At 47.8% G+C, this 576716-nt stretch overlaps 2 protein-coding genes and 1 long non-coding RNA gene across 6 annotated transcripts; 1 reads left to right on the forward strand and 2 right to left on the reverse strand.

Moving 5' to 3' along the window:
* Positions 1–85019: 85019 nt before the first annotated feature.
* Positions 85020–454414, reverse strand: ZMIZ2 (zinc finger MIZ-type containing 2). Of its 4 annotated transcripts, XM_086943421.1 has the most exons (20): positions 454189–454359; positions 333419–333575; positions 330798–330912; positions 321416–321618; positions 314565–314757; positions 313780–314043; positions 298876–299052; positions 275096–275176; positions 218179–218350; positions 208756–208897; positions 205188–205398; positions 194098–194203; positions 184372–184529; positions 184142–184209; positions 183481–183549; positions 160423–160664; positions 152210–152382; positions 151686–151925; positions 96815–96864; positions 85020–86854 (listed from the first exon to the last, which is right to left on the reverse strand). In XM_086943421.1, exons 2-20 carry the CDS (start codon positions 333457–333459, stop codon positions 86839–86841), a joined length of 2721 nt encoding a protein of 906 aa, XP_086799547.1. In that variant the 5' UTR covers positions 333460–333575; positions 454189–454359; the 3' UTR covers positions 85020–86838. The 4 variants fall into 4 exon arrangements, with proteins under 4 accessions (XP_086799547.1, XP_086799544.1, XP_086799545.1 ...); XM_086943418.1 differs by lacking the exon at positions 96815–96864 and having other exon boundaries at positions 454189–454414; XM_086943419.1 differs by lacking the exons at positions 96815–96864; positions 454189–454359 and adding an exon at positions 452138–452238.
* On the reverse strand, positions 153063–157155 carry LOC147679860 (uncharacterized). The gene is made up of 2 exons (XR_015300914.1): positions 154029–157155; positions 153063–153983 (listed from the first exon to the last, which is right to left on the reverse strand). It is a non-coding gene; the product is annotated as an uncharacterized LOC147679860 (long non-coding RNA).
* LOC147679861 (uncharacterized) lies at positions 453739–466730 on the forward strand. Its single transcript, XM_086943422.1, has 3 exons — positions 453739–454118; positions 464616–464682; positions 465443–466730. Exons 1-3 carry the CDS (start codon positions 454032–454034, stop codon positions 465598–465600), a joined length of 312 nt encoding a protein of 103 aa, XP_086799548.1. The 5' UTR covers positions 453739–454031; the 3' UTR covers positions 465601–466730.
* The last annotated feature ends 109986 nt before the right edge of the window (positions 466731–576716 follow it).

A 576716-nucleotide genomic window follows, 5' to 3' on the forward strand; every position in this document is an offset into this window, starting at 1 on the left:
AGAAAGGGCAGTGTTCTGGCCCTGCTTGTTGAGATAAAACATTGTTGTAGTAGTGTCTGTTTGTATTTGTAATGATTTGCTCCACAACTGTTGTTGAAAGGCTTTTAAGGCTAGGAACACAATTTTTAACTCTAGAAGGTTTATATGTTGCACTGCTTCCTGAGGACTCCATATTCCTCTCACATTCCCCATCTGTGCTCCCCATCCGATATGAGAGGCCCCTGTGATAATAGTCACTGCTGGAGCTGTAGTCACAAATGGTCTTCCTGCTCTTACATTTCTCTTGTTCCACCAACTCATCTCCTCTTGTATTGTCTGCATGACAACCACTAGATCCTCCCAGCTGCCTGTTGCTTGTGACCATCCACTCTTGGTCTCATATGAAGCCTTGCATATGGTATTAGTGGAGTGCATGAAGCCATTGCCAATAATTTCCCCACATTCCTCACTGTCAGAGAATGGCCCTTCTGGTATCGGAGAACTTCTTGTGTTATATAGCTTGTACCCTCTAGTTACATGGGTAAGCTTTCCCCAGAATTGTGTCTACTTTTGCTCCTAAGAAAAGTTTGTTCTGGTTTTGGCAAAGTCCTCTACATGTTTATTGTGGATCCTAATCTGTGTAGTTGACATCACTGTTGTTATGTATATGTTGCCCCTGTATGCTGAGTTTGCTCTTACCTTCCAGACATGTATTCCTTTTTTTCCCCAGTTGTGCCGCCACAGCTGCCAGGCACTTTGTGAAAACCCTGGGGACTGAATTTATTCCAAAAGTTAGTACCTTCAATTGGTAGTGTTTACTTTATCACAAAATGCATGAATTTCTTGTGTTTTGGATTCATAGGGAGTGCAGCTAGGCATCCCTTAGATGTATGGTTGCCATGAAATCCCTTTGTTGGAGTTGAAGAATAACTTATTGTAGGGTTGTCATCTTGAATGTTTATGTTCTTATGATTTTCCTCTCTCGCTGGCACTCTTTCTGCTGCTTGTTTTTGTAGCAATTCCTTTACTTCCATTTTGAGATGTTATCTCCTCCTTTGTGTTAGTTTTTTGTTTTGAATAACGTGTTGGTGAGTGGTTTTCAAGCTCTAGGCAGTAACTGGGTCGTATTATATTGAGCACCCACTAGTCTTATGTGACTACCCTCCGCTCCTGGAGGAAGTTTCCAATTCTTCCCCCACTGGTGTTGTGTGTGGTTGGAAATCTAATTTTAAAGAGTCACTTTGATGTTGCTGCTGCCCCTCTTGACGGCAGACTTCTACCCCTAGTTAGTCCACAAAAAGACAGACTTTGTGGTGTTTGAAACTGTCACTGGTGTGATGTAGGCTGAGGCTGACTCGAGCTCTAGAAACGTTACAGCTGTGTCCCTGCCTGAATACCACCTGTTCCTGTAGGTCTTCCAGTTGAGGGGGTTCTTATTCTTGGCTGACCACTGCGCTGTAGGGCACCCATAGATGTTGCTGTATTGTTGTCTTTTTTAATTTGTTGTGCCGTCTGCTGCTTTGCCAAATGAATGTTCACTGTCGAACGGACTGTTAACAATGTTGGCTTGTACTTCATTCTTGAAGCCTGATATTCTCAGCCATGCACGACATCTCAAAGGTGTTCCTGTCACCATCTGTCTTGCTGTTGTTTCTGCAGCATCTAGTGCTATCTTTAGGCTTGTGTTTTCAATGCCTTTCTCTTTGTCAGATAGGGCTTTTGCTCTGTTTTGATGTTGCAGTGCTTCATTAGTTCCGTCATCTCTTTCAGTTCTGATGGGCATACCTGTTCAGCATAAACGGTTGCTTTTCTCCATTGTTTAGCAGCTCCTCTTTCAATTTTTCGTCCCATCATATTAATCCTTTTGCTTGTTCTATATGGTGGTGGGCAAGTGGCTGTAGGAATAGTCTCTCTTCATGGCTGTGGCTACGATGATTGAACCTGCCACTACATTGCCCCGGGTGTATACTGGATCTTTGGAGGAGTGTTTGTACTTTTTCTCCACCCTAGGAGTTATTGCCCTGCATGGTGGTCGCTCCTTAAAAGCCTCTCTCCCCGGATGAGCATAGGAAGGTATTGGACCTTGCTCTGTGATGGTATAAATGTTTCCAGCAAGGAACAAGTCTGTGCCTTTTCCTCCTCCATCTGTACCCTGTACCTTTCTGCTGCTTTTTTGACCAGTTAATTATTTATGACCACATCATCTGGGAGCAATGGCCTTGTAATATGTGCTGATAGCGTCCTTTGGGGAATCTGCCACAAGATCCAGTCATTGGTATTCAACACTTTAGTTTTTCTCCCTGCCCCTCTGTCTCCTCTCCTTCATAGAAGAGCTCTTGTTTTTCTTCATGAGGCTCAGGTGTGAAGGGTGGGTCTAGTTCCCCCATATCCTTCCCTTCTCTTCACAGTTCAGTTGAAGGCTTCGATGGAATCCTGAAAGCCTACAACAAGGCGTTGAAATCTTTCTTTTTTTGTAGTGTGGCTGCTATTTTGGCTTTGAGCCTCCTTTTCTTGCGCTCGATTTCGAGGGTGTGTTTTTCTCCCTCAAAAGTAGGTGGTTTTCTTTTTTCTTGCCATCAAAGGTTCGGCTGCTGTTAACTAAGCTGTAGTCTTCTTTTCTTTTTCTCGACTTCAGTCGTTCTTTAGACGTCAACGTTTTTTAGGGACTTCTCCCACCTGCAGCATCCTTTGGGTGGGACTGTGCTTTGTGTTTGGTTGGCGAGATCTTTGGTGCCAAGGCAGACTTTTGTTTTTGAGATTCGGTTTTCGACTTGACTACCATTATCTTTTTCAGTGTTACCGGTCTGTGTTTCTCTTTCGGTCCTCTCTCAACATCGATGATGTCTTTATCAATGTCAGAACCTTCTCTCTCCACTTCTTCAGCCGCGTTATCTTCCTTCTCAGTAGACAACCCTAAATCTCTGAGTGAGGTGTGTCCTTTTGGCCCTGCATAGTGCAGTGTGCACGCCTCTGTTTGTCCCGAGATTTCAGGGTGTTCACCTTGAAGTCCGCGCAGGCCGCCAGGACCTCGAGTCGTGGTAGACATGTAGGCAAAGATTGCAGAACTGATGGTTGCCCCTCTGCAAACATGTGGTGGTTCTCCATTTCACGCCAAGACGAGATGCCACTGGCGCGCATTCTCTTTTTCTTGAAGACAAAATATCTACCTACTTCAGTTTTGCTTGGAGTTCGTAGTATCACCTCTTTTGATTTTCCGGAGTTTTCCTCCACTTCCCTTTCACAAAATATCTTCCTTGCTTCTTTTTATTCTTCCTGTAGTTTGAAGATCTTCCAGACCCAACGGTGGAAAAAAGAATCTGAAGATGGTAACCAAGAGAGAGGCTTCCAGGGAGGGCATCTGACATCACAGGAGGAGGGAACAAGCACCAAATAGTGGAGCTAGTCGACGCCACAAAAAAAAAAAAGGACTACTATACACAAGAAATTCTGGACCCAACCACTAGATGGTGACATAATGCACATCATGTGATCCAGAAAAGATTCACCCAGCAAAACCGCCTTAAACCTTGGACTTCTCTTCCAGCATATCTTCCTTTAAGGGAGCTATATCACTCAGTAGATGCCTGTTAAACTCTGCAATCAGAGCTTATGCGTTTGCCATCTTTACACCGTCTGTGGCCCATCAAATCAGTTTTTTTCCTTTGTCAATTGGTGCAGTGAATGAAGTAGATGGAGTAGTTTCTTACCTGTAACTCCAGTTCTGCAGTAGGGGTATCTCTGTGATAGTCATAATCTTGTGAATAGTCCTGCCCATGTGCGTGGACCCCGGAGCAATCGAAATAGTCTCTTAAGTTGTCTTCATCTGCAGTCCTGCATAGACACTTAAGAGAAAATCAAAGACAAATAATGCAGCCTAAATCTACAAGGCTACATTGGTCAGCACTTCATCTTGAAGTGAAAAGGATAGCCAAATAATATTAAAATGTACACATTTTGCTAAGTTTCACACTTAAAGAAACTCCACCTTCACAAAAATCCTTTGTCATGATAGAGATGAAGGGTTGGACAGACAAGCCCCCATAGGCTGCCATTATGTGTCTGGAAAAGGGATACTGTGCCTTTAAGGAACTCTCCAGAGACCCTCGGTATCCCAGGATGCACATCCAAAGGCAAGTTACTTTCAGTTATTTTTGAAGATGTATAAAGCCAGGCCTGTAGCATTCAGTATATTATCATTTCATCCACCGGGGAGGAGGGCGGGTCGCTTATGACTATCACAGAGATACCCCTACTACAGAACTGGAGTTACAGGTAAGAAACTACTCCTTCTGTAGTAGGGGATCTGTGGTTATATGTTATGTTATGTTAACCGGATTTGTAGAGTGCACAGATGCCCCAGCAAAGGGGCGTCCTGGCGCTGACAGAACAGAAAACCGGACAAAAGCAATAGCAGGAACCAGCACACAACAACACTAAGGATCCAAAGGAAAGTTTTAACAGCCTTCCTGAACGCCAAGAGTCCGTCAATCGCACGGATATGAACAGGAAGGGAGTTCCATAGCTTGGCAGCAAGCACTCTGAAGGAGCGGCCGCCGATCCTAGACCTCTTAAAACGCGGTACTATAGCCAGGTGTAGTTCAGAGGACCTCAAAGACCGTGATGGAACATATGAAGAGATGAGATGCTCCAGATTCTGAGGGGAAGAGTGTTTCAGGATTTTGAACGAAAGACAGAGAGACTTAAACTTGATTCTCTGAGCAACCGGAAGCCAGTGGAGCTTGTGGATAATTTTTTTGGCTGAGCAGAATCTTGGTAAGCCTACCAGAGCCCTGGAGGCAGCGTTCTGAACGTGTTGAAGTCTAGAGAGTTCAGCCTGATTAGCTCCAAGAAAAAGAGAACTGGCGTAATCCAACTAAGACAGAATCATAGCTTGTACAATAAGCTGTCTAGTAGGAGCATCAAAGAATTTAAAAATGGATCTGAGCTTACGCAAGGTCCCGAAACACATAGCAGCAACCTCTTTAGTATGGGTGGTAAAGCTGAGTTTAGAATCGAACCAAACCCCTAGATTTTTAACCTCAGTAGCAGGGATGGGAATAGGACCGAGCCCTGAAGGCCACCAATTGTCGCCCCATAGATGACTCTGTTTTCCAACAATGAGCACCTCGGTTTTCTTGGCATTCAATTGAAGGTAATTATCAGTCATCCAACGGGCCAGAGAGATAAGCCCCTCACGGAACTTAGCTGCCTCAAGATCGGAAGCCCCGCTTATTGCAACCGCCAGCTGCGTGTCGTCAGCGTAGGACACCATAGTCAGGTTCCCACGCTTGGCGACAGCAGCCAGCGGCTGCACATAGAGGTTGAATAAAGTGGGGCTAAGAGCCGATCCCTGCGGAACTCCCTGGGCAATCGAATAAGGTTTAGATTCAAAAGGTGGGGTGGCAACCTTGAAGGTACGACCAGATAGAAAAGATCGAAACCATTCAAGTGCCATGTTGTCGACACCTGCCTCAACCAATCGCTGTAATAAAATATCGTGGGAGACCGTGTCGAACGCGGCACTGAGATCAAGAAGAACCAGTGCCGCAGTATGACCAGAATCTACCAACATCCGTAGATGTTCAGCTATTGAGAGTAACGCAGTCTCGGTACTGTGGCCGGGCCGAAACACGTTCTGCGAAGGGTCTAATATATTGGCAGAATGGAGAGGATTAGATAAGATGGTATTAACATGGGCCTCGGTCAGTTTAGCTACCCACAGGAGAAGGGAGATGGGGCGATAATTCTCCAATTTCAGTGGGTCCAGGGCGGGTTTTTTTAAGATGGGAATCACCCGGGCCTGTTTCCAGGTGCCGGGACGGAGCCTGAGGATAAAGACAGATTGATAAGATCACATAAAGGAGGGAGGCAGAAAGAAGCAGATTCTCTGAATTGAGCAGGTCGTAAAGGATCCATAGGAGAACCTGATTTAACTTTCACTACAAGTTTGTTAAATTCCTCCATTGAAAGCTTTGGGAGGTGAGATAAAGATAAAGTTGTTTTTGAAGCAGTATCTGTTTCTCCGGAGACCCTATAGAGCCGGGAAAGGAGCGGTAGATTGCCTCCACCTTTCCAATAAAAAAAGCAGCCAGATCCTCACAATGGGAGGAGGAGCAGATTTCAGCAACTGGGGCTCTGCTGGTTGTAAGATCCTTAAGCACCTTGAATATTAATTTGGTCGGGTTAGTGCTAGTACTAAATTCAAGAGAAAAGTAGGCAGCACGTGCCTTACAAATCGCTCTATGGTACTTCTTGATACTAGCAAGGTACTGAGTTTTCCTTTCAGGCTGATATGATTTACGCCAGGCTCTTTCAGCTTGTCTGCAAGATTTTTTTAGGAGCCGAAGCGAGTCATCGTACCAGGGACTGGATTCAGTACGCCGCTGTTTACTCTCAGCGATTGGAATCAACCTGTCTAAGGCTTTAGTCAGTCAATTGCAGTAAAGATCATAGCCAGACTCCACATCAGTAAAAGGGCCCAAGGGGTAGGAGCCAAGAAGCTGATGGAAGTCGGCCAGTTTCAGTTTTTTCCAAGGACGTCTGAGAGTAATAGGAATAGAGGCTTTAAGGGGTGAATCATTAAGCGTAAGGTGCAATTCAATTAAATGATGATCAGTCCAGGCCATGGGCCTCGGAGGCAGCACCTTAACCATCGTTAGGTTAGTAAAAATGGGGTCCAGAATATGACCGCCAACATGGGTGTGGTGATCAACTAACTGGAATAGCTGGAGAGCCTCCAGGTCGGCAAGAGTACTACTAGCCGCAGGGGAGCATGGAGAATCAAAGTGGAGATTTAAATCACTGACAATGCTAAAGTTAGCAGATCTTAGAGCCAGTGAACTAACTGCATCTGGAAGAGCTGCCCTAAAGGCAGCATCCGGACCCGGGGGCCGGTAAATAAGCAGGCCAGAAAAGGTAAAGTGGTGGCTAACAGAGACAGAGAAATGGGCGCTTTCGCAACCGGCTATGTCCATAGCCTTCCAAGCACACGGGTAACAAGATTTAACAGCAGCCGCAATGCCTCTGGAGTTACGATTAAGGGTGAATATTAAATACTCAGGAGGGAGTGCCAAATTGACTGCCGCCAAAGCTTCATTGTGTAACCATGTTTCTGACATGAAAAGAATGTCGGGAGTCTCCTCCGTTAGTAGGTTATAGATATCCAGATGATGCTTAACCAATGATCTCACATTGAGATGGCATACCTTAAAGACATATGGATCTTGAGGTTTCACCCGAGGAAAGCCAATATTGTTGGAAGCTCCTGAAGAGACTAAACTATGTGCAAGAGTAGTGACCGGGGATGTAAGAAGAAAAGCACACCCAGGGCACTGAAAAGGGCCACAGAGAGGATGTAGAGAAGTATTGGAACAAGGAAGCATAGTGGGACGTAAACGAAGCAGCTCGGCTCTAGAGTACATACTTACAGAAGGAGAGGAAAACGACACAGATGAGAAAACTATAGAGCCCAGCGCTAGCACTTCCTGAGCGCTGACGGGCAGGACTCTGGCACGACTCAGGCGCAGTGCAGGCACGACCGCTGCGCGCTAGAGGAAAGGTTTAAGAAGGGCGGGCGGAGGACAGCCGCACAACTAGAGCGCTCGGTCAGGCGCCTCTAGAACGGCACATCTACACCCAAGATGGCGTCACAAACAAACAAACAGGCTGAGAGCCCACAGACCCGGACCCGCTAAGCAGCGGTGTTTTCACAATTATGGTGCAAGTAAGAGGCAGGAAAACCCTATTAATATCAGGGAATAAGAAAGTAAATGCAACCAAGATAAAAAACAGGCAGTTTAAAATGCGAGTAGCGCAGCCTGCAGAGGCGTTACAGCATGTGAGTCCTCAACACGCTAGTGCTCGGGTATCATGTCCTAGCTGACCCCCTAGAGGACTGGACTTAAGAAGGGCGGGCTATAGTCATAATCTTGTGAATAGAATGGCAAGCCCATCCCAACAAACCAAACAAGCGGTGGAGGAAACAGACAAAACCACTACTGTGCAAACAGATTTCTCAATGAAGCCTGCCCAACCTGAGCGTCTGCCCTGGCATCAGAATCCAGGCAGTAGTGTTTGGCAAAGGTATGGACCGCCTTCCAAGTGGCAGCCCTACAGATATCTGCAATGGGAACATTACGTAGCAAAGCCGTTGTAGCCGCTTTGCCCCTGGTGGAATGAGCCTTAGGATTACCCCCTAAGGTCTTGTTAGCCTTTTGGTAATATAGCTGGATACAGGACACAATCTATCTAGAGATGGACTGTTTAGAGGTGGCAAGACCAGTCCTGACCGAACCGTAATTGACAAACAATTGGCCTGACCTACGGATGTCCTTGGTCTTATCCGAGTAGAATTTCAACACCCTTCTTACATCTAGGGAATGAAGAGACCTCCCTGCCAGAGAGGAAGGATGTTGGAAAAACGTAGGTAAAGTTATCGTCTGATTAACATGAAATCTGAAGGTACTTTATGAAGGAACTTAAGGCGAGTCCTCATAACAACCGTAGATGCATGAAATACAGTATAAGGTTCTTGGCAATACAAAGCCCGGATCTCACTCACCCTGCGGCCGATGTTCTAGCCTCAAGAAAGGCCGCCTTCCAGGATAAATGCTGTAGAGAAGCCTTATGAATAGGCTCAAAAGGCTCCTTCATCAACCTTGACAGCACCACATTCAGCTCCCAAGAAGGCGACGGACACCTAACAGGGGGAAATACCTTCTCCAATCCCTCCAAAACATCTTTAACTACAGGAATCTGGAAAAAGGATGTTTGTGAAGGGCATTTCCTATATGCAGTTAATGCTGCGAGGTGAACCTTAATAGAACGGAAATTAAGGCCAGATAGAGCTAAATGCAAGAGGTATGGAAGGATGACCTCTTCCTTGCAGGAGGTAGGATCAGCGTTCTTGGATGCGCACCAGATGCAGAACCTCTTCCACTTGTAGGCATAGGAAGTCCTGGTGTATGGCCTTTAAGCCTCCTTAAGTATTTCCATGCAGTTGTCAGATAAGTTCAAGTGTCCATACTGTACTATCTCAGGAGCCATGCCGCCAAACTCAACAATGAGAGGTTGGGGTGCACTAGCTGCCCCCCGAACTTCGTTAGAAGGCCGGCCGACATGGAAGTCGCAGATGGGGTTGGAGAGACCGGTGGAGCAGGTCTGTAAACCACCACTGTCGAGGCCGCTCCGGAGCAATGAAGATTATTCGCGCTCTGGATTGAGACAGCTTGATGAGCACTGCCGGAATCAGGGAAATGGGTGGAAAAGCGTACAGAAAGCTGTTCGACCAGCTGATCCATAGCGCATTCTCCAGAGTCCCCAGTTGGTAAAACCTGGAGGCGAAGTCTCGGCATTTTCTGTTTTTGGCAGTGGCGAACAGATCCATTTCTGGAGTGCCCCATGTTTCGAAGATGTTTCCTAGCACCTCGTCGTTTAGAACCCACTTGTGTTTTTCCTGGACGAGCCTGCTGAGTGCGTACGCCTGAGCATTCTGCACACCTGGTAGATGGGTAGCCGTTATCATCATCCCTCTGGCTAGCAGCCAGTGCCGGATAGCTTGCGCTTCCTGAGACAGTGTGCGCGATCTCGAGTCCCCCTACTTGTTGAGGTAATACATTGTAGTCGTATTGTCCATCTGTACAAGCAGGGAGTCGGTCCGGAAGGACGGATGAAAGGCTTTCAGCGCCAAATGAACAGCTCTGAGTTCCAGAAAATTGATATGATACGTGGATTCTGCCTGGGACCACATTCCCTGGATCTGTAGATGGTCCGAATGCACTCCCCAGCCCTGGAGAGAAGCATCCATCACAATGGTCTGTATGGGAATGTCCTTGTGGAACGGAACTCCCTTGAGGAGATTCTCTGCTGAACACCACCATTTCAGGGACTGTTGAGCGTGTAGAGACAGTTGGATCCTGTCCTCCCAGCTCCCTCGTTTCTGGTCCCATTGATCCTCCAGACATTCCTGCATCGGTCTTGTGTGGAGTCATGCATGTGATGTGAGGATGATGCAAGAAGCCATCGACCCCAGAAGAGAAGACACCGTCTTCACTGTCGCTGATGAAACAGACATGAGAGCCTGAGCCTTCCGAAGGATCGATAAGCATCACTTCTCCGAAGGACACATGCTTGCTCTGAGAGTATTGATGGAAGCTCCCAAGTACTGCAGACACTGAACAGGAGTCGGAACGGACTTGGACATGTTGATGTGTAAACCCAGCTGGTTCAACAGAACGGCCGTCCTGTTGAAATGGAATTCCGCTTCCTGGAAGGTGGAGGCTTTGATGAACCAGTCGTCCAGGTACGGTTAGACAAACACCTTTTTCTTTCTCAGGTGCGCTGCCACCACTGCCATGCATTTTGAAAAATTCCTGGGTGCAGACTTCAGACCAAACAGGAGTACGGTGTACTGACAGTGGTTGGTGCCGACTATGAATCGTAGGAACTTTCGATGTTTCTGTGCAATGGGCACATGGAAGTACGCATCCTGCAGATCTATTGCACAAAGCCAGTCTCCTCAATGCAGCTGAGGGTAGATCTGGTGCAAGGACAGCATGCAAAATTTCTCCCTGCGAATCCATTTGTTTGCTTGTCGCAAATCCAGAATGGGCCTGAACTCGTTTTTGTCCTTTTTGCGTACCAGAAAAAACCTTGAGTATAGACCCTTTCCCCTTTAAGACAGAGGGACGTCTTCTATCTCCCTTTTTCTTAACAGGGTATCGGCCTCCGCTTGAAGTTCGAGCAGCTGGTATTGCGAACAAACCGGAGGAATAGCTGGAGGAGGGCTGACAAAACGAAGACTGTATCCATTGCAAACAATATTCAGCATCCACTTGTCCTGAGTAATTTTTCTCTACTCTGCCAAGTAATTCTGTATGCTTCCCCCCACCGGAGCGGGTAACAGACGAGGGGGAAGTAATCTCTCAGGGCTTAGACCCGGCCGGGACCTTATTCCCCGTGGAGGCCTGCTAGCCGCCTCTGCCACTTCTGGAAGGGCTGCCTCTGATATTGTTGCTGCTGCTGCTGTTGTTGGCCAGCTTGGTGACCTTGCCCTCGCTGGAATCTCTGGGAGGAGTAACGCCTCTGGAAGGGACGGAAGGACTTCCGCTGGTCCTTTGGTTTCTCCAAACCTACAGCTTTCAGAGTTTCCACTTCTGCCTTCATGCAGGCCATCTCCTCGTCTGCATGAGTCCCGAAGAGGGTAGAGCCCAAAAACGGCAAGTTGGCAATGCGCTGCTGCGCCTCTGGCTTAAGAGCGGTAAGGCGCAACCAGGAGTGGCGTCTCAAGTTGATGCCATGGCAGTACCCATGAGCAGCCAGGAAAGAGGGGTCTGCCGCCGCGCTGATGACTTGATTGGAAACCACCATGCCTTCATTCAAGATCTCCTGAAAATCTTCCCTTCTGTCCCTCGGAGGAGCTCAATGAATTGTTGCAGGGACTCCCAAAATGAACGGTCATACCGACCCAAAAGCGCCGTTGAAATCGCAGCTTTCATAGAGGTGGCAGCTGTACTGCAGACCTTTCTCCCAGCCGCGTCCAATCGACGGCTCTCCTTGTCCGGAGGGACAGTAGACGAAGGAGCAGTAGAATGCTGTTTCTTGGCCGCTGTCACAATGACCAAATCCGGGACAGGATCTGATCTTAAGAACGCTGGATCCGAATCCGGGGGCCTGTAGTTCTTCTGAAGACGGGATGGAGCAGACTTCACTGAAGCCGGTTTCAGAAACAGTTCCATGGCCGGTTCCTCCAGCCATGGTACCGAAGGCAGCAAAGGGCGAGAAAGGTGCTTACGTTGCAACGTTTTAAAGATGACAGAGGCGGAAGGGGTGGGCACCGTCAGTGTGATCCCCAACTTCACTGGTGGAGGAGGTGGAGGCGGAGGTGGAGGAGGAGGAGGAGGCAGTTGCGGAAGGGTACGAGGCGTAGGCGTCCTAGGCCTTGAGGGCGAGTAATTCCGAGAATATTCAGAGTCCGGGGACCTAACCACTCTCTTCTTCTTCTTACGAGCATGCCTCGGAGAGGATGCTCTGGAGGTAGACCTTTCTGAGGACGAGCACCGGCTGTGCTGCCGCGACCGGAGACTCGCCGATGATGAGGAGACACTAACCACAGAGGCACTAGACACCGTTCTGGGCGTCAACTTCCTCTTCGACGTCGACTTTTCCCTCCTCAACGGCAATCTCCTCAACGGCGCTCTCCTAGACGTCGACGAAATCCTTGACGTCTAGTGTCCTCTTCTTGACGTCAATCTTCCTCTCCTCGACGTCTACCTTTGCGTCGATGGTGCACGACGGTGTCGCCTCGACGGCGAGCGCCTACCTCTTCGGGACCCAGCGCAACGTCGATGGTGTGTCGACGCCGGTGAAGTCTTCAACGTCGACCTTGTCCGAGGTCTCGACGTCCTACCCCTCAACGCCGAACATCGACGTTGCTTCAACCACAGCCCTGGGGCGACGGGGAACATATGGTAGTCATACCTGTCGATGCAGACGTCTAAGCCATCTACGTCGACCGGGACCTGTGCCTTTTCTGGGCCTGTTCTTGACTGGGGAGCCCCCCAAGAGGACGATGCACGGGCAGAGGACGATGAATGAATCTCTCCATGCCCAGAAGTCCCACCTCTTTCTTGAGGTCTCTTCTGCTCCAGGCCTTGGAGACGAATCTTCTCCCTGTCACGCAGGGTCCTCCTGGAGAAAGAGTGGCAAATATCACAGGAGTCAGAAACATGGGTAGAAGGGAGACATAGTATGCACACTCTGTGGGGGTCAGACTTAGCCTTCTTCCTACCACACTCAAGGCACTTGTCGAATAAAGCTGGCATTTCGAAAATAGAGGTGGCAAAACTGGGTAAAAAAGTCAGCAACTGGAAGAAGAAGACGCCAGACGTCAAGTGAAACACGAATATCACTGGAAAAGCTCCAAAAATTGAAGATATACCCAACAAGCATTTACAATGCAATGGTTTTGCCTTTGTTAAAGTTAGAGCGATTGGCATTGCTCTTGACATTATTTTTATTTATGTTTTTTTTAACATAAATAAATGGCATTGTCATTTACAATGCCACTAGCTTTATCTCTCGCAAATGACACACACCAACACCCACAGAGAGCCCCCCCAACACACACAAACCCCCCCCACACACACACCCACACAGAGCCCCCCCACACACACCCACACAGAGCCCCCCCACACACACACCTTCTGGCCCATTATCTTTTCTCCTCATCAAAATAACTGCCACACCCCTTTCTTTGTTCTGAAAGTGGTAGGTAGCAAGCCATTTCAAATCTAGGGGGCTGTGGCCTAAAGAGAACTTTATGAGGGCATGGAAAGAACAGCAGTCTCCTTTTTCATGGATGAGCATCCCCTAGCTCGGTTCTTATGCTCCACCTGTCTTTCTTTGATACTTCCTCCATTCTTTCCATAGTGTCAACAGTGGGTCAATATGCTTTGTCCTTTCTTTCCATAGCATCATGGCCGCTGTTGGATTCGATACCAAGTACAATGCAACGGTTTTGCCTTTGACAAAGTTAGAGCTATTGGCACTGTAAATGACAAATTGTTTATTTATGTGTTAGTTTTGAAAACAGATAAATAAATGGCATGGTCATTTACAATGCCAATAGCTTAATCTTTTGCAAATGCGAGACCTATTGCATTTGCACCCACACCCCCACACACACACACAGCCACACGCACACAGAGCCACACACAGAGCCCACCCCCCCACACACACACAGCCCTACACACAAACAGCATCACACACACACACACAAACAGCATCACACACACACACACAAACAGCATCACACACACACACACACACAGCATCACACACACACAGCATCACACACACAGCAACACACACACACCGCAACACACACACACAGCAACACACACACAGCATCACACACACACACACAGCAACACACACAGCATCTCACACACACACACAGCATCACACACACACACAATCACACACACACACAGCATCACACACACACACAGCATCACACACACACAGCATCACACACACACACAGCATCACACACACACACAGCATCACACACACACAGCATCACACACACACAGCATCACACACACACACACACAGCATCACACACACACAGCATCACACACACACACAGCATCACACACACAGCATCACACACACACAGCATCACACACACACACACACACACACAGCATCACACACACACAGCATCACACACACACACACACACACACACAGCATCACACACACACACAGCATCACACACACACACAGCATCACACACACACACAGCATCACAGGGGAGCAAAGAATTATGTGACAGTGGAGCAACGAATTATGTGACAGGGGATCACATACAACAACGTGAACCAGGTTAAGGAAGATGTCAGGAGCTAAGGCACATAACCCCAACTAGCCCTTCGGTTCTCAAAAACAGTATTCAGAGGCTCGGCACCTCTTCTCACAGAGTAAGCACTATCTGCACTCACTGTATCAGCTTCCTGGGTTTAGGGCATGACTCAAAGGCAACGGTGAGTTGTCAAACTCATGAAGGAGAGTCACATGGGGACAAATTCTGTAAGAGGGACAGATAAAAACAAACATGTGCCTCGAATCAGAACCGCACATTCGTCAAAGCCAGGATGGCAAACCCAGGTTCCCTAAAGGGGTAATCATTATTTCATTTTCCCCGGGTATCCCTCAAGTCCTGAGCGCTACTTACCAAACAGTTCACCCAAACTCGCTGGTAATAGCTGGTTTCACCGTTCCACAATCACTAGTTATCAACTGGGAAATCTCAGAACTCAGCCCGCTGAGATCCGTGTACTTGTGTCGCATTCAGGAATCAAAATCTAAAACAACAAGCTTCAACTAATACAGAGACAGACTCGCATGCATACCACAGTCCACAACAGAGTCAGTTACGCTCAGACAGAAAGACAACCTCACAAACACCTGGAAGCATGGTTTGTGCACACAGCATAAGGAACAATGCAGCCCAACATGCTCGCAAGAATATATGAAGAAATAAAATGACACATGTAGCCAGACAAGAAGCGACAAACAAGATCAGTAGACCCGAGTACACCACAACTCGTTCACACGATAGACCCAAAATTGCCGCACACAATATATACATAAATTCTTGCGCACATTATAAGATAGGTAAAATAAGTATCCTGGTAAACGGACAACAGGCCAACCCGCACATCGCCAAGCACAACCTTGGGCTCAGGGAAATACTTCATGTCAGGTACCGACAGAAAACGGCACAGAGACACGCGATCGGACAGGCACACAAAAACACGAAGAGGCAGACACACACTGGGGAAAGGCACAAAGTCAAGGAAAAACAGAGGCGTGGTGCCATCCTAAAATTCCGTTTAGAGAGTAAACAATATGTGCTGGTGTTTTTATTTTAGTAGTAAAGCTTGGTGTTAAGGCATGTTTGTTTTCTGCTGGTGTGCTGGGCCAGCTTTAAAGTATAAACGCGCGGCACCTTTGCAGTTCATTAGGCAATAGGGGGACGGGGGGAATAATTGTGTGAAGTTTTCTGTAACCGCAGACCAGTGATTCAAAGATAACCCCGTGCTGGGCGCCTTTGAGACATAACGAGGGTGATGCCGGTGGGAAGGAGGGTTTTTTCAAACACCCTAGGGATGGCCTACACTCGCAGTGTTTGTACATACGAAGGCACTGGGGGCGCAAGGTGATACACTACATAGGGTATGGAGTCTACTCTCCAGAAATAGTGGGGGGACTCCCTGCACTAACCGCCACCGTGCCTGTGCTTTTGGACTTGCTTTACCTGTTCACCCTGTCATGACCGGCGCAGAAAACCTCTTAACGATACAAAATGAGCTTTTTATAAAGCGCCAGAGAGCATCTGTCGGATTCTTGGCGCTAGGAGACCAACTAACGACTATAATTTACTCTCAAGGATTTCAGATCCTTTCTTCTTAGACGAAGGGGCGTGTTCCTCAGCTCAGCACAGAATGGCTGGGAGCTCATTTCTCATAGTGGGGGGGGGTCGGCAGCACAGCGGGTGTCACACATCACTCAGGATAACGAGTCCTTGCTCTCTCATGCTAATGAAGCATTAGTGCAGGTTGTTGGTTCTGCTCTGGTGGGGGGCAGGGAGGGTCTGGGATCACCCGCAGTGACACAGCCCTGAGCCCCAGCCCAGGAGACCCCGGAGCCAGCGATGAAGGTGACGAACAGGCAGGGGTTCAATAAGCCCGCCCCCTGGGGAGCCGCACCTACCATCAAAATCATCCCTGAAAAATGGAGGGGTGGTCAGGGACGTTTGCTGAGGGGGGTGGAGGCGGGGGTGGGATAGGGGCTGTAGGGCTTTTGGCTCAAGCATTTTTTATTTACATTTGAATTCGTGGTTTTCCTCAGTACTAAGGCGCTTTATTCCTTCGCATTAGCAAACCCGGCTAATATTGTAACAGGAGTGGGGTCAGGCCAGCCTCGATCCTGCTTCTAAACACGTATAGAGACCCGGACAGGAAGCAAGCACAACACAGTAGAAATGCGACAAAAATACACAACTGACAAAGTAAAATAACACTTATAAAATGTCGTTTACACACACACAGGAGAAACGGCACTGCGGGAACGGGAGCCGAGGCAGCGGTAGGGGGCGGGAACGGGGCCGGGGAGACACGGAGAGCGGGAGAGGATTTGAATTCGTGGTTTTCCTCAGTACTAAGGCGCTTTATTCCTTCGCATTAGCAAACCCGGCTAATATTGTAACAGGAGTGGGGTCAGGCCAGCCTCGATCCTGCTTCTAAACACGTATAGAGACCCGGACAGGAAGCAAGCACAACACAGAAGAAATGCGACAAAAATACACAACTGACAAAGTAAAATAACACTTATAAAATGTCGTTTACACACACACAGGAGAAACGGCACTGCGGGAACGGGAGCCGAGGCAGCGGTAGGGGGCGGGAACGGGGCCGGGGAGACACGGAGAGCGGGAGAGGGGGTGGGAACCGGCAAACATTTCGCTCACCTTCCGCACCCGACGCTTGAGCAGTGCCTCCGCTGCAAACACTCGCTCCCCAACAGCCGAGAGCTCCATGTCCGTCCCGTCCCCTACAGTGCCGGCAATGCCGGACCAGACTCGGGGGCGTTCCCGGCGTCGCGTGACGTCGGCAAAAGCCAAAGAATGTCGGGAACGCCCCCGTGTCTGGTCCGGCATTGACAAACAGGCCCCTCGTCCAATGGCAAGGCTCCATTTACGGAGCCAGCCAATGAATGAGGAGGGCCGACCCAAAGCACACTACAATTCTCATCAGGTTTTCGCCTGCGCGAAAAAGATGCGCAGAGCGCATCTTTTTGGCGAGGCAAAACCTAAAAAGGTAGAGCTCATGCTCCAGGGTCCTGCTAGCAGGAGCCGGAAAAAAGAACTGAAAGTAACTTGCCTTTGGCTGTGCATCCTGGGATACCGAGGGTCTCTGGAGAGTTCCTTAAAGGCACGGTATCCCTTTTCCAGACACATAATGGCAGCCTATGGGGGCTTGTCTGTCCAACCCTTCCTCACTATCATGATAAAGGATTTTTGTGAAGGGGAGTTTCTCTATGTGTGAAACTTAGCAAAATGTGTAAATTTTAATATTATTTGGCTATCCTTTTCACTTCAAGATGAAGTGCTGGCCAATGTAGCCTTGTAGTTTTAGGCTGCATTATTGGTCTTTGATTTTCTCTTAGGTGTCTATGCAGGACGGGAGAAGAAGACAACTTAAGAGACTATTTCGATTGCTCCGGGGTCCACGCACATGGGCGGGACTATTCACAAGATTATGACTATACACAGAGATCCCCTACTACAGAAGTATCTTGTGATCTACAGTGTGCTGTTGTGGATAGAACAGACTTTCTTTACTTGGTTTAATATACATGCCAGAGCAAATCAAGTTGCTTTGTATTTCTTTTTAATATGAGAAAGGTTAGCCAAAGCTGTTGCGGGATTTTACATCATTAGCTGTCCTTCCTCCCAGATGATCCAAAATGGGAATGGATCAGGCCCTTCCATGTAACCTCTTGCTGAAATCTAATAAGAAACACAATTTTCCCATTGTTGACGCTAGGAGGCTAAAACGCTAAAACTGTTTCCCTTATCGAATGAAACCTGCATATAGCAACTTGGGGAGAGTAACCTTGCGGCAGGTTTAAGGCTGGTCTTGTGTAGAATGATAAACTAGATAAGCTCAGTCTGTGGATGGAGACTCTTTTTCATCATCCCTTGAGGCAACTGCATCATCATAGTCATCTCATCGTTAAAGGAGAAGAGGAAAAAAAAAGGCAGATGAAAAGCACAAATTGTGATTTATTCTGAGGTGGAGGGAAAGGTTTATAAATATCCTTTACATTTCCAGAGGTATTGGTCATTGCTGTGTTCTATCATGTCCCTGTTGTAAATTTATTTTGAATGCCTGGTTTGACGATTATGTCTTTCCTCCTCCTCCTCATCTTTGTAATCCAAATATTGGATATTTAGGTTGGTTGGTTTATTGGCCCTAAGGCATAGATTGATGAACCTCATTTAAAAAAAGGTTTCAATAAGATTCAAATATGGATCATTCTCTTTTCCTCCCCATGCCTAGACAAGGCGCACTTCAATAGATTTTTAGATGGCTTCAAAGGGACTGGAAGGACCATCAAAGATTAAAATTCCATAATGAAAATGTTACTTAACCTGTAAGCATATATTTGTGACATGTAGTATTGTAGATTCACATGCTTTCCATACTCCCGCCCTCTAGTGTTGGGCTCTGACGTGTACAACTTGTTTTTTCTTTGAAGGACGTTTATTTTAAGTCATGTGATTTAGTGACTCTTCCTAATGGTGTTAATGTGCAATTGCATCGGCTCCATTGTTAGATGTTTTTCCCTGCCCGGAGGTCGAGATTGAAGATGGAGCACAGAGATACAGTAAAGAGGGCCATGCATATCAAAGTATTAAAGATAACGAAAGGAAAGAGAATCTGCAACAACTACAGGTGACCAGAGTGGAGGGCGGGTACATATGAATCTACAGCACTACATGCCACAAACAGATGCTTACAGGGATATTGCAGAAGACTTGAACAGTGTATGTAGGACAGCCTGGCCAACCTTTGCTTGCTGTCTGGCCAGGACATTCACACAGTAGTGTTTGGTACCAATATGAGGAGAGGACCAAGTAGCTGCTTTACAGATGTCAGTTAGTGGTATATTACCTTACGAAAGTCATAGATGCTCCCTTTTTTCCTGAGTTGAATGAGGTCTGGGGCAGGGGAAGGGTTCTTTTAGCATTAACATAGAAAGTCTGTATGCACTAGACCAGCCTTCATGCCACACCTGCCTTGGAAATGGCAAACCCATTGTGCGGCTTGGAATAGGACACAAAAAGCTGTGTTACTTACAGAACGGTTTTGTCCTTTCAATATAGTACAGTGGCGCTCTCTTGGCATTTAAAGACTGTAGAGTGCATTCTGCTACAGTTTCTGGGTGTGGAAAGAAGACTGGGAGCTTGATTGTCTGATTAAGGTGAAAACTGGAGACTACCTTAGGGAAGAATTTGGGATCTGCTCTGAGAACCACCCAATCATGATGTACTTGGAAGAAAGGTTCTTCCAAGGTAGGACCATGCATCTCACTTACTCACCTGAGGGAAGTGATGGTTGCAAGGAAAACAACCTTCCAGGTAAGGAATTGCAGTGGGCAAGAGTGTAGTGGTTCAAAAGGTGGGCCCATATGTCTTGTGGGAACTATATTATGATTCCACACAAGAGCAGGAGGTGTCAGAGGTAGAATAATCTGTTTGAGGCCTTCCATGAAAGGATTAATGACAGGTATTCTGAACAATGAAATATGTCTATTATGTAGGTAGGCGGCTACAGCAGCCAGATGTAATCAAATTGAAGTGTAGGTGAGGCCTGACCTTTGTAGTTGAAGGAGATTAACAGTATCCTGTACAGATGCTGAGAGAGGACTGATATGTTTAGGGGGACAGAAGTGTACGAACCGTTTCCATTTGACTGAGTATCAGGCTCTGGTAGTGGACCTGTGGGTCTCCTTAAAAATACACTAGATGCCTTGAAATGTGTCACCACATATTGCACTGCTTCTAAACCTATCAAAAAAGCAACTAAGAAAAACTGGAGGATAATCACGTCTGGACCTCTGGATTGGGGAAAAACCTAGATTTGTCCACAAAAGACTAAAACATTTGCAGGACTATCTTGTGCATACTAGATCAATAAAAGCAAAACATGTGAATAGTGCCATTTCTACAGCATGGGATCATACTCCAATCATTGGACGTTATCCCTGTGGATCATGCACAGTATGCCACTAGACAAAAGTCACTAAAACCATAGTCCTTTGGCTCAACCTAACATGGACACTCAAAAAGGACACAAATTGTAATACAGTCCATGTGATATATATGATCACATGTCCATGTGGTGTGCCCTACATCAGCATGACCTGTAGAAAAGTCAAGAGCTACATAGGAGAACATTGAAGCAATATTAGGTGCAAGAAATCAAAGACTCATACGAGCAACCATTTTCTTGTCATGGGACATTCAGAAAACTACCTACAATAAGTTGTTCTTGAAATTCTCAATGTCTTTGACACACAGCAAGCCCAGATTTTATTACAGAAGGAACAACAATGGATCTACCGGCTAAAAACTTTCAATTTTAGACCGAATGATAACATCTGCTGATCGAAATTTAATCAGCGACACTGTCCGAAGTGGAAGAATCAGTTGTACCAACAGAGACCTCCTTTCTATTCTGATTTAAACAATCCTCTCCTAAAAAAAACCTATGTATGAGAGAACAAGGTCAGTTTGTGTGTGCTCTGTTTTCTGTTATAACGAGATCCTGACAATGGACGATGTAAAGACATCTATGACAAATGGCACATTAAGTTTAGTTTGTTTTCAACCACTACTTATTGTGACTTTTCTGAATTTCTAATTTACAAAAATAGAAAACCGAGCATGACTCTCCCAAAAACAGGGGGTTAGAAATAACAGGGACTGGTCGCATCTAATTGCACCATCAGTTTACCGGCATGAATATCTTCTTTGTGTCTATAGTACAATAAGCTAGTTCGCAGTCTGCTTACGCTCAAGTGTGTCCCTTACTGTTTACGGACGTATCGCTATTTATTGACTTAACCGATCGGTAGTACCAGATGTACAAAAAGGGAGGCTGTTAGATATTTCCTCCTCATTGCGATCAGTTTCTTTTTGATTCAAATTTTTCTCATCCAAAAATGACTAAACCATTCTCCGTATGTTTCTTGTAACAACTGGGTTCTTGCAATGAAGGAGGACTGTTTAGGAACAGAACAACTTCCACTACATAAGGTAAGGTACATTAGGTTCAGTCTGCCATCTGTTTATCTTTTGATAATAATAATTTGCCACATTTGTCATTTTTCAATTTTACAACTCTAAGAGATCAAAATAATTGGGAATATCGCATTTATAAACATCATTAACTTATCGGCGGAAATACCTCTTCTATGTCTACGGCACCAAAAGAACTGTTTAGCGAGCATTGCAACATGACAAGTAGTCCTAATTAACTACACGTGTGCCGGCATTTAGTTACTTAATCGCGGGCTCAGTAGCCGTTTATACCCACCCCGGGAAGGGCATTTCCAGACATGGCGCGGTCGCAGATTTACACAAGTGTCCACGCCTATTCTACGTTACACAACTGTGTGCGGTTTTGACAGCAACTTTTGTTCGCCGATCCTTCCTTTTCGGTTTTCCTTTATTTAATTTGGGCAGATACAGGTGGTCTATTATTTTGTGCACACGGCACAACGCTGACGCCCTAAAAGTAAGTGCTACATACCTTGTTTTGAAGAGCTCATTCTATGCTGCACTGTATTTCAACCACTATTGTGTTCGCTCTCTCTTATCCTATTGGACAGATAACGCTGGTCATCCAACCGTTGCATATGACAGAACGTTGCGCCATATAAGTACGTGCTGTGTGATGATTTCACTCGTTTTAAAATTTGAATACCACAAGATTGATCGCTCACGATATGCGATTTTTCTGCAGCTTTGGTCGAATCTGCTGTCCTGTCTCTTTCCTGGGGTGTGAGGGGCCATATTCTCTGTGCAGCAAAGTAATTACCTTTACTTACTGTGCCTTATTTACTTACATTGAGTTTTACCATCTAAAATGCTCAGATATGATGACATAGCTGGATGTTATTACTGATCATGTACCAACATACAGCAGACTTACTATTAGATATTATACCGTATTTCTAGCAAGAATTGTCTGAGTTCTGACCCGCTAGCTATAGTTACCCCCCTCTTTTTTTTTATCAAAGTCCATGCTCCACTCCGGCCCTAAAACAACACTAGATCCTCTAGATGACCCTCAGCTTGACACTATTGTGCCGCACAGCACTCTTGCAATGGGCGCATGTGCAATTTGCCGTGATGACCCATAGCTAAGCAAGACGCCATCATAGTTCTTTCTACCTGTTAACTGTCAAGCTGGCTGAAAAAGGGATGACAAATGCAAAAACAACAGTTGATGGACAGAATGCAGAACAATGTCATACATTCACCGCAGTACAAAGATCTGGGCCTAAATCCATAGTTGTTCTGCTCACCATGCCATTCCAGTTTGAACCCAGCCATATGCAAATCAGTCTTGACCCTGTGCCCCATGGGAACAGTCCAGCCCAAACTAAAAAGCCAGGTCCTCCCTGGACTGGAAACAAGCATCTTAGATCCGGTTTCAGACTTTCAGCCCTCATAAGCCAGGATAGCTTGATTCCATTGGCATGGAGAGCACTCCTTGTTGTGAATGTATCTAGGACCCTAATTAAATATTCTTGATTCATGCCCTTATGCGGTTATGATAAATCATGTCCTAATGAAGGCATAAGAATCTTACCCATATTCAGTCATAGCCCACACAGCCAAAAATATGGCAAGGCTACTTCCTTAGATTCCTAGAGAGCACAACAAGTTTTTCGAAACACCAAACCTTCAGCAACCTGGAAATTCACCATGTCTTTGTTTTGATTTGTCATTGAACTCCTGCGAGCACTAAAGGAACAGTCAGTTCTTAGTGATATGTTTTATTGACGTCTTATGTCCAGCCTTACGTCAAACACGGCACCTTCCAGGTATAAATATACCAACACTTGCCTTAAGCAACACACGGTGGTGTGGAGCAGAGCGGGTATCTACCTATCTGAAGCCCAGCTGATGCGAGAGCAGAAGGAAGCCGCCCCTCCCCTTTGACACACTGGAGAAGCTGCCTTTTCTCACGCCGAGAAATCCAGCTCCGGTGTTTCCAGTCATCCTTGCGGGTTACTGGGAGATCGAGTCCTGAGAAACGAGATACAAGACCTCCTTCATTCTATAACCAAGGTACGGAGCTGATTCAAACCTTAGAGAGAATTCTTGATTCAGATTCTTGGCAAAAACCCAACTCAACTTAAAACTGCAACTTACTTACTCCTTCCCACGTATTAGGCTTAGGTCAGGTACACCGGGGTAGGCGTATCTTAGAAGCACCAGTTGAGTTCGTTAGTCAATGTTTTTATGTATGTAAATATTTTATCCGTTTTAAAGTATCATATGGCTAAGAAACCATATCCATGCTTTTACAGTATTATTTTATAATACTCCTTTTACTGTACGCACTTTACTTCATGATAAGTATTGGAATTGTGGCAATTCATTTCTCTTGCATGGGAAAGAAGACTGCTCAATAAAAGAACACCTTTTATTGAAAACGCTTGTCTTTCTATTTCTCTGCACCCTGGTGAAATTAAGCATGCTCGATTGACTGAGTGAAATAGATATTGTTTTCACACAACTCTGGAGATACACTCCTTATTCCGGGGGAGCAAAGTTGTCATGTTATATTGCTGTCAGAAGCTAATCCCTTCTTGTCTAAATCAGGGAAGTTAACCCCTCCCTATTCATTCGAGAAAGTTTCTAGTGACCTCTGAGCTAGCTGGCAAAACTAATTAAGCCTAACATAGTCAGTAGAGACCTAGATGACCTCAGTCCTACGTCTACACTGCTGTTTGTTATTCCAATGCGCAGAGCCTATTGGGAATATAGGAACTACACTACATGGCACCCAACGTTTGATAAGGCGATAATCTAACGCAAGATACTAGAGTAACTCAGTTGTGCTTTTCACACAGACCCCTTTCTCTCGTAAAAACTCCAATAGACATCTGGAGTGGGTGAAAGGTTAATATCCGCCGAAACTTAGTAGGATGAGAATCCTATGTATTAGTTTACGGTATGGGCAACGTTGAAGGATACAGTGTTCCAAAATATTGTGCACCTAATCTTTGTTTCCTCAAAACTTGCTCTGCAAGAAACTTTCATTAAACAATGTCAAATCACGGCGACAACAACAAAACCGATGAAGCAGCAGTAAATGCGAATCAACCAGGTATAGACCTTACAGGGTTTAATGAAGATGACCAGGATGCAATACTCATCCCGGTCAATATAGGAAAAACCATAACTATAAAACTTACAGAAAATTGGGTATCACCGAGAGGCGGTACAGTTGTATTTGTGGTAGGGGCACATGAGTATCGGCAGACAGAGGTATTCTATTCCTGGATAACTTTTCCAGCAGCACATGCTGTGACACGTGAGTTCCACTATTACAAAATAGCTGAATCTCCAGAGGAATACTCTCCTTTCGAGGAAATTGAAATTCCACTAACATACCAAGAGCACCTGCTCTTATTTAATAGCGCCCTAAAACATCAAAATCACATTACCAGGCTCGGTCCACTAGGTAGACCAGGAGCCTCGTGGCCGGTTCTAGCCAGCTACACACCACACCCAGACATTGAAACAATGTCAAACAAAGAACTCTTAGTTAAAATAAAAGAATTAACAGCATATAGAGATTTAGTTCAAATTACACTTGACGGTACAACCTACCGATAACAACTAATTGAAAATCCTGAAAAAACCTTTATTAAAAACAATCTCAATTCTCAAAAGAAGAAATGGGAGGGTAATAAACAAACTACTCCCAGAGAAAAACAATCAGTCCAGAGGAAGGTCTCCCCAACGGAGAAATAAGTCTCCAGGAGGAGGGGACAAGTCACCCCAAAGGGAGCCCTCTGAAAAAAGATATAACCTTAGAGATAGGGATAAATTAACAAAACCGGACAGATATCAAGATATTGATACACGTCTCTCTCGATCTTTTCAGATTTCCTCACAGAAATCGGAAAGAAGAGGACGGTCAGAACACAAGGAAGAGCACGTCAAGTCCAAAGACAAAGAACCAGCTCATCAAAGTAAAAAATCACAATTTCCCTGAAAGAAGGTAGCAAGTATTAAAATTAAACATGCTAAGAATCCTGAGGACACAACTGAAAAACGGAGAGTGGGCCCACACAATGCTAGACAGCGCAGCAGAAGTGACCATAGCTCGCAAGATCCTGATGAATCTTCTGGAGACAGTGGACACGAATGAATACATTCAGGTGGAAACTGCAGACACGCGAGTTAGGGTGCCCCATAAACTATATGAAATAACATTACATATAGAGGGATATAAAACTAGGAAAATAAAAGGCCTCTTTTGGGAGAATCTTTCTAAAGGCTATGATATCCTGTTAGCTGAAAAAGACTGGCCACCAGAGTTTGTCAGGGAGTGCCCTCATGGGGAAGAAATGATTATGCCTGCCTTCTCAAATCATATCCCAATTCATAAAAAATACACATTTGCAAGAAAATGGGCAGTGGCCCAAGCTCCTGCTTTATAAAAAAATCATGTAGGATGGGATGAGGATTCTCCTCACCACAAAATCCAGTTAAAAAAGCAACCTACTGCACAAAGGCAGTACCCAGTTAAACAAGAAGCTAAAAAGCAAGTCAGGGAGATCTTAGATCAACTTGAATATCAAGGGGTGATTGAAACATGCACCTCACAAATGAACAAACCTTTGTTTCCTGTCTCCAAACCAGACAATTCATATCGTCTAGTTTTGGACTACAGACATTTAAACTCCTGCTGTAAAACTTTTGCAGTCCAAAACTCTCACAGTGCAGCACTAATGAATAACATCGTGCGCAAAAAATATAAAACAACATTAGATATCTCTAATGGATTCCTCTGTCAAAACATTGCACCTGAAAGCAAGTATTTGACCGCTTTCTCAATAATGGGGTCGCAAAAACTATTTTGTCGACTCCCACAGGGATTCAAGAATAGCCCAGGATTATTCTCAGCAAGGGTAACAGAATTAATACAAATGTATGATGATGAGGCATTATCCTATGTCGATGACATCTTTCTTACAGACGATGACCTGGAGACTCACTTGAAAAGAGTGAACACCATAATACTTGGGTTCGCATCGGAAGGTTACAAATTCAACTTTAAAAAGTCAAGAATAGCCCATCTAACTGTCCGATTGCTAGGATATGAATTATCAAGTGAAGGCAAAAGCCTAGCAGACAATTTCTTAGAGAAATGTGCAGTACTCCAAGCACCTAAAAAGCTGAAGAATTTACAATCAATACTAGGTTTCCTGAATTTCCGAAGAACATACATTCTAAATTATGCAGAGAGGGTTAAACCTCTCTACGAATTAATAAAATCTGATTTCAAACCGAATAATTGGACTCAAAAACACACAGAAATTTTGAGATCATTACAGACAGACATGTTAACTAAAACAAAACTGCAAACACGCACAAACGCAATCTGGTAATCCGAGTCATCCCAGGAAGATGCGGATTCACATACCTGACCTCTAATGAGGTAGAAACGGTACCAATAGCTTACAAATCACATTTGTACACACAAGCTGAAATGAAATTCAGTTCTACAGAAAAAATTCTGACAGCGGTTCAAACTGCTGTAGCAAAGGAAAGAGCCCTCGCACAAGGTAAACGTATAATAATAGTTACACCTGTACCTGCTTCAGAAGCAGTAACAAGAGCAAGCATCCCAATTGCTAAGGCACTACATCCAAGATGGATACAGTGGGTTAATTCTCTTGCTGCACCAGACGTAGTATACGAATTTGATCCTAATTTAAAAACACAAGAATTTCTCCAATATGAATATGAAGGTCCTCTGCCGACCGAAATCCTGCCTCTGGAACATTACGGCTGTATAATATATACAGACGGATCAGCACAACCCGCAGTTGGGGGTAAGTAAGCATATAGTGCTGCGTGCGCGATTGTTAAAGGTCGTTGGCATGAAGGGAAATTTAGACCACTGGTCACTAAAACCTAATCTCTAGGAGATTGTACAGCTCAGCGAGCTGAACTACTGGCTTTTAAGATGGCGCTTGAAAATACCGATCGTGAGTTCCCCACACTAATAGTGTGCGATTGGTAGATACTGCGTTCAGTCTTACAATGAATACTTGCAGAACTGGGTTCAAAATGGTTTCAAAGATGCAAAAGGTGGCACAATCAAGCATAAAACGCTTGGGAACAAGTAGTTCTTTTACAGAAAGAACTACAAAAGACTCACGTGATACATACACTGAGTCATCAACGTGATGGCGTTCACGTTGCAGGGAATTCATTGGCTGATGAAGCAGCGAAGGCAGCTGTGCAAACGGCTTCCGTAGCAGCAATCACCCGGTCAAAAACAAAACTAGACAGCAATATAATGCTAGCTGTCAGTGCTTCAGTAAAAGATGATAAAAAGACACTCCCGAAAGGCTTTCCAGTAAAGTACTCTTACATAACGGATGCAAATAATGTTCCTTTTGCTCGAATCCCTGGAGTGGGGGATAGGGCAATTCCAAACATGGAACACAGGTTAGGACTAATTTTTGCGGCACACGAAGGGCTCGTTTCTGCACACGCTGGTGTTTCCGCCACAGTATCATTATTAAAACAGAGATACTGGTGGCCACGCATGAGAAAAACTAGGAATTACGTTCTAGATTGTGAAATATGCCAAAGAATGAAAGTATCAACAGTAAAACGACCAGCACAGACGCCCCTTCTAATCTCAGATAAATCATTAGCATGTGTTAACCTGGACCACTGTGGTCCCTTACAAAGGGATGGCAACTATAAATATACTATGGTCGCAGTGGATTCCTGCACGAGATTCATTTGGATGTGGCCTCAGCGCTCGGCTGACGCCAGAACTGTTATAAAAGATTTGAGTGTCTTTATCGGCACATACGCAATTGGCATGCTACATTCTGACCAGGGTCCTGCGTTTAGCTCTCGAGCTTACAAAGAGGCCATGAGCAGCATTGGCATTGCATTGCATTGCGGTACTCTTCTCCCTTCCATCCTGAGGGAAATGCGGTTGTGGAAAGAAAAAACCGTGACATAAAGCAATCTAGAACAGCGAGGGTATTAGGTTCGGGAGATGGGTGGGTCAAACATCTAACAAGTGTCCAACGTAGTCTTAACAATCTGCCAAGAATTTCTCTAAAGGGTTTATTATACGAATTATTATTCAGCACTAGAATGAAAATCCAGGATTTAGATTGATAAACTTCAGTGGTGGAAGAAAAAACCTTTGATATCAAAGATAGTTTGGCTGTTTTACAGGACTTGAATGAAACAAGAAAAAGTCTAAGTAACATAAAATCTAAGCCAACAACCACTGAAGAACCACCTGTCCCAGCAAGACCTGTCTGGATTCCAAAGATTGGGGATCTGGTCAGAGAAAAGATCGCGGTGGTGGATAGCGGGAGGTGGCAGGGGGGTACGGGACAGACATGGTAAGGCCCCACAGAGCACGGGGGTGGAACGGTAGCGGCTCTGTAGCATTGAACTGCACATATAGGATGGCTGATGTTGGGGATTGGTTGTGGTTGGGGGGGGGTAAAATGCGGATACGTAAAACGTTTTTCGACCATTGTCCCACAGGGACGCTCACCATGATGTCTTACTATTACTTAGGACACTGCGCCGCCCGGCCTCCGGGATGCGGGCTGAATGGCTGTGTATGATACATGCTCTCACGATTGATGCGGGGGGACATCATGAGTGGACTGGTTGAGCAATTGTATGCTATAGTTTCTAATTCTGCAATAAAAACAAATTTAAAAAAAAAAAAAAAGAGAAAAGATCGCGGTGAAGAAGGAATTTGGGCCTTCTTACAGAAAAAGCAGTACCTGTCTTAGCTGTCAGCGGAACAAGATCAGTAGTACTACCGCCACTTGCTGGTAAAAAGGAGAACAGAGTTGTATCCATCGACCTGGTGAAACCACAATCATGTGGCCAATAATAAGTAGTAGGCCCAGTGGACTCCCAAGAAGTTGCAGTAGACCAAATCTTGCTACAATCCAAGAGGTTCAAACTGAAAGACTAATCACTTTCGATAAACCATCAGTGAATACAAAAAGAACTATGCAACAAAACCATGGAACTCGTGCCTCTTGAAACCCAAATTGCAACAATTCAAGAAACACCAATCTACAACGATGTAGCCTCGGACTATACAAATGTAACAAAAGAAAATGCAAAGATCAATGGAAATCCGGAAGCAATCCTCCCAATTGACAGAACTGCATCTGGCTACTTTACCAACTTTGATGACTTTTCCGATGATCCGAGTGAACATGGAGACAAGCCAGCAACCAAAACTTTCAAAATGAAAATTACAGAACTTTTCCATCAACTCAAAGAAACATATCTGGTTTCCCCTTGGATAGAACTATGGATTGTGTTAGGTGTACTTATCCTACTACTTTGGCTCATCTTAGTTTTAAATTTGGGAAAATTCATTGATGGAAAATACAGTACAATGGACACAGCAAGTCAGAACATCAACCTGGTCCTGAAACCACACAGATCCTCTCACATAGAGAAAAGGCAACTATCATCAGTGAACATCACAGCAAAGCCTATACCTGGTGGTATAGCATGGGACAGAACTGACTATGAAATCTTTGGCCCGGTAGAGCTCTTGAAGTATCCACACCAATTCAAGATTTCATTAAGTGACTTTGTGACACCAAGTTCTTTTTCTGATGATTGGGACTTTGAAAACATTAATAATATGATGTCAGATTTAGAAATGTCAGCAAAATTTACAGAACATGATTATTTACAGGGCTCATCGAATTATGAAGAGATGTACTGTTATAACCACTATGGTCATCATTATCTGCATAAGTCGGCGAATCCTAGAAATGTTTTTACGTATAATCAGTGGGAACATTGTCCAATAGGCAGTTCGAAAACGTTCTATGAAAAATTCCCATACTTCTCAGGGTTTAATCACACTGATCCAGAAATTTTTTATTTCAAGATGTTAAATAAGACAGGAATGAAATACATGCTGACAAATACTTAATTGATTTATTCTGAAAAATTTTATGATAAAATGTCAACATTTGGTTTCGAGTTTTGGAAAAATAACATTGAAACAAAAACCATCTGGGGAACAAAAGAATGTCAGGTACAAGGTCTAGAAGCATTATTTAGAGCCTGCATGATCCCAGAACAAATAATGTTCCTGAATGACAAATCAGCAAACAACCTGTCTTCGCTTAGCTAAGATAAAAGATTTAAATAACCCGCCTATACCAAAACCTATGCCTGATAGAAACACCACTACAGATGAGGGGTTAGACGTGTCCTATGTTTTAAAACAAAACAGAACAAATCCTGATTGGAAATAATGGTAGACACAAATAACTGTCAGAATAGATTCCTGAACAAAATAGAGGGGTTCAAACAGAACAGGTCAGACCCTAGATATTCCCAGAGACAACATCCAGGGATAGTTACAACATATAATGTAGGAAAACTATGCCTTGACTGACTACAGAAATCCACACTTCCCGAAATAAAGCAACACTTAACTTTATACAAAGAAAGTGCTGACTTGCGAGATTTCATAATGGGACCTCTCAAACAGCGTCAAAAACGTTTCATATACGCCGGTATATACGCAGCTTACAATGAAGCTTGGAAGTTGAAACTGCAGAAAAAATACGGGAAATTAACCGTATCAATTTGGAGAAATCACTTTCTGTAGTGGACAATGGGTTAACGACTGTCCTCCAGAATCTATTCATTGGACAGCATCATATCATCTGCTATTGATATAATAGAGCAGGACATGCTAATGTTACAACATGGCCAGTCCCAATTACGTTCTATTGTACAGCTAGGTTGGACGTTGCAAAACCTGCATTCAGGCTATGTGCCATGGCGTTTATTCAACTCAACGTCATTGTTTTCTATCTTTAACCTTACTGATAAACAAATCAGTTTGGCACAAAAAGGAGCAGACTATACGATACTGAGCATTGAAAAACTTGAGAGATTACCATTGACAATGTCAGAAAGACCTGTCATTGAATGGATAATACATGGCACCATTACAATCCCGATTACGACTTTTCAGTTTCAATACTGCCAAAAATATATACCAGCAGGCCTGTATGAAGGTTGGGTAAAGGATACATCAAATCATCCTGGAATTTACCTTGTACACACAAATGTTACAGTGAAGGGAAAAAAGAGGTATTTCTTAGTGGTAATGATTGTAAAAAATCACTAAGCAGTACACTCCTGTGTCTAGGTATTAACTTGCATGGGGCCTGTGAAGGTTCTTCGAACAACCTTTCATGTCATCTTCAGGGCACCCTTACTACACAGATAGAGCCATTTTTCAGACAGCTTTCCAACGGTAGCTACGTTCTAATAACTGATCACAGCTGCTGTGGCATGGTGCCAGGAAAACCCTATCTCGTAACTGTGATGGCCAGGGTCATTTGCTGTATGCAAGTATTGTTTCCAAACAGCAATCCAGACATGGAGGCGGCAATATGGCCTTATGTGAATATCTCTTCTATTCGAATTGATACTTTAAGCAGAACGAAGTCTATTCTTTTACAGACAACTGTGCCTTTAACCTCGTCCAAAGAGACGTATGACCTGCAAGTTGCAAGGACAGCGGCAGAGATACATACCCTATTATCGACAAATTGCCCGGTGCATTTCGTATAAATGTTAAGTCTAATCTTAAACATGTCAGATAGCAGTGGCATCGCACATGTATTTAAGACAATTTTTTCGGGACTACTAACACCCTTCGAAGCAGTTCTTGGCACCTTCCCGAATTTTGTGCATTCGCTCTTCGGTGTCCTGCCTCTTCATTTGGGACTCGCAGCAGGAATTTTATTTTTGTTCCTTCTGCTCCGATATGGCAAGCCAAGTCACAGACAAAACTCTGGCTACGATGGAAGAAACGATCCTAGCAATACGATATCGAGACCGTATCACTAAGGTCCTCGGATTGGCCCGGCTAAGAGATCTGAATACTACCTGGTTTCTTTCATTCAGACCAAATTGCATCTTACCTGTGCTTCGTCTGTCTTACACTACCATCAGCAGTACCAATGGATATCGACGCTTTGCTTTGTCCGGTAACGACTCATGCAACGTGTTGACACCAGCGGCTACCTATTCTGATGACGGCATTCGTTGAGACTTCACCATTACGATTAAGTGGCGGTGAGGTACGAGATGAAAGCGGCACCACACAGGTACAACCTTCTGTGAACATTGCTGATCCAGATATCGATGATGGCAATGCATCGCACATATGTACTATTTCCACCTTTTCGGAGTTGGCCCAACTTTCACCTACTGTAGTAGACACATTTTTTACCGGCCTATCAGAAGTAATGTTCTCCCCTAACAACCAGAATAATATTTGAAAAAGCGAGCTCACAGCGTTCCCTGAACTCTGAATTCGGCCTTCAGTTTTGATAAACAGAACTCCAAAAAGACAGTGAAACTATTTTTTTTCTCCCTTCCCGAGAACGAAATTATTTTCCCCTAATTTCCAAAATATTTACCGTTTTTTTGGCACATGGTACTCTGCTTAGAGTAGAACTATTCTTAGAGAACAGAAGTTCTATTTTTAGAGACTCTAGAGACAATATTTTGAATCAGCCGCTAGCTTATGTACAATCTTATATAACTTTGTGATGAAATGGTCTCGCTTTTTTCTTTCTGTATTCAGAGCCATTTCATAAATGTAATTTTTGCAATTCATTCAGCCTATATTCATATTTGCATTTCCTGAATGATAACTCTGCTTGAAAGCGTACAGTAGAATACTCATTTCGTGTATCTATACCATTCCAAATGCATTTCGTTGTATTTTGGGGTGGGTTGGAAAACACATGCATATCTATATGTTTATATATTGCTTAGTATTTAGTAATGATGGACATTATACGTGGAGTGGGTGTTGTGAATGTATCTAGGACCCTAATTAAATATTCCTGATTCATGCCCTTATACGGTTATGATAAATCGTGTACTAATGAAGGCATAAGATTCTTACCCATATTCAGTCATAGCCCACGCAGCCCAAATACGGCAAGGCTACTTCCTTAGATTCCTAGAGAGCACAACAAGTTCTTTCGACACACCAAACCTTCAGCAACCTGGGAATTCCCCATGTCTTTGTTTTGATTGGTCATTGAACTCCTGCGAGCACTAAAGGAACAGTCAGTTCTTAGTGACACCTTTTATTGACGTCTTATGTCCAACCTTACGTCAAACACGGCACCTTCCAGGTATAAATATACCAACAATTGCCTTAAGCAACACACGGTGGTGTGGAGCAGAGAGGCTATCTACTTATCCGAAGCCCAGCTGATGCGAGATCAGAAGGAAGCCGCCCCTCCCCTTTGACACACTGGAGAAGCTGCCTTTTCTCACGCCGAGAAATCCAGCTCCGGTGTTTCCAGTCATCCTTGCGGGTTACTGGGAGATCGAATCCTGAGAAACGAGATACAAAACCTCCTTCATTCTATAACCAAGGTACGGAGCTGATTCAAACCTTAGAGAGAATTCTTGATTCAGATTATTAGCAAAAACCCAACTTAACTTAAAACTGCAACTTACTTACTCCTTCCCATGTATTAGGCTTATGTCAGGTACACCGGGGTAGGCATATCTTAAAAGCACCAGTTGAGTTCGTTAGTCAATGTTTTTATGTATGTAAATATTTTATCCGTTTTAAAGTATCATATGGCTAAGAAACCATATCAATGCTTTTACAGTATTATTTTATAATACTCCTTTTACTGTACGCACTTTACTTCGTTGTGCAGCGCTTCCTCGCTATCATTGCCTGCAATCTGCCTCGCTTGCCGCTTTTCACATTGCTGCATTTAAACGCGCCGCTTTAGCTCTGTTTTGATTTGCATTATATTCTGCCAGTGTAACTTTGTCTGTGTTAGCGCGTTATCCCCCAGCGCTCCGCTGCCATTTTGTTTGTTGTTGTGCTCATTGTAAACCCGCCCCGCCTCCCAGCTGAGCCGCCCTCCCACAGACTACTTCCAGCGCTCCAATTCCACTAAGCGCTGTGACTCGCTCTCAGCTCTCGAGCCGAGTGGTCGCTCCCCTGTGTCTGGTATCGCTGTGCAGCGCTTCCTCGCTATCATTGCCTGCAATCTGCCTCGCTTGCCGCTTTTCACATTGCTGCATTTAAACGCGCCGCTTTAGCTCTGTTTTGATTTGCATTATATTCTGCCAGTGTAACTTTGTCTGTGTTAGCGCGTTATCCCCCAGCGCTCCGCTGCCATTTTGTTTGTTGTTGTGCTCATTGTAAACCCGCCCCGCCTCCCAGCTGAGCCGCCCTCGCCCCTCCCCCTCCACTTTCCATATATGACAGCTGTTCCCGCGCGCAGCGTTAACGAGCAGCGTTCGCGCCCCAGCCGCACCGAAGGTGCGCCAAAGGTAAGCCCGTCTACGCCCGTCCGCGCCTGGACCACGCCCAGCGCCAGACCCCTGGCCCTCGCATTTCCCAGCCCTCCCGCATTACCTACGATGCCACCACCCTCCTAGCCCTTAACCCCGGCCGTCCCCCGAACTGCGTCCAAGCCGCTCCTGGACACACCCATGGACCTTTCTCATGCTACTCCTGCAAATTCCTCTGCAACGTCAACCACTTCGCTACGATCACACCTCAGATTCCCGACACCAACCACCTACAATGCATCTTGCTCAACACCCGCTCGGTCCATAGGCACGCCATTGACCTATGGAATCTACTAGACCCCATCTCTCCGGACGTCGCCTTCCTAACAGAAACATGGATGAACGCCTCCTCAGCCCCAGACATCACCATTGCCATCCCAGAAGATTATAAGATCATACGCAAGGACCGTACCGGCCACACAGGAGGAGGAATCGCTATCGTCCATAAGAAATCCATCCATATCTCAACCAGCTCTGACGTCAACCTCGCCAACTCTGAACACCTTCACTTCCAGATCCACATCGACCCCAAGACCACACTCCGAGGCACCCTCCTCTACAGGCCCCCAGGACCCCGCGCACAATTTAGTGAGGACATCACGGACTTCATCACTCCACACGCGCTCCCCTCCAAAGATTACATCCTTCTAGGAGACCTCAACTTTCACCTTGAAAAGAACAACGACCGCAACTCCACCACCCTGCTGGACAACCTCGGACTTAAACAACTGGTCACTTCCCCCACCCACATCGCAGGTCACACCCTCGACCCTATCTTCACCTCCAGCAATCATGTCTCCTTCAGCCACACCACGAAGCTCCTTTGGACTGACCAAAGCTGCGTTCACTTCACCTACAACAAGCCCAAACCCAACAACCACCCCCAACCAACTCTGCAAAGAAACTGGAACAAAATCACCATCGACCAGATCTCCTCATCGCTTCTGCTAAACCCCCCAGCCCATTCATCTAACCCCGACCAAGCCGCCACCAACCTCACCCTTTGGCTATCCAACAGCGCCGACATCCTAGCACCACTGAAAAAACGACAAAGCAAACTTGGCAGCAAGAAGGCCTCATGGTTCAACGATGATCTTAAGAAATCCAAGAAACTCTGCCGCTCCCTTGAGAAGACCTGGAAAAAAGACCCAACCACCAGCGCCAAGGACGCCTTCAAAAACGCCACCCGCATACACCATCAACTGATCCGAAAGGCCAAGAAAACCGCCTTCAAGGAACGACTAGATAACAACGCCCACAACAGCAAGGAACTTTTCAACATCGTCAAGGAATTTACCAATCCCTCGGCTAACTCTAACGACATCACCCCCTCTCAAGCCCTCTGCGACTCCCTAGCTTCATTCTTCCACAACAAAATTGCAGACATCCACAACAGCTTCGACAACCAACCCGGAGACCAACCCACCCAACCATCTGCTGGACCTTCACCCCCCTCAAACATCCTCAATGACTGGAACACAATCTCCACTGAGGATACCATCCGCCTGATGAACTCCATCCACTCAGGTTCCCCCACAGACCCATGCCCTCACCACATCTTCAACAAAGCAGACTCCATCATAGCACCGCACCTCCGAGACTTCATCAATTGCTCCTTCAAATCCGCCACCTTCCCGGAAAGCTGGAAACACGCTGAACTCTGCGCCCTCCTGAAGAAACCCACAGCTGACCCCACCGAACTCAAAAACTACCGCCCTATCTCGCTCCTTCCATTCCCGGCCAAAGTCATCGAGAAAGCTGTCAACAACCAGCTCGCCGCCTTCCTCGAAGCCAACAAATCCCTCGACTCCTCACAGTCCGGCTTCCGAGCAAAACACAGCACTGAGACCGCCCTCATCGCAGCAACAGACGACATTCGAACCCTATTGGACAATGGAGACACAGTCGCCCTCATCCTCCTCGACCTCTCCGCAGCCTTTGACACAGTCTGCCATAGCACCCTTCTACAGCGACTCAGAAACATCGGAATCCAAGGAAAAGCACTGGAATGGATCACCTCGTTCCTCACCGGAAGAACCCAGAAAGTCCGCCTCCCACCATTCAAGTCAGAGGCCACTGAAGTCATCTGCGGCGTACCACAAGGATCTTCACTCAGCCCCACCCTTTTCAACGTATACATGAGCCCCCTCGCGGCCATCGCCCGCCAACACAACCTAAACATCATCTCCTACGCGGATGACACTCAACTGATCCTATCACTCACCAATGACCCTAGCACCGCCAAAACCAACCTACATGAAGGAATGAAAGAAGTAGCCGAATGGATGAAACACAGCCGTCTGAAACTGAACTCTGATAAAACAGAAGTCCTCATCTTAGGTTCCTCCCCCTCCGCATGGGACGACTCCTGGTGGCCAGAAGCCCTTGGAAAAGCACCCATCCCGACAGACCACGCACGGAACCTGGGCGTCATCCTGGATTCCTCACTTTCAATGAACAGACAAGTCAACGCCGTCTCCTCATCCTGCTTCAACATTCTTCGCATGCTCAAAAAAACATTTCGTTGGATCCCCACCGAAACTAGGAAAACGGTCACCCACGCACTGGTCACGAGCCGCCTGGACTACGGAAACACCCTATACGCCGGGACTACCGCTAAACTCCAGAAAAAACTCCAACGAATCCAAAACGCCTCTGCCAGGCTCATATTAGACATCCCGCGCAAAGAACATATCTCTGGTCACCTGAAAAACCTCCACTGGCTTCCCGTCAATAAGAGGATCACTTTCCGGCTCCTAACCCACGCACACAAAGCACTCTACGAAATCGGACCAGAATGCCTCAACTCACGACTGTCCTTCTACACCCCCTGCCGCCAGCTTCGATCTTCCACCCAAGCCCTTGCCACTGTACCTCGCATCAACAAGACCACCATGGGAGGTAGATCCTTCTCCTACCTGGCAGCTAAAACCTGGAACTCTCTTCCCACTTACCTTCGCCTTACCCAGAACCACCTAGCATTCAGAAAGCAACTTAAAACGTGGATATTTGACAAGTAACTCCCCACCCCTTCTTAAGCACCTTGAGACCCTCTGGGTATGTAGTGCGCTATATAAATCCTTTGACTTGACTTGACAGTATTATTTTATAATACTCCTTTTACTGTACGCACTTTACTTCATGATAAGTATTGCAATTGTGGCAATTAATTTCTCTTGCATGGGAAAGAAGACTGCTCAATAAAATAACACCTTTTATTGAAAACGCCCGTCTTTCTATTTCTCTGCACCCTGGTGAAATTAAGCATGCACGATTGACTGAGTGAAATAAGCTGTCTATTGTTTTCGCACGACTCTGGAGATACACTCCTTATTCTGGGGGAGCAAAGTTGTCATGTTATATGGTTCTCAGAAGCTAATCCCTTCTTGTCTAAATCAGGGAAGTTAACCCCTCCCTATTCATTCGAGAAAGTTTCTAGTGACCTCTGAGCTAGCAGGCAAAACTAATTAAGTCTAACATAGTCAGTAGAGACCTAGATGACCTCAGTCCTACATCTACACTGCTGTTTATGTTATTCCAATGCGCAGAGCCTATTGGGAATAGAGGAACTACACTACATCCTTTAGCTGGTTATCTAAATATTGGTTCCTTTGATGGATGGCTTGTCAATAGTTTGAGTGGTGTTCTTTGGAATCACATTCCCTTTCACATCCGCTTTCAACCAAACTACTTGTGCTTTCGTAAACAGCTAAAAACCCTTCTCTTCCCCCGATATGTTTTGAATCTGGTATTGTGCATTCCTTAGCGCTGGGATGCCCTTGGGTAACCAGGCGCTCAACAAGTGCTTCCTCATTCATTCATGATGAAAAGGGATTTTGTGTAGAAGACAAAAGTTGCATGGCTGCAGAGCTCTTAGTTTAGGACTGCTTTGCAGAGGAGGCGACTGCTGCCAGAGACTAACTATTTTCCAGAACATGAAGCACCGTCAGCAACGCAGTTTTGAAGGCATTGAAGGAGGAGCAGGCTGATTGGATTGCTTTTTTTTAGATGATTTTCCTGTTGTTGGGTCCAGAATTGCAGGTTTTTGGCTTGCTAGCAAGGCTCTCGAGATTTTTTGACTCCTTCACAAGCTCTGGCAACAGTGCCTTTTTTTGACTTATTGTTTGTAGCTTCCCTCGCATTTTGCAGTGGCCTGGCTGGCTGACTCTACGCAGCAGAATCAGAGGGTCTCAAAGTCTAGTTGGAAGCCTTACATGTAGACTTCTCAAAGGAAGTTTTAATTGGCTTCCCTTTGGTTCCTGAGGAAGAAGCTTAAGCTTTCTCCTCTAAAATAGCCAGACCCAGTCTTCACTCCCTGTCCATAAAAGTCTTAGTTGACAAGATATTACAGACAGTATGTTACACTGGATTGTGGCTTGGATGACGATAATACTGGCTTTTATTATGTCGATCATCCACATAAATCTCTGAATAGTCTATGAATCTCTGTTTTACAACGTGTCTTGCAAGCCTTAAACACTGAATTTCTTTCCACAATATACACCAGGACTGTTCTTCAATATCTTGATCCAGTAACATTCTTCCAAATATTTACCAAGATGAGCAAATCCCCTGAAAGGAGAGCTCTCCTGAGGGTTCCTCTCAAATAATGTGGTGGAAAATCTGACAGATGCAAGTCTCCATAGGGAAAGGTGCTGAGAGTGCTGGTCTCGAACTAGCTTGAGTTGGGTCATTAACAATGATGTGAACACAAAGGATGCAAATGGTCAATGTGAAGTTCAATATTATAGAGTATAAATGTACACACCTATGCTAGTAAAATGTTACTTACCACATAACCATCTGTTTGTACCATGTAGTGCTGCAGATTACCATGTCTGTGTACTTCTGCCATCTAGCATTGGCCCCGGAGTTTTAACAGATTTTTCTTCAAAGTTGTTCGAGTCACTAGACCTACTGTGACTCCACCTTTGGGGTGGAACCTTAGTCCTGGTGCATTGTGTGCCAAATTGTTTTTCACTCAGTGGGAGTGTCATGTTAGTGGAGTGGAGTGGCAAAGATGCGTTGTAGGACCTAATGAAGTTGAAAGGAAAACATTTCATCTTTGGGGCCTCCTGGGAGGAGGGTGGGCGCACGTGAATCTACAGTGCTACACACTACGAATAGATGATATAGGCAGGGCCACTGGAATTATGCGATTGCGTATATGCAGCATTTTCCACACAATTATGGATTTGCCGCCGTTGCTACATAATCATCATCTGCAGATTTTAACAAAAAAAAAAGTGTTTCTATATCAAATGCTTCAAAAGTTTGTCAAAATCACAGTGACAATTATTGCTGCGCAGAAAAAGGCCCTTACCAAAGGTTAGCCAGTCACGCTTTAGTTCCTTATTGCTATATTTGGTTGTTAAAGTGGTACTAATGAGGTACAACCCATGCCCAGACAGAGGTATCAAATGTTCAAATGAGAAAATAATGAAGTCATACTATCACAAAATGTGCCTCATAATTTGACCTAATTTAGTCAACCTGCCACATAATTTGGCCTTCCCTATCCGCATAATTCCAATGGCCCAGGTTACAAAATAACATTTTCCATTCGTAGCATGTGCAGCTTGAGATACACATGCTTTGCAAAGACTATAAAGCAGTTTCTCCTCCAACGCAGTATCTATTTTATTTATTTATTTTATTTAAAGAGTTTTATATAGCGCTGGCTAGACCCGAAGGTATCAGAGCGCTTTACATGAGAATCAACAATGTAACAGAACAAGTTCAACAAATTACACAGTACATCAAAAAATAAGCAATACAATTAGGATGGGAGAGAAAGGACAGAGAGAAGTAGTGGAGGGGGCAGGGGAGGTGAGAAAGGGAGGATAAGGGAAGAGAAAATAAGGAGAGATGAAAAGAAGTCGGTCTACTGACCAAATGGGTAGGTGACCACCAAGGAGGGAATACACGGCCCATCTCCTCTATAGCTAAGCCAGGTAGTTCCATCGGGCGCCAGGCAAAATAGTTCAGTCTCAATACATTGAGAGGGGAGAGAAGGAGAGACATAAAATAGAGGGAGGATGAGGGAGGAGAGGACTGGAGAGATGAAAGGAAGTGGAACAATGTGGTTCGACAATATAACAGAAAAAGAGCAACAGATTACACATTACATCAAACAATCAGAAATACATTTCGAAAGGAGAGAAAGGAGAGATAAAAGTAGTGGGGAGTAGGGGAGGTGAGAGAGTGATTATAAGGGAAGAGACAATAAGGAGAGACAAAAAGAAGTCTGTCTAAAAACCGACTGGGTAGGTGACGACCAAGGAGGGAATCCATGGCCCATCTCCCCTATAGCTAAACTAGGTAGCTCCATCGGGCATCAGACAAAATAGTTCAGTCCCAAAACATTGATAGAGGAGAGAAGGAGAGACATACAATAGAGGAAGGATGCGGGAGGAGAGGACAGGAGAGACGAGAGGAAGTAGAACAATGTGGTTCAGCAATATCATAGAAAAAGAACAACAATTAAACATTACATAAAGCAATCAGCAAAACATTAGAAGAGGAGAGAAAGGAGAGAGAAAAGTAGTGGGGGGTAGGGGAGGTGAGAAAGTGAGGATAAAGGAAGAGACAATAAGGAGAGATGAAAAGAAGTCTGTCTAAATACTGACTGGGTAGGTGACGACCAAGGAGGGAATCCACGGCCCATCTCCCCTATAGCTAAACCAGGTAGCTCCATCGGGCATCAGACAAAATAGTTCAGTCTCAGTACATTGAGAGAAGAGAGGAGAGACATAAAATAGAGGGAGGATGCGGGAAGAGAGGACAGGAGAGACGAAAGGAAGTGGAAACAATGAGGTTCAACAATATAACAGAAAAAGATCAACAGTTAAACATTAAAACAGACAATCAGCAATGCATTAGGAGAGGAGAGAAAGGAGAGATAGAAGTAGTGGGGGGGAGGTGAGAAAGAGAGGATAAGGGACGAGACAGCTGTAGAGACGAAAGGAAGTCTGTCTAAAGACCGACTGGGTAGGTGATGACCAAGGAGGGAATCCATGGCCCATCTCCCCTATAGCTAAACAAGGTAGCTCCATCAGGCGTCAGACAAAATAGTTCAGTCTCAAGTGTCGAGGGAAGAGGTTCACTCAGAAACAGGGTGGGGACAAGGGGCAGGGGCAGGTGATGGCAGAGGACAGAAGCTGGAAAGAGTAGGAGGGGAGAGGAAAGGGGGAAGAGAGAGAGGGAAGAAAAGGTCAAGGAGAGACGCGGGAGCGTTTGCCCGAAGTCCGTCTAGGTAGGTGATAGTTCGCCGGGTAAATGTCCTGAAGGGAGTGCAGGATCCAGGTTGGATGATGGCTAAGATCCAGTTCAGATCGATGACCAGTTTTATGATTGACCAGGATTCCAAGTACATCGTGATGAGGTCGACTGTGGCGGCCATCTTGTGGTCAGGCAAAGTTCATCTTTATTTAATCCTCAGGCTGATCGGGTTCATCACAGTAGGGGGGGGGGGGGGGGGCTTCAGAGGCAGCTCCGGATCACTGGCCCGATTTCCGGCGTTTTCCCCGAGATCGCGGTAGCCTCCTGCAGAGTTCTTGGAAACAAATGTGCTTTGGAGAACAGGATAGGTAACAGTATAGCATCACACTATTATGGCATATTATTATTACCAATGCTGCTGACGTCACAGGTGCTCTCTAGCCTCATTCCAAGATAGAAACTGCGTTTGAGTGCTGTTATAAGCAGACCTAAAGTGGCAATGGCAACAATGGTGAGATAGGATTCGCACAAGGGACATGCTGGAATAGTTTGTCTCCTTATATTGTCTCGCCCTGCTTCGCCGTTCTAATGTCCATGATATCCGCCATTTTAAGGTCAGGCGCATGCAATGAATGACATTCTCTTAATCACCACCATCGAGGGCATTCGCAGGTGTTATCAGGTGTTTGCAGGGTGTTGGCAATGGGTATGTCTAGTATATACCCCCACTGCTAGAAATATCGCACTATAAATCTGTGGTAACAAAAGGATTGATGTTTCTGCAGTAGGTGGTTGGTTATGGTTTTAGTCGCTAGCACCCACCTTATTGGGCTGAGACTGGTCCTGGGTACCGTAGGGGAGCAGTGTAGTCTTAATCTGCAGTTGGCTGGAGTTTCCTAGTTTTTAGTGTATTCCAGGCATCGCCACCATTTCGGATGTCCCACCGCGGGTTTCGCTTGCCATTCACCTCGATGAAGGATAACAAGCATCCGAGGGTCCGTTGTGAGAGCGCCTTGCGTGGTTGGTTTTTAGGTTCCGGCAACATCAGCAACTGGCACCATCCCAGCACTTCCTCACCACCGGCGGATCTCCGGCACGCCGAGCTCGCAAGCCTCTGCCGATCCGCAAGCCTCCCGCCGAAGTCCAGGGAGTTCGGGACGACGAGCAAAGAAGGGGAGGTCTCAAAGCCCCCGGGAGCCTTGCGCCAAGGTCCAGAGGGGGGCACCAGGGACCAAGCCAAGCCCAGGTCAACCGCAGCAGTGGAAGGTAGTCTCCTCACCGGGACCAAAAAGCACCACCGCAGTCTTGTGATCTCGGGCCAGGTGCAGACTCTGGAGCTGAGGAGCGAAAGACAGAAAAGGCGCAGGACAACCTGCGGTCAGGGCAGCAGAGTACTGGATCTGCATCGGAAAAGCCCCTGCTCTGCTTCCTCCATGAGTCAGCAATGGAAAGGCATCGGAGTCGCCCGCAGGATTCAGGTAGTGTTTTTTTATTCTGTTTAGCCTTAGATAAAGTAGATAATCTTAAAATGGGCAGTTGCATTGCATAGCGGTGGGCTTCATCGAAGCAGGGCTGTCGAGTGAAACGATGGAATCTGGGGCATAAGCAGGGATTTTCACAGAATTGTGATCCCAAGCCTCGGAGCTTCGGTGGGAAGCTCCTGCTCGACGGCCATCTCCAGATGACGCTTCGTGTTTGGGACAAGATTTTTAATACAGTCTAAGGCCAACTAGAGCCTGCAGGGAGGCTTGAACATCCACACAGTAGTGTTTAGTATACCGGTGGGGTGTTGTCCAAGCAGCAGTTTTGCAGATGTCTGCTAAAGGGATGTTGTGAGAAAGTTCCTCTTTTGACATGGTTTGCCAGCATACACTGCCTAAGATATAGGTAAGTCACCCCTCTAGCAGGCCTTACAGTCCTGAGGCAGGGTGCACTATATCACAGGTGTGGTCATGTCTGCATCAGCAGATATGCCCCTACAATACTCAAGTCAATTCTTAAATATTGTAGGTGTCAGGGAAGCCATAAAAGAGTACCTGCAATTGAAATTTGACAACTCTAGTTCCTCAACACCATGATGGCTTCACTAAAACCAGGAGTGTTTGGTACCAAACAACTACTTTTAATAAATCCACACTGATGCCGGTGCAAGATTTATTAAGCCATGTACTTAGAGGGCACCCTAGAAGTGCACCCTGAAAACCGACCAAACCCTGGTTTGGGCTCTCATCAGCTGTACTCAGCCTGCCACCACCAGACATGTTTCTGGATCACTGGGTTGAGAGCCCTCCACTCTCTGGGGCCATAAACAAAGCACATCCTGGGCAGAGGTGTCACCCAACCTCCCCTGGGATGGGTACAGTGCTCGAGAGGGAAGCTTCAAAGGCCTGCCGCCTTTGTAAGATGACCGCAGCCTCTATCAGCAGCTGGCACCCACCGGTTCAGACCTCCCAGTCCCCCCCCACCACCCCACCCCCACCACACTTTGGGCAGGAGAACCAGCGGGAAACTAGAATAGGCGGTGTGAACCCCTTTGCTAAATCCACCACACAGGTGTGGGAGGGGATGGCTTGATAATGCATAGTAAGCGAATCATCAATGATGACACCCAAATTAGTGACTTGACAGGAGGGTAGAGGAAGTGCACCCATCTCACTGGGCCAATGTTGTGGGCCCCAGAGATCCTGGTTTTTACCAAGTATCAAGCCTCTGTTTTCTCTCCGTTGAGCTTAAGGTAATTTGCCTGCATCCATGCTGCAATTTTAACCAGGCCCAGCTGGAGATGGGGGGGGGGGGGGGACATCCAGCCGCACTCTCCATAGAAAGAGGGAAAATATTCTGGGAATCGTTCGCATAAGAGAACAAGGACAGCCCAGCATCCTCCGCAACATCAGCTAAAGGTCTACCGTATAGATTGAATAGTAAAGGGCTAAGGATAGAGCCCCGAGGTACCCCATAAGATGAAGGATGGGTATCGGAGTTGGCTGTTGGGGAAAAGACTTGGAAAGAATGATTGGCAAGAAAAGAAATGAGCCAATTTAGAGCTGAGCAGCAGATGCCTAATGATCTTAAAGTTTTCACCAGCACGGCGTGAGACACAGTATCGAATGCTGCGCTTAAGTCCAGCAAAATAAGGGCCACCGTGTCACCAGCATCCAGATGACAGCGCAATCTTTCCGTTACCCTGAGTAGAGTTGTGTCCATTGAGAAACCAGCTCTAAAGCCAGATTGGGATGGATGAATGGACTTTGGTGTTTCAACAAAATTAGAGAGCTGAACGTAGATATGTTTCTCTAAACTTTGAGAGGGCCGGCAAAAAAGAGATAGGCCGATAGTTAGAGGGTGAATCGGCGTCCGCGTTGGCCTTTTTTTTTTTTAAAAGGGGGAGCACCACTCTGGTGGAACTGTGGCTTCTTGTAATGAGGCATTTAAAAGGTCCATAATAACTAGCAGAGATGGGGACTCAAGATGCTTGAGCACAGAGATAGTAAGAGGGTCCCTGGGCGATCCTTATTTGACACTGTCTAAAAGACATTTAAAGGAGGCTATGTTTACTAAGGGCCATGTGTCCAGATTATTAGAAGGTGCACAAGGCGCCCTATCATGGTCAGGATAGGCATTGTCAGCTGAGGATAGTGCAGATACTGATTGAAGGGAATTAGTAAGATGAAGTGGAGGTGGATTGTCACACTGCAAGCTCACTATTTCCGAGTAGATTTTCTCAACTTTCTGGACAAAGAAAGTAGCCAGATCCTCACATTGCCGTTTATTTAGTGAGGGGGGGCCTAGATTGGGTTTTGGAGCCAGCGGGTTCCTTGACCATACTGAAAAGTGTTTTGGAGCAGTCCAGAGCCTCAAAGATGGTTGTTGATACATAACCCACGCAAGCTGACCTGCAGAGATTGTGATATTCTTTTTTGGCCTTTTTATAAATAGTTTTGGAATCTGAAGCATAGTTCCTCCTCCACCTTCTTTCCAGCACCTTACATTTGGCCTACTCTGTTTTCAGGGTTTCAGTAAACCAGGGCGCTGGAGGACAATGATTGTTAACCCTTTTTTGGGGGAAGAGGGAGACAAGTGTCAATGGCATTGAGAAGCCATTTTTGCACGAGAGTGCGAGTAATCAACATTTGTTTGGAGATGGGCATATTAGAGCAAAGAATATTATTTAAAGCAGTCATGTATAGTCTTTTCCAGTTTCTAGCTAATTTCCTCAAGGTAGGAATAGCAGACACAGAGTTTTCTGGAGATACCAAACGGAACCAAGTGATAAAATGGTCAGACCAGCATAGAGGAAGCGCTGGGGAGCAGTGAATGCTAGATAGGCTGGGGGAAAATGGGATCTAATAAGTGGCCCGCCTCATGCGTGGGGCCAGAATTGTGCAAGTTAATGTTCGTGGCTGCCAAATCAGAGATGACGTTAGTGCTGATTTTACATGTCGGATCTTCCAGATGTAAGCTAAAATCACTCAAAATTGAGAAATTGGCAGTACTCATAAGCAGAGGGGTTATCAGGACGGGGAATGATGAGGCCCAAGGAGCGGACGGCCCGGAACAGCAGTACACAAGTATATTTCGGGGTCAAGGCCAACTTGAATAATGCTGTCTCACAGTTCATGAGCTGTAAATCTTCGAAGTTACACTGGGAATCCTTTTAAAAAATGATGGCAATACCTCTGCCTATTTTAGAGCTCCTATCCTTCCTAACTATAGCATAGTTAGGCGGCAAGGCGGCCGCGACATCAGGGTCAGAACTCTCGTGCAACCATGTCTCTGTGAGAAATATGGCATCTGGTTATGCTTCGGGAGAGAGCAGCAGTTTGTGCTAAGGACAGAGACTTCCTTGCCGACGCGTTTCGTTCCCGTAGGAACTTCGTCAGGGCTAGAGTCCCGTACGAAAGCCAGGTGTATTCCCCATGTACGTAGTCTCCAAGTTGCTGGTAATTAAGTTTCTTACAGCCTGCAGGGGAGACGTAATATGAAGGATTACGTTAACTCTGTCGTATCAATTAAAGGCAGAGGTAGTCATGTTCCGGACAGGCACAAATAATGTAGGAGATGAATCTGTTTATGCAGAGTAAAATGCTCAGTCAGAACTGTAGTTAAAGGATGCAGAACTGGGGGTAGAAACTGCAGATAGGCAGATGAACAGAAAGCACAGGGACATCTATAATCTCACAACAACAAATAAATATAATATCCTCCCGTCTGCAAAAATACTTTCCACCTCCTACAGCTGTCTTGGAGTCCGTGTACTCGGACTTTTTTTTCATCTCCCCTGCAGGCTGTAAGAAACTTAATCAACCAGCAACTTGGAGACTACGTATATGGTGAATACACCTGGCTTTCATACGGGACTCCCCTATAAGACTTTCTAGCCCGGACGAAGTTCCTACGGGAACGAAACGCGTTGGCTGAGGCCGTTTTAAAGAATTTGAACATTAAAAGAACTTTTTTGAATATTACAACTCTCTGGGACTCCTACTTTGTGTGCACCATCCCTACCTATAAGAATTTGTATCTGCCTCGACAGTGGAGTTTCTCTGCAGCTAGCTCCGGATGTTCTTTGTGCACAGTGTCTTACGGACTTGCCGAGATTCTAAATTTAAGTGAGAAGCCCGGTATACACATGTTACAACGCAACTTTTACAACTACCTACTATTACAACGCAACTTTTACAACGCATACCATTACAACGCATTGCGCTGGGGGGCGCTCTAGGATAGGGAATAAGTATAATTTACTATCCAACACCTTCCCTAGTGTCCACGGGGACTGGAGTTAGAATAGTAAATTATACTTACCACTATCCAGCACCTCAAAGCGCTATGCGTTGTAATGGTATGCGTTGTAATGGTCGCGTTGTAATGGTAGGTAGTTGTAATGGTATGCGTTGTAACATGGTACATCCGCGAAGCCCTGGTCAGCTGCAGTTGTGTTGTTTTGAATAATCTTAGTGATCTCTTTTGTGTTTACAAACTACATTATGAGATACTTGACTATTAGAACCTGTTGTATTAAATATTTTTTACTGTGACAAATGTATCGTGGGTTCCACTGTCAAGGAAGAATATGTGTGTATCTTTTATGGTTTTATAACCGAAATAAAGATTTTAAATGTGACCAAAGAAGGTGGTCATGTCACCAACCATCCCTGTAGACTGTCTGTTGGGAAATTATTTGGAGACCTTCCCTTGGCTGAAGTCAAACGGAGGACCCATGCAAATATGCTAGGGCTCCCACAACAGGGTTTTGTGAAAACCAGAGCACAGCTCCGAGTGAAAAAAAGGTGCTGGGTCCTGAAAGAGTGGACTAGCCCTTCAAGAGAAAGGCAAGACGACTGGGGACCAGCTTCTAAACAGATTTAAAGTCAGAACCCCTCTTCTCAGGACAAGGACAAGTTATCCTCAGAGGGAACTGAGTCTGAAGAGCTTGGGCCTTAAATGGCTGATCTTGGGCCTTAAATGGCACATCTTGGGCCCTAAATGGCAGCGGTCTTAGGCCCAGGAGGACCCTCTAGGAAGGAACTAGCCAAGGACAAGAAACCTGTTCCACTCTTGAGAGCCTGATGCGGCAAGCTGCTGCACAAGAAAAGGGTGATATCAGAGGCACCCACAGGGTCTATTGGAAGAATGGACTCCTATACACTGAGGCCAGAGACCACAAACCTGGTGCAACCAGGAGAGTGGTAGTATCTCAAAGGTTTAGAGTTTGTCCTTACTTTGGCCCATGCTGAGCAACTTGGTCAGGATAAAACATGGAGTAGATTAGTCAATCACTTCTGCTGGCCAGGGGCGTCTCAGAAGGTGAAGGACTTTTGTCAGTTCTGTGTCTCCTGCCAATGCACTGGTAAGGCAGGAGGCCGCCTAACGGATCCCTTAATTCCATTTCCAATGGTTGGGGTACCCTTTGAAAGGATAGGGATCGACATGGTTGGCACCCTGGACCCTCAATCAGCCTAAGGGTAGAGACATATTCTAGTGGTAGTGGATCATGCCACCAGGTATGATGAAGCTATTCCACTTAGAACCACTACTGCTCCAGCAGTGGCCAAGGCCCTTCTTGTTATCTTTACCAGTTGGTTTTCCTAAGGAAGTAGTATCCGACAGAGGTACAAACTTCCTATCTGCTTATTTAAAACATATGGGGGTGGGAGTGTGGAGTGACTTATAAGCCCCTACCACCCACAAACCAATGACCAGGTTGAAAGATTTACCCAGACATTGAAAGACATGATTGGTGGACTCCCTGAAAAACTCGGAAGGAGACCAGATATCTTACTTCCATGCCTGCTTTTCGCTTACAGAGAAGTGCCACAGAAGGGAGTGGGGTTCTCACCCTTTGAAATGCTGAAATTCGGATGTTCGGAATCATCGGAGTCTTGTAAAAGAAGGATGTGAAAAGCCCAAACAAGACATAGTGGATGATGTGCTTGGCCTTCATTCCAGGATGGATAGTGGAGTTGAAACCAGGGCAGAAGGTATGGGTATTGGAGCCTGTGGTCCCTAGCGCCCTCGAAGACAAGTGGAGTGGGCCCTACCCTGTCCTTGAAAGAAAAGGGGAGGCCACCTACCTGGTAGACCTTGGTAGTTGCAAATATCCCAAAAGGATTGTACATATCAACCACCTGAAGCCCTACTATGGCAGAGGTGATGTGACCATGCTCATAGTCACAGATGAGACAGGAAGCGGAGAGTGAACCTCTCCCTGATCTACCCCCCAGCAACTCAAAAGACGGGTCTGTAGATGGAGTGGTTGTGTCGGGCAACCTCACTGACCAACAGCAGGCTGATTGCAGGAAAGTCTCACTCAGTATGCTGACCTCTTCTCTCTGACCCCTGGTCAAATTAGCTGGTGTACCCATGAGTTGGACATACAAGTTACTTACCTTCGGTAACAATGTATCTGGTAGAGACGATTCTAGCCGCAGATTCCTTCAAGTAGAATGATCCCCAGGCATGAGACTGGATCCGGAAAACTTTTTGCCACAGCATCCCTGCGCGCCAGGGGCAACACCACACGACTCCGCCCTGACGTCCTTGTACGTGACGTCAGCGAGGGCACATAAGCCCCACCCCAGCACGCTGAAATCCTTTTTCTTCAGAGAACTTTTCTGCGCCAAAATGTGGAGCCATCACAAACAAAACTGAGAATACGGGAACAGTGTGCGAAAAAATCAGAAAAACCGAAAGGAAAGAAGCGAATGGTGAGGATCAGCACCATAGGGACTGTGCCGGGGACAGTGTCACAAAGTCATGGAAGAAGAAGAGCAGGGCCGGACTGGGAACTGAAAGCAGCCCTGGCAAATTTTTCCAAACCAGCCCCCGTAGAAGTAGAACTAGAACTATAAATATTTTCCAAGAGTCGTGGTCTATGTAAGTAAGGGTATGGCTAAAAACACAGGAACTAACATCTGTGCTTCACGTATTTGCAAAACTGTGCCATCTCTTTCCTCTTCTGCGCCATTTCGTTCACTCTCACCTTCTGTATATACCTGCTTTTATCTTCTCCACTCCACCATCCCTGCCACACTCAACCCACACACCTGGAAGCATTTCATTTCTATTCCTTTGGCACGGTCTATATTTTGACAGCTGTGTACTTCCTTCACACACTTCCCAACAGTTATAATTGGAACATATGAGACCATCGCTCTGTGCGCTCTATGGAGAGGCCAAGGATGGGATGTGCATGCAGTCTGAATACCTGTGTAACCTACTGACAGGAACTGAAAGAAACTCACCCTTCTTCAGCCTCAGCTGCAGAGTTATCAATCGTGTTCCATCATAAACACCCACCCACAGCCTGAACTCACTCATACGCCTGACCAGTATTTTTGCTTGTAAAGTTAAGGACCTTAGAATCGGAGGGCCAGATAAGGACTGTCCACCTAAAATCTTTCATATATGCCGAGTTAAAGTCTGTTCCCTGCTGGTACCCTGCAGCAGGTGCATTAACCTCTATGCTATTTTACCGGATTGGAACCTGGAGGTTAGTGAGCTTCACAACAGCTACATTAACGCTCTGAAATGTCTTAATCCTTCCCCCGACATAGAGATTTGCTCACCAGCACATGCATTAACCCACTAAGCCGTGTTTACCACAATGTCCCCTGTGCTCCACAGCTCAGATGAAAAGCTGTGCAGTCAGTGCTTAAAGTCAAGTCAAGTCAAGTCAAAGAATTTATATAGCGCACTACATACCCAGAGGGTCTCAAGGCGCTTGAGGTAGGGTGGGGAATTACTTGTCAAATATCCACGTTTTAAGTTGCTTTCTGAATGCTAGGTGGTTCTGGGTAAGGCGAAGGTAAGTGGGAAGTGAGTTCCAGGTTTTAGCTGGCAGGTAGGAGAAGGATCTACCTCCCATGGTGGTTTTGTTGATGCGAGGTACAGTGGCAAGGGCTTGGTTGGAAGAACGTAGCTGGCGTGAGGGGGTGTAGAAGGACAGTCGTGTGTTGAGGCATTCTGGTCCGATTTCGTAGAGTGCTTTGTGTGCGTGGGTTAGGAGCCGGAAAGTGATCCTCTTATTGACGGGGAGCCAGTGGAGGTTTTTCAGGTGATCAGAGATATGTTCTTTACGCGGGATGTCTAATATGAGCCTGGCTGAGGCATTTTGGATTCGTTGGAGTTTTTTCTGGAGTTTAGCGGTTGTACCGGCGTAGAGGGTGTTTCCATAGTCCAGTCGGCTCGTGACCAGAGCGTGGGTGACCGTTTTCCTAGTTTCGGTGGGGATCCAACTAAATGTTTTTTTGAGCATGCGAAGAATGTTGAAGCAGGATGAGGAGACGGCGTTGACTTGTCTGTTCATGGAAAGTGAGGAATCCAGGATGACGCCCAGGTTCCGTGCGTGGTCTGTCGGGATGGGTGCATTTCCAAGGGCTTCTGGCCACCAAGAGTCGTCCCATGCGGAGGGGGAGGTACCTAAGATGAGGACTTCTGTTTTATCTGAGTTCAGTTTCAGACGGCTGTGTTTCATCCATTCGGCTACTTCTTTCATACCTTCGTGTAGGTTAGTTTTGGCGGTGCTAGGGTCATTGGTGAGTGATAGGATCAGTTGAGTGTCATCCGCGTAGGAGATGATGTTGAGGTTGTGTTGGCGGGCGATGGCCGCGAGGGGGCTCATGTATACGTTGAAAAGGGTGGGGCTGAGTGAAGATCCTTGTGGTACGCCGCAGATGACTTCCGTGGCCTCCGACTTGAATGGTGGAAGGCGGACTCTCTGGGTTCTTCCGGTGAGGAACGAGGTGATCCATTCTAGTGCTTTTCCTTGGATTCCGATGTTTCTGAGGCGCTGTAGAAGGGTGCTATGGCAGACTGTGTCGAAGGCTGCGGAGAGGTCGAGGAGGATGAGGGCGACTGTGTCTCAGTTGTCCAGTAGAGTTCGAATGTCGTCTGTTGCTGCGATGAGGGCGGTCTCAGTGCTGTGTTTTGCTCGGAAGCCGGACTGTGAGGAGTCGAGGGATTGGTTGGCTTCGAGGAAGGCGGCGAGCTGGTTGTTGACCGCTTTCTCGATGACTTTGGCCGGGAATGGAAGGAGCGAGATGGGGCGGTAATTTTTGAGTTTGTTGGGGTCCGCTGTGGGTTTTTTCAGAAGGGCGCTGAGTTCAGCATGTTTCCAGCTTTCCGGGAAGGTGGCGGAGTTAAAGGAGCAATTGATGACGTCTCGGAGGTGCGGTGCTATTATGGAGTCTGCTTTGTTGAAGACGTGGTGAGGGCATGGGTCTGTGGGGGATCCTGAGTGGATGGAGTTCATTAGGCGGATGGTGTCCTCAGTGGAGATAGGGTTCCAGTCAATAAGGATGTTCGAGGGGGGTGAAGGTCCAGCAGAAGGTTGGGTGCAACACGTGCGGGGGATGAGAGGGAAGGGTTGGAACATGTGTAGAGTTCTGCACATGCACAGTACACTAGATTTTACACATACGTGCGTTACACAGGTGCACTGATTTTAATTTGAAGGCACAGAGAGAGAAGGAATTATTTGAACTGTGTCATACGTTTGGTGTTGATTTCAAAGCTCAGTTACTTATCATCTGACCAATGATCTTCACACTTTTTAATTCTGTGTCCCGCCCCCGTGTCCAATAATGTATTCAAGCACCATTAGCCAAAGTACCAAATACATTTTCTCACAAGTATTATTTAACGTTTTAAATATTGCAACCAAAAGAAAAAAAATTGGCTGGGTTGAGGGCACACCTGACCATATTAGCTGGGTTGAGGGGAGGGCACACCTGACCATATTGGCTGGGTTGAGGGGAGGGCACACCTGACCATATTGGCTGGATAATTAAAGACTGAATTCAGGTAGAACATGCAAATGTTCACGGGCGTGAAGGGCGGCAGCGCAAACTTAGCCATCGCACCTCCCCCCAGCCCAGAGTGTGGGGCTGCTGTGTCCTCTGCAGACAGGAGCCCAGTGCAAGTGTGCGCCCTCCTCTCAGCCTAGCCTGTGAGTGACGGGCTCAGCCCTGACTGTGTGAGGTCAGCGAGGGAAAGACAGACAGCCATGGGCACAGACTGCAGCAGCTCGCAGCCACTGAGACCAGGCAGAGTGGCAAGGGTCGTGGGAGGCCGCTAGGGAGACTGGAAGGGGGCCCTGAGGAAGAGTGCCGAGGGGCGAGAGGGGGCTCGGAGGAGATGAGCACACACACAGAGCCAGACAGAGAGGACGAGGAAGAAAGGTGAGGGGGGGGGGGGAAGAGAGAGAAACAAGGCAGTGGAGATAGAGAGTGTGATAGGCAGTGTAGTGAAACAGGAAGGGTGAGTTAGAGGGAATGAAATAGGCACAGGAAAATAGAGCGAGAAAAGAGAGGGCAGGTGCGGGCTGAGATGGAAACGAGGCAGGAAGCACCTGTGGGAAAAATGGAGTGAGGGATAGGACTGGAGAGTGGACAGAGAAGGAAGTGAGAGAAGGAATGAGCGATGAAGAAAGGAAGGGGGATGGAGTGAAAGAGGGTGTGAGATAAATAAGACAAGAGAGGAGATGGACGTAAGGGCCGGGGTGGTACGAAGGAAACCCACTGATGAGAGAAAAAAGTGTTTACATTGAGGGTGGAGGGGAGAAGAGAAGCGGCTGAGGAGGGAGAAGGCGATAACGCTGGTGGAGAGAACCAGAGGGGTGGAGGCGGAGGAGAGAGGTGGACTGTACAGGGAAGAAGGAAATGAGAGGGAAGAAGGAAATGAGAGGGAAAAAAGAAAGAGGGAAGGGATGTGGTGAAAGGGAAAGAGAGAATGGAGGAAGAGAAGGAGAGACAGGCAGGGGGAGGAACGATAAGCGACAGTCTAAAAGTGAGAGCGAAGGAGAAGTGATGTAGGAAGGAAGGAGAGGAAGAGAAAGGAAGGAAAAGCAAAAACATGATGAGAATGAAGACAAAGAGAGACGTGTGCGCGAGAGACGAGAAGAGGGTAAATGTAAAGTGATGGAGGATGCTGGAGACAAGAGAAGAAGTGTGACACGGAGGCAAAGATGAACAGGACAGGGGCTGGGTGGTGTGGATGGAGTAGACAGTGATGAGGGAAGGCTGTGTGGCTCCTCGGTGACGGATGGTCTCCTTGAGAGTACATAACTAATCGCAGTCACCAACAACCACCACTCGATTTACCAGTAGCCCTGGGTTCCGGGGTTGCGTGCTGCCTGGTGTAAAGCGCTTAAATGACTCATCATGGGTGATAAATGCTATATACAATTACAATACCATATAGAGAAAGAGAGTGCGACAGAGAGGAAGTGATAAAGCAAGATAGAGAAAAAAGTTACATAGACACGGAGATGAACAGACAACAAGTAGAGACATAAAAAGCGAGGGAGAGAGGGGAGACAGAGCAAGAGAGAAACAGTGAGAGACAAAGTTAGACAGAAATGGAGATCTAGACAGGAAGAGGGGTAGAGACAAAATGGTAACAGAGAAAGTGAAAGGAAGACAAAAACAGAGAAACATTAAACCAGTGACAGAGATAAGAGACGCAGGCTAAGAGAGTGAGCAGGAAAGGCCGACAGACAAATTCACGCACAGCCAGCGACAGGGAAATACAGACAGAGAGAGATCTGCCCTAGCAACATGGAAGTGACAGCGCCCTTACAAGTATTACCCAACTCAATATGGCGCTACCTTGGGGCTGTACTTTAGAACTTCTTGCTCACTGTCCAAATCCAAAAGGTACAGGTGGTGGCTGATGCTTACATACATCGGTTTAATTGAAGGAGCGCGCGCACACTGAGCTCCTGTCAGTTCTGACTGTGAGGGTAAGACGTTGTGTCTGCCTCGGTTTAGGCCCTGTGCTGGCAGGACCTGTACAGTTTGGAGACCGAGTGACTGCAACATGGAAGCAGTGCCAGTGAGGCAGGAAGCAGTGATTTCTCAAGATATATATACTGGACTATTGGAAGGAAGTATCCAATAAGAAGAACGCAGAGCTCATAGTAAATAACAGTGTATAATAATAATACCTAGTTAATCAAGGATTACGTTATTCTCACAAAGGAAATACATTTTCGGAAACCCTACCTTTTTCTGCATATAAATGTCGAAACTTTCATTCAGTTTTGGTGAATTTAGTAAGAACGCGTAATTTCGGGCAACACTTTTACGAGGCGGAAGTTCCATAAGTGAATTGCCCCTTGTTGATTCACATAGGACCCACTGTAGCACCTACAGCCAAACCCCTTATTTTATAGCCGCAGCTCGGGGTCTCATAAGGGGTAGTCACACGCGGTGTACTTGCATTCAACCGACATTAAGCAGGTGGGCGTAAGGAGGGTCCCCCTAATTTCGCTCAGCCCCCTCTCTGCAGGCACCCCCACTTTCTACCATTGTCAGAGTCCCGAATGGGGGTTATCAGCAGGGTCCAGCCACTTTTAGGAAGACACGTCTTCTGCTGTACGGCCCCCCATTGTAGGACGGCGGACTCATAGAGAGCTCTTCCACCTCTTTAGAGCGCTTCCTGAATGCCCAGAAACTATCTAAGCCGGTGAATAATGCGGCAGAGCCTAGGGCCTGCCACAACCTCGCTCCACCCCTGCTGGCTACTCAGAACAAAAAGCCACTACTGCGCAGGCTGCGGAACAGGGCGGTGGCCTAGGCCCTTGCCCCTTAGGCCCCTTTTGGTTTTCATTCTGGCCCTGCAGTTGTGACAGACAGTGCCACGGTGGCACTGTCTGTCACGACTGCCGGTCCAGAATGAAAAGCAAAAGGGGCCTGGGGCAAGGGCCTAGGCCACGGCCACCACTCATTAGATGATCAATCCTCGGATCAGGAGGCCAGCCCAAGACGAGGATCAGGAAGGATTACATGCAGTTTAAACGACTGGATGGTGTCTGTCCCAGTCATAAATAGACTCACCTGCGGCTGCAGGCGGCAGTGCAGACAGGGGGAATTACATTATGGGGTATGTCTTGCCTGTGAAAGCGAGCGATGCCTGCTTCCTCCTCGCCTCTGAGTCACGCGCACTTTTAATTGCGCAAACCCCAATGCGCATGAGCTAAAGCAGACTGCAGACCCCACCCACCCTAAGGCTGAACTAAACGAAAGCATTGATATCGGCAAGCGTCTACGACATTATGATGACATGGTCCGATGGTTTTTCAGTTATGAGTCAGGCATGATCTGCCAGCTGCCTTAATCACATTGATATCGGCCGGCGGGTCAGGCCACTGCTCACGTCACGGACACGGACGGACTGAGCACCAGCATTTTATGCTTAGAATTCTTGTGCTCAGGCGGCAATGTGCAGGAATGGAAGGTAAAGCAATTTTTGTTAGCAGGAGTGGTCCGACACGGCCAAATCGGCCCCCAGCAACAGAACCGGCCCCCCTGTCATAAAACCGGCCCCAACCCCATCCAGCCTACCGGGGGATTGCCCGGTGCCCGGAATTGCCAGTCCGGGCCTGAAGAAGAGCAGAGCACCGCTCCGAGGGGCAACCATGCAAAGCTAAGGCGATATCCTCCTTGGAAGCAGAAAACACGTGAAAAACGTCATGGCAGACGGAAGTCTGCACCCACAATCTATAACAGTGAGGGGCGACAAGTCCTGAACTGATAAGAAACTACAATCTACCCCAAGACAATACCATCAAAGAGTGTCGCATCCCCCGTAAAGAGCCAAGGGTCGAGGCACAGCCAAGAGACCCCAACCCAGAAGACTACAGAGGAGTTAGAAACCCCAAACAATGAAAAAAGGGGGAAGTGTATGAGTAGGCCCCACACTGGGAAAAAACAGGGTGTAGGGATGCAGAAGCACTCACAAACCTACCGTTCAAGTACCAGAAAGGCAGGCGTGGAACCAATAGACAGAAGGAAGCATTCTGCCATGGAGGAAGCGAAATCGGTACTTGCAGAAGCCAAAGCCTCCCGGAGGGGGGCAAGAACAGAAGACCAAGATGAAGGCCCTCTCAGAACAGGGAGGAAAGGCGGGCCGTGAAGGAATCTGCAGCTAGAATCGTCTCTACCAGATACATTGTTACCGAAGGTAAGTAACTTGTACATCTGATTAAGACTACTAGCCGCAGATTCCTTAACGTAGAATTAGATTCCCTAGCCATACCCAGAGGGGAGGAGGGTCTGCGAGAGAACCTCACCAGCTTGGAAGAAACACAGGGCCCCAACAGGGGATATGTCAGGGGGACAGGGAGGACGGCCCAGCCCCCACCAAGCAGAAGTAACCACGAACAAGGAGAAGGGAATGCCAGGATCCCACAAGCCTACCCGAGGTACAAAAGGGCATCCGCCAGAAAGCCCCAGAGGGACAGCCAGTGCCAAAGAGTACCAAAGTAAGAAAGGAACCACCCAAAATCCAAGGAGAAGAGGTGGAAAACTGAGGCAGAGCCCACCTCAGGAGAACACACACAGTGAAGGGGACAGCTGAACAGGCATCAGCCCCGAGGCAGAGGACAAGGCAAGAATGGCCCACAGCCAAGAAGCACAGGCGTGATAAGGAAGACACAGTCGCTCCAAGCTCCAGCAGAGCAAGGGGCAGGAGCACGCGGGTACACACAAAAGCCCACAGTGGTGGACTATAACAACCAGGCATGCACAACCGGCAGCTGGTACTACTAAGCAGGGCACCCAGAACAAGCCAAGCGCAAGACTAAGGCAGAGGCAAAGGAACTCCAGAACAAGTCCTAGAGAAGGACCGTTCCAGTGGCACAACCCGACCCACGGAAAGAAGTAGGACCAGTCAGAAGACAAAGAGGAGAGGTATGCAGTGCAGACCTAAAGTCAGACCCCCAGGATATAGCGGCATGGAATAGCAAATTTAGCGGCACAAAAAGGGAAATTTAGCGGCACAAATATGGAAATTTAGCGGCAATTTTGCGGCATTTTATGTGGCCATTTTTCCTACAACAAACACAGATATCTTAGTTTTTTTAGTTATTTAACAACGTGAAGCTATGTATATTTGGTTTCTTTACAATGTAGACACTTTGGGGCAGATTTACAAGCCCCTTGCGCTGCTTTTTTGCGCTTGGTGCCACTGTACCTGCTGCACTAATGATGGCTATACCTATCGCCCCTTTTATTAGTAAGCACGTTAAATAGTACAGTGTATTTTGAACACAACCTGATATCCCACCGGATGCCCGTTCCATCCATCTACCCACCCACTCTTCATCCATCCATCCTTCCCCTCATCATCCATCCATCCTTCCCCTCATCATTCATCCATCCATCCATCCTTTCACCCACCCCCTCATCATCCATCCATTCCCTCATCATCCATCCATCCATCCATCCACCCATCCATCCACCCACCCACCCACCCTTCCCCTCATCATCCATCCTTTCACCCACCCCCTCATCAAACATCCATCCATCCATCCCCTCATCATCCATCCATCCTTCCCTTCATCATCCATCCTTCCCCTCATCATCCATCCATCCTTTCAACCACCCATCCATCCATCCATCCATCCATCCATCCTTCCCCTCTATCCATCCTCTCATCCATCCTTCCCTTCCCTTCATCCATCCATCCTTCCCCTCATCCATCCTTCCTTTCATCCATCATCCATCCTTCCCCTCATCCATCTTTCCCCTCATCCATCATCCAGCTACCCTTCCACCCATACATCCAGCTATTTAAATTTTCTCTCCATCCTTCCCCTCTCATCAATCCATCCATCCTCTCTCATTATCCATTTATTCAATCTTTCTTTCATCCATTCAACCCATATCCTGGAGTACAGAAAGGTGCCATTGCTTGTTTGCCTTCTATGGCCTGTAGTCCTTTTTTTAAAATCGGAAAATTGATACTCTGCTAATTCTTTAATCTATAGAATAAAACCATGATTTCATAGTATGCTCATAGAGAGCCCAGCGTTTTTGCACTAAACTTCAGCTTTAAGGAGAAGCTTGCTACGATCCAATGCTAAAAATCGTACATGGATGGAGCACTTAGTGCAACATCTTTAAAGCAAGGTCAGACATTTTGCTAATACAATTCACATTAGAGTAGAAGTGCAAGCACATAGACAGTTCCGGGTGTGCATGCTGCAGATAATCTCTCAGCAATGCAAGATTCGAGTTAAAAAAATATATATTAACAGATTTAAGGTAGCGTGTCTTTTGTTTTCAATTTAAATTGTTCTCCGTTTCTTTCCCAAATTGACTTGCTGACTGTGTTTAAATTTGCCAGGTCAGTAAATGAGCCTTCTCACAGGCCTAAGACTCGAAGTTCCTATTCCTGTCACTGCAAACCCTTTCACATTACACTCGAAGGAGAACTGCTCTGTCCGATTCCTGCTCCATCCTCTGTGACAACAACCCATCCCCCCCTCCCCTCCTGTTGATGTGCAAGGTGAGGGCTCCCATTGTCATTCTTGTGGGCCAGGAAGAGGTGCGAACGAGCGCAGACCCGGGCAGCTCTGAATGACAAAGAGCCTAGACCTTCACACTGCCAGCTGCAGCCGAGCTGCTTTAACCCTCTGACCCCAGTGTCTGTAGATCATCTACAGGTGTGGGGCAACCGGTGCATGTCTTTGGATAAAGCAGACCCCCCCAGGATATAGCGAAAAATGCTGCGATTTCTACAAAAATGCCGATTTCGCGGGCATTTTTGTAAAAATCGCGGCATTTTTAAAAAAAGTGCCGATTTCGCGGCAAATCGCGATATCCTGGAGGGTCTGTAAAGTTGACAACTAGAACACAGGAGAACACCAGGAGTATCCTAGCCTCCGTGAAACACAATGCAGAGGGCCAGGCCGAAACATCGGATAACAAGGTGGGAAAACCATGACAGGACGCCATAGATGGCATGCCAGAGCCGGCCTGGCAATTTAGCAGATACTAAGCAGGACAGAACCTGAAGCAGCGCTAAGACAGAAGAAAAAAGACAGTGCACTGCGGTATACAGTGACGGCAGGAAAGGTGAGGAACCCAAGAAGGTATCCACTCATGCCCAGCTTAAGGCAAAGCTACACAATAGCTACAAGTACCCTACCTAGGGTATGACCCGTCCCAAAACAAAACATGGGAAATCCTGCAGCAGAGGTCTAGAAAAAAAAGGGGCCTGCGGATAGCACCACAGACGGCTTAGCAATCAGCCAAAAAGAAATACACAGATGGCCCAATCTGAGGAACTATACGGCTTCACTAACAGCCAAAAAACACACCACAAAAGCTAAAGGGCTGTAACAGCAGCCAACAGTAGAGAGGGGCCAACTTAAGGACCCCGAAGTCATCCACACAGAACACACAGACGGGCCAACCGAAATACTAGACCCAGGGAAAGGTGGGATAAATGCCTCCCATAAAGCACCCGAGGAACAACAAACCAAAGCTTACGGAGGGGGAGGAGGACGGAGCCCCGCAAGGAGTCGTTGAATGGCGTAGTCCGCGTGGGTGTTTAATAAAAGAACCCCATCAAAGGGTAGGTCAACAAGACTATTCCTAATATTCTCTGGAAAAACAGCATCCAGCAACCAAGCATGGCGGCAGAGAGCCACAGAACTTGCCATAGTGCGGCCAAGAGAATCAAACATCCAAGGCCGAACGGAGAATACATGCTGCTAACTCCCAACCATCCAACTCATGGTGCCGCAGATCAGCGCAGACACCTTCAAGTGAGGAGCGAGACAGAAGGGACTCCGCGGAATCCCATAGGCTGGAAGTAGCCCTGGCCAGCACACAAAGTGTGTTGAGCGCTCGCAAAGCCGAACTAGTAGAAGCAAAGATGTTACGCCCCCAGGAGTCCAACCACTGGGCCTCCCATGAGGGAGGGAGCAACACCGAAGGCAAAGAAGAAAAAGCAGTCTGTAGGAGAGTATCCTGGGTCGAGGGGTGAAAAGAAAGGCAGACTGGATCATGCGGAGCAGGACTATGGCGGTGGTGGAGCGGGAGAGGCACCAGATCTCCCGTTGCAGGACACCCCCAGAAGAGAGTTGTGGAGCGAGGCCTCAAATGGAAGAAGCAGCTCCCCTCCACCAGAGCCCTAGTGGAGAACTTCCAACAAATGGTCCGTAGGCAATGGAGTGACCGGGTTGCCCATCTGCAAAATGGCAGCGGCTGTGGAAATGATCCAGACATAGGCAATACTCGCCTCCGTAGGACGTCGCGGGGGAGAGAGCAATTCTCTGTGGGCAAAATCTGCAAACTAAGCCGCCCATACCAGAGTCCAGCAGGAGAAATAAACAGCCAGCCCCTGTAGGATGGAAGATCCATGGACTAGTGGGGGACCTGAGGGGTCTCCGGCGAAGGTGGAGAAGCCTGCGGGGCAACCAACAGCGAGTTGCGGAAGAGAGGGTCCGGGAGACAGCGTAGAGCCCTCACTGGAAGATGCCAGGGAAAAGCAATGACGCAGTGTCCAGTCTCCGGTGAAGAGGAGATGACAAACTTCCAGAAATGAAGGCACCTCCAGAGATGAGTCGGAGACCCGACGATGGGAACAGCGCCGTGGAGTCCGCCACAGGCGCCGGTGTGTCATCAAGCGGCATCGAAGTGGCCCTCAGGGGCGCAGAGTCGACCACCACCACGTGCGTCCTGAGAGAATGGGGCTGCTAATGAACGGCGCAGACTCAATATCACAAGAAGCAGCCACCGGCGTAAAGGACCGAAAGGGACTCAGGAGGCGCCCCGGGTCCCGGCCACCACCCACGGCGCCACCGGGGTGGAAGCCGTTGGCGCCTGAAAGGCGTCGCTTGGCCGCCGGTAAGGCAGTCGCCTGCCCAGAGGACCAAGGGGGACTCAGGGACGAACCCTTAGTCCCGGCAACCTCTTAAGACACCACAGGGAACCCGCAGGGATTTGCGGCAAGGCAGGGACGCCGTGGTTCGAAGAGGCTGCACCTAGACACCACCCTCCACAACCTGAAGCCGGACTCATCGGCACCGGGGTCGAATCCGCCGGCGACTCCTCGGAAGGCCCCGTGCATGGCAAGGGATCCAAGACGTCTCAGTAAGAGGAGGAGGGGGAGGGGGGCCAAAGAGGCCTGCAGAGCCGTAGCGTAGGCCTTCATTTGGGCCCTAGTTGCCCCAACCCCAGGAAACAGCTGATAGGGTGGCGAGGGAGCACGTCCAGAGGAGAACCCGCACCGTCTGCAGAACGAGGACGCGCCCTTTAAGACAAGCTGCAGGACGTACAAGCGGGCGAGCGACGCCCGTGGGGCCTCAGTGATGGACGAAGCCGCAGTCAGAATCGGCGGCTCCTGGCTTCCGAGGTAGGGGACCGACCTGGACAAGCGGGTCGAAAGCAATTTTATCCAGCGCTCCCGCCTGGACTTCGGCTTGAGATGCTGACAAGCGTCGCAGTCCGTAGTCATGGTGCTCGCCCAAACACCACATACAAAAAGGGTGAGGGTCCGTCGCCGACATCCGACGCGTACAAGAAGTACAAGTCTTGAAACCTGAAGGCATTCGCACACTGTTCCACCAAAGCAAAAGCGTTAAAAGAAGGCCTGAAAACAGGTCAAGTAACACAATCCAGTTAAAGGAAACTGATGTCAGCGCGACAGGGTGGGGCTTATGTGATCTCGCGGACGTCACGTACGCAGACGTCAAGGCGCAGTCATGTGGTACTGCCCCCCGGTGCGCAGGGATGCTGTGGAAAAAAGTTTTACGGATCCAGTCTCACGCCTGGGGATAATTTTACGTGAAGGAATCTGTCGCTAGTAGTCTCGATCAGACACTGGTGACAGCTTACCTGTCAAAAACAAAATATGCAGGCAGTCTGATCATGTCAGAGAGGGCATCCAAGCTGAAGTAAGCAAGATGCTGGACTTGGGTGTCACTAAACCCTCAGAGAGCCCAGGGCCAGCCCAGTTGTCTTAGTCCCCCCAAACCTCACTCAAAGGGTGAAAAGAATGAAATGATGTTTTGTGTGGACTATAGGGGTCTTAAAGCTGTGACAAAGACTAATCACATCCAATTCCTAGAGCAGACAAATTGATTGACAGGAGAGGTCAGCCAAGTATCGGAGTACCTTTGATCTCACATCCGAGTACTGGCAGGTGGTTTGCCTGCCGGAGCAAAAGAAAAATCAGCAGTCTCCACTCCAAACGGGCACTCTTAGTTTACGGTGATGCCCTTTGGGGTAAAAGAATGTCTCAGCCACCTTTCAAAGGTTGGTGAATAAAGTCCTTTCTGGGCTGGAACCCTTTAGTTCAGCTTATCTTGATGATATTGCGGTCTACAGCTCCACCTGGCAGGATCACCTGATCCACATTGGAACGGTCCTTTAGTTTCAAGGCAAGTGAAGTGCCAGGGAAGGGTTGTATACTTGGTCATCTGGTAGGTGGAGGCCAAGTTCAGCCACTCCAACCCAAGATTGAGACAATTCTGGAATGGGAAGCTCCAAAAACCCAGACCCAAGAGTCAGGGCATTCCTTGGCTTGACTGAGTATGATAGGAGGTTTGGGAAAGATTGTGGGACCATGGTGCCCCCCACCCCCTCACAGAACTTACCTCCAAGAAGATGCCCAATGAAGTAAACTATACAGTGAGCTGTCAAAGGGCTTTTGACAATCTGAAGAATGCAATGTGCTCTGCCCCAGTCCTGAAGCTCCAGACTACTCCAAGCAGTTCATTGTGTAGACTGATGCGTCCGAGCATGGGATGGGTGCAGTCCTAGCTATAACAAATGATGGAAGGACATGAAGGAGTAGTTTCTGTCCTGTAACTCCAGTATCTCTGTTATAGTCATAATCTAGTGAATAGTCCCGCCCATGTGAGTGGACCCCGGAGCAATCCAAAATAATCTCTTAAATTGTCAAAAAAAATGCAGAACTGCAGACACTTGAGAGAGAATTTAAAGACAGATAATGCAGCCTATATCCACAGGCTACACTGTCCAGTACTTCAACTAGAAATTCCACCAAAACAATCACACAAACAGCACAGCTTGCCCAGTTTCCTCACAGAGAAAGCTTGCCTCTACCAGCAAAAGCCTCTGGAATGATAGAGAGGAAGGTATGGACAGACAAGCTCCATAGGCTGCCATTATGTGGCTCAAATAGGATACTGTGAATTTAAGAAAACTTTCCAGAACTCTCTCAGTATCCCAGAATGCACAGCAGGTCCCTTTTACTTTCAGTTCTTTTTGAAGGCGTAACACGCCAGATCTGTAGCATTCCGAACATGAACATCTTACTCCACCAGGGAGGACGGCGAGCGCTTATGACTATAACAGAGATACCCCTACTACAGAACTGGAGTTACAGGACAGAAACTACTCCTTCTGTAGTAGGGGATCTCTGTGTATAGTCATAATCTAGTGAATAGAATGGCAAGCCCATCCCCACACCAAAGTGGCGGTGGAGAAAAAGACATAACACCACTACTGTGCGAACAGATTTCGCAGCGAAGCCTGCCCAACCTGAGCATCTGTGCTGGCATCAGTGTCCAGACAGTAATGCTTAGCAAAGGTATGGACCGACTTCCAAGTGGCCGCCTTGCAGATTTCTGCAATTGGAACATTACGTAGCAAAGCAGTCGTGGCAGCTTTGCCCCTGGTGGAATGAGCCTTAGGTTTACCCCCTAAGGTCTTACCAGCCTTTTGGTAACACAATTGTATACAGGACACAATCCACTTAGAGATGGACTGTTTGGAGGTAGCAAGACCGGTCCTGACTGATCCATAATTGATAAACAATTGGTCTGACCTACGAATATCTTTTGTTTTATCCAGATAAAATTTCAACACCCTCCTAACATCCAGGGAATGTAAAGACCTTTCCGCTGGAGATAAAGATTCTGAAAAAACATAGGCAAAGTTATAGTCTGGTTGACATGAAAATCAGAAATAATCTTGGGAAGAAATTTAGGGTGAGTACGCATAACAACCTTAGCAGCATGAAATACAGTATAAGGTTCTTGGCAACACAACGCCTGAATTTCACTCACCCTGCGGGCCGATGTAATGGCCACGAGGAACGCCGCCTTCCAGGACAGGTGCAGCAACGAAGCCTTATGAATAAGTTCAAAAGGCTCCTGCATCAATCTGGAAAGCACCACATTCAATTCCCATGAAGGCGAAGGAAGCCGGACAGGAGGGAATACTTTCTTCAAGCCTTGCAAAAAATCTTTGATCACAGGGATCTGGAAGAAGGAAATCTGTGAAGGGCATTTCCTGTAGGCAGTCAATGCAGCGAGATGAACCTTAATGGAATGAAAATTAAGGCCAGACTGCGCCAAATGTAGAAGATAAGGAAGGATGACATCCTCCTTACACGTCGTAGGGACATAGTTCTTGGACTTGCACCAGATGCAGAATCTCTTCCACTTGTAAGCATAAGAAGTTCTAGTGGAAGGTCGCTTAGCCTCCTTCAGTATGTCCATACAATCTTCGGGTAGATACAAATGGCCATATTGCACTATCTCAGGAGCCATGCCGCCAAACTCAAAGACGAGAGGTTCGGGTGCACCATCTGCCCCCCGAACTTCGTGAGAAGGTCCGGCCTGCACGGCAACCGTATGTGAGGAAGGAGAGACCGGTGAAGCAGGTCGGTGAACCACCACTGTCTGGGCCATTCCGGGGCGATCAATATCATCCGCGCCCTGGACCTGTACAGCTTGATGAGCACCGCTGGAATCAGGGGAATGGGTGGAAAAGCGTACAGAAAGCTGTTCGACCAGTCGATCCATAGGGCATTCCCCAACGTCCCCGGTTGGTAGTACCTGGAGGCGAAGTCTCGGCATTTGCTGTTTTCGGCGGTGGCGAGCAGATCTACGTCTGGAGTCCCCCACCTTGCGAAGACTTCTCCTAGCACTTCGTCGTTTATGACCCATTCGTGGTTTTCCTAAATCAGGCTGCTCAGTGCATCCGCCTGAACATTCTGCACACCTGGTAGATGGGTAGCTGTTATCGTCAGTCCTCTGGCCAGAAGCCAGTACCAGATCGCATGCGCCTCCTGCGACAGAGTGCGTGATCTCGAGCCCCCCTGCTTGTTGAGGTAATACATCGTGGTCGTATTGTCCGTCTGTACAAGCAGAGAGTTGGTCTGAAAGGACGGATGAAAGGCCTTCAGTGCCAAGTGAACAGCTCTGAGTTCCAGGAAGTTTATGTGGTACGTGGACTCTGACGGAGACCACGTCCCTTGAATCTGTAAGTCTCCGGAGTGCGCTCCCCAGCCGCGGAGAGACGCATCCGTCACGATCGTCTGTGGGGGAATGTCCTTGTGGAAGGGAACCCCTCTGAGGAGATTCTCCGCTGAACACCACCACTTCAGAGACTGAAGAGCATGCAGAGACAGTCGTATCGTGTCGTTCCAAGAACCAGTTCTCCGATCCCACTGATCCTCCAAGCAATCCTGCAGTGGTCTCATGTGCAGCCGTGCGTGAGGCGTGAGGAAGATACAAGAGGCCATCGACCCCAGTAGAGAACACACCGTCCTCACTGTTGTAGATGGAGCGGTCATAAGAGCCTAAGCCTTCCGCAGGAGTGATAACCGTCGCTCCTCCGAAGGAGACACGCTTGCTGACAGCGTATTGATGGAGGCTCCCAAGTACTGTATGCATTGGACCGGAGTCGGGACAGACTTGGACATGTTGATGTGCAACCCCAGCTTGTTCAATAGAACGCATGTCTTCTGGAAGTGTGCTTGAGCTTCCGAGAAGGAGGCCTTGATCAACCAGTCGTCCAGGTACGGGTAGACAAACACCTTGTTCTTCCGCAGGTGTGCCGCTACCACTGCCATGCACTTCGAGAACGTCCTGGGTGCAGACTTCAGCCCGAATGGCAGTACTGTGTATTGATAATGATTGGCGCCGACTTAGAATCGCAGGAACTTCTTGTGTTTCTGTGCAATTGGTCACATGGAAGTACGCATCCTGTAGGTCTATAGCACAAGGCCAGTCTCCCTGCTGCAGCGGAGGGTAAATCTGCTGCAACGACAGCATGCAAAATCTCTCTCTGCGAATCCACTTGTTTGCTTGCTGCAAGTCCAGAATGGGCCTGAACTCGTTCTTGTCCTTCTTGCAGACCAGAAAGAACCGTGAGTACAGACCTCTTCCCCTTTGAGGCAGAGGTACGTCTTCCATCACCCTTTTCCTTAATAGGATGTCGGCCTCTGCCTGGAGCTCGCGCAGCTGATACTGCGAGCTCCCCGGCGGAATATATGGAGGCAGGCTGGTGAACCGAAGACTGTATCCATTGCAAACAATATTTAGCACCCACTTGTTCTGGGTAATTTTTCCCCACTTCGCCAGAAAAAATTGAACGCTTCCCCACACCGGAGTGGGTAACGGATGTAGGGGAAGTAAACGCTCAGGGCCTAGACCCGGACGGGCCTTTGGTCGCTGTTGCGGAATGTTGGCCACCTCTGCCCCTCTGGCGTTTCTGGAAGGGCTTACGGAACTGCTGCTGTTGTTGCTGCTGTCCGGAAGTCTGCCCTCGCCCTCAAGTTCCGAACCGTCTCTGGAACAGGCGGTAGTTCTTCTTCTTCTCAGGCCTCTCTAACCCGACAGCCGTCAGGGTTTCGGCTTTCATATGGCCATTTCATCGTCCGCATGCTTGCCGAACAGGGTTTCCCCCGAGAAAGGCAGGTTGGCCACCCGCTGTTGCGCCTCCAGTTTGAGTGAGGTGAGGCGAAGCAAAGCGTGACGCCGTTGATTGATGCCGTGGCAGTATCCGTGCGCCGCCAGAAGAGATACATCAGCAGTCGCGCTGATGATCTGGTTAGACACCATCATCCCCAATATCTCCAGAAAGTCCTCTCTTGTCACGAGGGAGGAGCTCAGCGTACTGCTGGAGGGACTCCCATAGGGCACGATCATATCGCCCCAGCAGAGCCCCCGCACTTGCAGCCTTCATGGTGGTAGATGCCGTCCCACAGACCTTTCTGTCCGCCGAATCCAGCCAACGGCTGTCCTTATCAGGCGGCACTGTCGAAGGAGTGGTGGCATGCTGCTTCTTAACCGCTGTCACAATAACTGAGTCTGGTGTTGGGTCCATTCAAATGAAAGCAGGGTCAGATTTCGGAGCCCGGTATTTCTTGAGGAGCCTGGAGGGAGCTGCCTTCGCCACCGCCGGAGGGAGGAACAACTCCTTGGCGGGCTCCTCCAATCCGGGTACCAACGGCAGCAGCGGTCGAGACAAATGCTTCTCGTGAAGCGTCTCGAAGATCACGGACGTCGTAGATGTTGGCACCGTCACCGTGATCCCTAGCTTAGCCGCACCCCTCAACAGCACTTCCTGGAAGGAGACTATCGTCAACGGGCGACACCCTCGTCCCTGGAGACTCAGACAGCGTCGGTGATTAATCCCTGGTGGAAGAGCCTGTGCAGGATCTGGATCTGCGCCTCCTGTGGTGTCGTCTAGATCGAGATGACGACCGGCCACGGCTCCGCAATCTCCCTCTCCGGCCGGAGCGGGAGCACGATCTTCTCGGCCGATCCGCAGGCCTCGCAGGAGCAGGCGATGTCGGCCTGGCCGGGACCCTCGGCTGAGGGGTCCCCTTAGGAGGCGTTGGATAGCGTGGCAACAAGGCCGTCCTGGGTGGAGACACAGGTGGAGGAACAGAGGGAAGAGGCAGTGGTGGGAGCTGAGACGGCGGTGACTGACGAGGAGCTGGCCCACGAGGCGGTGGTGGAGGTGGGGTGGGGTTCCGCGCAGGCAGACCCTTCGGCAAAGGAGGAGGGGTAGGCGTCCTAGGTTTAGTAGGCGTATATACCACTGAGTACACAGAGCCCAGTAAATTTGTCTTCTTCCTTGGCGACGATGGCGAACCAATCGGCGACCTCCTAGCATCAGGACTCCTCCTGCGCTTCCTTGGCGTCAAAGAACGCCTCCTTGACACCGAGGAACGTCCTCGACGTTGACCGGTAGTGCCTCCTCGACGTCGACCAGTGGCGCCTCCTCGACGGCGAACGCCTCCTCGACGGCGAAGATCCCCTCGATGCCGATCTTCTCCTCTTGGCCGACGGCGAAAGGCGGTGTCGCCTCGAAGGCGAGCGCTGACGCCGGGCCTTTTCTTGACGTCGAAGACTCGACGATGACGTCGACGATGATGTCGACTGGTCTGTTCAGCTCCCTCGACGCCGAACGTAGACGCCGCTTCTCCCCAGAGCCCCGGGGAGATGGGGAACAGACCGTTGTCAACCCCCTCGACGCCGCAGTCAACGCAATTGACGCTGGCGGAGTATGGGGACGCTTGCTGGACTTCCTGCCCCTGGGGAGCGCCCCAGAGGCCTCAGCATGGGCAGATGAAGCATGCCCTGACCCACCTTGTGCCTTCGGACGTCTGTCCTCGAGGCCTTGGAGCCTGATCTTAATCCTCTCTCTCAGGGTCCTGGCAGAGAAGTTTTTGCAGATTTCACACTCCTCTGGGGCATGAGAAGAGGGGGAGGCAGACTATGCACACTCCATGTGGGTCGGATTTGGCCTTTTTTCTATCACACACTGGGCAATTGTCAAATAAGCCAGGCATTTTGGCAATACAGTGAAGAAAAAGGGCGTAGAACTTAACAACAAGCACTACACATAATCAAAGGTGAAAAAATCACCAAATAAACCCTTGAAAGGGAGAGCTCAATGCTCCAGGGTCCTGCTTGCAGGAGCCGGAAAAAAGAACTGAAAGCAAAAGGGACCTGCTGTGCATTCTGGGATACTGACAGAGTTCTGGAAAGATTTCTTAAAGGCACAGTATCCTATTTGAGCCACATAATGGCAGCCTATGGGGCTTGTCTGTCCATACCTTCCTCTATCATTCTAGAGGCTTTTGCTGGTAGAGGCAAGCTTTCTCTGTGAGGAAACTGGGCAAGCTGTGCTGCTTGTGTGGTTGTTTTGGTGGAATTTCTAGTTGAAGTACTGGACAGTGTAGCCTGTGGATATAGGCTGCATTATCTGTCTTTAAATTCTCTCTTAAGTGTTTTTGCAGTTCTGCATTTTTTGACAACTTAAGAGATTATTTTTGATTGCTCCGGGGTCCACGCACATGGGCGGGACTATTCACTAGATTATGACTATACACAGAGATCCCCTACTACAGAACAACCTGTTACTTTCATAAGCAGGAGGCTACTCCCCAGAGAGCAGCTTTTGAGTGGCATAGAGAGAGAAGCCCTTGCTGGGGTCTGGGCCCTAAAGAAGTTGAGGCCATACCCGTTTGGCACTCACTTCCTAGTTCAGACATACCACAGACCTCTCAGATGGCTACCAAAGATGAACGGGAAAAAATCCAAACTGCTATGGTGGTCCGTATTCCTACAAGGAATGGACTTTCCAGTGGAACACAGCCCTGGGACTGCCTAGGACAATGCAGATGGCCTTTCCAGGTTCTTTCACTTAGAAGATGAAGAATTTCCAGGGGAAGGTTGGTCTCATCCTCTTTCGTTGTTGGGGGGAGCCTCTTTTGACATGTGTAGACCCCACTTTTTGTCCGGTATTGATGTGGTTTCAATTGTAGTGCACAGGGTACTTGCCAACCAGGTCCCCTGTGCCAGTGCTCCTTCCCTAAAACTAAATCCACATTTAGTATACTTTAGCCCCCTTTAGTCCTTAGAAAATGGTACCCTGGGTACCTAGGGCATGGGAGCTGAAGAAGGTCCATACCACTGCCCCTGCAGCTTGCATGCCTGAGTGGCGTGTAAAATGATGAAGTGGACATATGAAGGGAAGCCATAAAAGAGTACCTGGGCTGGAAACTCAACAACTTGAGTTGCACAGCACCATGATGGCTTCACTGAAACCAGGAGCTTTTGATACCAAACAACTCATTTTTATAAATCCACACTGATGCCAGTGCGAGATTTATTAAACCATGTACTCAGAGGGCACCTTAGAGTTGCCTTCTGAAAACCTACCAATCCTGGTGTGATCTCCGGCTGGCTCGAAAGCCCTGCGCTGTGAGGCCCAAAGAAAATCCTGTGTGGAGGTGTCACACCTCCTCCTCCAGGATGGGTATAATGCTCGAAGAACAAGTTACTCACCTTCAGTAAAGATGTATCTGTAAGAGACATACAGTAGTTATAGATTCCTTACTTTAGAATTACCCACAGGCGTCAGACTGGATCCGGAGAAATGTTTTCTTAGAGGTACCCCTGCGCATCGGTAGGTGGCGTAAGTTCGTCGTTGGCGTTGTGGTCGCCGGGATGACGTGGCGGGGTCTACTTAGAGGCAGCCCCTACGGGCTGACGTCAGTTCTGACACTACTTGCCATTCCAGGAGCGCAGAGCCATGCAAGACACTGACCACTGGTGCACAAAACGAGGGCCCTGCAAGGTAGTCCCTATCTCTAGACGTCAGTTCGCAGAACGGGGAGGATGGGTGGGGTGGTAAGGAATCTATAACTAATGTAGATCTCTTACAGACACATCGATACCAAAGGTAAGTCATTTGTTCATCTGAAAGAGACCATTAGTTATAGATTTCTTACCTTAGAATAGATACCCAGCAATACCAAAGCAGTACTAGCTGCCGTTGCCTGGTGTAATGGGCGCATAACCCTACTGAAGGCTCCTTTTTCGCCAAGGAATAACAGATTTTAATGCAAAGAAAGACCCATCGAGTGATGGTTTGTTTTTGCACGGCCCAACCTTTCTTGGCGCCCACAGACAACAAAGAGCTGATCATCCACTCAGCATGGTTTTGTGCGATCAAGATAAAATGATATTGGATGTTTAAGATCCAGACGGTGGAGCTTCTCTTCCCTTCCTCTTTAGAAGGATGCATGGGTGGGAAGAAGGTGGGTAAAGTGATTGTCTGTCCTAGGTGGAAAGAGGTAACCACTTTGGGAAGAAAAGAAGGGCGAGTTTGAAGGACAACAGTGTCCAGGTGAACAGCAAGGAAAGGAGGTTTAGAAAAAAAGAGCCTGAAGCTCACTCACCCTGCGAGCAGAGTTGATGGCAACCATAAAAGCAGTCTTTAAGGTCAATAGTCTGAGAGAACAAGTATGTAGTGGCTCGTAAGGAGCACACGAGGTAGGTTAAGACCAGATTCAAGTCCCACTGGGGCATTACAAAAGGAAAAGGAGGAAAGAGAAGGCTGATCAGAAAAGCGAAGAAAGGTCGAAATGGCCAAAAGATAGGCTTTAAGGGTGCCCAGAACAGAGCCCTGCTGGCCCATAGAAAGAATGAAGAGGAGAACCTCTGAATGAGGGGCAGAAAGGGGACCCACAGCCTTTGCTGTGCACCATGCCACAAATTTGTTCCATCTACAGGCGTATACAGTTTTAGTGGAGGGACGCCTGTCTGCCAAGATGACATTACAGATTTCAGGAGGAAGATCGAAAGCTGTCCACTGCTGTCGCTAAATCTCTACGCAAGGAGGTGGTGGCTGGACAGGTTCGGGTGGAGGACCCTCCCCTGCTGCAGAGACAGAAGATCTTCCCGAAGTGGCAGTCTGATCGGAGGATCGATGGCCATGCAGAAGAGCTCGGAGTAACAGACTCTTTGTGCCCAGTCCTGAGCCACACGAATTACTTGTGCCCGGTCACGCTTGATCTTCTTCAGCATTCTGGGCAGAAGTGGGATAGGCGGAAAGGCATACAGGAGGCCGCAATTCCACTCACGAAGAAAGGCGTCGTCGAGCGAGTGACTCCTTGGAAACTTCCACGCGCATAACTACGGACATTGCGTGTTCTCTTCAGTGGCGAATAGATCTAACCTAGGCTCTCCCCAAGGCTGAAAGAGACCTTGCACCACCTCTGAGAGATCCATCATACACCAGCGACTGAGTTTGTCCGCCCTAGCGTTCAGGGAACCTGCCAGGTGTTGAACCACCAGGGACATGCCCTGATGTTCCAGCCACATCCAGAGGCGTACAGCCTGTTGACATAGGGTCCATGACCCCATCCCGCACGGTTTGTTGCAGTACCACATGGCGGTGGTGTTGTCCGTGAACACCTGCGCTACTCTTCCTTTGACAGTAGGAAGGAAAACTTTCAGTGCAAGACAGATCGCCCGGAGCTCCGGCAGGTTGATGCAGAGCACGGACTCTGCCGGAGACCAGAGGCCTCTGATCTCCGCCTCTCCCATGTGGCCTCCGCATCCCAGAAGTGACGCATCTGTCACCACTGTGAAGTCTGGTTGGGGAAGGGAGAGGGATCTGCCGTTGACCTAATCCTGGTTCATTCGCCACCCCTGCTATTGGTGTGCAGTGCCATCTGAGATCTGGACATTGGAAATATTCCCCCAATGCTGCGCCCAGTGGAACTTCAGATCCCAGTGCAGAGCCCGCATATGCCCCCTGGCATAGTCCACCAGCAGGATGCTAGGCCCAGCAGCCTCAGGGTCATCCTCGCCGAATCCCGGTATAGAGGCTGAAACATCGGTATCTTAGGTTGAATATCCCGGACTCCCTGCTCGGTAGGATAGGCCCAAAACTGCGCTGTATCCAGAACTGCTCGATGAAAAGGAGCTTCTGAGGGGGAATCAGTTGCAACTTCGGCACGTTCAAGGTGAACCCCAGTGAGTGCAGGAGGTCCACCGTATTCTGGAGGTGGGAAACAGCCTGGGGCGAACTCTCCTTCAACAGCCAGTTTGAGATAGAGGAAGACTGGAACCCCTGATCTGCGCAGATGAGCTGTGACCACCGCCATCACTTTCGTAAACACCCAAGGGGGGCTGGTAAGGCCAAAGGGAAGCACGCTAAACTGAAAATGCTAGTGGCCTACTGTGAACCGTAGGTAATGCCTGTGGGCTAGCAGGACGGGGATGTGAAAATAAGCGTCCTGCAAGTCCAGCGCTACAATCTAGTCTCCAGGGTCGAGGGCAGACAATACCAGAGCCAATATCAACATTTTGAACTTCTTCCAGAGGAAGCAGTTGACGTCCCCGAGACCCAAGATAGGACGCAGGCCTTTGTCCTTCTTGGGCACCGGGAAGTAGTGGGAGTAACAACCACGACCTACTGCTGGCACAGGAACTCGCTTGAAGGCTCCCTTGGCAAAGAGCCGCAAAATTCTGACGGAGAAGTCCAAGTGATTCTCCGACATGCGATGGAGTGTTGGTAGTATGGAGGGAGGGATAGTCTCGAAGGAGAGGGAGTAGCCCCTTTGGACTATCTACAAAACCCACCTGTCTGACGTGATGGTGGGCCAGTGGGGGAAGATGATGGCCAATCCTGCCACCCACTGGCAACTAGTGGCCATGAAAGGTCTGACTAGGAAGGCTTGTAGGCCGATATAGAGTGGGCACTGGTAGACTGGCCTGCCTGCAGGCCCCCAGACTCACGGTGCTGTGTCCCATATCCCCGGCCACGCAGAGGTTGAGTAGCTTGCTACGGCCTGTGGCCCTGGGTGGAACGTGGTGGGGCACCCCCTTCTGTAGCCATGAAAAGGGCAAAAGGCGGACTGAATGGGGCCAGCGAGGCCCAAGGATATGGCTGTAGCCAGAGAGTCCTTGGGGCGCTCAAATGCATTGTCCACCTTGTCGCCAAACAGATGACGGCCATCAAAGGGCATGTCCAAAAGGGTTGATTGGACATCCCCAGGAAAACCAGCGGACCTCAGCCAGGTGTAGCGTCTCAAGGCTACTGATGTAGAAATCGTTCTACCTAGCGAGTCGTTAGTATCAAGCCCATATCGAATGGCGAACTTCACTGCGTCTCTACACACTACAACCGCACGGTGAGTGCAGTCCGGGCCTCCTCCAGGCACTGTGGCAGCACTTCCGCAACCGTGTACCATACAAAGTGGGTGTAGCGGCCCAAGAGACATGTAGTGTTCACCGACTGCTGTCCTAAGCTGGCGGAAGAAAACATCTTCTTCCCAAGATGATCCAACTTCTTGGATTTCCTATCTGGGGGAGCGCGCCTTTGAAGGTTGAGGCTTGGACCACCAAGCTCTCAGGGGTTGGGAGAGGAAAATGGGGTCGCCTGGGCCGGGCAGTGGAGTCGGGCAATCATCCTATCCACAGGAGCCCCTGTGCTGGGCTTGGACCAAGTGCCCAGAAGGATGTTGGCGAGGGCCTCATTGAACGGCAGCGTGGGCTCAGAGGAGGCCGCTGACTGATGAAGCACCTCAGTCAGGAGCTTTGTCCTGACTGCCACCGTAGTAAGCTCGAGGTCCAAGGCCTTAGCTGCCCTACGCAACACCACAGCGTAGGAGGCTCTCTCCTCCGTGGCCATGGTAGGGGAGAAAGCATATCAAGGTCTGGGGTGGTATCCAGACCACTGGCATCACCCAACTCCTCTAGTCCGGTTCTTCTACCTGGTCTGCCAGAGGGTCCAAAGACCACTCCCAGTCCTCCTCAGCCTCCTTTGGCTGCCTCGCAGGGTGAAAAGGAATGCCAGGATAGACCAATGGTACAAAAGTACTGGTCGGCGTCGGTCCGTCTCCATGTTCAGATCAAGTGGGAGGCCGGGGGTCAACTCCGGCCGAGGACACAACCAGCATCGGAGGTGGCAGAGGTGTCGTCGGTGGAATCTGCACCGGGGGACGCATTGTGGGGTCAAATGGTGCCGATCTGGATCCAGGTTCCTTTGGGCCCTGCGGCGTCAGGCCGGAGCCACCGACATCGAAGGCCTAGAGCCCCTAGCCGAGTTCACGGGGCCCGAAAGCACGCCAGCAGAGTCATGCTGCCCAAAGAAAGAGTGGAGGGTTTCGTAAAAGGCAGAAAACACTCCAGTTCCTTGGAAGGGAGGGAAGCTCAGAGCTGTCCCAGCAGGCTCCGCGGGCGACGACCTTCCGCGTCGTGTCGGCCGACGGACGAAGAGAAGGCAAAGAGGAACAGAGCTTCTTCTTGTGCTTTTACTTACCCGAAGACTACAATGAGGAGTGATTGTGGTGACTCCGAGACCGGCCCCAAGACCTACCTCTCGACCAGGACTACAAGCGGCGCGGAGCTGACTGCCGGGCCTCCAGAAGCATTCAGGACCACTCCTGCAAAGACTTCGAGTTCATGGACCGACAGTCGGGAGCACCCCTTTGAGTCGTGGTCGTGCTACAGGCACCAAAGGCACACGAGGTGGGGATCCGTGACAGACATCAGCTCGTGACAAGAGTCACAAGGCTTGAAGCCGGTCCACAGATGTGACATCCCTTTGTGCACCAGGAGATGAACAACTCGAAAAAGATGTCGTTGAAAAACACTAGTCAAATAATGACTAAGTGTCCCGTTCTCTCCGGATCTGCGCTGGCTGAAGCGGAACAAGAACTGATGTCAGCACGCAGAGTCCATGACGTCATTCTGGTGATCATGACGCCAACGACGAACGCGGAGTTGGCCGACACCACCTACCGACGCGCAGGGGTACTGCTGAAGAAAAATTCAACCGATCAAGTCGGACGCCTGGGCGTAATTCCAAGGTAAGGAATCTATAACCATTTAGTCTCCGTCAGATGTACCTTTTGTTCTGCTTCAGCTTCCTCAGTCATCTGTATATCCACACAGTAATGTCTGGTGAATGTATGTGGAGATGCCCATGTTGCAGCAGCACATATAGTGTCTATTGGCACATTGGCCATGAACGCCAGCAGGGTTGCTCTTTTTTTCCTTGCTGAATGTGCCTTTGACTGTGTTCAGGTTTTTACCTGCTGAGGCATAGCGTATCTGGGTAGTTTTTACAATCCAACGAGCAACTGACACTTTTGTAACGGGTGCTCCTTTTTAAGAGTTTGAGTTAGAGACTAACAATTGATTGTTTTTAAGAATGTTTTGTCTGTTGTAGATAGTACAATAAAGCCCTCTTTGCGTCTTGGGTAAGGCGGCTCCTTTCTAGCCGGGGTTGTAGGTCTTTGAAGAAGACCGATAGCTGTGGGCTTTGTTTTTAATGGAATCTGCTTACTACCAGAGGTAGGAATTGAGGGTTTGTCTTTAAGATAACTTTGTCTTTGTGGATATGCATGTATAGTTCCTCCATAGTCAATGCTTGAAGTTAACTTACTCTTCGTAAGGATGTTAGGACTAGTAACAAGCACTGGCGTTGCCAATAGGTCTCGCAGTAGGAAAGTTGGAGCTATTACAATAGCAAATAACAATGCCTTTTATTTTTGTTTTAATTTTAAAAACATAAAGGGCTTTGTCATTTACAAAACCAATAGCTCCAACTTTCCTACTGCGGGACCTATTGTGCACTGCACAGTGTGGGTGAAAGTGGCACTGCGTGTGTGTGAGTGGCTTTGAGTCAGTTGCGTTGCGTGGGTGAGTGGCATTGCATGGGTGAGAGTGGCGTTGCGTGTGTGTGAGTGGGCTTGCGTGGGTGTGAGTGGCGTTGTGTGTCTGAAAGTGGCGCGGTGTGAGTGGATTTGCGTGGGTGTGAGTGGATTTGCGTGGGTGAGTGGCGTTGCGTGGGTGAGTGGCGTTGCGTGGGTGAGTGGCGTTGCGTGGGTGAGTGGCGTTGCGTGGGTGAGGGGCGTTGCGTGGGTGAGGGGCGTTGCGTGGGTGAGGGGCGTTGCGTGGGTGAGGGGCGTTGCGTGGGTGAGGGGCGTTGCGTGGGTGAGGGGCGTTGCGTGGATGAGGGGCGTTGCGTGGATGAGTGGCGTTGCGTGGATGAGTGAGTGGCGTTGCGTGAGTGAGTGAGTGGCGTTGCGTGAGTGAGTGGCGTTGCGTGGATGAGTGGCGTTGCGTGGATGAGTGGCGTTGCGTGGATGAGTGGCGTTGCGTGGATGAGTGAGTGGCGTTGCGTGGATGAGTGGCGTTGCGTGGATGAGTGGCGTTGCGTGGATGAGTGGCGTTGCGTGGATGAGTGGCGTTGCGTGGATGAGTGGCGTTGCGTGGATGAGTGGCGTTGCGTGGATGAGTGGCGTTGCGTGGATGAGTGGCGTTGCGTGGATGAGTGGCGTTGCGTGGATGAGTGGCGTTGCGTGGATGAGTGGCGTTGCGTGGATGAGTGGCGTTGCGTGGATGAGTGGCGTTGCGTGGATGAGTGGCGTTGCGTGGATGAGTGGCGTGTGGATGAGTGGCGTGTGGATGAGTGGCGTGGCGTGTGGATGAGTGGCGTGGCGTGTGGATGAGTGGCGTGGCGTGTGGATGAGTGGCGTGGCGTGTGGATGAGTGGCGTGGCGTGTGGATGAGTGGCGTGGCGTGTGGATGAGTGGCGTGGCGTGTGGATGAGTGGCGTGGCGTGTGGATGAGTGGCGTGGCGTGTGGATGAGTGGCGTGGCGTGTGGATGAGTGGCGTGGCGTGTGGATGAGTGGCGTGGATGAGTGGGGTTGCGTGGGTGAGTGGGGTTGCGTGGGTGAGTGGGATTGCGTGGGTGAGTGGGATTGCGTGGGTGAGTGGGATTGCGTGGGTGAGTGGGGTTGCATGGGTGAGTGGGGTTGCATGGGTGAGTGGGGTTGCGTGGGTGAGTGGGGTTGCGTAGGGTTGCGTGGGTGAGTGGGGTTGCGTGGGTGAGTGGGGTTGTGTTGCGTGTGTGAGTGGCGTTGCTTGGGTGAGTGGCGTTGCATGTGTGAGTGGCATTGCATGGGTGAGAGTGGCGTTGCGTGTGTGAGAGTGGGCTTGCGTGGGTGTGAGTGGCGTGGTGTGTCTGAAAGTGGTGCTGTGTGGGTAAAAGTGGCACTGTGTGGGTAAAAGTGGCACTGCGTGGGTAAAAGTGGCACTGCGTGGGTGTGAGTGGATTTGCGTGTGTGAGTGGCGTTGCGTGTGTGAGTGGCGTTGCGTGGATGAGTGGCGTTGCGTGGATGAGTGGCGTTGCGTGGATGAGTGGCGTTGCGTGGATGAGTGGCGTTGCGTGGATGAGTGGCGTTGCGTGGATGAGTGGCGTTGCGTGGATGAGTGGCGTTGCGTGGATGAGTGGCGTTGCGTGGATGAGTGGCGTTGCGTGGATGAGTGGCGTTGCGTGGATGAGTGGCGTTGCGTGGATGAGTGGCGTTGCGTGGATGAGTGGCGTTGCGTGGATGAGTGGCGTTGCGTGGATGAGTGGCGTTGCGTGGATGAGTGGCGTTGCGTGGATGAGTGGCGTTGCGTGGATGAGTGGGGTTGCGTGGATGAGTGGGGTTGCGTGGATGAGTGGGGTTGCGTGGATGAGTGGGGTTGCGTGGATGAGTGGGGTTGCGTGGGTGAGTGGGGTTGCGTGGGTGAGTGGGGTTGCGTGGGTGAGTGGGTTTACGTGGGTGAGTTGTGTTGCGTGGGTGAGTGGCGTGGCCTGTGGATGAGTGGCGTGGCGTGTGGATGAGTGGCGTGGCGTGTGGATGAGTGGCGTGGCGTGTGGATGAGTGGCGTGGCGTGGATGAGTGGGGTTGCGTGTGTGAGTGGGGTTGCGTGTGTGAGTGGGATTGCGTGGGTGAGTGGGATTGCGTGGGTGAGTGGGGTTGCGTGGGTGAGTGGGGTTGCGTGGGTGAGTGGGGTTGCGTGGGGTTGCGTGGGTGAGTGGGGTTGCGTGGGTGAGTGGGGTTGTGTTGCGTGTGTGAGTGGTGTTGCTTGGGTGAGTGGCGTTGCATGTGTGAGCCTGGAGCTCACTCACTCTCCTGGCATAGGTGATGGCAACCAGGAAGGCCGTCTTTAAGGTCAGGAAACGGAGAGGACAGGAATGAAGTGGCTCAAAGGGAGCACACATCAAGAACGTGAGAACCAGGTTCAAGTCCCGCTGAGGCATCACAAACGGAACAGGTGGATACATGTGAGTGATGCCTTTCAAAAATCGTGTTACAATGGGGGACTTGAACAAAGAAGGCTGATCAGGTAGCCTTAGAAAGGCTGAAAGGGCAGAAAGGTAGCCCTTGATAGTGCCCAGAGCAGAGCCCTGCTGGGCAAGAGAAAGAAGGAAGAGAAGAACCTCAGAAAGAGGGGCAGAGAGAGGATCCACAGCCTTTGCTGTGCACCATGCCACAAACTTGTTCCACCGACAGGCGTATACCGATTTCGTGGAGGAACGCCTGGCTGCCAGAATTACATCACAAACTTCAGGAGGCAAGTCAAATGGCCTCAACTGCCGCCGCTCAATCTCCACGCATGGAGGTGGAGGCTGGACAGGTTCGGGTGGAGGACCGTCCCCTGCTGCTGCGACAGAAGGTCCTCCTGAAGGGGCAGGCGGATCGGGGGACCGACTGACATGCTGAGTAGCTCGGGATACCAGTACCTTCGAGCCCAGTCCGGAGCCACAAGGATGACTTGGGCCCGGTCGCGCCTGATCTTCAGCACTCTGGGCAGAAGTGGTATAGGCGGAAAGGCGTATAACAGACCGCAACTCCACTCGAACCGAAAGGCGTCGCCGTGCGAGTGCCGTCTTGGAAACTCCAACGCGCAGAACTGATGACATTGCGCGTTCTCTTCGGTGGCGAATAGATCTAACCAAGGCTCTCCCCATTGCCGAAAGAGGCCTTGCGCCACGTCCGAGTTCAGACGCCATTCGTGATCCATCGAGCACCGACGGCTGAGTTCGTCCGCCCTGGCGTTCAGAGAACCTGCCAGGTGTTGAACCGTCAAGAGTCACGCCCTGACGTTCCAGCCATTGCCAGAGGAGCAGAGCCTCCTGGCAGAGGGTCCACGACCCCACCCCGCCCTGTTTGTTGCAGTACCACATGGCGGTGGTGTTGTCCGTGAACACCTGCACTGCACTCCCGTTGACAAAGAGGAGGAACGCTTTCAGTGCCAAACGAATCGCCCGCAGCTCCAGCAGGTTTATATGGAGCCGGGACTCCGCCGGAGACCAGATGCCTCTGATCTCTGCCTCTCCCAAGTGGCCTCCCCAGCCCTGAAGGGACGCGTCCGTCACAACAACGTGCTCCGGTTGGGGAAGGGAGAGGGATCTGCCTCTGACCCAATCACGGTCCGTAAGCCACCACTGCAGTTGTCTCACAGTGCCCTCCGAGATCAAGACATGGTCGGACAGGTTGCCCTGATGCTGGGCCCACTGAAACTTCAGGTCCCACTGCAGAGCCCGCATCCGCCACCTGGCGTGATGCACCAGAAGGATGCAGGAAGCCATTTGCCCCAGCAGCCGCAGCGTCAACCTGACCGAAACCCGGGATAACGGCTGGAAGATGGGAATCAAAGCCTGTATGCCCTGGATTCGCCGTTCCGGAGGATAGACCCGAAACTGCGCCGAGTCGAGAACCGCTCAGATGAAAAGGAGCTTTTGAGAGGGGCACAGGTGTGATTTCGGCACATTGATGGAGAACCCCAGCTGGTGCAGGAGATCTGCCGTCATCTGAAGGTGGCCGACGACTGTCTGGGGCGAGCCCGCCTTCAACAACCAGTCGTCTAGATAGGGGAAGACTGAGAATACTGGTCGTACCTCTTCGATTCCCTGTCGGGCGGGGCCGACGGGAATGCGGTCTGGGAGGTGGAGGCCTGGATCACCACTCTCAGGGGTGGGGTGGGTGGACAGAAACTTGGGGTCGTCCGCACACGGACGGTGGCGTCTGGCCACGTTCCTATCAACAGGCGAACCTGAAGCGGGCCTGGACCACGTGCCCAAAAGAACGTCCGTTAAGGCCTCGTTAAACGGCAGCAGTGGCTCCTGTGGGCATGACTGCGGTTTGAGGACCTCTGTGAGGATGTTAGTCCTCACGGCCGCGACGGGGAGCTTAAGGTGCAAGGCCTTGGCAGCCCTCATCAACACCACTGAATAGGCAGCCCCCTCCTCCGTAGCCACGGTAGGAGGCGAGACAAAACCAGGGTTGGGGGGAGTCATCCAGACCACTGGCGTCACCCAAGTCACCTGTCCAGTCCATGTGATACTGACACTCGCGTGTCAGAGGGTCCTCGGACCCCTCCCACCCCTCTCCGTATTCCACATCCTCACCATACTCAGTCAACGATGTAGACTGGCTCCTCGGGGTTCACAGGCCCCATCGGCGTCGATCGACGCCGGTCCGACTCCGCGTCCGGATTCGGAGAGGGAATGGGGACGGCGCCGCCCGGAGCCGGCGCCGGAGCACCGGCGCCGCCCGGAGCCGGGGAACCGGCGCCGCGCGGGGGCGGCGCCACGGGTTGCCCCGATGGAATCTGCGCCGGAGAGGCCGGTTGACCAGCCGGCGTCGACCCCGAGGGCCCCTGCGGCGCCGGGATCGGAGCCGTCGGCGGCGCCGGAGCACCCGACTGCGTCGAGGCATGGTCACCCGAGCCGCTAGGGCCCCCAGACGGGTTCACAGGGCCCGAAGGCGCCGCGGAACCCGCCGGAGAAGAAAGAGCCCTCATGGCCACGAGGAACGCCTCAATCTCCTCGGGGGACGCGCCTCGCCCAGGGACCGCAGGGTATGGAGCAGACCGCGTCGGCGACTCACGCGGAGCCGCGGGGGTGGGGTCACCCGAACCCCCGGCCGTCTCGTGCGAGCGTCGGGGATACGATGACGACGCCCCGACTTTTTGTGTTTCCTACCTGAGGAACCAGAAGAATGGTGACGACTCCCGGAGCGTCCGTGACGGCTCCGCGACCGCTCCCTCGATCGCTCCCTCAACCTCCGGCCGGACCGGGACCGCTCTCGACGCGGGGCCGACACCCGGAGCTCGAGCAGCTTGCGGGTCCGCTCCCGCCTAGCTTTATTAGTCAAGGCCCGGCAGTCGACGCAGGCGTCCACGTCGTGGTCGGGGCCCAGGCCCCGGAGGCAGAGTCAATGATGATCCGTGACCGACATCGTCCGGTCACAGTCGTCACAGTTCTTAAAACCGGGCATCCTACCGGCACCGTAGAAGATTCAAAGATCAAAAAACTTGGTCAAAAGACCAGAGTACTGCTCTTCGGATCTGCGCTAACTGGCGCGGAAAAAAGAAGAACTGACGTCAGCGCGCGGAGGCGGCGTCTATATACTCCAGCGACGTCATCACGGCGCAAGACGCCAACGACGGACGCGGAGCCGCAGGGGACGCCTGCAGACGACTCCTACCAACGCGCAGGGGTACTGCTACGCAAAAGTTTCCAGATCCAGACTGACGCCTGGGGATATTCTAAGGTAAGGAATCTAATACTAACGTGTTTCTTTCAGATGAATTCTTCTTTAAAAAGGCGTCTTCGTGTGTTTCGGGGGTTGCCGGTGAATCGAGGATCTCTACCTCTTCTTAGGAGTCAATGGTGGGCTTTGCAGGAATACGGAATTCTGTCAGCGCTTCGTCAAACTCCTTTTTTCTTTGAAAGAGTGCTGCCATTTCCGCTTCGAGGGGGTCTCTTCTTTTTTTCCACCTCGAGGGCCCTTTCGGCAAGTGAGGACAGGGAGATCCTCTTTTTCGGTGTGGTGGTTTCTGGCTTCGAAGGTGATGTCTTTCCCTTAGTGGCCTCTCATTCGGCACTTGCCATGGGTGTTTGATGATCTTCCCTCATCAGTATCCTTGGGGTGGGATCCGTGGGGTTCTTTTGATGGCAGCTGACCCTCTATCGTCATTTTCTTTGACGCTTGGGCTGCCTTTTGTTGCGCCTTATTTTTGTGACCCTTGGATTCAGACGGTTGAGGGTTTCTTACCTTGTCTGTCTTTCTCAGCGTCCTTTGTCCCTTCCTTTGCGGTACGCCTCTTCTCGGTGTCCCCTTGGAGGCTCAGACATAAAGATACTCAGCGTGTTGATTCTGCAGGCACACCCTGGTTGTCCTCGTTGCTTGAGAGGCCCATGTCCCTCAACGAAGGTTGTTACTGGCGTAGTGGTCGTCTCTCTGCTTTCGGCATACCAAGAGTGTCTTCGACACAAACACCATGCAGGCCTTGCAGTCCTTATCCTTGTGATCCTCTGGCAGGCAGTGGTTACAGACATTGTGTGGATTGCACTGGGCAAACTTGTGATGGCACTTAGGGCAGAATTTGAAAGGGGTATTTTCCATGGCCCCAGCCTTGCCATGGAAAATACCCATCCATGTGGGTCGCTGGCTCGTGCGAGTTACTCAACGAAAAATGGTATCCGGAGTTTCCTTCTATTCTCCGGTGTCTTTGTAGTTGATAATCTGTAGTATTGGTAGACAAATACTTCGATTCTTTTCAGGAATTTCGTCCAAATCTTCGGAGAGTATCTCTTTGCTTCCAGACACAACGGCGGAAAAAAGAATCTGAAGATGGGTACCACGCACAGCAACTTCCGCGGTGCCGTCTGGCATCACACAAGAGATGGACCTAGCACCAAATGGCAGTTGACAACGCCCCAAACAGGAAAAACAAAATCAATAAATAAATAAAAATTCTATTTCGGAACCAACCACTAGATGGCGCAATAATGGACAGCATGTGAATCCAGAAAAGAATTGATGCTGCAAAATTTAATTTCCTACAACCACAGACCATCATTCTCTAATACGACCTGAAGTTCTTCAATGTTGGTCAAAGATCCGGTTCTCTGGAGGGGTGCGCAGTAATCTACCAACAGTCCTCGCAGCTGGCACTGGAGAAGTCAGCAATTGTTTTCTAGCAGCTGGGGTCGAAATTCCAATGGCTAGCCCTGAAGTTTCCAATGAAAGACTCGACAACTTTGCAAACTTCCAGGCCCAACATTAAATTGCAGGAATATGCAAAGTAAATATCTTCGGCCACACTTGATTTAAACACATTGATTACTAAGTGTTCCCAGCTTGACAAGGAGAAATAATTCTAGCATGTGTATCTATGAAAGATCCAATGCTAAAGAATAATGTTACTTTTCTGTAGCACAGGTACTACATCACAATGGCTTCAAAAGTCACACGAGGCTGCATATCAGGACTAAATCGCCTTCTATAAAACAACCACGCTGGAGAATAAAGTCACAACATGTAAGGGAATAAAAGAACACCAGGGAAGGCGAGGTGAAAATGGCACATTACAGAAGCAAGACATCACCCTGAAACCATCTTTATTTCTGGAAAGCAGCACACAGTTGGCAAAGTATAAACATTGTTCATTGCACTTTGCTACTTAAGATCCCTCTGGGTTTCTGAAATTCCCTGAATCAGCTTTCCATTTCAGGGATACCAGCATTGTGGTGAAACTTTTTATAAACACAAACAGCACCAATAAAAAATAAAATTAAATTAAAGGAGACAAACCACATTGAAATGGCCCACGTTTCAGGTTCTGCCAGCGCAACTACCCCCAAGGTCCCCTCCCAATCCAACATTCTCTTCCCCCAATGGAATGACATGTTACAAGCCATGGAGCAAACTCCAGCTCAGAATATGCTAGCTGATACAGCAGAGATATTTTACCCGCGCAATGGCAGTGATATCCTTGGAACAATGTGTACAGCAGAGCAATTCCTTCTGGCTTTTTGTTTTCATTTAAATATTTTTTCCTTTCTTATTTTTATTTTTACACTATGTACAATTTTGCGTTGTGCTTGTTGATACATTGTCAGATAGAGGGACAGGGGAATATGGTGTTCAAAAAGACCCTGCACCTCCAAGCTCTGTGTCCATTTCCTTTACAAAATGGAGGGTTCCCTAAACTGAAGGAAGAAGGAACTTTGATGTGTCCTCTGATCACATGTCACTACGAAGGGACAGTTTTCCAGGCTGAGAAAGAATCCAACAGAACAGCGGGACACATTAACTTGGTTCAGTTGACTCTTCTGCTGTAAATGTCTGAGTGGGAAATTCAACTTGGCTAGTCTGTAGATATGCCTCCAACTTCACTGTGCAAATGGCCTTGCCCTGTTAACCTCGTTTTTTGGTGTCCTTCCCCTTCTGTCCTGGCTAGTAGATGGAGGCAGTCACATTCATAGGAGTTACGTAGATGGCTACACCCTTGAACTGCGTATTGTTCAATACTCCTTAATGACCCCCACCCCCAATCTAAAGCAAAGGCTTTAAGGTGCTGTCTGATGGTGTCGTATGTCCTTAAGGTGCCCAGAATCGCCCACCTCTTCTTTCGCATACATTCTTAACGCTCACCAACAGGACGAGCACAGACACAGAAGAGGAGACGGATACTCCCACCGCTGCACAACTAGACACATTGAGAACTACAAAGTGTCACACAGCTGTAAAGCATCCTAATGCATAGACTGTTCCATCTGGGTAACGCAAGGAGCGGATGGCAAGTCATTTGATACCATCTATTGTATTCATTGCACAGTAAAAGATTTTTCTTGGGATGGGAGGCTCTTTGAGGAAGAATGTCAGTGGCCACCCTCGATTTTAAAAGCCACTAAAAGTCAAATATATCTCCTGACTGAAGCAATCCACATCCCTTGCAGATGGTACAGAATGGTGTTCACATCCAGCAGCGTACTGTGCAGAGTTGATGCAGCTACATGTAGGGAACCACCTTCTCACCCTTGTGTTCCAAGCCTTCCACTGAGGCTTCATGAATGAACAGAAAGAAAGCCTGCTGGGAATTGCCAAAGGGGCAAAGCCCTGGACAGTCACAAGCTATGGCTCATCTCCATGTCAAGAGGGAAAAGATGGGGAGGGATGTTGGTAGCTGCTTGTCAGTGAGTGAGGTCATGACTTCAATCAACCTCAGTTATGCAACAGATGGGGATGCAGAGGGGAGTCAATACAACAGCATGAGACTTCCATGTGGCCGGCAATCGACTGTGCTGTTCTGCCACAGAAATGTAATCTCAGTTGTTTTCAAAAAGTGATAGAAGATCGTCGTTGCCACTGTTCGGCAGATCAGGCGGGCCGAGGTAGGAGAGGAGCTCATCAGGGTTTGTCAGTTCTGGAAGAAGCTAAAGAAAAAAAAAAAAGTATTAACAAAAGCGAGTAAGAGATGCATATTAACAAGGCAGCACAGAGTACACTGCAAACTTCAACGCTGCATCAATATGCAGGGCAAAAAGATAAAGAGTACCTGAACGGTGCGCACAATTAAGCGAGACTCACTGGGGCAAGCAAGAAAAGTAAGTACTATGTCTTTCTGTGTGGCTTGTACTTAAACAATCGGCATCAGTGCAGGTAATCACTCTAGACCTCTATTGTCCAGCCTACACAATCCTAATCGTAAATGTCAATTTTTATCTACATGCAGTGCTCAATACTGGGGGTACCCTGTTATAATTAAGACATTTTGTACCTGGGGAAGAGGGAGATAAAGGGGTTGGCCAAGATTACACCAGGCAGACCAGCAGAAATTCAAATAAAAGACATGTTTATACAGCAAACAACAAACACTAGACACATGAATCCCATCAGTTTCACCACACTTCGGTCAACAGCCGCAACCTGTGGTAAAAAGGGATGATGCTCTGCAATACCAGAAAGCTTCTTTGTTCACTAGAGTATGGATATGACTTACCTGGTGAATGTGAAACCTAACAAGTACAGAAAAAGAACGGTCATGCTAGTGTTGCTCGGATAATACTGAATAGAATTTCCGTTTGCTATATGAGTCACAGATGTGCTGCCACCAAAACAACACTCCAAGCAGAATGTAAGGTTATGTTTTCTACCTAGCACAGTACAGAGATACGTTTGTGCTTATAATGCACCAGGATGAGAAAGGAATATCTTAATTGCCCTGTAAGCATGTTTGTTTTGTGTAGTGCTGTGGATTCACATGCTCTGCATCTAGTTTTGAGCTCGGTCATTTGCAACTTTTTCCACTAAGAAGTCTTTTGAGTCACAAAGTATAGTTCCTACCCCTAAGATTGGTCATTCGCATGGACATTGGCTTCATTGTTAAGATTGTTTTTCGCACGGTGGGTGAGGATGATGCTTGGGTATAGGAAAGGAAGGTTCGATAACCATTCAAAAGGAAGAAAGAGAAAAGTGATCTGCAACAAAGCCTTCCGGAGGGGTGGGCGGGAGCATATGAATATGTAAGCATCTGTTTGTGGTGTGCAGTGCTATAGACTAAGTAACATATTCCATTTGTGGCATGTGTGGCAGACGAAACACGTGCTCTGCATACACTGAGCAGGTGTGCAAAGCTAGTGCCGACAGCTGCAAAGAGTGTGTGCCCGCCTGGCGGTGGAGGTAATACATGGCTGTCATGCTGTCAGTCTTTATAAGGACTACTTTGTATTGAACATGGAGGAAGAAGGCTTTGAGTTTTAACTGAATGGCCAGTAGTTCGAGGAAGTTGATTTTGAAGCCCTATTGTTGCGGTGTCCACATACCCTGCACCGGCAATGACTGGAAATGTGCCCTCTAACCCAGAAAGGGAGGTGTCTATCATGATTGGCACCAGTAGAACTGGGTCTAGAAGAACAAGTTACTTACCTTCGGTAACGCTTTTTCTGGTAGATACTATATCTGCCTGTGGATTCCTCACCTTGTGAATATCCCCCTTGCGTCAGCAACATTTGGAAATTCTTTTCGTAGCCTCGCGCCGATGTGGATAGGACGTCACAGAGACACAGCTCCGCTCGAGACTCCGCTGACGTCACCGACGCCTATAATAGGCCCACGCCGGCGTGATGACATCAGTTCCGCCCTTTTCTTCGTGCCATCGAGGCACACGGACGGACCAATGACATAAGCAATATACACAGTATACACAATAAACAATTGCCAAGGAGAAAACACAGTGTGGAGCAAATGCAAGAAAGCAAATAAAGCAACTCCTTAACAATCCAATATAATAACAATATAATACAATAACTCTGGTAAAGAAGAGTGGACAACGGGGAGGCGGGTGGGTCAGTGAGGAATCCACAGGCAGATATAGTATCTACCAGAAAAAGCGTTACCGAAGGTAAGTAACTAGTTCTTCTGATAGATACATCTGCCGTGTGGATTCCTCACCTTGTGAATAGAGTCCCACAGCAGTCCCCACTCCCGGAGGAGGGTGTCCACTCTTCTAAACCAGGAAATCCTGAAGGACAGAGCGCGCAAAGTGACCATCCCTCCTCACTTCGGTATCCAAGCAGTAATGCTTCGCGAAATTGAGGAGGGAAGACCAGGTTGCCGCCCTACAAATGTCCTCCACAGGAACACCTCTAGCCAAAGCTGAGGTTGACGACTTAGCTCTAGTGGAATGAGCCCTAATACCCTCTGGAGGTTCCTTACCGGCCAAAGAGTAGCAGATCTTTATACACAGAACGATCCATCTTGATAAAGTTCTTTTATGGACCGCTCTTCCCTTCTTGCAGCCAGCAAAGACAATGAAGAGTTGATCATCCAAGCGACAGTCTTTAGTTCTGTCCAAATAAAAAGACACCGCCCTCTTAGGGTCCAGACGGTGTAACCTCTCCTCCTCCTTGGAAGGATGCGGGGGAGGATAAAAGGTAGGGAGGGTAATGGATTGACCAAGGTGGAAAGGAGTCACCACCTTAGGAAGAAAAGCAGCCCTGGTCCTTAGAACCATCCGATCAGCATGTATGGTCAGGAACGGGGGCTTGGAACTTAGAGCCTGAAGCTCACTCACCCTCCTTGCCGAGGTTATTGCAACGAGGAAAACTGCCTTAAAGGTTAAAAGCCTCATAGGACATTTATGAAGAGGCTCAAAGGGAGAGCCCATCAGAAAAGTCAAGACAAGATTCAAGTCCCACTGAGGTACAATAAAAGGAGTAGGAGGGAACTTGATTACAAGACCCTTCAAAAACCTTAAAACTACAGGAGACTTAAAAAGCCGACAGAGCCGAAAGATAGCCCTAACCGTGGCAACTGCAAGCCCTTGTTGTGCCAAAGAAAGAGCAAACCGGAGCACATCCGACAAACGGGCTCTCAAAGGGTCAATTTCATTCTCACCACACCAAGTGACAAATCTAGACCATCTACATGAATAGACAGTCTTAGTGGAGTTACGCCTGGCAGACAAGATGACATCCACCACGTCAGGCGTGAGAGAATAGGAAATCAGGTTGCCCCATTCAATCTCCAGGCATGAAGGTGCAATGTCTGGAGGTGGGGGTGTAGAACCTGCCCCTCCATCTGAGAGAGGAGGTCTGCCCTGAGAGGGAGACGGAGCGGCGGGTGAGAGGAGAGGTGGAGTAGATCTGTATACCACACCCTTCTTGGCCAATCCGGGGCGACCAATATAACTTGGGCCCGGTCTTGGCGAATCTTCCTCAGAACCCGAGGAATCAAGGGTATGGGAGGAAACGCGTAAAGGAGCTGATTTCCCCAACTCAACTGAAACGCGTCCCCCAAAGCTCCTTGCATCGGATACTGGAGACTGCAGAAAGACGGGCAGTGAGCATTCTCGCGAGTGGCAAATACGTCCACCCGAGGAGTCCCCCACGTCCGAAAGACGTGACGAACCACCTCCTGGTGAAGCCTCTACTCGTGGTCGGCAGAGAACTGCCGACAGACTGTCTGCACGCACGTTCAGAACTCCGGCCAGATGATTTGCCATCAGACAAATCCGGAGGTCCTGAACCCAGGACCAGAGACGCAGAGCCTCTCTGCAGAGACACTGCGACCCCACTCCTCCCTGCTTGTTGATTTACCACATCGCGGTCGTGTTGTCCGTCAGGACTTGGATCGACCGACCGCGAAGGGAAGGGAGGAAGGCCTCGAGCGCCAAACGTATCGCCCGCAACTCTAGAAGGTTGATGTGAAGCAACCTTTCCTCTGGAGACCAAAGACCCTTGACCTCCAGATCCCCCAGATGAGCACCCCACCCTAGAGTGGATGCATCCGCTATAACCGTGGCCACCGAGGGAGGTAGATGGAAAAGCTTTCCTTGCGACAGATTGCCTTCCACGCTCCACCAAGACAGATCCGCTACAGTTTCTCTGGAGATCTTCACCGACTCCCCGAGATCCCCGTTGTGCTGATACCACTGCCTGCGGAGACACCACTGGAGTGCCCTCATGTGCCAGCGTGCATGGTTGACCAACAGAATGCAAGAAGCCATTAGACCGAGCAGGCGAAGGACCTTCAGGACTGGAACGACCGCTCCATTGTAAAATAAAGGAATCATTTCCTGAATGTCGCGAATCCTTTGAGGAGGAGGGAATGCACGACAAACAGTAGTGTCCAGTACGGCACCTATGAACAGGTTGCGCTGGGAGGGCACCAGGTGAGACTTGGATACATTTATCGAAAAACCCAACCTGAACAACAACTGAGTTGTCTCTTGCTGATGATGGAGCACCTTCTCTGACGACTCTGCTTTGATCAGCCAGTCGTCCAAATAAGGGAACACAGGTATCCCCGACCTCCTGAGATGAGCTGCCACCACCGCCATCACCTTGGTGAAGACTTGAGGCGCAGTAGTAAGACCAAAAGGAAGGACCACAAACTGGTAGTGCTGCGACCCAACCGTGAAACAGAGATACTTTCTGTGCGACTTCAGGATTGGTATGTGGAAATACGCATCCTGCAAGTCGAGCGACACCATCAAGTCTCCTTCCATCAACGCTTGAAGAACCTGAACAAGGGTGAGCATCTTGAATTTCTCCTGCTTCAGATAGAGATTCAAGATCCTGAGATCCAGGATTGGACGAAGCCTGCCATCCTTTTTGGGGATCAGGAAATACCGGGAGTAGCATCCCTGACCCCTTTCCTGCTCTGGGACCACCTCTATCGCACCCTTTCGTAACAGAGTTAGAACCTCCTCCTGCAGAAGAGACAGATGTTCCTCGGTGCAAAAACCTTAACAAGGAGGGTAAACAGGGGGGAATTCCCGAAAGGGAAGGGCATACCCATTTTCTACAAGATTGAGAACCCAACCGATTCCCAATCCTGTAGAAAATGGGTAAGCCGACCCCCAACCGGACCCACATGATCCTGAATAGCAGATCTAGGGCTGCTTTTCTGCGGCAGGGGGTTGGAAGAGGTGGAGGAAGAGGAGGGCTGACGTCCACGAGGACGCGCTCTTTGCTTTCCCCTGTACGATCTGTACACTGAATTTTGCTGCTGCTGCTGCTGCTGCTGGCCTTGCCGGAAATTCCGAAAGGAGCGACCAAAACCCCTGAACCTCCTGTTGGAAGAAGTGCCTCTGATCTGGAGACCCAAAGACTTAGCTGTTGCTCTGCAATCCTTGAATCTCTCAAGAGCCGCATCCGCCTTCTTCCCAAAAAGACCTGAACCATCAAAAGGAAGATCAAGCAAAGTCGCCTGAACATCAGCCGAAAAGTCCGATGACTTCAACCAGGCTGACCTCCTAGTGGCGACAGCAGTGCCCATAATACGAGCCACAGAGTCGGCAGTGTCCAGACCACTTTGAATAACCTGGCGAGCTGCCGCCTGAGTATCAGAAATCACTTCCTCAAAATCCTTCCGGTTGGCATCAGGAATTTTAGGAACCAGGATACGCAAAGAGTCCATCAGGGCATGCACATACCTTCCCATTAGACAAGTGGCATTAGTTGACTTCAACGCCATACTCGCCGATGAAAAGGTCTTTTTTGCAACCTGGTCCTGTTTCTTTGCTTCTTTTTCACAAGGAACCTGAGGAAAGGCACTAAGACTCTTTTTAGAACAGGCAGCCTGAATGACCAGACTCTCCGGCGAAGGATGAGAAGACAGAAAAGCTGGATCCTCAGGAGCAGCCCTGTACCTCCTTGCAACACTCTTAGAGACCGCAGGAGCCGACAAAGGTTTCTTCCACACCTCCATAATAGGATCAGTCAAGGCATCATTGAATGGAAGTAAGGGCTCAACCACAGAATTCGAGAATGCAAGACCTCAGTGAGGATATTGAACTCCACTGTAGGCAGAGTCAATTGAAGAAGTTCAGCTGCCTTCCTCATAACTAGATGGTAAGGTTGGATATCCTTCGAAGGAGCACCAGAGCCTGAGGGCAACTCCTACTCCGGAGAGAAATCAAGAGTTCCTGAATCCACCAACTCCTCAAAACAGCTCTCCTCCAATTCACCTTCAACATCAGATTGTGAATCCATGTACCTCTGCTCTTCCAAAAGGCGTTGAGCTTCCCTTCTGGATCTCTCCTTTACACGCCTCGCAGCCGGATCCACCTGCGGCTCCGACGGATTCGGGGCCGACGCCGGTATTGAATCCGATGGCACAGAAGAATGCCCTCGAGGACGATCTGGAGCAGGCGACGCTGGAATCGGCGTCGACGACTTCGGCGGAGCCGGAAATTGCCAATGCGGCGTCGGAGCCGGCATGTAAGGCATGAATGGAGCAGGAGGATAGGAGTGAGGAACACCCAGGCTGAAAGCTAAAGGACCCATGGGACCCGAAGGTGCACCAGAGGGGTACCACGCCCTTGAGAAGACGCCATACATAGCGTTAAGAAACGCTGAAGGGTCCTGGCCTGGAGCAGGAAAGGGCGGCTGAAAACCATCAGGCCGGTCCTGAGGAGGGATCGGATTCGGCTCTTCAACAGGCGCAGAATCCACAACCTCCCGAGCCTCTTCCTCTTCACGGGCCGGGGACGGCGCCGGAGACGGATTCGGTGCCGGAGAGGGTACCGGAGCCGGAGTGGGAGAGCACCCATGCGACTCGGAAGGTGAGGCCTCACCTTCAGGCTCAGAGACTTCGAGAGTAACCACCTTCGAACGTACCTTCTTCGGTGACCTCGACCTCGAGCCCGACTCCTTACCAGACCGACGTCGGGACTCATGTCTCCTCTTCTTGTGTTTCTTCTTAGACTTCGAAACATGATCCGACGCCGACTTCGAAGACGACCTCTCTCGAGAACCAGATCTCGACCTCGCCCTAGACTTCGACCTTGCCCTTCGAGAACGAGACCTCAACGACTTCTCCTTTCCAGCTTTCACCTTAGCAACCAGAAGTTTGGCTTCTCTCTCCCTCAGGGCCTTCGGATTCATCTTCCGACATGAAGAACAATCCTCCACATCATGGTCGGAACTTAAACACCAGATGCAGTCTTCATGGGGGTCGGTAATGGACATCATTTTACCGCACTCCCTGCAGGGCTTGAAGCCGGTCTTCTTGGATGACATCGTCGAAGAGACAGGATACAGAGAAGCAGAAATATGCAACAAAATGGCAACAATGTACCAGAAGGCTACAGAGATTCCTGATAACCGTTAGCGTCGACGACGCGGAAAAAGGGAACTGATGTCATCACGCCGGCGTGGGCCTATTATAGGCGTCGGTGACGTCAGCGGAGTCGCGAGCGGAGCAGTGTCTCTGTGACGTCCTATCCACGTCGGCGCGAGGCTACGAAAAGAATTTCCGAATGTTGCTGACGCAAGGGGGATATTCACATGGTGAGGAATCCACACGGCAGATGTATCTATCAGAAAAGGCAGGCCCCATAACTGGTAGCTGCTGTTCCACCATTGCAAAGCGCAATGGATGCTGTCCCATACCAACACTAGATCTACCCACTGACCTTTTTTCTGTGACCACTGTGCTGCTACGCACTCCTGCAGAGGACACAGGTGTAATCTTGTATGGGCAACTATGGCTATGCAATAAGCCATCATGCATTGAAGGTGCATTACTGTTCTGACCATCAGGTAGCAGTGACAACTTGAATTTGGGCCTCGACAGGGGTGACCTTGCCCAGTGACTTATTGAATAATGCACCCGGGGGCTGGGCCTGAAGGGGTTAAAGGTGAGAGTTACCATTTACTGTGAAGCCCACATTGTGTAGAAGGCTTACTGCAGGTTGAGTATATGTAAGATACTGTTACCCGTTTGCACTCTGGATCAGCCAATCACCCAAGTAAGAAAACATGTGGATACCGCTCCCTTGGATTCCTGTTGCTCCACCATCTCAAACTAGAAATGCGAGCTGGCCTTCAGACTGAACTGGGGGGGGGGGGGGGGTGTTGAGCCCAGATAGACATGCGTTCAACTCTTCCATGATGTCTCCTTCCCAGAAGATGTTAGGGGTGTATCTGCGTTCTCCAGTGAGCTAACATTCAGTAACACATCTCACCAAGACATCATTCAAGCCTTTATACCAGGTTTAGTTACGGACAAGTACAGCTCGAGAATAGTTTCATTCACACATGTAACGAATAGTTCAATATGTAATCAGCCTGTCGGAGGCTTTGTTATGTCTGGACATCTCACAAATGCATCTATACATTACTGGACAGCCCTTCCTCTCATACTTGTCACATGCAGAGGTTTGAGGTCATCCACCAAAGACAAGGTTGTTTCTTTTTATTCCTTGCATAATTGGGGATTTAAAGTAGAGCCTGCCCAAATTGAGATAGGTGATGCCAGTGTGGGATTTAATGCCAAATGCACGACAGAGGGCATCTTAGAGATGCCCCCTGAAACCTAACCAACTCCCACTGTCCTGACTGCGTGGCTACCGAGGCTGCAACCACCAGACATGTTTCTGGACCCCTGGGTTGAGAGCTTGCCGCTCTCGGGGGCCTGAAACAATGCACATCCTGGGACGAGGTGCCAAGCCTCCTCCCAGGATGGGCAGGGAAAGCTTCAAAGGCATGGCGCCTTTTTTAGCTTCTCCAGGCCACTTGCTGTACTCAGCAACTGACCGCCACCGGTGCTGACCCCCACTCTGGCGGGAAGACAGGCGGGAAACCCTAAGTTAGGAAAGGGGGTGTGCCAGCCTCTGCCAACCCCACCCCTCAGGTGGGAGGCGAGGTTAATCACAACTCCTGACTACCGCCATCTTGAGGATGGGGAGCCCTACCCAATCAGAGCTAGGATCCTGCCCCCCTCCCACTGGAGAGGGGCAGGATAGGGGGAGTATTCACCCCAGGACAGGGACCCATTGGTCCCTGCTATTGCCCTACCTGTAACGCCCCTAAATTTAGTATTTAGGGGCACCCTGAACCTTCCTTCCTCAGATCCCGATTTTGAAACAAGAAGAAAGAAGACCTGCCGTGCATCTGCTAACAAGAGGACGACACCAACTGACTTGGCCCCAGCCCTACGGCCTGTTGATCCTTGAGCCTGCTTCTGCTAAACCCCGGCGTCTTCAGTGGTCAGCAACCTCGAAAACCCCGGAGGACCCGACTGCCGTGGTCATCTAAAGACTGGGACTCCCACGAGCAGTGGTTCTGCTCAAACAGCAACAACCCCTGGTTCCAGCCAGGAACCGCGTATACAGCACACTCGGCACCCGCCGAGCTCGGCCCGTGCCTGAGTGGACAAATACCACGAGGACGTCCCCCCAGCTACTGTGACCCAGGACCCTCCTCGACGCTCCGGACGACACCTGCAGCCTCACAATCAGGGACCCCTCCAACCGGGACCAGCTGAGGGTAAGATTTCCCGATGCCAAAAGACACCCCGGCGCCCCACGGCCCCCTGTGCCCAACTCCTGGGTGTACACCTATCCTCCAAGATCCAAACTTAACTCTCGAAGTGGTGGTCGCACCTGAAGAATCTCCGTCCCGAGCCTTCAGCCTTTGTTCAACTTCCATTTCTCCCGTTGAAATACATTGGGCGCCCGAAGGTCCAAAAGCACCCTGCACCTAGCCGTCCGAGTGCCACTGGGAGTGCAGCATCTATCCTACTCTACTTCCCCACTTGCCCTGAGTAAGTGACCAGGAGCTCAGCTCCCCTAGACGGGTAGCCTGCCTGCTAGCAGCCACCAACCAAAGGCCCCCATCCTCCATAGGATAACATTGGGCCTAGTCACTCTGCACCCAGCTGCCCCTGCGGGTGTAACAACTGTACTTACCAGACCTTGGGAGACCGAGTCTACCCCCAGAACCTTAACTCTGCCAGCAGAGTACTTACCCAAAGACCGATAACTTGATTTTCTCCATAGGGTAACATTGGCTGGGTTCCACTCAGAATTTCTTCTAAGTGTTGAGTTTTGCAACTTTAAAATATTGACTAAAAATCAGCCTATCAACGAAAACAAAATTTCTCACCTGTTATCAGGAGAGATCCCAGTGCTGTATCTTTGAACCCAGCACTGAACCTGAAAAGTAATTATAACTGATTTACTGTCAACTCAATTTTCCTTCATAGAATACATTGCCTTGTTTTAACCAGAATTTCTTCTGTCGATTTTCAAAACTTACTAATATTCCTTAAAAATCGCCTGTGTAACAAAAACGATTTATTTAAACTGTTTACAGGAAATGCACCAGGGCTGAATCCAGGATCCAGCCCCGAGTAAGAAAAACATTTGTAAAGTGATGTTATTGCATTTACTTAAAACTTCCCATTGAGCTCAATGTTATTTTGTGTTTAAACTTGTGTTGCATATTGCAACAACTGAAACTATTGCATTCCAAAGTCGATTGCTATTTGAAAGTATTCAATTGCAACATCTCATTCTGAGAAAGTATTTATGAGACCTACTGTGGTTCTAAAAAAAAGTAACTATATATTTTTTTATATACAAAACAATTGGCCTAGAGATCAGTTCTCGAGTGTGTGAGACAATTTGCTGACTGAGTGTGTACAACAGATGCTTTACACCAGAGGTCTTCAAACGTTTTGATGCCGAGACCCCCTTGTAAAACCTTTTTAGGCGCAAGGACCCCCTTCCGACAAAAGTTTCTAGAAACTGGTACTCCTCATCATCAACTTTTGACAACCATAAATGTGCCTGTTAGACCTCATCACATCCATCCATCATTCATGCACCCACACTTTCACACATCCAGCCATCCTTTCATCCTTCCATCCACACATCGATCCTTCAACCATCCACCCTTCCATCCTTCCATCCATACATCCATCCTTTACCCATCCACCCTTCCATCCATCCATCATTCATCCACCCACCTTTTCACACATCCATCCATCATTCATCCATGCAACCTTTTATCCATCCATACATCCATCCACCCTTTCATCCTCCCATCCATCCTTCATCCGTCCACCCTCTCATCCTTCCATCCATCCACCCTTTCATCCATTCATCCACCCTTTCATCCTTACATCCATACATCTATCCTTCATCCATCCACCCTTTCATCCTTCCATCCATACATCTATCCTTTACCCATCCACCCTCCCATCCATCCATCCACCCACCCATCATTCATCCACCCACCTTTTCACACATCCATTCATCCATGCAACATTTTATCCATCCATACATCCATTCATCCTTTCATCCTGCCATCCATACATCCATCCTTCCTCCATCCACCCTTTCATCCTCCCATCCATACATCCATCCTTCCTCCATCCATCCACCCATCATTCACCCCCCACCTTTTCACACATCCATCCATGCATCATTCATCCATCCATCCATGCAACCTTTTATCCATCCATCCACCCTTTCTTCCATCCATCCATCCATCATCCGTTCACCTTTTCATCCATTCATCCACCCATCCATCCATCCTTCACTCATCCACCCTTTCATCCTTCCATCCATACATACATCCTTCATCCATCCACCCTTGCATCCTCCCATCCATACATCCATCCTTTACCCATCCATCCACCCATCATTCATCCACCCATCTTTTCACACATCCATCCATCATTCATCCATGCAACCTTTTATCCATCCATACATTCATCCACCCTTTCATCCTCCCATCAATACATCTATCCTTCATCCATCCACCCTTTCATCCATCCATCCATCCACCCTTTCATCCATCCATCCACCCATCCACCCTTTCATCCATCCATCCATCCACCCTTTCATCCATCCATCCACCCATCATTCATCCCCCCCCACCTTTTCACACATCCATCCATGCATCATTCATCCATGCAACCTTTTATCCATCCATACATCCATCCTTCATCCACCCTTTCATCCTTCCATCCATCCATCCTTTAGCCGTCCACCCTTTCACGCATCCGCCCATCATTCATCCCCCCACCTTTTCATTCATCGATACAACTTTTTTTCCATCCATACATCCACCCACCCACCCTTTCATCCATCCTTCATCCGTTCACCCTTTCATCCTTCCATCCATCCTTCATCCATCCACCCTTTCATCCTTACATCCATACATTTATCCTTCATCCATCTATCCGTCACCCATTCACCCTTTCATCCTTCCATCCACCCTTTCATCCATCCATTCACCCATCATCCATTCACCCATCCACCCATCTTTTTACACATCCACCCATCCATCATTCTTCCAAGCAACCTTTTATCCATCCATACATCCTTCATCCATCTACCCTTCCATGCTTCCATCCATCCACCCTTTCATCCATCCATCCACCCTTTCATCCATCCACCCTTTCATCCATCCATCTATCTATCCACCCTTTCATACATCCATCCATCCACCCACCCTTTCATACATCCATCCATCCATCCACTCATCATTCATCCACCCACCTTTTCACATATCCATCCATCCTTCATCCTTACATCCATCCATCCACCCATCATACATCCACCCACCTTTTCTGTGACTCTCATGGGGGGTAGGAGGGGGGGGGGGGTCAGTATCTCTGGGTCTTCTTCCTTCTTTCCCGCTCATGGGAGGGCATCTCTGTGCCTCCCTGCTGGGGGCGGGAGGGGGGAACGTGTCACGGGGCCCACAGCTCCAGGCGCGCAACATCCATTATACTCAAAGGGCTACACTACAGCCTGCTCCCCCAGACCCCACTCCCCACCCACTTTCCCCCCTCCCCCAGCTTGTGTGTGTGAGCCCGGCTGAAACTGTTTCAGGGACACACACAGCCACACCCGAGTACTCGACAGGTCTTTAAAAGACCTTCTACTTGTTAATGAGCCTTTGATGTTTTTCACACCTCAGTGTGAATTAGGCCTCCACCATGAGCACCCTCGATCAGCCTAACGCCAGGAATTGCATGCCCCTGACAGATTGAAGACCTCTGCTTTAACACTGTCCTCTGATACTGCCTTACTGCTCGACCAAGCTACCACTTTAGAGAGTAACTTTATATTTAACTTTAGCCTCTGCCATACCTCTGGGGACTGTGGACTCTGTGCACACTGTACCTTACTTTGGTCCAGTATATACAGAGCCACTTTTACACCATGCCACAAATTTATTCCACCTGCAGGCGTATACAGTTTTAGTGGAGGGACACCGGGCTGCCAAGATTACATCACAAACTTCGGGAGGCAGATCAAAAGATGTCAACTGCCGCTGCTCAATCTCCACGCAAGGAGGTGGAGGCTGGACAGGATCGGGTGGAGATGAAAACAGCTTCTTGCCAAGCTGCTCCAGCTTCTTGGATTCCCTATCCAGAGGTGCGGAAGGGAATGCGCTCTGGGAAGCAGAGGCTTGGACAACCAAGCTCTCGGGAGTGGGGTGTTGGAAGAGAAAGAGGGGGGTCGCCAACTGTATTATGTTTAAGATCCATTTGTCTGAAGTTCTCTCTCCATTTTTGGAGGAAGTACTTTAGCCGGTCTTCTACAGGTGTAGTATGGTGGAGGAACGGTCTTTTGGATGTTGTTGTTCTATTGCGGGCACACACTGTGATGTTTCCTGAGCATGTGTGCTTAGAATGCAGTCACATAGTTGTTGGTTGTGATCTTTTTGGAAGGCTTCTTCCACGGGAGAGTCCTCGAAAGGATAGTCTTCTGTGCTGGTATTGCCAAGTTTGTTGTTGCCCTTGGTAACCTTGCTGATCTGACTGATGCGAGGTTGTCGGGTGATGGTTACCCCTGCCCGCTGGGCTCCTTGAGAGGGTGCCCCTACGCATGCCTCTGAATTGTAGAGCACCCATAGATCTTGCTGTTTCGCTGTTTAGGTCTCGCCCTGGAATTCGCATTCGAAGGATGCGTCCAGGGTCGGAGACTTATAGTTATCGGACACGGGGGAATGAGGACAAGAAACTGTCACGAGCTTTTGAAGGCAGATTTGGGTGCGCGAACGCGCACGTTCCGTCCTGCGCCGCGCCGTGCACTTCCCTCCCATACTCCCAGCAAGTCAGCCTAACGCGCATGCATGCACACACACGCGCACACGCACTTACACAGACACGCAGGCACCCAGACAGGCAACCCCCCCACAGTCACACACACACACGCATGCACGCAGACTCCAAGACACATACACACACACACACGCACGCACGCTCACACATACGCCCGGCCTGCCTGACTTCCTGGTCGCAGGCCGGCGGCGGACTGCAGCACGCGCTTAAGCAGGGGTTGTTCTGGAGTGTCAGTGTTGAGTCTTCCACATTAACGTCCTCATTGCTGTTCTCCCATTTGCATTCATGCCGCCGGTGTCTGACGTTACTTCTGACCGATTAGATTATGGCTTTTGGAATGAAAGGACATTAATTTGCATACAACAATACAAGCTAAGCCTGTTGCCTCTGCCTTGTGCCAGTGGGCTAATAGTCTGAATCCTGAGCAACACATCTAGAACGGCACAAAAAGTTGCTACACGGTACTGCCAATATGACGCCTTTTGAGTTGGGAATAGTCCAACTCAATTCCTTTTTTTCACCAACTCTCTCCTGATTATTCTGGTTTCTCCTTCTATCCCTTTCTATTTATCTGGCTACCAAGTCTTTCCCCTTCTTTGTCTCTTTCTTGAGGTTTCCTTCTGTCTGTCTCGTGCGCGTCTTTTTCTGATCTTGCCTTCGTCCCTCTATTCCACTGGTCTTAGTCTCTTGCATTCTCTCCTCTTCCCTTGTAGCTCTTTGTAGCGTGTCCTGTTCCTTCTTCTCTCGCTTACTCGTACTTCTCATCCTCTGCCCAGTATATTTTCATTGTACTGTCTCTCTGGTCAGGTTCCCTCTCCTTTTGACATGTGCGATTTAATTTGAGGCTTACTCTCCACCTCTTTTAGTTTTGCATTAGGAGCATAGACTGAATATCTTGTTGATAGACTGTAGAACTTATTCACCTCCCTCCGTCGAAACTATATTGGCTTCTTCTCTGCTGCAGTAAGATGTGTCGACACCCTCAACATTTCCCAGGTTTTATTCCCAAACACGGAATGCAAGCTTCATGAATGAATCTCTCCCCTGCCTGCTGCTAATGGAGTCTCGCAGTCCGAGTTAGAGTGCAGTTTGGGACTAGTGTAGATCTTCTGAAGTCTGTAAAGGATGGTGAAGGTGACTACATATTTGCTGATGTTATGCCTGTTTCAGTGTGAGCACTTGTAGAAGCTTTACAACCCCATCTTGCTGCACTTCACATGATGCTGCCCTGTTACCTCAGAGGAAGACCTGCCCTCTTGAAAAGAGAATTCACCATGTGGAAAGGGGACGTGGCCTTAGACATGCAGGGCTTTATGCAGATAAACTGCCCGAGGCCCTCCTTCAGTTTTCAGACCCCCCCCCCCCCATCCGTTTGCAAATCAAATGTACATATAAAAATTATTTGGACACATCATTAAAATGTTTAACTTTTCTACAAGAAATATTGTGTTCGAGGCATGTGGGCTGCTGAATTCATATCTGTGCATAGATCGCCACCTAGTGTTGGGTCCGGATGATTGCACATTGTTGTCCTGGAAGAGTCTTCGAAGTATCACGAGATAGGTGGCTCCTCCCCTGGACTACAGTGCGCATGGGCATCGCCTCCATCCCCAGATTGTTTTTTTCCGCCATTGGGTTCGGATGTGTTTCGGTTCCCTCTGTCGGAACCGATAGTTGTTCAACTTCTAATCGAGACCAAAAGGTCTCTAGGCTGGGCGTCGGTATAGTTGCGTTCGAGTTTCTTTCTGACTCTCAGCTCCGATCTCTTGCTGCCCTTCCACGTGCTTTCGGCGCGGACGGGCCTACACTACGCTTTTTGCTATGGAGCGAACTCCGTTTAAGAAGTGCCCGGTGTGTAACTCCAAATATTCACACCTCGACGTGCACCCTGTGTGCAATACATGCTTGTCACCGGATCACCATGAGGACAGCTGCATGGCGTGTTCGAAATTCCGGTGCAAGAAGACTTTGAAGATTCGTCGGGCCCATAGGCTCCAGGCTAAGTTATCGACTGCGGCGCCCCCACCAGACGACATATTCCAGGAATCTGTCGAGGTAGAAGACGACGGGCAAGGTTCGGGCTCTAGTCCCGCGTCCGAGGGGGAGACCTACGACGCGGGTGAGGAGAACTTTGACGAAGTCACCGACGAGGTAGGGGACGACGATCAGGCATTTGCCACTATGGGAGATAGCTCGGAGGAGGAGCATCCCCAACCAGACTCAGGGGCTATTCCCTTTTATACGGCCCAGGTCGAGGGATCGCCTTCGGGCCTTACCCAAGATCTAACTATGAGTCCTACGTCCCCGCCTCCGGGCCCGGTCACGGACATTTATGAGACGCCACTTACGTTGAAGAAAACGAAAGTGAAGCCAACTGGTCACGCACCCTCGGATGCGAAACCAAAACTGAAAGTTGCGCTGGTGAAGAAGGTTCTGGAGGCGTCAACTTCTAAGAAAACCAAAATGGCCGACTCGAAGAGCCGCGCCAAGATGGCCGACCCGAAGCCCTCGGGGTCGGTGCCGAAGGCGAAATCGTCCGACGCGGCTGCGTCGGCTCCGAAAGGGGTCGTGGACCCGAAGACGGCTCCGAAGAAGCGTCAGGGCGACGACGCGCATAGCCATGGAGCGTCGGCCCCGAAGAAGGCGCATGCGGGTGATCAGGCTCTCGATGCTGAGAAGTCGCTCGAGCCGGTCAAGCCCTCTCCGGCCTTGACGAAGAAAGTGGCGGAATCCCTGCAGCGGATTCGAAAGGACAGTGTGGTTCCCGCTTCGGGCACTGTGGCGCCAAAGCTCACGCCTAAGCCCGCGAAGGAGCAAACGCCTATCCGCTTCACCTTTCCTCCAAAGTCGGCGCCGAAGGCCTTATTGGCACCGAAAGCTGCCTTGGTGGTGTCGAAGCTTCGGCTCCAACCGCTTGCTGAAGAGGAACGTCGTGAGGTAACCATCGACGCCAACACCGGGAAACTGTCTCTCATCAAGAGGAAGATCACGACGGAGCCGGCGTTGGAACATTTTAAGATCCCTCTCAAAAACAAAAGAGACTCTGCTGACTCTTCGGCGCTGGTGGAACCTGTGTCCCCACAAGCCCTTGGACACTCGCCATCGCATTCCGCCGCCGGCGATGCGGACGAGGAAGGCGCCGAGTACAACTATCCGGCGTACTCGGATCCGGAGGAGGAGCACGAACCTTGGTCAGCCGGAGGCGACCCAGAGGACCCGCAGTCGGGCCAGGACGCGCAACTTTTTGCGGCGAAAACGTCCCCGACTGAGGACTCAGCGGCCTTTAACGCTCTGATCGAGAGAGCTGCGGCTAACCACGACGTCGAGCTGCACTCGGACCCCGTGGATGTGGACTTCCTCTTCGACACTTTCTCTGTAGCTGAAAAGTCAGTCAAGACGCTGCCGATGCTTAAAGGAGTGCTTAAACATGCAACGGAGGTCTTCAAGGAGCCCACCCGGGCGCGTGTGGTCAACCCTCGCATCGACAGGAAATATAAAGCAGCGCCCACGGATCCTACATATATCAAAGGGCACTTGCCTTTGGACTCCTTGGTTGTTTCCAACGCTCGGAAGAGGGCGAACTCTCAAACTACTGGTGACGCTCCTCCCCCAGACAAAGAGTCCAAAATCTTTGAGGCCTCAGGCAAACGGATTGCTGCACAGGCAGCTAATATCTGGAGAATATCTAACACACAAGCCCTGCTTGCACGTTATGATAGGGCCCATTATGACACTTTAGAGGCCATACTGCAACACTTGCCTGACCAATACAAGGAGGCAGGAGAGATGCTGATTCAGGAAGGGAAACTCATTACGAATGCATCCATCAAATGCGCACTAGATGTGGCAGAAACAGCCTCCAGGGCTATCAATACCTGTGTGTTGCTTAGACGCCATGCCTAGCTTAGAATTTCGGGGTTCAAACCTGACATCCAAACTACAATACTGAATCAAACAGTGAATCCCGACCATCTGTTTGGCCCTGAGGTGGATGCCACCCTGGAGAAAATGAAAAAAGATACGGAAACTGCCAAGTCTATGGGGGCTTTACAAAGTCAGCAGTTTCGGAGTGGTTCCTTTCGCCGCTCAAATTCCAGAGGCACCTCAAGGGGACAGGCATCCCAGTCCACACAATATTACAAGACTAACACCCAAACCTCGTACAACAACAAGGGTAGAGGTGGTTACAGAGGCAATAACGTCAAGGGCAGGGGACGTGGAAACAATAGCTCCAAGTCCACCACCGCCAACAAGCAGTGACGTCTTGTCACTGCCCCCCGACCATACAACACCGGTCGGGGGGAGACTCCAGCAGTTCCTGCCGGCGTGGAAGTTCATCACCACGGACAGGTGGGTGAGGTCTCTTATCCAGTACGGGTACTGTCTAGAGCTCACTTCCATTCCACCGGACATACCCCCAAGGAGCCGTCCTATGTCAGGCGAGCACTTAACCTTGTTGCAGCAAGAAGTTCTAGTCATGCTGCAAAAAGGGGCGATAGAGCTCGTTCCACTGCAAGAGCGGGGAACAGGGGTTTACTCCCTGTATTTCCTGATTCCCAAGAAGGACGGATCCCTCAGGCCAATCCTGGACCTCAGGCCCCTAAACTGGTACATCCTCTCGGAGCACTTCCATATGCTCACGTTGCAGCAGGTGCTTCCCCTGCTTCAGCAGGGGGACTTCCTGGCTACGCTGGATCTGAAAGATGCCTATTTTCATATCCCCCTGCATCCTTCCCACAGGAAGTATCTCAGATTCACGATTTTAGACCAGCATTACCAGTTCAGGGTTCTGCCGTTCGGGGTCACCACAGCACCAAGGGTATTTACAAAGTGCCTAGCGACTGTGGCGGCGCATCTCCGTCGCCAGCACGTCCATGTCTTTCCCTACCTGGACGACTGGCTCATTCAAGCGAAGACAGAACAGCAGTGCGTAGACCATGCGTCACGCACCATTCATCTCCTGCACGATCTGGGATTCTCTCTGAACTACCCAAAGTCCCATCTCCAGCCCGCCCACGTGCGACAGTACCTGGGCGCGACAATCAACACTCTGGCAGCCACTGCGCAGCCAAATTCAGTGAGAATCGCCAGTATCCAGGCGCTGATCCAACGATTCAGACCCCAACACTCGCTTCCAGCGAAGGTGTTCATGCAGTTGATAGGCATGATGGCCTCCTGCATCTCCATTGTCCCGCACGCGAGACTACATATGCGTCCGCTTCAGGAGTGCCTAGCACGTCAGTGGACTCAGGCTCATGGGCAACTAACAGACCTAGTGTTGGTGAGCGGTCGGGCATACAACTCTGCATTGGTGGAATCCACAAAACCTTTGCAAGGGCCGACCATTCCAAGAGCCTGTCCCACAGATTATCCTGACGACGGACGCCTCTCTCCAGGGATGGGGAGCGCATGTACTCCATTACACTGTGCAGGGACTATGGACACTACAGCAAAGGAAGATGCACATCAATGTGTTGGAACTGATGGCAATCTTCATGGCCCTGAAGGCGTTCAAAGTACATCTGTGCAACAAAGTTGTGTTGATCCGGACGGACAACATGACGGCCATGTACTACATTCAGAAGCAGGGAGGCACACACTCTCCACAGCTGTCTCATCTGGCTCAGAGCATGTGGAAGTGGGCCATTCAGAGGAACATCTTCCTCATGGCAGAGCATCTCCCGGGCAAGGACAATCAGATGGCGGATCTGCTCAGCAGGCACAGCCATCAGATGCACGAGTGGGAGATACATCCATCAGTACTCCAACCGTACTTCCAAAGGTGGGGTCATCCAGAGATAGACCTGTTCGCCACAAAGGAGAACGCAAAATGCCAAAGCTTCGCCGCCAGATTCCCACACCCCCAATCACAGGGCAATGCGATGTGGATGAACTGGTCAGGCAGATTTGCGTACGCTTTTCCCCCAGCACCTCTGATACCGCTGGTGGCACGCAAGCTCAGGCAGCACTCGATGACTCTCATCCTGGTTGCTCCGACGTGGGCTCGCCAACCATGGTACACCACGTTTCTAGAACTGTCCGTGGTGCCGCATCAAAGGCTTCATCTCACTCCCAGCCTTCTGACGCAGAGCCATGGCGACATTCAGCACCCAGATCCGCAACAGCTCAACCTGGCGATCTGGCTCCTGAAGTCCTAGAGTTTGGCTACCTCAATCTTCCTCCCGATTGCATGAACATCATTCGGGAGGCAAGGAAGCCCACTACCAGAGCTTGTTATGCGGCTAAATGGAAGAGGTTTGTCATCTACTGTGCTAACCACAATATTGACCCGCTAGATGCTTCCATTCAAAACATCATTTGCTACCTTTTCCACCTGTATCAATGCAATCTGGCATACTCTTCCATCCGCATTCACCTGTCTGCTATGGCAGCATACCTCCAGAATAGGCAACACCTGTCACTCTTTAGAGTCCCTGCTATCAAGGCCTTTCTGGAAGGACTCAAAAGGGTCATTCCACCAAGGACACCACCAGCTCCAGAATGGAACCTCAATGTGGTTCTTACGAGGCTGATGGGTCCTCCCTTTGAGCCACTGCACTCTTGTGAGCTTCAGTTTCTGACTTGGAAGGTTGCGTTCTTAGTAGCAATTACATCGCTACGGAGGGTTAGCGAGCTGCAGGCGCTCACCATCCAGGAACCTTTCTTCCAGGTACATGCTAACAGGGTGGTGCTCCGCACTAACCCTAAATTCCTACCCAAAGTGGTATCCCAATTCCACTTAAACCAGACAATAGAATTGCCGGTGTTTTTCCAAAACCCAGAGACGCTGGCGGAGCGCATGCTCCACACCCTTGATGTTAAGAGGGCTTTGATGTATTATGTAGACAGGACAAAAGATTTTCGCAAAACCAAGCAGCTTTTTGTTGCTTTTGCCAAACACCACAAGGGAAACGCTATCTCCAAAGCAGGGATTGCTAGGTGGATAGTAAAGTGCATTCAGATCTGTTACGCTAAAGCTAAGCGCACCCTCACTATCCCACCGAGGGCCCACTCCACCAGGAAGTTGGGGGCCTCTATGGCTTTCCTAGGTAACATTCCCTTAGAAGATATCTGTAGAGCAGCCACATGGTCTACCACACATACTTTCACTAAGCACTACTGTGTAGACGTGCATTCCAAACAGCAGGCAGCTGTTGGTCAGGCTGTTCTAAAAACACTTTTTCAGACTGCTGCAGCTGGCACGGGCGGCCGCCGCTAATGGAGGGACTGCTATGTATTCTATGCACAGATATGAATTCAGCAGCCCACATGCCTCGAACTGCAAATGCTACTTACCAGTATGCATCTGTTCTTGGCATGTAGGGCTGCTGACATTCATATCGCCCACCCTCCTCCCCGGCGCCTGTAGCAGCTGCAGTATTCATTCATATATATACATATGCTCATAGCATGGTCATCACTCACATTCTTCACTCCATCTCTGCCAATGGCTAAAAACAATCTGGGGATGGAGGCGATGCCCATGCGCACTGTAGTCCAGGGGAGGAGCCACCTATCTCGTGATACTTCGAAGACTCTTCCAGGACAACAATGTGCAATCATCCGGACCCAACACTAGGTGGCGATCTATGCACAGATATGAATGTCAGCAGCCCTACATGCCAAGAACAGATGCATACTGGTAAGTAGCATTTGCAATATGTACCTTTTTATGCAAAGAAAATTAAAATAGCGCATAAATAAAAACATTGCCATTTACAGTACTAATAGCTCAAACTTAAATAATGCGAGACCTATTGCATTGCAAATGCTTGTTTTTATTTGGTTTTGTTTGTCGTCCACTACGCTTCCAAACGGGTGTTCTCTATTAAACCGTGAGTTTCAGGATTTTGTTCTGCACCTCTGGTTTGAAACCTGAGATCTGCAGCCATGCGTGCCTTCTTTTGGGGATGCCGATCATCAGCCTACTTGAGGTTTCTGCTACATCTAGTGTAAATTTTAAGCATGTAGTCGCTATATTCTTTCCTTTCTCTACTAAGTGGCTTGCTTTTATTTGTAATTGTTCAGGGAGGTGCTTTAGTAGCTACTTTACCTCCTCCCAGTGCTGGTATTCATGTCTGTTCATCAAAGCATTAGAATTTGCTATGTGCCATTAATTTGCCGCACTTCACTCAACCTTTTTCCCCCACAAGGGCCATCCTCTTGTTTTCTTTGTCAGGTGGTGGACCTGTGGTGGTTAGTACATAAGCCCTTTTTAGGTCTCGCTGGTACTGCATCCGAAGGATGCGTCCAGCTGGAGACTTTTAGTTGCCCGTCTCGGGGGAATGAGGGACAAGAGGGTGCCACGCGCTTCTCTTGTGCTGGATTTGACTGCGTGCACGCGCACCCACACTCACGCATGCGCGCACACGCATACACAGCCACACGCATACACAGGCACACGCATACACAGGCACACACACACACACCCCCACACCCGTCGCCGCCGCACCTACACACACACTAGCGCACCTACACGCACACAAAGAGACCCCCCCCCCACACATATACACACACACCAGCGCACACAGACACACGCGCGTACACCCCCCTCCCCTCCCACTCACCGGGCTCTTTCGGCGTGTTCCGTGTCTCCTCTGCAGCGCTGGTCGGGCACTCACCGGGCTGTTGCTGGGGATCGGGCTCCTCTCTGCGGCAGTCTAGTCTTGTCGCGGCACCAGGGGGCAGGACTTCACTTCCGGGGCTCCCTCCAGCATCTGGGAGCCCCGCAACACTCTGGCTGTTTTGCTGTTGGCAGCCCCGGGACTCTCCTCAACTCATGGGAGCCCCGGGCTGCGGAGAGGCCATCAGTCGGCCGGCTTCACTTCTTCCTCGGCGGCGGGCGGGACTTCCTGCCGAATTGCAGGCCCCGCCCCCGTCTCGGCCAAAAGTGCCCGACTTCCGGTTTTAACGGAGCAGGGCTGCGGCGGTGATTTCTTTCGGGGGCAAAATCTGACGGAGTGCAGTTAGACACTGGAGAGGCCAGGAGTCTGAGGAGGCGGCGGCCGGCCCATAAACAGAATAGCTTACCTCGAAACTGTAAGTGGCACATTGAAGACTGTGTCAGCCAAGTGTAAATCATCTGTACATTTACATTTTTAGCGGCAGCGTGTTTGCAGCTGCCAGTTACTTACTGCTAGCTTAATTCTGCTCTGGCTCGAGGCTGCAGCCCATGGGCTGTGACCTTTAGAGTGTATCGCAGTCTAAGGCTGTATTGCCCAAATTCAATGGTTTGCAGTGGTGGCGTTGTGGGAATGCTGCGTCAGAGGTATGTGAGTGCACATTTTGATAACCATGCGTATGTATTGTGGTACATGTGATGTCACAATTTCAGGTGCACGTACATAAGATACAGAGTGGGTGCACTGCAAGTTTCATGCTATCCTCACATGCAGCGATGCCAGGAGCATGAGTGCACATTCGTCAAACTCAGATGTGTTGAGGTCGATGCACAGGTTGTTGTCTGTGACTGCATATACATTGAAGAATGTGAATTCAGTGCATTTCAAGTGAATGAGTGCAGGCCGTGAGCTTGTCGCCACGAACACTATGTACATAGTGTTGCCTGGCAATTGACTCCTCTGCGAGTACACCTTAGTTTCAGCATATACTACTTCACCCCCTCGGTCAAACAGCTGTGAAATGCCACTCCTTGTGTTTGGCCAGTTGGAGAGCTGTTCTCATGGCGACCATTGGGAGAGCAGACAAGCTTTTATAGGCATCTCTGCTGAGGAAAGACCTCAAAAGATCTGACTGCCTCCGATGCCCTGTTGTAATAAGAGGCCACTTGTTGGCCGCTCAAGTCTGATAATTCAGGACTTCTGACAATGTTAATTTACAACATTAATAGTAATGTGCACAAGGGGACAATATCACCTGTTTGTGAACAGCGCTAGTGATTAAGGGGTATTTGAAATGCTAAACCCCTCATAGTTGCAGAGGAAATAAAAGCAAGCTTTAGCAACGGAAGTATTTTATGATCATTATCTTCAGCTCTGACAAATATTAAAAAATACAGGCTCACAGCAGTGTAATTCAAATAGATTGCTCTACCTGTATTAACCGCTGATAAGATTCCAAATTAAATGTGTAATGACAGCAAACATTTCAGTGTTTTAAAATAGTCCCTCATGAAGTTAAAAGGAGGAGGGAGGGGTGGAATTTCTGCTAATTGTTTTTCCTCATCTTCATTGCTTAATTTTGCTCGCGAGAAAGTGTCACTCATAGTTGTTGAAATGTCACTAATAATTACACTGAAATTATGGAAATGTCACACTTAGCAATCTGAAACCTTGGCAGCTATGCAAGAGGGGTAGGCTATATAAAAAAATAGAGCTTTTAGCTTTATGTAAACATATACGGTAAATCTCGAATTGAGTATAGGGTTTGTTCACCTCGCACATGCTTGTTGAAGCGTTAACATTTAAATAGTCATTTACGTGGAGTGCATCTGGTAAACGCCCTCCTTAGCATTCTCCCTCCCTTCCCTTTGTCCCCGCCTCTGTATCGTATCTGGCATTCCTGTCCAGTTAGTGATCGTTGCGCCTCGCGATCTGTGCTCTTTTTTTTGTATTTCCTTCTATACTCGCAGTATGTGCTCTCTCCTCCCACTTTGGTTTAAGCAAGTTTCCCGCAGCCATTCCCTAGTCTGCCCGACCCCTCCCTCACTCCTTACACCATTCCTGCACAGGTCCCGCGGGCGCCTTCAAGGTAGGGGCTTCACATCGGCATTTATATTTTTAAAAAGCTGCATGTGTAAAATCATTTCTAGTAAATGGCTGAATACTTGCCTACAGACCAATTGGTAGGAGTACTACATATATTGTGAAAAACAATATCAAAAGCAATACCAAAAGCTCTAACTTAAATACTGCGAGACCTATTGCATTGCAAATGCTTGTTCTTACAGTGGCTGTTAAAATGGAGTAATCTGCTACAGACCCCTTGATGTAAATCGGGTCCTTGGAGGAGTGTTTGTATGATGTCTTTCCTCTTGGTGTGACTGCCTTATATGTGGCAGGCTCCTTATGCCTATTTTCCCTTATCTAGTACACTTGGTAGCATAGGGAGGAATTGTTCCTTGATTGTGTAGACATTAAAGTTGCGAGCAGAAAACATGATTGTGGTTTTTCTTCATCAAGTTGTACTCTATAGGTATCGGCAGCCTTTTTGATGATGTGGTTGTACATACCAATGTCGTCTGGAGGTGAAGGCCTTGAAGGATAGGTATCCACCGCCTCGTCTGGGGAGTCGGCGTCGCGGTCTTGTCATTTTAGCTCTTGAACTTCCGAGGTTTCAGAGCCCACACAAGTATGTTAGTCGTCTTCTTCATCACCGAAAAATAAGTTTTCTTGCTCCTCGTCTAGTTCGGGTGTTGTTGGAGGCTGCAACTCCTCGACGCTCTTTCCTACTTCTGTCGAAGTTTTCTGCAGTATCTTAAATTGCTTCAAGCTTTCGTCGAACTCTTTTTCCTTTGCAAAATACTCACCATTTCTATTTCTAGCCTCTTTTTTTTCTTTTCTATTTCTAGCCTCTTTTTTTTCTTTTCTATCTTGGACGCGTGAGTTTCAGAGTCAAGACTCTTTGCAGTCGACTGCGGCTTCACGGCAGTCGAAGCCTGTTTTGACTTCTTGTTTCGACGTCGAATCATCCTTTCCTTGAATGTCTTTCAACGTCTTTGATCTTTCGAGGGTCTTTAAAAAGGAGAAACACCAGGCAGGAAAAAAAGGTTTGATCTGAGGGCAACTAAGTCTTAGTGGACTTAGATAATATGCGTTTCAACCGTCAAAGCCTTTGTGTTGTGGTGCAAAAGCAACAAACAGTTGTTTTGTTTTCCTAAAGGATTTAGTTCTGTCCACATAATAAAGTAGAGCTCTCTTTACATCTAATGTGTGCAGGGCTCTCACAGCTACTGACTGTGGATTTTGAAAGAACACTGGCAGTTCTATTGATTGGTTGATATGGAAATTGGATACAACCTTAGGCATGAATTTAGGGTTTGTTCTAAGAACCACCCTGTTGGCATGTACCTGCATGAAACGTTCTTGAATGGTTAGTGCTTGTAATTCGCTCACTCTTCTGAGTGAGGTGATGGCAACCAAGAATGCAACCTTCCACATTAAGAATTGTAGTTAGCATGGATGTAGAGGTTCGAAAAGAGGGCCCATGAGTCTGGTAAGCACTATATTTAGATTCCAGACTGGGGAAGGGGGGTGCCTCGGAGGAATCACCCTTTTTAAACCCTCCATGAAGGCTTTGATTGCTGGCACTCTAAACAGTGAAAGGTGTTGCCTGTTTTGAAGGTATGCTGCTATAGCAGCGAGGTGTAGTCGTATTGAAGAGTATGCTAAGTTACATCTTTGTAGATGCAGCAGGTAACATATAATGTTTTGTATTGAAGCGTCTAAGGCGTTGATTTGATTATTGTTGCAGTAAATAACAAATCTCTTCCATTTAGCTGCATAGCACGCTTGTGTGGTTGGTCTTCTGGCACGCTCGTGTGGTTGGTCTTCTTGCCTCCCCAATGATGTTCATGCAATCTGAGGCAAGTTAAGGTATCCAAACTCTTATACCTCAGTAGCCAGATCGCTAGGTTCATTTGATTGGGATCTGGGTGTCTGATTTCTCCATGGTTCTGAGTTAGAAGATGAGGTGCAAGGCACAGTCTTTGATGAGGAACTACTGAGAGTTCTAGGAACGTTGTGTACCACGGTTGTCTCGCCCATGTGAGAGCAACTAGGATTAGTGTGAGGGAGTGTTGCCGCAGTTTGCGAGCCACCAGCGGGATCAGCGGTGCTGGGGGAAAAGCGTACGCAAACCTGCCTGAGCAGTTTATCCATATCACATTGCCCTGTGACAATGGATGTGGGAACCTGGCGGCAAAGTACTGGCATTTCGAGTTTTCTTTTGTGGCGAACTGGTCTATTTCTGGGCGACCCCACTCCTCGAAGAATGGCTGGAGAACCTGGGGGTGAATCTCCCATTCGTGTAGTTGTTGGCTGTGCCTGCTGAGCAGGACGGCAACCTGATTGTCCTTCCCTGGAAGGTGTTCTGCTAGGAGAAAAATGTTTTTTGGGAATCGCCCACTTCCATATGCTTTGTGCCTTGTGCCAGATGGATATAGTACATCGCGGTCATGTTGTCCGTCCGGATCAACACCGTCTTGCTGTACAAGTATTTCTGAAACGCTTTTAGGGCTAGGAATATTGCTAGCAATTCCAGTTGGTTGATATGCAGCTTTTTCTGTTTGTTTGTCCAGAGCCCTTGTACTGCGTATTGAAGGAGATGGGCTCCCCAGCCTGTCAGTGATGCGTCCGCTGTTCGTACTAGTTGTGGAACCGGCTCTTGGAACAGTAGCCCCTTGTTAAGGTTTTGTGGGTTTCACCACTGCAGAGAGTTGTGAGTGCGACTGTTTACCAACACTAGGTCTTTTAACACCTTGAATGCTAGGGAGATTACCCTGCTGCGCTGGGCCCTAATGTTAGTGGACATGATCATGACGAGCTCAGCTAGTCATGAGCACAGCTCCACTGTGCCTCATGACGAGCTCATTGTTAAAACCAGAAATACGCAGCCATGCATGTCTGCGTAGTAGGACGCTAGTGTTGATTGACCTAGCTGCAGTGTCTGCTGCGTCAAGAGCGCATTTGATGGAGGTGTTTGTTATGAATTTTCCCTCTTGTATAAGATCCTGGGCTTGTGCTTTGAAAGGCCCAGGTAGGTGTTGCATTAGGCTTTCTAGCTGATAGTAATGCGCCCTGTCGTAACGAGCCAGTATGGCTTGTGTATTAGCAATCCTCCATGAGTTGGAGGCTTGTGCTGCTACCCTTTTGCCTGATGCCTCTAGTATTTTTGACTCCTTGTCGGGGGGAGGTGCTTCCCCAGTCATTTGGGCTCTTTTTCGTGCGTTGGCCACTACCAGGGAGTCTAGTGGTAACTGCCCTCTGATTTAAGTAGGGTCTGTAGGAGCTGCCCTATACTTTTTTCTATTCTGGGGTGGATTACCCGTGCCCTAGCTGTATCCTTACATATGTCAGGTGCATGTTTCAGAACTCCCTTTAACATGGGAAGTGTTTTGACACTTTCTTCTGATGTAGGGAAGGTGTCAAACAAGAAGTCTTCCTCAAAAGGGTCGTTATGCATATCTACATTGTGGAATTGTGCTGCCCTGTCTATGAGTTGATTGAAGAATACGGTGTCATCAGTAGGTGACGGCTTAGTAGGATAAGAGGGTATATCAGGGATTGGATGGGTGTTGTAAGGGTCTGTTGGCTCCTCCCATGGTTCCTCTTGTGGTTCAGGATCTTGTGGGAAATCATATAGAGGCTGTGGCTCATCCCCCCTGTTACCTTCATTGTCCCCGTGGTGAGGAGAATAAGGAGAGTAGGGAAACGACTCGGACGTGTGAGAGATGAGCTCCGCAGTGGCTCCTCTCTGTTCGTGGAAAAAATCAAGTGCGGAGACCTTTGAAGAGTATGTACGGATGACTAGCAAAGGGGTACACAGCAACGCATAGCTTAGCGGATTTCGAGCAGTGTACGTGAAAAGCGGGGGAAAGAAACAGAATGGTGCTGAAGCTGAAACTGAGAACACAGAGACTGAAGTTTGAAGATTGAAACCGGGAGTGAGGCCAGGTTAAGCTGCCGGGAGGCGTGGCAGCTGTACAGTTCCACAGAGGCCAACGGAGGACGCCGCGGCAGGCAGTATTCAGGCGCATCCAAGCCGGGGGAAGGAGTGAAGCGTGATTTGCCGGGTGGAGCTCCCGGGAGGTGTGTCAGCTGGTTAGCAGCATAGAGCCGAACGGAGGACGCCGCACCAGGCAGTATTCAGGTGCCGAAGCCGGTGGAAGGAGCGAAGCGGGGATTGCAGCTTACGTATATCAGGACTACTGTGAAACTAAGCAGCTGTGTGGAGGAAAGAAGGGTGAGTGCACAGGGAGGTGTGCCGGTTCCGATTTATTTAGCAATTTGAGATTTGGCGTTAGCAGTGAGCAAAAGCACGGACCCAAGTATAAAACAGTGCACATAACAGACTCAAAGCTTTAAAGTTTCAGTGGTATTATATAAGAACAAGACACTTATCACGAACACTTACCTGTTGAGGAATTGGAGGAGTTGAACAAGAGCAGCAAACGAAGGAGCCCAAAGGCTGTGAGGGGAATGGCGCAGTGTGTGCATCGAGGGCGCACGAGGAACAGAAACCACAATCCCCAGAAGTCTGTGGGGCCCAGGAAGTGATGCCGCGTGAGGGTGACAGAGGCCTTCAAAACCGGCCCGGCCCTCCCGCAGTGCGGGACGCGCATGACGAACACTTACCTGTTGAGGAATTGGAGGAGTTGAACTAGAGCAGCAAACGAAGGAGCCCAAAGGCTGTGAGGGGAACGGCGCAGCGTGTGCATTGAGGGCGCACGAGGAACAGAAACCACAATCCCCAGAAGTCTGTGGGGCAGGCGCCCAGGAAGTGACGCCGCGCGAGGGTGACAGAGGCCTTTAAAACTGGCCCGACCATCCCGCAGCGCGGGCCCGTTCGTGCCCGTCAGAGGCCAGAGGAGGCTGGGCTGGGCCACCCCCTTAATATCCTCATCATCTCATCGGGAACTGATGCATACCCAGGTACTTATAAAATTACCCCATTCCGGACATTTGCATTAATTGCTGCTGGACCATTTATGCCAATTATATCTTTCTGCTTAGATTAGTCCCATTTGTATATTGTGTGGTTGAAATAAATAAGTTTTGTGCATAGCAAGATTTATCCACCTGGTTGTAAGAATGAGTGAAAAGAACACAAACACCAAGCCTACTACCTCAAGACGGGTGACCAGATTGCAGGCTGCAACAGCACCGCCCCTTCCAAGCCTCACCGCAATAGACAAGATGCTACAAAAGACGATTGGGGTCGTGCCATCTGCAATGAGAATACGGAGAGGCGATTATCTATTACCCCAGCCATTCCCCCACCTCAGACTGTTGGGGACTTTTCATCAGTCACTGCCAATCCCCCGGACTTTAGCTCCTCCCTTATGTGCTCTTTCAAGTCAAGTCAAGTCATAGCATTTGTATAGCGCACTACATACCCAGAGGGTTTCAAGGCGCTTAGGAAGGGGAGGAGGATTATTTGTCAAATATCCACGTTTTAAGCTGCTTTCTGAACGCTAGGTGGTTCTGGGTGAGGCGAAGGTAAGCGGGGAGTGAGTTCCATGTTTTTGCAGCCAGGTATGAAAAGGATCTGCCTCCCATGGTGGTCTTGTTGATGCGAGGTACAGTGGCGAGGGCTTGGTTGGAAGAACGTAGTTGGCGGGAGGGGGTGTAGAAGGACAGTCGAGAGTTGAGGCAATCTGGTCCGATGTCGTAGAGTGATTTGTGTGCGTGGGTGAGCAGTCGGAAAGTGATCCTCTTATTGACGGGTAGCCAGTGGAGGTCTTTAAGGTGACCAGAGATGTGTTCGTTGCGTGGGATGTCTAATATGAGCCTGGCTGAGGCGTTTTGGATTCGTTGGAGTTTCTTCTGGAGTTTAGCGGTGGTACCTGCGTAGAGGGTGTTTCCGTAGTCCAGTCGGCTCGTGACCAGGGCGTGGGTGACTGTTTTCCTTGTTTCGGAGGGGATCCAGCGAAATGTTTTTCTGAGCATGCGCAGAATGTTGAAGCAGGAAGAGGATACGGCGCTGACTTGTTTGCTCATTGAGAGTGAAGAGTCCAGGATGACACCAAGGTTCCGTGCGTGGTCTGTGGGGATGGGTGCTTTTCCGAGGGCTTCCGGCCACCAGGAGTCGTCCCAAGCAGAAGGGGATGTACCCAAGATGAGGACTTCTGTTTTGTCTGAGTTCAGTTTCAGACGGCTTTGTTTCATCCATTCGGCAACTTCTTTCATTCCTTCGTGTAGGTTAGTTTTGGCGGTGCTGGGGTCCTTGGTGAGAGAAAGGATCAGTTGAGTGTCGTCCGCGTAAGAGATGATGTTGAGGTTGTGTTGGCGTGCGATGGCCGCGAGGGGGCTCATGTATACGTTGAAGAGAGTGGGACTGAGTGAGGATCCTTGGGGTACGCCGCAAATGACTTCAGAGGCCTCGGACTTGAATGGAGGAAGGCGGACTCTCTGGGTTCTTCCGGTGAGGAACGAGGTGATCCATTCAAGTGCTTTTCCTTGGATTCCGATGTTATTGAGGCGTTGTAGAAGGGTGCTGTGGCAGACTGTATCGAATGCTGCAGAGAGGTCGAGGAGGATGAGGGCGACTGTGTCTCCATTGTCCAGTAGAGTTCGAATGTCGTCTGTTGCTGCAATGAGGGCGGTCTCAGTGCTGTGTTTTGCTCGGAAGCCAGATTGTGAGGGGTCGAGGGATTTGTTGGCTTCGAGGAAGGCGGCGAGCTGGTTGTTGACGGCTTTCTCAATGACTTTGGCCGGGAATGGAAGAAGCGAGATGGGGCGGTAATTTTTGAGTTCGGTGGGGCCCGCTGTTGGTTTTTTCAGAAGGGCGGTGAGTTCAGCGTGTTTCCAGTCTTCTGGGAAGGTAGCAGAGTTGAAGGAGCAGTTGATGACGTCACGGAGGTGCGGTGCTATGACGGAGTCTGCTTTGTTGAAGATGTGGTGAGGGCATGGGTCTGTGGGGGATCCTGAGTGGATGGAATTCATCAGGCGGATGGTGTCCTCAGTGGAGATTGGGTTCCAGGCGTTAAGGGTGTTCACGGGGGGAAGATGGTCAGCAGATGGTAGGGTGGGTTGGTTGTCGAAGCTGTTGTGGATGTCTGCAATCTTGTTGTGGAAAAAAGAGGCAAGGGAGTCGCAGAGGGTTTGAGAGGGGGTGATGTCGTTGGAGTTGGCCGAGGGATTGGAAAATTCCTTGACGATGTTGAAAAGTTCCTTGCTGTTGTGGGTGTTGTTGTCAAGTCGATCCTTGAATGCTGTTTTCTTGGCTTTTCGGATCAGTTGGTGGTGAGTGCGGGTGGCGCTTTTGAAGGCGTCCTTGGTGCTGGTGGTTGGGTCTTTTTTCCAGGCCTTTTCAAGGGAGCGGCAGAGTTTCTTGGATTTCTTAAGATCATCGTTGAACCATGAGGCTTTCTTGCTGCCAGGTTTACTTTGACGTTTTTTCAGTGGAGCTAAGGTGTCGGCGGTGTTGGATAACCATAGGGTGAGGTTGGCGGCGGCTTCGTTGGCGTTAGAAGAGAGGGCTGGGGAGTTTCGAAGGAGCGATGCGGAGATTTGGTCTGTGGTGATTTTGTTCCAGTTTCTTTGCAGGGTAGGTTGGGAGTGGTTGATGGGTTTCGGCTTGTTGTAGGTGAAGTGAACGCAGCTGTGGTCGGTCCATAGGAGATCCGTAGTGTGGCTGAAGGAGACATGTTTGCTGGAGGTGAAGATAGGGTCGAGTGTGTGACCTGCGATGTGGGTGGGGGAAGTGACTAGTTGTTTAAGTCCGAGGTTGGCGAGGTTGTCCACGAGGGTGGCGGTGTTGTGGTCGTTTATCTTTTCAAGGTGAAAGTTGAGGTCTCCCAGAAGAATATAGTCTTTGGAGGGGAGCGCGTGTGGAGAGATGAAGTCTGTGATGTCTTCACTGAATTTTGCGCGGGGTCCTGGTGGTCTGTAGAGGAGGGTGCCTCTGAGTGTGGTCTTGGGGTCGATGTGGATCTGGAAGTGAAGGTGTTCGGAGTTGGCGAGGTTGGCGTCAGAGCTGGTTGAGATGCGGATAGATTTCTTATGGACGATAGCGATTCCTCCTCCTGTGCCGGTACGGTCCTTGCGAGTGATCTTATAGTCTTCAGGGATGGCAATGGTGATGTCTGGTGCGGAGGAAGCATTCATCCATGTTTCCGTAAGGAAGGCGACGTCTGGAGAGATGGTGTCTAGTAGGTTCCATAGGTCAATGGCGTGCCTGTGCACCGATCGGGTGTTGAGAAGGATGCATTGTAGGTGGTTGGGGTCGGGAATCTGTGGTGTGGTCGTAGCGGAGATGTTGTCGGTGCCGCTGAATTTGCAGGAGTAGCAGGAGAAAGGTCCATGGGTGTGTCCAGGAGCGGCTTGGACGCAGTTGGGGGCGCGACCGGGGTTAAGGGCTTGGAGGGTGGCGGCATCATAGGTAATGCGGGAGGGCTGGGGAGCGCGAGGGGCAGGGGCTCTGGCGCTGGGCGCGGTCCAGGCGCGGACGGGCGTAGACGGGCTTACCTTTGGCGCACCTTCGGCGAGGCCGAAGCGCGTGGACGCTGCGCGTGGGGGCATTGGCCATAAATGGGTGGTGGAGGGGGCGGAGCGTGGGAGGGGCCGCTGGGAGGCGTGAGCGAGGTCGAGGGAGGGCTGGGTCAACCAGGGAAATGGCCGCAGCAATAACAACAGCGCGGAGACAGGGTTACACACAGGCAATGTGATCACAGACAAAGAGCAGCCAATACAAACACAAGGGTATGTACAGCAAGTAAAAATACTTTACAGTCTGCCAAAGCGCTAGGATAATGTTAAGCCAAACGTGCGCGCTAGCAGAAAGGCAGATGCAGAAGTCAGCGCTATAATCAGCCAAAGCGCTATGAGATTAACAAACAAACGAGCGTGCTAGCTGGGAGCCAGATGCGGAGGTCAGCGTTACGATACCACAGTTGGAGCCTGAGGGAGGAGGCGAAGGGAGCGACCACTCACGTTGTAGGCAAGATGGTCACAGCTCTCTGTGAGGGTGAGGACGGCCCGTAGCTCTCGTGGGTGGGAGGGGCCGCTGGGAGGCGTGAGCGAGGTCGAGGGAGGGCTGGGTCAACCAGGGAAATGGCCGCAGCAATAACAACAGCGCGGAGACAGGGTTACACACAGGCAATGTGATCACAGACAAAGAGCAGCCAATACAAACACAAGGGTATGTACAGCAAGTAAAAATACTTTACAGTCTGCCAAAGCGCTAGGATAATGTTAAGCCAAACGTGCGCGCTAGCAGAAAGGCAGATGCAGAAGTCAGCGCTATAATCAGCCAAAGCGCTATGAGATTAACAAACAAACGAGCGTGCTAGCTGGGAGCCAGATGCGGAGGTCAGCGTTACGATACCACAGTTGGAGCCTGAGGGAGGAGGCGAAGGGAGCGACCACTCACGTTGTAGGCAAGAGCTGCCTTGTGCACAGATTGATCTTGATATTAATGATTCTGCAGAGATTGTTAATTCCCCTTTCCCTAGTAAGCAAAGTCTCTAAGCCCCGATTGAGAAGTAAAAAAAGGAAAAAAAGAAATGTGTACATGATGTTGTTGGGCCTTCTCGGTCTAAAGTGGGAGCTCCTGTTTGGGTTACTCATCTTTTATCTGATTTTGAAGCAGATATGGAAAAGATTATTGGTACATGTCTTAAACCACTGACATCTAGGCTTGATAGATTAGTTACTATCGTCAACAATATAGGTTTAGGGAAAACCCAGACGATCAGTTCTACGGGGAACGACGCAATTAATAAGCCCAGCTCTAACTGTAATCCCAATATTCCAACAACTAGCCAAAACATAGCAGCTGTACCGGTTAGGGCAACTGCTAATTCTATTTCTGACTCTTTTCTACCCTTGCCCGGGGTCGGAAAATGAATATGCTACTTACCAGTATGCATCTGTTCTTGGCATGTAGGGCTGCTAACATTCATATCTTTGCATTAGATCGCCACCTAGTGTTTGGTCCGGATGATCGCACATTGTTGTCCTGGAAGAGTCTTCGAAGTATCCTGAGATGGGTGGCTCCTCCCCTGGACTACAGTGCGCATGGGCATCGGCTCCATCCCCAGATTGTTTTTAGCCATTGTGGCAGAGGATGGAGTGGCAAGTGTAAAGGATGTCCATGCTAGTGATTAAATACAATAGTATATCTGCAGCTGCGACAGGCACCGGGGAGGAGGGTGGGCGATATGAATGTTAGCAGCCCTACATGCCAAGAACAGATGCATACTGGTAAGTAGCATATTCAGTTCGAGGCATGTGGGCTGCTAAATTCATATCTTTGCATAGAATACATAGCAGTCCCTCCATCAGCGGCGGTTGCCCGTGCCAGCTGCAGAAACCTGAAAAAGTGTCTTGAGAACAGCCTGCCCTACAGCCGCTTGCTGTTTGGAATGTACATCAACACAGTAGTGTTTTGTAAAGGTATGTGGTGTAACCCACGTGGCTGCTCTGCAAATATCCTCTAGAGGAATGTTTCCCAGGAAAGCCATGGATGCCCCCAACTTGCGTGTGGAATGTGCCTTTGGGGGTATTGTTAAAGTGCGCTTGGCTTTATGATAACAGATTTGGATGCACTTAACAATCCATCTGGCTATTCCTGCTTTGGAAATTGGGTTGCCTTTGTGTTGTGGTGAGAAGGCAACAAAGAGTTGTTTTGTCTTCCTAAAGTGTTGTGTCCTGTCTATGTAGTACATCAATGCCCTCCGTACGTCCAAGGTATGGAGCATCCTTTCCGCCACTGTTTGTGGGTTCTGGAAGAATGCAGGCAAATCGATAGTTTGGTTGAGATGAAAATGTGACACCACCTTTGGGAGGAATTTGGGGTTAGTACGTAGTACCACCCTATTTGGATGAATCTGGATGAAAGGCTCTTGTATCGTGAGTGCTTGCAACTCACTTACGCGTCTTAGTGACGTAATGGCAATTAGGAAAGCAACTTTCCACGTTAGGAATTGCAGTTCGCACGAGTGCATTGGCTCAAACGGTGGTCCCATCAGCCTGGTGAGGACCACATTGAGGTTCCACACGGGAGCTGGCGGTGTTCTTGGGGGAATGACTCGTTTCAGTCCTTCAAGAAACGCTTTAATGGCAGGCACCCTGAAGACTGAGAGATGCTGCCTATTTTGAAGGTAAGCTGCGATGGCGGATAGATGTATCCGAATAGAAGTGTACGCTAGTTTGCACTTGTAAAGGTGTAACAGATAGCAAATGATGTTAGGGATAGATGCATCAAGCGGGTTTATGTCATTGTCTGCACAGTAAATGACAAAACGCTTCCACTTTGCGGCATAGCATGCTCTGGTTGACGGCTTCCTTGCCTCCTTGATGATGTTCATGCATTCAGGAGGTAGGTTCAGGTATCCAAACTCTAAGACTTCAGGAGCCAGATCGCTAGGTTGAGCTGTTGCGGATCTGGATGCTGAATTTCTCCATGGTTCTGCGTCAGAAGTCTGGGCGTGAGGCGCAGTCTTTGATGCGGGACCACTGAGAGCTCGAGGAACGTGGTGTACCATGCCTGGCGCGCCCACGTTGGAGCAACTAGGATGAGTGTCATGGAGTGTTGCCGTAGTTTCCTCGCCACCAGTGGTATCAGGGGTGTCGGGGGAAAAGCGTAAGCAAATTTGCCTGACCAGTTCATCCATATCGCATTGCCCTGCGATTGGGGGTGTGGGAACCTGGCGGCGAAGCTTTGGCATTTTGCGTTCTCCCTTGTGGCGAACAGGTCTATGTCTGGACGCCCCCACCTTTGGAAGTACGGCTGGAGTACTGATGGATGTATCTCCCACTCGTGCATTTGATGACTGTATCTGCTGAGCAGATCCGCCATCTGATTGTCCTTCCCCGGGAGGTGTTCTGCCATGAGGAAGATGTTCCTCTGAATGGCCCACTTCCACATGCTCTGAGCCAGGTGAGACAGCTGTGGTGAGTGGGTGCCTCCCTGTTTTTGGATGTAGTACATCGCGGTCATGTTGTCCGTCCGGACTAACACCACCTTGTTGCACAGATGTACAATGAAGGACTTGAGCGCCATGAAGATCGCCATCAGTTCTAGATAGTTGATGTGCATCTTCTGTTGCTGCGTCGTCCATAGTCCCTGCACTGTGTAAGTTAGCAGGTGTGCTCCCCATCCCTGGAGAGATGCGTCCGTTGTCAGGATAACCTGTGGCACTGGCTCCTGGAACAGTCGGCCCTTGCAAAGGTTGTGTGGAGTCCACCAATGCAGAGAGTTGTATGCCCGACTGGTAACCAACACTAGGTCTGTTAATTGTCCCTGAGCCTGTGTCCACTGATTTGCTAAGCACTCCTGGAGCGGGCGCATATGCAACCGTGCGTGAGGGACTATGAAGATGCAGGAGGCCATCATGCCTATCAACTGCATGAACACTCTTGCTGGAAGTGAGTGTCCCGGTCTGAACTTCTGGATTAAAGACTGTATGCCGTCTATCCTGACCTGGTTTGGTTGTGCCGAGGCCGTCAGGGTATTGATTGTCGCACCCAGAAACTGCCGGACGTGTGCCGGCTGAAGGTGTGACTTCGGGTAATTCAACGAGAAACCCAGGTCGTGAAGGAGGTGAATGGTAGTCGACATGTCCGCGGCGCACTGCTGTTCCGATCTGGCTTGAACGAGCCAGTCGTCGAGGTAGGGGTAGACATGGATGTTCTGCCTCCTGAGGTGCGCTGCTACAGTCGCCAGACACTTGGTAAAGACCCTTGGGGCAGTTGTGACTCCGAAGGGTAGGACTTTGAACTGATAATGCGTGCCCTGGATAGTGAACCTGAGGTACTTCCTGTGGGACGGATGTAACGGAATGTGGAAATAAGCATCCTTGAGATCCAAGGTTGCTAAGAAGTCTCCTTTGTTTAACATAGGAAGAATCTGTTGCAGTGTAAGCATGTGGAAATGCTCTGACAGTATGTACAGATTGAGGGGACGGAGATCCAGAATTGGCCGTAGAGATCCATCCTTCTTTGGAATGAGGAAGTACAGGGAATAAACCCCTGTGCCTTCTTCCCCCACTGGCACGAGCTCGATTGCCCCTTTTTGCAGCATTACCAACACTTCTTGCTGCAATAAGTGCAAGTGCTCTGCTGACATAGGTCTTTGCCTTGGTGGAATGTTGGGTGGAGTGGACTTTAACTCTAGACAATAACCGTACTGGATAAGCTGTCGCACCCACCTGTCTGTGGTGATGTTGGTCCAGACGGGCAGGAACTGCTGTATTCTCCCCCCGACAGGTGTTAAATGGTCGGGGGGCAGTGACAGAGAGTCACTGGTTGCTTGGGGCAGAGGAGCGTGAATTGTTGCCTCCTTTGCCACGTCCTTTGTTGCTGTTTCCCCTGTAGCCCCTCTTGTTCTGTTTGGGGTACGAGGACTGTGCTCCACCTCTAGGGAACTGCGACTGTTGACCCATCTGTCCTCTGGTGACTCCACGGGCACCTGAGCGACGAAAATTATTGCCCCGAAACTGCTGAGATTGTAGGGCCCCCATCGATTTAGCAGTTTCAGTGTCCTTTTTAATCTTTTCCAGGGTGGTGTCAACATCTGGACCAAACAGTCTATCCGGATTGACTGGTTGATTAAGTATGGTTGTTTGGATGTCAGGTTTGAAGCCCGATATGCGGAGCCAAGCCTGTCTTCTGAGCATGACACTGGTGTTAACGGCCCTAGCGGCTGTGTCCGCGACATCAAGTGCGCACTTTATGGCCGCGTTGGAGATCAGTTGTCCCTCTTGTATAAGCAGTTTGGTGCCCTCTTGAAACTGCGGAGGCAGGTGTTCTACAATCTGCTCTAGTGTGTCGTAATGTGAACGATCATAACGTGCCAGTAGTGCCTGTGTATTTGCAATACGCCAGAAATTGGCAGCCTGTGCAGCCACTCTTTTGCCCCCTGCCTCTAGCACTTTGGACTCCTTATCCGGGGGAGGAGCTTCACCCGTTGTTTGGGAGTTGGCCCTCTTGCGTGCGTTTGCTACCACCAAGGAGTCAAGCGGCAACTGTCCTCGAATGTATGCAGGGTCTGCAGGCGCTGGTCTGTACTTTTTTTCAATACGTGGGTTGACCACCCTCGCCCTGGTAGGCTCTTTAAAGATGTCCGCAGCGTGCTTGAGGACCCCTTTGAGCATAGGCAGTGTCTTTACATTTCTTTCCGAAACTGAAAATGTGTCGAATAGAAAGTCTTCCTCAACTGGGTCAGCATGCATGTCCACATCATGATTAGCAGCTGCCCTCTCAATTAGTGCATGAAAACCTGCAGAATCCTCCGTAGGGGATGCACGTGTACTGAAGGACTGTGGCTCTTGCCCCACATCTTGGTTGCCTTGGTCCCCAATGCCATAATAAGAATCTGGCTGTGCATCAGGTTCATTTACTGGGAACGTGTATTGTTCATCGTCACCATAGTCCCCACTGTCAGAGTGGTCTGGAGACGGTGTTGGGCTCCTTCCCTGAGGAGGTAGAATAGGTTCCATGAGGACCGGGGCGTCCTGTGGAAACTTCTTCTTCTTTAGAGGAATGACGTAGGATTCCACCGGCTGCGAAGTGATCTTTCTCTTGTAAAGGGTCAACTTCCCCGTGTCCGCATCTATAACACACTCCGAATCCTCTTCGGGGTCGATCACCTGACCTGAAGATGTCCCCGCCGTAGAAGAATCCGACTTCTTTGGCGTCGATTTAGAGGAAAAAGCCTTTGGCACCACCTTTGGAGGTAGAAGGAAGAGGAGCTTGCTTGCCGACTTGTCCGGGACATCTGCCGCCTTCTGCGTCGATGGCGTTGGCGTCGACGAGGAAAGAACCTTGTCCTTAATTCTTTGTAGCGAAGCCGCCACGAGAGATGCGTCGGTGACCGATGACTTTGGCACCGACGGAGTGGACTTGCCCTCGGATGCGACGTTCCGGAGGTCTTTTAGAGGGATGGACGGCGCCGACCCCGAGTCCTTGGAGCGATGCGCCGATGTCCCCTTTGGAGCCGGTGCTGTGTCGGTTGCTTTAGCAGGCTTCGCCGGCGCCGGCGCGCTTGTCTTGTGCGTGCCACTTTTCTTAGAGGATTTCTCCTCTGGCGCCGATTTCGACCCTGTGGAATCGCCGTGTTTCTTCGACTTCTGCGGACCGGAGGTCGACGGAGTCGATGAGGCCGTCGTCTTACTTGTTTTCGCCGTTGCGACCGCCATCTTAGGGACGTTCGAGTCCTTCACTTTCGGTTTCGGTTTCGGGTCGGCCATTTTAGGTGTAGTCGAGACCGATGCTTTCAGTTTCGGTTTCGAAACCCTAGGCGCAGCAAGTATGTCCGTGGCCGGGCCGACAGGCGGGGCCGTGGCTTGCGCTACAGGGTCTTGGGTAAGGCCGACAGGCGATCCCGCGACCCCCTCGTGATGGTCTTCAACTTCGGGGCATAGCTCGTCCTCTGAGCTATCTTCCTCGGCCCCATAAACCATGGCGTCGTCCCCTACCTCGTCGACGTATTCAAGGCCCTGACCCACGACTCCGTCGTCGTCATATTCCGGATCGGCCTCGACCTCCGTCTCAGGCGGGGAGATTTGAAGATGATGGCTCTGGTCCTCTTCTTCTTGGTCGCCGAAGATGTTATCTGGATCCGGGGCCGCTTGCTTGGCCCCAAGGCGCACCGCACGCCGAATCATGAGAGTCTTCTTCGACCTGAACTTCGCACAGGCCCGGCAACTTCCTTCGTCATGGTCTGGCGAAAGGCATTTATTACACACCGGGTGTACGTCTATATGTGGGTATTTGGACCCACAGAGCGGACAGAGTTTAAACGGACTCCGCTCCATGTTGGGAACTTAGTGTCGAGTCGCGATGAGAAGGCCTCGACGTCCGAAGAGTTGTAAGAAACTCCGGTGATTCCGGCTCCGGGAGACGGAAGAAACTCGAGACCGTACGCAAACAATACCGACGTGAAGAACCCAAAGCCTTTTGGCCGTGAAAAATGATGTTTATTCGGTTCCGACGGAGAGACGTCGAGACCGCATCCGAACCCAATGGCGGAAAAAAACAATCTGGGGATGGAGCCGATGCCCATGCGCACTGTAGTCCAGGGGAGGAGCCACCCATCTCAGGATACTTCGAAGACTCTTCCAGGACAACAATGTGCGATCATCCGGACCCAACACTAGGTGGCGATCTAATGCAAAGATATGAATTTAGCAGCCCACATGCCTCGAACCTAGATAAAACAGAGTCGAGGGGGATCACTGAATCTAGAACAAATTCAACAAAACAGCAAGTTCAAGTGAGTAGAAATAGTGCAGAGGAGGGCCCTTCAGTTTCTCTACCTACTCTTGACCCCCCCCCCTTCAGTTTCTCTACCTACTCTTGATCTCCCCCCTAAAGCAGGTTGTACAGTCTCTCGACCCCCAGATTGCCCTAATCAGACCCCCCAGGATATTGCGGCATGGATTAGCAAATTTAGCGGCACAAATTTGGAAATTTAGCGGCACAAATATGGAAATTTAGCGGCATTTTTGCGGCACTTTATTTTACTCATAATCCTTCATTTTCAGCCTGAAATCAATGGTAGGTGTTTTAGCAGTCTCTTCCACTTTGAAATAGACATGTTTAAAGTGTCTGCAGCTCTACGTAAGCACAGCACCAGTCCTAACCTCGTGGGAGGGAGCTGTATTTATCTCTGACATGTTCTAGTGGCATGTATGCACCCCTATTGGGGCACTGCTGCCTACGGATCCGAGAGGCAGGACACCTCTTCCTCAGGCACCCTCTTTTGCCAATTGCGGGTGCCACTGATGCCCTGCAACATTGGTAGCAGCATAATATTTCTTTTTTTAAATTTGCTGCAAAGATATTGCTAACAGATGACAAATGTGACAGTAAATCTGTTCTAGGTTACTCAATTGGTTACATAGAAGCTGCATTTTAAAATATCTTACAGGGTTAAGATACCTGTTGTAGAGACCATTGTGTGCCCTGCAATTTCGATGGGATTTTAATATAGGTAAGATAACTTTTGCTCCCAGCTGAATATTGAAATAAGAAAGCCCTCCTACTGCCTGCACGTTGCGGCACCGAGCCGAATACAAACCGCTTGCAGGCGCTGCTGAGTTATCAGACACCAGGACAAATTCAGCATTTTTCTCTGGGACATCTGCCGATAGTGAGATCAGGTGGATTCCCCCTACTTTCCTGCACTGGTTGCCATCTCCAAAGAAATTGATAATTCATGTAGCCTGATAATTGTAGTTTTCTTGTTGGTTACGTTGAACAGTGCATTCTGCACAGACAGGAAACCATTCATCATGCAGCAACAAGGTTCAATGGCCACTGCCCGTCTTTCCTTTCCTTGGAATTTTGTGAGCATGAGTATTAACACCCTGATGCCTGCAAAGGCCTATCCAATAAGGAACACATACTGACATTGCAGACAGCTGTACTATCAACACAGACCTAAAATAATTCTTTTATTTCCATTTCAGTCATTGACTCGTTCCTTCTCTCTCTTCGTTTTCTTGCTTTTCTGTTATTTTTCTCAATCCTTGTTGCTCCTCTTCCTTTACTCTGTTTTCATTGCTCCTTCCCTTTCTCTTCTCTTTATTCCCTTCCTCCCCTTTCTCTTTTCTCATTTTCAGTTTTGTTCTTGATTCCATCACTTCTCATCCCTATAATTCCCCCTCCAGTGCTTCTTATCATTCTCTTTCAAATTGTCTTTCCTCCTTACTCGCTCAGTTCTCTTCATTGTTTTTTCTCTCTTTTTCACTCCAATTTTCTTCCTCGGTTCTTTTCAGTGCGTAGCTCTTCCTTTCATGCCTTTCCCTCCTGCTTTCAGTTTGTCCTTCCTGCCTCTCTCGTGCATTCACTTCCAGCACTTCTCCTTTGCCTTCCAATGTCTTCTATCTTTGTCTCTCGTTTATATTAAACTCCCCACCTCTCCTCCTCTTCTCTTCCCTCCTCTTTGCCCCCCTCCCCCACTTCAGCTCTCAAGAACTCATAGCCCCCTCCATTTCCTCTCTGGGAACCTTTTACTCATTCTCCTCGCAACTCTATTCTCCTGTCCCACCGTTCTCTACATCTTGTACTCTTTCTCCCTTCTGTTCCCATCTCTTCTATTCATCTTTTCCCCATCTCAACCTCGTTCTGCCCCCCTCAAGGCCTCTCCCTTCCCTCCCCTCTTTAGCCTTGGCCTCCTTTCGCACACCTAATTCTTCTATCCCAGCTCTCCTTTGCCATCTCTATCTTCCTCCCACCCTCTGCAACTCTCACCTTCCATTTCTTTTTAACCTTCCCCTTTCTAGCTCCTTCACATCTCACACTTCTCAGTCTCCCCTGTCGTCTCTTCACCTTCCCCCCTCCTCCAATCTCTCTTCCCCTTGCCTCTACATAATCCAGCCCTTCCCCGTTCGGGCCCCCTCACGTCTCATTCACAGCTCCCCCCTCTCCACGCTGCACATCTTTCCGTTCCTCGCAATTTGCTCTTCATTTAAATGCCCGCAGTTGCCGCTGGTCATATCAGCCCACCTCCCCCCACGCCTCCTTTGCCTGCTCCACCACACTTTCTTTTTTTTTTTCGGGTCCGAGGGAGGGGGGCAGCAGGGGGGCCCGGCCTTTGTTAGAGGGGTCTCCGGCCTGTATCCCGCCTCTGTGGCTCTGTCTGCAGCCTGCCTGCTCCGGTCACTTCCTGACGCTGCTGCGCCTGCCTCTCTGCTCTGCTCCACCACACGATGCACAGGCTGTCCGAAATCTCACTTTTCCTAAAGATTCACCATGGGTGGGAGGGGGACGGTGTTCCTTCTAGGAGTAAGCCCCCTGTTCCCAACGAGGGCGATGTGTAGGAATACACACGTGGGGCCGGCATACCAGCAGGTCGGGCGAGATCTGCTAAAAAGACACTTCCCCCCCAGCTCCTGAAATCATAGACGGACATTATTGTAACTGATGCCTGCAAAGGCCTAACAAATATGCCCCACATTTTGACATTGCAGACATCTAAAAGGGGCCTCCTTCCCAGCGCAGACCAACCGTCCAAATTTCGCGGGCAGTTTTGTAAAAATCGCGGCATTTTTACAAAACTGCCGATTTCGCGATTTTTTTGCAAATCGCGAAATCGCGAAATCCTGGAGGGTCTGCCTAATAGTAGGTGGGGATTTCAACTGCCAATTTGAGCCCCTCATGATCTCTAATGCAGGAGAGCAGGATGATGAGGATAGGTTCTGGCATGGTCCTGATCCGCTAATCCCGACTGTTAGAGCATGGACCCCATTGGTCCTGCAAAACAAATCCTTCTCCCTTTCAAACGTCTCTGCGGGCGTGTAATGGGAGAGTGTAGTCTGACAAACCGGGATCAGCCACGTTTAATAGACCAGGGCAAACCTCCATTATTGATTATATTATGATGGAAGCTTGGCATTGGGACAAATTATTGGAATTTAGGGTCCACCCACGGCAAGACAGCAATCATAATGCCCTCGTCTTAACCCTTAAACCTGGGAGTTTTGGGTTAACAAACTCGGTTTCTGTGCCCAATGATCCATTGCTGCCAATTTTAATTTCAAATAACAGGCGAAGGGTAAAATGGACCTCCTTCCAGGATTCCCCCACTAAACTTGCTAAAATCTACCAGATAGCAACTCCGTTGTTAGTAGATATGGGAGAGGTAGCCGCCGAAAACATGAATTTAGACTCACAGGGCAGAGCTGTGGAAATCCATAAACCGCTGGCTGTCAGGCTGATGGACGTGTTTAGCCCCATGGGAAGGGACAAAGCTCTTCAGGTCAGGACATATCCCTGGTATGATGTCGCTTGTAGGAAATCTAAAAAAGATTTGCTATCTGCGATAAAATCCAAGGACAGAACTAACATTAAGAAATCCCACCTCGAATATAAAAAGGCTATAATCAGGGGAAAGAAGCAATGGGAGGATAGTAGATGGGAGGAGCTCAGCTCTGCACTCTCACGCAGGGGATTCCAAATCATTTTGGTCGATTGCGAGTATTGGTGTGGGGGGGGGGGGGGGGGGGGGGGGGGGAGGATTGGTCTTAACTCCGAATATGTGTGGGAAGCGCACTTCGGTGCACTATACGCCAATTCGGCTGTAGAGACTACTCTCCCTCATAATTCTGATCCGCCCCAAGAGTACATGCTAGTGATGCCAAGGGAAACTGTAGCATGTCCCCTGCCCCCTGTCCCGGGACCCATCCACGAGTATCGGTTGGCTGGATTCCTGGATGGCGATCAGGGGCCTGCCCCCCCGGTTTCATGAGGATGTGTATAGTATAGAAGAAATCACCTTGAAGGAGGTTGAGACTGTAATATCTAGTCAAATACCAAACAAGGTTCCCAGCCTAGATAAAATACCCGGGGACTTACTCCGATCTCAACCCAAAATATGGGCACCGTGTCTGGTTGTTTTATTTAATGCAATTCTTAGGGGAACTAACCCACCAGATACCTGGCTCGGTGTTATAGATGGTTCCCATCTATAAGAAAGGCTGCCCATTAATGCCATCAAATTATAGGCCGATAAGCCTTATTGACACCACACAGAAGCTAATGGGCAGGGTCATCTTAGACAGGATCCAGGGGTGGATGGCAGAAAAAAAATATTAACCACACTCCAGGCCGGGTTTAGGATGGGTATTTCCACTTTGGATCAAATATTTTAGTTGAAAGTCCTATTTTGGAAGACGGTGAGAATGGAGGGTGGCAGCCTCTATCTCATCTTCGTTGACCTGCGGGCCGCCTTCGATTTGATTCAAAGGGAAAAACTGTGGAAAGTCCTAACAGAACTAGGTCTTGCACCCTATCTATTGAACATCCTAATTAGGCTTCACACTAGTAATTATGCCCAAGTCAGGTGCGGGAGGAACGGGGATCTCTCTGCTCGTTTTCCTGTTTTGAAGGGTGTACACCAAGGGTGCGTCTTAGCGCCAACGCTATTCTGCCTTTACATCAATGGCCTTGTCGACCATCTACTTGATGTAAGTGACAATGACGCCCCTAGGCTGGCTGCTAGGAGGGTGCCCGCTCTGATGTTTGCGGATGACACCTTGCTGTTATCTAAAACATCATCAGGCATCCAGCGCACCGTGGATGGCTTTTCAGCATTTTGTGCACTACGGGGTTTGGAGATCAACTTGGACAAGACCAAGTTCATGATTTTCAACCCCCCCAAAGCAGACACGCCCGACCCAGATTCTTAACCCCTTCCATGCTCATGACGAGCTGAGCTCGTTATGAGGCACAGTGGAGCTGTGCTTATGACTAGCTGAGCTCGTCATGAACAATGGTAAATCTTACTTTGCAGCACAGGAGGGGAGAAGTCAAAGCAGCCTAGGTGTTAATGGTTCTGCCCTAGAGAGAGTTAAGACTTTTGTCTATTTGGGCATTACCCGGACTAAAAACTTTGACTGGGGCTCCCAAATCTCCAAATCAGCCCTTAGGGGGGCATCAACAAAATCCACAGAACCTCAGATTTCAGGCGGGCAGCCCAGGTTTTAGAAATATACTGACGACAAGCTAGAACGGCCGTAACATACGGTGCAGAACTCTGGGGTCATAGAAATATATCTAATCTACTGAAGGTTGAGCAGGGTTTTATGAGAAACATTTTAGGGTTGCCAACTAGTACACCGCTCACTCCTCTACAACTTGACCTGGGGCTGGAATCCATAGAAGTAATAGTATCAGCACGTCCCTTGCTCTATTGGAAGAGGCTCTGGTCAGTGCCTGAATTAGCTCCATACAGGGAAGAATTCCTAGAGGTTTGGGCTTTGTTAAAAGGCAAGAACATCCCGTGGCTGTGTCATATTAAGTCTCTTAGTCTCCAGATTGGCTTGCCACAGCTCTGGGATACCCCGGATGCAAGTTGCCCGGGGATATCCAAACTTGAACTTAAAAGCCAGTTGAGACAGCAGTATTCATTAGCCCTACAAAGCTCAGGTTCCCTTGAAAGGCTTTCAGCTGAGTTCCTCCTGGTGAAAACCGAACTGTGAGCGGAGGAATTTCTAAATGTAATCTACCCACCCCTTGCAAGGAAGCTCTATATCCAGCTAAGGCATGGCACTTTACCACTTAGAGCATTTACCTGCAAATGGGCTAATCTAAAAATTACTGTTTGCCCGGCATGTAACTATAAATGTGAAGATGTCAGTCATGTAATGTTTTTCTGCCCTGCTTAAGAGGTTATAAGAAAATGTTGGCTGATTCCGCTGTGTAGGAACCTAGGGTTCAGATATTGTAGACAGGCTTGCAGGGTTTTAACGTATGATACGTATCCCCCAATTGCCTTTGCTGTCTCTCGCTTCCTATTTGGCATGTGGCGCAGAAGGAAAAGTTTCGGATTAATTTTTGTGTCCCATTGTGTTTTATTATTAATTTTAAAACATAATTCTTGATAACTATCTAGTTTAATCTATTTTTAACATAGGTCTCTTATTGACTGTGCATTTGTGTATGTATTTTATCTGCACTTTTATGGTCAATGACCAAAATAAAGTTATCAAATGAACGAAGACAAAAAGGTGTAGTAGGCATGCTAGGCTGAAAAGGAATGAAGGGTCTAGAGGGAGAAGTCCCAAAGTCCTTTTTCTTTAATGGAATAGGGGACGGAGGTTCAAAGTCCAAAGGTCTCTTTTCTATGCAGGATGGTAACTTTACCAGTCTCTGGATCAATGTACACCTTTGCCTTGTCGTCAGAGGGATCTGGGTGGAAGAGTTCTTCCTCTACAGTCCTGGGTTGAGTGTTAGACTTTAGTTTTTCTTCGACTTTTGGCTTGGTAACGGCTCGGGGCCTTTTTTCGTGTCGACCGGAACTTTCGGGATGACACGTTTCTTGTGCTCCGTAGGTTTTTTTTGGAGGAGTGTCCTTTTCCGAGTCGATGGTATTTTTTGGATCGACTGGTGTTTTTGGAGCCAATGTCTTCGGGTCGACAGGTTTTTCCGGCCTCGGCGCGGGTTTCGGTACGGCACCTTTTGCCGGGTCGATGGATTTTGGAACAGTAGGCTTGTTATGGTCGGTGACCTTTTTTGGTTCGGCGCCCTTTGGTTGTGTGCCTTTGTTCGGTTCGACAACCTCTCTTGGGTCAACAATTTTCGGCTGGTCGGGCTTCTTGGGGTCGACAGTCTTTTTTGGCTCGACGCTCTTTGGCTGTACGGCCTTTTTCGGATCGACACCCTTCGGGTTGACAACCTTCTTTCGCTCTGGAACCTTCTTTGGGACGATGGTACTGGGCCCTGGGGTCTCGGAAGGTTTCGGTTTCGGAGCCGAGCCGGATGGCGGGGCTTGCAAAACTTTTTTGTGATCTTGGCTAAGGCCTTTTGGCGATGCCTTGACCGGAGCCTTTGGTAACGGGGTAGTTGGTGTCGGGGGCAGGGTACTCACGATTTGCCCCAGTGGGATGTCGTCATCGGAGTCCGAGTAGTCCTCGACGGTGACGACTTCTAGGTCAGAGTCTGGAGCTTCCTGTAGATCCTGGTCATCAGCGAAGATGTTGTCCGGTTCTGGTGCCTGTCGCTGCATTTCTTGCCTAGCGGCCCGTCGCTTTTGAATAGTTTTCTTCGATCGAAACTGGGCGCAGGCTGGACAGGTTTCTTCCCTATGGTCTGGGGAAAGGCACTTGTTGCATACTGAGTGCTTATCAGTATGTGGGAACTTGGAGTGGCATTGTGGGCACCTTTTAAACAGGCTTCTTTCCATAGACGGCCGACTCACGTGGCGTCGAAAAGGCCCAACGGCTCGCGTCGACGACCGATTCGAGATGGAAGGCTGGATCGAGTAGAGAGGTACCGAGCGAGAACAATACCGTCAAATCGAAGGCCTTTAGGAAAGTTTTGTTTTTGATTCCAAAGTTGGAGTATAGGAGTTAGCATCCGAACCCAATGGCGGAAAAAAACAATCTGAGGATGGAGAAGATGCAATCCAAGGGAGGAGTCACCTATCTCATGATACTTCGAAGACTCTTCAAAGACAACAAAGTGCAATCATCCGGACCCAACACTAGGCAGCAATCTATGCACAAGATATGAATTCAGCAGCCCACATGCCTCGAACAATATGGCTCCTTGAAGGTACTAGTGCTAATTTGAGCAGGATCACCCTCTTGCATAAAGGGGTTAACGGGAACCTTACAACTTGACTGATACCTCCAATAGTTGCTTATAAACAAAACAGACAATTGTACAAGTACTGAAAATAGTCACGTTCCAACTTAGCGTGGATGCAGATCTGGGCATAGCTGTAGCTTCTTGTGAGTGTGAACAAATAGTTTCTTACCTGTCGGTGTAGTTTTGCAGCTTGAAGATCTTTCTGGATTCACTATGCTGTGCATTATTCCGCGGTCTAGTGGTTGGGTCCGGAATCGGTCTTTTCTCTTTTTTCGTAGCCCAGGTGGGCGTCGACGTCCCACCTTTTGGTGTCCTTCCTGTGACATCCGCACACTTCCTGTGGAAGCTCCTACCTTTGGGCGCCTTCTTCGGATTCTTTTTTTCTTGTTTTTGTGTTGTGTTCGTGAATCCTTTTGCAAGGTTTTGAAGTTCTTCCTTGAAAGTAAAAGAATTTCCACTTTGTCTCTTAAGGTGTCTGTTTGTATATTGTCCTTGTGTTTCCACCTTCTTCTCCTGCCTCATCTTTCTGGCTGAGGTGGGTGGGTTCTCTAGTAAATCCAGAAAGATCTTCAAGCTGCAAAACTACACCGACAGGTAAGAAACTATTCGTTTTGCTGCGTGAATCTTTCTGGATTCACTATGCTGTGCATAGACTTTGTAGCGGTTTGTTATGTTTGTGGCAGCTGGGTGAAAGATGAGCGTTGGTTGTTGATTATAAGTTGAAGCACTTTCTGTCCTACTTGTGCTTCCTTCCTTGTTCATTTGTATATCCACGCAGTAGTGCTTAGTGAACGTGTGCACCGAAGTCCATGTTGCCACCAGGCATATGTCTTGAATGGGTGTGTTAGCCAGGAAGGCTATTGTTGCTCCCTTTTTCCTGATAGAGTGGGCTTGTGCCCCCTCAGATAGTTCTTGACCTGCCTGCTTGTGGCAGAATTGTATCGTTTGCCCTTGGTTACTGGTCTACCCAGGAAACTGCTTGCGAAGGACACAAAGAATGGCTTTGTTTTCCTCATGTGTTCTTTGGTTCTTTCCATGTAATGCATTACTGCCCTTCTAGCGTCCAGAGTGTGCAGTGCCCTCTCTGCGCTTGTGGATGGTTTCTGAAAGAAGCTTGGTATTTGTATTGTCTAGTTCATGTGAATCCTTGACACCACCTTTGGCATAAAGTGTGGGTCCGTACTCATCACCACCCTGTCGTCGTGTATTTGGATGTAAGGTTCTTGTACCGTTAGTGCTTGCAGTTCGCTTACCCTGTGTTGCGAGGTGATTGCCACTAGAAAAGCGGTCTTCATTGTGAGCATTTGTAGTGAGGCCTTATGGATGGGCTCGAAAGGCGCCTTCATAAGCTCTGTTAGGACTAAGTTAAGGTTCCATGCCGGTGGTGGCATCCTTTTGGATGGTGCTATCCTTTTAGCCCCTTCCAGGAATCTTTTTACTACTCGTGATGTAATGAGGATCTTTCCTGTCTCTCCTGTTGTGTAGGCTACTATCGCTGCTAGGTGTACTCTAAGCGAGGTGAAACTAGGTTCGATTTTAGCAGGCGTGTTCAATATTTTAGCACCCTTGATTCCTTTGTCACCTTTGAGCAGTTTTTTCTTGATACACCATTGTGTGAATCTTTTCCATTTTGCCACATAGCACCTCCGTGTGGTAGGCCTTCTTGCCTCTCGTAGCACCCACAGTGTGCTCTCCGGCAGTTTTAGGTGTGCGAACTGTAGGTCTTCAGGAGCCATGCCGCTAGCCAGAGGCTTTCTGGCTCTGGGTGGAGTACCTCTCCGTTTTGCATGGAGAGTAAGTCATTTCTTTTCCCGAATCTGTGAGGTGGTCCCTGCGCCATCTACACTATTTGTGAGGTCCACGACTGCCTGACCCACTGTGGTGCGACCAAATCAGCGTCATGTTGGTGGTTCTGAAATTGCTGAGTACCCTGTGAATCAGTGGTATCAGGGGGGAAAAGCGTAGGCAAATTTGTTCGACCAGCTTATCCATAGGGCATTCCCCTGGGATTGTTCCCCTGGTTGACTGGATGCGAAGTATCAGCATTTTGCATTCTGGTGTGTTGCAAATAGGTCTATTGTTTGAGTCCCCCACTTCTTTAATAGCCTTTGTATTTCTTGTACATTGAGCTCCCACTCATGGGATGCCGATGTCTGTCTGCTGAGCCAGCCTGCCTCCATGTTGTCCTTCCCTGGTAGGTGTATAGCTAGGAGGTCTATTTTGAGAGGGATTGCCCATCTCCATATGTCCTACGCTAGGTTGGATAGTGAGACTGATTGTGTTCCTCCCTGTTTGTTGATGTAGAACATAGTTGAGGTGTTGTCGGTTTGTATCAACGCTCTTTGCCCATAAAGTTGTTTCTGGAAGGCTTTTAGGGCGAGGAACACAGTCTTTAGTTCCAGGTAGTTGATGTGCTTGATCGCATCTGTTGGAGTCCACAGGCCCCGCACCTTGAGTTGGTTCATGTGCGCTCCCCATCCCTTCTGGGATGCGTCTGTGGTGATGATCACTGTTGGGTTTCGTGGTGTTAACGGCTTCCCCTTTGTTATGTTCTCCTTGTTCCACCACGCTATCTGCTCTAGCACTACATGCGTTACAACCACTAGATCTTCCCAACTCCCTATAGCTTGTGACCATTGTTGTTGCAGCCATTCCTGGAATGGTCTCATGTGTAGCCGTATATTGGGGACTAGGTGTATGCAGGACGCAATCATCCCCATGATCTTGCCCGCTGTCCTCACTGTCAGAGCTTGCCCCTTCTGGTACGGACGTGTCTCCTTCAGCAGGGCAAGCGTTCTCTTGTCGCTGGGGAACACTTTGCGCTGTATGGTGTTGATCTGTGCGCCTAAGAAGATCTCAATGGAACTAGAACAAGTGATTGAGAATCCCAGGTCTGTTAGCGTTTTTGTGACCCGCTGTGCACGTTCTTTGCATTGTTTGTAGGAACTTGCTTTTATTAGCCAGTCGTCGAGGTAGGGGTATACATGGATCCCTTCCCTCCTTAGGTGCGCTACCACAGCTGCGAGGCACCTGGTGAAGACCCTTGGTGCGGATTTGAGTTAGAAGACCAGGGCAGTGAACTGGTAGTGTGCTTTGTCGATGGCAAATCTCAGTAGATGTTTGTGCTGTCTGCTCATGGGAATGTGTAGGTAGGCGTCTTTTAGGTCTATGGTGGACATAAAGTCTTCATCCCTTATCTGGGGAATGACTTCTTGTAGAGATGTCATCTTGAATTTTTGTGTTCTTATGTATTGGTTTAGAAACCGTAGGTCCAGGATGGGTTTTAACGTTTTGTCCACCTTTGGTACGAGGAAGTAGTTGGAGTACACTCCTTTGTTTCTTTCTTTGAATGGTACGGTTTTCTATGGCTTCTTTGCGGAGGAGTCTTGTGCTTCCTCCAGTAGTGCTAGTTCATTTGCTGAGCGCTCTTTTCTTTTTGATTTCCTGTTTAGCGGTTTCTTTTCCAGTTCTATGCAGTATCCGAACTGTATGATGTTCAGTATCTATTTGTCTGTTGTTATTTTCTTACATTCCTGAAAGAAGTGTTTTAGTCTGCTTCCTACTGGTGTAACATGTTTGTTGATTTTTAGTCCGTGTAACCCTTTTTTGTTGACTTTGTTGTGTCCCTCCCATAGAGGTGTTGTGTGGGTGGGCACGCTTGGTGGTGCGGAGACACTTTGAGGTGGGTTGCTGGTCCCCTATTCTTGTTTGCCCTCGTTCATTCGCCCTCCCGCGAAAGGACTGGCCCCGAGGCTGGTATTGGCAGGTTTGTTTTTGCTGGCCCTGCTGTGCTTGATTGTCGCCCTGGTTGCCCTGCTGGAATGTCTGGTGTGAAGTTCCCGGCTGGTTTCCCCCTCTTCCGTTTGGCATCCGTGTCGGTGTGCCTCTTCTCATTCCTCTGAATTGCAAGGCCCCCATGGACCTTGCAGTTTCATTTTCCTTTTTGAGTTGGGCGAGTTTCTTATCCACTGGTACTCCGAAAAGGGTTTCTCCATTGAAAGGGGGTGTTCAGAATGTTATTCTGTACTTTCGGTTTGAAGCCGGAGATCCTCAGCCATGCATGCCTTCTCTATGTGACCCAGATCATCATGAGCCTGCTGGACGTGTCTGCCGCATCCAGGGCTGATTTAAGGTATGAGTTTGCTAGATTCTTGCCTTCCTCCATCAGGTGTTTTGCCCTCTGTTGGTATTGCTCAGTGAGGTGTTTGAGCAGTTGTCCGACCTCGTCCAAATGCTGGTACGTTGTTCTGTTGAGTAGGGCATTAGAGTTGGCAATGCGCCAGGGTACTGCTGCATTCCTCTCTATTTTCCTTCCAGTGAGGTCTATCCTCTTACTCTCTGTAACTCTTGTTGTGGGAAGGTTGGCCCTTTTTCTGGCTGTGTCTGCAATGATGAATCCCAAGATGTAGGGAGGATCCTTAGAAGAGTGTTTGTATTTCTTCTCTGTCCTAGGTGTGACAGACCTGCAGCTTGCTGGTTCTTTGAATGCCTCCCTCCCCTGGTCCAGGACACTTGGTAACATGGAGAGGAATTGACTCCTGGTTTGAGTGAGGAGCAAAGTCTCTAAGAGGAAGCAGGCTTTTGGTTTTTCTTCCTCCAGTTTCACTCCATAAGCTGTTGCCGCGTTGCTGATGACCATGTTGTAGATACCAATGTCATTTGGAGGCGAAGGCCTCGAACGATATGTCTCCACGGCCTCTTCCGGGCTTTCGGCATCCTACCAATCCATGTCCTGCGCCACAGAGGATGCCGAGCCCAAACTTGTGAGCTGGTCTTGCTCTCCTTCCTCGTCATAGTATAGGCCCTCTTCCTCTTGGTGTTCTTGGGGCTCTGGAGTTTTCAGCGGCTCTTCTGCGTCAAACTCCTCTTCGTCCTCTACCTCTACATTAGTCGACAGGATGGTGAACCTCTTCATCCGCTCGTCGAATTCTCTTTTACTTTGCAGGATGTTATACATTTCGGCCTCGAGCCTTCTCTTTTTCCTTTCCATCTTGGCAGCCTGTTCGGCGTCGAGTGTTTCGGACGATCTCTTAGACGTAGAAGTCACCTTCGGGTCCTTTTCTTTTGGCGTCGAGTGCGCCTTTTCGGGGGCTTGCGTTGACGACCTTAGTTTTTGCCGCCTAGGAGTCCTTTTTGAAGTATCCGCTGGACTGTTTGTCCTTGGATGCAGCTGCGGCCGTCGAAATTTTCAGCGCCAGTGCTCCTTTTGTAGACTTATTCTGTTTTTCGAGAGTCTGACTCAGGCTTACGAGAGTCTGTCGGGGCTTTAGGTGTCGACGTCTCTACCTCTTTTGATGTTTTCTTATCGGTCTCTACAACCGTGAAGTCATCTGCTTCTTCGGCGATGTTGTCCTCTTCCTCACTGCAGAGGCCCAAGTATCGAAGCGACAGAGGTTGACCTTGGCCTTGCATGCTGTAGTTGGATCTCCTCTGCCCCTCTCTCTCTCATCCGGAGGGTCGTCAGGGTGAAGATGGAGCAGGCGTTGCAATCCTTGCTCTCCCGGTTGACCGGCAGGCAGAGGTTGCAAACCGGGTGCTGGTCCTTCTGCGCGTATTTGTGGTTGCAATTGCGGCAGAATTTGAACGGGATCTTGTCCATTCCTGCACTCAGGTGGCCCCCTGTGTGCGCATTCTCCGTTGGATGTCGAAGTCTTCGATGTTCTCCTCCTTCGTCGTCACGGCTCAGTGGTCTTGATTCTGGATGTATTCTACAAACTTTTTCGGTAGATTTCAGTCTTTTCCTTCTTTTCTCCAAAAACTCTGGAACCTCTTGGTGACTATCCAGACCCAACGGTGGAAAAAAGAATCTAAAGATGGCGCCCAAAGGTCGGAGCTTCCGCAGGAAGCGTGCTGACGTCACGGGAAGGGCACCAAAAGGTGCGACGTCAACGCTCACCTGGGCTACGAAAAAAAAAAAAAAAAAAGAGAAAGACTACGATTCCGGACCCAACCACTAGACCACAGAATAATGCACAGCATAGTGAATCCAGAAAGATTCACGCTGCAAAATGAATAGTTATAGAAATACCGAGAACCAGGATTATTGCCCCCATGTGGGAGCTGGGAGGATCAATTTTATAGGTGTTTGCTGAAGTTTCCTGACAACATATGGAATCAGTAGCAGTGGTAGGAAAAGCATATGCACATGTCCCTGACCAACGTATCTATATAACATTGACCATGTGCCAAACCACAACAAAAGGAACTGGAGTACCTGGACACGAAGTTTTGAAAATGTGCAACCTCATTTGTGGCAAATAGTGCAAATGGCATGTAGGGCTGCTGACATTCATATCTGTGCATAGATCGTCGCCTAGTGTTGGGTCCGGATGATTGCACATTGTTGTCCTGGAAGAGTCTTCGAAGTATCACGAGATAGGTGGCTCCTCCCCTGGACTACAGTGCGCATGGGCATCGCCTCCTTCCCCAGATTGTTTTTAGCCATTGGCAGAGATGGAGTGAAGCATGTGAGTGATGACCATGCTATGAGCATATATGTACATATGAATGAACACTGCAGCTGCTACGGGCGCCGGGGAGGAGGGTGGGCGATATGAATGTCAGCAGCCCTACATGCCAAGAACAGATGCATACTGGTAAGTAGCATTTGCAGTTCGAGGCATGTGGGCTGCTGAATTCATATCTGTGCATAGAATACATAGCAGTCCCTCCATTATCGGCGGCCACCCGTGCCAGCTGCAGCAGTCTGAAAAAGTGTCTTGAGAACAGCCTGACCAACAGCTGCCTGCTGTTTGGAATGCACGTCTACACAGTAGTGTTTAGTGAAAGTATGTGTGGTAGACCATCTGGCTGCTCTACAGATATCTTCTAAGGGAATGTTACCTAGGAAAGCCATAGAGGCCCCCAACTTCCTGGTGGAGTGGGCCCTGGGTGGTACAGTGAGAGTGCGCTTAGCTTTAGCGTAGCAGATTTGAATGCATTTCACGATCCACCTAGCGATCCCAGCTTTGGAGATAGCGTTCCCCTTGTGGTGTGTGGCAAAAGCAACGAAAAGCTGCTTGGTTTTGCGAAAATCTTTTGTCCTGTCTACATAGTACATCAAGGCTCTTTTAACGTCAAGGGTGTGGAGCATCCGCTCCGCCAGCGTCTCTGGGTTCTGGAAAAACACCGGCAACTCAATTGTCTGGTTTATATGGAATTGAGATACAACCTTGGGTAAGAATTTAGGGTTAGTGCGGAGCACAACCCTGTTAGCATGTACCTGGAAGAAAGGTTCTTGGATGGTGAGTGCCTGCAGCTCGCTAACCCTCCGTAGCGATGTAATCGCTACTAAGAACGCAACCTTCCAAGTCAGAAACTGAAGCTCACAAGAGTGCAGTGGCTCGAAGGGAGGACCCATCAGTCTTGTAAGAACCACATTGAGGTTCCATTCCGGAGCTGGTGGGGTCCTTGGCGGAATGACTCTCTTGAGTCCTTCCAGAAAAGCCTTGATAGCAGGGACCTTAAAAAGTGACAGGTGTTGCCTATTCTGGAGGTATGCTGCCATAGCAGACAGGTGAATGCGGATGGAAGAGTACGCCAAATTGCATCGATACAGGTGGAACAGGTAACAAATGATGTTTTGAATGGAAGCATCTAGCGGGTCAATATTGTGGTTAACACAGTAAATGACAAACCTCTTCCATTTAGCCGCATAACAAGCTCTAGTAGTGGGCTTCCTTGCCTCCCGAATGATGTCCATGCAATCGGGAGGCAGATTGAGGTAGCCAAACTCTAGGACTTCAGGAGCCAGATCGCCAGGTTGAGCTGTTGCGGATCTGGGTGCTGAATGTCGCCATGGCTCTGCGTCAGAAGGCTGGGAGTGAGATGAAGCCTTTGATGCGGTACCACGGAGAGTTCCAGAAACGTGGTGTACCATGGTTGGCGAGCCCACGTTGGAGCAACCAGGATGAGAGTCATCGAGTGCTGCCTGAGCTTGCGTGCCACCAGCGGTATCAGAGGTGCTGGGGGAAAAGCGTACGCAAATCTGCCTGACCAGTTCATCCACATCGCATTGCCCTGTGATTGCGGGTGTGGGAACCTGGCGGCGAAGCTTTGGCATTTTGCGTTCTCCTTTGTGGCGAACAGGTCTATCTCTGGATGACCCCACCTTTGGAAGTACGGTTGGAGTACTGATGGATGTATCTCCCACTCGTGCATTTGGTGGCTGTGCCTGCTGAGCAGGTCCGCCATCTGGTTGTCCGTGCCCGGGAGATGCTCTGCCATGAGGAAGATGTTCCTCTGAATGGCCCACTTCCACGTGCTCTGAGCCAGATGAGACAGCTGCGGAGAGTGGGTGCCCCCCTGCTTTTGAATGTAGTACATGGCTGTCATGTTGTCCGTCCGGATCAACACGACTTTGTTGCACAGATGCACTTTGAACGCCTTTAAGGCCATGAAGATTGCCATCAGTTCCAACACATTGATGTGCATCTTCCTTTGCTGTAGTGTCCATAGTCCCTGCACTGTGTAATGGAGTACATGCGCTCCCCATCCCTGGAGAGAGGCGTCCGTTGTCAGGACAATCTGTGGCACAGGCTCTTGGAATGGTCGGCCCTTGCAAAGGTTGTGTGGATTCCACCAATGCAGAGAGTTGTATGCCCGACCGCTCACCAACACTAGGTCTGTCAGTTGCCCCTGAGCCTGAGTCCACTGACGTGCTAGGCACTCCTGAAGCGGACGCATATGTAGTCTCGCGTGCGGGACAATGGAGATGCAGGAGGCCATCATGCCTATCAACTGCATGAACACCTTCGCTGGAAGCGAGTGTTGGGGTCTGAATCGTTGGATCAGCGCCTGGATACTGGCGATTCTCACTGAATTTGGCTGCGCAGTGGCTGCCAGAGTGTTTATTGTCGCGCCCAGATACTGTCGCACGTGGGCGGGCTGGAGATGGGACTTTGGGTAGTTCAGAGAGAATCCCAGATCGTGCAGGAGATGAATGGTGCGTGACACATGATCGACGCACTGTTGTTCTGTCTTTGCTTGAATGAGCCAGTCGTCCAGGTAGGGGTAGACGTGGACGTTCTGGCGACGGAGATGCGCCGCCACAGTCGCTAGGCACTTTGTAAATACCCTCGGCGCTGTGGTGACCCCGAACGGCAGAACCCTGAACTGGTAATGCTGGTCTTGAAGCGTGAATCTGAGATACTTCCTGTGGGAAGGATGCAGGGGGATATGAAAATAGGCATCTTTCAGATCCAGCGTAGCCAGGAAGTCCCCCTGCTGAAGCAGCGGGAGTACTTGCTGTAACGTGAGCATATGGAAGTGCTCCGAGAGAATGTACCAGTTGAGGGGCCTGAGGTCCAGGATGGGTCTGAGGGATCCGTCCTTTTTGGGGATTAGGAAATACAGGGAGTAAACCCCTGTTCCCCTTTCCTGCAATGGAACGAGCTCTATTGCCCCTTTTTGCAGCATGACTAGAACTTCCTGCTGCAACAAGGTCAAGTGCTCGCCGGACATAGGACGGCTCCTTGGGGGTATGTTTGGTGGAATGGAAGTAAGTTCCAGACAGTAACCGTACTGGATAAGAGACTTGACCCACCTGTCCGTGGTGATGGATTTCCACGCGGGCAGGAACTGCTGGAGTCTCCCCCCGACCGGTGTTGTATGGTCGGGGGGCAGTGACAAGATGTCACTGCTTGTTGGCGGTGGTGGACCTGGAGCTGTTGTTCCCACGTCCCCTGCCTTTGACGTTATTGCCTTTGTAGCCACCTCTACCCTTGTTGTTGTATGAGGTTTGGGTGTTACTTTTGTAATATTGTGTGGACTGCGATGCCTGACCCCTTGAGGTGCCTCTGGAATTGGAGCGGCGAAAGGAACCACTCCGAAACTGTTGGGACTGGAGGGCCCCCATAGACTTGGCAGTGTCTGTATCTTTTTTCATTTTTTCCAGCGTCGCATCCACCTCAGGGCCAAACAGATGGTCAGGATTAACTGTTTGGTTCAGTATTGTTGTCTGAATATCAGGCTTGAACCCTGAAATTCGAAGCCAAGCATGCCGTCTAAGCAACACACTGGTGTTGATTGCCCTGGAGACTGTATCGGCCACATCTAGCGCACATTTTATGGATGCGTTTGTGATGAGCTTTCCTTCCTGAATCAGCATTTCCCCTGCCTCCTTGTACTGGTCAGGCAAGTGTTGCAGTAGTGATTCTAAGGTGTCATAGTGCGCCCTATCGTAGCGTGCAAGCAGGGCCTGTGTGTTTGAGATCCTCCAAATATTAGCTGCCTGTGCAGCAATCCGTTTCCCTGAGGCCTCAAATATCTTGGACTCTTTGTCTGGGGGAGGAGCGTCACCAGTGGTCTGCGAGTTCGCCCTCTTCCGAGCGTTGGATACAACCAACGAGTCCAGGATCCGAGGGCGCTGCCTTATATTTTTTGTCAATGCGAGGGTTGACGACACGCGCCCTGGAGGGCTCCTTGAAGACCTCCGTTGCGTGTTTGAGCACCCCCTTAAGCATTGGCAGTGTTTTGACCGACTTTTCAGCCACTGAGAACGTGTCAAATAAAAAGTCTACATCCACAGGGTCCGAGTGCAGCTCGACATCGTGGTTAGCCGCCGCTCTCTCGATTAGAGCGTTGAAGGCCGCCGAGTCCTCCGCCGGTGACGTCTTGGCCGCAAAAAGTTGCGTGTCATGGCCCGACTGCGGGTCCTCCGGGTCGCCTCCGGCCGACCAAGGTTCGTGCACTTCCTCCGGATCCGAGTACGCCGGATAGTTGTACTCTGCGTCCTCCTCGTCAGCATCGCCTGCGGCGGAACGCGTTGGCGAGTGTCCTAGGGCTTGTGGCGACACAGGGTCCATCGGGGCCGAAGTTTCCGCAGAGTCTCTTATTTTTGAGAGGGATCCGAAAATGTTCCAACACCGGCTCGGTGGTGATTTTCCTCTTGAGGAGAGACAATTTCCCAGTATTGGCGTCGATGATGACCTCTCGACGCTCCTCTTCAGCAAGAGGCTGGAGCCGAAGCTTCGACACCACCAAGGCTGCTTTCGGTGTCAATACCTCCTTTGAGGGCCCGCCAGGTTTCGGCGCGAAAGCCTTCGGCGTCGACTTTGGCGGCAGGGTAAAGCGGATAGGCGTTTGCGCCTTCGCAGGCTTCGGCGCCACGGTGTCCGGATCGGGAACCCCATCGTCGTTCCGTATCCGCTGCAGGGATTCCGACACCTTCTTCGTTAACGCAGGAGAGGGCTTGACCGGCTCGAGCGATCTCCCCGATCCGGGAGTCTGGTCGATGGCAGGCACCTTCTTCGGGGCCGACACTACACGCGCCTTGTCCCCAAGGTCCGGCGCGGGCTGAGCCCGGGTCGCGTCGTCGCCCTGACGCTTCTTCGGAGCCGTCTTCGGGTCCTCGACCCCGACCATCTTCGGCGCCGACGCAGCCGCGTCGGTCGACGTCGCCTTCGGCGTCGACCCCGAGGGCTTCGGGTCGGCCATTTTGGCGTGGCTCTTCAAGTCGGCCATCTTGAATTTTTGGGAAGTTGACGCCTCCAGAACCTTCTGCCCCAGCGCTTTCACTTTCGGTTTCGAAACCGAGGGAGCGTGACCCGATGGCTTCACTTTCGTTTTCTTCAACGGTAGTGGCGCCTCATAAATGTCTGTGACCGGGCCCGGAGGCGGGGACGTAGGACTCATAGCGAGGTCTTGGGTAAGGCCGGAAGGCAATCCCTCGACCTGGGCCGTGTGAAGGGGATTGACCCCTGAGTCTGGTTGGGGATACTCCTCCGAGCTATCCCCTACGGTGGCAATAGCCCGATCGTCGTCCCCTACCTCGTCGGCGACTTCGTCAAAGTCCTCATCACCCGCGTCGTAGGCATCCCCTTCGGACGCGGGACTAGAGTCCGAAACTTGCACGTCGTCGTCGTCGTCTCCAACAGATTCCTCGAATATGTCGTCTGGTGGGGGCGCCGTGGTAGCCGAGAACTTGGCCTGGAGCCTAGCGGCCCGACGAATCTTTAGAGTCTTCTTGCACCGGAATTTCGAACACGCCATGCAGCTGTTCTCGTCATGGTCCGGTGACAAGCATGTATTGCACACAGGGTGCACGTCGAGGTGTGAATATTTGGAGTTACACACCGGGCACTTCTTGAACGGAGTCCGCTCCATAGCAGAAGTCTAGTGTAGGCCCGTCCGCGCCGAGAGCACGCGGAAGGGTAGCAAGAGTTCGGAGCTGAGAGTCAGACGAGAAACCCGAACGCAACTATACCGACGCTCAGCCTAAAGACCTTTTGGTCTCGAGTAGAAAAGTTGAACAACTATCGGTTCCGACAGAGGGAACCGAAACACATCCGAACCCAATGGCGGAAAAAAACAATCTGGGGATGGAGGCGATGCCCATGCGCACTGTAGTCCAGGGGAGGAGCCACCTATCTCGTGATACTTCGAAGACTCTTCCAGGACAACAATGTGCAATCATCCGGACCCAACACTAGGCGGCGATCTATGCACAGATATGAATTCAGCAGCCCACATGCCTCGAACATGTATATCGAAGTTGCCGTAACGCTGGAAGTGACGATTCACCACCTGGAGGTTGATTTCCTATTCAAGCATTTACTCAGCATAAGTCATCAATAAAGTCACTGTGCTGCCTATATATGAGAGCATAATGTGACAGTGTCATAGCAGCAAAAGTTGACAGGGTACGGCTCTAAAGGCTGGTCATAATGCTCTAAAGGCTGGTCATAATGCAGGTCTGTCATCTAATCTTGCCAAGCAACATCTATGAGAGCATAATATCACAAATTGTCATAGCAGCAAAGGTTGACAGGGTAAGGCTGCAAAGGCTGGTCATCCCGCAGGTCTGTTCTCTAATCTTGTCAAGCAACATCTTGTTGGTATGTGGACTCCGGGTCGAGGTACAAAGGCAAATGGTCAGCTGAAAGATAAAAGTCTGAATGTACATAAAGTGAGGAGGCATGTATGGTATTGTTTGGGCAGAGTTTACTCTTCTCTTAAAAAATGTAGGTCCGGAGCTCCTCTGATATAGCTTCTTTGAAAGTAAACCACTGTTTTTTAGTGAGGCAACTGTGTAATGAAATGTGGTATTGAGACAATATGAATAGGTAAATGTACATAGTTCACTACATAGCCTCCAGCTGCTCACTATCTGTGGTACGTTCAGAGTCAAATAAACATAATTCCAGACAGAAATACTTTAAACAAGTGAGCAAGGGCTTCCAGCAATTATGTAGACTAAAGACAAACCTAACGTCATCCCCCCCGGTGTAAGATGGACCAGTTTTCAAAAAGCAACACAACAGCTCTGTCCATACGGTTTTCTCCCTTTAGAGTCATCCCAGGCACAGACTGAAATTCTGAACAGTTCCCTTGTGTCTTCAGATAGAGCCAAAATTGGTGCTGAAGGCTGGTTAGCATGGGCTCTGTTTTGAAGAGTAGTACCTTGGTTCCTCCGGCATCGAAGGTGCACATTATCAAGACATTTTCAAATCAAGTTCATCTGGCAACTCATGACACTCTCTCTCTTTACAGTTCCTTGGCTTGGAACCAAGGTTCCTTTTAAATGAGAAAATGTTCAGTGCATGGAGGGTAGAGGCTGTGCGAAGTGGAGCATATTGTGCCTGGCCGTGGAGCATATTATGCCTGGCCCACTGTGCCCATTTCAGAAGCTCAAGGTAGTGGACCCTGCAGGTTATTTGCCTTTGAAGTCAGAATCATTTGAGGACACAAGCAAGAATGGACTACCAGCTAGTCCTCCTCTTTCGTCATTAGAGATGACTCCTTTGGCATATTTGGCAACTGCAGCAGATGGTGGCTCACAAGTTCTGGTGCAACATCATGGAACAGTGTACACACCTTCGATCCAGTTAGTGCCAAATAATCTTTTTCAAGCTGAAGGCGCTGCGCGTTCAACACGCACGTTCATTCAACACGCACGCTCAGGTAACTCGGCAGGCAGATAATACAAATCCGATGCAAGTAAGACCAAAACTATTATTGTTTCAAGAGAAGCAGAATTTAAAACCGTGTATTACCTAACAATACACTATCTTAGAACTTTGCTCCAGACTCAAACTTTTCTGTCCCAAAGTGGGAGACCAAAGCGATACCAAAGGGGATGATGGACAGAGAGTTGGAGCAAATCAAACACTCACCCCCAGTCAACTGATCTGGGTTTAATCCATCATCATTCTTTAGCTCACTCCACCACCCCAGTTATAATGCACTTTATATCATGATAGATCTATGCCATTTGCTTCCAACATCAAAATCTGGACTTCGGTGCACAGCAGTAACAGAACACCTGAAGCATGTCTGAACCCGATGGCAGAGCAAAAAAATATAAAGGTAGAGTCTGTCCTGGTGCATTATTGTTAACCAGGGCAGTTATCAAGTCACCTCAAAACCGAAAATACTTTTTTGAAGGAAAAAAACAGATGGCAGGACTGTGTACAGCCTGTGATCAACAACTATACATGATGCAAACAGGTAATACTGTAACAGCAGTTTTAGTTGGTCGAAAGATGATTTGACCACTGTTCCAATTAGAGGCTTAAGATAGATAGTATTCCAACCAGTGCCTAAGTTCCTGGTCTTCTTTTTGATTTGCAGTTTCACCTAAGAAGATAGAAGGGGTCTTCGGGCTAAGAAGGGGTCCTAGGGTAAGGATTTCACTTTTGGCGTCATTAAGCTTTAGGCTTTTTTGGCTCACAAAGTTTTAAACTGCTTTCAGACTATTGCAGGCATAACAGAAATTGTTCTCGGTTCATTCTTAGCAGCAGAAGTATACAGAGCAGTGCCATGGCCTCAGAGGGGAGGGAGGAATTACCACAGATTGAAGTGAACTGCAAGCCAGGATTACATCTAGTTATAGAGTATGAAATCTGGTTTTAATTGGGTCTGACAGTACTTCTAGGAAAGGATCTGGATAAAATGAATTTTATCAGGTCTAAATCTTCTAACCATGCAAAAGTCCAGAAGCAGGGGATCTGATGAAATTTCTTCCGCCAAGGACATCAGTAGACACCTTAATTCCGCAGTAAAACCACTACCAAAATGTCATAGTAAGTAACATAAAACACCCAAGATTACCAGTAATAAACACAGGGCCCAAACATGGCGAAAACATTGGTGGTACTGAACTAAACAAACAAGCTCTGACAAATCCAATAAGTCTCACATATGCAAGACCTATTGTCAAGGTTTTTTAACCATAGCTGCTGGGCAACATGGTTGTGGTGGGCGGGAAGGGCAAACAAAACAGGATGGGTTCCAGCAAACTGACTGACACTGGGAGGAGGGTGGAATGGGCAAGCAATACAAGGGAGGGCGGGGGGTCAAGCAAGACCACAGATGGTGAGAGGAGGGAAGGAGCAAGCAACACCACAAACGGCAGAAGGAAGGTGAGGAGGAGCATGAAACACCACAGGCCGCTGAGGGGATTGGGAGGGGGGTAGGCAGGACAGAGCAGATAGAATGCGCAGGTGGAGGGTGGGTAAGGACAAGCTAAGTCACAGAATGGGGGAGGTGAATTGTGAACGCATGCACCCTTTTAGAGCCAGTAAAAAAAAAAAAAAAAAAAAGTTTTTCCAGAAGCACGCGACTAGTGAAAGACACTGGACATTGACAGGAGGTGTACTTGGCCAATTCCCCACCGAAGGGGGAAAACAGAGGAAGAATAAAGTTAAACTGGAAGGTGTTTGGAGGACATGGCCAATGAGAGGCAAGGAAATTAAATCTGAAAGATCCTATGATTAAGAACAGGTTTACAGCACACATACTGGGAAAGTTTGTATTGCTTCATCTGGCGTTTCAAAGATGTGGCTTTTTTTATTTGTATTTGTCCTATTTTGATATTGGGGAATATTCAGCCAATGCCACCTGCTTACATTCATGTCAAAGGCATTTGCTTTTATGAACTGCAGAAGTAACAAAAGAGGAGTCCATGCTGGCAGGATTGGATACTATGACTAACATGTCAGACTGACAAACCCCACATGTCTCTGCAGCAACGGCACTCTGCCACTAAAACAGGGCCTCATCCCACTGTCCTCTCTCTTTTGGAAAGCTGAAGAAACATGTGTAGGTCCAATATTGCACACATCAGTTTCCAAACTGCCGGTTAACATTATTGGTGCTTCAAACAGGTCATACTAGTCCCACTCAAACCCAAATGCATCCCCTGACCCACTTGGATGGTAATGGGGCTACTTACGTCAAGTGAGGGCTCCTGTGGGTCTCCTGGCATGCCTGGTGGCCCACCCATGCCAGAAGAGGGGTTAAACGGTAGCTCACCACCATGTACAGTCCCCCCCGGCTGGCCCAGCTGCTGCCGAGACTGGGGTGGAGGATTCCGGTGATGAAGCTGCTGTGCTGATTGGCCACTCAGGCTTGGGTTGTGCATGCCCTGTGGAACAGAGTTGTGCGAAGGGTCCATTCTGCCAGAAGGGGGCATCTGAGGAGAACAGATAAACAACGGATTAAAACTGGTTTCTGCACACATTGAACAATAGCAAAAAGACTTAGGAAGGACGGAGAATCAGGTGCAGCAGAAGCATATCGTAGTCTGTCTCGGTATGGTGCTAAATACTGACTTGTGAAGACCGTGACAAAGCTGCTGCACTGCCGCTTAAAGGGCAAGTTAAGGTATAACCAATGATCATAAACAGTGCTCTGATGATGGAGCAGTATGTCAATCAGGGAATGGCAAAAGCTAGTGAACTGAGATCCTTCTCTTACCTGTCCGCTGATTGGAGGGGCTGATGGTTTATCTGGAGTGAGCAAGCTGCTGGGAATATCAGACTGGTAGGATATTGGAGGGGGGCCCGGGTTGAACTCATTCATTGTTGGAGTGCCAGGATTTCCCGAAGGGAATGTTTCGGGAAAAACACCTAGGCCAGGAAAACCAGAACCTGCAAGGGAATAAGAGGAAGGAGAGAAAAAAACGTAAAGCGAAGGATGAGTTTAATAGCAACAGCAGTACCCAGATTATCGCCAGGCTGGGGAAATATGAATCACATCACATCCCTATCATCAATCCTATTCACAGATTTCTACCACTTATCCTCGCTCATCTGCTTTTGAGGTCTGCACACACTCACTGTTCTAAAGCCCAAAAAATCCTAAGTCAGTATTGAGGATGTACAGCACAGTGAAAGTCTTAGGAGGTGAGATGTAGAACACTACAGGTGGTGATAGCGGGTGCAACAGAAAGAGTACTTACTGGGGTGGAGGTTAGGGAGGTGAGGCAATATCTACAACACTGCATCTCTACATGGGAGGAGGGACATGGGAAATCTTAAACAATTTGCATGAGCCATGAGACGGAGAAAAAGGAGATCCGAAATGTTTTGAAAAGGCAGGAGAATAAGAACTAGGATAATCCACAGAAAGGGCATCGGTACTAGGTGAGGGGAAGACCATTCTGTAGATGTAGTGCTAAAATAATGCAGACGGGAGAAGGAATGGTTCTTCACCTATACTCCTAGTTATCCTCCTGGGGAATCTTCAGAATAGTCATGAGCATCAAGTTGTGCCACCAAAGCGTGGGATTTCAGTGCACTTTCTACAAAGTACATACAAATAAAGCCAATTTTCTTTTTTGTTGTTGTTGAAAATAGAATACTTTGGACACCCTATAAAAGGGTATATTGGCAAATGTATCTTTTTTTTAAGAAACACATTTTTTTTAAAAACGGAAAAAGGTGACAATATTCAGAATAGTGGGAGAAAAAATATTACACAATCTTTTTATACAGAAAAGGCAAGAGAACAGAAAGACAATGTAAACAAACAGGCGGCATCCTGAAACGTTGCGAAGATGGAGCTTACTCCTTTAAGGACTAGCATACCACCAGCCTATTATCGTTCCCCATCATTAGAGCCAGGTCTCTCTTTGTGGAGATCAAGGATCCAAGTTTAATTCCTTTACTATTTCTTTGAGGGTGGTTGCTAATGGCTACAACAAAGAATCTGCCAGAATTACAGGTAAGTAACTAATCCTCCTCTACCATGGGATCTTTATTTATAGTCATTAGCACTGAATAGAGTAGCAAGTCCATCCCTAGGAGCGTAGCAAAAAGCTAAGATATCTCCAAAGAGGTTTTGTATAGGTCCAGCCGTCCTGGGAAATTGCCCTGCAATCTGTATAGAGACAATAATGTTTATTAAAAGTATGAAAAAAGACCTCCAGGTAGGCATTATACATATGTATTCAATGAAAACATATTCTTAGGAAATTAGTATACATTCCCAGTAGGTACATAGGTCAAGGATGTTACTGGTCTCCAGTGAGCGGATACATTTATAGGATGAGAGAAGGTGTGTGACAACTGAGACAGTCATGATGCAGGGTGAAACTTTTCAAGATTCATATGCTGTGCATTATACCATCTAGTGGTTGGAACCGGAATTTCTAGCTTTGGGTGTTGACCGTTAACATCTTTTTGTGTGAGGTCGACTACATTCTGGCAGTAACTCAGTACATGCCATTTTCTTCAGATTGCTATGCTAGCTGCTGAATGAAGTCTTGTTTGTTTTCAAGACTCAAGAAAAAGACACTGGGTGGGTGGTGGTGGAGTGGCTGGCCACCGCCCAAGACAGACGCAGCTCCGTAGTGCTCCGTGCAGCTTCGGCGCTCTATGACTCAACTGAGGGCATCCAGCTTTTCTTCTTTTTCTTGGCAGATGACCTTGTGCATTGGAAAACAGTGGCTTTCCGACCAAGCCAGAATTGTTAGTTTTGAGGCAATGCTGACTCCACTTTAGTGCAAAGTTTGACATACTGTAAAAAGGCCTCCATCTTAATGCTCTGCAACGCGCCCGAGGTCATTGTTTTTCTTACTGCGCATCAAGCTTTCTGCTTGCCTCAAGGTCCTCAGGCCCCCAATTTCTATCTTATACGAAATACTCTTCATCTCCTCACGTAAAGGACATTTTAAATGGGAAAGTCAATACTGTGCATGTTTATTTAACTTTTCCGTTCAATATGCTATTCTTTGCTGAGGGTTTTTCTGCAGATATGTACCCTTCAAAGTGAGACAGCAATTGTTTTTAGATACTGCAATTAAGTTACTGGCTCCTCATTTGAATGTATATCCACCAGGCTTAACAGTGTTGTTTTTCTCTCACCAATTTGCCTTTGCTCTATATGGAGAGAATTCACAAATTTCAGAACAGCTTCCAGCCATCATCTTCTTCCAGGTCTACCACTCCCCTTCGTGTTGTGCGCACTTATGTAACAAAATCCTCTCTACCACCAACTATTACAATGGAAAGCGCTACAAACTTAAAAGGAGAGCTCCTCTTTCTCCCATGCTGCTGGCGCAATTACAAAAAAATTGTCTAACACCACCTCGGTCAAACGGCCGAATAAAGACCTAGACTCCCTCAAAATCCCCTACACATCTAACTCTGGCTGACATCAGAGGAATTACGAGCATTAAAACCATTTATGATGGATACCAGTGCCTCATTGCAACGTACTGAGGCGCAATGGCGCCAACACGACCAACGAATTTATTTTCTGTAACAGAGTTAGTAACCTTGAAGAGTCCACTCTTGTGAACTCTGATTTCCAAGGACATAGCTCATCTGAAAAGGCTTACCAAAAATTTAGAAAGTAGGAAATGGAGAAACAAACTTAGTCTTTTTGGTATGCCAGAGGGCTCAGAAGCCTCTAACATGATTGCATTTCTTCAAAATAGTGAAAACTTCCATTCTTCCTCTGCCTACTGCCTCTCCTCTCTTTCTATTCAGTATGCACATCATTTAGGTCCATGGGTTTTAACTGGCCCTCATGCACGACCCAGGCAAATTATTATTATTATTCTCTTTCTCCAATTTACTGAACTGATGCACATACTCTCAGACGCCAAAAAGGTGGGCTCTCTCCAATGGTCAGGTCATAAGGTGTTCTTCACACAAACTTTTCTGCTGCTACAGCTGCATGTCGCAAACAATTTCGGGATCTACGTCCACAAATTAAATCCTTGAATATTACATACATGCTACTTCATACATCCCTCTACAAAATCACATTCAAGGACAAATCAACTCCTTCGAGGAACTAAAAATCATCAAACAACAAGACAGAAGCTATGGAACTGGGAGTTTCAGCAACCACTTGAGGATCTAATTTTATAGGACTCTAATGTTCTTTTTCACAACAGTTTATTAATTGTGACGCTTAGTATTGTATATGGATTGTTTTCATTTTTTTTTCTTTTTTCCTCCAATACAACTCGTTGAATGGAATCCTTACGTACCTTCCCCTATTGTATCTCCTTCACACCATCCTAATTGTATCCCTACATGTTTCCACTGGTAAGTTTGGTTATTTTTTATTATTATCCGCTGCCTCATTCATTTACGGTAGTTTGCTACGTTATTTGGTCTCTCAGAATGGTGGGTCCGTCCTGCATTAAATGTGCTCCCCCTTCCTGAACCTCGTGTTAATTTGTTTGATGTAATATCACTTTTTTGCACTGAAGTCACTCTTGTCTGTCTCTTTCAAGTGCGCTGAAGTCACTCTTGTCTGTCTCTTTCAGGTGCTCCGATGTCCCGCTACCCCTCTGGGTATTCCTTTTCTTTTTCTCTTCTTTTAGCGCTCTGACTCTGGCCCCTGTATTGCCACATTAATGCCGACACAACTTCCGGAGGTGGTCTTCCTCCGTTTCTTTCCTATTGCTATCCTGTCTTTTCTTTGGTTTAGTAAATTTGATATGCCTTGTTTTTTTCTTTGTTACAGCAGTTGTACATACATGTTTATGATGCAACTTAGAACAGTTACTTGGAATGTGAAGGGGCTCAAACACCCCACTAAACATCAATGAGTCTCATCTCACCTAGCTCATTTGAAATGCCATGTAGGTGTGCTGCAAGAGACATCTTAATGATTCGGAGGCAATTGAGCTTAAAAAACAATGGGTTGCTGACGTTTTTTTCTCTCCCTCCACAACAAACAGGGTCATTATTTTCTGTCAAATCTCTCAAAATGACCCAAATTTCACAACACCAAAATACGGAAGGCCGCTGGATACTTGTTACACTTACAATTGACAACACTACTTTTACTATCCTTATTCTTTATGGCCCAAGCCACCCAAATCCGAATTTCTGGCAAAGTCTCTCGCATACTGTCTCTGAACATGCTACGGTCTCTGAACATGCTTCGGACAATTCATTAATTGGTGGTGACTGCAATCAAATCCTTGACCCTTTTTTGGACAGACCTGCCTCAGGCAATTCTCTAATTGGTGGCGATTGAAATCAAACCCTTGATTGACCCTTTTTTAGACAGACGTTCCACTTAGTGTCATTCTACATGCCTCCCACAAAGCTTTCAAAAGCTTTATTTAACAGCATTCTCTCACCCATTCTTGGAGATTATATAATCCTGACCTCTTGGAATACTCTTTTTACTCCACTACTCACCACTCTCAATCTAGACTGGACTAGATCTTTCAGAGTAAAGGCTTATCGCATCATATGGTTAACTTAAGATATTTGTGCGCTTGTAATCACTGACTTAGACATCATTACTAGTGGATCTAAAATATCCTCCTGGAGGATTAATAATTCTTTACTTTCAGATGCATCCTTTATGGCTGCCTACAATGCGTTTATGGAGGAATACTTCCAGATTAAGGACACTGATCAACTACTATTTCACTCTGTTTGGGATGCGTTTAAAGCAGCCTCCAGTACGTTACTTCTTATTCCAAGTAGTTCCTCCAGTTTAAGTGCTAATCCTTTACTTAAAAGCGACTGTAAATCGCTGCATTTGAGGCATCAAGCCGTAAGGATCAGGCCGGAAGTAGGATTGAATCTGCACTTGGCAAAAGACACGAGGCGTGTATCTTTGCACCCGCTTTTAAATAAAAGGATTAGGACAAACAGGAGGAACTACTTGAAATCCGAAGTACTTACCCGATCCGCATCAAGGACGCACTGACTTTTGCTCTGACAAGTATTCCATCCAGGATGGGAGGGGTATCTTTTTCTAAATCGTAACTTTGCTACCTTCATGTTTCCCAACGTGATGTACAACTAATTAACACACACATCCGTGTCGAAACTTCGACGCTTAACCAGTTCATGTCCTCAGTCACTGTGACCCTGTCTCAGATGCCACTGAAAACTAGATCGCTGTGCTCCATTACAATTTGAACCAAAAATATTACATTACGTAAAACTGTAAACAAATCGAAAGATCTAAAAAAAAAAAAGGTTAAAAAAAAAAATCAACAGGCTCGATGGCTCTCTCAACAGTCTCAAAAACATTGGAAGCCCTCAGCCAATAATCATGGACAAACGAAGCCAAAAGAAATAGCTTCCTGGTTGAAAATACAATCCTCAACCGGATACTCAAATAAGTATAAAAATAAAAGAACACTTATGGTGCAGACAGTGAACAGGCTAGTGCTTCATTGAGTGCCGAACCTATGCACCATTCAGGGCCCAAGACTAAAGAAAAGCCTGTAAAAGTCTACTATATTTAAGCTCAATTAAGACAGAAAGGACTTCAAAGATGCAAATTAAAAATTCAAAGAATAGACTTTGCAGGATGTCTAATAAAAATAAAACAGAAGGCATCATGACAACAAGAAACAGCAAGCACTTTGCCAATAGGTCTTGCATTTGAAATGTATGGCTCTGCCAATGCATTTCGTCCACGCAGTACAGCATATTGGGAAGGAGGGGGGTATAGGAAAAGAAACACACAAGAGGGCAACAATAAGGGCGGAAGGGGGAGATGCACACCATAGAGAGAACGAGGGGCAAGGAGAGAAGCACATGGGACATTTCCAAGGTAAAGAAGTAGACTCTTAGTGGGGATCAAAACAGAAGTGCTTCATTCATGGTGTCTTTTGCAAACTGAATTTTCCACAAATAGCTTATTCGCAAACACAGATAACGGGAGCCATCCAAGAAATGCATCCTGGTACTAGCACCCTGGAGAATACTCTTGATTTGCTGGTCGAAGAAGTTTGTGTACATTTTTTCTTCAATCAAGCGGATTCCAACAGTCATCAAACTATTCACATTGATCGGATCTCTTTGTCAAGTTTAGGGGGCCAGATACTGCTTCCTAATCTTCCATCATTGAACTTTGCAGCATGGCTCATGAACTCTTACAACATAGACACTTAACACTTCCACAGGACTGGATGAACATTCTGAAAGGAGCAAGATGTCCATCTTCCAGAATAACTTATCAAATGGGAGAGGTTCTGCATCTGGTGTAGCTAGAAAAACATATCAGTCCAGCCAAGAGCTTTCCACATTTGGATAAAGCTGGGCTGTGATTCTCTTTGTTAAAGGTGCATCTAACAGTAATTACTACTTATAGGAAGCCATTCAAAAACTACTTTCAAAGTCTCAGAAGTAAAAGACTTCTTAATCCCACCCAAGAAGGAGGCCTTGTCCTCCTTGGAAGGTTAAATACATGGATCTCCCTTTGGAGCCTATCCATAAAGCTACTTTCTAACATATCTCTAGGAAGGCAGCCTTTATAATACACATTGCTTGAGCCTGCGTGGTAACTGTAGTTCAGCTTCAGTGCCGTAAAGAACCATATATATAGGTTTTCAAAAAGATGTAGCAGGGATAAGACCCATCAAGTTTCATGTCCAACAATTTCCATTTTAACCTTTATCCAGCCCCCACCCCCACCTCCCTTCCAACTCCCCAGCTCCAGCAGAAGGGCTTTGCATTCCTGGATGTTCAGTCTTCATGTTTAAACTTACAATGTTTTACCTTAATAAAACATAAGACATTAGATAGCCTAGCCACCTCTTCGTAAATTAGGACTCTGTTCGAACAAGCCCAGCCATTTTGAAACAGCCATTTCTAGGCAGATTGTACCCTATATTTAAGGCATCCTGTTTTCCATTTTTACAGATAAATGCAGACAATGCGTTTTCTGTCTGCATTTATTTTTTAGAAGTGGATAAACACAGAAAATTGTGCTTCTTTTAAGTGACTCTCCATGCTGTCTTTCAGAAATTGTAGCCCAACAGTTGAGCAGATGTACAGCATGGGAATTTAAAAAAACAGGATGACATTTCTTTAAATAATGCCATATGTCAACATACATTTGTGGTATAATGCTAAGATTTAGTGGATGTATTGTTGCATAATATTTGGCAGCTTAAATAGCCATATCACGACAGACAAAGGAGGAGTGTCTCTATCAGTTAAATAAATATGGAAATGTACAGTTTCACATCATCATTCATAAACAAAACAAAATAAATATGAATAAATACAGATAAAATGGCCAACAATAAATATGGATAGTTACATACGGAAATGTAAAAATAAAAGAATAAATACCATAAAATCAGGAGCCCTACCTATATCTTACTTTTCAAGCAAATTTAAAATCTTTGTCTGGTAGACCCAGAGCACAGCAGTGTACCATGACCCTCCTCTAAAAAAGAATAGCTGGTCAAAATGATAAAAAATACTACAATAAATAAAAATAATTAGAAAAACACTGAGTAAGCATTGACTAAGGCTCAAAATCACAATGGAATTTCACTACGGAATCCATCAAGGTGAACACACAATAGGTGTCAAGATAGCATTTTCTAACCCAACAAGACAACAGGAGTATGCTAGCCTATGATCCTATGGGAGTTTCATCCTGCAAAACTACGGTGTGAAAAGCCACTAGTGTTGAATTAAGGATGGGCTATATTTTCGGGAAATCTTTGTATACGTACATGGGTTCCATATAAAATAACGTACGTACATACATTTATTTTATGTAGATATAATAAAATGTGGCATTCATCTGGCCTTCTTGTATCTGCATTCCACAACCCTTCAGTCAATGATGGGAACTTGAGTGGGACATCTACAACACTGGTGGCCTTCATACTGGAAAGGGAGAATCAGTGCACTATATGTGATCTGCACAGTGGAGATGGGCCTAGCAGGTCTCACCTTGGCTGCTGTATTCATTGCCAGTGGGCGGTGGTGGCTGCAGGGAAGCAAAGGGTGACGATCCGGGACCCAGGGCGGCAATCATCTCCATGACATTGGGCATCACCATGTGCACTGGACTCATACTGCGACATCGCTTCAGTGCAGGCCCATCCTGCTCCTCCTTGATGTGGATGTCTGGTTTAATGGGTACTGGCTTCCAGCTACAGGTGGGGTCGATGGTGATCTCTTCATAATCCGAGCTGAAGGGGTGAGAAAAAAAGTACACAGTCATACCAATGCATCCAAAGAGAAATTATGTACCGAAACCAGAGTGACAGCCACATGAGGGTGAGGAAATGTTATTACAAAATAACTACCTAGTCCAACGGGTAGTAAGTTACTGCCTACCCTGCAGAAACATGCATAAAGATGAGCAATTGACCACATTCTGAACAAAGGGCACCTGCCGAACAGCGGTGCATGGACAAGGAGACCAGTTAGATGCTTACTTCAAGTGCTCGAAGACCCGAGCAGATGTCTATTTGGAATGCACAAACTCCTGAGAAGTTGCTGACCAGACACGCAGAGCAGAGATATGCAGACTAGGGTTGCATGCAAAGAACAGAGCATACAGAGTACTTGAGCATACGCAGATCAACGGGGTTGCCGATGGTCAGAGCAGACACCAGTTGTGTGTACCAAAGAGTAGATAGTCACACTCCATCCACGCCCCGTATAAAACAGAGCACCCAATTACAAAGGCAGCATGGAAAGGCAGAAAGTCTCCCCAGCCACTCTGCCCTCCATGCCCATAAATGTGATGTGTCCACCACTTTCTAGGGCTATCAGACTCCTCTTTACCTTGAAAGAGTAATAGTCACTGGATAGAAGCATAGTGCCACTATTGGCAAAGAATCTTAAGTATCGAATGACTGAGATTTTCATGACAAGGTTTGTTCTCTGTTGGGGGGGGGGGGGGGGGGGGGGGGGGGGCTGGGGTGAAGAAAGGTGCGTGTGAGAGTGATAGAGGGCGAGTGATAGAGAAGGAGAGAGAAGGAGAGTAATAGTGAGTGATAGAGAGTGAGAGAGAGGGAGATAATCTACAGCTTTACAACAACCAGCTTTGGGCACAACTGTGCTTTTCTGCCAGTGCTATTTTAAGTAAATACTTAAGATCACTGCTGGACCGTACATAGATCTTTGAAGTAAATTTTGGTTTGCATTTTATACCAAAAGCAAATGTACAATTGTGTCGATTCAGGACACTGTTATAGATAATTGTGACCTGCAATCTTATACACTGAATTGAATTGTATAAAAAATTTGAATGAAAGTTTTTTTTGGGGGTGGGGGGGATAAATCAAAACTAGTAACCTATTTCACACATTCCATGAAACTTGAATATCTGTCAATTTTCTTTCGATCCTTGTAATTCTTTTTCAAATAAATATACGAATCCCGTATTTGGGTGCAAGGGTTTTGATTTAATTTAATTACCTTTTCTCATACATTAACATCTGACATTATGCATTTTCATCTGGAGAGCAGATTGAGGCAAGCCGGGGCGGCCTGCTACAGTCCCGCTTGGGGCAACTAATTTTTGTCAGTGTCATTTAAAAACGACAAAACAAAATACTTGAACTTTGTTTGCAGTGATCACACCACTTTCTTTGGCAGTACAAATATAGTTTCTAAATAGTTTAATGGGAATTTCTATGTTTGGCTACTGCAAATGTTATAGACATAATGGGCAGACCGAGATAAAGCCCTAGATTCACTAGGCAGAACTTTTTTCCCCTTCAACGTGGAGCAAAAGGCTCCCTTCACAACATCCCAAACTGAAATCATGTACATTACCAATATATTAAAAGAAAGGCAGCCAGCAGGTGAGTTGGTGGCAGCTGAATGAGGTATAACAGGTGTATTGAGGGCAAAGGTAATAGTTGATAGTGAGTTCGGATGGTTACATTCAGTTGTGCAATTCTACAGGTCTCATTTTGCAAAGAAAATGTGATGATAGTAATGGAAGACAAAATATTTTCGATTCAATTTTTAGCAGTCTATATTAACATAATTCAAAAACGGACTACTTTGGCAGACCTCTCTACTGGTGTCATACCATTGGGACAGTATGATGAATCCCTACAGCTCTTTAAATTTCCCCATTTGGTTTGTTCATATGAAATAGCTATCCTCAAACTCCTGCTCTCCGGTTCTAACTGAAGCTAAACATTTGTAGGACAAAGTGATTAGTAATTGTAACTGAAAGAGTGCCTTTGGGTATTGCATCTTGAGTTGAAATAGTTTTTTCCTTAGAGAATTTGCTTCTGGTATCTAGCATCTAATGGGAGACTGTAGGAATTTGCCAAGCATCCTTCACCTTTACCACGAGCCATTGGGTACCAAGAGCCCAGCAAGCCCATTCCCCATTCTCTCATAGAAAAACCATCCCCTTCACCTTGACCTGGAGAGGCTAATCCACCCCCCCCCCCCCCCAAGTTGTGAAGCACTGTACGTTCTGTGTGGTGGTCTAGGTGCTGGGCTATAAGGTGTTCGAACCTGCTCTGAGGGAGGCCATAAGTGCCAGATACTGAAAACAGTTGAACAGTCATTTCTCCTGTGGGACCAGGAGTAAAACAAAATGGGAGAAAAGCCTTTTGTATTGAGGCGCTTGAGAGGAACTGCTGTTTATCAAACAGGTTTGCCAAAGTACATAGTGCATTCAGCTTCAGAAACTTCAAAAGGACACATTTTAACAACCTAGTGACCTCTTTAGCAGTGGCAGTTTTTAACTCAGATCTACAATGCCAGACCAGATCTACAATGCCACAACAGTTGCAGTTAAGGGACTACTTTAGGGTAACATTAAGTGCAATACAATTGTTAGGGTTCTTCTACGCGGCCATCAGAAACTAGAGTGTGGCATATGTGGAGAAGAAACAGCCATCAGAAACTAGAGTGTGGCATATATGGAGAAGAAACTAATTCGCTTAGATGGCTATTGAGACATCAAGAGACAGTACATTCCTAGACTAGAGATACAGAGGTGCTAGAAGAACAAGCAATGGAAAAGCCAACTGTTCTCGGTTTAGTGTGCTAATGCATGCAGCATCAGCTCAATAAAGTCAGTCACGCAGGGAGAGCCAGCAGGAGCGGACGAAAAACAATAATGCTTGTAGTTGAAAGCAAGCACTCAAATGGGGCAGAAAGATGCACTCAAGTAGCCAAAAGCATTAGGTGAGAGATGAACTCGGTAAAGACGATGGTTAAAGGCCACTCAATGCATATTGTTAACAATAGGGCTGTATGACCGCTGTGCTGTAAAAATGAAATCAGACATAAAAAACGAAAGTAGGCCTTTTCCAGCCTCATTCAGGAAGGCTTTTCTACTATCGTTGGCAGGTATTCGATATGCACGATCAGACTCACTATTGTTTTACCACCACCCCAAACAGGGTGGGGGTGAGGGGGGGGGGGGGGGGGGTGAAAAATGAAACTAGATTCTTCATTTTGTGCTGCCCCTGGCATTACGATTTACAAAAGGGGGTGGTGATGAACAGAGTGTCTGAATTGAGCAGACCACTCTTACCCAGTCCAAAGATCAGGGCTTGATCCATCACCGTTATTTATCTCACTGCCCCATCCCAGCTCAGAACCTGGCTATATGCAAATCAGTCTGTCCCTGGCCCAGTGCATCATGGGAACAGGGCAGACTAAACTACCAAGCCAATTCTTTACCAGAAAGGAGACAAGCTACCGGGGACCGGTTTCTGGCATTTCAGCCTCTTCGGCCCGGCTTGCTTGAATCCTGATGGAGCAGTGAGAAAGGGACTCATGTCTGAGTATACCCTGCCACACCTATAGTGGCCAAAATCGATTTACAAAAGGGGGTGGTGATGAACAGAGTGTCTGAATTGAGCAGACCACTCTTACCCAGTCCAAAGATCAGGGCTTGATCCATCACCGTTATTTATCTCACTGCCCCATCCCAGCTCAGAACCTGGCTATATGCAAATCAGTCTGTCCCTGGCCCAGTGCATCATGGGAACAGGGCAGACTAAACTACCAAGCCAATTCTTTACCAGAAAGGAGACAAGCTACCGGGGACCGGTTTCTGGCATTTCAGCCTCTTCGGCCCGGCTTGCTTGAATCCTGATGGAGCAGTGAGAAAGGGACTCATGTCTGAGTATACCCTGCCACACCTATAGTGGCCAAAATCGATTTACAAAAGGGCATTACAGCAGGGGAAGAGACAAGGTTTGACTGAGTGGTCTAAGAACTTCCTGGTCTAAGATAATGGTAAAGTCCATTGTATCACCTTCCCAGGTGTTGGTCTTATGATTGCCATTGGAGTTTTTCTACAATGAGTAATCTGAAATGAAAAGGTATTCAATAGAAGAACAAGCCACTGCAAGAGCTGCCTTTCAGAACACCATTCTCTTTACAACCTCTACATACCTGGTCACAAGGCATACCCCTTTCGCACAACTCCACATCCATTCTATTGAAAGAATTGGTCCCATATTGCCAAGAGTGAACTTTCAAAAATTTCACACTAACAGATTATATCTTAGCAATTTTAACTTCGAGAAGAATTAAATCTTAAGGCTTGCTGAATCGTTCCAAACTATGCAATGTAAAAAAAAGAAAATGCTACTTACCAGTATGCATCTGTTCTTGGCATGTAGAGCTGCAGAATCCTACATTTAGCAATAGATCGCCACCTGGTGTTGGGCTCAGATGATTGCAGGTTGTTGTCTGTAGGAAGGTGGATACCGGACTATGGTTGCCCCCAACTTTTTTGCCTGGTGTTTTACTGGTTTTCCGACTTAGTTGGCCTGGGACCCTGCCAATCAGGACCCCAGGCCTACTGCTCTCTCTCTAAAATGGATTCCATGTACCTTAGGTGCATTTACCAATTGGAACTGGGCCACCTTATCAGACCCTGTAACTCAGGGCATAGGTGTACCCAGGGCCTACCAGGGGCTGAAGCATGTATTATGCCACCCCTGGATGGCCAGCTAAATCTGACACAACTGGCTGCACGACAGCTGGGGCAAGGTGGTGTAATCACCCTTTGCTTTAGATATAGTATACCTATATCTAACCCTAAAATGGACACACAAATTCCTATCAGTCACTCCTATGGCAGGCCTTGACAATCCTGAAGGCAGAATGAGAGGTGGTGCTCTGGCATGAGCTGAGCCCGTTTGCAGCGTGCGGAACCAAGTCCTAATAGCTGTTCCATGATAACGCATACCATATACTCTTAAGTGCATTATAATCCTCGCGGTTAAATGCTATCTTTGGTATTGCTTTATCAAAACATGTCGAGTAAGGTGTCATACGAATTGGAATACTAACCCCTCGCCAATTCTGGCGACGGGGTTAGCATTCCACCCTTCTAGAGGGACACGGCATGTATGTAACTGTGAACCCCGGTTAAAGTTAACTCAAGCCTCAGCATCACAAAATGGATGCTGCCACCACAGACACGAGTCTGACCCCCTGCAGCTGGGAGTCCTTCCAGCGAGGGGAGCTTGGACAAAGGGTTTCCCGTCAGGGGCGGTGCTAGCACCATCCCAGACAGGGTTTTGTGTATCCTGGGTAGGCAGGGCTTTACAGGAAGGTGACTGCAAGTGGCACCCCGGTGCTCACTACGCATCTGCCGGCTAGAACCAGTTCCAGGGGCACACCAGCCCCTGGCCTGGGGAAAGTCCGGCATGGGAGAGGGGTGTAACCACCCCCCTTCCTGGTCCCACCCCTAGGGCAGGACCTAGTCGCATACCCACCCCTTTCTTTAGGATAAAGGCAGGAGCGGGGACCCTTCCAAATTAGATCATCTTTGATTCAAGAAACTACTTTCTACGAAAGGAACTCTCGACTCTTCTCAAGATTTCTCCCTTGTGGCTAAGGAGTAGTCACCCTACATCCGCAGGCACCATCTAAGAACTCTGCAGTTTGCTGCACGTCCTTCCTCCGGAATCCGACTGACCAGCTCGACGAGTCCCGGCTTCCCTGGCACCTCTGACCTCTACCTACCTCTACAGCTAAGCTGAGAACCGTAGGTGCGACGAGACCTCGAGGGACCGGCCATCATCAGAACTGCACGACTTCTATCCAGCACGACCGCCGAGGGATCCTCTGGTGAGTGCTTTGGGGTCCGAGAAGCCCCGACCCGGAGCAGCTCCAGCACCGAAGACCAGCCCCCCAGCACCCACGAGATCTGCGTGGGGCCCTTCTGCTTTTTGGCTGCTCACCGCGTTGTCTGGCTACTAGCCCGCTGGCTTGTGGCCTTCCCGACGACGATCAACGACGACAACACTGCTGGTCTGGTTGCTCCAGACTGGCCCTTGCTCCCTTCCAAAAGAGGAGCACCCCGGACCCTCCTGGTCCACTCCAGACGCCATTTTAGGTCCACCGCGTGGGCTTGAATTTGCCAAGACTTGTTGCCCCAATCCTGGGTCCAGCGACGTCGACAGCATCAACCATCGTGGGACAGCTCGCACCTCCATCCTGGTCGCCGACAACGCCTCCTGGTCCGTGAGACTGCAGAGCCCAGCGTCGCCCACTCACCTGGTCGAGGTGACTTCGCCCGGTGCCAATCCTGGGTCCAGCGACGTCGACAGCATCAACCATCGTGGGACAGCTCGCACCTCCATCCTGGTCGCCGACAACGCCTCCTGGTCCGTGAGACTGAAGAGCCCAGCGTCGCCCACTCACCTGGTCGAGGCAACTACCATCCGGTGCCATCCTGGTGCCCATCTGATCACTGGCTAGTGATTAAGAACTTGGTCCCCTCTGCTTTCAGGTGTCATCCATCTTAGATCCAGACTTGGATCCATCGAACAATCTTCACTGGTCGCCTGCCAGCAACTCTTTCTTCAGGCTCCTGGTTAGTCAACGAGGATTCCCGACGTCTTTTCAGACCTATGCAGCCGCAGCCCCATGGCTAGGTAACTTCGGCATTTCGGTGCCCTAGCATAGCCTCACTATCTAAGGGTCCAGATCCACTTTCGTTTTCAACCTACCTAGTCGGGTCCGCCCGAGAACACTAACTTTGCTTTTACTAGCCTCCATAGACTTTGTCCCGCATCCCGCGTGAGAGTGCACACTCTGCACCAGAGTCCCCTAGGCCTCCTACTAGTAATCTGAAGGTTCAGTAACGTAGTCCTAGCGATTCCAAAGCCTATTAGTACAGTACTTACCTGCTAGTAATTTCGCATTCCACTTTCATAGTATATGGTTTTTCGTGCCCCTCGGGCATTTGCGTAAATTGTGCAACTTAAAGTATTTTCGTAAGAGTTTTGTTGTGTACTTAGTACCCTGTCCTCATAAAGAGTACAGGGCTGTTGTGATTTAAATAAATACACTGTTTATTTTCATAACACTTGTGTGGTGTCCTTTCACTTGGTGTTCAAGGGGTATATGTGATGGTATAACAGCTGGCTTAACACGCCCTCTAGAGTTTAGCCCGAAGACTGCTCTTGTCCATGCTACTAGGATAGCTGGTCTATCGGTTGACTTACAACCAATCACCATAAGGGTTGTTTGGACTGATACATAGTGATCACTAGAATAGTGAACACTGAATATCAGGCCAACTTCTCACATTTGTCTTCTTGGAAGAAGTCTTTTGTAGTCATGGGATAGGTGACTCCTCCCTTGGACAATACTGCGCATGGTCATCGACTCCATCCTCAGATTGTTTTTCGCCATGATGGGAAATGGAGTTAGTAGAAGTAAAAGTAAAAGAGAAAGGATGTCCATGCATGTGCATCTAAGTAAGATGAGTACTGGAACGGATACAAGTCCCGGGGAGGCAGGAGGGCATGTAGGATTCTGCAGCTCTACATGCCAAGAACAGATGCATACTGGTAAGTAGCATTTTCCGTTCGAGGCATATGAGCTGCAGATCCTACACTTAGCAACGACTGTGCAGCAGTGTCTCCCCTAGCGGTGGTCTCTTGTATCCGTTGCAGCATACTGAAATAGTGTTTTAAGGACAGCTTGGCCTACTGCAGCTTGCTGCTTGGTTTGCACATCAACACAATAGTGTTTAGTGAAGGCGTGTATTGTAGACCATGTTGCTGCCTTGCATATGTCCTCTAATGGTATGTTTCCTAAGAAAGCCATAGAGGCTCCTAGTTTGCGAGTGGAGTGTGCTCTAGGAGGAACTGTTCGTGTACGTTTAGCCTTGTGATAGCATATTTGAATACACCTTACAATCCATCTAGCAATACCTCCTTTAGAGATGGGATTGCCTTTGTGTGGGGAGAGAAAGATACAAATAGTTGTTTTGTCTTTCTGAAGGATTTAGTCCTGTCTGTGTAATATAGTAGAGCTCTTCTAACATCTAGGTGTGTAAAGCTCTTTCTGCAACAGAGTCCGTTTTTTGAAAAAACACTGGTAACTCTGATTGGTTTAGGTGAAAAGGAGTAATCACTTTTGGTAGGAATTTTGGATTGGGTCTAAGAACCACTTTGTTAGGGTGTATTTAAAAAAATGGTTCTTCTATTGTTAATGCTTGGATTTCACTAACTCTTCTGAGAGAGGTAATGGCAACAAGGAAATCAGTTTTCCATGTTAGGAATTGCAGTTCACATTTATGTAACGGCTCAAAAGGGGGCCCCATGAGTCTTGTAAGGACCACATTTAGGTTCCATACTGGAGCAGGAGGTAACCTGGGTGGGATTATTCTTTTTAATCCTTCCATAAATGCTTTTATTGCAGGTACTCTAAATAGAGATAGAGGTTGTCTATTTTGTAAATACGCTGCAATAGCTGCTACATGCAGGCGTATGTAAGAGTAAGCCAAATTGGACCTTTGTAAATGTAGAAGGTAGCAAATGATAATTTGGATGGATACGTCCAAAGGATCAATGTGATTGTTACAGTATATTGCAAAGCGTTTCCACTTAGCAGCATAGCATGCTCTGGTAGTGGGTCTTCTAGCTTCTTTAATTATATTCATACAGTCTGGTATCTTCCAAGATCTTCCAAGATCTCTTGCCTATTTTTAACTGAGACCTGGTTGGGAGTGGGCTCGGAACCCGACATTGCCTGCGCTGTTCCGCCTAACTATTCCATCTTAAGGAGGGATAGAACTGAGGGAAGAGGCGGTGGGGTGGCTCTGTTAGTGGACAAGGCTTTTGATTGCTCCTCCTTTGCGGTGGACAACATTGCCGGATGTGAAGCCTTAGGTTTTACGCTCCACCTATCGGCGTCCCAGACCTGTACCGGCATTCTCCTCTACAGACCTCCTGGACCCATTGGGTCCTTTTTTGAGGATCTTCAGTCGGCCTTATCAGTACCATGCATGCGTTCAGCGCATTGCCTGTTATTAGGCGACTTGAATTTGCACATGGACTGTCTAACAGACGTTGAAGCTGCCAAACTCCGTGACATCACGGCGATGTTAGGGTTAGCCCCTTTTGTCCACAGCCCCACCCATGTGAAAGGCCACACATTAGATGTGATCTTTTCCTCCATGCCTATTGAGGTGTCCCCTCCACTCCCGGTCCTTTGGTCAGATCATTATCTGATAAACTTTGCCTTAGTGCTTGTTTCTAAGCTTAGCCAAAGGGCTCTGAAGGAAGGATCCCGGCAGTCTAGAGCCTTTCATCTAGTGACAGCAGACATGCTCGCCGATGCTCTCTGCCAATACCCGTGCCAACTGACCGGGGCCTTGGAAGCCGACCTAATCCTGGTCCAGAATTGGATGCTGGCAAGATTCGAGGAGCTGGCCCCAGTGAGGGATGTTAGAACTGCCCCTCATCTTAACTCCGCTCCTTGGTTCTCTTCCACTCTACGCATAATGCGACAAGACTGCAAGAAGCTGGAAAGGCGCTGGCGGCGCATGTATGATATCGCGGAGAAAACGAAATACCGCGACGCGATAAAGTCTTACTACAAACAGATTGCCGCAGCTAAAAAAAGCTATCTCGAGCAGAGAATTGACAAAGCTGATAATACCAGCCGGGAACTCTTTAGAATTGTGAAGGAGTTTGTCAATCCGGTTGTAAGTACCCCTGTCCATTCACACACGGAAGAATGGATTAAACAGCTTGCCGACTTTTTTGTGGCCAAAATTTTAAAGATTCAGGACACCTTCTCATCTGTGGACTCCCGAATAGCTGACCCCGCTTTGGGGGGTAAGTCTACCTATTCGAATCCTTCTCAGGCTGAATCTGGGCCCCTACTATCTGTCTTTCCCCAGCTGTCCTGTGAGACTTCGCTTGAGCTGTTATCTCGGCTGCAATCTGGCTCGCCTCTGGATGCCTGTCCGGCGAAATGCTTGGGCAGGGTGGCCTCAGCGTTGAACAGCTTGCTGAACCCCCTGCTTAATCTATCTTTGAGCTCAGGGGTGGTTCCACGACAGTGGAAACACGCACTCATTCTGCCGTTGATTAAGAAGCCTCTGCTCGACCCCCTGCAATGGGCTAACTACAGACCGATCTCCCTCCTCCCTGCTCTGGCGAAGGTGTTGGAGAAACATGTTCAGCTTACTCTGTCCACCTTTATTGAGAACAACAAACTGCTGCATGACTCCCAGTCCGGCTTTCGTGCGAACTACAGCACGGAGACCGCTCTGGTAGAGGTTTCCGACGCCATCAGGGAGACGCTCGATCATGGGGGAAAGGCGTTGTTAGTCATGTTGGACCTATCGGCGGCGTTCGACACCGTCCCACACGCAGGTCTCCTCTCAAGACTCAGGGAGATTGGTCTGCGAGGGACGGTGTTGGACTGGTTTCAATCCTTTCTTGCCGACCGCCGACAGGTGATCTGGGCTCCGCCGTTCTCGGCCGAAATGCCTTCGCTGGAGGTGGGGGTGCCTCAAGGTTCTATCTTGAGCCCCACCATTTTTAACATATATATGGCCCCTCTAGCGGAGGTAGCGGAGGCGTTTGGGGCCCGGGTCATCTCATACGCTGATGACACCCAGCTTTTGTTCACCTGCAGGAAGGGAGAGGTCTTCAACGGCGGCAGAATTAAGGACTGTCTGAGTGCAGTCTTTGCGTGGTTCCAGCGGCACAGCCTGAAATGCAACTCAGACAAATCTGAGCTGCTTTTTTTCGGCTGTGCCCCAGACCCGGGTTGGAAGACATGGTGGCCCCAGGACATGTTCCCCCCAGAGAAACCATCTACTCAGGTAAAAAATCTCGGAGTGGTGTTTGACGATGAGCTTTCCTTTCGTCCACACATCCTGGGATTAGCAGGGAAGTGTTTCAGCATCTTTAAGATGCTTAGGAAATTTCTTCCTCTGCTTTCACTGCAGTACCGTAGGAATGTAGTCCAGGCGCTTGTGGGATCTCGCCTGGACTATGCAAATGCGCTCTTTGCAGGCCTGCCTAAGTATCTGTTATCCAGACTGCAGATTGTTCAGAATTCGGCGGCCAGAGCCATCTATGGCCTGCCCAGGAGAGCCAGCGCCTCAGTGCTCCTGGCTAGGCTGCACTGGTTGCCAATCTCTGGGAGAATCAGTTTTAAACTCCTCACTCTGGCGTTTAAGGCTCTCCATGCGATTGGGCCTAACTATCTGAGGAAGCGCACTGCTTTCTATGTGCCACGTAGGTCATTGCGGTCGGCGGACCTGGCTAAATTGGAGGTGCCTGTGGTCAAACGTGTCCGGATGGGAGGTCGCTCCTTCCAACACGTGACAGCCCGCTTGTGGAATGAGCTCCCACTCTCCCTTCGGAAACCGAACAACCTCCTGGCTTTCAGGAAGGAGTTGAAGACCTTGCTCTTCACCAAGTAACTCGCGGTAACTGTGGTGTGTATGCCTTTGGCTTTCCTGTTTCTTTGGGCCTCTTTGCCAAAGCGCCGGGACACCTTTCGGGGTAGCCGTGCGCTCAAAAAGTTCGGCTTACATTAACATTAACCAAACTCTAGGACTTCAGGAGCCAGATCGCCAAATTCAGTTGGCTTGGTTCTGGGTGCCTTATTTCTCCATGGTTCTGTGTTAACAGGGATTGCGTGAGCCGTAATTTGTGATGTGGAACCAATGAGAGCTCTAGTAGCGTGGTGAACCACGGTTGACGTGCCCATGTGGGGTCCACTAGTATCAGTTTGGGGGACTGTTGTCTGAGCTTGCATACTACTAGTGGAATGAGTGGGAGAGGCGGAAAACCGTACGCAAATCTGCCTGACCAGTTCATCCATATTGCATTCCCCTCCGACCGTGGGTAAATAAACTTGGCGGCAAAGGTTGGGCATTTTGAGTTCTCGTGGGTGGCAAACAGGTCCATTAGTGGATGCCCCCACATTTGAAGAAATGCGTTACTTACCTGTAACTGCAGTTATCCAGTATTGGAGTCTTTCATAGATTCACATGCCTGAATCATTCCCCGTCGTCGAGACGGGAGTCTCCGGTACATATAAAAGTAATGTCCTATAGACATACATAGAGAAAAGTAGGCCTAAGGGCCTTGCCTTAGTAGCCTATCTATATCCTTTTGTAAAAAGGACCAAACTCCAGAAGGTAGCCAATCAGCTACCACCTCCCTCTAGAACCTTCCTGTCAGGAGCCTCAGTCTCTCAGATTTTCGTACGCACCAAGCTAGGTAGGCGAAATACTTGTTAGAGAAAGAAGTGAGTCCTTCCAGGGGAGGCGGGAGGGTTGCATGTGAATCTATGAAAGACACCAATACTGGATAACTGCAGTTACAGGTACGAAACGCATTTCTTATCCAGTATTATGGGTGTCTTTCATAGATTCACATGCCTGAATCAGAGTAGCAAGCAATACATTATGCACATTTCTGATGGAACAGCATACAGCACTCTGAGATAATACATATCATGCGACTAAGAGCCATCAACAAGTAACAAGAAATAAGTAAATAAATGTGCATACCAGCGAAGGATGGCGGGAAGGAGGAAGGCTCACCTCACTGGAATACAAGACTAAGCACAGCCTGGCCCACTGCTGCATCCTGCATCAGTTCCGTATCCAGGCAGTAGTGCCTGGTGAAGGTATGCGGCGACTTCCAGGTCGCTGCCCTGCAAATGTCCAATATTGGCACCCCAGCAAAGAGCGCTGCCGATGTGGACACAGCTCTTGTAGAATGAGCTCTTACTTTGGAGTGCAACGGTCGTCCTGCTTTGTCGTGGCAAAAGGCAACTGCCGAAGATATCCATCGTGAAATACTTTGCTTGAAAAGCGGCATGCCTTTTCTAGGTCTACTGAAAGCGATGAAAAGCTGGTTCGTTTTTCTAAAATGTTTTGTCTTGTCGAGGTAAAATTTAAGACACCTCTTCAGGTCCAAAGAGTGCAGGGATTTTTCAGCTGCAGTGGTGGGATTTGGGAAGAATGATCGGAGGACTAGAGGTTCATTTAAATGGAAGTCCGACGGGACCTTAGGAATAAATCGAGGATTAGTTCTTAAAACCACTCTGTCTTCCTTGAACTGCATGAAGGGATTTTGTATGGAAAGAGCCTGTAGTTCGCTGACCCTTCTTGCTGAGGTCAGGGCCAATAGAAGGGTCGTTTTCCAGGAGATGTATTGGACATTTGCCCTGTGAATGGGCTCGAAAGGGTGTTTCATCAATTGGTTGAGGACCACATTGAGATGCCATGTTGGTGGAACTCTCCGTGGGCGAGGAAAGGATCTGTAAAGCCCCTTAAGGAATTGTTTTATTAACCTGTGTGACCAGAGAGAGGGTCCTTTTGAAGTTCTGGTAAAGCGAGAGATTGCTGCCAAATGTACTCTGATAGAGGCATGCGCAAGTCCCGCCTGTGCCAGGTGTAGCAGATATGGTAACTGCTCCGGAGTAGCCTGAAAGGGATGTAGATCTTTGTCCTTACACCAAATGCAAAAGCGTTTCCATTTTAATGAATAGGTCTTGTTTGTGCTCTCTGCTCTTGCTTTAGCAAGGACATCTTGGCACTCCTGCGGAATGTCTAGTTGGCAGAACTCTCTGTACTCAGGAGCCAAGCTGATAATCTGAGAGATTTCAGATTCGGGTGCTGTACTTGGCCGTTGGACATCGTGAGGAGGGACAGATGTTGGCCCAGACGGATTGGCGGTTGGACTGAGAGGCGTTGGAGGTCCGTGAACCAATGCTGCCTCGGCCAGAACGGGGCCATCAGAATCAGGGTGCAGTGCTCGGTCTTCATTTTTCGGAGGACTCTTGGTATCTGGGGAAAGGGCGGAAATGCGCACGCAAACAAGTTGCGCCATGCGATGGAAAATTTCCGAGGGACCGCAATTGGGGATGCCAGCTTGCGAAGTTGCGGCATTTGGCGTTCTATCAGGTGGCAAAAAGGTCGATCTGCAGTCTTCCCCATTCCGAAAAGATGTGATACGGCACTTTTTGTTCTAGCTCCCATACGTGGGACAGCGATCTCTGTCTGCTTAGAGCATCTGCTATGACGTTGTCCTTGCCTGGGACATACTCCGCTGACAGCGTGATACTGTGGAGCACAAACCAGTTCCAGATTTTCTGCGATTCGCGAGATAGTGTGAGCGAACGCATTCCTCCCTGTTTGTTCAAGTAGTGCATTGTCGTAGTGTTGTCGGTCCTGACAAGCACTGGGGAGTTCTTGATGCGCGGTAGGAAAGCCTGCAGAGATAGAAAAACTGCCCTCAGCTCTAGGAGGTTGATATGGAGCTGCTTTTCCTGGTCCGTCCACTTGCTGCTGATCTGCAACTCTTGAAGGACCTCTCCCCAGCCCTCTAGGGAGGCATCCGTAGTTATCACGTGTGGAGCTGCAGGCAGCAGGAATGGTAGCCCTTGCAAGAGGTTTTTGGGCGACCTCCACCAGAGCAAGGCCTTGGTCATTTGCTGAGTTATCACAATGCGATCCTCGAAAGAGCCTGTGCTTTGAGTCCATTGCCTGGTCAAGGCCTCCTGCAGAGGGCGCATTATGAGCAGACAGTGTGGAATAAGCAGGATACACGAGGACATCATCCCCAGGAGGGACTTGAAAGTACGGACCAGGAAAGTTTCGAGGCCACTGCGGTGGCCAGAGTGATAAGCTTGTGCTTCCTTTCCTGAGATGGGAATGCTTTTGAACATTCCGTATCCAATGTCGCCCCGAGAAAGGTAAGAACTAGGGAGGGCTGTAAGGTTGACTTCTCGTGATGGAGCGTCAGACCCAGTTGCTGGAAAAGATTGAGACAGGCGCTGGAGGACTTGGCTGCGCCTTTTATAGATGGTGCTTTTACCAGCCAGTCGTCCAGGTATGGGAAGACTTGCTGTCCCTGCTGTCGTAAGGAAGGCTGCCACTGGGGGGGAGGCACTTGGTGAAAATCCGGGGTGCCGACTTGAGGCCGAATGGGAGGATACAGAATTGATAGTGCTGACCTGCCACTGCGAATCTGAGGAATTTCCTGTGGCCTTTGTGAATAGGATGTGGTAATATGCGTCTTGCAGGTCTAAAGAAGTCAAAGTCTCCTTCCTCTAGTGACCCCAAGATCTCCTGGATAGTCACCATACGGAACGATTGACTCTTCAAAAATGTGTTGAGTGCCCCGAGGTCTAGGATGGGCCTCCATTTCTTCCCTTTCTTCTGTATTAGAAAGAAGCGGGAATAAAATCGCTTTCCTCTGTGAGTTGTTGGTACTTGCTCTATCGCTCCTTTCTTTAACATTGAAGAGACCTCTTGAAGGAGTAATCGTAAACGCCTGTGTTGAAGCTTGCGAGGAGGAGTTGTCGGGGGAATTGAATTGAATTCCAACGAATGTCCGAATTGGATCAATTGGGGCACCCACCGATCCGTTGTAATTGATCTCCAATTGTCGAGGAAGTTGTCAGTTTTCCTCCAAGTTTGAAAAAATGAGATTGTGGACGGACTGGCTGGTGGAAAAGGTCATTGGAGTCCGCCAGTGGTTTTCCTTTGTTTTTTTCCCCTGTAGTTGGACCTTCCATACGAGGTCTGGTGACCTTGTTGCTGCTGTCGCTGTTGATATTGCGATCGGCCTTGGTTATAGGAGTACGAGGATTTGCTCTGATAAGAACCTCTGTAAGAGGATTGACCTCTACCCCTGCTCTCTCGAAAGGACTGGTTCTTAAACTGCAATGTGCCCAGCGCTCGTGCCGTGTCCGTATCTTTTTTGATCGTTTGTAGGGCCTCATTGATTTTCTCCCCAAAAAGGTGCTGTCCGTCGTAGGGCATTTCCAGTACCTTAGTTTGGACCGCTTGGCGAAAGGATGTAGCTTTAAGCCACCCCTGCCTTCGCAAGACCGCGGCCCCTGCTAGCTGTCTGAAGACGGTCATTGCAACATCTACAGCACAATCGATAAGTTCCGATGCCGATGTTTGGCCCTCCTTAAGGAGCGATTGAACTTCCTCTTTCAAATTATCTGGTAGTTCCGCCAGATACGGGGCAATATCCTCCCACAATTGCCTTTTGTAGCGGCCTAGTAGCGCAATGGAATTAGCCACTTTCACAGTCATGGCAGACGTGGTGGAAAAGCGTTTGCCAATACTGTCAAGCTTCCTGCCTTCCTTGTCTGGTGGAGCGGACAATGGAGATGCCGGATTCCTAGAGTTTTTTTGTGCTGCCTGGGTAACCACAGAATCTGGCTTGGGATGCCCAGTAAGGCAGGCTGGTGCTGTTGTTGGTGCCTTATACTTCTTATCCAGCCGTGGTACCACTGCAGAGACCGAGGCTGGTGTTTGCATTAGCTGTTTTCCCTGTTCCCATATGTGCTCGATGATAGGAATAGATCTGGTTGTTTTCCTAACCGGGTCTTTAAAATCATATAGGAAGCAGTCTGTTTCATGGGATTCCATTGTCATATGGAATCTCGTGGCCGCTCTCTCCACTAAATTGTGAAATCCGCCAATGTCCACTGGCGGTGAGTCCGAGGTAGTGGGTTCAGGTGTGGCCAGAGATGGAGCGATGTAGTCCTCATCGTCCCTATGGTCGGACTGGTCGTCCCGAACCTCTCCCGCTTCTGGTTCTTCGACTCTGTCAGAAGACGGGACATTGCGCACTGGTTCTCTTTCCTGACTGATCACCAAAGGTGATGGTCTAGATCGTGAGGATGGTGTCCGTCCAGATGTAGCTGGATTTGCTTCCATCGATGGGGCAGTGGTTGGTTCAGGAAAGCGCTGCTTGCAGTCTTGGATCAAGAACCGTAAGTCTGAAACTATAGACACCGGAAGGCATACCATACGTGTGACCTCCGTCTGGACATGCGAATGTTCAGTCTCTTCTGTATAAACCACCTCATCGCCATCTTCATCGGTGCTTTGGCACTTTACTATGAGATCTGAAGGACTGGTGGCCTGTCCGTACTGGTCTTCGTCTGATTCTTCGTCTTGCAATAGACGTGACGGGGGTAACTTCTGCACCCTACTTGGAGACGTAAAGTCAGGGGTTATTGGTTGTCTCGTGCTCTTTTTCGTAGGCGGCTGACTGGCAGCTGACAATGGAGAAATCAAGTCCGATTGATCCATTGCGTCGACGATGGCGTCGTCGACTGAGTTTGTCGATGAGAATTTTTTCGTCGACGGTACCTTCGTCGACGGTTCCGTCGTTGATGGTGCGCTTGTCGACGATGTCTTCGTCGTCGTCGGTGGTGTTTTCGCCGACTGTATCCTCGTCGACGGCACAGTCGTTGATGGTGCGCTCGTCGACTATGTCTTCGCCGTCGACGAGGTCTTCACCGTCGTCGGTGTCTTCGACGACGGCATGCCGGTCGACGAGGGTGTCTTCGTCGACGGTTTTGGCTTAGTCGTCGACGCTGATGTAGTCGTCGACGAGATCTTCGTCGAGGGCTTTGCAATGAGGATAATCGACGACACAGGCTTACCCGCCGTCGACAATAGAGTAGTGGTAGTCGTCGAGAATGCTGACGCCATCTTCGTCGACACCGTCGTCGATGTAGAAACAGACTGTAGACACAGTCTTCTTCAGCGCGGAGGTAAACGTCGACGAAATCGTAGTCGACGGCGCAGGCTTCCTGAAGGCAGGAACCTCCTTGTCAGATGTTGTAGATCTCGCCTCAGAAGACTTTTTGGCAGTCTTTTTAGTCTGTAGGGCTAGGGGAATCAACCCATGGCCTCTTCAAGGATAATTTAGATGAAACTGAAGCCATCTCACCGTCCTCTGAAGACTCCAGGTCGTCTCTGGTTTTCAGTCTGTTCAACCAAAGGAGCAGCCGGCCTTCTCTGTCTTTTAGTGTTTTTGTAGAGAATGTTCTACAAATTCTACACTCTTTAGGAGAATGGTCTGGATAAAGACAGTATAAGCAGGTTTCATGCTTATCATCGACGTGGAGCCTCTTCTTACCACAAGAAGAACAAGCTCTGAAGAGACCCTTCTTCTGTTGATCAGCCATGGTGTATTTATGAAGGAAACATCCAAATTCTGAGAAGAAAAGAGATTAAACTAGGAAACCTGAGGAGAACTCAGGTGGAGACTACCTAGCAGAACGTGCGGTAGAAAATCTGAGAGACTGAGGCTCCTGACAGGAAGGTTCTAGAGGGAGGTGGTAGCCGATTGGCTACCTTCTGGAGTTTGGTCCTTTTTACAAAAGGACATAGATAGGCTACTAAGGCAAGGCCCTTAGGCCTACTTTTCTCTATGTATGTCTATAGGACATTACTTTTCTATGTACCGGAGACTCCCGTCTCGACGACGGGGAATGATTCAGGCATGTGAATCTATGAAAGACACCCATAATACTGGATAAAGAATGGTTGAAGTACTTGTGGGTGCAACTCCCATTCGTGAATCTGTTGTGATTGGCGACGTAACAGATCTGCTAACTGGTTGTGGATCCCTGGAAGGTGTTCTACTGTCAGATGTATGTTTTGAGGGATGGCCCATCTCCAAATGGTCTGTGCAAGTTGGGACAGTTGTAGAGAGTGTGTCCCCCCCTGTTTTTGTAGATAGTACATGGCTGTCATATTGTCCGTTCGGATAAGGACAGCTTTCTTTTGGACTTGTACCTGAAAGGTTTTGAGGGTAGGAAAATTGCTAGCAGCTCTAAATGGTTGATGTGGAACTGTTTCTGTTGATTGTTCCACTGACCCGGTGTGGTATAATGCAGGAGATGGGCTCCCCATCCTGTGAGGGATGCATCTGCCGTGAGCACTATCTGTGGAACTGGATCTAGGAACGGCCGTCCCGTTGTCAAATTTTTGGTGTTTCACCACTGCAGAGAGCGATATGTACGGCAGTCTACCAACACCAGGTCTGTGAGCTGACCTTGAGCCAGATTCCACTGTTGTGCTAGACATTCTTGTAGTGGGTGCATTTGCAGTCTTGCGTGGGGAACTATGAAGATGCAAGATGCCATCATCCCTATTAGTTTCATGAACACTCTGGCTTGTAAAGAGTGCTGGCATTGAAAAAGGGAGACTTAAGTTCTGAATACTTTGAATCCTGGCTTGACTGGGATACGCTAGAGCTACGGATGTGTTTATAGTAGCTCCTAGATATTGATGAACGTGCGAAGGCTCTAGGTGCCACTTGGTGTAGTTTATCGTAAACCCTAAGTTGTGCAGTGTTTGAATTGTTTGTTTTGTGTGTTGTGCACACTGGTTGTACGATCTTGCTTTTATGAGCCAGTCGTCTAGGTAGGGGAAGACATGTATTTGTTGTCTTCCGAGATGTGCTGCCACTACTGCTAAGCACTTTGTAAACATTCGTGGTGCTGTTGTAACCCCGAATGGAAGGACTTTGAATGAACTGATAGTGTTGTCCTTGTATGACATACCTTAAATACTTCCTGTGCGCAGGATGTATTTGAATGTGAAAGTAGGCGTCCTTTAGGATTAGTGTGGACAGAAAATCTGCCTGTTGTAGTAATGGGAGTACCTGTTGTAAAGTGATCATGTGAAAATGATCTGATTGTATGTAGTGGTTGAGTGGCCTGAGGTCAAGAATTGGTCTTGATGTCCCGTCCTTTTTTGGAATTAGGAAGTACAGGGAGTAGACTCCTGTTCCTTGTTCTTCCAATGGAACTACTTGAATAGCATCTTTTTGTGGAAGTGCTAGAACTTCCTGTTGAAGAAGAGTTATGTGTTCTGCAGACATTGGATGCTGCCTGGGTGGTATGTTTGGGGGGGTTGCTGTGAGTTCTAGGCAGTAGCCATGTTGGATAATTTATCTTACCCACCTGTCTGTTGTGATGGAGTTCCAGACAGGTAGGAACTGTGAAAGTCTGCCCCCCACAGGAGTGGAATGCTGTAGGGGAGGTAGAGGGAAGTCACTGTTTAGGAGTGGAAGAGGAGCGGTTGTTGTTACTACCTCTTCCCTTGTTGTTATTGCCTCTGTATCCTCCTCTAAAATATCCTTTATTAGAGGAGGTCTGCGTGTGGGTTTTAAAAGATGATGTTGTGTCTGCGCCGGTCTGCTTGGAGCCTCCTCTATAAGAGGAGTGGCGAAAAGAACCTCTAGTTTGGGTGGATTGTAATGCCCCCATAGACTTAGCGGTGTCTGTGTCCTTCTTCATCTTTTCTAATGTATTATCTACCTCCGGCCCGAACAATTGGTTCTGATTAAAGGGCTGGTTTAGGATGGTAGTTTGTACCTCTGGTTTAAAACCTGAGATGCGTAATCATGAGTGACGCCTGAGAATAACACTAGTGTTCACTGCTCTGGATGCTGCGTCAGCTACATCTAGTGCACATTTAATTGAGGCATTTGAAATTAATGTGCCTTATTGTAAAAGTTCTGCTGCCAGATACTTGTGTTGATCTGGTAGGTGTTCCATTAACTTTTCTAGTTGATCGTAAGGAGCCCTGTTGTAGCGTGAGAGTAAAGCCTGTGTGTTTGCTATGCGCCATATGTTTGTTGCTTGTGCAGCAATTCGTTTCCCTGACATCAATAATTTTGGACTCTTTGTCAGGCGGGGTTGTGCCCCAGAAGTTTGAGAATTGGACCTTTTGCGTGCATTTGACACTACCAAGGAGTCTAATGGCAGATGATCCTTAATGTATACTGGATCAGCTGGTGCTGGCCTATACTTTTTCTCTATTCTAGGATTTAACACCCTACACCTTACTGGATCTTTAAAAATCTCTGTAGCATGTTTAATGACTCCCCTAATCATTGGTAATATTTGGGTAGACCTTTGTGACTGTTCGAAAGTGTCTAACAAGAAGTCCTCCTCAATGGCATCAGAGTGCATAGGAACCCCATGGTAAAGTGCAGCTCTGTTTAACAAATGATTACAACCAATACTGTCCTCTGTAGGGGAAGGATTTGTTGGGTAGTACTGAGGATCAGGGATGTCTGGTGCATTAGTTGGTGCAAAATTATATGCATCATCCTTAGGGTATTCTGTGTTAACATCCTCATCTAAAGGGTATGTATGTGGCTCTGGAACATCATCCCCCCCACCCAAATCATACTCCTCATCAGTGTGGTGTGATGATGCAGGAGAGTGAATAGGAGAAGTTATAGGTTCCACATATGGAGTAACAGGAGAGGAAGAAGGTGAAGGAGAGGAAGGGTGCATTGGAGAAGTTGCACAGTCGTTTTTGGCAGGAACCACAGGTGTAAGTGGTGTGTCTGCTGGTCTCTTATAAGGGTTTGCTTCCACATGTCCAGTTTTTGGATTAATATGGACCTTTCTCTGTCTAGGATCTGGTCTAAACAGTTCTTCCTCTTCTATAATCTTCTTCGGCGTCAATTTTTTCGGAGCCGATAGAGATTGTTTAGTGCTTTTGGCCTTAGGAGGAGTAGCTGAGTCTTTTGGCAATGTTTTCGGTGTCGAAGGTTGTTTAGCCTTATCTGGGGTCTTTGGTACCGATATTAGAGGTTTCGGCGTGGAGACAAGTTTTGTTTGTTGAACCCGAAAGTTTCGGAGTTGAAGCTTTCGGGTTTGGTACAGGTTTTGGCTTCGGCACCGATGGTACGAGTACCAAAGTGTCCTTCGGCGCCGAAGGGTGTTTTATCTTCGGTGCCGACGAGTCCTTCGGTGTCGAAGGATGTTTTGGTGCCAATGGAGGTGTAACTGGCACATGGTGTTTCTTCGGTGCCGAGGCACCGGAAGGCGTATTTTCTTTCCTCGGAGCTGGGCCCGAAGGCGGGGCGTTAGAGGGTAAATGTCAGTCTCGACTGGGCCCCATGGGCGGAGTGCTGACCGTTGCCTTTTGTTTGGGTAATGTCTGTCGTGCAGGGGCAGATGTTCTCACGGGTTGTCGAGATGGGATCGAATCGTCCGAATCCTCTGCCCCCGATATTATCTGGAGATCAGGAGAGTCCTCCTCTGCGCCGAGTGGAGCCTCGTCCTCGGAGATATCTTCGATTGGATACTCGTCCTCAGAGAAGTCTTCTCAGACGATCTCTTCTTCAAAGATGGCCTCCGGTGCTGGTGCTGATCCCCTCATTTCGTGTCGACGGGCCCTCCGATCACGAATGGTCTTCGATCGGAAGCAGGCACAGGCTCTGCAGGTTGACTCGTCGTGTTCTGGCGAGAGACAGAGGTTGCAAACCTCGTGATGGTCGCTATGAGGGAATTTTGCTCGACATACCGGGCATCTCTTGAATGGAGTTCTGTCCATGAGGCGTAGGCCGCACGGCGCCGATGGGCCCAACGGCCCGCGACGACGCACCGGAATGTAGCTGGTGATGTCGAAAGTCTATTCGATGTCGAAAGAAGTTTGTTTGAAGTCTTTTTCTAGCCGGAGCGGAAAACTTTCATCCGAACCCAGTGGCGGAAAAAAACAATCTGAGGATGGAGTCGATGACCATGCGCAGTATTGTCCTAGGGAGGAGTCACCTATCTCGTGACTACAAAAGACTTCTTCCAAGAAGACAACAACCTGCAATCATCCGAGCCCAACACCAGGTGGCGATCTATTGCTAAATGTAGGATCTACAGCTCATATGCCTCGAACAATAAGTTTGTTTGCATTCACTTTATTTAGGAAAAACCAGGAAACAGGTGGGGTGCATGACTACATGAGGAATAGGGCATGCATAATGGGACATTTGGTTAAACTATCTGCACAAAGCTTTGATTTTCCAAATGGATTGGGAAGCAGTCACATGTTTGGCCACATTTACTTTGAGAACAGGATAGAGAGGCTGACTGTGGAGAGTTTCCAAGCATGCTGCCACAGGGATATGGCATGATGGAGAATGAAAGGAGACACTGGATACTTACTTCTGGATATATATTAGGATTCCCAACATGTACTGGTCCACCTCCAATCCCTCAAGCAGTGCAGTCTTACTGCAAAAAGAAAGAAACCGACACAGGTGTTAGCTGGGTAGTCTTGCATGGCTGCCGCTGGTGAGGTGCAGGTAAAAGGCTTGCACAGCTGAATTGATGAACATTAATAAAAAAAAAATACAAATCACAGCGCATCATCATAGGAAGGTCACAGACTGTAAAACTGCTATGATGGCATGCGCACCACCCAGTCTGTATCCCCTTAACTTAATCTCCATGCTCAGACTTCCTTTAAATCAATCAATCCTTTCAGATGTTGTCCCTTATCAGTCGCTTGCCCACTGAAGCACTGCCAGCGGCACCACCACCTCGCCAGTAAAGTCACTCTCTCCACTTAGATTTCCACCTCACACTTCATAACATTACTCTGCATGCGGCCCCATAGCCATGCTTACAACCATCTCAACAGCAAAAAAGACCAGTTTTGAAGTCCATACAAGGATAATCAGATGCCTTTCCCAATGCCCGCTTGTAATAGTCAAGGGTATCCCCTATTAAGAACACCGTCACCATACGACGTAAACACCAATGAACACTGCTCAATGCCTATGTCCATCCCTCCCTTTGCCCAATTTCAATTTCCTGCACTTACTTGCACACCGGACACCTCCAAGTTCCGCGCTCACAGTTCAGTTGCAGATACGACTCCAGATCAAAGCACTGAGGAGAAATACAATGAACTGGTGTTGGTGCTTATTAGAAAATTGGTCTCTGTGTCTGCCCCAGAAATTGAAGCAATTCCTCTGAGCACAAAAAGGTCAGTACTTTTATGCATGTAGTGAAAATCATGCCATGAGCGGACAAGGAGGATTCTGTACTAACTTGTATATGGCGACAATCGTGCCCCCGAGCAGGAAGCTGTATCCTTCGGAATGTGATTGGACACTTTAGAGACACCTTGATGGCCGTCTGCTCCACCCCATCTTCACCATTCGGTCCTGGAGTTCCTGGAATAGTCCCGTTGGTGAAATTACGTTTTACTGGAAAAAAGAAATAGATGACAAGAAACTAAATTAATATAAAACAAAAATAAAAAACACTAGGCCTGCATATGCTGTTAAAGAAAGTTTCCCCTATGCCTCCAACAGCTTTATTAGGGACACGGTTTGGTTTTAATATTCAAACGGTTTCTCACATTGCCCAGATATGCATGAATGACACTGGCTTCTAAGTTGTGGACCCTGGGTTTCAGGTCTCGGCAGTCTGGAAACAGAAAGCCCACAGACTGACACCAATGCAGGAACGAATAGTTTCTTACCTGTCATTGTAGTTTTGCAGCTTGAAGACTTTCTGGATTCACTATGCTGTGCATTATTCTGCGGTCTAGTAGTTGGGTCCGGGAATCGTAGTATTTTATTTATTTTTTTCGTAGCCCAGGTGGGCGTCGACGTCCCACCATTTGGTGTCCTCCTGGGACCTCAGCACGCTTCCCCCGGAAGCGCCCACCTTTGGGCGTCATCTTCGGATTCTTTTTTTATTGTTTTTGTGTTATGTTTGTTTATCCTTTCCCATTCTTCTCAAGTTCTTCCTTCATTTAAAGGAACTCTAATTTTCTCTCTTAAGGAGTCCGATTGTATATCGTCTTTATATTCTCTTCTCCTCCTGTCTCATCTTTCTGGCGGAGGTGGGTGGGTTCGCTAGTGAATCCAGAAAGTATTCAAGCTGCAAAACTACACCAACAGGTAAACTATTGGTTTTGCAGCGTGAATCTTCCTGGATTCACTATGCTGTGCATAGACTTTGTAGCGGTTTGTTAGGTTTGTGGCGGCTGGGTGGAAGATGAGCGTTGGTTGTTGAATATATGTTGAAGCACTTTGTCCTACTTGTGCTTCCTTGTTCATCTGTATATCCCCGCAGTACAGCTTAGTGAACGTGTGAACTGAAGCCCATGTTGCCGCCAGGCAGATGTCTTGGATGGGTGTGTTTGCCAGGAAGTCTAGTGTTGCTCCTTTTTTCCTGGTAGAGTGGGCTGGTGCCCCTCCTAGTAGTTCTTGAACTGCCTGCTTGTGGCATTATTGGATAGTTTGCGATCCATCAAGCAATGGTGCCCTTTGTTACTGGTCTTCCCAGGAAACTGCTTGCGAAGGACACAAAGAACTGCTTTGTTTTCCTGTGATCTTTAGTTCTTTCAATGTAATGCATTACTGCCCTTCTGGCGTCCAGAGTGTGCAGTGCCCTCTCCGCGCTTGTGGATGGTTTCTGAAAGAAACTTTGTATCTGTATTGTTTGGTTCATGTGGAACCTTGACATCACCTTTGGTATAAAGTGTGGGTCTGTTCTCATTACCACCCTGTCATTGTATATTTGAATGTAGGGTTCATGTAGTGTTAGCGCTTGCAGTTCATTTACCCTGCGTAGCGAGGTGATTGTTACCAAAAAGGCTTTTTTCATTGTGAGCATCTGTAGTGAGGCCTTGTGGATGGGTTCAAAAGGCGCTTTCATCAGCTCTGTTAGAACTATATTAATGTTCCATGCCGGCGGCAGCATCCTCTTTGGGGGGACGATCCTTTTGGCCCCTTCTAGGAATCTCTTTACTACCTGGGATGTAAAGAAGCTCTTTCCAGTCTCCCCACTATTGGGGCTAGGTGTACTCTCAGCGAGGTACAGCTTAGGTTTGTTTTTAGCAAGTGTGTTAAATATTTTAGCACTGTTGATTCCTTAGTGATTTTCTTGTGTAGCTTTTCCCTGATGCACCATTGTGTGAATCTTTTCCATTTTGCCACATAGCACCTCCGTGTGGTAGGCCTTCTTGCCTCCTGCAGCACCCACAGTGTGCTCTCTGGGAGCCTTAGGTGGGCAAACTCTATGCCTTCAGGAGCCATGCTGCTAGGCAGAGGCTCTCTGGCTCAAGTACCTCCCCGTTTTGCATGGAGAGCAAGTCTCTTTTTGCAAACTTGCGTGGTGGTCCCTACGCCATCTCTACTATTTGTGAGAACCAGGACTGCCTGGCCCACTGTGGTGTTACCAGAATGAGTGTCATGTTGCTGGTTCTGCATTTGCTGAGCACTCTGTATCAGTGGTATCGGAGAGGGGGGGGTGGTGGGGGGGTCGTAGGCAAATGTCCTCGACCAGCTTATCCATAGGGCATTCCCATGGGATTGTTCCCCGGGATGTCTGGATGCGAAGTATTGGCATTTTGCATTCTGGTGTGTTGCAAATAGGTCTATTTTTGGGGTCCCACACATCTTGAATAGCTTTTGCTTTTCCTGTGTATTGAGCTCCCACTTGTGGCATGTTGATATCTGTCTGCTGAGCCTGTCTGTTTCCACGTTCTCCTTCCCTGGTAGGTGTATTGCCAGGAGGTCTATTTCTAGTGGGATGGCCCATCTACATATCTCTTGCGCTAGGTTTGATAGTGCTACTGATTGTGTTCCTCCCTGTTTGTGGATGTAGAACACCGCTGTGGTGTTGTCTGTTTGTATCAACACTCTTTGCCTGTACAGTTGTTTCTGAAAGGCCTTTAGGGCCAGGAGCATGGTCTTTAGTTTCAGGTAGCTGATGTGTCTGATCGCATCTGTTGGAGTCCACAGACCTCTCACCTTGAGCTGGTTCATGTGCGCTCCCCATCCCCTCTGGGATGAGTCTGTGGTGATGGTCACTGTTGGGTTTGGTGGTATTAAAGGCTTTCCCCTAGTTATGTTCTCTCTGTTCCACCACGCTATCTCCTCTTGCACTGCGTGCGTTACAACCACCAGATCTTCCCAACTCCCTTTAGCTTGTGACCATTGTTGTTGGAGCCATTCTTGGAATGGTCTCATGTGGAGTCGAATATTGGGGACTAGGTGTATGCAGGACGCCATCATCCCCATGATCATGCTCGCTGTCCTCACGGTCAGAGCTTGCCCCTTCTGGCATTGATGTGTCTTCTTCAGCAGGGCAAGTGTTCTCTTGTCGCTGGGGAACACCTTGCTCTGGATGGTGTTAATCTGTGCGCTCAGGAAGATCTTCACTTGTTCTGGTTCCATTTAGGATTTCCCCCAGTGTATTGAGAATCCCAGTTCTGTCAGCGTCTGTGTGACCCGCTGTGCATGTAGCTCGCATTGCTTGTAGGAACTTGCCTTTATCAGCCAGTCGTCAAGGTATGGGTATACATGAATCCCTTCCCTCCGTAGGTACGCTGCTACAGCTGCGCGTCATTTTGTGAAGACCCTTGGTGCAGATTTTAGTCTGAAGGCTAGGGCTCTGAACTGGTAGTGCGCTTTCTTGATGGCAAATCTTAGTAGACGTTTGTGTGGTCTGTTCATGTGAATGTGTAGGTAGGGGTCTGAGGTCTATGGTGGACAAAGTCTCCATCCCTTATCTGAGAAATAACCTCCTGTAGGGATGTCATTTTGAATTTTTGAGTTTTTATGTATTTGTTTAGGAACCGTAGGTCCAGGATGGGTCTTAACGTTTCGTCCACCTTTGGTACGAGGAAGTAGTTGGAGTACACTCCCTCGAGTACACTCCCTTGTTTCTTTCTTTGAACAGTACTGCCTATTGCCTCCTGTGTGCTTCCTGTAGGAGGAGCACAAGTTCTTTTGCAGAGTGCACCTTGCTTTTTGGTCTCCTGTTTGGTGGCGTCTTTTCCAGTTCTATACAGTATCTGAACTGTATGATGTCCAGTATCTATTTGTCTGTTATTTTCTTCCACTCCTGGAAGAAGTATTTTAGTCTGCCTCCTACTGGTGTTACAGGTTTGCTGTACCTTGGTTTGAGTGTGTGCAATTGTTTTTTGGGTCTTTTGTCGTGCCCCTCCCGTGGAGGTGTTGTGTGGTTGGCACGTTTGGTGCAGCGTAGTCACTTTGAAGTGGGTTGCTGGCCCCCTCTTCTTGTTTGTCCTAGTCTGTTCGCCCTCCCGCAAAATGAGTGTCCCCTAGGTTGGTATTGCCAGGTTTGTTGTTGCTGACCCTGCTGCACTTGGTTGTTGCCCTGGTAGGCCTGCTGGAATGTCTGATGTGACGTTCCCGGCTGTTTTCCCCCTCTGCCGTTTGGTCTCCGTGCTGGGGTGCCTTTTCACCTGCCTCCCCAGCGTGCTCTTTTAACTCTGGGGACCGTAACCAGTGCCAGTTCCCCAGATCTCAGGGTTCTTGCTGGTTTATGCCAACGGAAGAGCAGTTTCATGTATCTAGGACCCATGTCATGTAGGGCCTTGAAGACCATGCATAGCGCTTTAAAAGCAATTCTCTTGCGAATTGGCAACCAATGAAGGTTCACCAAGTCCTGAGCTACCGATGCAAATTTGGGAGTGTCGGTGATCAGGCGGGCAGCTGCATTTTGCAGTAACTGGAGTTTATTAAGAACGCTCTGCTGGGCGTTTAACATCAGGCTGTTACAATAGTCCAAGCGTGAAAGGACTAGACCAGTAACAACAGTTTTCCTGTGCTCTCTCTAAATACGGAAGAACTTTCCTGATAGTTTTGAGGGTGTAGTGCATGGAGGAGGATAGTGCATTAATCTGGGGTTTGAAGGACAGAGAGTCGTCCACCAGTATGCCCAGATTTTTAACTTTTTCCACCGGGGAGGGGAGAGGTCCCATTTCATCTGGCCACCATCTCGGGGACCAGAAGTTGTCCCTGGCACCAAAGAGCAGCACTTCTGTCTTAGTAGAATTTAGTTTTAGACAGTTTTGAGCCATCCAGCAGCCCACCTCATGCATGCAACCTTTAAATCTGTCTGCTGTACTGTCTGTGTTGCCGGGTAGTAGTGACACCACTATCTGTGTGTCATCCGCATATGCTGTAAGGTGAAAACCGAACGATCGAATCACCGGGGCCAGGGTCGCAACATAAACATTGGAAAGGGTGGGACTAAGTGAGGACCCCTGGGGAACTCCACAGGGCAACACAAACAGACGCGATTCAAAGTCTCCCAGGGCCACCGACTGAGTTCTGTTGGAGAGGAAGGCCTGTAAGATCTTTAGTGCCTTTCCCTGAATTCCACAGGCCCTCAACCGGTCCACCAACAACTTGTGGTGGACCGTGTCGAAGGACGCGGAAAGATCCCACAGAATTAGGGCCGCTCTGCCTCCTGCGTCCATCACCTGCCTGATGTCTTCCACTGATTTGATCAGAGCGGATTCCGTGCTATGTTCCGCACGAAAGCCGTGTTGGGAAGGGTCGAGGTGTTCCCCTGAAAAACCTAGGTCGTCTAACTTAGTTGTGCATTTAAGTTGCCTTCCATGATTTTAGCGGGGAGGGGAAGTCGAGCAATCGGCCGATAGTTATTCATCTCGGTGAGGTATAGGTTTTTTTTTTTTTTTTTAGCAGGGGCAGGATGGAGGCTCGCTTCCATCTGGCGGGATATTCCCCTTTCTCCAACATCTGATTGAAGAGGGGGGTGAGTCCGGTTGCAATGATGTCAGGGGCTAATTTAGCTATTGCCGTAGGACATGGATCGTGTGGGGAGCCCGATTTTATCTTCAATAGACGGCTCACCACTTCCTTTTCAGTGATGGGCTGGAAATGTAGAAGTTTTTCCAGAGTGCTGTCTGATTCCGGACCCTCCCTCGAGGGAGGTGTCCTAACCAGACTGTCTAGGGAAAAAAAGAGGTTTTCTACTTTCTCGAAAGAAGGTGGCGAGATTTTCACAAAGTGGAAGACTGGGGGGAATTTCTATGGTTTTAGGGTTTGCCAGGGATGAAACTGTTTGGAATAATTCTTTTGGGGTATTGCTGGCTTCTTTGATCTGTTTTGTGAGGGAAGCCCTTTTTGCCTGCAAGATTCTTTCTTTATAGACTCTTTGCTCCGAATTAAGAATTTGCTTGTCTGTTTCACACTAGTTCATTCGCCAAATTCTCTCCAGTTTTTTACACCGTACTTTATGCTCCCTGATTTGTTCTGAAAACCAGGGAGCGGCGGGAGTTGCCCAAGTGGAGTAGGTGATTTTAGGAGGAGCCAGGAGTAGGCAGGCACGATCTAGCCAGGTTGTATAGGCCGTGGCTGCTTCCTCCACATTGTCGGACAGGGATGTCAGGGAATTTTTTAATACGTCATCCAGCGTATCCCCTTTAATGTTGTTCCATTTTCTGACCTGTCTAGGGGCGTTTCTAGTACTGGGTGGTTTCATGGGGGTGGTTAAAGAAACCGTGAAATAGACCGCTGAGTGATCGGACCAGGGGACCGGCAGAACCAATGAAACTTTCAGACTGGGATGATTAGAAAAAATACCGTCTAGGGTATGTCCTGCTTTGTGTGTCGGGCCTGACACCCGTTGGATCAAATCAACCCCCAGCAATAGGTCAATTAGATCACGGGTGTCTGTGTCGGAGTCACATTCAAGATGAAAATTAAAATCACCCAGGAGAGTGAAATTTTGGGCAGATGCTACAGCTTCGAGTACCCTACTCAGTGCTAGTACAAATAGGGCTTTCGTACCTGGGGGTCTGTATACAAGACAGCCACTAAGGGATTGATGATCGGAAAGGGTGAAGGTAAAAAGAAGTGACTCCTCGAGGCCAGTGGGACCGGATTGAAAGGACCCTCCGATAGCTTTATGATAAATAATGGCTAGAACACCCCCTTTCCTCTTGTCCCGATTTTGGGTGTAGCACACATAGTCCGGTGGGGTGGCCTTGACTATGTCAGGACCTGACGCTACATCAGTCCATGACTCGGTGATGAATGCTATCTTTATGCCCGCGTCCTGAATTACCTCTGCTACCTCCGTGCTATGTTTGACTAATGACCTCGCGTTGAGAAGAAGGCAATTGACCGCTGGATCTTCCTTCCCGATAGGGTCCGCCTTTTGGTTCCCTTGGGACGCAATGGGTTGCAGGAGTAGATTGGGCAGGGCTTGTAGGCAGTTAGCACAATGGGATGTATTGAGTTGGGCCTTGGCCCCTGGTTCCCTTACGGTGCATCCCATTGTAGAGGACTTGCTATTTAAGGCCCAGAGCGCCTCTCTGTCATAAATGTATCTAAGAGTGTGAATGGAATCAAAAAAGACAGGGGGTATGGCCCTAGGCGCGGACGGGCGCAGACGGGCTCGCCTTCGGCGCAATCGGATCAAAATACAGCCGCACACTTTCTAGCAATAAATATATTGAAGATGACCACCAAAACAATAAGGGTCCCTCCCAGTCAAGTGAATGGTAGTTTCCTTGGAAATTGTGTCCATAAAAATAGTAAACAAGGACAAGTTCCGGAGGTCAAATTTTCAAAAGCCAGTTAAGTGCCTAACTTTTCTTTATATTTTATGAAACAAGGTCAAATGAAGTGGATAAACACCCATAATAAACTAAATGGGTGAAATGTAAAAAGGGACAGAAAAAGAATTAGACTAGGCAGCAAGATCAAAGAGGCAGCAAAGGCGGAGTTCTATGTAAGTGCTGGCTGAAAATCTAAAGGCAGGAGAGATTACCCCAGTTTCCCGTATGTTTAAGTGATACAGGCTGTTCTGGGACACAGTTGGTGTTCTATGCCTACCAGAAAGGCATCCATCTTTACAATCTGAAACAAAAGGTAGTGGCTGAACTGGAACACTGACCGTAGTTTGATCTGGCTAAATCTGTCCAGATTCAGCGGTCAACTCTTTCTTGTATCAGGCCCAACGCTAATTCATCGAATTTTTCCATTCATTATTTACTGTTATGTTTCAAACTAATCTCTATGGACAGAAACGCATGGGTACATAGAAGGATTGCAGACAGATCAACAGAAAGCAAAGTTCTTCTCCTTTGTCCACCATCAAGGAGATTATCAGGCAGCCATCTAGACTGTCAAATGTGTGTTTATTATAATTCCCACTGAACAGATTCCGCTGGTGCGCCATGCTCCGCTGCAGGGGTCTCATCAAATGTTTATCATTCTGTATTATGAATATACAAGAGGCCACTGAGCCCTAAGGCTGGAGAAGACAAGGCACTGGATGAAGCTTTACACAAATCAATTATTCTCTAGAATGGAGAACAGTCTCTTCTGAAGGACACTTTCAACCGGGTTGGGTCCATCAACACTCAAGCAGTGAATGCTAGGCACTTTTGAAGATGCGGAGTACATAAAATTATCTATATAGTGTTGACTGAAACTTTGCACACTTGTAGACCATGATCATTTGTGTTGGCTTTTAGCAGGCTCTTGCCCAAATTATGGGTAGATAAACAATCCTTTCTTTTTTTCCTCCAAGGTAGGACCATATTACTACCATTCAACTGGCGGAGGTTCTTTGAGCATTCAGGCCAATTGAGGGCCTTGAAGTGGAATCCATTTTTTATTTATTGCGAGCCTTAAAAAATGTCTGCATTTGAGGGCAATTAAGACATTAAAATATGCATTTTACCAGACCATGGGACACACTAAACTCCCATTGAAGCAGCAGGAAAATCTAGTCAAGTGGCAGCCTCCTGGAGTTTTCTTTTCACACTCTGCTCATTACTTCTCACTTCTAAGACACTAAGTCCTATGTGATACCAACAAAAGCAGGGTTATTCAGCATTCTTGAACATCAGTGAAGTTCTATCTAAAAATGTGACAAGAATTCAAGAACTAAAGGTAAAACGGTTAAAGTCCAGAATCCTTACAACACAATGTGGATTCGTTAGACTGAATCCACCCAGGATTAAACAACTGCCAGGGGGTTGATTTTAAGAAACAGAAGATCACGACACTGAAGCTGTAAAATCAGAAACTTGGGCAGGGCAATACACAACATTTATAACATATGTACATAATACATGTCAGAATGGGTGTTCGTGTGCATATTTATACAAGGATCTGAGGTGGCAGACGAGACAATGGTAAGCAAACTATTTTTTTAAGAATCAGTAGGTGGGTTTTTAGAGCTCATTTTAAATCTAGAGGGAGGTGCCTCAGAGTCTGAATTCCAGAAGAGTCCAAACAGTTAAAAAAACAACAACTAAACTTTGAGAAGGGGCAGGCTGGTTAGTGAGTCGAGAGATCATTTTGGTTGGCAGGGCAAAGAGAGTGAGATCTGAGACATGGTGTGCATGAAGCGGAGATATGAGAGGGTGTGCCATGAAGGGAAAGAGCATGGATAAGGCATTAAGTTCATTAGATCACACTGACCAGCAGCTTGCCTGCTTGGTGTGTATATATAGTCATATGCATTTGGGTGACTGTTTTCTTGTAGTGAATAACGATTCTTTTGGGGTGGGCAGTTCAGCAGATACCCATTAGTTGCCTGATGCAGTAGTCCAGTTTACAAATTATTAAAGTAATTTTGTTGCTGGTAAGTTGGGGCTTTTTAGCTAATGCAAGAACATAAAATGTGCATTAGAGCATATTGGGTATATTGGTGCTGAATGACAGATCCCTACTGCTACCCAGCACAAAGGTACTTATTTCATTGTCCTTTAAAAAACGAAACACTGAGCGCACCCGCCGGTATTCATACCGGTGGCCATAAGGTCAAGCATAGGTTTCGTGAGTTCATGCAATTGTCCACTGAAGAATGTAAGAGGTGTGAGTGGGAGTACCTGAATACCACTTCTCCAGGTCCATCCAGTGTTATTGGTTCAGAACAGTAGCTCATTCCATTTCTCAGCTTTTCGACCGATGTGTCAAGAAAGAGACCACTAATGCATCAAGTACAAATGCTGCCACAACTTACTTTTGGTAATGCAATGCTCGGCAGGCAGAAGTCGCTTCTTAATTAACCCTTGGAGGACTGAGCGCACAGATGGTCTGTGAACCAACTGTAGCACGAAGAGGTGAGACTGCAAGAAAGGGAGAGTGTATTCAGCACATTTACAGCAGACCAAGTGTTTACATAGAATGACACGAAAGGACACTTACCAGCCCGTAACAGTTCCCTTTTAGGAGCACCTTCATTAAATTGATCAACAATGAATGGAATCTCAAACTGGTGTGGGAGATCCTTTAGTCTTTAAAAAGGGGGACAAACTTTAAGCAAAAAACAATTCCTATGTAAATGCAGCATGTGCTTTCCACTGCTTCATGCTTTAATATGTCGTTTAAGAAAAGAATCAAATACAAAAACTAAAAATGAATTTAAAACATCAACAGCGGCCTTACTGCTTAAAACCCCTTTTCACTTTTGCCTATTTTAGAGAACACAAATAATTATTTATCCCCCCATATGTATTCATCCTTAAATTAAGGTAAACTGCATTTACTTTAGGGCTGACAAAGGACCTCCAAAATCCCAAGATCTGGAAAGAGAATTTAATGAAGATACCCATTAAAGAGGAAGAGCTCTAAGGAACTGAAACAAGAAGGAAAATGTTCGTCACCCTGCAAGCATCTGTTTGCATTGTGTAGTACTGTAGATTCCATGCTATGCATACTCTTGCCATCTAGCTTTGGGCTGTGACATTGTGACTAAGTTCTTTCAACAAAAACATTTTGCAAGACCTGTTGGGACTACTACTATAGTCTACAATTCACAAGCTCGCAGGGTCCACCTAAGACTGCTTTCTGTCCAGGGGTGAGTAGTGTAAGTGGAGTGCAGAGAGGAATACAAGTATACTGTGCATTGTGATATGTATGTTGAAAAAAAAAAAAGAGGATTATCTGTGAACATTGCAAGCTTCAAGGGAGATGGGAGGGTACATGTGAGTATACAACACTACAAGCTACTTAACCGATCTTGCAAGGTAAGTAACATTTTCTGTTCTTAGAATGTCCGGCTCTAGATACACATGCTCTGACTGTAATGCAACTTACCCAAATCAGTGGTAGGTGGGCAGATGATGCAGATATTTGAAACTGATTCCTTAACACAATTTGGCCCACCATTGCCCGTTCTCTGTAAAGGGCATTCACACAGAAGTGTTTGGTAAACATGTGCGGTGTTGACCAAGCAGTAGCTTTGCAGATGTCTGCTAGAGGGGTGTTCCAGTGGAAGGTAATGGTAGCACCCTTTTTGAATGCGGGTTGTGCAGTGTGTGTGTGTGGGGGGAGGGGGGTCAATGGAAGAGCACTTTGCCTCAGCATAGATGTATTTAAGGCACAGCTGCTAAGGGGTTAAGCTTATATAAATTAGACAGTGTTAGTTTAGTCTAAGATGATAACACTGTCTAGCCCTGAGGTGCTTTGAAAACCGTGATCAAAAGCCTATAAAACCCAGGCGTTTGGCCATTAATAAGGAGAGTTGTCTTTACCCCAGAGTTTATCGCCAGAGGTCATACCGATCTGCTGACTCCCAACCCAGACTTCGCTCCTAATCAGAGATACACTGGGAGAGCCAGCTGCAAAAACCGGGAGCAGCCGTGCAGGGACTCTTGTCCAACCACTGCAGTTCTGGAGGAACTCTCCATAATTTATATCAGGTCATAGAAACACATTTGTCTGGCTGATTGTGGTGCATGAGGAATAGGGTAATTGCTGCTGGTTTGCACTTCATCATCTATCCTGTTTGTGTGTTTTGTACTCCAGGTAGATGAATTGCTACCATTGTTATTAAATATTCCTATTCTTTTTGAGGCAGAATATGGTGTTAGTTTATCAGTTTGGACCAGCACCATCATTGCCTTGATCTATGCATGAAAGCCTTTAGGGCTAGGAACACAGTCTTGAGTTCCAACCCATTTATGCGTTTTACTGCCTTCTCCAGGCTCCATGGAAATCTGATGTTCTATCTTTCCATGTCAAATCCCCACCCTTAGTGAGATGCATCAGTTGTTACGATAACCAAGGGAGATGGTTATTTGAAAGGTCTGCCTATTGTGATGTTGGATAAGTTACTTACCTGTAATCCTAGTTCTCTTCCAGGGGTACCCTCAAAGTCATAAGCACTGAATATTCCGCCCATGTGCAGGACCCCGGAAACAATATAAAAATATATATGTAAAAACACATATCTCGCTCCACATATATGTACGTACATATATTATTTTTCTCACACCAATGCAGCCCCAAAACTGAGGTTAAAACAATGTAATCACCTGTACATGTACTGCAATTAGTAAGGAAACAAAAAACACATTAGGTCAAATATCCCTTGAACTTTGTGTTTTAAGGAGTAAAACCACTCATAAATCCTGAAAATTGCTAATAAATAGACATTGTTAGCCCTCAGGCTGCATTGTAAAACAATAGCATAGAAAATGAAAACATTTTCAACAAAAACTGGCACTGTGCCTTTAAGGCAGCCACGACCCCAGGCTTCCCATCATGCTTCAGGGGTGACAGTTAAGTCAGTTCTTTGCATAACCCTGAAGACAGGGCTCAACCATAAGATTGTAATAGTACCGAATCTCATTTACCTGGGGAGGCGGGTGGGTTGCTTATGACTTTGATGAGGATACCCCTGGAAGAGAAGGTTAAACTGGAAGAGAACTAGGATTACATGTAAGTAACTTATCCTTCTCTTCCAGGGGATCCTCATCAATACAAGTTAAATCAACTAGAGAGTGAGGGTATGAGTGGACACTCCTATACCCCTGTCAGTATATAATAAACAACTAAGGCGTGATCCAGTGACAGAGTAAAGAAGAACAAGACAAAAAAAGGGGAGATTATTTTTGTGTGTTTTGTTTTTATCCCTAAAGGCGAACGATAGTTAGGAAATACCTAGAAAAGGCAACCTTAGCCCTAGTGCAATTATAAGAAAGGGAAAGACAAGTCTTTCTCTTTTTAAAAAGGACCCTCACTCACCACTAGTTGGTGATATGCTTCATCATAGGGTCCCCGCTGAGGCGGCTGAATGCCTCCCCAGCATGCTACAACTCCTGAATTACAGCGGAGCGGGATGGTGGTGTGTGTAACAGTGCTCTAAACAATATGTGAGCGCAACTGTGAGTGTAAGGTTAAAAAATACACGGTTGAAACCTATATAAAATTTTAATAAAGGCCAACCCGTATTAAGTTAAAATCGGTGCAAAGCGGACAAACTCTGTTCTGTATTAGGAAACCTGTGTCCTTTAATTAAATGGTCAACATGTTTCTGCTGCTAATAACGCAAAGTCGCTCAGCATTCGTCAGGACCTAAAGTAATTTAAAATTAGTCCTCCGGTGGAGTGCGCGCTAAGGCGCACCCTCCCGTGAGGCTCTTAGTGTGAAAAGGTTACTTCGCTTTAAAGTGTTACTCACAGTTGATACCCGTGGCAGCTCACTGCAATTCACAGGAGCAAAAAACTTATTGAGAGACGAGTACTCTCTTCATGGGTAGAACGGCGTGGGATATCTTCACGCGGTGTCAATTTTCAGCACACGCGACTCCCCGCAACAAACCTGCATTCGGGTCTGCCGTCCACCCGGAAATCCCAGCGGGGACCCTATGATGAAGCAGGTCACCAACTAGTGGTGAGTGAGGGTCCTTTTAAAAAGAGAAAGACTTGTCTTTCCCTTTCTTATAATTGCACTAGGGCCAAGGTTGCCTTTTCTAGGTATTTCCTAACTATGGTTAGCCTTTAGGGATAAAAACAAAACACACAAAAATAATCTCCCCTTTTTTTCTTCTTGTTCTTCTTTACTCGGTCACTGGATCACTCCTTAGTTGATCCTCATCAATAGTCATAAGCACTGAATAGAATAGAAGCCCATCAACCACCTGCAGGTAAATGAGAAGTACATGACCCAACCAAATCATAACAGCCAATAACTCAGCTGTTAAACAGATTCCTCAAGGAGGAATGGCCCACCTGGGTATCTGCTCTTGTGTCAGAATCTAGACAGTAATGTCTGGTAAATGTATGGACAGACCTCCAGGTCGCCGCTTTACAAATCTCAGACATGGGCACATTATGCAGGTAAGCCGCCGTGGCAGCTCTACCTCTAGTGGAATGCGCTTTAGGGGTAAACCCCAGAGGTTTTTGCACCAATTGGTAAGCAAGTTTGATACACGAAACGATTCATCTGGAAATGGAACGTTTCGATGCTGCATGACCAGTTCTGATCGATCCATAGTTAACAAATAACTGATCATAATGCAGAATAGACTTGGACCTGTCCAGATAGAACTTTAAAACCCTTTTCAGGTCCAAATAGTGTAAAGCCCTCTCAGCTGGAGTAGAGGGATTGGGAAAGAAAGTCGGCAGAGAAATCGACTGATTGACATGAAAATCTGACACCACTTTCGGCAGGAAAGAAGGGTGCGTTCTCAGCACCACTCTATTCAAATGAAACACTGTATATGGTTCCTTGGTACAGAGAGCCTGAATCTCGCTCACCCTACGAGCTGACAATCACAACCAAAAAAGCGGCTTTCTAGGAAATGTGCTGTAAAGAAGCTTTATGAATGGGCTCAAAAGGAGGGCCCATCAATTTTGATAGTACTAGGTTCAGCTCCCAGGGAGGAGAAGGAGGACGTATTGGAGGGTACACCTTTTTCAGACCCTGCAGGAAATCCTTTACTGCTGGCAACTGGAAAAAAGAAGCTTGTGAAGGTGATCGCCTATAAGCTGTTATAGCAGCTAAATGCACCTTAATGGAATTTAACTTCAACCCTGCTTTAGCCAGGTACAACAAGTAGGGAATAACTGCTTCTTCCGGACCCTTCACCGGATTATGCCCATTCTGCATACACCACATATAGAACCGCTTCCACTTGCATGCGTAAGAATGTCTTGTGGAAGGCCGTCGTGCTTCTTTCAGAATGGACATGCAGTCCTGTGGCAGACCTAGATGGACGTATTGAATGATCTCAGGAGCCATGCTGCCAAGCTCAGTGACGGAAGGTTGGGATGGTGAATCCTCCCGTTCATCTTCGATAACAGGACCGGCCTGCATGGAAGCCTCTTGTGAGGAGCCACTGACAGGTGAAGCAGGTCTGTGTACCATCATTGTCTCGGCCAGTCGGGGGCAATCAGGACATTGATGTGCACGAGTGGTTCAGCTTGCTCACCACCTTCGGGATCAACGGAAGGGGTGGAAAAGCGTACATAAATTCCCCTGACCAGTCGATCAAAAGAGCATTCCCTCTTTTTCCTGGCCGGTAGAACCTTGAGGCGAAGCTTGGGCATTTGCTGTTTACTTCGCCCGCGAAGAGGTCTATAGAAGGACAACCCTAAGACTGGAAAATACCTTCTAGCACTTAGTCGTTTAGAACCCAGTCCTCTCTGTCCTCGAAGTGCCGACTTAGTGCGTCCGCCCTCACATTCTGCTCTCCTGGGAGGTGGACTGCTTGAACAGACAACTTGCGAGCCAGAAGCCAATGCCAGATGCGCTGAGCTTCCAGTGATAGCGTCCTTGAACGTATTCCTCCCTGCTTGTTCAAGTAGTACATCGTGGTGGTGGTGTCAGTTTGTACTAGAACCGCTGCCTCCTGAAGCGAGGGAAGGAACGCTTTGAGGGCAAGGTGGACTGCTCAATTCCAGCAAGTTGATGTGGTAGGTGCTCTCTTTGGAAGACCACAGACCCTGCACTTGGAGAGGCCCCATGTGCGCTCCCCAGCCTTGTAGAGACGCGTCTGTGATTATCGTTTGCGCAGGAGGAGGTTGATGGAAGAGAACTCCCACCTGCATGTTCTGTTTCTTTGTCCACCACGGGATGGAAGCTGGAGCCACCTCTGACAAAGTGATCTGATCCTCCCAGCGAGCTGATTGCTGGTCCCATTTGTCCTTCAGATCCTGCTGAAGAGGACGCATCTGAAGTCTGGCATTCGGTATCAAGAAAATGCATGACGCCATCGACCCTAGGAGGGAGGCTATTTTCCGCACTTTGAGTCCTGCTGCGAAGAACTTGCTGGCACTTTAGCGTTATGGAAAACTGTCTCTCCTCCGAAGGAAACACATTTCCTAGCTCGGAGTCTAGCAGAGCTCCTAGGAGGTGAATCTTCTGAGTGGGTTGGGAGACAGATTTGCTGTAGTGGACATGTAGGCCTAGCCGCTGACATAGTTCTATGCAGGTCTGGAATTGATTCCTTACGTTGTCTGGGGAAGGACCTTTCAACAGCCAATCGTCTAGATATGGGTATACGAAGACCCCCCTGCAGCGTAGAGCTGCCGCCACCACTGCGAGACACTTTCTGAACACCCTGGGAGCCGACTTCAACCCAAACGGTAGGACTTTGTACTGGTAGTGGGAGGTCCCCACTCGGAACCTCAGGAATCTCCTGTGATCGAGCCGTATTGGGACATGAAAGTATGCATCTTGAAGGTCCAGCGAACACTTCCAATCCCCCTTCCTGGGATGTGGATATATTTGATGAAGCGCCAACATGCGAAACTTTTCTTTTCCGACATTTTGATTGAGTGTCCTCAAGTCCAGAATGGGCCTGTATTATGCCTTCTGGCCCTTTTTTCTGACCAGAAAATACCTTGAATAGACTCCATTCCCCCTTTGAGCCACCGGCACCCTCTCGATGGATGATTTTTCGAGGAGTGTCGCTACTTCTTTCTTTAGCAGTTGTAGCTGGTGGCTTGACGTTGGCATCGGAGGAACAGATGGAGGTAGACTATGAAAACGAAGACAGTACCCATTCTGCAGCGTATACAACACCCATTGATCTTTTGTAATGGCCTGCCACTCTGCCCTGGGATGAGCAATGCTTCCCCCCACGGGAGTGGACAACAGCGCTGGGCGAAGTGAAGACTCATTGTTTCTGCTGAGGCTTAATGAAGCTGTTGCCTTGGCGCGGATTCCCACCTCCTTTGGAATTGCGCTTGCCTTTATATTGTGATTTTTGTTGGCCTTGTTGGTTCTGACCCTTCTGCCAGTGAGGGGTTTGAACCGTCTGCTTCGAAGAGCCCTTGTTGTCAGAGCGGAATTTCTTCCGGAATTCCTTTTTCTTTTCAAGCCCCACGGCTTTAAGGGTGTCTAACTCAGTTTTCATCCGTTGCATCTCTTCATCAGCACTCGCCCCAAAGAGAGATGTGCCCGAAAAAGGAAGGTTTAGGATTCTGGCTTGCGCCCGGGTTTTAAGGCTGTCAGGCGCAACCGTGAGGATCTCCTTGCTGTGATCCCATGCGCATATCCATGCGCAGCCAGAGTAGCTCCATCTGCTGCCGCCCCTATAAACCTGATTGGAGACTTGACTGCCCTCCATCAGAATCTCTTCAAAGTCCTTTCTATCTTCCGGAGGAAGCTTTCCAGAAAACCTCTGAAGTGAGTCCCACAGAGATCCATCGTATCTGCCCAGTAGAGCTTCCGCATTGGCGACCTTGAGGAAAGAGGCTGAGGTGTTACACACTCTTCTCCCCCATGAGTCTTGCAACTTGCTATCCTTATCCAGCGGTACCGTGGATGAGGAGGCCACCGCATTGGATTTTTTAGCCGCCGCAATGATTACTGAATCTGGTGGTGGGTCTGACTTGAGGAACAAAGGATCTTCTTCAGGCTAGCGATATTTTTTAAGAATCCTCGCTGGGACAGACTTCACCGTCGCCGGAGTCAGGAAAACCTCATTCACCGGATCCATGATGCCCGGGACCAACAGCAGCAAAGGTTTGGGTGCCGATCTGTGCTGCAGGGTTTCAAAGATGACCGTCGTCTTGACCTGCGGAGCTGTCATAGGCACTGCTAGCTTCAGGGCTCCCCTGCCCAAGATGTCTTGGAACGAAAAAATATCCTCAGTTGGAGATATTCTCGATGGTGGGCTGTCTGTTAGAGTCAGAGAGTAATTCCTGTGAGAGCGGGTCCTCTATGAACTTGAAGATCTACGGGACCGCCTTCTGCTCCTGGACCTAGATTTTCTCTTACTGGAGCGCACTCTAGAGCGCGACCGCTCTTTGAGGCGGGAGGCTTCTTCTCGATACCCCTCAAATGGTCCGCCGTCTCCTTGTCCGCTGCCGAGTGGGCATCTTGGGGAAAGACGAACAGAAGGAGACTTCTGGGTGCGATCTCTCACTGGCGAACGTGCCGAGGAGGTTGATCCGCTTGTCCATGCTGCGACCTTGGAAGAGAATGCCTGGACCTCTCACTGTCCGAGGAGCTGACTTCCCCATCCGAAGATCTGTTACTGCGACATGCCGAGGAGGATGAAGACAGGCTCACCAGAGACCGACTAGAGGAAGACCTCAACCGACTGCTCTCATCGGAGACCCTTCTCCTTTTGTTGGGAGGATCCTGTACAGAGGACTGCTCCACCTCCGCCGCTGATGTTGATATTGGGGAACCCTGCTGAGATGTAAGGGCCTGAGGATAGTCCAATGATTGACTATCCAACTCTTACACCACCTGCTTCAAAGATGACCTTCCCTGTGTTTTTGCAGGGGAGACATGCCTTGAATTCGAGCCACCCTGTTCTCTGGATCTCCGCTGATCAGTCAACGGTGGTTGCTTCGACAACGAATGTCGATGTCTTGTAGATGACCTGCGCCCTCTCGACGTCGACCGTGATCTCCTAGACGCTGATCTCCGGTGTCCGGGAGACGGCGGAGGATGCTCCGACATCAAGCGCAGCTGCTACGACTTCGAATGTTCCCTCGACCTCGAGTGACGATGACTGTCCCTCGACGGAGAATTCCTAGACGTCGAGGGCTTTTTGCCAGATGACGATGGAGGCTGCTTCGACATCGAACGCCGATCTGGCGACGTCTGAGGATGCCTCGACGTTGAATGCTGCTGGGCTGACTCCGACACAGGCTGCCTCAACGTCGAACGCCATTGACAAGGCGTCGACTTGGGCTGCTTCGACGTCGAGCGACGATGCCTGATCGTCAACGAAGGCTCCCTCAACGTCAAACGACCACGACTAGTAGTCGACGGAGGCTGTCTCGACGTCGAACGCCGGTAGTCAGGCGTCGACGGAGAAGGCCTCGACGTCACAGCATGACGATGCTGCTTCGACACCGGTTGGCTCGCCGTCGAGCTCCTCTGCTCCAACGGCGACCTACTCCTAGACGCGGTCTGTAGTGGAGGTACCTTGTCTCTCGACGCTGAAGACTTCTTCTTCGTCGCCGATTGCTTCTTCGAAGCCGATCCCAACGCCGAAGGTGAACAAGCCGGAATTCCTCTCGACGTCTACCGCGTCCTGCGACTTTTCTGCTTCTTAGGAGATCTTCCTCTCTCAGAAAGCCTATAAATACGAATTCTCTCTGTCTTTGAGAGTTCTGGACGATAAAACCGGACAGTGTTCGCAGGAACTTGAAGAATGAGAGTCTGGCAGGCACAAGATACACACTGGATGAGTGTCAGTCTTGGCCTTCTTCCTTCCACATGAAGGGGATTTGTCAAAGAGAGAAGGCATTTTGACAGAAAAATTACCTTTAAGCCTAAAAAAGGTAGTAGTTAGAATATTGTTTGACAGAAAGTCAAAAAGAAAAGGGAGCTGTTTCACCAGGGTCCTGACTGAAGGAGCCGGAAAGAACAACTGACCTAACCGTCACCCCTGAGGGATGATGGGAAGCCTGGGGTCATGGCTGCCTTAAAGGCACGGTGCCAGTTTTTGTTGAAAATGGTTTCATTTTCTATGCTATCGTTTTACAATGCAGCCTGAGGGCTAACAATGTCTATTTATTAGCAATTTTCAGGATTTATGAGTGGTTTTACTCATTAAAACACAAGGTTCAAGGGATATTTGACCTAATGTGTTTTTTGTTTCCTTACTAATTGCAGTACATGTACAGGTGATTACATTGTTTTAGCCTCAGTTTTGGGGCTGCATTGGTGTGAGAAAAATAATATATGTTCGTACATATATGTGGAGCGAGATATGTGTTTTTACATATATATTTTTATATTGTTTCCGGGGTCCCGCACATGGGCGGGAATATTCAGTGCTTATGACTTTGATGAGGATCCCCTGGAAGAGAACCTTGCGTTCCACCACTGAATCTCCTTGTGCGACAACCACTAGATCCTCCCAACTCCCTTATGCCTGTGACCATTGCCTCTGTAGCAACTCCTGCAGGGTCCTCATGTGTAGCCCGGTATTTGGTTTTAGTCGTATGCATGAGGCTATCATCCCCATCGTCCTCACTGTCAGAGTTGGCCCCTTCTGGTAAAGGCGAACTTTGCCACTCAATGCCAGGATTGTCTTCACTATAGGGAATGCTTTTGCTTCTTTGTAATTCAGTTTAGCCTCTGGGAATGTTTTTTCCCTTTCCAGTCTTGCAGATACTTTTTCCAGGTTTATGGGGATTTCTGAGACAAGAGGTCCTCCACAAGAGACAGGCGGATTGGAGGGCAAAGACTTAGGGTAAACGGGTCTGGAAACCATAGTCTCCTGGCTCAATCTATCAAAATGACATAAGCCTAGTCCGAACCAACCTTCTTCAAAATATGAGACAGGAGAAGCGGTGAGCTCATGTTCCACTGAAGGCAGAATGTATTCCCTAGGGACCTTCGTGGCCAGAACTCCACAGCACAATCATCTCAACACCGAGTTCTCTGCGATGGGGAAAAGATTCAGCCAGGTAAGCTCAGTGTCCCAGGGCACCTCAGGATATCTTTGACTAGGTGAATATTTGTCCCAGTGCCATGAGCGCTTCAGGCAGGAAATCACAAGTCATGTTAAAACTAAAACTTTTTCCTTCGATGAAAAAAACACTTGCAATGCCCCATACGCCACACTAAATGGCAGGAGTGTACAAAGCAGGTGATCTACAGCTAAACATGCTGCATACTGTCAGTGACCAGTTAATGTGCTATCAACTCAGCTCGGTCAATATGCTTCAATCCTTGATGTCATACGTTCCTAACCCAGTACTCCGGCCCAGTAACAGACCCATTTTCTTGCGCTGCAGCACTCCACCAGATTTTCACTGCTAACACTCATAAGCTCTACACTGCTCTGCATGCCAATCCTTTCCATCATGCCCTGTAACAAAGACTACTTGAAGGAGAGCTCTGACTTACACAGCAGCAGGCCGTGACAGTTATTTGGATGGTGTTCCTGCCCGGCTGGCATACTTGTTTCAGATACAATGGCTTGTGTGAAGTCTTGTTATCACCACGTTCTATGGTTAGAGGGGTGGCATTCACGCTGACTTGCACAGAGGCTGGCCAATTGGTATTCATTTGTCGGTCCTCGTGGTGGTAACATTTAAACTGAAGCTCCAGGTCTGGTCTAAGTGAAAGAAAGAAAAGAGACTGTCAGAGAGGGATGATTGAGAAGAACACTGTAAACACAAGAAACTGGGCCCTCTTTGGTGAGGCAAAAACAGACAATCCATACCTACATGGCAAAGGGTAGCGAGAACACCACACCCACGGCCAACTGTCTACAAATAGGGCACCTAAACAGTTTAGAGACAGGAGTAACCTATGCCAGAAATTTGCCAGTAAAATATCTATCCACCCACCCTAAATAAGTAAGCTCTGTAAGAGACCCAGAGACTAAATTCTCACCATCCCCTACAGACATAGCATTAATCCATCAAATGAGGAACAGGGTGATGGAGGGGATGTGGGGGGTGGAGAATAGGAGCTGATGAAGGTCCAGTACCCATTCTCCACAAAACTATATCAATCCAAAAGTGGGGTTACCGTTCCTTAAGACAAGTAGTGTCTGTCGAGAGAAGAAAGAGGAGAGGGTATCTAGGTACTATGCTAATCAAAAAGAGACTGTCACAGAGTTTGTCTTGTTGCCCTCACACATCGCAAGGGATATAATGCTTCATCATTGGGCTGTCCTCCACGTTGGGACGGTGCTGCTATCTGTGCCCTACGGATCCCCCGAAGGGTCACTTTAGCAGAGACCTTTTTATTTCACTGTTTGATGAACAAGAAGGGATTACACGAGGATATCCCATGGTTTGACTTTTAACTCACCCGGACAACGTATGACCCTAGGCATCAGGGAAAAGGGCAATACAAATATAGAAATATGGGGCTGAAAATTTAGTCCACACATATTCTAACAATGAGACACAATATGACATTTCTCACCATCATAACCAGCAGGGAGAAATGGCACATATCTATCAGTGGCTACCGAAAGGCAGAAATAAAATACTGACATTTTTACAAACACAAGTCATCAGGAGTGGGAGACTCCTCCTACACCCATCTGTCGTACACACCAGACGGAAACAGGACAGCCATCACAGTCACTATTGCTGGTGGGACTTCAATTATCCATACATTTGTCTGCACTTCTATACCCCAAGACAGAACTACAGAACCTACACTACAAAGATTACTCCACAATGAAAGGTAGAATCCCTCTGTACCAATCACTCGTACCCATCTGACTAGTATGGGGTACTCATTGTAGGCAGTATCACTGAACTGTGATTTTCCTTCGATAATACTAAACCAGTCAGAGATCTGTTAGCACATATACACTTTTGGCTTGTATGAAGCATTGACCCGAATAATTGGTAAACAACTTTTACTCGAGTGACTACTGTTCCATACTGACCATTACATTTATAAATATATTGCCATTACACTTGATATTCTCAAACAAAACCCTGTCCAGATTCGGAATCCACGTATTCAGAATCAAAACACTCCGCTCCACTGCAAGATGGTGCCCGGACATGCGCATTGGCTCGGTACATGCCCACAGGAATCCAGGCAGCCGGAAGTCGGGTAACGTGAGGAATCCTACTTTATAGATGTCGTTCAACCATGCGTCTACCATACAGGCACGCATGTTCGAAGGTAGGTGCAGCCAGTCGAGCACCTGCCAAAAACGTAAGTAGGATGCTTCTCCCACCAGTGGTGGGAACTATAGAAGCGCTACTCCAGTCGTCCACGAGCCTAGCTTATAATACACAGCTTCCTTTTTCGCTCTCCTTTCCCATGGATACTTAGAGCACGTAACGGTGGGGGTTACCATGCGATTGAGGATATGGAACATATGTGATACTAATTACTAACAGGGACATGTGATTTGTACAATGTCACCTATGCACCACAAAAATAAAAATACGAGTATGGAATACATGAGATGACCTTGAAATTAACAATGGCGCCAGACTGAAATATTACTTGTTCGTCGCTCATTCCTGTATGACCAGTGAGTCTGCACTAGATGTATATTTACCAACTAGAGACCATAGTTGGACATCATTAAATATTTTTCCTTTGTTTGTCTAAGTAACGTGTGTGTCTCTCTCTTCTCCTTTGAGCATTCTAGGTCGAAGCAACGATGTGAACTATTCACCAGCAGGTATCACCCTAAATAAGATAAAGTGGGACCGCTCAACCATAAATCAAGATTGGGTTTGACTTAACAAAACCTTTTGACTTTTTCTTGTCCTGATGAAGCTCCAGGTATCAATCAATCTGACCATTTTTTGGCGTGAAAAATGTTGACCTTTCGTTACTAGGGGCCATTATCAGCCCACTACTAACAACAACCTACGGACAGGACAAGGGTACCAGTAGATTTAAAACGTTTGGGATATCCCTTAGCCAGTTTTAATATTCAATCGCACACTCACTTTTCATGACCCCACTAAGAACACACACACTCCTCAAACGGCAACAAAAAAAAAGAAAAGATCTCTGCAAAAGTGACCCTTCGGGGGACCCCGTACGGCATTGCAGCGCCGGCCCAACGAGGAGCACCAATGATGAAGCATGACATCCCTTGGGATGTGTGAGGCCAACAAGAGAAACTTGTTGACGCTCTTTTTGATTAGCATAGTACCTCGATACCTTCCTCTTTTTTCTCTCGACAGACATTACTTGTGTCTCATTAAGAACAGTAACCCCACTTTTGAATTAATAACATTAATCCAACCAGGAACATATAAAGCAATGAGAGATAGAGGCACAAACAGTCTTTTCAACAACACTAGCCATTTGAAAATGTCAAAAGGGTCAGGAATTTGCCATGATCAAAGCATATGAAATCAAAGAGTCTGGTCAAAGCCATCTCACCCCTCAAGATCTGGGGTTGGTTAGCAGGTACTACGCGTTTCACAGGGGAAAGTTCACCAAGAAATGCTACATGTTTTTTCGCCATGTATGTCCACCTTGGCAGTTACATGCTCTGAATTACCTATCCGCTGTTTCTTAAATCACATGTGGTAACCAACATGGCAACGTGTTCATTTCATTCCATCCTAACCCACCTACCTTTTACCCTCTTCGGTGGACTATCTTTCTAGGTTTACGGGTTGTTTTGACCATCAGTAGCAGACAAAGGAAGGGGAGAAATGGAGAATGATGCCACACAATGGAAGACGGGTAAGGTGGGCCCAGGCATGGCATCACACCAGGATTGGCCCTGCAGCCCATCTCGAGGAGACAGTCTGACCCTTTATTCCCAACCTGCTTTTTGAATTGGGTTGGGGGCTGCTACCCATATCCCCCATCAATCGGATGCTGCTTTTTTGGCATTCGGTTGTTGCCATTTGTACAGTGAAGTCTGTCATTGGTAAGATCTCCCTGCTGACGAAGGTGGCAGTTGCACGGGGTCGACAATACGAGAAATGGTGATAAAATTACAGACTATAAGTTGCCTTACCGCAACATCAGGGTTTTGTAGACTGAGTCCCGAAGCTGGAAGACGTGGTTGCTGACGGCAAGATTGTGCTGTAGGCGAAAAGGCTCCAGAACCACCCCATCTCGGACTGGAAATGTCAGGCGCAGCTCTTCAATAGGATTTGCTGTGGACATAAATGACAGTCTAAAATGTTAAAACTAGCCTCTTAACTGTGCACAGGCCACCTGGCCAAACCACACAGACACAAATACTAACACCACACAGGTGCACCCCAGCCACCTCCTCCATAGATTATGTAGAAGAGGAAACATATATAAACGCAATACTAATGAAGTCAAGAATGTTCTGTAATTCCTATGCCTTGCATTATTTTCTCCCAGGGTGGCTTGTGGGACGAGACATTTGATTTAATTTAAATAAACTTCAAGGGTGCACATGGATGCAGTCCAATTCTTCAGGGATTTAGGCATTTTTTTACCCACACCCTGACAGAGGTAGCAACATCCCTACGCGCTTTATATAAAATCTCTGCACATCCTCACTATATACCTGCTTTGCCCTATTACGCAGCGTGTTATATTTTACACGAGTAATGTGTAAAGGACCAGAGTATAGTGTAAAGAATGAAAGGTGCACCCCTAGAGGATAGCATGTGAGATTAAGCATAGGAAATAAGTTACTTACAAATAACAATTGTTCTGTTGATTGAGGCTATTCTAAATTCAAAAACGGAGTTCTTCCCAACTTAATGGGAGTCACAATACTTCTTGACTAGCAAGACATCAAATAAAAACAGGTTGCATATGTCCATGACCAACACTAGATGGCAGGAGCATGCAGAGAATATGGATCTACAGCTACAAATGCCATCAACAAAGGGTTTAGAGTAGGATTTACAAATTCCCCTCTTGAGCTTGTAATTTATCATTTTGCTGGACTTCGAGGAGACTCTGTGCACCAGAATAGAGCAGATGTTGGTTAGTGTCAGAACTTTGCTGATTTGGGACCAGGCCTAAACTAGTCGAGATGCAGAGTTCACCCTGGCCTCAGAAGCGAAGAAAACTCACCTGTCATATCAGTGGCTATGTAACGAACAGGGCATCGAAACGGAGTAAGGGGCAGAGAAACGACCGGGACCAGACAGCCTAGGTGCCCAGAAGTGACTAGAAGCACAAGTTACTACTTGTGTAACGATATATCTGTAAGAGACATTAGTTAGTGATAGATTCCTTACCTTAGAATATCCCCAGGCGTCAGACTGGATCTGGAAATATTTGCGTAGCAGTACCCTTGCGCGTCGGTAGGCGTCGTCTGCGGCTCCGCGTCAGTCATCGGCGTCGTGGGTGCCGTGATGATGTCGGAGTACTTAGACGCCGCCTCCGCGTGCTGACGTCAGTTCTTAGACACAGCTTTTCCGCACCAGAAACGCAGAGCCATGCTAAAAACCAACACTGGTGCCATTGAAACTAGGGCCCTGAAAGGGGATGACCGTAACCCTAGATATCGGTTCTCAGGAAGGATGGGTGGGTCAGTAAGGAATCCATCACTAACTAATGTCTCTTACAGATATATAGTTACACAAGTAGTAACTTGTGCATCTGAAAGAGACACGTTAGTGATAGATTCCTTACCTTAGAATAGATACCCCAGCAATACCAACCCCGGTGGTGGGTCTGCGAACCAATATTCACACCAGAAAGTCCTGGAGGACGGAACGGCTAAAGAAGCCATCCCTCTGGACTTGGCTGTCCAGACAGTAGTGTCTTGCGAACATGTGCAGCGAGGCCCATGTAGCTGCCTGACATTTGTCCTGCAAGGGGACTCCTCGGCCCAGGGCAGTAGGAATGGGTGGAGTGGAATGGGCCCTCAGCCCAGCAGGAGGTTCCTTTTTAGCCAAAGAGTAGCACGCTTGGATGCATAGCACGATCCACCGAGAGATGTCCGTATGTGCACCGCCTGTCCTTTCTTAGCGCTCACGTAACCAACAAAGAGTTGGTCATCCACCCGGAACTGGCGTGTGCGATCCAAATAGAATGAAAGCGCACGTTTTGGGTCCAGACGGTGGAGCCGCTCTTCCTCCTTTGAGGGATGCGGAGGCGGAAAAAAGGTGGGCAAGGTGATAGACTGCCCGATATGGAAGGCTGTGACTACCTTAGGCAGGAAAGAGGGTTTTGTCCGCAACACAACCTTGTCAGGATGGACAGAAAGGAAAGGAGGTTTAGAGGATAGAGCCTGGAGCTCACACACTCTCCTGGCAGAGGTGATGGCAACCAGGAAAGCAGTCTTCAGAGTAAGAAGGCGGATAGGACAGTTGTGAAGTGGCTCAAAGGGAGCGCACATCAGAAAAGTAAGAACCAGGTTCAAGTCCCACTGAGACATCATGAAGGGAACAGGTGGAAACGTGTGTGTGATGCCTTTCAGGAATCGATTAACAGGGGACTTGAACAAAGATCAGGCAGCCTTAGGAAGGCTGAAAGGGCAGAAAGATAGCCCTTGATAGTGGCCAGAGCAGAGCCCTGCTGGGCAAGAGAAAGAAGGAAGAGAAGAACCTCAGAGAGGGGATCCACAGCCTTTGCTGTGCACCATGCCACAAATCTGTTCCACCTGCAGGCATATACCGACTTTGTGGAGGGACGCCTGGCTGCCAGAATGATGTTACAGACTTCAGGAGGCAAGTCAAATGGCCTCAACTGTCGCCGCTCAATCTCCAACCATGGAGGTGGAGACTGGACAGGTTCGGGTGGAGGACCGTCCCCTGCTGCTGCGACAGAAGGTCCTCCTGAAGAGGCAGACAAACCGGGGGATCAACTGACATACTGAGTAGCTCGGTATACCAGTACCTTCGTGCCCAGCCCGGAGCCACAAGGATGACTTGTGCCCGGTCGCGCTTGATCTTCTTCAGCACTCTGGGCAGAAGTGGAATAGGCGGAAAGGCGTAAAACAGACCGCAACTCCACTCGCGACGAAAAGCGTCTCCGAGCGAGTGCCGCCTTGGAAATTGCAACGCGCAGAACTGATGACATTGCGCGTTCTCTTCGGTGGCGAATAGATCTAACCAAGGCTCTCCCCACTGCTGAAAGAGGCCTTGCGCCACGTCAGAGTTCAGACGCCATTTATGATCCATCATGCACTGGCGGCTGAGTTTGTCCGCCCTGGCGTTCAGAGAACCTGCCAGGTGTTGAACCACCAGGTTCACCCCATGATGTTCCAACCACTGCCAAAGGCGCAGAGCCTCCTGGGAGATGGTCCACGACCCCACCCGCCCTTTTTGTTGCAGTACCACATGGCGGTGGTGTTGTCCGTGAACACCTGCACTACACTCCCCCGGACAGAGGGGAGGAATGCCCACAGCTCCAAAAGGATGATATGGAGCCGGGACTCCGCCGGAGACCAGATCCCCCTGATCTCTGCATCTCCCATGTGGCCTCCCCAGCCCTGGAGGACGCGTCCGTCACAACTACGTGCTCCGGTTGGGGAAGGGAGAGGGATCTGCCGCTGACCCAATCGCGGTCCGTGAGCCACCACTGCAGCTGTCTCGCAGTGCCCTCCGAGATCAGGACACGGTCGGACAGATTGCCCTGATGCTGGGCCCACTGAAACTTCAGGTCCCACTGCAGAGCCCGCATCCGCCAACGGGCGTGATGCACCAGAAGGATGCAGGAAGCCATCAGCCACAGAAGCCGCAGCGTCAACCTGACCGAGACTCGGGATAAAGTCTGAAAGATCGGAATCAGAGCCTGTATATCCCGAACCCGCTGTTCGGGTGGGTAAACCCGAAACTGCACCGAGTCGAGAACCGCTCGATGAAAAGGAGCTTCTGAGAGGGACACAGGTGTGACTTCGGCACATTGATGGAGAACCCCAGCTGGTGCAAGAGGTCTGCCGTCGTCTGGAGGTGGCTGACGAACGTCTGGGGCGAGCCCGCCTTCAACAACCAGTCGTCGAGGTAGGGGAAGACTGAAATCCCTAACCTGCGTAGATGAGCTGCGACCACCGCCATCACTTTCGTGAACACCCGTGGGGCGCTGGTAAGGCCGAAGGGGAGCACAGTAAACTGAAAGTGCTCGTGGCCTACCGTGAACCGCAGGTAGCGCCGGTGGGCCCGCAGAACGGGGATGTGGAAATAAGCGTCCTGCAAGTCCAACGCTACCATCCAGTCTCCTGGGTCCAGGGCAGCTAAGACCTGAGCCAGAGTCAGCATTTTGAACTTCTCCTTCCGGAGGAAGCCGTCGACGTTCCGTAGGTCCAAGATATGGCGTAGGCCCCCTTTGCCCTTCTTGGATACCAGAAAGTAGTGGGAGTAGCAACCACATCCTACTTCTGGCCCAGGAACGCGCTCAATGGCCTTCTTGGCCAAAAGGGACGAAACTTCCTCCTGCAGAAGCCGCAAATGATCCCCCGATACGCGGTGGTGTTGCAGTGGCATGGCTTGAGGGGTCGTCTCGAAGGGGAGGGAGTAGCCCCTTCGGACGATTTGCAGCACCCACCTGTCCGATGTGACAGTGCGCCAGTGAGAGTGGTGATGGCAAACCCTGCCCCCCACTGGCGTCACATGGGACAAAAAGCACGGACTAGGAGGGTTTTGAGGCGGATGCTGCGGGGAAGGGTGTGGACTGGCCTCTACGGCGATTTCCACGGCCGCCACCGCGTTGGATGTTAGTCTGCGGTGCGTGGCTGGCAGCACATGTGGGGGCGCCCCTTCCTTGGCCACGAAAGGAGCGAAAGGCACCCGTATGCTGGCGCGGGGCCGAGAGGTCCAAGGACTTGGCCGTAGCCCTGGAGTCCTTAAAGCGCTCAAGCGCATGGTCTGCCTTGTCACCAAAAAGGCGACGGCCATCAAACGGCATGTCCATTAGTGTATTCTGGACATCGGCCGAACCAGGCGTGGCGACGAATCACCACTGTCGTTGCCATCGCTCTGCCCATTGAGTCGTGGTATCTAGCCCACACCGGATAGAATATTTTGCTTCCACAAGGGCTTGGCCGAGTTTGGCCCGTACCTCCAACTGACACTCTGGCAGCAATTCCGCGACCGTGTCCCACAGAGAGTGGGTGTAGCGGCCCAAGAGGCATGCGGTGTTGGAAGACCGCAGTCCCAGACTAAGGGATGAGAATACCTTTTTGCCGTACTGCTCATACCTCTTGGATTCCCTGTCCGGCGGAGCCAACGGGAATGCGGTCTGGGAATTCAAAGCCTGCATGACCAGACTCTCGGGGTGGGGTGGGTGGACAGGAAACATGGGTCGCCCAGGGCCGGGCGGTGGCATCTAGTCACGTTCCTATCTACGGGCGAACCCATAGCGGGCCTGGACCAAGTGCCCAAAAGAACGTCGGTCAAGGCCTCATTAAACGGCAGCAGAGGCTCGACCGAGCTGGACTGCGGTTTAAGGACCTCAGTGAAGAGGTTAGCCCTCACGGCCGTGACGGGGAGCTCAAGGCCCAAGGCCTTGGCGGCCCTCATCAACACCACACAGTAGGTTGCCCCCTCCTCCGTAGCCACGGTAGGAGGAGAGACAAAGCCAGTGTCTGGTGAGGTGTCCAGACCATTGGCATCCCCAAGTCCACCTGTCCATTCCTCTTGAGACTGACACTCTCGGGTCAGAGGGTCCTCAGACCCCTCCCAATACTCCTCATCACCCATCCCCTGATAATCAGGGTTGTCAAACGATGGGGCCGGTTCATAGAAGGTAAACTCCCCAAGCGGCGACGAAAGCGACGCCGTTCCGACGCCGGAACGAGGGAGGCACCGGGGACGGCGCCCGCCCGAGGACGTCGCCCGATGTGACACCTGAGGGACCGGTGCGGTCTTTAGGTCAACCGGCGACGACCCGGATCCCGAAGCGGATCCAGTGGGGCCCTGCGGCGCCGTCAGGGCCGAAGCACCAGATGGTGTCGGGCCGAAGCCCCTGACCCGCTAGGGGCCCCAGACGTGTCCGCTGGGCCCGAGTCGCCGCGGAGCCCGTTGGGGAATAGAGGGACCTCATGGCCATAAGGAAACGCTTGATCTCCCCCGGCGTCGCGTTCTGCCCAGGGACCGGAGGGTGTGGAGCAGGCAACGAACGCCCGCGACTCCGACGGAGCCGCATGGGCGGTGTCAGCCCGAACCCCCCCCCCCCGGCCGCATCGCGCGAGCGTCGGGGGGCGAGTCATTAGAGCGATGACGTCTCTTCGACTTGTTGTGCTTACCCGACGACGACTTCGACCCGGAGGAGTGATGTCGACTCTCGGAGCTGTGATGGCTCCTACCCCGCGACCTGTCCCTCAACCTCCGGTGGGACCGTGACCTCTCACAGCGCGGGGCCGACTGCCGGAGTTCGAGCGCCTAGCTTTCGAAGTCAGGGCCCAGCAGTCTGGGCAGGTCTTGTCGTCGTGGTAGACGCCGAGACAGTGGAGACACTGACGGTGAGGGTCGGTGACCAACATCGGTCGGTGACCGACATCAGTCGGTCGCAATCCTCACAAGGCTTGAAACCTGGCATCCCTATCTGCACCGTCCGGAGTCGCAAGACTCAAGAAAAATTATCAAAAAGTCTAGTCAAAAAGTGACTAAAGTGCTGCTATTTCCAGATCTGCGCTTGCTGGCGCGGAAAAAAGAAGTACGGACGTCAGCACGCTGAGGCGGCGCCATAAGTACTCCGACGACGGACGACGCGCAAGGGTAATGCTACGCAAAAATTTCCGGATCCAGTCTGACGCCTGGGGATATTCGAAGGTAAGGAATCTATCACTAACGTGTCTCTTTCAGATGTAACTGCGAGACAAATTCCACAACTTGAAGGTTGATGAGCATTCATTCTGACAACTATTCGCCAAGCTTTAACTGTTCAAAAGACAACCCCTTCAAAGTCACAGTTGACCAACCTACTCTAAATCTCTGCTCGAGCCTGCAGTTCCATTGGATCTCCCAAGTCCCATGAATGCTACCATCATCCCAAAGCCCTATTTGCAACAGGACAGTTCTGGGATACAGAACCCTCACTACAGTCTCTCCTCCTCCCCCCCCCCCATATCCCCAGGAGGACTTTTCTGCAAGACCATCTACATCTAGAATCCAGGCGTCTACAAGAAGCTGGACCAAAATCTGCCCAAAAGTGGTATTCCTATGTAATGTGGTTGGGAGCAGCACTCCACTAACCAGTTCCCAGGTAACCATGTTAAACTGAACATAAACTACAGTCTCAACTTACATTGACTTAACTATCTTTAGGCTTGGGATTTAGGTCCCCTTTTCAAGTTCAGGTGGTAGTACTGGATTTAGAAATGTGAATGGGGGACACTCGCACACACTGACTTAAAACCAAGAAGTTCTCACTTTGCATCCAGGGCTAACAAAAACCTATTCCAGAAAGCATACTTATCATAGCCAACCTGATATTTTGTTTTGTAGAGGAGAGGTTGTGCTCTTGTGAAGGAGTTCTGCGCAGTTTGCAGTAACACAATAATAGAGATTAGGTAAACATGCATGTGACCGAGTAGGTTCTGCTCAGGGAGGGGAGGCATCCAAAGGATCCAAGTGAAGGAATGGGCCATTTGAAAGAACATGCATTAGAAAATGCATTAGGTTTCGCCTATAATAATAATCTGTTTGTGCAGGTAAATAGCTAAAAACAAGGATATCCGAGTAGACTACCAGTACTCTGTTCAGTACCCAGCAGCGTCACCTGAAGAGAAAACAGATGCAAGAGCAATGGTTATGTTAAATAAAAAAAATAACCAGCAGATGGCAGTGTTGTCCAGTTCTTTCAATATGGGGAGAGAGTGATGCGAGATCTTCACACAATTTGTGCAAGCACACTAATATAACTGACCAAAACTAAGTCATACAATTAAGTTCAAGAACTTAAACCCACATAAAATGTAGAGTGAGATCAAATGAATACTACTCGGTGGTGCCAAGATGAAATGATCAGGAATGTAACACAGATGTTTCAATGCGTGCAATCAGGGAAAGTAAAAAAAAGAAAAATCGTTCCACACAACAGCGGATGGACACAGTAACTCTACTACGGGAACTGATAAGAGCCCCCTTTTAATATATATTAAATACAAGAGATTTCGCGAGCGCTGTGCTGGCAAAACCTAACAAAAGGAGAGGACAACCAGAAGTTTGAAATCAATGTCAGTTTTTCATGCAGGAGTTTAGGGATAAAGAGGATATTTTTGAGATTGCATGCAGTCTAAGGATGAAAGATTGTTGAAACATTATTTGCATGTGAAAACTTTGCTATGTTAGATATGCACTAGAAACAGGCAAACAGTATGTCCACAGTTGGGCTACTGTTCCAGCAAGGTCAGCTGATAAGCTCAAGAGCTTGAAGTGAAAAGAAATAGCTGAGACACTTATTTAGAGAAAAATTAAGTGCCTTAGGCTGCACTGGACAGAAGCAATAACCAAGTAAGGTACACAGCGAAATGGGGATACTGCAAATGCTGGAGAAGAGGTCTTCTGATGTTAATCCTAAGGTTTAATTACAAAGCTGAGTGGGATACATTTAAATGCACATGTTTGTATTGGTAAAGGAGGGCGAGGACAGCTTGTCAAGCAGTTGAAGTGTGTTGTCTGCATTCCAGTGCGTGAAGATGCAGCCACTGGTGTAAGTAGGATGGCTAACAGAGCTTCCGTTTACAAATTCAGGGAAGACTTTGTTAGCAAAGGTCCGCTGATTAATTTGCTGAAGCACTACCCTTTAGTAGATGATGGGGGTGAGGAGTGGGACTGTAGATTCTGTGAGCAGGCTAAGGGGGCCCGTTAGGTGAGCCATGCCTTTAGCCTTCCTTGATCACACTCTGTGTGCCTCTGGCTCTGATGTGGGCCAAACAGGCTGGAGACTACCCTGCTGTGGGGCTTCACTACACAAAGGCCATGTCTGGAGACTAGTCTGAAAAGGATATTTGAAAAAAAGTACCACCCCAGATGGACAGATGGCCGGATGACTCAGAAGGCACTGTACATTGCACCAATATCACATGCAGGAAAGGGCAAGACTATCAGATGACCAGCCTGCGAAAGGCAGCAGGCACTGAACATCAGCCAGAGTGCAGCTGAAAAGAGAAGACAGGCAGCATGCATACAATCACATAGGAAAAGTACCAAACAACGCACCATTCAGAGTGCTACAGGAACACAGGTGCAGTGAAAGGATGGGCAGACTACCTAGTTCTGATTTGCTGCATCTTCTAGACACTGCATCAGACCAAGTGTAGCCAGACCGGTTATGCACGTACTAAGGATGAACTAGTAAGAGGAGAAGGTGACCTACCAAGGAGTGAACATAAGACTTCCCCGCCAGGATCCACCACTCTTATCATAAAGGGTGGCTCATACAGATTAAGTGTAATAGTACAGCTACAGCAAAACAAAAGCAAAAAACAGACCATCCTCCCAGCACCTGCATTTTACTGGACGCCACCTTGCAGATATAGCGAACACTCCATAGACCTTACCTTGGGGCGAAGGGTGCAGGGTATTGATGTTGGGTTTGATATCCGGCAGGAATGGAGACTTCACATCCTGCCCAGGGGACAAGTAGGGTGGGATGTTGCTTCCAGGTGTCATGGGCGGCGTGGGGTTCCCAGGCAGCGGGGAACTGGGGTAGCCTGGCATCGACCTTCCAGGCTAGAAGAGTGGGGGGGTGGGAGAGAGAGAAAAAAAAATGAAGTACAACCTAGGCAGGAGGAAAAAAGGCACAGAAGAAAGAACTGAGGAGCCCCACAATAGTTCGGTGTGTACCGTATATAGACTATCACAGCAAGGCATGCACTAGAAAGAGGTGTATATATATCGAGTGATACAAAAGGGGGTGGTGATGGGCGGAGCATCTGAATCAATCAAACACTCACACCCAGTCTAAAGATCTGGGTTTAATCCATCACCAATCTTTAGCCCACTCTGCCACCCCAGTTCAGACATGGCTATATGCAAATCAGTCTGACCCTGTGCCTCATGGGAACAGTCCAACCTGAACTGCCAAGCCATGTCTTCCCTGGACCAGAAACAAGCTTCGGCTGGACCGGTCCTCGGAAGCTTGTGACTGGGTGTGAGTGTTTGATTGATTCAGATGCTCCGTCCATCATCACCCCCTTTTGTACCGCTTTTGGCCGCCATAAGTGTGGCAGGGTATGCTCAGACGTGAGTCCGTTGCTCACTTTGCCACTGGATTCAAGCAAGCCGGGCTGAAGACGGCTGGAATGCCAGAAACCGGTCCTCGGAAGCTTGTTTCCGGTCCAGGGAAGACATGGCTTGGCAGTTCGGGTTGGACTGTTCCCATGAGGCACAGGGTCAGACTGATTTGCATATAGCCATGTCTGAACTGGGGTGGCAGAGTGGGCTAAAGAACGGTGATGGATTAAACCCAGATCTTTTGACTGGGTGTGAGTGTTTGATTGATTGATTCAGATGCTCTGTCCATCACCACCCCCTTTTGTACCGTATATATCAAGTGAGGCATACGCTGCAGAGAATGTGTAATGGGACATGTCTCACCACAAGACACAGGGGGGTAATTTGTAAGGAAGCACATCAACGAGCACAAAGGAGGAACAACCCTTTTCAAAACCCAATATTTTTGACTGCAGTGAATATTTGGTTTGTTTGCCTTGGTTAACTACGTAATAACTCAACAGAACGGTCTACTGTCAGCAGGTGAGCTAGCCCTTGAAAACTCTTGTTCTCAGACCCTGCCTGGCCTCGACCCAAACCTTTAGGAATTAATGTCCCTTTTGTACTTAACATTTCCGTAGGCAACTGTATCATTCACTACGCTTTCTAAAACACAAAATGTTCCGATTCGTTGCATGAGCTCCCTTTCCAGCACCAGTTAGAACATTTGGTACTCTGCCACAAGAAAAACTGAGCAACCTTTGTTAACAATGTCATAAAACAATAGTGATCTTAATTAATCTGCAGTAATTCTACATCTGTAACAACAAGACAAAAAAAGAAGCATGCTCACATATGTGCATCTGTATGGAGCAGAATTCTGCTCTCCAACAAGACTTTGCTCGCTTGGCCATTGCACCAGCTCATTCAACATTTGTAAATTGTAATTCTTATGGTACACTTAGCACTATCAGCTTCAAGGAACACAACACAAATATTAGCTAAATTTCATTTGTGATAAAACGTTAAGAGGAAAAAGTATGCATGAAGAGAGCGTGCAGCCCCAAGAACCACATTCAGAGTCAAATAAAGGCATGTAAGACCAAACTCTACAAAGAGTTCGCAATAAGAACACAACCTGCCGCCAGTCATTTAACTTGTTGGTGTGAGTAAGATTAAAAATACTGATTTAATCAGAGACTGTAATAATCATTATACAAACATTTAAGATTTTACTGCAACATTTAAATATATATGAGAAAATTTGTGCTAAAGCTCAAGTTATATTCCAATTAGAACACTTTTTGTTGATATACAATCATTTGTTGACAATGGTTCAGCCACAGACAAATGTGTCCAGCCAACATGTGTTTCGCCCTTAACAGGCACACAGGCCGAGAAAGCCTTTGGTGTGTATGTATCCTTAAGGATGGTTATTCCTGGACTTTCGTTTAGATTTAGCATTAAGAGCCATAATTAAGTTGGTCAGAGCGGTTGTAGAGCCTCTCAAGGAACTAAATACTGTGGCTCGATATTAGCCTGAGGAGTCCGAACAAAGGATTTGCATGGGAAGGGCCAAGCAAAACGATGGAGGATGCGTAGAAGAGAACTTCGATCTTCAAGGAGCTGTATTAGTTTCCATTTAGACCATTTTCTTTAAAATCAGAGGAGCTGCAGGTGTGGAACGTGTCTAAATATGGGTAGAGCAGTTATGAATTTAGGACCCTCAAAAGGCTGTTAGTCGGCCACCATTGCAGAGCTCAATAACTATCGTAGACGGCACTTCTGAATGGGAGGGGCTAACAGGTCCAAGCGTTCCGTGATTGGATCTAGGCAAGATAATAGTGTGACTGTTTTATGCGGTATGGGAATCCTCAAACATTGCATTTAATGAAATTCAAGAGCTGGTACCGAGATTGGAACTACACTGAATTCACTGTTGTCCAATTATTCTAAATAAAAATTGGGTATCTAAAGACTAATGGGTGTGAGTCAATAGCTCCTTCTCCTTTCCCACAAGTGTCACCAATGGGACATACAGATAATGCAACCACTGGAGCTGCCCTACATATCTAGCTTTGACTCTTTTTTGCCTTTTCTTTATTATTTTTTGAAACACCTAGCAAATACCAGAACCATACCTGGACATCTTCTAGAATGAGAATGCTCTGAACAGAAGGATTATGTTACTTACCCTGTAAGCATCTATTCGTAGTGTGTAATGCTGCAGATTCACATGCTATGCATACTCCTGCCATCTAGTGTTGGATCCGGACTCTGCAAGTAGTTTTTCTCTCTAGTAAGTTTAATGATATGCGTCATTTCTCTTCCGCCTCAAGCATGTCAAGCGCTTTGTCCCTTAGAAAGGTTGTTTTCCCCTTGCCATCAATAAAGTGAGGATATAGTCTACTTAGAAAGTGTATTTAATTAAACATGCTATGCATGTAGGCTTTTTGTCACCATCCAACACCTGCCGGTGAGGCGAGAGAGTGCATGTGAATCTGTAGTACTACTCTATGAATAGATGCTTACAGGTTAAGTAACATAATCCTCTCACAGAATGTGTTGGCTGCAGATAAAAATGGTATGCATAGACTGTAAAGCAGTACCCCTCCACATGACTGCTTTGAGATGGTGCGGTTGTTTGAAATGTATCCAACTAAAGCCTGTTGTCTTGAGTGAACATCCACACAATAATGCTTTATGGAAGTGTGTGGGTTAATCCATGTTGCCGCTTTGCGAATGTAATTTAGAGGGATATTTCTAAGCCTGGGCGTAGTTCGCGGAGTTCAGCTACGCGGAACTCAGTGAAGTGCAAATAAACTCTCCCGTGCTATGCGGAGCTCCGCGATAAGCTGGGTGCGTTAGATAAGGAAAATGCTACTTACCAGTATGCATCTGTTCTTGGCATGTAGAGCTACAGAGTAGTACACTATGCATTAGATCGCAACCTGGTGTTGGGCTCGGATGATTGCAGGTTGTTGTCTTCTTGGCAGAAGTCTTTGTAGTCACGAGATAGGCGACTCCTCCCTTGGACAATACTGCGCATTGGCATCTGCTCCATCCTTCGATTGTTTTTCGCCATGATGGGAAATGATGGAGTTAGTAGAAGTAAAGAAAAAAGGATGTCCATGCGTGTGCATCAGAGTAAGATGAAAAACTGGAACGGATACAAGTCCAGAGGCGGCGGGAGGTCGTGTACAACTCTGCAGCTCTACATGCCAAGAACAGATGCATACTGGTAAGTAGCATTTTCCGTTCGAGGCATATGAGCTGCAAATTGTGTCATAATTTGCATTGATTGTGCAGCAGTGTCTCCCTTAGCAGTGGTCACCTGTATCCGTCCTCTAGGGGTATGTTTCCTAAGAAAGCTATAGAGGCTCCTAGTTTGCGAGTGGAGTGCGCTCTAGGAGGAACTGTCAATGTACGTTTAGCTTTAATATAGCATATTTGTATACACTTTACAATGCACCTTGCAATCCCACCTTTTGGGATGGGGTTGCCTTTGTGTGAAGGAGAGAAAGATACAAACAGTTGTTTTGTCTTTCGAAACGATTTAGTTATATCTACATAGTATAAAAGAGCCCTTTTAACATCTAATGTGTGTAAAGCCCTTTCCGCTACAGAGTCTGGGTTTTGGAAAAACACAGGCAACTCTATGGATTGATTTAGGTGAAAAGGAGTGATGACCTTTGGAAGAAATTTTGGATTAGATCCAAGAACCACTTTGTTAGGATGTATTTGAAAAAATGGTTCTTGTATAGTGAAAGCTTGTATCTCACTTACTCTTCTGAGAGAGGTAATGGCAACAAGGAAAGCGGTTTTCCATGTTAGGAATAGCAGTTCACATTTATGTAGAGGCTCGAACGGGGGCCCCATGAGTCTTGTAAAGAGAAGATTCAGGTTCCACACACGAGAAGGTGTCAATCTGGGTGGGATTATTCTTTTTAATCCTTCAATGAATGCTTTGATTGCAGGTACTCTGAAGAGAGACAGATGTTGCCTGTTTTGTAAATAGACAGCAATTGCTGCAAGGTGCAGGCGTATGGAAGAATATGCCAAATTAGACCTTTGTAGATGTAAAAGGTAACAAATGATATTTTGGATGGAAGCATCCAGGGGATCAATGTGATTATTTTTGCAATATATTGCGAATTTTTTCCATTTAGTGGCATAACATGCTCTGGTAGTGGGTTTCCTAGCCTCTTTAATGATGTTCATACAGTCTGGTGGTAGGTTTAGATAACCAAACTCTAAGACCTCAGGAGCCAGATCGCCAAATTCAGTTGGTTTGGGTCTGGGTGTCTGATTTCTCCATGGTTCTGTGTTAACAGGGAGGGTGTGAGCTGTAACTTTTGATGTGGAACTAGAGAGAGATCTAGTAGTGTGGTGAACCACGGTTGGCGTGCCCATGTGGGAGCTACCAGATCAATGTGAGAGACTGTTGTCTGAGCTTGCGCACTACCTGTTACCAGTGTTCGCAATTTGGGCGTCATGCTAAATCACCAACTGAGCATGGAAACGCAGGTTTCAAGAACAGTCGCCACCTGCTCAGCCCTTATGCGCTCACTGCGCAAAGTCCTGCCTCTACTACCACCTTCAGCCCGAGCATTGATAGTCAGGTGCACTATTCTTAGTCGCCTTGACTATTGTAATGCCCTCCTGTTTGAATCCCCTGCGCCACTGCTGGACAGACTCCAACGAGTTCAGTCGGCAGCAGCCAAACTGGCTCTTGGTTGGACCAGGAGATCCTCGACCACCGCTGCCTTGGCCGAGCTGCACTGGCTGCCTTTGAAGCAACGCATTGCCTTCAAAGCCCTTTGCTTGGTCTTCAAGGCACTACACGGTGCAGGACCTAGACCTCTTCAACGTCTGTTCTCGTGGTACATCCCCACCAGAACACTTAGGTCCGCAACCGCCTGCCTTGTGAAAGTACCCAGATGCAAGAAGGCCAGGACTGGGGGAAGATCCTTCAGAGTAGCTGCAGCCAAGCTTTGGAACAGTCTGCCTGCCGATATTCGCCAAATCCCTCATCTCCTACCCTTCAGGAAGCGAATCAAAACTTGGCTCTTCCCCCTCCCCTCTAAGCCCGCTCGCCCATAGTTCACCCCCCCTGCCTAATAAACCCAGGAGTAGCTACCAGCGCCAGGATACCTGCCAGGTGACAGCCGCGCTCTATAAATGTTTTAAATAAAATTTAAATAAATACTAATGGAATGAGTGGGAGAGGCGGAAAAGCGTACGCAAATCTGCCTGACCAGTTCATCCATATCACATTGCCTCCGGACAGTGGGTGTGGAAACCTGGCGGCGAAGGCTGGGCATTTTGCATTTTCGTGTGTGGCAAACAGATCTATGTGTGGCTGCCCCCACCTTTGGAAGAATGGCTTAAGAACTTCGTGAATCTGTTGTGACTGCCGACTTAACAGATCTGCTATCTGATTGTGAACTCCTGGAAGGTGTTCCGCTAACAGATAAATGTTTTGAGGAATGGCCCATCTACACAGGAGGAGGAATCGCTATCGTCCATAAGAAATCAATCCGCATCTCAACCAGCTCTTGACGCCAACCTCGCCAACTCCGAACACCTTCACTTCCAGATCCACATCGACCCCAAGACCACACTCAGAGGCACCCTCCTCTACAGACCACCAGGACCCCGCGCAAAATTCAGTGAAGACATCACGGACTTCATCACTCCACACGCGCTCTCTGTAGGAAGGTACATCCTGACTATGGTTGCCCCCAACTTTTTGCCCTGTGTTTTAGCTGGTTTTGGACATAGTCGACCTGGGATCCTGCCAATCAGGACCCCAGGCCTACTGCTCTCTCTTTAAAATGGATTCCATGTACCCTAGGTGCATCTACCAATTGGTACTGGGCCACCTTATCAGACCCTGTAACTCAGGGCATAGGTGTACCCAGGGCTGCCAGGGGCTGCAGCACGTATTGTGCCACCCCTGGCTGGCCTCCTAAATTTGACACAACTGGCTGCATGACAGCTGGGGCAAAGTCGTGTAATCACCCTTTGCTGTAGGTGTAGTATACCTATACCTAACCCTAAAATGGACACACAGATTCCTATCAGTCACTCCTATGGCAGGCCTTGACAATCCTGAAGGCAGAGTGCTTGGAATCGTGTGAGATGGTGCTCTGGCATGAGCTGAGCCTGTCTGCAGCTTGCGGAATCAAGTCCTAATAGCTGTTCCATGATATCGCATACCATATACTCTTAAGTGCATTATAATCCTCGCGGTTAAATGCTATCTTTGGTATTGCTTTATCAAAACATGTCGAGTAAGGTGTCATACGAATTGGAATACTAACCCCTCGCCAATTCTGGCGACGGGGTTAGCATTCCACCCTTCTAGAGGGACACGACATGTATGTAACTGTGAACCCCGGTTAAAGTTAACTGAAGCCTCAGCTCCACAAAATGGATGCTGCCACCACAGACACGAGTCTGACCCCCTACAGCTGGGAGTCCTTCCAGCGAGGGGAGCCTGGACAAAGGGTTTCCTGTCAGGGGCGGTGCTAGCACCGTCCCAGACATGGTTTTGTGTATCCTGGGTAGGCTGGGCTTTACAGGAAGGTGACTGCTGAGTGGCACCCCGGTGCTCACTACGCATAGGCCGGTCTGAACCAGTTCCAGGGGCACACCAGCCCCTGGCCTGGGGAAGTCCGGCATGGCTGAGGGGTGTAACCACCCCCCACCTAGTCCCACCCATAGGCAGGACCTAGTCACCGGGTCAGCCCCTTTTTTTTTAGTATAAAGATAGGAGCGGGCCCCCTGTTCAAATTAGATCATCTTTGGAATCAAGATACCACTTTCTTCGAAAGGACTTCACGATTTCTTCTTCAAGATTCTCCCTTGTGGCTAAGGAGTAGTCACCCTGCATCCGCAGGCACCATCCTAAAGAACACTGCGGTCTGCTGCAAGTCCTTCATCACGAATCCGACGACCCAGCTCGACGAGACCCGGCTTCCCTGGCCCCTCTGACCTCTACTCACCTCTACAGCCCAGCTGAGAACCGTGAGTGCGACGAGACCTCAAGGGACCGACGATCGCCAAGACTGCACGACATCTTTACTGCAAGCCCACCGTGTCCTCCACTGGTGAGTGCTTTGGGGTCCGAGAAGCCCCGACCCTGCGCAGCTCCAGCACCCAAGATCAGCCCCCCTGCATCTCCACGATCTGCGTGGGGCCCTTCTGCTGTTTGCTGTGCACCGCGTTGTTTGGCTACTAGCCGGCTGGCTTGTGGCCCTCTGAACGACGCCCAACGACTTCACGACTGCTGGTCTGGTTGCTCCAGGCTGGCCTTTGCTTCCTTCTTCAAGAGAGGCACCCCGGACCCTCCTGGTCCACTCCAGACGCCATTTTAGGTCCACCGCGTTGATGTAAATAATTAATTTACTCTCTTAATTTCTATGCAGGTAAGTACTTAATCAATAATAACTCAATCGAAATGAAGGAAAACAGAGTCCGTGGTGTAAGAGTTTCTAAGGGTTTTATTCCTCATAAAGGAATCAGGATATCATGTTCTGACCACCACACAGGATGTCAGAAGGGATAGATGAGCGCGCCGTCGTTTATTGACAATACATAGCTTATATACTTGATTTACATCATAATGTTCAATGTAAGAGGCGTAACAGCTGAGAGAAGACAAGATAACAGTATACACGTGGTGCTAGTACATCATCAAGAGGCGTAAACTAGGCGTGTGTGCTAGAAACGTCACTGATAGGTGACGCAAGTGGGTGGCACCAAGGGGTGGTGCTAACAGAATGTTGCAATGTCAGCGGAAATCGGAAGCTTGGATGCGCGCGCAGCTGCATGACGTGTGATAGACGGGGTGCAGGGGACTTGACATTTACACTGGCGGAAAGAGACAGAAGTCTGGCATGTCAGATCAACTTGTGCTTCTATCATATCCGATATCTGATGTTTAGGAACTAAGCTATCTGGGCAGAAAGGTCTCTAGAGCAGAAGCTATTCTATACTTGCTGTGAGTGCGTGTATAAGCGCCTGAGTGTCTGTATGAGAAGCGTGGGGGCATGGGGCCTTCCATGGAAGCATGGCAACAGAGGCTATGAATTACTTGCATAAAGACAGGTCGGCCCTTTAGCCCTGTAGCTGAGGAAGGATGTTTACTGAAGCTAGCAGGCCGGAATGTATCTTCGGGGAGGAAAACAGATAACTCGAAGGTTATAGTCAATCTTGGCAGGCAGCAGGCTGAGCTGAGCACGGAGGGCCGCGCTAGAAGTAAGTCAGAGTTCACGGGTACGGGGGCTGCTTGGGCAGAGGCCCTCGCAGTCAGAAGCCAGAAAAGAGGCTCGGTGGCAGAGATTCAGGGCCTACTTTCAGCCAGGCTGAAAAACGTAGGAGTACACTTCAAAAAGACGTTGGCATAGCATACTTAGGAACGGACCATCAAACCCATTCATGGTGGGTCTGAAAGAGGACAAGTTAACGTTGGACGCAAATGTATTTGCGTCTTCATAGCTGGTACAGGAGGGAAGTTACATGCACTTTTAACTCGTACATGGAGTCGGTGGGGTACTCGCTAGGGAACACAACATGACCATAAAATTTATATTACCTCATTCCCTCCTTGTTCCCTACGGACCCTTCATGATATATCAATCCTCATAAATCGATCAGTTTGTTCTTGTAACATTATATGTTCGTCTTTCTTTCTTTGACTGTTTGAGAGGCAACTGGAATGCTCAATGCAGGATGTGGCACACAGTCCACATATCGCTGGCCCACACTGCAGGCACAGGCAACAACTGAATACTATAACAAGGCCAATGCCTAGGAACGATAAGATCTTCCATCCCCAAGCTGTCAACGTAGTCCAGAACCAACCGGACCAAGTCCAGGTGCCTGGATTCTGATGTATCTGATTTGCAATTTTATGTAAACGGGTGATAGCTTGATAGACAGATGGTGCGTTTTGTGGAATGAAAACACAGCAACTTGACCCGATGACCTTACAAGCTCCACCTCTATCTGCCAAGATGACGTCAATCACAAGACGATTTTGAAGGACAACAGTCCGTATAGCAGACTGCTCCTCTGTTAAGTTACCTAGAGCGGAGGCAGTTTCGTTCACTACTGCTTCGAGTGTTCTCGTTAATCTGCGTATTAATTTACTGTTTTGGACAGGTCCTAGGAAGAAAAAGAATCCTTTATTGAAATCAGTGTACTGTTCCCATGCCGTTTCTGTGTAGTCGACAAGGGGAATATCTCTTTTGGGTCTATTCGGTGCTAGATTCGTATTTCTATGGTAATCAGGAGGAGCTAGGAAAACAGGTGGCAGAAGGAAGGCAATGTAACAGGTACCATCCCAATCTGGAGGCAAACGTATGTATGCGGTATGACCACAAACAAAGTAGGAATGACTGATAGCTTTAAAGGACGATTTACCATGGTCACTGAACTCGACCACAGTAGTGCATTTACTATGACCTACGTGTACTGAACCTTTCTTGCTAACACATAATTCACCTGTGACTGGTAGTACTAACATATGGGGCAGAACTGGAGCAGTTTCAGATTCAACAGTGAGGATCATAAGGCTAATTGTGTAATTACCTAATCCATATACTTCATTTTCTAGATCAGTTCCTATTCGAGTGGGAAGTCCTTCTTGATCAGGATAACAGACGTTGAGCAGGACTAAGTTCAAGTTTCCCCAAACCCAGCCCCCATCGAAAACAGCAATATCAGGATCTAAAGAATTAATTATTTTAAACCATGCTCCACAGGAGCCATTGTGAGTGAATGGGTACGGAAAGAGGGGCAGAGCTCCCTTGTAATTCTGGTAGGGAGGGAGTCGGCCACATATCCAACAGTCTGTAGCATTATTTGTCTGATGGGAATGGTGTAACATACTAATGAATGTATTGTTGCGCAGCGCAAGTCTGTAAGAGAGTTCATGTGCAGGAAGTTCACTAAAAGTGTGTTCAGCAGAGACATTGTAAGCAGATTGTTCACGCCTGAAAATAGGCCAGTACATAGGAAGCAGAATGCTGGCAATAATAATTAGAATACTCAGAATAAACATGATTATTAGTGTCACTATGCAGTGACTACGAAGTGATTTGCAATATGTTCTTCTCTTTTCCTCTCTCTCTCTAACTCGATCTAGGGGATACATGTCAGAAACTATTTAACCGATTCACCTAAGGGAGGACTTAAACAATTAAACTGTCTGACTTGCTAGATCGAAGCTTCATTCGGTAAAGTTCTTGAGGAGTCTTTTCTCTTTTAGGCACAGTAACGTCTTGTGCTTCAACACAGTCTTTGGTGGGGGTGGACGAGTCAGAGTCCTGTTTCAGTCCGTTTTTTAGTTCATTGCATAGTTTGATGTGACTCGTGTGGACCCACCCCTTTCTCCCCTCGATTTTCACGGCGGTCCTAGTGGTAAGCAGAACGGTCTTTGGAGACTTCCAGCGGGGCTCCAGCGGACTTTTCCGGTCGAAATTCCGGACGACTACCAGGTCACCTGGGCGGACCTCATGCGCCTTTACATCGGTGTTGTCAGGGAAGGCTGCGGCAACCTGTGAACGACATGATTGGAGTGCAGACATCAAGGAGGCAAGGTAATCTGTCAACATGTTACAATCAATATCAGTGATCTTTTTCGGAACGGGCGTCCCCCACATATTCGGCGGTCTGCCAAAGACCACTTCGTACGGGGATAGCCCTGATCTCGAGTGGGCGACCATCCTCATGTAGAATAGTGCCACGGGCAGGGCGACTATCCAGTCGACCCCTTTTTCCTGACAGATCTTGGCAAGACGGATTTTTAGTGTCTGATTATGCCTTTCTACAAGGCCAGCTGCTTCGGGATGTCGGACACAGTGGAACCTCCACTGATATCCTAGCAAGAGGGAAACTTGTCTCATCAGCTCGGACGAGAACGGCTGTCCGTTGTCTGAATACACGACACGGGGCAAACCGTACCGTGGGAAGAATTCACGAACCAACTGTCTGGCAGTGGTCGGAGCAGTGTAGTCTGGGACTGGGTATGCTTCGGTCCAGCGGGACAGAGCACAAACAATTACAAGGACATACTTAAATCCTCTACAGCTATTCATCTGGATATAATCCATCTGGAGGACTTCAAAAGGGTGATCGGGAGGATGAAATCCACCTTGCTCAACAGGGACGCTTTTACCTGGATTGAACTGACAACAGATCATGCAAGTACGCACTTTCTGTTTTGCTGCTGCTCGTAAGTGTTTGTTGTACCAGAGATTCTGTAAACTGTCTAACATGGCTTTCTCTCCAAGATGGGCAGGACTATGTGCTGTATTTATCATGACTTGAACCATTGAGTCGGGGAGAAACCATATAGATTTTCCCTTCGTCACCCAACCTTGATCTGTCTGAATCCCTCCTAGTTCAGTCCATTTCTTTATCTCCTCTGGAGTAGCATGTGTCTGGATATCAATTACATCTAGGGTGGGATCTCTAACTGCCATACACTGGGTCTGGACTATTGTCTTTGTCACATCAGTAGTCTGGGTGTAAGTCAATGCTGTATGTTTTGCTGTCTGGTCTGCCAGGTCGTTACCCTGGGAAACAGAATCTGTGACTTTAGTATGTGCCTTACACTTCATGACTGATATGCCCGAGGGCAAATGTATTGCTTCTAACAGTGCTTGAATGAGGGGGCCATGTTGTATCTTGGCCCCATGGGAAGTCAGAAAACCTCGTTCTTGCCAGAGGACTCCGAAGTCGTGTACAACTCCGAAGGCATAGCGGGAATCTGTGTATATGTTAACATTTCTGTTCTTGGCTAGAATACAGGCTCGAGTCAGAGCGATGAGCTCTGCTGCTTGAGCAGACAGGGTGTCAATACGATGTGTTTCTTTAATTTCAGTTTCAGTGGTCACGGCGTACGCGGCCACTAATTCTCCTGTACTTGTTCTCATGCATGAACCGTCCACATAAAGTGTCAGGTCTGGATTTGTCAATGGGACATCTGTTAAGTCTCGTCTAGGCTTAGTTACTGCATTAATTATTTCTATACAATCATGCGGAGCTGGATCTGTCATAACTGTAGGTAACAGTGTTGCGGGGTTCAGGATGCTGCAACGTCTGATTTCTATGTGTGGCTGGAATAGTGTTAATTCATAACCTGTCAGTCGTGCTATAGTTAAGTGTTGAGTCTGGGTTCTGTTTAACAAAACCTCTACAGAATGTGGTACTTGAACTGTTAACTGATGACCTAAAACAATTGAATCACTTTGTCTTATTGCTAACGCTGTTGCTGCTACTGACTTTAAGCACGCAGGGAGTGCTTGAGCTACTGAATCCAATGTACTAGAAAAATAAGCACAAGGCTTATGTGAACCTGCTTGGTCTTGAGTGAGGACAGACAACGCTGTGCCATCACGTTCTGTAACAAAAAGTGTAAACGGTTTGCTGTAACATGGTGTCGCTAAAACTGGTGCTTGGCATAAAACTTTCTTTAATTCTTCAAAAGCTTGTGTGTGTTCCTGAGTCCAAGGGAGGACAGTCGAAGTCGCTGCCTCCTGTGTCGTTAACTGGATGAGTGGTTTAGCTAGAAATGCATACTGGGGAATCCATTGTCTGCAGTACGAGGTGAGGCCTATGAAGGCCCGCACTTCCTTTTGTGTCTTGGGTTGCGGCATGTTCACAATTAACTGAATGCGATCGGGAGTGAGCTGTCTCCCCACTTTGGACAGCAAGTGACCCAAGTACACAACTTGCTGAACACAGAATTGTAGCTTCGAAGGAGACACCTTGTGTCCCTTGTCGGCCAGGAAATGTAAAACTGTCAGTGATGCTTTTTCACATTCGGGCTCACTTCGTGCGGTGATCAGCAGATCATCGACGTATTGTAGTAAAGCGGTGTTAACTGGCATTTGAATACAATCTAGTTGTCTTTTCAGTGCTTGACTATAGATGCTGGGGCTTTCTGTGAATCCTTGAGGTGCGCGCGAAAATTTGAAACTGCGTCCATTTAAACAGAATCCGAAGAGATATTGGCTCTCTGGATCAATAGGCACGCTGAAGAAGGCGTTCTTGAGATCAATTACAGTAAAGAACGTTGCTTCTGAATCAATAGCAGTCAAGAGAGATGATATATCGGGGACCACAGGATACTGTGGGATAATGCATTTATTCAATTCTCGAAGATCAATCACCAGCCGATATACTGGCGGTGCATTGGGATCAGTACGTTTAAGAATCGGAATGATGGGTGAGTTACAGATATTGGAGTCGGTCTCGACGACCACTCCTTGGGCAATGAGCTCTTCAATGATTTTCAGTAAAGCCGCTACAGCATCGGGTGGTAACTTGTATTGTCTGATTCTGGGTAATACAACACCTGCCTTGAGGGTAACGCGGTATGGTGTAATGTGCATACATCCTACATCAGTTGGGCCTTTTGCCCACAAGTAATCAGGTACATTTTTCAATCTGACGTCAAACTCACGAAGGACGTAATGACCCTTGAAATCCCGCAGAAAGAGTCTAACTCCCTCCGGGGAGCAGCATATTATAGCCCCTAGAGCCTTCAGTGTTTTAATTCCTAACAGATTTTCCGGACATGATTTTGTTAGTAACAGGTCTGTAACGCGTGATAATGGACCCACAGCCAGGGGAACTGGTTCTGAGACTTCATTTACAATAGGTTGTCCTGAAAAACCAAGGGAAACATTTTGTGAGCCTGAGAGGGGTGCCCCTGGAACTTCGTCATGACTTATTGTAGTGCGACTTGCCCCTGTGTCAATTAAAAACTTTCTATCTTTCCCCAATACTTGACTGTGTACATAAGGACCTTCTTGATCTACAGGAATCTCGATAAGAGGCAAGCCACCTTCCCTCTCTAGGCTGTTTCATGTATATCGGGAATATTCGGGGTAAGCAGACTGGGCATACTGGTACATCTGTTGTGAGACTTGCTGAGTTGCAGCAATGGGCTGTGGCTGTGGTACTGCTACGGTCTGTGCTGTCTGTGCGGATGCATGCATGGGCTGTGTATTCTGTGTAGACTGATGCTGGTTATGGTCTTGTCTAGGCGGATGCGGTCTCTCTTTAGTTTTACCTGTCGCTATGTTATGTTTCAGAACTGCACATTCGTGTACGTAGTGACCTGGCTGCTTGCAATAATTGCATGTCCCTTTAACAGGAGCTGCAGCGTGACTTGTCTGGGTCGTACCTTTCCTGTGACTGTCGGATGGGACCGTCTGGGCTACTAACATTTTCATTTTCGTGTCTTTCATGCGCTTCTGTTCCTGATCTTGTTCTTCCCTAATTCTATTCTGGTGATATTGTAACATTTGTAACATCTGGGATGGCGTATTTGCTTGCCATGTACTCTCGACTTTATACACTCTATTTTTAACTAACGGTAGGGAATTCTCGACTAACTTTGATACAAAAAGATGTGGGTACGACTCGCTACTTGGCTGGAGGCCACTATTGATAATAAAACATTTCTCGAATCTTGAATAAAAGTCGCTAGTATCTTCATCATGTTTCTGTTTACAGGACGAGATTGCATCCCAATCCTCCTTTCTAGTTGTCAATAATCTGGGCAGGACCTGTACTATTAAACCTGGTAATGCTTTAGTTTTGTCCCCAAGGCCTAACCCTGGAACCCGTTTCTTTTCTTCATCCTCTATTTCTGCCCAGGCAATCTTTGCGTCTCCCACCTCCCAGTCCTTTTCCTTTAATTTCTCGAATATACCCGTAGGCAATAATACTTTCAACATTTTCATGATATCATCATATGTGTAGTCCCCCATCAGTAACATGTCTTTGAGCTCTCTATGAAAACCTGCAGGGTCTTTATCATGGCACGGTACTAATTTCTTCATTTCTAACAGTTCTAATTTAGTTAGAGGCGTGTGTACATACACGCGTTTTAAAATTTTATCCTCACCCATAACAGGGTGCACTTCTCGCAAGGGGTTCTGACTTTCAATACCACCCCCGCACTGCATATGGTACATTTTCCTTTCTGGAGGTGGGGCGGGAACATATTCTGGACTTACAAAGGTGTCATATCTGCGTCGTTGTTCTAGAATTATTTGAACTAATTTAGTGCTTAGGCCTCTCCATCTATCCATCAGTAGTGCTTCTAGTGTCTCATGTAAGGGACCTGGATCGGAATAATGTTTTCTGTACTTAATGAGAAGGTGCTGAATCATATATATACCTGCTAATTTCTGTTCGTCGGGGGAGAGGTTCAGAAATGTCTGTGCTACGGTGTCATCATTATATATGTCTGCATTTTCGGCCCATGATACCGCTGATCGGGCTAATTCTTGTTCATCCATAGAATTGAGTACATGGTACCCAACTCGATCTCGAAGCCGTTTATCAGTTTCCTGGAACTGATGTTCAGCAGAATTCGGATTCGTTAAGGCAGAGAAGAAAACTCTCTTGCTTTCTGGACGGATACCCTTCCTAAGATAAGTTCCCTTACCTACATATGCTATAGTGCTTGTAGTCGGTTCTAGTTCTTCAGATTCTTCTTCCTCCTCGGAGGGAGCCTTTTCTTTCTCTTTCTCGTGTACTGCTATCACTGCTTTCTTAATCTTTTTATACATGGCCTCTATGCAATTTTGTCTGTCATGTTTTCCATCGGCTATATTTTGACCCCACTTGTTCAATGCATCCAATTCACTCTGCTCTGTTCCGGGCCTGTCTCGTTCTCTTATTAGACAATTTATGAAAAATCGTAGTATCAGTGCTTGCATGGTAACTTTCTGTTTCTCCAGGGCATCCTTAATACTGTCGGGGTCCTTTCCCGTTTGAACGAACTCATATATTCTATCTAGGTGCTCCTTCATTCCTGCATAACATAACAAACTATCAGTAGCAGATCTTAACCGTAAAGACGCTAATATCATTAAGTCGTCCTGTCCAGGTTCTGGATCATATCTACAAACTGACATATTTTCTTTTAGTGCATCAAGACGGGATGAATTAGAAGAACGGGGGGATCTGTGCGTAAAAGGACTCTGCATACCTCTGAGATTTAATCTGTGAGTCGGTGGCGGGGTCTGGAGACCCGCGGTCGCACCTCCTGAAGCGGAAACTTGGGCATTATCTCTGTGTGTAGTCAGTATCTGAATTTGTCTTTTAGTAGGATCTGATTGAAGTGGTTTCGGCAGATCAGTTTTAGGTGAGGGAAGTGGCGGAGCTGGCGGAACGGGACTAGTCTTTTTCGGTGTCGGCTGAGAGTGATCTTGGGGGGCAGTACCACCCCCGGCCCTGTCAGTAGGCAGGGCACGAACAGGCAGATTGGTGTAAGCTGGCGCTACATCTTCGAGATATGAATTTAGGAATATGTCTTTAGTAGTCTTATGCATTACTTTAGTTGGAACTAATGGTGACGGCAAATTTTTCGGTATTTCTGAAATGGCGTCAGGGGTACCATCGGCCAAAAGATACATGTTGTTCACTTTGCCATTTAGGATACGATCTATTTGTTCTACTTTTACTCGAATTCCCTCAGTAACTAATTCGTTTTCTTGGGCCTTTTCTGATTCTTTAAGCCTGTCTTCTCTACGGAGTGCTCTGTCAGCACGCTTACGTGATTCCTTACGCCAAAATTCTATGGCATCTTTCTGAGATTGTCTAGCTTTCTTTTTCCGTAATATTTCTTCTACCTTTATGATGCACTCGGCATCCCATGTTCCGTTAACTGGCCATCGGTATCTTTCTTCTAGGTGCTTGGTATAATCGGTCCATAACTCGAGATACAGGATGGCGTCTATGCCATGTTTATTGTACATAAAATTACCTGGAGTGTCCCTAGGGGGGATTGGAATCTCTTCCTCTAACATCCCTTTCCTAGTTCCTATCTGCTTTAATTTGTTAAAAAACGGCATTGTGCCTACTTGATACTGAAATGCTTGATCCTTAATACTTAATTTCGCCTGTAACTATTTAAACAAAAAAACACAATAATACACAAGAACAATCACATTCATACCACGACATTAATCACATGAAACATTTAAAGACATAGCTAACTTCCCCCTACTCTGAATGTACCGCTCAACGATACAGATACACTGCTGTAACAGTGCAGAAATTCGGAATACTTTATATACTGCTAAACAGTACAGATACACTGCCTAAAAACAGTGCAGACCGGACTTGCGTACCCAAACCCGTCTAGATACGACCCAGCAATGGTACTCACCGGGAAGCACGGAAAACAGAAGGCCTCGGAAAACTCGACTGGACTCGACTCGGAACTTCGGAAAACTTCGGAAAACTTCGGAAAACTTCGGAAAACTTCGGAAAACTTCGGAAAACTGGTGGGCCTCTTCACACCTCGGACCTTGCTTCCTTCGGCTGGGCTCTGGTCGGGATCCTCCGCACTCCTCACCGCCTCGTCTGGGCACTGATCGCAGTCTTCGTCACCTCCGTGTGTCAGAGGGGGATGCAGGAAATCCTGCCAGTACACGTGTTGTCCGTCTAACTGATGGCAGGGGACACGGATTGCAACGCACCTTCCGGCGCGTGAGGTGGGGGAGGGGTCCCTATTCGGGCGCCAAAATTCTGTAAATAATTAATTTACTCTCTTAATTTCTATGCAGGTAAGTACTTAATCAATAATAACTCAATCGAAATGAAGGAAAACAGAGTCCGTGGTGTAAGAGTTTCTAAGGGTTTTATTCCTCATAAAGGAATCAGGATATCATGTTCTGACCACCACACAGGATGTCAGAAGGGATAGATGAGCGCGCCGTCGTTTATTGACAATACATAGCTTATATACTTGATTTACATCATAATGTTCAATGTAAGAGGCGTAACAGCTGAGAGAAGACAAGATAACAGTATACACGTGGTGCTAGTACATCATCAAGAGGCGTAAACTAGGCGTGTGTGCTAGAAACGTCACTGATAGGTGACGCAAGTGGGTGGCACCAAGGGGTGGTGCTAACAGAATGTTGCAATGTCAGCGGAAATCGGAAGCTTGGATGCGCGCGCAGCTGCATGACGTGTGATAGACGGGGTGCAGGGGACTTGACATTTACACTGGCGGAAAGAGACAGAAGTCTGGCATGTCAGATCAACTTGTGCTTCTATCATATCCGATATCTGATGTTTAGGAACTAAGCTATCTGGGCAGAAAGGTCTCTAGAGCAGAAGCTATTCTATACTTGCTGTGAGTGCGTGTATAAGCGCCTGAGTGTCTGTATGAGAAGCGTGGGGGCATGGGGCCTTCCATGGAAGCATGGCAACAGAGGCTATGAATTACTTGCATAAAGACAGGTCGGCCCTTTAGCCCTGTAGCTGAGGAAGGATGTTTACTGAAGCTAGCAGGCCGGAATGTATCTTCGGGGAGGAAAACAGATAACTCGAAGGTTATAGTCAATCTTGGCAGGCAGCAGGCTGAGCTGAGCACGGAGGGCCGCGCTAGAAGTAAGTCAGAGTTCACGGGTACGGGGGCTGCTTGGGCAGAGGCCCTCGCAGTCAGAAGCCAGAAAAGAGGCTCGGTGGCAGAGATTCAGGGCCTACTTTCAGCCAGGCTGAAAAACGTAGGAGTACACTTCAAAAAGACGTTGGCATAGCATACTTAGGAACGGACCATCAAACCCATTCATGGTGGGTCTGAAAGAGGACAAGTTAACGTTGGACGCAAATGTATTTGCGTCTTCATAGCTGGTACAGGAGGGAAGTTACATGCACTTTTAACTCGTACATGGAGTCGGTGGGGTACTCGCTAGGGAACACAACATGACCATAAAATTTATATTACCTCAGCGTGGGCTTGAATTTGCCAAGGCTTTGTTGCCCAATCCTGGGTCCAGCGACGCCGACAGCTTCTATCTTCGTGGGACAGCTCGATCCTCCATCCTGGTCGCCGACAACGCCTCCTGGTCCGTGAGATCTTCGAGTCAAGCGTCACCCACTCACCTAGTCGAGGTGGCTACCATCCGGTGCCCTCCTGGTGCCCACTGACTACTGGCTAGTAGTCTCGAACTTGGTCCCCTCTGCTTTCAGGTGTCATCTATCTTCAAGATCCAGGCTTGGATCCGACTGAACTTTCTTCACTGGTCACCGGCCAGCATCTTTTCTTCCGGCTCCTGGTCCGTCTACGAGGATTCCCGACGTCTTTTCAGACCTATGCAGCTGCAGCCCCTGGGCTAGGTAACTTCGGCATTTCGGTGCCCCAGCATAGCCTCACTATCCAAGGGTCAGAATCTACTTTCGTTTTCTCCCTACCAGGTCGGGTTCGCCCGAGAACACTAACTTTCTAATTCCTAGCTACCATAGACTTTTGTCCCGCATCTCGCGTGAGAGTGCACACACTGCACCCGAGTCCCCTAGGCCTCCTAGACATAATCTAACGATTCCCTAGTCAAGTCCTAGCGATTCCAAAAGCTATTAGTACTGTACTTACCTGCTAGGAATTTCGCATTCCACTTTCAGAGTATATGGTTTTCCGTGCCCCTCGGGCATTTGTATATACTGTGCTAACTTAAGTATTTTTGTAAGAGTTTTGGTTTGTGCTTAGTACCCTGTCCTCATAAAGAGTACAGGGCTGTTGTGATCTTTAAATAAATAACTGTTTATTTTCATAACACTTGTGTGGTGTCCTTTCACTTGGTATTCAAGGGGTATATGTGTGGTAAACAGCTGGCTTAACGCGCCCTCTCGAGTCTTTAGCCTTAGACTGCTCGTATCCACGCTACTAGGATAGCTGGTCTATAAGGTTGACTTACAACCAATCATCAATAAGGGTTGCTGGACTGATACATAGTGTTCACTAGAATAGTGAGCACTGCATATCAGGCCACCTTCTCACATTGGTGAGCAGCGGTTGGGATTTGAGCTTGCTGTTGTTTTACCACACGTATCCTAAGAATATCTTGTTGAAAGATCACATAAGTACTGTTAGGTACATATAACTAAAGCTTAGAATACTCTGAGTTCTACTGAACCAGCTGTTGTAGCTCCTCAAGGCCTAGCACACCTTGGCTGCAACTCTAGCAAGGGATCAGTAGGTAACACATAGTGTAGGTAGGTGCATCACTTACACCACACTAGAAACAGCATGTCAGACAAAGGTGGAAACTCTGAGTCTCCCCTTGTGTCAGTGGACCCTCCACAGGTCATCACTTCTAAATATGCTGCTCTTAGCTTCCATGAGATGAGACAAGTGTGTACTCTCAGGAAACTAAAACAGGGGTCTAACCCCACAACTTCCTTTCTGATTGGTCTCTTAGAGACTTATGATGCCAGGAAAGCTGAGAAACTTTTTAGCTCTCCTAATCCAGTTGGGAATATGCTCCCCTTACAGGGACCCTTTGATAGCCAGGAACATCCCCTCCAGGAAGCAGATGGTGCTGAGGAGGAGGATGAGGATGATGACCAGTTGTCAGGGGATGAGGCAGATAAGGGACAGGTAGAAGTCAGAAGACTAACCAGGTCCAACTTAAGCAGACATGAGATTGGTACTGGGGGACCCCTGGGCCCACTCTCAGGTCAGCTTAACATTGGGAATGGACGAGTTAGGTCTCTATCAAGAGGCTCTAACAGATCCTTTCGAACCAATGGCTCTCTCAACTCTTCTCACAGAGGAATGTCTTCCCCTAAGAGGAGAGTGTATGAAGCTGAGGAAAGGGCAGTCAAACTGAGGATTGAAAGGGAAGAACTTGCCCTGGCCAAAGAGAGACTTGCCCTTGCTAGAGAGCAAGAATTATGTGGGCTACAGCCCACTGGTGGCAGCAATAATCCTAGCAATAGGGAAAGGAGTTTTGATAAAAAGCACCTGAATAAGATAGTGCCTCCCTTTAAAGAAGGGGATGACATCCACAAATGGATTACTGCTTTGGAGAGAGCCTGCACTGTGCAGGGTGTTCCCCAAAGTCAGTGGGCAGCTATCTTGTGGCTCTCCTTTGATGGTAAAGGTAGAGATAAGCTCCTCACCACAAGGGTGGAGGATGCTAACAATTACAAAATCTTGAAGAATACACTGGTTGATGGGTTTGGTTTAACCACTGAACAATACAGGATGCTGTTCAGAGACACCCAGAAAACTCAGTCTCAAGATTGGACTGACTTTGTTGATTGTGCCACTAAGGCTTTTGAAGGCTGGCTACTGGGTAGTAAGGTTACTGATTTTAAAGGATTGTATAATCTAATTATGAGGGAGCAAATCTTAAATAATTGTCAGAACCAGTTATTACATCAGCACCTGGTAGACTCTGATCTGACCTCTCCACAGGAATTGGGTAAGAGGGCAGACAAATGGGTCAGAACCAGGGTTAGGCCTAAAAACCAGGGTGGTGACCAGAAAAAGGAATCAACCAAGCCTCAAGAGAAGGGTGGGGATAAATCCACAGAGAAGACTTCTCAAGGGCCCCAAAACTCCAACAAGGGTGGTGGGTCCCAGAACACTCCTTCAGAACAGAGGAAACCCTATTGCCATACCTGTAAACAGGTGGGTCATTACAAAAGTGATGCCAATTGCCCTAAAAATGGTAATAAGGGAAACATACCCCCAGGTAATACTCCTAAACCTCCTGTTACCACTAGTGGTAATCCCCCAGGTGGTGGGAGTGCCCCCAAGAATGTGGTGGGCATTACTTTGGGCAATCAGGAGGACTATGGCCTAGCCAGGTTCCCTGACCACACTCTTGTCTGTGAGACTGGCATGGGGTTTGCCAACTTCAGTACTGGACCCCACATTTTGGGAAAGTATAGACAAGAAGTTTTAGTGAATGGTCAGAAAGTTGAGGCATTCAGAGACACAGGGGCCAGCCTCACCATGGTGAGTGACCATCTGGTCCCCTCTGCTCAACTGACCCCTGGTTTTACTTATCAGGTGACAGACATTCATGGAATGAAGAGAAGGCATCCCATGGCAGTAGTCAAGCTCAGCTGGGGTAATGTCACAGGGCCCATGAGAGTGGCAGTGACAGATAACCTACCTGTAGATTGCTTACTGGGGAATGACCTGGAACTCTCAGCATGGGCTGAGGTGGAACAAGAAACTCATTCCAGAATGATAGGCCTATCCAGACAGGTTAGTGGGGCAGTAATAGCTACAGCCCCAGTCCAAGCACCATTCCTCCCTGAAAAGGTTGGAAGGGCAGTGGTAGCCACTGCCCAGGCTCAGACAGACTTTCCAGAACAGGATAGGAGGGCTGTGACAGTCACAGCCCAAACACAAACTGAGTGCCCGCCTGAAAAGGTTGGCAAGGTTGAAATGGTCTCAGCCTCTACTCAAACAGATAGTGAGGTTGTGAAGCCTGAAACAATGGATCACTCCACTCAAACAGAGAGCATTGAGGAGGAAGAAGAGTCTTCCCCCTCCCAGACACTAGGTGAGAGCCAGCCTCCCCAGGGAACTGTCTCTACCCCTGTTGAAGGAACTGCCCCAGAGGTAGTCAGGCCTAGCCTGGCAGAGCCCCTGATGGCAGTGGACCCTTCCCAGGTGGGACCCAGTCTGGAGCAGGTAACCTGCACCTCTCTACCCTGCCTCAGTCAGCCCAGGGCTGAAGAGGACAGGGAGGCCAGTGGTGGACCCCAAAGGGTCCCCTGTCCAAAAGAACCCCTTAATCAGCAGATTAGGATCACTGAAGCTGGTAACCCTAGCCAAGTGAAAATAGAACAGACTCCTGAGGGATCCCCCTTAAAAGTAGTTAGGGAACTCCCACAGCTGGACACTGTTGGGCACAGCCAAACATGGGGCCTAAAAACCCCAGACCTGACCTGTCCCTCCAGTAAGCCAAACAGAGGGACTCAGCCTCCAGCTTTAGGTAGCCAGAGGCTGACCCTGAGAGCTCAGTGCATCTCAGCTAAAGAAAGAAAGGCACACATGATGAATGGTGATTGGAGGAAGTTGAGCCCAAAGGTAGAGGAGCCTCACTTCAGTACTCCATCCCAGCATCAGCCTTCTTCTTTCCCAAGACACACCAGAGACAGAGATTCCCTATGGTGGAGACCCTCAGATACCCTTAGGGTGAGGGGTTGCCTAGTGGACCATGATACAGGGGGAAACCAAGCCAGAGCTGGTCCTTCCTTATATGGCCACTTAGGTAATAGAGGCTTACCTGGACAAGGATAGCCTTATCTCCTTTCGTTTGGGGGGGGGTTGTGTAGGAAGGTACATCCTGACTATGGTTGCCCCCAACTTTTTGCCCTGTGTTTTAGCTGGTTTTGGACATAGTCGACCTGGGATCCTGCCAATCAGGACCCCAGGCCTACTGCTCTCTCTTTAAAATGGATTCCATGTACCCTAGGTGCATCTACCAATTGGTACTGGGCCACCTTATCAGACCCTGTAACTCAGGGCATAGGTGTACCCAGGGCTGCCAGGGGCTGCAGCACGTATTGTGCCACCCCTGGCTGGCCTCCTAAATTTGACACAACTGGCTGCATGACAGCTGGGGCAAAGTCGTGTAATCACCCTTTGCTGTAGGTGTAGTATACCTATACCTAACCCTAAAATGGACACACAGATTCCTATCAGTCACTCCTATGGCAGGCCTTGACAATCCTGAAGGCAGAGTGCTTGGAATCGTGTGAGATGGTGCTCTGGCATGAGCTGAGCCTGTCTGCAGCTTGCGGAATCAAGTCCTAATAGCTGTTCCATGATATCGCATACCATATACTCTTAAGTGCATTATAATCCTCGCGGTTAAATGCTATCTTTGGTATTGCTTTATCAAAACATGTCGAGTAAGGTGTCATACGAATTGGAATACTAACCCCTCGCCAATTCTGGCGACGGGGTTAGCATTCCACCCTTCTAGAGGGACACGACATGTATGTAACTGTGAACCCCGGTTAAAGTTAACTGAAGCCTCAGCTCCACAAAATGGATGCTGCCACCACAGACACGAGTCTGACCCCCTACAGCTGGGAGTCCTTCCAGCGAGGGGAGCCTGGACAAAGGGTTTCCTGTCAGGGGCGGTGCTAGCACCGTCCCAGACATGGTTTTGTGTATCCTGGGTAGGCAGGGCTTTACAGGAAGGTGACTGCTGAGTGGCACCCCGGTGCTCACTACGCATAGGCCGGTCTGAACCAGTTCCAGGGGCACACCAGCCCCTGGCCTGGGGAAGTCCGGCATGGCTGAGGGGTGTAACCACCCCCCACCTAGTCCCACCCATAGGCAGGACCTAGTCACCGGGTCAGCCCCTTTTTTTTTAGTATAAAGATAGGAGCGGGCCCCCTGTTCAAATTAGATCATCTTTGGAATCAAGATACCACTTTCTTCGAAAGGACTTCACGATTTCTTCTTCAAGATTCTCCCTTGTGGCTAAGGAGTAGTCACCCTGCATCCGCAGGCACCATCCTAAAGAACACTGCGGTCTGCTGCAAGTCCTTCATCACGAATCCGACGACCCAGCTCGACGAGACCCGGCTTCCCTGGCCCCTCTGACCTCTACTCACCTCTACAGCCCAGCTGAGAACCGTGAGTGCGACGAGACCTCAAGGGACCGACGATCGCCAAGACTGCACGACATCTTTACTGCAAGCCCACCGTGTCCTCCACTGGTGAGTGCTTTGGGGTCCGAGAAGCCCCGACCCTGCGCAGCTCCAGCACCCAAGATCAGCCCCCCTGCATCTCCACGATCTGCGTGGGGCCCTTCTGCTGTTTGCTGTGCACCGCGTTGTTTGGCTACTAGCCGGCTGGCTTGTGGCCCTCTGAACGACGCCCAACGACTTCACGACTGCTGGTCTGGTTGCTCCAGGCTGGCCTTTGCTTCCTTCTTCAAGAGAGGCACCCCGGACCCTCCTGGTCCACTCCAGACGCCATTTTAGGTCCACCGCGTGGGCTTGAATTTGCCAAGGCTTTGTTGCCCAATCCTGGGTCCAGCGACGCCGACAGCTTCTATCTTCGTGGGACAGCTCGATCCTCCATCCTGGTCGCCGACAACGCCTCCTGGTCCGTGAGATCTTCGAGTCAAGCGTCACCCACTCACCTAGTCGAGGTGGCTACCATCCGGTGCCCTCCTGGTGCCCACTGACTACTGGCTAGTAGTCTCGAACTTGGTCCCCTCTGCTTTCAGGTGTCATCTATCTTCAAGATCCAGGCTTGGATCCGACTGAACTTTCTTCACTGGTCACCGGCCAGCATCTTTTCTTCCGGCTCCTGGTCCGTCTACGAGGATTCCCGACGTCTTTTCAGACCTATGCAGCTGCAGCCCCTGGGCTAGGTAACTTCGGCATTTCGGTGCCCCAGCATAGCCTCACTATCCAAGGGTCAGAATCTACTTTCGTTTTCTCCCTACCAGGTCGGGTTCGCCCGAGAACACTAACTTTCTAATTCCTAGCTACCATAGACTTTTGTCCCGCATCTCGCGTGAGAGTGCACACACTGCACCCGAGTCCCCTAGGCCTCCTAGACATAATCTAACGATTCCCTAGTCAAGTCCTAGCGATTCCAAAAGCTATTAGTACTGTACTTACCTGCTAGGAATTTCGCATTCCACTTTCAGAGTATATGGTTTTCCGTGCCCCTCGGGCATTTGTATATACTGTGCTAACTTAAGTATTTTTGTAAGAGTTTTGGTTTGTGCTTAGTACCCTGTCCTCATAAAGAGTACAGGGCTGTTGTGATCTTTAAATAAATAACTGTTTATTTTCATAACACTTGTGTGGTGTCCTTTCACTTGGTATTCAAGGGGTATATGTGTGGTAAACAGCTGGCTTAACGCGCCCTCTCGAGTCTTTAGCCTTAGACTGCTCGTATCCACGCTACTAGGATAGCTGGTCTATAAGGTTGACTTACAACCAATCATCAATAAGGGTTGCTGGACTGATACATAGTGTTCACTAGAATAGTGAGCACTGCATATCAGGCCACCTTCTCACACTCTCCTCCAAAGACTACATCCTTCTGGGAGACCTCAACTTTCACCTTGAAAAGATCAACGACCGCAACACCACCACCCTCTTGGACAACCTCGCCAACCTCGGACTTAAACAACTGGTCACTTCCCCCACCCACATCGCAGGTCACACACTCGACCCCCATCTTCACCTCCAGCAATCATGTCTCCTTCAGCCACACTTCGGATCTCCTCTGGACTGACCACAGCTGCGTTCACTTCACCTACAACAAGCCAAAACCCATCAACCACCTCCAACCAACTCTGCAAAGAAACTGGAACAAAATCACCATCGACCAGATCTCCTCATCGCTCCTTCTAAACACCCCAGCCCACTCTTCTAACCCAGACCAAGCCGCCGCCAACCTCACCCTATGGTTATCCAACACCGCCGACACCTTAGCACCACTGAAAAAACGTCAAAGCAAACCTGGCAGCAAGAAGACCTCATGGTTCAACGTTGATCTTAAGAAGTCCAAGAAACTCTGCCGCTCCCTTGAAAAGGCCTGGAAAAAAGACCCAACCACCAGCACCAAGGACGCCTTCAAAAACGCCACCCGCACACACCACCAACTAATCCGAAAAGCCAAGAAAACAGCATTCAAGGATCGACTTGACAACAACGCCCACAACAGCAAGGAACTTTTCAACATCGTCAAGGAATTTACCAATCCCTCGGCCAACTCCAACGACATCACCCCCTCTCAAGCCCTCTGCGACTCCCTAGCCTCATTCTTCCACAACAAAATTGCTGACATCCACAACAGCTTCGACAACCAACCTGGAGACCAACCCACCCAACCATATGATGAACATTCTCCCCCCTTGAACACCCTTAACGACTGGAACCCAATCTCCACTGAGGACACCATCCGCCTGATGAACTCCATCCACTCAGGATCTCCCACAGACCCATGTCCTCACCACATCTTCAACAAAGCAGACTCCGTCATAGCACCGCACCTCCGAGACGTCATCAACTGCTCCTTCAACTCCGCCACCTTCCCGGAAAGCTGGAAACACGCTGAACTCACCGCCCTTCTGAAAAAACCCACAGTGGACCCCACCGAACTCAAAAATTACCGCCCCATTTCGCTCCTTCCATTCCCGGCCAAAGTAATCGAGAAAGCTGTCAACAACCAGCTCGCCGCTTTCCTCGAAGCCAACAAATCCCTCGACTCCTCTCAATCTGGCTTCCGAGCAAAACACAGCACTGAGACCGCCCTCATCGCAGCAACAGACGACATTCGAACTCTACTGGACAATGGAGACACAGTCGCCCTCATCCTCCTCGACCTCTCCGCAGCCTTTGACACAGTCTGTCATAGCACCCTTCTACAGCGCCTCAGAAACATCGGAATACAAGGAAAAGCACTTGAATGGATCACCTCGTTCCTCACCGGAAGAACACAGAGAGTCCGCCTTCCACCATTCAAGTCCGAGGCCACTGAAGTCATCTGTGGCGTACCACAAGGATCTTCACTCAGTCCCACCCTCTTCAACGTATACATGAGCCCCCTCGCGGCCATCGCCCGCCAACACAACCTCAACATCATCTCTTACGCGGATGACACTCAACTGATCCTTTCTCTCACCAATGACCCCAGCACCGCCAAAACTAACCTACACGAAGGAATGAAAGAAGTTGCTGAATGGATGAAACACAGCCGTCTGAAACTGAACTCAGATAAAACAGAAGTCCTCATCTTAGGTACATCCCCCTCTGCATGGGACGACTCTTGGTGGCCGGAAGCCCTTGGAAAAGCACCCATCCCGACAGACCACGCACGGAACCTAGGCGTTATCCTGGATTCTTCACTCTCAATGAACAGACAAGTCAGCGCCGTATCCTCATCCTGCTTCAACATTCTCCGCATGCTCAAAAAAACATTTCGCTGGATCCCCACCGAAACCAGAAAAACAGTCACCCATGCTCTGGTCACGAGCCGACTGGACTACGGAAACACCCTCTACGCAGGTACTACCGCTAAACTCCAGAAGAAACTACAACGAATCCAAAACGCCTCAGCCAGGATCATATTAGACATCCCGCGCAACGAACACATCACTGGCCACCTGAAAGACCTCCACTGGCTACCCGTCAATAAGAGGATCACTTTCCGACTGCTAACCCACGCACACAAATCACTCTACGACATCGGACCAGAATCCCTCAACTCACGACTGTCCTTCTACACCCCCTCCCGCCAACTACGTTCTTCCAGCCAAGCCCTCGCCACTGTACCTCGCATCAACAAGACCACCATGGGAGGCAGATCCTTCTCATACCTGGCTGCTAAAACATGGAACTCACTCCCCACTTACCTTCGCCTTACCCAGAACCACCTAGCATTCAGAAAGCAACTTAAAACGTGGATATTTGACAAGTAATCCTCCTCCCCTCCCCAAGCGCCTTGAGACCCTCTGGGTATGTAGTGCGCTATATAAATTCTTTGACTTGACTCTCCAAATGTTCTGTGCAAGTTGGGACAGTTGCAGAGAGTGTTCCCCCACCCCCCCCCCCTTGTTTTTGTATATAGTACATGGCTGTCATATTGTCCGTCTGGATTAGGACAGCTTTGTTTTGTACTTGAAGTTGAAAAGTCTTGAGTGCTAAGAATATTGCTAGCAGATCTAGATGGTTGATATGGAACAGTTGTCGTTGATTGGTCCATTGGCCCCGAGTTGTGTGATGTAAGAGATGGGCTCCCCATCCTGTGAGGGATGCGCTTGTTCTTAGCACTACTTGTGGAACAGGCTCGAGGAACCGCCGCCCCTTTGTCAAGTTTTTGGTGTTCCACCACTGCAGAGAGCGATGCGTGCGGCTGTCTACCAACACCAGGTCTGTTAGTTGACCTTGAGCTTGGTTCCACTGTTGTGCTAGGCATTCTTGTAATGGGCGCTTTTGCAATCTTGGGTGTGGTACTATGAAGATGCAAGATGCCATCATGCCTATTAGTCTCATGAACGCCCTGGCTTGCAGAGACTGCTGGTGTTAAAAAGTGGTGACTAAGGCTTGAATGCTTTGCATCCTGGCTGGACTGGGATTACGCTAGGGCTGTAGACGTGTTTAGTGTAGCTCCTAGATACTGATGTACATGCGAAGGCTGCAGGTCCGACTTGGTGTAGTTTATTGTAAACCCTAAGTCGTGCAATGTTTGAATTGTCTGATGTGTGTGGTGGACACACTGATTGAATGACTTGGCTTTTATGAGCCAGTCGTCCAGATAAGGGAAGACATGTATTTGTTGTCTTCTGAGATGTGCTGCTACCACTGCTAGACATTTTGTGAATACTCTTGGTGCTGTTGTCACTCCGAATGGGAGGACTTTGAACTGGTAGTGTTGTCCTTCCAGTACAAACCTTAAGACACCTTCTGTGGGCAGGATGTATGGGGATATGGAAGTAGGCGTCCCTTAGATCTAGTGTTGTAAGGAAGTCGCCTTGTTGCAGCAGTGGAAGCACTTGTTGTAGAGTGATCATATGAAAATTATCTGATTATATGTAATGGTTGAAGGGCCGGAGGTCGAGAATTGGCCTTCGTGTTCCGTCCTTCTTGGGAATTAGAAAGTAGAGTGAGTAAACCCCTGTTCCTTGATCTTCTAAAGGAACTATTTGAATAGCATCTTTTTGTAGAAGTGATAGAACCTCCTGTTGAAGCAGAGTCAGATGGTCTGTAGACATTGGACGCTGCCTGGGAGGTATGATTGGAAGGGTTGCTGTAAGTTCTAGGCAGTAGCCATGTTGGATAATCTGTCTTACCCACTTGTCTGTTGTAATGGAGTTCCAGACAGGCAGGAACTGTGTTAATCTGTCCCCTACAGGAGTGGAATGCTGTGGGGGGAAGCAGAGGGAAGTCACTGTTTTGTGGCTGAAGAGGATCGGTTGTTCTTGTTACCGCGACCTCTTTCTTTGTTATTATTGCCTCTGTATCCTCCTCTAAAGTATCCCTTTTTAGAGGATGTTTGGGATTTGAAAGATGTTGTATGTCTGCTCCAGTTTGTTTGGAGCCTCCTCTGTAGAAGGAGCGACGAAAGGAGCTTCTAGCTGGTGTGGACTGTAAAGCCCCCATAGACTTTGCAGTGTCGGTATCTTTCTTCATTTTTTCCTGTGTAGTGTCTACTTCTGGGCCAAATAACAGGTTCTGATTAAATGGTTGGTTTAAAATGGTGGTTTGCACTTCTTGTTTAAACCCTGAAATGCGTAACCATGCATGTCTCCCGAGTATGACACTGGTATTTACAGCTCTAGATGCTGTGTCTGCGACATCTAGCGCGCATTTTATTGAGACATTGGATATTAACTTGCCTTCCTGTATAAGGTCATTTGCTTGTTCTTTGTACTGATCTGGTAGGTGCTCAAATAGTTTTTCTAATTGGTCATAATGAGCCCTATAGTAACGAGAGAGGAGGGCTTGTGTATTTGCTATACGCCAAATGTTTGTAGCTTGTGCAGCTATTCTTTTACCTGACGCGTCAATTACTTTTGATTCTTTGTCAGGTGGGGGTGCTTCGCCAGGAGTTTGAGAGTTTGCCCTCTTCCTAGCATTGGCCACAACTAATGAGTCTAGTGGCAGATGTCCTTCAATGTAGACTGGATATGTGGGTGCTGGTCTATATTTTTTCTCGATTCTAGGGTTTAATATTCTAGTGCGTACAGGGTCTTTAAATACCTCTGGAGCGTGTTTTATAACCCCCTTGATCATGGGAAGAATATGAGCAGACCGCTGAGACTGCTCAAAAGGTATCTAGGAGAAAAACCTCCTCTATGTCATCGGAATGCATAGGGACTCCATGGTAAACAGCAGCTCTGTTTAACAGATGACCAAAACCAATGGTATCTTCTGGAGGGGAAGGTTTTAATGGGTATGACTGCGGTTCAGGAATGTCAGGCACATTGTGGGTTTGTAAAGTCCCATATAGGCAAATTTTTTGGGTTTGAAAAGTCCCATACACCCTCATCTACGTGGTATGAATCAGGTTCTTGCAGGTCCTCCCCCTCCACCCAAATTGTATTCATCATCATTCTGCTGTGGGGAATGTGATAATGGAGAATGTACAGGAGAGATTTGAGGTGATATGTGAGGAGGGACAGGAGAAGAAGGAAAAGGAGGTATAGGAGAGGAAGGGTGCATAGGAGATGTTGCACAGTCCTTTTTGGCAGGAACTACATGTGTGGGTGGTGCATCTGCTGGTCTCTTCTTGTGAGGTGTAGCACCTACATGACCTGTCCTTGGGTCTATGTAGATCTTCTTTTGTCGAGGGTATGGTCTAAAAAGTTCTTCCTCCTCTACAACCTTCTTGGGCGTCGATTTTTTCGGTTCCAGAGCAGGTTGTCGTGTGTCCTTAGCCTTGGGAGGTGTTATTACGTCCTGTGGCATAGTTTTCGGGGCCCAAGGTGTCGTTTTCGGTTTTGTAGGCATGTTCAAGGATTTGGGCACCTCGGAATAAGGCTTTGAGTTCTTCGGCGTCGAAGATGTAGAAGTGGACAGCTTCCGAGCCGGTGCTTCTTTTGGCTTCGGCGCCGAAGGGTCTTTTGGCTTCGGCGCCGAGGCATCTATATTTTTGGGTGCAAATGGAAGAGGCTTGCTCGGTGTCGAGGCACTAGAAGGCTTAGTTGGTTTCTTCGGAGCAGAGCTGGAAAGCGGGGCTTTCGAAGCAGGTATTCGGCCTCGACTGGGCCCTTTGGGCGGAGTGCTGACCTTTGCCTTCAGTTTGGGCAGAATATGTGGTGCAGGGGCAGTAGTACTCACGCACTGACCCGATGGAATGGAGTAATTTGAGTCGTCTGCCTCTGATACGATCTGGAGATCAGGTGAGTCTTCTTCGGTAACAAGGGGAACCTCTTCATCGAAGATGTCTTCCGGTGCTGGAGCTGATCTCCTCGTTTCGTGTCGACTGGCACTCCGGTCTCGGATGGTTTTCTTCGATCGGAAGGATGCACAAGCTATGCAGGTCGACTCGTCGTGTTCCGGCGATAGAAAGAGGTTGCAGACTTCGTGGTGGTCGCTATGTGGAAACTTTGCTTGACATACCGGGCATCTCTTGAACGGAGTTCTTTCCATGTGGTGTAGGCCGCACGGCGTCGTAGGCCCAACGGCCCTCGTCGATGACCGGAATGGAACTGATGGCATTGAAAAGTATTGTAGTCGATGTCGAAGGTAGTTTTTTGAAGTCTGAGGAAGTTCTGCGCTTCGAAGTTGCTGAAAAGTGTTTTTCTAGCCGGAGCGGAGAAACTTTCATCCGAACCCAGTGGTGGAAAAAAACAATCTAAGGATGGAGCCGATGCCCATGCGCAGCATTGTCCAAGGGAGGAGTCACCTATCTCGCGACTACAAAGATTTTCAAGAAGACAACAACCTGCAATCATCAGAGCCCAACACCAGGTGGCGATATAATGCATAGTGTACAATCTGCCGCTCATATGCCTCGAACATGCAGTCCGCAGTGATTTTCAGTGCCAGGAGCTTGTCCGCACTGTGCAATCATTGCGAATGGCACCAGGTACAGCGCAAGCAGGCGCTGCTTCCTTTCTGCCGCTAGAGTAGATTTTCTCGAGCGGCAGCTTTCTCAACGCAAACGGACATTTTCTCAACGCGAGCAGTCGAGAGCATACACTACCTCTCACAATGAGAAATTTGACAGCACGCTTTGAGAAATCTCGCCGGGAGGTTGATTTTCCAAACTTTTACTCGGCAACTTGGTGACGATCGCGTACGAGGAAAAATCTTACCGGAGGTGAAGGTGAGCATGCGAGTGAGGAAAAAAAATCTGCTTCTTTTTTTCAGAACTCCATGAGCTCCACGTAACGCAGAGTGCAGAAAACTCCAGACTTCGATATTTCCTAAAAAGGTCATGACTGCTCTTTTTTTGTTGAATGAGTTTTTGGCACAGTTAATGTTCTTTTTGCTTTTGCATAACTATTTGGATGCATTTAACAATCCATCTTGCTATACCCATTTTGTAAATAGCATTTCCTTTTGATGGATTGGATTTGCTGAATGGTTTAGTACGTTCCACAGTAGTACATAAGTGCCCTTTTAACGTGTAGCTTATATAAAGAACTTTCTGCAACAGTTTGTAACTTTGTTTAGAAAACGGGTAACGCCAAGGTTTGAATTCAATAGAAATGAGAAATGACGGTGGGTAAATATTTAAAACACTTGTAAGTAAAGTTCTTCAATTGTAAGTCCTTGTATCTCACCTACCCTTCGTAAGAATGTTATTGATACGAGGAAAGCTACTTTACATGTTAAAAATTGCAGTTGGCGCCGACTGGGTACATTTTAAGAACAGTGAAATTTGCCTCAGCTGTCTCTCCTCAAATGTGATTTGAATATGGGTATTGAACCGAAGCCTGTTTCATGTTTAATAAAAAGACACTTTTTTTTTTAATTGCAGTTGGCAATTATGCATGGACTCAAATGGTGGCCCCCATAAGCTGTGTTAAGACAATGTTTACATTCCACACTGGTATTGGAGGTATACATGATGGAATGATTCTTTTTAATCCTTCTATGAAGGCTTTGATTACAGGAATACGAAAAAGTGACTGGTGTATCCCGTTTTGAAGCTGCAATAGGCGCTAAATATAGGTGTAATGAGGTGTTTATGCAAACTGTGACATTTGGAAATGTAACAAGTAACATATTAGTTGTTGTTCTGTTGTGGGAAGAAGGATTAATGTGCTGGGTTGAACACTAATGCACAAAGCGCTTCCATTTTGCTGAATAGCAAGCCCTTGTGGTAGGCCTTCTTGCTTCTTTGAGAATAGTCATACATTTGTCCTCTGGGATTGCTTTTTAAAAGGTAGGTAAGCAGTGTCTGCTCTACTCCCTTCCACCACCATCGCAAAGACAGACCCATGGCCCAATAGTCACTCAGCTTGGACCAATGGACCAAGAATGCGAATAGCCGGATGGGTGAACAGCTGACTTGGTCTGTCTAGTTATGTGAAACTTTTTTTATCACTTTAACTCAGAACATTGTCAAGGGACCAGAGATCTATTTTCACGCAAGCCTTCTACTTCCATCCATGGGCAGTGGGGTTCCAACACCCAGCTCGCCAGCCTCCCACTCCTATCCATGGGTAGTGGGGTTCCCACACCCGCTACAGCATGGGTAGCCTAGTGAGAGTAGGCAGGGGGGCTCTGGGTAATGTTTCTTTGCACGCAATAGTGGTTCTCACTTAACATTTGCATGCTTGTGCTATTCTACCACCTCACGGCAAAAAGGAGTAGGCACATGAACTAATTAATCGCAAACCTAAACCATGCAAACAATAAGGGTTTTGGTTCGTCTCTGGTGGTTGGGCTCTCACACCTATCATGACATCATTCACCAGACAAGAAATGTCTACATGTAGGCAATATTAAAATAATAGCAATATTTATTGTGGATGTAGAAGGAATATGCTACTTACCAGTATGCATCTGTCCTTGGCATGTAGGGCTGCTGACATTCATACCTAGTGTTGGGTCTGGATGATTGCACCTTGTTGTCCTGGAAGAGTCTTCGAAGTATCACGAGATAGGTGACTCCTTCCCTGGACTACAGTACGCATGGGCATCTTCTCCATCCTCAGATTGTTTTTCGCCATTGTGGCAGAGATGGAGATAGTAAAGTAAGAGATGGCCATGCAAAAGATAATGCTGCAGCTGCAACAGGCACCGGGGAGGTGGGCGGGCAATATGAATGTCAGCAGCCCTACATGCCAAGAACAGATGCATACTGGTAAGTAGCATATTCCGTTCGAGGCATGTGGGCTGCTGAATTCATATCTGTGCATAGACTGTATAACAGTATCTCCTCTAGCGGTGGTTACCTGTGCCAGCTGCAGCAGTTTGAAAGAGTTTTGAGGACAGCCTGGCCTACAGCAGCTTGCTGCTTTGCTTATACGTCTACACAGTAGTTTTGTAAAAGTGTGTACAGTAGACCATGTGGCTGCTCTACATATGTCTTCAAAAGGAATATTCCCTAGGAAAGCCATGGATGCCCCCATTTTGTGGGTAGAGTGTGCTCTTGGGGGGACAGTTAACGTGCGATTAGCTTTTCGATAACATATTTGAATGCATTTAACTATCCATCTGGCTATTCCTGACTTTGATATGGGATTTCCTTTATGTTGTGGTGAAAAAACAACAAATAATGGTTTTGTTTTTCTGAATGATTTAGTTCTGTCCACATAATAAAGCAGAGCTTTCTTTACATCTAGTGTGTGTAGGGCTCTTTCAGCTACCGACTGTGGATTTTGGAAGAACACTGGCAGTTCTATTGATTGATTAATATGGAAAGTGGATATGACCTTTGGCATGAACTTAGGGTTTGTTCTAAGTACTACCCTGTTAGCATGTATCTGCATGAAGGGTTCGTGAATTGTTACTGCTTGTAGTTCGCTAACTCGCCTGAGTGAAGTAATGGCAATCAAGAATGCCACCTTCCATGTTAAGAATTGCAATTTGCATGTGTGTAGAGGTTCGAAAGGAGGTCCCATGAGTCTGGGGAGTACTATATGTTCCAGACTGGTGAAGGTGGGTGTTTTGGAGGAATCACTCTTTTGAGATCCTCCATAAAAGCCTTGATTGCTGGTACCAGAAACAGTGAAAGGTGTTGTCTGTTTTGGAGATATGCTGCTATAGCAGCGAGGTGTAGTCTTATAGAAGAGTATGCTAGGTTGCATCTTTGAAGATGCAGTAGGTAACATATAATGTTCTGTATGGAAGCATCTAATGGGTTGATTTGGTTATTGTTGCAGTAGATAACAAATCTCTTCCATTTAGCTGCATAGCATGCTCTAGTAGTTGATCTTCTTGCCTCCTTAATGATATTCATGCAGCCTGGAGGCAAGTTAAGGTATCCAAATTCTAAGACTTCAAGAGCCAGATCGCTAGGTTCATCTGATTGGGATCTAGGAGTCTGATTTCTCTATGGTTCTGAGTTAGAAGATGGGGTGCGAGGCGTAGCCTTTGATGAGGAACTACTGAAAGCTCCAGGAACGTTGTGTACCATGGCTGTCTCGCCCATGTAGGAGCAACTAGGATCATTGTGAGTGACTGTTGCCGTAGTTTGCGTGCCACCAGCGGAATCAGTGGTATGGGGGAAAAGCGTACGCAAATCTGCCTGACCAGTTCATCCATATCGCATTGCCCTGTGACAACGGATGTGGGAACCTGGCGGCAAAGTACTGGCATTTTGAGTTTTCTTTTGTGGCAAACAGGTCTATCTCTGGGTGACCCCACTTTTTGAAGAACGGCTGGAGAACTTAAGGGTTCATCTCCCATTCGTGCAGTTGTTGGCTGTGTCTGCTGAGCAGATCCGCTATTTGATTGTCTTTTCCTGGGAAGTGTTCTGCCAGGAGAAATATGTCTTTTGGAATTGCCCACTTCCATATGCTCTGTGCCAAGTGGGACATCTGTGGAGAGTGTGTTCCTCCCTGTTTCTGGATATAGTACATGGCTATCATGTTGTCCGTCCGGATCAACACAGTCTTGTTGTACAAGTATTTCTGGAGTGCTTTTAGGGCTAGAAATATTGCTAGCAACTCTTGTTGATTGATATGGAGTCTCTTTTGTTTGATTGTCCAGAGCCCTTTGATTGTCCAGAGCCCTTGTACTGTGTATTCAAGTAGGAAGGCTCCCCAACCTGTCCCCGCTGTTAGTTCTAGTTGTGGAACCGGCTCTTGGAACAGTCGGCCCTTGGAAAGGTTTTGTGGGTTCCACCGCTGCAGAGAGTTGTAAGCGCGACTGTCTACCAACACTAGGTCTTTTAGTAGTCCTTGAGCTTGGTTCCACTGTCTTACAAGGCACTCTTGCAGTGGAAGCATTTGAAGTCGGGCATGGGGGACAATGAATATGCAAGAGGCCATCATGCCTATGAGCTGCATGAAGACTCGAGCTGGCAAAGAGTGTTGTGGCACAAATTTGCGAATGAGCATTTGCATGCTGGTTATCCTTGCAGAGTTTGGATATGACTTTCCCACTGAGGTATCTATGGTAGCTCCCAGATATTGTTGTGTGTGGGATCATTGTAGGTGGGATTTAGGGTAGTTTATTGAAAAACCTAGGCTGTGTAGCAGCTGAAGTGTCTGAGACGTGCCTTTTAGACACTGTTTGTACGATTTTGCTTGTATTAGACAATCGTCTAGGTATGGAAACACGTGGATGTGTTGCCTCCTGAGATGTGCAGCTACTGTCGCTAAGCATTTTGTAAACACTCTTGGAGCCGTGGTTACCCCGAAGGGGAGAACCTGGAATTGGTATTGTTGACCTTCTATTGTGTGTAGGAAGGTACATCCTGACTATGGTTGCCCCCAACTTTTTGCCCTGTGTTTTAGCTGGTTTTGGACATAGTCGACCTGGGACCCTGCCAATCAGGACCCCAGGCCTACTGCTCTCTCTTTAAAATGGATTCCATGTACCCTAGGTACATTTCCAATTGGTACTGGGCCACCTTATCAGACCCTGTAACTCAGGGCATAGGTGTACCCAGGGCTGCCAGGGGCTGCAGCATGTATTATGCCACCCCTGGCTGGCCTCCTAAATCTGACACAACTGGCTGCATGACAGCTGGGGCAAAGTCGTGTAATCACCCTTTGCTGTAGGTGTAGTATACCTATACCTAACCCTAAAATGGACACACACATTCCTATCAGTCACTCCTATGGCAGGCCTTGACAATCCTGAAGGCAGAGTGCTTGGAATCATGTGAGATGGTGCTCTGGCATGAGCTGAGCCTGTCTGCAGCTTGCGGAATCAAGTCCTAATAGCTGTTCCATGATATCGCATACCATATACTCTTAAGTGCATTATAATCCTCGCGGTTAAATGCTATCTTTGGTATTGCTTTATCAAAACATGTCGAGTAAGGTGTCATACGAATTGGAATACTAACCCCTCGCCAATTCTGGCGACGGGGTTAGCATTCCACCCTTCTAGAGGGACACGACATGTATGTAACTGTGAACCCCGGTTAAAGTTAACTAAAGCCTCAGCTCCACAAAATGGATGCTGCCACCACAGACACGAGTCTGACCCCCTGCAGCTGGGAGTCCTCCCAGCGAGGGGAGCCTGGACAAAGGGTTTCCTGTCAGGGGCGGTGCTAGCACCGTCCCAGACATGGTTTTGTGTATCCTGGGTAGGCAGGGCTTTACAGGAAGGTGACTGCTGAGTGGCACCCCGGTGCTCACTACGCATAGGCCGGTCTGAACCAGTTCCAGGGGCACACCAGCCCCTGGCCTGGGGAAGTCCGGCATGGCTGAGGGGTGTAACCACCCCCCACCTAGTCCCACCCATAGGCAGGACCTAGTCACCGGGTCAGCCCCCTTTTTTAGTATAAAGATAGGAGCGGGCCCCCTGTTCAAATTAGATCATCTTTGGAATCAAGATACCACTTTCTTCGAAAGGACTTCACGATTTCTTCTTCAAGATTCTCCCTTGTGGCTAAGGAGTAGTCACCCTGCATCAAGCGGGCACCATCCTAAAGAACACTGCGGTCTGCTGCAAGTCCTTCATCACGAATCCGACGACCCAGCTCGACGAGACCCGGCTTCCCTGGCACCTCTGACCTCTACTCACCTCTACAGCCAAGCTGAGAACCGTGAGTGCGACGAGACCTCGAGGGACCGACGATCGCCAAGACTGCACGACATCTTTACTGCAAGCCCACCGTGTCCTCCACTGGTGAGTGCTTTGGGGTCCGAGAAGCCCCGACCCTGCGCAGCTCCAGCACCCAAGGTCAGCCTCCCTGCATCTCCACGATCTGCGTGGGGGCCCTTCTGCTGTTTGCTGTGCACCGCGTTGTTTGGCTACTAGCCGGCTGGCTTGTGGCCTTCTGAACGACGCCCGACGACTTCACGACTGCTGGTCTGGTTGCTCCAGGCTGGCCCTTGCTTCCTTCTTCAAGAGAGGCACCCCGGACCCTCCTGGTCCACTCCAGACGCCATTTTAGGTCCACCGCGTGGGCTTGAATTTGCCAAGGCTTTGTTGCCCAATCCTGGGTCCAGCGACGCCGACAGCTTCCAACTTCGTGGGACAGCTCGATCCTCCATCCTGGTCGCCGACAACGCCTCCTGGTCCGCGAGATCTTCGAGCTACAGCGTCACCCACTCACCTTGTCGAGGTGGCTACCATCCGGTGCCCTCCTGGTGCCCACTGACTACTGGCTAGTAGTCTCGAACTTGGTCCCCTCTGCTTTCAGGTGTCATCTATCTTCGAGATCCAGGCTTGGATCCAACTGAACTTTCTTCACTGGTCACCGGCCAGCATCTTTTCTTCCGGCTCCTGGTCCGTCTACGAGGATTCCCGACGTCTTTTCAGACCTATGCAGCTGCAGCCCCTGGGCTAGGTAACTTCGGCATTTCGGTGCCCCAGCATAGCCTCACTATCCAAGGGTCAGAATCTACTTTCGTTTTCTCCCTACCAGGTCGGGTTCGCCCGAGAACACTAACTTTCTAATTCCTAGCTACCATAGACTTTTGTCCGCATCTCGCGTGAGAGTGCACACACTGCACCCGAGTCCCCTAGGCCTCCTAGAAGTAATCTAACGATTCCCTAGTCAAGTCCTAGCGATTCCAAAAGCTATTAGTACTGTACTTACCTGCTAGGAATTTCGCATTCCACTTTCAGAGTATATGGTTTTCCGTGCCCCTCGGGCATTTGTATATACTGTGCTAACTTAAGTATTTTTGTAAGAGTTTTGGTTTGTGCTTAGTACCCTGTCCTCATAAAGAGTACAGGGCTGTTGTGATCTTTAAATAAATAACTGTTTATTTTCATAACACTTGTGTGGTGTCCTTTCACTTGGTATTCAAGGGGTATATGTGTGGTAAACAGCTGGCTTAACACGCCCTCTCGAGTCTTTAGCCTTAGACTGCTCGTATCCACGCTACTAGGATAGCTGGTCTATAAGGTTGACTTACAACCAATCATCAATAAGGGTTGCTGGACTGATACATAGTGTTCACTAGAATAGTGAGCACTGCATATCAGGCCACCTTCTCACATTGTGAATCTGAGATATTTTCTGTGAGCTGGATGGATGGGTATGTGAAAATACGCATCCTTGAGGTCCAATGTTGCTAGGAAGTCTCCTTGCTGGAGCAACGGGAGCACTTGCTGTAGTGTGATCATATGGAAGTGCTCCGACAGTATGTATTGATTTAGGGGTCTGAGGTCCAATATTGGTCTGAGGGAACCGTCCTTCTTGGGAATAAGAAAGTATAGTGAGTATACTTCTGTCCCTTGGTGTTGGAAAGGGACTGGCTCTATGGCCCCCTTTTCCAGCATGCATTTCACCTCTTGTTGTAGCAGGGTGATGTGTTCTTTGGACATAGGACGGTGTCTGGGTGGTATGTTGGGTGGAGTAGAAGTGAGTTCTAGGCAATAACCATACTGGATAATTTGTCTCACCTACCTGTCTGTGGTAATTGCGTTCCAGACTGGTATGAATTGTTGGAATCTGCCTCCAAATCGGTGTTAAATGGTCTGGAGGTAGTGTAATGAAGTCACTATTTTGCGGCAGTGGAGGCTCTAGTGTTATTGCCTCCACGTCCTCTTCCCTTTGTTGCCCCTATAACCTTCTCTGTTGGAGTTCTTGTTAAAGGAACCTTGGGTGTTGCTTTTGTATGTAGACTAGGTTTGTGAAGTATTGCCCAGTGTAGCTGCTCTGTATGAGAAGCGTCGAAAGGAACCTCTGTGTTGTTGAAACTGCAATGCACCCATTGATTTAGCAGTTTCTGTATCCTTTTTCATTTTGTCTAAAATGGTGTCGACTGCAGGGCCGAAAAGGAAGTCTTGATTGATTGGTTGGTTAAGAATGGTGGATTGCACCTCGTTCTTAAAGCCAGAAATACGTAGCCATGCATGTCTTCGTAGTAAGACGCAAGTGTTAATGGACCTGGCTGCAGTGTCATCTGCGTCAAGCGCACATTTAATGGAGGCGTATGTAATACATTTCCCCTCCTGTATGAGGTCATTAGCTTGGGCTTTGAAAGGCTCAGGCAGGTGTTGCATTAAACTTTCAAGCTGGTCATAGTGTGCTCTGTCGTAACAAGCTAGTAGAGCTTGTGTATTTGAGATTCTCCATGAATTGGAAGCCTGTGATGCTACCCTTTTACCCGAGGCCTTCTCCTGTTGTCTGTGAGTTGGCCCTTTTGCGTGCATTAGCCACTACTAGTGAGTCTAATGGTAACTGACCTCTGATATAAGTAGGGTCTGTAGGGGCCGCTCTATATTTCTTTTCAATCCTGGGACTGATTACGCGTGCCCTGGCTGCATCTTTAAATATATCTGGCGCATGTTTTAATACCCCTTTCAACATAGGAAGGTTTCGGACATTCTTTTCTGAAGTAGGGAATGTATCAAATAAAAAGTCTTCGTCTATAGGGTCATTGTGCGGGTCTACGTTGTGGTACTGCGCTGCCCTATCAGCTGGTTGAAGACAATGGTGTCGTCAGTAGGCGACGGCTTTGTTGGGTATGAGGTGTCTGGGATGGGATGTGTGTCATATGGATCAGTAGGTTCACCCCATGGTTCATTTTGAGGGTTAGGATCCTCTGGATAGTCATAATCATGTTGAGAATCTTCCCCTGTGTCACCCTCATTGTCCCCAGAGTGCGTAGGAGAGTAAGAAGCAAAAGGCGTAGTAGGCATATTGGGATAGAAAGGAATGAAGGGTCTGGAGGGAGAAGTCCCAAAGTCCTTCTTCTTTAGAGGAATGGGGGAATGAGAGTCCGTGTCCAATGGCCTCGTCTTCCTGTGTAGGATTGTGACTTTACCAGTCTCAGGGTTTATATATATTTTTGCCTGTTCTTCTGATGGATCTGGATTTTAGAGTTCTTCGGTCACTGTCCATGGCTGTGTCTTTGACTTCTTTGGCTTAGTCTTTTTTGGATTGACTATTGCCGTCGAATCGATAACTTTTTTGGTTCGACGACTTTCGGCGCCTTGGTGCTCTTTCTCAGCTCGGTCTCTTTGTCCGGGTCGACGAGTGATTGCGGATCGACCGGATCTTTAGGTTCGATACGCTTTGTGCTCGACAGGTTTTTTAGGTTGACTGTCTTTTGTCGAGTCGATGACTTTTTTTCGGATCGACCGGTCTTTTAGGAGCACTTGTCTTTGGTTCGATGCCTTTCTTTGGTTCGATAACCTTCTCTGGCTGGACGACAGGCTTCGGTACGATGCCCTTTGTGTCGACGACCTTCTTCGGTTAGACGACCTTCGGGTCGGCGGCCTTCTTTGGCTCAACGGCCTTTTTTGGTTCGGCGCTTCTTGGCTCGACGGCCTTTTTTGGTTCAGCGCCCTTTGGCTCGATGGCCTTCTTCGGTTCGGCGCCCTTAGGCTGTACGGCCTTCTTCGGTTCGACGCCCTTCGGGTCAACGACCTTCTTGGGTTCTACAACCTTCTTCGGGATAACGTTACTTGGACCTGGGGTCTCTGAAGGCTTAATCTTTGATTTCGGAGCCAAGCTGGAGGGCGGTGCTGCTGAATTATGTTTTGGATCTTGGCTAAGGCCTTTAGGCGATGCCTCGACCAGAGCCTTCTGTAACGGGGTAATTGGTGTCGGGGCAATGTACTCACGGTTTGCCCCGGTGAGATTTTGTCATCGGAGTCAGAGTGGTCCTCGACAGTGACGATCTCTAGATCCGAATCTTGCGCTTCTGGAAGATCTTGTTCATCCTCGAAGATGCTTTCTGGTTCCGGTGCCTGTCGCTGCATCTCTTGCCTAGCGGCCTGTCGAATCCGGAAGGTTTTCTTCTAATGGAATTGGGCGCAGGCTGGGCAGGTTTCTTCCTTGTGGTCTGGCGATAGGCACTTGTTGCATACTGTGTGTTTGTCAGTATGCGGGAACTTGGAAGGGCATTGCGTGCACCTTTTGAACGGACTCCTTTCCATCGACAGCAGGCCCACGTGGCGTCGAAAAGGCCCAACGACCCGCGTCGACGACCGGGTCGAGATGGAAAGCTTGATCGAGTCAAGAAGTACCGAGCAAGAACAATACCATCGAAGGCCTTTTGGCCTCTAGTAAAGTTTAGTTTCGATTCCAAAGTTGGAGTATAGGAATAACATCTGAACCCAATGGCGGAAAAAAACAATCTGAGAAGATGCCCATGCGCACTGTAGTCCAGGGGAGGAGTCACCTATCTCGTGATACTTCGAAGACTCTTCCAGGACAACAAGGTGCAATCATCCAGACCCAACACTAGGCGGCGATCTATGCACAGATATGAATTCAGCAGCCCACATGCCTCGAACACCTAATTTCATTGTATAAGAACTTTCTGCCATGTTGCACAAGGAGATGGATAAATGTAATAATGAAAGTTGTTAATTATGAACCACATAGTATAATCCCTTCTACTTCAGTAGCAGTGTTTCCTTCTCAGAAACTCATTCCAGCAAGCTGAAACACAACATGGACAGATTCCCACATAGCTGGTAAACAGCTGACTTGGTCTGTCTAGTTATGTGAAACTTTTTTTATCACTTTAACTCAGAACATTGTCAAGGGACCAGAGATCTCCTTTCACGCCAGCCTTCTACTCCCATCCATGGGTAGTGGGGTTCCCACACCCCGCTACAGCATGGGTAGCCTAGTGAGAGTAGGCAGGGGGGCTCTGGGTAGGCTCGAACCACAGCGATGGGGAGTACGTTAGGATGCTCTAGGGTCCTCAGGCGCTGCATAGATCGAGGAAACCTACAGGATTACAACAAATCAGGAGGAAGTAACAGTCTAAATCCCGGCACATCGATCTCTGGGACCAGCTAGACACAGGCTTCCTCTGGCGCACACACAGGAAAAGCAAATAATAGCAATATTTATTGTGGATGTAGAAACTGAATTTCATTCACTTTCTGCCATGTTGCACAAGGAGAGAGATAAATGTATTAAAGAAAGTTGTTAATTAAGCAATCAAAAATAATCTCTTAAGGTGTCGAAAAATGCAGAACTGCACAGACACAAGAGGGAATTAAAGACAGATAATGCAGCCTATAAACCAGGCTACACTGTCCAGTACTTCAGCTAGAAATTCCACCAAAAATCCACAAACAGCAAAGTCCATCCATATTTCCCTTGCTTCAGCAGCAAAAACCCTCTGGAATGATAGAGAGGAAGACATGGACAGACAAGCCCCATAGGCTGCCATTATGTGGCTCAAAACAGGATACTGTGCCTTTAAGAGAACTTTCCAGAACTTCACAGTATCCCAGAATGCACTGCAGGTCCCTTTTACTTTCAGCTCTTTTTAAAGGCGTAACAAGCCAGACCTGTAGCATTCCTTACATGAATATCTCTGTACCGCGGAGGAGGGCGGGCGCTTATGACTATAATAGAGATACCCCTACCACAGAACTGGAGTTACAGGACAGAAACTACTCCTTCTGTAGTAGGGGATCTCTGTGTATAGTCATAATCTAGTGAATAGAATGGCAAGCCCATCCCCACACCAAAGCGGAGGAGGAGAAACGAGAAATAACACCACTATTGTGCGAACAAATTTCGCAGCGAAGCCTGCCCAACCTGAGCGTCTGCCCTGGCATCAGTGTCCAGGCAGTAATGCTTGGCAAAGGTATGGACCGACTTCCAAGTGGCGGCCTGGCCTTGCAGATTTCTGCAATCGGAACATTACAGAGCAAAGCAGTCGTGGCAGCTTTGTCCCTGGTGGAATGAGCTTTAGGTTTACCCCCTAAGGTCTTATTAGCCTTTTGGTAACACAGTTGTATGCAGGACACAATCCACCTAGAGATGGACTGCTTAGAGGTAGCAAGACCAGTCCTGACTGATCCATAATTGATAAACAACTGGTCTGACCTACGAATATCTTTGGTCTTATAAAATTTCAACACCCTCCTAACATCCAGGGAATACAAAGACCTTTCCGCTGGAGATGAAGGATTCTGAAAAAACATAGGCAAAGTTATAGTCTGGTTGACATGAAAATCAGAAATAACCTTGGGAAGAAATTTAGGGTAAGCACGCATAACAACCTTATCAGCATGAAATACAGTATAAGGTTCTTGGCAACACAACGCCTGAATTTCACTCACCCTGCGGGCCGATGTAATGGCCACGAGGAACCCAGCCTTTCCAGGACAGGTGCTGCAACGAAGCCTTATGAATAGGTTCAAAAGGCTCCTTCATCAATCTGGACAGCACCACATTCAATTCCCATGAAGGCGAAGGAAGCTGGACAGGAGGGAATACTTTCTTCAAGTCTTCCAAAAAATCTTTGATCACAGGGATCAGGAAGAAGGAAGTCTGTGAAGGGCATTTCCTGTAGGCAGTCAATGCAGCAAGATGAACCTTAATGTAATGAACATTAAGGCCAGACTGCGCCAAATGTAGAAGATAAGGAAGGATGACGTCTTCCTTGCACGTCGTCGGGTCATAGTTCTTGGACTTGCACCAGATACAGAACCTCTTCCACTTGTAAGCATAGGAAGTCCGAGTGGAAGGTCGCTTAGCCTCCTTCAGTATGTCCATGCAATCTTCTGGTAGATTCAAATGGCCATATTGCACTATCTCAGGAACCATGCAGCCAAACTCAAAGATGAGAGGTTGGGGTGCAACATCTGCCCCCCGAACTTCGTGAGAAGGTCCGGCCTGCACGGCAGCCGTATGTGCGGAAGGAGAGACCAGTGAAGCAGGTCCGTGAACCACCACTGCCTGGGCCATTCCGGGGCAATCAGGATCATCCGCGCCCTGGACTAGGACAGCTTGATGAGCACCGCCGGAATCAGGGGAATGGGTGGAAAAGCGTACAGAAAGCTGTTCGACCAGTTGATCCATAACGCATTCCCCAGCGTCCCCTGCTGGTAGTACCGGGAGGCGAAGTCTCGGCATTTGCGGTTTTCGGCGGTGGCGAACAGATCTACGTCTGGAGTCCCCCACCTTGCCAAGACTTCTCCTAGTACTTCGTCGTTTATGACCCTTTCGTGGTTTTCCTGAATCAGTCTGCTCAGTGCGTCCGCCTGAACATTCTGCACACCTGGCAGATGGGTAGCGGTTATCGTCAGTCCACTGGCCAGAAGCCAGTGCCAGATCGCCTGCGCCTCCTACGACAGAGTGCATGATCTCGAGCCCCCCTGCTTGTTGAGGTAATACATTGTGGTTGTATTGTCCGTCTGCACAAGCAGAGAGTTGGTCTGAAAGGACGGATGAAAGGCCTTCAGTGCCAAGTGAACAGCTCTGAGGTCCAGGAAGTTGATGTGATACGTGGACTCCATCGGTGACCACGTTCCATGAATCTGTAAGTCTCCGGAGTGCGCTCCCCAGCCCTGGAGAGAACCATCAGTCACGATAGTCTGAGTGGGAATGTCCTTGTAGAAGGAAACCCCTCTGAGGAGATTCTCCGCTGAACACCACCACTTCAGAGACTGAAGAGCATGCAGAGACAGTCATATCTTGTCGTCCCAAGACCCTTTCCTCTGATCCCAGTGATCCTCCAAGCACTCCTGCAACGGTCTCATGTGCAGTCGTGCGTGTGGCGTTAGGAAGATACAAGAGGCCATCGATCCCAGTAGAGAAGACAGTCCTCACTGTTGTAGATGGAGTGGTCATAAGAGCCTGAGCCTTCCAAAGGAGTGATAACCTTCACTCCTCCGAAGGAGACACGCTTGCGGACAGCGTATTGATAGTGGCTCCCAAGTACTGAATGCACTGGACCGGAGTCGGGACAGACTTGGACATGTTGATGTGCAACCCCAGCTTGTTCAGGAGAACGCACGTCTTCTGGAAGTGTGCCTGAGCTTCCGAGAAGGAGGAGGCCTTGATCAACCAATCGTCCAGGTACGGGTAGACAAACACCTTGTTCTTCCTCAGGTGTGCTGCTACCACTGCCATGCACTTCGAGAATGTTCTGGGCGCAGACTTCAGCCCAAATGGCAGTACTGTTTATTGATAATGAATGGTGCAGACTTGAAATCGCAGGAACTTCCTGTGTTTGTGTGCAATGGGCACATGGAAGTACGCATCCTGTAGGTCTATTGCACATAGCCAGTCTCCCTGTTGCAGCGGAGGATAAATCTGATGCAACGACAGCATGCAAAACTTTTCTCTGCGAATCCACTTGTTTGCCTGTCGCAAGTCCAGAATGGGCCTGAACTCGTTCTTGTCCTTCTTGCGAACCAGGAAGAACCGGGAGTACAGACCTCATCCTCTTTGAGCAAGAGGTACGTCTTCTATCGCCCTTTTCCTTAACAGGATATCGGCCTTCGCCTGGAGCTCGTGCAGTTGATACTGCGAGCTGACCGGAGGAATCGATTGAGGCGGGCTGGTGAATCGAAGACTGTATCCATTGCAAACAATATTCAGCACCCACTTGTCCTGAGTAATTTTTCTCCACTCTGCCAGAAAAAATTGAACGCTTCCCCCCACCGGAGCGGGTAACGGATGAAGGGGAAGTAACAGCTCAGGGTCGCGACCCGGCCGGGCCCTTGTTCGCTGTAGAGGACTGCTGTCCCCCTCTACCCTTCTGACACTTTTGGAAGGGTCTCCGGAACTGCTGCTGTTATTGCTGCTGCTGTCCCGAAGACTGCCCTCGTCCTCTTCGCTGTGCACCGAACAGTCTCTGGAACGGGCGGTAGAATTTCTTTTCTTTGGGCTTCTCCAAGCCCACAGCCGTCAGGGTCTCTGCCTCCGCCTCCGCCTTCATGCGGGCCATCTCATCATCGGCAAGCTTTCGGAACAGGGTTTCTCCGGAAAAGGGCAGATTGGCCACCCGCTGCTGGGCCTCCGGCTTGAGTGATGTGAGCCTGAGCCAAGCATGGCGCCGCTGGTTGATCCCATGACAGTACCCATGGGCAGCCAAGAGGGAGATGTCCGCAGACGCGCTGATGACCTGGTTTGACACCAGCATTCCCTCCTTGAGGATCACTTGGAAGTCCTCCCTCTTGTCTCGTGGCAGAAGGTCCGTGAACTGTTGCAAGGATTCCCACAGGGCACGGTCGTACCACCCCAGCAACGCCACATCGCTGGAGGCCTTCATGGCCGTGGACGCAGTTCCACAAGCCTTCCTTCCAGCAGAGTCGATCCATCGGCTTTCCTGATCGGGCGGCATGGTTGAGGACGGGGAGGTAGAGTAACTTCCTGGCCGCCGTCACTATCACAGAGTCGGGTACCGGATCTATCCGCAGAAAGGCAGGGTCCGAATCCGGAGCCCTGTACTTCTTCAGAAGTCGGGAGGGAGCGGCCTTGACCACCGCTGGCGTGAGGAACAGCTCCTCTGCAGGTTCTACCAAGCCTGCACTAGTGGTAGAAGAGGGAGAGCCAAATGCTTCTTGTGAAGCGTTTCAAAGATCACGGACGTCGTGGGTGTTGGAGCCGTCACCGTGATTCCCAATTTTGTAGCGCCCCTCAGGAGAACCTCCTGGAACGTGCGGATATCGTCCACCGGAGACACCCTTGTCCCTGGGGAGTCCGACAAGGTCAGTTAATAGGATCTTGTCCTGGAGGAGTCCGTGCGGGACCTGTATCCCCGCCTCCTATGGCGAAGTCTTGATCTAGTGGAGGATCTACGTCTACTCCTCGATCTTCCTCTCAGTCCGGAGCGTGACCGCAACTTCCTAGGCCTCGGTCGATCCGCTGGTACCACCGGAGCGGGCGTCTTTGGCTTTGCCGGGACCTTCGGCTTAGGAGTCCCCTTGGGAGGGGTTGGAAGCCTGGGCAGTGAGACCGACCTCAGAGGGACTGGAGGTGGCTTTTCTGGCAACTGAGGTCGAGGTCCGGGTTGCCGAAGTGGTGGCAACAGAGATGGGGTAGGGGCCCTCGGAGGGGGACCCCTCGGCAATGGAGGCGGAGGTGTAACTGGTCTCTGTGAAGGGGTATACACCTCGGAGTACACCGAGCCCGGTGAACCGCCTTCCTTTCCAGCCTGGGACGTTGGCGAACCTCCAATGGGGTCAGGTGTTCTTTCACGTCTCTTCGGCGTCGAAGAACGGCGACCGGACGGCGAGCGTCGGTCCCTCTACGTCGAGCGTCTCTTTCTCGGCGTCTACCATCTCCCCCTCGACGGCGAGTGTCTGCACCTCGACGGCGACGTCGTCCGCCTAGACGACGACCTCTTGCGCCTCGACGGCGACCTCCTGCGCCTCGACGGCAATCTGTGCAAACACCCAGAAGAAAAGCCTAAAGTACTTTTAAAAGTACTCAATTCGAAACAAAAGTGAAAAATCACCAATAAACCCTTGAAAAGGGATAGCTCAATGCTCCAGGGTCCTGCTTGCAGGAGCCGGAAAAAAGAACTGAAAGTAAAAGGGACCTGCAGTGCATTCTGGGATACTGTGAAGTTCTGGAAAGTTCTCTTAAAGGCACAGTATCCTGTTTTGAGCCACATAATGGCAGCCTATGGAGCTTGTCTGTCCATGTCTTCCTCTCTATCATTCCAGAGGGTTTTTGCTGCTGAAGCAAGGGACATCTGGACAGACTTTGCTGTTTGTGGATTTTTGGTGGAATTTCTAGCTGAAGTACTGGACAGTGTAGCCTGGTTTATAGGCTGCATTATCGGTCTTTAATTCTCTCAAGTGTCTGTGCAGGTCTGCATTTTTCGACACCTTAAGAGATTATTTTTGATTGCTCCGGGGTCCACGCACATGGGCGGGACCATTCACTAGATTATGACTATACACAGAGATCCCCTACTACAGAATGCAAATGCTACTTACCAGTATGCATCTGTTCTTGGCATGTAGGGCTGCTGACATTCATATCTGTGCATAGATCGCCGCCTAGTGTTGGGTCCGGATGATTGCACATTGTTGTCCTGGAAGAGTCTTCGAAGTATCACGAGATAGGTGGCTCCTCCCCTGGACTACAGTGCGCATGGGCATCGCCTCCATCCCCAGATTGTTTTTAGCCATTGGCAGAGATGGAGTGAAGTATGTGAGTGATGACCATGCTATGAGCATATACATATATACATATGAATGAAATACTGCAGCTGCTACAGGCGCCGGGGAGGAGGGTGGGCGATATGAATGTCAGCAGCCCTACATGCCAAGAACAGATGCATACTGGTAAGTAGCATTTGCAGTTCGAGGCATGTGGGCTGCTGAATTCATATCTGTGCATAGAATACATAGCAGTCCCTCCATTAGCGGCGGCCGCCCGTGCCAGCTGCAGCAGTCTGAAAAAGTGTTTTGAGAACAGCCTGATCAACAGCTGCCTGCTGTTTGGAATGCACGTCTACACAGTAGTGTTTAGTGAAAGTATGTGTGGTAGACCATGTGGCTGCTCTACAGATATCTTCTAAGGGAATGTTACCTAGGAAAGCCATAGAGGCCCCCAACTTCCTGGTGGAGTGGGCCCTTGGTGGGATAGTGAGAGTGCGCTTAGCTTTAGCGTAACAGATCTGAATGCATTTCACTATCCACCTAGCGATCCCAGCTTTGGAGATAGCGTTTCCCTTGTGGTGTGTGGCAAAAGCAACAAAAAGCTGCTTGGTTTTGCGAAAATCTTTTGTCCTGTCTACATAGTACATCAAGGCTCTCTTAACATCAAGGGTGTGGAGCATCCGCTCCGCCAGCGTCTCTGGGTTTTGGAAAAACACCGGCAACTCAATTGTCTGGTTTATGTGGAATTGAGACACTACCTTGGGTAGGAATTTAGGGTTAGTGCGGAGCACCACCCTGTTAGCATGTACTTGGAAGAAAGGTTCTTGGATGGTGAGCGCCTGCAGCTCGCTAACCCTCCGTAGCGATGTAATTGCTACTAAGAACGCAACCTTCCAAGTCAAAAACTGAAGCTCACAAGAGTGCAGTGGCTCGAAGGGAGGACCCATCAGCCTTGTAAGAACCACATTGAGGTTCCATTCTGGAGCTGGTGGGGTCCTTGGTGGAATGACTCTTTTGAGTCCTTCCAGAAAGGCCTTGATAGCAGGGACCTTAAAGAGTGATAGGTGTTGCCTATTCTGGAGGTATGCTGCCATAGCAGACAGGTGAATGCGGATGGAAGAGTACGCCAGATTGCATTGATACAGATGGAACAGGTAACAAATGATGTTTTGAATGGAAGCATCCAGCGGGTCAATATCGTGGTTAACACAGTAGATGACAAACCTCTTCCATTTAGCCGCATAACAAGCTCTCGTAGTGGGCTTTCTTGCCTCCCGAATGATGTCCATGCAATCGGGAGGAAGATTGAGGTAGCCAAACTCTAGGACTTCAGGAGCCAGATCGCCAGGTTGAGCTGTTGCGGGTCTGGGTGCTGAATGTCGCCATGGCTCTGCGTCAGAAGGCTGGGAGTGAGATGAAGCCTTTGATGCGGTACCACGGACAGTTCTAGAAACGTGGTGTACCATGGTTGGCGAGCCCACGTCGGAGCAACCAGGATGAGAGTCATCGAGTGCTGCCTGAGCTTGCGTGCCACCAGCGGTATCAGAGGTGCTGGGGGAAAAGCGTACGCAAATCTGCCTGACCAGTTCATCCACATCGCATTGCCCTGTGATTGCGGGTGTGGGAATCTGGCGGCGAAGCTTTGGCATTTTGCGTTCTCCTTTGTGGCGAACAGGTCTATCTCTGGATGACCCCACCTTTGGAAGTACGGTTGGAGTACTGATGGATGTATCTCCCACTCGTGCATTTGATGGCTGTGCCTGCTGAGCAGATCCGCCATCTGATTGTCCTTGCCCGGGAGATGCTCTGCCATGAGGAAGATGTTCCTCTGAATGGCCCACTTCCACATGCTCTGAGCCAGATGAGACAGCTGCGGAGAGTGTGTGCCTCCCTGCTTCTGAATGTAGTACATGGCCGTCATGTTGTCCGTCCGGATCAACACGACTTTGTTGCACAGATGTACTTTGAACGCCTTTAAGGCCATGAAGATTGCCATCAGTTCCAACGCATTGATGTGCATCTTCCTTTGCTGTAGTGTCCAGAGTCCCTGCACTGTGTACTGGAGTACATGCGCTCCCCATCCCTGGAGAGAGGCGTCCGTTGTCAGGATAATCTGTGGCACAGGCTCTTGGAATGGTCGGCCCTTGCAAAGGTTTTGTGGATTCCACCAATGCAGAGAGTTGTATGCCCGACCGCTCACCAACACTAGGTCTGTCAGTTGCCCATGAGCCTGAGTCCACTGACGTGCTAGGCACTCCTGAAGCGGACGCATATGTAGTCTCGCGTGCGGGACAATGGAGATGCAGGAGGCCATCATGCCTATCAACTGCATGAACACCTTCGCTGGAAGCGAGTGCTGAGGTCTGAATCGTTGGATCAGCGTCTGGATACTGGCGATTCTCACTGAATTTGGCTGCGCAGTGGCTGCAAGAGTGTTGATTGTTGCGCCCAGATACTGTCGCACGTGGGCGGGCTGGAGATGGGACTTTGGGTAGTTCAGAGAGAATCCCAGATCGTGCAGGAGATGAATGGTGCGTGACACGTGGTCGACGCACTGCTGTTCTGTCTTTGCTTGAATGAGCCAGTCGTCCAAGTAGGGGTAGACGTGGACGTTCTGGCGACGGAGATGCGCCGCCACAGTCGCTAGGCACTTTGTAAATACCCTTGGCGCCGTGGTGACCCCGAACGGCAGAACCCTGAACTGGTAATGCTGGTCTAGAATCGTGAATCTGAGATACTTCCTGTGGGAAGGATGCAGGGGGATATGAAAATAGGCATCTTTCAGATCCAGCGTAGCCAGGAAGTCCCCTTGCTGAAGCAGGGGAAGCACTTGCTGTAACGTGAGCATATGGAAGTGCTCCGAGAGGATGTACCAGTTTAGGGGCCTGAGGTCCAGGATGGGCCTGAGGGATCCGTCCTTTTTGGGGATCAGAAAATACAGGGAGTAAACCCCTGTTCCCTGCTCTTGCAATGGAACGAGCTCTATCGCCCCTTTTTGCAGCATGACTAGAACTTCTTGCTGCAACAAGGTCAAGTGCTCGCCGGACATAGGATGGCTCCTTGGGGGTATGTTTGGTGGAATGGAAGTAAGTTCCAGACAGTACCCTTACTGGATAAGAGACTTGACCCACCTGTCCGTGGTGATGGATTTCCACGCTGGCAGGAACTGCTGGAGTCTCCCCCCGACCGGTGTTGTATGGTCGGGGGGCAGTGACAAGGCGTCACTGCTTGTTGGCGGTGGTGGACCTGGAGCTGTTGTTTCCACGTCCCCTGCCCTTGACGTTATTGCCTCTGTAACCACCTCTACCCTTGTTGTTGTACGAGGTTTGGGTGTTACTTTTGTAATACTGTGTGGACTGCGATGCCTGACCCCTTGAGGTGCCTCTGGAAGTGGAGCGGCGAAAGGAACCACTCCGAAACTGCTGACTTTGTAGGGCCCCCATAGACTTGGCAGTTTCCGTATCTTTTTTCATTTTTTCCAGTGTCGCATCCACCTCAGGGCCAAACAGGTGGTCAGGATTAACTGTTTGATTCAGTATTGTAGTTTGGATGTCGGGTTTGAACCCTGAAATTCTAAGCCAGGCATGCCGTCTAAGCAACACACTGGTATTGATCGCCCTGGAGGCTGTTTCTGCCACATCCAGTGCACATTTTATGGATGCATTTGTAATGAGCTTTCCTTCCTGAATCAGCACTTCTCCTGCCTCCTTGTACTGGTCAGGTAAGTGTTGCAGTATTGCTTCTAAGGTGTCATAATGAGCCCTATCATAGCGTGCAAGTAGGGCTTGTGTGTTAGATATTCTCCAGATATTAGCTGCCTGTGCAGCAATCCGTTTGCCTGAGGCCTCAAAGATCTTGGACTCCTTGTCTGGGGGAGGAGCGTCACCAGTAGTTTGCGAGTTCGCCCTCTTCCGAGCGTTGGAAACAACCAATGAGTCCAATGGCAAGTGTCCCTTGATATATGTTGGATCCGAGGGCGCTGCCTTATATTTCCTGTCGATGCGAGGGTTGACCACACGCGCCCGGGTGGGCTCCTTGAAGACCTCCGTTGCATGTTTAAGCACCCCTTTAAGCATCGGCAGCGTTTTGACTGACTTTTCAGCTACAGAGAAAGTGTCAAATAAGAAGTCCACATCCACGGGGTCCGAGTGCAGCTCGACGTCGTGGTTAGCCGCAGCTCTCTCGATCAGAGCGTTAAAGGCCGCCGAGTCCTCCGTCGGGGACGTTTTGGCCGCAAAAAGTTGCGCGTCTTGGCCCGACTGCGGGTCCTCTGGGTCGCCTCCGGCGGACCAAGGTTCGTGCTCCTCCTCCGGATCCGAGTACGCCGGATAGTTGTACTCGGCGTCTTCCTCGTCCGCATCGCCTGCGGCGGAATGCGTTGGCGAGTGTCCTAGGACCTGTGGGGACACAGGTTCCACCAGAGCCGAAGAGTCCGCAGAGTCCCTTTTGTTTTTGAGAGGGATCTTAAAATGTTCCAACGCCGGCTCCGTAGTGATTTTCCTCTTGAGGAGAGACAGTTTCCCGGTGTTGGCGTCGATGATTACCTCACGACGTTCCTCTTCAGCAAGCGGCTGGAGCCGAAGCTTCGACACCACTAAGGCAGCTTTCGGTGTCAATACCTCCTTCGAGGGTCCGCCTTGTTTCGGCGCTAAGGCCTTCGGCGCCGACTTGGGTGGTAGGGTAAAACGGATAGGCGTTTGCTCCTTCGCAGGCTTAGGCGTGAGCTTAGGCGTTACAGTGTCCTGAGCGGGAACCACACTGTCCTTTCGTATCCGCTGCAGGGATTCCGCCACCTTCTTCGTCAAGGCCGGAGAGGGCTTGACCGGCTCGAGCGACCTCTCTGCGTCGAGAGCCTGATCGCCTGCAGGCACTTTCTTCGGGGCCGACGCCCCATGCCTATGCGCGTCGTCGCCCTGACGCTTCTTCGGAGCAGTCTTCGGGTCCACGACCCCTTTCGGAACCGACGCAGCCGCGTCGGACGACTTCGCCTTCGGCGCCGACCCCGAGGGTTTCGGGTCGGCCATCTTGGCGTGGCTCTTCAAGTCGGCCATCTTGAATTTTTGGGAAGTTGACGCCTCCAGAACCTTCTGCACCAGCGTAACTTTCACTTTCGGTTTCGCATCCGAGGGTGCGTGACCAGACGGCTTCACTTTCGTTTTCTTCAACGTTAGTGGCTTCTCATAAATGTCCGTGACCGGGCCTGGAGGCGGGGACGTAGGACTCATAAGTAGATCTTGGGTAAGGCCCGAAGGCGATCCCTCGACCTGGGCCGTATGAAGGGGAATAACCCCTGAGTCTGGTTGGGGATGCTCCTCCTCCGAGCTATCCCCCACAGTGGCAAAAGCCCGATCGTCGTCCCCTACCTCGTCGGCGACTTCGTCAAAGTTCTCCTCACCCGCGTCGTAGGTCTCCCCCTCGGACGCGGGACTAGAGTCCGAACCTTGCACATCGTCTTCGCCTTCAACAGATTCCTGGAATATGTCGTCTGGTGGGGGCGCCGCAGTAGCCGATAACTTAGCCTGGAGCCTATTGGCCCGACGAATCTTGAGAGTCTTCTTGCACCGGAATTTCGAACACGCCATGCAGCTGTCTTCGTCGTGGTCCGGTGACAAGCATGTATTGCACACAGGGTGCACGTCGAGGTGTGAATATTTGGAGTTACACACCGGGCACTTCTTAAACGGTGTTCGCTCCATAGCAGAAGTGTAGTGTAGGCCCGTCCGCGCCGAAAGCACGTGGAAGGGCAGCAAGAGATCGGAGCTGAGAGTCAGACAAGAAACCCGTACGCAACTATACCGACGCTCAGCCTAAAGACCTTTTGGTCTCGAGTAGAAGTAGAACAACTATCGGTTCCGACAGAGGGAACCGAAACACATCCGAACCCAATGGCGGAAAAAAAACAATCTGGGGATGGAGGCGATGCCCATGCGCACTGTAGTCCAGGGGAGGAGCCACCTATCTCGTGATACTTCGAAGACTCTTCCAGGACAACAATGTGCAATCATCCGGACCCAACACTAGGCGGCGATCTATGCACAGATATGAATTCAGCAGCCCACATGCCTCGAACCAGTGTTTACTTCTCAGAAACTCATTCCAGCAAGCTGAAACAACATGGACAGATTCCCACATAGCTGGTAAACACTTGTCAGGAAATTGGTCTTGTAAAACAAGCTGGCAACTGTATATTTCCTTAAAGCGCATTGTATAGAAGTACTTCAATACCGCAGAAGAGGACCAGAGGAAGTCAGTAAAGGTGACTGGGCCGAAGCAAGAACAGAACGTGGGTTGTCCAACCTCTCACCCAAGGTCCTTGGGACACTGACTTTCCAATAAGCCAATGTCAGATAACTGACAAACTAATAAACCTGAGGGAGGTGGCACATTTATTCAGATGGTCTTTTATGACGTAGATAACTTTACTCATGGGCACTCTGCAACCCCAACACAAACACTGAATGTAAGCAGTGGAGACCAATCACCATTTCCCACTGCACTCGCCATCCATCTCATCTTCTGGTTTCAAGCCCCTCAGCCCCTTCCTAGGAAATACTTGTGGAACCCTAGGGTACTCACCCCGTTCATGCTGGGCTGGCTGTAAGTGTTGAAGTTTCCTCCGTTGAAGTTGGGATTCTGCCCGTTGTACTGGTCTGTGGCCTGGAAATCAAGGACACAAGTGAATGAAAAAGTACTTACGACATTAAGATGTCCCTAGGTGACTGCTAACCTCAAACGAGGCAGGGTTCAAAGGGAGAAAAAAAAGACAGGTGTTCAGAAGCCAGTAAAGTGAAAGGCGGCGAGGAGAGATAGAGACACAGCAAGATGGAGTAAGATAAAGAGACCGAGAAAGGTGGCTAGAAATCTGGAAAGATTAAGCCGTCGCACATATAAGTGTGCATGTTTAAGGAAGAGTGAAAAGGTACAAGAGGAAGCATGGCATGTGCTTGAAAAAAAGGCAGTAAGTGTTGTAAAAAACATGTGCAGATGGAGAGGCACTTGGGCTAAAGAATATCAAGGATAAAGGATTGAGAGACGGAGAATTGGTGACTAGGTGCTTATTAAGCTGACAAAAATCTGAAAACGTATATCAGGGTACCTGCATGCAAAAAAAGTGGGCACTCATGTAGAGAAACAGGGAAGGAGTAAGAATTGGTGACTAGGTGCTTATTAAGCTGACAAAAATCTGAAAACGTATATCAGGGTACCTGCATGCAAAAAAAGTGGGCACTCATGTAGAGAAACAGGGAAGGAGTAAGTCAGAAGTAAAAGTACGGTAAATGGTCACAAGAGGTACGATGATCCTAAATATGTGCATATCAAACCACAGTTAAAAAAAGAGTTATGTCATGATCGCAAAACGTAATATAGCTCGAAGGTGGGGGGTGGCGGAATCACTAACCCTAATGGAGTGGGAGAGTTTCCGTACAGCTTCTTCTGAAAGGCTCTTAAGGAAAGGAACACAGTTTTTGGCTCTAGGCAGTTGATGTGCCTGTTCACATCCTGCTGCGACCATAACACACTCACCTCGAGTTTGTTCATGTGCTCGCCCCACCCCATCTGGGAGTCGTCTGTTGTGATGGTCACGGTTAATGGTTGTGTGAATGGTTTCCCATGTGATATGTTTTCCTTGTTCCGCCACGCTATTTCCTGATGCACTGCGTGTGTGACAACCACTAGATCTTACCAACTCCCTGTTGCCTGTGACCATTGCTGCTGTATCCATTCCTGGAATGGTCTCGTGTGGAGTTGGATATTTGGGACCAGGTGTCTGCATGACGCCATCATTCCCATTAGTTTGCTCACCCTCCTCACTGTCAAAACTTGTCCCCAACGGTAAAGACGGGTTTCCTGCAGTATTGCCAAAATTCTCTGTGCTGGAGAACACCTTGCATTGTATGGTGTTGATCTCTGCCCCAAAGAATATCTTCACATGTTCTGGTCCTATTGACTACTTTCCCCCAATGGATTGAAAAACCAAGTTGGATTAGTGTTTGTATCACCTGCTGGATGTGTTTGTATCACCTGCTGGATGTGTTTGCACTGGCTGTAGGACCTTGCTTTCACGAGCCAGTCATCATGTATTCCCTGCCTCCTTAGGTGTGCTGCTAGGCATTTTGTAAACACCCTTGGCGCTGATTTGAGCCCGAATGCGAGCACTGAACTGGTAGTGAGTGTTGCTGATCACAAATCTTAGTAGGGGTTTGTATCCTCTGTTGATGGGGATGTGGAAGTATGCGTCCTTTAAATCTATAGTTGCCATATTATACCCTTCCTGTACCCGGGGTATTACTTCTTGCAGAGATGTCATTTTGAATCTTTGTGACCTAATGAACGTGTTTAAGAACCTTCGGTTCAAGATAGGCCTTAGTGTTTTGTCTACCTTTGGTACGAGGACGTAGTTGGAATAAACACCCTTGTTTCTTTCCCTGTACGGTACTATCTCTATTGCCTCCTTGTTGAGCAGTTCCTGTGCCTCTCGTAGCTTGTTGCTTGGCTTCTTGTTTGGAGGTTGTTTTATTAGTTCTATACATTATCCATATTGTATGATGTTTAGTATCCATTAGTCCGTTGTGACCTCCTTCCATTCTTGGAGGAAGTCCCTTATTCTGCCGGCTACTGGTGCTATATGTTCGGGATACTGTTTGTCTTGTAAAATCTGTTCTTGGACTTTATCTCTTCGGATGCCCTCCTTGAGGATTTATTTGGGTGGGCGTCTGGCTTTTGGCGAAGTCACTTGGAGGTGGGTAGCTGCCCTCCTCTCCGTGCCGGTCCTCATCAGTTTGAGCGACCGGGAAAGGACTGGCCCCGTGGCTGGTGCTGCCAGTTCTGCTGCTGCTGTCCCTGGCCGTTTCCCCGATAACCTTGTTGGAAGGTTTGTTGCGAGGTACTTGGTTGGTTGCCTCCCCTACCATTTGGCCTTATTGAGGGCGTACCCATTCTCATTCCTCTGAACTGCAGTGCTCCCATGGACTTTGCAATTTCGTCGTCTTTCTTGAGTGGAGTTAACTTTTCATCAACTGGTGTCCCAAAAAGTTCTTCGTTGAAGGGCTTGTTCAGGATGTTATTCTGTACCTTAGGCTTGAAGCCCGAAATCCTAAGCCATGCGTGCCTTCTCTCTGTCACCCCGATCATCATCTGTCTGCTGGACGTCTCCGCTGCGTCCAAGGCCGACTTTAAACATGTGTTCGCCATGTTTTTCCCTTCCTCTACCAGGCGTGTTGACCCATGCTGGTACTGTTCCGGTAGGTGATTCAGGAGTTGCCCTAATTCTTTCCAGTGCTGTTATGCATGTCTGTTGATTAGGGAGTTGGAGTTGGCGATGCGCCATTGGATTGCTGCACTCCTTTCTACTTTCCTCCCCGTGAGGTCCATTCTCCTACTCTCCTTGTCAGGAGGTGGTCCTTTGAGGAGTGCTTGAACTTCTTCTCTGTTCTAGGGAGTCACAGCTTTACATATAGTTGGCTCCCTGAAAGCCTCTCCGCCCTGGTCCAGCACACTAGGGAGCATGGGCAGGAATGGACTTCTTGTTTGTATGGGTAAGAGTTTCCAGGAGAAAGCCAGCCTTGGGTTTCACCTCCTCCAATTTTACCCCATATGGCTGTGCAGCATTCTTGACCACCATGTTGTAGATCCCTATATCGTCTGGTGGTGAAGGTCTCAAAGGGTATGTGTCTACTCCTTCTGACATTTACAGACCACGCTCTTAACGGGACTGGGCCGGAAGACATTCGTTCCCTTGTATCCCATTATGTCCCCGGCAGGGCTCTTCGTTCTGCCAACAAAAATCTGCTGACCGTCCCCAAAGTCTTCAAGGCCAGATGGGGTGGAAGGGCCTTCCGTTCCCTCGCACCCATACTGTGGAACACGCTCCCTGACGACCTCAAGGGTCTTGCTTCTCATGCCCTCTTCCGCAAAGCACTTAAGACCTGGCTCTTCCGAGAAGCCTACCTGTGATCTGCCCACCTCTGCTCAAACAGTTAGGCATCAAGGCGCTAAAAGATGGTACATTATTTTATTTATTTTTATTTTCAAAGTTTTATATAGCGCGATCAAGATCTTCGCAGATATCAGAGCGCTTTACATAGATGGGTACATGAGGGAACATAGTCAAACAAGTAAATCAATAGATCACACAGTACAAATAGGTGGCTGCAAAGCCAATCATGTGAGTAATAAGACAACTCATACAAAGAAGTAAAGGGGTCAAACATGTAGTACAGATCGGTGCAGGGTGTTAACAGAGTTCGAGATAATAGTTCAAGTGTATTTAGCCATGAGGATAGCTATGGGTTTAGTTGCGCTTTACAAATTCATAATTCATTCATTCATTCATTTGGGCTTCGAGGTCATGCCACTACAAGTCTTGCACCTCCGAGGACGTAGAGTCCGGTTAGGTTAGCTGTTCTGCCTCGCATTCTCCCTCAAAGTAATACAGGGCCTCTGCCTCCTGTTCTTCGATAAGTTCAGGCATTTTCAGCGGTTCATGGTCTTCGAAGCACCTTTCGACCTCGGCCGCGGGCTTTGGCGGAATGGTGTACTGACTCATCTTGTCGAAGTCCTTATTCCGCTGCAGGATACTCGCCTTTTCTTCCTTTCCATCTCGGCAGCCTGTTCGGCGTCGAGGTCTTGAGTGCTTCGCAGTCATAGACGTTGTTGTCGAAGCAGTTTCCCTTCCTTTCTTGGCGTCTGAGTATTTTCGGGGGCTTCCTTCGACGACCTAGATTTTTTCGTGGGTCTTTGCCGTCCGGGAGTCCTTTTTGAAGGATCCGCTGGGCTCTTTGTCCTTGGGTGCAGTTGCTTTCGTTTAGTGTTTAGACGGTACTGTTCCCTTCGAGGACTTTGTCTCACTCAAGTGTTTGGGGGTCGTCGTCTTACCTCCTTCGACAATTTCTTATGAACTTCGAAAACTGTGCAGTCCTCTGGTCTTTCGGCGAGGTTGTCCTCCTCTCCAATGGAGAGGCCCAAGTCACGGAGTGATGGAGGTGGCCCCTGCATGGTGTGGTTCGCCCTTCTCTGCCTCTCTCTTACACTGAGGGTCTTGGGTGTGAACACCGAGCGCGCGTTGCAGTCCTCGCAATTGTGGTCGAGCAGCAGGCACAGGATGCAGGCTGGATGCTGGTCCTTCTGGGCGTATTTGTGGTGGCAAATGGTGCAAAACTTGAAGGGGGTTTTGTCCATTCCTGTGCTCAGGGAGGCCCGTGTGCGCATTCTCATGTGAAAGATGAGTTCTCTCAAAATTTTCTCCTCCTTAGTAGTCCCGGCTACCTGGCCTGTAGTCGGGTGCAATGATAATCTTCGATTTTGTCGATTTTCCCAGTTTTCCGTTGATTCCTCTTCCAAAGCTCTGGAACACCTCAACAACGATCTATACCAAACAGCGGAAAAAAGAATCTGAAGATGGCAACCAAATGTCACGAAGGACACCAAGTGGTTGTATGTCGACGCCCACCTGGGCCATTGGGGGGAGGAGGGGGAATAGAAAAAGAAGACTACAATTCCAGACCCAACCACTAAATGCAAAACTGTATGGCTTGAGCAATCCATCTTGCAATGGTGTTCTTGGTAACCGGTCGTCCTAGGAAGCTATTAGCAAAGGATACAAAGTATTGCTTTGTTTTCCTTTATTCGTTTGTCCTTTCAATGCAATACAGGACTGCTCTTCTAGCGTCAAGAGTGTGCAAAGCTTTCTCTGCTTGTGTTTTTGTATTCTGGAAGAAAGTTGGAAACTGTATAGTTTGGTTTATGTGGAAATTTGATACCACCTTTTGCATAAAGTGTGGATCTGTTTTCATGACAATCCTGTCATGTATTTGGAGGAATATGCTCCTTACCAGTATGCATCTGTTCTGGGCATGTAGGGCTGCTGACATTCATATCTGTGCATAGATCGCCACCTAGTGTTGGGTCCGGATGATTGCACATTGTTGTCCTGGAAGAGTCTTCGAAGTATCACGAGATAGGTAGCTCCTCCCCCGAACTACAGTGCGCATGGGCATCCTCAAGATTGTTTTTCGCCATTGTGGCAGAGATGGAGTATGATACAGTAAGTGATGTCCATGCTAGAGATAAATTCTGAGTGCTACAGCTGCGACAGGCACAGGGGAGGAGGGTGGGCGATACGAATGTCAGCAGCCCTACATGCCAAGAACAGATGCATACTGGTAAGTAGCATATTCCGTTCGAGGCATGTGGGCTGCTGAATTCATATCTGTGCATAGAATGTATAGCAGTCCCCCTGTTAGCGGTGGCTACCTGTGCCAGCTGCAGCAGTCTGAAGTAGAGTCTTTAGAGCAGCCTGTCCTACAGCAGCTTGCTGTTTGGAGTGTACATCTACACAGTAGTGTTTGGTAAATGTATGTATGGTTGTCCATGTGGCTGCTCTACATATGTCTTCTAGTGGAATGTTTCCAAGGAAAGCCATGGATGCCCCTAACTTGCGTGTTGAATGCGCTCGTGGGGGAACTGTTAATGTGCGTTTAGCTTTCTGATAACAAATCTGTATGCACTTAACAATCCATCTGGCTATACCGGACTTTGAAATGGGGTTGCCTTTGTGCTGTGGTGAAAAGGCAACAAACAGTTGCTTAGTTTTCCTGAAAAGTTTTGTTCTGTCTATATAGTACAGGAGAGCTCTCTTTACGTCTAGTGTATGTAGAGCTCTTTCTGCCACTGAATCTGGACTTGGGAAGAACACTGTCAGTTCTATTGTTTGATTGATGTGAAACTGGGACACCACCTTTGGCATAAACCTAGGGTTTGTACGCAGCACTACCCTATTCACGTGAATTTGGATGAATGGTTCCTGAATAGTTAGGGCTTGCAGCTCACTAACTCTTCGAAGTGATGTAATCGCAACTAAAAAAGCCACTTTCCAAGTCAGGAACTGTATTTCGCACGAGTGTAGTGGTTTAAATGGTGGTCCCATTAGTCTGGTGAGAACCACGTTTAGGTTCCAGACAGGTGAAGGTGGGTGTCGGAGGAATCACTAGTTTGAGTCCCTCCATGAAAGCCTTAATAGCAGACACTCTGAAGAGTGAAAGATGTTGCCTGTTCTAAAGATAAGCTGCCACCGCAGCCAAATGTATACGTATGGAACTGTATGCTAGATTGCATCTGTGTAAATGTAACAGATAACATATGATGTTTTAGGTTGAAGCATCCAGTGGATTTATGTCATTATTGGTACAATAAATGACAAATAGTTTCCACTTCGCCGCATAGCACGCTCTGGTGGTGGGTCTCCTGACCTCCTTTATAATATTCATACAGTCAGGAGGCAAGTTTAGGTAACCAAATTCTATGACTTCAGGAGCCAGAACGCAAGGTTCAACTGCTGCGGATCTGGGTGCCGAATGTCTCCATGGCTCTGCGTTAAAAGACTGGGAGTTAGCCGCAGCCTTTGATGAGGCACCACGGAAAGTTCCAGGAACGTGGTGTACCAGGGTTGCCTCGCCCACGTTGGAGCAACTAGGAGGAGTGTCATGGAGTGTTGTTGCAGTTTGCGTGCCACTAGCGGTATGAGCGGGGCTGGGGGAAAAGCGTACGCAAACCTGCCTGACCAGTTCATCCATATTGCATTGCCCTGAGACTGCGGATGTGGAAACCTGGCGGCGAAGCTTTGGCATTTTGAGTTTTCCCTGGTGGCGAACAGGTCTATGTCTGGGTGACCCCACTGCTGGAAGTACAGTTGTAGCACCGAGGGATGAATCTCCCACTCATGCATTTGGTGGCTATGTCTGCTGAGCAGATCCGCCATCTGGTTGTCCCTGCCTGGGAGGTGTTCAGCCATGAGGAATAGGTTTCTCTGAATGGCCCACTTTCACATGCTTTGCGCTAGATGCGACAACTGTGGAGAGTGTGTCCCTCCCTGCTTTTGTATGTAGTACATGGCAGTCATGTTGTCCGTCCGGATCAACACGACTTTGTTGCACAAATGTACCTTGAACGCCTTCAGTGCCATGAAGATTGCCATCAGTTCCAGCAGGTTGATGTGCATCTTCTTTTGCTGTGTCGTCCACAGTCCCTGCACTGTGTAATGGAGGACATGCGCTCCCCATCCCAGGAGAGATGCGTCCGTCGTAAGCACTATTTGTGGTACAGGCTCTTGGAACGGTCGTCCCTTGCAAAGGTTTTGTGGGTTTCACCAATGCAGAGAGTGGTATGCACGACCGGTCACCAACACTAGGTCTTTCAATTGTCCTTGAGCCTGGTTCCACTGCCGTGCTAAGCACTCCTGAAGCGGACGCATGTGTAGTCTCGCGTGAGGGACTACCGGACGGCGAAGACCCACGAAAAATCTAGGTCGAAGGAAGCCCCCGAAAATACTCAGACGCCAAGAAAGGAAGGGAAACTGCTTCGACAACAACGTCTATGACTGCGAAGCACTCAAGACCTCAACGCCGAACAGGCTGCCGAGATGGAAAGGAAGAAAAGGCGAGTATCCTGCAGCGGAATAAGGACTTCGACAAGATGAGTCAGTACACCATTCCGCCAAAGCCCGCGGCCGAGGTCGAAAGGTGCTTCGAAGACCATGAACCGCTGAAAATGCCTGAACTTGTCGAAGAACAGGAGGCAGAGGCCCTGTATTACTTTGAGGGAGAATGCGAGGCAGAACAGCTAACCTAACCGGACTCTACGTCCTCAGAGGTGCAAGACTTGTAGTGGCATGACCTCGATGCCCAAATGAATGAATTATGAATTTGTAAAGCGCAACTAAACCCATAGCTATCCTCATGGCTAAATACACTTGAACTATTATCTCGAACTCTGTTAACACCCTGCACCGATCTGTACTACATGTTTGACCCCTTTACTTATTTGTAGGAGTTGTCTTATTACTCACATGATTGGCTTTGCAGCCACCTATTTGTACTGTGTGATCTATTGATTTACTTGTTTGACTATGTTCCCTCATGTACCCATCTATGTAAAGCGCTCTGATATCTGCGAAGATCTTGATCGCGCTATATAAAACTTTGAAAATAAATAAATGAAGATGCAGGAGGCCATCATGCACATCAACTGCATAAACACCCGCGCTGGGAGCGAGTGTTGAGGTCAATTTTTGAATCAGTAATTGAATGCTGTTGATTCTTGCTGAGTTTGGCTGTGCCTTTGCTGCCAGAGTGTTTATTGTCGCTCCCAGGTACTGTTGTACGTGGGCGGGTTGAAGATGAGACTTTGGGTAGTTTAACGAGAATCCGAGGCTGTGTAGGAGGTGAATGGTGTGGGACATGTGGCTGGCACACTGCTGGGCTGACTTTGCTTGGATAAGCCAGTCGTCCAGATATGGGTAGACGTGAATATGCTGTCTCCGTAGGTGTGCAGCCACTGTCGCCAGGCACTTGGAAAACACCCTGGGGGCTGTTGTCACCCCGAAAGGCAGAACCTTGAACTGGTAGTGCGGATTCTAATATTTTTGACTCCTTGTCTGGAGGAGGGGCATCACCAGTAGTTTGTGAGTTGGCACGCTTACGAGCATTTGAAACCACCAAAGAGTCCAATGGCAGCTGTCCCTTAATATATGTAGGGTCCACAGGCACCGGTCTGTATTTTCTTTCAAACCTGAGGTGAACAACCCTTGCTCTTGTGGTTTCTTTGAAAATGTCCCCTGCGTGCTTAAGGACACCTTTCAGCATTGCAATGTCTTAACTGATTTCTCTGAAGTGGAGAAAGTGTCAAATAGGAAGTCCTCTTCAGTTGGGTCAGCATGCATTTCCACATCATGATTTTGTGCTGCCCTTTCTATTAATGCGTTAAACGCAGCTGTATCCTCTGTTGGCGAAGTTATGATAGGATAAGCAGGAGTGTCAGGAATAGTCTGTGACTCCCCCGGGTCAACAGGGTCTGTCCAGGCTGGATTCTGGTCATCCTGATCCGTATACGCAGGGTAATTATATTGTTCATCATAGTCATACTCCATATCTTCATTAAAACGTGTGGGTAAGTATGCAGAAGTGTCTTGGTCATGGTACCTCACAGTCTCAAAAAGGACAGGCGATGTAGAAGAATCCCTTTTCTTTTTGAGTGGGATTTTATATGATTCAAGAGGATTTTCAGACCTGATTTTCCTTTGATAAATAGTAAGCCTGCCAGAGTCGGAGTAGATATGTAGCTTGGACTGCTCATCACAGGAGGGCTCTTGGTACACAATGTCCTCTTCTAGAGAATGACTCCTCTTTCCAATCGACACCTTCTTAGGTGGTTCAATTCAGAGTTTCGGATCGAGCCCCTTAGGGCGTGCAGTCGGGGGCAGTCCGAATTTTATCGGTGGCATAGTTTCTTTAGACAGGCTGACCACCTTCGGGGCCGGCGTCGATACAGGTCCGACCGACTTTGCCTTTTCGCCAACGTGTTTTTGGCTCTGCGTCTACTTCAGCGCCTGTTGCGGGAGAGGCGCGCTCTTCTGCCTTGACTCGACGTGCTCCTTCGAGCCGCTTGTGGATTTCGGCTCGAGGCCTTTGACGAGCTGTGGCTTGTCGACTCGTTGCTTCGGATCGAGAACCTTCCAAGACTTGAGTCCCTGGTTTGTGCCGCTGTCCGTCAACGTCGACCTGGTTGGTTCGACATGCTTGACTTTAGTGATGGATTTCAGCGCACCGACCTTCGGGTCGACACCCTTTGTTTGTGACCCTGCAGGTGCGTCGATACTTTTACTTCGTCGAATCCGATGGGTTCGAACCCTTCGACCCGAAGACTGTCTTCAGCAGTTTCGGTTTTGGCTCGATGGCTTTCGGTTTCGCTTTAAGTAGTTCGACCGATGGCTCGTTTGATATATTCTTAGCTGGGCCGAGACGCGGGGCTATAGAATGTTAGTCATGATCTTGGCTAAGGCCTTCTGGTGATGCCTCGACCTGAGCCCTTGTTTTGGGCCCCGTAACCACTGTCGGGCCTGGTTCATCGCTCGAGTCGTCATCTACGGCTCCGATGGGTGATACGTCATCCCTTACCTCGACAACGTTTTCATAGTCGACGTCCTCTTCGCCGTCTTCATAATAGGTGGAGCCATGCTCCGAACCGGGATCAGACTGCTGTTCTGGATCCTCAGTCTCGACGGCTTCATAGTCGTCTTCATCAAAGATATTCACAGGGTCGGGCGCTGGCTTCGCCATAGTCTGCCTCGCTGCGCGTCTGAGCCTAAGCGTCTTGTTCGACCTGAATCGAGCACAAGCTAGACAATTGTCCTCATTGTGCTCCGGTGATAAGCACTTATTGCACACAGGGTGTACATTGATGTGCGGGTACTTAGAGTTACAAAGGGGGCATCGTTTGAACGGGCTCTGTTCCATCGACGATCGGGCCTCTGGTGTCGAAAAGGCCACGCGGCTCTCTTCAACGTCTTGCTGTAGAATAACTGGAACAATAACTCGGCACCGATCGAAATAATACCGACGACCCCGAAGGCCTTTTGGCCTTTAGAAAAGTTTCCGAACTTGAGTAAGGAAAAGTACATCGAACCCAATGGCGGAAAAAAACAATCTGAGGATGGAGAGGATGCCCATGCGCACTGTAGTCCGGGGGAGGAGCCACCTATCTCGTGATACTTCGAAGACTCTTCCAAGACAAAAATGTGCAATCATCCGGACCCAACACTAGGCGGCGATCTATGCACAGATATGAATTCAGCAGCCCACATGCCTCGAACAGTAGGATTCCAGTAGTGTTAGTTCTTGTAATTCACTAACCCGACGTAGAGATGTAATTGCAACTAGAAATGCTGTCTTTGGCGTGAGCATTTGAGGTGTTGCCTTGTGTAGTGGTTCAAATGGTGCCTTCATCAGCTGAGCCAGTACTATATTTAAGTTCCATATGGGTGCTTGTACCCTTTTTGGAGGTGCTATCCTTTTTGCTCCTTCTAGGAACCTTTTGACTACAAGGGACATGAAATAAATAATCCAAATTTCTTGTATAGGCTACAATTGGGCTTTGTAGTAAATGAGTCGGGTATTTTGGAACGGTCCTCTCCCTTGTGATCTTTTTCAAGAGGTTTCCATTTAGACACCATTGGGAGTATCTCTTCCATTTTGCTGTATAACATTTTCTTGTTGTAGGTTTTCTTGCTTCTCTTAGTACTGCCATTGTGATTTCTAGTAGTTTGAGGTGTGCACAGTCTAAGTCTTCAGGAGCCATGCAAATAGGCTTAGGGTCTCAGGTTCTGGGTGAAGTACCCTTCCGTTTTGCATTGTTAATGGGTCCTTTCTTTTTGGATGCCTGTGCACTGTTCCCCGTGTTATCTCCATTATCTCAGAGAACCAGGTTTGCCTGGCCCACTGTGGTGCAATGAGAATCATTCTCATGTGGCTGCTCTTGCAATTGTTGATCACTTTGTGGCGAAGTGGTAGCAGGGGGAAAGCGTAAGCAAATATCCCTGATCAGTCTATCCATAGCGCATTCCCTAGCGACTGTTTGCAAGGTTGCCTGAATGCAAAGTGTTGGTGTTTTGCATTGTGGGGAGTTGCAAATGGGTCGATTTGTGGAGTCCCCCATTTCCTGAATATTTTGTGTAGTTCTGATTAATTCAGTACCCATTCGTGGGATGCCGACGTCTGCCTGCTCAGTCTGTGCCTCTACATGGTCCTTCCCTGGCAAGTGTACTGCAATTATGTCTATGCTCCTTGGGATTACCCATTTCCATAGTTGTTGGGCTAACATTGAGAGTGCTAAAGACTGTTCTTCCTTGCATGCTGTAATTTGCTGTTCTCTGCCCCTCTCTCACCCTTAAGTCTTTGGGGTGAACGCCGAGCATGCGTTGTAATCTTTGCTTTGGTGGTCCAGCAGCAGGCAAAGGTTACAAACCGGATGCTGAGCCTTCTGTGTCTACTTGTGGTGACAATTGTCAGAGAACTTTACCGCGCATAGGGAGCCCCCTGTATGGGCATTCTCCATAGAATGTCGAAGTTTTGGTGTTTTCCTCTTCGCTGCGTCACGGTTCCCAGACTCAAAGGCCAGTACGCCGATAAAGTTGTTTTCTTGATAAATTTGTTATTTTTCATCAATTCTTCTCTCCAAACTTCAGGAGCTCCTTCTGTATTGATCCAGATCCAAAGAATCCGAAAATGGCGACCAAAGGGTGGCGTCAACGTCACAGAAGGACACCAAATGGTTGTATGTCGATGACCACCGGCCACGAAAAGAAAATAAATACTACAATTCCAGACCCAACCACTAGATGGCAGAATAATGCACAGAATGGTGAATCCAGAAAAGATTCACACTGTAAAACATGGTGGTTGTGTTTACTGTTTGTATCAGCACCTTTCTTTCCGTAAAGCTCCTACTGAAAGGCTTTTAAGGCTAGGAACACTATTTTTAGCTCCAGGAAGTTGGTGTGTTTTATCGCATCCTCCTGGGTCCACAATCCGCTTACCTTGAGGCTGTACATATGCACTCCCCATCCTATCTGGGAAGCATCTGTTATGATCACTGCTGGAGTTGGTTGTGTGAAAAGTCATACCTGTGCTAGGTTTCCTTTGGTCCACCATGCCATCTCCTGATGAACCGTTTGCGTGAAAACCACTAGATCCTCCCAACTCCTTGTTGCTTGTGACCATTGTTCTTGAAGCCATTACTGGAACGGTCTCATGTGCAAGCGAAAGTTGGGAACCAAATAAATACATGAAGTACTCATTACTAGAATTTTCCTCACTGTCAGAGCTTGCCCCTTGCGGTACAGATGTGTCTGTTGTAGCAGTGCCAAAGTTATTTTCTCGCTTGGGAACACCTTCCCTGCTATAGTGTTGACATGTACTCCCAAGAACACCTTCTGTTGTTCTGGCGACGACTTGTCCCAGTGTACTGAAAATCTGCATTGAACCAGTGTCTACATCACTTGTTGTATATGCTGTTTGCAGAGACTGTATAAGCTTGCTCTTATTAACCAGCCGCCTAGGTACGGGTATACATGAATCCCGTGCCTTCATAGATGAGCAGCTACTGCCGCTAGGCATTTTGTGAAAACTCTTGTTGCTGATTGTAGGCTGAATGCTAGCACCTTGAATTGGTAGTGTGTTTTGTTGACCATAAATCGTAATAGATTTTTGTGCTTCCTGTTCATTGGTATGTTTAAGTATTCATCCTTTAAGTCTATGGTTGCCATGTAATCTCCTTTTTGCAATTGAGATCACCTCTTGTAACGTTGTCCTTATGAATCTTTGTGTTTTCATGAATTTGTTGAGAAACCTTTTGTTTAGTATTGGATGAAATGTTCCCAGTTCCAAAAGTAAACGGAAGTAATCAGAGTAAATGCTGTAGTTCCTTTCCCTTTATGGTACTTCTTCTATGGCCTCCTTGGATTGAAGTTCTTGCACCTCCTGTAGTCATTGGGATAATTTTTTCTCTGAATGTTTTTTTGTTTGTTTTTTCGTTTGGAGGTTGCTTTGTCAGTTCTATGTAGTAACTGTACTGTATTATGTTTAATATCCATTTGTCTGAGGTGATATCTCTTCATTTGTGGAGGAAATATCTTAGATATCAAAAGAAGGGGGAAAGGGGGTAGGACAATTTTTAAGGGGGTCCAATGCACTCGTCCTAGCAGCAATGAACAACAAAATGGTGTACAGAGTTCCCCCGGGGGAGCTTTAAGAAATTTGGCTCAACCTGTAATTCTCTCTCATAATACCTAGACATAGGGTGAAGAAAGGGTCTCAAGTGTGCAGTGTCGACCCATATTCCAGAATGAAGAGGCACCTCACACAGGCTATCAACAGGACCACAACTGTAGCCCCAGTCGATAGTTGTTCAGCCTCATCATCGGTGCCTTGCTCCTTCGGCGGGCTGGCGGTGCAATGCCCGTCGGGCAGCGGTGGAAGCTGCACTTTTAGTGGAGATCTTTAATTCTGGGCCAGCGGGTGTGTGCGTGTGAGGGGCCAGAGGGGGTGTAATAGTGAGCGTGGTGGTGAGTTTAAAAGAAGTCAGGGAAGTCCTGTTGGTAGACAATTTATTGGTCAGGCTTCCTGCTTCAGTAAAATGAAAAAGGGGTACTAGGGGGTGGCAAGTAATGGGACCAACCCGTATTCAACCCTTTGTGTGCAAATAGTGGTCAACATGTTTCACGCCCTAAGGGCGATTCTTCAGGACCTGGGTGCTCATAAATTACTTGGTTCCTTAAAAATTGATTAGGACACCAGTATACGACCTGAATTAGTGTCGTATCGTAATGGTTCCACAGAGGGGACTTTCTGGAACTGAAAAAGAAAAGAGAAACAACAGTATAAACACATGTCATGCCTCCTTGGCAGTCAATTGCTAGTGACTTATTTGCTGTGTTTATTTGTGTGCATGCTATCCAAAGCATGCGTGCCCAGTGAATGGCTTTGTCTAGATAGTAAAAGCAGCAGGTTATTTCTGTGACTGTAGGAGAGAAGATCAGAATACACTTAATTCTGATAAGTGCCTGGACGGTGCTCGCACTAAATAGTGGTTGCGTGTTACTTTTGCAGAAAACCATGACACTAAAATAAATGATAACGCCTACAATAGTTGCCCAGGCGTATGTACAATCAAAACCCCCAGAGGCGATCCGGTGGTGAGTAACAATGGTCAGCCACCCGTAGGGGGTTAGAATCATTACGCTCTAAATGAGCGAGCCACACAGTGAGGACCGACGAAAAACGTGGTTTGACACTCTGTAAAGAAAAGTTGAATTGTACGCCAATCCGCGCACTCACCCTTAGTGTTTCTTCCTAGAAGCCTCACGGGCCATCCAAGTGGGGCCAACAGCGAGATGAGGGAGCCCTATGGAGGAAGGAGACAGCAAGGCAAGTGCCCAGCGGGGAAGGATATGAAAACCGATCGAGGTTTTGGCTGCAATGCTAAGCGGTCAGTAAACCGTTACGGAAACCAGCCTCTAACCAGCCCGCCCAGCTCCTTACCTCTAGCGTCGCTGCAGACAGGCTACTGCACCTACCCCTCCCACAGGACAACAAGGTCTGGACAGCCGGCGTGGTTGAACAGACCGCTTCCGGGTTTAAGAGAGGGAGGTAGCGCGCGCAGATTCAGGGTGTGTCCGTCACGTTGCTAGGCAACGGAAAGCCAAGCTGACAAGGCAGACGGTACGGAAGAAGGACTACAAAGCTCGGGCGCATTAGTATGAGCGCCATCTTGGACTGGAGTTGTGTGTGTAACAGTCAAGGGTGCACAGCTCAGGCGCATTTAGTATGAGCGCCATCTTGGACTGGAATAGAGTGTATAACAGTCAAGGGTGTAAAGCTATGGAAATAACAATGGACAAAAGTCCAGAATCATGACTATCTGGCGAGAGTCGACCAGGGCACCCCGTCATTTAAACCCAGCGTGTCACACTGCAAGCGATGTATCCATCTTTGTTCATGCATGAACAGAGCTTGTTGATTAAGATGTGGTAGGGATTCAATCACAGCCCATCGCATGTTCTCAGGGAGGTGTTCCTTCTCCTTACAGTGGTCATACAGTTTGGTATGAGATTTATGACAACGGATATTACTGTTATGTTCCATTATCCTTTGCTTGACAGGGCGCATGGTCATCCCTATGTAGAGGCAGTTGCAGGGGCACATCAGGACATATATGCACTTGGGGCTGTTGCAGTTCGTGTGCTTGCTGTAAGTCCATGTAAACGTGTTATTCAGGGTAAGGGACTTGCCCTGGATGGTCTGTGGACAAACTACGCATGTGCCACACCGATAGTGTCCAGTCACAGGCGGAAGATCCCACAAAGTCCTGGTATTGTGAGCAGTGATCTTCTTGGGGCGGGTGTGAACAAGGGTATCCTTGAGGTTTGCCGTCCTCTTGAAGGCGAAACGTGGACGTGGAATCTCCAGTCCAGCAGAGTTCAGGATCCCCCAGTGGGCATTAACAGTCTTCTTGATGAATACTGAGTTCCTGGTGAATGAGGTCACACAAGTAATCTTGTCATCTGGTATCTTTGGGTGTACCTCGAGAAGGGCCTCTCTATTGTTATTAAGAGCTCTTTTTGTGGAATCCTTCAGGAGGCGGGTGGGGTAGCCTCGGTCCAAAAGTTTAGTTTGGAGGGAGCGAGCCTGTCGTTTGTAGTCATCAGTCGAACTACAGTTTCTCCGGAGGCGGAGAAATTGCCCAAATGGTAAGTTATCCCTAAGGGACTTGGTATGGTGGCTGTTGTATGGTAGTAGGCTGTTCCTGTCCGTCTCTTTCTTGTAGAGGGTGGTGCTTATTGTCGTGGGCTCCAGTACAATGGTGAGGTCGAGATAAGGGATCTTTTCACTCGACATGGTGCCAGTAAATTTAAGGAACGGGTCCTGTTGGTTAATCCACAGACAAAACCTCTCACAGGTAATCTGGTCCCCCTTCCAGAATAAGACGTGCAGACGTCAGTTGTCTAATACCAATCATTACAGACCATTGACTGAAGATCCCACCAACCGTCTCATGACTACCGTGATGTCCCTGGTCATTGAAGCAGAGACCAATGGTTGGGTTAGCAAAAAAGAGGCAGAATTCCTGGTGACCACAGACCCTGTAACACCTTACTTTTACATCTTACCAAAGATACATAAGGGCATCACCCCTGTTCCAGGACGACCTATTGTGTCGGGTATTGGTTCTATTTTAGAACCCCTTTCCCAGTTCTGCGATGCTTTCCTGCAACCCCTGGTCAAACGCATTCCATCCTACCTTCAGGACACGAGAGATGTACTTCGCCTCATCAACGACATGGATGGGAGAGAAGACATCGACCTTCTCTTGACACTTGACGTGGAAGCTCTTTATACGAACATCCCCCAACAAGCGACACTGGAGTCCGTTGAAGCAGTCCTCCGTCAAGAGGAGTGGATGTCACCCACACCCATCTCCTTCATCATGGAGTTGGCCCATTTGGCACTAACTGAAAACTTCTTTAAATATGAATCGTCCCTATACCATCAGATACGCGGTACATCTATGGGCTCGACCTTTGCGCCGAGCGTGGCCTGCATCTACATGGCGTCATTCGAGGAAAGGTGCATCTACCCCCCTGATCTTAATCCTTTCCGTGAAAACATCACTTGCTGGCGTCGCTACATCGACGACATCCTGGTATTCTGGAAGGGGGACCAGATTACCTGTGAGAGGTTTTGTCTGTGGATTAACCAACAGGACCCGTTCCTTAAATTTACTGGCACCATGTCGAGTGAAAAGATCCCTTATCTCGACCTCACCATTGTACTGGAGCCCACGACAATAAGCACCACCCTCTACAAGAAAGAGACGGACAGGAACAGCCTACTACCATACAACAGCCACCATACCAAGTCCCTTAGGGATAACTTACCATTTGGGCAATTTCTCCGCCTCCGGAGAAACTGTAGTTCGACTGATGACTACAAACGACAGGCTCGCTCCCTCCAAACTAAACTTTTGGACCGAGGCTACCCCACCCGCCTCCTGAAGGATTCCACAAAAAGAGCTCTTAATAACAATAGAGAGGCCCTTCTCGAGGTACACCCAAAGATACCAGATGACAAGATTACTTGTGTGACCTCATTCACCAGGAACTCAGTATTCATCAAGAAGACTGTTAATGCCCACTGGGGGATCCTGAACTCTGCTGGACTGGAGATTCCACGTCCACGTTTCGCCTTCAAGAGGACGGCAAACCTCAAGGATACCCTTGTTCACACCCGCCCCAAGAAGATCACTGCTCACAATACCAGGACTTTGTGGGATCTTCCGCCTGTGACTGGACACTATCGGTGTGGCACATGCGTAGTTTGTCCACAGACCATCCAGGGCAAGTCCCTTACCCTGAATAACACGTTTACATGGACTTACAGCAAGCACACGAACTGCAACAGCCCCAAGTGCATATATGTCCTGATGTGCCCCTGCAACTGCCTCTACATAGGGATGACCATGCGCCCTGTCAAGCAAAGGATAATGGAACATAACAGTAATATCCGTTGTCATAAATCTCATACCAAACTGTATGACCACTGTAAGGAGAAGGAACACCTCCCTGAGAACATGCGATGGGCTGTGATTGAATCCCTACCACATCTTAATCAACAAGCTCTGTTCATGCATGAACAAAGATGGATACATCGCTTGCAGTGTGACACGCTGGGTTTAAATGACGGGGTGCCCTGGTCGACTCTCGCCAGATAGTCATGATTCTGGACTTTTGTCCATTGTTATTTCCATAGCTTTACACCCTTGACTGTTATACACTCTATTCCAGTCCAAGATGGCGCTCATACTAAATGCGCCTGAGCTGTGCACCCTTGACTGTTACACACACAACTCCAGTCCAAGATGGCGCTCATACTAATGCGCCCGAGCTTTGTAGTCCTTCTTCCGTACCGTCTGCCTTGTCAGCTTGGCTTTCCGTTGCCTAGCAACGTGACGGACACACCCTGAATCTGCGCGCGCTACCTCCCTCTCTTAAACCCGGAAGCGGTCTGTTCAACCACGCCGGCTGTCCAGACCTTGTTGTCCTGTGGGAGGGGTAGGTGCAGTAGCCTGTCTGCAGCGACGCTAGAGGTAAGGAGCTGGGCGGGCTGGTTAGAGGCTGGTTTCCGTAACGGTTTACTGACCGCTTAGCATTGCAGCCAAAACCTCGATCGGTTTTCATATCCTTCCCCGCTGGGCACTTGCCTTGCTGTCTCCTTCCTCCATAGGGCTCCCTCATCTCGCTGTTGGCCCCACTTGGATGGCCCGTGAGGCTTCTAGGAAGAAACACTAAGGGTGAGTGCGCGGATTGGCGTACAATTCAACTTTTCTTTACAGAGTGTCAAACCACGTTTTTCGTCGGTCCTCACTGTGTGGCTCGCTCATTTAGAGCGTAATGATTCTAACCCCCTACGGGTGGCTGACCATTGTTACTCACCACCGGATCGCCTCTGGGGGTTTTGATTGTACATACGCCTGGGCAACTATTGTAGGCGTTATCATTTATTTTAGTGTCATGGTTTTCTGCAAAAGTAACACGCAACCACTATTTAGTGCGAGCACCGTCCAGGCACTTATCAGAATTAAGTGTATTCTGATCTTCTCTCCTACAGTCACAGAAATAACCTGCTGCTTTTACTATCTAGACAAAGCCATTCACTGGGCACGCATGCTTTGGATAGCATGCACACAAATAAACACAGCAAATAAGTCACTAGCAATTGACTGCCAAGGAGGCATGACATGTGTTTATACTGTTGTTTCTCTTTTCTTTTTCAGTTCCGGAAAGTCCCCTCTGTGGAACCATTACGATACGACACTAATTCAGGTCGTATACTGGTGTCCTAATCAATTTTTAAGGAACCAAGTAATTTATGAGCACCCAGGTCCTGAAGAATCGCCCTTAGGGCGTGAAACATGTTGACCACTATTTGCACACAAAGGGTTGAATACGGGTTGGTCCCATTACTTGCCACCCCCTAGTACCCCTTTTTCATTTTACTGAAGCAGGAAGCCTGACCAATAAATTGTCTACCAACAGGACTTCCCTGACTTCTTTTAAACTCACCACCACGCTCACTATTACACCCCCTCTGGCCCCTCACACGCACACACCCGCTGGCCCAGAATTAAAGATCTCCACTAAAAGTGCAGCTTCCACCGCTGCCCGACGGGCATTGCACCGCCAGCCCGCCGAAGGAGCAAGGCACCGATGATGAGGCTGAACAACTATCGACTGGGGCTACAGTTGTGGTCCTGTTGATAGCCTGTGTGAGGTGCCTCTTCATTCTGGAATATGGGTCGACACTGCACACTTGAGACCCTTTCTTCACCCTATGTCTAGGTATTATGAGAGAGAATTACAGGTTGAGCCAAATTTCTTAAAGCTCCCCCGGGGGAACTCTGTACACCATTTTGTTGTTCATTGAGGAAATATCTTAACCTGCCTCCTACTGGTGTAGTATGCTGGAGGAACTGTTTGTTCAAAGGATGAATTTTTTTTTTCTGACAGTGTCTTTGGGGGTCCACTCATTGATGTTTTTGGTCAGCGGCCAACTTTTGGAATGCAGTCACTTTGGTGTGGTCTACGGTCCTCCTCGCTGCCTTTGACCTCTTCCCCGATGGCGTCCTCGTAAGGATGGTCTTCCCGGTTGGAACTGCCAATTTTGTTTTTGCCCTTGTTGCTGGCCCTGGCTTACTCCTTGGGAAGTTTGCTGGTAAGTTTGGTGCAAGGCTGATGGTTACCTCTGCCTGCTGGTCTCCTTAAGGGTGTGCCTCTGCGCATGCCTCTAAATTGTGCTGCACCCACAGACCTTGCTGTTTCCTTGTTTTTTTTCCAGTTGGTTCAGCTTTTCATCTATGATACTACCAAACAGCTATTCCCCTATTGAACGGTGGGTTTAGTACGTTATTCTGCACCTCTGGCTTGAAACCCGATATTCTCAGCCATGCAGGTCTTCTCTCGGTAATGCCGATCATCATCTGTCTGCTAGATGTGTCTGCAGCGTTTAGGGCTGATTTTAAACATGTGTTTGCCATGTACTTTCCCTCGTCCACTAAGTGGTTTGCCCTTCTTTGGAACTATCCAGGCTGGTGCATTAGTAGTTCTTCTACCACTTCCCAATGCGGATAAGGGTGTCTATACATCAATTCATTTGAATTTGCAATGCGCCACTGATTTGCTGCGCTCCTTTCAACCTTTCGCCCCACTTAAGGTCCATTCTCTTGCTCTCCTTGTATGGCGGTGGTGCAACATTTGTTGGTACATTGGCCCTTTTCCTGGCTGTAGACATAATGATGGAGTCAGCTGGCACACACACAATGGATCCTTTGAGGAATGCTTGTATTTTTTCTCACCTCTTGGTGTAACTGCTTTGCATGTAGCGGGCTCTTTAAATGGCCCCTTCCCTTGATCCAATACACTTGGTAGCATGGGTAGAAACTAGCTCCTTGATTGTGAAGGCTGTATAGTCTCTAGTAGAAAACATGATTGTGGTTTTTCTTCTTCCAGTTGCACTCCATATGTGTCTGCTGCCCTGTTTATGACTTGGATGTACATCCCAATGTCATCTGATGGTGAAGGGCTCGAAGGATACGAGTCTACCTCCTATTCTGGTTATTCGGCGTCAAGATCCTGCCATTGTAGGTCTTGAGCCTCAGAGGTTGCCAAGCCCACATAAGTTAGTGCCTCATCGTCTCCTTCATCCTCTAAGACGAATTCCTCTTATTCGTCGAGCAGTTCGGGAGATGTTGGCGGCCGCAATTCCTCGACCAGTTTCTCCACTTCCATCGATATTTTCGGCAGCATCACCAATTGCTTCAAGCGTCGTCAAATTCTTTTTTGCATTGCAAAATTTTCGCCATTTCAAGCTCTAGCTTTTTTTTCGTTTTCTCGATCTCCGATGCGTGTGTTTCGGAGTAGAGACCCTCAGCCTTTCTCTTCGTGCTGGACGACGGAGACACCATCGTCGAAGGTTGTTTTCGACCTCTCTCATTTCGTCGTCAAGGCATCTTTTTCGGGACCGTCTTTCCAAGTCTTTGGTTTTTCTAGAGTTTGCTGTCACAGAGTCCTTAACGAAAGATCTGACGAATTGTTTCTCTTTGGATGCGGCTGCGGTCTACTGTTTCGATGCAGAGGCTCCTTTAGAGGTCTTGGAGACATTTTTTCGCGTTTCCTTTTGTCTTTGAGGTCGACTGATCTCTTACCTTCTTCGAAGTCTACTTCTCGACCTCTACAACTGGGACGCCTGTGTCCTCGTCTACTTCAGGGCCTTCGGCGACATTGTCCTCCTCTCCGCTGGAAAGACCTTGGATCTCGAAGCGACGGTGCTGGCCCTAGGCCCTGCATGTTATAGTTGGCCCTTCTCTGTCGCTCTCTTACCCTCAAGGTCTTTGGGGTGAAGGCCAAGCATCCATGGCAATCTTCACTTCGGTGATCCAGCGACAGGCAAAGGTATCAGTCTGGACGCTGATCTTTGAGCATATTTATGATAACAATTCTTACATATTTTGTAAGAGATCTTGTCCATTACCACACACAGGGAGCCCTCTGCAAACACATTCTCCGTGTCGAAGTTCCGTACTATTCCCCTCTGCGGCATACTCCGGCTCGGCGGATAGTAGTCTGGTACCCCGAAAAGCTTTTTAATTGCCGTTTTGTATAATTTTCACCTATTTCCGTTGATTCTTCTCTCCAAATCTTTGGAGCTCCTTCCGTATTGATCCAGATCCAACAGCGGAAAAAAATAATTTGGCGACCAAAGGTGGGAGCTTCCGAAGGAAGCATGTCGACGTCACAGGAGGACACCAAATGGTGGTGTGGTATGTAGACGCCCACCAAAATAAAAAAATTAAAAAAACGAAATAATTCCGGACGCAACCACTAGATGGAGGAATAATGCAAAGCATGTGAATCCAGAAAAGACTCACGCTGCAAAACTGGGGTCTTGGTTGTAGGCACGCCTGCACAGTTACTACTGCTGGTTAAAAAAAAAAGATGGTCTCAGAATCACGGCGCTCTCAGGATGAAATTGAAAAAGGGCACCCATCAGCATTTTAACACTTCTTCAGGAGAAGAGTTGATAATATAATAGGTGCTCTTTTCAATTTTTAGCAGGATAGTCGAATAAGTGCTAGGCACTAAATGTAGACAAGGAAAAGGCTCTAGGTGAAAAACAGCGAAGAGTTTGCAGACAGAGGAAGGCTCTGTCCTAAGCACAGCCTTGTGATGATGAAAAACTGTATAGCAAGCCAAATCTACTAACTGGCTAAATAAAAATAAAAAACTAACAAAAATGAGAGAGAAGAAAAGCATAACTTTAGATGGGCATTGTATCCACATAAAACAAAATGTTATCCCACAAGTCTGTAAAGATTTCAAGAGTTTAACTGTTAAAAAAAAGCTTAACCTCCCCCCCCTGCCCCGTCCCCCATGGGGGAAAGGCAGCCAAAGAAAGGCACTGAAAAAGATAAACCTTACACGAATTAAAAAATTAGTAACTGAGAGACAATGTATAGCTATATATGGGTTGGAGTCTGGTGCACTGGCAAGAGTTGAGGGATACCATTAAGGGACAACTCACTGTTGTCAAGCCCTTTAAAGGCCCACTTCAGCCGGCAAGAAATTTCAAACAGTTGGAAGGAGGGATGACAGAGTAAGGTGGTTTCAGGAGCAAAATGGGCTGATAGGAAAAAAAGAAAAAAAGGACTGATAGAAGACTACGGAGGAAGGTAGAAACATAATGCAAAGGGTGTATGCGAAGAGGACAGAAATAAAAGGCAACTGGCAAAACAGCATGGGGGGAGAGAAGATAGTGCAAGAATGGCGGGATCAAGAATGCCAGATGGAAGGGAATGATAGTGCACGGTTGGGGAGGGCGAAAATAAAGACAAGTGAAAGACCATGCATAGGAGGGTGAAAGAGAAGAGGCGATGGTAAACAAGGGATGATGCAGGTGACAGGGCAACCATGTTACCTTGTAATAGGGTCCTCCGGATCCGGATGAGAGATACTGTGCCATACCCTGCTGCATGGGTATCCGATGCCCGGGGTATGAGGGCGACTGCGCAGACTGCTGTGGAGCTGAAGGTGCGTACTGCACAGGCTGCGAAGGGTACTGTCCACCCTGGATATATTGCTGTGCCGGGTAACCCTGGTAGGAGCATGGGATAACAGAGACCAGTGTGATTACATGACTGCAAAACAAGACCACTCCACACTGGCCGTTTGAACATCTCTATATCACCCACATTAGGACAATAAAGGATGGATGATAGATGGACACTACAATCTAGCGCTCTTATTCAGATCGCTCTACTCATCTGTAAAGATGGCTGTTCAATGACAGCTGTCAGTCTGTTCAGGACTTTCCCGCCAGAGCGAGGCCTTCTTAAACTTATGACACCCCATTACGAAGAAAGGAAAAGCGGACTTTCTTTGATCAAGCATAAATAATACAAGGGGTTGATTTTGCAAGCATGTGGAACAGAGCGCCCAAGCCATCAGCTTTCTAAGCAGACTCCATTTGTAACGGGCAAGCGCCAAATTGCTAATCAGAGAAAATAAGAAATAAGAAATTCTTTAAACTTATGGTACAATATTTTGGAATTCTGGGGACTAAAAACGATTTTACCCTTTTTGATTCTCTGACCTTAACTGTTGACGCTTTTTCCAACTCTCATCATAACTCGTTTCTCTCCTTTCTTTTTACTTTACAACTAGATTTGCAATCTCGCAAAAATGTTCAATTGTTTCTTGACACAAATGCACAAGTTACTACTTGTGTAACGATATATCTGTAAGAGACATTAGTTAGTGATAGATTCCTTACCTTAGAATATCCCCAGGCGTCAGATTGGATCCGGAAATTTTTGCGTAGCAGTACCCTTGCGCGTCGGTAGGCATCGTCTGCGGCTCCGCGTCCGTCGTCGGCGTCGTGGGCGCCGTGATGACGTCGGAGTACTTAGACACCGCCTCCGCGTGCTGACGTCAAACTGTGAGTGTTTGATTGATACAGATGCTCTGTCCATCACCACCCCCCTTTTGTACCGCTTTTGGCCGCCATAAGTGTGGCAGGGTATGCTCAGACGTGAGTCCCTTGCTCACTTTGCCACTGGATTCAAGCAAGCCGGGCTGAAGACGGCTGGAGTGCCAGAAACCGGTCCTCGGAAGCTTCTTTCCGGTCCAGGGAAGACATGGCTTGGCAGTTCGGGCTGGACTGTTCCCATGAGGCACAGGGTCAGACTGATTTGCATAAGGCCATGTCCGAACTAGGGTGGCAGAGTGGGCTAAAGAACGGTGATGGATTAAACCCAGATCATTTGACTGGGTGTGAGTGTTTGATTGATTCAGGTGCTCCGTCCATCACCACCACCCTTTTGTACCGACGTCAGTTCTTAGACAGCTTTTCCGCGCCAGAAACGCAGAGCTATGCTAAAAAACCAACACTGGTGCCTTGAAACTAGGGCCCTGAAAGGGGATGACCTTAACCCTAGATATCGGTTCGCAAAACGGGGAGGATGGGTGGGTCGGTAAGGAATCTATCACTAATGTCTCTTACAGATATATTGTTACACAAGTAGTAACTTGTGCATCTGAAAGAGACACGTTAGTGATAGATTCCTTACCTTAGAATAGATACCCCAGCAATACCAACACCGGTGGTGGGTCTGCGGACCAATAATCACACCAGAAAGTCCTGGAGGACGGAACGGCCAAAGAAGCCATCCCTCCGGACTTGGCTGTCCAGGCAATAGTGTCTTGCAAACGTGTGCAGCGAGGCCCACGTAGCCGCCTGGCAAATGTCCTGCAAGGGCACTCCTCGCCCCAAGGCAGTTGTAGTCGCTGTTCCCAGAGTGGAATGAGCCCTCAGACCAACAGGGGGTTCCTTCTTAGCCAAGGAGTAACACGCCTGGATACACAAGATGATCCACCGCGAGATGGTCCGCTTGTGCACCGCTTTCCCCTTCTTAGCGCCCACGTAACCAACAAAGAGTTGGTCATCCACCCGGAACTGTCGTGTGCGATCCAGATAGAACGAGAGTGCACGTTTTGGGTCCAGACGGTGGAGCCTCTCTTCCTTTCTCGAGGTATGCGGAGGCGGAAAGAAGGTGGGCAAGGTGATGGATTGCCCGATGTGGAAGGCCGTGACTACCTTGGGCAGGAAAGAAGGCCTTGTCCGCAACACAACCTTGTCCAGATGGACTGAAAGGAAAGTAGGTTTACAGGATAGAGCCTGGAGCTCACTCACTCTCCTGGCAGAGGTGATGGCTACCAGGAAAGCAGTCTTCAAAGTAAGAAGGCGGAGGGAGGGGACAGTTGTGAAGTGGCTCAAAGGGAACGCACATCAGAAAAGTAAGAACCAAGTTCAAGTCCCACTGAGGCATCACAAAGGGCACAGGAGGGAACGTATGCGTGATGCCTTTCAAGAATCGATTAACAATAGGGGACTTGAACAAAGAAGGTTGATCAGGCAACCTCAAAAAGGCTGAAAGAGCAGAAAGGTAGCCCTTGATAGTGCCCAGAGCAGAGCCCTGCTGGGCAAGAGAAAGAAGAAAGAGAAGAACCTCAGAAAGAGGGGCAGAGAGAGGATCCACAGCCTTTGCTGTGCACCATGCCACAAATCTGTTCCACCTGCAGGCGTATACCGACTTTGTGGAGGGACGCCTGGCTGCCAGAATGATGTTACAGACTTCAGGAGGCAAGTCAAATGGCCTCAACTGTCGCCGCTCAATCTCCAAGCATGGAGGTGGAGACTGGACAGCTTCGGGTGGAGGACCGTCCCCTGCTGCTGCGACAGAAGGTCCTCCTGAAGAGGCAGACGAACCGGGGGATCGACTGACATACTGAGTAGCTCGGTATACCAGTACCTTCGTGCCCAGTCCGGAGCCACAAGGATGACTTGTGCCCGGCCGCAACTGATCTTCTTCAGCACTCTGGGCAGAAGTGGAATAGGCGGAAAGGCGTACAACAGACCGCAACTCCACTCGCGACGAAAAGTGTCTCCGAGCGAGTGCCGCCCTGGAAATTGCAACGCGCAGAACTGATGACATTGCGCGTTCTCTTCGGTGGCGAATAGATCTAACCAAGGCTCTCCCTACTGCTGAAAGAGGCCTTGCGCCACGTCAGAGTTCAGACGCCATTTATGATCCATCATGCACCGGCGGCTGAGTTCGTCCGCCCTGGCGTTCAGAGAACCTGCCAGGTGTTGAACCACCAGGGTCACGCCCTGATGTTCCAGCCATTGCCAGAGGCGCAGAGCCTCCTGAAAGAGGGTCCACGACCCCACCCCGTCCTGTTTGTTGCAGTACCACATGGCAGTGGTGTTGTCCGTGAACACCTGCACTACACTACCCCGGACAGAGGGGAGGAATGCCCACAGCTCCAAAAGGATGATATGGAGCCGGGACTCCGCCGGAGACCAGAGGCCTATGATCTCCGCCTCTCCCATGTGGCCTCCCCAGCCCTGGAGGGACGCGTCCGTCACAACTACGTGCTCCGGTTGGGGAAGGGAGAGAGATCTGCCGCTGACCCAATCGCGGTCCGTGAGCCACCACTGCAGCGGTTGCCCTGATGCTGGGCCTCCTGAAACTTCAGGTCCCACTGCAGAGCCCGCATCCGCCAACGGGCGTGATGCACCAGAAGGATGCAGGAAGCCATCGGCCCCGGAAGCCACAGCGTCAACCTGACCGAGACTCGGGACAAAGGCTGAAAGATCGGAATCAGAGCCTGTATATCCCGAACCCCCTGTTCGGGGGGGGGGGGGGGGGGGGGGGGGGGGTAAACCCAAAACAGCGCCGAGTGGAGAACCGCTCCGATGAAAAGGAGCTTCTGCGAGGGGCACAGGTGTGACTTAAGCACATTGATGGAGAACCCCAACTGGTGCAGGAGGTCTGCCGTCGTCTGGAGGGGGCTGACGACTGTCTGGGGCGAGCCCGCCTTCAACAACCAGTCGTCGAGGTAGGGGAAGACTGAAACCCCTAACCTGCGCAGATGAGCTGCAACCACCGCCATCACTTTCGTGAACACCCGTGGGGCGCTGGTAAGGCCGAAGGGGAGCAAGGTAAACTGAAAGTGCTCGTGGCCTACCGTGAACCGCAGGTAGGCCAGCAGGACGGGGATGTGGAAATAAGCGTCCTGCAAGTCCAACGCTACCATCCAGTCTCCTGGGTCCAGGGCAGCTAAGACCTGAGCCAGTGTCAGCATTTTGAACTTCTCCTTCCGGAGGAAGCCGTTGACGCTCCTCAGATCCAAGATAGGGCGTAGGCCCCCTTTGCCCTTCTTGGATACCAGAAAGTAGTGGGAGTAGCAACCACATCCTACTGCTGGCCCAGGAACGCACTCGACGGCCCCCTTGGCCAAGAGGGCCACAACTTCCTCCTACAGAAGCCGCAGATGATCCCCCGATACGCGGTGGTATTGCAGTGGCATGGCTTGAGGGGTCATCTCGAAGGGGAGGGAGTAGCCCCTTCGGACGATTAGCAGCACCCACCTGTCCGATGTGACAGTGCGCCAGTGGGAGTGGTGATGGCGAACCCTGCCCCCACTGACGTCACATGAGCCTGAAAGCACGGACTAGGAGGGTTTTGAGGCAGATGCTGTGGGGGAAGGTGTGGACTGGCCTCGCCGTTGTCCCCGACCGCCTCCACGGCGATTTCCACGGCCGCCACAGAGTGGGATGTTAGCCTGCGGTGCGTGGCTGGCAGCACGTGTGGGGGCGCCCCTTCCTTGACCATGAAAGGAGCGAAAGGCACCCATTTGCTGGCACGGGGCCGAGAGGCCCAAGGACTTGGCCGTAGCCCTGGAGTCCTTAAAGCGCTCAAGCGCATGGTCTGCCTTGTCGCCAAAAAGGCGACGGCCATCAAACGGCATGTCCATCAATGTGTTTTGGACATCGGCAGAAAAGTTGGCGGACCAGAACCAGGCGTGGCGACGAATCGCCACCGTCGTTGCTATCGCTCTGCCCAGTGAGTCCGTGGTAACCAGCCCACACCGGATTGAGAAACGTGCCGCATCTCGACCCTCCGCCAGGGCTTGGGCGAGTTTAGCCTTGACCTCCGCCGGGCATTGTGGCAGCACGTCCGTGACCGTGTCCCGCAGGGATTGGGTGTAACGGCCCAAGAGTCATGTGGTGTTGGAAGACCGCAGTCCCAAACTAAGGGAGGAGAATATTTTCTTTCCATAATTCTCATACCTCTTGGATTCCCGATCAGGCGGAGCCGACGGGAATGCGGTCTGGGAATTAGAGGCCTGGATGACCAGGCTCTCGGGGTGGGGTGGGTGGACAGGAAACCAGGGTCGCCCGGGGACGGGCGGTGGCGTCTGGCCACGTTCCCATCTACAGGCTGGCCTGTAGCGGGCCTGGACCAAGTGCCCAAAAGAACGTCAGTCAAGGCCTCATTAAACGGCAGCAGAGGCTCAGTTGAGCTTGACTGCGGTTTAAGGACCTCAGTGAGGAGGTTAGTCCTCACGGCCGCGACGGGGAGCTCAAGGCCCAAGGCCTTGACTGCCCGCGTCAACACCACACTGAAGCTTGCCCCCTCCTCCGAAGCCACGGGAGGAGGCGAGACAAAACCAGTGTCTGGCGAAGTGTCCAGACCACTGGCATCCCCAAGTCCAACTGTCCAGTCCTCCTGAGACTGACACTCACGTTTCAGAGGGTCCTCAGACCCCTCCCAATACTCCTCTTCACCCATCTCCTGATAATCAGGGTTGTCAAAGGACGGGGCCGGTTCATTGAAGTAGAACTCCCCAAGCGGTGTCGAGAGCGTCGCCCAGCGGCGCCGCTCCGACGCCGCAACCGGGTCGATGGAGGTATTGGGGTCGACGCCGCCCGAGGACGACCGGCGACGATCCGGATCCAGAAGCGGATCCAGTGGGGCCCTGCGGCGCCGGGCCTGAAGGCGCCGGGGCCGAAGCACCCGCAGACGCGGAGCTGCAGACGACGCCTACCGACGCGCAAGGGTACTGCTACGCAAAAATTTCCGGGTCCAGTCTGACGCCTGGGGATATTCTAAGGTAAGGAATCTAATACTAACCTGATTCTTTCAGATATAGTCTGTGGCTGTCACCATTAAGAGTGTGGACAGTCGGGTCTCGTGAGGTTGGTTTGTATGTACTCACAAATAATGGAAGCTTAAAAGCCACCGTCAAGTTTCTTTTGGTATAGGATTTAGTGAAATGGAAATGAAAAGGTGCCACGCTTCATATTCCGATTATGATTTAGGTCCTTTCAAATTGCAGGTTGATAGCGTTAGCTCATATAAATTAAGTATGCTAACTTGTTTGATATCTTGGTCAGCTTCGAAGTCGATCTGTGGCACCTTACATTTGCAATGGAGACGTTGAAGTGGCACAACAGTTGCCTTTTTGAACATATGAACATGCTGTCGAAGAGTTACAACACCCCCTCACATCTGGAGTTATGACAAGTTTGTAAGCCCCCCTGCAAGTTATGCCCCAGTAATCGCCCCCAAATAAAGCAGGGACGACTGGGGAACCAAACAAGCCCTGCCAAAAATCCTCAAACCAGCCCCTCCTCTGTAATCCCCTCGCGCAGTCTCTTTCCATCGATCTAATCTTTTTCTCTGCTCTCTTCTCCCTCAGATCGCCTTCTCTCTACCTTCCCAGTCCCTTCCTCTTTCTCGCTTTCAGCCTTCCTGTGCCTGCTAGAATTAACCTCAAGGAGCTCTGGAAATTTACAGTCCCTGGGCTTTCAAAGTTGGCCTCCTAGTGCTCCAGCCCATCAGAAAAAAACCCTGGTGGATTAAAAGGCTCGTCCTGCTCACCTCTACCCTCTTTGCTTCTCCCTTTCTGTAAACCCTTCGCCATCTTGTACACTGTTTTTTTCTCGCTCTACCTTTACTATTGCCCAGTGTGAGACTTGTAATAAGTTCAGAAGAGGAAATGTAAAGTCAAGGGTTCCAAGTTGATGCAGAGACCATGTGGCAAAAAGGAGAGCGCCTCATGACTAAGGTATCCAATGCTCCCCAAGTCCCCTGTCGTTAACCTGTTAGCTTGCTATCGAGCGAGGACAGCTTTCTAAATTTGGCGTGTAAAGCATTTTGCGATTTAGTTCCATGTTGCAGGTCAATTGGTTTAGCGATACCCTTTATTGTATAGATTACATCTCTTTGCTGTGATTGCACATGGAGAAACCATGTAACCCAGCTTTGACTAAACTGTCCCATCTGCAAACTTAAGTTAGTAGTTTTTATATAAAGATGGTCCACATGGACCACTGGCTCCTTTATCCGAATGACAGGTTTTACCTAAAGTTATCAACTTTAATTTTAAATACAGCTAGTGTTTTATCATCTGATAACTTTCATATCAACCTTAGCGACATTACTGCTAGCTAGATAGTTCTGTGCTTTTTATAGAAACAAGATCGCACTTGGACAAAATTCTGCAAGTTATTGATGAATTTGCAAACAAGTCAGTCACTTTTTGTCATTTTCTCAAACATTCAGAACATGTTTGGTATTTTATTTGCCAGCAGGAGCTGTGTGATAGCACAGAGAGATGACAGAGTATTTCTTGGTGCAAGCACAGGTGCAAAGTGGTGTCGTAGTTGAGGAATCTCACATGAATCGTACTGTGCTCAAGTCATTGGTAACAGCTAATACATTGTTACTAAAGTTACATTTTAATGGCACATTTACAAGTTTCATGGATCTTTATATGTGGACTATATTGTACAGAACATTTTTCTACAAAATCTAGTTTGTAAAAAGCCAAGTCTGAAATTCAAATCAATATATTCTTTGTACACGAGCAATGGCGGTCATTCCCCTGTCATCCTCTTTGAATGGGAAGGTTCTTAGGATTTAATTCTTAGATTCCAATGAGCGTCAGACAGTGAAGAGTGGGGGCCCTAAACCCACACTTCACATTCGGCATTGGGACAGAAGGTCTCTAATAAAGAGCCCCCTTGTTTCCAGCTTTTTGGCGATCTTCATCAGTTCGCCTTCTCGCCCCATGGTCAGACTATTTATTGGCTGCAATTGACCAAAATACAAGGGATGGGGGGCACCGGAGCAGCACGAGACAGCTGGGAAAGCTTCTACAGGTGAATTTCAAGAGATACACAGTCAGGTGGGCAGGGTGGACTGCAGGGTGTCACGAGCCGCCAAGGTTCTGCTGCCAAGCGCACGTGGCGGGAGAGCTCACAACACTGGACACACACCGCTGAGAAGAGGCGTAGCACGATCATAGCGCCCTTGGTTGTGTCTGGCTATACTTCGTATTCGGGACTTCTTGGGACAGGCACTAGACTCTGGGTGCCACGAAGCTGGGATGTGTCCCGTGAGCCCGTAGCCGCAGGCGACAGGGTTATTAGTGAAGGTGTAAGGGTAAGCAAAAGGTTTTAAGGTGTCAGAGGATTGGGCGCACTGCTATGGGTATAAGCGCATGTGTATACAACAGATGAGGTCATTAGGTGGTGCAACTGGGTGAATGGAAAACCTGTGAAACCATTCATTAGTCTATACAGAGAGCTGGTAAGACCCTAAACATAAAACAGCAACCCTATGCACACACATGTAAAGTACAAGTGACAATATATCGTAGGATTCACGCAAAGTAACAACAAGGTAAAGTAGCAGAAAGACGAAGAAGTCTTGTATATGTAGAGGTCTTCAATTCTTCATTTTCATCATAGTGGAACAGCAGCCAGCCGACACGTGTTTCATCGCTCACGCGATTCTTCAGGGCTGGGAATAACAACAAATTCCTCTTAACACATATCACTACTAAGAATATGTATCTGACCATAGACCGTACTTGAAAATTAACAAGTTCAACTTCCTGGTGAGACTCCTTGTGAGAAAATTTAAACACCGTCAAATATCATAGATCGCTGAGTGGCAGTGACTCTTTGTGAGCATGCATCTATTCAAGGTGACACACGTGAACCCTCATGTTCAGAAGGTTGTGCCAGAATCACGTGAATTAAATAAGGAAAATGTCGCCATTGGACTGTTTGTGATTTAGAATCTAGAGAAGAATTCAGTGAAAATCTAGTATCAGAAAAAGGTGTCACCTGAAACTTGTGATATGCTAAGATTAAAAACATACCTCTGATGCTACTGAAAAGTACTGAGGTGGTCTGAGGATACAGAAATTTAAGATATGGAGAAAGAAAGAAAAACAAGGGGAACGAAAGAAAAAAGGGGAACAAAGAGAGAAAGTAATATGAGATATTTCAAAGAGTATAACCTTATGTCAACTCTTAGTGGAATACGTATAAAGGTAATTGCTCACCGCTCTGCCGGTGATACTTCCGACCCGGTGGGGCCCTTGACCAACGTATTCAAAGTCCACAAAATATATATATGTACATGTGGTAGGTCACTGGAAAATAAGTTGAGGAGCATATCAAAACTACGTATACCCAGTTATTAGGTTCTGCTAAATTCTTGTAAAGATAAAGGTAGTGGTAACATACTACGAAAAATATGAAAACACGCTTCCAGTTTAATGATTAACTATTACAGCAATTTTTTTAAAAATAGAAGTGCACAAAGGCAGTAAGGTACATCTGAAATAGTATCATTGCGGAGGCCTTATATGTCGAGATGAAATGCATTTATGCGGGATAGGAGTAATCCAGTTCTGCAATAGGCTATGTAGGTATAACCAAATAAACTTATAATATTTTGCCTTTAGAGCTTGTGAGATCCCCGAGTTATAAGGTGCAAAGGCCATTTTCTAACAATCAACATGTCCTTAGAAACAATTCGATTTAAAACCTCGTCCTATAATCACAAGTCCTTCCATTAATAAAATACGAATTATGAAAAAACCCGTCACTGTTGTTCCTATTATTGCCCACTGGATACAAGGTAAAGGCTTACCCTCCAATATGTGACGTAAAAGAGGGAATAACGTATCAGAGACTGGGATGTCGCAGGCAGTCGAATTCAATCCATACAATGAAAAATAATGCTTTTGTTTACTCTAAAGCCGGAACTTTTTTAACAGCAAATTTTAAAAGAAATGCTGTACTTAGCTCGTAATGCGATGAAAGGACTCACCCGAATTCGTGGGTCAGGTATTCAGTCAATGGCACTCTCCCGAAGTGGCCAATGAGGCGCCAAAACTATGAGGAAAAACGGAACAAACCCGGAGTGTGTGTATCAGTATATAAAGTCCCAAATATATACGCTCTTTTAACGCGCATATTGCTCGTGTACATATTAAGATGGTAAAGCGGCCAGTATTAGAAACGGAGAAGAAACGTACGGTTGTACCCCGAAGTGCACAGCAAATCCAAGTATCCCAGGTCAGTGTTCATGATCTCCGACACCTGACCCGGAAGTAATAATGTTTAAATAACATATCCGGTATACAGTAGAGAAAAACGCTAGAGCGTTAACTTTGATGGGCTTAGATGGTGAGAGGGTGATTATGAAATTTACCAGAAAATTAACTTTGATTGGCGCAGGGGCCATATGAAGAACATAATGATTATATTGTCCGGAGTTATAAAGCTCCAGATATTTCTTATTTATACCAGATTTTAATAATTAGAAAGAGAAGGATAGCAATGTAGTTCAATAGTAAGTACTACAGATGTATGGAACTCCCATATCGCGATCTGTATCGACGTGTACCAAAGAATACGGCATCGCTGAATCAAGGGAGCAGTGACACAGTTTAGCAACATACTCACATACGAGGGCGGCGCAGTGAAATTTAGGGTAGAGAACATGCATTCCCGCGGTGTTACATGACACGAATGCAAGTGCCCGTGAGGAAGGTGATCTTAGGTATAAACGTGTATATCAGTGACCATATATACGTTATAAACAGAAATGGCATTACCCAAAGACTTTATGTTTAGTTGACCATATGACATAAAATAAAGCAGTATATTGTTGCACAGATGGAGGAGTGTTGATATTAGATATCCAGATTAAAATAACTGACAGTTGATAATTCATAAGCCACCACTCTGTACATTTGGATGTGCAATATCTCATAAGTAACTAGTAGCTATTAAATTGACTTAATGGAAAACAATGAAAATATGACCTGTACATGAGGGTTCTGGGTAAATACAGATATATTGTTTCTAGAAACCATATTCGCAAATCATTTGGGTTGGAGATATTAAACTGGATAACAACTTCAGACTTAATTCATGGTACAAATACATTATAATAGCTTGTGATAAGTCAGAGAACCTTAAACTCATGTCAGTGTAATAACATACTCTGACGGGGACATCACATTTGACATGGTCAGTCTCCCAGAAATAACTAGTTCTGAGTCATAATTCAGACCCCGGCCCACGGCATGCAAGCGCATGATCCATGTCGCTTCAGCCCTTCTTAGTCGTAGTTCTCTATTTCCTCCTTTGACATTCATGGAGATCACATCAATACCAAAGAATCGAACCTTAAGGTCCGTTTCATCTTTTTGGCATTTTGCGACATGTAGAGCTACAGGATATCTAGGGTCTTGTTTAATGATCGCCCGCATGTTTTCACTCATTCTGTCTTTTAATGGCCTAATAGTACTGCCTACGTATTGTTGCCTGCAGTTGCACTCTATGATGTAAACCACATATCTTGTTGTGCAATTGATGTTCATTCTAATCTTATATTGTTCTCCTGTAGGGCTTCTAAATGTTCTGGTTCCGTGTTTGGCCATCTACACATAGTGCATAAGCCACATTTGTAAAAGCCAATGCTATGTTGTGTCATCCATGTAGTTAAAGTAGCGCCGTGAGGTACCGTGGGACTCAGTCTATTTCTTAATGTGTTACCTTTTCTGAATGTAATTTGCGGTCTGAGAGTTGACATAAGGTTATACTCTTTGAAATATCTCATATTACTTTCTCTCTTTGTTCCCCTTTTTTCTTTCGTTCCCCTTGTTTTCTTTCTTTCTCCATATCTTCAATTTCTGTATCCTCAGACCACCTCAGTACTTATCAGTAGCATCAGAGGTATGTTTTTAATCTTAGCATATCACGAGTTTCAGGTGACACCTTTTTCTGATACTAGATTTTCACTGAATTCTTCTCTAGATCACAAACAGTCCAATGGCGACATTTTCCTTATATAATTCACGTGATTCTGGCACAACCTTCTGAACATGAGGGTTCACGTGTGTCACCTTGAATAGATGCATGCTCACAAAGAGTCAATGCCACTCAGCGATCTATGATATTTTGAACGGTCACGGTGTTTAAATTTTCTCACAAGGAGTCTCACCAGGAAGTTGAACTTATTAATTTTCAAGTACGGTCTATGGTCAGATACATATTCTTAGTAGTGATATGTGTTAAGAGGAATTTGTTGTTATTCCCAGCCCTGAAGAATCGCGTGAGCGATGAAACACGTGTCGGCTGGCTGCTGTTCCACTATGATGAAAATAAAGAATTGAAGACCTCTACATATACAAGACTTCTTCGTCTTTCTGCTACTTTACCTTGTTGTTACTTTGTGTGAATCCAACGATATATTGTCACTGGTACTTTACATGTGTGTGCATAGGGTTGCTGTTTTATTATTAGTGAAGGTGGGCGAGCCAAGAAGTTATTATTTACTGCCTCTACCTCCTGCTATTCACACACTTCCATACAATGCATCCAAACTAAAGCCTTTTTTTAGTAAAAATATCTCCTACTTTAGTGAAAAATAATTTTGTATACAGCATTAAAAATATATATTAAAAAAAATCATAAATAATTAGTCAAATCTTCTTCGAGAAGAGATGCACCTTCTGATTTAGTGCTCTCTTGTAAGTGAGCTCCAGAACTGGTCTTTTAATATCATGATCTTAGAGGCTCCATATTGTTTCGGTGTATGCTAGGTTACTTCATTATTTTAGTGTGTTATTGTGCAGGCTGTGTAGCATGTGCATTAACCTACAGAACTGCTGCACAATTTATTATTTTTGAGCTCCGCTTCTGTGTCTGCTTCTTGTCCTCAATTTCCATTAGTAGAAGGCCTTGGTTATGAATTAAAAGAAGGATGCCAGAAGTATAATGTTCACCAATCTCTACACTTAGTTAGGAATTACGAAAACAAGCATTAGCATAGCCAATAGGTCTCGCCTTCGGGACCTTATAAGTGTTTAGCCATGCAACAGTCTATGTTTTTGCACCAAGGAAATTGTGCTGCATAACTACATAACTATAAGGTCCCAAAAGCGAGACCTATTGGCTATGCCAATGCTTGTTATATAGGCGGCCGGCCCTCTCTGGGTTGTAGGCGACATGCTGTGTTAACAGTTGGTATGCTTTCATTTATGGTCTTGTTGTCATGACCTGATCAGATATCAGCCGGCCCGTTGGGTTGTAGGCGCCATTGTCCTGTTTTGCTTTGCCTTGGGTTCTGCCAATAAAAATTGATTTAATACTAAAAACCATTCTGCCCCTCAGGGAGGAACTGTCGCACCATAAGTACAGGAAAGCGTTTGACGCTACTTCCGAGCCCAGTTGCAGAGAAAAGAATCTGAAAATCGTAGTCACAAAGTGGGAGACTGTGGGCTTGAGTTTGAGGTCATAAGTCGAAACAACTCGCCCCCACCGACTGACGCTCAGGGGGTAGAGGGGGTTGTGGAACATTTTAGACTTGATCACTTGACGGAATAATGCACAGAATGTGAATCTGAGAGGGCTCTAAGCACTTAAACCTCTAAATCCTCTCAACACAAGTCTAGCACAATGATGGGGAGGTCATTTAAGCAGTGCTTCTAAAGGGCAGGTACTGTCCGGAACGGAGTATCAGCACCTTTATAATTTGAAAGTTGGATTATATGCACTTCTCAGCACTGCTGCAATACATTTCATTTCATTTCAGGATCAAACAGGTTCTGGATAGTGCCCACCTACACTTCTATACTTCCATTTAAAGCACTGCATTTAATAAGCAAAGAGATGAGTGGCCTACCTATACCGGAGCAGATACATATTTTTGAAAAGCTTCAACTTGAAAAGTAAACTTCTTGCTCAGCCCCTGGAGCAAAATGAGCACCCTATAGTGACCTCTGGCGCGATTACACAACCCAATAATGTTCCGCTGACTTTGGTGATATCAACAGCGTGGTTTGGGACAGTGTTCAGATACTATTTGTGTGGAAAAGCACACAAGAAAGGATTATTTGCTGGCTAAGGCATCCGGATCCAGTCAGCTGACTGGAGATGCTGCAAGATAAAGTTGCTGAAAAAGGAGCCTGTTATAAAAGGTAGTGTGGTCCCTATGTCACTGCGGAATAGCCTGCTGACCACCACTTCCAAATATTATTTGTATGGTTAAGAATGCAATTGGAAATGAGCAAAGAATGAAGACGCCATCCTCCGAAGTCACCTGGTAATAACTTAGGATGTCAACTAGTGTGGAACATCTGGCAAAGGCTAGGAGTGACCTGGCCACCCAAACAATTATCAGAGGCAGAGGGGTGGAATGCATCCCACAAGCGTCTGCCAAGAGGTCTCCATAGGAGGTGCTGCATGTGGAAACTGAGCCACACCACGGTCCTACTAACGGCAAAATACCTGTCCTACCAAATCCACCTTCTTCTATCGGAAGTACACAACACTGTTTAGAAAAAGTGCAATACAAATGAGTCTGCACATTTCACAATAAACTGTAAAAACTTACACTAAGAAAGTTAATACCGGACATAATAGTTCCATTACACACATCTCCCCAAACAGTGCCAACACTTAAATCAGCCAGTTATACCCCACACTCAACACCCTTATTCACCTCTTAGAAGTTCTGCTATTTCCATATCTCGCAGCCCCTCACTAGTCCCCCCTCAAATACCCACAGCAAGAAATTCTCCAAAATGATCCAATCTACTTCCAGAGTATGTACTTTTCGACCCCCTCCGGTACTCTCCAGCCTTCCAAGCAGACACTCACCTCTCCAGAATATGTTCTCTTAACCCCCTGCCTGGGCATCTGCTGGCCCTGGGGTGGTCCTGGATAGCCGTGCTGGGGCATCCTCTGGGTGGTATACATAGGACTCATGCCCTGCGCTCGACCAGCACTCATGCCCATGGGAGACATGCCTGAAGGTACCATCACGCCACCCATGCTCCCTGAATTCATGCCGCCCTGCACAGAGTGCCCCCGGGGGGCCGAGTGGGACATGAACTGGCTTCCGTAGGACTGTCCCGAGGCCATCTGCAAAGAGGGAGTAAGCAACATGAGAACAGGTTTATAAATCATCCGGGGAGGGGGGGGCGAGTATAGAAATTACCATAACTAACACAAAGATCAGAGCGAGAATGTCAGCAAAGAGGTGGGCAAAATAAGGATAAAGAAAAGGGAAGCCAAAAGAGAAGGAAATAGGAGAGGCAGGAGGGAAGAAAAGAGAAGAGTAGACAACAGAAGAATGGAGGTCAGACAAATGTAATAAAATAAAGGAGGGAGGGAAGGATGAAAGGAGAAGGATGAGGGTGGGAGGGATGAGGGGGAAATAACGAGAAACCAACTGGGAAAAGGGAAATAATGGAAATGGAGGGAAGGAAGTAAAATGAGGAGTGGGGAATGAACTGACATATCTAAGAAATTAAGGAGAAAGAAGATTAATGGAGGGAAAGTAGGGAAAAAGTTGTAGAAAGTAGAAATAGAAAAAATAGTGTAGAATGAATGGGGGAGACATGTTGAAGAAGACGCTGCAGCTTGTAGTGACAGATCCTCACCGCTCCGTACTGACTCAGTTCATGGCTCTGTTTCTCTTGCAGAGCAGCCACTGTCGCGGTGGCAGTAGCGGTAGCAGTGGCTGCAGCAGCAGCAACAGCAGCGGCGGCCGCTGCCTGGGTAAATTCTGGTGGGGGTCTGCCGGCATGGGAAGGCATTCCCATACTGCCTGGCCCATTGGGGCTGCCGGCATAACTGCAGGGAAAAAAAATAACATGGTATTTCTATATGTATGTAATAGGATATTCATATATGTATGGTGCCATTGGCACATAGACAGACTAGACAGCACATAGTTTGAGACATAAGTACAGAGTCTCATTCCAGCCATCAAGTCACCAGTTAGAAAGGGCACCAAGAACCATGTCATCCCATTCATTAAGAGCCATCAGGTACAGATGGTGCTATCAGGGATAAAGTTGACAAAACCAGGAAGCAACAGTCATAATAATATCAGGGTTTAGGGACATTCCCCTAAACGCTGTCCAAGAAGGCTGAAAAACAGGCCAGACCGCCATAATGTGTGCACCTTCACTGGAAAACATTTATAGAGATGAGGACTGTTGCTGTCCCCACGGGACAGAGGGAAGACGTGTGATGCAGACTTGCAAACTGTGGTCCCAGGCTATAGAGTTCAGAGATAGACCCTCCCCTTTCCTGCACACACCCAAGTTCAAGAACTTGGGAGAGATACAGCTTGACTGCTACAATTGGAGACATCAGGACAGGTGCCAGCGTTGAACCCCCCCCCCCCTCCCTGGTCTGGAGTTTTTGTGTTTGATGGGACATACTCTGCAGTTCGTAGGCAGTGATACTAATACATGGTCAATTGGCTTAGCCACAAATCGGTTGGGTTTAATCAAAGTTTGCATACCTTAGCTCATCTATCCCTCATAACAGAGTATGGTGTTAAACTATTTTATTTACAGCAATAAGGGACAGAGTTATGGATTTACAAAGAAAATTAAACTTTTTTTAAAAAATCATTACATATGCAAGATCCATTAATATATTCATTAAACACTACTAGACCGTAAATGTATTATAAAAACCTACCTCGATCAAGACACATTCAAACAGAGTTCACTTTTATAGTCCTTGGTGAGGGGAATTAGTTTTTAAAACTTGGAGGTTCCTCATAAAACCTTCTGTTGGGGTCTATATTTTATTCTAAAGGACTCTTCTTCCAGTCACTTCTCTCAAACACTGACTCCTAGTTTTGGCAGCCTTTAATTAGATGCATTCGTCAGGATGGTAGATCATTTAACTGACAAGGTTACAGTTAATTTCACATGTCTGTAAATACAAATTATGCTAAATTAAGCATTTATATCCAAATAAATTTACCAGATTTTACTCCATTTTAGTCCTTTAATTTATATAGCCATGTTGTATTCATAGTACCATCAAATCAACGTATTCAACGGGGTGAAATTACAATCATTCATTATTTACTGTTTTGTTCATTATGCATTCATTCATTCACTTTAATATTCCCAATGCCATAACTGTTAAGACATTCTATACTTGAAACTCAATTTTACTTTATTTTACAACTCTATAATCCAAAAATTTTGTTTAATTTTCTTCATTGTTACCGTACACCTTTCTGTATAACGTAGTTTACCTGTGGGTAGTTTTGCAGCTAGAAGAATTTTCGAAATTCACATGCTGTGCATTATTCCGCCATCTAGTGGTTGGGTCCGGAATTTTTTCTCGTTTGTTAGTGGGCGGTGACATGCCACCATCTGGTGTCTTTCTGTGACGTCGGCGTGCTTCCTACGGAAGCTCCCACCTTCGTCACCATCGTTGGATTCTTTTTTTTTTCTCTTCCCTCATCTTTCTTGGTGGAGGAGGATGGGTTCGCTAGTGAATCCAGAATATTCTTCAAGCTGCAAAACGACACCGAAAGGTAAGAAACAATGTTTTGCAGTGTGAATCTTTTCTGGATTCACATGCTGTGCATAGACTTTGTAGTGGTTTGCCAGTTTTGTGGTGGCTGGGTGGAAGATGAGCGCTGGGTTGTGAATATATGTTATAAGACTTTTTGTCCTACTTGTGCTTCCTTATTCCTTTGAATGTCCACACATTAGTGAATGTGTGAAGACCATGTTGCTGCCATGTAAATTTCTTGAATTGGAGTATTGGCTAGAAAATAGATTGTTGCTCTTTCTTTCTTGTCGAGTGAGCCTGCGGGGCTCTTTCGAATGTCTGCCCTGCTTGTTTGTGACATAACTGTATAGCTTGTGCATTCCATCATGCAATTGGGTTATTGGCCTTCCCAGAAAACGGTTAGCAAAAAATACAAAGAATTGCTTTATGTTTCTGTTCTCTTTGGTCTTTTCCATGCAATACAGGACTGCTCTTTTAGCGTCCATGCAATGCTTTCTCTGCCTGTGTTTACCGCTTTTGGAGGACACGTGGTATTTGTATGGTTTGGTTTAATTGGAATTATGACACCACCTTTGGCATGAAACGTTGATCAGTTGTCATGAAGATTCTGTTATGTATTTGGAAATTGGGTTCCTTTACTGTTAGTGCCTGCAGTTCACCAACTCTAGGTAGTGATGTTATTGCTACTTAAAAGGTAGTCTTCAGTGTGAGCATCTATGGCGTTGCCTTGTGTAGCGGCTCAAATGGTGCTTTCATCAGCTGAGTGAGTACTATATTGGAGGTTACATGTGGGTGCAGGTACTGCAGGTACCGCCATGAGGAGAGTCCTACCTCTTCGCTAGTCGCCCTTAAGATCTGCCCAGCAACAGTCTATAAATAACTCCTTTGTGTGTCTAGCGCATGCTCAGAAGGGACCACATCTGTTCATGATTAGTATCAGATATGAATAGGTTTTCGTGGGCCTCAAGAGCAGTTAACTCCACCCACGTATTGATCATGTTCTGAAATGTCCATATATGGTCATAAATCATGCTTTGAGGTGTACCCGCCTACTTATGAACCCCTTCTTCTGTGTATAAAAAGGGGCTATGTGCTTGAGTTCCGTGTGCTACCCTGTACAATGCTGTAGAGTGTTATTTAGGTTGTAGGACCACCTTTAAAGGTTTATTAAACTGTTTTTGTATTTTCAGTTTCCGTGCCAATTTCTTCCTATAGTCTGAGGACTTTGTGCACAGAAGGGCGAACCCTTTGCACTAACGGGCCTTGCTGAGGCCTGAACTTAACACTATGGGGAATAGTTGTCCCAGACAATGGAAAATCAGTGGAGAATTAGTGTCTCTATTATCTCCTGTAGATGTTGTTTGCAGAGTCTGTACAAGCTTGATCTTACCAACCAGTCGTCCAAGTACGGGTATACATGGATTCCTTGTCTTCTTAGATGAGTGGTCACTGCTGCTAGGCACTTTGTAAAAACTCTTGTTGAGGACTTTATACCGAATGCTAGCACTTTGAACTTTGTGTGTTTTGGAGATTAAAAATCTCAATAGTCTCTTGTTCATGGGAATGTGTAAGTAGGCATGCTTTAAGTCTATGGTTGCCATGTAGTCTCCTTTTTGCAATTGAGGAATCACCTCTTTCAGTGTCGTCATTTTGAACCTTTGAGTCTTTATGAATTTGAGAAATCTGAGGTCTAATATTGGATGCAGTGTTCGGTCTATTTTTGGAATTAGGAAGTACATGGAGTAATTTCTTATGTTTTTTTCCCTTGTGTGGTACCTGTTCTATTGCTTCTTTGGCATGAAATTCTTGTACTTCTTGGAGTACCGGAGTAACTTCTCTCCTTGAAAATATTTTCCTTTTTGGGCCCTTGTTTGGAGGTCGTTTGATTAGCTCCATGCAGTAACCAAACTAAATTATGTTTAGGATCCATTTGTCTGAAGTGATCTCTTTCCATTTGTGGAGGAAGTACTTTAACCTGCCTTCTACTGTTGTAGTATGGTGAAGGAACAGTTTGTTTATTTGATGTTGTTGTTCTATTGTGGGCACACTCCGCGAAAGGAGTCTTCCTTGCTGGTATTGCCAATTTTGTGGTTGCCATGGTTGTTGTCTTGTGTTTCCCCCCCTTAGTAACCGTGCCGATATAACTGATGCAAGGTTGTAGGGTGATGGTTCCCTCTGCCCGCTGGTCTCCCCTATGCATTCCTCTGAATTGTAGAGTGACCTTAGATCTTGCTGTTTCGTTGTCCTTGATTTGGTTTGCTTGTCGTCCACCACGCTTCCAAACAGCTGTTCTCCATTGACAGGTGAGTTCAGTATATTGTTCTGCACCTCTGGTTCGAAACCTGAAATCCACAGCCATTCGTGCCTTCTTTCCGATCATCTGCATGCTTGATGTTTCTGCGGCATCTAGTGCAGATTTTAAACATGTATTTGCAATATGCTCTCCTTTCTCTACTATGCGGCTTGCTCTTTTTTTTTTTTATTGTTCCAGTAGCTGCTTTAGTAGCTCCCATACCTCCTCCCAGTGTTGGTATGCATGTCTATTAAGCAACGCATTTGAATTTGCTATGCGCCATTGGTTTGTTGCACTTCTCTCAACCTGTCTCCCCATAAGGTTCATCCTCTTGCTTTCTTGGTCTGCTGGTGGACTCGTGGTGGTTCGTACATTAGCCCTTTTTCTGGCTCACATAAGTCTGTTCGTCGTAGTCTTCTCCAAAAAAGAATTCTTCTTCTTGCTCCTCGAGCGGTTTGGGTGAAGTCTTTGATCTTTCGAGGGTCTTTACCGTTATGGAGTCCTTGTCTAAGGATCTAATGAAGTGTTTCTATCTGGACACAACTGCGGACATCGAGTGCTTTGACGCCACGGCTCCCTTTGAGGCCCTAGAGTTCATTTTTCGGAAATCGTCCAGTTTTTTCGAGGTTGGCAGTTCTCTTACCTCTCTCGACGTCTCTTTCTTGATATCTAAGACCTGGACGTCTATGTTTGCGTCGACCTTTGGACCACCAGCAACATTGTCCTCTTCCTCGCTGGAGAGTCCCAGGTCTCGTAGCGAAGGTGCTGTGCCCTGCTCCTGCATGTTGTAGTTGGCTCTTCTATGTCTCTCTCTAACCCTCAAAGTTTTTGCAGTGAAAGCTGAACATGTGTTGCATTCTTCACTTCCGTGAGCCAGTGGTAAACAAAGGTTGCAGACAAGATGTTGGTCCTTTTGGGCGTACTTGGTGACAATTTAGGCAAAACTTGAACAGTGTCTTGTCCATTCCTGCACACAGGGAGCCCCCTGTATGCGCATTGTCCGTTCGTCGGCGAGGGTTGTTCTTTTCAGCTTTCGGCGCACTCCGGCACCTTGATTTGAAGTCTGCTACGTTGTATCCTCATACTGTTTATTTTTGAAGTTTATTCCTTAGTTTTCATTGATTCTTCTCTCCAAATATCATGAGCTCCTTCCGTATTGATCCAGACCCAAAGGCGGAAAAAAAAATTCTGGACGATGGCGACCAAAGGTGGAAGCTTCCGGAAGAAGCAAGTTGATGTCACAGAAGAACACCAAATGGTGGTATGTCGACGCCCGCCAACAAACTAAAAAAAAAAAAAAAGGGGAGGAGGGGGGGGGGGGGGGACAATTCCATACCCAACCACTAGATGGCAGAATAAAGCACAGCATGTGAATCCAGTAAAAATTCACGCTGCAAAACTTACAATACTACCATGCTAAACAATATTTGCAGGAATCTCCTATTTCTAGGTCACAATTTTTCATTTCTTCGTATAGTCACATGTCTCTCATACTAAATTGATTTGAATAAAACCCTGATCTCATTTCAAACAGATATTTAGGAGTTCCATATTCCCTCATAACTCGTCAACTCATCCCATTTCCTCATAACTCGTCCACTCATTTTTTAATCTTATACATCAAATCAAAGTGAAAAACTAATACCATCTGAGGTATCGGATTATAAAAGGAGTGGATTACTTATGAGTGAATGGGGAACTTCTAAATATCTCTCCTAAACAGCACTGCTAAACGTAGATCTATAATAAGGGTTTTGTTAAAACCAGTCTAACGTTGACTGAAGAGTGTGAGAGACATGTGACTGTAGGAAGAAATTAAAAATGACGTAGAAAATTGAGGTGCCTGCAAATATTTACAGCATGGTGCAGCTGTCAGTTATATAGCTACATTATACTGTGACAATGAAAAAGATTAAGAAAAATGAAAAATCCATTTTGAATTATAGAGCTGTTAGAAAAAGTAACATTACGTTTGAGTTATAAAACGTCTAACTTATGAAAATGACATTAGAGTTTATGAATAACAAATATTGCACAAATGATTAAGCTCTCCGCGATTGTAATACGTTTTTGATAAAGTGGATTTGCCAATATTAAGAACGGCTACACAAATTGAGGGACTAGATTTGAGAAAAGTCTGGTAAATTGGTTTAGATATAAAAGCCGAATTTAGTTTAATTTGTATTTACAGACTCTTCTGGGGACGGGAAATGAGCTGTAACCCTGCAATATCACCTGATCTCCTATATCCTGATGAAGGCACCTGATTAAAGGATGCCACCACAACTATGAGATCTTAGTTGATGTTTAAGAGAAATGGCTAGGAGAAGAGAAATCTAATCAAATAGAATATAGACCGGATGGAAGGTTTCATGGGGAACGTCTGGGTTTCAAAAATGAATTCCCCTCATCAAGGACTATAAAAGCAAACTGCGTGTGAAAAATGGAGTGTTTGGGCTGAGTTTTAATAATACACTTTTGTCTACATGAGTTTAATGAATTAATCATGCATGTGCAATGATTTCAAGTTAATAAATAATCTATGTAAATCCAGACTTCTACGCCCTATTGATGCGAGTAAGAATATAGTTCCATACCATAAAGTTTGTTTCAAATGGCATACCCAATCATTGCCCTCCTGACACACATGCCAGGGCAGCATCTTACCTGCTTGTGAAGCCAGGGCCGGTGGGATAGTTGCTTCGCCCGTACATGGGCTGGTGTGCATAGCCTTTTCCTGCCCCGCTGTCTGAGAACCCCTGCTGGCCCATGAACTGGGGAGAATTCATACCAGGGCCACTGCCTCCCATCCCGGGCATCATGGGGCTGCTGCTGGAGTTCCCCCCGGGTCCCATGGGGTTCCCCAAAGCCTGCAATTAGAGGTTAAACACAATTAAGCCACTTTACCACAATGAGAACAATCTCGCTCTTTCTATGGATATTTTTTGTATTCTGTACCAAATTTCTATTCTGTTTTAGCAGATTCCCAGAGTACAATCCTGTTTTTTTTGTTTTTTTACTTCAGTGGGCCTCTGTTGTACCAAGCTCTCACATTTCCTCCACTGGACTGCAATTCTATACTCTTGAAGTGCACCCTGACAAACCGCTTCCTCTGGTCTAAGACTGACAGTCCAACTGCTGATGGGGTGAGCTACCCAGGACATGTCCCTTTATTTTCTGAAAAACGTCCACTCCTTTTCAAACGCCTTGTGTTAAAAGTTGCTTGGTGACCTCATTAATAAGTGAGACACCAAGGATAATGACACAAACAAACCGCAATCTATCAGTTTGTTAACTTATCCTGTTTGGTTGGGGGAGGGGGGTGGGGGGGGGGGGGGGTTTAAAGTTCCAGGGTAGGGCCATTTGATCCCTCTGGAGGTTGGATCGTTCGAAAAGTCAGGTCTTGGGGTCCTTCTTGATTCAGGTCAGTGACGCGGAATGCCGGAGGCGGAGGGGCAGGATGTTCCTGGTCTTGGTGGCGAGGCAGGAGAAGGATCTTCCTCCGGTTGTGGTCTTGTGGATCCTGGGGACGGCGGCATGGGTGAGTTCCTGGTCTTGGTGGCGAGGCAGGAGAAGGATCTTCCTCCGGTTGTGGTCTTGTGGATCCTGGGGACGGCAGCAAGGGTGAGTTGGGCGGAAAACTGTTGTATGGGGGGGCACGTGGAATGAAAGGCTGTGGTGGAGAGCTTTGCAGTCCTGTGTGAGGAGCTTGTAGGTGATTCTCTTGGTGACTGGGAGCCAGTCGAGTTCTGAGGTATTGTGTGATGTGGCTGTGTGGGGGATGTCTAGGACCAGTCTGGCTGCGCCATTTTGGATGTTCTGTAGTTTTTTTTGTGGTTTCTGGTTGACGCCAACATAGAGTGCGTAGCGGTCGTCAAGCCTGCTAGTGATGAGTGCATGGGTGACACTTGGATGGATTCCCCACAGAATCCAGAAAGACGGTCTTTTGAAGCAGGCAGAGCGTGTGGAAGCAGGCTGAGGAGACTGCATGGATTTGGGAGTTTATTATGAGCGATGAGTCTAGTACTATGCAGACGTAGCATGAATGGTCTGTCAGGGTGTGAGGGGATCCCAGGGCAGCTGGCCACCAAGAGTTGTCCCGGGCTGAAGGTATGAGTCCCAGGAGGAGTACTAAGGTCTCGTCCAATTTGAGCTTGAGGAAGCCGCCATTCATTTAGGTAGCTAAGTCCTTCATTCCGCTGTGGAAGTTGGTTCTGGCGGTTGCAGATGCATTAGTGAGGGAGAGAATCAGCTGGGTGTTGTCGGCGTATGAGACAATGTTGAGTCCGTGGCTTTAGACAATGGATGGGAGGGGGGCCTTGAAGTAGTTGAAGAGGGTGGGGCTCAGGAAGGAGCCCTTGGGTACTGTGCAGCTGATCTCTGTGGGTTCTGAGAGGAACGGGGTAGTGTGACTTGCTGAGTTCAGCCGGTGACGAAGGAGTGGATACAGTCCAGTGGATAAACGTAGTTTACCATGAAACCGGAACACTGCATGCAATTACTCTGCAGTCATTACAACGACTGCGTTGTTAGAACGCATGCCATTACTGCGCAAGTCAAAACAACTACTTGCTTTTGGGGTCAGATGGTGTTGGACTTAAAATCCAACACCTTTCCTACTGTTGCACAGACTGGAGTTGGAACAGTAAATTATACTATTCCAACATCCAGGGCCCCCTAGAGCAAGTTGTTGTTCCGTGTCTGTGTGGGCTCCTAGCTAGTAACAAACAAGGCAAGATTACAGAAGCAAGGTAAGGAGCTAGCAAGATGCCCTACATCACCAGTAAAGTTTAGTAAATTGCTTATTTAGGAACAACCACAAGTGGAAATCTGTAGTATTCTGGTGATTTTTAGGGCATCCAGCAATGCGTTTTGATACAACTCTAAATTGGTTTCATCGGATTAAGCTTACACATCTTGCTTACAATCGTTATCTGTCAACCATATTTGCTTGCTCATCTATTCATCTTCCCAGAAAGGATTAGGTATTTGTAACGGAAGTAGAAGCAGCAATATTTTATGCAGTCATGCTTTGCTAACTTTAGTGTAGGTTAAATAAACTGACTTGTACTGTAGTTATGCCTCGAATTCTATTTTCCTCTTGTTGCCTGAAGTGGCACTTGGTCTACATACGTCCCATGCTAAAAAAGGAAGCAATAAAGAGGGAAATACTAAATGTTTTCCATACTCAAGTCAATCAGTCACTCCTTCAATCGTTTGAAATCAAGAGCAGGAAAATGGGTGAGAGCGGGAGGAATAACTTATTTTAAATATTACTTTTTATATCAGTTGCTGGCAAATCATGAAATTAGATTCAAAACTTTCTCAGAAAATATGAACACCTCCACAGTGAACAAGCTTTGGAAGGCAAGAGAGGCATTTTAAGCTGGCAGATGGGTTCGCTCCAATTGCAACAAGCATTGGCAAAGTCAATAGCTCTGGCGATGGCTACCAGCCTTTTGGCTGGGTCATCGCCTATTTTGTTTTGTTACGGTTTCTGCAAAACCTTATTGCTGGGGAGGCAGCAGGGCGGGCCCTTGTAAACCTACTGAAAATATTGGCGAAAAGCAAATATTATGGTCTCAATGGCACAAATTGCTATAGTAGCTATGGCACTGAAGGAATTACTTTGTGGGTGTGCTCTTTTTGAGAAGGCAGAATGCAGTCACTCACAGTGAAATTAGGCAAAGGCTCACATTGGGTGACCCATTGCCCCATGCCATAGGCTGTAAAGAGTGGAAATAAAATACCAATGGCACAAATGCACAAGTTACTACTTGTGTAACGATATATCTGTAAGAGACATTAGTTAGAGATAGATTCCTTACCTTAGAATATCCCCAGGCGTCAGACTGGATCCGGAAAATTTTGCGTAGCAGTACCCTTGCGCGTCGGTAGGCGTCGTCTGCGGCTCCGCGTCCGTCGTCGGCGTCGTGGGCGCCGTGATGACGTCGTCGGAGTATATAGACGCCGCCTCCGCGTGCTGACGTCAGTTCTTAGCCACAGCTTTTCCGCGCCAGAAGCGCAGAGCCATGACAAAAACCGACACTGGTGCCAAGAAACTAGGGCCCTGAAAGGGGATGACCTTAACCCTAGATATCGGTTCGCAGAACGGGGAGGATGGGTGGGTCGGTAAGGAATCTATCACTAACTAATGTCTCTTACAGATATATCGTTACACAAGTAGTAACTTGTGCATCTGAAAGAGACACGTTAGTGATAGATTCCTTACCTTAGAATAGATACCCCAGCAATACCATCCCCGTGGTGGTGGGTCTGCGAACCAATATTCACACCAGAAAGTCCTGGAGAACGGAACGGCCGAAGTAGTCATCTCTCCGGACTTGACTGTCCAGGCAGTAGTGCCTCGCAAACGTGTGCAATGAAGCCCACGTAGCAGCCTGGCAAATGTCCTGCAGGGGCACACCTCGGCCCAAGGCAGTTGTAGTGGCCGTGGCTCGAGTGGAATGAGCCCGCAGCCCAACAGGTGGTTCCTTCTTAGCCAAGGAGTAACACGCCTGGATGCACATGATAATCCATCTAGAAAAGGTCCTCTTGTGCACCGCTTTCCCTTTCTTAGCGCCCGCGTACCCAACAAAGAGTTGATCATCCACCCGGAACTGGCGTGTGCGATCCAGATAGAATGAGAGCGCACGTTTTGGGTCCGGACGGTGGAGCCTCTCCTCCTCTCTCGAGGGGTGCGGAGGCGGAAAGAAGGTGGGCAATGTGATGGACTGCCCAATGTGGAAGGCCGTGACCACCTTAGGCAAGAAGGAGGGCCTAGTCCTCAAAACAACCTTGTCCGGATGGACTGAAAGGAAAGGAGGCTTACAAGAAAGAGCCTGGAGCTCACTCACTCTCCTGGCAGAGGTGATGGCTACCAGGAATGCAGTCTTCAAAGAAAGAAGGCGAAGCGGACAGTTATGAAGTGGCTCAAAGGGAGCGCACATCAGAAATGTTAGAACCAGATTCAAGTCCCACTGAGGCATCACGAAAGGAACAGGAGGAAAGGTATGAGTGATGCCTTTCAGAAATCTGTTAACTATAGGGGACTTGAACAAAGAAGGTTGGTCAGGCAGCCTCAGAAAGGCCGAAAGAGCCGAAAGATAGCCCTTGATAGTGCCCAGAGCAGAGCCCTGCTGGGCAAGAGAAAGAAGGAAGAGAAGAATCTCAGAGAGAGGGGCATTGAGAGGATCCACAGCCTTTGCTGTGCACCATGCCACAAATCTGTTCCACCTGCAGGCGTATACCGTTTTTGTGGAGGGACGCCTGGCTGCCAGAATGATGTTGCAAACTTCAGGAGGCAAGTCAAATGGCCTCAACTGCCGCCGCTCAATCTCCATGCATGGAGGTGGAGACTGGACAGGTTCGGGTGGAGGACCGTCCCCTGCTGCTGCGACAGAAGGTCCTCCTGAAGAGGCAGACGAACCGGGGGATCGACTGACATACTGAGTAGCTCGGGATACCAGAACCTTCGTGCCCAGTCCGGAGCCACAAGGATAACTTGTGCCCGGTCGCGCTTGATCTTCTTCAGCACTCTGGGCAGAAGAGGTATAGGCGGAAAGGCGTACAACAGACCGCAGCTCCACTCGCGACGAAAAGCGTCTCCGAGCGAGTGCCGCCTTGGAAATTCCAACGCGCAGAACTGATGACATTGCGCGTTCTCTTCGGTGGCGAATAGATCTAACCAAGGCTCTCCCCAACGCAGAAAGAGGCCTTGCGCCACGTCCGAGTTCAGACGCCATTCGTGATCCATCGAGCACCGACGGCTGAGTTCGTCCGCCCTGGCGTTCAGAGAACCTGCCAGGTGTTGAACCACCAGAGTCACGCCCTGATGTTCCAGCCACTGCCAGAGGCGCAGAGCCTCCTGGCAGAGGGTCCACGACCCCACACCGCCCTGTTTGTTGCAGTACCACATGGCGGTGGTGTTGTCCGTGAACACCTGCACTGCACTCCCTCGGACAGACGGGAGGAATGCTTTCAGTGCCAGACGAATCGCCCGCAGCTCCAACAGATTGATATGGAGCCGGGATTCCGCCGGAGACCAGAGTCCTCTGATCTCCGCCTCTCCCAAGTGGCCACCCCAGCCCTGGAGGGACGCGTCCGTCACAACCACGTGCTCTGGTTGGGGAAGGGAGAGGGATCTGCCGTTGACCCAATCGCGGTCCGTGAGCCACCACTGCAGCTGTCTCGCAGTGCCCTCAGAGATCAGGACATGGTCGGAAAGGTTGCCCCGGTGCTGGGCCCACTGAAACTTCAGGTCCCGCTGCAGAGCCCGCATCCGCCACCGTGCGTGATGCACCAGAAGGATGCAGGAGGCCATCAGCCCCAGAAGCCGCAGCGTCAACCTGACCAAAACCCGGGATAACGGCCCGAAGACCGGGATCAGGGCCTGAATATCCCGGACCCGCTGTTCGGGCGGGTAAACCCGAAACTGCGCCGAGTCGAGAACCGCTCCGATGAAAAGGAGCTTCTGAGAGGGGCACAGGTGTGACTTCGGCACATTGATGGAAAATCCCAGCCTGTGCAGGAGATCCGCCGTAGTCTGGAGGTGGGTGACGACTGCCTGGGGCGAGCCCGCCTTCAACAACCAGTCGTCTAGGTAGGGGAAGACTGAAACCCCTAACCTGCGCAGGTGAGCTGCGACCACCGCCATCACCTTCGTGAACACCCGTGGGGCGCTGGTAAGGCCGAAGGGGAGCACGGTAAACTGAAAGTGCTCGTGGCCTACCGTGAACCGCAGGTAACGCCGGTGGGCCGGCAGGACGGGGATGTGGAAATACGCATCCTGCAAGTCCAACGCTACCATCCAGTCTCCTGGGTCTAGGGCAGTCAAGACCTGAGCCAGTGTCAGCATTTTGAACTTCTCCTTCCGGAGGAAGCCGTTGACGCTCCTCAGATCCAAGATAGGGCGTAGGCCTCCTTTGCCCTTCTTGGGTACCAGGAAGTAGTGGGAGTAGCAACCACGTCCTACTTCTGGCCCAGCAACGAGCTCGATGGCCCCCTTGGCCAAGAGGGCCGAAACTTCCTCCTGCAGGAGCCGCAAATGATCCCCCGATACGCGGTGGTGTTGCGGTGGCATGGCTTGAGGGGTCGTCTCGAAGGGGAGGGAGTAGCCCCTCCGGACGATCTGCAGCACCCACCTGTCCGAAGTGACTGCGCGCCAGTGAGAGTGGTGATGGCGAACCCTGCCTCCCACTGGCGTCACATGGGCCGAAAAGCACGGACTAGGAGGGTTTAGAGGCGGATGCTGCGGGGGCAGGTGTTGACTGGCTCCGCTTGCCTCCCCTACCGCCTCCACGGCGGTTTCCACGGCCGCCGCCGCGCTGGACGACAGTTTGCGGCGAGTGGCTGGCGGCACGTGTGGGGACGCCCCTTCCGTGGCCACGAAAGGAGCGAAAAGCAGCCACTTGCTGGCGCGGGGCCGAGAGGCCCAAGGACTTGGCCGTAGCCCTGGAGTCCTTAAAGCGCTCGAGCGCGTGGTCTGCCTTGTCGCCAAAGAGGCGACGGCCATCGAACGGCATGTCCATGAGTGTATTCTGGACATCAGCCGAGAAGTTGGCGGACCTAAGCCAGGCGTGGCGTCGAATCGCCACCGTCGTAGCCATCGCTCTGCCCAGCGAGTCAGTGGTGTCCAGTCCGCACCTGATCGAATATTTCGCTGCGGCTCGGCCCTCCACAAGGGCTTGGCCGAGTTTGGCCCGTACCTCCAACGGGCACTCTGGCAGCAATTCCGCCACCGTTTCCCATATAGAATGGGTGTAACGGCCCAAGAGGCATGCGGTGTTGGAAGACCGCAGTCCACAGCTAAGGGACGAGAAGACCTTTTTGCCAAAGGCCTCGTACCTCTTGGATTCCCGATCAGGGGGTGCTGACGGGAAGGCGGTCTGGGAGTTAGAGGCCTGGATAACCAGACTCTCGGGGGTGGGGTGGGTGGACAGGAAACATGTGTCGCCCGGAGCCGGGCGGTGGCGTCTGGCCACGTTCCTATCTACAGGCGAACCTGTAGCGGGCCTGGACCAAGTGCCCAACAGAACGTCCGACAAGGCCTCATTAAACGGCAGCATTGGCTCCATGGAGCATGACTGCGGCTTAAGGACCTCAGTGAGGAGATTAGTCCTCACGGCCGCGACGGGGAGCTCAAGGCCCAAGGCCTTAGCAGCCCTCATCAACACCACACTATATGTAGCGCCCTCCTCCGAAGCCACGGAAGGAGGAGAGACGAATCCAGTGTCTGGAGAGGTGTCCAGGCCACTGGCCTCCCCAAGGTCTCCTGTCCAGTCCATGCTAGACTGACATTCCCTTGTCAGAGGGTCCTCAGACCCCTCCCAATCCTCCTCATCCCCCATCTCCTGAGACTCAGGGTCGTAAGTGAATGAGGATGGGTCATAGGGATGGAAATCCCCGACCGGCGTCGAGATCGCCGCCGACTGGCCCCGTCCCGACGCCGGAACCCATAGAGAGGAGGAATTGGGGACGGCGTCGGCCGGGACTGACGCCGGCGGGGACACCACACGGACCGACCCCGGGGGGGTCGTAAGGTCCACCGGGGACGCTCCATCGCCCGACGAGGGCCGAACGGCACCCTGCGGCGTCGGACCCGAAGGCACCGACGACGCCGGGACCGCCGAACCCTGCGGCGCCGAGCCCGAGGGCAGCGGCGGCGTCGGGATCGCAGAGCCCTGCGGCGCCGGCGTCGAAGACGCCGGCGGCGTCGAGGCCGAAGCACCCGACGGCGTCGGGGTTGTACCCGACCCACTAGGGCCCCCAGACGGATTCACTGGGCCCGAAGGCGCCGCGGAACCCGTCGGGGAAGAAAGGGACCTCATGGCCATGAGGAAGCGCTTTATCTCCCCCGGCGTCGCGTTCAGCCCAGGGACCGGGGGGTATGGAGCCGAACGCGGCGCCCGCGACTCCTGAGGAGCCGCGTGGGCGGTGTCACCCGAACCCCCGGCCGCATCGCGCGAGCGTCGGGGGGAGTCGGAAGAGCGATGATGTCTCTTCGACTTCTTATGCTTCTTACCTGACGACTTGGACCCGGAGGAGTGGCGCTGACTCCCGGAGCTGTGACGGCTCCGCCCCCGCGACCTGTCCCTCGACCTCCCGTGGGACCGGGACCGGGACCTCACTTGGCGCGGGGCCGACTGGCGGATCTCGAGTCGCCTGCGGGACCGCTCCCGCCTGGCCTTCCTCGAGAGGGCCCGACAGTCGGAGCAGGCCTCGTCGTCATGGTCGACGCCCAAACACGTCAGGCACAGTTGGTGCGGATCCGTAACCGACATGAGTCGCTCGCAACCGCCGCAGGGCTTGAAGCCGGGCATCCCTAACGGCACCGTCGGAGTCGTGAAGACTTCGAAAGAGCTCAAAAAGATCCAAAAAGTTAGTCAAAAAATGACCAGGGAACTGCTTTTTCCAGATCTGCGCTGGCTGGCGCGGAAAAAAGAAGAACTGACGTCAGCACGCGGAGGCGGCGTCTATATACTCCGACGACGTCATCACGGCGCCCACGACGCCGACGACGGACGCGGAGCCGTAGACGACGCCTACCGACGCGCAAGGGTACTGCTACGCAAAATTTTCCGGATCCAGTCTGACGCCTGGGGATATTCTAAGGTAAGGAATCTATCACTAACGTGTCTCTTTCAGATACAGACCACTGGATTAGGAGGGCTGGCTGAAAGGCCCTATACCTTTTTGTATGAACTATTTTAGTGAAATCAAAAGATCTTGGCGAACGCCAGATCTAAAAACAGTTAATAAAGAGGCATTCACAGATTAGCAGTTTATTTTATATTTTTACCCTAGGCATGTGAAGCACTTAAGAGATTTGAGGAAGGAAAAGGACTAAAAATTTGAGTTTTGGATAGTAGGTGGAGATTGTATTGCCTCAAACAGCAAGAAAACTTTGAATAGGTCCCGGAACGACGAGCTACTAAGCAGTTGGTAGAAGTTTGGGTGTAAATGTAGTGCTACAGAAAGGTTCTGATCGTGACTGTCCCTACCGATAGATACCAGGTCAACCCCTCAATCAACTAGAGGCTTCACCTACCTGACTCTGGGAAGTGTTGCTCACGCCCCACACGGTGGTCACCACGGACAAAGATCCTGCAGGCTGGTTTGTGTTCTGTTGCCAGGGAACTGATTCGTATGAATAAGAACCATCACTGTGAGAAAAGGAGATAACCAGTTAAAACTCGAAAAGGAAGCTGGTTCATAATGCCCTAGTCTGACTCCTACCCCCTAATCCTTCTTGGTGAGAGGAAAACTATAGAGAAATCCCTCTAAAGCTACTTGCCCAGTTTACACCCACACTTGCACATAGTGTTTCATTCAGATGTTAAGCCATATCTCACAGCCGTCCCCATGACCCAACCCATCATGATTTTGGGAAATGCAGACAATCACATTCACCCATGTGGCATGGACCTGGGAGGTTCAGCCAATTACTCATCCCTGTTGTACAGACATGTGGAAGAGGGTAAGGTCTGCAGATCAGAGCCATCATGTGCTGTAGGCTGGAGTTTGCAGTTCATGCCCTGTGGGCATGGAGTGCAAGTGCAAACAATGACCTGCCCAAACCTGGCTAAAACTAAATCGCTATCCACCACCCAGCGTGGGATAGCTACAGCCAGTCCCACTCAGCCATACAGTAGTATGGTGAAAGACTCAGCCACACATGGGCTGGGAATTAAAGCAAGTTCCACTCGGATATGTGGGATGAGCAATAGTTTACGCTATATAAAAATGTAACAACAAAAAAAACACAAACAGGCAATGGCACGGCCAATAGGTCTTGCCTATGCAAAAGCTATTGTCAAGGTGTTTTAGCCATGGTGTACACCAGTGTGGTAGTCCTGGTGTACACCAGTGTGGCTGCTCTTCAGCATGGCTGAATGTTAGCGGCGTGGGGTATATTGTGGTAGAGGGGAATGGGTAAATTGGGGTGGAGTGGGAAGGATTGATGTAGAGTGAAGTGGATTGGGGTAGAATGGAATGTGGTGAGGTAGACTGGGTGGATTAGAGTGGGGTAGATTGCAGTGGCATGTAGCAGAGTAGAGTGAAATGGAGTGTCATAGCTGGGGTAGATTGGAGTGGGGTGAAGTGGAATTGGAGAGATTGGAGTGGATTCGAGATTGAGTGAGATAGATTGAAGAGTGGAGTGTTGAGGAGTAGTGTAGGGTAGATTGGATTTTAGTAAGGTAGTTTGCAGTGGGTGGTGAAGGGCAGATTGATGCGGAGTGGGTAGATTGGAGTGGAGTAAATTGGAGTGCAGTGGGGTAGACTGGAGTGTAGTGAGGTAGACTTGGGGTGAGGTAAATTGCAGTGGGGTAGATTGGGGTAGCTTGAGGTGGAGTAGATAGGGGAAGATTGAATTGGGACGGTTAGACTGGAGAGAGGTAATTTGGAGCAGGATAGATTGGGGTGCGGTAGACTACAGTGAGGTGGATTGGGTTGAATTGGAATGGAGTAGATTTGAGAAGTGTGGTAGATTGGAGTGGAGAGGAGTTGAATAGACTGCAGTGGAGTTTGGAGTGGGGTAAATTAGAATGGAGTGGGGTAAACTGCACTTGTGTAGACTGGAGTGGATTGGAGTGGTATAAATTAGAGTGGAGTAGACTGGGGTAAATTGGAGCAGGGTGCTGTAGATTTGAGTGGAGTGTTTTAGACTGAAGTGGGGTTAAGTTAAATAAATCCATATTTAGGTTGGAGTGTAGGGGTAGAATGGATCGAGTGGGGTAGAGGGGAGTAGATTCTAGTGGAGTGGGATATATTGGGGGACATCAGCGTGGATCAAGTGGCATGGAAATGAGTTGCTTGGAGTGTCTTAAAAGTGGAGCAGCATAGAGTGTAGTGGCATGGCGTAGAGAGTCACCCCACTCCATTCTATGACACTCAAAAGAGTGTAAGGGTATAGAGTGGAATGGAGAGGGGTAGTGTGAAGTATGCATGGAGGGGTAGTGTGAAGTATGCATGGTGTGGTAGAGCACTACCATTAAAAACACCACATTTTCAACTGAAATGATCATTAAATTTGCAATGAAATACGGTTTAACAGCACATAACTAATGTGTGCAAATCTCATCATGATGTGTTTTGATCGTATTTAAATACTTGTTTCCACCACACTTCTGAATTACAAAAAAAATGCTTCATTTGTACAAATTCTGATATAATCTGAAGCAGCATAGTTCTATTTTTTTGGTGTGCTAGAAAGAAAATCCTACACCCTCTTCTCTTAAAACGGTACTCAACAGGATTGTCACAAATTCTCTCACTTTTAAGACAGAGAAAGAAAAGTAACACCAAGCTAGCCCGGGAGACAGCTAGACATTTGACCTCTTTGAATGCACAGTAAATGTGACAAGATAATAACAAGATTTCAAGGCCTGTTTAAATAACGCTAATACAGTAAACAAGGTTTGGTCAACGGGAGGTACACACTCACGCTGGAAAAGCCGTAAGCAAATAAAGCTAGCAAATATTGAAAGACAGAACATGTGAGTTACAAACCACAAAGTCAATGGTAAACAGGCGGAGTACATTCACAGGTCAGCTTTCTGAATGTCCCCAAGAGGTCTTTAGCATAGGCTTTGGCCTAAAAAAGAGCTCTGTCGATCTAGCTGCATCACTGGAACAGCCATCACACCATTTTCAGAATAGCACACTCACCCATGCGGCGTGGGCTGAAGCTCCTGTTTCATTGAGTTCATGGAGCCCACTGGCTGAAGAGCTGCGAGTCAGGGGCAGGGGTGGAAGGGGAGGCAGCTCTCTCTGTTCCACGGCGGAAGGAAATGAACAGCCTCCACGATTCTGCAGTATGCGAAGCCTGGGGAGACAAGCACAACCACATAATTACCAGTCGGGCAACTCCTTCATTCACCAGTCACAAACAAATTCATTCACTCACTCACTTGATGGTCAATCAACAGCCCGGTCCATATCTGAATTTCCCACTTTAAATGAGCCGCCTATACCCCGAAATGATTTTCTAATTAACGCCCGCCCCTCCTCCACAGTCAAGTAAAGCGTACTTTTATCGTTTATTTTTCCCTTCAAACCACCTCGAAGATTTTCAACATGACTTGTGTTTAAGTACTTCTTCCCACATGCACAACGGGAGTCACGTGTCCCGGCCGGCATCAAGAACCGGGTATTCCAAGGGAGTTTTGAAACCGCCGTTGACACCGGCCCAGTCACTGGCAGCCAATCAGACGACCCCTAACAATGTGGGCCACGCCTGCGCGGCGCCTGTTTGGACTCCTATTCCAACAGTGGTTCATGTGAATGCCTATACTGTACTCGATCTTAATAGCCAATACAATACAAATATAAGAAAATTACATATCTACTCAATCGCTAATGACAGACTGAGGAGAAACTGTGGAGGGAGAGCGACACTGTGGAAAAGTAACGCTGCCCAGAACTCCCCAGGCCTATTATTACAATACAGGGCATTTAAAACCGTTTAAGACTTAGGCAAACGCTTAAATGCAACTAGAACATCCCACCCACAGAGAGCAGAATGTTAAACATTAAAACTGATAATGGGAGCAGGGGGCCTTTAGCAGCCATCCCTTCACAGTCACCGGTTTCATTCTTGACTAGCTATATCGGGGGTATCCACGTAGAATTTAGGAAGGGTGGATGGATCCTTGTCCGATTTACAGATTGTCCACATAAGAAACGTACATACAATGAAGCTACATAAAACTTATTTACATAGGCACGGTTATCCTGAAAATCTAGCATAGATCCAACCTTCCTGACCTCCCGAGAGCTACAGTGATTAATGTTCCTTGGGGACCCAAGAGTTCTTTCCTTTATACTACGAAAGCAGAAACACGGAAGGAACGTGACTGAACAGCTCTTCTTAAGCTGACCGACTTGTGAAACACCACAAATGTGACCTAGGAGCTCTTTCTACAATGCTATAATTGGTGAGGCAAAATGTGTCGAGGCCTGTGGCCAGGTCAAATAAGTTACTTCCCCTTGATAACGCTTCTCTCTCTGGGGGATACCCTAACAGAAGATTTCTCACCTTGTGGCCCTCCCAAGTTGACAAAGAATGTGAAAACTCTTAAAAGAGCTGCCGAGACTGGCAGGCAGGGCCATTGGCCTCCACCGGGACTCCCTTTGCTTCTCAAATTTGACGTCACATATCTGCTTATAGAAGCCACTCCTGCATGCTGACTTGGACTTTTTTGCCCTCTCAAGCACAGATCATGAGAGATGGAGAACAAGGACAGTGTGCAACTCCTACTGGAAAAATTATTAAGAATTCTAAAACTACACTACACAGAAAGAGGAGGTGGGCTAGTAGTGAAGAATCCATGGTTAGGGTATCTGCCAGAAAGTGGGTTACAGAAGGTAAGTCACAAGCTTCTGAGGGAGACTATTTGCCGATTCCCCAATTTATGATTCAATACTAAAGCAATCCCTAAACTCCTGCCCTTCTCATGGAGGTCGGTCTGAGGAGTGGACTTTACACTAGGAAGCCCAACATCACCTAATAGGAAAAATTGGCCTCTCTACAGACCTGAAAATCGATACAGCGGAGTTTGCTGAAAGTATGGTAGGGTGTTCCCATGGCTATCTGGCAGGCATTCAACACATCGTGACCCAGGGCTGTGGCAGCAGCCTTTGGCCTGATGGAATGAGCCCCAAGGGCCTCAGGATGGGGATGTATGTCAGTACAACGCGATCATTTTGATCGCGGTACTTGACATCGCAGATTTTACAACGCAAGTCGCTACAACAACTTGCGTTGGAGGGCGCGGATTTAGGAATATTATAATTTTATATTCCAACACCAGTCCACGTAACAGTAGGGAAGGTGTTGGAATATAAAATTACAATATTCCTTAACCAACAGCGCCATCCAGCGCAAGTCGTAGTAACGACTTGCGTTGTAATGCAGCGTCGTAAAGGTTGTGCGGTGTAAACACCGCGTTGTAAACGACGTTTACCCAGGATGGTCCTTTGTGGCCGAGGCATAACAGTTTGATGCGAATAACTATCCATTGCAATAAGGACCGTTTTGTAACCACCTTCCCTTTCTTTGAGCCCACAACACCAACAAAAAGATTCGACATTGATAGAACTACGCATAACATGGAAGATCAGCTAAGAGTCCTCTGTCAATTCAACCAGTATAGCATCTCCTCCTCCTTAGAAGAATGTGGTGGAAAGATAAACATGGGGAGTGTAATAGACTGACCACATGAAACGGTAATACCACTTTCAGAAGCAAGGACGCAAGAGTCCTAAGCACCAGCAGGTCAATGAAGAAAATAGTTTAGATCAGTGCTTAATCTAAGCTGGTGTTTTAAGGAGTGGCACTTCACTCAGAGTTCGACCCAGAGCAAGAGTGAGAATAACATAAAAGGGGGAAAGGGGAAGGACGATTAAGAGGACAAAAACGGGGCAAAAAAATAATAATAATATATTGGGTAGATATTTCATAATTGACTTAATGTGGAAAATGTATGGCATGACTGCTCAAATAAAAAAATACCATAAAAAAAACTTTGTGGGAGGTAGGCTCACTGCTAAAATGTCACCCATCACTTCTCACAGAAGATCAAAACCTCTCAGCTGGTTCCACTCAATCTCCACACATGTAGGTGTACACTGGAGGCTGGGATGCAGTAGTATGCCTTGTTTCTGGAACAGTAGATCCTCCCAGAGAGGAAGTCGAAGAGGAAACAATCTCTTGGCGGAATTCAGGGTCATGAGAATCTGCTATGCTTCATCAAGCCCAACCTTGAGGACCAGCTGGATCAGAGGCCAGCTCGAAATACGTAAAGGGCGCCAGAATCCCATCGAAGGTAGACAGTCTCAGAGACTCACATGGAGGAAACGGTCAAGCATCAAAGGCCCAATACCAAGTGTTTCCTGAGTAACTGAACAGATCTACTAGGAGCACACCCACCATTTCAAGATATCCTCTGCCACGTCCGACACCGCTCGTGATCAGAAAGATGAAACCTGAAGAGAACCCTCCCTTGCTGTTGAGGAATCCTGCCACATGATTAACCATCAGGAATAACGTGAAGTTCCAGCCACCCCCAGTCTCAGAGGCTTCCGCGAGAGGGCATGGGACACCAAACTGCCGGGCGTGATGCATTACTACATTTCAGAGACTTTGTCTGCTCCAAAATACTGATATGGTAGTACTGCTCTGGGGAAGCCCAGAGGCATCCTACCTCATACATGCCAACAGACTCGACTCATGTGGGAGACTCCTGATTTTGAAACCAAAAATGGCATTAATTTAGATTTCTCCCACCTGATATTGTTCCATCTTCAATATAAGACGATAGGGAAAATATACCCCACGATTATTTTTAAAATCTCCCTCTTTCTGCTTTGAAAATGCTGGCATTAATTCAACGTCCATGTCACCCAGGTGAGAAATCCAACCTAGACTGGACACATCCATCACCACTAAGACCTTCATACACAGAGGAGAATAACATGCCACACAGAGGAATGAATAGCATGCCACACATCAGACTGGCATTTGACAAGCAGCACTAAAAGTCATTGGCTGCCTCTTTGGAGATGTGAATCCTTTCTGTGAGGCATCATCCAATATCAAGCCCACTTCAAAATAAGAGCCAGTGAATGGCTGCAATGTCAATTAAAGTGAGGCACCTCAAGGATGAGAGACACTATAAGACCAACCAGTCTCAGAATCAGCAAACCGGAGAGAGTAGTTCTCATTGGAAACATCACGATTACAGCTGGAGTATCTGGACTTTCTATGGTTTTGGAACAGCCGACTATATCCAGATTATCCCCAATGTAGGGAAATCGGAGATAGTATAAGATGAGACCTGGGCTTATTAAAGGGAATCCCAGAGTAGGCAAGAACATAGTGGTCTGAAGACGGTCCAAACTAAACGGAGGTGAACGCTCCTTAAACCAACAGTCATTGTGGTATGGGAATGCATGGGTCACCAACTTGCAAAGATGGGTCAAATCCTACATGTATTTCACAAAGGTTGGGGGCCCTTGGAACAATTCTGGTTCTAGAAGGGATAATTATTTGCTGCTGCTGCTAATTATTCATAGGGAGGAACTATCCCTTCCTTCCGCTTAGGTGAGAACCTCTCTACCCTTCAGAGGCCCGAGAAACCATTCTAGTTCTAGAACGGATACTTAGTTGTTGTTGCCAAAACTTACATGACCTTCGTAATAAACTGAGAGATCAATGTGAGGCCAAAGGGCAGAATTGTGAACTGAAGTGGCCCAACCCTACCAGAAAGTAGCAATACCTCCATTGAAACTGCACAACTTTCACATGAAAGTACACTTCCAGGGTCACCATCAGACCCTCTGAGCCCAAGACCAGCAGAACTTGGATAAGTGCCACCTTCACCTTCTTGAGGAAGGAGTTAATTCTGAGATCTTGAATCAGTTTCAGCCTCCCGGACCTTCTTGGGGATCAAGAAGTACTTTGAATGGCAACCAAGTCTCTGTCCGACTCGGGGACGAGTTTGATTGCTCATTCCACCAGTAAAGTTATCACTTAGCCTCTTCGATGCTGATGACGGCTCCTGGCCGTCATGCGTCACGGTGGGAGTGTGCTGATGACGGCCGGGAGCAGTCATGCCCGCGATTAGAACCTTCAGCACTGCGGCGGAATTCGCACCGCAGTGATGAGGAAGAGTTTGATTACCTATTCCACCAGTAAAGTTATCACTTACTTGGAAAGAACAGTGGAGTAATCTGCTGATGACTGAACAAAAGAGGGGGGACTGTGAGGTAGATGATCAGAAATTGAAGGGCGTAACAAAAGAATATGAAGTACCTACTGGAGGCTGCAAAGGATCCATGAGACCTCACGTTGCATCAGAGTTATCCAGAACCATGTTAAAGAGTTGCAGCATGCCCCCTCTGAAGGCTGTAATTTACTGTGGAGTCGATGAGGGTCTGGGGAAATCTGCAAAACACTGGCTCCAGATTCATATCACAGCTGATCGGGACAGACAGGAGCATGCCTGTGCAGCACCAACTTGGAGATCATTCCCTGGAAGGTCGAGGAGGCCACAAGTCTCGGGTTTTTGCTTTTACTCATCTCTCAGCTTTTTTTTTTAAATTAATGAGAGTAGTTGGTGGAGGTTTGTACCCCTTAAGTATGAAATGACTGAGATAATGTCCAAGGGTTTTATTTCGTCAAACTGCGTTTGCTACTATTTTATTATGTTAGTTAGACATAGTAATACTGCAAACAGAACAGCCAACACGTGTTTCGCCCGGCGGCCAGTTGGCCGAGGGCTTTTTCAAGCCAAAATAATGTCAAGCTACGTTCTCTACAAATAGATAGTGCAATGCGAAGAGCCTACATTAGCTTTTTGAAATGACCTAAAGAAAGTGGACAGGACCATGAACAGCCTGACAATTTGGAGCAGGACCAAACCCATTTTCTGTGTTTGGTGACGTGTAGCTTAGCTTCTCACTCATCTTTGCTCACGGTCTAGAAAGTTTCTAGAGACAAACTTCAGTGAAAGAAACGAAAAAACAGCAGGGAGTGCAAATTCGGATCTGCATTTGAGGAAGCAGATTAAAAACAGCAGTTCTGAGCAAGCAGCGATATCACATATATAACGCTTCTGTCACTGTGTCAATGGGTAGAACAGAGTTGCATTTGATGCTGAAAGCCCACCCTGAAGTAGTGTGGCTCACTGGTTAGAGGCGGCAGACCCGAGAGCAGAGGACGGTCCGGGACCAGGGTTCGAATCCCGGCGCGGCAGGTTTCTGGACCAGGGTCAGCGGACTCGATAATTCTAGCGCCTCGGTGCCCACTCTGATCAGCGATCACACTCGGCAACTCTGGGCATTAGCTTGCCTCATCTTCACTAACGGCCCCACCAGACCGCCGGGGATGCCTGGTCTCACCCTGGAGATACCCATTATGGGACCATCTCTCAGGGAAGCCAGGAAGGGTTTCGCAGCGGTCGAAGCGCCTTGGGACCCTCCGGGTAAGTAGTGCGCTATATAAATGCCTACACATTTTAAATGCCTACACACTTCCAGCACGTTGGAACTTTTTAAAGTTTCTGGATACAGTCTGGTGCTTATCGAGATTGGCAAGGTAAGCAATTTGCATTTATAAGCATCTATCATAACAATGTATGACTGGTGCATATTCGAATTGGAGCACTACACCTAATCTATGGGCGCATAAACTTTAAACGGGTTTGCCGGCTATCAGAGCCCTCTGTCATTTCCAATCCACAGGAATAGAGTTAACTGCACCTTGCAGAACTCAACTTCACTTTCATAGCGGAGGGCCCATCTTTCCTGCTAGCGTGTGCGGTACTGAACAAGAAGCAAACTCCATTCCTTAGACTCCAAAATGGGTGTTCCTACGTTTGGGTCGCTCCACCTTCAAGGAAAATCCTTCAGATTCTCTCTTTGGCCTCACACAGGGTTATCAAATCATTCATTGGCTATTACGATTTGAATCATAATATATGAAGCTCAACAGCAACCCAAAAAGGATGAAAGGGGTACTGAACACAAAAAGGAGTAAAAATGTAAAAAAATGTTTCTTTAAAGATAGCAATTATACTAACTTGATAAAAGCTGAAAAATGCAATATAAATAAAACATTGGCAAAGCTAACTAGGATGGACATGGCAAGCTGTGATGTTTTTGATCTGTTTTTTCCAAGATGGGCATAATGTTTTAAAAGTGTAAGGTAATAAATCAAATTCTGCCGTTAGTGTGGTATAAATATGTTTGCAAATACTTTTAAAAAAGAAGTTTTAAAAAGGCGTCGGAAAAACCATTCAGTTTGGAAGTAATGCGTTAACGCATTCAAACACAGGCATGCACAAATGTGCATACTTTTGGTGCTTGATATGCCTGTGTCCCCTTTTTCTTAAAAAAAACTTCCCAAGTTTGTTGTGCTTCAGGCTACACAAACATGGAACAAAAGGCCTGTGTGCATTTGTAGATGCCTAGGTTTGTAGACCGTAGCACATTAAAACCAGACCTATTGGCTTTGCCATCGGCGACTTTATTCTTTCATTTATTACATATTACAGCCGCAAACAGGCGAATTTAAACAAACATTCAGCAGAATCAGATCTCCAGCACCGGAAGCGAACCGGGAGAACTGTTTGGTTATTTCTCAGCAGCAGTACCTGTCTACAACAACAAAGTGCTTGTTATTAACAGACACCACTAACCCTCTACGCAGTCAGACACATTTCGCAGCCTTGACTTTGCCAGTGTTTACCACGAGCAATCGGGGACTGAAGGATATATTACGGCAGGTTTGTGTGCACATCTTTGTTATCAACAGCCCGGTGGTTGAAAGCGCTCGCAGCACAACACTGCGGGCGCACACAGAGGACCCTGTGGCTGCCCTACACAAACGTGTGCTGCGAGTAACTGCGGTTTTAAGTGATTTCTGTGCCGTGCATCGTTCAAAACGTGCACTCTGCAAAGGACAGTAGGATCTGTGGCGACGCACAAAGAGCTGGTGGCATAAGGATGCCTGCATCCTCGCTCGACACCTTTGAGTACCACTGTAAATGCAAACAGTGGCACGCCAGGAAGGAGCATTGAAAGCAGGCGTCCACATATGGCACCCACATGGGGATGGGAAGGGGCAGTTAGAGGAAGACAATAAAAAAAAATAGAGATATGAAGCTTTAGGCGATATTAATAAAGAAAGAGGGGATATAACAATCAGTGGAGGAAGAGGGGAGGTTTCAAGGTAAAGCCAAGATGCACCGTCTATTTTTTGCTCACTCAGTAAGGTCTAGGCGCATCCACTCTGCGTAATGGAGGGTCTTGTGAGGTGTTAAGCGACTTTTCTTCTCCCGCTAAGTGGTTCTACTGCTTCCTGTTGTCTCTTCACTCCCTTTGCTTGCCCATTCCCTAGCATATCTCCGGGCCAAGGCTGTGAGAAGGGCTTCGTGGCGCTTCACTCTGGAGCCAGTTCGCCCTCTCACGTGACAGATAACATTTGCTCCTTACCAGCAGAGTTTCTACACGGGTCCTCGCTAGGCTCTGGTGTTAGAGACCGGGTTTCTGATCAAAGCCATTTTGAAAAAGTTCCTCCACTCCAATGTCAACCATGTTCAGTTTTCTGGCCTCACGGCAGCCATGTTCCTGCTTCCTCAAGCAGGCGCTTCCTCTTGCTGCACTGCTACGGCATTTCTCCTTTCCCCAGTTTCATGTCCAAGGCACTCTGGTCCATTTCCCTTGTGGCTTCCGGTGGAGCAGTGTGGTATTTATGAATGTGGTGGTTATGCAGGATGTTGCAGGAGACTTTCCTCGAACCCTCTGTTGGCCACTTTATGAGGCGCCATTTGGAAGCCCTGTATTTCAGTGGTGTTCACTATTAATATGGAAGGCGGGAATAAGACTGGCAGTTTTTTGTTTTTTTAATGGACTCCAAAAATATGTAAGCCCTTGGGAGTTCAATGATTTCCCCAGTATTCCAGCATTTGAAAATGATAGGAACAAGAATTAAAAATAGCTCACCAGCTCTGCAGACCATCATGTGCTATCCGCAAAGGGCGCGTGCTCTTTTGTTGGTTGTGCCAATTTCAAACCCATGACTTGCCAGTACAAAACATACCAGTGGCAAAGGGATGATTTCCCATGCCAACATATCCAAGGCAGTATTATTTGCAAAATGATTGGCGATAAATTAGCAACCTCTGTCATGGCCAATGGCTTGTACACTATTAAAGTGCGCTCCAATCAAAGAGTACGTACAATTTATAAGAATGCAATCAGGTCTAATTTAGTCATTAAAAGGAACAGGACTACTTTCAAGATAAGACTAGATGAAACAAAGTACCCGAGGTAAAGAAATGATACGACTACTTACTCGATTGATATAGAGGTAGGTGCCTGTTGTGTTAAACCAGGATATCTGCGACAAGGTCAGCATCTTACCAACCGGGCCACATCACATGGCCTAAGACACTAATTTCTGTCAAAGCGGTGACTGAAACCATGAGGAGAGCCAGCTGGGTAAGTTATTCTACTCTGCCGTTCATGCATATTCCTGCCATTTAAAAACGTGGGAAATAATGACGTACATGTGACATACTTTAAACATACACAGTTCACAGTCCCCAGAAGACAGGGGAACAGGGATAGCAGGAGAACCTTATAGGTACAGTGAGACAAAGGAATAGGGGACCCTAGAAGAGATAAATTACAAGGCAGGTATTGCCCTGATCAAGACTTGCCTACTGTCACCTGCTTAAAGACATGGTTTAGTGTGTGATCTTAGGCAGGGGTTTTCATAACCCTTTCATTAGAAATAACGTGAACACTCAGCAATACAGTCAGCCTCGTTCAAACCATTCTCCCGCTCATACAAACTTCACTAAAGATTGGAAGGAAAGTACGGCTACACCTCATACAGCACAAGGAGACAGACTGACACAGCTGACCCCAAAGCACCTCAGCCTTCACCAGACTGGCCAGCAGTTCGCAATCACCTACTTCAAAAGCAATCAAAGGGAATCCCCAAGCATCCAACACAACAACTCTCATCAGTGGGCATGGCCAGTCCACACACAGCATAAAGGACTACCCTCCTTAGGCAAACCACAACTGCAAACACTTTTTTTTAAAGGTTTTATATAGCGCTGGCTAGACCCGGAGGTATCAGAGCGCTTTACATGAGCATCAGATCATAGTTACAGATTACATCGTTACAAAGGTTACACAGTTATTAGAGCATGGCAACATAGTTACTTGTACGGTCGAGATAAAACAATAAGCACAAATACGTAAGGGGAAAAGCAGGCAAGGGGAAGATTCAGGGGAGGGGTAATGAGGGGGGAAAGAGAAGAGGAGGGTGACTGACAGCATGGAAAGAGGAGGGGAAGGGTGACGGGGACACAAACCGGTAGACGAGTCAAAGCTAAGTCCAGTAAGCTGTGATCCCAGGGGAAGTGGTATCACTTCTCTATCTCTGTTGTGGGAGGTCCCCCTTACGCATTGGACTCTCTCAAAGGGGTCTCTGGGACTCCAAGGCCTACAAACTGGATCCTTCCCCAAAAAGGGGAGAGGGAGTGCTTTGGCAAGGGGTGCCATACCATACCTCAGCTGTGAGTGGCTCCCTTGGCGCAGTGGACTCTCTCAGCCGGTTTGCTGAGACTCCAGAGTATAAATATTTGATCTTTCCTATATGGATATAACGCATCGTGAACAAAATCGAACGTGTAGGGATAACCAATACAAAGAAACACAATTGAAGGAATAGGAAAACATTTCCCTGCTGGGGAAAGGAATCAAAGGTATATCGCATTGTCTGAGAAACACCACACAACACAGTTTCCACTGCCCAGCCAGTCAGGAACCAAGACCCAGATGGTGGGATGGAAAATAGAACTATGAAGAAAACATTTCGTTTTTCAGGAGAGGGAGTTGCAAAAACACAATTTACTCGTGAGAGTTTAAACAGTAATCTGGTGAAAAAAAGCTCCCTCGGGCACACGTTTCGCAATGAAAGATTGTTGTCCTCTGTATGGAGCTTTTAACGTACTGTAGAGGTCGGAATTATGCCAAGAAGAGGAAATGTATTTATGGAGTTTGGTTTCGCGCAGATCGGTCACCCTGTGGCCACTTCAGAGTGATTTGTTACACAACTGCAGCACTGCATTCGAGCACTCTTCTGGGCACAGTACATGGTGTCCTTTGAGGCTAGTCTGATTAAATACAAAAGTTTAGAGCATCCGGTTTAAAGTCCTGTCAGAAGTAAATATGATTAAATAACACCATAAGGTAAGTGACAGAAGGGAATGCCCAACGCCTTAGAAAAGGTCTTAAAGCATTGCACAATGTACTGGCACTCACATTTGGACAACACCACAAAGAATGCTATTACAGATCGCTTGGATGAAACTTGAACATACAGAATACCTCATGCAGTCAATAACCCAAAGCACAAACACTCACCAAATAGAGAGGCATATAGTGGACTTTAGTGTACTAGCAGGAGTCTGCATACGTGTATGCGGAAGTTAGTTCCCCAGCCTAACCAACTACTTCTAAAGAATTTTATAATAGTGCCATAACCTGTCTCTCTCTGCTTATGAACTATAGTAATCTGTGTCCGAGTCTTAACTACCTGTGTGCTCTGATTCGGTAATTCATGATTACTAATTAGCGAGTAGTAAGCCAGCACTGGCTATGACGCTGGCTAAAGGGAGAATATTATTTACAATAGCATGACGATGGCCACTCAGACGAGCTGTCTCTAGCTAAGATGCATATACTTCTGTGCTCAAAACTTAACATGCCATTCAGTCTTGCACTAGAGGCGTCTCCAACGAGTAGCTCGTGAGCAACTGGTAGCTCTCCAGCTACCTGCAAGGAGCTCTCCTGTGTGCAGCCCAGTCTAATAAAAGTTTGTGCTTTTTTGAATTAACAGGCTTATACCAAATTGAGAGTGTATATTGGGCAACAAAACTGTATTTAAAGATGATACTGGAGTGATAGACCATGTGGCAACTGAGATACTGTTTACAACTGTTATCTGGGTGCCAAAGACATTGCAGCTATGGCTGTTATACACTACACATGTAGAAACATTTGAGATTGACAAATCTTTATATTACATTCCTGCTGTTGGGAAACGTTGGGTCATTTTTTGTTCTCTTGTTATGCATATTCTGTTCCTAGACGTGTTTGGTTGGCTCCTATGTCTAGAAATCTGGGTACTAAAAGCAGCATGGTAGCCTTACGTATAATAAAAACTACTTCCTTAAATTGGATTACCATAGCGACCGCAAAGTTTTTGGGGTGGTCATGGGTAATTAGGCAGAGATTGCTAGTAGGGTAACTACTCTCTGCTTAGTTGAACAGAGATTGCTAGATCATCTACTCTCTGATCCCCACGCGGGGTGTCTAATCTGTTAATCTATTTTTATCATGCGAACTTTGCACTTTCTGTCAATATATATTTGTTAAATGAATTTTTAATTGTCTTTTAAAATGTATCGTGCTAAAGTCATATTCGAAACTGTAATTTAATTGTATTTTTATTATGTGTTTGTTTGTCTGCTTTTATGAGTAATACTCGAATAAAGCACTTTTGCATTGAAATTGAGAGTGTATATTGGGCAACAAAACTGTATTTAAAGTTGATACTGGAGTGATAGACCATGTGGCAACTGAGATACTGTTTACAACTGTTATCTGGGTGCCAAAGACATTGCAGCTATGGCTGTTATACACTACACATGTAGAAACATTTGAGATTGACAAATCTTTATATTACATTCCTGCTGGTAACCATGCTTGATGCAATGCACTGATAGTAATCTTGCATACATTGGTCACTGATGTAATCTTGTCTGATGTGGTCACTATTACAACACTAATATTAATAGGTCCTCTCCAGTTTCAACTAACAGAAGTAGCTCTCATTACAGAAAATGTTGGGGGCCCTGCTAGAGACACTCGGAATCTCAAGAATAAGGTTCGACTAAAAAGGTTTTGTTCTGCTTCTCAAAGGAACTGAGGCTTCTCCACCATACCTGCAAGCATCAGGGGTAGATTTTCTCACCTACAAGTGAGCTATACCTTACAGTGCAAGTTAAGTGAGGCAGACAGAAACCTGGAGAACCACGAGAAATGATTCTCAGTGGTCCACCAGTAACCAAGCAAACCTTCTCTTTCCATCCAAGGGCTACAGCACGAACCCAACGGCAAGGAATCATCCTCACTGGTCCACCAGTAATCAGGCAATCGTCTCTCCAGCCAAGAGCTTCGACACATACATAGCTGGGTGCCTGCCTAATGCAGTAACACCACCCCCCCCACCCCTCCCGGAAAAGTAATTGATCTCTCTCTGACACCCCGTCGGTGGTATAGTCCTATGCAGTAACCAGAAAGACATTTGTCTGGTCTTGCTAAGAGACTGGGGCTTATAGGTTCATACTTGTGCACTCCAACTCTAGCTCAGGTTGCAAAAACAATGTGGTGCCAAGAAAGATCACAGAACCCTGCCCATAGGAGGCGCAGCAAGCCTGGGCTCTTCAGCCTAGTTATTAGTTTAGGCTTGGGTCCCTGTTCCATCTTCTGGAGAGGTCCACTCACGCTGCCACTCTCCACAAATTAACTGAAAGTCTGGATAATTGCTGACGGAGCCAATGCTGGACTGAAGATTTTTCAAACGGACGGATATTTTTTGAATATGCGGAGCATGATTTAGCAGCTTGGAGAGTTAATAGTAAAGATGTTTCGAAAACCTTCCCTTATAATCTTCACTTCTGTCCCACTCAAAGGGGGAAAAGGATACATTTTTGCACTTTCTGAAAGCACCCCGTACAAAATGTAAAGTAGCACGAAATGTTTAGTGCATGAAAGGTGTGGCATTAGTGCAAGCTGCTCAGCTCAAGGAGTGTAATTAACTCCTGGTTGCAAAAGAATGAAGGTGCGCACCACCCAGGAAAGAAACTCATTACCACTTAGTTTATGTAGGACGTAGGGCTCAGGATCATATAAAACGCCAAACGCAAACCTACCCATAAGAATGGCAGAACTGATTACATGTACAGCCATCTCCGACTCTTTCAAATTACTCAACGGATAAGCAAAGCAACAGCTGGTCATCACACAACACCAAAATATTCCCAGCAGAACCTCCCTGCCAGACACTATGCCTATAAGCTAATGTGTCCTATATATCACTCCTCTTCACTTCAAGATATGCTCAGAAGCAGTGACACACTAACAAAAAAAACTCTGCTCACCATGTGCAGTACCAAAACAATTCCCAAACAGCCAATGCACACATTTCCACAACGTTCCAATCAAACACAACAGATAGAGCAGCATGCTACATGTCTTCCAAAGTCCCTCAGCAGCATTGGAACCCAACCGCAGTGTATGTATGTATGTGTGTATATATATATATATATATATATATATATATATATATATATATATATATATATATATATTCCTGCCCCTTTGCCGTGGTTAATTGTTACATACAACTTCTTGAGGGTAAATCAAAAGAAAAATAACCCCTCGTACTGGGACCCTAACAGTAGAGCAGGTAGATAAATATATAACTACACATAACCTCAAGAAGGAGTGCATGAAAAACAGACAAAACCCTAAAATTGTAATAACTCGTACAGTAGAAATAATAACTCCTGCATCCTGTGACTTTAATGCATTAATACTCATCATGAATATATTACTTTTGCATAGTGCAAACCTAGATGGCAAATGATGAAGAGCAGAGCCCTGAGCTACAATTTGTGATCATTTACAACTAGAGAGGTTGAAGCGAGGTAAAGTCCTAATTAAAAGGGCGGTAGTGTACTTTGAAGAGGTGAGTCTTCATTTATTTCTGAATTGCAGCATAAGCATTCTGAGATTAACTGGGATGTTGTACGGATCCTAGATGTGCAAATGAAGCCTGCTATCTGGTCTTTTGCATTTCTTTTTTTTTCCAGGATGGTCGTGCGCCCTGGCTTTTGGTCTGAAGCACATAGCTTGAGGGATGCTTTCTCAGCCAGGTCTTCAGGGATGCTACTTCTGGTGGCCTTATAGGGTGGTCTTGCATATGCGGAGTTGCAAGAGGAGTTCGTAGTTGTTCAAAGTTTGGGTAGGATGTGGTTGAACTTCTTCAGGCCTTTGATATGCAGCAGAATTTAGGATTGCTTTGAAGGGTGTCAGTGTGGAGTTGGGGAGAAGGCTGAGCAGAGGATAGCTCCCGAAAGGTGAGAGAACTAAGGCTTCAAATTTCGTTCGGGAATCTGTTTCGGGTAGGAAAGGTTGCACTGTTCCCAGGAGGGATATTTGGAACCACTCAGTCTTGGTTTTCCCACTATAGGACCCTGTATTAGACAATACGGGAATCAAGCATAATAGCTCATGCAGTACTGTTGGGCGAATACTCTTGGTCCTTAGAAGTGAGGGTCATTCCTGCCAGTTTTGGGTCAAATTAGCTAGTCAATGGCACCAGGTTACCGGTGTTAGCAGAAAGTTTGATCCTACTGCCTAGAAACGAGTTGCAACATATCTTTGACTGGTGTCATTGGTGAAGGTTATTTAATAATAGCGAAGAATACTAAGCGATGTGGGGTTAAGGGCATATTAAGCAACGATAATGTATTGAGAAGTACAATTATTAGGAAACACATCCCCTTCCAATAGAGGAGAAACCCCCGAGAGGTGACAGTGATACTGCGTGAACGTACTGCGCTTCCGAGTTAGACCACCAGAGAGCGCTACAGGCCTTCGCAAATTGCATGCATACCTTTGCCTTCTGCATCTCAGTCAGTGACGCTCTGTGAGGCGAATCGGGCCTTCCTGTACGATCGGTAGCGTATGCTGCTAGATTCGGGACTTTGCATAGGCCAAGTGGGTTTAAAGGAAGAGGCAGTCCTGGTCCGCTGCCGCCGGGATGGGTGTAAAGTCACAGTCCCGTCACGCGTTTTCAAGTCCAGTTACTACTAGATAACCATACGCACAAAAACAGTAAAATAATTGTTTTCTACAGAGAGCAGGCCACTCGGTGACTTTGCAGTACTGACCCTAGGCACAGGCGCAGCCCCCCCCCCCCCTCAGCACAGTGCAATTGTGCTGCCTCATCTCTGGTGAGGGATCGCCCGAGGTCACTACCAACCTTAGTTCACCTCCTGAAACTGCTGTTGCAACAGTTCCTGCGAGGCTGCCAAATCCAGTCACCGAGAGCCACAGGGCACACCCTGTCCAGAGCTTTCCAGAAGGGCTGCCAGCGATTGGTAGAGCTGGAGACCTGATGCGTGGTATCCGGGTACTGCCCCCAGAATGGATTTCTGGAAGGATAGGGGCGTGGGGATCGCCGCACGGGGCTGCTGACCGTTTAGAGAAGGGGGTGTGAGACTAGGCAAAGAAGGCAGTGCCTCTGGCAAGAACAAGTTGCTGAAAGTTCAAGAAGGGACCTCAAAAGTGACAGGCAGCATACATCTGGAAGCTGCTAAGAGGAATTTAGAAGCACCATGCACAAGGACTGTACGAGGAGTGCGGAGGAAATGTGGGAACTGCTAAGAGGGATAAAGTAAAGGGGCCATTTGAAAGAAAAGACGAAAACATGAAATTACAAACATGAGCTGCCGAGGGCAGCATAAATGAGGGAAAGCACTAATTAAGGGAGATGGAAAGGGACAAAGGACTTATGTTTAAAAAAAAAACTATAATTATGGAGGGAGGAAGGGGGTGAGGGGTCTGATGTCGCTTGTAAAACAGTGGAAAGGCGAGCGGCCTACGGATTAAAGGGTTAAGCTTGATGGGAAGGGAACAGAGTGCGTGAACTCTGCTGACGAGCACTTGGGAGCAGTTTATATAATTTCAACAAACTAATTAACCTTCTGTCTCTTTTAGGCTTTAGCACAACTACCAACTGTCCCCAAGTCACTAATCCCAGGAGGAGCTCAGTCGCTTTTCTTAACACGTCGAACACCCATTAGCTCCTCAACACTCTTCTATCTGCTATCTGAGCACTATTCTAGTTACCAGAAGCACCCGCCATCCCAGCTCTCCTGCAGTCCCTCGTCCATGCCCTTCCCCCACCCCTATTTCCAGTTGCCAATGACCCCCACCCCTCCACCCGCCCGGTCTCCTGGGAAGCGCTCACATTCCCCGACCCCCAGTCACTCCCAGCGCGGCGAATTCCCAGCCAGTCCGGAAGGCTTTGGCACACAGCCCAGAGCTGGCAAAACACAGCCTCCGACACAGGCCGCAGACTGAGGACTACTACAGTACACCAGGCATCAGGCCTACAGTGCGCATACACACGGAGGCTGGCAGGGCACGCAGCATTCATTATGCCTATAAAACACCCAACACAAATAGGATACGGACTAGACTCCGAATGTACCAATGCCAGAGCACACCCATGCTTGGGAATACAGCCCACTCTATATAAACCGGGCCCTGCATCACAGGGCCTACATACACCCAGCACAACCCGAGGCTACTACATTATACCCATTATACTTCTAGCGTAAGGAGCAAACCTTGCTGTAAACCGACACCAGGGCCCCAGTCTCCACAGCATTAACCTGTTGAAGCCGGCCACTGGGCCATAAACTCCCATCTTAGGCCCCTCGGACTGTTGTACTCGACGGGAGACTTCACATATTGTGGAGTAATTGGCTGCAGATTATTTCCATACAAACATTTCAAATAACCTCTAGAGGGCGGAAATCACTGTCCCAATGGGCAGGGAAGAGATCCTATAGAGTCCTATAGTTCGTGTTTTAATATTCTACAGTCCAAACAGGTTAACAGGAAGGCGGGGAGGGTTGTTGAGGAATCTGCAACTAGATGGAGTACAAAGAATAACAAAGAGTAACTGAAGGTAAGCAACTTGTTCTTCTGACAGACTTTTAGCCACAGATTCCTTACCCTTTTGAATAGATACCAAAGCAGTACCTCATAGGAGGTAGGATGTGAATCTGTTCAAACCAGAAAGTCTGGCAGAACATTGCAGGCAAACTGCCCTTCTCAGCAGACTAGGATTCTGGGGGCAGGAGGGAAAACTGGAATGGGGGGGATGGGTAAATTGGAGTGGGGTAGTTTGATTTGGGAGTAGATTGTTGGTGGACTGGGGCAGATTGAAGTGAAGTAGATTGGGGTAGGTTACAGTGGGGTAGATAGGAGTAGAAAATATAGAAATGCAGTAGATTGGGGTGGAGTGGGATATATTGGGGTAGAGCGGGGTAGAGTGGAGTCGGGTAGAGTGGGTGGATCATAGGGTATAATGAAATAGAGTAGGGGTTATTGAAGTGGGGGTTATAGGGGTGAAGGAGTAGATTGGCATGGAGTAGATAGGGGTAGATTGAATTGGGGTAAAGTGGAGCAGATGATAATGAAGTGAGCAGATTTGGTGGGGTAGTGTGGAGTGGGATATACCGAGGTAGACTGAGTGAAGTCAGGTAGCTTGGGGAAGAGTGGAGTGCAGCGGATTGGGGTAGATAGAAGCGTAGAAGTGGAGGAATAGATTGGAGAGGATTGATTAGGGTGGAGTGGGTACAGTGGGGTAGATTGGATTGGTATAGACTGAGTAGACTATGGTAGGGTAGACTGGTGTAAAGTGGGGTAGTATGGAGTGGAGCTGATAGAGTGGTGTGGGGTAGATAGTGATGGGGTAGAGTAGATGGAGTGAAATATCCTGGGGTAGATTGGAGTGGGGGCTGGATGGGGTAGATTAGAGTAGGGTAGCTTGGGGTGGAGTGGGGCAAGGTATTTTGGAGTGCAGTAGATTGGACAAGAGTGGGGTAGATTTGTGAGGCATGTGGCTGACTGGAGTAGATTAGAATGGATTGGGGTAGAGTGGAGGTGGATAGATTGGAGTTGAAAGTAGAGTGGAATGAGATAGGTTGGTGATGAAGGGAGTGTGGTAGAAAAGGTTGGAGTGGGACAAATTGGAGAGGCGTGGGATAAATTTGAGAGGAGTGTAGTGGGGTAGATTAGGCTGGAGTGGAGTGGAGTAGACTGGGCAGATTACAGTAGGGTAGATAGAAGAGGCTGATTGGAGTGGGGTAAATTGCAGTGGGGTGGGATGGAGTCGGGTAGACTGGTGTGGTTGGGTTAGATTGGAGTGGGGTAGATTGGAATGAAGTGGAGAGGGGCAGATTTTGGGGGAGTGGGGTATATTAGAGTGGAGAGGAGTTGGATAGATTGCAGTGGAGTGGGGTAAACTGGACTGGGGTGAGGTAAATTGAACTGGGGTAGAGTGTAGTGGCTTTGATTGGAGTAGGGTAGATTGGGGTGCATTGCAGTGGAGTGGAATAGAGTGGGTTGGGATAAGTGGTGTGATATGGCGTATTCTGTCTTGGGGTAAGTGGCATGGGTAAGAGTGGTGTGGAGTCGCGTGTCGATGAGCGTCGGAGAGGAGTTGAGTACAGCATTGAGTCGTTGAGTGGATGACTTAGCGTGTATGCATTGTGTAGTATAACACTGTACAGTTTTACTGCACACAAATGATAAATGTGTGCAAATATCACCTAGTGTATTGATGTGTTTATCGTATTCTAATATTTGTTTTCCCCCACATTGCAGAGTTACAAAAAAAGTGCTTCATTTGTTCCAATTCTGATATATTCTGAAACATCAGCACAGTTCATTTTTTTTTTTTTGGTGTACAAGATAAAAAAAAATCCAAAAGAAAAAAAAACAATCACCCTACACCTGCTCTCCTCTTTCATGGCTACTCAGTAGGAGTGTCACAAATGCGCTCACTTTGAAGTCCGAGAAAGAAAAGTAAACACCAAGCTCCCTAAAAAAAAAAAAAAAAAAAGCTTGACATTTGACCGCAGTCTTCAAAGGCCCAGCAATCGTGACAAGGAAAGAACAAGATTTAAAGGTTTGTTTACACAAAGCAAGTTTGAGGAAGAATACAGTAAACGAGGTTTAGGCAACAGAAGGGATAAACTCAAGCTGGATAACCTAAAGCAAATAAAGCCAGGGAAAAAAAAGTCTGAGAATTTGAGTTACAAAGTTAATGGTAAGCAACGGGTGGAATGCATTCCTAGGTCCGCTTTCTGAATGTCCCTTAGATGTCTTGGTAGGATTCAACCTAAAATGGGGACGTTTGAAAGTTTTGCAGCAGCAACAGAATAAGCCCAGTGTCTGTTGGTGGAGCTTAAAGATACATCTCGAATCTTCAGACAATGGTTAAGAACACAGAGCTTAATTCGGTGGGTACCCTCCAAAGTTATCAGCCAATAACGCGCAAGAGTTTAAATTGAACACATATACAACAGACAGAGCTTTAAAATGAGTTCTAGTATGAACAAGCAACCAGCAAAGAGAACTACGCGTGAGCGATATTGGTTTCGTTCCCGAAAGGAAGGTAGCCAGTCTTGCAGCTTAATTTTTACCATTAACAATAGTGGAGCCTTATCTGGAGCTCTAAAGGTAATTGCATAACCAGCGATGACTGAACCTGGCAACTGAAACAGAAATGTGATGATATGATCTGATAAACTGTAATGTTTTCCTTTGTTTTAAGGCGAAAAAAAAACACATGGTTGTAACCTTTCTCACCTGGTGTTCAGTCTAAGTTTTCAAACGAATACCCAGATTTTTAACACGTAGTAGTACCCTGTGGTTGCGGGGCCCTAAGCCAGGGGCCAAGAGGACACATCTGTTGAGTTAAGTATGTGCTACTATTTTCATACTAATCTTCAATAGGTTGGAGGACTTCCATCATCGAGAGATGGGAAGATTTGTAACCAAGGCCTTCAAGTAAATCTTGGTATTGGGGCAATGCAGATGCTGGTCCAATTCCAAGATTAGCTGGAGATCATCTGTACACATTCAGAAGCATATGGCAGCATGCATCCTTTAGCCAAACTTTTACATCTAACAGATTGAAAACAAGGGGTAATAAAATTGACACTTGTGGGACTTCAGGGCCTCATTTTTTTGGTGGTGCACATAGAAGGTGGGAGTGTCACCATCTGATCTATGCCAGCTAGGAAAAAGCATATCCGGTAAAGCACTGTGCCTGCAAATCCCCCTCCTCCCAACACACACATTTCTGCCAAGATCTTCATTAAGATGTTTTGTTCAAAGGTGCTGAGACCTGCAAAACATCTGTGCTGTGGCCTAGACAGAACACCCATATTGAAATCAATCAAGGAGATGGCTTCCTGCCTCAAACGTCTACATACAGATGTAGAAACTATTTTGTAAAGCAATCCCTTCATAAATGGAAGCAGAAAAAGGTAAAAAGTTTCTCAAACCCTCAGAAGGAGGGTTTCTTCGCAGTAGTTTTTACCGCGAACAGATATCCTAGTTACAGGACAGCCTGCTACCTCAGAAATCTATTACACAGAACAAGGTGGTGGTTGATTTCGGGACAGACATTTCATGATTTGTGCCAGACTAGTTCTTTGGGTGAGACAAAAGCGCTGCTCTCAGTTTCACACGAGTTATGACAGCCTACATGGGAGCTATGGCATAGTAAACAAGCATTCGCAACGCAATAGGTCTCGCATTGACCAGAGTTTGAGCTATTGACATTGCAAATAAAAATGCCTTTTATTTTTGTTTTCTTTTTAAAAACATAAATAAAAGGCATTGTTATTTACAATGTCAATAGCTCAGACTTGTGTCAATGCGAGACCTGTTGCATTACAAATGCTTGTTTTCATTGGAGTCTAAATAAGCGTCTTAATCTGTAGCTGCACATTTATTCTGACCTAATTTCAATTATTCCTGAGCATTTCCCCTCACACTTTTAGTCGTGCTGCATTTTCACACCTGACAACTGCATTTTGCTTTGTAACTAGTTCCAAGGAAGGAGCAACAGCGAGCGTGTTTGAACGGCAATATAAGAAGAGGGACAGTAACGTCAAAGAGGGAGGCTAAGACTAGGGGCGAGAACAAAGGAGAGGACCCGGTTCCCTCTGGAGGTTTGAGGTTCAGCAGAGGAGAGGACAAGGGAAGGAACACTAGAGGGTGTGCTGCGATCCAAGGGAGTGGTTGAGACCAGGGAACAGTGGATCAAGCAGATTGCAGAGAGAACAAGTAGTACACAAAAAAGGCACAACTACAGGGGTGAGTGCCTGAGCGTTAGTACGGTCCCTTTTAACAATATACCTGTCAACTCACCCGTCCTTGGCGGGTATCACCCTAGCACCCCCATCATGGCCTTCCGCTTAGTCTCCCTCTTGGCAAACTTGCATCACTCTCGAACAAAATAATTTTCCTCCATCCAGTGTAATGGGTCACTCTTTTTGCAAATCTGTATCACCCTCTATTCACTATAATGAGTCGCCCTCTTAACCTACGCGCCTCACCCTCTTCGAGGACCAACTTGCTGACATGTATGTGAGGAACAGCGGGGCTTTGGTGTGCACCAGCCCCGCTGCAGAAGGTCCGGGCGCTCGCGCGTGGATGGATGGATAAAGACACTCATTGTGCGCCTCAGAGTCGCCCTGCTTGTCAAAGCATTATTGTATAGCGCAGGTGCGCTACACACTCACAGTCTGAACATGTCCTCCATGTCCTTGACCTGCTTGCGGCTGAACTCCTTGAACTACGTGTAGGGGTTCAAGACCCTGCTCTGCCGCAGCTGGGCGCTGCCCTCGTTGATGTCCTGCCGGCGGCTCAGCTTGGCGCTCAGCTCAGAGTCGGCGCTGGCGGTGGGCGGCTTCTCCTGGGGGGCCTCCTCCCCGGCACAGGGCGCGTTGTCCTCCGGGGCCGGGGGCTCCGCGCCCCCCAACAGCAGAGGAGCACATGGCACGGAGCAGGCTGCTCGCCTCCTCGCCCACTCCGGGGAGAGTGACGCGCAGCCTGCTCGCCTCGTCCTGGAGGTAAACAACGTCCCCTAAACGCAGCACCTAAAACTGTGGAGGGAACCTCAGCCACCCTCTGGCAACCACCCGGGCTTTTTTTCTCGCCCTGTCCGCTGTGCAGCCTGGACATCTACCAGCTCTGTGCACCTCCACCTGTTAAGGACATCTGCTCTCCTTCCTACCCAGAAGAAAAGGAAACCATATACTCTTTACCCACCAATTCCGGAGATGAAGGGAATATCAAAATGACTCCTATATGCACATCTTTCGCCTCAGCACAGAGTGGAAACCGGTTCTCCTCACCTTACGTCTGATGGCATAAGTGCCACCTGTTCTCTTCGCCCCTCCCCTCCCCCGCCCCCCCAAGGGTTGCCACCTGCCTTTTCGTGCCCTGCCTGGTACAAAAACAAAACACAAACAGAACAAGCTGAGGATCGCCGGGTGCGAAAGCGCGGTGGGAGCGCACGAGACGCCGTGAGCGTGCACATCATCTGTCCCGGCGCAAGCGGAGGATCGCGGAGAAGACACGCCGAGCTCTGAGCCTGAATTGGGGCCTACTGCCGAGACTGACCCGCTGCGGAGGGACACGCGGAAAGTGTGTGTGTGTAAGTGTGTGTAAGTAAGTGTGTGTGTGTGTGTGTAAGTGTGAGTGTGTAAGTGTGAGTGTGTAAGTGTGAGTGTGTAAGTGTGAGTGTGTAAGTGTGAGTGTGTAAGTGTGAGTGTGTAAGTGTGTAAGTGTGAGTGTGTGTTCACACACGCGAACTGATTCGATTCCGGCATGCTGCGCGTGCCTATCTCTTGTCTCCCTTGGCTCCTTGTAAGCAGAGCTGACGGCTATAGGTCTCGTGGCGAGAACCCGCTTTGCGCGCTTTCGCCAGGGCGAGACCTGAACAGCAATAAAGTGAAAACATTGCTGAATAAGCTAGGAGCCTACCTGATGTGTTATGGGAAACGCACCCTCTTGGTTTCCTCATCTGGTTCAAATCGCGCACCCTGTGCTTTCTTTCTGTTTGGCAGTCTGGTGTGATCAGTTGGAGTGCCGTGTAGACAACGCTGTGTGTTTTTAATGGCAGATTAAATATGGGATAATATCTCGGTGGCGAGTCTGGTCCGGATTCGCACTAAACCTTTCAATAGGGAAATATGATTGGCAGGGTTCAGTAAGGAGAGTTTTAATCGTCTATTCTGGACGTGAAAATTGTTTTTAACAGCTATTTTCAAATCTTTCTTTGGTAGAAAAAGGCGGGAGAGGGAGTTTCCCCCCTTTTTACGGCTTGATCCACCGCTAAATGGGCTCGACAATTTCGGTCTAGTGCCTCCTTTTGAGCAAGATTTGAAATAGGTTACTTAGTGTTGCCTTCGATGCACAATTGCACTTCAGGATTGGGCGTTCGAGAAAGCTTTGCAGTATACAATGTACCTGACGGGATACGGGCATAGCCAGCAGACTACTAAGGGAAACCATACCTACAGTAAACAAACATATATTGGAAATGCACCATGATGGTCTGCACAAGGATGGCAGTGTGTAATGCTTGGGCCGCCTATATGACGCGAGATCCTTTATTTTGAGGGAGTAATTATGGAGAAGGTTCGCAGGCCACAGAACCCCCAATTTATAATATTTACAGCAGCATTACCCTATGAAAAGAGCCACAAATACCTACAACAGTACACACTACAGAGACTGAAGCAGTACTATCATTTGTTTCTACAGTCTGCTGCTCAACCCTGGCCAAGTCCCTGAAGAATAGCTCCATCAAAGCCTCACTTATCAGTGAAGAACTTACACTAAGAAACCATTGGTGCAGGGAAGGGAGGAAAGTGTTCTTCCTGTCCATGGATAGTGTGCATCGCTCTTCCACCTGGGTTGGCATCTAGACCATTTCATTACAGTCTTCTCCACAACAGCTGGACCTATGGGTACTTTTCTTCACAGTTAGACACTTCGGAGGACAAACTACGAATATGACTGTCCCTCCATTCAATATGCTACCAAAAGCACTCTAGCACATCCCTCCGATTAGATATCACTCCTTTATATCCCAGCCTAGCTAGTCAAACAGAATATTTTTCTATCCTGCATACCTACTGGCGAATTGCAGCCTTTTTGCATCGTGAGACCCGATTAGATAATTTCATGGCCTCTCCCTATACGAGACAGCCCAACATCACAAACAGTGCTTTGAACAGAGTTGCTCTCACATATAATCCTGGTTCTTAGTCTGTTCCATACTGCAGCCCTTTCCAAGTGTAGCCTTCTGTCCTGTTCAGCTTCAGGGGATTCCATCTACACAGGAGTCCAAAACCCTTTTGTTGCATCTCACAGTCTCATATTACTGACCTCCGCCTAGTCTTGTTCGTCCCCATGGTTATTCCTCCTCAATGATGTCATGTAGTTCTGGGCCAGCCACGATTCCACAAGTAAGTGGTTGGGCTTAGCTACTGACATCATGGATCCTGTTTTACAATATATACTTGACTTGTAGTTCATGTACATGTACTTCAGAATTAACCTGTGTGTGGATTTGCTAGTGTGACCCTCATAGGCTGAGCAGGCAACCACCAAACGACACACCTCTGTTCTACCACGCCAGCGCTGTAGCTTTATCTTTAAGACTACCTACATAGTCCTTGAGGGAGTCCAACACATCAGCAAACACTTGTTCTTAGTCGCTTCCTTCTGATAACAGCAATCTTTGTTGCTCAAAGGGGTTTTCTTCACAACCTGGCACCTTTCTCGCAGCTAACTACTGTTCTTCACTACAGAACCCGGTTTCAAGATGAGGTATTAGAAATGCAATAAGTCAATATCAGAATTGTCCAAATAAGGTAAAAGTGATAGAGGGAACAAGTCCCAAACCAAGCATACACTTTCTTGCAGAGATATGGCCACTTTGATCAGTTTCAGGGTTTAGACCCAAATGACAAGCTGCGTCATGCCACAGACCAATGAGGTAGCAGTGCCATCATATGTATATGTATCACCGACTATGAGAAAGAATGAGGTTGGTTGCGGATATGTGAGGTTCCAGTGATCAATTGGATTGCCTTATTCATGAGAGATCTTGCCAAGAAGGTGGCCCCAAAGGAATGGCGAGGTGGTATTGTGGGATAGATTAATGGTTTAGCACCATGGAGTTCTCTGCTGTTCAATTTGCATCGGAGGTCTCAGCTATCACAATTTCTAACGTGGACTGTTTTAGTTAAAATCTATGCTTATTAAAAAAAATATTTAAAAAAAATCTCCACATCAACCAATCAGCACTTTTTGCTGCTTTTTACCAGTAAGCCACTGATGTCTAAAACTACCTAAACATTACGAAGGTAGCACCAGGATGTTCAACTGCTGGGGCAATTCCTGGCGGAATGCAGACTTAGTTGTGACATTAGCGGCCTGATCACAAGCAGACACAGTATTATCTTCTACAATCGAAGTGGTACCAAAGGCCTGCCCCACTAAACTACCTACTTAGTATCACATTTTCACGTTCATACAGAGACTAGACATTGAAGATGTGAAAGAAACTTTGATCCAATCACAACTTTACTTCTCTAATAGATTAATAAGAACCACTCGGATTCTTTAACCTATAGTATCTGGATATCAAGACAAAGCTCGGGGACTCTCTTGGCACAGCAGTACGGAATGCAAGCTCGACTGTACATCTAATTCAAAGCAATTCCCGTTGCATACAGAGCTCTGCTAGGTACTGGTCTTCGGATTTACGAGGGACACGTTATTATGTACCCAACCCCAATATGCACCGATAAAATAATCGCCTCCTATAGATTTGCCCCTGTAGCAAAAACTGTAATGGAGGAATACAATCCATCTGGCTCTGGAATACATTTGATCAGATACCACACACCTAGAAAAATCACCTAAAATATCCAAAAATTCGAAAATGCTGGCCTTCCATCCCCCTCTGCCCCCCCCCGCCCCCCCCTCCCCTGCCCCCCCCCATTATCTGTGTGAAAACTCCAAAAGAATAATAAATAAATACAATAAGCAGGAGGGTCTGGAAGTCAAGTTTGGTAACTAAACAAACATAGCTGCCAAGGTTTCAGATTGCTATGTGTGACATTTTCATAATTTTATTGAAATTATGAGTGACATTTCAAAGTCTATGAGTGACACTTTGTCGTGAGCAAAATCAAGTGATGAGACTAAACATAAATATCAGAAAAAACACCCATTTGAGCAACAAGAAACTCGTACTGAATGAGGAATTCGATTCTGATTGGGTTCTCAAAACTGGGTCACGTGCTCAGAAATGACACAAGACCATGTAGCGGTCTAGATTTTGGAGCCCCATCTCAGGGTCTAGAGTGCACGCACACACACTGCACAGAGGCTGTATGAACCTCCATCGATGGCTGGGACTGCCATATGTGAGTAACACCAGAACTATCCTCCCCCCACCTCGCTCCTAGCCCCACCCCTCATGGGCACATCACTTGCAAGCACTCAACTTGGTTCCGACACCTCCAAGCAGAGTAAAATCCCCTAGAGTACTAGAAACATTATATATGGCAACACCAAATTAGCATGGGTATCCCTCTGTATACTGCACAGGAGGGGAAGGCAGTGTTAATCGGGTCTCAAAGCTCAGTGTATTTACTACATCCAGAGCACTAATAGCAACCATCACAGTGTCTTAAAACCACACGGAGCAAATGTGTAAATTAACTACAGCCCTATAGGTAACTGAGGTTTGTTATTTATTCTAAAGTACAGTATGTTGTTTGCTTGTTCATGCTCTTAACGGGATACAACAATCGCTTCTGTTTCTGAGCACTTTCATCATTGTCTATGTGAACCCGCAAATATGGTTAATGTCCTATTGATCCGTTTACTGATGCTACAAATAAGTAATTGTGCAGTACACATGGCAAGCGTCCATTCGCTGCCATCCCACTATGTCTACTGTTACAGTGTCTGGCAATCCTTGAGTGGTCACACACGATGAGGAGGTGGTGGTCATGGGTAAGAAGCATATGTGGCGTGAAGGCTAGTGATGGCCTATTTTCAAAGTCATAATTGACCTTTCATAGCTGAAGAACTGGGCATATTAGAAGAGCATAAAGAGAAGTGAGCTAGTACTTGTGAGACTTGCACTTTAAAAGTTCTACATTTCAAAAATGAAGAGAAAGGATGTGTGTGGAAAAGGAATGTACAGATTGGCACTCTTGCTAAAGAATAGGCCTTTGTAGCCAGCGGCCAAAGCTACTTGAACCAAATGTCAGTAATCCCAAAAATAAGGCCAGTGTTGAAGCGGTGTGGTCCCCATCCAATGAGAGGGGAAAAAAAGTCTCACGATGTAAGGGTTCATTTATTCAGACCCGCTTGCATTGCTATTACGTTCGAAAACTCAGTTTTTGACTCGCAGTACCATTACAGAGAAGACCAACGACACACAAATCAGTCTTAGCCACTCGGGAAATAGAGGCAGTCAAGTCAGTACAGCTACGCCACTTCCACTGCGAATAGGAACATAAGCAAGGAATGACCAGTTTCAACCTTATTGGGCCTCAGGGAGGTGCTGCTTGTGTGCCTGCGGTACAACGAAAAGTGGAACCCACGTCTGCACATATTCCTTTTACTTAGAGTGACAATGACAAAAACAAGCACTGGCAAAGCCAAAAGGTCTCGCCTACGCGAGAGCTATTGGCTTTCAGAATGAGTTTTAGCCATATTGTACACCAGAGTGGCTGCTGTTCAGCATGGCTAAAAGTAAGTAGGGTGGAGTGGGTGGGGGTAGACTGAAGTGGAGTAGGTTGGGTGGTGTAGTTTGGGGTAGATTTGGGTGGGCTTGATTGGGGCAGGGTGGGGTAGATTGGGGAGGTGCACACCGGGGTGGGGGTAGGGTGGGTATATTGGAGTGCGTTAGATTGGAGTGGGGATAGGTTAAGATAGATTGGAGTGGGGATAGGTTAAGATAGATTGGAGTGGGACAGATTGAGGTGGAGTGGGGTAGATGGTCATGGAATACAATGTAGTGGGGTAGAGGTAGATTGGGGTGGATTGAAGTGGACTGAAGTGGGGTAGGTTGGGGGTAAATCGGAACAGGTTAGATGGAGTGGAGTGGGGTAGATTGGAGTAGGTTAGGTAGACTGGAGGGGGATAGATTGGACTGAGGTAGGTTGGGGTGAGGTTGATTGTGGGTTAGATTAGGTGGGGCAGATTGGTATGGGGTACAGTGGAGTGGGGTATAGATTGGGGTTGGGTAGATTGAGTAAGTTGAGTGGGGAAGACTGGGGAGGGATAGACTGGAGTGAGGCAGATTGGAGTGGGGGTAGATTGCAGTAAACTAGAGTGGTGTGGATTGAAGTGTAGATTTTAGTGGGGTAGATTGTGGGGAGGGATAGAATGTAGTGGGGTATACAGGAGTGGGCTAGATGGGGTTGACTGAAGTGCGGTAGATGGGGGGGATAGACTTCAGTGGGTTAGATTGGGATAGGTTGAGTGGGTTAGACTGGGGCAAATTGAAGCTGTGGAGTAGGGCAAATTGGAGTGGTGTGGAGTGTGATGCGATAAAGGAGAACAGTAGCACGTGAAGCAAAAGGGAAAAGCAGTACTATGAAGATGAAGGAGCAGTAGTGCGATGAAGGGGGAGGGGCAGCAGTGTCATGAGGAAGTGGGGGCGGTTACAGGAAGTGCATGTTCTTCTCTATTATCAATAGTTGTGTGACCAGTTTGTTTTGAAAAGGAAAAAAAAACACTTTTCCAGCCCAGGACACATTTATCCCATTACATGCTGTAGTAAAGCGAGACACCATTAGCGTTAGCTGGGTTCCTTATTGTTGAAGTAAACACAACCAAATGCCGTCAGCTTGTCAACCTGGGAGCCGGGTCACGGTGTCAACATTCCACAGTGAACGCCGGCTGTCCAGGGGACTGTACCATCATGTAATAAGGAGGAGGGGGGGGGGGGAAACGAAGTAACCAAGAATGGGGTTAGCTTATTAACTGAAGTTACAACACATCATCCCCCTTAAGGGAAAAACAGGAAGAGGAAAGATATCTAGCAGGAGGTGCTGCTAGGCTCCTATGGCTTTAGTGTATGTGTCATCTCATTATGTACTGTTTGTGCCACTGTGGTGAGGTCCTAGGTCTGACACCCCTTCTGTCTAGTCTGATGGTCTCGCTGATGTCTTTACCTCCCGTTCTTCCCGTCAGTGCCCGGTGTTCTCCCACTTCTGCTGGAATCACACGATCATGACTCCATAACCTTCCATCATCTACCACTACCGAGTTCCTGTTCTGCCGCTGGATAGTCTTGGGGGCATAGAACTTGCTACCACCTCTCCACTGTCTCTCGGGTTTCTTCACGTAGACTCCTTGTCCTTCCTGAAATTCTCTCTCCTTCACTCCCCACTTCTTATCATACCATTCCTTGTATTTCAGTTGACCCTCTTCAATTTTCCTCTTGATCTCCTTGTGATCGGTCCCCTTTATTTGTTTTCTCCCCATCCAACCGGGTGTGAGTTTCGTGCCAGCTTTTCTTCCCCTCAGCAACTCAAATGGCGTGCATCCTGTAGTGGACTTCGGCGTGGTGTGGTATGCCCACAACATGTCCCTTATGGCTTCCTCAATGTTCTCCCCCGCTTGGTTGGCCAACTGTATGCACTCCTTCAACATTCGGTTAACTCTTTCCACCTTCCCGTTTGCTTTAGGACAATACAGCGGTGTGCGAACATGGGTCACTGAACAGTCTTTGAGGAAATCCTTCATCTCATCTGAGATCAGTTGTACGCCATGGTCAGTCACCAGTGTTGAGGGTATGCCTTCTAGTGTGAACACCTCTTTCAGGAAATCAACTATAACTTTGGTGCTCACATTGTGAACGGTCTTGCAGGTTATCCAGCTCGAGAAGTAGTCTACTAGGACCAATAAGTACCAGTCTTGAGGCCCTTTGCCATGGATAGGACCCGCTATGTCGAAGCCTAGCTTGCTCCACGGCACCTCCGGGACTTCAACAGGAGACAAAGGTGCTCTCCTCGTGCTCTTGGATTTGTCGCTCAGGGAACACGCGTAGCAATCACGCACTTTGTCCTCCATTTCTCTGTCCATGGCAGGAAACCAGTAGTCTGCTCGAAGTCTGGCTTTGCACAAACTTCTGCCTAGATGTCCCTCGTGAGCCAGATCCACTACTTTACTTCTTAAGGACTCTGGTGGGACCAGTTTCCCTGACTTCAGTATGAAATCACCTTCCACTGATAGATCCTCCCTCACGTTCCAATATGGCTGGATCTCTGTCTCCATGTCCTTGCATTTCTTGGGCCATCCCTTGAGTATGTGCTTCTTCACCTTCTTCATTACTCCATCACTTTCCATGTGGGTTTCCCATGAAACCCTTTCCACAGCCGCTAAGCGAACCTCCAGAATTTAACTACTCTCCCTTTCTTCCACCTCTTCTCCATCTGCGGGTGCTCTTGAAAGGAAATCAGCAACTCTATTTTGTTGTCCCGGAATATACGACACTCTGAAGTTGTAGGCTTGCAAACCCACTGCCCATTTAGCTATCCGGGGCGTCATGCTTTCCATGTCCTTCTTGGTGAAAAGTGAGACAAGAGGTTTATGGTCAGTCTGTACCTCAAATGGTATTCCCCAGATGAAGAACTCGTAGTGACGAATTGCCCAATATACTGCTAGAGCCTCTTTCTCTATGGTAGAGTAATTTTTTTCCGACACCGTGAGGTTTCTTGATGCGAAGGCTATCACGTTGACCTGGTTACCTTCTCTCTGTGCCAGCGTTGCCCCAACACCTCTGTTGCTGGCATCCGTGGAGATGATTGTTGCAGCATTAGGGTCGAACTTCCCTATGTATGGGGCTTCAATAATCGCTTTCTTAATGTACTTCATGGACATTTCTTGTTCCTTTCCCCATTCAAAGACACTGTCCTTCTTTATTAAGTCTCTTAGTGGCTGTGACACCATCGCAAAATCCTTAATAAACTTGGCCATATATTCCGCAAGGCCTAGGAATGAGAGTATGTCTTCTTTACTCTTAGGTGTGGGCGCATCTTCCACCGCCTTCACTAAGTCATGCTTTGGCTTGATGCCGTCTTCGGATAGCGTGTGCCCAAGGTAGTCCACTGAACTTACTCCTAATTTGCATTTAGATGGTTTGGTGGTAAAACCTACATCCTTCAACTTTTCCAATACTTTTTTAGCCATTTCATTGTGTTCTTCTTCGCACCCTCCAAAGATCAATATATCATCTTGGAAACAGATCGTGTTCTTACAGTCTTTTAACACATGTTGCATGACTCTTTGAAAAGCCGCAGCCGCCGATGCCAAACCAAAGGGCATTCTCTGGAACTTGAAATTACCAAACGGGGTGGTGAAAGCCGTTAATATTTGGGAGTCCGGGTGGAGCTTAATTTGATAATAAGCAGAGGATAGGTCCAGAACGCTAAAATACTTGGCCCCCCTGATAGTGCTTAGCATTTCCCCTATTCTGGGAAGAGGAAATCTGTCCACCAGAATGTTCGCATTCAAGTCTCTCAGGTCCACGCAGAGCCTTATGCTGTTCCCTTTATCTTTGGCCATGATGACAATCGGGGCCAACCAGGCTGAGCTCTCAATTTCTTTGATGACTCCTTCCTTGACTAACCTCTGAAGTTCCTGTTGGAGGGGCTCTCTCATGCGCAAAGGTATGGACCTTGTCTTGTGTACCACTGGAACCGCCCCGAGGGGCTCTCTCATGCGCAAAGGTATGGACCTTGTCTTGTGTACCACTGGAACCGCCCCCTCCTTTAGCACAATCTTGTGCATGTAGTTTTTAAATACACCCAATCTGTCCACTGAACACATCCTTGAACTCTTCGGTGAGATCCTCTGAAATTCCTTCTGGGTCAATTAACACTTGCTCTTTGTTATTTGGGTCAAGAGTGATTCCCAACTGCTTCTGATGTTTCCAGCTCAACAGGGTCGAGCCACTCGTGGACACATACACCTTTCCTACTGTGTGTCTATCCTTAAATGAAATTCTCATGGTCACCATGCCCTCTAGTGAGATTCTCCCATTGTTATATCCCTTAGGACTGATATCTGGTGGCAGTAATCTTACAGGATGATTTGCAAATTTGTCTTCAAACACCTTCTTGTCTACCAAAGTGTATGGGGAGCACGAATCAGCATACATACTAAACATCACTCCATCAAGTAGAACATCACATTTGGGGTAAACATCATCATCGTTATCTTCCTCATCTCCCACCTGAAAAATGTAGGACCTTTCCCCTTCCCCATCTTGGGTTGGCTCTTCAATAACATGCACTGTTTTTTCCAGGAGCTTTACAAACTTTGGAAAAATGCCCCCACCTGTTGCACTTTCTACATTCCTTGCTGGACACTTCCAGTTATTGGCCAAGTGATTGGGGCTACCACATTTATAACACACCATTGCACTGGTCTTGCTTCGAATAACCTCTTTGCCCTTGTCCCCTACTTTGCAGACAGTTTCACTCTCTGTGCTGGATTTGCTTTCTGCGCTCTCTCTGTTTGTCCCCTCCTGTGCTTTCATTTCCCTCATGCATCGTGCCGTGTGCTCTAGACCCTTAGCTATGTTTAATGCTTCCTCAAGATTAGGGTTTTTAGTGAGTAATTCTTCTTGTCAACAACAACGCTGCAGCGGGAACCAGACGACGATTCCAAGAATCTCGAGAATGTCCCTCAGACGGACTGCCGGTGAGCGCGCTGCCTGACAGCAACGTTTGTCTGCGCGCCGTTTCTCGCGCGCTCCTAATGCCTCGATATAACAACACTTCAGTCACTTCAACAAGTCAATGACTGCGCAGGAGGATTGTGCTCATAGGAAAGATCAGGGCGGCGCGCAGCAGTCAGGCGAGAGATCCGTTCCGCCGACCACCTTCATTCACTACCACAGCCGTTGATAATCGCCGCTTCACTGCCAAAAATGCGATACTCCGCACACCTCTCCCCCACAGTTCGTCATCTGCGCCAAGCCCGGCTCTGGAGCGCGTCAGTTACACACCAGCACCTTCAAGTAGACTCCGCTCCCATTTCAAATGCGCGTCATACAGACAACTCGGTGCCCGACCTGGCACCCGATCGAGTCACCCACACACACTCGGTGTTACACCACTTAATGTCTATCAACTCGGTTTTGCTTTAAATAGCCGTGATGTCTTACTTGAAGTCCTTTGTCCGCTTAAAGACCTCTAGCATCGATACACGCTCCGTTCATTACTTTTCTTCGCCGGCTCCGTTTTTTTTTCTTCTTTCTTTGACAAGCACTAATTCAACCCAGGGAAACGGCATTAACTGTCCCTGGCTCAGTTTCCGCCTCCTCGTCGCCACGAAATGTAGTAAAGCGAGACACCATTAGCGTTAGCTGGGTTCCTTATTGTTGAAGTAAACACAACCAAATGCCGTCAGCTTGTCAACCTGGGAGCCGGGTCACTGTGTCAACATTCCACAGTGAACGCCGGCTGTCCAGGGGACTGTACCATCATGTAATAAGGAGGAGGGGGGGGGGGGGGGGGGGGGGGGGGGAAAGGAAGTAACCAAGAATGGGGTTAGCTTATTAACTGAAGTTACAACACATGCGCACAAAGAAAAACCCAACTTTCCAATTTCAAATGCTTGGGAGCAGTTTTAAACGTAGGTATTTTGTGTTATTTGTCTTTGCATAAAATGTGTGCTGCTCCAGGCCACGACTGCAATATTGACAAATGCAGTTACATTGCATATCAGCTTAATTTCTTATCTGTCTGTAACTGCAATGTCGAAAAAATTGTTCCAAGGTTCATTTGCATGTCCAGAATGCCATGGGCTCCAATTGCTAATTTAAGCTGCTTCAGCCTTTTGTCTTTTAGCCACCTCAGCACTATGTTTGAAAGTTGCCAGTCGAAAGCACAGAGTGCATGGGAAGTGGGCCCTTGTTTTCAAAATCATAAAGTTAAAAATCTTTTCGGATTAGGGATTTATATACTATTCTGTAAAACTTTGTTAAAGCTCACGTTCTGCCTGTAAAACAATGCTATTGAGAAGGAGGGTGTGGGGGTTGGAAGAAGCAACATGGAATGCCGTATTAGTGGCATTTGCTTGCTTGTTATAGTAAAAAGAACGGAACCCAAGTAACAAGCACTCCTATTGCGGACGTAAACACAATTAAAGAAAGGTGGGGATGGGGTTGATAAAGAAAAAAAATAGATGGGAGTGGGGGGTGAGTGAGACAGAAAAGAAGCAACATTGTATGGGAAAAGGAGCGAGTGAAAACAAACGCCCCACCATGTGGACTGTAGACAAACAATTTGAAAAACCGCCCCATCTCGCTCCTCCCGTTTCCAGCCAAAGTCATCGAGAAGACCGTCAACAAGCAGATGGCCGCCTTCCTCGAGACGAACGGATCCCTTGACCCCTCACAGTCCGGCTTCCGAGCCAACCACAGCACCGAGACCGCCCTCATCGCCGCCACCGATGACATCCGAGCCCTGATGGACAATGGAGAAACAGCGGCCCTCATCCTCCTAGACCTCTCTGCGGCATTCGACACGGTCTGCCACCGCACCCTAGTACAGCGCCTCAGCAACATCGGAATCCAGGACAAGGCGCTGGAATGGATCATCTCTTTCCTCGACGGAAGAACACAGAGAGTCCGCCTACCACCGTACAAGTCAGAGGCCTCCGAAGTCATCTGCGGAGTCCCCCAAGGATCATCTCTGAGCCCCACCCTCTTCAACGTCTACATGAGCCCCCTCGCGGCCATCGTACGCAAACACAACCTCAGCATAATCTCCTACGCCGACGACACCCAGCTGATCCTCTCCCTGACCAACGACCCCGCCGCCGCCAGAGCCAACCTGCACGAAGGGATGAAAGAGGTAGCCGAGTGGATGACGACCAGCCGCCTGAAACTGAACTCGGACAAGACGGAGGTCCTCATCTTGGGCTCCTCACCCTCCGCCTGGGACGACTCCTGGTGGACTCCTGCCCTGGGCACCGCACCCAAACCGACAGTCCATGCACGCAACCTGGGCTTCATCCTGGACTCCTCCCTCTCCATGACCAGGCAAGTCAACAACGTCTCCTCGGCGTGCTTCAACATCCTACGCATGCTACGGAAGATCTTCTGGTGGATCCCCACCGAGACCAGGAAGACCGTCACCCAGGCCCTCGTCAAAAGCCGACTGGACTACGGCAACGCCCTCTACGCCGGTACCACTGCCAAGCTCCAGAAGAGACTCCAGCGGATCCAGAACGCCTCAGCCAGACTCATCCTCGACATCCCACGAACCAGCCACATCTCCGGACATCTGAGAGACCTTCACTGGCTCCCAGTCAACAAAAGAATCACCTTCCGCCTCCTCACCCACGCACACAAAGCCCTACACGACCAAGGCCCGAGCTACCTCAACAGCCGAGTCAACTTCTACGCTCCCAAACGCCACCTCCGTTCAGCCAACCACGCCCTCACCACCATCCCCCGCATCCGAAGAGCGACTACAGGAGGAAGGTCCTTCTCCCACCTGGCCGTCAAGACCTGGAACTCCCTCCCTCCCGACCTGCGCCTGACCCAAGACCACCTCTCCTTCAGGAAGAAGCTGAAGACCTGGCTGTTCGAGCAGTAGCGGCACCCCCCCCCCCCCCCCCCCAGCGCCTTGAAACCCTACGGGTATGTAGCGCGCTCTACAAGTGTCACTGATTGATTGAAAAAATAGCGCCAACAAGACGGAGCTGCGGATTTACATAAGTGCAAGGTTCATGCTCTAAGGGAATGGCCAAACAAGACAAGGCATGACAAATGCATGCCATGGCAAACTGAAATGAAGGTTGCAACTAACACATGGTAAGCCTATGGGAGGGCTGGAGCTCACTAACTGTAAACAGGTCGCTAAGAGACCGCACATGCGCCGTCTAGCCGAGACCTAAAAAGTGTCGGGTGGAATACATGAGGTTATCATAAATACTGCCACTGCTGCTGGAAAATTACATTCCGTCATTTATTTTGCTCACTGTCCCGTGACAGAAAAGCTCTGCTATAGCATAGCCCCTCCCCAAAGAGGCAGTCCATTCCAAACTGCAAGGCCGCATCAATTCTGAATGGGAACACAAGTAACTTTAGGATGGTTCAGCCTTATCGACGAGGTGCAGACGTGACAGAAGGGATGCGACCCAGCATTTTGTCCTAGAGTGGCCATTTTGGAACAGCTTATTTACTGACCAGTAATGTCCGGATGTATGAGGGCTTCCTGGTTATTAAACTTTATATTTCATGTACAAAAACTCGGATTATAACGATGCAAAGAGAGCCTTCAATATAGCCGTGTTTGCGCTTGTATGAGCCACGAAGTTCCAAAGTGTCCTTCACCGGGTCTGGGTTCAATATGCTAATTCACGCACAAGCGTGCCCTTCTGCGTCTATGTGTATGCACGCATAAGAAGGTGAAACCAGACCTCTGGCTTTCCAAATGCTCGTTTGCTGAGGGAGTCCAACACCGAAGCCCAGTGTTTGGTGGAGTCTCCACCGGACACGTGCACATCTACATTTCTTACGCGTTCATTACTATGCGCCCCTTTGCTTTCGAGAGGAAGACAAACCTAAATGTATCACAGGACTCGGAAAACTCTTCGCGGGTTAAAACCCGGATGCGTTCGTAGCTGTCGCCATTTTTCACTGCAGGCCTTTTAAAGGGCAGGTTTCCCCCATTGGCCCCGTCACAGCTTGGAAACATATTGAAGGCTCACTGCGTCGTCTGTCACTGTCTGTTTTGGTAGCTCTAGAGCCAAGATCAATTTATCACGCAGTGGGTGCTACGAAAACCACGTCAGGTTTAAATCCCTGCTCAGTCAGCGACTGGGGTTAACGGACTTTTGAGTCTAATGAAAGTTCCAAGGTGATGATTCAACCACACACACGCTTGACATAATGAGCTGAGCGACACAGGGCCCGGTTGAGACAAAGGCCTTAAAAATGGCTCCTAAAATCTGTGCGGCCGTGCTCGATTAATGCACCCTGGCGTGACTCGCGATTTAAGTACACGGAGGTGCCACACATTGTAACAAGTGTGAGACTGGTTACTTGTGCCCTGCTTCAATGGGGCGCACTCCAAAAATGCCCCACAAAGTTTACATGAGGGCGGATATTGCCCCATCAAATCAGGCTGCGAAACGACGAAGGCGGGTGGCAACGGCTTGCAGCTTCAGGGCTACGGGCTGGTTTACATACACCCCTAACGGTGGGGTTGGGGCTGCACACTGACCCTCCCATGCACTAATCGAACAGCCCCCCACCACTGGGGTTCTTGTAAGAGCAGTTTTTTTCACATTTGGGAGAGATTGATAATTTGTTAAATTAATTGGCCAATCAGAGGACAGCAGCGGGCTGGTCTACTTGTCGTTTGTTCTAGGGTCTTCTATATTGTGAGATGCTGGTGAGACGGGGACAACCTCAGCCTCCTTTCCAAAAAGCAGATTACCCTGCGGTACCATGTAAACGTATCCTACACCCTTCCTGTGGTGTGCAGGCTGTCCAGCACCTGGAAAACAAGATGTTGTAACTTTAACAGCCTGGCTGGAAACCACATACCATTTTGTCAGGTTTAAACCGTCCTGACTTCTGCACACCTGTAATATAAACCAGAAAAGAGGAGGTCAAAAGAGCAAGATGAACGGAGTCGTTATTTGAGGAATATTGCACATTTGAAAGAAATCTAACATTTTGGTTGGCCTCGACTTCCTACCAGTGCCCCCAAAGTGAGAAAGATTGGTCTGCTGGACCGCAGACTTTGTATTTTGGCTTTGCCAACACAAAGTCAAATACTTGGTCTTTGGTGGTTTTTCAAGTTGAAGGATTTGGTTTGTGTGCACTTTTCACCCGGAGTGGGATGGGTATGCCCAGACGTGGGTCCCTTGCTCACTTTGCCACTGGATTCAAGGTAGCCTGGCTGATGACAGCTGAATAGCCAGAAACCGGTCACAGGGATGCTGGTTTCCGGTCAAGGGAGGACCTGGCTTGGCAGTTCAATCTGCACTGTTCCCATGAGGCACAGGGTCAAGACTGATTTGCATATGGCTGGGTATAACCTTGGGTGGCATGGTGAGCAAAAGAACGATGGATTTAACCCAGATCACCTTACCGGGGGTGAATGTATGATTTATTCAGCATTCAGTCCATTATTTGTTTGTGAAGGATTTTGTTGACAGCTTTTGTTGGAAACTTAGCAGCAGGGTATGACACACACTTGGTTGTTCAGCTTTGCACCCAGGAATATTAGGGAAAGCCAAGACATTAAAGGCAGCACACTACTAGCCTCGCTGACTGACATTGCTGCTCCACTAAGACGGTTGTGAAAACCCTACACTACAATGTGGCAAACTGGTTTTATGGTTTGCTCATTGGGCAACACTGGCCACAGAGCCTCTTATTTGTTTTTGCTGTGCCGAAGACATATGCTACAACTAGGTTTGCATTAGCAACTCTGCCCCATAGTGTCGACACCTACTGTTTTTAGGTCTCTCGTACTAGACAGTGCACAGCTGTTGTGAGACATTCGCAAAAAGAACAATTGATGGACAGAATGCAAAACAATGTCATACATTCACCCCAGTAAAGAGATTCGGGCCTAAATCCATAGTTTTTCATTCTGGCATGCCAAGAACATGCAGGGCCATGGAGCCAGCCCAATGTCTACCATTAGTTAGCTTTCATGTCACTCATTTTGCCTGCTGCATATTCGTGTCCTAGTTTATCAATCTTGTGTTTGTCCCTCCCTCTGAAAATTGCCTCTTTAACTTCACTTTTGATTGACTGGTTTCTATGCTTCTACTCCTTTATATGGTGTGGAGTGCAAAAAAAACGATGGATTTAGGCCCAGATCCTGGTACTGGGGTGAATGTATGACATTGTTCTACATTCTGTCCATCAACTGTGTTTTTTTCAATTTTCACCCAGAGTGTGCTGGGTATACTCAGACGTGAGTCCCAGGCTCTCCACACCACTGGAGTCAAGCTTTCCAGGCTGATGAAGGCTGGTAGCCAGAAACCGGTCCTTGGATTCTTGATTCCGGTCTGGGAAAGACATGGCTTGGTAGTTCGGACTGGACTGTTCCCATGAGGCACAGGATCAGAGCTGATTTGCATATAGCCAGTGTCTAACCCAGGGTGGTGTGGAGTGCAAAAGAACGATGGATTTAGGCCCAGATCCTTGTACTGGGGTGAATGTATGACATTGTTCTACATTCTGTCCATCAACTGTGTTTTTTGCAATTTCTACTCCTTTATCCAGCACTATTTTATTTTTTTTGGTTCAGAACTCAATGAAAGTTCGTTTTTTCTGCTAACTTCCTTGTACTTCTCTCCTCCTGGATTCCATGTTGCATTAATCTGCTTCTCCGCTGCCTTCTCCATGTTGTGCTCGCCCTCGTGTACTTCCCCCACCCTCATTTGATTTCTTGCCATGTGCTTCTCTCCTGCCCGCTCCATATTGTTTTCTTGCCAGTTTCTTCCCTGAGCCCCACTTTCCATGTTGCTTACCCCACTCCCACCGCCTCTGCCCATACTCACCCATAGTCCCTCAAGTGCTTCTCCCCATTCACTCATGTTGCTCTCTCATTGTTTCTCCTTCCCACCCACATCCTCCTTGTATTCACCCCACCAGCCCTCTAGCTGCTTCCGCCCCACCCCCGTGTTGCTTACCCCACTCACATTTTTTTTGTAGGCGAACACTTTTGCATGTTTTTTAGGTCTCTGCTATAAAGCGCACACGTGGTCTCAAAGAGATGTGTTGTGTTCTATCTGTGGGCTTACAGGCTGCCCATCTCCTGCCATTGGTAAACCTCAGCGTCGCTCTTATTTTCTTTAATGCCATTGGTCATGGAATGCAAGCTTTATGCCCTCTTCTTGTGTTTGGCCTTTCTATACTGCATAGATCAATGACATGTCTCCTTACACTTCTAACACACACACACACACACACACACACACACAAACAAATGCATTAAAAAAGTTGTTGAAACACGAACAGCACATGTTCATATACATTTTTTTTGTTGCACGATTTGAGGGTTTTGAAGCACTTGTTCAGTCCTCCATCTTGCCATAGTGCTAACATCAGCCAATGGTACTGGAGTGCTTTAAGTGCTCACCTGTTACATTACACAATGACTCATTCATTGTCGTAGACAGGGGGAAGCATAAGTGATTGGCCCCTAACCACACATTTTTAGGCAACCCAGAGATTTGAACTTGGTTCCCCAGTACCTCTGTCAACAGCTCTGGCTGTTATGCCACATCCTTGCTTCACTTCAAAGCTCAACTGTTTCTCACCATCACTTCCACATTTGTTCAGCAAGACCCTGACAACCCAACAGATCACTGCAACGCCGGAGCTATTGGCCGTATCAACATGAATGTCTTTTAGCCATGTTTTCTAGCATCACATCTGCTCTTCAGCAGTCCCTGGGTTTAGTGTGGGTACAGTGATTGCCACAAACTGGATTTTAGTGTTAGATGTGGGAGGACATTAAAATTCCCAAAGTACACTCCCATCACCAACTCTACAGACTTCAGAGCCCACGTTTAGAGTTGTAGGAGACCTCTGCCATCCTGTAAGTGGGTAGAGCTGGCCTCAGGAACTTTTACCTCAATGGTTAGGGTATGCCCAGTAGCATCCGCAGGTACAAGTACTTGAGTGAAGGAAACTTTTACTCAAGCTGTGAGTACAATGTTACACAGCTACTTCTGTCAAAGGGTACATTTAAAAGGCCTATATCTAAGGTGGCTTGGATTATATGGCAGATGAGGACCAAATTATGCAGCACAATATGTTGCAGTAATATTTTACTTTCTCATTTTAATAACTTAATACTGCCTGGGCAATGTTCTACCTCCTTAGTAACATTCTAACACCCGATTGTAGCAATCCACAATTATATGTGGGCAGAATTCTCACCTGGAAAGAGAAAATCATTACTTTAGCCTCCACGTTTTCCGCCCTTGGAGCTCAATTGGTGGATGGTTCGCTGCTTTGTAGCATGCGGGGGTGGGAGTTGCTACACTAACTCCCCTGTTGGGAAAGCTGCTTTGAACAGCACTGTCCAAGAGTGGCTATTACACCTCCCATTAAGTGAATTACCAATGGCCAGCCTAAGACCGTGCCAGGCGGCACAAAAATTCCTCGTTCCTTACATTCCTCATTACCCCAGAACGAGAAATTCTTGTTTTGCAAAGGACTTTTACTGCATTCCTACCATCTCCAACACAAACTATAATTGGCACTTTATGCTTCTGGATACTACTTCTACAAAAACTTAAAAAAAAAAAAATCATATGTTCTGTTTCCTTAATTGGATTTAAGTTGTTTTGGCAATACTTTATTACATTTTACTCTATTTTCCCAACTTTTTGGGGGATTTAACTTAAGACTGTCTGCTTTGTGCCACAGCTACTGGGGATTTAGCTCATGTGAATTTAATGGCTTTAGTGGTTCACCCTGACAAAGGTGGTGATTAATCCTTGGGGTGGGTAGTCACCAACCCAAATGAATAATTCAATTTCTTACAGTGGCCTTCGGACGCATGAGGTGAATAGTAGCTTCCGCTGATATTGTCTAGTAACCACCGATTATAAATAACCGTATATAATGTCTTCATATTGCTTTCCAGCTTGCGAGTCCTGCTCCGCCTCCTGAATTGGGACAGACTGCACATACTTAGTCAACACTCCCAACAAACCAGAAGGCCAGGGCACCTTCTCTCGCCAAGACAGAAGTTCAAATGTATTCATAGCACTTCAGAAAATTCAATCGCAAAAATCCTGTTCAGTCATTAGTCTCAATGCTTTACGGAAGGAGACTTCATAGACTCTGAGCTACTTAGCTATGACCTGGGCGTCGAAGACCAGGATACACCTTAAAGGAGTGATAGTTTCAGGTTGAGTGCTCCACGCAATTAATGTTCCTTTGTATTTCTGCTGATTGGCCACCAGTGCAGGATTCCTATACAACAGAGCGGGTGCTGGCACGGAAACGTGCATATTGCGTCAAATCTATAATCGTCGCAAAACACCACCCACAAGAATTATGCAAGTCAAAGAAGGAAAAGTAAGACAAAATAAGTTCATTGTCCTACTTGTGCACAGGGCTTCCCAGATCCTGACGGTATGCTCAGAGACCAGCTACTGGATACCAATGTGGTTGCAGGTTCTGCGTATGCCGTTCGTACCCAACTGTTCTGGTAACTTATGCATCAATGGTTCCATAGTTTCAAGAAAATGGAGGTTAAGACTTATGCAGCTAGGCGGTACCCATGGGAATAGGCTTACCCACAGAACTATGGGGAGCTAGAGTTTACGGTCAGGATAAAACCTAATTTTTAGAATCTAAGTTTAGAAGTTACGTCATATGAATTGGTGATAGACACTGAATGGGTCTGACTAACCAACGTCTGCAGCACCAACGTTTCTTGAAAGGGTGATGACCTGCAAGTTCCTCTAGGATGTTGAGACAACTGGAGTGAAATGTTAACTCTACAGCTCTTTCGAGGCTTTTAACTATGAACTGAAGTACAAGCAAGACAGAACTAGTCAGAGATGGCTGGATGTACATTTAGCAACTCAAGCGAACAATGGTCCCCACAGGTAAAAAACCTATAGGGAGTAGCATCCGCAGGTACAAGTACTTGAGTGAAGGAAACTTTTACTCAAGCTGTGAGTACAATGTTAGACAGCTACTTCTGTCAAAGGGTAGTAGCATCCGCAGGTACAAGTACTTGAGTGAAGGAAACTTTTACTCAAGCTGTGAGTACAATGTTAGACAGCTACTTCTGTCAAAGGGTAGTAGCATCCGCAGGTACAAGTACTTGAGTGAAGGAAACTTTTACTCAAGCTGTGAGTACAATGTTAGACAGCTACTTCTGTCAAAGGGTACATTTAAAAGGCCTATATCTAAGGTGGCTTGGATTATATGGCAGATGAGGACCAAATTATGCAGCACAATCTGGAGCAGGAATATTTTACTTTCTTATTTTAATAACTTAATACTGTCTGGGCAATGTTCTACCTCTTAAGTACCGTTCTAACACCCGATTGTAGCCATCCATAATTATATGTGGGCGTAATTCTCACCCGGAATGTGAAAATCATTACTTTAGCCTCCACGTTTTCCGCCCTTGGAGCTCAATTGGTGGATGGTTCGCTGCTTTGTAGTATGCGGGGGTGGGAGTTGCTACACTAACTCCCCTGCTGGGAAAGCTGCTTTGAACAGCACTGTCCAAGAGTGGCTATTGCACTTACCATTAAGTGAATTACCAATGGCCAGCCTAAGACAGTGCCAGGCGGCACAAAAAATCCTCGTTCCTTACATTCCTCATTTCCCAGAACGAGAAATTCTTGTTTTGCAAAGTACTTCTACTGCATTCCTACCATTTCAGACACACAGCAGGTAGCTGTGGAATATATTGCCGGGAGTTGATGGAAAGAAGGAAATGTTGCTCAGATATATTAGCAACTGAAAAGTTACTGTTAACCTTTGCACAAAACTACCACGTGTGGCAATCAGTTTAGTAATTTTTGTTCTGCTCGAGCTAGAAAGTTTTTTGGGGTAAAATCTGCAAATTATATAACAGATGCCTGATTATGTGGCACAAGCAGTTAACTCACGATGATGCAAAAAAATATGCCTGCTGCAGAGTAGCCTAATTCCAATGGTATAGCCTATACCCCTAATGTAATCTTGCTGCCACCGACCATAAAGTCTGTCCACAGATGTTTGGAAGGGTTACCCCCCTCTGCTACAGATTGAGGTAATCTTGGGAACAACCCTGGAATAGAAGACTCTAGTACTCTGCTAGAGAGCAATACCAAGTATTGGCAAAGTCAAAAGATCTGGCCTATGCAAGAGCTATTGGCTTTGCCATGTCATTTAGACATATTTTATAGCAGGACAGCAGCTGTGCAGCATGGCTAAAGTTTGGGGGGCAGAAAGTACTTTGACGCAGCCCATGCTGGCTTTACCATGGGAATTTTTTCCTTAAGGCTGGTGGGCAACCGACAGCAGGATGGAAGGTGTTTACCTCACAATGCCCATTTCCAGAGAACAAGCAACACGGACAACTGAGTGGTAAAAAAAAAAAGTGCTAGGATGCTAGCAGCAGCACAGACGAAGCAATATAAACAATAACGAATGACAGGGAAGAAAGAAAATAGTACCTCAAATACAGCACAAGCAGCAGAACACCAATTAAAATAAAGCAATCAATTTTTAGTCCATGCTCCATACGAAAGAAGACGAAGGGAAACTGGCAAGCGCTGGTCAATACGATGCATTAAATAAGAGCAACAATGAATGCAACTATTGGCAAATAGGCAGGCTCCAAGGGCTTTTTAGTAACCAAAATCTCATGCAAGCGACAACCCCCAAGACCGGTGTAAGGCGAGACCTAAATACAGCTACTCGGCCAACAATTCTCCTGGACACAAGGGCTGAAACTGCTCACTATTCGAGCTCTGCAGCTTTTCGATTAGTGGATAAAGCAATACACTAAAGAAAAGTTCATTCTGTAACGCATTTTTTTTTTAAACTTGCTGGAAGGCGCAGATAAATACATTGTATTTGCCATATGAATTTGAGGAATAAGGCTACACGGATAAAAAAAAAAAAAAATTCTTTCCATTTTTATATTGCTTACAATCTGAAATAGCTGCAACATGATAAACATCCTATGCATGCACAAATCAACTAATCTACTCCAAATTGTATAAAGACTCTATTAACATCCCATCCCCTCAAACAACCACCATCGGCATTTTCAGAACACTGTGCCTGGGGCATCCAGTGAAAAGCTGTGCTATTGTTTATTTGAAACTCGATAGGCAACTGCATTATATACAATTGCCGCCCTTCACCCCCACCACTTTACCTCTTAAAGCCAATTAACTACCCCCAAATGATGCTAGCCCAAACGAAGCCACAGAAAGCTGAACTTTCAGAATCATCCCTTAGTCGATTTACAGAACGATTTAAAATTTGTCCAGCTCCATGCAGTCACTGTAGCTGTACATTACACACATCTTTATTGTTGCGTCTAAACTCGAGGGGCCAGATTCTGAAATGTAACTTACCGAAAAGTGTAAGTTTACTACTTTTCTGTATTAAAAAACGGAGTTAAAGTTACTACAACAAAAACACAGTAGTAAGTCAGGCACTATACATGGCAAACCACTGGTACTGTAACTCCCTCCTATAGAAAATGGAAATAGGGACTTAAAACCCCACAGGGAAATAGTGTAGAATGTAATTATTTAAAATAGTAAAAAAGAGATACAAAAAGGTGTAAATTACATCAAAAGTATAAGTTACAACAAAAGTATAAGCTACAACAAAAGTATAAATTACAAAAAAAGTGCAGTTTATGAACACCACAAAGTAGTAAACCTACTCAAAAGTGTAGTTTGTGAATCAGGCATGAGTAAGTCTAATTTAGAACTGAAGTCGCATAAAGGAGGGATTTTCCAACGTGCACAACACCGGGGGCGCAGTGAGCACATCCTTCCAGCACGTCACTAGTGAAACTGTCATTCAGCCAGGCAGACATGTGACAAGTGGGCAGGAACATCCACCCACAGAGTTTCCTGCTGTAACCACCGAACTCTGCTCCTGCAGCCAACACCCCACAACTAGAGCTAGCCAAAGGTCATCCTATTCCTCAGCAAGTGCACTCATCAGCTGCAGGTCTGAGCGCTAAGCTGTCGAAGCTCTGTTGCTCTGGTTTCACCCTTCCGCAGAGGTTCCACCCTACTAAGTGAGTCAGCGCATGCAGTGACCAGATCACTGCTGTCAGTGTTGGTCTTAGGAATGCGAGCTAGATGCATGCTCTCTTGGTCCTTTAGAATTCAAAGCTGTTATCTGCGGTTCGGAAAACAGATCCAGGGAGTGAAAAAGTTGATCCCTAGACCAGTCTTGAGCTACTATGTGTGATAATCCTCTCCTCCGCCCTCAACCACATCACACCCACTCCTCCAAAGACTTCCTAGGACAGCTCTGAATCTGACACAGCAGGGAGGAATGGGTGGCGAAGAATCACTGAGATTGGCATGCATGTCACTAGTAGGGTCACAAAAACTATGGATGGTCACACACCCTGGCAACCGCCCCCTTCTTTACTAGGCAATCTGCCAGAGAAGAGCCTACATTCCCAGAGTAAATTAGCCCAAGTCCAATTTTAAGAGCCATAGAGATGGAAGGCAACAATATTCCCTTCATTTGACTACTGGTCAACACTGCCTCAGCCGCAAGACTGTACACATTGCCTTTAGTTTGCAGGTGCATAGCTATGATAAAAAAGCCATAGGTACCAAGTGAGGTCACTCCAGAAAGCTTAGTGTACAAACAACATAAAAAGCTTGGCGATAAGAATATTTTGAAGTACTTAAAAGTGTGCTGAAGACACTCATGCTGAAAGCAGGTATAAGCCTGTGTTACTGATATAGCACTTTTATCCAAAATCATTACACACAAACCATTGTAATGCAATATTTGATCAACTGTTGAAATTGACCCTAATTTTACTAAAATCTGAAAAATACAGGCTGAGGGGCCCTCGCCAAGATTCAAACCTGTAGATTGCACACAGATTAAGTGAGCACTCAATTTACTGAGCTGACAGGTCGTTATTTTCCCTACTGAGGGAAAGTGGGACAATAGACCAGCGTTTCCCATACTCGGGGCTCGGGACCCACTGACCTTGGGCATGAGCCGATTTTTGTCAAGTAACGAAATCCTGGTCTGTGCGTATGAAACATTTAAAAGATTTTCTCGGTTTGTCCATCAGTGCAAAAGGAATGAACAATGTCCCTACGTCCAGTTTTTAAACCACCCCTTTCAAGTATTCAAAGAAAGCAACAAATAATGGCAGGTTCACCTGGAGTCTGTTATTTTATTTCATAAATAAACTAAAACTCAGAATTTCCTCATTATACATGAGCATACATAATCATACCACTTGTGTGACATTCCCCATATACATTGAGAAAAACTGATGTGGCCTGAGCTGCCAACTTTGGATAAGGGGACCCAGGTTCAAGTCCCTGCATTGGCTCAACATCCTTTGGTTCTGGACAAATCACTTAATTTTCTGTGCTTAAAATGAAATGAACCTGACCTTGTGTAATGTAATCCGGTACTCATGTAAAGTGCTCTAATGCCCTTGGGCTGTGTTATATGAAACCGAATATATAGATTTCTCTATATCTCAATCATACATTTCTGCAGAAGGGTTTTTCAAATTTGTTAAAATCACTAGTCTCGGTCATTCAGTGGACGGCCTCTGCAGGCGCGACTGTGGTGCTTTAGCCACCTTTATGCATGTTATTTCGGAGTGCAGTGTAGTCCCCTCCTACTGGAGGCGGGTACATATGATCATAAGCGAGGTGACTGGGGTGGATGTTCTGGCAGAAGCCCGACGCTGCCTCCTGAATGTGTGGGGTCCTACTGATTATAATAGTGCACAAACACAATGGGTCACCCTGGGGAACATGGTCGCGAAACGAGATATTGCTCAGATGTGGGGAGCTGCTACAGCCCCAAAGGTGGTACAGTGGAAGGCCAACATGGATTGGTGTATGTTCAGAGAGAAGACGGTTTACGTGGCCAGGGGTAAACCCAAAAAGTGGCAAAAGATATGGGGGGCCTGGAACGAATATAGGGGTGATATCTGCCTACCGCCTGACACCACCCCCCTGGAAGAACGGCTGTCCCCGTAGCCTATAGCTCCAACACATGTTCTATTAGCATATCTATCCTATATCCTCCCCCCCTCTATGGTCTTGCAATCTGGTGCTGTTCAGATTGTTTTTTTTAGGTTATTTGGCCTAGCTTTTCCTATGCTCGGGCTCTGTTACACAAATGTTTGAATTGCCTTGCTTTTTAGCACTAGTTTGGTGCTTTCTCTTTTTCATCTTAGTTAATTTCTTAAAACTATAAATAAAAACCTTGGTACGATTTGGTAACATGCTTCTTGTACACCAGCTGTCTGACCGATGATATGCTGCCTAGCCTCCGGGATGTAAGGCCAAATAGCTGTGTGCACTGACTCGACAATAAAGGTTTTCAAAAAATTAAAAAAAAAAAAAAATCACTAGTCTCAAGAGGAACATTTTTCAGAAGCCTTGTGATTTTTTGTGAACGGATGCCACAGGCCAGCACCACACCCTGAACAGTACTCAAGACTTCAATGTAGTTCACCATCTGCCACTTTTGTGGGCAGATTAAAATCTTAGCCAAAGTACGCTATTGAAGGGCATGGTAAAGGTGGTGTGGTTTACAAGCAATTACTATTATTACATTTATGTTTTAACGACCATAGCCTTTCATACATTAAAGCTAGATGGGACGCAAAAGTTTGTGACTGAAAAAGTTGCTTCATGGTTTAAAAAAAAAAATTTGGGAAGCACTGCATTAGATTGTTGTCCAGTTAGGACGGGTTGTACCTCAACCACCCAAGAAACAGTACATTATAATATACTGCATTTGCCCAGTGGCTCTACTGATCGCATAAACTGAAATTCCATGATTAAGAAAATTGGCACACATGTCGGTATCTGTAGTCCTGGAGAAAGGGGAGACATTATCTTACACATATTTATATATTGCGTACATTCTACCATTGCCTTACAGAGCCAATCAGCCTTGGTACTTCTTGTCCTAGTTTTGAGGATTCTTTTGAAGAACGTGATCGAAGTGATCGTGAACTGTAGGAAGCTGCAGGAGGATAACTGATATTTTGCTACTGATAAATTAGATGTGTTATAAGTTTGCTAGGTGTGCTTAGATGCTAAATGGGTTATCTGTCGTGTGGGTTGCCCGACAGGGCTGTAAGTGTTTGTTTGAATTACCTGCATGTACAGAGTGGCTCTATGGAGCCCTAATATTCATCTCATAACTTATATTGCAGTGTTTGGTGGGTGCGAAGTTCTGATGTTGGACCTCGATGTTGACAACAGTCCCCATTCTAGTAAAACACCAGGTGGGCGCACTTTATTTTAGTTCTAGTGGGGATTGGACCTTCTTGAAAGGAGCACAACTGCATACACCCATGCTGAGGACAGTCAGTATGCTGCTGTGTGGACATCACGTTACGCATACCAGGTTTATGCATAGAGGTCCTTGGACTGTGAGGGGAGAAGAACAAGTTACTTACCTTCGGTAACGCTTTTTCTGGTGGATACAGTATCTGTCTGTGGATTCCTCACCTTGTGAATATCCCCTGCGCCAGCAACATTCGGAAACTTTTGTAGCTCTCCACGCGGACGAAGACGTAGACTACGTCACAGAGGCACGGCTGCACTCGCGGACGTCACTGGAGCCATCAGTTCCGCCCTTTTTTCCGTGCCCCCGAGGCACACGGACGGACCGACAAATAGGTACAGTATATACAGTACACAGTATTCAAACCAACACAGTGTGAAATCAATGCAGAAAGCAAGAACAATTAAACATTTCTATTGAAAGATATAATCATAAAATTAACAGTTTGTAGGTATAGAAGAGTGGACAACGGGGAGGCGGGTGAGTCAGTGATGAATCCACAGGCAGACACTGTATCCACCAGAAAAAGCATTACCAAAGGTAAGTAACTTGTTCTTCTGATGGATACATCTGCCAGTGGATTCCTCACCTTGTGAAAAGAATCCCACAGTAGTCCCACTCTCGGAGAAGGGTGTCCACTCTTCTATACAAAGAAATCCTGTAGGACAGAGCGTGCAAAGTAGCCGTCCCTCCTCACCTCGGAATCCAAGCAGTAATGCTTTGCGAACATGTGGAGGGAGGCCAGAGTTGCCTCTCTACAAATGTCCTCGACAGGAACACCTCTAGATAAGGCAGATGTTGAAGACTGCCCTGGTAGAATGAGCTCTTAAACCCTCTGGAGGTTCCTTACCGGCCAAAGAGTAACACATTTTAAAGCAGAAGACAATACATCTGGAAAGTGTGCGCTTGTGCCCCGCTCTGCCTTTTCTGCAGCCAGCAAAGCCCATGAAGAGCTGGTCATCCACACGATAGTCCTTAGTTCTGTCAAGGTAGAAGCTCAGCACCCTCTTTGGGTCAAAGCAGTGAAGCCGCTCCTCCTCCTTGGAAGGGTAAGGGGGAGGACAGAAGGTAGGAAGGGTAATGGACTGCCCCAGGTGGAAGGGAGTTACCACCTTAGGCAGAAAAGCAGCCCTGGTCCAGAGTACCATTCTTTCAACACGAATGGTCAAAAATGGGGGTTTCAAACTCAGAGCTTGAAGCTCACTTACCCGCCTAGCCGAGGTAATAGCCACTAGAAAGATCGTCTTAAAAGACAGTCTCAAGTGACATGTGCAAGGGCTCAAAAGGAGAACCCATCAAGTAGGTTAAGACAAGATTTAAGACCCATTGAGGCACAATAAATGGAGTGGGCAGAAATTTGTTGGTAAGGCCCTTAATAAAACGTAACACAATAGGAGATTTAAATAAGGACGGCTGATCCGGGAAGCAAAGGAATGCCGACAAAGCCGACAGATGGCCCTTCACAGTAGCCACCGCAAAACCCTGCTGTGCTAAAGAAAGAGCAAACTGAAGGATGTTGGATAAACAGGCCCTTAAGTGGTCAATAGACTTCTCTTCACACCATGAGACAAATTTGGACCACCTATAGGAATAAATAGACTCGGTGGAGTGCCGCCTGGCCGAATGAATCACATCCACCACGTCATGCGGGAGAGAAAAAGAATTCAGATTGCCCCGTTCAATCTCCAGGCATGAAGGTGTAAGCTCTGGAGGTGTAGAACCTGCCCCTGCGAATGCGAGAGGAGGTCTGCCATGAGAGGAAGATGGAGCGGAGGGCACGAGGAGAGGTGGAGAAGATCTGCATACCACACCCTTCTTGGCCAATCCGGGGCGATCAATATGACTTGGGCCCGGTCTTGGCGAATCTTCCTCAGAAACCGAGGAACCATGGGTATGGGAGGAAACACGTAAAGGAGTTGTGAGTCCCAACTCAACTGAAACACATCCCCCAAAGCTCCCTGCATCGGATACTGGAGACTGCAGAATGACGGGCAAGGAGCGTTCTTGTGAGTAGCAAACTGGTCCACCCGAGGAGTTCCCAATGTCCGGAAGACGAGACGAACCACCTCCGGATGAAGCCTCCACTCGTGGTCGGCTGAGAACTGCCGGCTGAGACAGTCTGCACGCACGTTTAGAACTCCGGCCAGATGATTTGCCCTCAGACAAATCTGATGGTCCTGAACCCAGGACCAGAGACGCAGAGCCTCTCTGCAAAGACAATGAGACCCTACTCCTCCCTGTTTGTTGCCATACCACATCGCAGTCATGTTGTCCGTTAGATTTACAAAAGGGGGTGGTGATGAACAGAGTGTCTGAATTGAGCAGACCACTCTTACCCAGTCCAAAGATCAGGGCTTGATCCATCACCGTTATTTATCTCACTGCCCCATCCCAGCTCAGAACCTGGCTATATGCAAATCAGTCTGTCCCTGGCCCAGTGCATCATGGGAACAGGGCAGACTAAACTACCAAGCCAATTCTTTACCAGAAAGGAGACAAGCTACCGGGGACCGGTTTCTGGCATTTCAGCCTCTTCGGCCCGTCTTGCTTGAATCCTGATGGAGCAGTGAGAAAGGGACTCATGTCTGAGTATACCCTGCCACACCTGTAGTGGCCAAAATCGATTTACAAAAGGGGGTGGTGATGAACAGAGTGTCTGAATTGAGCAGACCACTCTTACCCAGTCCAAAGATCAGGGCTTGATCCATCACCGTTATTTATCTCACTGCCCCATCCCAGCTCAGAACCTGGCTATATGCAAATCAGTCTGTCCCTGGCCCAGTGCATCATGGGAACAGGGCAGACTAAACTACCAAGCCGGGCCGAAGAGGCTGAAATGCCAGAAACCGGTCCCCGGTAGCTTGTTTCCTTCCCAGTGTAAGAATTGGCTTTTGTAGTTTGGTTTGCCCTGTTCCCATCATGCACTGGGACAGGAACAGACTAATTTGCATACAGCCAGGTTCTGAAACTGGGATGGTGCAGTGAGCTAAAAAACGGTGTTGGATCTAGCCCTGATCTCTTGACTGGGTGAGAGTATTCTGTTTAATTCAGAGACTCTGTCCCTCACCACCCCTTGTTGTAAATATTTTTGTCCACCCTAAGCGTGGAAGGGTATACTCAGATGTGAGTCCCTTGCTCATTGCACCATCAGGATTCAAGCAAGCCGGGCCGAAGAGGCTGAAATGCCAGAAACCGGTCCCCGGTAGCTTGTTTCCTTCCCAGTGTAAGAATTGGCTTTTGTAGTTTGGTTTGCCCTGTTCCCATCATGCACTGGGACAGGAACAGACTAATTTGCATACAGCCAGGTTCTGAAACTGGGATGGTGCAGTGAGCTAAAAAACGGTGTTGGATCTAGCCCCGATCTCTTGACTGGGTGAGAGTATTCTGTTTAATTCAGAGACTCTGTCCCTCACCACCCCTTGTTGTAAATATATGTTGTCCGTTAGCACTTGAACCGACTAACCGCGAAGGGAAGGGAGGAAGGCCTTGAGCGCCAAACGAATCGCCCGTAATTCCCGAAGGTTGATGTGAAGCAACCTTTCCTCTGGAGACCAAAGACCTTTGATCTCCAGATCCCCCAGATGAGCACCCCACCCTAGAGTGCATGCATCAGTTATCACTGTGGCCACCGATGGAAGGGCTTTCCCAGAGTCAGATTGCCCTCCACGCTCCCCAAGACAGATCCGCTGCAGCTTCTCTGGAGATCCTCACAGACTCCCTGAGATCTCCTTTGTGCTGTTACCACTGCCTGCGGGGGCACCTTTGGAGCGCCCTCATGTGCCAGCGTGCATGATTTACCAACAGAATGCAGGAAGCAAACCGACCGAGCATACGAAGGACCTTCAGGACTGGAACGACCGCTCCATTGTAAAACAAGAAAATAAATTCCAGAATATCGAGAATCCTTTGAGGAGGAGGGAATGCTCGACAGAGAGTAGTGTCCAGTACCGCCCCTATAAAAAGGTTGTGCTGTGAGGGCACCAGGTGAGACTTGGGTACATTTATCGAAAAAACCCAACTTGTACAACAGCTGGGTTGTCACCAGCAGAAGAGGACACCTTCTCTGGGAGCCCTGCTTTGATCAGCCAGTCGTCCAGATAGGGGAAAACGAATAGTTTCTTACCTGTCGGTGTAGTTTTGCAGCTTGAAGATCTTTCCGGAATTGCTTTGTTTTCCTGCGATCCTTTGTCCTTTCAATGTAGTGCATGACAGCCCTTGTGGCGTCTAGGGTGTGAAGAGCTCGTTCAGCGCTTGTTGTCGGTTTCTGGAAGAAACTTGGTATTTGTATAGTTTGATTCATGTGGAACCCTGACACCACCTTCGGCATGAAGTGTGGGTCTGTTCTCATTACCACCCTATCATTGTGAATTTGGATGTAGGGCTCCTGTAACGTTAACGCCTGAAGTTTGCTTACCCTACGCAGCGAGGGGATTGCTACCAGGAAAGCGGTTTTCATTGTTAGCCTCTCTAGGGATGCTTTGTGAATTGGTTGGAAAGGATGTTTCATCAGTTCTGTTAGTACCAGGTTAAGGCTCCATGCAGGTGGTGGCACCCTCTTTGGAGGTGCAATCCTCTTTGCTCCTTCTAGGAATCTTTTAACCACTTGTGAGGTGAAGAAACTTACACGTCTCCCCTCTTCTGTAAGCGACTATTGCTGCTAAGTGAACTCTCAAGGAGGATGAGCTTAGTTTCTAGTCTAGTAGGTGCGTGAGGTACCTAAGCACTGTCGAGTCCCTTTGCACCTTATTGTGCAGCTTCTCTCTCCTGCACCATAGAGTGAATCTCTTCCATTTTGATACATAGCACTTTCGCGTGCTGGGCCTCCGTGCCTCCCGAAGTACCCTCAGGGTGCTCTCTGGTAGTTTCAGATGCGCAAATTCTATGTCCTCAGGAGCCACGCTACCAGGCTCAGGCTCTCTGGCTCTGGGTGTAGCACCTGCCCGTTTTGCATGGTGAGCAGGTCCTTTCTCCTTCCGAATCTGTGGGGTGCGCTCTGTGCCGTCTCCATGATCTGTGAATACCATGTCTGCATGGCCCACTGTGGTGCGACCAGTATCAGTGTCATGTTGCTCGCTCTGCACTTGCTGAGGACCTTGTGCATCAGCGGTATCGGGGGGAAAAGCGTAAGCAAATGTCCTCGACCAGTCTATCCATAGGGCATTCCCCAGGGACCCCTCCCAGGGCTGCGAAGCTTCGGCATTTTGCATTTTGGCGTGTTGCAAATCGGTCCACCGACTGTGTCCCCCACCTGTCGAACAACCTTTTTGTCTCCTGTGCATTGAGCTCCCATTCATGGGTTGCCGATGTCTGTCTGCTGAGCCAATCTGCTTCTACGTTGTCCTTTCCTGGCAGATGAATGGCTAGCAGGTCTATGTTTAAAGGGATGGCCCAAGTCCACAACTCCTGCGCCAGCTTCGAAAGCGTGGCCGATTGTGTTCCATCCAGCTTGTTCATGTAGAACATCGCTGTAGTGTTGTCCGTCTTGATCAACACCCTCTGGTTGTACAGCTTTGTCTGAAAGGCTTTTATAGCAAGGAAAACTGTCTTCAACTCCAGGAAGTTGATGTGCTTATCGCATCTGCCGGTGTCCACAGACCCCTTGAGTTTCTCCACGTGAGCTCCCAATCCCTTCTGGGATGCATCTGTGGTGATGGTCACCGTTGGCGTTGGCGGCGTTAAAGGCTTTCCCCTAGTTAGGTTCTCCATGTTCCACCATGCCATTTCTTTCTGCACTGCGTGCGTTACAACCACGGGATCCTCCCAACGCCCTGTTGCTTGTGACCATTGCCCTTGTAACCACTCCTGCAAGGGTCTCATGTGCAGCCGCACATTTGGCACTAGGTGAATGCATGATGCCATCATGCCCATGATCTTGCTCGCTGTTCTCACTGTCCGAGCTTGCCCCCTCTGGTAGAGCTTCGTCTCCTTCACCAGTGCAACTGACCTCTTCTCGCTTGGGAACACCTTGCTCTGTACGGTGTTGATCTGAGCTCCCAGGAAGATAGTTATTTGTTCTGCTTCCATTGAGGATTTCCCCCAGTGTATGGAGAATCCCAGGTCCATCAGTGTTCTTGTCACTCTCTGTGCATGCTCCTTGCATACCTGGTATGACCTTGCTTTTATCAGCCAGTCGTCCAGGTAAGGATATATGTGTATTCCCTCCCTTCTTAGGTGTGCTGCGACTGTTAGGCACTTTGTGAAGACCCTTGGCGCCGACTTTAGACCGAACACTAGGGTTGTGAACTGATAGTGGTGTTCCCCTATGGCGAATCTGAGCAGATGTGTGGGACTTCTGTTCATTGGTATGTGTAGGTAGGCATCCTTTAGGTCTATGGTGACCATGAAGTCTCCTTTTTGCAATTGAGGGAGCACCTCTTGCAGGGATGTCATTTTGAACTTTTGCGTTCTTATGAATTTGTTTAAGAACCTTAGGTCCAGGATGGGGCTCATGGTTTCGTCTACCTTTGGCACCAGGAAGTACGTAGAATACACCCCTCTGTTCCTTTCTCTGTAAGGTACTGGTTCTATGGCTTGTTTTTGCAGGAGCTCGCCCACTTCCTTTTGGAGTAGCTGCCTCTCTTTCTTTGCTAGTTGCCTTCTCTTTGGCTTTCTGCTTGTTGGTGTCTTTTCCAGCTCTATGCAGTATCCGAACTGCATGATGTTTAGAACCCATTTGTCTGAAGTTATTTTCTTCCACTCCTGGAAGTAATGTTTTAGTCTTCCTCCCACTGGTCTCACATGCCCGCAGGTACTTAGTGCGCCTGACCCCTGCGTGCTGTCCTCGTGCCTCACCCTGGGAGTTCTTATTTGGGTGGGCACACGTTGGCTGACCAAGTCACTTGGCGGGGGGTTGCTGACCTCCCCTCCTATTCTGGCCCGTCCATTGCCTCTCCCGCGAAAGGGCTGGCCCCTCTGCTGGTATTGCCAGGACTGCTTTTGTTGGCCTTGCTGTGTTTGGTTCTCCGCCTGTTGGGATTGTTGGACGCCTGGTGCGATGTTCCTGACTGGTTCCCACCCCTGCCGTTGGGCCTTCGTGATTGGGTGCCCCTTTTGGACCCTCTGAACTGCAATGCCCCCATGGGCCTTGCTGTTTCATGGTCCTTTTTTAGTTGGCTGAGCTTTTCGTCTACTGGGGCCCCGAACAAGGTCTGTCCGTTGAACGGGGTGTTCAGTATGCTGTATTGTACTTCTGGCTTGAAGCCTGACACCCTGAGCCAGGCTAGTCTTCTTTCAGTGATGCCCATCATCATGAGCCTACTGGAGGTGTCCGCTCCGTCCAGAGCTGTCTTGATGCAAGAGTTTGCCACATTCTTCCCTTCTTCAACTAGTTTTCAGCTCTCTCTCTCTGAATTCCTGAGGCATATTTTTCATCAACTTGCACAGTTCCTCCATGATTTGGTACGGATGTCTGTTTAGTAGTGCGTTGGAATTGGCAATTCGCCAGTGCATTGCAGCATTCCTCTCAATTCTTCTCCCAACCAAGTCCATCCTCTTGCTCTCCTTGTCTGAAGGTGGTCCTGAGGTAGTAGACACATTAGCCCTCTTCCTTGATGTGGCAGCAATGATTGAGTCTGCTGAGACGGTGCCCTGGATTTAGGCGGGGTCCTTGGAAGAATGTTTGTACTTCTTTTCAGTCCTTGGGGTGACTGCCTTGCATTTAACCGGCTCCCTGAAGGCTTCTTTCCCTTGTGCCATGACACTTTCTAGCATTGGCAGGTACTGGCTCTTGGTCTGTGTGGGGAGCAATGTCTCGAGGAGAAAGTCAGCCTTCTCCTGATCTTCATCGAGTTTCACCTTGAAGACAGCCGCTGCGTTCCTGATGACCGTGTTGTACACGCCAATGTCATCTGGCAGCAAAGGCCTCGAAAGATAAGTGTTGACGCTTTCTTCGGGACTCTGTGTCGACATCTTGCCAGTCGATCTCCTGACTTTCCGAGGTCGCCGAACCCAGGAGCGTCCTGCGGTCATCGTCCTCCTCATAGTAGTCGAAGGCCTCGTCTTCGTCCGGTTCGTCAAAAGTTTTGACATTCCCCCGACTGTTCCTCGACTTAATACTCTTCCTCCTCGACCACCTCATGCACCTGTGGCTTGGGCTTCGTCCGGATTATGTAGTCTTTCATCCTGGCGTCGAAATCCTTCTTTCGTTGCAGGATGTTTTCCATTTCGGCTTCGAGACGCCTCTTCTTCTCCATTTTGGCAGCCAGATCTGAGTCTAATGGTTCGGCCGATCTCTTCGGCTGTAAATTTTGCGCCGAACCAATTTTCGGCGTCAAAGGTTTTGGCGCCTGTGAGAAGTTGGCCCGATATGCAGTGCTCACTATTCTAGCGATCACTATGCATCGGTCCAAACGACCCTTATGGTGGTTGGTTGCAAGTCAACCTTAGACCAGCTATCCTAGTAGCGTGGATACGAGCAGTCTTCGGGCTAAACTCTAGAGGGCGTGTTAAGCCAGCTGTTATACCATCACATACCCCTTGAACATCAAGTGAAAGGACACCAAAGGTTTTGGCGCCGAGCTGTTCTTCGGCGTCGGCACTGGGGCCTTTTTCGGGTCCTTCTCTCTCGGCGTCGGACGTTCCTTTTCGGAGACGTTTTTCGACGGCTTTAGCTGTTCTTCAGCTCTCTGCGCCGGGGACTCCTTCTCAGAGGATCCGCTGGGCCTGGGTTTAGGTGCGGGCGCCTTCGGGTTCATCTTCTTGCAGGAAGGACACTCCTCGACAACATGGTCCGATGACATGTCCATAACAGATCCTCACGACTATTGCGTATGGTGTTTGTGTCCACCGCACTCCCTTCAAGGCTTGAATCCTGATTTTCTCGACATCCTTGGAGAGTAAAAGAGAACAGGATACAAACTGGAAAACACAAAGTAACAAGCTACAGAGAGTCCCAAAAACCGTTGGCGTTGACAGCGTGGAAAAGAGGGAACTGACGTCATCACGCCGACGAGGCTCTCTTATGGCTCCAGTGACGTCAGCGAGGTCGCGAGCGGTGTCGTGCCTCTGTGACGTTGTCTAAGTCCTAGTCGGCGTGGAGAGCTACAAAAGTTTCGGAATGTTGCTGGCGCAGGGGATATTCATAAGGTGAGGAATCCACTGGCAGATGTATCCATCAGAACAAGACATTTGGCTAAGAAGCAGCACTCATTCCACTGGGGCAGGGTCACAGAGGGCTACTTGGTAAGCAAGAGAATTTTTTTGCCCTGAAATGTAGTTCGTTTTTCCATTCAAGTTCAGTGGAAGCTTGGTGACTCTTGCTGCAATTCTGCCCTTCCTCCTCAATACGAAGGGCGAGCTTCTTACCCTAAGCAGTAGCTCTGAATTATGCCACACTTCCAAAGGAGAACGACCAGTAATATTAGGAGTGGTTACCCCAGGCAGAAGCTCCAGTCTACCCTTCCCCGAGCAGAACAAACAATGTTTCCCTTTTATAGTTTTCTTGCCTTCGATCCACAGACCTAAACACATGGGGAATTCCAAACATAAATATAGGAAATACCCCTGGGCTAGAATGTGGCATGCATCACTATGTACAAACCGCAGACATGTAGGAAGGACTTCAAGAGCAAAGTCACAAGTTAGAGCGCCACAGTACCAAGTGCAAATGCCTCAGGCTGATCTGAGAATAAGCCCCAAAATGAGCAAAGGAGACACGAATTACCAGAAGCAGACCAAACATTACAACGAATGCACAGTCTAAACCAGTACGAGCCTATCCTCTGCGAGTGCCTGACCTGGCCCATCCCTCCACCATAACATTTCCCAAACACTTGCAAAGAGATACAACCATTTCAACAGAATGGTTTTAATGTGTGGCCTTGATAAAAATCCAGGGTAAATATCCAATCAAAGAGTGAAACGTGATGGCCATGTAATAAGCACACTGACTTGCAAAATAATCAAATGCAATAAAACAGAAGAAAACGACCAACGGTCTCAAAAAATGTGGCAGTCTTTCTACTTTAAAATCATAATTATTAAATGAAATTTGTTGTTTACAACAAAAGATAAACAGAAGGGAAAAAAGAACCACGCATGGCTTAAAACCAGCCCCCAACTTGATTTTTTTTCTAGTTTGTAGCTGTACCAGGAACCAATCAACCTGGTCAATCTAAAGCATTTTGCTAAGCGGCATTTTTCAACTGAAGAAATTTCTTTAAAGCACTTTATCCCCTTGTACATTAACTAGTTGCACCTGCCCCATTATAAATGCTCTGAATGGTACCTCCGGCCATCACCCAGTATTCACTGATGTATTTATTTAGTTTTATATAGCATGAACATGACCCAGGAGTTCAAGACGAAGGGTAAAAAGTAACGCAGTTACATTACAGTAAAGCCAGTACACCAAGACCAATGAAACAGCATAGCGACTTCACAGTTGCATCCATTGCAAATGCCTACCATGGGATGAACAGTGGACCCCAGCGCCACTCTAGTCAGGCTAGTGAGTCTGAAATAATCAGGTAACACTGGAGACCGAAGTAAGTTTATTAGACGGTTTACTTGTTAGTGAACTCAGCAGGCGTTATGGCAGATTCAGGCTCCTCTGTTGCCGCATTTTGGCCATTTAGAGACCTACTTTATTTCATTTCAACACGCGGAATGTGCTTTCGGTGCCACAACCTACCACTTTTTCCTCCTGTACCACTTCAGCCATGCAATACTTCAAATACTGGACTGGGGAGCTTATCAAACAGGGACATACGACTTCTCCATGACAACTTTGTTCCTCCTCCTGTGCACTGCTGGAACACGCAGCACAGACGTTCCAAAGCCTCCGAGTGACAGCAGCAGCTAACTATGCAAACACACAAGTTCGCAGTTTGCGGTTCTTTGGGGTCGGGTGGTGGTTGAGGGTAAGGCCTTGCACCCTCATGGTCCCCTGCGGTGTAGGATCAGCCAACCTCTGCAATCTACCTGCCCACCAACCCCTCAACTGGGCTCTCATAATGTGACCTGCTTAGACAATATCCCATTGTAGGCCTTCTAGTGTTGTGGGGACAAAAGTAATGCTTTCTAATAAATATTTAATACTAACATTTGAGTGACAATTCATGTCACGTTGGAGACATTTGTTTACTGTAATTCAATGTAACCCGAGTGGTTGTTATGGCGTCTGAGCCGATTGGATCAGTTTAAACTGGTGGTAGGGGAGGAGGGGGGGGAGAAGTTCTGCTGTCTACAAACAAGTTAGGAGATTGAGAAGAGGCAGACTTGAAAAAACACAAAAGCAGATAGATTTACGATATAAGTGAGATAAGATGCGATATAAATCTTGATAAACTATCATAGAAGGCACCTCATTACTTGAAGTGCATGTAAACCTACACACCGTTTGTCCTCCGTAGTTTATCAAGCATTCTTGGGGAGGCGGGTCGTTCATTTCGGCACTGCATGAGAGGCTCAGACCCGTTTGGCGCACCACGAGAGTAACTGAATATTTAATGGCAGCCCTTCAGAACTGCTTTGAAAACGTCGGTCAGCAAAATTAGGGTCGACCTTCCAGACGAGCACATGTTCACTTATTATTCCAAGTGTTTGCCCTGAACGGCGCACCACAGGTCTCCAAGTCGGTGTTCGTTACATGTGGCTGCCCACTTTTGCAACCAGCACGCCATAATAATGGACTAGTCGGAGGCCAAACTGGTATTTAGAAGCTTTTGTGCTCGCTTACTTGTACGCCTGGCACTGAGAAGCAGCAGAGGAAATGCGGCCTTCAATGAGGTATTTCACCAATCAGCTATCACCCCTTTAGGTTTCTGAGGGTTCTTCAGATAAGCCTGTCACCTGAAGCCGACAGCAGCGCAGCGGGTCAAAGCCTTTCAGACAAGGACGCTGCAGCGCTGCCATTTTGGCGGCCGTGTCGTTGGCGAGTTTTTTTTTTTGTGGTTCTTTTTCTTGTCATATTCCAGCTGAATCCTGCACGCTCCACCGTCTCTCACTGCAGCAGATGATGTCCCCATGGGGTGGGGGTGGGAAGCTCATCCTTCCTCATTACGCCTCATCCGCCACAGGGCAGCAGCATCGCACCTCCGTCAGAGCACTGCAAACGGGCGCCAACCACAGGCGCGGACAGCCGGCAACCATCGCGGAGCCGCCTACCGCCACTAAAACTCGACGGCTAGCTTCACTGCTTGCCAGCAGCAGGCGCGAGTCACAGCAACCGAGCAAGGCAGAAGAGCCCTGCATTCAAAGAACGAACAGGCTGCAAGGGGTCCCTCAAGAGAAGAGCGCGGTGCAGCTGAGCACACACCATATTCCAGGACCATTTTACCAGAATACTACGAGGGGGCACTGGGTAATGGCATTCATCCATGCTCTTGTTCTTATAAAGCCTTAACTTTTGGCGGCAACCAACGCCAAAGACGGCACAGCCTATGTGGCATAAGACCCACCTGAACCGCACACATAGCTTTAAGTGGACGCAATTAGATCATTACCTCTGCTGAGTGCACCAAAAGGATAATGACATTCTTTTGCACGCTGGGGTCGCACACACCTGGGCCAGAGCTGATCACTAGACCCCAAGTAAGCCCATCTGTGGGAACTCCACAACCACTCATTATCTTCATAGGCCATAACCGAGCTGGTGTAATGTTACTAGAAAACCAAGACCTTAAGGATGCAGACAGCAGCCACTTCTGGGAGCTGTAGATCTGCTTTTCTTGGCCCTGTTGAACTGACACCAGAAAACTACTTTTTACAAAACAAAAGCCCAGAACTTTAGTGACACCTCCTTGGTTAGCTGAATTGAAACGGCCAACCTTAAGAAGGGTGTTCATCAGACACTACCACCAACCACCGTCGAGAACATCAATTATTACCAACTATTAGGAACCAGTCAGTCATCCGCCATAATCAACTGACCACAACCTTCAAATACCACGAACCATAGTCTACTGTTAACCATCACCAACCGCTGTCGGATCATCCTTCACCACAGCCAAATTTCACCCAGTGGCAAGGAGAAAAAAGAACTGCCAGCTATTCAAATATAGCTAAACAATGTCCATCAGTGTCAGATTTAGGGCGGTTCGACCAGTGCAGCCACACCTGGAGATGTGCTTGGGGAGGGGGTGCTGTATAGACAAATAACTTAGAGGTTTAAAAGCGCCTGCTGCAAGGTTCCTTGAGTGTGCAGCAGTTTTCGAGCAACAGTAAAAATGTCAAGGTAACTGATGATTGTTGTTCCTGCAAGCGACAAGATTTAGTTTTGTCTAGTGGCAGTTTTGAGTCATCATAAAGTAGCACAGATGGTTAGTAAGCCTGCTGAAAAGAACCTGTACCAGGCAGATCACAGAACTGTATTGTGTGGCTAGCTCAGTGGGTTGCTGCTTTTGTCAAGGTTTCTTGTGTTACTTGCAGTTCAAAAGTTACAATCCTAATATTGCACAGCGACCCATGAAATGTCACCAAATTGCATGGTATAGGTTAAAACGTTATGTTTCATCCCCAGTCTTTCATTTTCCTAATGTTGCTAAAAAGTTTTTTGGGGTAGAAATACATTCTTTTGTATTGTATTGCTTTATTTTTTTTTCCTTAAGTAAGCATATAATCAACATGTAAATATACTCATAAAAACAGATAAAAAAGCCACTGTGGGACTGTTTATATCCGGAGTTTGTGCTTCTCCAGACCAAACACTCCTAAATTGTACTGGCAACTAGTATCAGTGACATGCGATTCCTACATACCGTAATCCTCACGGTCTTATTTAACATTCCCTATAGAATGATTTACACGCATGAGATTATTTGCCCCTGTGACGTGAGAGATGGAAACTGCTGACACCTTACACTGGTAGGAGCAGCGCTATGAACAAATTAAACGTATGTCAGAGAGGTGCTATGGAGAGAGGGGTCCAGTGGGAGCGAGAGAATACGTGGAAGTGGGGCGCCTCAAAAAAATAAAGTGTCGGACTGGGTATTTATTGTCTGTACAGACAGATGTAATTCAGCTAACGCGCCTTCCCATGAACAGGCCTGACCCTCCCCATTGAAGGGGTTCGGTTATACAAACTAGAACACTGACGATTACAGCTTCGCTTCCTTCTCCCCCCCCCCCCCCCACACACACACACACACACTTAAGTGATTCCCGTAATAGCGCATTCTAGGAACAAGTCTGTACATCGCCCACCCCCACCTCCTCGGTTTCGTAATTCCGGAACCAAGCACATTCCTCTCAAAACCTCTCTCCACCAGGCCTAGAGCAGCTTTCCTTTTTGGAAGGAATCCTTCCTAACATTCTCCGTTAACATTCACTGGGTACCAATCCAATTCTGACTCACGACCCACCTCCCTCCGTGAACCCCCCGCCCCCTCCTCTGCAGTGACTAATCTTAGCCAATGGCTACTCCTGCTGTGTTCAAGGAACAGATCATTCACTCCGGTCCAGAGCAGCCCCGGGTTACGCCACCCTCCCCCGTCTATTTACGTGCTTGTGACGAACCTCCAGTCCCGGGGGGCTGTACGCACGTCATGGCGCAGGATGTGCTATCACAATGAAGCTGCGCTGACAGAGCGGTGTGAGGGACCAGTACTGACACTGCAGGGCTTGAACCTGGGCAGGAGGTGCACTCCTTGAGCTTTGTGCGGGACCGAGTACTGGAGACGGTGCCGCGGGTTATGACACAGGTGCAGTGGTAGGCACAAGTACAGGTTCCAGTACTGGAACGAGAAGTTATGATGCAGGTTAGGACGGAGGTCCCAGTACAGGCACGAAAGTGTATGTCAACAGTTTGGACAAAGTGCGGGCAGCTCCTATGTACTTGCACGAGAGATGACGGAGGGGGTATGGGAAAGAAGCACAGGTCTTAGTACTACAATAGGTGGGGGGTGTGCATGTCAGATGATCAGTTTGGGGACAGAGCTGCGTGTGGTCAAATTACTTTATCAGCATCGTTCAAGGGACGCCCACCGAGACGTACCTGTACCAAGGATGAAGAGACGACTGTTAAAAGGTGCGCCTCCTTCTTTTAAAGTGGGAGGCAAAGTGTGTGCGCGAGCAGGGGGTAGAATGCATATAAATGCACCCGCCCTGACAAGTAAAACGCTGCGCCAAAGGGAAGCAATTTGTGGCTCGAATGGGTGCAGGGCCGCCGGGGTATGGTTAAGGGGCTGGAGACGAGAAGGGGGAGATTGACAATAGGAGTAAGCGGGTGGATTCGACGGGGGAGGGAAAAGGCGGGATCGTGCAGAGGAGTTAGTGGCAAATGAAGGTCTAGCGGAAATGGTATGCTTTGACCGGTCTTCCCCGAAGGTATTTACAGTTGCACAAAGCGACAGCCAGCACCAAGGGAGAGGAGGAAGGGATGGGGGAAGGGGTCTTCTTTGGGCTATCTTTGGGGGAGGGAAAGTCCACACGGACTACATTGTCGGAATCCGTGATCTCCACAGCCCGAAATAACCAGTTCAACCAACCCAAACCGGTCCCCAATTGGGTGTGGCCTGCACAGGTGTCTTTGGGAGGTGGCTAGTGACCAGTGGCCATTCAAGTGAACCAGTTGTCACTTTTGAGACTGTACTTGAAATCCAGTTTGCACCGGTGTTTTTTGTCATACCGCTTTCGTTGGGAGGAGCGATCTCACGACGCCCGATGCATTTCATATCACACTGCAGAAAGGCCGCGAAGGGGCACAAGGTATCCCAAGAGAAGATATCAAGATAGAAATACCAGGTATAATCCCTGTATGGCAATGCAGCGCCAAACAGCACGAGCTACCACCAAGTTGCCTTACACCTTAAACCAACCGGAGTAAATGCACAACAAATAGTGTTTCCTTGAGAGCACACGTCTAATACCAATACATACCAATAAACACGAATAACCACTAGCCCATGGTCCGTCCCAAAGTAGCTTGCAACTCGCTATAAAGCTCTTCAGTGCCTCCTATGGGGTACAGCTTGCTACATAAATGTCATTACAATGCATCAGCAGAGCAATGAACGTGCCTACAATGCACAAGCAACTGGAAACAGCACATCGGTGTCACGAATCATTTACTCCCAACTAACATATCTACAGCACATGGTGAGCTACACAAATGTCAACAGATCATTACTGGGGAATTTTTGTCAAATTTGTTCGTGGGTAACAATTCAAGACCATAACACTAAGATCGTATAAGCCAGGGACTGGAAATACGCAAATTATAAGCATTTGTATGGCACTTCCTAATATTATGGTTTTGCTACACTTCCTTAAACTTTGCTCCCTATTTAGCAGATTAGGCTATTGCCATTACTCGATTGCGTCTGGTTGATGGTTTAGAGGTCTGAAAGGTTACAAGCGGGCTCGTTTAGTCTTAGTGTGCAAGTTGCTTGTGTACATTAGTATGAAAAGTAAAAGCAGTCGTGTCTTGGAAGATCTTAGCAGTGCTGTATGTGAAGACCCAAGAACTTCACCTTTTTCTTTGATTAAGAGGTCGGTTATTCGCTTGTTGGTTGCAGTGCCTTCTATGTAGATATCACAATCCATGTAGGTAATTATGACGCAGTGTTGTGCACATAGCCATAAGCTACTTTCATGCTGTTTTACTCTGGGTGCTTATAGGGTGTATGATGGTGTGGTATCCACAACTTTGTTAGACAGCCCGTTGAGCACTATCTGGCTTTGGTGCCATGTAGCACACCAGAGGATTGCAGGGTTTTATCTAGCATGTGCCATCTTAAGATGACCTCTTGGGCATGTACCTCAACAAACAGGGTGTGATATTTGTGAGTAGAAAGTGCTGCTGGTTATCGGGCAAAAGCCAGATGCAAGGTATCTCAAGAGTGCTGGGTGAATGAAATAAGAACTAGCTAACATATATACTGACTGGCGGTTGCGAGATGCATCGTGAAAAAAAATTTATAACAGCCCAAAATCCAGGTTGAAAAGGGTTCAGGGCTGAAACCTGAAACCCATCGGGTGTCTTTGGGGGAATAGGCCTTTTTTAAATTCTTATTAAGCTGGGTGTAAGAAGAATTGCCCATGAACCCGTGATTACAGAGCTAAAAGGGGGCAGTTTTTACAGCCCAATCCCCCTCTGAAGGAAATTGCATAACAGGCAAAATTGGATCTTGTCAATTTTGGTCATCACCTCTACCTACATTACACGGTCATTGGGGTGATAGAAGGGCCTTCAATTCACATTTTGGCATAGCTATCAAATTGCCCCTGGTCATAATTCACACCTTTATTCAGTTCTGGTTTTCAATCCAACAGCAATCTGCATGCTGAGAACTTCAAGACCATGCGATTAGGAAGAGTGAAGCAACATATTGCAGAATGTAAAATAATTTTGACTGAAGTTTAGCCTGCGTTGAAGTTGCGTACCTGGATATGGCAGCACCAGGCAACAACAATGATATAAGGCATCAGCTGTGTGGAGCTTTCAACCAAGATCACACAGGGTATCAATGTAGGGAACATGGAGGTGGCAGGGTTGAGGTTTAAAACCTTGGTCTTCAGCACCCTAGGGAGGGGACTGTTCCCACTAATTAGAAAGCCACCCACGTTTTCTGTAATCGCTTAGAAAACCACATATACTGGACCAGAGAACAGCATGACCAACTTATTTCCCTATTATATATCAAAGTGAAGAGGTCATGGTCAGTAAAACTGGAGATCAAGCAGCATAGACCAGCGGTGCTGGTCCTCTGGGGGTGGAGAGTGTAAATACAGGAAATGAAAGACTGAGGAATGGATTGACAGATTAGGAAGGGCAAGAGAGAATTCACAGAGACCACCAAACTATGTAGGCATGGGAAGTAGAGGATGTATGGGTGGAAGAAAGGCCAAGGCTGTGTGGGAGATTTAAAGTTACTGGGCAATATAAAGGAGGTACAGGAAATGGAGTAGTGGGTTTCGAAAAGGCTGTGAGGTAAAAAGGCTGAGTGGGTGGTACGGAAGCGGTGGTTGGGCGTGGGGGCTACAGAGTGCTCCGCTGGACGGTAGAGATGGAACAATGGAGCCCAGGCTGGAGTCAAGGATGAAGGGAAGAGTAGAAGGAGGACGAAGTCCATCATTAGTACTCCAAGTGGCCTGACAAGGGAGAGCTGACAGATTTAAATATTCTGGGCACTCGTGTACCCATCGATGGAAATACTAACATTCCATGCATCCTATGAATTTCATGTGGCAATGCTGGTCATGTCCACACTGTCTTGTGTAGCAAGACGGGAAGCAGGAATGGGGAGGAGGGTGGGGGTGGGGGATGCAGGGAGGGCACGCTGCTCCTGAACACTGGGCTCTGCTTCCAGGACATGTGAGGAGAGGAGAAGAACACAATGTTCTTGCTGGGAGATTAGCATCAGAGCACAGACAGCATTGGGGAGGGGCGAATAGAGCAGGAGGGGCGAATAGAGCAGGGGGGGGGGGGTATACCTGCAGCAACAGAGGAGGGGGCACCACTGGCCGCCCTGGGCCATTACATAGAGCAAAAGGCGGCGCACGAGGGGGGGGGCGTAGCAGGGGCAGACGGAACTGGGAGCATGAATCGCAGCCATCGAGGTGGGAGGTAAAGGGACGGGGGCTGGGCGGAGTCGCCAGCATCGGGTATTACTAGCAGCACAGAGGAGAGAGTGTAACCAGCGATCGCAAGAAAATAGGAAGGGGGGGGGGGGGGAGTAGAAAAGAAGGGAGGAGGTGAAACGAGCCAAGAAAGGAATGAATGGCAGAGCTCAGGAGGGTGAAAGAAAAGGAGGAGTAGAAAAGCAGTGAGGGGTACAAGGTAGGGAAGGCGGTAGGGGAAACAGGCGAATGAGAGTGCGAGGGACACTGCTAGAGCGATGGAGGAGGGGGTTTAGAGAGCAGGCGAAGAAGGTGCGTCGGGGATACGGGAGAGTGAAATGAGCTCGAGAAGAGAGTAAAAAAAACGGGGGGCAGATGGGATAGATAAGAAAGCAGATAGGGCGAGGCTGCGGGGACAGAGAAAAGCAAGCATTGGCAAAGTCAGCAGGTCTCGCCACATGGACCATTAGCAAGCATTGGCAAAGTCAGCAGGTCTCGCCACATGGACCATTAGCTTAGCCAATGGTTTTTAGCCACGATTTAAAGATCTCTACAAGTCGTGTGGCGCCCGAGTTCCAAACCTGCAGTGATCTGTGCACCAAGAAGGAGTAATCTAGGTGACAGAGCACAGACTCTAGAATGGGCGAACCCAAGAAATGAGAGTGGTGGCAGTAGGAAGATTTCTCTAAATTTAATCTGAGGTGACAAAGTGAGGCCATGGTCCAAAGCGACGGATCCCTTGCAAAGTGGTATATATATATATATATATATATATATATATATATATATATATATATATATATATATATATTGAGAGCCAGGTTCAATGCAAGTGTCAGGACTTGAATCTTGCTGGCATTTAAGATTGTGGTTCGTGGACAACCAATAAAAGGGTGCAAGCGAGGGGGCATCATGTTAAATGGTTGCTATACATTTAAAATTAACTGCAGGTCATCAGCATATTAGTAGCACGTAGGGTCAAAGGACCGGTTCACGCTGATAAGGAGGCAGAGACTGATGTAATAATACGAGCGTGTTTTTATATAGCCTTTTATAGCATTACAAATGTGGAATTTATTTACCCTACGTCTGCTGTTTCTAAGCACTGTAAGTTACATGCATGGGTACTTAATTTACCAACCTCCAGAGGGATGAAAGGCTGACTCAGCCATGCCAGAGATTTAAATAAATCGCTCTGGTGTTGTGATTAACACTCAACTCATTGAGGAAAAGCAGAGGGCTGACGGAGAGCCTGCTGCACCCCAGAAAGAACAGTGGAAGCAGAGAAAGGTAAAGAGACCATCTGGACTTGCTTCAACAGGAACACAGATCTAATTAGGCCATGACAGAGAACCTACAGCAGTGTGTGTTACAAGCTGTACGCAGAGTGTGGCAGTATTATTTCCTTATATTGGAGTTTAAGGTGAATCCAAGTGCAGTTTTGAGGATTCTGTCCCACAACCATGACGAAGCAGACTTGGAAATTTCCAAAGCAGTCAGTAAGCACAAAATCAATAAGCTGATGATGAGCCACTGTTTTCATTTTGCATGGACATGAAGCAGCAGTTTGACATACAACTGACGTGTAGGGGACTGAAAATTTGTAAAACTACTTTTGGAAGCAGGGATCCATAAGTGATCCAGATTTGTGCATCAGAAACACGATCAATGAATTCGAAGGGCTAGACGCAATCAACGTGACAGCAGTAGAGGACATTAAAAGAGAAGCTGGAAAGGGAAGATGGTAAACAAAGGCACCTTCGCAGTGAAATGGGCAAACATTTGGCCAGAAAATCATGGAACAGGTGAGGACACATTTCGCAGGTGCAGACTTTTCTTAATTGAGAGAGGATACCAAAGAGTTCCTTGGTGGGAACAGAGTCGCAAGAAAAGCAGAAGGCACAATAATTATTCTGGACTTCCAGGGTTGTTGCCCTGTGCACCATGTGGTAGGTAGATGGGCTAAGTTGCCTGTTCCATTGCTTCACTTTAAAAAAGGCTTGGTTTACAGCATTGAGAGTTGCAATCTTTTAATAAATATTTTCCAGATTCTGTATTCTTAAGAGAGGGAAAAGCGGTTGGACATACTGTATCTTCAAGTCATAGACCAGAGGCTGAAACTGTAATATTTGAGCTGGGGATACTGTACAGCAGGGAAAAGATGTGCTGGGTGTCTTAGCAGGACTCTAATAGGGTATGTTTTGTCAAGGCTGGGGTAGCAATGGAGACCAAGATAACAAGGTGGCCACTCCAAGAACGAGTGAAGGCTTTAAAATATCTATTATCCTGTAATCTGTGAAAAATGTCATGTTGCTGAATGATTTGAACCAATGAGGCGCAAATACAACTGCTGCAGTTCAAAAGTATAGATTCAGGATTTAATTGAGTGATATAAGGCCCATCAAAGAAGACGCCAAAAAGGACAGTCTGGCTCAGAAAGGTTTGTAGTGGAATCGCAAGTTTCAGCAAAGGAGAGCAGCATTCCAGGAGAGCAGAATGTAAATAGATGGAGTGAGTTGCTCTAGGCAAGGAACGAGTCAATCAGTAGTGGGGAAAGACTGAAAGGTTTTTGTGCACCTTGACTTCACTTCCAGGTCTTACAGAGTCGGAAGAAATACTTTCTGGTAACAGGGCACGGATGTCTGACAATCATGTCTCAGTGAATAACAACCAATCAGACTGCTTTTCAGCGATCGGTAAATGGACGAGTTTTTTTTAGAGAGGATACTTACATGAAAAGGAATGCATGTCAGGGATTTGTGAAAGAAAACATGGAGATCAGTTACAGGTAGATACAGGGCATATTAGGATGGACCGATCCCAAAATGATGAGCAGGAACCGGACCATGTTGGGGGAAAAGGTCTGAGAAAGGTGCCCAATGGGAGGGTTGACGTTTAATGGCACCCCCTCTTGGTTTCTGGGAAAGTGGTGAATGGCAACAGGGCTTACTCAGGAGGGTGTGGGAAATACAGAGGGACATCGTGTTATGGAGGGTGAAGAAGAGTGCAAAATGAGGTTAGTTGGTGGCTTTGAAGAGAAGTAGATTCATGGGAATAAGTAAAGGTGAGCGGAAGGTGCATAAAGTGGGTTAGGAGAGGATGCTGAAATCGGCTGAGAGGAACTTCACATTACCACACATCACGGACATGACAAGGAGTGCTCGGTATAACAATGCAAATCGAACCGAGGTCGTGAACCACTTTGTTGATGCGGTTAAAGCTCGAGTACTGTGCATCAGATTGAAATGTATCGACATAAAGTACGTCTTGTAACGAGATGATGCAGTCAGTGTAGCTGCCATAATAGAAGGTCTTCATCAAAATGTAAATTTCCTGTAAGCGTGCAGCCAAATATGACCCCTGGAAGTTAATAAAAATAACGTTCTTCCAGGAAAAAAAAAGGAGAAAGTTCAAAATTAAAGTAGAATACAGGTCGAGCACAAAACAGCACCCAATATCAAATTAAGTGCATATAGCATCTTTGAACGGGCAATGAAAGCACTTTGTGGAGCACTCCGTGCCCTTTATGCCAAAAAGTATACGTCAGTCACCCAGTAAAAGCAATGCTAAGCCATCCAACACAATGTCTGCAAGCTGGTAATATGTGTTCGCACATTAACGGGAGAGTCCAGGGTACATAGAATAACTGAGAAGCGCCACAACCCCTGCTGCATTAGAAACTGAAGTGTATGCTTAAATCTTGAAGCCTCACCAGGTAAGCGACACCAACATTTTAAACTATCAGGCACTGAAAAACCAAACAGTTGCATACGACAGGATCGAGCAGAATCCTCACAGAAATAAATGACAGGCAAGAGGAGATTTCCCAGTGTCCCAGATAGGGTCCTAAAGAAGCACTGCACAGTGTACCAGGAGATACACCTGGCATAACACTACAAAGCTTTATGCTACAGATCACTTGATAAAACTTTCTACTTGCACAGATCTCATGGTGGTCAAAGAAACAAAAACAGACATTCACCAAATAAGGTTGGTGACCACAAGCTGGATATAGGAACTGCCTGACACTGATCAAAGCACAACTCCAAGGAGGACTGAATCTGGGAGGACATCCGACCAGACTATCTCCACCCATTTAAATCTTCAAAATAAGCATAAAAAAAAGCTGCTGCTTCATTCACACTTGAGAGCTACTGCATTTTCCATACCGAAAAGGACCTTAGACCCGCCCCTTTCAAAACCGAATGCCTTCGGACGTAATATTTAATTCAGCTTAGTTGTACGACAAGAAAAAGGAACTAGAGGAACTGTGCATAGCTGCCATGTGGATGTATAAATGAATTGTTAGCGGTAAGAGGAAATATTCATAACTACGAAATATCCATATCAAATGGATTAAGAGAGACTATGCCATAGCAAAACGAGTAAATTAGAACGTACTTACGAATGGGTGTCCCAGCATACTAAATGCGATCTAAAACTTGTATGGATCTACGGAATTTGCATGTACTGCATGTCTCGGGTTTGTAAATATTTATTCAATGCAATAAATCGGTTTCCCCTGAAATACCCCATGTTCTCATACAATTGTGTATCACGCTCCCCTGTCTTAATGAGTCTGTACTTTACAAAAACACAACTCTTCCAAGTGTGTTTTGAGATAGACAGACACGGACGGGAGACTGCCATACACCGCCCTGCGGACACATTTGATGCACACTACCGTCTCATGTTATGCAGGTAAAAGAAATATTTTGCTGGTGAATAAAAAGAACACAGATGAGAGATCCCCATAAATAACAGAACAGGAAGAATAATATCCATATATTACCACAAAGTCAACATGGATTTGGAAGCGGGATCGGGGGGCGGGGGGGGGGGGGGCTAAAATGAAATGACGCTGCTGGATGTTAGTATTGTATGCTTTATGCAGCCCAATGAATGAAACTGGGAGCACTTAGAGTTGAATCTTTCGGCAATCGTCTCTTTGTGAAGCACTGCTGTGTCAGAAGGAAGCCCGAAGCGATCAAAAACTGACAGCTTAGACACAGTCTAAGCCACAAGGCCCATATGGGAGATTGGGAACTGGATTGACATTCTGAGCTAAATATTACACAAGCTGCTGAGGACAGGTGAGGGTCCAAGGTCTCGTCCAATCGAACTCATACCAACATACGCAAATTAACACAGAGTTACACAAGTAGACACTGCTGAGAGCAGGAGTACGTGTCAAGTGTTCAAGGTTTCTAGCCTGTAAAGTTCACCTGGGTACACAGGAGGCAGTACACTAGAACTGAAGCTCAGCACGACTGAGTAAATAACACACAAAACTAATGTCTAGGCTGGGTTATACAACCCAAACATGTATAGCTCTGCACCTTTTACCCATCTAAAGTTGTCCTCCTGTATTTAAATGCATCCGTCACAGCCACTTTGGGCTCACACTGGAATTTGTTTATGTTAACCAGCAAATAGGGAAGTATCAACTTGGATAGGAGAAGTCTGCCTTCGCACTACTTTCTGTTTAGGTGGAGAAATTCTGTAACTTTCAGCTAATCTGGATGTACAAAACGGGAGGGGGAAAAACCCCAAAAACACCTAAAGTAGACCAGCCTCACCTCAAAGTAATTCGGGGTGATAAAGTCAATTCCTTTAAAAGTTTGTGTCCAATTTAACAATATTAGCAGGGATCTGTTATGCAGGGGTTCGAGTGCACTGGTCACATTCATTGGATAGAATGCTGGGAGGGCCCACATCCTTGAAAACAGCTCCCCTATGTGGTGTACAGAATCCGCAAATAATTCTGAAGGCAGGCAAGAGGGCTGGCTGGTCAAACTATTTGAGGTAATTTTTAGACTGGCATCAGATACCCTCATTCAAGTTTAGGTGGCTCGTAGAATATGCCCAGTACAACACAGGAAAACGTGAGAAGAATATATCTTATGTACCATATGGTGTCTCAAAAGGAGTAAATTAAGTCTCACAGCCCAGAAGACCACCAGTTCCAAGGCAGGACAAAGAGTATTATATAAGTGGTCACATCCACAAAGTAGAAAATATTTAGGCAAACCACCATAAGAGGCCCACAGACAACATAGTGGTCCTGAGAAAAAGTCGGTTTCATGTGCTAAACTCCTTACTGGACTCAAGAGTCGAGTTAGGCTAGTTAGCACCTGAACATTTGCTCTACACATGTGTGTCATCTGCCAGACTATACCCAGAAAGAAATGAAACTTCTGGGTGTAGATGTATCAAGATTTTTGCCACTTTAGCCAGTTGAAACTGCCCACTTAAGAAATATCCAAGAGAATAATAATAGGGGCACCAACAAAAAGAAAAAAATCGGTACATCAACGTCATAGAATATCTGCTGCCAAGAGCCATTTTGTATCGACTTGTGCGTTATTCACTGCAAACAACTCGAACAGGCAATATGGCCTTGTGAACTCTTGGTGGATAAAGCCTTGTGCCCCATGCCACAGGTAACATTTTTGCTCCAGAAAGAGAGACTGGGTCCAAAGGAAAAGTAGCTCAGTACCCCATGTGACTTTGTGCATTGGCGTGAACCTGATCACTATTTTATCAAAGCCCAAAGATAAAAGACAGTTAATAAGGTCTAGTCATCTGAATATGGAAGCATGCTGCAATTCGAAAGCAACAGTGGCAGAGTACATCCGTGGATAAGAACACAGTGGTCGATTCTGAAACCCCAGCCCTTCAGTTTTAGGGGCCTCATCACTTCCTTTTTAACAGAGTGAAGCCATACTTCAACTTGGTTGAATATCTGCTGCTCCTTAGCACAGCTGTAGCGTAAGAGTGTAAAGGTAAGCATCTCCACTGCCTACCAGATGAGAAGGTTAGATTGTGCCAGGCAACTGCTTGTCCCATCGGATATCAAAGTAGAAGGTCTTCAAGTAGTTATTGCAGAAGTCGGACCTCTTCTCTCTGAACTTGCGACTGAGACGATATGGGTATCACGTGGACAACAAGGGCCATGCGGTAGCCGAGATGCAATTTAAACACTTGACTAGACTGATCTTATTCTGACATACTGATGTCAAAAGCAAGCTCTTGAGAGATAACGAGCCAGAGATTTAGGCTTACTATAGTTGACCCAATCGTTAAAACATATGCCAGCACATAAGCTAAAGATGATGAGCCGGTGGAGAAGTTTCACTGCCAACTTTCAGAGCTCCACCAATTTATTCCCAGGCTACTCGCTGAAGCCCTGAATGGAGGCACTATGGTGCTGTGATCATTTTCTATAAGTTATTGTGTGCCTGCTCCACATTGAGAGAATAGCAAAGGATGGCCACTTGGAATACTGAAGGTCTACAAAGCCCGTAAGAAATGATTTGTACAGCCACTATGCGAAACGCTATAGCAAAGGATTTGTTATCCATGCAAACGATTTAGACCACAGAAAATAAGCAGTACTTGCTAAGCTATTTAAAATTACGAAATTACATTTGGCAAGCTATAGATAATTAAATACTTAATTCAGGAGTATAAAAATGTAATTCTGTCCACAGCAGATAAACAACTGTCTTGTCCTTCCCTGAACTGTATTAATAATATTGAAAATCATACTATTAAGTGCCATTTTGGGAAATGCCCAGGGTATTTCATATCTCCTTTCAAGGAAGGAGTCTTCCATGTATTTAGGGGAGCAAGGAACCTTTTGTCATCTCCTGGATCAGACCAGCCTTGGCGGCTCAAAGCTCACCACGGAAGGCCCTCCAAATGAATGAATGCGGAGCTCTTTGTCAAAGCAATGACCATCATCTAGAAATTGCAAGAAATCACACAAGACTTTTTTTAGTAGCAAGTATGGTGCTTTCTGTTGCTCTATCACAGCCTTCTGTGGGAGGCTGAAGGCATGTGTACCTTGGTGCCAGAGGGACCCAAGGACCACAAGAAAGTGAGACACTGCTGTCAACGGAGAGAAATGCAGTTTGAGCCCTATGACTGGCTAGGATGAAAAATTGCCCATGAAGATTTCACCTTGATTTGGACAAAACCCCAACCGTGGGTGATATTTCGTACCACCAACAGTAAAACCTAGACTCACATTTTAAAATTATTGACACTATCAAAACAGTGGTGGAAGACCCTGCATTGACCAAATCATCTCATCAACCATCAACCTACTCCAACACCATCCCCATGGCTGCAGCTTTATTAGCAGAAGCTTTATGTGAAGCTGTGGACACCTGCGTGCCTTGACTAGTAACAGATTGAAAAGAAAGAAGTTGCATAAAATATGTAAAAACAGAACATATAGAAAAATCATCCGTGCATCCAATACCATTGCATCAACTAGGTGCATCAAGCAATGCCATAGGCAGCATTTTACATTTTTTATTCTTTTCACATTGATGACCTAAATATTACTTTCAGCTAAGCAGAGCCCTTATAAGATGAAGCAGTGAATCACCTCCCACTGGTTACGTTTTTACTCCAAGAAAGAGAAGAGCCCCAAAGTTATTTTGTATACTAGGCCCTCCCGATTGTACTATGCAAACCAAAGAGGCTTTATGCAGTGTCAGAGTGAGAAAGAGTCGGGACATTTCTCAAACTGCTTCAGCCACTCTTACAAATTTACTGATTTATCACCTGAAAGAGAAATGGCAGCTTACCAACAAGTTAGGTTATTGAAGACCTCAATGGTAGTAAAAGCAGAACTACCGGAGTGCTGTTCAAGAGGTTATAGGAGTACCTTGAAGTTTTAAGAAACTGACAGAAGCTTCGTAGTCAAAGTTGATTTTGTCAACGCTTCGGCAAACAGGGCAAGTCCACAGGCTCAAACCAATAAAATATCTTTCAGTTCAAATTCTTTCATGCCCTCATGGCTAAATGCACTTGAATTACTACTGGGGATTAACTTCAAAGACTCGATACCGAGCTGTACTACTTGTTCGAACCCTTTGCATTTTTGTATGACTTGTGATATTGACTTACCTGATTGTTTATACTACCACTTATTTGTATTTTTATCATTATTGATGTATCTGTTTGTCTATGCTCCCTCATATACCTCCCCCACCCCAATGGTTATTCACTCACATGCTCGTACCCCTCCTCTGTAAAGCGCTCTGATATCTGCAAAGATCTTGTTCGCGCTATATAAAACTTTCAAAATAAATAAATAAATAAATAAAATAGGCTTTATTCGGTATGCAATGCACAACCATATAAGCAGTCCTAATAAAACACATTAAAAGTCATCACAAACCAGGATACATTGCTAGCGTTAAAAGGTGGAATTAACGGACAAAATACAAAAGTGGCATCTTGTGCAAATTACGCAACAAAGTGCATTTTTTTTTATCTGAAGTTCACAATGTGCAAATTACGCCAATTAGCACCTTCAGGTTGTGTTACAAGCAATAATGTGGAACCTTACGCAAATTATATGCAGAAAAGTGCAGAAGATTTTCTAAAAATGTGCAAAATAAATCGGTCATTGCATACCTTCTGAAGTAACCAATAAAAAATGGAAAATGCGAAGTCATTTAAAAGTTGCCTAAAATGTTAAAAGTGCATTTTAGCCTAATTTACAGGTTCTTTCTATGGCAAATGCAACATTTTAGGAACCTTGCAATGCTAGTAGCAATACAGTCTGAATCCAGAAGCTGGAGGGTCATAAGAGCAGGACGACATTGGCGGAGGCCCAGGAATTTTAAAATCAGAATCAGCCATCGCCTTCTCGGTTCAATGTAAAATTTGCAAAAGAGGGTCACGTGAAGAAGTGATTGTAAAGAAGAGTCATCACACGGACAAGGGATTAACTGGTTGGACCAGTCGTTTTGCATAGGGAAGGTTACAAACCGATGGAAGATATTTAGTCTGAATCGGGTCAACAGGAATGTATCGAAGCTAGTTAGCTTCAGAGTTAGGTAGGGCAGGATTGAATCGGTGGTTTGGATTAATAATGAATGCTGAACTGAAATTTTGTTTGCTTCAGCAGTCAGACGGAGATCGGCTAAGTACGCTAAGCATAGATTCTTTAGGGACTTTCTTGGGATCCTGATCAAATCTTGGGGGATTATGAAAGTAGCAATCCATTCCCACATCGGAGAAGAACTTCCTAACATATTCCAGCCATCGGATCTTTGTAATATGTTCTGATTTAACGCAATCTGTCACAATAGCTTGGTTAAGAGTTAGTTTGTTGGACGTCCAAAGACGAGGCCATAGCAGAACTGGTTGCACCCGAATGATGTCAGAAATATAAGGTACACCCAGTTCTAGGTGGCAACTAAATGTTGATGTGCTTGGAGGTACAGCTAGTAGAAATCTGAAGAAACTATTTTATACCTTTTGGATGGAATCTGCTTGCACCAGTCCCCAGACCCCTGCCCCGTATATTGCGGTACTGACGCATTTAGCGTGGTAAATGCGCAACATCTCTTGGGGGGTCTTTTGCCAAGTCTCTGAATGAATGCTACTAAGGCCATAGTGGCTTTTAAAAACTGCAATTTTCTAATCTCGATCGCCCTTTTCCAGGTACCCTTTTCATCTATCACAACTCCCAGATAGGGATAAGTGGGAGTGTGGTCAATCCTAGAATTATTTATAAAAATACCATTTCCCTTACTCAGTTTCTTGCCGGATGTCATAATAAAAGTCTTTTTGATATTGATTTTTAAGTCCAGGTTTGACATAAATACACTATAACTATTTAGGGAGCGCTGCAGTTCCAAAGAGGTGCGGGCAATGATAACCGCGTCATCCGCATATAATAGGGCGGGGATAGGGTGATTTTGACAAGGGGAAGGTCCTCACTCCCATCCAACATTGCTAGTTCCAAGTCCTTTGTATATAATGTGAAAAGGAAGGGAGCCAGGACACAACCCTGTCTTACTCCCAGCTTCACCTTAAAGGATGCAGATAACTGGCCCCCGATTCCATATCTCACTCTTGCGGTTGAATTAGAGTACATTTCTCGCAGGTAATTGACCAGAAGGGGGTCGACCCCCATTTGCATCAAGATATCCCAGAGTTTTACATGGCCCACGTAGTCAAATGCTGTGGTAAGATCTACATATGCCATGTGAAGTCTGTCACCCTTCATGTCTACATATTTCCCTCTGGGTAACGGAAGATTTAGGATCTGCTCAACTGTGCCAAAACCGTCTCTAAAGCCATACTGGAGGTCAGATATAACATTATTTTCCTCCGTCCAGCACTGCAAACGTTCAAGCAAGACTCGGCCCACCACCTTTCCCAGCAAATCTAACAGGGAGATGGGGCGGTAGCATATTGGACTGTTGAGATTTCCCTTTTTAAAAACCGGGACCAAAATAGATTCCGACCAGGAGTCCAGAAGACCCACCCTACCAGTAGCTTCTAGGACCCTAAACAACAATGGGCCCCTTAAATCCATATTGAATTTATAGAAATCCATAGGCACGCCGTCCGGGCCTGGTGCCTTTCCTCCTTTACTTGCAAGCAGGGCTAGCTCTATTTCGGCCAGGGTGAAATCCAAAGCTGGTATATTTGGTATAGCACGTGGAATTCCAGGCCCAGGAATACCAGGATTTCTAATAGGATCCACCGTTTGAATAAACTACTTCTCACAGATGTTTGCCCTATCAGTTTCAGTGATTGCTACTTCAATTTTATTACACTCTCTGGGACCCGGCAGGAATGTTGAATTAATAACTTCCCAAAAAGCTGTACTATTTTTGGTTTCGCAGGCACGGTGTAAAGCGGCCCAATGTTCTGCTCTTAGATCGATCTTCCTCTGGCGGAGCGATGTGTTCTAGATTTTTCTTAGTTGGGAAACCTCAGCCATATCCCTCGGGGATTTTTTGAGGGCTGATTTGAGAGCAGAATACGCTTTAGAGCAAGATGAATTGAACCAACTGGACTTTGGGTTCCTTTTGTCTTTAGATGTAGTGGTTAGGGCCTCTTACAGAATTAGCTAAAATTTTGAAGTTTTCTACAATCTCCTGCAGAGATGAGTTTTCCGCCAAACAAATGTTAACTGCTGTCAGGGATGTACGGACTACCCTCTTGGTTAATTTTTCGGGGTCAGAACGGGCCCACTTTATTGCGTAGCCATTAAGTCTGTTCATTCTAAGGTGACCATCCTGGTACAAGGTCATTGGCTTTTGGGTACCTTCTGCCAGGTGCATCGTGATGGAGTTAGGGAAATGGTCGCTATAAGCACAATTGTGCGTTATATAGTTGGTAATAAGGTTAGAAGCGCAAATAGCCATAAGGATATAGTTGATGCAGCTAGAAGCTCCTCTACCGTTGAAAGTTGGGCTAAAAGTGACAGCAGGGGCTAATAGTTCATTTGCAAAGGCCAATTGAAGGAAGGAGAGGAATTAACTCATTCATACATTCCCCTTTTAAGGGAATGGGAAAAGTGAGTGATGTTATTTTCTTGGGAATCTAAGAGACCACACATGATGGTGTTGTTTCTCTCGCATAGTGAGAGATTAAAATCTCCGCCCCATATAATTATGGGGTTTTTCCTCGTAGTTTTTATTTTTATAATCCAAAAGGAATGCCCGTATTTCCTTAAAGATCTCCACTATTTTGAGTTCCTGTAAGTTGTTGTAGAAATTAACTACCACTATATGAATTGATTTATTTAGAGTTACTGAAAGAATCTGGTAGTTTTCCAGGTTTTTTTTAAAGAAGTTATTTCTCTAGCCTTGATTAAGTTTGAAATATAGATAGTCAATCCACCTTTTGCTTGCCCTGAGGGTGAGGTAAGTGCCGGGGAAAAGAATGTTTTATATCCATTTAAATGTTTAATGATACCGCCCATGTCTTCTGTAAACACAGGATGTCATAACACCGCACAAATGTTAGCCATCCTTCATGATTGATCTTCGTACGGAGACCAGCAATATTCCAAAACATTATACTAATAGATGCCCCTCTTTTGGTGTTAACATCAGCATGGGAAGGTGGATTTTAAAGATCTTCTTACTCTGGCTGTAGGAGTAACCAGTTTGTTCTACAGGGTTTGTTTCTTGGGATCCTGGTTGGTCTCATCTGATCGTGGATTGGGATAAAGGTTTCCTGAACCTGTTCTTTGGAGGTCAAGGGAAGACTAGTAGGCTGAGTCAGGGGATTTACCAGGGATGGAGTATTTAGGGATAAATTGTAACCTTGTGTTCAGCGGTCAGCACCTTTTTCACAGTCCAAGTTAGAAGGTCCTGATTGACAACCAATTTTGCTGTCTACCTCCTCTAGTACTGACAACAGTTCGAACCTATTTTGCGTTAGAATGGATCCATTTGGTCTCAAAATAGGATTGGGAGCCGGTCTATAAAAGAAACCAAGTGGAACAGACTGAATTGGTTGAGGGTATTTCCTCATTATCCGCTAATAATTAACGAACTAGTCTTGGAGAATCAAAATTGATGATAATACAATCACCCTGAGTAGTTTTTTGTGATGAGCCCACCCAGCCTACTCTTCGCACCATGAAAATTGGATTGGTCTTCCTGGGATGAAAATGTTTATATTTAGTTAACTAGTCCACCACTTTATTCCTAAGGGACTGCCAAGACTCGGTCACTCCTTGCTTCAGGGGTGGAACGCCCATCAAGGCCAGGACATAAGGACAGGAAGCGGGCGGCAAGTTTAGAATATCGGTATTTGGTCGAGTCATACTAGTGGGCAGTGTGAGTTATGCCATTTTTTGCTCAGGGTTACACATTCTCCTTCCTACCAGTGGCCTTCATTGTAGTGCCTTCATTTAGGTGGGTTTGGGTCACTTGTTGGGGTACCTTCGAGATACCAGGCCCAACCTCTTTACTCACATGGTTGGGGTAATCCCTAAACCGATAGCACAGACTCATTAACACTAGGGGTCAATTTGGAAACTTCTAAAATCGATCTCTGATTGCATCTACATCCCCTTTCATTTGTACTAGCTTGTTCTCGATGCGAGCAAATTTTTCTTCAAAGAGGGAAGATAAAAGAGAAGTCATCTCACCAATTTTTTGTTCTAGGACTTTTATGAGGCCTTCTATTTGTTTCCCTAGGTTTTGTGAGATTTCTCCAGGCTTCTCAATAGCAGAGCCTACCTGGGCTACGGAATTACATTGGATATCTCCTGGTTGAATTCCTAACGTACTTCTCCCAGCCCTAATCAACGTTTTTCCCTCTTTGACCAACTTGCCTCCCTTTTGTTTGGTACCCGCTACACGTCCTTTCATTTTGTTGGTTTGCCCCCGGGTCTGGGGGCCTTTCACACTTACAGTAGGAGTGGCAGGCTCCCTGGCCCGTAGGTCAGGTGATTTTAGTGGGGTTTCCGTGTCCGGGGAGGAGAATATTAGGGAGGGTGTATTGTTCAGTTGTGAAGTACTATTAAGTTCCTCCTCCCTGGAAGGAGGGAGTTGTGATGGGCAAGGGAGAGTCTGCGCTCTGCAAGATGAATCTCTTGGTTGATTAGTGATTCCGCTCTTAATAAGTAGGAATCTAAAGTACCTGTAGTACTCTTACGTTTATCCATCACAAACAATTTTCTATGCACAGTTTAACAGACAATACGCGTTAAGATGAATAAAAATAGGAATCAAAATATGGATATTAGCTCAAAACTCAGTGACATCACAATACAACAGAAAATTTTCGGTCAAAGGGGACTTTGAACGACTGAGTGAGTTTGGGAGTCCGCTTAAGTCCTCCTCCGGATATTCTTACCGGGCCTCTTGGGAACGCGGCTGGAGTGAAGCCGCCAGGGGACCGGGCCCTACCCGGCTACAGGACGGTCCGCCCGTGTCCCCGTGGGGGGGGGGTGGGGACGAAGGACCAAACTGACCTTTATGCGCCTCCTGGCGCCGGTTGAGGAGGAAAGCAGCGTCCTCGCCTGGGTCAGGGCTGCAGGGTGGCTGGGAGATGTAGTGCAGGAACACCAGCGGAGCAAAGCCCGGCCAGCAGAGGAGACAGTGGGGGCAAAGGTCGCAGCGCCTCGGCAGAGCAAAGCCCAGCCGGCACAAGAGTCAGGGAGAGGTGAGCCTCGTTGCGGCTCAGCGGAGCAGAGCCCGGCCAACGCGAATACCCCCAACCACAGCCACACCTTTCAGTTATTATATTCACTGATTGAAACAGATGTATGAAAGGGTGGGTAGTCACTAACCTAGAATACCGGTTTGCTATTGACAAGTGCAGGCACTCCCCGTATTGCACGACAGCTGAGAAGTGCTGGTTTTCTCCCTTTCAAATTAAAGCAGAGCTGGCATTCAGTGCTTGTCAGCACCTGTTCATTAAAATAACGGAGTATATCCATTCTCAAAACAAAAAATCACAGCACCACGAGGCAAGTGAAGGAACTACTGAGATTGGTGCCCCGCATGAGGACCTGCAATCTCAAATGTTGCCCTGTACTAGGAATCCCATAAGTGCCTGTTCAATAAATCAGATTTCACACAAGGCATGCCAGATCAACCTAAAATCTGTTTAAGAACTCAGTATTTTACAAGCACTGTACTGCACTGCTTGGAGTGTCACACCAACCAAGGAACTAATGGAGAATTGCACCGGCTGACACCTTTTCCGTGAATTTTTGCATGTATCACACAGTACATCATGCAAGCAGAATATAGATCTGTCCTAGAGATCAGTGTCCAACTGGGTGGAAAACCCAGCAGCCAATGGCTTAATCTCAAACTCTGCTTGGAAGTCAGCATGACCGTGAGCTCTTCAAATATAAGAAAATACCAATGTCCAACCTAGAGGAGGAATCCATGGATATATCACTTTCAAAAGTGCATTTGTAACCTACAAGAGACGAAGAGCACGCTGATCCGCACGATTTGTAGAAGGACTTTTTTTTTAAATAAAAACAAAAATAATTTAAAGCTGTTAAATATTGATTGAGTTTACAGAGGGGCATCAAAGAGGAGAAATACTTTGATAGATAGTTAATGAACGTTGACATTCCCAACTAGTTTAGTACACAGAGCAGGGAATACTAATTAAAGGGTAAATTTTAAGAAGTGTAGCCAACAGAAATCTGCATGCTTGAAAACTTCAACCAACCGAAATTGATGAGCTTCAACTCTGTTGTAACTTTGCATCATAAAGGGTACAACACTAACACAGAGAACTGAGTTTATATCTGGAGAACAAGTCTCCGATGACAGCGAAAGCTCAGAGACCTATGACTGGAAAAGGAGATCAAGAGATCATAAAATGGCGCTACATGTTCCATTCATCAACAAGATGTTTGGGCACTTAATGGGAACTTCAAACAGTTTATAAACTGACCTTTCTTTTTTATTCCCAATTTGGACTGTGGAGGCGTGCTGCATTCTAAACTGGTGGTTTTGCACCTGGAATACCAAGTTAATACATTGTCAAGTAGTCTATAGAAGTCCTGTATCAGCATTAAAGATGAAGTCTAGGAACCATCCTTCATTGGTTTGTTTGTATATGGATGATTCCTGCAGTACCTTCACTTGTGCCGTGTAAGCCCCAAAGAGGTTGCTGCCCCTTGGCAGCCAGGAGGATGCGTTAAGGCAGTAGCCGAAAGGGAGCCGAACTGCTGCCAAACAAAAAAATAAAAACATAACTCCACCAATCAGGAGGGACCAATCAATAGAGAATCCGGATCCCTCTAACCCGAACGCTACCTATCAACAGGGAGCTACATTTTTCCTGCCAGGAGAAAGAGGATGCTTGTCTGCCTGGAAAACGAAAGATGCTGTCTGCAAGGCACTGGAGAAATTTCATATCAAAAGCCACCCCTTCTCAAAAATCAATGCACCTCGAGCTACTGTTCAATGTGAGGGTAGGGTTGCTCTGTATAACATTCATACAACGACCGTGCGTCACTGGCTGTGCCCTCCACTTCCTTTGTCTTCAAGATCACGCACATGTTTGGAATGCAAGTCCACAGTGTCCTCTGCTGACCTTAAAGGAGTCCTCTCGAGACACACCCAGAATTATACAAGACAAACAGATTTGTTTTTAAGCACACAGCCAGTGAGTGTAGGTTGGCACGGAATCAAATCACATGGACGTATAATGAAAACCCGGGCGGAACTAACCCTATTCTGCACCTCTCCAACGCGGGGAGGTAAAGAGGGAACAAGGACCCTTCATTTGTATAGCCAACTCGTTTAAACCCACCGCAAGTGTGCAGGAAAACCCCTTTTGGCGCTATAACAGTGACACGGGGCACCTTCTAGCTTGGCATCATTACGGCATGGCTCCTATTGGCAGCAGTACCTTTACCACAAGAAGACAAGAATGTGCTGCCATAACAACGGCTGCTGGCGCTATACCAATACACAATAACATACTGACAGTGCATGCTGGGAGCTGTAACTTGGTATATGGATCGTGTTTTGGTCTGAATTCTTGAACACTTTGTGCCATTTGAGGAGCTGCTAAGTGGTTACTAGTAAATGGTATTACTCTGGTCCACGCTGCAAGCGCAATATGCTCGAGTTGCCATGTCCGATGTTATCAACCCCATCTCTGCCAGCAAAGTAACACCAAGAGTCAGTTTAGATTAGAATGAAGGTTTCGAAAATCTCAACAAATGATACAAGGGGAAGTGCCTATCGGAAACTCAATCCCACGACATCCTACAAAAGCGTTGACAAACCCAACAGGCTGGCCATGACCAGCTGGTAACATCGTAATTTTCTTTAATTGCAATATTATGTCACAAAAAGAAAAAAGAAAACATTAAGTCAACTAAATGTGTCTGCCTTATGCTTTAAATAAAAATGTTTAATTAGGATGTGGTTTATCAAAGAGACCAGAATAAATCACCACCTAACAAAGCACTCAAGTCGCAGGAATCAGAATGCTGCAGTGTCAATTTAACACGCTATACCAAACTTTAAAAAGAAGCACAGGCAAAATAAATGGCGGGTATTTAAAGTTAATTAGAATTCATTAGCTTTGACCCTTATTTTAAACTATTAAATAACTATTTTAGGCGGATGTGAAAAATGCACTTAGGCGTTTTGTAATCACTCAAAGTGAAATCAGCTAATGGGTAAGCTGGGTCGACCCATTTCCCATGCTGTAAAGCTATGGTGGGTACGTGTAAAGTGTGAGTGAAAATATAACCAAAGACTGAAACCCGCCGACCAAAATCCTCTGTGTGAGGACATATCACTCACACATACATATATTTTTTGGGGGTAAAGTCAGCCGGGAGAGACTGCTAAAGCGGCCTCAAAAGTCAGACCGAAAAAGGCACATGTGTTAGTGGAAGTTCAGCCCACATAATTGAAGTGCGACCTACGTACAGCTATTGGTGCATACATTTATTGGAACACCATATGGTCTGGAAAGATAAGGTAGCAATCTTTTTTGCAGCTGAAGCATTTTGGGTCACCAGAGATCAATGGGATTTTATATTAGTGCAATCTAAACAGAAGTGAACAAACCATCCCATAACTACAACACTGTTTTCACCTGTATTCACTATTTCTAAAAAACGTACAACTGGTTCTTTTCTAAATTTACAGAAGCAACGTCCTACTCTTGGGTAGTCCCACAACTAATCTTGGACTGCCTCATCCTAGGAGCCACGAAATGTGGCCAGGTTGAGACTTTTCTCCTGCTACTTCTCAAGGGCAAAATTATCTTCAAGTTTGCCTGTGTATTGAACAGAACCTGCTTGCTTTTACCAGAAACTTTCCAGTGGTGGGGATCACCAATACTAGTAGTAAATCCCATTTAGTCTAAATATTTCCTCAATTAAAAAACCAAAACACACTTAAAATGCCTAAATAGACAAAACAGAATGTACAAGTCCTCAATAAATCAAATCAAATCAAAAAATCTTTTATTCGATTAACGTATTGATAATCATAAAAAGTACATCATATAAAGTAATACATTTCCATAAAAACACATTATTATATTGCAGGATAAAAATATAAAAAGGATATAAAAAGATTATACTATAATTCATAATACAAGAATTGGTTGATTCAGAAGATCACAAACTCAATTAAACATGGTCTCCATGGCATTACGGATAGTTAAGCATGATTTTAGAAAAAGCACTACGTTCTTTGCCACATATTGTGAGTCTAGATGCTGAAGAGCTAGGAATGCCGGACGACAGGTTCTCAGCCCCATTTGGCGCAACAGTGGAATAATCCAACGCTTACGTGATTCATTATAATAACGACAAAACAGAACAATGTGCATAGTCGTTTGAGGCGAGACATGATCACACGGACATTTGACTAGGTCTTGTGACCAGTTTGTCTTAGTCGGAAATGTAACAAGGCGGAAAAACAAATTGAAACGGAACCTTGTTAATAGATATTTTTCATAGTTCGATAGATAAAAAGTGAGATAGGGCTGGATACCTGGAGAAACTTGGACCGACAGAACTTGCACATTAGTTTGTTTAAGTACTTCACCAGAAAGGCGCAGTTCTCTTAGGTGGGTGAGACATTGTTTTTTTAGTGCATTTCTGCTTATATCTACTGTTGAAGGAGGATCCGTGAAGTAATGTGTAAGGTTCAGGTCCTTCAAAAAGTTAAAAACATACGTCAACCAGGGAATTTTCTTCCAGGACATCATCTTTAAACAATCTGAGATCAGGGCATGTGTTAGATGGCATTGCTCCAAATGCGGTGCCATAAGAGGATTGGTTGACATTTGATGTTATCTGTGAGGTAGTCAATACCAAGCTCTATATGGCAGCCGTATATCGGAGCACTCTGCGGAAGTGCCAATAGGTATTTTATAAAACAGTTTTGGATTTTTTGTAAATCTTCAGTGTTTACATGGCCCCAAACACCTGCGCCATATGTTGCAATACTTTGACATTTAGCTTTATAAATTTTGAGCAACTCGGATGGAGCAGGTTTGTCCAATTTTCTGGAGAAGGAGACAAGCGCGGAGGTCGCTCTCTGGTAGAGCAGTTTCCTGCTTGCCGTTGCCCTTTTCCAGGTTAATTGGTCGTCGATTAAAAATACCCAAGTAGGGATATTCCCTAGTTCGTTCCAAATTGGTTTGTTCAATGTACAGATGTTTGGGATTTTTAACCTTCGGTCATGTGTACATGACAAAGGTCTTGCCTTTATTTACTTTTAGACCCAGAGAAAGCATATAGTTACAATATTTATCCAGTTGTTTTTGCAGCTGTACTAGGGTTCGGGCTAATATAACGGAGTCATCAGCATAGAGTAATGCTGGGATAGGGCGTTGGTTGATGGTAGGTAGGTCCTGGCTCCCTTCTAGCATGGCTATTTCCAGCCCGTTAGTGTATAAATTAAACAAAAAGGGAGCCAGGACGTAGCCCTGTCTGACTCCTCGTGTTATGGAGAATGAGGGTGTTAATTCTCCACCCACCCCGTATCTTACACAAGCTGATGCGTCAGAGTAAAGTTCTCGCAGAAAGTTGATAAGTGGGGGATCAACGCCCAGTTCCTCCAAAATAGACCACAACCTGGCGTGTATTACGCAATCAAACGCCGCACTAAGGTCGACGTAGACCATGTACAGATTTCCCCGTTTTACTCCCACATACTTGCCTATTAAAAGGGATAGATTTAAGGCCTGTTCGACGGTACCAAGTCCCTCCTGGAAACCATACTGGAGGTCGGTAATGATGTTCTTTTCGGTCGCCCAATCCTGGAGTCGTTCCAGGATTAGGCGTCCCGCGACCTTCCCCATTGAATCCAGGAGGGAGATGGGCCTATAACAGGCCGGGTTGTTTCTGTCGCCCTTTTTAAAGATTGGAAGGAGTATGTATGGAGGAGGACCAAGAGTCCAAGAGACCTATTTTTGATACTGCCACTATCACCTGGGTGACGATAGGGGACCATAGGTCAATATTGGAGACAAAAATATCAAGGGGGACTCCGTCTGGGCCGGGGGCCTTTCCGGTTTTAGAGGAGGTTAACGCGTGAGTGATCTCACTGAGAGTGAAGTGGAGATCTATTGGAAATACCTCCGTTCTGGGGGAATCGACTACCGATTCAACCTGTGCGACGCAGGCCGAGGGGGGGTCACTAAAGATCTTGGAAAAGTGAGTCAAAGCGGCCTCAAAAGTCAGACCGAAAAAGGCACATGTGTTAGTGGAAGTTCAGCCCACATAATTGAAGTGCGACCTACGTACAGCTATTGGTGCATACATTTATTGGAACACCATATGGTCTGGAAAGATAAGGTAGCAATCTTTTTTGCAGCTGAAGCATTTGGGGTCACCAGAGATCAATGGGATTTTATATTAGTGCAATCTAAACAGCAGTGAACAAACCATCCCATAACTACAACACTGTTTTCACCTGTATTCACTATTTCTAAAAAAACGTACAACTGGTTCTTTTTTAAATTTACAGAAGCAACGTCCTACTCTTGGATAGTCCCACAACTAATCTTGGACTGCCTCATCCTAGGAGCCACGAAATGTGGCCAGGCTGAGACTTTTCTCCTGCTACTTCTCAAGGGCAAAATTATCTTCAAGTTTGCCTGTGTATTGAACAGAACCTGCTTGCTTTTACCAGAAACTTTCCAGTGGTGGGGATCACCGATACTAGTAGTAAATCCCATTTAGTCTAAATATTTCCTCAATTAAAAAACAAAAACACACTTAAAATGCCTAAATAGACAAAACAGAATGTACAAGTCCTCAATATTTTTTTAAACTACCACTTGATCAGAATCCACACCAAAAAATGCCCCAATTAATATTTCTTTTAAATACTCTCAGAATTTCACAACCCAAAATGCACCTAAAGAGCCCATCCCATTTCTCATGAATTTTGTCACAAACTACCAACTCATACAATTAAAGAAGATAAATAGGACTTACAAAACACACAAATACCTTAGGCACTAACCCATGCCCAAAACACTCCTTTAAGTGGGGGTGGGGGGCAGGTTACCATGCCCCCCACGGCTCCCTTTCCCTCCACTCTATAAATTATCCCATTCCTTTCAGACTACAATGGACTCCCAAACATGCTTTCCACCATAGATAGCCCTTGCATTCCTTCAAAGTACTATCATCAACTGAATTTCAGGATGTTGTCAAAGATAGCAGGCCAGCCATTTGCCCTTCTGACCCTTGTCCCCCACAAATCTTAAAAAACATTATTCTAACAACTTCAGGGGCCATCCCAGTAAGAACAGTGATCAACAACTCCCTAATGACATTTTTTTCCAGAAGACTTTAAAAAAAAAAAAAAAAAAAAGGAGAAAGAAAAGGAATACATACGCCCATTATTAATGAGAATAAACCGAGACCTTCAAGACCCCCAATAAGTACAGACCAGATGGATCACTCCTAGGCAAACTTCTAGAAAGAGCAGCAGTTGCCCAGATGTCTCAATTCATTAAATAAAGCGCTCTAGTTTCTGATTTACAAATAGGATTCCGTCCAGATAGAGCCATTGTATAGGCCTGAATCGCCATAGGGGCAATCCCCAAAAACAAAGTAAATCAGGCTGGGTGGCTGCACTACTTCCCTTGGACCTTTCACCTGCATTCAACAATTAATCATGACATCAATATTAAGACTCAAAGAAGCCTTCATAGGGTATACCTCTCACTTGGATCTCATCTTACCTACACAAAAGAACAAATGTGATCCATACCCCTCCTTTCTCATCAAAATCCTACAATATTAATGTTACAGCCCGTCTAGGTTTTATTAACCCACCACTCTTTTTCCACATCTACATGAAATCCTTACCAGAATCAATGGTTTTGGGTTCCACTAGCTGTAACTACACAAACGATAAATGGATACTCTGAAATTGGAAAGCCCCAAGAACATTGAAAATGCAAACAATCTTCTGGTGCCCTCTGGGTCATTGGTTGAACAGTGGATGATAGAGCCACCTCACATTAAATGCCTTCAAAACTGATATACTAACTGTGGCTACTAGAAAACTCTTTGCGCTTGGCATGAGAATCCAGGACCAACATAATAAATATTCAAGGTGGTAAGAAACTTTGGTATCATCATGGACTCCAAGCTGCCCATGAATGCTCAAGGTGATAAGGTATCAAGATCAATATTTCTTACTTTGAAAACACTGCAATGTATCTTCCGACACCTAGAATTATCCGCCAAGCTACAAGCAACAATCACCCCTCCTATCAAAACTAGATTATGCTAATGGTCTCTATTGTGGCTCACATTTATCAACCATGAGAAAATTACAGAGAATTTAGAACTCTGCTGTCAGACTACTCGTACATGTAAAGACATAAGGCCATATTTCCCCTGCTTTTAAGGCCCTTCACTGGTTCCCAATTGCCAGAAGATCCTCCTTGAAGCGGTTTGTATCACCAACGAAGTAATAAATGCAGTAGCAGCTGCTACTGGTCAGCAGTGGTGCGGCGGGAGTAGGGGAAGGAATGTAATAAAAAAAAAATATATATATATATTTTTTTTTTTTTTTTTTTTTTAAAAGACTTACCTTTAACTGCCGGCCGCTGCCTCTCCTCCATCTTCCTGTCCCGGCCGGTGGAAGAAGGAAGTACCCGGGCAGGCAGGCTCCCCTGAGCCAATCACAATGCTGCAATGCAGTGTTGTGTTAGGTTTGAGCGCCGTGGATAGGCACTCAAGACTGGAAAAGGGAGACTGTCCATGTTCCTGACCAGGCTGCGTAATATAGCCTGGTAGGAACATACAAAGTGCACATGAACGGTTTGTTCAGTCCAAGAGGGGCAGCTAAACAGTTAATGCGCACTTAGGGAGTGCACACCACTTCTGCCCTGCCCTGGCCAGCCCCGCCCCACCACTGACTGCAATAGGGAAAATACAAATGATAAGAACGATATGTTGATCATCATTTTATTTTGCCTTTTGAGCAGTGGGGCGACGCTCCTCCGTCTTAGCAGAAGAGCCGCCACTGAAAATAAATCTGGTACCATTTTATTCAATCATAAAATACATTTAACAGAGGAACCTACACTCTAGAGTCTAGAGTGTAGGTTCCTCTGTTAAATGTATTTTATGATTGAAAAGTCCAGTGTTTCCCAAACTGTGGGCCGCGGACCCCCAGGGGTCCGTGACACATTCCCAGGGGGTCCATAGGCAACAGTTTTAAAAGCACAGAAACATTTCTTGTACAATTAGCAGCTTTCCAGCAACAATAAAAGTGTCAAGAGAATGCCTGTGATTAATGTACCTGCTGGAGCTGAGGAGAGTTTTGTTCAGTTGCAGCTTTGATTGAACTAATGTAGCACAGAGGGTTCATGTGCCTACTGCAAAGAACGTGTATCATGCATCTTAAAAAGGAGTATTTTATGTGCATAGGTTCGTGGTTACTGCTTTTATCACAGAGATTATTTTGTTACTGTGTACTTCATAAGTGACAATCGTAATCTAGCAGAGGGACCTATAACTGTCAAAGAGCTGCTTGCAAACTGCATGGTATCAGTTAGTAACTTATATTTTTTCCCAGGTATTCATTATCCTGATGCTGCTAAAAAGATTTGGGTGGAAATACATGTGTAATGTTAAAGTCAGTGCTAGCCACTTTGTTATGTTCTGAATCCTGAGTTTGTGCTTTTCCAGGCCGGGCACTCTTAAACATTTTATATACACACTGATTTACATGTAGGATTCAAAGTCTCTATATGTGTGTGATGTAAAGTGCTCTGACATCCTACAATGGTATGAGAGATACATGTGACAGAGGGGCTATTACTTCAATATAAAATACTAAGCGCCAGATGTACGATCTGTTTTTATATGCGCGAACGGGTTCGCGAACCCGTTTATGCATGCAAAAACCTATTGAGCCATGTATATAGCCTATTACGCAAGTCGCAATTTGTTTGCGACTCGCTAAATAGGTTTTGCAACTTGCTATTTGGAAGGGGCATTCCCTTCCAAATAGGGAGTCTCAAAACCATGTACAAATGTTATGCGGTCGCAAACCAATCGCAATTACCACCTACTTCAAGTAGATGGTAATGCATTCGCAAATGGGAAGGGGTCCCCAGGGGACCCCTTCCCCTTTGCAAATGTATGCAAAACTAATTTTTAAGGGCAGGCAGTGGTCCCAGGGACCTCTGCCTGCCCTTAGAAAATGAAACAAAAAAAGTTTCTCTTTTATTTTTAAATGCATGTTAAACAGGCTGCATTTTTTTTTTTAACTGCTTTATTTCAAAGCAGTCCTAAACATGGTGGCCTGCAGAGCCCAGCAGGCCACCATCCCTGGGAGGGCTGGAATTCCCAATGGGCTCGAAAATTGAGAGGCTCATTAATATTAATGAACCTCGCAATTTGCGACCACATTGGAAATCCCAAACAGTGTAATTATTTATTTATTTTATTATTTTTATTTATGGTTTTTCTAGAGCGCGTAGTCACCCCTAGGGTATCCCAGCGCTGAACCTCTTACTCACAGGGGGGTATGGTCAGGAGTGAAACTGGCTCTGGGGAAGAGTAAGGTTTTAAGCGATTTCCTGAACCGCAGGAGGTTTGGTTCTGCTCTGAGGCTCAGGGGGAGTGCGTTCCATTTTTTTCCCGTGTTGACCCGAGAAGCGGCGGCCACCTATACGGGCCTTCTTAACCTTGGGGATGGTAATGAGGTTTCCGTGTTCGGAACGAAGCGCTCTCGTGGGTCTGTATGGTGTGATCCAGTTGTTTAGGATAGGGGGCCGATGTTATGAAGTACCTTGTGGGCCAGACAGAGCGCTTTGAAAGTTACCCTTTCCCTGATGGGGAGCCAATGCAGCTTCCTCAGTGCGGGCTTAGCAGATGTTCTGGCCGGGGTGTTTGTTAGGAGACGGGCTGCGGCATTTTGGGCTTTTTGCGGCATAAACACAATGTTGTACACTTCATTTAGCGACTCGCAATTTGCCACTCACAATGTGTCGCCAATTGCGAGGCGCTAAATTAAATGGTTGTACATCTGGCCCCAAAATCCTTAGTACTTTGAGTATTTGTTTTGTGTGCACACGTGTGTATGTTTTTCGAATTACTGTTTTAATTTTGAAATGTAACTCATACAAATTGCTTGGGGGTCCCCGGCTTCCAGTGGTGACTCAATGGGGGTCCTCAGGAGTCAAAAGTTTGGGAACCACTGCTCTAGACTGACATCCAGTCTCAAAATCCCAGCATACAAGAAAAAAAGCATAGGTGAAACAGCTCACCGTGTGGAAGCAGCTAAACTATGGAACGTGTTACCCCAAACAATAAGGTTTACTAAGAATCATTTCAGCTTTGGAGGGCCAGTAAAGAGCTTGCTCTTCCCAATATGATCACAATACAACTATCTGTAGCACGAATATGACAGTTAAAAAAAGAATTCTGCTATGCACATAACAATGCATATATATTTATACCTTACACATTTATGTATATACAGAAACTAAAATGAGTATCTGCATATGTAACCGATGTGTGAATATACATGCGTGATCAGATTTGGGTTTAGGCTTTTTATAGGGATGCACCTGTGTATGAACGTATACGTATATATATTTGTAAAAGCAGGTTTATGCATTACATGGACACGTCTGGGTATATAAATTTGGCTATGTGCATAGGATTATGCATTGGTAACAATATAAGAATTGTATACACAAACAAATGTAAAAAAACTGTTATGTATAGGACTATAAATGTAGGTTTATGTATTTTATGTACATGTATGTCATTGAATGTAGGTAACATATGCAAGTGTGTACCTATAATCCTATGTATTTTTATGCTTTCTGTAATGGTATGAAATATACTCGATATTAATAAATGACACTGCACACATATCCAAACATGAAAAAAGTACATCTGGGCGTGCAAATGAGTTGGTTTATATACATGTGTAATGTATATGAGTTTATACTTACATGTTTAAGGATATACATATCAATAGGAGTAACGAATGTTTATAACACCATGTATATTTATGCACTACATATTTGAGTATATAATATGTGGGTTCATGCCTTGAATAGAGATATGATCATGTAGTGTATAATACGTCTCCCTTGCCCTCCACTATATAAATTATCCCACGCCTTTCAGACTACAATGGACTCCCAAACATGCTTTCCACAAATCTCCTCCACATTTGCTACCGTGCCAGAGGGGCTTGTTTGCCGGCGTCAATCGGGCCCTCTCCTTGCTGAATTCACAATCAACTGCTGCATCGAGTCAGTGGTGTCCACTTGGAGCTCCTTCGTTGTTAGCCACCAGACGAACTATTCCACCAGGTCCTTTATTGCCCCTGAACTGTTCCAAGTGAGCACAAGTTGTTACTGCGCTAGCAGACACTTGGGGCTGCTCCCTCGTATTATCGAGGACTGGCAAGCGGGCCCCAGGCGGTGACGCGGTATTACCCTGGACTGCACTGGGGAAGTGAGAAGAGATAGGTCGTCCACCCAGTCACTGGGGTGCATCTTCGAGGCCCCCTGCGGATCAGGAACAACTGCTGAGTGATGCTAGTTTCTCGGATGGAGCTGAACCCCCAATTTCTATTAGCGGCAAGTTTGACTCTGTTCTGGCAGTGCTGTATAGGCCTGGTACCGATATAGAGACCACACAGGCCTCAATGGAAAGCAAGATAGACGCTGTGACGACCAATCTGATGCTGCTTCATGGGGATCACTGCAGGTGTGGCTGTACCATTTTAAGTCTGATCTTTTAGATGGTAAGGTCACTGGTGCAGTAACATCACCACATGCTCAGATGGCCTCTGGCTGACACATCCACTGGCGGTAGCGGGGAGGGTGGAGTTATTAAAAACGGTGGTTTTGCCCCACCTTCTATATTTCTTTACCAACCTTCCTATTCACATCCCTGTTGAGTTCTTACGTGCGGTTGATCAACAGATTCAAGAGTTTATGAAGAACAAGTCACAGTGCAGGGTGGCTTTAGTGACACTCTTCTATCCCAAGAGTGGGGGTTAAGGGGTAGGAGGGCCTGGCTGCTCCGCATTTCGAGCAGTACTACTTCACAGCCCAAATCCAATTGATTGCCAAATGGCTGACGGGTTTGCACTGGTCAGACCACACATATTCAGCTAGTTGGAGCTTGCCTGCCATTCTACATCTATTTCACCTTTACACACACATGTACCAGACTCGCTAATTCTAGGTGTTGCGTATTGTTGCTATCGAAGATGCCTTCACATCACTAAACATGTAATTCCCTATGCACCAAGGTAAACCTAGGACTCGTGGGTCCACATCGACAACTGAACTGACAGCATGGCATACTGCGGGCCTACACACTGGGGGACCTGTACAGTTACGGTACCTTGCAACATACAAGATGTTGCTGGAGCAGGACAGTCTACACCCAGATCAAGTTTTATTTCATAACTCACAGGTTGCCACACTAGGGAATCACTGGGGAGACATAACCACCTAACAGCCCATCCATCTCGCAATCCAGTATGTACATGTGATGGGTAGGAGTAGGTGCCCAATACGTTGGTTTGCAGATTCACTCTGCTCCCACACTATTCCACAGCTCCTAACTACACTAGGAAGTGGACTTAACAACACCCACGTACTGATAAGGAATTGGCCGCTTTGCTGGAGGGGCCAAGGAACGTGCCACACAATGCCCGGTTTGAGCTTGTTCAGCTTTACATAGTTCACAGTGTTTATCTCACACCTGCCAATGTTAATCGGTTTTACCATATGGAGGATGCAGTTTGCCAGCGCTGCACCCACATAGCCACTGACTTACCACATATGCTTTGGTCCTGCCCCTGTATACAGGACTACTGGACTAGCATCACATTTATCTGCATGCACTGAGCACCAGAGCCTGGACAAGTGGGAAATATGCATCCTGGCGTTGTTTCGTAGACACAAGAAACACAGGGGGACTTCCATCTTTCTAGTTTGGGGGTTCTTAGTGGCTAAGTGTCTTATTACCCGCAGATGGAAATCCTCTTAACTCCCACAGTTTGCAGCTTGGGAGCAATCAATGCTTAATTGGACACAACCCAAAAGTGTAGTCCTGCATAGAGAAGACATGCTTGGGCTGAGAAAACAACCCATTGCCACTTACTGGGATATTACTTTATCTGACTAGTAGTCTAATCATACACACGAGTCAGACGATATCACCGACACTGTGGCAGGGGCCCAGGACATGTAGGCGGAGGTTGTTGACTGACGTGATTGGTCTTGTTCATCAGGACTTGTTCATCAGGACACCCCTCACGCACACACTTTGAGGTCATTAGCACTAATTATTTAACTCTGCATCCTTCAATGATGGAGGGTGTGAGGAATGTTGGTGAGTCGCTATGCCGTGTGGTCTTTTACGTTGTTTTGTGAGAGTTATTGTTACATTTTTATCAAAATGCTTGAATCGGTCCCAATCTTAGTCTATGATTCGCCTGGCGATCCGCCTCAGCTATTTTTTTTGCAGGGATTGCCATACAAACATCTCTTTAGGCGTACCGACATGTAACTCTTGTACATGTGTCCTCATTCATAGCTTAGCACTCTTATTCATCCTGGTCTGCTAGAGCTAACTCACTACTGAATCCTTACATTATGGACATTCCATGCTTATCAAGTTATCTTGTCTAATTGATGTCGTTATGGCTTACAACGTATATTACGCTAACCGTCCCTTGCAGAATCGTAGTACTGTAAAATTGAAAAACTTCAAACAGACTCAAAAACACAAGCCTTACATTATTGTCTGTATTTAAACTTTCCTTCTCGTTTTTGTACTTCACACAATTTCTTTGACTGTCCCTGTATAATTTGCTTCTGGTTCATTGTACAGCTCTCCACTTCACCCTTAAGCTTTTATAAATACATACACAAAAAATGTGGCAGTTAAATTCACAAATATAACCCGAACTGTCACACGAATGCCAGCATTATTTTTTATCTTAAAAATAAATAAAAACCACACTCCACAAGCCGTGACTAAAACACAAATTTTGTTGCCAATAAATATCATTAGCTAGTACTCGTTGACACATGTGAGGTCTTGTCTTATCGTCATATTGACAGCAAAAATGTAGATGCTATAACCATATGACAGAAAGGCAAAGGTGACTAGGTTTCCAGTGGAGCTTATATTTTGAAGACTGACATGTTTCATCAAACTTTGCTACACATCAGATTCGTACCCCAGAAAGGGATCCTTGCTCGAGGTCATATAATGAAACATTAGAACAACGAAGCTAGGTGCTTAAATTACTTACTTTTGATGCCAGGTTATCAATGTCAGGTGAGGACCTTCGCCCATAGTCTTTGCCTGACGTTCGGGTATATTCAGAAAGCTAGGACCTTAAGGGTTTTGGCTGAGGTCACCAAATATTTTCCAGGGTATCTACTAGGCATGTCTATATTTAGGTCATTGACTGACAAAAGCGAACACATCTATTTGACCTCACTAAACAGGGAGAGACAAAAAAAACATACAAGCATGTGTCCATGCCAGACATTGGGTACATTTAAGTGTTCGAATCTATAGACGTAACTTTAAATTTAAGATAGGTTAAGAAAGACACCAACAAGGGCAAACCAGACTTCCAGGTAATATTTTATTTCCATTTCCTCACTTGTGAAAAATCAAGAAAAGGGTCCTCATCTTAGGCCAGAAAATATTTTTAAGCATTTGAATCTATTAATTATCCCTTGTTGGAAAGCAGAGAGAATAGCTTCATGTCTGCCGAAGCTATTTTTCAAACTTGTCCTATGGTCTTTTAAAAGTGTTCACTTCACGTGCCAAGTTAAGGTTTGAATGAAGAAATGTGATGGGTTGGAGCAGTGTGCTGCCTCTAAATATGGTGAAAGGTGCCCCTGTGAGAGACACGCCGGTTGAAAGAGGAAGTACTATGCAACTTTAAATTTATGTACGTTCGCCCTCTTTAATCCAATCGTTTGCTTCGTAACGACATTGCAGGTTGCGTGGGGCTCAGTGGCTGGGAGAAAGGTGCAGCCAGGAAAGGCCCACAGGCAGGGGCACTCTGCTGCCATCGGAGAGCTCTACAAAGCTGGCAGAGGTGATAAGCCACTGGGCGATCTGCCCATTGAGGTGTAGATAGGGTTACATAACTATTCCAGGCGCAGCTCACGTGCTCCAGGATGCAGATAATGATGCTCTCCACAGAGAGTGCTGCTCCAATATGCCAGGACAGCGATTAAAATTCCAGCTTATCCGGTTCGACTGCTAATGCTCAAATAGGCATGCCCTGCTACCCAAGGCTTGAAGCCGCTCAAGGTGCTGGTGGCCGTGCAGAGTTCTAGGAGTGGTGCAGGTTACTTACTAACTTCAGGATACCAATCTTACAGGTCCAATCCAGAGGCAGTTATGCAACAGGTTTCAGAATGTTGGTAGTGTCTACTCTAGTAGGTGGAGCCTCACTGCTCTTCCTTATCCATACTAGCCAAGTACGAGCCTGTGACAATAGCCACATTCATTCAGGTATGTAAAAGATACACTTTCATGCCAGTATATTATTTTAAGTAAGCAAACCGTCATTTCTATGCTATGATCCTCAGTGCCACATAGTACACTAAGTGTCATGACAATTCCAAAATCCTCACAGCCCAAGAATGCACACTCAACTGCATGCCAGTGTCAATGCCACCCCTCCAGTAAGTACAGCACTATTTCCATTTAGTAGTCTCATTGCCCCAGTAAGCAGATCACCACTGTCATGCCAGTATCCTCATTGCCTACCAAACTAAAAACACGGTTGCTATCCCTAAATCCTCACTGCCAGGATGAAGAAAATCACCAATGCTACACCGTAGTTTTTTGCCCCAATATGCCAAGCACTGTTGACATTGCAGTTTTTGCACTGACAAGTTAGTTTCCATATTGCCTACTATGTTCAGAGCTTAGTGGGGCTCACGGAGCAGCTTCGCTTGTGCCACCGTTGTTGACACATTCACTACTGCACTCTGGGTCAGTGCTAAGGGTGCGGGGAGGGTATTGTGAATAGTAATACTATGATCTCCCAAATAAAACTTTCTAGACACTGCCCTCCTCTATCCCTCCGTTATCCTATTTAATCCAACTAAGAGGCTCATATGTCCACTGCTTGAGTTAACAACTTAAAATGTCCCTTAACTAATCCACTTTGGTTTATGAAGTAGAGTGCTACTCGTCGAAAAGTGCTTCAATGCCTCTTCAGGGGTATAGTAAGTGATATATAAATAAAATTACAGTAAGAGATTGAATCTTGGTTTCAGAAGAATCTCTACAGATGGGGATGCTGTACTGCAAGCAGCATGATGGGAGTTTGGCGCCCCATCTAGAAGGGCAGCGCTTCCGATGGACAGGCAGAGGGCATGAGCTTCGCCTGACCAATTGCTTGCTTTGCTATCCACACGACAGTTAACTCTGTAACACAAGTCTTCTTTTGTACTTCAGTAGGCCAATGACACAGAACCCCATCCATCTCAACACCGTGAATTGTGGCATGGAGACAGCCATTACAACGTTATGGCCAAAACTAAAGCGAAGAACTGGTGATGCAGTTGGACTGAGTGGGGCGGTCACACAAGCGGCAAACACACAAGATTTAATTTCCTTTCTTCATAGAGCAATATTTCCAAAAAATCACTCAGTAGGGGAAAGCCAGGCAACAGGGACACTAAAATATACATATATTGTTTTAAACTACACATAGTCAGTGTATCATGTAGGCACCATGCACAAAATATGCCCAAACTTCAACCACTGACAGCAACAAAGCCGATTTCTCAGCAGGCTACTTGAAACTGGTATAGTCTGAATGCATTGCTCTATCTAACCGCCACTGCTTTAGTAATGTGAATAAAGATGAAATCCAGAATTGATATCTCAACTTTGTGTGGCTGCATCTAATCAAGGTAGCAAAACTTGAGGGGTAAAAAGGTGATGATGGATGTCAGATCAACCACTGTCCACAGTTTTTCCCCCAGGCTGGGTATGCTTAGCCATATTTATCGGACAATACTTCTAAGGGCTAGTAGGCTGCAGCAGTCTAAGGAAGTTGCATTCCATGTTCTAGACGAGAGCCCTTCACCGACCCCCTAGTTCCAGGATAAAATGTGTTTGGTGTTGAACGCATTTAAGAAGAAAACAATCTGCCTTTTGCAAACTAACGCAAGTTTAAGGTAACACTCCTAGAAGAACAACATAGTATTCTGTGCCTTAGCTTGAAGCATCCAAAGCTAAGAAACGGGTATACCACACCTAATCTGCACATCAAGCGCTTCAGATTTATGCCATAAATCTGGAGTGAGATCCCGCTCTAAAAGACTGCATTTGCCAAAATTAAAGATTTTTTTTTTTAGGTAGTGCATAATAATGAATGTCGCTTCCCACTTACTAAATACAGGCTATTAATGGTGGGTTTCACATGCAATGTAGAGGTCGCTTTATGATGGGGAAACAGCCTATAACAGTGGATGAAGACCCCCCTCCCCCAGAAGAGGGGCGTGGGCTGGATGTGCTGACCTACATCACAGGCCTAGCTGGCACTCAGATGGCAGATGTCTCTTCTCTTTTGTCCTGTACAGGGTCTTTCACTGTCACCAGCACCCATGGTGGGTACAAAAACTCGCTTTATCCCTCGACTTTCTACAAACTGATATGTAGCTCCAAGGCATACTCCTTCCTAGACGGAATGCGTACCTGTCAAGGAGGTGCCGCCGCCCCAAGAGTCAGGAAAGGTGACAGTCTAACACAGGCAGGAGAGGGGCACAGCCTGTGGGAATCTGTGCAAACATGAAGCAGAGGGCAGAGCTCAAACCAGCTTAGCCAAAGGAGAAAAGATACACAGGTTATACTAACTAGGGTCAGTGAGGGAGGGGGGGGGGGCGTCCACAGTGAGCCCCAAAAGACTATGGGCAGGTACCAAATAAGGTATGGATTGCGTTTACCTTCGCTGCAGACAAGTGTGTGAAGGGGGGGGGGGGGGGGGGAGAGAATCTGGCACAGTGCACTATATGACACTGACCCAGGGGTGTACACATTATACCACTGGTTGGAGAAAAAACAGGAAAGGGCTGCTCACAATGTATTTTCCTGCTGCTAGAGAGAGCTCGTTCTAGGCACAAAGACTGCTGTCTGACACTGTGCAATTGGCATTTCCAGAGGGATCTGTGTCTGGCCCACAAGATCAGTGTAGGCCACCAGGCAACACTGCTGCAGGAAAGAACGACGTGTGTACTGTTGTCTGAGGGTTTAATGATCCCTGGACCCGAAGAGACAGCTCTGCGGTCTACGAATTAAGATTGTGCAGTTTTACGACTCAACCCCGTAAAAGCAGTGTACACAAAGAGAAATGTCTGGTATGAGGCATGGAAGGACTGATACCAAATAAATACAACTGCAGACGAAGCCTGTAAAAGGATTGTAACCTGAGGGATAGCTCTACTTGTCAAGTTTTGAAAGCAGCGTGTATTTTATAGCAATGTGAATAGGATACCCTTCCAATATATGTACAGCAACATGCGTCAGGCCATCAAGATCAGCGACCTCACAGCACACAAGACCACAGACCATGTAAGAGGGAACAAGTGCACGTTAACACTAATAAATATGACACAGTTACACGCACTTCAGCGCATTTACTAACATATGTGCTCACATGCACAATCACAAATTGTAGAGCGTAACTAAAACCGACAGCTCGTTTTTCAAAGAACAAATACACTGTATGAGATTGACTCCAAGCGTGTCGCCGGTTTGGGCAGAACCACTCCCTGGGCAGCTCCCTCTGTAAACGTCAGGAGTGACACCTAGAGGGTTATGGAAAAACAAAAAGTAACACTAACATCGTCAGACTTTTATGCAAACTTGAAGTCTGCTGTGCCAGAGCAAAAACTACACATTAGTTCGTCACCCTCATGTAGACTTCAGTGCAGATTTAAAATGCACGAACACTTCAGTCGCTCAAATCACAATAATCCGAGGTCTCCAAGGGCAGAAAACAACCCTGAACGCTTCGCACGCCTCGCGCATGCGCGCAGAGCAGCGGATAACGACGACGCTGGCATGTAGGCAGGCGTCGTCGCCGTTACTGGCTCATCCCCAGACACCGAGGAGCCACGTATCAGCATCCGTTTGCACGCACCTCAACTCTCCAGAGGGGCCCGGGAGAGGAGTGCAGTCCCCGCCCGGGATTACATAATATACTTCAGAAAGATTGCATATGGCAGATATGTTTTTTCTCCCAAACACCACCTACGGACACGTGGTGTACATGAAATTCAACCTATTGCTCTTAAATAAACTCTGCGAAATAAAGGAATTGAAATGTCAAAATTAAAATCGGGGGAACAGTAGTTTTAATCGAAAAGGCTACGACTACTAGCAATTAACATCCTAGAAGAAACACATACATTAAAAAATATAATTAAGAGCTTTTATCTAAAGATACCTCGCACAGGTTTGCTAGCAAAAATGTAAACAAGCATCGGCCAATGTGAAGGCAGCAAACATGAGTGACACTGAAGCCAACAAATAGTAAACAATGGGTGGACTCCAAGCCCTTTAGTGTAAACAACGTCTTGTAAGCAAGTGCGCATGAGCTGTCGCAGACTCGATTTAAAGACTTCATCGATTTGGAATAACTCTACCTGGGCAATAATGAAAGTCATAGCTCCAATGCCACTGACATCCACCTAATAATCTTCCCAGACATTGAATGATTTATCTCCAGTTTATAAGCGTTAAATATATTTTGGAAATTCAACCATTTTTCTCTTGAACATCAACTTCTTAAAAAGAGTTCTGAAAATACACGCATTTACATCTCGAACATGTGTTTTTCAATTTTGGCATACATGTATTAAACCAAGCAAAAGCTTTCCATGTAATAGGCTTGGCAGTAGACAGTTAGCTACTTACAAGTAACTGGAGAGCTACTGGTTGGAGAAGCCAGTTATAAGAAGTGGAGTCGCTCCCCCATTAACCTGAAAAAATCATACTCTCTCACCAAAGTAGTCTGTCTGGAAGTATTTCAAAGTCACCGTTACCATATCTGTACTTAGGTAGTGATCCAGAAACGAACTCAATCTAGGCTTGCGTTAGTCTACCTCTCACCCAAACCTTGGCAGAAGAACGTGAAAGGCTTTTTAAAAATCGAGGGCATTTGTGGAATGAGCCAACTAGGTCCACAAGATCACGAGGTGTACAGTACCATTGAGTCCGGTAACAACAAAAACGAGCATTGGCATAGCCAATAGGTCTTGCCTTTTGGACATTAGAAGTGTTTAGTTATCCAGCACAATATCCTTGGTGCAATAACACAAACTGTTGCAAGGCTAAACACTTATAAGGTCCCAAAGGCGTGACCTATTGGCTATGCCAATGCTGGTTTCTTTTCATTCTGGTGTTTGTAGTCCTGATTTTTTTTAATGGTATAAAAATGAACTACAAGTCTCACGATGCAACCCAAAATTCTAGACTGGATGAGTTACCCACGCCTGTACCCGAGAAACTTGAAAGCTCAGATCTCGTTGCGGTGTCGATTTACTGTACATACTTAACTACTCCTAAAAACAAAGGATGTTCCACATCTTTATTTCGATCTGCACCCGTATGGCCATGCGAACGGGTGCAATATTATATATTTGGTAGCTTTACATACCCACGTCCAAGGCAGTTAAGTACTGGAACATTAAATGGGAGTTAAAAACGAACACAATTTATGTACTAGCAATTTTCCAATCCCTCAGATCACCCTGGCTCATGCTACAACCCACCTTCGCCCCACCACCTGCCCCACCAGGCTTCCGTCGAAGTTTGCACAATGAATACGCTGCTGTGGTCCCAGTGTCTGCTCAGTCACTGGCAATCCCAAGGGATGTAGACACGTCCCACCAGCAGGGTCAGTGTGCACTGCCCTAGAGCAGTGTGTATGTGTCTTGAAAAGTTAAAACACTACTGCAGCCTAAGGAATTAGTCGAGATCGCCAGCCTATGGTTTGATTAGAGCTTTACATGGACCTAAAACGGTCTATGTACGGACTAGGGAAAGGCTGTGCCTTGATCAGGAATGGTATGTGCCCGCGCGCCGGTTCCATGAGGCCTCTGGTGAAGAGGCCGTGGATCAGCAGGTGCACAGAGCGCTATGTGCAGGACAGGGTCGTCTTACTGCGCCAGCCATGCAAGGAGAGGCAAGACGTTTCACAGCTCACTGCTTTATGCCTGAACACCAGCTCCACCATTCTTTGAGTCATTCATAGTCACAACTGCAGAAACTCTGATTTAATACACACTTCCACATACTACATAAATCCATGGAGTGATTATGTATTGCAAACAGTCTCGGGTATACCCAGAGCTGCCGAAAACCCCATGTCTGGAGGACCCCAAGCCTCGACTTTCATGCCGATTACTACCAGTTGTGCTACATAAACCAAAGCTGAGAAAGAACACAGCTCCCAGAATGCACTGGGATTGGGAACATGTCGACCTGCCTAGGTGGGATACTGTGTTGTGGTGTCATCAGATAGAGAATTGAATGAATTTCTGCATTGCTATCACTGTTGGCTGCTGGAAGCGTGAAAGAGGGGTTTCAGCAGCGTGTGGATGAAGCAGACAGAGGGGAGCGGGTAGGCAAGCAGGGAAATGGATAATGACGACAGCCTGTGATCTGGCCCTCCCCAGCCACCAAAGTTATGGAACACGGAGCGCTTGTGTTGCCATTCACGTAGTCGTTTCTGGGCTGAAATGCACAGGCCCCAAAGTTAAGTAACAAGCAGGGGTGTAGCTCCCATTTACGCATCAGGTGGAGTGGCACCAGAGTCCATAGGCCTAATGCTTAATTTGTAAAACAATGCCAGGGGCTGGCACTCGTCGGGAGGCTACAGCAGCTTGCACCACACATTGCCCTGGTCATGCTGCCAGTGATAGTAAAAGGCACAACCACTACATGTGGTAACGCGACGCTCCCTCCTCCCCGCAGAACACCCCACTCTTTCCTCTTACACTAGCAGCTTGTCCTCCAGGGCGGTGCAGAATTACTCTTCCATGTTAAGACGTTCCATGGTGCTGGTTGAGTCTCCAAGCCGAGGGTACAGAAGGGCCACACGTGTGATTCGAGCCGTACAAGACAGAGGCGTGCTCTGCTTCAGTAACCATGGAGCCGCCGGGCCGCATTCTGTTATCAGGGTGATGCGTCCTGGATGTGAAGGCGGGGCTAGCGAAGAGTAGGCAGAAAGGGTGTTGAGCCAAAAAGTGAAGAGACGAGAAAAGGAAGTAAAGGAGAGAGTCTGAGAAATGCGAAAAACGAGAGGAAGGAAACGATGGGAGAAAAAAAGATAAAAGGCGGCAAGCGGGGGTAGAGGGAATGAAACAAAGGTAGAAGATAGTGAATGGAGTTAAAATAATAGGAGCCTATGGAATGAGAATGTCAAACAAGCACGCAAGAGTTGCACGCGCCACAGCGAGACATCTGGTTTGAATTATCTCGCACGCATCTGGGCACAATAATTCAAACCAGATGGTGCCTGTGCGGGTAACCGCACGCAATAGGCTGTGGGCAGAGCATAGGCGGGACATGCGCCCGCTTTTGCCCAATTGCGTGCTCGTCTTTTTAACAAAGACGCACGGAAAGGCCAATAGCCTGGGACAAAACCAAAAGCACACGCATAAGAGTGTCGTGAGATTTCTAAAGCCCTTACATAAAGTCGAGCAGTGCAGCGCATGAGTGCGGCGCTAGGCTCTACCTAAAAAACACCCACTAGCTATTCACAGAGCAAATATTCGACACTTTGGCTGAACATATGCCTTACAAATACGTATGCCCGTCATGCTGGTGAGGAGGTCCTTACTTATTAGAAAATCTTGCAATGGGAGCCCCCTAAAGTAACTCTTCATCTTAGCATCCTGGAGTGAATCCCCATTCCCCACAGAACTTAAACTGTTTCCTCTCAGAATACCGTCCTTATTCTCGCTTTGTCAGACTGAAAACATACCGGAAACTTTCTAAACTATCCAGACTAACTAACCCTTCAAACATCATGCAGCCATTCAGAAAACCACACTTACATTCAAAATACAAAGACTCCCAACTGCTGTCAGTTACATGGCACATTCACACCAAAGACTCAACGCTACAGCTTGAACATACATGACATGCACCTTCAAAAGAAAAAAATTACGCGATTGCATCAGGCCAATGCAAGGTAAAACCATATATAGAAACTCAATACCAGTACATGTTGAAACATTACACTTGCTGTAATAGCGTGGGAGAGCGTGAGAGTGATAGAACCAAAAAGGTATACAGTGACAAGAGCAGCAGAGGAAAGATCAGAGGGATGCTTGACAGTAGTTAGGATCGGATCAAGGGAAGCAAGAACACGCATTGGCAAAGTCAACGGGTTTTTAAAATGCTGCACAGCATGCTCAGTCTTACGTTTAACCTACAATTGACTGGAATTTGGCTGAATAAGCTCCTATTTCCAAGGTATATCAAGGGCTTTATGTTGGGGATTACAGTAAAAAAAACTGTGAACCTGATTAATTAGGATGTTTCATTTGTCAAGAAATCTTTGGCAAAATGGCAGGTAAGTACTTCTATTGTGATTTCTCTTTGGCACTAAAACTTTTTTGTGTACAAGAGGAATCAGTGATCACTCTCCTGCCATTAGAACTTAAATCTTTTTTTAAAATCCTTAAGTGGCAAGAATAGCTATAATAGAGATACTAAATTTAGTAAGTCTAAAGAGACACTAAAGATAATAGCCAGGACAAACTCACCGGGAATCTCACAGAAATATTTATTTTGGAATTTAGAACATGGAACTAGACGACTGCTCACCTCATGTCGTATGAATCTCTTACCTTTAAAAAAAAAAAACTTGACTGCAAACTGGTCCCAGAATTTTAAAAATTTGTAGGTTTCTGTAGGCTGAACATTCAGACCGTGGATCATATTTTGTTTGTCTGTCCCGCATTGGTTCAGAGTCGTCGTCGCTGGCCTCGGCCGATGTTTCTACAAAATGGTGTTAAAAAGTAGCTTCAGCCCCTGACTTCCTCTTTTGCCAGAAGAACAAAACAGTCTGTGTAAAACTATTCAATTATTTTAAGGAGTTTATGTAGATATTTTAAATCTTTTATATATTCTTTTAAATGGGTTGTTAACCCCTGTGCCCGTCACCCTTTTATGAAGTATTAATATTTTCTCCTTTTCAAGATCGTATTTTGCACCTTCACTGGCTGCTATCTACTGCTCTTTGCACAGTTAGGATATGTTTAGCTCGTCTCATTTTTCTCTCTCGCTGCGAACCGTAAAATTCAATTGAAGCGAGACATTGGACTGTACTTTGCACATGAATTGGCTGCTACTGAATTGCTCTTTGCACAGATTAGGATATGCCCTGTTGCTTCTTTTTCTTGCTGCTAATTTTAAATTGAACTCTTTGCCGAAGCCCGATTTTGGATCATATTTTGCACATGAACTGGCTGCTATTTATTGCTTTTTGCACCCTCTAGGCCAGAGTTCTTCAAACTGTGGGGCGTGCCCCCCCCCCCTCCCAGGGGGACGCAACATCATCCCAGGGGGGGGCTCGCATGCGACCCTAAAATCTTACCTTTGTTGTCCTTCGCGTCGCAAGTCTTCACCCATTTCAAATGGGAATTTCTTTCATTAGAGAACATCCAGTGACAGAGGGTTGGAGGGAGGAGAAATCATTGGGCACGACGTGCCCATGCTTTTGTTTGCAAAGTGCTAACTGTTTACCATCCCAGGAGGGGGTTAATAGGTAGCGCTGAAATGCTTCAGCTGCAGTGGGAGGCAGGACGTCTCTTCCGCTAAAACCGAAAGCAAAGGAAGAGACAGTCCTGTTCCTTTGCATTCGATTTCAAAGTAGAGGAGACTATTTGCCTCCCACTGTAGCTGAAATGAATGTTCCATAGCTGCCAAGGTTTAAGATTGCTTTGTGTGACACTTTTATAATTTCAGAGTAATTATGAGTTACATTTCAACCACTGAGTGACACTTTTCTTGCGAGCAAAATCAAGCAGTAATGACGAGGGAAATGTATATAAACATTAGAAATGACACACATATTGGAGCAATAATTTAATGTATTCACTCGTATAAATTCTAGACTGCCTTGGCTGCAGAGTTTGTGAGTTATCAGTTTTTTAAAAACAATTTCTCTAATATAAAAATTTGCATTGTGTTTCTTGGCTTTTTATTTCATAGGATAACTGTTATTTAATGACAGAATCATACATTGACTTGGCTAAATATATTTACGAACAAGCTACCTGAGAGCTTCAGAATATTGAATGGCTTTTAAATGTGACATATTGTTTTCGATTGCCATGCTGCCACCGGCATTCCTATTTGATTATATTTTCCGAAATTCAAATGCTTTGTATGATCGTGGCGGTATTTAATTCACAGTTCTTCTTACCCCCATGCACAGTCCTCCTTCCTGTCACCTCACTCAGGTAAACTAGTTTGCCATCCTGCTCACTGCCACTTGGATCGCCTGTGGAAAAGGCCTATGTCGATTGGATAGTAAAGACTGTGGGCCTTGTAAAGTTATTTTCTGCCTCGTCGCCACTGTAGCAGACGAAGTCTCTCTACCAGGCCGGCAGTAGCTGGGCCGCCAAATCTACAGTTGTCTTAAACAGACACATACATACATGAGTAAAAAATACATCATGGCTGCAGGTCAGCCATGCCAGCATGGTGTTCTTGTCATCACTTGTGGCTCCGGACTGTAGGCCTCCCAAAGCAGAAGGTGGTGAGCCCACCCTAAACTAAAATCCCCCATGCTGTGGTAGTGCTCTTCCGTGGAGTGGTTCTGCCCTACTACTAGTACTACACTAACCTAGTCACATAGCTAAAAAAAAACTAACAACCATCTATTCACAGCAACAGCGGATAAGTGTTTAAAAAGATGTAATTGATAACTACAGTTTAGTTAATAGATGTGGTCTGTGATATGTGCGTGGCGGTCGATTATGTAGTGTACTAGATTCCAGAAATTTCTGTCAGGTGGTGGGGGGGCCCAACATCGAAAACAATTCAGCTGGGGGGGTGGGGGGGGCTCAACCTACAAAAGATTGAAGACCTCTGCTCTAGGTTATGTTTGGTTTGGTTTATTTTAATCCTTCTGCTGTTAATCCCAAATCCTATCTTCTGCCAGAGCGGTTACGTGGTACTTCCTAAATGCTTGAAAAATCTTAACTAGCACTGACGAGATGCATATTTTTTAATACTTACAGAAGCGGTTATGTTTTTGTATGGTCTTAAACATAAGTCGCTTGCTTTGGTTGAGGTCTTTCGGGCCTCTGTTCTTGCCTAGGAGTTAAATGGCATTACTGTTGAAAACCTTTGTTATTTAGCCTATTAGGGTAAATGTCAATCTACTAATGTTATGTAAGGGAAAATATAGACCCGCTATGTAGGCTTTACAAAATTTATGACGTCCGAGAAATTAGTTTTTCTTATGATTTACTTTATTTAATAATGTGTATGTATTTTACTGTGGATCTCATTGGAGTTCCAAATCTTTAATAAATATTGAATTGAACCTACAAAGAAGGTGATGGGACCAGACCATGTACCAACAACAATATAAAAGCTTTTCAACCATAGGGTACGAGGTTCACACCATCAATTCTCAGACACACACCAAGAGGCTATAGACAAAAGTAAAAAGAGTGTTACTTAACACATTTGCCCTCATACCATCCATAAACTGCATCATTCCGTGAAGCCCAATCATCTAAAAAAACATAAGGGTTCAGTTATATAAACAAATTTTCAATATGAGTTTCAGAATTATTCTCTTCGTTTACATTCCAAAAGAACGAGTAGCTCTTCACTTACTGTTCTTGTAAAATGTTAATACAAGCATACCCTTCTTTTCAAACAGCACTGAAGAGCTTGAGCCATGAAACCAATGCAGGAAATGAGTGGGAAGCTCGCTCTAACATGGCTTTACATATTCTGTATTAGTTTGTAACGAGTGTCTCATGTAGGCAGAGGATTCTTTTTGCTCGGAACTTGTAAGAGAAAGGGTTTGGCTCAAGAAACAGGACATGCCCTGAGCAAACAAAATAACATTGTATGTGCAAAGCATGGAAGTGATTTGGATGGTACGTGGAGCAGGGACAGACAGCCTGGTGCCACCAGCTTTAAGGGTGATGAAGGTTCCAGGGGCCTCGTTTCAGAGTACAATACCCGGGTTTCTACCTCCTCCAGAGAGGCAGAGGCCTCTTTGCCTCGCCTGTGTGGTAGTTTTTTCTTTCTTACTCCCCCTCTTATCTACGTTCCGCGATGTAATCCATGTGCACTCCCTCTCCGGTTCTCCCAAGATGGCGGCTCCCCCTTGGTGGTTTCGAAATTAGAGACCCTTCCTACTGGGGGGTCTCGGGGATCTGCGCTCGTTTTCCCACTATTTATTTCCTCCACTGGAGCTGCGCTTGTCCTCCGCCACCCTGACCTTTGTTGTTTCTGTCTGCGGTGATCGCTGGGCCGGAGGGGACACGTTTCAGTTTGTGCTATTTCCACTCGGCTAAAATGGCAGCTTCCATTGGCCGTTTCAGTTTCGCTTTTACCTTCACTCGCTGGGGGGTGATCGTTCTATTACTCCTTCCGAGGCTTGGTTGCAGGGGGGGCGGGGGTACTGCCTTAGTAGGCTTGCACTGACCACTCTTTGGTTAGCGGTTCAAGTGTATGCTCTTCTTGTGCTCTCCCTCTCCGGGTCTCCAAGATGACGGATCGGTGGCCTGTTGTGTGGACGGAAGTTTCTCCCCTCTCCAGAGAAGCAGTTGCTAGTTTGCCCCGCCCGTGCGGCCGTCCCGTTTTCTATTTCTTCCTTCTCCCCCGCTTAGCAGCGTCCTGCAACGTACTCAGTGTACGTTTGATATCCTTGTGGGCTCCCTCTCCGGTTCTCCCAAGATGGCGGCTCCCCCCTGGCGGTTCAGATGTTAGAGATGCTCTGGGATCTCGGGGGAGTTGCGCTCGGTTCACCGCTCTCATTTCCTCAACCGGAGCTGCGCTGGTCCTCCGCCTCGTCTTGACCCTTGTTTTGGTCTGTGTTGGTTCGAGGGCAGATGGGGTCGCGTTTACGTTCTTGCTATTACCAATGAGTTAAGATGGCAGCTTCCATTAGCTGGCACAGTTTCGCTTTTGCGTTCACACGCTGTGGGGAAGGTTGTTCTATTTGCTCCTTATGGGTCTCGGTTGTGGGGATGTAGCATCTTGGGAGGGTTGCACTGACCTTTCTTGGTTTGCGATTATGATCCCGCCTCAGTTCTCCACCGCCGCAGATCACCGACCACGGGTCCCGGGAGCCATCTTGGAGGAACGCAAGTTCTTCGTAACAGCTCTCTCCGATTTTCCTCGTTTTCAGTCCTTCAGCCCCAGCTGGTTGTCCCCATTCAGCACAACTATTGCTCTGGCATTTCCGATTTCTTTTGGTGTAGTTCTTTGTAAGTTTTGTGTGGTGCTTGCATGTGTGAATCTCGCTTTATCCCAGGGTGTAGCGGAGCACAGGATTCAGGCAACTTTCCCCATTGCCGTCCAAGTCACGCCCCCCCCCCCCCATCAAAATCTATACTGTAGCATATGAAGCATGACATTTGCCCTCCTTACCTGCACATGACATTTGCCCTCCTTACCTGCACAATTAAGACAGTTTTATCAAGTATACGTTTAAAACCTTTTTAGATTTTTCTAAGTCTGGAAAGTGTTTCGGATTTTAAGCATTCTACTGCTGATGATGTTGTTAAATATATGTGTTACTAGATAAAGTGAAGTCTGGAGCAACATGTAACGTCAGTGTAGAATGCAAACTTCAGGACCTCACACAGAACCCATTATTAGGTCAGGAGTAGGATGGTGGCAAGAAGAGTAAAATGAGTTGGAGCCATCTAGGAACATCAGCTCCAGGGACCAGCGGAGGGAGCAAGGTTAAAATGCTATGACAGCGTGAGAACACAAGCTAGGCATTTATGGCAGCCAGGAATTGCCAGAGGCGCGGGTTAGGACCTTGTGGGGACTACAGATTCCATAGCTTTTATAAATAATCTTTTTTTATGGATTACGCTGGAGGCTATTCAAACTGAACTACATCGTGGCGCTGTACTTAAAGCGCATGAGACAATTTCAAATGAAAGATTGAAGGATCTCCTACAATAATCGAACCGGTGACCCGCACATGCATATAGATTATCTGCAGTGGCCCTCTGCCCTATCCCACTAATCGTCTACGACCTGCATCCAGATTTGACTGCTGCAGCAGCCCGCTGTGTCCAAATTATACAGGATTGGGGTTATATGAGGTAACGCTCTGCAGAGAAGAGCCTGTGCACACGCGCGCCCAGAAAAGGCTAAAGATACAAGTGCTGTGGATCAGTAGAGATCACTGACAAACAAAGCCAATAGATTCGGATTATAAACAGTCCGTGCACCAGAACATACAACGTGCGCGTGGAGGGCACCCAAGGAGGCATTCAGTCATCTCAGCACACAAATCAACAGACCGACGCACACCTATGCCAACATCAGGCATCTGAGTGCATAAACCATAAGACGTACAGTCGCCTCTACAAATAGTATTAAGAACGCATTAGTACCCACCCACAGAGGCACATATTCATGCAAACAGACCAACAGACACAATCACACAATAGGGCGGTGAAAAGGGCACGTAATGAAGGGTACAGAACGGGTGCTGGGTGATGCAAATTTCATATGTAGCCCCTCTGCAGAGTAAAGTTCATTTCAAGAGGCCTGTAGTGTCAATGCCCATTCAATCTTTGGCCTCTTTTTTTTTTTAAAGCACTTTACATTTTGTCACAAAACAGATACTCAAGAACAGAGGCCAACCAGCACACATGATCCTATATTTAAAGAAGTATACAATCTCTCACAACATACACACACAGGAAGACTGATGGAATGATAACAGTTGGATCGACTGATACACCTACAGGCATTTATACTCCCAAACCAAGAGAAATATTCGGACCCCTATGTACATAACCAACTATCATGCAGGAACATATAGCCAATGGGACAGGTGAATAAATGTTTAATTAGGATAAAATGATGCCACTTAGTCATTAAGTCTTAGTCTGCGGATGAAATAGAACTTAAGATGGTGAGTGGAGTGGAAATGCCCATCCCATATTTCGGATATTCTTTAAGAAATCAGTTCCACCAAGCAACAGAATACTTTTTTCCATATACATCCAAGCCATTGCCTCTTGTGAAAGAGGCGGTACAACTAACACTATAGCGCTTTCTATGTTTATTGGTTAGTATAACTATTTTTTTATGTGTTTAAGGGCTGCAAGTTGCCTTAGAGATTCCTGCAAGCGACGAAAACGTCCTAGTAATGTGTTCTGGGAAAGAAAGAGTGCTCCTAGCGCAATAGTATGAAGAGCAGTCTGTACCAGATAGATCTTCCTTATTGCCGTTGCGTAGATCCCACATTTCTTTAGACCAGCTCTATTTTCATGAGCTTCATGAAGCAGGATTGGGTTCTACCCCAAAGTTTGAGCCAAGAGGATTTCTAGAGTTTCGGCCCTTGTACTTCAAGGTATGTACGTACGTTTTTGGACATTTAAGTCTGCTAATTGCACATATGTAGCATTTGAATTAAGTGTGGCACCTTTCAAGTACTCACAGACAACATGCTTGCGAATGACAACATGCAAAACATACGCTTAACACAGTATACAGCCCATCGTGTTATCAGAATAATTAGATTTTGTTATTAGGTGCATTACTCCAGGTGAAACAAAAAATAAGACTCCAATAGGTTCGAGCGAAGCAAAAGATTACAAATCCCAGACTATAATAAGTTTTTCTAACGAACGTTCGGGACTTAAAAATAGGAGTAATACTAGACAATCTGTCTAGGCCTGTGACACTACAGCCAGCAATTAACTTGACCAGATTCTTAGATTTATTTTCATTCTTACACATCCCATACATTTGAGGAATTGGATGTTCAAAATTTCCCATCTGTTGGACAGGGCTTGGGTGGGACCCGGGAGGGGGTGGTTTTATGGGGTTGGGGGGGGGATCGGGTAATTCAAAGTTAATGTCTTATCCTGTTTGTAGCGTTGATTGCTTTGCACTGCCTCTTGATTATCTGCTCACAGCCCCTCCGGTGTTCGGAGCGCTGTGAATGTCTTGTAATCATATCTGAAATGTCAATAAAATCTAGTTCTGAAAAAAAAAAAATCCATCTGTTGGGGGGTTCACATGAATAAAATGTGCTCCCTCTTTAATATTTGGAAACAGCCTAGATAAAACATGCTACACATTTGTTTCTATGCTTGATTTCCAAAAGTTTCCTTTGGCCTATTTATGTGAAAAAAGAGAGTACATTCTTTTAAGATCCTATGGCTTATCATATTAAGACATACCTGACCTTCAACTGGACCAATCTAAGTCCTAACAGTGGAAAAATCTACCCTTGTGATAAATAACACAAATAAGGTGCCTAGTTCCTGTAGCTGATCTATAGACAGACCGACTGACTATCCTACCACCATGTGTGATGGTTGTCTGAAGGTCTTGACGTGATAATGCCTCACTTGTTCAGTCTCTTCCATGAGCATTCATCAGATTGACAAAGGCTTGTCTTTACCTGGATGTAGCTTTGGGATTATTTGCCATATGTAGGAGCATCATTATAAACGTGTAAATATATATGTGTAATTATGTTTATTTTGGAAAGTGCACATTGGGTTGGGGAGGTTCTCTTTCAAGTATCTTTCCCAGGCTGCCCTTGAGATACAGCCTTTGCGTAAAGTAAAGTTTCTCACAGCAAGAAGCACTGGGACGGACTCCAAAGTGGGACACCCACAAGATGGGCACAGTGAATTGGGGGGGGGGGTAATCTTCCTGAAACAGCAACCATGGATATGCACAGGACAGGCCTGGCAACTTCGTCTCCTTGAAAAACAAACTGCAATTCCACTCTCGCTTCTCTCCCTCATTATATGGCAATGTTAAAGACCAATCTGTAGTCCCTTCTTAAAAGGATGACTTCATGGGAAAAGGTGGCTACCCAGTTTCTCCCTACTCACTTCAGTGTCTGGGTCTCCTCCCTTCAGCTACAGGAATGCAGGCAATACATTCCCACTGTTTGAGAAAGTCACCCACACCCTGTGACATGCTAAACCAGGTGCATCCAAATAGATTCCACTTCGGTTTAGTAATTAATAGTATGAGACAAACTTTAAGGATAAGCATCAAAAGACATAGTATAGCATTTGTAGAATCTCCTTTTCAATGTTTGCATTATTTATCCTGTATATTTCCACATTAATATCCATTACTGGATTGCTGCTAACTGCCCACTCCCCATCTCAAAGATAAAAGTCTGTTTTTAAAGTCATACTGTGCAATCTCGTAATACCTAATCTCCTCTGTCTCATATGCCAATCATACCAAGCAGCTCTTAGAACACAAATACTCAACTTACTAATGATCACACCTAACTACTACTAATGTAATCCACCACAAAACACTGGAGTAAATCCATGAAATAGTCTCTTTGAGAGCACAAGATTAACCTCAAAAACTAAACGCTAGCTACTGAATGTTACTAACTTTGGGTTCCGGAGAAGCATGTCCCTGGCATAAAACGATTCAACTCCTCATCAGGAGTAGTAAGCAATGTATAATACAATTACAATTAGGTCTGATAATAGGGAGAACTGGTTAAGACATCCGCTGGGTAGTTCGGCAAAAGGTATTAAACTACTTTGACATTGATGATTTATTTCAATCAGACATTTGCAGTAATTAGGTGGCACAAAATGTTACAAAAATGCACAGCCTCCAAATTGTTTCTGCGAGCAAAGGATTTGTTTTTTTCAAACAAAAAATAGGATCATGTATCAAATGAGTAAATTCCATACTGGTATAATGCAACAGCTACACTCCACATTGCATGCATGGAATACGCATACTGCCTCTCCAGTCACAGAACATACAATTCCACGAAATACAACAGCAGCTGATTATTTCATCTCCAAAGAACAAGCCAAGAGTACAATTAGTACTATGTCAGGCTAAAACTAGAAAACTCTTACAATATCCAGTTCATCCTTTCATACGGAGGCAATATCTATTATAATGGCGTTCCATCAGTGAACATTCCTAAACCGTCTGGGTGTATCATTCCATATAGACGTATTTACACAACAATAACATGTTTTAAAGTCACAGCCCACTCTGTTGCAGTGATTAGCGTTCGGGTGACCTCTCTCAACTCCCCGTGCCAGAGTGAACAACCCCATGCTCCTTGACTCCACTCGTTCACTCCACTCTGACTTCTCTTTGCAACATCTTATAGCACACCAGAACACGGATCTCGGCCACTTTACTGTACTCTGGAATATAGGGCGCATTGTAGGCCAGGTCCCCATGCCTGTCTGTCTATTGGGTAAAATTATGACTACTTGTGGAAGATCCTCCCCATAGTTTACAAATGGGGGCGTCATTTTGTGCTATGCCATGTTATAGGATGCTCCTCCAACACCTTGTCATCGCTTCAAACTGTCTCTTCGTGAGCCATCTCACACGGCACCCAAGGTACTTGTTCCTCATAAGCACTGCCCAGTTCCCATCTTGGACCACATATTACCATCTGCACATCCTGAAAGTTCACCTCGGGTGTCGTACAAGGTATATAAGATAGAAAGCCGGCTGTACTTGGCCCACATTACACCAACTCAGTGTATAAGGTTCCTTGTCAGATCTTGGTCCTGCCCGTCCCATCCAAAGGCAGGGTGATGCCAGTTCGCAAGAGACCGGCTGGGTGCCAAGCTCTGACAACCACCCAGTGCAAGAGTATTTGCCAGATCCTTGATCCGGATAAACAGCCTGCTTGAGCTATATAAAAAAAGCAGAGGGCGTTTCAAGCAAACTAAAATACGTACAGTGAACGGGAAAACCTCTTCAATACTATGCTGCATTCAAATTCATAGACATAAGTGCAGAAAGCTCAGTTGTAGGCAGTCTGATAATTCACTGAAAACCGGGTCCCTACAGCCCGTCCCTTTGCTCCTTCACATCTTTAGTGACAAGGCCACTATGCTTGCCACACTCTACAGCACATGCGCTTGGGCATTTATTGTACAAAAGAATACACTCCTCACAAATGGGGATTCGGACTGACCGAAAGGCCTATCCAGTCAGCCAATTTAATCCAGTCTGTCGATGCCATGCAAACGAGTGATCTGTACATTTGCCACAGGGTCATTCAAAAATTGTACCATGATTTACGTGAATAACTAAATCACCGAGTCCCCATCAGTTTAGTATGATGTTCCTGAGATGCCGCATATGATGTTCGTCAAAACTGTAAGCGCAATTAAATCCTTCAGGAGCTCTGCCGCAATAAAAAAAAAAAATCGTACAAAATGTGCTACGTTAAAATCACTCGCATAGTACATGCGACTGAAAAAACAAAACGGGAGGATTTCCTATGGTCAAATAAAGTTTCAGCAGCCTAACTAACGTGCTCTTCAGAACCTCCTGAAAGCCGTTAAACTAAAGCCAATACTGAAAGTGAATGGAAAGGTATTCAAAAGTTTGCCACCTTTAAAACTAGTCGACGAGAACCCAACAACCAGGGGGTATAAACATGGACAACACTTTACACCGACTTGAATTCTCTAAACGAGGTTTTTTAAATCCTATGTCAGTAAAAAGTACATACCTTTGATTACTCAAAACAGCACAGTCGGTCTGATAACACAGATCATATCTGGACAAAATGGAACATCAACACAGTTTTTAAAATGGCGACAGACAGGGTCAAGGTTCGGCGGTTTCCATGGTATGCAAAGTAAACATTCAGCACGCAGGTGCCATTTGATATCTCTTACAGCTTCCCCAAACAGCAAACGTGTGACATCATGCGTATTTTCCAGCATAACGTACGTGTGTAAACTACTACGTCAGAAAATAAGAATGAGAGTCGAGCTGGGGGCGGCCATGTCAGCACGTGACGTAATCAATTCGCGACAATCCGCTCGACCACTTGGAGGGCTACTCTGGCAGGCATAGGCATAACCCATAATCATTTTTGTTTACCACAAGACGTGCTGCCAGGTCGGGTACTACAAATAAATGGCCAGCGTTAATGGGCCCGTGTCGGAGCGACGTATACAGGTAGGAAGTGGCAACGGTGAAAGTTTCAACCCCCAACCATCATTGTACTCATGGAAAAGGGGGGGGGGGGGTATCGACAGGGATCACTTTTACTTGTCCTCGGACACAAGGCAAGTGACATTCCTACATCTCAAACTATGGCGACGACTGCCGCGACCCCATCCCTGCACAAATGCAAATTCAAGGATGGGGTCGGGACAGCCGTAATGCACACGAATCAGAGGGGAGGAGATCTATGTAGCTAACTGCCAATAACATTAGCGGCACCAACCCCCTTAAATCGATAGACACCCAGGCCTCCTCTCATACAACCACCAGACAGTCTGACTGGAGCCTGCAAACATTCCTCAAAGCACAACAATGGCCAGAAATAGGACGCGGAAAGAGAGAGAGGAGGCATAGATAGGAGGCAAAGGAGAAGGAAAATAGGAGACGAGAGGCTGCAGAGAAGACAGTGTTGAATAGGGTCTATGTATGCATAGTGAGGTGGGGCAGATCAGAGGATGAAAAGAAACCAAGGGGTGTTGGTTAGGAAGTGGAACAAGAAAGCAAAGACCAAATAATACAGAAACGAAATAAGGCTGGTGGAAAGGGAGCCAGGGGAAAGTGGACAGAGAAGGGGGGGGGGCACAGATGTTAAGACAGAGCATAGCTGGAAACAGGGACACAAATTGCATGGGATGCGCAGAAGGGAGCACAGATACAGAAGCGGGGAGTGGGAAGAATGGGGGTTAAAACTAAGTAAGAAGCGAGGATGTTAGATGAGGCAAGAGTAGGTAGAATAAGAAAGCTACACATTAAGGTAAATAAATGTGTGCTATACATGTAGGTCACGGAAAAAGTAAAGGAAAATAGGGTGATGAGAAGAGTGAATTGGTGGGAGACGAGGCAGGAAGAGACCCAGTGATATTGTACGGACGAGGATCACTAAAATGAGCAGCACCGAAGAGAGCATGGAGTGGGGAAGCCAACCAGAAGGTCGTAGTAATGACAATATATATAAAACGGGAAAAACAGCGATCCAGTCTGAGTACAGAGATGGCAGGGGAGAGGATAGACACCTAGCAAGATCGGAGGAAGAGTGGGAGGGGGAAGAGGAGGTGCCGTGCAGAGAGAGGAAGAGGAGGTGCAAGACGAGCCAACGATAGACAGAGGTGGGCGCCGAAGTCGAGAACATGGACTAAGTAGGCAAGAGATATGTAGGAAGAGGAAAGTAGTAGCAGAAGGGGAATAGTCAGGCGACGGAGGGATCTAGGGAGAGTAGCAGTGGATTTAAGGTGGGAACAGGGTGTTAGAGGGCAAGAAACGGGAATGAAGCACAGATGAGAACACGGGAGAGGGCATAAAGAAGGTAGGTAAGTTAAGGCTCAGAAGCGGAGAGGGTGTCAGTGGATGAGCCAGGAGAAGGTAGCGAGTTGGGAGAGAGGGGAAGACAAGACATGGAGAATGAAGGAGAGGCAGGGAGTCACTCGGAGAGCAAGTATGAAGCAGAGATGAATTCGAGAAAGAACGACGCAACTGATAAGGTAAAGTGGCCGGTTACTGCAAACGCTTGTGATACAGTCGGTGCTCAGAAAGACATTGATCCGCTCCTACCTGAAAAAGACAGATAATGGCCCTCTTTCCTCTCCTTTCAAGCAGTCCTTCTCCTCCTCCCCTCCTCTCTGTAGGACTCTCTTCTCCACGGCTGCCGCTTCTTCCTCTGTGGCTCTCCTCTGAGCTGCTGCTGAGCACCAGGGCTGTGTGCTCCCCTCCCCCTCTTACCCCTCCCTCTCTCGGCTTCCTCTCCCTTTTCTCACACCCTGATCTTTCTCTGCTTTACACCTCCTCCTCCCTTCCCCCTCCCGTACGTCCTCTGGTCCGTCTCTCCTCCCTTTCCTGCCGTCTAGTCCCCCTCCCTTTCCTGCTCTCTCTCCTCCCTTTCCTGTTGTCTCTCCTCCCTCGGTCTCACCCCCCTTCTCGCTTACCTGCTGTCTCTCCTCCCACGGCATTTCTCCCACCCCCCTCTGGTATGTCCTCTAGCCATTCTCTCCTCCCTTTCCTGCTCGCTCTCCCTCTTGTATGCCCTTTAGTCCTTCTCTCCTCCCTTTCCTGCTGTTTCTCCTCCTCCAATTTTCTACTGTCTACGCTTTCACGCTCTCCTGAGTAGTGCTTCTATCCTATGATCCGTCACCCCTTTTGTTCGTTCGCTTGCTCCACTCCCGTCATTCCTCTCTTTCAGTTGCAGTAACCCTCTAGTGCCCGCAGTTACATATTATATAGCACAGCCTCATCTTTGTACGTGCCATTCCTGCAAGGCGTTCTGGTCCCGCTCGCCCTACGCATCCCCGTTTCGCTCAAACCTCATTCTCTGAAAACTGCTTCTTATTTCCCCGTCTTCTCTCAGGACTCGTTCTCATTCACGCATCTCGCCCTCCGCCTCTATTTCCTCCTCCTGGTCCCCCTCCTCCCTCCCAGTGGTCCCCCCCGTCTCCAGGTTCCTCCTCTAGTCACCCAATGTCTTTCTCTGTCTCTTGTTTCTTAGTCAGATTCTCCTGGTGTCGCCTCGTCATTTGATTCTTGTCATGTATTTGATCAAAACCCGTGTCCCCCTCTCCACTGATTCTATTTCACCTATCACTCACCCCCCCCCCCCCCCGGCCCCTATGGTCTTCCCATTCTCTAGTGTCCTCCTCTCCTCTGTCATATGCGTCTATTCGATCTCTTTTCAACTCCGTCTCCTATTTGTCTTCTCTCCTGACCCTATGGGTCTAATCACCCTGCCCCTCTTCTACCCTCCACCCCCTGCCGCCTGCCCTGCCTGTAATCGTATGCTCCTCTTACGGTCCCCTCTGCTGTGCGTGTCTGCATTCACTCGTGTCTGCCTTTAGGGCTGTTTCTTTTCTTATCCCTCTCCATTGTCTGCTTTAAGACCACGCCTGTGGTCACCATTGTTGTCTTCAGGTCTCCCCACCCCAGCGTTGCACTTCTTCTGCTGTCTATAGATATTTCATCAGCCCAGTTTGTCTCTTCTCACCTTCTCTTATCTCCTTTACTGTTTCTTATTATTGCCACTCTCATCCCTCATGTGTTCCTTCTACTGTTCCCTCGTCCCATTGCCTTTCTCCCCTCTTTTCTCTGTTGTCTCTGTCTTCCCCCCCCCCGTGTGCCTCAATCTTTGTCGCTCACAATATTTCTCTCCCCTACTGTTATCGACAGTACCTTCAGCCCTTCTCTGACCCTGGTTTTCAGCCCTTCTCGTCATGTATCTAGTTTGTTTTGCTTCTCTCCACTACTCCTGCGCCATTATATACTCAGCTTCTATCCATCACCACAGTTCTATATCAGTATTTCCCCCTCCAGCTTTATCTTCTTTTTCTCCTGGGCCTCTTTGCATCTACTATCTTTCTGCCCAAACTTTTTTCTCCTATCCTTATTCTTCCTTATCGTCCCTCCCATGGCCAAGGCTCTTCTTTTGCCTAACCTAGTAGGCCTTATTTTGTCCCGTTCTGCCTCCCAATGGCCACTACCAACCAGTAAATATGAATTTACTTGGCTCTGTGTATTGGTAGGGACATTTTTTTTGCCCTTGGTGTCTTCTTTCATTGGTGATTTATTACCCCTTGATGTGTTATTCTATAGGAAATGTTTTGTCCGTGGTATATTTGCTGCCATTGGGTCCTTTGGTACAATAGATGGGTCTCAGAGTAGACCATTTATTGCCCTTGTTGTTTATCCATGTAGATTCTTCAATGCTGTGGTGGTAATGGGTGTGTATCCAAGCCGACAGTGTATTACCCTGGATGTGTGTTTGCGTTGCTGATTGATCTTCCCTAGATGCTTTATTAATTAGGCACTGTATTGCTTTAGCTGTGTCTCCCAATAGGCCTTACATGACCACTCTGTTTCCTCCTCACTAGGTCCCCATTGCAAGTGGCAGGTGTTGGGTGGAAAATGTATTGCACATGGTTAAAACTGACACCAATATTTATGGAATTTGTGAGTGTGGTAATTAGCATCTGTTACAAGTTTTGCCCTAAAAATGGGACATAATAATTTTTATTTATGTGCGTACCATCAAAGGATCTGTATTTCCGTTAATAAAAACCATATTTACTACATGAATGCCAGAATTAAAATATTAAAATCTTATACATATGCAGATAAAGAGCATCATAATATTTCAACCATACTTCCAAGTTGAGTGCAAGGTATTAGTGCAATTCCGATTACAGTAAAATTGTAAATCAGTAAAGATTGCATCTACATTACCATATGTTCTTATTTCCTTAATCAGCGGCAATCAAGATGGAAATAATAGTGCCAATTGCATTATATAGTGCAGAAACACGATTATACAGCACATGCTAGAAAGATCATGGTATCTGCCCTTTTTCAAGATCGAATGCAAAGGGATTAATGCGATTTTGCTAAAATATTCCATTCAATCAAATTCTAAACTAATACAGTATCTCCACATCCGTGTGTTCTTGTTTCCTTAGACAATAGCAGAAAGAGAGCGAGACACCAGTGCACATGTTGCTAGAAAGTGCAGAAGCAATACATTAAACACTATAACAGAGACAGTATTATTATTTCTAAGCAGTCATTCATACAGTCATGCTTCAGATTAAGGTGCAAAGATGTCAGTGCAAATCTTGCTAAAAATGCAATGCAATAAAGTTGTAAACATAGTACATACGCCTTTATTGCACTACACTTTTAGCAAGATTTGTGCGTACCATGCAGAAATCAGCATGCCCGGTATTTACTGGGCTTTTTCCCCTCTTTAAGTTAAGACAGGCTTGACCTGAAAAAAATTTAAGGAGGGTGCGATTTCCATCTCACCTGGTAGTTACAGGGTGCGTAAACATTGCAACACTTATATTTGCCATTCTTGCGCAATCACCTGTGTAGGCGGGATCTCAATTTAACAGACCATTTGTAGCAGGCTTGCTCAGTAGATGTTGTATTGACCCACATGTCTTCCACTAGGACTTTAATTGCACTAGGTTTTCCTCCGTACGATCAAGCATTTTCCAACTGATTTATGCATTGCCCCAGGTGTATCTTCAATAAAGTGAAACATTCACCCTTCTGTGTCTCCTTAAGGCAGTGAATTGTTCTAGGTCTTCCTATCAGTAGATACTCTTGCCCCTGATGTGCTGTTCCATAGGCCTTTTTTCAGTTATGAGACCTAGTTTAGGGGGTCCAAGGGCAATCAGAGGTTATTAGGATCCAATATTGAAACTGGTATCATGGGGCCACCTTCTTGATACACCCCAAATTGAATAACCAAGTATTCCCATTTTGCACTTGACTCCCAGTGGGTATGAGGAAGAGCGTTCTAGAAGAGCAGTCCAGAACGTATTCAAGGAGATAGTATGGGCAAAAACTCTGACACAGTAATATGCCTTCAGTCAGTGTTTTAATCTGTTAAAAAGGAAGGTAGTTTTATTGTAGGCAAAAGTAAATACTATGCATAACATCAAGACTATTACAGAAAGCAAGAATTTTCTAGCCCGTTCGGAGTTACAGGGTTGAATCCCAATGTCCAAAGCTCTAAAAGCTTTGCTCCTGACAGCGTTATATTATATATTCTATAGTATAAACAAATTATTTTGGACTAACTTATAAAATATACTCCTACCATGTTCGAATTTAGAGGGTCCATACTCATCTCCTTCCAAATTGAAATGAGTGAAGAACAGCGTCATGATTCAAGTTTATATTGTTTCTCACAAACGATGAAATGTATTAATATTAACCACTTCCAAGACATGTTTCAGTGTATCTGTAAAGGTGTTTCTACATACTCCATAAGTAATACTGCGCTGTGCTCAGGAGAAAGGTGAAAGATTGAGACAAAACATTATATATAATTGATCCTAGAATTTGTGGAACTCTGTCTCACACACAACATTTTTCTATTTGAAGAACAATTGTTCAGACAAATATCTGGGACGGCGATGGGCACCTGCTTTGCCCCCAGCTATGCGAACTTGTTCGTTGGTTGGTGGGAAGAGCAGGTGCCCAGGAGCTGTAGAGTGGGACAGGAGAGTGGGAAGGTGGTGCATTGGTACCGCTACATAGATGATCTATTCATTGTGTGGCAAGGGGCAATGAATACGGCAGAAAGATATATTGAGATCTTGAATAACAATAAATACAATCTGCACCTCTCGGGGTCCATTAGTCCAGTGGCAGTGGACTATTTGGACCTTAGGGTGTTCATTGATAGCGGTAAAATCCATACTGCACTTTTCAGAAAAGAAACTGCTGGCAATTCCATCTTGTTCGCCAGCAGTAGCCACCCACCCCAGTTGGTCAAAAGCATACCCTATGGGGAGCTGCTAAGACTTCGAAGAAACAGCTCGAGGGATCAGGATTTCGAGGCAGCTGCCTCGGATTACCTCGCACGTTTTAGTCTTAGCGGGTATGATGATGGGTTGTTACAGAGCACTCTTAAAAAAGTCAGAAGAATTCAGAGGAAAGAACTCCTGAGTAAAAAATCTTTGAATAGTTAGACCAGTAAATAAGGGAAACTCAGGATGGTAACCCCGTACTGCTCTGGGTCTAACCATTTGAGAGCCATGTTGAGAAAGAACTGGCACATTCTCCTTACGGACAATGCACTGAAGGACGACTTACCACCACACCCCTTTGTGACCTTCAGTAGAGCAAGGTCGTTGAGGGATATGCTGGTGAGAAGCCATTTAGAGAAACCCATTATCAAAACAAACACCTTGAGGGCTATGAGGGGCTTTTATCCCTGTGGCCGCTGTAAGGCCTGTGCAGCAAGCAGAGGGGTCCTCACCTATGATATACAGGATACAGGGAGATCTGTTAAGATATTGAAATTTATTACCTGCAGTACCTCCTATGCAGTGTATTGCTTGGTCTGCCCGTGTGGCTTACGCTACATTGGGAGCACGATCAACCAACTAAAGATGAGAATACTTGAGCATCTCCGGGCCATCGATAAGGCCGATCCAGCATATCCGGTGGCCCGGCATTTTGCAGAACAGCATGGGAAGGACAGAAACAAACTGCAGTTCTTCGGATTGGACTCTGTACCACACAATCTAGATATATTATTGATTTGTCGACCAAATATCCCAAAGGCTTAAATAGCGGTGAGGAGATGTCAGTGCACCTAGGGAAATGATTAGAAATTACAGAATGTAAATGTGAATGGTTTGATGCTATATGACTTTGCTGTATGAAATACTGATTTTTCTATTGAGATCTTTTGTACAATATTTTTCCATTTATCTGATGAGTTTTGATAATGGGAATGATCTGATGTATTGGATCTATGAATTAAGTAATGTGTATATATAATCTTGGTACTGGTTGTGAATACTGTTGATTCGGAGATATTGATATTAAATGGATGAATTATTGTCAGTTTCACTTGGAATGATAGAGCTAACATTTTTGTGTACTAACTTTCAAGGGACATTAGCCGACCCACGGCAAGATAATTTGGTATTTTCCATTTTGTATTATTTTATACCCACTGCATCTTAATGGACCGACTCACGGTTTAACAATTGTGCTGATATGTGCATCCAACAACATACTCTAAGATGGCGTCTCATTTGACACAGAGGGGTTAGTCCCTTGTTTGTTGCCACAAAATTGTAAATGCTTTATCAGTAGTGCATGAGCTATGTGTCATTGACACTGACGAAGGCTAAACGCCGAAACGCGTTTGTTGTTATTCGAATAAAGACCGTTGAAATCTGCCACCTCCAGAATGCTGTTTTTCCTGTGGTAACTGTAGGAGAATTGAGCGTTTTATATATATATATATATATATATATATATATATTTATGGAAATATAAAAAGCAATCTTGCTTGGTGTATCCATTATGTATGAGAATCGACAACAAAAGTCCTTAACTTTTTTTTTTTACTGAAAGATGTACAAAGACATCCAGGCAGTTAAATTCAACCCATCTGTGGTAATTCTTCAAGAAAACCGGGTCTACATCAGGACCAGAATCACGGATTTACCCTAGACAATGGTGTCATACAAACCACAGCATTTAATGGTGTAGAAAAAATCATCTCCTCAACAATTTGTGGTAAGCATCAGGCAATACCAGAGGAACGAGGAGTTCACAAATGACCCAGTAATCCAGAGGCAGGTGTAAAAAAGGGCTAAAATGTCGATAAAGGGGAGTACTGTACAATTGAAAACTGCTGCTGCAAATGAACAGTCTGTACTGGTCACTGAGATAGGATGTTAAGATTTTCTTATAGTAATTGACACAGCAGAGTGGCAAAAAAGAAATGAGTATTGTAGGCTGTGTACAGATTGGAGGGTGCTGTAAGAACAAGAGTGAAAAACTCCAAAGATCACCTTTCTACACTAACCACAGGAAGAAGGTTGGAACAAATCTAGACCTCTACTTATTCCCCTCCAGAAAGAAGAGGGCGACATTGTATTTGGCTCAGTACGCTCAGGTCCGAGGTGAATCCAACACAAATCCTTGTTGAAATTGAGACAAGCTAATGTATAAAGAAACATCTAATATGAGTTCAAAGGCAAATTATACCAAAGACACCTAGGTGACATCTCAGAAAAGAACAAATCATGAAAGTGAGAAATTGAATGAACTTGTTTACAGAAGAGAACACTTTGTGGGCTCTGAAAATGCAGGGCCGTTCTAGAAACTAAAAAGGCATCAAAACATAATTCGGACTTAAACCACTACTCTGCCTATAATGCAACAGAAACTTGAGCAGTCACACATTTTAGATCTCAAGAAAGAGGGAAACAAACATGCAGAGCACTCAAGAAAGCGTGGGGGAGAACAAATTGGCAGAAGAGGAAGCACTGTAAATGAGATGGAGACCAGAGTGACGAACCCCGGCTAAAGAGTTAGTGACAAAAATGTTTTTGAAAGATAGACCTCTGATGTACTTGGTAAGCCAAACAACCAGAGAACGGAGACCTAAACTGGATGACAAGAAACAGCAGATCGATCTACTTTGTCGGACTGAAAGAAGAGCTAGGTTGGTCAATTAAAAGATTTGTAAACAAAATAATTGTTAATGTTAATGGGATTTATAAAGCGCTGAGAACACAGTAAGCCCGACCGGGCGTCTATTTCTGGAATAGCCAGGATTTTAGCCCTTTCCTGAAGATGGTGAGGGAGCCAGCACTTCTAAGCTCACTTGGGAGCGTATTCCAGAGTTTGGCGGTGCCGTAGAGAAAACTGCGGCCGCCCTAGCGAGAAGATCGGATTCCAGGTACTGTCAGGAGTCTAGCCCCTGTAGAACGAAGTTGTCTGGCTGGTTCATACAGACAAAGAGGTTTTGGAGAAAGGAAGGTTCTTTGTGGCTTAGTGCCTTGTATGCCAGACATAGGGCCTTGAATTTGATTTGTTGTGTTACTGGGAGCCAGTGCAGGTCACGAATCTCTTTGGAGACAGATTTGTGCCTGGGGGTGTAAACCTGCAGCTGAGCCTCTGTGTTTTGAACAGTCTGAAGCTTTTTTGGATATTGCTTCTGCATGCTCAGATAGAACCCATTGCAATAGTCCAATTTTGACTGTATTTGCGTTGTTACCACTGTCTTCCTAGTGTCCGAGGGGATGTAAGGAAAGATCTTCCTTATTTTCTTAATAAGAAAATGGGAGGCAGAGACAATGGCATTTGTCTGATGTGAGAGTGCTAATTTGTTGTTAAACCATACTCTCAGATTTTTAGCCTTGTGTGCTGGTTTTGGTGGTTCACCCATCTCTGCCGGCCACCACAGGTTGTCCGAGCTGGGTTACATGTCGCCAAAAAGTAGGACTTAGGTTTTTTCAGAATTGAGTTTGAGACAAAGTGTTCCCATCCATCAACTTATTGCACTCATGTAATTCTGAAATTGTAGGTCAGGAGAGACCTGATTTCTATAGGCAGCCACCACTATCTGGGTATCTTCAGCGTGGGACATCAGACTAAACCCAAAATCCCAGATCAGTGGAAAAAAAGTTCTGAGAAACAGATATTGTAAAGAGATGGTCTTATGGGAGAGCCCTGTGGAACTCCACACAGGAGGGTGTATGGTGTATGGCTCTGAATGATATTCATCTACCGATACGGTTAGTCTCCTGTCCTTGAGGAAGGAGAACAGCAGGGCTAATGCCGCTCCCCTGACCCCCAGGCTCTCTAGCCGCGGCTGCAAGAGCGAGTGATCAACAGTATCGTAAGTGGCTGATAAGTCGAGGAGTACAAGGGCCGCTGTACCTCCTCTATCCATCACCGCTCTGATCTCCTCAGTCAAAAAGCTCAAAGGGCCCTGACTCTTAACTCAGCAAGGCTGAGCCAATCTTAAATAATCAAACAACACAATTGCCAGTGCTGAGAACCTAAATTGTAAGCTCCAAATCTGAAAGAAATGGTTAGTATGAATGTAACATAAAAACCTGCTTTATGAATTGCAACACCAATTGTAAGACTCGAAATGTAGTCTATGCGATTGTCTGCCCTTGCCCTATGTTATATATAGGGAAAACAACGCAAGAAGTGAGACACAGAATAACACAGCACAAATCGAGGATTCGGCGAGGCATTGAAAATGCCCCATTAGTCAACCATTGGTTGGGTAAAAAGCATGAGCAGACTGATCTGAAATGGACAGTGTTATCCAAAATCGATAAGGACCTACGTGGAGGAGATTTGGATGCAAGGTTAAGTCAGCGAGAAGCGCTGTTAATCATGAAGTTCAACACTGCCATTAGGGGGCTGGACGAGATTTCTGAAATATATAAACCTAGTATATAGGCAACTTTGCCTTAACTGGTGTTGTCCCCAGCCTCACCAATTGCGGTACCATCGAATTCTCCCATTGATTCATCCCTTCGCGTTTGCTCAATAACCTCTCACACACATTCTGGCAGTGCATCAAAATCGCTCATTGATAAACGTGTACCATCAAATACAACAGAAAGAATTCAATTAGTACTACACGCATTCTTTTTGAACTACATGTCCCAGAATTACTATGCGGGACTCCTTAACTTTCCAGGAAGTGGCTTCCGCGTCAATCACTACGATCGAGTGACTGAGGGAGAAGCACCGAGTCTTCCCGTGAGGAGCGCCATTACAACGGATGACGGTAAGAAAGGTTTCTACCAGCTTAGATAGGGAGATCTGGTTTATCACTCCCGAGGGACGAGTTTGTAACGCGCCTCGTTCTTCTCACGCAGCCGGAAAATAGATTCAGATGCGGTGGTTACATCCGGCAGTGACTACAGAGACGGCCGGATACGATACTATTGGATATTGAGGCAGAATAATTACCACACGCATACACAGAGGGTAAGCTTCACCGCAGTGCATGGTGTTCGACGTAGTTGTCAAACTATTGAGTTGATGAATGCAGCGTCTAAATGCAGCGTTTGTATGTGCTTTGTCTTTCCCTAGCCTCTTCGCGCTCTTTTGATTGGAGATACAACTTTTTTGAGATTGGAGCTTTGACCCAAGAATTAAGGTAGGACGAGGCTGCTAATATGCAGGACAGGGTACGAGTCTCTTAGTTTAGATCAGAATCCTAAAGTCATGTTTTTTTGTTTTTTAGTGACAATAATGGTCCTGAGGAGAACCCCGGTATTTGGCGGGGTTTGAAACGCGTCGACCAACCCGGTCTCGGGTCATTTAAAACATTTATTACCACAACATTGTTTGTAAATAGCAAGAGGATTCTCTTCTCAATTTATTTGAACTTTGAAAAGAACTTTGCACTGGATAATAACGAGGATGATTTCTTTCCATGTCATGTGTTCAAAGTGTTATTGACACCGAGACCAGCATTTTTGTGTGTGTATGTTGAACTGTGTTGGATGATTGAACGGCCAAGAGTGTCTGAATTGTTAATGTGTGTATTTGTTGTAAAAAAAATTGTATATAATATTTTTGTATTTCCATGCACGCAATAAGTTTGTGTAAAAATTGAAGAATTGATAAAGAAGCATAAAAAATTTATTTGTTGCAATTCATAAAGCAGGTTTTTATGTTACATTCATACTAACCATTTCTTTCAGATTTGGAGCTTACAATTTAGGTTCTCAGCACTGGCAATTGTGTTGTCTGATCTCCTCAGTGGCTTTGGTAAGTGCAGTTTCCGTACTATGCTCGTGACGGAAGCCAAACTGGGAGTGATCAAACAGATTGTTTTCATGAATGAATTGGGATAGTTGAGGGTTCATAATTTTTTTGACTATTTTGGCTGGTAGCGGCAGCCGGGCTATAGGACAATAGTTGTTCGGGTTAGACCCATCCAGATTGGTTTTTTTTTTAGCAATGGGAGAATGGAGGAGTCTTTCCACCTAGATGGAAAATTGCCAGAGTTAAACATACAGTTGAACATTTCTGTGAGTCCAGGGCTCACCGCTTCCACTATCTCTTTCAGAATGGCAGGCGGGCATGGGTCAGAAGGGGACCCCGACTTTGCTTCTCTTATATATTTTTCAACTGCCTCCGATGATGTTGGGGAGAAACAGAAGAGGGTGTTGCTTTTGGACTTGGGGCTTATTGGTCAAGTGGTGGGAAGGTGGGCTGCCGTATCCTCAAAAGCCTTATAGATGTCCAGGACTTTGGCATTAAAGGCTGCTGCGATATCATCACAAAACTTTTGATTGCCCTTAATCCCTGTGTTCTTGGGTATGGCCAGCTTTTTTACTACCCCAATTCATTCTTTGGAAGAGTTTTTTGCTTTCTCAATCTGTTTGGTGAAGACGTCCCTTTTTTCTAATATCAGTAAGTTTTTATATTGTGTTAGGACAGTTCTATAAGCCTCTTTATCGGATGTGTGATAGTTCGCTCTCCAGCACCTTTCCAATCAACAGCACTTTTGTTTTTCCTTCCGCAGTGCGTCAGAAAATCAGGGAGCAGAAGGGATACTCCTATTCCCTGAGGCTTTTTCAGTATTTTTTAATTGGTATTGGGACTATCACACAACTGAACACAGCAAGGAGGTGGAGAGTTCTCTGTGCCTCTACTGAAGAAGACTACACTGAGACCCGCTGAGACAAGTCCTAGATTTGAGACTGCCAAACAAAACAGAATGCCTACAGATGACTGGAAAGCTGGAGCATAGCTACTCCCAACTGGACAACCATTAATCATAAGCCTTCAAACAAGCATTAAAGCGATCAGCAAACAATAAGAAAATTAGCTGCTGTGTAATTTTGTTGCAACAGTGATTGAACAGAGCCATCATGTCCAAGTTAACCTCAAGCGATCATCAGCCATGAATTTTCTGCACTGCATTGATCGCCATAGCATAGTGGAACATGCAGTGCTTAATTTTAGTCAGGGTTTTTCGGTGCTCGGTACCAGCACTGAATTGTCAACACAGGCGTGTGTGAAAGTCTGCTACAAGGTGGGACTGTCTGGCTAATTTAAAGATGACCACAACAACAGTCAATTATTAATTCAATATACATTAAAAATTACTTTTACCTGCCGGCCAAGCCATTCTTATAGCTTTGGGGGCCTGGAATAGTCATAGCTGTCAAACTTGTAGGAGTGTGATGGTTAGTAGTTGTGTTGCTACTATATTTGGCAACATGGCAGGGGCAATCTATTGTGCAAGCTCCAGTGGCCTCCTAACGAGAGCCATGGCACATAAAAAAAATATTAAGCACTAGGAACACTCCAGATGTATGCACGCAGGTCAGGCACTTCCGTGCATCATATACGTTCCACACATCATTTCACACTGTATCAGGGCCCATTTTGAGGTAACCATGCACAGCATATACCACATATTTACATAATGCAGTGGCGCAACGTGAGATAAGCATTGTGTGTAGATTTAACATTGATTCTTCCTGCCAAGGAAATATAAAAAAAATGCTTATGCAAAACAGGTGAGTGAATAGAATTAACATATCTCTTTTCAGCAGCAAGAATCTTTCTTTCATGCAGCGTGCAAATAAACAGAGCCTAATGTACAGTGTTGTATTTGCGGTAAAGTTAATTTAGTCGTTTTTGTCGTGTCCTGTGTTTCCGTGTATGAAGACTCTAGTGGCCCTCAGCTGACTCCTTACAAGTATTACGTAATCTGATCGGTGTGGCTGGGTGTGATTAATAAAGATTGTGTCGCAGTGCGTTCAATTAACGGTTGCATGCTGACGAATAAAGACGTCCAAACCAAAGCTCTGTGTGTGTTTTGATCTGTTACATGCTCCTGAGCTGAGGAGAACGCTACATCTGGCAACGACGGAGGGACACATGCCATCCAACAACACTATACTGCGCTCCCTGAGAGTTTGCCAGAGTCCAACAAACTGCTCGTGCGAGTCACGTGTGCCTCAAGAAGTGTTGACAGTTGCCGATTTTGGATGTAGGGAGGAATAAGCACAATATTTATTTGGTACAAGTGCCACCACAGATAGAAGGCACTCAAGGCAATATGGGATTACGTGCATTGTTTTTAAAGCTAGAATGCCTAAGGAAACGGGAGCTGGGACGGTGGTGGGATGGGGTGACACTTCAACAATATATGGATAATAGGAAAATCCCTAGGGGATTGCGTGTATTTAGATTTTTCCGACTTTCGAAGATTTAAGAGATGATTTGTTAAGAGACTGGGAAAGTAATCTTGTCATGATGCAATTCCTCATTAAACATGCTAGGGAAAAATTGCAATCTGAGATTGAGGCTGTTGAAAAAGAAATCAATGCTATTGATTCTAATGATTTAATTGAGAAGAATGAAAAATTTCCTAGTAAGCATGATGGAAAGTTTCTATTCTATTAAGGACCCGGAGGCGAGGATTATGCTGTAACTTTCTTTATTTCTCCCCATAGTGCTTCAGATAAGTCATATACAGTCCACCAATCGGAAGCCTCCACAATCCCCAAGGCAGCCTCCACTATCCCCAAGGGCATATTTTTCCTGTGGTAACTCCTCTTTCTTGAGTGCGAACACTGAATATTCACGTCTTGTCAATCATTCTTGGAACCTTCGGAACCTGAAATAAATCAACCACAACCCATGACTCTGCTCTCAATACTATCAAAAAGCCATCTCCACTTACTTGTTAACACAATGTGTCACATTCCAACAGTCATGAAAAAATAGAATCTGTCATGTTTAACTTTATTGTAGACAACCTTAAAGCATACTCCTACCATATGGCAGACTTCCACCCGGATGGGTACATTCCTTTGTCAATACTGGGTGGTGGAAAAAAGGGAGATCTTCAAAGCCCTGGGCAGGAATAATCTTCGCCTCAGCGTCCTTAATAAAATTGAAACTTTCAGTCATGCGTACAAGAAATTTTTCATTCTATGTCAGGACCGGAGGCGAGGATTGTGCTCATTCAAAGCTTATCCACCACGAGCGACGCCATGTCCACGACTGTTTTAAAATAGAACCTCTTGAACATAGAGTCTGATGACCAGTCAGCGGCGTTCAAAATGTCTTCCAACCTGGCCCCCAGGGAGAAAGCTTTTGAAGCATTGGCTCCTCAGACCGAATGGGCGCCGAACTGTGAGACGTTTATGCCTGCTTCTTGCTTCACCCATCGGATCCAATGGGCTATACTCGGTGGCGTAACCGCGTTGAAGGGCTTCCTTAAGGGAATCAACAATTGACGTTGCCGGGAGGAGGGGGCGTGTTTCCTCTGTCATAGTCTCGTACTCTTTGAGGCATCGGACCACACACAGCTTGGGGGAACTATCAAAAGCCAGATAAGATATCACTCTGGAGTCAGACTTAGTACTGCGGACGATGTGGAAGGAAACTCCCTGCGGAGTGAAAACTCATTCTGAAATGTCCAGTGCCTTAACATCCGACACTCTACAGAAAGAGATCAGGCACAAGAGCATTGCTAGTTTAGCCGACAGCTCTTTGTGGGACAAATACCTATTAGACTGCCAAGATTGGAACAATTGCAACATTTTATTAACGTACCAAAGTGATGACTATATGGGCTCTGGAGGGAGCGTGAGGAGTATGCCCCTCAACAACTTGCAGACAATTGGTGTTCCCCAACTGTCGATAAACGTTAGGTGTACATAAGCAGCGTTCATTTATGTTCACCACAGCATATTGTTAAAGGTAAAATGACGGTCGTGAACATTGCCTGCGCCATCTTGCTTAGTGGGTATTTCTATGTGCACGTAAGCTGCAGCCATTTTACACATCACAGCCATTATGTATTCTGTTAGTCACCTTTGTTTCACCCTGCCCTTACTAGCATCCCTCTGACCAACCTAGTATGTGAGCTCGGGCTATAAACTCTATTGCCACGACGAACATCAACATCGCTTGCTGCCACAAACTCGTTTTTCCTCTCATCTCTGTTTACAGGCAAACCCATGGACACTCTTACACAAACAGGTTCCAAATACCAAACACTCTTGCAAACATGGTTTATTGCACTGCACACAGCAAGACTTGTTTTTGCCAACAATGGGACCTGTTTTTATCAACAGAACAGACTCTTAGATCTGGCCGGTCTCACATGTTTTAGACCCTGAAGCAAGGTCCAGCTGCAAGATTAGATTGTCTGTTTTGACCTGGGTGGGAGGAGAATTAATGTTGGGCTTGTGTAACCATGTTGATGAAACAATGTTGGGCTTGTGTGTCCAGGAATGACCTTGCTGGGACCAATTCCATAAGACAACTGGGTGGACTCATTCTTAGCCATTCACTTCACAGAATGCTGTGAATAAGCTTTTGAATAAATGAAGACACTGTACCTCACAAGTACACGTCTAATTGACTTTAACACAACAGTGTTTGAACAAATTGACAGGAACAAAATACCATATTATCCCATGTTACTGCCCCTCCTTTCTGTAAAATGATGGAATTTAATTGGCTGAAAATGAAAGGACGGATAGACTAGACTGATGTCCCCTAATCTGACCCTTAAAAGGGAGCTATATGTCTGTGGCTTTCGTTTGAATGCCTTAGTGGAACCACCATCATCGTAGGGACATCGCAAGTCCTTCATTAACTAGTGAAGTAGCTAGGTTGTAAAGGATGTTGTAAAATTAAGAATAATGTTTACAGAAAATGATTTGAACTAAACTGAAAGGAATGTTGTAGTAAGCCCTGCTGAGTGGGTACTGAGGTTAAGATGTTTAGTTAAAAGTAAGGAACATTGACAGGGCGGGACAGTACTCAGCCTGTGTACTTTATGGTGCACAATACTAGGAAGGGTACCTGTATGCCCATGATAATAGCGCATCACACTTTTTATTGTGGTTAGCAGATCTTGAAGAAAATATAGCCCTGCAGGAATTTGTTTGTAACAGCAGGTTTTTGCTAGAGAAGTCAGTTTAAATTTGACAGGCTATATAATTAATAATTTTAGATTTCTTGACACAACCATAAACGTAACAGGAATGGACACAAGAGATAATACGTATGCTGGAAATTACTAGAGGTGTTTGCAGACCTGCACAACAGTGATAGTTCATGAGTGAATAATATACATAGATGTAAAGATTGAGAGTATCCATATTATCTTACTTTTAAGTAAATGATACATATTTCCCCAGCTGCTTGGGATTGGGAGAGAAAACTAAATTGTGTAACGTCTTCCCCTGCCAGTACTCTAAAAATTTGTTTTATACTCACTACTAGATTCAGGGCGCCCTTTAGTCATTGGAAGAGAGAGGTCAGACACGATGTACAGCCTGGCTGCTTGTCATGAAACACCTATGACCACGACCAAGGTGGAGCCGCAGAGCAAAGATATGCTGGACGAGGCACTATCACAGACAAGAAGAATGAAAGAGAGATGGGCTGTCCAGAAGCCCCCAGTCTGTTGGTCTATTTGTGCCTGATGTCTCAGCCCATTGGGCCTAATTGGTGGGCTCACTTGTGTGGAGTCTCTGCCTACCTTGGTCCATCTCCAGTCTGACCCCACTCCACCCTCTCTTCCTTTGACTCCCCCCAACCCCCTTTTTTCACATGGGGGTTTAATCCACTTGATGAAGGAACAGTGCACGAAGATAGAAAGGGTTAGTAGGGATGGACTTCACGGATCAAGAATAAGGTGCGGGTACCCTGTCTAAGGTAGCAGCGATAGATTAGTTAGTGAACAGGGCAAAGGGACTGTGATCCCAGAGAAAGAACGACCTCGCCCTGCAACGTGGAATCTGGATCCGAGCTGGATGCATAGCTCCACCGCCGGTGCTCAACAGCGCCGACGCTAGATGAACAATGGGAGCCTACCAGTGATGGCTCACTGTAAATGACACTGGGAAGAAGTTTGACAAATATCATTCCCTGACCATCAATTATATTAGGTTGAATTTCTCTCCCAATCACCTTGTATTCATTATGCCCCAAATGGACAAGAAAAAGGGTTTCCTTTGAAATTCTACATCAATTGCATCCATAGTGTCATTGTATTAATAATAGCACAGGAATATCATACCATATGGAAGAAAGAGTAAATTGTGTATCACAAGGATTATACAACGCCAGTTGCCCTCATTAATATACTTATTAGTTTGGCTCCTCACACAGTCCAGTTCTAAATAACGCACTTAGTGGTCCTTATCCTACAAAACAATTAGTATGATGAACTCGTTTTTGTGTTAGAATGAATTTACTGCATCATCTACGAATTATGCTCATCACCAAGTTTAAACGTGTGGTACAACATATACCCTTTTGTATACACTGTCTCCCAGTTTGTTACATTCACTGCATAGGTTATTGACAATACTGTTTGTACTGATAGCGATCTTCTTCTCCTGCTGTCTGTACATCTGCCTGTACAACCTGTATGCCACCAAAGACTACAATGAACAGCCCAACTACATGTTTAGCTATGGGGCAGGAAGTAAAGGAACTTATTGCGATAAATATTGACAAAGATAAATAGACTCGATAATGATACCATCCTCTCCTCTACCACCCTCATTCCCCTCCAAACAATTATCATTGTTGGTTGTCCACCCTCTGCTTCATGTATAATAATGTTAACTTGTACACCACCACAACAGATGAACCTGAACAAAAATGACCTAGCTAATGTTAAAAAGCGGGACTGTTAAAATCGATAAACTTTAGGTGTACATAAGCGGCGTTCATTTATGTTCACCACAGCATATTGTTAAAGGTAAAATTACGGTCGTGAACATTGCCTTCGCCATCTTGCTTAGTGGGTATTTCTATGTGCATGTAAGCTGCAGCCATTTTACACATCACAGCCATTTTGTATTCTGTTAGTCACCTTTGTTTCACCCTGCCCTTACTAGCATCCCTCTGACCAACCTGGTATGTGAGCTGGGGGCTAGAAACTCTATTGCCTCAACGAACATCAACATCGCTTGCTGTCACAAACTCGTTTTTCCTATCATCTCTGTTTACAGGCAAACCCATGGACACTCTTACACAAACAGGCTTCAAATACCAAACAGACTCTTGCAAACATGATTTATTGCACTGCACACAGCAAGACTTGTTTTTGCCAACAATGGGACCTGTTTTTATCAACAGAACAGACTCTTAGATCTGGCCGGTCTCACATGTTTTAGACCCTGAAGCAAGGTCCAGCTGCAAGATTAGATTGTCTGTTTTGACCTGGGTGGGAGGAGAATTAATGTTGGGCTTGTGTAACCATGTTGATGAAACAATGTTGGGCTTGTGTAACCATGTTGATGAAACAATGTTGGGCTTGTGTGACAACCTGCCCGGGGCGGAGACTCCAAGCTTGTAACCATGATAAATAAAACAAAAGCATTGTGTCAAACCTGTATAAAAGGAAGAGCCAAAAGAGATGCAGTTAGAACACCTCCCTGAGACATCCTGGTGTCTGCAGTTGACGTGGTCTCCTCTTGAGAGTAATAAACCTTTTTCTTGCCTTCCAGTTTCCAACGCCTGCCTCATTATTTTGTTAGAGAATCCAAAGTGAATTAAAGGGGACCCTGCGCCGGGCAGCTTTGGGGGTCTTAGGAAACTCGCTGCTTTTCACATGGTGGGATAAACACCACCCTCGCTTGCTGTCTGCGGACATGTGTCTTGAGTCTCATTATCATCGCGATCGGGGGAAAGGCATACCTCGCCTCTGCCCAATTCTGGAGAAAATCATCTTGCAGCAGGAGGTCTTGCGGCTCAGGGATCAACAGATCGACCTCCAGGCCCACGCCGAGGACCTTGAGAACAGGTCTAGGCGCAATAACATCTGGGTCCGTGGAATTCCATCTAAGGAAGAGGGAGAGGACGTAGCCGCCTACCTGAGGGACCTGTTTCGAGAAATACTGGGCGAACCTGGAGACATCCCAGTTAGAATTGATAGGGCATACAGAGTGGGCCTGCCACGACGGGCCTCGGCACCGCCCCCGGATATTTTGGCCTTCCTGCCGGACTTCCCTTTGAAAGAACGGATTCTCAGGGATGCCCGGCGACAGCAATCCCTGCGTTTTTGGGGTCATCAGGTTGCCCTGTATCTGGACTTGTCAACGATCACGTTGCAGAAACGTAAGGCATTCAAAATAGCCACAGATTTCTTACGAGAACATGACATGCAGTACTCCTGGGGGCACCCCTTTCGGCTCATCTTTCGCTGGAACGGGACCCTGCTTCAGCTCCGATCCCTCCAGGACGTTTGCGGAGTGTTGGGAATTACCGCGACGGATGAAGACGCTCCTACGCCTCGTCGTAGGCGCAGCACCAGGGACGGTTGGCAGATGCTCCAGGGACGGCGATCCCCACCTCCGCCCACGAGACCCGACTCACCTACTATCTGAGCAGAAATGGACAGTGCCATACGGGAGGTATCCAGAGACACGACGACTGGTGATGTGGCCTTGACGGCCTGAGTATACTCCGGGGGGAGATCGTATTGGCATCATCATCATTGCAGGTGCGAGGGTTCCGGGGACGGGGGGCGGCGGGAGGGAGTGTGTTGTGGCTGGGCGTCCACTTACATAACTTTCCACGGACTTGTCCGTTGCGGACCAGACTGGGACAATGGAGTTCTTTGAACGGTTGGGTGTGAGGGGGGTGGGAGCAGGAGTTGATTGGGGGGGTTTTGGGTTCGGGGAGTTGCACGGAAAAGTGGGGGGTGGGGTGGAGTTGGGCTGTAGGGGGGTAGTTCTCAGGGTGGGGGGGGAGGGAATCGGGGACCGTACTATGCTGTGGTGGCATTTGCTCTCACCTCACACCACCTTTTCACATTGTTGACACTGAAGCCGTCCCTACAGGGCCGCGACCGACTCGCAAAGCACTGCCCGTATCCTTCTCGCTGATGACCCTTAAGATTGTTACTTTAAATGTGAAGGGGCTGAATAACCCAGTCAAGCGGAAGGCAGTGCTGTCCCTAATTGATGACACCCAAGCAGACATTTGTCTCTTACAAGAGACCCACCTCCTAGCCAAAGACTGCCACAGGCTGCGGTCACCGAAATTCCCAACACAGTTCTTCTCATCCGGTAATTCCAAAACAGCGGGGGGTTGCAATTTTGGTGTCTAAGAAGTTTAAGGGGGAGATCTTGAATAAAGTATCAGAACAGAAGGGGAGGCTCCTGGCTTACAGGGTCAAGACGGGAGGTCTGGTGTTCACTGTAGGCTCGATATATAGCCCCAACAACCACCAAGAACAGTTTCTACGCACGGCCCTAGATGACGTGGCGACCACTCCGGATAGACATATTGTTATTGGAGGGGACCTGAATATGGTCTTCGACTCGTCCTTAGACAGGTCGACGCAGAGACGCCTGCAGTCAGGGGAGTTCCCTCCAATTGGCCAGATCCCACTTGGAGGATCTTGATTTGCATGATCTGTGGCGACGCCTCCACCCCACGGCCCGAGCCTATTCCTACTACTCGCACGCCCACAAGTCCTACGCGAGATTAGACCATCTCCTGGTGACGGGTCCGGTCTCCGAGCTAGCCACGGCCTCCGACATAGGGGTTCTTTCACTATCGGATCATGCCCCGGTGGCGGGTACTTTCCAGCTGCCTCCAGTGTCTCCCTCGAGAGCGGTCTGGCGCCTTAGGGACACCCTACTGCACAAGCAGTCTGTAGTGAAATGTATACGTGACTCGATTGGCGAATACCAACGACACAATGATAATGGAGACACCACTCGAGCGACACAATGGGCCGCCTTGAAGGCGGTACTCCGTGGCGAGATTATCGCCGTTTCCTCGGCAGAGAATAAGGAATGGCAGCAAAAGAGGGACGAACTTACGTGCAAGGTGAGGGAGCTAGAACAGGTGCACCAGAGAACCGGGGCCCCCCGAGTCTGGAGGCAACTTAAAGCCGCCCGGAAACTCCTGTCCGCACTAGACATGGATAGGGCGGAATACGCGGTGCTACGCCTGAAACACGCGTACTACACTGGCGGTGACAGATGCGGCCGGCTCCTGGCGAATAAGCTTCGCATACAGCACCAGAAACACCGGGTGAAGGAGCTGTCGGTTCCCGGCGGAGTGACGGCCACAGAGGATGACCAGATTGCGGACGGTTTCCATCGGTACTACGCCGATCTATACGCGGGTGCGCCCTCCTCGGCGCAAGCCGAGGCTGACTATCTGGAGTCGGTCGATCTCCCCTCCCTTACCCCGGAACAAGCAGAGCACTTGGAACGGGAAATCCGGATCGAGGAGGTGATCACGGCTATTTCCCGACTCAAACATGGGAAGGCCCCAGGGCCCGACGGATACACCCCACTCTTCTACAAAACGTTCTGCCAAGAATTGGCACCGCTGTTGACGCGCCTCTTCAATTCGTTTTCTGAACCGGGAGCTATCCCTCCGGACCTACTCCAGGCGACAGTGTCGGTTATCCCTAAGCCGGGTAAAGACCGGACTGAGTGCGGCTCCTACCGGCCGATCTCGCTCTTGAACGTGGACCTCAAGCTGTACACCGGGGTCCTCTTGGCGCGTCTGGCACTCCACCTGCCGTGGTTGGTAGATCCGGACCAGGCAGGGTTTATTCCCGATAGGCAGACGGTTGACAATACCAAAAGAGTGGTCCATATCCTGGAAAAGGCCTCCCGTATTCCTGGGGAATGTATGCTTCTCTTTATAGACGCGGAGAAAGCGTTCGACCGGGTGCACTGGCCCTACTTGGAGAAGGTGCTGTGTAAACTGGGCATAGGGGAGAAATTTCGAGTCCTGATATTTAATTGCTATAGATTCCCGTCCGCGGTGGTGAGGGTGAATGGTTGCAACTCCCAAAAGTTCGCGATAGAGAGGGGCACCAGACAAGGGTGCCCGCTGTCACCGCTGCTCTTCGCCCTCTACATGGAGCCGTTTGCTCAGAGGATTCGTCAGAACCCTGATGTGACGGCCGTCCGGATGGGGGGGGTATGTCCACACCGTTAGTCTCTACGCAGATGACGTGATTTTGACGATCCTAGAAAGTCGCTCCCTGCTTGCATCGCCGAGTTGGAAACCTTCGCTGCAGTGGCAGGTTTCAAAATGAATATGGGGAAATCGGCGGCCCTTGACGTCCCACTAGCCAACACCACGAGACTTGAACTACAGAGCCTCTTCCCCATGAGCTGGTCTAAGGACCTGGTGCCCTATCTGGGCATCCTTCTAGCGCCCTCTATACCTGCCATGGTAACAGCCAACTACACGGCCTTAGGCAAGAAAATTAAGGAGGAACTGACCCGCTGGAACAAGGGGACGCTGTCATCGCTGGGCAGAATAGCCACGGTGAAAATGACCCTCCTACCGCAAGTCCTGTATCTCTTTCAGGCCCTACCACTTCAACCCCCGAAGGGGTGGATTAGACAGGCCCAGGCGGATATCGCACGCTTTGTTTGGCAGGACCGTAAACCCAGACTCAATAGAGCCTTGTCCACACTGGCACCTGAATCCGGAGGACTCGGCATACCGGACCTGCACAAATATTTTCAGGCGGCGCAACTACGGTATTTGGTGAAGTGGAGCAGATGGGAATCTGATAAACATTGGTTATTCCAGGACCAGGCAGTGGTGGGCAGAACGCTACAGGAGGTACCCTTCCTGCGTAGAGCCCACCGCCCCCCAACCTCTATGCGTCCTTTATTACGCGAGTCCCGCTTCGAGTCTGGGACGCCGTGAATGATAAGCATGAGCTCACCACCTTCCTGTCACCGTTCACGCCACTGGTCGAGAACCCAGACTTCCATCCTGGAATGGAACCCGGAGCCTTCGCGCTCTGGCGGGCGGCTAGGTGCAGTGCACTGTTTCATATGTACGGCCCGGAGGGCGCCATATCCTTCCAGGACCTTCGACGGGAATACCACCTGCCTGAGACGGAGCGCATGAGATATATGCAGGCGCGTCATTGGGCACTTCAACCGCAGGTGCGTGACTTGGCAGACCGGAAGCTCACACCTTACGAGATGTGGCTGGTGACGCGCTCCTCGGATTCCAAGCTCATCTCAGATCTGTATAAGCTCCTGGAACCCCCCCCCCCCCCCCCCCCTTTTCACATCTACAATCCCGGGCGGGAGCGTTGGGAGCGGGAGCTGGGAAGGCCGCTGAGCTACACAGATTGGGATCACATTTCCTACCGGGCACGACACCCCGCTTACCATACTGGGCTCACTGAAACGTTCACTAAGATATCCACCTACTGGTATTACACGCCGGAGAGATTGCACGAAATGAATCGTAACATTACACATACCTGTTGGCGAGATTGTGGACAGATTGGCACGCTTACTCATGTACTATGGGAATGCCCTTTATTGAGTCCCTATTGGAAGGAGGTTTTGGATGAGATAGACCGGTGCTTCGAAATTTAATTGCCCCGCTTCCCTGCCTATGTCCTGCTGGGCTTGCCCAACGGCCTGATGTATCCCCTGAGATCTAAGAAAGGTAGACAGATAGCGATCGCATTGGGCTCGGCGATCCAGAACATACTCATTCACTGGCGCACTACCACGCTCCCCACTACTGTCGGTTAGTTACACAGGTTGTGCATGTCCTGGGAATGGAGAAGCTGTCCCTTATGGTAGCGGGGGAGGTGGACAAGTTTGAGGAGCTGTGGCTGCCATTCCACACCTTATTACAATCAGAATTCAAGGAAATTACCTGTCCCCGGTATCTCCGGCTGCTACGGCTAACATCCCTGGCTGCTCCGTCCACCTGAAATGCCCGGGAGGAATGTAAAGCGGGAGGGGTGGGCACATTGCAGAGATGGCGGAGAAGGGCGTCTTTAGCACAGTACGGGGGGAGGGGGGGAGGGACCGGGAATGGGACGGGAGGGGGGGGGGAGTTGGGTAAGAAGGGGTTGGTTCTTGGAATTGTCTCCACCGCATGTGCACCTGACACCAGGCTCTGAGGAATGTTGTACCTGCCGCACCATACTCGCAGGTTGCACCCCTGTAGCGGACTCTTCGCACTATCTCTTCCGAGACAACTGTATTTGTTTGTTTGTATTGTTTTCAATGGTGCAATAAAATACTTTAAACCTAATGTATAGGGTGGGGGATTGACACATACAACACACACCATTGCGGATGTTCGGGACATTCAGTGCCTTCTTCAATTGAGGATGGTCAAATTAGAGACATGCAAACTCTCTTGGGGGATCTAAATATTACTCATAGTCTGAACATGGACAGTGGGTTAAGACCTAAATCTACATTTTTCCCCACCTCTGTGTACCATTGTATTATCAATGTTTTCTTTGATTAAGTAACAGAGGATTTATATTCGCTTGGTAATCCGGCTAAATTTGGGCCATATTTAGATCATAACCTATCACCAAGTGAAAGACAGGCATTGATCAGACCACGTAAAAATGATAACATTGTGATCAGGGAGGCCGACAAGGGCGGCAATGTAGTCATCATGAATCAGGCTGACTACATGAATGAGATCAATCGCTGACTGAGTGACAAACTTTGATATGAACCTACTGAAACACATCCCATCAAGGAGTTGACTACACATACATTTCAAATTGAGTGAATGGAGAGATATATGTTTGCTAACAGACAATGAATTCTGTTACTTGTGGATAGGACAGCCTAAATATCCCTGAATATATATTGTGCCGAAAGTTCACATGGAAGGGCCTTTCCCTCCGGGTCGGCCTATCATTTCGGGTGTGGGTTCCCCAACTGAGAATATGTCAACATTTGTGGATACCAGACTCCAAAAACGTGCAGAACCTACCGTCTGACATAAAGGACAGTGAGGATATATTGGTCAAATGTAAGGATTTCACATGGTCAGATGAGTTATGTTTTGTCACCTCAATGTGGTTAGTTTATATGCATGCATTCAAAACATGTTTGGACTCAAGGCAGCAAGGTCCTATCTGGATACAGAGGGTGCAGACCACTTTGGGTATAACAACATGATAATGCAGATGATGGAAGTGATCTTGACAAAAAACTTTTTTTTACATAATGGTTGGTGGTTTCACCAGATACAGGGGACAGCCTTGGATTACCGGTTTGCTCCCTCTTATGCCTGCCTTTTCATGGGCTGATATGAGAGGGAGCATGCCTGGGGTAGATGTGCGTCCCCCTAGACTGAACATATAGTCTTTTGGGGGAGGTATATTGATGATATCATCTGTATCTGGTGGGGGTCGGAGGAAGCCCTTCGGGAACACTTCTCATTCATAAATGATAACCCATATAATGTCAGATTAACCATTGCTCACCATAAAGAAAATATTAACTTCCTAGACCTTTATTTCCATGTCAAGGATGGAGTGGTACAGAGCACTGTATTCCACAAGGAAACAGCATGTAATGGGGTCTTGTATGCATCGAGTGCACATTTACGGTCAGTAATTAAGAACATTCCATACTTAGAAATGGTCCGTGTGAGAAGAAACTGCAGTTAGGATGGGATGACAAATGTCAAGCAAACATCTTAGACATTAAAAAACGTTTCCATAAAAGTGGATATGAAACAAAGATATTGAACAGTGAAGAGGTAAGGATACAGCGGTTGGAAAGGGATGTGATATTACTGAACAATCAACGGTCGAAAAAGGGGGAGAACCAAAAAAGAAAATTGAGGTTTATTACCAAATACACCACCTATAGTCATAGGATTTTTAACATTTTCAAGAAGAATTGGCATTTACTAACTGATATCCCTGGCCTACAGAACTCCTTGACCAATATAGAAGGGGGTCTACCCTAAGGGACACACTTTGCCCTAGATACGTTATCACAGCACAAAAAAGAGTACATGGTTGCCACCTAAACCAGAGGGATTTTTTATATGTAATTCATGTAACATCTGCCCTTATGGTAGGAATACAACCAACAGTATAACATCAACAATTTTATTAACTGCAATACAACCTTTCTTGTTTATGTGCTGGGCTGCAAGTGTGGGTTGATATATGTGGGTAGCATCACCTGTTGCCTTAAACTGCGGGTCCAGGACCATCGTCAGGCTATTCTAAATGGGGATACTAGATACCCCATGGCAGAACATTATCCAGCTGCGCATCCTGATCACCCCAATTGTTGGTTCTATGCAATGGACCATGTCACCATAGAGCAGAGGAGGGGGGAGGGATTTGCTCTTGAGACGACTGGAGGCAAAATGCAGTTTACGAGCAACCACCCACCATCATAATATTGATGATGAATTCCATCACTTCTTGGAGTAAGGATAATTTCTTTATGCATAGGGGGTTGGTAGGGCCCTCTTGAGATGATGTGTCCTAGGATGGAGACCGTTTGTATTTGTTTTCCATATTAGAATTCTAAAGGTGTTTATTTAACTCCTTCATAATTAAAATGAATATGGTTTGAGTTATCCCTTATGAATAACAACATGAAACACCCATGAGATGGACTTATTATTGATAATGAATTCCATCTCCATGTGTGGTAAGGACATTTCTAGTATGCAAAAGGGACTGGTAGCACCTTTTTGAGATGGTGTTGTTTATGATTGTTTGCCCACACTGGAATCCAATGTGTGTCCATCTAAAAATTGCAAGGAACTGCGTTTAAGTTTTCCTTTATAAATAACTACATGAAGAGGTTGGGTATATGTATCAACAGTCGCTCTTATATAATTATATGATCCTGGTCGGGATGATGGTTGTAATTTGTATATAGTGAACAGTGTTACATTTTTCTAATGTATTCCATTGAATTCTTTTGTATGCTTATTCCTTATTGGGTCTTTTGAATTGTGCTCCACTCAGATGAATTCGTGGAAAGGTATGGGTGACTTTTTATGAATTTTTCAAAAATAGGTGATGTGTGTTGTAGGTTGCAGCTAACATATTCCTATTTAGCCTTAATTGATTCAAGATGACTGCAAATGCAGTCACGTACGGTACTTTTTGTATTACAGTAGGAGTTAAAATTGTGTAATATGCTACGTCATAGTATGGCTGCTATCTCACTGATTAAAACTGGGTGATGCTTACGGCCGCTCGGCAATATTCAAGATGGTGGCCCTCCCGCGCCTCCTGTATCAACTGCAAAACCATCCGTACCCCATAGCGCCGCAGTGGTTTCGGCAGGTGAATTCGGCATTAAGCCAATTCCTCTGGGCTGGAGGAGCTGCGAGAGTGGCCCTTCGTACTTGCTTCCTCTCTACGTACTGTGGGGGCCTAGCCGCCTCGGACATTTTGTCCTATTATCAAGCGTCTCACCTACTGGTGCTTAATGACTGGTGGTACGGGGACCGGGGCAACCCGGCCTATGCTCTCGAGCGATACATCATGGACCCGAACTCGTTGCATACTATCCTGTACTCCGCGACCGTCAGAAAGAGGCTTCCCGTGGTCTCTCAGGTGGTCTTCCAAGTGTGGCGGGGAGCTCTACGCCGTATGGGTTGGTGGAACAAATTGACGAGAGAGACTCCGCTGTGGCAGAACGGACAACTACCGGCTCTGGCATCCTTGAAGGGGTTTCGGGGCTGGGATGCCATCGCCATTTCCACACTGGGTCATGTTATGAAAGGTACGACCCTTAAGTCGTTCCAGGCGTTGAGCGAGGAATACGCTATGCCTCGAACCCAATTTTTTAAGTACTTACAACTGCGACACGCCCTATCCCCCTCCCTGGTAGGCCTGGACTTGCTGCCCGAATTTAGTCCCCTTGAGGCTAAGGTGTTTATGGGGGAACTAGAAGAAAAGAAAATATCCAACATATACCAGACTCTGGTCACTCACTGCTCCTCTCCACTGGATAAACTGCGTTCCGTGTGGGAGAGTGACATCGGGGCGCTCGAGGAGGAGGATTGGCGTGAGGCCCTGGAAGTCCCGAGAGGAGCGGCGATAGCGGTACGCTTGCGCTTCATCCAATTTAAGTACCTACACAGGGCCTACTATACCAGGGACCGGCTGTGGAGAGCTGGATTGATTGTTTCCCCAGAGTGTTTGAGGTGCGAGCGGGCGGTGGGCACGTTTATCCATACAGTGTGGTTGTGCGAAAAATTGTCGAGATTTTGGATGGGGGTGTGGAGTTGTTTGGCTGAGGTGCTAGGCTGGGACCTCCCTCGCTCGCCGCAGCTGGGCCTGCTGCATATCATGGAGCAAGTTGGAGGTAATATATATAAGCGCCATCTTCTGGTCCTGGGCCTCACTGTAGCCAAAAGAGACATTGCTAGGGCCTGGAAGGACCCCAGGGCCCCTTTGCTGGAAGTGTGGAAGAGGGGATTGGACTTTTGTATGGGGTTGGAGCGACCAGTGTTTCAGGCCAGGGGCTGCCCCCGGAAACATTTTAAGATCTGGAAGCGTTGGGCGGACTACAGGGGATTGTGGCTGGACCCGCCTGCGCAACAAGACGTCGATGCCGAACTATTCTTGGTTGAGCCCGAGTGAAAGGGAGTGCACACTGATAGTAAATAGAATATCTTCACTTTTGAACTCTGTAGACACTGTGAAGGGAGGGGGGCTAGAACTGGGGAGGAGGGTTGGGGATGGGGGCTGGGAGGGTGGGTTTGTTTCAAAAAACCAAAAACGTTGATTGCACTGTAACTTATGCATTGCCTTCTTATCTGCTCACTGGTCTTTCGGTGTCTTGGGGGACAGTGTCCCATATGCAAGCTGTCAACGAAATAAAAAAATTTGTTCTGAAAAAAAAACTGGGTGATGCGCTGGGAGAGGGTTCCACCTGGAACCTGGTACTTTTTTATTGATGTTTTTGGGAGCATTAAGCTAATTGGTAGCACTGCGTGGGGTCTGCATTTTTCCGCTCTCTACTTGAGTCTGATGATTCATCTTATGAAAAGATTTTTAACGGGGTCTTGTGAAAACGGGGTTGTTCACAATACATGGTGCTTTTTTGGGGGGGGGGCGTATAATGGGCCATGATATCATGAGGGAGTACTTCCCCTAGTACGAGGGCTTGGAATTTTTGGCTTCCTCGCCCTGTGGGATTTAAACTCTTCTATTTAGGGTCATCTATATGACATGATACAACACGTTCCAATATAGCCGCCACTTTTTTCAGTGACGCCACATGATACACTGGGTTAATGCGTACTTCTGTACGTATCGCTGATTTGATAACGTCCGGTGATGCTTTTTAAGCGATGGGAAAGATGGTGCTGGCTTTTTAGAAAACAGAAATTGTGCTGGCCTCATTGGATCCGCTGGGGAACCCGATTTCACCTTCCTACAGAGTTTACCTAGCTCAGTATCAGAAATTTTAGGGATGGTTTCCAAAATAGTGCCATCTACCCTAGCTTTGCCAGGGATTTGAGCGCTTGATACGTACTGTGGGAAGGTCTCATAGCTCTTTTGCAGTTTTTCAATAAAGAAAGTGGCTAGTTCCTCACAGTGCTGTATTGAGGATATTTTGGATGCTGTACTTCTGGGGTTCTTTAGTTCTTGCAAAATTTTGAAGATGCATTTAGTAGGGTTTGGGCTGGTTTGTATTTCCTCCACATAGAATGATGCTCTAGCGGAACAGATTGCTTTATGGTACACCTTCAACTTAGCCAGGTAAATGGCTTTGTCCCCCTCCGTATAATCTTTCCTCCATGACCGTTCAGCTCTCTTACATTCCTTCCTCAACGCTCTTAGGGCATCATCGTACCATGGATTTGAGATGGACCTGCGTCCCTTTGTACATTTCATAGGTATACAGGCGTCCAAGCCTTTGGTAATCCATTCACAGAAGGCGGTGTACGCCGCATCCGGATCTACCATATTATCCAAGGAGAACCCTCCAAGAAATGCATGGAATTCCTTTAATTTAAGCTTATGCCAAGGTCTTTTCAGGGCCCTCTTCGCCTCCTCCACCCTAAAAGGCGCCAGAATCTCCAAGCTGGCTCTTATCAAAAAGTGATCGGTCCAGCCCATAGGTTCTGGGATAGCTAAGGACATTTCTGAGATGTTAGAGAACACTGGATCGAGGGTATGACCAGCTAGGTGCGTAGCACCTCTCACCAGCGAGTCCAGCTGTAAGGCCGCTAGGTCTGCCAGTAGACTGTGAATAGTTGGGTCCCGGGCCAAATCTAAATGCAGGTTCAGGTCCCCAAGAATTGTGAAATTGGCAGACCTCGCCACGAGCGAGTTAGCTGTGTCTATCAGGGTTTCAATGAACTTAGCGGCAGGCCCTGGTGGACGGTAGATATATAGTCCTGAAAGTGTAAAATGTGCATTGATGGTAATCTTAAAACGAGCACATTCTCCTCCACATATCTCTTCCTTAATAAAGGAGCAGGGGTACTGGGCTTTATAAATTACCGCGATACCACCGCCTCTAGTCTCCCTGTTTAGTGCCTTCATTAGGTAACCTGCCGGAAGAGTGAGGTTAATTATCCCTGTCATATCGTCATCTCGCAGCCATGTTTCACATATGAAAAATACATCCGGAGATTCCTCACTAATGAGCGTCTGGATTTCTAGATGGTGTTCTAACATTCAGCTGGAGGACCGATATCGAGGCCAAAGTTCCTGATTTCCCAGCCGGTCTCATTTGACCAGGGACGGGGGTTCTGAACTGACAGACAGTGCATTCCATACAGGTATCACCCAGCTGTGACAGCGGTCTTGTACATATCTCCCCCCCTTGGTTCAAAGATAGCAGTACCTCTCTCTCATAGAACGGGACGTCTGGTATAAATCGCCCAGCGGTCCTGGCGAGAGGCGAGGACTTGGCGTGGAAGGGCGTAGACAGGCTTGCCTTTGGCGCGCCCGCGGCGCACGCCCGCTGCGCGGACGTTTAATGGTGGCCATAAGTAGAGGAGAGAGGGGGGAGGGCGTCTGCAAGCAACTAGACCGTCACCAGCAAGCAGTAGGAAAAATGGCGCCCGCGTAAATTCCTGAACAGCTCCTATTCGGCTGCAGGGTTCGCGGTGGCAGTGCGGGAGGGAGTGAACTAACGTGGGGTGAGCAACAATCAATTTTAAGTAAGCAACACACAAGAGTTTAAAAATTAGCAATTAATTTTTAAAACCACGATAAAATGCTCCTAGCTTTTCCAGGCTGTGCCTCAGGAAAAGTATCAATAATCTAACTGCCGCGCGAGGGGGAAGCGCAAATTAAATAGCGTCCTGGTGCCTGGGAGGCAGGCGTCTGCAAGCAACTAGACCGTCACCACCAAGCAGTAGGAAAAATGGCGCCCGCGTAGATCCCTGAACAGCTCCTATTCGGCTGCAGGGTTCGCGGTGGCAGTGCGGGAGGGAGTGAACTAACGTGGGGTGAGCGGGTGCAGCGGTCCTAGTGGTATCCTGTTATTAAATGCCTTAGATAGCTTTGTACCTGAGCATTAATGCTTGATCCAATAGTCACAGAGTGTATTAAATGCTGTAAGTATCTGCAACCAGGTCAGCTGATACAACATGGGAGTGATCGGACCCTAAGGTTTTAGCCCCTCTGTGAGCCTGGCTGAGCGCACTTTTCAAAGGTAGCAAAGTTTGTGGACCTTCACTTACTTTCACCCGGGTACAGTTTTTTCTCACAGCAAAATCTTTTTCACTATAACAGCGTCTAGCCAAGCAAAATGCAATCTGTATCAAAGACGCAACTTGCATATTTGTAACTTATACCAGGTTGGAACATGTAGCCAGAATTTGTGTCTGCACGTTTGCAGCACTTTTCTATTGGGGCTATATTATATCCGTAATACCATCCTGGGATTACTGACCCTGGAGTTTATTGCCATTCCACGGTGCAGTTTAACAACAGTATTCCCACTTACTAGTGAGGAATGGGCAACACCACTGAGACACACACCTTTCTGCATGTGCACATTTTACCACACACATTTCACCAGGCTTTTCTTAGGAAAATACACACACGGAAAACAATTCGAGATTGCGGGGGGAAAAAGTATTACTAAACTAGTATTAACTCTAATCTTGGGTTCCGGAGTAGCGTGCTACTTGCTGCAAAGCGCTTTAATGCCTCATCAGGGGAAGCAAGCGCTATATAAATACAATTACAATTTCCGCCAGGTTTGAAATTATGCTTTTTCATTTACTGCCAAATCTTTAAGAGAGCCTGACTGTTGTGAAGTGTGTCTGTGGAGACCCGTTCCTTTGCGTTAATTGAGGATACACGCAGCACAAGCAGTCACAAAAGTTACATTTAAGAACGGTGTGCAAAATGCACGAGGTTGCAAACGTTTCCACAGAGCTTCTCAAAGTTTGCAATAAGAAGGAGTAGAAACTGAGTTTTTTCCCGGAAGGAGATGTGTAATCTGACACAATAAACCGAATGAACTGAGAGGTTTTTTATAACCACAGAGCCCCCTCCCCACACACACACAGAGCCCCCCACACACACAGAGCCCCCCCCCACACACACACACACAGAGCCCCCCACACACAGAGCCCCCCCCCCCCACACACACACAGAGCCCCCCCACACACACAGGGAACAGAGGGCAAGGAAATCGGGAGAACAGAGGGCAAGCCGCAACGGAAGAACAGACGGCAAGGAAAACGGAAGAAAAGAGGGCAAGAAAAACGGATGAAAGGAGGGCAAGAAAAACGGATGAAAAGAGGGCAAGAAAACCGGATGAAAAGAGGGCAAGAAAAACGGATGAAAAGAGGGCAAGAAAAACGGAAGAACAGAGGTCAAGGAAATCGAGAAAACAGAGGTCAAGGAAATCGGGAGAACAGAGGGCAAGGAAAACGGAGAACAGACTCAGAGGGCAAGAAAAACGGGAAACATTGCCTTACATAACGCATATAATGCACTGTGGCCTTACCTGTACCGTGACGGTGAACGGTGAGGCGGGAGTCACACAGGGTCTGCTGCCTGCGCACGAGGCGAGCTCCAGGCTAGAGATTAAGTCACAACGTCACAGCGGCGGGCGTCCCGAAGTCACACAGTGATTGGCCTGCACGTGGACCACTGGACCAGCCAATCCTGGCGCTGCATGCAGCGCCAGAATCTGCTAGGGGGGCACCATGACTGCTCACCCAGTCGCCCTTTGCAACCCCGAGGGCTGCGGCCCGCCCCCTGGACCTCTGTCTAAGGGGAACTACAGCAGGGAAACTATCTGCGCATGCTCGGGCTAGTTTCTGCCCAAAAATTCACTTGTGCAGTACTGCTGCAACTGAGTGGACTGTCACTCAAGCTGCAGCAGGCCCAGCCAGCCCCCCCTGCGCACTCCGGAAAAGTCGGGTGTCTCCCGGATTCCTGACCAGCGGGTAGCCCGATCATTAAATATTTTTATTTTTATTTTAGCGACGACGCGGTGGGTCCATGGGGCTTAGTGGGGCTACGCCCCAACGCCCCAATGGACGCACCTCGCCTGCCGCACAGCATTCGGATATGAATATTCAATACAGTGAGGGATTTGGAACGGGATGGTGGGGACTATGTGCCTTCCGTTTAACTGGATAGTAGTGGTTATATTCTGATAAGGGGAGAATTTTTATGGGATGGGGTGGGACGGGGGTTTGTGATATCTGGCCTCGGCGTCCTGGGTCTAAACGTTATGGTGGTATTCACTGTTAGGTTTACAGTCCCAAGAGTTCGAGCAATTTGTGATGATTGTTATAATGATTGCTAAATATGACAATAGCTTCACTATGAAGTGTTTTTTATGCATTGGAACATGTCCATTTTGAGTGTATCCACTAGAATGAATTCCGTAAGGTAGTGGGTTGTGAATGGCTTTTACTCCAACTCACCGCTTTTTATACAGCTTCGTTTATCTCTATAGTGTCAGGATGGCGCTTTATTCGGATCCTCTTTTAATCTTTTTTACTCAGTTTGGGATAGGGAATTCTGGGATGACCATATATCGATTTGAAGACCAGAACACATGTAAGTGACACTTTAGACCTGCCACCTCCCTGAAGTATATCTATGTATAATGTTTCTCTTATATAGGTATCAAGTATAGGCCTGATGATGCCTGTTGTTAATTGTGGTAGTCCATTGAACAGCTGGAAAAACCTAATACAGAGGACTTTGCATCTATATTACTAAGGATGCACTTTCACAATATTATTTCTCACAAAAGACCTCACTATACACTATTTTGAGGTGAGACTCTCTACATATGTTTATGCAAATGCAAGAACATATGAATTGGCAGTAGTTGAAAATTCCATTTTGTATGTTTTTTTGTTTGCGAAGCGAATTATGCGCTTTGATAGAGGAACAGTGAGTCATTGTTCCTATATTGCCCTTTTTCCCATGTCATGTATGTATTGTAATTATGTATATTTGCTTTATATGTTTATATCGTCAGCATGGTTGAGAGATATCATTTTCATTGTTTGTGTTGTTTTTGTGGGGTCCCACATGTTGTTTTTTTATATTTGTCTTTCATGTATTATAATTGTTTATGTTGAGTTTGAGTCTTGCTTTGTGCTTAACTATGAAATTGGTCCAACTTCCATGACAGGAACCTTCTTCATGGAGATTGGAATGTGATGATTCTCATCATTTATACTCTAATCGGTGGACTATTTTATTAGTAAATTTGTTTATACTTTGTTAGTTTGTTATATGTTGTGTATATGTTGGTTTTTATTTATGTGATTGGTCTACGGAGCTTGTACTCCCGATCTAACGGACAACAAGTCTCGGGGAGGCGAAATGGCGATCCTGCCATCGCACCTCCGACAAGCAAGTGAATGGGGGGAATGGAGCGGGTGAAGAGGAGGGGGAAGAGTGGGGCCAGCCGCTCTGATATGTCTCTGTTTTATGTTCTCTCTATTTTCCAATCTTTTTTTCTTTCCACACCTTATACATCACTGCAAACAACGGCGGATTCAGCCTACAAATCGGCACATAATACTAGTGAGACATACCAAGAATCCAGAACACAAACGACCAAGTAGGGTCCAGAGTGTTGGGCACACGAAACCACCACAACACTCTACACCAGATGGCAAGTAACAAAACACTCACCCTGGCCGCAGATCTTAATATAGTTTCCCTAAATATCAAGGGCCTAAACCATCCTATTAAGCGCAGGAAGATAGTGAACTACCTCGCAAAGATAAAGGGCGACATAATCCTGTTACAGGAAACTAAATCAGACGAGGAAGACCTAAAACTAGTCAGAGCAAACTGGATAGCGAACACGGCCTGCGCGCCAGATGACAAAAACAAGCATTTGCAATGTAATAGGTCTCGCATTAGGAAAGTTTGAGCTATTGGTCTTGTAAATGACAATTTTTTTATTTATGTGTTGGTTTTGAAAATAGCTAAATTATTAGCTTTGTCATTTACAATGCCAATAGTTATAACTTTCGCAAATGTGACACCTATAGCATTTGTAATGCAACATGTTTTGTATTTACGTGACTTAGATGTATTGATATTACAAATAACAATGGCTTTTAATTTTTTAAAATAGTTAATACTTAAATAAAAGTGATTGTAGTTTATAATGGCAATAGCTTAAACTTTTGTAAGTAACTTTTGTGAAGATTATGTTCAGTGTATTTTATTGTATTTTATTGTGACGAAAAGTGGTGCTGTGGTGGTGGTGAGTGATAATGTGGTGGTGCTGAGTGGTGCTGTGGTGGTGCTGAGTGGTGCTGTGGTGGTGCTGAGTGGTGCTGTGGTGGTGCTGAGTGATGCTGTGGTGGTGCTGAGTGGTGCTGTGGCGGTGCTGAGTGACTTATACTGTTGTAGCTTCAAGGCAAGCATAGAAGCATCTTCTTTAATGGGGCGGGGCATCAAGTCAGAGGAATTTGAGTGTTTGAAAAGATCTTTAAATAAAAATAGAGGAGACACCACATCATAGAGTAACCAAAATCGTAAATGCTCAGGAGGTTCCTAATCAACTCATCAACTCTACTAATGAATTAGAAATTTGTGGCTAGGAGGGGAGGGGTACATAGACCGAGAACTAGACGGGAGGCCTTGTAAGGTGAAGGAAGCTCACCACTGCAAAGCAGAGGCCCATCCGTGTTTACAGACAGCTAAGCTTACGAAAAACGTTGAAGCGGGTAATGTATACCTCATGAGAGATCAACAGATTTTACTTAAGGAGTGGTGACTGTTTGAATTGGAGGCCAAAAAAAACTAGGGTTAAATAATTTTAACAAGCGCAAAAGACACGCAGGATACTTAAAAGCGGGCGCAAAATTAAATGAAAAGCAGCCGCGAAATGAAATTAAAAGCGGCCGGGAAATGCTCTCGGCATTAAAGCGGCGGGGAAATGCTCACGGCATTGCGGGGGCGGGGGGCGCATTCCTTTGAAGTGTGAAGCAGGGGTCGGGGGAGCGGAAGTGAAGCTCTCAGCATTGCTGCGGTGGGTCTGATGCAATGATGCGAGGCAGGCGGCTCGGAGAGCAAATGGAAAGCGCGTGCACGGGCACATGCACTCGGCACAATCCGCCTGGTTTAGCTTTCGTGGATCCAACTCTATAAGTCTCGACATCTGCAATGTGCAAGCGCATTGGCAGAGGTCGAGACCTAAAAACGTGGGATCCTGACCCTAGTATCCAAAAGATCCAAGATAGCGATAGATTCCCACTCCCGAGACGAGGGGGGTAGACTACTAATAACAACTTATCCAGAGGGGAAGAAAGATTCCTCGTGGCAAACATATATGTCCCCAATACTGATGACCCCACATTCTGGGAAGGCATAGCAGAAACACTAGACAAACTCCCCCAGGACAAACTCACGATTGTAGCTGGGGACCTCACCATACCACTAGGTCATACACTAGACAGACCATCTTCCTGCCAATACCACCCCACGAAATCCCACACAACACTACCGAACATTTGCACCAAATTCAACCTCAAAGACGCATGGAGACACTAGGGACTACACATTCTACTCCAACCCACACAACTCATACTCCAGGATAGACTACATTTTGATTTCAGGGGCACACACGCACCCGATAGACCAATCAGATATAGCACCAAGACTTATCTCAGACCACTCAGCCATCATCATAAAACTAAGCGGCTACCACAACGAAACGGCCCCTAGAAGATGGCGCTTCAATAGGGAAATCATCTCAGACCCAGAAAACAGGAACAAAATTGAGATGGCCATATCAGACTACCTATACCACAATGACTCCCCAGAAACTAGCGCCGGCACACTGTGGGAGGCCCTGAAAGCTACGATCAGGGTTAAACTAATAGGTATCAAGGTAAGGATAAACAAAAAGTCGAACTTGAGATTAACTAGAGGAAAAGATAAAAAAGCTAGAACTAAGCCACACAAAGGACACAAAGAATGCTGCACTCCTGACCACACTAACACAGCACAAGTACAAGTTAAACAAAATCCTAAACGAAAGGGCAGGGCTATGGTTCAGCAAATGCAAAGCAAGAAGCCTATGTGAAGCCAACAGAGCAGGGAAACTATTAGCATACTATCTGAAGCACAAACGCAACCAGGTAGCGATCTCGTCAATAACAGACTCAAACAATAAAACACACACAAGACACAAAGATATTCTCAACACATACCAAGAATTCTACGCAGAGCTATACACCTCAGAGCAGTCGCTTAACCAAGAGGAAGGCACTAGATACCTAGTCAGATTAGGGCTCCCCAAGCTAGACCCCGCAGAAACAGCAAAGCTAGATCAGGAAATCAGCGAAGCAGAAATTGAAAGGGCAGTCAAATCCCTAAAAAAAAAAATAAGGCCCCGGGACCTGACAGCTACTGTGCTGACTTCTGTATGGTCTTTCGAACTCAATTATTACCTTCCATGAAAAGAGTCTTCAACCAGACGGCAAAGACAGTGTTGGTTCCTCAATCCATGACAGAGGCTAACATAATAATCATCCCTAAGGAGGACAAGGACCACGCACTTCCAAAAAACTTCAGCCCCATATCCCTCATCAATGTGGACTGCAAAGTCTACGCCAAAATCTTAGCTGTCAGACTAGACACGGTCCTGCCCAAATTAATCAGTAACTCCCAAGTCGGCTCTATGGGCAACCGAATGTCTAGCGACAACACGCATCTTTTCTGCCACATTCTAGAACAAATCTCCACGAAACAGGAGCCAGCTGTGGCGATTGCACTAGACGCAGAAAAGGCCTTTGATAAGGTCACGTGGGCCTTCCTAGAACACTGCATGGGGACCTTCAACCTGGGAGAGTCATACATAAGGATGGCCATGGCCCTCTACCAGACCACCTCAGCCCGTATTGCAATTAATGGCTCACTCTCTGACCCATTCAAACTGAAGCAGGGAACCAGACATGGATGCCCACTCTCACCGACACTCTTCCTTCTGGCCCTAGAACCCCTAATTCAAGACATGAAGCTAAACGAAAACATAAAAGGAGTCGAAATCAGGGGCACTGTAGAAAAATTAGCTGCATACGCGGACGATATCCTGATCTTAACAGAACAACCAAAACCCTCCATAAAGGCCCTTATGACCTCAATAACACAATACTCAAAACTATCAGGGTACAAACTAAAGAACGAAAAACCAGAATGCAAGCCACTAAACGTCCACTGTATGAGAGATGCGCTGGGGGATTCGGGTTTGACCTGGCAAACGGGACACATCAAATCCCTAGGCATACACTTTGGCACCAACCTGTACAACACCCTACGACACAATGAAACGTCCCTCATAGAAAAGGTCAAGAATCTGCTAGAGGGAGGAGCCAAGATGGCGATCGGAATGGAAGCGTAGGCTCCCGGCTCCTCAAGCCTCCGAGCCCCGCACGGAAATCCTGTTCACGATCCTGTAATTGAACTGCAGCGGGGTGACGGTGAATGTGCGCAGACATCGCTCGCGCGATCCCGAAGCCTCTGCCGGCCTTATAACCAGAGAAATCCACGAAATTGATCTGCGGCCCCAGCGACCCTGGAGCCGGGACCTCGACCGCGCACATGGCCAGGTGCTAACTTGTCAACAGCGGCCAGCTGGGCCTGGGCGGAGTCGGTCCGCCGGGACGAAGTAACTACCAAGGGAAAATTTATTGCAGGAGTTCTGATTGCCACACGACGCGGCCGGAGTACATCCTCGAGGTGGGGGCTCGGTGGAAATACTGTCTAACTGCGGAGCGCTGAGGGTGTGCTGTGTCTGCTCTGTCTTCGATTCTGCCCGGTTTTCGCGGGCCGCTCCCGAATGTGCTGCTAGTGCTGACTCGGAGAGGGGATGCCCATTACCGGAGACCGCTCCTTGGATGTGTTTTTTGAAGGCCCCCGAGAGTCGAATTGTAGTCTATCCGAGCCAGACTCGTCCCTGCCCTACCTTCACTCTCCCTACAAGGTGGAAACGCTTGATGGCTGCCTGAACGAGATGCAATACATTAACCTGCCTATCGAAGCACAGTGTGATGGGGAGTGCGAGCTACCGAGTAGTGCTGTGATGTGGGAAATACAGCCTACGCTGTCTTGTGGGGACATTCTTGCTGCTCTTGGTGACTTACAGTCCATTTGGAAGGATGGTTCCCGAGCGTTGGGAAGAAAGCTTGACGATATTATGCTCACACTGGGGCGATTGCGGTCGGATGGCTCCCAGGTGCACGAGGATTTGCCCTTCACTGTCTTTGAGGGGGGTACTGTGGTTGCACATGAGTGCGGAGGAGAACGGAAGATCCCGGACTGTGTTGGTACCTGTGAACAGATGTCCGTATGCCTCTACTATACTGAAGGATTCCTTTCTCAGCAGAGGATGGTGGCCTCGTCCATCGTATCGCCACTAATGGCCCAGACACTGTTTCAGCAACTGTTGGCTCCTGCGACTGCTTCTTCTTTCCTCGCCCTTGTATTCTTGCTATGGAATACGTGTCATGGGAAGGAACTGGGGGTGATGGTCGTAAGTGAAGATGACTCTGTCGGTGGTCGGCGACATCCATTTTGTATTTGCATGTTGCTCTTCTACCTTGTGTGGACATTCTGCTCTCCTATGTCAGCTGAGACGGGATTTACTCGGCGGGCATGCCTCGGGGAACTTACAAGATCAGGCCAAGGCTTGGTGGTTTTCTTTACCGGTTGACATCTGTTTGGCTGGCGGAGGAGCGTGTTGGCGTGTTCCTATGACACACTTATTTGCGCAGTATATGATAATTCTCCCCATTTCTTATTGTATTACTTGATTACTGTGGTTGACTGTTGCTTTTGGGGTAGAGAATAAATTCATGGCAGGGGAGACCGGGAGCCTGTGTGCATGGATGGCCCTTCTCCAGTTTTATATAACTTTTTCCTTCTTTCTCTTCTTTCTCTTTTCTGTATCTATATTTCGGGTACTCGTTTTCTGGGCGACAGGCACACTGCTAGGGGGGGGTAGGCCGTAGCCTCTGCATGCGTGCAGGGTGGGGGGGTTTGTTTTGTCCTTTTTTAGTTTCTATGGGCCTTTATTTCTTCTCTCTTCTTTTCTTAGTTCTTCTTATCTTTCTTCCTCCTTATTTTGGGTCAGTATGGAGGCTAGGTGTAGTGTCGCTTGCCGTTTCTGTTTTTTGGTGTCCACGTTCACATTCTTGAGGTTGTTCTACGTTTATGGGGTGGGTAATGCCTGGTACGAAATTTGAATATATGCTCCTTTATCCTGATCAGTGTAGTTTTGTGCTGCTCTTCCGATTATGACTCTCTGCTTTGTTGACATCCTGCTGTGTGCATTGCTCACTCTGTGTCTTCGATGGACTATATGGTCTCTGATCCTTCTTGCTTTATATATTTTAAAAATGAACCTTATTTACTCCTGCACTCGGTGGTCGCGTCCAACTTCAGTGATATTTGGAATACTTGCTGTTCTTCGTCTTTGGGGACTGCTGAGCTGTCTCATGGTTGCCTTACGTGGTATGACCTGATTTCGAGGCCGGCCAGACTGGTTGTGGGCCCGTAACTGTATACTATTGTTGCACAATAAAGGTTCTCAAAAAAAAAAAAAGAACCTGCTAGAGGCCTGGTCCCCAAAATTCATAACATGGTGGGGACGCATAGAAACGATATAAAATGATGATCACGCCGATGATCAACTACCTGTCAAGCATGCTTCCTCTCTTCCTCACAAACGACTTCCAGCGAAAAATCGACATCATGCTCACCAAATTCCTCTGGCGGGACAAGAAGGCAAGGATCAGTATTAAGAAACTGAGGCTGGCTAAATCTCAGGGAGGGCTTAACCTGGCAGACTTCAAAGTCTACCAACTAGCCTTCCTAGCAAAACAGGGCACTCAGTGGGTGGCCCAGACGCCAGACTACACACCAGTGTGGCTGCAGGTGGAGAAGGCCATTCTAAACAACCTGCATCCTCTTGCCCTACTTAAGATGAACACATATCCACACACCTCTAAGCTGATATTTAAACACGAAAATAGCACTCCTAAAAGTAGACAGGAAAAAGGAGGTTAGCATCAGAGGCTCCAAGTCAGAGTCCTTGTGGTCAAACATGAGCATCAATTATAAGGGGAAGAGTCTTAACTTTGAGGCATGGATAGAGAAAGGTATAAGCTTTCCACACCAACTATAAAAGGGGACTACCCCTATTACTTTCGCTGACCTGAAAACAGACCATCAACTAGAAGACCTAGACCTTTACAGATTCCTAAAGATAAAAACATCTCTGTCAAAGACAAAAATAACAAGCACTCAACCCTCGATCTTCCGCTTGGTGACTAACATCAATAAACTAGGGCACCAAGTCTCACAAATGTACTAACTACTACGCCCAAAAACACCAAATTCAACAAAAAAAAAACGAATACTGGGACAAACAGCTACACCCTCCACTAAAGGAACAGGAGTGGAAAACTCTGTGGTCCTCGGCCACACAAAACAAGACCACCCCAATCCTTGCACAAACTGGTTACTACACAAAACCTACTGGACCCCCGACTGGCTGCACACACTAGGACTCAAGAAGGACTCCCTATGCTGGAACTGCAACACACAGAAGGGGGACCTAGCACACCTCATCTTCCACTGTCCAACTCCCAAGGTATTCTGGGGAGGGGTGTTTGACTTTATTGACAATGTGTTTAAACGCAAAACAACAAGGGATTTCGCTTCCCTTATCACAGCATTTACGAGGTCTTATCTCCACTCTGAGAAGGACAAGGAGCTAATGGACTTACTACTGACTGCGGCTGTCAAACTGGTTCTAATCAACTGGAAAGACTCTAGCAAAACCAGCTACCAAGGATGGCTAAACTGGATTACTCACCTCAGAGGAGCAGACAGTTTAGCGCTACAGTACTCCCCATGGAAGGCGTCGTCCAGGGGGCTGTGGGAGTCTCTGGACAGGTCCCTTGACCCATACAAGCCCCCAAAAATGAGTGGTCCTAAACTCTCTGCGACGGGGGAGCCTCTGATATGACCTTCAAGAACCCCCGAGCCATGGACAATTGATATGCAGTTTGACCTATCGACCCCTAAGGGTCTTGCCGTGAATGTTTACCTCTCTATTGGGCTATCCTATCCCTTTCTCCTCTCCTTTCCTACTTTGCTGTCCTTTTCCGCCTTGTGTAACCTTATTCTTTCAAACCATACCACCTTGTGGGTAAGCACTACCATAGCATTGTACTAATGTCCATGGCCTGTCTCTAGTGCTGCCTGCAACAGGCTTTGATGATTGTATAAACTATATCATTTTTTTAAATAAAAACAATTAAAAAAAATATTTATAAAGAAGACAATCTGAAATTTATATTGGATGTATACTTTTTTTCTGGTGCAGAATGTGGAGTTATACCACAACTCCAGCTTTTGAGAGGCCCTCAAAGAAGATGAAGGCCCCATAGATGAGCATTGTCAGTGAGCCTGCCAAAAAAACTACTGGTAAGGCTGAAAGAAGAGATATTGCACCACAGCATAGCACAGAGCCAGCAGTGATACAAAGCAGAAAAGCTGAAGACAGTGACAACCAGGTATGAAAAAGCACTAAAGTCCCCAACAGTCAGGTGCAAGAAAACTCTAAAGGCAGAGACAACCAGGTGCAAAGAAACACTAAGGGCAGCGACAACCAGGTACGAGAAAGCGCTAAAGGCAGTGACAACCGGCTATAAAAAGTATAAACATACTTACCAGCACGTGCAAGGAAAGTGCCACATGACCTTGAATTGGGTGTGACGACCCAGCTTGGTTGAGCCACCGATGCGTGCAAAGTGGCCCACAGATACACCAAAAGGCCTCGGAGTAGTGTCACAGCTGCTTTCCTGAAACCACCACTTCCATTCGATACCGCCAAAAGCAGAAAATTGGCACCAGATGGACTGCCTGGATTGAAACAATTGATTTATTTAATTTTATTTAAAGATTTTTATAAAGCATGGACATGATCCATCCGGGTATCAGAGCGCTGAACAAACCGCAAACCGGTTATACAAACAAAGTAAATGACAAACCGCTATAAGAAAGAACAGCAAGAACTGCAGAGCATCCATCTAGCAGGTTGAATCATGATCAGATATTATCAACGTTACAGTCATCCTGAATCACTCAACAGGGTTGTTAATGGAGATTTTTGTTCATCAGAAATCTTTTCATTTCTATTTTCAAGGCGGTAGTTGAGGGGTTGGTTCTGATGATGGATGGCAATGAGTTCAATATTCTAGGGACTAGGCCAGAGAATGAACAGTTATATCTTGACTACTTGTTGAGCTTCTGCGGTTTCAGCAATAGGGAATTGGAACTTCTCAAGGAGTGACCGCCCCCTGTCCATTCTAGTAAATTGCCAGGTAAATGGGAGAGTTGTGGTGTAGAGCTTTATGAGTCATGCAAGCTAGTTTCATCTGGATCCTTCCTTCAAGTTCCTTCAGATATGATCAAATTTTCTAGACCCCGTGACTAGTCTAGCTGATGAGTTCAGCACCGCTCTTAATGGTGCTAACCTTGTTTTGGGAAGGCCTGCGAGAGTAGAAATCCCTTAGTCTAATTTGGAACTATCAAGGAATTGTACTGCCATATAAAGGTCATTGGGGGCAAGAAAGGTTTGAATTTCTTTTGGATGCTCAGTTGGTAGTAGGCTCCCCTGGTTGTTGTGCTGATATGATCTTGCATATTCAGAAATTTGTCCAAAGTTATACCAAGTGATCTCATGGAGTCAATGATGGTTGGGACATAATTGAGAGCTCTACGTTGTTTGAGCCGTTCCTGAATAGTGACAGAGTGGTTGTGGGAGGTGATCAGGAGGAATTCCGTTTTGAGGGCGTTGAGCATGAGGTGGTTGTTGGTTAGCATTGGGGTGTGGTTGAGAGACTTAATGTCTTCGGGGGCAGAGAAGTTCAAGTATAATTGAGTGTTGTCAGCATACATGGGATAAAGAATGATTGAGTACTTTAGAATTTCCTTAAGGGGTTCCATAAACAAATTGAATAGCGTAGGAAAAAGCGTGGATCCTTGAGGTACTCCAATATAGACCGGAGTGGTGTCAGAAAGGGTATGCTTCATTTTTATTCTTTGCGAACTGTTATGTAGGAATGACGCAAACCAGCTTGCAACGGGTCCGGATAGCCCCATCCTTGCCTCCAGATAGCCGATCATTCCGTCATATTTGACTGTGTCGAATGCAGAGGATAGATCCAGAAGTATAAGTAGGCATGATTCATTCTGATCAAGCAGATGTGTTAGCGCTGTTTCAGTGCTATGTCCCTTTCTGGACACAGATTGGCAATCGTCCAGAAGATGAAACTTTTCGATATGGTCACACATTTTTCTAGAACCTTTGCTAGTGTGTGGAGGTTGGTAACGGGACAGAAGTTGTTGAGCTCAGAACTGATCTGCATCAGGCTTTCTGGGTTTAGGAGTGACCTGTCCTATGTATAGACAATCAGGAATCAGGCCCTGAGATAGTGATGTGTTAATAATCCTAGTCCAGAGTGGCTGAATGGAAGATTTTAGCTCTTTAGTAAGTTTAGCGGGCACAAGATCAAAGAAATGGTTGGAGCGTCTTAGTGATATTATTATGTTGAGTATGCAAATTACTTGGAAATTTGAAGGCATTCCAAATAGCATTGTTTTTTTTAGAGAAGCTGGATTTGGGGTAATTTCCAGTTGTTGAATGAGGAGGAGATTGGAAAGGGAATGGTTTAATAGATGTTGGGAGGCAAGATGTAGTTCTTATTCAATCTTCTTGTTTTTCTCCATAAAATAGGTGGAGAATTTGTTTCCTCAAAGTGATGATCCCATATCTCTCAAATAGGAGTTAGAGTTGTGTGTTGCTTGATAAGTTCAAATAGTTTTTTGGCTCTATTTTTGGCTTCATCTAGTTGTGTCTTAAAGTATTCTGTTTTAGATCTTCAAATGTTTTTATTATAGGCACTTCTAGTCGACCTCAAATGCTTCAGGTGCGAGAGGGAGAGGTTAACCAAATTCTCGCAGCAAGTCATAAATCGCGCCTTTCTTCATTAAGGTTGCAGTTGAAGCAGGGTTTGGGTTGTTTGCAAGGGAGTCTTTTTAGCTGTTTTGGCGCAACTTGGTCGAGAATGTCTGACATAGATTGGAAATAGCAATCTGTGAGATTGTTAACATTCACCATGTTTATGGGGGGGTTGTAAGATTTTTTTGCTGATAGAAGATAGCTCGGTTAGGTTAATATTTCTCAGGTCTCTGGTCCATTGTTTGCTTTTCCATGGTGTGGAAATGTGCCTTTTAATAAGCACACCGGTGCAGGGTTGACCCTTCTCTGTCCACGGTTCCATAGACCAACAAAATAGATATTGGCACTGAGGCTGGAATTCAAATAACAAGTTTATTAATCACTCGTGAGTGGGACTATGTCAATACAACACTCTCCAGTGCTGCCTGAGGTAGTACATTGAATACACAGACCATAGTGCTTTTATACAGAATTTGTTGCAGAGTAAGCATGTAGTTACAAATAGAAGGTACAAGCATACACAGGAATAACTACTGACAAACATGGGCAGATGGGAGATCACTTAGTCAGCAAAGTGGGAGGGGGAACAGAACTGCTTACATCAGCAAGGAGTGATTGACAGTTACATCTTTAGCTAGGTGCATTCTAGCTCCTCTCTTTACGTTGATTGCCAACTGGGGTGTCAAGGCAATTTCCTATGCCGATGACACCCAGTTGGTATTTCCGTATTCAGAGGTGTCGCAGGAGTCCTTCTCGAACTTCAAAGGCTGTCTTCAAGATATAGCCCGTTGGATGAATACGAACAAATTAAAAGTAAATGCCAATAAGACTGAAGTTATCTTCTTTGGAAAAGGCCCTACTCCTCCCTCAGAACTATGGTGGCCTACAGAGATGGGCCAAGCCCCCTTACCCAGCCGCACGGCAAAAAATCTTGGAGTGAGGTGGGACGATAGCCTGTCCTTTACTTTAAAAAAAAAAAAAAAAATTTAAATTTGTTTTTATTGCAGAATTAGAAACCATTGCATATAATAAATCAACCAGCACACTCGTGGTGTCCCCCCGCATGGATCAAGTAAACCATAGGTCGTACACAGCCATTCAGCCCGTATCCCGGGGGCCGGGCGGCGTAGTAATCCAGACTTCCATCAAGATCATCACAGTGAGCATCCCTGAGGGACAATTGGTCAATATCCGCTTTATGTATCTGCATTTTACCCCCCTAAACACCTATCCCTCCCCCAGCACCGTCTAGCATACCCTAACAGTCCGGTCATATAGGCGATATTCACAATCCTAACCCCCTATCCATTCAGTGGTGGGCCCCTATCATACCAGTTCCATGTGTCCCTGTCTCCACCCCGCCGCCTATCCAAGCTCTCCCGTCAGCTAGGACAGTACCAACCCCGGGGAACACTACTGCCTCCCGACCAGGGTCCCGGTGCCTAACCCCCCCCCAACAGTCCCAAAAACAACCCCCTTCCCCCCTCCCCCAGCAACCGCTATCGACGTGGGCCATGTTCCTAACGCTACTATGGGTCTCGCTACAGATCAATTGATACCTCTATACTAATACGCCTCATGGAGCCCGAATACACAAGCAATTCAGTCTTCGTCCTCCACCATGGAATCACGCAACGCCTGAACTATCATCTCCCACGCTCTCGCCATTTCTAGGCTCTTTTCATTGTCAAGCTTGACTGCCTGTCTCATACGGAGCACACTCTCACATTCAGACCACCTCAGCAGTTCATTCACCCATCTCCTCACGGACGGTCCCTCCCTGGACTTCCAATGCCAAGTGATTTCCCTCTGCGCCAGTATCAGCCCCAGATCAATAAATTTACTTGTCACTTTAGTATTCTTCGTATGTGGGAACCAGAGCAACAAACACGCCGCCATGTCAAAATCCACCTCCCGATCGGTCACTGCGTTTAGGAGTTCCCCAACCTCTGCCCAGTAAATCTCCAGCTTCGGGCAGCCCCATAACAAATGATCTAGATCAGCCTCCAGTGCCAGGCACCTCGGACATCTCGCCTCCTGCACCTGGAAATACAGTTTAATCTTCTCCGGGGTCAGGTAAGCCCTGTGCAACACGTAAAAATGTACCTGCTGAAAGCGCGCGTTCCTAGTACCCTTCCACGTACGCTTAAGGATATGACCCCACACCGTGTCCGGAATGGGCCTGCCTATGCTAAGTTCCCACTTCGATTTCAGGGCTAGGAGCGGGTCCAACCCCTCATGCAACATCCTATTATGGAGGCAGGTCACCGCTTTAAAGGTACCTGCGGCCATCACGACATATTGGCAAGCCATAGTCGTTTCCGGTTCAATGAGCCCCCCTCTCCAATGCTTCTGCACTGCCGCTACCACAGCCGCATGCAAGAGGAAGCTCCCCTCCGGCAGCCCAAACTGTTCCTGCAGCGTCTGGAAGGGGACCAGCGTCCCATCAAGATACAGGTCCCCCACCACCTGCAGTCCCAGCTCCTCCCACTCCAGTAGCGGAGACCAATCGCCCCCATGTGGCAACGCAGTCAACATTCCCAACGGTATCTCCGGCGCATACGTTCGGGACGCCTTCGCTCTCTTCAAGCTCCTTTGCCAACACAACCTGAGCGTCTTCTCCTCCATGGTGAGGCCACGCAACTCCAGTCTCTGCTGCATGATAATATAAGCCAGGACATGTCGTTGTATACCGTGCTCTCGTTCGTGTTCTGGTCCTCTAAATACCCTAGCCACGTGCTGCGTGAGAACCTGAAGCTGCGCGGCTAAGTAGTACAACTCAAAGTCGGGGACCGCCATCCCCCCCTCAAGCTTGGGTCGAAGCAAGGTGTTCAACGCCACCCTACGGCGACCGTGCCCCCAAAGGAAATCGATTACCATCGTCCGCAAGTCCCTAAAGATCCTCTGAGGGATCCAAATGGGCAGCGTGCGAAAGTAATGAAGCAGCCGTGGGATCGCCACCATCTTCAGTAGAGCCACTCTTCCCAACACTGACAAAGGGAGGGAGGCCCAAAAGGCCATACAACCTCTCAGCGCTCTTATACATCGCCCAATGTTGCCCTCCATTAAGTTCGCGACCTCGTGGTAGATTCGGACTCCTAAATAAGTGAAGCAAGATGGCTCCCAGACCACCCCTATATCACGGGAAGGACCCGGCGTGTCCGCCCTGAGCGGAAAGACGCAAGTCTTCGTCCAGTTAACCTTGAGGCCCGACAACCGACCAAACTCGGACAACATATCCATCGCCCCCCTCCAGAGCCCGCTCCGCGTCCGCCATATACAGCAGCAAATCGTCTGCATACAAAGATATATAGTGCGACTGCCCGCCTCTTTCGATCCCCGCGTACATGACTCCCGACCTGGCGCGCGCTGCTAACGGTTCCATCGCCAGTGCAAACAGCAATGGGGAGAGCGAACACCCCTGTCTCGTCCCTCTACAAACTGGATAATCCGCGGATACCAGTGTGCCGAAGAATACAACACCTTCGTCCATCTACAAAACCCCTCGCCAATGCCAAACTTCACCAGGACTTCTTCTAAGTAGACCCACTCCAGACTATCAAAGGCTTTCTCAATATCCACAGATAACACCGCCGGGTCACCGTCCGCTTCTGTCGCGCCGTCCAAGATCCCAATGAGACGACGAATATTAAGCGCCGTGTTCCTCGTAGGGATAAACCCCGCTTGGTCCCTGTGCACCAGCCTGGTCATATGCGGGCCAACCTGGTGGCTAAAATACGGCTCAATATCTTGTAGTCCACTGTCAGCATGGACAACGGCCTATATGACCTTACATCCGACGCCTCTCGGCCGGGTTTCAACAATGGCACTATCAACGCCTCCCTCATTGATCTGGGCAGACTCCCCAGCCTGTGAGCCTCCCCGTACACCACCAGTAATCTAGGCGCCAAACTATCGACATACTTCTGATAGAATTCAATCGGCAGGCCATCTACCCCGGGTGTTTTGTTCCTCGCCATATGTTTAATGGCCGCCCTGATCTCGGCGAGCGTGATAGGTCCCCCCAAGTCCTTCGCATCATCATCATCCAGCACCGGAAGCTGCATCGATTCCAGGTAATCACTGATTTCCCGGGCCTCCACCCCCAGTTGACTCTCATACAACTCAGCATAATAGGTCCGAAAACATTCCATCACCGCTGTTTGTGAATAAACCATCTCCCCCAATGCATTTTTTATGCTCAAGATTGGGCAGCCTCTGAGTTCAGGATTAGCGAGCCTGGCCAGTAACGTGCCTACCTTATCCCGTTCAGCATGTGCTTTGATGGCATATTGTCTATAATCATAACTCCGCAGCCGTTCCGTTTCGGTAGCCAACACCTCCTTGGCTTCCAATAACCGGGCTTGTAAGTCCGGTCGGTCCGGTCTACGCTGTTCCAGATCCCTCAACTTCTCTTCCGCCCTAGCAAGCGCATTCAACACCGACGTTCGGGCATTCGAAAACCTACCCATGCACACTCCTCTCACTACCACTTTCATCGCGTCCCATTCAGTGGACCTACTATTAGCCGTCCCATCATTCTCATCAAAGTATTGGTCTATGCCCCGTTGGACCGCGTCACTAAACACCGAGTCCTCCAGGGTGTCGGGCCGAAGCCGCCATGTTGGAATCGCGGATCTCGCACGCTGCCATTGTACGTGTACCAACAAAGGATTATGATCCGAGATGGTCCTGGTCAGGTACTCCGTGTGAGTGACCAATGTAGCTAGGGACCCACTGCACAGGACCGAGTCGATCCTGACGTGTAGAGCATGGAGGGCCGAGAAAAAGGAGTAATCCCTACTACCCTGGTGTTGCTCCCGCCACACATCCAGTAGCCCCCATCTCTCCTGCCAATCCTTCCTGTGTGCAGCTAGTCTACGTACTGGGGAATCAACCAGTGGTGGGTGAGACCTATCCAATGCCACATCGGTGATCGAGTTAAAGTCCCCTCCCAGAAGCACAGGACCCGCCAAGAAGGAGGCCAGTGAGCACGATAAGCCATCGAAGAAGCGAGCCTGGTCAACATTTGGAGCATATACACAGCACAAAACCACATCCCGGCCATATAGCCTTCCCTCCACCGCCACATATCTACCCTCAGGATCCACCAGCTGATTCAACATCTGGAACGGTACACCGCTCGGACCCATATCAGGACCCCTCTAGCGAACGCGGAATAAGTGGTTCCAAAGACCTGACCTCGCCACCTCTTCTGTAGCGCAGTGCATTCCTGTTTAGTTAAATGAGTCTCCTGCAACATTGCAATCTGGACCCCCCGCCTCACCAAATAAGCATGCACTTTCTGGCGTTTGACCATTGTTCGCAGTCCTCGGACATTCCATGTTAGGCATTTCAAGTTAGGTAACGTCCCCATGCCAAAGCATAACGATCCAGTTCAGGTGCAGCCAGTCATTACCCACATCGTAGCAGTTGCCCCCCCCCCAACAGAATCATAGAAAAAACTCCCCAAACCCCACTCCCCAGGACAGAGCCTACAAACCCAGTTTCAGCCCTGATCCAAACCTTAAACAAAACACACATCCGACTAATCTGTGGTCGCCACCACAGAAGGCCTTAAGGGCCCCGAGGGGGTGAGTTATCGCCGACCACGGGCGGGCGGGGCCCGCGCCTTCCATCCCGCAGTGCCGATGCCACACCCTACCTGGCAGCCCTTCTAATACCAGCTGATTACTTCCCTGCGAGAAGTACAATGTCACAAGTCCCATATATGAGTCAGCCATTAAAGATCCCGTCGGACGTCTGTGGGGTGACCGCCGGGCCCTTCGAGCTCTCCGCCTCCGATAGGTCCTCTCCGGTCCTGCCGCCGTCCTCACCAGAGTCCGATACAAGCAGGTCACTCTCCTGTTGCGACCGTGTGATGCTCGCCGTCGCTGCCAGCGCCCCTCTTTTGTCCGCAGCCATTTGAGCCTCCCGTTTCGCTCTTTGAAGCTTGTTGCGGGAGCGGATCCGTTGGGATTTCCGGACCTGAAGCGGTTTAGGCTTCTCTTGCTGACTTTTGCCAGTCCTGTCCGTGCCGGCACGATACAACTCTAACCAGGACCACGCTTCATCAGGAGTCTGGAAAAATTGAGTGTTCCCATCCAGGATGACTCGCAGCTTAGTCGGGAAGAGCAATGAATACTGGATGCCCTCCTCTCTCAGCTCCTTTTTCACCGCCAGGAAGGAAGCCCTGTTCTTCTGGACCGCCTGCGTATAATCCGGGAAAATCGTGACTCGGCTATTTTCCACCTCAAATGGGCCCAATGCTCGAGCTTTCTGAATTAACATGTCCCGATCTTTATAATGGAGGAGCTTCACCACCATCGGTCTAGGGGGGCGGCCGAGCGCCGGTGGGCGAGCCGGCACCCTGTGTGCCCGTTCCAGCGTGAAGAAGGATGAGAGGCCCTCCGGCGCCACCACCATCCGGAACCAGTTCTCCATGTAGGCCACCGCATCATCCCCTTCAATTCTCTCCGGCAGGCCTACGACCCGCACGTTGTTCCGTCAATTACGGCTTTCGGCATCCTCCGCACGTCTCTCCAGCGTGTCCAAACGGTTGAGGATGTCCGTAATCTTGTGTTCCGCGGTCACCACCGCCGGTTTCAGGTCTAGAAGCAGCTGCTCATGGTCCTTTACTTTGTCCGCCAGCTTGGCATGATCCGCCCTCAGGAGACCCAGCCCCGTGGCGACCTGCGCAATGTCCTGCTGCAATGCCTCCTTAGTCGAGGTGATGGCCTCCAAGATAGTATCTAGGCGCTGGTTCAGCCTCTGCTCCTGTTCCATCATCAGCGGGGAGGCTCGGGTCTCACCAACCTGAGATAGCGCGGTTGAGTCCTCCCGGCCCTGCTCCGTAATGGCTGCCCCTCCTGCAGCAGCCATCTTAGGTGCCTCTGTCGTCGTCACACGGACACACCCGATCGTCTTCAAGGCCTGGTGTCCCCTGCCGGGGGACGTGCGCACCCACAGTTATTGTGATGGAGTATCTCTACTGTGCCGGCAACTGATTGGTCTCCTCCGTAGAATTTTTCCTTTCCTCCCTGACTCTCACAGAAAAACCTTAGTTCAGGCTTTGGTTATAAGCCGCCTTGATTATTGCAACGGTCTTCTGGCAGGTGCAAATGAGGAGGTTCTGGATCGTCTACAGGTGGTGCAAAATACAGCAGCTAGGTTGGTGCTAAATGCACCCCCCAGATCCCCCTCAAAACCATTACTTCACAAACTTCACTGGTTACCAATACGCCAACGGGTGAAGTTTAAGACCTGTTGCCTCATCCACAAGGGCCTCAATCAATTTGGACCAGAGTATTTGGCTAGCAAGTTTGTTCCTTATGTCCCTACTCGATCCCTTAGATTCAGTGACCAGCTGTTACTGAATGTTCCTAGGATAATCAAATCCAGACTAGGTGGCAGGGCTCTGTCCATAGTAGGCCCCAATCTTTGGAACTCACTTCCACTCTCACTGAGGCAGTGCCATAACCACCTCCAATTCAGAAAATATCTGAAAACTTTTCTGTTTAGTTCATTTTAACCTGCACCTTTGCTGGTTATAGGAGCTTCACAGCACTCTCCCTTTTAAACTCATTGCTTCCTTATCAGTTTCCTTACCGGTTGTCATCAGCGCGGAGATACTCCTTCGGGAGTTTATTCATAGCGCTATATAAACACGCAAATAAATAAATAAATAAATAAACTCAAAGAACCAGGAATGCCAGGGTCGCCCGCTCCACCGTCGCCAGGGCCGGGGGGAGGGGGAAGGGGGAAGTGTGAACGATTGCGTTCAACTTGTACACCAGTCCAATGCTGACCTCCAGGCCCCCAGCTTTGCCCCACCGGTCCGTGCCAGCGCGCCCCCGTAACTCCAATCTCGCAGAAGGCGGGCCACCCCGCAGGCCGATGCCAGTCCTCCTCAGTTTCGGTTCAGAGACCATCGACCCTCTCCCCCGCCATTTTCTTCGCACTCCGGGCAACACCTCGGGCTCCGTCTCTCAGGGTCTCTATGGCACTAGCGGTCCCCCAAGAGCTCTCAGCCGCTCTCCAGTGGTTCCCCAACACCTCGCAGGCCAGTTGCGCCGATCAGGGGTCTCCCCGGGTGTAGTTTTCAGGAGAAATAGCGGGACCCTGCGCGGAGCTGCAAGCTCACGCCGCCATCCCGATCGGCGTCCAAGCCACGCCCCCACGATAGCCTGTCCTTTACCTCGCATATTCAACAAGTTGCCGGCTGTTGTTTGAGTAAACTGAGAAACCTCCGTAAGATCCTGGGACTCCTCCCGGAGAGCTGCCGGAAAACTGTACTCCATGCCACTGTTACATCTAGGCTGGATTACGCCAACGGACTCTATCTGGGCCTACCAAAATACCTGACGCAAAAACTTCAGGGGGTCCAAAATGCGGCTGCGAGACTGCTGCTGCAAATCCCTTTCAAGCAGTCAATCTCTCCGCATCTGCAATCACTGCACTGGCTTCCAGGTGCCAGCAGAGTCAAATTTAAGGCACTTACGCTGGCCTTCAGATCTCTGTATGGTACCTGCCCGGAGTACCTGAAAAGCCGGCTCCCGAGATACTCCCAAGCCCGCGCGATGCGCTCCAATTGCCGCGTTCAATTGGCTGTCCCACAAACTAGAAGGGCTCGACTAGGAGGTCGAACTTTTTCGGCAAATGTTACAACATTATGGAACGCCTTACCACCAGCAATCCAGCAAGCCCCCTCCGAACCTTGCTTCAAGAAGTTGCTAAAGACTTGGCTCTTCCCTCAACCCCGCTAACTCGCTCATTTCTCACCCCCAGGTCAACTGTGTTCTACTAGCGCCGGGACACCTCCTAGCGAGGTAGCTGTTCGCGCTTTACAAAATGCTGTATTATTACAGGCCTTTTCTCAGCACGTCTTTGGCTCAGCACAGAAGGAGTTAACTAAAGCTTATTACACAAGCTGAACAAAAAGGCAAGCAGCGGTGAAGACTGAAGAATTACATAGCTAACAAAATGGATGTCACAAACAAGATGGCTTCAGCTCATGCTAACGGCAATTATTTTCGATTTCCACAGATGACCCTTTTAGCATTGGCTGAAGACATCTCTATGATTTAGAAGGAGCATGGAAGATATCTTGTACATCTATTCTCAGGAGTTCATTAATTTCCTGGTCCCTTGCTAGACCGGCATTTACATTCTTGACATTTTGTTGAATCGTTATACACGAGGGTCAGGTAGAAATAAAAAGGGAACAAAGCATTGGGCCGCATTGTATACATAAGCAACAAATGAAAAGAATCGCAGCAAATATACATAGAGCTGACAGGGATTTCCAGCCCCATACAGAAAACATGTTCCCTAGCCATCCAGTCAAAGTCCATGACCCTGAATCCTGGTTGATATCAGTGGCTATTTTGTGCATCATGAAATTGCTGCAAAAACTGAAGTGGCGTGGTCAGGGATGTATATGCAGCAGCTGCTCCCAATGATGCCACATGCTCCACCACGGTCGGCCAGGATGACATCGAGGACCATCCTGTTTTGGAGCGCCACAATTCTCGCAATTTGTAGAGCATCTGAACCAAGCAAACACTCACACCCAGTCAACAGATCTGGGTTTAATCCATCACCGTTCTTTAGCCCACTCTGCCACCGTGTTTGATTGGTTCAGATGCTCCGTCCATCACCACTCCCTTTTGTACCGCTTTGTTCGCCATAAGTTGGGAGGGTATGCTCTGACGTGAGTCCCTTGCTCACTTTGCCACTGGATTCAAGCAAGCCTGGCTGTAGACGGCTGAAATGCCAGAAACCGGTCCTAGGAAGCTTGTTTCCGGTCCAGGGAAGGCATGGCTTGGCAGTTCGGGCTGGACTGTTCCCATGAGGCACAGGGTCAGACTGATTTGCATATGGCCATGTCTGAACTGGGGTGGCAGAGTGGGCTAAAGAACGATGATGGATTAAACCCAGATCTGTTGACTGGGTGTGAGTGTTTGATTCGTTCAGATGCTCCGTCCATCACCACCCCCTTTTGTACCGCTTTGCTTGCCATAAGTTGGCAGGGTATGCTCAGACGTGAGTCCCTTGCTCACTTTGCTACTGAATTCAAACAAGCCTGGCTGAAGACGGCTGTAATGCCAGAAACCGGTACTAGGAAGCTTGTTTCCGTCCAGGGGAGGCATGGCCTGGCAGTTCGGGCTGGACTGTTCCCATGAGGCACAGGGTCAGACTGATTTGCATATGGCCATGTCTGAACTGGGGTGGCAGAGTGGGCTAAAGAACGGTGATGGATTAAACCCAGATCTGTTGACTGGATGTGAGTGTTTGATTGGTTCAGATGCTCCGTCCATCACCACCCTCTTTTGTACCGCTTTGTTTGCCATAAGTTGGCAGGGTACGCTCAGACGTGAGTCCCTTGCTCACTTTGCCACTGGATTCAAGCAAGCCTGGCTGAAGACGGCTGAAATGCCAGAAACCGGTCCTAGGAAGCTTGTTTCCGGTCCAGGGAAGGCATGGCTTGGCAGTTCGGGCCGGACTGTTCCCATGAGGCACAGGGTCAGACTGATTTGCATATGGCCATTTCTGAACTGGGGTGGCAGAGTGGGCTAAAGAACGGTGATGGATTAAACCCAGATCTGTTGACTGGGTGTGAGTGTTTGATTGGTTCAGATGATCCGTCCATCACCACCCCCTTTTGTACCGCTTTGTTCGCCATAAGTTGGCAGGGTATGCTCAGATGTGAGTCCCTTGCTCACTTTGTCACTTTATTCAAGCAAGCCTGGCTGAAGACGCTGAAATGCCAGAAACCAGTCCTAGGAAGCTTGTTTCCGGTCCCGGGAAGGCATGGCTTGGCTTGGCAGTTCGAGCTGGACTGTTCCCATGAGGCACAGGGTCAGACTGATTTGCATATGGCCATGTCTGAACTCGGGTGGCAGATTGAGCTAAAGAACGGTGATGGATTAAACTCAGATCTGTTGACTGGGTGTGAGTGTTTGATTGGTTCAGATGCTCCGTCCATCACCACCCCCTTTTGTACCACTTTGTTAGAAGTTGAGCGCTAGATTTGTCCCCCCACGAAATGGATCAAATTAACAAGTAGGGTTCTTGTTCCCTTTCGAAAGAAGTTGATCCAAATATCAGAGTCAGACACGGTTTCCAGGGCGCAAACAGGGACCCTCACCTTGCAACCTGTCTGGAAGAGTCTCCCGAACCTGTTGATAAATAGAAGACAAACTGTCAGTCAACTGAGACAAATACAAATAGTCGTTCATTAATACATAGGGTACATCATGTACAGGGTGTGGCTTAGGAATCACCCAAATATTAATTTGTCTTCCAAAAAACACCTCATACGGTTGAGGCCAGATCGTGTATGTGGTATCGATCTAATGGATTGCAATGCCACGGGCAATGCATCAGGCCATTTCAAAGATGTGGAAGCCTGTATTTTGTCCAGTTTTAATTTGAGGGTAGAGTTGTAACGTTCCACTAGTCCTGCTGATTGTGGGTGAAAAGCAGCATGAAACTTCTGCTTAGTTCCGAACCCTTTCATGAGATACTAAACAACTTGCCCAATGAAATGGGGTCTGTTGTCACTCCACAAAACTCAACAAATTCCGAATCTGGGGGAAAACTCCTTTAGGAGCACCTTTGTTGTAGTAAGAGCTGTATTATCCTTCATGGCGTATGCCCCCACCCATTTACTAAAGGCACAAAGCACTACCAGAACATACTTCAGATTATTACAGCATTCAAGCTGGATATAATCCATTTGCAGAACCTCAAAAGGTGCAGTAGGTATTGCAAACCCTCCTGTTGGAGTTTGTGTTTCCTTTCCAGGATTATACTGAAGACAAATCAGACAGAACTGGACTAATATATAGCTTTGCCGACAATCTCTGGATGATCCTAAACTTGCATAGGTTGCTTTGCTATTGAGGATGCTCCAACATGTGCCAGCCCATGTGCCATGTGACTCATAGGGTGTAAATAGGCTGCGGGTAACTTCCATTTTCTAATTTCTTTATTCCTCCAACAACCCTCATCGTCCAATGCGCCCTCCTTGGACCATTGGTCTAATTCATCGACAGAGGCAGATTGTTGCATGTCCAGCACTTCTTGCCTGGCATCATGCCATTGTTCAGCTTGTGATTTAACTACATACATAGATGTAGTACTTCGTTGCATTGCAGTCTCACGGAGCTGTGTAGTCTGCAAAGGCTTGGCCTGGTCCTATTTTGTCAGTCACTTTCTTGTGTACACTACACTTAACAATTGCCACTTTCTTAGGATATGTCAAGGCAGTAAGGAGATTATGTACTCATTTCCCATGCACTATTTGTGTCCCATGTGAAGCGAGAAAGGCTCTTTCTTTCTAAAGTTGGGCAAAGCTATGTACCATGCCAAAGGCGTATTGGCTATCAGTGTAAATGCTAACAAGCAAATCTGTACTGAGGTCACCTGCTCTTGTCAGTGCTATCAACTCGGCAGCTTGAGATGACTTCTGTGGGATAAGAGCTGTCTCAAATACTGTCTGAAGTGTTGTAATTGCATAAGCAGCAGATGTAGTACCACCAGGCAACTTCAGGCAAGACTCATCAACCCACAATTCCCCATCAACACTGGAAAGAGGTGTATCTTGTAGGTCAACACGACCCTTTGTTTGTTCTTCAGTAAGGGATATACAGTCATGTAACTGTTGTGACTGAGACTGAGTAGCTGGAAATGGCAATAATGTAGCAGGATTCAGGGTCAAACATCATTTCAGTGTGATATGAGGAGCCAAAAGTGTCAATTCATAGCCTGTCAAACGGGCACTAGTCAATTGTTGTGTTTGAATTTGGTTTAACAAAGCATCAACTCAATGGGGTACTAGCACAAGCAATCTATGTGACAAGACTATTCCCTCACTCTGACGTATGGACACAGCCGTCGCTGCCACCGCTCGAAAACACCCAGGCAACGGATGAGCAACTGGATCAAGGACAGCTGAGAAATATGCACAAGGATGTTGCTTATCACTGTGTGTCTGTGTTAAAACTGAGAGAGTCCAACCATCCCTCTCGTGTACAAAGAGGGTGAAGGCCTTAGTGTAGTCTGGAGTTCCTAATACTGGTGCAGAACAAAGAGCGTGACGTACCTGTTGAAAAGCATTCTGGCATTCAGTGGTCCATGGGAGAGGCATCGGAGTGTCTTTAGTCAAAAGAGCCAACAAAGGTTTAATAATGTGGGAAAAACTAGGGATCCACTGCCTACAGAAATAAGTAAGGCCAATCAATGCACAAACATCCTTCTGAGTACGGGGCACAGGTGTGTCCAAAATAGTTTGAATGCCATCTGGTGTGGGTGCACATCCCTCCTTAGACAGGAGGTGACCTGAGTAGGTAACCTACTGTCTGCAATATTGCAATTTCTTCTGCGAGACTTTGTGATGATGAGAGGCAAGGAATGATAGCAATAACAGTGTACCTTTTTCACACTGTTCAGGGGTATTAGCAGCCAACAAGATGTCATTGACATATTGAATAAGAGCCAACCCTTACAGCACAGGGAAAGACTCAAGCTGCCTTTTCAATGCCTGACTATAAATGCTAGGACTCTCTGTATACCCTTGTGGAGCTCTACAGAACCTGAAGGATCGATTATTCAAAGTGAAGCCAAACAAATAATGTCTGTCAGGATGAATAGGTATAGAGAACAATGTGTTCTTCAAATCACTTACACTGAATGTAGTGGCAATAGGAGGAACCATAGTAAGAAGTGTTGTTGATGTCAGAAACTACCGGGTATTGGGGCACCACTATTTTGTTGACCTCTCCTAAGTCAATAAAGAATCAATACATTTTAGTATCCGTGTCTTTTTAGGTCTTGCTGTAGCCAATGTGCTTGCGCATTTTTTCTGCAAGAAATTATGTAGGGGCTCCAGGAAAGCCTAACAAGAAGGCTTTGGAATGCGGTTTATGGCCAGTGCATGTGAGGCATTCAAGCGCAAAGCTGGCATCTGGACTGCTTTCGCCAGCGCATGCTGGGCCTCACTTCTTGCTCCCCCTCTTACTTCGTTATCGCTCACACCCCATATGCTCGTTCCCTCCCACCCTTCCTTTGATGCCAGAGGGCTTTGGAATGCGGATTATGGCCAGTGCATGTGCCTCACCATTTGCTCCCGGCCCCCCCATCAGACTTCAAAGGCTGCCGCTCCCCCGTCCCCCACCATCAGACTTCAAAGGAATGCACTCCCCGCTATCTTGTTCTTTTAGCCCTACACTCGCCATGCATTAGATAAAGCTCACCAGTGGGCCTTTTGCACCTCACCTAAAGCTCCTGTCCTCACGTCTCTTTCTCGCTCTCACACCCACGCTCTTTCTGTTACTCCTTGCTCTCTTTATCTCCATTCCTCCCCTGTAGTTCTCTCATTCTCGCGCTCTCCCTCACTCTCCCCGTAACAGCCCTCTCGCTAACCTACTTTTCCTTTCAATGCTGAATATTGAAAAATATAAGCAGTCGCCAGGTGTTTTTAACTCAATTTTTTTCACTTTCTACGTGCGCACCACTCGTGTGTTATTTTTTTTCTGCTCCTACCCCTCTCTCTACGTCTCTTTCTCGCTCTCGCTCTCACACCCATGCTCTTTCTGTTACTCCTTGCTCTCCCTCCAACTCCACCCTCCAACTCCAACTCCATCCTCCAATTCCAACTCCACCCTCCAACTCCACCCTCCAACTCCACCTCCACCCTCCAACTCCACCCTCCAACTCCACCCTCCAACTCCACCCTCCAACTCCAACTCCACCCTCCAACTCCACCCTCCATCTCCACCCTCCCACTCCAATTCCACCCTCCAACTCTACTCCCAAAACTCCACCCTCCAACTCCAACTCTGCCCTCCAACTCCACCCTCCAACTCCACCCTCCAACTCCACCCTCCAACTCCTACCCTCCAACTCCATCCTCCAACTCCACCTCTACCCTCCAACTCAAACTCCACCCTCCAACTCCACCCTACAACTCCACCCTCCAACTCCAACTCCACCCTTAAACTTCAAACTCCACCCTCCAACTTCCAACTCCACCCTCCAACTCCACCCTTCAACTCCACCCTCCAACTCTAACCTCCAACTCCACCCTCCAACACCACCCTCCAACTTCAACTCCAACTTCAACTCCACCCTCCAACTCCACCCTCCAACTCCACCCTCCAACTCCACCCTCCAACTCTACCCTCCAACTTCAACTCCACCCTCCAACTCCACCCTCCAACTCCACCTCCACCCTCCAATTCCACCCTCCAACACCACCCTCTAACTCCACCCTTCAACTCCACCCTTCAACTCCAACTCCACGCTCCAACTCCAACTCCACCCTCCAACTCCACCCTCCAACTCCACCCTCCAACTCTACCCTCCAACTCCACCCTCCAACTCCACCCTCCAACTCTACCCTCCAACTTCAACTCCACCCTCCAACTTCACCCTCCAACTCCACCCTCCAACTCCACCCTCCAACTCCACCCTCCAACTCCACCCTTCAACTCCAACTCCACCCTCCAACTCCAACTCCACCCTTCAACTCCAACTCCACCCTCCAACTCCAACTCCACCCTCCAACTCCACCCTCCAACTCCACCCTCCAACTCCGACTCCAACTCCATCCTCGAACTCCACCTCCACCCTCCAACTCCACCTCCACCCTCCAACTCCAACTCCACCCTCCAACTCCACCCTCCAACTCCAACTCCACCCTTCAACTCCAACTCCACCCTCCAACTCCACCCTCCAACTCCACCCTCCAACTCCAACTCCAGCTCTACCCTCCAACTCCACCTCCACCCTCCAACTCCACCCTCCAACTCCAACTCCACCCTCCAACTCCAACTCCACCCTTCAACTCCAACTCCACCCTTCAACTCCAACTCCACCCTCCAACTCCACCCTTCAATTCCACCCTTCAACTCCAACTTCACCCTCCAACTCTACCCTTCAACTCCACCCTCCAACTCCACCCTCCAACTCCACCCTCCAACTCCAACTCCACCCTCCAACTCCACCCTCTAACTCCACCCTCCAACTCCACCCTCCAACTCCACCCTCCAACTTCAACTCCACCCTCCAACTCCACCCTCCAACTCCACTCTCCAACTCCACCCTCCAACTCCACGCTCCAACTCCACCCTCCAACTCTACCCTCCAACTCCACCCTCCAACTTCCAACTCCACCCTCCAACTCCACCCTTCAACTCCACCCTCCAACTCTACCCTCCAACTCTACCCTCCAACTCCACCCACCAACACCACCCTCCAACTTCAACTCCACCCTCCACCCTCCAACTCCACCCTCCAACTCCACCCTCCAACTTCAACTCCACCCTCCAACGCCACCCTCCAACTCCACCCTCCAACTCCACCTCCACCCTCCAACTGCACCCTCCAACTGCACCCTCCAACTCCACCCTCCAACTCCACCCTTCAACTCCAACTCCACCCTCCAACTCCACCCTCCAACTCCACCCTTCAACTCCACCCTTCAACTCCAACTCCACCCTCCAACTCCAACTCCACCCTCCAACTCCACCCTCCAACTCTACCCTCCAACTCCACCCTCCAACTCCACCCTCTAACTCCACCCTCCAACATCAACTCCACCCTCCAACTCCACCCTCCACCCTCCAACTCCACCCTCCAACTCCACCCTCTAACTCCAACTCCACCCTTCACCTCCAACTCCATCCTCCAACTCCAACTCCACCCTTCAACTCCAACTCCACCCTCCAACTCCACCCTACAACTCCACCCTCCAACTCCAACTCCACCCTCCAACTCCACCCTCCAACTCCAACTCCACCCTCCAACTCCACCTCCACCCTCCAACTCTAACTCCACCCTCCAACTCCACCCTCCAACTCCAACTCCACCCTTCAACTCCAACTCCACCCTCCAACTCCACCCTCCAACTCCACCTCCACCCTCCAACTCCACCTCCACCCTCCAACTCCACCTCCACCCTCCAACTCCACCCTCCAACTCCAACTCCACCCTCCAACTCCAACTCTACCCTTCAACTCCAACTCCACCCTTCAACTCCAACTCCGCTCTTCAACTCCACCCTCCAACTCCACCCTCCAACTCCACCCTTCAACTCCACCCTTCAACTCCAACTCCACCCTCCAACTCTACCCTTCAACTCCACCCTTCAACTCCAACTCCACCCTCCAACTCCACCCTCCAACTCCACCCTCCAACTCCACCCTCCAACTCCAACTCCACCCTCCAACTCCACCCTCCAACTCCACCCTCCAACTTCCAACTCCACCCTCCAACTCCACCCTTCAACTCCACCCTCCAACTCTACCCTCCAACTCCACCCTCCAACACCACCCTCCAACTTCAACTCCACCCTCCACCCTCCAACTCCACCCTCCAACTCCACCCTCCAACTTCAACTCCACCCTCCAACGCCACCCTCCAACTCCACCCTCCAACTCCACCTCCACCCTCCAACTGCACCCTCCAACTGCACCCTCCAACTCCACCCTCCAACTCCACCCTTCAACTCCAACTCCACCCTCCAACTCCACCCTCCAACTCCACCCTTCAACTCCACCCTTCAACTCCAACTCCACCCTCCAACTCCAACTCCACCCTCCAACTCCACCCTCCAACTCTACCCTCCAACTCCACCCTCCAACTCCACCCTCTAACTCCACCCTCCAACATCAACTCCACCCTCCAACTCCACCCTCCACCCTCCAACTCCACCCTCCAACTCCACCCTCTAACTCCAACTCCACCCTTCAACTCCAACTCCATCCTCCAACTCCAACTCCACCCTTCAACTCCAACTCCACCCTCCAACTCCACCCTACAACTCCACCCTCCAACTCCAACTCCACCCTCCAACTCCACCCTCCAACTCCAACTCCACCCTCCAACTCCACCTCCACCCTCCAACTCCACCTCCACCCTCCAACTCTAACTCCACCCTCCAACTCCAACTCCACCCTTCAACTCCAACTCCACCCTCCAACTCCACCCTCCAACTCCACCTCCACCCTCCAACTCCACCTCCACCCTCCAACTCCACCTCCACCCTCCAACTCCACCCTCCAACTCCAACTCCACCCTCCAACTCCAACTCTACCCTTCAACTCCAACTCCACCCTTCAACTCCAACTCCGCTCTTCAACTCCACCCTCCAACTCCACCCTCCAACTCCACCCTTCAACTCCACCCTTCAACTCCAACTCCACCCTCCAACTCTACCCTTCAACTCCACCCTTCAACTCCAACTCCACCCTCCAACTCCACCCTCCAACTCCACCCTCCAACTCCACCCTCCAACTCCAACTCCACCCTCCAACTCCACCCTCCAACTCCACCCTCCAACTCCACCCTTCAACTCCACCCTTCATCTCCAACTCCACCCTCCAACTCCACCCTCCAACTCCACCCTCCAACTTCAACTCCACCCTCCACCCTCCAACTCCACCCTCAAACTCCACCCTCCAACTCCACCCTCCAACTCCACCCTCCACCCTCCAACTCCACCCTCCAACTCCACCCTCCAACTCCACCCTCCAACTCCACCCTCTAACTCCACCCTCCAACTCCACCCTCCAACTCCACCCTCCAACTCCATCCTCCAACTCCAACTCCACCCTTCAACTCCAACTCCACCCTCCAACTCCACCCTCCAACTCCAACTCCACCCTTCAACTCCAACTCCACCCTTCAACTCCACCCTCCAACTCCACCCTCCAACTCCACCCGCTAACTCCACCCGCTAACTCCACCCTCCAACTCCAACTCCACCCTCCAACTCCAACTCCACCCTCCAACTCCAACTCCACCCTCCAACTCCACCTCCACCCTCCAACTCCACCCTCCAACTCCAACTCCACCCTCCAACTCCACTCCCAAACTCCGCCCTCCAACTCCAACTCTGCCCTCCAACTGCAACTCCACCCTCCAACTCCACCTCCACCCTCCAACTCCAACTCCACCCTTCAACTCCAACTCCACCCTTCAACTCCACCCTCCAACTCCACCCTCCAACTCCACCCGCTAACTCCACCCGCTAACTCCACCCTCCAACTCCACCCTCCAACTCCAACTCCACCCTCCAACTCCAACTCCACCCTCCAACTCCACCTCCACCCTCCAACTCCACCCTCCAACTCCAACTCCACCCTCCAACTCCACTCCCAAAACTCCACCCTCCAACTCCAACTCTGCCCTCCAAGTGCAACTCCACCCTCCAACTCCACCCTCTAACTCCACCCTCCAACTCCACCCTCCAACTCCACCCTCCAACTCCATCCTCCAACTCTACCCTCCAACTCCACCCTCCACCTCCACCCTCCAACTCCACCCTCCTACTCCAACTCCACCCTCCAACTCCACCTCCACCCTCCAACTCCACCCTCCAACTCCACCCTTCAACTCCAACTCCACCCTTCAACTCCAACTCCACCCTCCAACTCCAACTCCACCCTCCAACTCCAACTCCACCCTCCAACTCCACTCCCAAAACTCCTCCCTCCAACTCCAACTCTGCCCTCCAACTCCAACTCCACCCTCCAACTCCACCCTCCAACTCCACCTCCACCCTCCAACTCCACCCTCTCGTACCCATGCTCATTCTGTTACTCCTTGCTCTCCCTACAACTCAACTCTCCAACTCCAACTCCACCCTCCAACTCCAACTCCACCCTCCAACTCCACCCTCCAACTCCACACTCCAACTCCACCCTCCAACTCCACCCTCCAACTCCACCCTTCAACTCCACCCTTCAACTCCAACTCCACCCTCCAACTCCAACTCCACCCTCCAACTCCACCCTCCAACACCACCCTCCACCTTCAACTCCACCCTCCAACTCCACCCTCCACCCTCCAACTCCACCCTCCAACTCCACCCTCCAACTCCACCCTCCATTCTCCTACTCCACCCTCCAACTCCACCCTCCAACTCCACCCTCACCCTCCACCCTCCAACTCCACCCTCCAACTCTACCCTCTAACTCCACCCTCCACCCTCCAACTCCACCCTCCAACTCCACCCTCCAACTCCACCCTCCACCCTCCAACTCCACCCTCCAACTCCATCCTCCAACTCCAACTCCACCCTTCAACTCCAACTCCACCCTCCAACTCCACCCTCCAACTCCAACTCCACCCTTCAACTCCCCCCTCCAACTCCACCCTCCAACTCCATCCTCCAACTTCACCCTTCAACTCCACCCTTCAACTCCACCCGCCAACTCCACCCTCCAACTCCACCCTCCAACTCCACACTCCAACTCCACCCTCCAACTCCAACTCCACCCTCCAACTCCACCCTCCAACTCCAACTCCACCCTTCAACTCCAACTCCACCCTTCAACTCCAACTCCACCCTTCAACTCCACCCTCCAACTCCACCCTCCAACTCCACTCCCAAAACTCCACCCTCCAACTCCAACTCTGCCCTCCAACTCCACCCTCCAACTCCACCCTCCAACTCTACCCTCCAACTCCACCCTCCAACTCCACCCTCCAACTCCAACTCCACCCTCCAACTCCATCCTCCAACTCCACCCTCCAACTCCACCCTCAAACTCCACCCTCCTACTCCAACTCCAACTCCACCCTCCAACTCCACCTCCACCCTCCAACTCAACCCTCCAACTCCACCCTTCAACTCCAACTCCACCCTTCAACTCCAACTGCACCCTCCAACTCCAACTCCACCCTGCAACTCCACTCCCAAAACTCCCCCCTCCAACTCCAACTCCGCCCTCCAACTCCAACTCCACCCTCCAACTCCACCCTCCAACTCCACTCTCCAACTCCACCCTCCAACTCCACCCTCCAACTCCACCTCCACTCTCCAACTCCACCCTCTTGCACCCATGCTCTTTCTGTTACTCCTTGCTCTCCCTCCAACTCCACCCTCCAACTCCAACTCCACCCTCCAACTCCACTCCCAAAACTCCCCCCTCCAACCCCAACTCCACCCTCCAACTCCACCCTCCAACTCCAACTCCACCCTTCAACTCCAACTCCACCCTTCAACTCCACCCTCCAACTCCACCCTCCAACTCCACCCGCTAACTCCACCCGCTAACTCCACCCTCCAACTCCACCCTCCAACTCCAACTCCACCCTCCAACTCCAACTCCACCCTCCAACTCCAACTCCACCCTCCAACTCCACCTCCACCCTCCAACTCCAACTCCACCCTCCAACTCCAACTCCACCCTCCAACTCCACTCCCAAAACTCCGCCCTCCAACTCCAACTCTGCCCTCCAACTGCAACTCCACCCTCCAACTCCACCTCCACCCTCCAACTCCACCCTTCAACTCCAACTCCACCCTTCAACTCCACCCTCCAACTCCACCCTCCAACTCCACCCGCTAACTCCACCCGCTAACTCCACCCTCCAACTCCACCCTCCAACTCCACCCTCCAACTCCACCCTCCAACTCCAACTCCACCCTCCACCCTCCAACTCCAACTCCACCCTCCAACTCCACCCTCCAACTCCACTCCCAAAACTCCACCCTCCAACTCCAACTCTGCCCTCCAAGTGCAACTCCACCCTCCAACTCCACCCTCTAACTCCACCCTCCAACTCCACCCTCCAACTCCACCCTCCAACTCCACCCTCCAACTCCATCCTCCAACTCTACCCTCCAACTCCACCCTCCACCTCCACCCTCCAACTCCACCCTCCTACTCCAACTCCACCCTCCAACTCCACCTCCACCCTCCAACTCCACCCTCCAACTCCACCCTTCAACTCCAACTCCACCCTTCAACTCCAACTCCACCCTCCAACTCCAACTCCACCCTCCAACTCCAACTCCACCCTCCAACTCCACTCCCAAAACTCCTGCCTCCAACTCCAACTCTGCCCTCCAACTCCAACTCCACCCTCCAACTCCACCCTCCAACTCCACCTCCACCCTCCAACTCCACCCTCTCGTACCCATGCTCTTTCTGTTACTCCTTGCTCTCTCTACAACTCAACTCTCCAACTCCAACTCCACCCTCCAACTCCAACTCCACCCTCCAACTCCACCCTCCAACTCCACACTCCAACTCCACTCTCCAACTCCACCCTCCAACTCCACCCTTCAACTCCACCCTTCAACTCCAACTCCACCCTCCAACTCCAACTCCACCCTCCAACTCCACCCTCCAACACCACCCTCCACCTTCAACTCCACCCTCCAACTCCACCCTCCACCCTCCAACTCCACCCTCCAACTCCACCCTCCAACTCCACCCTCCATTCTCCTACTCCACCCTCCAACTCCACCCTCCAACTCCACCCTCTACCTCCACCCTCCACCCTCCAACTCCACCCTCCAACTCTACCCTCTAACTCCACCCTCCACCCTCCAACTCCACCCTCCAACTCCACCCTCCAACTCCACCCTCCACCCTCCAACTCCACCCTCCAACTCCATCCTCCAATTCCAACTCCACCCTTCAACTCCAACTCCACCCTCCAACTCCACCCTCCAACTCCAACTCCACCCTTCAACTCCCCCTCCAACTCCACCCTCCAACTCCATCCTCCAACTCCACCCTTCAACTCCACCCTCCAACTCCACCCGCCAACTCCACCCTCCAACTCCACCCTCCAACTCCACACTCCAACTCCACCCTCCAACTCCACCCTCCAACTCCACCTCCACCCTCCAACTCCAACTCCACCCTTCAACTCTAACTCCACCCTTCAACTCCACCCTCCAACTCCACCCTCCAACTCCACTCCCAAAACTCCACCCTCCAACTCCAACTCTGCCCTCCAACTCCACCCTCCAACTCCACCCTCCAACTCTACCCTCCAACTCCACCCTCCAACTCCACCCTCCAACTCCAACTCCACCCTCCAACTCCATCCTCCAACTCCACCCTCCAACTCCACCCTCGAACTCCACCCTCCTACTCCAACTCCAACTCCACCCTCCAACTCCACCTCCACCCTCCAACTCAACCCTCCAACTCCACCCTTCAACTCCAACTCCACCCTTCAACTCCAACTGCACCCTCCAACTCCACCCTGCAACTCCACTCCCAAAACTCCCCCCTCCAACTCCAACTCCGCCCTCCAACTCCAACTCCACCCTCCAACTCCACCCTCCAACTCCACTCTCCAACTCCACCCTCCAACTCCACCCTCCAACTCCACCTCCACTCTCCAACTCCACCCTCTTGCACCCATGCTCTTTCTGTTACTCCTTGCTCTCCCTCCAACTCTACCCTCCAACTCCAACTCCACCCTCCAACTCCAACTCCACCCTCCGACTCCACCCTCCGACTCCACCCTCCAAATCCAACTCCACCCTCCACCCTCCAACTCCACCCTCCAACTCCACCCTCCAACTCCACCCTCTAACTCTACCCTCCAACTCCACCCTCCAACTCCATCCTCCAACTCCAACTCCACCCTTCAACTCCAACTCCACCCTCCTGTAGCAGGGTTTCCGTTCTCCCACAGAACTGTGCACAGAGATCTAGAACCTGGGTGAGTTAGGGTGACCCAAAACTCACCTTTGTTTCAGAAATCCCCTTACCAAGCTAGCTACAGTGTCTCATCGGTAGTAATTACTTCCCAATGACTTAGACAATCCAGAACATGAACTTAGGGTACCTCAGGTATCGTGGAACACATGAACACTCTTTCGTTATATAATCATTAGAAACCGAAACTGGGAGGCAAAGAACACACGTGCAAGTTTGAAATGTTTATTTTTCAATGCAAAGATCTCAAACGCAGTATCTTGTATAATACCAACATACATATTATAAAAATCAGAGTTAGCAGCATAGTCACTAATCCATAATAAGCAAAATGTGATAGCATGTTATGATGCAAAAAATCTATAGAATTCTGTATCACCTATATTTCGCGCACCCTATTCAGTATATTATATTATATCTAAGAAGGTCTCGTTTGGGTTCTAGCAGGGCGGGCCCATACCTCTAATTCTCAGTAGGAGTAGATCACATCAACAGCTACCAGCTCTTTGCATGCGAAGCATCAAGTGTGTTGATTCATTCCCTGTAACTCTATCTTAAACTTGCGTAGAGCCCAATGTTGGCAGCAACATTATTTGTGTTATGTCTAACGTGGTGCGAGGATCAGGCCTTCAGCAACCTTGTGTTAGGTTATTCTTAGAGTGTGCAGTTCTCGGTGTGCAGACAGTTGTACCAAGTGTACCAAGCACGACTGATACTAGAGCAATAACATATTATTCTCAAATAAATCACATCTTTCGTCTAGGTTGAAAGCTACAATAACAATTAGGTGTCGTGTGCAAACTGAAGCTGAAAGAAAATATTGCGTTTAAACATTTAATAAGCTCATGCTAACTTAACACAATATATAGAAACGTAGTAACCATATGACACCCCCCCAATGATCCGAGGACGGTTAAAAAAAGAGAAAACATAAGCCAATACCATATGAGAGGCAAAACATGAAAGCAGAGTTCAATGATATTGAGCCAAGCTAAATGTATGTAAACGTATATAAGATTTTAATAACAAAATTATGTATGAATGCCTATAGTGGCCACACAAAAATATAAAAAGTCGAACTTAAGGCCTACTCCCAGTTCATAGGCCCAGAACATATGAAAGTCGAATGTTCGTATTAAAAAAGGCACCATTCAGAATTACTAAAAAGTCACGTGCCATAATAATGAAAGTCTTCAAAGTCACTCATGGGTTGAATGAATATGCAAAATAGGTAGCTACAGCTTCCAACATGAAATCACTGTCATCATCCGAAAACAGTTCAGCCATCCAAGTAAGCAATGGGAAAGAACATACGTGCTCCTCCAACACCGATTCCTCTAGCAACATCAGAGGACAACTCAGTGGGTTCTCGAGAACGCTATGTGCCAGAAAGTCATGCGCCGCTGCGAATATGTCCCACTGACCCATTAGTCCATGCATCGCTGCCACAGCCATAACCCTTTCGCCAGAACAAACCAACTCGTGAGCAACTACGGGGCTCATCAGCTGATCAAAATTGACGTCAGGAGAAGTCGGTAAGCAGAGACACAAATCAATGGCCCAGTCGAAATCACAGCTCAGGCAATGAAACATAGGCTGGACACATGTGAAATAGGAAAATCTGAACGATAATCCAAAAGCCGTGCTTAAAGTCGCAAGCGGCAAGGAGCCATAGTAATCAAGCATCCGGTTGCGAAACTGCATCAGTAGGGGCTGAGCGTTTCCTTGCGCAGGATGGGCATCCATGTTTTAGAAAGCAAAATATCACCAGAACGCCTGCAGCCAAAGCCAGCAAAACAGGAAATCCGCCAAACAGGCTTGCGAATATAGAATGAAAGAACGCAGGGATAATACCAAATACTTTTTCAAATGTAGTCACGAGACCACTGCTAACCAATTTAAAAAAATGTGCTAGGCCGGTTGTGGAGGAGGCATTGAAGATTTGATGAACCAGCTCGGAGAAATGAAACGGCAAATCAGTATTTAAAAGTGCCTGCACCTCTGTGCGTGTGTTAGCTATGTGAAGGACATAAGTTTCGCGGGCAGAGCTCAGGGCCACTTGCTTCTGAGACAATAGGGCTCTTATACGGCTCAAACCATTGAACTCCGCTTTCAAGGTTGGTATTCGTGGCCAAATTGAAACATCTGAATTCCCATGCGTGGGTGGATATAACACATTCTTGCAACAAACCACCCTTTCTGATACGGTTACCACATAAGCGATACCGACTATTAACCCACAACACATTTCGTTATTTAAAAGTAAATAACTACCGTTGGATAATAAAGTGAATGTGGGAACTATTGCAGGAACCGGTGTCCCCTTCAAAACACAGGCCAAATTAGGCTTGTCCTGATTACAAGAACCATGCAACTGGATATGTCTGCATATTAGTGAGCGGTCAGGCGACTGTGTACATTCTTCACCATTCAGATTCACTTCACTCCCCTCCTTTAGGCATCTGTAAGTGTATGGTAAAGACCATGTCTCATGGAGGAAAGCGCTGCCTAATGGTTCATATCGCCCTATAGCTATATATTTCATACAGTTTGTAAATTTATACAGAGCAAAAGGCAAGGTAATAATACCATGGATAAGCCATGTAGCAGCAGTCACCTCAGCCACAGAAAAGGGCAAGGATTCTAATTTTTCAAAGCGTAACATAGCAAATGATGCATCTCTCATTGAAAGCATGCGCTGTTTTTCAGTCAAATTAAATGGGGCAAATAGTGATGAGACGTTCATATAACTCCAAGGCACTCGACCAGACTTCAGAGTCTGTAGTGTCCAAGCAAACTGCATCACAGAACGCAATTGATTTTGACCATGATATAACACGGACACTTCATCATGTACAATGTCAACAACAGAAGACACAATATTGTTCAACGTGTAAATTCGGGAAGAAAGCGTGTTAATACTGTTATCGACAACTGCAAGCACTTTTTCTAAATTTGCTTGATCAATAGCTCTCAGGCGCTTAGCAGCCTCAATTTGGGAAACTTTCCAAATTTCATTGTAAATCGCATAAAGCCACCGTTTAGATCTACCTTTAGCTGGGCCTTTTATAAAATCGTTCAAATCCACATTATCATTTAATTGAGACAGATGTAGTTTAACTGCAGCTAATGTGGAATGTTGCAACCAATTCTGACACAGCTTCCCCACAGAATAAGTTGTGACAGTATAATCTTCTTCAAAACGGGGATCGGGTCTGACTTCTGTGAACCCTTCAGCCAAACCCAGAAAACGACGTTGGCAAGAATCAGCACTCCTATGCCACATCAGCCAACCCTTGGAATCCAAACTGGAAACGTTAAAGGATGAATTGTGCAATAGAGCTTGCAACTCATGAATGGACAATTCAGTAAAATTACCCCAACCTGAATATTCCTCTAAATCTGGGATGGTCGGTGTATTTAATTTTTTAGAAGTAGCCAATCCAAAGCATGTTGTTTGGAAAATGGATGAATTTAAAAACAACATGTGATTCGGGATGAGACATGCACGGTGCAAAGCCTCAGTGCCTTGTACCTGCCAATCCTTGGTACCCCAAACCGATTTAAGGTCAATTGTTCCTTTCCAAAACTCGTAGCCATCTACAGCCAACCTGTCTAGAAAGGACTTCGAATACAGTAATTTTGTATCGGTAAGTCTAACTTTGGACATGGACTTTTGTGTCATTTTAAAATAAAATGACTCGGGATTCGATTGATTAAAGTCTGTGAAATAAGTGTATTTTTTCAGAAACGTATTGGAGCTGCCACCTAATGGAGCAGGGCAATGTTCCCATTGTGTATAATTTACAGCAACCCTCCTTGAATTTGTCTTATGCAAAAAATGATTACCATAGTGTTGAAAACAAAACAAATCACCATAATTAATAGAATCTAAATACAGATCCTCAGCATCGAAGGCAGCATAATATTTCAAATCAGAGAATAATGCTTCTACGGCCTGAATATCCCAATCATCAGAACGTATATTTTGTTTAATCACATCTCCCATGTTTACTCTAAGCACATTTGGAACATTAATCACTTCAGTGGGCCCATGTATCTGAAACCTAACCGCATTCCACACAATCCCATCAAGGACAGGCCAAGCAGTAATGTTAACTGTATTTAAGTTTCGTTTCAGCCTGTGCGCTGAATGTGAAGAGGAAAGAGGGGCCAATGTTCCATTAAGGTACCGAATTCCTGTTCTTTCTTTAACGTAGTGACCATCGATCAGGCGGAAAAAATAAAACACAAAACCAATTGACATAAAAAGGTAAAATGAAAATAGTATCAACCAAATGTATGTCCAAGGGGGAATTAAAAAATGTTTTTTAAACAACGTGGCATATTTTGCAATAGTTGAGGGTTTCTTTGAAGGTTCCGAAACAGAGTCAAAAGAGAATCTGGACTGGTCGGCCAAACGAGTATGCAAATCAGGCATCGATAAATCTGCAGGATAGGTGTAGTTTAACTCATCAATGTTAGTTACAGGAATAGTATTTAATAAAGGACTGGATATGGCAGGCATCTCGAGGGACACCTCTTGTTCTGCACCAGATGTAATAGCCAGCACAGAGTGCCTCACCATGGAAGGACAGGATACAGTCGGTGTCATGCTATGAAGAATCGGCCACCCTGTGTGTCTTGACATTGTCAATAGAAATAAATCTGTTTTCCTTACGACCTGGAAGTGGTGGTAAAATGACTGTTCTTGTGCCCTTCACTCCAAGAACTCGAACCGGTGCACGATATGAGGGACCAAACTCTTTCTTGTTATCGATCTTCTCTCGAACCAGTTCTCCAACTTGGGGTAGCCAGCCAACTACCGGGATCTGCAGCGCATCATCCGATGTGGAGGGCAAATGTTCCTTTGCAAGACTGTCTCTGGTCTTTTGTAGATTCTGTAAAACATTGCAATGTTCATCTACGTCAAAGGCCGTGGCCTGGGCCTTGCAGTCTAGCCCATCGAGGTCAGGGACATACATCTTGATACCAAAGAGCATTTCGTACGGGGTCCGCCCACCCAGAGACCTTCTAGGGAGATTATTAAGCGCACGCTGCACGCCTATGAGGTGGGCTAACCAGTTTCTGCCAGTGCCTATAACTCGAGCTGTCAAAGATTGCTTTAAGTCGCGGTTCATTCGTTCAACTACACTATTGCCCTCGGGCCTGTAGGGACTCGAAAACTTGACTTGGACCCCCAACGAAACCATAGCATCCTTATACGCCTTAGAGGCGAAAGCCGGACCCTGATCTGAATGGAAGGTACCACAGGCAAAAATTCCCACAAAGACTCGCAAATCCTTAATGACAGTACGTGAATCAGCGCTCCGATGTGGCCATACCCACACAAAGCGTGTGCATGAATCAACTGCTACTAAGATGTACTTGTATGCAGTATCAGATGAAAATGGACCGCAGTGATCTAAATAAACGCATCCAAGCGGTTTATTCGAGATGTACAACTGTGTCTGAGGCGGACGCGCAGCAGTTGAAGGCTTAATCTGCTGGCAAATGTCACACTAAAGGACATAATCGCGCGTCTGTTTGTACAGTCCCCGCCACCAGAACCTTTGTTGTAGCTGAGTTACAGTGGCTGAGACGCCCGCATGCGCAGACGCCACACCTTCATGAGCCGCTGTAATCAAAGTAGCCCTGCGATCCGAGTTGGGAACTAGACGCTCGCCAACATCAGGGATTTTCACATAAGGAACCTTATCAGGACTTAAGTGGTATGTGTATTTAGAAGGGAACCCCGCAGGATATTTACTTCCCTTCTCTGATGCAGCTACTGCTGCCAAGATGTCATCATCTATCTTGCTTTTGGACCTCGTGACCGCTGCAACTAAGTATTTTGATACCGCTGACTTCGCTGCTTCATCAGCAAGCGAATTGCCAACAGCGTGGACCCCCACGCGCTGATGACCGAGAGTATGAATCACAAACACGAGCGGCAACTTCTCTTTAAGTTCCGCCACTCGGACCCAGATCATTTTATGTTTTATTGTGCTACCTTTGGAATCACGAAATTCATTCTGAATCCAAAAGAACAAGTTTTCATTGTAAGACTGGACACAGTAATAAGAGTCACTTACGATCAAAGTCGTCACACTAGGATCTGCGTACTCCAATGCAAGCATCAGAGCACGACGCTCTGCTAATTGTGCGGTGCAGTCCCCGAGCGTCTGCGTGTGCACGACACTGGACTTGAACTCATCGTTCACCATGGCACCGACCACAATGGCGCAAGCGGAAACGTAGGCATGTTTAGAGCCATGCGCAACCTGTGCCGAACCATCAGTGTAAATGATGCAATGGAAATCCTCCAACGGCCGCATTGCTAAGGGAGCAGGATGAACAAATTCATACTGTAAATACTCCTGCGACCGTAAAGTGGCGTCAAAAATAAACGTGACATCTTGTGACGTCAAGGATGCAGCCCATTGAATCCACCGAGGGTGTAAAGCTTTGGAATTAGGTACACTGGCTTTCGTAAACGCCTCTAGGGCAGGACACGGGGTAACAACCAACATGCGTTTTCCTTGTGACAGGGCACGTTCCTTAAGAATTGCCATCTGTACTGCAGTTAAAACCTTCTCCACAGTGGAAAAACGCAATTCAGCCGAAGTGTACAAGTGTGACTTGTAAGCAATTGGTACTGTATCTCCTTCATTAAAAGTCAGGTAAGTGAAACCCACTGCCCCCGGGATAATTCTTATCACCAGGTTGGTCTGGTTATCACGAGTCTGTAAGTATTCAGAAGCGAGCAAATCAGCCTGCAAGGATTGCAGTATAGCTGAATGCTCAGGCAGCCAGCACGATTTGGAGAAAGATGGTTGTATCAAAGCATACAAAGGCTTGATACGCTGGGCATATTCCGGAATGTAAGTTCTCCCGAAATTCAAAAATCCCAGCAAAGACTGTAATTTTTTCAGTGTTGTTGGAGAGCGCAATTGTGCGCATTTCTCCAGGAAGTGAGGGGCTAACCCTTTTCCCTCGTTGTTAAACTTGTAACCGAGAAACAACACTGTGTACTCTGCAATGTGCGACTTTGCAAAGTTAAACTTGTAACCAATGTCAGCAAAGTTACAAATTATGCTATTTACTCGACACAGATGCTCCCAAAGATCGTCGTCTGTGAGATAAATGTCATCCACATACGAACAAGCAACCGGGTCGATGCCCTCCAAAAGAGAGACAATGCGGGCGGAGAATACTCCTGGACTGTTCTTATAGCCCATTGGGAGACGTCGAAACATTTTTTGCACACCGCCGCATGTAAAACTGGTCCATTGGGAACTTAGACCGTCTAGTCTATGTGCATAAAAACCATTGGAAATGTCGAGCGTGGTTATGAACCGTCTACGCTCAAGACTATTCACTAAAGCAGAGCCATGAGTATTCTGTACTGCGCAGTTACGGCAATGCAAGTTTAAATGCCTATAATCCAAAACCAAACGATATGAGCCGTCTGGCTTGTTTACAGTAAAAAGGGGGTTATTCATCGGTGACACACACGTTTCAATTACACCTTGATATTCCAATTGTTCAAGGATAGCCGCGACTGAAGCTTTGGCTTCACGCCGTATGGGATATTGAGGTTGAGGCTGAGGCTGAGACCGCAAAGGAATCTCGTGGCTTGGTGACAATTTATCCCAGCCACACTGATTGCGGTACACAGCCGGCGCAAGCGCCAGAGCCCACTCTTCTGCAAAATGCAGCGCTTCTACTCTCGGTACAGTGTGCGCGAAACTGGGCAGGATTACCTCCTCCCCTCGCGGAGCTGCGAGAACAAAAGGTGGGGGCCAGTCAGCCTCCGAAAGCAAAATGTCATACGTAGACGAGAGATTTTCCCAAAATACCCCCTTTACAGTTCGCTGCATGTCACCTTCAATTAACAGGACAATTTCAAAAAGACGTTCAGGGGGAGCAACACGCGTATCAGCAGTCTCAATCACAACATAAGTTTCAGTCGCTGTCACCTTCAACAGTGGACGGAGGGCCTCTCTCACTATGGTAATCTCCGCCGCGCTGTCCAGCAAGGTCAGAGCCCACGTCAGATTCCGAAGCCGCGTTCTCACTATCTGGGGCATAACGATGCGCTGTCAGGGCGGCGACTTTCTTCGTAGCAAACTGTGGTCTCTTGGGCGTAGAGCCTTCCTGCTGATCTCCACCGGTACGCGGGCGGGGCTGACCACGTCCTTGCCGGCCACCCCGGCCCCTGCCGCCCCCTCCACCACCGGTTGACGGAGCAGATGAGTCCTGAAAGGAACGAGGAGAGCGTTGGTCAGAAGCCTGAAACCTTTCAGGCGATTTAATCATCGCGCGGTCGCGCAAATCATAAACACGATCCGACTGCGCAGGCAACGGAGACGCAGGAGCAGAGACCTGTGTTTGTTGTTGTTGTTGCTTACCCTGATTCTGCTTTTTAGGCCAATTTTGTTTCTTGGACTTTTGTTGACCACTAGTTTCCGATGTCTGACCCTGGGGCTGCTTTTTCTCTTTATCAGGAAAAGCCTTAAGCCCCTTCGCATTGCGGCCAACCGTTTTATAAGCAGCCACAATGATCCTCGCCAACTGACGGGGTCTCTCGGCCTCGGGAATTAACGCTAAAGCGTTAGCAACCTGAAAGTTCACTGCATCTCCCTTGACATTTGCAAGGATCAGATCGCAAACTACATCAAAGGAGCCACACAGGCGCATACCCAATTCGACCGCCGACTCCGGTCCGTGTTCATCCTGAACACGTTTAAGGACCGCACCCAGATTGGTCACAGACGGGGTGCCGTAGCACCTCGAATAGACCGCTGCAAAAGTCTTACCCAAGGTCTCACAGTCAACAAGCTCAGGTGCCAAATCTTTCGGTAAACTTAGTGTAAGAATCCGGTGCTTATCACCGGGATTCGTATTAGGAAACACAGCTTCAAGCTGGCCGAATTTCTCCGCAAGCCAGAACGGAAAATCATCCTTGTCCTGTGGCTTTTTGCCCATCACGGAATTCACCATGACAGGATTGATTTTCAAACCAGCCTGTTCTGCACGAAGCTGTGCACCCCTAGGGGCTACGTCTTGAACATTACGGCTAGTGTAATGAACAAGCGCTCTAATCACTGCCACTGCGACTTCATGAAGTTGCCGCAGATCAGCCACGTTGCAAGTGGCGCGATTAGGGTGAGGAGTGAATCCAGCCAAAGCGGGCCAAGGAGTGCCCGGAATGGACAAAGGACCCAACCTCGGAGCGGTTAAAGCGTGTGGTAGGGCGCCACCAAACCAAACTCCATGCTGCCAAGCGTCAATAGGAACCTCCAGTGCCCTGTACGGAGCATACGCAGCCGGTACAGCCGTAGCAGTGTAGGTGTGGAAAACACCAGAATTAGCGTTCACCACCGGAAATGTCACCCACAAATAAAATAGTTCATACGGGTAAGCATGTTCCGCACTCACTACTAGAACAACAGCCAAGCCTTCCATAGGGACGTTATAAGCCCGCAAATGGTCACGCACCGCAATGCGACTATGCTGCGGGATGTCCACGGCTTGTGCCATGTCAGCACAGGAAAGTGAAAAAAAACAAAGAGTACTTTGTAGCACAACTGGGTAGTAATTCAACGAAACCGTTTTTAGATAGATTCAAGCTTGAAAAAAGACCTATTTCAAAAATAGGTAGGTTTTTCCGACACTGCCGTTTTCCGGAAACGGGAATGAAGGGGTTAAGGTTTGAATGATATACTACTCGAGTGTCATGATATAAGGCCAACAACGTATGGGCGCCATGTAGCAGGGTTTCCGTTCTCCCACAGAACTGTGCACAGAGATCTAGAACCTGGGTGAGTTAGGGTGACCCAAAACTCACCTTTGTTTCAGAAATCCCCTTACCATGCTAGCTACAGTGTCTCATCGGTAGTAATTACTTCCCAATGACTTAGACAATCCAGAACATGAACTTAGGGTACCTCAGGTATCGTGGAACACATGAACACTCTTTCGTTATATAATCATTACAAACCGAAACTGGGAGGCAAAGAACACACGTGCAAGTTTGAAATGTTTATTTTTCAATGCAAAGTTCTCAAACGCAGTATCTTATATAATACCAACATACATATTATAAAAATCAGAGTTAGCAGCATAGTCACTAATCCATAATAAGCAAATGTTATGATGCAAAAAATCTATAGAATTCTGTATCACCTATATTTCGCGCACCCTATTCAGTATATTATATTATATCTAAGAAGGTCTCGTTTGGGTTCTAGCAGGGCGGGCCCATACCTCTAATTCTCAGTAGGAGTAGATCACATCAACAGCTACCAGCTCTCTGCATGCGAAGCATCAAGTGTGTTGATTCATTCCCTGTAACTCTATCTTAAACTCGCGTAGAGCCCAATGTTGGCAGCAACATTATTTGTGTTATGTCTAACGTGGTGCGAGGATCAGGCCTTCAGCAACCTTGTGTTAGGTTATTCTTAGAGTGTGCAGTTCTCGGTGTGCAGACAGTTGTACCAAGTGTACCAAGCACAACTGATACTAGAGCAATAACATATTATTCTCAAATAAATCACATCTTTCGTCTAGGTTGAAAGCTACAATAACAATTAGGTGTCGTGTGCAAACTGAAGCTGAAAGAAAATATTGCGTTTAAACATTTAATAAGCTCATGCTAACTTAACACAGTATATAGAAAAGTAGTAACCATATGACACTCCAACTCCACCCTCCAACTCCACCCTCTTGCACCCATGCTCTTTCTGTTATTCCTTGCTCTCCCTCCAACTCCACCCTCCAACTCCAACTCCACCCTCCAACTCCACCCTCCGACTCCACCCTCAAACTTCACCCTCCAAATCCAACTCCACCCTCCAACTCCAACTCCACCCTTCAACTCCAACTCCACCCTCCAACTCCACCCTCCAACTCCATCCTCCAACTCCACCTCCACCCTCCAACTCAAACTCCACCCTCCAACTCCAACTCCACCCTCCAACTCCAACTCCACCCTTCAACTCCACCCTTCAACTCTATCCTCCAACTCCACTCTCCAACTCCACCCTCCAACTCCACCCTCCAACTTCCAACTCCACCCTCCAACTTCCAACTCCACCCTCCAACTTCCAACTCCACCCTCCAACTCCAACTCCACCCTTCAACTCCACCCTCCAACTCCACCCTACAACTCCAACTCCACCCTCCAACTCCACCCTCCAACTTCCAACTTCACCCTCCAACTCCAACTCCACCCTTCAACTCCACCCTTCAACTCTATCCTCCAACTCCACTCTCCAACTCCACCCTCCAACTCCACCCTCCAACTTCCAACTCCACCCTCCAACTTCCAACTCCACCTCCACCTTCCAACTCCACCTCCACCCTCCAACTCCACCCTTCAACTCCACCCCTCAACTCCACCCTTCAACTCCACCCTCCAACTCCACCCTCCAACTTCCAATTCCACCCTCCAACTTCCAACTCCACCCTCCAACTTCCAACTCCACCCTCCAACTCCAACTCCACCCTTCAACTCTACCCTTCAACTCTACCCTCCAACTCCACCCTCCAACTCCACCCTCCAACTCCACCTCCACCCTCCAACTCCACCCTCCAACTCCACCCTCCAACTCCAACTCCACCCTTCAACTCCAACTCCACCCTCCAACTCCACCCTCCAACTTCCAACTCCACCCTCCAACTTCCAACTCCACCCTCCAACTTCCAACTCCACCCTCCAACTCCACCCTTCAACTCCACCCTCCAACTCTACCCTCCAACTCCACCCTCCAACTCCACCTCCACCTCCACCCTCCAACTCCACCTCCACCCTCCAACTCCACCCTCCAACTCCACCCTTCAACTCCACCCTTCAACTCCACCCTTCAACTCCACCCTCCAACTCCACCCTCCAACTTCCAACTCCACCCTCCAACTTCCAACTCCACCCTCCAACTCCAACTCCACCCTTCAACTCTACCCTTCAACTCTACCCTCCAACTCCACCCTCCAACTCCACCCTCCAACTCCACCTCCACCCTCCAACTCCACCCTCCAACTCCACCCTCCAACTCCACCCTCCAACTCCACCCTTCAACTCCAACTCCACCCTCCAACTCCACCCTCCAACTTCCAACTCCACCCTCCAACTTCCAACTCCACCCAACTTCCAACTCCACCCTCCAACTCCACCCTTCAACTCCACCCTCCAACTCTACCCTCCAACTCCACCCTCCAACTCCACCTCCACCTTCCAACTCCACCTCCACCCTCCAACTCCACCCTCCAACTCCACCCTTCAACTCCACCCTTCAACTCCACCCTTCAACTCCACCCTCCAACTCCACCCTCCAACTTCCAACTCCACCCTCCAACTTCCAACTCCACCCTCCAACTCCAACTCCACCCTTCAACTCTACCCTTCAACTCTACCCTCCAACTTCACCCTCCAACTCCACCCTCCAACTCCACCTCCACCCTCCGACTCCACCCTCCGACTCCAACCTCCAAATCCAACTCCACCCTCCAACTCCACCCTCCAACTCTACCCTCCAACTCCACCCTCCACCTCCACCCTCCAACTCCACTCTCCAACTCCACTCTCCAACTCCACCCTCCAACCCCAACTCCACCCTTCAACTCCAACTCCACCCTCCAACTCCACCCTGCAACTCCACCCTCCAACTCCACCCTCCGACTCCACCCTCCAAATCCAACTCCACCCTCCAACGCCACCCTCCAACTCTACCCTACAACTCCACCCTCCAACTCCACTCTCCAACTCCACCCTCCAACTCCACCCTCCAACTCCTACCCTCCAACTCCTACCCTCCAACTCCACCCTCCAACTCCACCCTCCAACTCCACCCTCCAACTCCACCCTCCAAATCCACCCTCCAAATCCACCCTCCAAATCCAACTCTACCCTCCAACTCCACCCTCCAACTCCACCCTCCAACTCCACTCTCCAACTCCACCCTCCAACTCCACCCTCCAACTCCACCCTCCTACTCCACCCTCCAACTCCTACTCTCCAACTCCACCCTCCAACTCCATCCCCTAACTCCACCCTCTAACTCCACTCTTCAACTCCACCCTTCAACTCTACCCTCCAACTCCACCCTCCAACTCCAACTCCACCCTTCAACTCCAACTCCACCCTCCAACTCCACCCTCCAACTCCAACTTCACCCTCCAACTCAACCCTCCAACTCCACCCTCCAACTCCACCTCCACCCTCCAACTCCACCCTCCAACTCCACCCTCCAACTCCAACTCCACCCTTCAACTCCAACTCCACCCTTCAACTCCAACTCCACCCTCCAACTCCACCCTACAACTCCAACTCCACCCTCCAACTCCACCCTCCAACTCCAACTCCGCCCTCCAACTCCAACCTCCAACTCCACCCTCCAACTCCACCCTCCAACTCCACCCTCCAACTCCTACCCTCCAACTCCACCCTCCAACTCCACCCTCCAACTCCAACTTCACCTTCCAACTCCAACTCCACCCTCCAACTCCACCCTCTAACTCCACCCTCTAACTCCACCCTTCAACTCCACCCTTCAACTCTACCCTCCAACTCCACCCTCCACCCTCCAACTCCACCCTCCAACTCCACCCTCTAACTCCACCCTTCAACTCCACCCTTCAATTCCACCCTTCAACTCCACCCTTCAACTCTACCCTCCAACTCCACCCTCCAACTCCACCCTCCAACTCCACCCTCCAACTCTAACTCCACCCTCCAACTCCACCCTCTCGCACCCATGCTCTTTCTGTTACTCCTTGCTCTCCCTCCAACTCCACTCTCCAACTCCACCCTCCAACTCCAACTCCACCCTCCAACTCCACCCTCCGACTCCACCCTCCAACTCCACCCTTCAACTCCAACTCCACCCTCCAACTCCAACTCCACCCTCCAACTCCAACTCCCCCCTCCCCTTCTCTGCCTTCCCTCCAACGGAGGGAAGGCAGAGAAGGGGAGGGGGGAGGAGAAATGCGACACGGCGGGCAGGGGAGGGGGCGGAGCGGGGAGAGGGTGTGAAAGCAGCAGGGGCCTGGAGTGCGGCTGAGGGAACAGACGGCGATTTGGTGATGTGCACGCGCATTTTAGGTCAATGAGCTTGCGCATTGACCTAAAAGCCACGGGCACAGCACCAAATCGCCCAGTTAGTTAAAGTTTGTTTAAAGCCCTATATCCTCGCAAGCTCGATGCGTGCGCATCGAATAGCGAGACCTAAAAATGTGTCCTTTACAATACCAAAGAGCTCACACTTTCCTAATGCGAGACCTATTGCATTGCAAATGCTTGTTTCAGAATAGGACTATTGCAGGTATTGTAATGACTTCTTCCACAACCCCCACTCTGATAAAATCCTGAACAATGTGTATTAATTCTTCTTCGCCTTCCCGAGATATTTTATATTGGGGCAGTCGAGGCAACAAAGCACCTTCCTTCACTTGAATATGTACTTGTGGCATAACCATTTGTCCCACATCAGTGTCTAATGTAGCCCATAAAGTACTAGGTAACGATGCCAGAGCAAAATCCTTTTTAAAGAGACAAGATCTCTCAACCATTGGACAAGGGAGCCATGGGATCCAATTTTTTAGGCATAGCACTACGAGTAGCTCCTGTATCAACCAGAAACTAATCAGTAGAGCCCAAGACATTTGCATCAAAATAAGGACCTTTCCGATCTACTGGGGCCTCAACCGTGTCCTTACCCCATACTAGGCATTCCTATGCATAATCTGAATTCTCATGACCATCAGCCGAATAATCAGACATTTGATATTGATTTTGTCTATCAAAAGTATTAGAATAATTTGGTCCATGTTCAACTGCCTCAAACTTGGGACGATTTCCTATTCCTCCCCTTTGTCCTGAATTCCCTGGGCGTCCTCTCATGCTTCCCCTACCCCATTGATACTGCTGACCTCGCAAAATGGGACTCTCAGAACGCCAATGTCCAATCTCTTTACAATAGGCACACTGATCAGAAGACAAAGTTGCTTGAGAGAAAGGGGGTACACCTGGGGTATATACTGCACGTCCGCCTCTACCACTACCTCTGAATGGCAGACCATATACTTGAGCCAACATAACTTTTGTCTTTAAATCCTTGACCTTCTTATCCTCCTTGCCTTTCGCTTACAATTCCTGATGCTCATAATACTGGGCCATAGTCTACGGGAGACTGGGGAAGACGTAGTCCATGAACTCTTGCTGGCCTGTAGGGGACTAGCTATTTCTGGCAACATGTTAGCGACAAATTTGTTGAGTAACAGATGCTTACCCGTGTCATCTGTCAATGACTGCCCACTAAATCATGAAATGTCTTCAAATTGTGTAAAGAAATCAGAAACTGACTCATCTGCTTTCTGTTTACAAGACGCTAACATAGTCCAATCTATTTTCTTAGGGGGTATGAAAGTTTTCAGCTTAGTCACAATAGCTTTGGAAAGATCTAATATCACCTGATGTGGTTTCTGCTCAGGCTTTCTAGCCCCATCTATTTCCTCCAAAGGTACCCAAGTATCACCATAAGCTACATTTTTGTCTATCTTCCGAATTGTTCTCCACATATCGGGGGGCAAAATAAGTCCCAAAAACATATCGATAGCTGGTAAGGTCATGGTGCATGAGCTAATAGCTCCTTCCACTTCTTCATAAAAAGCAGCCACATTTTTCAGCGGATCAGGCAAAGCAGCTTTAAGAGCCATAACATCTGCTTTACTCCAAGAGGTATAGACCCAATTATGAATAAAATATCCCTTTGCATCACCTGAGGTTTTATCCTCACTTGTTCCCGCACCTTTCGGAGGAACATACAAAGGCACAGCTTCGCGCATTGGTTTCACATTTACTACAGTATCACTAGTGCCTTTATCTGTCCCCGTAGCTCCTTCTTGTCGTGCCGGGGTCAGAACTGTTTGTGCAGTTGTACCTTTGCTAGCTGCTTTTTTCTCCTCTCGCTGACGGAACGTGTCAGTTCTCAATTTAACCACTCGCCTGATTAGATCAGGCACCTGTGAAAGAAGAAAGGTGCCATCACTTAATTGTTTATAATCAGAATTTATATCAGAGGGCTCTAGATCATCAGACTTTTTTCTAAACCTGAGTATCATTACCCAAGTAAACGTCTCTACAAAATATAACTGCTCTAAATCTTTCCACTGTTGAACCATTGTTACGAGTTCTGGAGCAGAGGCACTCCCGCGAGCTGCTTTACGAGGAGCAGATTGAAGAGTGGTTTTGCTTTCAGTAATCAAAGTAGAGCGAGTCTGCCGCCCATCTTGCTTATCTATATCTTTCTCATCTGAAGAAAAATGTTATTCATCGGAAAGATCATCCTCAGTGGCAGAGGGAAACTTATACTGGGTCGGAGGTCTATCTAACAAAATGGGATCATCCTGAGGTTTATTATGTATTGTCCACCCGAACTCCTCTGAACTTGGGTGACGCTCAAAAGGGTCCACCCCTAGATATCCCCAACTCTACCATAACAGGTCCCGAGTATTGAGGCGATCAAGCGGGGGAAAGGTATAGGAAAGGATAAACTGGGAAAGGGATACCTGCAAACAGAAAATAAATAGGTTAGAATATTCTTGATCTAGCACACTACCCAATTATGATACCGCTCACAAATGGATGGGGATTTCCTAAAAACACAAAGCACACAGGTTACATACAGCCAACCCTTATTTATGTAAATCAGTCTTCTCCCTTTCACATACATACCCTAGAAGATACCTTCCCATAAAGTATAGACAAACAAAGAAATTAATCTAGAGGGTCCCAACCCTATTGTAATGTCATAGCCACTAAACGTTGGCTCCCACTCTTGGCACTTTGATAGTCTTCAGAAAAATAGTCAGTAAGAGATTGAAGTCCAATTACTTCAAAACAAATACAATATGAATCTTCACTTTACAATGTTAGTGATTCTTTTACCAAAGAAAAAAAGGCTCTTGGTTGGAAAATTATTCAGAGCTTAGTAAACGGTAACTGAATAGGGCAACTCCTCTCCTGTCCTGCTAGTAACTCTATGGTATCGCCACTCTATCCTGAGTAGCAAGCAGTTCTCGAACGCTGCCAAAAATAGGACCGGAAGCAGGGAATAAGGGCACCCCCCTCCATGGTTAATCTCACCGCCAAGAGCACTCCCGGAGTTCACCCTGCGGGTCGGCCATCCGGAAAGAAATGCTCGCCGAAGCCCGCAAGGAATCCATATAATCCTCTTCTTCCTTGCAGCAGAGTTCAACCGCAGCAAGCTACCGTAGGATCACAGAACCCGACCTCCTCGTCGAAACAGAAAAACACACCACGGCTTCTCCCGTTGGACGCAGGAAGCCTCCAGATACCGCAACCTCAGCGGCGGTCTTTGCAGAAAACAAACGGGCTACACCTCCGTAGCCTCGTGGAACGCCCAAAAATTCGGAATTACTTACACGTGGGGAGGCGTGTTTCAGCCTGAAATAGTGCGTGACTCCTTCCCTTTTGCCTTCTGGGACGTGTAGTTCCCCAGTTCTCCTTCAGGTAAGCCGGGGCACGTTCAGATCCTGACAGTACGCCCTCCCCCCAAGTGCCTCCTAGGACCAGGTTTGTCCGGCATCTGATGTGGAAGCTGCAAACAGCACGAGGAGCCTGTGCATTACAGCTGGTTTCCCATGAATCGTCTTCTGCTGGATACCCCTTCCAGGAGATGAGATATCACAGCCGTCCCTGACGGAACCTGGAATCCAACAACTGACGTACTTTATACTCCAGCTGTCCGTCCCGAAGCACTGGAGGTACTGCCTTACGACGAGCACCCATCGCTGGTTTTAATAGGCTGACATGAAACACCGGATGAATCCGCGGTGAAGCGGAAGTGTTAGTCTATACACGACAGGGTTGATCCTGCACTGCATAATATAAGGACCTATAAACTTTGGACGCTACTGATCCTGAAGCGAATGTTCCATGTAGACAGCCACACCCGGTCATCTGGCTGAAAGTCTGGTTCTTCCTTTCGCTGTCGGTATTCCCATTTTTTGTATGAAAGTTTAGCTTTCTTTAGTTGAGCTTGAATCCGTTTATGCCTTAGCTGCAGCCTTTTCATATGTTGCATCACCGAAGACTGAGTAATAACCTCACTAGGGATGTTCAATGGTAGTATTTTTGCATGAAAACCATTGTTGGCTCTGAAAGGAGTTTTGTTGATTGAACAATGCCAAGTGTTATTGTACGACAGTTCGGCCAACCACAACAAGGATACCCATCAATCATTGGCTTCCCTAGAATAACAACTGTGAGAAGTTGGCCTGATATATAATGTTTACTATTCTAGCAAGCACTTTGTATCAGTCCAAACAACCCTTATTGATGATTGGTTGTAAGTCAACCGTTAGACCAGCTATCCTAGTAGCATGGACAAGAGCAGTCTTTAGGCTAAACTCTAGAGGGCGTGTTAAGCCAGCTGTTATACCATCACATATACCCCTTGAACACCAAGTGAAAGGACACCACACAAGTTGTTATGAAAATAAAGTATATTTATTTAGAACACAACAGCCCTGGACTCTTTATGAGGACAGGGCGCTAAGCACAATACAAAGCTCTTAGGAAAATACGCAAAGTCGCACAATTTACACCAATGTGCGAGGGGCACGGAAAACCATATACTACAAAAGTGGAATGGGAAATTACTAGCAGGTAAGTACTACGCTAATAGGCTTTGGGATCGCTAGGACTTAACTACTGAACCTTCATATTACTAGCAGGAGGCCTAGGGAGATCGGGTGCAGAGTGTGCACTCTCACGCGGGATGCGGGACAAAGTCTATGGATGCTAGATTTCGTAAAGTTAGTGTTATCGGACGAATCCGACTAGGTAGAGCTGAAACGAAAAAGGATCTGGACCCTTGGATAGCAAAGCTATGCTGGAGCACCGAAATGCTGAGTTTACCTAGCCCAGGGGCTGCGGATGCATAGGTCTGGAAAGACGTCGGGAATCCTCGTTGCAGTCTATGGAGCCTGAAAGAAGAAGTTGCTGGCAGGCGACCAGTGAAGAGATTCGGAGGGATCCAAGCCTGGATCGAAGATGGAAGACACCTGTAAGCAGAGGTGACCAAGTTCTGAATCACTAGCCATTGATTAGATGGGCACCAGGATGGCACCGGATGGAGTCACCTCGACCAGGTGAGTGGGTGACGCTGGGCTCTGCAGTCTCACGGACCAGGAGGCGTTGTCGGCTTCCAGGATGGAGGTGCGAGCTGTCCCACGATGGTATCTGCTGTCGACGTCGCTGGGCCCAGGATTGGGGCAACAAGTCTTGGCAAATGCAAGCCCACGCTGTGGACTTAAAATGGCGTCTGGAGTGGACCAGGAGGGTCCGGGGTGCTCCTCTGTTGGAGGGGAGCAAGGGCCAGTCTGGAGCAACCAGACCAGCGGTGTTGTCGTCGTGGAGCGTCGTCAAGAGGGCCACAAGCCAGCAAGCAAGTAGCCGGACAACGCGGTGAGCAGCAAAGAGCAGAAGGGCCCCGCGCAGATCTGGTGGATGCTGGGGGGCTGGACTTCGGTGCTGGAGCTGCTCAGGGTTAGGGCTTCTCGAACCCCAAAGCACTCAGTCGAGGATCCCTCGGCGGTCGTGCTGGATAAGCGTCGTGCAGTTCTGAAGATGGCCGGTCCCTCGAGGTCTCGTCACACCCACGAATCTCAGCTGAGCTGAAGATGTAGGTAGAGGTCAGAGGTGCCAGGGAAGCCGGGTCTCGTCGTGCTGGTCGGTCGGATTCCGGAGGAAGGACGTGCAGCAAACCGCAGTGTTCTTAGATAGTGCCTGCGGGTGCAGGGTGACTACTCCTTAGTCACAAGGGAGAAATCTTGAGAAGAAGTCGAGAGTTCCTTTAGTAGAAAGTAGTTTCAGGATTCAAAGATAATCTAATTTGGAAGGGGGCCCGCTCCTATCTTTATACTAGGAAAAGGGGCTGGCACGCGACTAGGTCCTGCCCATGGGTGGGACCAGGAAGGGGGGTGGTTACACCCCTCTCCCATGCCAGACTTTCCCCAGCTCAGGGGCTGGTGTGCCCCTGGAACTGGTTCTAGCCGGCAGATGCATAGTGAGCACCGGGGTGCCACTTGCAGTCACCTTCCTCTAAAGCCCTGCCTACCCAGGATACACAAAACCCTGTCTGGGATGGTGCTAGCACCGCCCCTGACAGGAAACCCTTTGTCCAAGCCTTCCTCACTGGAAGGACTCCCAGAAGCAGGAGGTCAGACTTGTTTCTGTGGTGGCAGCATCCATTTTGTGATGCTGAGGCTCGAGTTAACTTTAACCGGGGTTCACAGTTACATACATGTCGTGTCCCTCTAGAAGGGTGGAATGCTAACCCCGTCACCAGAATTGGCGAGGGGTTAGTATTCCAATTCGTATGACACCTTACTCGACATGTTTTGATAAAGCGATACCAGAGTTGGCATATAACCGCGAGGATTATAATGCACTTAAGAGTATATGGTATGCGTTATCATGGAACAGCTATTAGGACTTGGTTCCGCAAGCTGCAAACGGGCTCAGCTCATTCCAGAGCACCATCTCACACGATTCCAAGCACTCTGCCTTCAGGATTGTCAAGGCCTGCCATAGGAGTGACTGATAGGAATACGGGTGTCCATTTTAGGGTTAGATATAGGTATACTATATCTAAAGCAAGGGGTGATTACACCGCCTCGCCCCAGCTGTCGTGCAGCCAGTTGTGTCAGATTTAGATGGCCAGCCAGGGGTGGCATAATACATGCTGCAGCCCCTGGTAGGCCCTGGGTACACCTATGCCCTGAGTTACAGGGTCTGATAAGGTGACCCAGTACCAATTGGTAAATGCACCTAAGGTACACGTGTCAATTTAGTGAGAGAACAGCAAGGTTGTGGGTCTGATTAGCAGGCCCACAGCCAGAGAATTCGTAAACCAGTGAAGCAAAAAGCAAAAATCTGGGGTGATCATAGGATTGCAGACCCTACTCTCCTACATGAGCCCCCCCCCCAAACTTTGGGACAATAAACTAACCTTGACCAGGTGAGTCTTCTTGCTCTAAGTGGAAATACCTGGAGAGCCCATCTGCATTGCCATGATCAGTGCCAGGTCTATGCTCCACTGTAAAATCCATCCCCTGTAGGGAAATGGACCACCTAAGCAGTTTGGGGTTTTCACCCTTCATCTGATTTAGCCACAAGAGGGGCTTATGGTCGGTCTGAATCTTGAAATGAGTGCCAAACAAGTATGGCCTCAGTTTCTTCAGGGCCCAAACCACAGCAAAGGCCTCCCTTTCAATAGCTGACCAATTTTTCTCTCTGGGGGTCAGCCTTCTGCTTATAAAAGCAATGGGCTGGTCATGACCATCAAAATTCAGTTGAGATAGAACAGCTCCCACACCCAACTCAGAAGCATCTGTTTGGACAATGAATGGTTTGGAGTAGTCTGGACTCTTTAGGATCGGTGCTGTGCACATGGCCTGCTTTAGGTCATCAAATGCTTTTTGACAGCCTGCTGTCCACTGAACTTTCTTTGGCATCTTTTTACTTGTCAGTTCATTAAGTGGAGTCACAATTGATCCATAATTTCTGACAAATTTCCTGTAATAACCAGTCAGGCCCAAGAAAGCTCGAACCTGAGTCTGGGTGGTTGGAGGAGCCCAATCCTTGATGGATTGTATCTTGCTCTCCAGTGGCTGAACCTGGCCTCCACCTACAAGGTGGCCCAGGTATACAACCTGTGTCTGCCCTATCTGGCACTTTGTGGCCTTGATAGTGAGACCTGCTGCTTGCAGTGCCTCTAACACTTTCATCAGGTGGACCAGGTGATCCTCCCAGGTGGAACTAAAGACAGCTATATCATGAAGATATGCTGCACAGAAGTCATCCAGCCCAGTGAGAACTTGATTCACCAGCCTTTGGAAGGTGACAGGTGCATTTTTCAGACCAAAGGGCATTACCACAAATTGATAATGTCCACCAGGGGTCGAAAATGCTGTCTTGGGCTTGGCATCCTCAGCTAACCTGATTTGCCAATACCCAGCTGTCAGGTCAAATGTGCTTAAGTAGTTGGCAGAAGCCAATCTATCTATAAGTTCATCTGCCCTTGGTATTGGGTGGGCATCAGTCTTAGTGACTGCATTGAGGCCTCTGTAGTCTACGCAAAACCTCATCTCTTTCTTACCACCCTGGGTGTGAGGCTTTGGAACTAGAACTACTGGACTAGCCCAAGGGCTATCTGAGGGCTCACTGACTCCCAGCTCCAACATTTTCTGCACTTCTGTCTTAATGCAGTCTCTAACATGATCAGGCTGCCTGTAGATTTTACTCTTGACTGGCAGGCTGTCACCAGTGTCAACCTCATGGGTACACCAATTGGTTTGACTGGGTGTCAGAGAGAACATATGTCTTAAGGATTGAAGAACTTGTTTGCAATCCTTCTGTTGATGGTCAGAGAGGCTGCCACAAAAGACAACACCATCTACTGATCCATCATCAGGATTCTGAGTGAGCAGGTCTGGGAGAGGGTCACTCTCCTCCTCCTGTCCCTCATCTGTGGCCATGAGCAAGCTCATGTCCTTCTTGTCAACATATGCTTTGAGCCTGTTCACATGGAGCACCCTGTGGGGGCTCCTGGGGGTTCCAAGGTCCACCAGATAGGTGACCTCTCCCTTTTGCTCAAGGATTGTGTGGGGCCCAGACCCTTTGTCTTTGAGTGCTGCTGGGGCCACTGGCTCCAACACCCACAACTTCTGTCCAGGCTTGTACACAGCCAGGACAGCCTTTTGGTCATACCAATCTTTTTGGAGGTCTTGGCTTGCCTCAAGGTTTTTAGAAGCCTTTTCCATATACTCAGCCATCCTGGAGCGGAGACCAAGTACATAGTCCACTATGTTGGTTGCAGGCTTTTTGAGAGGTCTCTCCCATCCTTCCTTCACCAAACATAGGGGTCGTCTCACAGGATGCCCATACAGAAGTTCAAAAGGGCTGAAGCCAACCCCCTTCTGTGGGACCTCTCTGTAAGCAAACAAAAGGCAGGGTATCAGGACATCCCATCTACGCCTGAGCTTTTCAGGTAGTCCATGAATCATCCCTTTTAGGGTCCTGTTGAACCTTTCAACAAGCCCATTGCATTGTGGATGATAGGGTGTGTTGAACTTGTAGTTGACACCACATTCCTTCCACATAGCAGTCAAATATCCTGACATGAAGTTTGCCCCTCTGGGGGGCGTGGCTTGGATGCCGAGGAGGTAGGCAGCGTGAGCTCGGAGCTCCGTGCCCGATCCCGGAAAATATCCTGAAAATTCATTTGAACCCCGAGATAAAAGACACTATCCGGTACTGGACGGTACTGCGGAGGGTCCGGGACCCACGGAGGACGACACCGAGCCTTCCCACAGCAGTAACTCAACTTCGAAAGCTGAACTCGGCCGAGAAGTCGCGGACCCCAAAATGGCGGCGAGGGCATGGGATAGCTTGTGACGGAGACATCTGCCCGGAGACCCACTGAAGACCACTCCCGGACACGCTAGAGGTGTTGGCGGCCGAGTCGCGCCTCTTCCCAGGTGCCGGATGGACTTTTGGCGCGCCCTTGGGCGGTGGTTGAGGACCGTCTCCTGATTGGGGCAACAACGGCGCGACAGTGACCCGGAGACGAGGACCCCAGACCTCTGGCGCAACTGGCGCTGGCCGGGCCACGACCACTCGGTGCTTCCTGCTTCTTGGTGACATTTCTGGGCCTGAGAACCCGGCCGGAGGACGGTGCCCGGCGACGCTCGGAGGGCGACCAAGTACACACTTGAGGACCACCGCCCACCCCGGCCCAGATGGGGAAGCCGAAGGGAAAGGGAGATGGCGCGACCGACACTGAGGCGGCGGAAGGAGCGGAGAGAGACCAAGCGGCGTTACAGCGGATGCAGGATCGTATCCTGGAAGCCATCGCCACCACAAAGGATGCCCTGCAGCAAGATATAGCTCAGGTGGCAACGGGCTTGGGCCTCCTGAAGGCCGACCACGACAAACTCAAGGACAGGGTGAAATCCGTGGAGTCCACGGTTAAGGACTTAGCCCCGGCCCAGGCAACGGTGAAGGCCCAGATGGCCGACGTGATGGACCGTCTGAAGGTGCTGGAAAGGAGGGCCGAGGATGCAGAAAACAGGAACAGGCGCAACAACGTACGCCTAGTGGGCCTGCCGGAGAAAATTGAAGGCGACGACATGGTGGGCTATTTGGATAACTGGCTGCGGACGGAGGTAGCACCAGAAGGTCTGTCCCCCTTCTTCTCCCTGGAGCGGGCACATAGAGTTCCGGCGCGTCCGCCAGCCTTGGGCCTTCCTCCTCGCCCGGTGGTGTTCAAGTTGCTCCATTACCGGGACAGAGACTGGCTTTTGCAGAGGGCGAGAGAGGCAGGGCCCTTTCAAGTGGAAAACAACAGAGTCACCATGTTCCCGGACTACACGTTTGAGACTCAGCGACTCCGGGCAAACTTCCTGTCCCTCAAACGGGAGCTCCGCCAGGAAGGCATCAAGTACTCCCTGTTGTTTCCTGCCAAGCTAAGAGTGGTGGTGGATGAGAAGTCTTTATTCTTCACGACTTCCGCGGACGCATGGGACTGGTGGGACACTTATAAGGCAGGAACGGACGGTGCTAAGGCCAGGGAGGAAGAGGCTAAGGTGGAAAAGCCGATCAGGCAGTCCCAACGGATCAGAAGGAACCGCAAGCGGACCGGGAAACCTTCGATGTCGCAGACGGAGGCGGAGAGGCAGGCGGCCCTACAGGCGGTGGTGGACTTATCTAGAGCCGCCAGGACTCAGTCTGGAAAGGGTACGGATTCGGAGGCCCCGGGCACGGGCTCAGAGACAGGACAATCGGAATTTGGTGGAGCCCGGGGCCCTATTGTGACGCCGCAGACCTCGGGAGAGATACTGGAGGCGTGATGAACTGGTATGGCGGAATGGACTCGCTGGTTGGACACCGGGGCGATGGACCCGCGGCAGTGGAAAGATATTGATTGAGGTTTTGGGGAGCTGTAATGTGGGGATTGTGGGGTGGAGCGCACGGGGCTGATTTGTTGGAGGTCTTATAGCATTGAGCCGCGCCTTACTGGCCCCTAAGGTCATCGCAGTGGGGACTGCGAATATTACCACCTTTCCTTGAGGGGTGGTCGGGAGTGTTGGTTTGGATGGGGGTACTTCCAGTTGCGGGGGGGCCTGTCCTGGGGGGGTGGGAGTTGCGAGCAGTTGGGGTTGCTCAGGGGGTTGTAGCTGTTGGAGGGGTTTGGCTTCCTGTTTGGAGAGGGTGGGGGGGGGGGCCCGTGGTCGCGGGACTTATACGAACACTGTTCTTTGCTGTGGGGTCCGGTTGTGTAGGGGGGAATGGCTAGTACTGGAGCGTTGAAATGTGTGACCTGGAATGTGCGGGGTATGCAATCCATGACGCGCAGACATAAGGTTCAGGCGTACCTCAAGCGTAGGGGGGTTCACATAGCGTTTTTGCAGGAGACGCACCTCAATAAGCAGGAAGGGGCGGCTCTACAAAGGCGCTGGAGGGGGCAATTATTCTATACGACATTTTCAGCATTTGCGAGGGGGACATTGATTTGGATACGGGCGGGGGTCCCCTTCCAGGTCTCGAAGTCGTCGATAGACCCAGAGGGCAGATATGTGGCGGTGGAAGGAAGGCTGAGAGGCAGGATGATTTCTCTCTGTAATGTGTATGCTCCTAATGTAGATCTGCCCGCTTTCCTGTCTAACATCTCGGGCAAATTGGCGGGTTATTTGGCAGGGCCGGTCCTCTTGGGAGGGGACTTCAACTCGGTTGAGGATGTGCTACTAGATAGGTCCCATCCCCCGCTGCGCGCGTCCCCAGCACATAGGATCGCCAAGCGTAGATCAGAATGGCAGGAAAGCTGGGCCCTCACGGATGCATGGAGGGCGTTGCACCCCACCACTAGGGACTACTCCTTTCACTCGCACCTGCATGATTTACATGTGAGGCTGGATGCGTTTCTTTGTTCGGAATGTGTGCTCCCCGCGGTGGGAGGGGCGGAATACTTGGCCAGGACGATATCGGACCACAACCCCTTGTTGATGTCTCTGGAATGGATGGTGACTGTTAACTACGTGCCAACATGGCGCCTGCAACCTGACACCCTGGACGACTTGTTGTTCAGGGAGGCCCTGAGTGAACGTATTGAGAGGTATTTTGAGGAGAACAGTGGCTCGGCTTCCACGAGGGCGGTTGAATGGGATGCTTTCAAGGTGGTGGTGCGGGGACACTGTATTGGGCACACGGCAGGGGCGCGGAAGACACTGTTGGATGACTTGGACAAGGCTGAGACACGGCTGAGGGATCTTGAGAAGAGGCGCTCGAATCACCCTGAACTGCAGGAGGGGCTTAGCGGGGCGCGGGAGGGGCTGGCGGTGGAGCTGGAGCGGCTGCGTAGCTTCGACCACAAGGCGTACGTGACGAGGGCGCATGCGGAAGGTGATAAGGCGGGGGCGATGTTGGCTTGGCTTGCTAACCCTATCCGGGGGGGAGGGCCGATCATGAGGATCCAGGAGCCAGGGGAGGAGCCTTGCCACTCCCAACCCGGGATCCTGAACAAGTTCCGAGCTTATTATGAAGGGCTCTATCTGAGTGGTGACACGGGAGGGACAGAGGAGCTTGAGGAGTTCTTGGACGGGCTAGAGTTGCCGCGAGTGGAGGACTCGGAGGCAGAAGAGTTAGGGCGGCCCATCTCCCTAGGAGAAATAGGTTGTGCTATAAAACAGATGGCTAGAAACAAGACCCCGGGCCTTGACGGTCTACCGATCGAATTTTATAGCAAATACCTAGAACATCTTGCTCCGCGGCTGCGCGAGGTATACAATGAGGCGCAGGAGAAGGGCCGACTCCCGGGCTCTATGTGCGAGGCCCTTATGATCCCACTTTTGAAGCCGGGCAGGGAGGGTGCAGCGCTGTCCTCGTATCGCCCGTTGTCTATGTTGACGACGGACTACAAGATCCTCAGTAAAATTCTGGCCAACAGATTACTAGTGCACATGACGGGCCTGGTTCATGGTGACCAGTGCGGTTTCATACCGACGCGCAATACCACTCATAACATCCGTAGACTTACGAGACTGATGGGTGCGGACTGGCCAGACACCGTCTCCCCATTTGTCCTGTCCATCGACATTGAGAAGGCATTTGACAGCCTCGAATGGGGATACCTGTATGAGGTGATGCGTCGCTTCGGGTTGGGAGACGGATATATACAGTGGACCAAGGTCCTCTATACTGAGGCGGTAGCAAGGGTCCGGGTGGGCGCACTGATCTCAAGACAATACCCGGTTAGGCGTGGCACTAGACAGGGTTGTTCCCTATCTCCGCTACTGTTTGCGTTGGCAATGGAACCCTTCGCTGCGGTAGCCAGACTGGGCCGCCACTACGCAGGCTTGCCTTTTAGGGGGAGGCCACACCTCATCTCCCTATATGCGGATGACTTGTTGATGTTTTTGGCCGATGCCGGCGCCGAGCTTCAGGGGGCGCGGAGGCTACTGGAGCAGTTCGGTAGGTTATCGGGCCTGAGGGTCAACTGGCCTAAATCCTGTCTGTTTCCCCTGAGGCCGGGAGAACCGTGCCCACTCACTGCTCAGGAACTCCGGTGGGAGCCGCGCTGCCTACATTATCTGGGGGTTTATGTTTACCACGCCCCGTCCGACCTGCTGGATGGCAACATAATTCGCTGTATTAACGCCCTGCGTGGATCTATGGACTTCTGGGCGACTCTACCGCTCTCCCTGGCTGGTAGAATTTCCCTGCTTAAAATGATAGCTCTGCCCAGGCTTTTGTATTATTTTAGGACACTGCCGGTATGGATCCCGAGTTCGGTTTTCAAACGCCTGAGGTCACTGATTATAGCGTTCCTGTGGGGCACGGGTAGGAGACGCATAGCGCTCGACACGCTGTTACGCCCCAAAGATGAGGGAGGTATGGCAGTGCCGGACTTCGAAGGATATTACCTCGCCGCGCAGCTGCAGACTTTTACTCAGGAGGTGGCGAGAGTTTATAGAGGTCCCGAGGACGCGAGAGCCGAAGGCACCCCGCGACACGTTCTGGCTTATATTACGCTGCACCAGAAACTCCGAGTGGGAGACCTGACGGTCGAGGAACAGACTTTCCGGCTATGTTGGGACCGGGCCCGTAAGCGGGCGGGTGTCCGCCTTATGTATGCCCCCGAAATACCGCTGGGAATGATCACTGCCCTCCCACATGGAGGTGATTGGTCACGCTTGCTAGGGTGGGAGGAGGCGGGAGTGCACGTGCTGGGTGACCTCTACGAAGATGGGGTGTTGCTGCCGTTTCGGGACCTGCAGGAGAGATTTGACCTACCGAGGGGTGACTACCTGCTGCACGCGGCAGTCACGGGCGCCATGCGAGCCCACTGGGGGGAAGGGCTGCAGGAACCAGGCACCTCGATGGCTTGCCAGTACGCCATGATGGCGGCGGGAACCTTTAAGGCCGTCACGTGCCTGTACTCGAGGATGCAGCGGGAGGCCTTGCAACCTTTGGCAGCCCTGAAGGCCAAGTGGGAGCTGGACCTCCAGGTGGAGATACCAGACACGACCTGGGGCCAACTGCTGAGGAGGGCGCGGAAGAGCTCGAGGAATGCCAGGTTCCAACTGATCCACTTTTATGTTATCCACAGGGCATACCTCACGCCCGGTAAAATCCAACAGTACTTTGGGGCGACCGACGCTGCTTGTCCCAGATGTAATACAGCGGGGGCGGATCTATGTCATATGCTGTGGGATTGCCCCTCTTTAGGCGACTATTGGCAGGAAGTTGGGCGGGCCCTTAACGGCGCGACGGACAGGGATATCCAGTATACTAAAGCAGTTGGCATCCTTCACTGGTTCCCACATACACCTAGAAATACGATGTCAAGTAAATTTATAGATTTAGGGCTTATCTTGGCCAAGCGGGAGATCACACGAAATTGGAAGTCCAGAGTGGGGCCCACGTATAAAAGATGGTATGGGGAGTGTCTGAGATGGGCAGCATGTGATAGTACCCTACGGTACCAGATGGCTTGGAGGTCGAATGACGAGAAAGCACTGGAAAGGGCGACTGCATGGGAGGTGATGGTGCAGGCGCTCAGGGAAGTGGACGATGAGGGGCAGGAAGGCGAGAGCGAACTAGCTGGAGCAGACCCCAACACTATACAGGAGAACACACCTTAGCGATTGTTTGCTTCCTCCTACGACACACCGGGCACTAATACATGGTTACTCAAGCGCAGCGCGACCACGGGGGAGGGCGGGTGGGAAGCTGGTTTGGAGGGATGTTGGGGCACCGAAATTGGGGGAGGGGGAGGGGCGTAAATCACAAAAGCATTCCAGGGTTATGTGCACAATAAAGCGGTCAGACAATGTAAGAAGTACGGGACCAGAACGGAAATGAAGCCACCCGCGTCAAAGAGCGGGGTGATCCCTCCGGATGAAGATCGAATGTCTTCAATCGAATCGGTTAATGTCCTGCTATTTTATTTTTTGCTGAATATCTTGTCTGTACATTTATATTGGTGATGCAATAAAAATGATGTTAAAAAAAAAAAAAAAAAATGAAGTTTGCACCTCTGTCAGAGACAACCTCCTTAGGGAAGCCCACTCTGGAGAACACTCCAACTAGGGCTCTTGCCACAACAGGTGCTGTAGTGGTCCTAAGGGGAATAGCTTCAGGATACCTGGTGGCATGGTCCACCACCACCAGTATAAACTTGTGCCCTGATGCTGTCTGGGGTTCCATTGGACCAACAATGTCAATCCACACTCTTTCAAAGGGCACCCCCACCACAGGCATTGGTATAAGGGGGGCCTTTGTTGTGCCACCTGACTTACCACTGGCTTGGCAAGTGACACAGGAGCGACAAAACTCCTTGGTATCTTCATTCATGTGAGGCCAGTGAAAGTGTGAGACAATTCTGTCCCAAGTCTTATTCTGGCCTAAGTGTCCTGCAAGGGGAATCTCATGGGCCAATGTGAGAAGGAAACCTCTCAGAGACAAGGGGATGACCAGCCTCCTGGTTGCACCGGGTTTGGGGTCTCTTGACTCAGAGTACAGGAGTCCATCTTCCCAGTATACATTGTGGGCACCTGTGGCGTTCCCTGCAGCCTCAGCAACAGCCTGCTGTCTGAGGGGTTCAAGAGAAGGGCAGGCTAACTGTTCCTTCCCCAGGTCTTCTCTGGAGGGTCCCCCTGAACCCAGAAACTCAACCTGATCAGGTTCAAGTTCTTTAGGCTCAGTTTCCCTCAGCTCTTTGAGGTCAGCCTCCTCTGAGACTTGATCCACAACCTGGGGCAAGGGGGAAGGCAATGCCTTAACCCTACTGCTCTTCTTCTTGGGAGGTGTCTGGTCCATTGTTCCAGGATCCAGCAACTGTTCAGTGGGGCATCTTCTGGCCTGTGACCTAGTCACAGCAAGCACATGTGCTGGCAAGCCTAACATTTCCATGTGAGTCCTCTGCTCCAATTTTGACCATAGGGATGACTCCAAATCATTGCCCAACAAACATTCAACTGGGAGGTCTGAACTAACAACAATCTTCTTTTGGCCACTTACCCCTCCCCAGGAGAAATCAACAATTGCCATACTATGGTGGGTAGTGACATTGCTGGCATTGGTCACTAGGTACTCTGGACCTAGCATGATCTGTCCAGGGTCCACAAAGTTAGGTGTCACCATTGTGACACTGGCACAAGTGTCCCTGTAGGCCTGAGCCATCTTGCCATTGATAAAAGGTGTCTGTCTGTATTTGCCCAAGGTATTGGGACTGGCATCAGGGGATGTATCCACATCCTCTGTACAGACAAGGACAGCCTGAGTGAGTGTGCCAACTAAGTTGTCATACCACTCAGAACCCAAGGTTAACCCAACTAATCCCTTGGGAGGTGCACTACCACTGCTGACTGTACTAGGGGGTGCAGGTGCCTTAGGGGCTGCAGTGGCAGGAGTTTGCCCTCCTTTCTTGGTGCACTCATTAAACCAGTGAGTTTTACTTTTGCAGTACTGGTACCACCTTTTAGACTGGCCTTCTTGAGTCTTCTTCTTCTGGGAAGCCTGACCCCCACCCTCTTTGGTTTGTTGGGGACCTGTCGAAGACTTCTGGTCATTTTGTTCACCTTTGGTATTATTGGCCTTCTGGTCTGCTTTCTTCTGACAACCCTGGTTCTGGCCCTGGTTTTGCTTAACCCTTGTTCTGACCCATCTGTCTGCCTTCTTTCCCAATTCTTGGGGAGAGGTCAGATCTGAATCAACAAGGTGCTGATGCAACAACTGGTTCTGACAATTGTTTAAAATCTGTTCCCTCATGATCAGATTGTACAATCCTGTATAATCAGTAACCTTACTGCCCAGCAACCAGCCCTCCAAAGCCTTAGTGGCACAATCCACAAAATCAGACCAATCCTGAGACTGAGTTTTCTGGGTATCCCTGAACAGCAACCTGTACTGCTCAGTGGTTAGGCCAAACCCATCTATCAGTGTACTTTTCAGGACTTGGTAATTGTTAGCATCCTCAGCTCTAGTAGTGAGGAGCTTATCTCTACTTTTGCCTTCAAAGGAGAGCCACAAGACAGCTGCCCACTGACTCTGGGGGACGCACTGGACAGTGCAGGCCCTCTCCAAGGCAGTTATCCAATTGTGGATATCATCCCCTTGTTTAAAGGGGGGCACTATCTTACTCAGGTGTCTAGTGTCTAAACTCCTGTCCTTTTCTCTAGGTAAAATGCTGCCACCAGTGGGATCTAGCCCACTTAACCTTTGCTCTCTAGCAAAGGCAAGCCTTTCTTTGGCCAGGGCAAGTTCTTCCCTTTCAATCCTCAGATTGGCTTCCCTCATCTTTGCTTCATGCTCTCTCCTCTTAGGGGATGACATCCCTCTATGAAAAGAGGTCTGTGAGCCATTGGTTCGAATGGATCTGTTAGAGCCTCTGGATAGAGACCTAACTCGTCCATTCCCAATGTTAAGTCCGCCTGAGAGTGGCCCTGGGGGTCCCCCAAATCCATTCTCATGCCTACTTAAGTTGGTCCTGGTTAGTCTACTGACTTCTCCCTGACCCTTGTCTGCCTCATCCTCTGACAACTCCTGATCCTCCTCCTCACCTTCACTCACTGTTCCATTGTTTCGGAGGTCAGGGTCCCCAAGGGTTCCCTCTAAGGGGGGCATATTCCCATCTGGGTGAGAAGGATCTGTGTTGGCAGTCCTCCTGGCATCATAAGTCTCTAAGAGACCAATCAGAAAGGGAATGGTAGGGTTAGAACCCTGTTTTAGCTTCCTGGATGTACAGATTTGTCTCATCTCCTGGAAGCTAAGAGCAGCATATCGTGAAGTGACCTGTGGAGGGTCCACTGACATAAGGGGGGCTTCTGAGTTCCCTCCTTTGTCCGACATGCTTCTAGTGTGGTGTAAGTGATGCACCTACCTACACTGTTTGTTTGCCTACTGATCCCTTGCTAAGAGTTGTAGTCAGGGTGTGCTAGGCCCTGTTGAACTACAACAGCTGGTTCAGTAGAACTCAGAGTATTCTAAGCTAAGTTATATGTACCTGGGTACTTATGTGATCTTTCACAATGATATTCTTAGGATACGTGTGGTAAAACAACAGCAAGCTCAAATCCCACCGCTGCCACCAATGTGAGAAGTTGGCCTGATATATAATGTTTACTATTCTAGCGAGCACTTTGTATCAGTCCAAACAACCCTTATTGATGATTGGTTGTAAGTCAACCGTTAGACCAGCTATCCTAGTAGCATGGACAAGAGCAGTCTTTAGGCTAAACTCTAGAGGGCGTGTTAAGCCAGCTGTTATACCATCACATATACCCCTTGAACACCAAGTGAAAGGACACCACACAAGTTGTTATGAAAATAAAGTATATTTATTTAGAACACAACAGCCCTGGACTCTTTATTAGGACAGGGCGCTAAGCACAATACAAAGCTCTTAGGAAAATACGCAAAGTCGCACAATTTACACCAATGCCCGAGGGGCACGGAAAACCATATACTACAAAAGTGGAATGCAAAATTACTAGCAGGTAAGTACTACGCTAATAGGCTTTGGGATCGCTAGGACTTAACTACTGAACCTTCAGATTACTAGCAGGAGGCCTAGGGAGATCGGGTGCAGAGTGTGCACTCTCACGCGGGATGCGGGACAAAGTCTATGGATGCTAGATTTCGTAAAGTTAGTGTTATCGGACGAATCCGACTAGGTAGAGCTGAAACGAAAAAGGATCTGGACCCTTGGATAGCAAAGCTATGCTGGAGCACCGAAATGCTGAGTTTACCTAGCCCAGGGGCTGCGGATGCATAGGTCTGGAAAGACGTCGGGAATCCTCGTTGCAGTCTATGGAGCCTGAAAGAAGAAGTTGCTGGCAGGCGACCAGTGAAGAGATTCGGAGGGATCCAAGCCTGGATCGAAGATGGAAGACACCTGTAAGCAGAGGGGACCAAGTTCTGAATCACTAGCCAGTGATTAGATGGGCACCAGGATGGCACCGGATGGAGTCACCTCCACCAGGTGAGTGGGCGACGCTGGGCTCTGCAGTCTCACGGACCAGGAGGCGTTGTCGGCGACCGGGATGGAGGTGCGAGCTGTCCCACGATGGTATCTGCTGTCGACGTCGCTGGACCCAGGATTGGGGCAACAAGTCTTGGCAAATGCAAGCCCACGCGGTGGACTTAAAATGGCGTCTGGAGTGGACCAGGAGGGTCCGGGGTGCTCCTCTGTTGGAGGGGAGCAAGGGCCAGTCTGGAGCAACCAGACCAGCGGTGTTGTCGTCGTGGAGCGTCGTCAAGAGGGCCACAAGCCAGCAGGCAAGTAGCCGAACAACGCGGTGAGCAGCAAAGAGCAGAAGGGCCCCACGCAGATCTGGTGGATGCTGGGGGGCTGGACTTTGGTGCTGTAGCTGCTCAGGGTTAGGGCTTCTCGAACCCCAAAGCACTCATTCGAGGATCCCTCGGCGGTCGTGCTGGATAAGCGTCGTGCAGTTCTGAAGATGGCCGGTCCCTCGAGGTCTCGTCACACCCACGAATCTCAGCTGGGCTGAAGATGTAGGTAGAGGTCAGAGGTGCCAGGGAAGCCGGGTCTCGTCGTGCTGGTCGGTCGGATTCCGGAGGAAGGACGTGCAGCAAACCGCAGTGTTCTTAGATGGTGCCTGCGGGTGCAGGGTGACTACTCCTTAGTCACAAGGGAGAAATCTTGAGAAGAAGTCGAGAGTTCCTTTAGTAGAAAGTAGTTTCAGGATTCAAAGATGATCTAATTTGGAAGGGGGCCCGCTCCTATCTTTATACTAGGAAAAGGGGCTGGCACGCGACTAGGTCCTGCCCATGGGTGGGACCAGGAAGGGGGGTGGTTACACCCCTCTCCCATGCCGGACTTTCCCCAGCTCAGGGGCTGGTGTGCCCTTGGAACTGGTTCTAGCCGGCAGATGCATAGTGAGCACCGGGGTGCCACTTGCAGTCACCTTCCTCTAAAGCCCTGCCTACCCAGGATACACAAAACCCTGTCTGGGATGGTGCTAGCACTGCCCCTGACAAGAAACCCTTTGTCCAAGCCTCCCTCGCTGGAAGGACTCCCAGCAGCAGGAGGTCAGACTTGTGTCTGTGGTGGCAGCATCCATTTTGTGATGCTGAGGCTCGAGTTAACTTTAACCGGGGTTCACAGTTACATACATGTCGTGTCCCTCTAGAAGGGTGGAATGCTAACCCCGTCGCCAGAATTGGCGAGGGGTTAGTATTCCAATTCGTATGACACCTTACTCGACATGTTTTGATAAAGCGATACCAGAGTTGGCATATAACCGCGAGGATTATAATGCACTTAAGAGTATATGTAGCCTGTCCGGAATTCGGTTAAAACCGAATGTAATTGAGATTACCCTACCGACTTCAAATGAGCTGACCCGGTTTAAACCGAGTATCGCTGATTTTTTCAACTGTGATTCACCACTTGGCCACTTGCACCTTTTGGCCACTTGAGGGAGCCATAGCATGACAAATCTGCATCCGACCTAGGCATCAGTAATTGCAATTAAATATTTCACCCTCCTTCCGCTGTTCATGGTGGTGTTCGCTCCCTTCCTCCTTCATCCTGCAATCCGTGGCTTTGCGTGCTCGTCCTGCTCTCTTTTCAACGTGATTGATGACATTAGGAAAACTAAACTCTATTATTTCACCTAAAGCAAATCGGACCTGCCAGCTGCACAAAGATCACTGCAGTAGGCTCCGTGATCCCAATTCATCTCTGCTATCTGGCAGGTTAGAGTGTTTCCAGCTGTGCAGTTGACTCTCCACCTCCCATGCGCCCGGTTTCTTTCAGGGGGGTCCATTCTCTGCTGGGAGCACAGTCCTCAAATTTAACAATAGAGATGAATGGTTCAGTTAATCACTCGGGCTCCGTCTATTTACGGAAATCAGGATTCATGTTACACCAACAACAGAGCGAAATTAGAGGAACGCAACCTTATTTTATGTGCAAGTTAAGGGGCAATCAGGCCTCCTTTTGTCTTAATATCCTGACTGGCGGCGGTCAGGAACCTCCCACTTAACAAGCTTTTGCAATGCATTAAGCCTCGCATTTATGCGAGTTTAAGCTATTGGCATTGTAAATGACAATGCCTTTTATTTATGTTTTAATAACAAAAACAAAAATAAAACTCATTGTTAATTGCAATGTCAATAGCTCAAACTCGCATAAATGCGAGAACTATTGCATTGCAAATGCTTGTTTTCACACTATCAAAAAAGTGGTGCTACGTCTCTTACATCATCATTACGCTTGCCCCTGTTCACAGGATAGCGTGATTGTTTTTAGCCTGGGGCCAGCGTGCACGACACAGCCTCCCCCTTTTATCAAGCAGTCCTAGTTAAAAACTGCTTTGCACATTCTAGTTACATGAATTTGAACCACGTGTAGGAAAATAGCGATCCAAGTGGGATTTATTTTTTATTTTTCTGTATTTCTTTACTTACATCATGCATACATTGACGCATAACCGACCTCATTGTTAAAATGGGTAGTGTATTATGAAATCCCATTGCCGAGTCAATTCGTTCTTCCCTCTGGACTGAAAATTACCTGCAAGGCTTCAGAGCCAAGATCTCTTGCCATTCGCCTCTCTTTGCACTCGAAAGTAATAGGTTTTGACAGATTCTTAAACTAGATGATTGAGGGAAAAATGTGGAGAGATTCATCAATGATCGACAATAATTTAAAGATCTGCAGGAAGTAACTTTCTGAGAGAGAGAGCTCTTTAAATTTAGAAGCAAACAGTAATCTGTGTGCTGCAGCGAGAATGATTGCACTCCTGAGGCGAGTGTGCTGTTTATAGGTGGCAGAGAGTGAAAGTGCAAATGTAGGAGGTGTTCGTCGTGTGCTCTGGTGACAGAGAGCAGTGTTGCACCTTGGGACTGAGTGTGCTGTTTACCGGAGGTATCAGGGCGCTTTACATGAGCGCCAGAGTGCAGGGGGAGAAGACAGACAAGAGAATGGGGTGCCGAGGTGTGAAAGGCCAAAGGGCCAGAGCAACACCAGGCCCCCTGCCTGGCTCACGAAGGGGGGGGGGGGGAAGCTATTGTGTTCTGGCGCATCTAAGTACTTCACAGGTCTGTATACGACCATTTCACTTAACGAGGCTATCTTGTTTTTAAGCCCTTCTTAGAGTGGGGAGCTTAGTGCCACCGGACAGAGTCAGGTTTGCACAGTTAAAACGTGCCATGATGTAAATTACAGCAACACTGCAGGCTCACCTCTTCGTTTTTAAAATGTTTTATTTTATGAGTTCAGCAGAGCCCTGCCGCCCCCGCGAGTCCCCACTGCCAGCTCACCTTCCACAAGAGTTGGTGAGCAGGACCCCCCCCCATACCGCATGCCGCCTTAGACCCAGTAGTGTAGATCAGTGTCATGTGAAGTCCGTTGTGCCAGCCCGGAATCTCTTCGCTGCCCAGCACACCTGCCCAAGTCAGGACGAGCAGTCCGCCAGCACCCAGTAGGTGAAAAATGCAGCCTTTCTGACAGCGAGTGCCACGCTTGGGTAGTTCGAAGTATCCCCAAACACAACTACACAGGCCTCAGATTACCCTTCTGGGGTGCATTTATGGCGATTCTGTGATTGCCTGCATGTGGAGACTGGTGTGCATTTATTAACGGGACGGTATGATTGGTAGCTGCGGGGATGCTCTAAAGAGGTTTGATTTACTGCTGAACGCTTTCTGTGTCTAACAAATCAGTGACAGATTATTATGCATTTTTAGGGGGAGGGTTTTATATAGCGCACACAAAACCCGGAGGTATCAGAGCGCTTTACATGAGCGCCAGAGTGCAGGGGGAGAAGACAGACAAGAGAATGGGGTGCCGAGGTGTGAAAGGCCAAAGGGCCAGAGCAACACCAGGCCCCCTGCCTGGCTCACGTGGGGGTGTTCTGGCGTCAGAGATTTCCAACCAGAGATACAACTCACAAGTGCTTCCTCTGTCTGAAGCTGCCCTACAGTGGAATGTCGTTTCTGAAGCCTCTCTTAGACCTGTTTCTTCCTGATATTGTTATTGTATTATTCTGTCTGTGAATGGTCCTTGCTGTAGGAAGAGAAGGTCTGTGTGGAATCTAAAACGTACATCAGTTTCTGTCTTGCTTTTTAATATTCCTGAGGCAGTGTGTGGTCGTCTTCTTGTTGAGTTCTCACTACATGGCAAGGTGTTTACCTTCAGTGGGAGTTCTCACTGCATGGCTAGGTGTTGCCCTTCTGTCTGTCCACATTACACATTACAGTATAGAACAACAGACAGAATGAGAGCGAGGGAGGGAAAGGGAGGCAGACAGAGGGAGAGCGAGGGAGGGTGACAGACAGAGGGAGGGAGGAGGGTGACAGACAGAGGGAGGGAGGAGGGGGAGGGAGGAGGGTGACAGACAGAGGGAGGGAGGAGGGTGACAGACAGAGGGAGGGAGGAGGTAGGGAGAAGGGTGACAGAGGGAGAAGGGTGACAGAGTGAGGAGGGAGACAGAGTGAGGAGGGAGACAGAGTGAGGAGGGAGACAGAGGGATAGGGAAGGAAAGAGAGGGAAATGGAGAGAGAGGGAGACAGAGAGGGAGTGAGACAGTCAGAGTGAGTGAGACAGAGGGAGTCAGGGAGAGAGGGAGATAGAGGGAGAGAGAGGGAGTGAGACAGAGGGAGAAATAGCTGGTGGTTGCCAGTGGGGACACTTACTCTTGGGGAGCCCACACTTGTTTTTCCACATCATTTATGTACCTATTACACATAGCAGAAAGACGGTGGAAGACGGTAAAACCGTCACAAAATGAAAGGTCAGGAACCTCAAGGAGTGAGATAAAGGGGAGGGGATTGTCTAGTAGTGGATTACAGAGGTATGAGGTGGCATTAAAACTACCAGCCTTGGTATTCCTCGCGCCCATGTTTTACTGCACCGGCTGCGGGCTTCTAAGCAGAGTTTCAGGCCCTGACACTCACTTTCACAAATGAAGCACTGGTCTACACACTTATATATTGCTTGCTCTTATGCTTCTTAGAAGGTGCTACTAACTCACAGGTGTTTTGTTTGCAACTGCATGCCTTGCGTAGCGTTTTTCCGTGAGTCCTGTGAAACTGTTGCACCAGTATTACTTGTGAGTAGGTTGAACTTTTACAGTACCATCCTTAGATTTTTCTAAGGAGTACTCTAACAGCGCCAGCAATATGCCTGTTTTTCATACTCTTGTGTACATCCCTTGCTTAGCTTTTCCTCATGAGTGGCTCATGGCCACTTACACTACCATACAATATGCTGAAGAAAAATTGAAAGAACAAACATAAAAGCAAAGAGTTCCATAAACACCGGCAAAACACCGTTTCAGTTGTTTTTTATGACGCGAAAATGAGTAAACACTGAAAAGCACTGTTTTTTTGAGGTATGGAAATCACTGGAAAGCACTGAAAAAACACCACCAGAATTTACTAAAAATAGAAACTGAAAACAGGAAAGCCTAAGTATATGGTATGCGTTATCATGGAACAGCTATTAGGACTTGGTTCCGCAAGCTGCAAACGGGCTCAGCTCATGCCAGAGCACCATCTCACACGATTCCAAGCACTGCCTTCAGGATTGTCAAGGCCTGCCATAGGAGTGACTGATAGGAATACGGGTGTCCATTTTAGGGTTAGATATAGGTATACTATATCTAAAGCAAGGGGTGATTACACCACCTCGCCCCAGCTGTCGTGCAGCCAGTTGTGTCAGATTTAGATGGCCAGCCAGGGGTGGCATAATACATGCTGCAGCCCCTGGTAGGCCCTGGGTACACCTATGCCCTGAGTTACAGGGTCTGATAAGGTGGCCCAGTACCAATTGGTAAATGCACCTAAGGTACACGTGTCAATTTAGTGAGAGAACAGCAAGGCTGTGGGTCTGATTAGCAGGCCCACAGCCAGAGAAGTCGTAAACCAGTGAAGCAAAAAGCAAAAATCTGGGGTGATCATAGGATTGCAGACCCTACTCTCCTACAACAACGGATGTACTTCTTGAGTGTCTGATTTAGCCTTTCCGTTTGTCCATCAGTCAGTGGGTGGAATCTGGTTGACAATGCTGCTTCGATTTGCACCACATACGCCAAAACCGTGCAATGAATTGAGGATTTCTATCGGACACTATGACCCTTGGAAGGCCATGTAATCAAACCACATGGGACAGCAACAGTTGAGCTGTATGCCCTGCTGTCGGCAAGTTTTTACATGGGATAAAATGTCCAATTTTTGTCAGACTGTCTATCACTACACGATGGCGTCATATCCCTGATCCTTAGGTAGGCCCAAAACAAAGTCCACGCTGAGATTTTGCCACAGTTCTGAAGGTATAGGCATAGGCATAGGCATCAGTTTACTCTTGGTTTTTATTTGCTCACTCTTGTTTCGGGCACATGTGTTACACAGCGACACCCATTGTGTTACATCTTGCATTAGCCCCTCCCACCAGAACTGTCTTTTAATCCGGTATAATGTTTTGGTGGAACCTGGATGGCCAGCCATGACAGAGTTGTGGCACCAATTGAAGGCCTGCAATCTACGTTCTTGTGAGGGTAGATACCTTTTGTTTTTATACAACGGTACACCATGTTTGAATGTACGATGACCCTTCCGAGCTGTCCATTGCTGCCACCTGGCCATAGGTTGAGGCTTTACGATGTCCTCCAGAAAGTGATCTATTGTTACAGCACAGATCACCTTGTTGGGACTGACTTTTGCTTCGGTGATGTCTTTTCGAGGTTCTGCAACCTCGTCCTGACGTGACCGAGCATCCGCCTTTCGGTTTTCTGATCCAGGACGGAAGGTAATCACAAAATCATAGTCTGCAAAAAACAACATCCACCGCATCTGTCTCTGAGTGAAATGTCTGGACGTTTTCATGTACTGTAAGTTACGGTGATCTGTGTATACTGTGACAGGAGACCGGGCCCCCCACAAATACTGCCTCCACTCCTGAAAGGCCTTTTTGATGGCTAACAGTTCTTTTTCTGACATTGTATAATTGAGCTCAGCTGCATTCAGTTTTTTAGATAGAAACGCCACTGGATGCAACTGTCTAGTACTTTTGTCACATTGAGATAGCACCGCCCCCACCGTCCCATTGGAAGCATCAGCTTCGACTATGAAAGGAGCCTCGCTTTGTGGGTGTCGTAATATGGGTACTGTAGTGAAAGCTTTTTTCAAAGCATCAACGGCTTCCATGACCTTATCGCTCCAGGCAAAAAGGTTTCCTTTTCTCAGCAAACGAGTAATGGGTGACACCATTAGGGAAAAATGGGAAATAAACCTGCAATAGTAATTGGCAAACCCAAGAAAACACTGCACCTCTCTCACATTCTTCGGAACTGGCCATTCATGTACCGCTACAACCGTCTTTTCAGCCATAACTCAGTCCTGATGGACTCAAGATAACCCCCAAAAACTACCTCTGTTGCTTGGAACACACATTTGCTTAGTTTGCAGAACAGACTATGTTCCCTGAGCCTTCGTAGCACTAGAGAAACATGCTTCAGATGCAGAGCAGTATTGTTGAAATAGATCAAGATGTCATCTATGTATACTACTACAAATCGATCTATAAAGTCCTTGAGTACACCGTCTAGAAAGAACTGAAAGCCTGCCGGTGCATTGCATAACCCAAAAGGCATGACAAGGTACTCAAACAACCCATATTGTGTCTTAAAAGCAGTCTTCCACTCATCTCCCTCACGGATGCGAACCAGATGATATGCTCCCCCGAGATCCAGGCAGGTGTAAACTACGGCTTCCCTCACCTGATCTGAGGTACCGGGTTTTTAGGAACCCGGTGGTGCCAGAGGAAAACACCCAAAGACCTCTTGAGTTCTTCCTGTTCTGGACCACAGAAACACAGAGTCTTCTAGGTGATGTCAAAGATCGAGTTTTATTGGCTGCAACCAAGTAACAAGCGTCCTAGAAGTACAACAGCACGGTTTGTATATTCTCAGGAGACTGTTCGTTTTTACAGAACCAGCCTTCTCCTTTTATACACAATATTACACTTCAGGCAAAAATTCTTTGGTTTACAGTACGGTCATATACATATTTCCACAACAATGAAAAAGCAAAGTCATGATGGCTAGCCTACATTTTTGTATGTCCAGTTGGTGATAGATTACCCAGCCAGGCCCAGAACTTCCATCAGATATCGATGAAACCCCAATAAAATCGGGCACCTCCTCTTCGTAAAACTAGCCATAAACAAGAAAACAGGGACAGGTGTGTGTATGATAAAGCATGGTTTGTATGCAGTGAATGGTTTATGACATGTTGTGCCTTGATGCTAATCTTGCTCGGCCACTGGGTTGGGGACTGCCCGAACAGGTTTTGGCTGGAGGCAGTGGAGGCAGCTCGCCCAGGTCAGAGAGGAGTCAGGAAAGGTGGACGTGTCCTTTCAGCTCGAATTCGGCCTGGGTCAATTGACTATGTAAGGGCAACCACAAGATGGATGCCGCTCACAAAATGGAACCTGTGACGGGGCAAGCGGACTGGGAGAACCCATACGGAATAACTCCCCGGAGTGGTGGTCCGCCGCTCCCCTCTCACCATGCCCGTTGTCCCCACAGCTGCCAGAAACCCCGTGGAGGGAAGAACAGGAAGGCTACGGACAGCGTCGGACTCGGGACATGGCTCCTTTAACTGGACTGAAGACGAAGGAGTAGCCCCGCCCCTCTACAGCGGCGGGACGTCAAAAGGCGGAAGAGAGAGTAAGACGACGGACGGCGTTTCCCCGGAGGACGAAGACGGTGCGGTGAGGAGGAGAAGCAGCGAGAGGAAGAACCGGGAGGAAGAAGACGAGGACCAGACGAGCCCAGCTGTAAACAACAAGCCAGGAGGCCAACGTCTTGGTGCATCGCCCGCCATGTTCCCGAGGGAGGAGCGTGGCTTTCCAAGGTACGGGGTCTGCCTACCGAGTGAAGCCGTGTATAAAGTGTACATAGCGTCCCCTGTACCCCTACCTTCACGAGCACTGTTGGCACTGCGCTACGTTGTGTATAAAAACACCTGCACTTGGTTTCCTTCAACCCCCCCCCCCGGCCCCTACGTTACATGCACTGGTCACCCCAGTAACCGATCTCCTTATTCTTTCATTTCTCGGTCTTGTGGACCCCTCGCCTGAAGCGGAAGACAGCGGATATAGCCCCGGCGTGCCGACCAAACAGTAGAGCAGAGTGGCAGAAGGCTCTCCTACCCGAGCAAGAGTGAACACCCGAGTACAGCAACGGAAGCACCCTGAACCCCTCCAACCTTCCTAAGAACGTCCCGACTGACCCCGCTGCCTTTGCAAGGGAGAGACTTACAACCCATGATCCGAGCCTCCGGTCCCCTTCCTACTTAGCCCATTGCAACCCCCTATTTACAAGGACATATATAATGCACTGTTTGCAATGCAAAGGAAGACTTACATTCCAATAAAACCTTCGTTGAAATCCCTAATCAAGGATCCAATCTTTGTGTTCACCCCTAGCCCTACAGTCTCTACAGGGCAGCTCCCCGTCTCGCAGCCCCCCCTGGGACACCTGGTGTCAGAAGTGGGATCTACCACATCAACCATCAGTCGCCCCGAGATGGAAGCCCTAATTGATCACATCATTAAAGGCCAAGAAAAACTAGAGTGGGCAGTAGAGCAACAGATACACTCTGCCCAAGCAGACAGGGACCTCTTTAAATCCACCATTACTGCCCAACTAGAAGGCCTTAGGAATGTGCTGTCTCCCTCACAGGTCATCACTGGAGAGGTACGACAAATTACCCCTCATCACGCAGGAGTGGCCCTTCAGAAATATATAACAGGAGAGGACCCAGACGCCTTCCTCCTCAATTTTGAAAGGGCGGCCCGGGCTATGGGGTGGCCCGAAGAAAAATGGCCTTTTTTTCTAGCTCCTCTCCTCACTGGCGAGGCCCAATCGGCCTATCAAGCAGCAAACCCTTTAGGGAACACCGCCTATAAGACAATTAAGGAAGTTATCCTTGACCATTTGGGCCTAGACCAGGAGGCCTATCGAGTAAAATTTAGGAAGGAGCGGGGAGTCCCTGGAGAGAACCCTAAGACCCTCTTCTTCAGATTACGAATGGCAGCCGATAAATGGTTAAGACCTGACATGTGCAGCAAGGAGGAAATCCTGAACAAGGTGTACTTGGAGCAGTTTATGGAGGCCCTGCCTTATGCCAAACAGCGCTGGCTACGCCAACATGCCGGTCTGGATGTTAATCAAGCCATAGAGATGGCCTCTCATTATGCACGAGCCCAACCCAGGTCGATAGTATGGGATACCGAAAAACCAGAAAAATCCCATAAACAGCAAATCCCTGTGAAACCTGAAAAGAAACCCAAAAGTGGGTTTGAAGGTATCCGGCCCTACCAACCGGGATGACGTCCCCCATGACCAGGGGCCCTCAATGCTTCGAATGCGGGGATTGAGGCCACATAGCCAGGATGTGTCCCAGGAAAAAAAAACCTGAAGAACCCATGGAGGTGGGCTACCTCCCAAGGACAGTGCTGTACTCAGCCGGACTTGGTAGTTCTTTCTATGTGAGTATGACGCTTAATGGACTCATGGTAAAGGCCCTCCTAGACTCAGGGTGCAGACAGTCGGTTGTCCAGGAACGCTTTGTTAAACCAGACCAAATTTCCCTTCCTGCCACCGTGTACATCCGCTGTGTACACGGCGATGTAAAGCCATATCCTGTAGCCAATCTGACCTTGTATTTGCCAAAGAGAGAACCTTGCCAGGTTAGGGTGGGGGTGGTGGATTCCTTACCCGAGGACATGATTCTTGGGACTGACAACCCTGAATTTCTTTCCCTTTTTAGGGAGACCCTGTCTCCTCCCCACTTTGCTAAAAAAGACGCCCAGTCCACCTACCTGTCCCCGGAACCCTGGGTGATAGATAAGAGTTTCCGCTTTGCCCAGGGAGAAGACCGAACCCTATATAACGCGTGGGAAAGCGCCCACGTGCAGGAGCCGGAGCCCCAGCGTATCCCAGGTTCTTGATCAGAAAGGAATTGCTGTATCGTCAAGCGCAGTGCGACGGAGATCTACAATTGTTGGTTCCAATGTCCTTCCGAGAACAGGTCCTATTCTTTGCACATGCACATCTAACGGCGGGTCATGCAGGCAAAGAAAAAACCACGGATATTATCCTCCGTCATTTCTTTTGGCCGGGGATATACAAAGATGTTCAGAACTATTGCGCCAAATGCGAAATATGTCAAAAAAGAAACACCCAAAGACCCAGTGCAGCCCCCCTACAGCGGATGCCGATAATAGGAACCCCCTTTGAAAGGGTTGGCATGGATATAATAGGGCCCCTACCTAAGACACCAAGAGGACACCTGTACGCACTGGTGGTTGTCGACTACGCCACTCGGTTTGTGGAGGCTTTCCCATTACGAACCACCACGACTTCAGCCATATCCGAGAAGTTTGTCGAATTGTTCTCTCGGTGGGCTTTCCGAGAGAAGTCCTAACGGATCAAGGAACCCCCTTCACGTCCAAGCTAATGAAGGAGGTATGCCGCACCCTGGACATCAAACATCTGAATACTTCGGTGTACCACCCTCAGACTGATGTTCTAGTCGAACGGTACAATCAAACCCTCAAGATGACCCTGAAGAAGATGTTGAGTGCCGAAGGACCCTCCTGGGATAGATTACTACCCCTGGCCCTTTTTGTTATCCGTTCCCAAAAGCAGAGCAGCTTGGGTTGTTCGTCCTTCGAACTATTGTATGGCCGCCTTCCCAGGTCACTTCTGGAAATGACCAAAGAAATGTGGGAGACAGAGGAAGTACAGGACCAGAAAAGCATGCTGGAATACACTACCCAGTTGAGAAACAAACTAGGGAAACTCAGGGATCTGGCCCATACCTCATTGGACCACCAACAAGGGAGGTACAAACAGACCTATGACAAAGGGAAGAGGTTAAGAAGGATCGCTGTAGGAAAATGGGCTCTCGTTCTACTACCAGCCATCAGTAATAGTTCCAAGAGCGAATGGCAAGGCCCTTATCAAGTAATCGAAGCCATAGGTCAAACCACCTACCGATTACGGCTATCCTCAAAGAAAACACAAACCTACCACATTAACTTGTTAAAAGAGTGGTTGGGACCACCGCCACAGGATGGACACCTGGTCATTCCGGCAGCGTCCTCCCAATCATCGTTAAATCAATTAGTGGTGAATACGGCGCTAACCAATGACCAGAAACAAGAGTTGCAGGACATACTGGCCCCCTTCTCGGATGTGTTCTCTGACACTCCAGGGAGAACAGGATTGGTGGAACACCGGATTGAAACTTTACCCGGGAAAATCGTGAAACAACGTCCCTACAGGATACCGGCGGCCCGAAGAGAAGCAGTGAGAAAAGAAGTCACTGAGATGCTTCAATTGGGGGTGATACGACCCTCCAGGAGTCCCTGGTCCTCCCCGATAGTTATGATCCCCAAGCCAGACGGGTCAAAGAGATTCTGTATGGATTTCAGGGCGCTAAACGCAGTGTCCCACTTCGATACCAACCCTATTCCCCGGGTGGATGAGTTGGTGGAGGAGATAGGAGACGCCTGATATATCACGACCATAGACCTCACGAAGGGGTATTGGCAGGTGCCTCTTCGTGAGGAAGACAAGAAGAAGACCGCCTTTGTCACGGATGACGGCTCGTACGAATTCACCGTCCTCCCGTTTGGCCTTCATGGAGCCCCCGCGACCTTTCAGCGCCTCATGAACCAGGTACTAAGGCCATATGTCTCCTTCAGCTCGGCGTACCTGGATGATATCGTCATCTACAGCACGGAATGGAAAGAACATTTGAGACACCTGCAGATCATCCTCACAGCCTTACGAAGAGCAGGTTTACACATTAATGCCAAAAAATCGAGAGCAGCATTCACTAAGGTCAACTACCTGGGATATGTTTTGGGTGACGGCGCAATAGCTCCCCAAAGTGAAAAGGTTAGAGCGATAGAGAAGGTACCCTTCCCAGCCAGTAAAAGAGACATGAGGGCCTTCCTAGGGCTTGTAGGTTACTACCGCAGGTTCATTCCTCAGTTTGCCGAGACAGCTGCCCCCCTGACAGATCTCTTACGAAAGGACACCAAGCTCAAGGAATACACACATCCTTCCCCTGAGACCATAGAAGCCTTTCAGGCCTTAAAGGGTTTTATGACCACAGCCCCAGTCCTAATGTCTCCTGACTACAAGAAAACCTTTATACTGGCCACCGACGCCTCTAATGTAGGGATAGGGGCAGTATTATCCCAGATAGGCGAGGATGGGACTGAACACCCTGTACTGTATGTGAGTAGGAAGTTATTTCCCAGGGAGTGCCACTACTCCACAATTGAGAAAGAGGCCCTGGCCATCAAATGGGCCGTCGATAAGCTGAAATACTATTTAGAAGGTACTCAGTTCATCCTTCATACGGACCATGCCCCCTTGAAATGGATCCACCAGAACCGTAGCCAGAACCCTAGAGTGCTTCGGTGGTTCCTGTCGTTACAGCCCTACTCATTCTCTGTGCGACATCGGAAGGGTAAAGACAATGGGAACGCGGACTTCCTGTCCCGGGTCTTTCCTCTCCCCGATCGGGAGATGCCAGGGGGGGAGGTATGTGACGGGCCAAGCAGACTGGGAGAACCCATACGGAATAACCGGGTGGAAGAAGACTAGGACCAGGCGAGCCCAGCTGTAAACAACAAGCCAGGAGGCCAACGTCTCGGTGCATCGCCCTGCCACGTTCCCGAGGGAGGAGCGTGGCTTTCCAAGGTACGGGGCAGAGTTGCGGGGTGGGTGGGACGGCGTGGTCTGCCTACCGAGCGAAGCCGTGTATAAAGTGTACATAGCGTCCCCTGTACCCCTACCTTCACGAGCACTGTTGGCACTGCGCTACGTTTTGTATAAAAACACCTGCACTTGGTTTCCTTCACCCCCCCCCCCGGCCCCTACGTTACATGTACTGGTCACCCCAGTAACCGATCTCCTTATTCTTTCATTTCTCGGTCTTGTGGACCCCTCGCCTGAAGCGGAAGACAGCGGATATAGCCCCGGCGTGCCGACCAAACAGGAGAGCAGAGTGGCAGAAGGCTCTCCTACCCGAGCAAGAGTGAACACCCGAGTACAGCAACGGAAGCACCCTGAACCCCTCCAACCTTCCTAAGAACGTCCCGACTGACCCCGCTGCCTTTGCAAGGGAGAGACTTACAACCCTTGATCCGAGCCTCCGGTCCCCTTCCTACTTAGCCCATTGCAACCCCCTATTTACAAGGACATATATAATGCACTGTTTGCAATGCAAAGGAAGACTTACATTCCAATAAAACCTTCGTTGAAATCCCTAATCAAGGATCCAATCTTTGTGTTCACCCCTAGCCCTACAGTCTCTACAGGGCAGCTCCCCATCTCGCAGCCCCCCCTGGGACAGAACCCGAGGGTTCGAGACAGAAACTACTGTTTTAAGGTGATTGCATTGCTCTATCATGACGCAAATGCACAGGTGTAATGTCCTAGTCATTACCGGTCTACCGATACCAAATTTGTCATGGTATGATGATATTTTCTGACACGAGTGTTGGACCTCGGTACCATATTATAGCAGGGCCCATAATTTTCAGAACCACAGACCCTCCTTTTGCCCTTATATAGGCAATAACTCATGCTAATCTGAGTCCAAATCTGTATTCATGAAGTCATGGAGATGCTGCTGTAGCATCATCCTGTTGCTCTGTTCGTCCCTGGACACAGGCTTCCTTACACATGATGTAGCACAGAGGCCACATATTGCAGGAGCGTACTGCACACACAGGCAGAACATAAACAGGATGGCTAAGATCATTCCAATGAATATCAGAATTTTCCATCCCCAAGCGGATATCAGTTCCCAGAACCACCCCAGCAGGGACCAGTCTCCTTTTTCCACATGAATGGACTCAGAGATCTTGTGCAGTTTGGAGATGGCCTGGTACACTGTCGGAGCATTGTCAGGGATGAAAATACAGCAACTGGATTGGATCACTTTACATACCCCACCACGGTCTGCAAGTATGACATCTAGGGCAACCCTGTTCTGAAGAGTCATAAGGTGGTCCGACTGGAGCTCCGCAGTCAAGTTACTAAGGGCACCAGCCATTTCAATCACGGCGGATTCAACTACCCTCGTCAATTGGCGAATGTTCCTGCTGTTCACCATAGGCCCCCAAAACGGCAGAAAACCTTTTGCGAAATCTCCAAACTCCTGTTCCGCTGTTTCGTCTTTACTCACGACACCCCTAACTGTCCTTGTCCGATGATAATCTGCCTCGGCCGTGTAGGTGGGTGGCAGCAGAAACGAGATAAAACATGTGCCCGAGAAGTCAGGGGGCAACCATGTATACGCTCTATCGTGGCAGACGAAGTAGGTACCCTTAGCTGCTAGGAATGAAGGAGAGGTCTGAGACGAGAAAATGTAAGTCTCAGTACAGACACTCTTCCCTAACTGAGCTCCAGGGTTTTTGCCATTTCCCTGCAGACGTAGGTGACCTTGGTGGGGTACTATCCAGATTGGGGAGGATTTCTTTGATTTCTGACTCTCAGTCAAGGAAATTCCATATTGGGTTATATTCCATCTGCTGCAAGGCGTCAATTCATCTCTGGGAATCGTTTTATACGTGTCGACATCCCTACTCATATTTCTAATTCCCGCCACTAGTGCCTTGTTGCTTGAGTTTTTCCCTGGGACATATGGTTCGAGGGCAAACAGGAACATTGCTCGAAATGCCCACAGAGAACCATGGTAGCCAAATGGCAGGACAAAATACGGTATACCCTTGTCTGTCGTGTGTGGCATGAGGCCACATACCCAGCAATTCGTGGTGTTCATTACAGACTGGTGCTGGTGTAAGAGCTGGACGAATGAGTTATTTACAAATTCTGGCAGACTCGTGTTCAGGCAGAAGGTGAAAAGAGTGCGGGGAAACAGTAGGAGGAGGTGTGGGCTGCGTAGTGTATGCAAACGAAACTCGAAAAGTGAATAAAGCATAACCAATCAAAAACATCATTATGCTACACAACATTAAAATACATATTATTAAAAATCGGGTCTTTGCCATTACAGTGCATACTCTCTTTTCAAAGTTCGCCGATCTGGCAGGTCTCTCCATCTTTGGAAACTCCATCCTCTAAGTTGCTGCCCGCGGTGGGAGATTGATTCTGCTAAGGAGTGCTTCTGTTCAGTCCAGGGTAATTCCCTTAGACCAACCAGAACTGTCGACCTAACCGTCTCCAGCTGCACTCCAAAGACTGTGGCAACCGCGACCCTAGCAGCAGAACCGGATGGCGGTTCGAAAATCAAAAATAAGCAAGTTTCCTGGATGAGAGAGCTGCACAATCAAAAATAGTTCTTGGGGGGAAAGAAGACTTTATTAGTTTATTTTTATTAGTTCGTTTTTCTTGGCCTCAGATTATACCGTTGTTTTCCTGGCACGGTGTGGTCTTTAAACAAGACTTCAGGTTCGGTAGTGTCCAACTGCATTGACGGTGGCACAAATCCTTGCAGAATATTATCACTCTCCTTTTCTGTAGCAGTTCCTTTCAAACGTGCATCACTGAAGGGTAGGAAGCTAGGCACAGTCTCAGTCTCTGAGTCGGCGACACCCTCCTGGACCAACCGGTCATAGGGCAGAGGTAGAGGGGTCCGTTTACAGTGGATCCCGTGGATCCAGTTCTTCTTTCCTTCCACCCGAACGGCTGATCTTGTGGAAAGAAGGACGAGGTGTGGGCCGGTCCACCTGGGCTGTTCGTTCTTGGTTCGCTGAAAGTTTCGCACCAGGACCCAGGTGCCAGGTTCAATTGTGTGGCCTGGATCATCAGACGCTGGCGGAGAGGAACTGTGGACCTGTTGGTGTAAAACACGCAATTTAGTTGTCAATTCGTGCAAATAGTCAAGCAGTACAGGATGCTCTATCTCGCTGAGCTTTTTGGGCCTTGGCACTCCCCATATGTTGGCCGGGCGGCCGAACACGATTTCGTGGGGACTAAGTCCCATTCTAGAATGAACGGTCATTCTGGTAGATAGGAGTGCCAAGGGCAGGGCGTCAGGCCATTTAAGGCCTGTGCTGGCTTGGATTTTAGCTAATTTCAACTTGAGGGTGCCGTTGTAGCACTCTACTAATCCAGCTGATTGGGGGTGATTTGCAGCGTGAAACTTCTGATGTATGCCTAGACTCTCACACACTCTCTTCATCACTCGTCCCACGAATTCACTCCCATTATCACTCCAGACCACTCGAGTCATTCCGAACCTAGAGAAGAATTCCTTGACAAGGGCTTTAGCTGTGGACAAGGCAGTATTGTCCTTAAGGGGATACGCCTCCACCCACCTGGAAAAGGCACAAACAACAACGAGTACGTATTTCAGGTTGTTGCACCTTTCCATGTGGATGAAGTCTAGCTGCAGAACCTCGAACGGATACGTTGGAGGCGCAAAATGACCAGCTGGAGGTGGGGTTCCCCTACCAGGATTGTACATCAGACACACCATACAGTTCTTGACCACATTCTCTGCACATTTTGGGATGCCACTATTTTGCCATACTGGGGCCAACAACTTACAGATCCCTTTCGCACTGATGTGAGCCATCCCATGAGCCATTGTCACCACTGCAAGCACGTATGCATTGGGTAGTAGCCATCTCTGATGCTCTGACAATTCGTCCCAACAACCATTCGCATCCAATCTACCCTTGCTTTCTCTCCATTCATTAACCTCTTTCTCAGTGGCCTCGGATTGTATAGACTTCACACTTTCAAACGTGTCTTCACACATACCCACATCACAAATCCATCTCGCGGGACCTGCAACATACATTCGACTCATCACGTTTCTTGCAGTCTCTTTCGCAACTTCATCTGCAAATGCATTCCCACGACCAACATCATCTTGAATCTTTTTGTGTGCACTGCATTTCACAATCGCGACTTGTAGTGGCAAGGTCAGTGACTCGAGAAGCTCATTAACTAGCTGACCATGTTGGATTTTTGTGCCATGCGATGTCAGGAACCCACGTTCACGCCACAATCGTCCAAAACTGTGAGCCACGCCAAAGGCGTATTGGCTATCTGTATATACATTCACTCGTTTTCCTCTTGCCAACACACATGCTCTTGTAAGTGCAATTAACTCAGCTGCTTGCGCAGAATTGTGTGGGATACGTGCAGTTTCTACAATCGTGTGTAAAGTCGTCACAGCATCTGCTGCAGTCGTATCACCATTCGGCAACTTGAAACATGACCCATCAACCCATAAAGCATCGTTACATTCACGAAGGGGAGTGTCCTCTAAGTCTACTCTCCCTTTTGTCTCTTCTTCTGTCCTAAAACAGCAATCATGTTTTTCGACCTCATCTGTTTCTGCTGGAATGGGCAATAACGTCGCTGGGTTGAGTGTATCGCACCGCTTTATGTGTAGTTGACTAGCTAACATTGTCAGCTCATAACTTGACAGTCGAGCACTAGTTAAGTGCTGTGTCCTTGTTCTGTTTAGCAAAATGTCTACTGCATGTGGGACCATAACTATTAGTGTATTATTCATTACTAACCCAGCAGACTGTCGAATGCAGACAGCTGCTGCAGCAGTGGCCCTCAAGCAACTTCGCAATGCCTTAGCTACGGGATCTAGAGTTGCTTAAAAGTATGCGCATGGACGCTGTTTGTCCCCAAAACATTGTGTCAGGACTGATAATGCACAACCTTCCTTCTCATGGACGTACAACGTAAAAGGCTTGCTGTAGTCGGGGGTACCCAACACAGGAGCTGAACACAGTGCATCACGCAATTCGTGAAAACTTTTCTGACAATCTTCAGACCACGGAATGGGTTTCGGTGTGTCCTTGCAAGTTAATGCCACCAAAGGTTTGGCCAACAATGAGAAATTTGGTATCCATTGTCTGCAATATGATGTAATGCCCAAGAAAGCACGCACTTCTCTCTGTGTCCTTGGGACACTCAATTTTGCAATTGCCTGTATTCTCTCTGGGGTCAGTTTCCTTCCCTCCTTCGATAAGATGTGACCTAAATAGGTCACTTCTTGTCGACAAAATTGCAATTTTGAAAGAGAGACTTTGTGCTTCATGTCACATAAATGACGCAACAATGATAAAGTGGCTTGTTTGCAAATCTCCTCAGTATCTGCAGCGACTAGCAAATCGTCTACATACTGAATAAGAGTCGCACCATCAGGTAGAACAATCGTGTCAAGTTGTGATTTCAGAGCTTGACTGAATATAGATGGACTTTCACAGTAGCCCTGAGGAGCGCGTTTGAAGCGGAAGCTTCGTCCTCCTAAATTGAAGCCAAAAATATCTCTGCTCTCCTCAGCAATCGGGATGCTGAAGAAAGCATTCTTCAAGTCAATCACTGAGAACCAAGTGGCTGACGCTGGGACCATAGTCAATAGGGCAGTAATATCGGGAACAACTGGAAACTGTGGCACAACAATCTTGTTCACTTCTCTAAGATCAATCACAAATCTGTACACAGGTGGCTGAGACGGATCAGTACGCTTTAAAAATGGCAGAACAGGACTGTTACAAACGTTACCTGGTGTCTCTTCAATGACATCTTTCTCAATCAGATCGTAAATGATTGCTAACAACGCCTTTTCGCCTTCGCTAGAGATCTTGTATTGGGGAATACGTGGCAACCTAACATTGGCTTTCAATGTTATGACATATGGCGCTATTTCCAAAAGACCCACATCATTAGAACCAGTAGCCCAAAGTACATCCGGAAGACAAGACAATTATGTTGGAATATTTTCCCTTGACAAATACATTGGAGAAACCACTTTCTTACCTAGTGTAAGTTGTACTCCCGAAGGAGAACAGTACAAAGTCGCATATAGTCTCTTTAACAGATCCAATCCCAACAAATTTTCACCACAACCTGTTGTAAGAATGAGGGGTGCTTCCAATTCACATGGCCCAACAGAAAGGGGCATAGGACTAGAAATCGGGTTTCTAACCGGGGCGCCAGAAAAACCTACTGAAACATTCATTACGCCAGACAAAGGTGCACCAGGAAGTTTTGAGTGCATAATAGAACTCTTTGTAGCGCCAGTATCGAGCAGAAAAGGTTCTGACACACCTGATGTAATCACCTCAACATAGGGTCCATTCTGATCTACTGGAACTGAAACAACTCCCTCTCTTTGTCCATGGCTGTCCTAGCAATCGTTACCCTCATTCTCGTTCTCTGCATAGTAGTCGTCAGCATAGTACTGAGCTGTCCTAGAAGACGCATTATTCTGCTGATCGAAGCTGTTCATAGAATTCTGAGGCGGAAAAGAAGGAGCATTCTGGGGGAAGGTTCCACGGCCCCTACCTCTAGGAGCCTGCTGAACACCTCTACCTCTTGCACCAGAAACACCATTTAAACGTCGCAATAAAGCTGGACAATTATTCTTGAAATTACCCTCTTCCTTGCAATACGCACACTGATTCGGACCATACGGAAA

This window comes from Lissotriton vulgaris, chromosome 11, assembly GCF_964263255.1.
Source record: "Lissotriton vulgaris chromosome 11, aLisVul1.2, whole genome shotgun sequence".
Taxonomy (NCBI): Eukaryota; Metazoa; Chordata; class Amphibia; order Caudata; family Salamandridae; genus Lissotriton; species Lissotriton vulgaris.

What these genes read in the sequence shown, in the direction of transcription:
- ZMIZ2 (XM_086943418.1), bottom strand. Translation starts at nt 333,459, where the DNA reads ATGAACTCAATGAAACAGGAGCTTCAGCCCACGCCGCATGG. An exon ending in GCAACACTTCCCAGAGTCAG is followed by an intron (nt 321,619 to 330,797) that starts GTAGGTGAAGCC and finishes CTCTAATTGCAG; the next exon opens with GCTTTGGGGAACCCCATGGG. An exon ending in AACTGAGTCAGTACGGAGCG is followed by an intron (nt 314,044 to 314,564) that starts GTGAGGATCTGT and finishes CCCTCTTTGCAG; the next exon opens with ATGGCCTCGGGACAGTCCTA.
- LOC147679861 (XM_086943422.1), top strand. Translation starts at nt 454,032, where the DNA reads ATGGAGAATGAAGGAGAGGCAGGGAGTCACTCGGAGAGCAAGTATGAA. An exon ending in AGAACGACGCAACTGATAAG is followed by an intron (nt 454,119 to 464,615) that starts GTAAAGTGGCCG and finishes CATTTCTTTCAG; the next exon opens with ATTTGGAGCTTACAATTTAG. An exon ending in TGATCTCCTCAGTGGCTTTG is followed by an intron (nt 464,683 to 465,442) that starts GTAAGTGCAGTT and finishes TTCCTTCCGCAG; the next exon opens with TGCGTCAGAAAATCAGGGAG.